At 42.2% G+C, this 571,389-nt stretch overlaps 6 protein-coding genes, 1 non-coding gene and 3 pseudogenes across 26 annotated transcripts; 5 read left to right on the top strand and 5 right to left on the bottom strand.

Moving 5' to 3' along the window:
- Window positions 1–100,028: 100,028 nt before the first annotated feature.
- On the top strand, window positions 100,029–100,101 carry Trnat-ggu (transfer RNA threonine (anticodon GGU)). The gene has a single exon. It is a non-coding gene; the product is annotated as a tRNA-Thr (tRNA).
- A 26,823-nt stretch (window positions 100,102–126,924) lies between these two features.
- Window positions 126,925–275,944, top strand: Mtss1 (MTSS I-BAR domain containing 1). Of its 16 annotated transcripts, none has more exons than XM_074069176.1 (16): window positions 126,925–127,544; window positions 149,285–149,346; window positions 153,384–153,457; window positions 239,955–240,039; window positions 241,050–241,141; window positions 244,621–244,695; window positions 249,836–249,847; window positions 262,293–262,450; window positions 262,816–262,923; window positions 264,203–264,300; window positions 266,590–266,797; window positions 269,218–269,337; window positions 270,152–270,346; window positions 271,574–271,747; window positions 272,116–272,278; window positions 273,292–275,944. In XM_074069176.1, exons 1-16 carry the CDS (start codon window positions 127,473–127,475, stop codon window positions 273,990–273,992), a joined length of 2,397 nt encoding a protein of 798 aa, XP_073925277.1. In that variant the 5' UTR covers window positions 126,925–127,472; the 3' UTR covers window positions 273,993–275,944. The 16 variants fall into 16 exon arrangements, with proteins under 16 accessions (XP_073925277.1, XP_073925284.1, XP_073925286.1 ...); XM_074069175.1 differs by having other exon boundaries at window positions 126,926–127,544; window positions 266,587–266,797; XM_074069181.1 differs by lacking the exon at window positions 126,925–127,544 and adding an exon at window positions 127,981–129,481 and having other exon boundaries at window positions 266,587–266,797.
- Window positions 247,570–248,631, bottom strand: LOC109688129 (interleukin-23 subunit alpha pseudogene; annotated as a pseudogene).
- A 943-nt stretch (window positions 275,945–276,887) lies between the features above and the next one.
- On the bottom strand, window positions 276,888–283,224 carry Ndufb9 (NADH:ubiquinone oxidoreductase subunit B9). The gene is made up of 4 exons (XM_020166389.2): window positions 283,066–283,224; window positions 280,199–280,391; window positions 279,464–279,577; window positions 276,888–277,119 (listed from the first exon to the last, which is right to left on the bottom strand). Exons 1-4 carry the CDS (start codon window positions 283,164–283,166, stop codon window positions 276,988–276,990), a joined length of 540 nt encoding a protein of 179 aa, XP_020021978.1. The 5' UTR covers window positions 283,167–283,224; the 3' UTR covers window positions 276,888–276,987.
- A 36-nt stretch (window positions 283,225–283,260) lies between these two features.
- Tatdn1 (TatD DNase domain containing 1) lies at window positions 283,261–319,090 on the top strand. Of its 5 annotated transcripts, XR_012446414.1 has the most exons (13): window positions 283,262–283,354; window positions 293,909–293,974; window positions 298,314–298,363; window positions 300,951–301,014; window positions 302,730–302,873; window positions 302,967–303,009; window positions 307,839–307,924; window positions 308,636–308,676; window positions 309,262–309,338; window positions 313,225–313,295; window positions 313,989–314,050; window positions 314,628–314,754; window positions 318,898–319,090. XR_012446414.1 is itself a non-coding variant. In XM_020166398.2 (12 exons), exons 1-12 carry the CDS (start codon window positions 283,333–283,335, stop codon window positions 318,992–318,994), a joined length of 888 nt encoding a protein of 295 aa, XP_020021987.1. In that variant the 5' UTR covers window positions 283,262–283,332; the 3' UTR covers window positions 318,995–319,090. The 5 variants fall into 5 exon arrangements, 4 of the variants coding, with proteins under 4 accessions (XP_073925292.1, XP_020021987.1, XP_020021988.1 ...); XM_020166398.2 differs by lacking the exon at window positions 313,989–314,050; XM_074069191.1 differs by lacking the exons at window positions 302,730–302,873; window positions 313,989–314,050 and having other exon boundaries at window positions 283,261–283,354.
- Window positions 319,091–319,631: 541 nt separating this feature from the next.
- Window positions 319,632–332,361, bottom strand: Rnf139 (ring finger protein 139). Its single transcript, XM_020166395.2, has 2 exons — window positions 331,836–332,361; window positions 319,632–321,711 (listed from the first exon to the last, which is right to left on the bottom strand). The coding sequence occupies exons 1-2, from the start codon at window positions 332,014–332,016 to the stop codon at window positions 319,889–319,891; spliced, it is 2,004 nt and encodes a 667-aa protein (XP_020021984.1). The 5' UTR covers window positions 332,017–332,361; the 3' UTR covers window positions 319,632–319,888.
- Window positions 321,571–345,103, bottom strand: Trmt12 (tRNA methyltransferase 12 homolog). Its single transcript, XM_020166388.2, has 2 exons — window positions 343,608–345,103; window positions 321,571–321,711 (listed from the first exon to the last, which is right to left on the bottom strand). The coding sequence occupies exon 1, from the start codon at window positions 344,957–344,959 to the stop codon at window positions 343,640–343,642; it is 1,320 nt and encodes a 439-aa protein (XP_020021977.2). The 5' UTR covers window positions 344,960–345,103; the 3' UTR covers window positions 321,571–321,711; window positions 343,608–343,639.
- Window positions 345,104–383,032: 37,929 nt separating this feature from the next.
- On the top strand, window positions 383,033–383,140 carry LOC141421935 (U1 spliceosomal RNA; annotated as a pseudogene).
- A 45,342-nt stretch (window positions 383,141–428,482) lies between these two features.
- On the top strand, window positions 428,483–480,066 carry Tmem65 (transmembrane protein 65). The gene is made up of 7 exons (XM_074069174.1): window positions 428,483–429,273; window positions 459,060–459,104; window positions 462,655–462,722; window positions 467,199–467,253; window positions 468,089–468,131; window positions 469,916–470,021; window positions 478,194–480,066. The coding sequence occupies exons 1-7, from the start codon at window positions 428,988–428,990 to the stop codon at window positions 478,293–478,295; spliced, it is 705 nt and encodes a 234-aa protein (XP_073925275.1). The 5' UTR covers window positions 428,483–428,987; the 3' UTR covers window positions 478,296–480,066.
- Window positions 480,067–553,769: 73,703 nt separating this feature from the next.
- On the bottom strand, window positions 553,770–554,430 carry LOC109700632 (NADH dehydrogenase [ubiquinone] flavoprotein 2, mitochondrial-like; annotated as a pseudogene).
- Between the last annotated feature and the right edge of the window lie 16,959 nt (window positions 554,431–571,389).

The following is a 571,389-nucleotide window of genomic DNA, read 5'->3' as shown; positions in this document are numbered from 1 at the left end:
ATTCCCCTTGCTTCAAGACAATGCTATCTCACCTCCAGAGATCCCACCACCATCCCGTATCAACTGAGGCCTGCAATGCAGGTCAACTTCTCCCTCTGTTCAATCCCATTTCCTTTCCTTTCCTTTCCTCTCCTTCAGAAGTTAATCCCGGTAACTCTCTCCCCAGTGAATTTTCATCTCCATCAGCTTTCTCAGGAGGCCAGCCTGTGACAGCTGGTTCTAGGAAGAGTTTGAAGAATAGTATCAGCACTAGTGGCAGATGGAATGACAGCCCCTGGCACACATGCATCAAAGCAATCGTTGAAACGATCTCCAGTGGTAAGTTGGGATGGATCAGGCTAAAAAGTGTGTAGGAAAAGTAGTATAAATACAATAGAATTTGGCCAGGCATGGTGGCTCAAGCCTGTTATCCTAGCTATCCAGCAGGCAGAGACTGAAAGTGTCACAGTTTGAGGCCACCCAGGCAAAAATTTCACAACCCCCCACATCAACCAGTAAAGCATGGTGGCCTGTGCCTGTCATCCCAGCTTTGCAGGAAGCATAAATAGGAAGATAGTGGTCCAAACCAGCCTGGGAATAAATTTGAGACCCTATCTCAAAAATAACCAAGCAAAAGAGGTGAGATCAAGTGGTAGAACACTTGCTTAAAAAGTGTGAGGAAAGAAGAAAGGAAGGGAAGGAGGGAGGGAGGGAGGGAGGAAGGGAAAAAGGAAGGAATGAAGGAATGAAGGAAGGAAAGAAGGAAGGAATGAAGGAAGGATGGAAGGAACTCTTTCAGTAGAAGAAAAGACAGAGCTGAGGATAAAGACCAAGACTCAATCCTAAGAGTAGAGCAGCTCCCAAGAAACTTAAACTCCTGAATGGGGAAAGACTATTACAGCAAAGTCAGGCGCTAATGATAAGGAATGAAACCCTGAAACAGAATGAAACATCCCTGTCCAACACTACCCTCTTCCCAACCCACAAGATAACTCAGAGATCTCTGCCATGCAATTTGCCTCCCTCAGGATCTTCCTCTTCCTCCTTCCTGGCACTAGACCCTGAGGCACTAGGGTTAAGTCACAATATAACCTGTCCTGAGTCCATAAGTGAGGAATGGAGTTATGCACCACATGGACTGGCTATAGGATGCAGTCAGTAAGTAGCTGCAGGGGCTGATGGAGTGGTTCAAGTGGCAGAGTGCCCGCCTACCAAGTGTGAGGCCTTGAGTTCAAACCCTGGTACTGCCCCCCCTCAAAAAAAAAAAACTCAAGTAGCTGTAGAAGCAAGAGAGCATGGGACTGGATCCTGAGGGTGCTGGATCAAAGGGATCAGAACACCAAATAGGACAAAGTAGTGATTATCAGTATTGGCTCATTCTGTCAGAAAATAGGACTTAATATCCTTGTAAGGACCACACAAGTTGGTGCTAATCTACTTCTAGAATGGTCATTGGAAACTTAGTGTAAACAATAGCCAATACCAGGTGACAGAATGCTAGGTCGCCATGGTATATCTCAAAGTAGAAATCAAAATCTTGAAGAACTGGGCATGCTAGAATGGATATACCAGAAAATACTAACTATCATAAGATATCTGATGACCACAGCTGATAATGGAAGATGCAGTAGCCAAACTGAGCTCACGGTGGATGGAAGAATTTTAAAATAGTAACAGCCAAGAAGTGCCAATAACCTGTGGAAACCAAGGAGATGCAATCTTGTGATGAGTGCCAAGGTGGCAGTGTATCCTAGAGGGCCTGAGGAGAATGTAGGGAGACCAAGCATCCTGGTGTGCCTGGAGCTTAAGAGATTTTCAAGGCTGTAGGATGTATTTGGTGCTAAAATAAGGACAGTTCCTGGTCAACTGAGATGGTTGATACTCCAGGGGTTGCTCATGTAGAACTGTGGAGATGGTTAATACATAGGGCCAAGAGAGATAGATAGACAAGGGGTACACTGCTCAATCCACAAGCAAAAAAAAGAACAAATAGGGAGGCTAAGGACAGCTGCTCTGGTTAAAAGTCAAGATCAGGTCAGTTTCCAAACTCTAGTCCATTTTCAAACTCAGAACACTGAGAGAAGAAGAGGATGGGTCTTCAGAAGGAAGATCCTGCAGCTACGGTAAACACATATGGCAGTGACTTCCTTTGTTCTTTCCCAGAGAGGCCCGTGGTAGGTAAATACCTAATAGTCAAGGACTGTTGGACACAAGGTCCAAGATGTCATTGATATCTGAGACCTGAAATGTCAGCATGGTCTTCCAGAAGGTTGGGAGTTTATGAAGACAGGTAATAAACTGAGTCTGATTCACTGTAGGTCCAATGAGTCCATAGAAAGTCTAGTGGTCACTTTCCTAGTGCCCAACTGTGTGACTGGAATGAATACATTTGGCTGTTTACTGAGCACCCATGTGGGTCCCATGGTTCATGAGGTAAGGGCTAGTATAGTCGGAAAGAATAAGTGGAAGTCTTTGAAATTGTCTGCTCCCCAACTGTTAATGGAGAACATCATAGCTCTGGTGGGACAGCAGACTAGTGTCACCGTTGAATACCCAAAGGCTGAGAATTGGTGATCCTGGTCCTGTCTCCATTAAAATCTCTTGTCTGACTGTTACTCCAGAGGCACCTGCACATCCATGTTTATTGCGGCACTATTCACAATAGCCAAGTTATGGAAACAGCCAAGATGCCCCAGCACTGACGAATGGATTAAGAAAATGTGGTATCTATACACAATGGAATTTTATGCAGCCATGAAGAAGAACGAAATGTTATCATTCGCTGGTAAATGGATGGAATTGGAGAACATCATTCTGAGTGAGGTTAGCCTGGCTCAAAAAACCAAAAATCGTATGTTCTCCCTCATATGTGGACATTAGATCAAGGGCAAACACAACAAGGGGATTGGACTATGAGCACATGATAAAAGCGAGAGCACACAAGGGAGGGGTGAGGATAGGTAAGACACCTAAAAAACTAGCTAGCATTTGTTGCCCTTAACGCAGAGAAACTAAAGCAGATACCTTAAAGCAACTGAGGCCAATAGGAAAAGGGGAACAGGTACTAGAGAAAAGGTTAGATCAAAAAGAATTAACCTAGAAGGTAACACCCATGCACAGGAAATCAATGTGAGTCAATGCCCTGTATAGCTATCCTTATCTCAACCAGCAAAAACCCTTGTTCCTTCCTATTATTGCTTATACTCTCTCTACAACAAAATTAGAAATAAGGGCAAAATAGTTTCTGCTGGGTATTGGGGGGGGAGAGGGAGGGGGCGGAGTGGGTGGTAAGGAAGGGGGTGGGGGCAGGGGGGAGAAATGAACCAAGCCTTGTATGCACATATGAATAATAAAAGAAAAATGAAAAAAAAAACACACAAGAAAAAAAAAAATCTCTTGTCTGACTTCTCCAAAGGCTGGATGCATCCTAGAGAATGGCAGTGAGCTTCTGCAAAGGAGTGGCCTGCCTGTAGCCCCTGGGTCAGAAGTGGATCTTCAATAGGGCAGACTGATGTGGTTTCAGATGCCCTGTATGCTGGCATTGGCTTACATTTACTTGAAATGGACCCCAACATGCATTTTCAGTCCTGCCCCATAGTGAGGAGTAAAACCATATGGCAAATGAACATCAAGACCCAGCTGATCTAGGCCAGCATGAGCTGGACTGCCTAGCCATTTCAAAGCACATGGTGACATCTGATGTTGTGCTAATCAGATCAGATGACAAGAAGTGACAGATATGTGGGAGGACTTGATTAATACATATGTATTCCATAGGGCAGAAAATAAATCCTGTGAGGGCTCAAGAACTCATTGTTGAAGTTTGTCTGGTTTGTAGGTAGATAGACAAGTGCTGTGACCACAACCTAAGAAGGGCAGGCTGTACGGGACTCAGACTGCTCTGAGGAGGATCTGGTCACACCAGTGGGTAAGCCATCTAGACCAACAGAGGTTTTGATGGACAACAAAGGAAATCTAGGCTGGATAGCCAAAGAAGGAGACAATGAGAATTAGTTGCTGCCTTGGGAAGGCTACAGTGGCGGCGTCTGGGTTCACCCTATTGACTTTTTCTTTAGGAAGAACCTAATGGTACAGGGTGAGTCATAGTGGAGCCCAAGAGACACCATCTGGGTCAACTCCTTCAGGACCAAGCATCAGTTTGCCAACTGCTGCAAGCTTTCATAGCTGACAGATTATCTGGCCCCTAGTGACAAAGATTCTCTGCTTGGCCAGATGTTAGCTAGTCAGGTCCCCAAAGCTTCCTTAAGCTTATGTGTGCACTTCCTTGTAAAATCTAGACTTAGCAAAAAAAAAAACCCCTTGAACTATCACTCCCAACATCTGATCACACTCAACAGCTGATCTGTTTCTCATGGTCTATCATCCTCCAGGTGGTGTCTGATCACTTGGCCTGTCTTGAGCAAGAATGCTGTTAGGTTAGTTTAGCCAAAATCCTCTTTACCCCTGGGGCAAAAAAATTAAGAGTGGGGAGAAAGCAGTGAGCTATGTCATATGAGGGTGTCCCCGTGGGAGAAGTTTCTGTCATCTAGTAAACCAAAGCAGGTGATGCATAATTAATATGTTTCCTTTTTTTGTAGGGGGCACTCGGATTTGAACTCAGGGCTTTGCACTTGCAAAGCAGGCAGTTGATTACTTGAGCCACACTTTCAGCCCTCTTTTTATAATTAATATGATCCTAGAGTCATAATAGTGCTTCGAAAGAAAATTGCAGGGATACACGCTTCATGTGGATAAAGTTAATTACTAAGTGCTTGAGTCTGGACAAGATTCTCATAGGAGGTGAATATGGTGGAAATACTGTGTACTCATGCATGAAAACGGAAAAATGAGACCTGCTGAAACTATTCCAGGAATGGGGGAGGAGGGATAAGGAGAGTGATGGAGGGGATGGATTCAACTATGATATATTGTAAGAACTTTTGTAAATGTCACAATGTACTCCCAGTACAACAATAATAATAATAATGATAAAAAATTCCATTTCAACTTCATGAAAAAGATTCTCATATTGTCTCATTTAATCTCTTTTTTCTTTTAGTTATTTTTTAAACAATTTTGCCTTTAATCCATTTGAATTTGTTTATTTTTTGGTAAGCTGATCACTGTAAGTTTGCAGATGAAGAAACTGAGGCAAGGGTAAGCAATGTGTTCATGATCACACAACCATAAATAGTGGAGCTGGGTTTGAACCATCTGACTTCTGAGTCTGAGAGTTTTTTGTTTTGTTTTGTTTTTCGAGATAGTGTCTCTCGAACTATTTGCCCCAGGCTGGCTTCAAACTGCCAGAGTAGCTAGGATTACAGGGTGAGCCATCAGCGCCAACTGAGTCTGAGAGTTTTAAGAACACTGTCTCCTGCACAGAAACACCAGGATATCTGGAGACTCAACATCCCATTGTCTCATTCCTCCCCAAACAAAAAATCTGCCCAAGTTATTCATACCTTGAGGACACATATCTTATTTTTACCAGAGAAATTTACTTGGAGCTCTCACATTTGTGGGAACATATGAACTCTGTAGAATAAAGGATATTCTAGAATTTGGGCTCAATTCCTAGGACAAGCCCACTTGATAAAAAAGGCAACAGCGGTGTTGGGTTTGAATTACTCCATCATTGATATTTCCATAGGTGATGATCTGGTGCAGGAGCTTACAACTGACATTTAAAAAAATGTCCTGTGTTTTTTAAAAAATTCGGAGCTCTACACACTGTCAGATATGTGCGCTTCTGGGAATTGTTGTTAGTTAAGAGAAGAACATACATGAGTAAGTGTCACGGTGCTCAGGGCTTTATGAGATCTTTCATTGTCCAAGTGCCTTCTTTCTAAGCAAAAGTTTTCACCAAATCATTTATCCTCTAAAAATACACACTTTATTTTTTATAATGGAAGTTTATTCAAAACCAGGATTTGCTTTACAAGAATGTGTTTCATCTAAACATATGGAGCACATCAATTTTGCCTGACAAATATTTCTACAAATATGGCCTAATAAATTTATATGTAATTTACATATAAATATGTAAACAGTATAAAATGTATATCTTAATGTTTATTGAATGCTTACTGTGGGCATTGTTCTATGTGTATTAATTTAATCCTTGAAATAACCTGAGGAGATGAGAATTTATTCCATTTTAGAGACAAGCAGAATATAGTGCTTTGTGCAGATGAGGAAACTGAGGTACAGTAAATTTGATGAACTGAATTGATAGTGTGTAGACAATGACTGGCAGAGGTAGGTTTCAAACCCAGGCACACTGGCTGCAGGAGTGGGATTTCCTGGTGTAGAATTGCATGAACTTAAGCATTCACAACCCCAGAGAACCATTTTACCCAGAGTAATGGGGTACCCTAAGAACTGATGCTCAGCCAAACCTAGGAGTCTGGGGAAACCAGAGATATTTTCAGTGAATCACAAGGAGGGGTCAGGCAGGTGACTTAAATGAATGAGGCATTTTGGTGGGGATGGTAGCAAACTGGGACACTCACAGCCATCCTAAGGTGGTAGCCACTCCTGAACTACAGCCTAGATTTTGCCAGTAAGAAAATGGATCCAGAGCGGACAGACTGTCCTTTTTTTTTTTTTCGGGATGACACAGAAATATAGATGAAATGTCCTAATTTTTAAACATTAGTGACTTAACAAAAGAGAAACACTCTGCAAGCCAAACAATGCATTGACACGCCAGCGGTGGTCCATCGGCCACCATTTTGAAACTCCTGGCCTGAATGACAAGAGAGGTTCCCCAAGTGCTATGAATTGAGGAGCACTGGGAAAGTGACCTCATTCCCTTAAATATCTTCCCTAGTACGGCCTAAATTTCCACTATTTTTAATTTATCCTACAAGTTGAAATTGAGTTCTCTATGTTCATTTAAAAAATAGCAGTGAAAGTTAACCTCATTTTTGTTTGTTTTTTTGGTGGTACTGGGGTTTGAACTCAGCCTCATGCTTGCTAGGCAGGCATCAAAACCATCTCAGTGGGAGGAAATGAGGGGCTGTACTGCACATCACTTCTCCCTTCCCCAGAAGTCACAATACAGGCTCAACCCTTTCTAAAAACAAATCCATGGACTTAGGATCTAATGGGTGACAGGCTTCAACATGTAAACATCAAGGGGCTGTTCCCATGGGAACGGAAATGGATACTGGAGAGGTATAACCACTACCTTAGATTCGATCTCAGGAGACCCAGACTCAGTTTCCTTGTGTCTTAGATAATAAGAAATTGTTAACCCAGTGGCAAATGAAGCAATTTAGAAGCTTTTTCTTCCCCATGAAGCTGACCTCATTAGTTCCATCCCTGCTCTGAGTTCTGGCCTCTGCCAGTGGCATGCTCACTGCTCAAGCATGATGCTGCACCCAATCTTACAGGGACAATGGAATGTCTTCCACTGACGGTGCTGCTTCATTCTCTTCCCCAAACTGCGCCTCCTGAGGTTGTCACTGTCATTGTTCCTGTGCAGCCAGCACCGCGCAAAGCTGGAGAACTCAGGTTGGAAACAGAGTGGCCATCTAATTACCTCTCACGGGGATGGTTACTTACTTTGCGAATAACTTCATGGCTTCATTTGGCCGAAGAATAAGGTACAGACCTCTTACTGTGGCATTTAGAAGACCTTCTGTGGTCTGGGGCGCAACCTCCCTGCTTTTGACTTTCAGTAGAATCTTTCTGCCTTACCCCAGCCTGATGGCACCATGCTGGCTCGTACTCCCTCCACACATTCCCGACCTCCTCTCCCTTTTCACTTCTGCCTGGTCTGTCCTATCCTAGTGGAGCAGACCTTTCCTTTCTTGCTTCCTCCTGTTGAAATGCTACCTACCCACAGGCACCTTTGTCCTTTCTGGCCTATTAGTATGCTGGTCTCCCCAGAGGAATTTGGAGTTTCCTTTGGTCTTGAGGAAAAGCAGTGATATTGGATGAATGCTTGCACCCCATCCTGGATTTCACATGCTGAAACCCTAACCCCCAAAGGGAGGGTAGTAGGAGGCAGGGCCCCTGAAAGTTGATTCCATCACAAAGGCAGAGCCTTCATAAACAAGATTTGTACCCTCATGAAAGACCCTATCCACTTCTGCCATGTGAGGACAGTCAGAAGCAGACACCCACTGGACACCAAATCTACCATCACCTTGATCTTGAATGTCCCCGACTCCAGACCGTGAGCAGTAAGCTTCTGTTTATAAGCATCCCAGTTTCTAGTATTTTGTTATAGTAGCCCCAGTGGGCTAAGAAAAGTATCCAAGTCCAAACTCACAAAAGAAGTCAAACATCCTAGGTCTTTCTGCTTGGCTTCAACAGCTCTGATCATGTGAGTTTGCTCATTCTGCTGTACGCTCTGTCCTGGGACTGTGACTTTTTTGCAGAGTGTTATGAGGACATTCTGGAATCATCAAGGAGTGGTCAGTGGCTTCTTCCTGCTGTCTGTGTTGGGGTTTGTATTTAGCTTCTGAGGATCCTTTGGTCCTGCCCATTTTCCAAATCCGGCCATTCTGTCTCTCAGCAATTCTGTGAGCCCCTGACAGTGTTGTCATATACTCTCTCCCGGCCCCTTTTTTTTGGTTTAAGCTAGCCAGAGAGGCTTGCCGCCAAGAACTCTGACTGACATCACCCCTTAACACCAGCTTAGACCTTTCTGCCCCCACAAAGCTCTCTCTCCTCTGATCCATACCTTTTCTACATTCCCACGAATCACTGCGATCCACTCTGGTTTGAGTTATTTACTTACGCATCTATTCCCACGCCAGACTGTGAGCTCCCTGAAGACAAAGACTGTGTCTTGGGTGGCTTTGTACCTTTAAAGCTACCACAGTGCCTGGCACCTGGCAAGGACTTCATAACTGTTTTGAGTAAATATGGGCTTACTTAAATTTAGGCAATTGTCTCTTTCAGGGCATTGCATTGCTGCAGAATTTTTCTCTCATTTCTATTTATTTAAGAGGGACCTGTGAGTCGGGCACCAGTGTCTCATGCTTGTAATCTTAGCTACTCAGGAGGCAGAGATCAGGAGGATCACGGTTCAAGGCCAGCCCAGGCAAATAGTTTGCGAGACACTATCTCAAAAAGAACAGATCACAAAAAAGGGCTGGTGGAGTGGCTCAAGGTGTAGGCACTGAGCACCACACACACAAAAAAAGGCCCTGCATAGGAAAAGAAAATCCATCGTTATTTTATCTCTCCTTGGCCAATCAGGTCAGCCTTCTACTCTTCCACCTTTTTCCAAGGGTGAAGAAGCAGACATCAAAGATGTCAGTGTCCTTTCCTTCCTCTTTCTTTTGTCATCAGGGCCAAGGATAGGATAACAAGAGTCTCATTTGTGCAGCTTTTGTGCTGGCAGAGCTCTGAGCTGGCTGCTTTACATGTAATACGCGAGTTATCTGCATTTTAAGTTAAGTCTTCTTCAGAAACATCTCACCAAGATTGTCACTGTGTTCATTCATCATTATGGGTCCTTCTAATTAGATGGTCCTTAGATTTCAGCTCATTGTATCTTGCATCATTTCATGCTGCAGTGTTTAAAACACCAGGCAAGGACCTGAGAGTGGAAAGGCTGTGGACGCAGGGCTGGGGTGCAGTTTGGTGGTAGAGCACTCACTTAGCATGCATGAGGCCCTGCACTGGATCCCTAGCACTAAAAAGTAAAAATTTGAAAATGCTGTGGATACAAAGATAAATGCTTCCCAGTCTTCATCGGGCTCCCAGGTGGTAGGGGACTGAAGCTAACAAAAATGCCACCCATAGGCAAAGGAATGTTAGAGGGGGCAGGGAAGTTGCTCTAGGAGCACAGAGTAGAAAGTGGCCAATTCCCAAAATACACACAGGAATGACCTCACCAGGCGGGAGACTGAAAGCACGGGCAAGAGAGGGGCAAAGCAGGGAAGGGAGTGAGGGAGGACGAGAGCCTGGACTTTGGAGCCAGCTGTCTGCACTCAGGTCCTCTTGTAGCACCTGCTCGCTCTGGGCTCTTCAGCACATTTGTGTTCCTCTGTTTCTCCATCTGTGAAATGGGATAATAATAACTGTCTTGTGAGATGAAATGAGCAACTATTTGTAAAGTCCTAGATCAAAACCTGACACCAAGCGAGCACTCTGTGATTGATAGACCATCATGCATAAGTGTTGGATGAACGCGTAGAGGAAGGAGTAGGGAGGTGTTCCAACCTTGAGAATGTGGTTCAGAACTGGGAGGTATGTCTATTACTGGGACCAGTGCACAGCCCAGAGGGCTCACAGGAAGGGGCAGAGGGCAGAAGTAGGATGAGGACGATGTCTAGAATGGAGGTGAGCCAAACCCCTGAGGAGTCAGGGGTGGGAGGAACACACCACCAACCTCCTGAATGCAAACCACCCCACGTCCTCAATATGGTGACTTTTCCAAGCAGTAACCTCAGTTTGGAGCCAGAAACAGTAGCAGACACATCATGCATTTTGTGTCCCCACAGATGAGGACACGGATGGGGTATAGGAGAGAACACAGATTATTTCTAAAAGGAAAAACCCAAAAGAATTTTTGACATGAATTTAAAAATCTGTTCCTAGGAAGAGAGGGAGAGAAGTGTTGCCCTGTTCAGGCAGTCTGCACTGTCTGCAGCAGCCCCAGAGAAAAAGACGCATGGGAGCAGGGCACTGAGTTAAGAACCCCAAATCACAACTCAGCTCTTGCTGTGTACCGCTCGATGAGTCACTGAACAGTTCTAGATTCCCAGCTTCTCCACTTTCACAATGTGGGCAAAGGCACCTCGCTGTGCTAGGAAATCAATGACATAAAAACTGATAGCAGTACAGAGGGTGCTGTGTACAGAAGCAGCTGTGATTAATCCCTCTCAAAAGCTGTGTACACACCACTTGGCTTGCCCTCTCCCAAGAGGGCACATTTGATTCACTCTGAACTTCCCAGCAGCTCTGAGATCATCTACACTCATAAACCGGGATTCTGTGAATGTAGCTGCTGCCAGGATGTAAAACCTGGCACACTCAGAAGCCACAAACCCACCAAGCAGGTGGAGAACAGGCTCACCCACTCCAAGTACTCCACAGGGTCAGGAGAGGGATAGGGACAGGCTGACTTCATGCTCTGATCACAGGTGTGGCAAGAAATAGCTGCCTTTTCTCATTTGGGAAATTTCCTTTCAAATATTACTGTGGGCATGGCACAAATGGCAGAGCCCTTGCCTAGCAAATGCAAGGACTGGGTTTAATTCTTTCTAGGATGAAAATAAACAAACAAAAGAATAAATAAATAGAATGGCAGAAATAATCTACATATACTATAAAAACAAGTGAAAATTTAGCCGAAAATCAGGAAAACTACAAGTTGTCTTTGGTTCCACCATTTATAGCAATCTGTAGATGAGCTGTGTTGCATTTGCATCTGGTCACATGTGTATCTTTTGCTATTGTATTGTCATATTCTCATGGTGCCTTCCAGGTTTCTGACTATGTATTCACATATTCTTTACAACAGTGGAATCTGATTTTTATTTGTTTGGTACTTGAAATTGTCACAATGAGAACATTTATGTCACAGGAAATAACCAGCTGCTATAGTGAGGGATTTTAAAAACTTTTTTGATACTTCTCTTATTGAGCTATTTTTTAAGTTGCTTTTCCAATTAAAAACATAAAATAAGCATCTCTCTGCATCCTGGTGTTGCTATATATCACCATTTTTTTTTTGGTGGTGGATCTGGGATTTGAACTCAGGGCTTTGTGCTTGCAAGGCAGGTGCTCTTAATGGCAGACTAGTGTTTCCTTACATAATGATGGGTCAGTCATAACTCTGAATGAGACAGAAGCCCAACTCAAACTGGCTTAAGCACCACTGAGGAAATTTATTGTCCCACATAACTGACAAGCATGGCTGGACCCAAGGACTCGAGTTGCCCCTCAGCTCTCCCCTCCATGCTCCTCCACACTGGCTGTTCTCAGGTGGGTTCTGTCTCCTGCACTTAGGTCCTACCAGCCTCACATCCAGGAGAGAACCTTGCCGTCTCAACTGACCCAACAAAAACTCCCTGAGTAGACTCCCAAGGCCTGGCTTAATGGAATCAGTCACTACCATCAGGGTTTGAAAAGCTCTGACAGCCAGGCCTCCTATGGAGCCAGCACCAGGGAAGAGGTATTTCTCAAGTAAAGCTGACGTGTACATGGTAAGAAAAGAACAGATGTGAGGCTGACCAAAACATACAGAATTTATTATTGTTGGTATTGGGGTTTGTACTTAGGGCCTCACACTTGCTAGGCAGGCACTCTACCACTTGAGTCACTCTGTTGGTCTTTTTTGTTGTTGTTGGGTATTTTTGAGATAGGGTCTCGAGAACTATTTGTCTGACCTGACCTTGAACCTCCATCCTCCTGATTTCTGCCTCCTGAGTGAATCACCAGCGCCCTTCCACCTTCCTTTATTGAGAGTGCCAAAAAGCTCTGGCACCATGCCAGCTACTTCACAGTAGCTGAAATACTCTAAGAGATTGAAGCTTGGCAAGGTTAAATAGTTTGCCCAAGGTCACAGAGCTGGTCAGTGGCAGGAACAAAGTAAGAGCCCAAGCTTCTGACTCCAGAGTCAGCATGTACATGTGATGTACTGTTCTGGGTACACCATGGTGTATATGACCAGTCTGTGCCATTGGCAACTGGTGAGATGAATGGTCTGAGAATCCAGAGGGAGCTACAGAGTTGATGACATTGGATACCAGAGGGTGCAAACTGGAAAGATAGGAGGTGGTGATCGGGGGAGGATGGGTAAAATTAATTGTAGAAGATGATGCAAATACTGATAGTGGTGAGGTCTAGGATATGATCATGGTGCTGGGTAATTGAGATGTAAAATGGTTAGAGGAAAAAGGTCAAGAAACTGAGAACTGAGAAGTGTAATCCCACTTACTTGGGAGGTGGAGATGAGAGAATCATGGTTGGAAGCCAGTCTGGGCAAAAAAATGTTAGGAATACCCCATCTCAGAAACAAGCCAGGCATGGTGGTTTGTGTCTACAGTCTCAGCTATGTGGAGGTAGAGGTAGGAGGATTGCAGCCCAAGGCTAACCCTGGGCAAAAAGTATGAAAAAGCAAAAAGAGCTGGGGGTGTGGGTCAAGTGGTAGAGTTTTTGTCTAGCACAGAGTTCAAATCCCAGTACTGCCAAAAAAAAAAAAAAAGGAAAGAAAGAAACTGAGAGCCAAGAACTTTGAAAGTTTTATTTATATGGGTGTCAAAACATGATGAATTATTTGCAGAGTAGTGATGGAGTGAATAGCACAGAGCGAGGAACTAGAACCCTCAGGAAATGAGGGTTGGTAAGGACTGTGATCAGGGTGGTGATATCATCTCTCACGTAAACTTCCAAGGTGGGGTCCTCAGGAGAGTGGCATGGTTTAGAAGAACAGAGGGTGAAGGGAGTAGAAATACAAGGTTTGGTCAACATCAGGGGTTTGTGGTGACCAACAATGGGTTCTTGAAGTCACACTGAAGTGGAAGATGGGAGACTGGCAGAATCAAGGAATGTGAGGAGTGTTTTACAGGGCCTGCCAGAAACAAGGATAAAGAACATGGTAAATGAGTCCTGATGATCCCAAGGAAGATAGTGGAGCTGAAGCTGTGAGTGGTGTGGAGCAGCGGGATAAAGGGAGTCCTGGGTTCGCTTTTCACCCCTCCCACAAGAGCTTTAAAATCACTGGTGCCCATTCCAGTTCTCTCCCCAAAAGTAATTTTTCTAGGTCTAACATATCTTCACTCTGGCAAGGCTGCATTAGAGAACTTGACCATAAGTCAAGCCCTAGAATTGTGCTCTGGACAAAATAGGAAACAAGGGTCAGGTATGGTGGTGCACACTTATACTCAGCTAATCAAGATGTGGAAACAGGAGGATCAAGGTCCAAGGCCAGCCTGGGAAAAAGTGGGAGAATCTATCTAAATAAAAAATTAAAAAGCAAAGGACTGGAGTGGCTCAAGTGGCAGAATCTTTGCCTAGCAAGCACAAGGCCCTGAGTTCAATCCCTATCCTGGAGAACTTTGTGTCTAGCTAGGGAAGAAAAATTCTGAAGAACTAAATTCAGGTCTCATAAGAAATGTGAGCTCCTCCTCTCAAAAATCATAACTCCAAAATAATGTCTGCCCGTTATTCTGAAGAATGAAGAGCTTGTCCATTAACAGAAAGAAAAATCTTAACCTTGAGCTGATCACTTGTCCATCAGTGTTCATAAGAAGATGAGGCAATTCTCTCTGCATGGCAATACTGTCCATGCAAAGTCTACCTTGGATGGGCATCTAGTGGTCCACCTGGGAGGTCTTACCACATCTCCTCTCCCCATCTCAACACACAAATCTGCCTCTCAGTTAATCAATAAATATTTAGATGCTGGAGATACTGTAAGTAAAGTAAGACATGGTTCTTGTCCCCAGCAATGTCTCTAAATGCAAGGAAACTAAGATTGGTATATGAGAAACATAAAGCGTTTGGGACTGGGGGAGTTGAGCCCCAGTTATAGAGCACACACTTCACATTCATAAGAACCTGGGTTTGATCCCCAGCACCACCAAATAATCAAACAAAAACCAAAAAGGAGAACAAGAAATGCCTGACATAAAGTCAGTTAAGGCAAATGTAATAAGACTGGAAGGAAAGGATACTCCTATTTGGTTGGCTGATGAGGCCAGGCATTATATAGAAAAGACCATCAAGATGGATTTGAAGGGAAGGCTTCCTATAGAGGTACATTCAGAAAGGGGACATGTCAAACAGAGAAGATAATGGGAGAACAGGCACAGGTGGGAAAACACAAGGCATATTTGAAGCACATGGAATGACTCATGTGACCAGACGCTAAGACGTTTCAAAAGAAAAACCTGAAGGATGTGGGAGTGGGGAGGGTTGGTGGGTTTTTGGTTTTGTTTTTGTGATCTTCCACATCATTAAGCTATTAATTAATAGAAAGGGAGACTTAATGAAAGGAGACCATTGGTGGAAAGAAGTAATTTTCATTTGGAACATGCATTTGAGTTAGCTGTAAGACAACCAGGGAGGAGGGCCACTTGCATTTCTTGCTTTATTATTCATTTATTCACATGTGCGTGCATTGTTTGGGTCATTCCCCCCCCCCGCCCCCACACTTGCATTTCTTCTAAGACGTGGGGACTAAACCTATTATATGGAGGTGTGACATACCCATTAAAACCATTTATTTATACCCTGACTCATTCAGAAAATGATTTGAGTGGCACACACAACTGAATTTTTAAAAGAATAAAAACAGATGACAGAAAAATTAAGTAAAATTAAATTAAATGTAAGCCACAAAGTTAACACACAATCTTCACGCCATAAGGTCAGGACTATGTCCTAGAGGTGAACAGCAAATTCGGCTTTGAACCTCCCAACGCCAAAGCAAAGAGGGGTTCGTGATGAGCTGTAAGACTCTTAATGGATGAGAGATAGGAATTTGGAATCCTTCTGCACCGAGGTGAGAGCGAGGATTCTAATGTGAATAAAATGACTCCAAAGAGACACCCAAAGCCCTTCTTTTTCAAGAGCGTGTGCCATCTTGAAGTTGGATGTGGATCTGTGATTTGTTCTGTCCACTGAAGGATGAGCACGGCAGTGTGTCATGGTTCCAAGCATGAATACTTTATGCAGTTCTCCATCCACTCCTGCCCATGCCAAGGGGACTGAGACAGCCAAAGAGAAGGAAATATAGACAGGGAAGAAAAAGGTGTGTGTGGGGGGGGCGTATGAACTGTTTGGTAGCATCAAGAAAGGAAGACGACAAAAAAGAAGACAGTAAACAATGAAATACTTAGAAGGGAGACAGACTGCAGCGACGATCGTCTCCCAAGAATTCAGGCAGAGACTCATTCCAGACAGCCTCAGCAAGCTCCAATATTTCACCCACAGTAATGCAACCAAAAAGTGGCAGGACTAGAATTTGAATCCATTTCGTAATGACAGAGAAAGCTGTGCTCTTGATAACCAGGTTTTGCTTCCTTCTGGGGGAAGGTAAATGACGTGCTCCACCACTTTCCAGCCGGATGACCTAGGGCAAAGGTAAACTGCAGTTTACACATCTGTGAAATGTGAATAATGGCAGCAAGACTTGCACACCGTGAGGACCATCACACACTGTCCACAGTGCACAAGGGCGTGTGGTTCTGCGCTTACAGACCCGTTTTTACCTTTTGAACTCTAGGGTGTCAGTAACAGGCACATTCCAGAGAAGGGGAACAGAAGCTAAAGCACCCATCCCCAGATGCCGTACCCCTCCAGATTCTGCTATCCACAGAAGGCCCGAGGTCTGACCTCTGGCAGTTCTTTCACTTGACCTGTGTGAGGAAGATGGAATGAGATGGAGTGAACATTGCCAAGTGCCTCCTCTGCAAACGTCCAATGACAATCTCCTGCCAGGAAAGGAAAAGAATCTTATCCCTCCACCCCTTGGATACCAGTTTGAGCAAAAGCTCTTTTTATGAAATAAAAGTAGTGATATGAAACAAAGAATTTCTTAAAGTCAGGTTCCTCACAACATAAACACCACTCCTCAGTGAATGCTGTGTGCCAGGCACTGTGCTAGGTGCTCACAGCATCTCTTTTGTCTTAGGCTGTGGTTTGGAAGTCATCTGCCATCCAAGGAGTGGCTCCATCTTCCTTCATGTTTGTCACCCTGGCTGGCTTCTTTGGGTGGTTGCCATCTTGCTCCACCCACACTCTTTCTGCTAAGTTTTCCACAGAGGAAACTTTTAGTGCTTGTTTGCAAAAACCCTTTGTATTAGGTGGGTCCCATGTTGGAAAATGTCTAAAAGATAATTTAGATCTACCACATTTTGAGAACCAACCAAAACAGTAATTCCACCTATACTCAATTACTTCTAAAGATAGCCAAGTGTGGTGGTACATGTCTGTAATCCCAGTACTCAGGAGGCTGAAGCAGGACGATCAAGAATTCAAGGCCAGCCTGGTCTACACAGTATCGACCTCTGTCTCAGAAAAACCCATCACAAAAAAGGGCTCATGGAGCAGCTCAAAGTGTAGGCCCTGAGTTCAAATTACAGAATTGCAAAAAAAAAAAAAAAAGCCCTGTGACTGCACAAGAAAAGAAAACCCATCATAATTTTATCTCTCATTGGCCAATCAGGTCAGCCTACAAAAGAGGGGTATTGTTCCAAGCAGTGTCCCCACTCAGGCCATGTGTGTCCCTACAAACAGGTTTTGCTACTGAGGTTCCTTCTTCCCCAGGTCCTGCCTCCTCTGGTCTGGCCTCCCCTTTCCTTACACATGGGCCTCCCTTGCCCTGCCCCCTCCGCCTCTGCACGTGCACAGTCCAGACACCCCGTCCCTGCATGTGGGGCCTTCCTTTCCCCTCAGTACAATTTGAGTCAGCTCAGCGCCTATACAAAGCATTTATTGAGTACCTACTACATGCCGGACACTGCTCCAGGCTTTACACAGAAAAATGAAGGTGATGGCTTTGTCTTCCGGGGAAAGAGCCCAGCTGTTGGTGTTGCACTGAGTGGAGGGTGAATCCTGCTTGTAAAATGTGTGATCCTGCATCAGTTACTGACCACTGTGAGTCCCAATTTCCTCATTTGTAAAATAGGCTGAAACAATCATTTCTATTTTGAAAGACTGAAGTGATCTTTGTATGAAACAAGAAACACAATGCTCTTATCAGAGTGCCTGACACAGGGCAGGACCTTGGAAATGACATGTTAGGACATTTGAATGCAATGATGATTTTGCTTAGTTTTTCTAGCTATGGAATCAACACGTACACATTTTAGATCCTGGCTCAGGGAAGTCCTCTGAGCAGGGTGCTCCCTAATTTCATAATCTAACCATGCTGTCTACCTTCCTGACCCCACCACACTTCACCTGCATTCTCATTTTTATCATTGATTGCTCCTATTATTTTGGTGTTGGTCCTGTACATGTTAAGTATATGCTTTACCACTGAACTGCCCACCCAGATACCTGGATTCATGTTATTAACTTATCCCACGCCCTCTCCCATAGCCCTATCCCAATTGAAGCAAGATCTATCTGGTCTGTTTCTCTTAACTGTTCTATCCCCTGAACCATGAGTAGTTCTAGAGCCAAGTAGACACTCAGGAAGTATTTGAATGAATGAAGAAACAAATAAATGATACATAATATTAAACATATTTTAATTTTAATGACCATTTTTAATAGTACCTTCATACTAGTAAATAAAGCCTTTTAGCATCTGAGAAGCCAATCAGGAAGACCTAGAATGGGAACGGGATGGGAAATAACTTTGTTCTGGCAGCTGAGAGGAAGTTGGAAGCAACAAGAGGAGGAGCTTGAAGGAAAAGCAAAAAGGCTGGAGGCATGGCTCAAGTGGTAGAGCACCTGCCTAGCAGATGTGAGGCCCTGAGTTCAATTCCCAGTACTGCCCAAAAAAATTAATTAAGAAAAGGTAATAATGAGCATCATTTGTGCAGTGTTGTTGTTATGCCAGGCACTGTTATAAATACTATCTACACAGTAACTCACTTAACTGTCATACAACACAATGAGGTGGGAACTGTACCCAGGAGCTAAGAAATCTACCCTAGGTTAGTGTGACAGGATCATGGTCACTCTGGGGTCTCAGTGCTAGTTCTCGTGTCTCTCCAGGATCTTCTACATTCTGGAACTAGAAGCTCATCCCAGATCTGTCTCTGGCTCCCAGGTTGCAATATTTCTGACCCTTAGGAACCACAGATGTCACTTCTTACTTTCCATACCTTTGATCTGTTTGATTTCCAATATCCATGAGGACTCAGGCAGGTGATCTGGCATATTTCTACCTTATTTCTATTCACCTCCTCGTGGGAGCACCCAAAACACCCTACTTTCACCAAAGATCCCTTTTTAACTTGAACAGAGCTGTCTCAATCATTCACTTGTCATTCTTTGTACAGACTTACTGAGTTAGCTGGTGTCTTCAAGGTCATTTAAGGTAATCCTCCATGGAATTCTGTAATCTACTGAATCACATCCTAGCAAAGAGGTTTTCCAGTCTCTATTTGTATAGTGCCAGTGATGGATAATTCATCACCCCCAAGATAGCACATTCCATTATTGCCCGTTAGAAAGATCTTTCTTTATCAAGTTGAAACCTAACTCCCTACACTTTCTCCTCGTTGGCAGTGGTGTGTCAAGTGGTGGAGGGGCAGCAGGAGCTGTCCGTCCCAGCCGGAGGGGATATTTTACCACTGAAGTTGTTTACAAGTTCCAGTGTCCAATGGTAAGAAAAGCACATCTGCACTGGGTGAGTTTTTTAAATTCTCCACAGAGAATGCACCTCCTCGTTGCCAGTCCTGGGGAGGGTCTCTTGCCTGTAGGGCCTCACAGGAAGTCTGGTCCTCCTTCCTCATGGCAGCTCACCCCATATGGAAGGGGGTGTAAGTAGGTGTCCCCTCCCCCATCTTTCTTGATACCTGGTTCTTCTTGATGTGCCTTCCTTGTCCTGATTAGCCTTCCCTGAAGAAATCCCTTGGGCGATTAGGGCTGCTGTGCCTACAGAGCACAGGAAGCAAGGGAGAATTTAGGTCCTGAGGTATCCTTTGCCATTGTCTAAGGGGTGGGAGTATGGGAGCCAGCTTGTCCTGTGACACAGACTCTGAACATAAGGCTTACACGCCCAGCTCCTCTGCAGGGACAGGCTGAAGCTGGGACTTGGTGGCAATCACTCCATCGCACTAAAGGATGAAAAGTCCTTTTTGTGGTTCAAGGTCGGCTCTGTCCATTGTTTAGTGTGCTCTGCTTCTCCCATTCCCATGCCAGTCTCTCCTGGAGGCACTGCCTTCATGAGTCACCTACCATCGAATCCTATTTTGGGACCTGCTCTGAAGACCCCAATACAGGATACCCCTTAGCCTCTTAGCCTCCATCTCCTGCATCGTGCTTTTGCTCACTGGCCTCCACTTCTAGGAGCGGCTCCACACTCCCCGGGAAGCAGAGGCAGTTGCCACTTCTGCCCCCTCCCACTGCCTGATGCTCCACAGGCTTCCCCTCTGCAAAGTCCCAGGCCACACTCTGGGCCAGGGCCCCACCTCCATGCTGGGTATGGGCTGAGCAGGCTCCACCAGCTTTGCGGTTCCCAGATCTGAGCAAGCCAGGACAGGCCAGCCTCCAGGGCGTGAGACAGTGAGCTGTAATCAGAGGTGTTTTCTGGCTGGTTCAGACTTGTGGTGGTGCCGGATAGATGTGTAAAGGATCGTGCTGTCTGGGTGAAAGAACCAAGTGGACCACACCCCAAGGAAAGATGCCAAGCCTGTAAATAAATTCTCTGCACAGAAGGATAAGTCTGGGGCTAACATGTTTCCCAAAGAGTGAGTAACATGGAATTAGACACAGTGGAATTTCTCCTACCCTGTGACTACAGCTCACAAGGGACTCATGACCAGCTCAGGGCTCTCTTTGAGATGGGAACTCAGTGATTTCCCTGTCTGGCTCCCTGTAGACTGGAGATTCAGGTTTCGCACGACCACTGTCGGCCATGGCCACATGTAACTTCCTAACTGGTCTACCTTCAACTCAAAAGAGAAGAGGGCAGGGCAACTCAACCTGGGAACTGAATTATGGTCAGGGTCCCTGTCTGTAAACTTTTCCCTCATCTGTAACGTGTCCTTTCTTTCTCTCTACCACTCTCCCTTGAGTTCCCGCTACCCTTGAAAACTTTTCTACTTTTCTGTTGTTTTTCTATCTCTTTTTTCCTCCTTCTCAAACCCCTCCTCTGGGATGTGAGGGAGATCTGGCTGTGACATCTGTCACCCTATTGATCACCATGGTAGATTCGGCTGATCTGGCTGGCTAGGCGGGTGTCCCCTTCCTCCCCCACTGCTCCATGTGCGTCCCTCCTGAAGCTCGGTGGAAGAGGACAACCATCCTCGATAGAGGAGGACCATTCTTTGGTCAAGGGTATACAAATAGCTGCACTCCCCTGCTAGAACCTCCAAACAAGCTCTCAGACCCCTCTGAAATACAGAGTCCTTCTGCCTGTCCAGTCTCCATTCTATGATGTTGCCGGGTCACATCTATTCATCCTTTAAGACTCAACTTCGGCCACGCCTTCCCAGGAAGCTCTTTGGTCTTTCCTGCTATTTGATTGGGATTAACACTGGTGGATTATTCTCTGAATAATCTGTCCAGGGAGCAGAGGAGTGCTGGCCAGGGAATGACTACCACAACCTGGGCCTTTCATGTCCTACAGGCCTGATCATTCCTGGAGAGCTGTGACCCACTGGTTCTTAAACTTTCCATGTATGTTAAGAAATCAGAGGATGGATGGAAAAAAGACACTAGGCCCTTCCTTTGGTTTGTGCTGACAGGCTAAATCAATGTCCTCCCTTCTGGGAGTGGGGAGGTGGCTGAGGGAGGGGAGTGTGGCATACTGCTGGCAGTGTGGGAGCGGCCGCTGAGAATAAGGGCACAGCCCAAGTTCACTGTCACACCCATACCTGAAGACAACCTGCCAGGCAGGGCAGCCACCTCTCCTAGGGTCTGATTCTATCTTATAAATCAGTGTCCCTCATCACATCAACTCTCAAGGTCAATCAGACCGGGAGTTTCTCTCACCCCAGACTCTCAGCTACACAGGCTCTCTGTCCTTCATCCTCATCTGATCTTACTTTGCCCAGGACTACCAGAAATAGATCCCTCCCTTCCTCCTTCCTTCTTTTTCACCTTTCCTTCATTCCCTTGTTCTTTTGTTTCTTCCTTCCTTCCTTTTTCCTCAATATGGTTTTACTTTATTTAATTTTTGAAGGTATACATTCTCAAGGTTACTAAACATAATTTCATATAAAAAAAAAAAAGATAAAGTGAGATCTCCCTCCCTTGATTATCTCTTACAAACTCAGGGCCAGCTGTGTCCTCTGCATATATGGCATATTTACCTGCCAATTTGCTTGTATGTCCCACCCTGCATTCCTCTTTAGACCAAGGTAAACACTGTTAATCCATGGTCTTTTGCTCCTCAGTTTTCTCAGATCTCTTTCTTGGACATCTTCCCACATCAGAACATGATGAGTTAGCCCTAACATTTTTCACAGCTGTGTAGTTTTCCAGTCCACATGACTTATTTAATTAATCTGAAACCGGTGAACATTTGCAACCAATGCTTTGATGGACAACCCTCAAATGACATATGATGGGCATATGTCATTTCTCAGCTATGTACTTGAATTGAATGGCTGGATCAAAGGGTAAACAGATTTATGGACTTCATAGCCACTGCCAAATTGCTTGTTATAAGAATTTCATCAATTAATACCTTCACCAAACACATGTAAGAAGAGACCCACATGTTTAAATAGGAGTCATACTACCACCAATATCCATTCCTTCAGCCTGCCTACCTGCCAAGCACTGTGCTGGGTGTGTTCTACTCAACGCCTTATCCAGTCCCCATCATGGCCTTTCAAAGTCAAGTTTGGTTCCGGTGTCAGAGGGGAAGCCCAAGATTCATCCAAGGTGGTGAAAAACATTTGCTTTCACTCTTTCCCATGACTCTTGGTCCCTCTCTAGACGTCAAGGAGCCAGTGCGCATTCGTTCTGATAATCACAAGAAGACTAACCACCAGTCTTTATTGAGCCCTTAGTAGTGCCGGGCACATTACCTCGCTAACACCTCACAAAGTTCCAGGACATCAGCTCTGTCATTTCCCTCCATTTTCAGTAATGAAAAAAATTCAAAGGCTAAAGCCTGAAGAGTTTTTGGGCCAAGGTCACACAGAGTATAAGAAGCAGTCCCAGGATTTGATCCCAAGCAGGCTGACTGCACAACCAAAGCTTAGATGTTTCCAGAACATGCAGACCTTGGCAATCACCTGTAAAATCCTGGCTTTGCAGGCAAGGAAACTGAGGCCCATAAGACAGGGGAAGGGGCCTATTTGGTGGCTATGCTAGGCGAGGTTCCCATCTCTTGGTCCCCAGATGGTACCCTTTCTTTACATCTGTTGTCACTTAGGTGGCTGTGACATCCTCTGCACTGAGCTGCTACAGGAGTATGGATGACAGGTCCAATCTGCAGAACTGGTCTGTCTAGGCAGTGAGATATCAAAAAGGGGGCAGGCACCACTCACAGCTCAGCTGGCAAGAGCCACTGTCTGCTAGGGGCCCTGCACTCTACCTGGGTAGCTCTAATCAAGGAATCTGAGGGTCTGGGTTCGTGGGTTAGCTCCTCTCACCTGCTGCCACTTACTACAGTGACAATCAAGAGAACCATTCCATTCACAATAGCCTCTTAAAAATAAGATACCTATGAATAAATTTAAATAAGGAGATAAAAGACCTCTATAGTGTAAACTATAAGACATTGATGAAAGAAATCAAAGAAGACACCAGAAGATAGAAAGACCTCCCATATTTGTAAATTGGCACTATCAATATTGTGACAATGGTTATACAAGTGGCAGCAATTTATATCTTCAATGCAAACCCTATCAAAATTCCAAAGACATTCTTCACAGAGGTAAAAAAATCATTTTTAAAGCTCACATGGAAGTACAAAAAACCTTGACTAGCCAAAGAAATTTGGAGCAAAAAGACAAATGCTGGAAGTATTACAATACCTGACTTAAAACTATACTGCAGAGACATAGTAATAAAAACAGCATGGCACTGGCACAAAAACAGATGTATAGACCAATGGAACAGAATAGAATCAGAAATAAGCCCACACAGTTACAGCCAGCTGATTTTTGATATAAGTGCCAAAAACATATGTTGGATAAAAGACAGCCTCTTCAACAAATGGTGCTGGGAAAGCTGAATATCTGTGTGTAGAAGAATGAAACTAGATCCCTATCTCTCACTCTGTACTAAAATCTATTCAAAGTGGATCAAAGATTGCAAAGTAAGACTTGAAACTTTGAAAATACCACAAGAAACCATAGGGAAAACACTGGAAGATACAGCCAGTATCAACTTCCTGAATAGAACTACAACTGCTCAGCAAATAAGAGCAAGGATTGACAAATGGGACTCTGCACAGCAAAGGAAACAGTCACCAGGCTGGTGGAGTGGCTCAAGTGGTAGAGCGCCTGCCTAGCAAATGTGAAGCCCTGAGTGCAAACCTCCACAGAATGGGAGAGAATCTTTGCCAGCTATACATCTGACAGGGATTAGTAATTAGAATTTATAAGACACTCACAAAGCTAAACTCCAAAAGAGCCAACAACCCAATTACTAAATGGGCAAATGAATTGAACAGACAAATCTTGGAAGAAGAACAAATGGCCAACAAATACGTGAAGAAATGTTTGATATCCCCAGCCATCAAGGAAATGCAAGTCAAAACTACACTGAGATTTCATCTCACCCTAATCAGAATGGTTATCATCAAAAATCCAAACAACGACAAATGCTAGGGAGGATGCAGGGGGAAAAGAAACTCTTATACACTGTTGGTGGGAATGTTAAATTAGTGTAACTGCTATGGAAAGCAGGATGAAGATTCCTCAAAAAACTAAAAATAGAACTAACATATGACCTGGAAATACCACTCCTGGTATTGGGCAAATATCCAAAAACATAAATCAGGATACCATAGAGACAATAGCACACCCATCTTTATTGAGGTACTATTCACAATAGCCAAGCTTTGTAATCAGCCTTGATGCCTCTCACCTGATGAATGGATAAAGAAAATGTGGTATATGTACATAATAGAGTATTATTCACCCATAAAGAAGAATGAAATTACAATATTTCAGGAAAATGATCTGAACTGGAGATCATCATGTTAAACAAAGATTCAGAAGGACAAAAGTCACATGTTCTCCCTCATATGCAGAATTTAGGCCTAAAATATAAAGATATATAAATACAAAAACATGACTATAATAGAGGGACTGACATCAGCTCAGTCTAGGAGACCCGAAGCAACCCTTCAGATAATTTTAGCCAGAAGACCCCCCTTCTGAGGAAGCAAATGCTTCAACCCCACGTCATGAAGTGGGGTCTCTTCCTAGGGTACTTTACTCAGTAAGTGTCTAGTTGTCCATCCCTGTGCAAGCACACACTCTGCAGACAGGTGGGCATTGCCCTCTGGGGAAGGGAAGGGAAGACAATTTGGGGAAAGTAGAGAGAATTCTCCTGAGCCTCCCAGGAAAAGGTGACTTCAGGACACCAGTTCCATTGCTGTTTTCCCTGGTTTGCATTACTTGGTTTGAAAGCCTGTGGAGGAACTGCTTCTCAGGCTTCTTTGGGAATCCAATTCCCAAGTTGGATTCATTGTAGGGGAATGAATGCCCCTAGAAGTGGAGGTGGCTACTTCGCGGGCTGCCGAACCTGTCTGCACATACTGCAAGATGGGGAGGCCCCAAGAGGTGAAGTGGCTTGCCTGAGGTCTGAAAGGGAAAGTGTCCAACTGGAGTCATGGCCATGGGTCCTAGGTGGGAGGAATCCCACCTCAGCCAACTGAAATAATGTGTTGAGGTAACTTGAGGAACAAGGCAGTTTTCATGTTAAAATACAAGTTTATTCATTCACCCATGAGTCTCTACACCTTTCATGAAGGTCAGAGCAGCTAACTTTTGTAACTAAGCTTGCCCTCAAAACCCCAGACCAGAAATACCACTTATTCGTCATTCTTCCTTTTGACTCATGGTAACTCCTCAGCATGTTTGACAAAAGGGAGTGGTGCTAAGCCATAGAGAAAAGGGAAAAGATGATGAGTAGCACACAGCTCTTCCTTACTCACCAACTGTGACGGAAATAACTTGCTCAGACTCAGTGATTAACAAGGGACTTTCTCCTCAAAGGGAAAAGAAAATGGCCGCCATGCTTCTGCCCCATACAGTACACAGTTTGCCATGAGCTATGTGTCTCTGTAACTGCACATTGTTTCTTCTGGCAGGGTTTGGTGGCAGTCGGTCGGGGAGCGGGCCGGGGTTGGTGGCTGGTAATTAATGTTGGATGCATGTACTGAGATAAAGCATGGAGAAGTTAGCTGGTTTGTCTGAGGACAAATGGCAAAACTATGAAGTCAAACTCAAGCATTCCTGGGCTGAACTCAAACTTCTTCTTGCCTCTAGAAGACTTCACAAGACCAGGAAGCTAGCAGCCGTAGGGTCAAGTGAAGAGGAGGCAGCCCTAGGACACACCCAAGAGCAGTTTCTGGTCAGACATTCCTGGTAACATGTGGTACCACGCCATGTCCACGCCTCTTCCATGATCAAAGCTGATAGGCATGGCTGGCTGTCCACTGGGGCCTGGCAGGGCCTCCAGTGTGGTTTATGGGCACTGGGAGGTCTCCCTTCTAAAAATATCTCCCTCCCTTTTTCTGTGTGGAAGCTGAAATAGTCACACAGAAAGCTTACTCGCTTGGTTTGAGGCGTTTATAATCCTAGTAGAGCTGATTTAAAAATTAAACATTTGAATATTTAATGGATTTAAATGATTAAAAATTAAATTTAAAATTTAAATACCATTATGAGTGGAGCAAACTGAAGCTTTATCCCACCATGACACTCCTTACTTGGCATTTATTTATATTCCTCTCTAAATCCAAAGAATGACTTGAGCCTGTCACACATTTATTTCTCAGATAGCCAGCTGAGGGAACCAGACCCTGTTCTGGCAAATCCAGGGGGCAGGTCGAGAGAACTTGAACTGAACCTTGGACATCTTACTTTTCTGCTCAAACACTCCAATAGCTTCCCATTGCAATTTAAATTGAATTCAAACTCAGGGTCTTCCAGGCCCTGCACGTTCAGGCTCTTGTCTGACTTACCAACCACACGCCATGCCGCTGGCCAACTTGTTCTCCACCTCTGGCCTCACTGTGCAGACAAGCTCTTCCTTGCTGTGAGATTTCCCACACCTTTCCTTTCTACTGGTAGACCTGTCCCTCCTCTCTTGGCTCCTCTCTGTCCTTCAGACCTTGGCTTGAAATGCCATAATTTGGTGGCCTTCCTGATTGTGCCACCTAGGGAAAATGTTCTCTCTTGTCTTTCAAAACACTTTTTTTTCTTCCTTATAATTTGAATGTGTATGTGTATAGAGTCACTCCTCATTATTGGCAAGTTCTATACTTAGGAATTTGCCTACTCCCTAAAATGTATTTGTAACTCTGAAAGCAATACTTGGAACACTATCAAGGTATCATGAACATTTGAGGGTATGCACACAGCAGCAAAAAAAAAAAAAAGTCACCCAACATGCATGTTTCCAACTGAGATCCAGCAAGGTGACACTCTGCCTTCTTGTTTCTGCTCTCCTACTGTCGTGCTTACACAAGTGTTCTTCTCACAGTTGATTTAGTGCCAGGGATTTCCCATTTTTGTGCTTTTATTGGTGGTTTCATTGGCTGGTTCAAGTCCCCAGGCATAGCGCTGAAGTGCTACCCGAGTCCAAGAAGACTGAGACGTGCCTCCCAGGGGCAATGTGTGTGTTAGGTAAGACTTACCCAAGCATGAGTTGGACTGCTGTTGGCTGTGAGTTCAACAGTATTTATTAAATAATGTATCTTTAAACAGAAACACACATCAAACAAGGTTATGTGTTGGGTGATCTATGAAACCAGAGGCTCACAGTAACCTAACCCTGAGTTTTCCCCAAGAGCCATTGTTCACTATTCACAAATTCAGTGCTGGTAGTGACCTCATAGTATATTACTGCTTGAATAGTGAGAAAATCTGTATTTTTACTTATTTTTAGGGCTGACATAAAGATGCCACAAACTGGGTGGCTTAAAGCAACAGAAATGTATTCTTTCGTAGTTCTGGAGGCTAGATGCCTGGAATCATGGTGTCATCAGGGACAGGACGCCTCCCTAGGCGCTAGCGAAGAGTTCTGGTGATTTGTGCTGGTTATCCTTGGCATTCCTTGACTTGCAGCTGCATCTCTGCAGTGTTATCACATGGCACCCTCCCTGGGTATGTCTCTGTGTCTCCTCTTCTTGTAAGGATACCAGTCATATGGCCTCATTTTAACAAACCCTATTTCTAAATGTGATCATTCTAAAGTTCTCTGAAGGACATAATTGGGGGGGGGCGCTATTCTACCCAGCATTATACACGCACACATCCAATAATGTTTATTTAATTAGCAGCTTCCTCTCCAACTAGATTGCAAGCTTCACAAGACAAGGAAATGGCTTTCTTATTCCTCTTTTTTGTCCCCAATGCCAAGTCAGGCTGATACATGGTAGGAGCTCAGTCAATATTTATTGCGGAGGAAAGGATGAGTGAATGAATGAATGAAAGCATTTCAAAGCTTAGAATGTTCAAGATCATTGACCCAGTGGGGATCAAACTCCCATGAAGTCCTAGGTTCCTGGACATCCTTCAGCTATCAGGTCAGGCAGGAAAGAGGCCAAGTGTGTGGGCCTGCAACCTCAATTCCCTCCCCACTCCACTTCAACCAATTACCCTGCTTACATCTGTTTTTATAGTCTACTTCTATGCAATATTGTTTTCTATTAAAGTGTTTGCATGGGCTTTAAAGGTGTGGGAACCTCTGAACTTAGTCCCACATTTTATAGGTGAGGAAACAGGTCTAACTACATGCAGGGGTCTGCCCCTGATCGCCAGCCTGTCATGATAGGCGCAGGACTAATACTCTGTCTTTGGAGCCCTATTCCTGCAGCTTTGCTTCTATACTTGCTCTTTTGCCAAGACATACAATGGGAGTATTTTGGAATTTGCCCTCCCTGGGACTCTGTTTTTCTATTCAAAGCAACTTCTGAGAGAAGGATTTGGAGGCTGTGGCATGTGCCCCTTCCCCATTGCTCTAAAAGGCTCTCTGTGCCAAGTTCCGTGGACACCCCACAGGCTTGTTTCAGGCAAATCCATCTGCAGACGGGTCACAATCCTTGCCTTCATCTCTGAGCTGAGATACGTTGACCTTTCTGCTGTTAAATGGACATTTTGCTTTCTTGGAAGCTGAAGCCAAGCAAGGGAGATCTGGCTCAGGAGGCCCTGGGGCAAAGGGGTGGGCTGGGCTGCCAGAGGAAAGGGGTCTGTTTTGCAGACCTTGCTGGGGAAGAAGACAGTGCTGGTTATCTCTCAGGCCAGCTGCAGAAACAAATGCCTTAGCTCAGAAGCAGATTATAAATAGCCCAGAATCCACTCCCAGCCACTTGAAAACATTTCTTTTTTTCTGTGTTAGAAGAACAAGGGTTTATAGTTATCCACAGCCCCCTTCCCAACCCCACCAAAAGGCTGTGATTTATGTCTTAGCACCATTACTGGAACCAAGGATCACACAGCCTCGATAAACAATGATTAATTCATTGCCAAGTTCAAAAAAAGGAGGCATTCCTTTGGAAGTCCTCTCTTTCATTTGGCACAGACAGGCTGACCCATGGCATCAGAGAGCAGTTTCACTGCAAGCTCACTGCCCTTGCTTTCACCCAGCCCTCTTGGCCCACGGGCTTACAGGGGGCTAGGCAAGGACAGAGGGGTGGGGGACTGCTGACTGTGAGGGCAAAAAGGGACAGACACCTGGAGAAGAGCTGGGTGAACTTCACTGTTTGCTGAGATGCCCTGGTATGAAAAGGCCAGTGAGGCTAGGTGGCTTCATTTTAATCTGTAATCTTCTCTCTGCATGGAACTCTATCTTAAGAAAATCAAGAATCAGGTCTTAATTCGAGCATCTAGAGATCCTGGGACCTATTAGCTCAGTCATTGGGACCTCAAATATGAAATCAGGTCCTAATGTGCAAAGCACTTTTCACATCCTGCTCTCATTTGACCTGTACAACAACTGTTTTGTTTTTCTAGAATCGAGGATAATCCCTGCTTGTTGTAGAAAAGCTTAAAGATTTCAGAAAAGCATAAAGAAGAAAAAAATTCCTACCCAAATCCCAACACACTATTAGAGTACGGTTTTCATGAACTTCCTTCCAACATCCCTTACTGGATTTGTACATGGGTATAATTTTACCTGAATGGGATTATATTATTGTATTATTTGGGCTCTTGGAAGAATAGTTGAAGCACTCAACTGGGTAATTGAGGAGAGTTTAATAAAGGTATGGGCAGAGGTTAGAAAAACTAGCAAGGAATAGTGCAGTATAGCCCAGCTAGCCACAGGGGAAAGCTGTTACCATCTCCAGAGCTCAAGGGAAAGGGGATAGAGTGGTCACTGCAAATTAGAGCCTGTTGGGTACTATAGCCTTTAGGGAGACACAGCTAACCCCAGCAAGCCAGCAGAGACAGAAACAGAATAATAAATGCCTCACCTAGGACAGGCAGAAAACTTCCATTGTATTCCCTACAGTGCTGCTTTTACCATTTAATCAGGTAGTTTCTAACTCAATGGTTATAGATTTACATCATGCTTTTTAGTGGACCTTACATGAATGGATCATAATTTTTTTAACCAATTCTCTATTGATTGAAATGCAGTTAACCAATCCTCTATCGATGGATATTGAAGAATGTCAAGTTCAGGTGCTAAAGGAGCAAGGGAGGGTAAGCCAGGTCTTGGAAGTGATCCTGGAACTTGAATTGGAAGGATGAAGAAGACAGTGAAGAAGGTGGTAAGGTTCTCAGGAGCATAGGTCGTCTGGGATGAGCAGGTCTGCACATAAGAACTCTTTGTGCACTTATTTTTCATTTTTCTTTGACACTTTTTGGAAACTGAGGCTCAGAGCTAATGAGATTTGCCCCAGTCGCACAGTAGGGATGTGACTTTTCTGAATCTTCTAATTTTTTTCAACAATGAATATGGGGTGTGTCTTTAATAGAAAAAGGAATGATAAATTTTTAGTTCTGAAAACAAAGCAAAGAATGTTTCTTCCATTGAAAGTCCTGTCATACACATGGTTTTAAAAGGGAGGGGATAGACAGTTCTCAGGAGAGCAGGACCCCAGTGGGTCACAGGGAACAAGGGTGTGCCAAGTCAGGGGACAAGATCTGAGGGAAGTCAGGATCAGAGTTGACAGAACTGTTGTAGTCAAGGAAGATGCCACAGAGGACATCAGGAGGGGGAGAGAGGAAGTAGGAAGTAGGAGGAGGAAAGAGGAAGTGGGAAGGTGAAGAGGAAGTGATATCACAGGACATCCCTTTGCTGGCTTCATAGTTTTGCCTCAAGAGGTAGAAACATCTCCACAGGCCTTTCTATAGCAAAAGGAGAAGTCCAAGAAATGGGCTTGGAAGGAAGTCAGAGCTGTAAGGGAAGTCAATGGAGAGAGTGGAGGACAGACTGCTACCTTGCTTCTCATGCACACTTCCTGTTCGTGCCTCAGCCTTCTCTTCTGAAAAGCAGACGCATGCTTGCTGTGCTTGACACTCAATAGGTGTTCAACCAGTGATCATTTCTTTCTTGCTCCAAAGCTGGGATCAAGGCAGATGAAATCTTTTTCTTTGATGTTTGAAATTCAGCAAATATTTAGTGGGGACAAACACAAAGGTAAACAATTTTTTTTGTTGTTATTGTTTTTCTTATTTTCAAGGAGCTTAGAAATGATCCTGTGTGTGAACCCACGCACAAGGCTATGCCTGGACTTGTGTCCCTCTGCCTGGAACACGCTTCTCTCCTGTACCTGGTGAAGCCCCTTACATCCTTTGATCATAACACAAACATGTCACTCTTCCTCTGTACCCTGTCTACACCGTACACCTCTCCTCCCCCCTTCCATCCCAGTACTGCCCCTGACCAATGGCCCACTAACCCGGTGTGTCTTTTTTTACCTCAGTTTCCTTATTACTTGTAACATCCTCACCTGAAAAACAAAAGCAAAGTATCATCCCCGCCCTTCAACTGCTCTGAGAACAGAATCTGCACATAGGCGCATGGAACAGTCTGGCACACGGGGCTGCTCACGAGCATTCTAAGGGTCATTCATCGCTGCCCACCTGGTTCGGTGGACATTTGGCAAAAGAATTAATGATGTGTATTCATTAGCAAAGTAGCAGGATAAAATTTGATACCAACATACAATGAACAAGGCACACAGTGTAACATGGAGAGCTTTCTATGATAAGCAGCCTGAGGAGGGGTGTGATGGGGACAGGCTGATGACCCAGGAGAGAGTCATGTGCTGGGCACAGAGGGGAGCGGAGGAGAAGGTGTGGCAATCTAGTGCCAGCACTTTCTGACTGTGCGACTTTGCACAAGCCCTGACCTCCCTGGCTTTGACTTCACATTGTAAAGATGAGTATAAGTTGCTGGGAGGCTCTGGGAGAGTGAGCTTGAATGCTCCAGGCCCAGTGAGAGGCAGACCGGCCTCCATGCCTGACGCACTATCCCCATCACCACCCTGGACAGCAATATGATTGTCATTTGCTGTCCCTGGTGGGCTTGCTCTCCACCCAGTGAGGGCAAGGTGCTTTTGGGCTTCACATTCGAGGATTTCCTGGCTCTGGAAGTCCATATGGGGCTGACAGCAGAATGCTGGGGAGTTGTCCTGGGCCAGCAAAGCCTGCTGCACTGATTCCAGGGCCCCACTGAGTGCCCATCTGCTGGGTCTGCCAAGGCCAGAGCAATGAGGTGCAAGCCAGGAAAGGAGCCCCAGGGTCTGAGCTGGATGTCAGCCTGGACACTGACTTTCTGCTTTCCGTGCTGCCCCATAGGTGCCAGCAGCCAGCTGCTTCCCCTGTCTTTCCCCTAAAAGCAGCCAGGAGCTCTGGCCTCAGTTGCCATGGAGATGTATCCCCAGAGGCTCACGACAGGGAGTCCTCCCTACATCCTCAGTTGACTTATTCCTCCAAGAGCAGGGGCTGCCCCAGTCAGTTATTCACCCACACATTCTTCATCCAGATAGTGAGCACGCTTCAGGTGCTCAGATGCAGAAACGAACAGGACAAGGAGTCTATGCCCTCCTCGAGACTCTGTTCCAGTGGGGAAGAGAGATGATACACAAGTTATAAACACACATGCTCCGAGAAAGCAATGCAGAGGTGGTCTCTCAGACAAACGTGACATTTGAGCAGAGGCCATGTGGATAACTGGAGAGTGATATAGGGGTCAGATGCCATGGGGCTTTGGACAATATGACAAAGAGGTTGCATATTTATTTATTTATTTATTTATTTGGTGGTACTGGGGTTTGAACACAGGACCTCATACAGGTGCTCTACCACTTAATCCACTCCACCAACCCCTTTTTGTGATGGGTATTTTAGAGATAGGTTCTTGCAAACTATTTGCCAGGGCTGGCTTCAAACAATGATCCTCCTGATCTCTGCCTCCCAAGTAGCTAGGATTATAGGCATGAGCCACCTAAGAATTCTTTAACATTTTTTAAATCTTTAACGTTTTAAAAAATGATTTTTGGTAGTACTGGGATTTGAACTCAGGGCCTTGCCCTTGCTAGCTCTACCTCTTGAACCATGCCCCCCAGTCCTCACCCTAAGGATTCTTATAATGGCTCCCCAAAATGTCACATCCTAATTTCTCACATCTGTGAATATGTTAGCTTACACAGCACAGAGACATTGCTGTTGTGATTCAGGTTGGGGACCTTGAGGTGTGGAGATTGTCTGAATGATCTGAGTGCGACCTTTTCCTTTCTGAGGTCAGACAGAGATGAGATGATGGAAGAATAGCCAGAGAAATTTGACATTGCTGGCTTTGAAGATGGAGGAGGGGACTACAAACCAAGCAATGTGGGCAGCCTTTAGAAGCTTCTAGAACATGGAAGGACAAAGACATGGATTCACCTCTAGAGCCTCCAAGAGAAACACATCCGTGCATTTTAACCTCCTGAGGCCGCTCTCTGACTTCCAGCCTACAGAACGGTAAAATCATAAATCCTTGCTGTTTTAGGCCACTGACCTTGTCATGATCTGCTATGGCAGAGATAGAAATTAATACAAAGAGGAGGTGGTCAGCTGGCCCAGTCACAGGCCAAACCCTTGTAAAGTGAGAATGAAAACCCTCCAATAGTTTGGACGAGGTGGAAATCAATGGGAATTTTGTCCATATTTGTTCAGTGGGGACAGAAACAGATCGGAGGGCATGGGAGGAGAATGTGAGAGGAAGGTGGTAAAGCCTGGAACTGGACCACTCTGTGGAGGAGATTTGCTAGGACAGGAAGCTGAGAAAAAGGGCAGAGATGGCATTTCTGTTCTTGTTTCCTGAGATGGGAGAGATTACTGCCTGCTTGCATGCTCATAGGAATGAGCCAGGAGAGAAGAAAAAGGTGATGAAGCAAGAGAGTTTACATTCCAGCTGAAAGTCCAGTACCTCACCCACCCTGGAGCCCTCTGCAATCAGGAGCAGAGGTGAGGGACCCACAAAGATCAATACCTCAGAACAGCCTTTCATGGGATACAGGACTTTCCCCTAAACATTGTGGATATAAGAGCCTCACTTGGAGCCACTTGTCCTCCAGGTTTGACTCTGTAGCCCGGGACCATCTTCCCTGAGCAGGGAATTGCACCTGTGTTGTTTCTTGTATTTCCCAGCTGATGATGACACACAGAAAGCACTTGATAACTGCTTCACTAAATGACTAGAACAGCCATCTGTACTGAGGGCTCACTATGTACCTGGGCATTAATGACTATAGGTATGAAGTCACATTGCTGTGACAGATTCCCCATTATTTTCATGTTAAAGGTAAGCAAACTGAGGCCCAGGGAGGTTAAACAACTTGCCCAAGGTCATATGGCTGGGAAATGACAGGATCAGGACTTGAACCCAGGACATCTAGCTCTAGAGGGCCCCCTCATAACCAGTATACCATATCACCTATGGCACATGGCAGTTGAAGGAACAGAGTCAACTTCAGGTGCTAAAGGAGCAGTGGAGCCCAAGACCTTGGTCTTGATCCTTGAGCTTGGATTGGAACCACAAGGAAGACTTCAACAGTGAAGAAGGCATGAAGGGAATGCTAGGTGAAGAGAAAGACGTGTGCACACCCACCCAGGTGGGAGTGGACAATGAGGAGCACCTAGTGTTGACCTGGGGCTGGCTCCATTTCGCCAGGGTCCAGAGTTGCACAGTCTAGCAGACACACCTCAGAGCTTCAGAGCTGAGTTCTTATTTTGTGGGCAATGCAAAGCCTTGCCAGAACCTGGTGACAATGATTCAGGCTGTCAGGGGCCCCACCAACAGGATGGGGATACAGATTTGGTCCCAGTGCTGGGGTAGGAAACCAGAGGCAGCAGCATCCCAAAGCCAAACCTGATCTATCACCCCCACAACGGATTCTGGTCTGTCCAAGTCTACCAGGACTCAAGTTCACTTCAGAACAGCAGTGGCCAGGGACCAAGGCCAGGAGGAGGCTGGGATGGTGTCAGAGGAAGGAGCAGGAGCCAACCTCTGTGTTTCTGCAGACAAAGGGAGAAAGCAGGCTGAGAGATGGCAGCAGTGTGTGACACCTGGGCCACAGGCCTGGGCAGCCACTGCTGTAGTCACAAGGATAATGGCTCCCTTTGTTCTATATGTAAGATCTCGGGGAAAGAAAGGATTCCAGTCCCTGCTTCTCCTGTTTGCACAATGCTGGCCTCCCAGAACCCCACTGAAAGGGCCTGTTGAGGCCCTCCATTGTCTCATTCCTTCCAGGCCTGCAGAAATGGGAAGTTTAAGTGGTGTGCTAGACTTTCTGTGGGTACTTGGAAGGCTGGGCGAAGGCTCTGTGAACGTGGGGAGCTTTGTTTCACATCCTGGAGGAAACCAGGATCTGGAAACTCTGAATTAGAATCTTAGGGGGCCTCGAGATCAGCTCCTCCTGATCTGGCCTGCCCTACTTTCACCCCATTACTCACTGTCCTGTACAAAGCAGTCTAGAATGATTGCAAGCACAGAATTTAGAGTCAGACAAGGCTGGCACTACCTATACCAGGAGGTGAGGATCACTGGAGGCTGGCTACATATGTATTTCTCTTGCTCGCTTTGTCCAGGGGAAACCAGCTGCCATGTCATAGGACTGTTAAGAAGAGTTATGGAGAGGAGCAAAAAGCTCAGGCTTCCTGCCAACCCACAGAACAAAGAACCCTGGCATGTGAAGGAGCCATCTTGGACATGGACTCTGCAGCCCCAGCCGAGCCTTCAGATGATACAGAGTGGCTGCAACCTCATGAGAGCCCCTGTGAGCCAGCTGAGCTGCTCCCAGACACCTCATCCACAGAACTATATGAGATAATAAAATAAAAATAATGCTCAATATTTGTTGCTGAAATTTGGGAGGAATTCATTACAGAACAATAGCTAGCTGAAACAATATACATAACAACTTTAAACCCTGCCTGGCTCATGTCACCATTCTTTGAATTATTTTTATTCTCACTGACCTCTGTGTCAAATGTCAGGAGATGTCCTCTCAGCAACCTGGGGAGTCTGGAAAATGAAAACCAGTGGTGGTTTCACTTAATCCCCTAGCAATCTATGAGTGTCCTCATTTCACACATGATGAGATGCTGAATGGCTTGCCTCGGGGTCCAAAGAGAAAGGCCCAGATTTGAGCGCTGATCTGTGACTCCAGGCCATGACCCAGCACTGGTTGGATTTCACAGAGGGAGGCTCCCAGCTTCATGAATTTTCACTTTCCAGTCTCCAAGAGGGTGGCATGTGGAACCTAGGGGTTGAGTAGAGGCAGAAAGGGAGAGAAGTCAAGAGCTATAATGAGCTCCAGGGGACCCAGGTTTTGACACCAGCACTCACATTTCCTTGCTGCCCCCTCCCCACTCCCCTTTGGGCAGAGATGTCTCAAGAATCTCTGGGAAGAATTCTGAGCTAGTAACTCCTTACCAAAGACTTGTGGATTAAGTGCACCTGTCTGGGAATTTAGCAGTTCTCCCAGGAAGCCCTCCTTACATACAGAGACTCAGCCTGCTTCTTCGCCACATTTAAGCTGACATCTTCTGCTTAAGTCTTGGACACTTGCCTTGTGCCCTCCCTGAGCTAACCCTAGAGTGGAATCCAGCCTCTACTTACCCATTTCTTTACTGTCTCCCAACAGTAAAGAAAGGAATCAAAGGCCCTTTAATTGTAAGGTTTTTCTTGCTATTTTCTATGGGGTGGGGAAGCTAAATAAATAAACAAACAAATAATGGAAAGGGTTTCAGGAGCTTACAGCATGAAGTATGGAGAGAATAGAGGTTAAGGATAGACTCACCAGGGCTCAAATTCTGATAAAATTAGATCATTGATATGTCTGGGGGCAAATAATATGGGTGCTTGAGCCTCAGTTTAGTCATCTGAATAACAAAGACCATCCTTTGGGGAGAGTCATTTGGCAAAAGTGATGAAAATCTAAGATGTACACACCCTTCCTCTACCAGGAAACCGTCCTGCAGAAATACTCCCACGGTGCTCAAAACTCAATGCAGCCAGAGTCCTACAGCAAAATTGCTTATAATGAAAGTTCACAAATATTCGCCCTTCAGGAAATATGGGGTGTTCATGAGCTGCAATTTGTCAAAAAGAATGAAGCTGAACAAAGCAAGCGTCTCATAGGGACACCTCGAAACCAGCATTGTCCCACGGGAGCTGATGAACAGTGGGATGACACAGGGCTGGACTCTACACTGTGGCAGGATGGTTTTCTAACCTTTCTGGAACCAACTCCCTTTGCAGACAAGTGGCAGTGTGAGTAGCAGAACCCAGGCCTCCTGATTGCTAACACGGGGCTCTCCTCTCTTCCGCAGGCCTCATTTATCCCCCTGTGAGTGTCCTGATTCTAGTCTCCTCATCGCTCCCCTTTGCTATTACAACAGTCTTGAGTGGTGTTCCTTGTCCATCCCTTTTCCTGCAATCTGTCCTCCTCACTATTGCCAGAATAATCCCCTAAAACACAGCTCTAGGGCCTGATCATAGCTCCTTTCCTTTACAGAGGAAAGTCACCTGTGTTAACTCAACAGCCCACAACAGTCCAATCCCGATCAACTCCCACTAATCCTCTTTGAGAAGAGCCTTTGCTTATCTTTGCTGTGAAGCCCTCTCTTCCTGTGCCCAGCATCCTTGCTGGAATTCCTTCTCCACTTTTTCATACCCAATCCTACTGATCCTGTCATGGGCAACCTCTAGGAAGCCTTCCAGGGTCACAGTCAGGCCCCTGGCTCTCCCTTTGAACTGGCATAAAATTCCACCTTTCACAGGACTTTGCCATTGGGAGGCAGGGGGGGTGGGGAGTCACCACAGCAGATTTCTCTCCATGTCCCTTAGGGCCTGGCATTTCACAGGCAGCAAATGCTCCATAACTACTTGAGAGCTGATTAACAATTAAAGCACAGCAATGGATTATTACAGAATCATTTCCAAGTGAATGAAAGGGTATGAATGGATCACCCTGAATTCATGAAGGAATGATTAAAACTGACCTCCCAGACTCGTGGTCAATGGTCCCTTGCTGTAGATAATTAAAAGGGCATAGATTCCAGCCCTAGTAAAGACAGTCAGGGTACAAGCAAAGGGTACAATTTCCTTGTGATCCCACAAAGACATCCCAAGAGAGAAACAACCACAGAAAAGCGACAAGAGATGGCTAAAAACAAAACAAGTCAAACTCATTCACAAAAATATATATAATTTAAGATGAGACATAGTTTATTCTTCTGTTAAATGTGCAATGCTTGAATACTTTTGGTAGAATGTCACCATAGTTAACATTCAGGAAAGTGGATCTGAAAATACAATCAAAACTGTTAACTTTCAACTATGTGTGTTCTTTGAACCAGTAATGATGCCACTTTGAAGAATTAATGCCCCCAAAATAATTGTACAAGAAGACAAATTATTTACAAGAATCTTAGCTCAACATTGTTTGGACGAATGAAAACTAGGAAACAATATGAAAGTCTGCAACAGTCTAGTTAAATAAATTATGCTTCATTCACACAATGAACAATTAAGAAAGAGCGAGGGAGGCTCTGTACAGATATGGCACTGCACTCCCTTATCGTGAAGTAGCAAAAACAGATGAAGAAGTCGATCCTTTTCATTTAATATATGTCCACATAATTTTTATTCACAAATGAAAGAATTACAAGAACCTACACATCAAAACACCTAGGATTATGAGAGGATATCACTTTTGATTTTGTACACTTTGGTAGTTTTAAAAATAATCATTGATTACTTTTATAATCAGCAAAATATATTATTTTAAGCAATAGTCATGAAGTGGGGTGGGGACCCAGGAACAACAGTCAACTATGAGAAAGCCCAAAAGGGAGGTGAAGGGTCTGTCATGCCCTGCTTCCACCACTCCCAATTCTCTGCTCAGTCTCTGCCCATGGACCCAGTCCCTAGGAAAGGCTGCCCCAGCCCACTTTCTGGAACAATGCAAACAATGGTGTTTTCTACAGCAATGTCAAGGGCGACCTCCAGAATGCAGCTTGGGGTCACTTCAGTCCCAGTCCAAGGAAGCTGAGTGCATGACGATCCTATGGCTCAGGGATAACTGCACAGAGCAGACCTTGGGGACAGGTATTGTTTCCCTGCGCCCTGCCAAGCTTTGTTCCAAGGTCACACTGCCTGAGGCTACTGCCCTGGCCACTCTCAGAACTCACCAGCATCATCCACAGCCCTAGGGTGTGAACTAATAAGGCTCAGGCAGAGTCCAGAAATCACCCAGAAAGGGGGCGGAGGGGAAGGGCAAAGGAGCCTGAGGGAAGGGAGGCAACAGTAAAACAATCTTTGCTAGCATTTCGTAACTGTCCTGTATCAGACACTGTGTTGGGTAAGTGTGGAGTCAGCGGCTTTGGGCAAGAACCTACTCTTTGAGCCTCAGGTTTTCCCATTTGTGACATGAGGTGGTAGCAACCTGTGTCTTGGGGCTGCTGTGAGGAATAAGTAGATTATTATGTAAAATTCTTAATGTGGTGCCTGACAGACACTAAATTATCAATAAATGGTCATTGTGATGTCATCCTCATTGCAGTTACACTCAGACTTTGAGGTGACAGGACTTCTTTACTTGCTCTCAAATTGTGCCACCTGGTCCATTAAATAGGAAGGGTGGTTGGCACCACAGGGACCTTCCTCAACAAGCAAAGGACCCCTGACAAATTGCTGGCAACAACTAATCAGAATGTCTAGGAGGAGACCAAACCCTGTGCTAGCCAAGGCTGGCTCAGGGAGGAAGTAGAAGAACTGTAAGTCAACGGTGCCAAAGCCTCAGAGGCAGGGGCAATGGGTTTAGTTGTGTCCACCCCTCAAAAAATGTTGAAGTCCTAACTCCCAGTACCTTATCTGGAAAGTGTCTTTGGAAAGATCAAGTTTAGATGAGCTCATTAGAGTGACTGTTTCCTTCTCTACAGGGGAAGTTTGGACACAGAGACAGGCATCCAGGGAGAAGGCCACATGAGGAGATGAAGGCAGAGATTGGAGTGATTCGTCTTTAAGCCAAGGCACACCAAAGCTCCAGAAGCCAGGAGAGAGGCCCTCAGAAGGAACCAGCTGTATGGACACTTTGATCTTGAACTTGCAGCCCACAGAACTGTGAAACCATAGATTCCTGTCGTCTCAGTCACCCAGGTTGTGGTACTTTGTTATGGCAGCCTGAGCTGACTGATACAGTGGGGCACAGTGAGGCTACGTGACTCCTGTCAGGACATGCAGCCACTCTGAGATGAATTTGGCAGGGTTAACACTAGTGACTACCTCAGGAGGTTAAGCAAAATGCTGCATAAAACACTCTTGGCTTGAAAATGTTTAGCGTGTCACAGATGTGCAAATTAGTCACCAAGGGGGATCAGAGAGGAGGCCTGAAATTCACTTTCAAAGTGGAGGTCTTCCCCCACCTTGAAATTCTAAATCACTCACACAGGAGATTAGTCATCATGGTGAATGCCCAAGGACAGCAGGCCACTTCTCTGAACTCTATAAATGCTGAATAAATGCTTCTCACTCAACAAGGTATGTTCAAAGTTAGGATTGTATTGGAATACATTCTATGGTGTTGGTACTGGGGACTGAACTCAGAGTCCCGTGCTTGCTAGGTGGGTGATCCTGGAACCATACCTCCAGCCCTTTTTTGCCTAATTATTTTTCAGATAGAATTTGGCTTTTGCTGGGGCTGGCCTGAACAGTGATCCAGCTACCTCTACCTCCTGAGTAGCTGGGACCACCATGCCTGGCCTTCTAGAGTGAGATCTTGATGTGTTTGCATCTTCAGTCCTGGCAGAGTACCTGCCACACCTAAGGCATTTAGTAAATATTGATTGATTAATATTGAATAAATAAACGAATGCTATGTGATTTGACCTGTAAGATAATTGAATCTAGGCTAAGAGGCAGTGTTTTATCAAGAAATAAGTTTAGTCAGTGCCTACTATGTTTTTAGTCTGGGTAACACAAAATAATAAACAAAGGATTATCTTTCACAGTCCTCACAACAAAAATATAAGCAGCTCTCTATCCTACAAGAAGGCAGCGAGAGGCAGGAAGCCTGGAACCACTGGCTGCCAATGTTCCTCTTCTGTCCACAGAGAAGAAGGGCCAGGAGCAGCCCTGCTTATCCATCTTTCCTTCCTTCTGAGTGTATCTTGCCAATCTGGGCCAGATGCAAATGGAATCTCAGGAGCACAGGCTTTTTCTGGGTGATGTGCTGCTCTTTCTAACTCAGGGCATGGCTCTAATAACGCAGGAGAATTGTGGGGCAGCTAGCCCTGCTCTAAAGGAGGCGAAATGATCCTTATCGCACCACTTACAGCCAAGGAGGCTGGAGCCAATGCTACAGAAGTCCAGGTGGCGACTTTTGACACTGGAGAGCCTTCCTCATATTTCACAACATGGTGTGCATGACACCTAGCTCTCCGCTTGGTCCCGCTGCTTCCCCAGTGCCCTTGCATCCTGCTGCAGCCCTCCAAGCTGTGGGTCGTGGGCTAGAGCTGTGGTACAGCAACCCAGGACCCAATTCTCCTGAAAGTCAAAGACCCTGGGTCCTCACAGAACTCACTAGAAACACCATGGTCTCCTTGGGGCCCAAACAGTCCCTGAGCTATCAATCAGCTGTCAACATCTGTGCTTAATGCTCAGGGAAGCGCTTTGCCAGAGCAGCTGTCACACAGATGAGCATTTGTGGGTCACTTAAAATCACCTAGTTATTTTCCACTCAGCTGAGACGCTGTGCTGCTCTGACTAGTGGCTCTGCGCTCACCGTCTGCATTCAAGTCAGAACACGTTAGTGCTGAAATGGATCCAGGGCACAAACGGTGGGGTTGTTGACACATTTTCTTCCCTTTCATATACAAAGAAATGCATTTGCAAAAAGAGGTCAGATGCTTGAATGTTCATAATAAAAGTGTTTATCAATAGAGAACCAAGATTGAAAATGGACTCAACCTACTTACTGGTGACTAGAACTGAATTTTATCAATAGGAATTGTTATTTATTTTTTTCACACTATTTGATAGTCTTACTCAGGTATACAAGTAGTCAACAAGCATGGTATCATTATAAAAAAAATTTTAAAACACCAGATATAAAGTTTTCATCTTTTTCTGTGGTACTGGGATTTGAACTTAGGACCTCAGGCTTGCTAAGCAGGAGCTCTACCACTTGAGCCACTCTGTCATCCTCATAAAGTTTTAAAAGTTCTCTTTTTTATCTCCTGGCATTCAACCCAATCCTGGTCCCTTCCCCAGGGTTGTCTAATGTTAACAAATGGGTATCAACTCCTTCCAGACCTTTTATCATGCTCTTAGGAATACATTTGCAATATGTGATTAAGTTGTTAAATATATACTTACATGTCATAATAAATTGTAAATATAGGTTTATATTTATAAATTCTATTTATGTATTACCCTGTTTATAAATACAAGACCAATTTTGAAAGACAGTTTTGAATTCTCTGTTCATTTAACCTCATATCTTGGCATTCTCACCATGCTAATCCATCTAGAACTTCGGTGTTTTATAAATGGACCCTAGCATTCCATTGTGTCAGTGTACCATAGTATATATTTAGCAACTTGTCTTTATTTGGAAATTCAGGTTGTTTTCTATAGTTTCTGTTGCAGTCACAGCTGTGGTAAAGTTCCTTGTACATAAACACCTGGGGCATGAGCCAATGTTTCTACAGAACAGATATCTAGAAGTGAAAATGTGAGATCATTTGTCTAGGGAAGTCTCCACTTTTAAGTTGTAATGATTCACCTTAATGCTATCCAAAGGTTCCTCTTCTGAATCTTCTTTGAAAGCCTAGAGTAACCACAAAGTTTTATTTATGTTTCACCTAGAATCATCACAGCAACCTCGTGAAAACAAAGCATGGACCTTATCTAACAAAAACCACCAAACTAGGAATAGAAGGAAACTATCTCATCTTGATAAAAAGCATTTACAAAAAAACCCAAAAAACACATCTAATGTCACACTTAATAGTGACAGACTGATCACAATCTCCCTAAAACTGGGAATAAGACAAAGATGTCTGCTTTCAAGATCTTGTTCTACTTAGCACTGGAAGTTCTAGCTAATGCAATAAGGTAAGAAAAAGAAATACAAGACCTACATATTGGAAGCAAGACATAGAGCTGCTCCTAGTTGTAGATGACATAATTATTTATGTAGATGATCTTATTATAAAGAAATAAACAAACAAAAAACCTCCTAGAAATAGGAAGTGAGGTTGCAGAATACATAATCAACACAGACACAAACAAATGCATTCTATAGTATATCAATGAACATGGAGAAATTAAAAAGCACAACATGACTTACAATCACTCCAAAGAAAATGAAATGCTTTAATATGCATATGAAAAATATATAGTTTCTCTATGCTGAAAATAACAAAACATAAAAATTTTTGTCACTGGTTTGCCTTCTGTGCCTGTGAGTATAAACCACAGACCTAATATTGCTAAAACCATAAAATCTTGTACAAAATGCCACACACAACTCTTATACAATGTTATACAGTAAACCAGGATAGCATTGTATACTGGCTCACAGGGCATCTGTAAACCAGGAAACATGGAAAAGTGAAGGACTGCCTCAGATTCCCGGGAGGGATATTCATTTCAAAGTTTGTTACTGTCACATTTTTTGTTAGCTTATCATACTTGTCTTTGTTTTATTAGTATATACATTTGTTTAAAGGACATGGGGCAAGCAAGCTAAATAATAGCCAGAGGTTCTCAGAAATGTGAAACTTGGTCCTGAAGAGAGCTTCTGTGGGGTTATGCCCAAGTTCTAAGCATAGTTATCAACAAACAATTTGGCCATTGGTGCTCAACAGCCTGCATCCCCCAACTCACTCCAGTCAGCTTTCATGTTCACGTCCCTGAGATGGCTCTGGTCAAGGCCATTAGTGACCTCCACACTGCCAATGTCACGGCCAGTTGTGGCCCTCTTCTAGGTAGACCTGTTGATGGTGTTTGACCTGTGTGAGCTCTCACTCCTCTTGGGCACACCTTCATGTGAACGTTGGCACACACCTTCTAGCTTTACCTCCCTGTCATCTCTTCCCATTGGCTCTCTTCTGAATGTATACAGAAGGTGACACCTCTGACCCACTCTGGGTTACTGAAATAGCCTGCTTCTGCCCTCATCACCCACTTCCATTCTCTACATAGCAGCCAGCAGGATCCCCTTAAAATGTGCCTGATCATGTCAAAACGTCCAGTGGTCCCTGCGCCTTTCAGAGTGATGTCTAAATCTACACAAGACCCTGAGTCCCTAAACTCCTTCCCTATTGCTTTTCTGGTGCTCTTGGGTGCAGCCCCACTGGCCTGGGATGCAGTGGGGATCCTTCACACTCTTCCCCTTGCAGCTACACAGCTAACTCCTTCACCTTGAAATGTCATTACAGTGTCAATTTCGGGACACCTTTTCTAAGCACCTGATTTTAAATTGCAACCCATTCCCACACTAATCATCTTTACCCAGCTCTGCTCTACTTTTCCTTTTTTTTCCCCAAGGGCCTTATCTTGTACATGTATACAGCATCATGCAAGTGTATACAGTTGGCCCTCCATAGCTGCAGATTACATCTCAGATTCAGTCACTACAGATTGAAATTTTTTTTTTCAGAAATTTGTGCCAGGAGTGGTGTACATGCCTATCACTAGGATAAAGAGTTCAAGGCCAGCTTGGGTGATGGAGTGAGTTCTGGACCAGGCTGCATTACAGACAAGACCCTGTCTCCAAAAAAAGAAGAAAAAAAAAAAAGCATCTGTGCTGAACATATAAAGACTTTTTTTTCTTATTCCCTAAAAAAAATAGGGATTTAGGGGTTGGACCTCAGTGATAGAGTGAATGCTTAGCAATGTGCGAGGCCCTAGGTTCAAACCCCAGCACCAAAAATAAAAAATATAGTTTAACAACTATTTACATACTATCCATGTGGAATCTATTTTCTTAACTGGCAAGAGCTAATGCTTGAGAGATAATCTAGAGATGATTTAAAGCCTTCAGGAAGATGAGCTTAGGTTGCGTGTAAATAATAATGCACAAAAACCCAAGCACCTGTGGATTTGGGGATCTTTGAGGAGGTCATGGAACCACTGCCCCACAGATACTCAAGGACAACAACCATATGTCACTCTAAGAAACGTTGGCATCTTTACCTGCTTATTAAGTCTCCTGTTCATTTCCCATCCTGACTGAATGCAAGAGGGAGCTCATTTCCTTGGATCACGGTTATAACCTCAGCATCTAGAACAATCCTCACCCCATAGAAGGTACTCAGTTGGTTAAATTAATCGCTGACTGAATTTATCTACCACAAGTCATTCATTATCTCATTTGATATTCACAGAATATTTTGTGAAATTTGCCTGAAGAGATTATTGTATCCATTCTACAGATGAAGACATGGGGTCTTCAAGAGGCTCTCTTTCATTGTGTATTTAACGTGCTGTCATTTAGGCTGAGTTTGGTGGTGTGATCCTAGCTACTTGGGAGGCTAAGGTAGGAGGATTGCTTGAGCCCAAGAGATCAAGGCCAGCCTGGGCAACAGAAAAGACTCCTTCTCAAAACACAAAAAATAATAATAACAATAAAATAAATTGCTATCATTCATTTACTTAGCAGAGTTTTATCGAGAAGCATCATGGTAGAGCTATAGGTAGAATGGAGATTTGTACATGTCTATCCTTGGATATTTCTACTTTGAAACACCTTTGATTCCTTTTGAGAAACATCTAAATCCATGCAGCCCCAGTTACAAAGCTGTATGCAGTACTGCATGCACTGGCTAAGGGCAAGGGCTCTGGGGTCTGACTGCATTTCAATGTTCCCTCCCCACCTCCCTGCATTCCCTGGTTCTGTGACCCCAGCTGGGCATGCCCCTCACCAGTCTCCCTCCTCTTTGTAAGATGGGAATAACAATAACAAGGACTTCATGGCATTGTCATAGGTTCCATGAAAGGGAGCACATGAAGCGCCATTGTCAGACGATGTGTTTTCTGCTTGTCCCTCTTAGCCAAAAGGATTTTATCCAATTTGCTTCCTGCAATTTGCATGACAAAACCAACAGGCTTGTTCTTTTCATTTCCAAATATAAAGATATATTGGCTAGGATTTTTCAAACCCAAGAGTTTGACATGCCCACTCTTCATAACCCAGGTGCCTCTCAGCACGCAGATTGCCACATGTGACCCCAAGTCAAGAGGGGGGCTCTGCTCCATGCCTTCCTCCTTTTGCATCTGTTCCCAGCAGAGGAAAAGCTACTGGTTTCCAGCTGCAAAGCTGATATGGAAACCAGCAAGAGTGCAAGAAAGGGCTGGATTTCCCAATAGCTGCAGCTGTCTAGCGCCCTGAGCTATTTTTAAACTCCTTTCAGAAACTCCAATACTTGCAACGGATCTATTTTCTTAACTGCCAAGAGATAATGCTTAAAAGGGATAGCTTGAAAATATTCCACGGTGCTCATAAAAATGACTGAAATAGATAGTGTGTATAAGACAGCCTTTGTCTGGAGGAAAACCCAATGAAGTTTTTCAGACCCCAGGGCAGCAGTGCTGCTGGATCAGTGCTGACAGCATGACTTTGTGTCTTGAAAGCACACTATGACCAGAAAAGGCAAGAAAACCAAATAATATTTGTAGAGAACATGAGAGACCTGGCATTTAAATCGGTCATCAATCTGAAGAAACTAGAGACCCCAAAATAACTCCCAAAGAATGGCCCTTGACTGGAGACTGCCCTATCTGGTAAGCCTGTCTAAACTGTCTAACTTGAACTTGTCTTCCGCCTCTTCCCTGAATTCCCGAGTTTTTCTCTGCCTCATTTGGTAGAACCACCAGCCACACAGTCATGCGCTTCACATTGAGGCAAAGTGCTCGGCTCTGCTTTTCTTCACCTCCCACACCCAAGAAAGTCTTACTAATATTGTCTCCTAAATGTCTCAAGTCATATTCTCTTTATGTCCCCACAACCACTGCCCTGATCAGTATTTCATCATTTCTCATGTGGGATTTTGCAAGAGCATGTTGCTAGTCTTCCTAGCTAGTTCTATGCTACCTAGTTCCTTCCATCAACTAGCTCAAAGATTTTTTAAAAAATAAATCTTATTATGTTATCTCTTGCTTAGAATTTTTTTTTGTTTCCTAGGCATCCTCAGAAGACAGTTTAAGCCCTTTAGTGTGACACATAAGGCCTCCTGTCACCTGGCCACTGCCCCCTCTTCAACTACAGTCTTTCTATAATCTGCTTTATGCTTTTTGCTCTAGAAACAAACTACCTATAATTTTCCACATGCCATATTACTTCTTCTTCTAAGCTTTGTTTATGCTATTTTTCCTCTATACCATTCACCTCTATTTTTTTTTTTTTTTTTTTTGGTGGTACTGGGGTTTTAACTCAGGGCCTCACACTTGCCAGGCAGGCACTCTACTACTTGGGTCACTCCACCAGCCCATTTTTGTGATTTTTTTTTTCATGATAGGGTCTCAAGAACTATTTGCCTGGGCTAGCTTTGAACCATGATCCTCCTGATCTCTACCTCCTGAGTTGCTAGGATTATAGTCATGAGCACCAACATCTGGTATTCACCTCTATTTTTTAAAGAAAACATATGCAGTGAATATGGCAAAGTGCATAGTCCTACACGTACAGCTTGGTGCATTTTCTTAGAACTGATGGATCCAGTTCACTACTACACAAATAAGGACTACAATATTATCAGCATGCCAGAAATCTTCTCCCTGCCCTATTCCAGATCCCATACTCTAAAACATAGCCAATGTTAGGATTTCATTTCATACCAACTGTTAGGTGTGCCCAGTTTGAACTTTAAATGGAATCATATAGCATTTGCCTGATTATCTGGCTTCTGTCATTCTGAGACTCATTCATGTTGTTGCATACGACAGCACTTTATTTTTGTTGGCTTGTAATTGACCATTGTATAAATATACTATTATTTATTTATCCAAACTAGTGTTACTGGGAATATGGATGGTATATTAGTACATTTTTCACAATTATCATGAAATACCTGAGAATGTGTACTTTATACAGATTTATTTCAGCTCGTGGTTCTGGAGGTCCAAGATTGAGGAGACACATCTGGCAATAGCCTTCTTGATAGTATAGTCCAGGGAGCACACGTGCATTCTCTGTCTCTGTGTCTGTTTCTCTTCTCCTTGTAAAGCCACCAATATTCAGTCCTGGAGTCTCTACCCTGATGGATGACCTTATCTAACCCCAATCACTGTGGGATTAAAGGTAACACATGTATCCTTAGGGAACACGTTCAAGCCAGACCCAAACCATAACAGACAGTTTCCAGGTTTACCTATTGCAAAAGTGCTGCTAAGATAACTCTTATGCTTGATTTTGGTGAATATATGGGTGTATTTCTTTTCTTTCTTTTCTTCTTCTTTTTTTTTTTTTTTTGGTACTGGAGTTTGAACTCAGGGCCTTACCCTTGCTCTACCATTTGAACCATGTGCCCAGCCTTTGTGATTTGTTATTTTCTGGACAAGTTCTTGCACTTATGTCCAGGCTGGTCTGGACCATGATCCTCTTATTTACACTTTTCATGTAGCTAGGATGACAGCATGTGCCACCACAGAGTTTGGTCTTGCAAACTTTTTTGCTGAGGCTGCCCTCAAACTGTGATCCTCCCAATCATCTCCCAAGTAGCTAGGATAACAAATGTGAGCCACCACCCCCAGCTTATGCATGCATTTCTGTGGAGTAGATTGGCTCCATATGGTCATATGATGTACATGTGTTTTGCTGTAGTAGACATTGCCAAATGCTTTTCCAGAGTAGTCATACCACTTTATACTTCCACTAGCAGTACACAAGAATTTTAGTTGGCTGTATTTTTGCACACTCTGAACTAACAGTTCATAAAATTGGAGTCATTTTGCTGGGTTTTTAAAACTATGTTTGACTACATTGCCTTTTAATTGGAGTATTTAGATCACTTATATTTAATGTAATTATTGATATAGTAGGGTTTAAGACAACTATCTTATTCTTAGTCCATATGTTCTGTCTTCCTTTTTTCCTCTTTTCTTGCCTTCATTTGGATTAATGAGTATATTTTAGTGGCTGCTGTGGGATTTATATGATGCTCCTTTGACTGAACACATCCTATCTTTAAGTGGCGTTCTAAAACATAACATATAATATCAGGAACTTCTTAAAGGATACTTTCATTCCTCGCCCTCTTCCTGCCTTTCATACTTTTGTTGTTGTCACACTTGATGCTTCCATATATTTTACAGAATCTATAAACATTTTTTTGCTTGAAATAGACAATTCTATTTTTTAAAAATAACAAAAATAATCATTTGTATTTATTGACTTATTTACCATCTCTAAAGTTCCTTCTTGCTTTGTATAGCAGGTTTCTTGTTATCATTTCCTTTCAGCCTGAAGAATTCTATTTATTTTTTGCAGGTCTGGTGATGAATTCTCTTGGTTTTTGTTTGTCCAAAGATTATTTATTTCATTTCACTTTGACAGATATTTTAGCTAGACATAGGATTTCTAGGTTGATTGTTTTCTTCAAAATAATAGCTCATTGTAAACATGTCGCTTTAAATATACAGTTCTATTATTCTTTGACTTGCATTGTTTCTGTTTGAAGGTTTACAGTTTTGTTAAATTTAGGACCTTTTATGTTATTAACAACCCCATATGGAGAAGAATTTTGCAATATCCAACTAAGTATAGGTGCATTAATGCTGCAACTCCCTACACTGACTTCCAGGAATTTACCATGATGACACACCGCTGCTCTCAATGTTCCTTACTTCTTTTCTGCACTATCCTTTGTGTCTACGTTGGGAGAAATTCTACTGTCCTCCTTTAAGCTTACCAGTCTTCTTTTCCATCATATCACAGCTGCTATTAAACCTATATATTATGTTCCTAATTTCAATTACTAGCTTTTCAGTTCTAGATTTTCCACTTCATTTTTTTCCTATATGGCCAACCTCTATTAAAATTATTCATCTTTCCATCATTCTCTGAAAAATTACTCCTAGTTATTTGAAAGAGTAAGCATGATAGTTAACCTCACTGGTGGATCTCTTTCTGTTGTCTGACTTCTAAAAAAAAAATCTTTTGCTTCTCTTGGAATATCTGCTAAATTTTTATTGATGGCTAGGCATTTTCTGAAAAAGTTATAGAGAATCTTGTAATGTTATTTCTCCAGAGGGGGTTTACTTTTCTTCTTCAATGTCATTAGTGAGGAACAATTCACCTTACTCTAATCAGACATTGAGATTATTTGAGGGCTTGTTTTTGTAAGGCTTACTCTATTTCTGGCTGCCTTGGACCTCCAGTGGTCTCACCAAAAGTCAGGTCTCTTTATCAGGGCCTTACTTTTTGGGAAGACCTTGAATTCCCCCAGTATTTTGGAATTGCCAAAAATTTTACTTAGTTTCTTAGACTTTTATTTGTTACCTTCTGATGGACTTTCCAGCCTCTTTCTTAAAAAACTGCAAATGCCTTCAGGGGAAAAGTGATGTAAAATACCAGACTCATTTCTCTCCATTCCCCTTTTGCCTACATGTTGACCTCTTGGTTACTCTCCAATTCCTAAAGGTATCTCTTTTGGGGTTTTGTTTGGTTGTTTCTCTTGTTGATCATTTAGCTTACAATCTAGCCTTTCTAGATATTCATGGTAGTTGGTGTAAGTAACTATCTGATAGACAGAAGTCAGTGTCCTTCTAACTGGCAAACTGCTATTCACCTTTTAGAAATAGATGTCACTCCTCCAGAAAACCTTCCTTTAGTATTGTTCCTTTCTTGGTTCCTCATATTCCTCCTCTACAATCCCCTTGTATGGTACCATACTGCATGAAAACCATTTTACAATAATTGCTCTCTCTTCCTCCCTCTTCTCCTTCCCTCCTCCCTCCCTTCCTGCTCTCTCTTCCCCACAAAATTATGAGAATTTGAAACCAGGAGCTGTGATTTGCTCATCTCAGTATCTTCCATGCCTACCACAAAGCTTTGGCTAAATACATACGTGCACTAGCGTGAACCCAATTGCTCTCAATAGATACTCAGACAAGTACAAATCAGCAGGAAAGGGGTTTGTCCTGACACCAGAAGTTACCACCAGGATTTCCAGACCCTCTTTCATGATCTTTATCAATCTTTTAGGTGTTCTTCAATTGGCTTTAAGGACATGACCACTAAACCTCAAGTTTATACATCCTGAGTCACCACCTAATGAAGGGAGCAGTGACTTACTCAGACAAGTCACTTCCTCTTTCATTTTCAGATCCCTCACATGAAAAATGGGGATATTAAAATCTACCTTCCTGACTTAATGTCAGTTATAGCTCATATTTAAACATACATACTTTGAGGCTGGATATTTGGGTGCAGAGATTGGTTTAGCTTCTCATAGCTGTATGACCGTGTATGAGTTACTTAACCTCTTGGTGTTGATAAGGAATAACTTTCAGAAAAATCTTAAAGCAGTGCCTAATAGCAGTGTAACTGAGCCATTAGTATTCTAAGAGGATCAAATGAAATACCCTTTAAGTGATCTAGAAGATCCCTTGTTAGTACCAGGACTTAGTATCATGGTGATTAAACCATTTCCCCTAGAGAAGAGCAACTGCACACTGAGGCTTCTATAGAAGCTACCAAATGGCACACCGAATACCACCAGATGAGCATTCAACATCTTACTGTCAGTGTTTTAAACTTGACTTTTAAAAGAGGCACTTTCAGCTGGAACATTCACTCAGAATGACTCACATATGAAAACTGAGGCTTTCTTTATAGTTCCTAAAATCTGTAAGCTAGAAACCAGAGCATCCTACATAGACTATGGCAGGCCTGGGTCAGACACAGGGGAGGAGGATTCCTGGGAAGGGGTAGAGATGTCCCCAAGCAGTGCTGGCTGGAGAGGGGGCAGGAGGTGGTACTGCACGTGAACATAGGCTCCAAGCCCCAAGCAGCCAGCATTGTCCTATCAAACCTATTATTAAAACACAAATTCAAAGACAGAATTATTAAGACTTTCAAGACAATCACTGCAGTGATTGTCCAGAACCAGGAACTCAGAAAGCTCAGAAGGGAATCCAGCATTGCCAACAATCAAGAGTGTCATTTACTCTTAATTGGTGCTCAAAATTATTTTAACATTGGGATTTTGAAAGTTCAAAACTATTGAAAATAGACCTAGATACAGAAAGTCAATGCAAAATTCACACCAAACTCAGAAGTCTAGACCCAAGTTTCTTACCTTCAGTACTGTTGACATTTGGAGCTTGGTAATTCGTTGTTATGGGGCTGAACTGCCCATTGTAGTGTGTTCAGAAGCACCCTTGGCCTCCACCCATAAGATGACAGTAGTACATTCCTTCCCTACCCTGTGACAACCCAAAATGTTGCTAGAACCCAAATGTCCCCTGAAAGTAGGGGAGCAGACAAAATGTCTCCCACTTGAGAATGATTGTTATAAAATTTGGCACTTTGTGTGTGGGGGGGAGTGGTATTTTGTTTGTGTTTGCTGAGCAAAACCATTACAGATTCTACTCCCACACTTAAAAGTCAAATTCTGGTGAACTACCCGTGTGGTATTTTTTTAATGTAAGAGTTCTCCAAAGATTGGGAGCATAGCTTAGAGGTAGATGAGTCAAGAATGTGTATGAGTGACCTGCTGAGTGTGGGTGGCCTTTGACCCTCTAAGGTTGACAATAACTACTAGGAAGTCAAAGAAGGCAAAACAAACCCTTCTTATATACCCTGACAGCTGCTTTTCTGTGAATTCAAAAAGGGTGCCCCCAGTGGGCAGATAAATTATAAAAGCACCCATTTCTAGCACTTTTCTAGCATGTGTAAGACACTAGTTTCGATCCTCAGCATCACAACAACAACAAAAAAAAGAAAGAAAGAAAGAAAGAAAGGGAGGGAGGGAAAGAGGAAGGAAGGGGAAAAGAAAAGAAAAAAGATTTTGAAAGTTCTCCATGTTTAGTTTAAACAACTGTGCCTTCTTTTTTTTTTTTCTTTTTTCTTTTATTATTCATATGTGCATACAAGGCTTGGTTCATTTCTCCCCCCTGCCCCCACCCCCTCCCTTACCACCCACTCCACCCCCTCCCGCTCCCCCCCTCAATACCCAGCAGAAACTATTTTGCCCTTATCTCTAATTTTGTTGTAGAGCGAGTATACGCCATAATAGGAAGGAACAAGGGGTTTTGCTGGTTGAGATAAGGATAGCTATACAGGGCATTGACTCACATTGATTTCCTGTGCGTGGGTGTTACCTTCTAGGTTAATTCTTTTTGATCTCACCTTTTCTCTAGTTCCTGGTCCCCTTTTCCTATTGGCCTCAGTTGCTTTAAGGTATCTGCTTTAGTTTCTCTGCGTTAAGGGCAACAAATGCTAGCTAATTTTTTAGGTGTCTTACCTATCCTCAGCCCTCCCTTGTGTGCTCTCGCTTTTATCATGTGCTCATAGTCCAATCCCCTTGTTGTGTTTACCCTTGATCTAATGTCCACATATGAGGGAGAACATACGATTTTTGGTCTTTTGGGCCAGGCTAACCTCACTCAGAATGATGTTCTCCAATTCCATCCATTTACCAGCGAATGATAACATTTCGTTCTTCTTCATGGCTGCATAAAATTCCATTGTGTATAGATACCACATTTTCTTAATCCATTCGTCAGTGCTGGGGCATCTTGGCTGTTTCCATAACTTGGCTATTGTGAATAGTGCCGCAATAAACATGGGTGTGCAGGTGCCTCTGGAGTAACAGTCTTTTGGGTATATCCCCAAGAGTGGTATTGCTGGATCAAATGGTAGATCGATGTCCAGCTTTTTAAGTAGCCTCCAAATTTTTTTCCAGAGTGGTTGTACTAGTCTACATTCCCACCAACAGTGTAAGAGGGTTCCTTTTTCACCGCATCCTCGCCAACACCTGTTGTTGGTGGTGTTGCTGATGATGGCTATTCTAACAGGGGTGAGGTGGAATCTTAGCATGGTTTTAATTTGCATTTCCTTTATTGCTAGAGATGGTGAGCATTTTTTCATGTGTTTTCTGGCCATTTGAATTTCTTCTTTTGAGAAAGTTCTGTTTAGTTCACATGCCCATTTCTTTATTGGTTCATTAGTTTTGGGAGAATTTAGTTTTTTAAGTTCCCTGTATATTCTGGTTATCAGTCCTTTGTCTGATGTATAATTGGCAAATATTTTCTCCCACTCTGTGGGTGTTCTCTTCAGTTTAGAGACCATTTCTTTTGATGAACAGAAGCTTTTTAGTTTTATGAGGTCCCATTTATCTATGCTATCTCTTAGTTGCTGTGCTGCTGGGGTTTCATTGAGAAAGTTCTTACCTATACCTACTAACTCCAGAGTATTTCCTACTCTTTCTTGTATCAACTTAAGAGTTTGGGGTCTGATATTAAGATCCTTGATCCATTTTGAGTTAATCTTGGTATAGGGTGATATACATGGATCTAGTTTCAGTTTTTTGCAGACTGCTAACCAGTTTTCCCAGCAATTTTTGTTGAAGAGGCTGCTATTTCTCCATCGTATATTTTTAGCTCCTTTGTCAAAGATAAGTTGCTCATAGTTGTGTGGCTTCATATCTGGATCCTCTATTCTGTTCCACTGGTCTTCATGTCTGTTTTTGTGCCAGTACCATGCTGTTTTTATTGTTATTGCTTTGTAATATAGTTTGAAGTCAGGTATTGTGATACCTCCTGCATTGTTCTTTTCACTGAGTAGTGCCTTGGCTATTCGTGGCCTCTTGTGTTTCCATATAAATTTCACAGTAGATTTTTCAATCTCTTTAATGAATGTCATTGGAATTTTGATGGGAATTGCATTAAACATGTAGGTTACTTGGGGAGTATCGACATTTTTACTATGTTGATTCTACCAATCCATGAGCATGGGAGATCTCTCCACTTTCTATAGTCTTCCTCAATCTCTTTCTTCAGAAGTGTATAGTTTTCCTTGTAGAGGTCTTTCACATCTTTTGTTAGGTTTACACCTAGGTATTTGATTTTTTTTGAGGCTATTGTAAATGGAATTGTTTTCATACATTCTTTTTCTGTTTGCTCATTGTTAGTGTATAGAAATGCTAATGATTTTTCTATGTTGATTTTATATCCTGCTACCTTGCTATAGCTATTGATGGTGTCTAGGAGCTTCTGAGTAGAGTTTTTTGGGTCTTTAAGGTATAGGATCATGTCGTCTGCAAATAGGGATATTTTGACAGTTTCTTTACCTATTTGTATTCCTTTTATTCCTTCTTCTTGCCTAATTGCTCTGGCTAGGAATTCCAGTACTATGTTGAATAGGAGTGGAGATAGTGGGCATCCTTGTCTGGTTCCTGATTTTAGAGGGAATGGTTTTAATTTCTCTCCGTTAAGTATAATGCTGGCTGTAGGTTTGTCATATATAGCTTTTATAATGTTGAGGAACTTTCCTTCTATTCCTAGTTTTCTTAGAGCTTTTATCATGAAATGATGTTGGATCTTATCAAAGGCTTTTTCTGCATCTATTGAGATGATCAAGTGGTTTTTGTCTTTGCTTCTGTTAATGTGGTTTATTACATTTATTGATTTTCATATGTTGAACCACCCCTGCATCCCTGGGATGAAGCCTACCTGGTCGTGGTGAATAATCTTTTTGATGTGTTGCTGAATTCAATTTGCCATTATTTTACAACTGTGCCTTCTTTATCATCCACGCAGGTAGCAACTTCCATCAACTGCTGACAGCGAGTAGAGAGAAGCTGTCTTCCTGAGGAGGAAGTGAGGCCATCTTTCAGAACATGAAACAAAGGCTCATTTATGGCACTGTCATGTAATCATCACTTAGGATGATTACCAATGTTGGGAAGAAGCAGATGTGCCGATAGCCAGAAAAAAAAAACAGTTTATGCAAAAATCAGTCCTATTTGGTTGAGTTTTTATGTTGATTTGTTTTTGCTACAGATCAATCTGAGTGGATTATGTTTGAGCTGATATTGAAATGGAACTGGGAGCAATCTGGGCCCAGAAGAATCTAGAATTCAGAAAGAAAACGGGGTCATCAATTTGGATTCGACCAAAGAAACATTTGTGAGCTAAGTTCTCCCTTCTCCAACTTTTCTCAGCCTTTTTGGTGATCACCTCTTGGGCTAAGGACAGGTTAATAGAGCTGAAATTGTGGTGGCTACTGTTGAAGCCCCAAACCCTTTCTCAGCTAGCTCTCTGTGCCTTCCCCTACTATGAACACTGGTGCTAACTCATCACACCTCCTTCACAGCATTGCCTTCTAGTAACAGGCAAGTGTGGAGGCCAAGGGCACCTTTCCTTTGACCCCAGCTGGGGCATCTCTGAGGTGTGACCTCAGACACTCTTTGATTTACGATGGGGCCAGATTCCCCCATCATAAGTTGAAAATCTCCTATGTCAAAAGCGCATTTCAGACTTTAATACCGTGTTATTTTCGCTGCTGTGACAAATACCTAAGAGAAACAGTTTAAAGGAGAATTTATGGTGGCTCATGGTTTCAGTCCATTTTTGGTGGGGAGGACATGGTAGAGCAGAGAAGCTCTTATCACGGTGGCCAGGAAGCAAAGAGAGGGATGGGGTATGGGAAGCAGACCCCCAGTAACTTACTTCTGCCACCACACCCCCCCCTTATTTTCAACACCTCCCACTAACTTCCCCATATTATGAATTCCTGAAGGGATTAAACCCATTGATCAGGTCAGAGCCCTCAGGATCCCATCATTTTCCAAAACCCCATCAGCTGTCACCAAGCCTTCAACACATGAGCCTGTGGGGGATATTTCATAGTCAAACCATAAGGATGCTGAACGTCATAAATTGCCTCACCTACCTTAAGCATGCTCAGAACACTTAAATTAGCCTACAGTTGAACCATATCATCTCAGGCAAAGCCTATTTAATAAGAAAGTATTGAATAGCTTGTGTAATTTATTGACTAGTGTACTGAAAGTGAAAAACAGAATGGTTGTAAGAATATGCTTTCACACTAATTTAAAATTGATCATTAAGTCAAACTAAGTCAGGGGTCATCTGGACTCACAGATCCTGTGGGATTTTGACAAGCTGGAGCTTTGGCTGAAATCACACTCTTGCCTCCCATCCTCCCCTCCTCGTCTTGCTTCCTTCACTTCTTTACACATCTCTCCCAGGAGCAGCTCCTCAATGAATCACTTCCACTTAAAATCTTGGCTCAGAGGCAACTTCTGAGAAAAATGAACCTAAGACATTCCTTCTTATGCACAAGGCCACAAAGGTAATGTGATCGAGCTCACTCAGGTGGGCCTAGACCACACCACCAAACCTAGAAGACATGGTTTAACAATGTGACCTTAGGGTTTTAAAATACCCCTGTTTTTCAGGTGCTCGCTATGTAGGGCCAGAGCCAGAGAAGGAGCAAGAGAAATCGCCTCTGCCGAGGCCTCCATTGCAGGATGGAACATCTGTCACTGTGTCGCTAGGCTGTGTGAGTGGCATCCTTGAGTCTGCAACTGCAGCCTTATATCCATCCACACTACAGAAATATGGAGTCAGGAAAAGCATTGCTTAGTCAGTCATCCATCCTCCAAAATGTGCATCTTGAGAGCCTGAGTTGGGTACTGAAGGGACCGTCTTGTCTCTGCTCTGAATCTTGAATGTCATTTATTAGAGGAAATCAGGTGAAAGAGCTTTAATACAACAATACAGGGCTACACAGGGGAGCAAGCGGGTGATGCAATGAGAAATGGAGTTAGAAGACCCATAAGGGCTGCCCAGAGGAGGATGGTGGGGTCAAACTGAAGAACATAATTACTTGGAGTTCAGTCTGAAAGGTATGCTGTGGGAGGCAAACCAGGCTTGCAGCAGGGAGCCTGAGGGCACAAGGAGCAGAAGCCAAGAAAACCCTCAGATCTAAACCCAAACTGAGGAGACTGGTTAGTGGCAGAGCAGACCTGAAGGCCCAGTCTTCGAACTCTGAGGTCAATGCTTTTTCTCATTGGCCCACTTGCCTGCTCTGCTGGGCAGCCTGTGTTATTGGGTTAAAGCTCTTTAGCCTATTTCCCCTAATAAATGACATTCTAGACTCTGAAAGCAGAGACAAGAAGGTCCCTCCAATGCTGGACTCAGGCTCTCAAGATGCACATTTTGGAGAATGGATGGCTGACTAACCAATGCTTTTTTTCTGCCTCCATGTTTCTGTAGTGTGGCTGGATACAGGATTGCAGTAATAGCCCTGTGATACCTCTCACACAGCCTACCAAGTGATAGTGCATGCCAGAATGCCACAGTGACAGATGCTCCATCCTGCATGGAAGCCTTGGGCAGAGGTGATTTCTCTTGCAATGAATCTGGTACTTTCCCTTGCTAAACAGATCTGCCTGGTCCCCCGGGAGTTCTGAAACATGAAATCGCAGCTCGGGATCTATACTGCCTTAAGGCAAAGGAGATGGACTTTTGTCCTCCCACGCAATGCCTGGTATATGTCGCTATTTTAGAAAGCTTGGTTGATTGGATGAGTACATCCTCAGGCTGAATGGCGTGACATGGTGCAGTAAATTAAAAAACACAAACTTTGAGCTCCCTGCGATGAGCCCCACCCTGGTTTGAGGCTCCTTGTAGCTGTGTGACTTCAGGCAAGTTCCTAACCACACTCTTATGCACACCTCATTCTTAATCCTCCTCATCCCCAAACTCACACACCAGTTGCTGGTGAGAAAGAAGATACAAACAGTTGGGAGCCATTGTCCAACATATCATCTTTTTTAGATAATCAGGGCTGTATGGAATTGTGATTAAAACTCTGGTTTGGGAGTGGCACCCACAGCTCTGAACAGGGACACTGCTTAGGTAAGATGCTTAAGTAATCTGTTCCAATCATTGTGTGCAAGTAGAGTGTCCGCCTCACAGTTGTTCAGAGGGCACAAAACGACTACATGCATGTGCTCAGCACAGGACTGGCACAAAACAGGTAAGTGTTGAATGAGTGAATGAATGACTAAATAAGAGGATAGTCTGGATGGGTAGAAACAGGGAGGTAAAAGAATACCCCTGTCCAACGAATGACTGACAACCAACTCCCACTGCTCATCCCAGCTGAGGGCTGGTGAATATTGTTTACTGTCCCGTCCATTTTCTCTACACATGTTGTGGGAGTCCAGAGGAGGTGGAGAAGGAAGCAGCCCTTATGCATAATCACTTGAGGACAGATAATGACACAACAGGGACATTTGCTTCCTGTGTCCCTCTTAGAAACCTGTGCTGGTTCCAGCCTGACAAGCACATCCAGCTTCCATCTGAGCAGTTTCCATGTCAGGAAAACCATAAAGGGGACAAGACAATAAATAGCAACTCTTGAGGCCGGTGGAGTCAACACAACAATCGCAGAGAGCCAGGTTTGATTGTTGTTGAATCCAGAAGGGCTTAGGCTTGTGCTTTGGGGTTCATGATGGGGATGACAGGTCAGGATTTGACCCAGGCAGTCCACAAGAGCATCTAAATAAAACCACCCCAAAGAAAAGACATGAGAGTGAACATAAAATGGGAGAAATCTTTTTATGTAGAAGAGAGATTACACTAATTTTTAAGTAGTTCTACTGAAGTAGACAATTTGGACCCCAAATAACAAGATTTGCTAACTAGTGAAATAATAGTCATGTTTGGGACCCATTGGTCATCAGGCACTGATGACCTTTCTAAGAGCCTTAGAAGACATACATCATTGTTTCTGATGTTCAGATGGGGTAGCAGGAACTCAGAGAAGCCAGACTGTGTGCTCAAGATAGGAAGTAGAGACAACAATGGAATTTAGGTCCATCTGACTCCAAAGGCTGACCAGGTGGTCCCTAGGGCCACCATCCATGGTTGTGCACTTCATACACTACACAAAGCCACCTTGGATGGTTTTGACAGAGGAAGCATGATTTATACTTCATACAAAGATGCCTTCCTTTAGCTTTGCAGTGGGGTTGTGTGAAGAGGAGGGTTTCTCCTCTCCCTGCACCTCTCCATCTCTCTTTACACAAAAGCTCCATGTAAACTAACTGTGGCCCTAGCTACACTGCTTCTGTTAGAAAGAATTCCAGCAGTGGAGTGGAAGGCTCCCAAAGATGAGAGCATCTCAGTATTAGAAATGAAAGACCCACCTCTCATCCTTATCGAAGCAGGTTACCCATGTCACTCTCCAGCTTAGCATGCATCAATGGTGCCCTGTCTTTTCAAGGTCCTGCTTGATGTGATCTTACTCACCTTCTTCCATTTTTCTAGAGCACTTACATTTACTACATAGGCCTTCTCTGCTTCAGAAACTATATTTACAGTTTCCTCCATGTTCTGTTTCTTCCAGACACCTCCCCTGGTGAGCCCTTACTGATCCTCTAATTCTGAGATGTAAATGCATTTCTTCAGAGATGTCTTTGCTGATCCACTGTTTTAGGTAGAATGTTTCACGTATGGGCCAGGTCCAAGCGGGACAAGAGAAACACACCAGGTATTTCAATCTGAGGGAATTTAATACAGGGGGATGATTATACAGGTGGTGTCAGATTACACAAAAAGAGACATCTAGGGAACTCAGGGATGATATCAAGACAGAGTTGCTAATCCTAGGACTAGGAAACAAAGGGAAGAGGTAAAGTTTTCAGAACCTAGGAGTTTAGCACTACCAACTGGTTCATCTGAAGAGGCAGTACAGGGCTGGTGCTGAGGATGGCAGCCATTTGCTGCTGCTAGGGAGAGGGAGCTCAGTCATCTGAGAAGGGGGCACCACCCAGCTTTGGTGACATTGGCAAGAAGATAAAACAGAAAGTGAATGCCTTCTCCCCACCTTCTGCCTTCCATCCTCTTCTCTAGCCTCCTCTGAGCCAGGAACTAACAAAAAGACAGATAGTATCTGGAGATAGCATTTGCAGGGTCCCTGTCCAAGCATCAGAGAGTAGAGTATAGAAGGACAGGTCTGGAGCTCTTCTTGATACTCCGTACTTCTCATAGCTGGATTTTTATGATTGCTTAATACTTGTCTCCTCCCACTGGACTATAAACTCACTGAGGAAAAAGCCACATTGACTTGCTTCACTGCATACCTGTGCACATGCACCACATCAAGAATGTGGGCAATACTCAACAATTGCTCACTGAAATGAGTTAATGAAAGAAGGGTGTCCAAGGTCCAGTTTTCAAGAAGTAGAACTAAAACTGGGATTCTTATGCAAGGGGTTTATCGAGAGAAGACTTTCAGAAAGATGGAAGCAAGGAAAGCAGGATTGGCAAGGACTAAGGACAGAGGTGGCATCCATCAGAGGACAGCCTCAGCCTGGTCCCACAGGGTCCTAGAGTGTGGACTGCTCTCTGGGCTGGTTACCTTGGGACCTTTCTGTCATCCACTGGCTCCAAAGGAGGCTCCTCCAGGATGGAGGGGTGCTTGTGACCTCCCTACAAAGATGGCACCTGAAGCCCAAGGAAATGCCTCTGGAGAAAAGAGCAGTTCTGAGAGTTGGCAGTCAACAACCACAGCGTGTGTCATAGTGTACTCACCTACACAGGGGTACAGGGTAGGCCACCAAAGGTGTCCCCAGGAAATGGGGACAGGCACGTAATGTGGGGAGTTGTAGCAGAGACTTCCTAGGTCTGTTCCTGTTGGCGAGGCTTGGGATTTTAGGATTCTTCTACGACACCAGTCCAAGAAGGATTGGACTCCTTTCAATTTGTGGGGATTTTTATTAGGTATAACAGAGGCTGAAGAGTTAATCGTCCACATCTCTGGGCATCCTGGGCTTTGGTGTCTCTTCTCAAGCCTGAAGCATCCACCAGCATGGCCTCAGCCCCCCCAAGAGCCCCTAAGCAGCAGATTCCACCCCCCAGGCCTTCTCTTCTCTAGAAGAAAGACAACCCCTCATTCTTTCCCTGCCTGTCCTGCAGGTGCCGCACTCAGCAGTGGCCTGGCAGCCTCTACCAAAGAATGTCACTCTGGCCTGAGGCCCGGCCTCAGACAAAAGACCTTTTGGAGCTAAGCCTACATCCTCTGGCTGACAGGACCCTGCCTGACTCCCCCACTACCAACGAGGGAGGGCAGCTAAATTCATCCCCCTTGAATTGATGGTTTCCACAGAGCATGTTCACCTCGGTTCTCTGGAACTGAGTCTGAGCCCTTCTTGCTGTCTTTGGCTCCCAGACAAATAGCTGACTGTCCTCACTGAGAGGCGGGAAGGAAGATAAGACACACAATTGCCCCAAGACCAGGGGCAGGGAGCCCTGCTGACACACATGCGCACAGGGGGCTGAAAGGGGCCCCATGCCAAGAACAAAGGACAAAGCCCTGAGCCCCAAACAAACCTTCACACCCAACCCTGTCCCTGACCAGGGCTTGGAATCACACTGACTTGAGTTTGAATCCGTGGCTTGCAACAGTGCCACCATAAGAAGGTCATTCTCTGAACCTCAATTTTACCTTAAGCAATACTTCATAATTATCTGCAGTCTTCTTTTTTTTTTTTTTTTTGGTGGTACTGGGGTTTGTCAGCACCTCAAGCTTGGGTAGGGAGGCACTCTACCACTTGAGCCACTCCACCAGCCTTTTTTTGTGTTGGGTATTTTCAAGATAGAATCTTGTGAACTAATTGCATAGGCTGACCTCAAACCATGACCCTCCTGATTTTGGCCTCCCAAGTAGTTGGAATTATAGGTGTGAACCACTGGTGCAGAGCAGTCTTCTAATTCACCACACACCTGAGTCCCTCCACCTTTTAAGTCCATAACAATCCTGGTTCTAATGGCTTCGATAAACCCCTTTAGTTTTGTTTCTCTGGGGAATGTTATTAGGATTCTGCCTTATAGAACTTCCAACACAAAGACCTCCTCCAAGAAAGTTGATTCTGAAACCAGCATCTCCCATACACATGGCCTTGTTGTTTGAGATGCTAACAATTACTACAGCTCTTTGTTCTGTGTCTCTTGGCTGACTTTCAGTTCATGAGGAAGTGTCTGTATTGAAGCCAATTTGAATTGATTTTGCAAGTAAAATTTCAGGGGACAATGTGCCAGGTGTCTCAGAGAGCTGGAGTCTGGTGGATTCTCTGTCATCTGCTCACAAGAGCCCTAACTCTTATTTGTATTGTATGTGACTGATTTTCACATTTGGTATCTTATTCTATCTTCACAATCACCCTGAGGTTGCAAAGGAGGTTGATTGTTTTCTACATTCTGCAATTTCCCCAATTTAATTCACAAGAGAAACAACAAGAGCTTAAATGATGTCCCTAAGGCTGTATATGTAAACACCTGCTGGTCTGGCAGTTGGACCCAGGATTTTATTTAAGAAGCAGTGCTTCAATAATTTAATGAGTATCTATTATGTGTTGGGTATACCAAACTATGGGTACAAAGACGAATGAGCGGCCTGATAGTGGGAAGGTAGGCATAGAAACCACACATGGTAATATGCTCTATAATATATACACAAGACCAGGTACAGTGGCTCAGCTACTTGGGAGGTGGAGATGGTGAGGATTACAGCTAGAGACCATCTTGGGCAAAAAGTTAAGAAGACTCCCATCTTAACCAATAGCTGGACATGCACTTGCCATCCTCGTTATGTGGGAAGTCTACAGAGGAAAATTGTGGTCCAGGTAGGCCAGGGCAAAAACAGAAGACCCTATCCCCAAAAATAAGTTAAGAAGGGAGGGAGGTATGGCTCAAGTGGTACAGCACCTACCTAGTAAGGAGAAGGCCCTGAATACAAACCCCAGTGCCACACAAAATACACACACACACACACACACACATATAAGAGGCTAACCACTCCCTCCTTGTTTCAAGTCTTTCTTCAACACGCTCTGCACAGGCTTCATTCTTGACACCCTTCCCCCCTCCCGCAACCAAAACCCAACAAGCAAAAAACCCCAAAACTGTCCTTATGAATGTTCCAATGAGCTCAGTTTGCCAAAGTCAAGGGTCGATTCTTCATTCTCAGTAAACCTGATTGGTTATGCTCTTCCTGGAAAACACTGAATTGAATATCTTGTTTTAGAAGGCAGCCACCTCCACAGAACAGTGAAGATGAAAAAGACATTGCAAGTGGTCTTGGTGATGACATGAAACCACTGAAACCCTGTGCACTGCTGCTGGCAGAGCAAACTGATACAATTACTTTGAAAATAAAATTCAGCAGAATCTCCTACAGCCATCTTACACTTACCCTGTGGTTCACTCGTTCCACTCCTAGGTACACACTCAACAGAGGTATGGACATACCCCATCAAGAGACTTGCCCAAAAATGTCAATAGAAGCACTGTCTGTAGTAGTAAAAACAAATCAGAAATAACCCAAATATCCACCAACAGTAAAGTCATGAAATAGTCATAGAATAGAATAGAATCTATACAGCAATTGGAGTCAAAGGAAGTGTGGTCACATATGCCGTGGGGAGGTCTCATAAGTATAACGTTGAGTGAAAGAAACCAAACACAAAAAAAGAAGACTTGGTATTATCGCAGATTATAAAGTTCAAAGTAGACAAACTGTGATGTTAGAGGTAAAAGTAGGAGGGGCGCAAGGAGACCTCTTCATGTTCTGATTCTTGGTCTAGGTGCTGAACGCATAGCTGCACCATTTTGTGACAGTTCATGGAACTGAAGATGTGACTTTTTGTCCTTCCCTGTATTATGTTCTACCTCAAAAAGAAGTTCTAAAGTATTCATGATTTTCATCATGAAAATTCCTTAGTATGATTTTCCTCCATTAAAGTAAAGAGAAGGGCTGGAGGTGTGGCTCAAGTGTAGAGCACCTTCCTAGCAAACACAAAGCCTTGAGTTCAAACCCCATACCTTCAAAATAAATAAGTAAATAAGTCAAAGGCAAATACTAGTTGTGAACTGAATGACATCTTCCAACAAAAAGGTGTTGAAGTCCAGACCTTCCCACCGATCATGACCTTGTTTGGAAATATGGTCTTTGTAGAGGTGATCAAGTCAAATCAGGTCACAGTGACTTAGGTCAAGCCCTGAATCCAGTGACTGGTGCCTTTATAAGGAGAAGGAGGCCTGCAGCCACAGGCACAGGACACAAGAATGCCAAGGGTTGCCCATGGCCACCTTCTGGTAGCTGGGGAAAAAGCATGGAATAGATTCTTCCTCTGGGCTTCCAGAAGGAAGGAGCCCAGCCACACCTGATTTCCTGAACCAGGAAACAATAAAGTTTTGTTTTAAGCCACTCAGTTTGTGATCATTTGCCCCAAGAAACTAGCATAAGTACTAAATTCCAGGAAGGATTACTTTTGATCCCCGTTCAGCCTCTTGGTGGAAGGGAGAGAATGTTCCCAAGCCATGGTTGTACTTTCATCATTTTGCTTAGTCTTTTTCTCAGTGTAGCCCAGGTCATCTTCCTGACTTTCCACTGCAAATGATTCAATCAATCAGTGTCCCCTGAGCAGACAAGTTATGACCAGAACAAAGAGGCAGAGGACAGAGAGAAGATGGGGGAGGCAGAGATGGCAAACTCGGGGAGAAACATGGCACAAATTTCAAATGCCATCAGTCCCATTCTTCTCAGCCATTCATGTTTTGCTAAAACGTTGCTACCCTTTTTGCTTAAATTCATCCTCATTCCATTAATAACTCAGGTTTAGTCTATTAAAATTAGAAAACATAGGAAGGCAAATAAAATAAATAAAAACAACTCATGTTCCACATCCGGACAGCATTTTGGTATACTGTCAGACAATCTTCTCAGTATATATATATATATATATATATACTTTCTTTTTTACAAGCAAACTATCATTCCTTCTTAATTGCCTACATATTTTCTCTTCCAATTTCTTGATAAAAACATTTTTAAAACACTCCTGAGACTCATTCTCTGCCCACACACACATTTCTGTTTTGTTTTCCTTTGAACAGTCCTCACCCTGGGCTCCTTCCTGTGACCAACCAAGACTTCACACAAGGGTCAATTCTCTCCCCAGCCCCAAGTGCAGATGCAAGGCCTGGAGTACAACACAGACAGTATAGGGGGACCAGGCATGGTGGTGTGTATCTGTAATCCCAGCACTCTGGAGGCAGAGGCAAGAGGATTGCGAGTTCAGCCTGGGTTACAATAAAGAAAAATACAAGAGGAAAAAGGTGTTTTCCAAAGACTGATTTAGTATGGGTGTAGCCTTCCCAGCAAATGTCAAGATTTGCTGACGCTCAGACTTCAGGTGCTGAGAGGCAAGTTAATTAACACTCCTCCATCGGAGATTTTGTGATCCTGACATTTGTGCAAAGAACTTCTTGAGTTGGTATGTTCCTTTACATCCCATGCCTACATCCGGCTCTGCTCCCCCATCCATACTTATGGTGAGAGGCTTGCCTGTAGGGTATGCATCAATGGACTGGCTGATCCTCTGCCTCCTGACTGTGGCCAATAGGGCACTGCCAGGAGATCCAGAAGGTGGCAGGAGAGGGAAGCCAGGGTGCTTCTCACCCTTACTCCCACACTGCCAGGGAGTGAGTTCCCTGAAGGGCAGGTGACACTTGCATGCCCACATTCTCCAGTGATCCTTTTCAGTGACTATCTCCACTGTGTCATTCAAGGGCACAGTTAGGCCACATGGAGCCAGCTGACCATGGACTGATACCTCTGAACGCATGAGCCAAAATCAGTCCTTCCTTCCTTGTATCCTCAGTTATTTTGTCACAGCAATGAAAAAGTCTGACTCACACATTTATGTTCCTAAATTCTTAAATGGTGGGGTTTTTTTTTTTAGCAATACCAGGGCTTGAACTCAGGACATCACACTTGTTAAGCAGGTACTCTACCACTTGAGCTATTCCACTAGCCCTGTTTTGTGCAGGGTTTTTTTGAGATAGGGTCTCTCAAACTCTTTGTCCAGGTTGGCCTCAAACTGCAATCCTCCTGATCTCTGTCTCCGAGGTAGCTAGGATCACAAGTGTGAGCTACCAGCCCCCGGCTTACATTGTGCTTTTAAAATGTGTTTTTCCTGGCTTTTCTGCTCTAATCACAGATTATGTAATATAACAAATAACAAGAATCACGTGGGTTACCATTTATTGATCGCTGCATATGTGCTGAGTTCTCTCCTAGGCCTGGTCTGAACTTTAGCTCATTCAACAGTGTGAGGAGCCAGACTGTTTTCAAGAATTTGCTAATAAACACAGCAGCTATAAAATTAAATTATGTAAACTAACAATTAAGTAAATTACATTAAAAACAAATGTAATAAATGCTCTCACTGGTTCCTTATTGCTAACTTAACCATTGTCCAAGCTCAGGTAATCTCTGTTGTACCCGTACAGCAGAAACGCTAGGTAGAACTGGGGGTGTTTGTAGATGGAAATAAACAAACATGGAAATCAGAGACTACCCTCCCCAAAGCAGGTTGTTAAACACTGGATCACTTAATCCTTAGCAGCCCTTGGAGAGTTTGGTATTCTTTTGTTTTACAGATGAAAAAGGCAAGGCTTAGAGGAGATAAACAACTATCCCAAATCCCAAAGCAAGTGAAAGTTGAGATTGCAGCTATAATTCATGTTTAACTCCCTAAACCATACAGGCCCAACCACTGCTATGGCTGAGCCCCAAGGATTCACAAGGATTAAGGGTTGGTCCACAGGTTGGCACTGCTGGGAGGTGGTGGGACCTCCGGGAGGTGGTGGAAACTCCAGGAGGTGGAGCCTCTTGAGAGAGCTTTAGGTCATTGGGGGTGTGAGATGGTTCTCATGTGACCCCCCCTCAGTAGAAGGCTGTTATGAAAGGAGCAAGCCTGGCCTAGCCCATACTCTCTGTCTGCTCTGGGTCAAGATGTGACCATTTTCTCCTATACATGTCCCTGCCATAATGTCCTGCAATCTGCCACCCTTGCCAGAGGCCAAACCCATGGGGCTGCCCAGTCTTGGGCTTTGAACCTCTCAGACAAAACTAAATAAACCCATTCTCTTTATAAAGTTAGCTGTGCCTTGGGTATTTCATTACAGCAATGAAGAGCTGACTAATACACCCATGCAAAGGTATCACAAAACAACTGAAGCACAGACACAACAGCTAAGTTGTAGGACTTTGTTATTTAGCACCCTTGTGCAGACAAGGAAACTAGGTTTAGAGGAGTTAAAGTTATTTGTCCAAGATTACATAGTTAATAAGGAAAAAGAGAGTAGATTTAAGACAACACACTTACCACCTTCAGGAACTTTTAGGAGCCAGAAATGGGCAGGGCCAAGGAAGCCAATGTCCTGCTCTCTGTGCCTCCCTTCCCACATGTCCTTCTCTCTTGCCACACAATATCTTGGTTTGCTTTGTCCCTCTTTGCTTTGGGGTGCCCATTCCCACCTCATAACTCCCAAGTTTCCATGTCCTCAACTTAAGAATCTGCCCAAGGCTGACCAGAATGACTGTGTTCAAGAAAATTCGAACTTCCCAGAGGTAGAAGCTGACTGGAATAGCGTGGGTTACCCAGGTGCTTCTGGTTACTTCAACAAGTCCAAAAAAAAAAAAAAAAACAAGTCCAACAGTGCTGCTGGGTGTGCCCCCCATCTCCTGGGAAAGGGAAGGTGTGCCCCAAGTATGCCTGAGCTCATCAGACGCCCAGCCGGGGGGCCCTGCGATACTCACTCAGGTGAACAGAATACAGCAATGATACTGATCACTCTGCTGGTTCTCCTTAAGCACAGTAATGCTGTGATGTTTGTTCCATCATTGTGGTCATCATAGCAATTGTCATCACAATCACCGTCATTGTCACCATAGCCATCACTGTAGTTATCGTCATAGCCATCGCCATTAACATCATCATTATCATCACAGTCACAGTCACGGTCATCGTCCATTGTCATCATCATAGTAATCGTCATCGCAACCATCCTCATTGTCATCATCATCTACGTCATCGTCATCATCGTCATCGTCATCATCGCTATCATCATAGTCGTTATTGTGACCATCAACGTTGTCATCATCATTGTCACCACCATTGTCATTACAATATTCATCATCATTGCAATCATCACCGTTGTCGTCGCCATCATCATATTCATCATGATCACCATTGTCATTGTCATCATCATTGTCACAGTTATCATTATCCTCACAATCATCGTCACTGTTGTCATCCCCCCTTCTTTTACAGACAACAGAAGAGACAGGTTAAGAAATTTGCCCAAGAGCAGCACAGTTGCCTCACAGTATCAGTGGGGGATTGGTTCCTGGGCCTCCTGCAAGTACCAAAATCCCTGGGTGCTTAGGTCCCTTATATAAATGTCGTAGTGCTAGCATATAACATAGGCATAAGCACTTTAAATTGTTTCTAGATTACTTATGCCTCATAGAATGGCAGTGCCATGTAAACAGATGCTAGAGCATATTGTTCAGGGAATCATGACATGGAAAAATTCTGTATAAATTCAATAGAGACAAATTTTTTCGAGTACTTTCTATCTGCAGTTGGTTGAATCGGGGGGATGCAGAGCCCACTGATAACAGACCGCACACTGCAGTTAGTAAGGTCTGCGGCCAGGAGCCCAGCCCCGGCTGTCCACGTCAGTCAGTGCCACACTCTTGTCTGCTTCACGCTCTGCCTGGGCCTGACTGCTCAGACAGGCCAGGCTGACCTGACGAACTGACCTCAGGACCAAATTGGATAATGCCTTAGAGACCTTTATCTCCTGTGCCTTTATGTCTTCCTTTGTGCTGGGATCGAGGCAGTGGCTTGACACAAAAGCAGATGAGGGATGCATTATGACTCAGCTACCCTCTCCAGCAGTTCTCCAACATTCCCCCAGGAAAGTCACCCATGACCTCACACCATGTCTCCAGGAGCCCTGCAGTGAACCCCAACCATAACTTAGAAGAAACAACAGCTTTTATTAGCCAATACTCCTGCCTTGTTTTTTCTAGTGAGGGCTTGGAGGATGTGGAAGAGAGAGAGCGGCAAATGTCTCCTTGTGGATTAAGGACAGGTGGGGGAAGCAGGACCCAGAGAGAAGCCTGGGTAGGAGGCAGTAGAACCTACAGTGCAAGGGGCACTGAAGCAGAAGAGACTTCCAGTGCCAGCTGTGCCTTTTCAGATCCCGATCAATCATAAATCACCATGAGCTGGAAGGCTCTCCCATTGCACAGATGAGGAAACTGAGGCCAGACCTGCCAAAGGCCAGGCCACTTCAGTCTCTTTCCTGGCTCACAGGTTACCTCTGTCAATTTTCAATAATCCTGCAAAGTGTTCTTCCAGGGAGATATCCCTGCTGGGGTTAGCACCAGATTCGCCACCAGGGATGCAGAGACACAAGAAAAGTTCAGGGACAGAGAGAGAGAGAGAGAGAGAACCTGGATTCTCAGTGTGGTTTCCCTTGAGCACCAGTACTTCCATCAATGTCCTTGTGGGGTTGGAATCCTGTCACTGTAGCAAGAACCTTTGTTCCTCTACATCAATTTACAAAATAAACTCCAAGCCCCTCCCCTTGGTAGTCCTGGCCTCACACACCTCCACTGGGCCAACAAGAGTGACGCCGCCTTCCCTGGTACCTGCAGCATCATTTGCTATGGTTGATGCGGGTGTTTCATATGCTGCCTTCACAACCAGCTGGGAAGCCCAAAAACGGCTCGATGGTCAGTCTTTCCAGAGCCACTCGGGAGCTGTTGTTCACCCACTGTCCTGTCCTTCACCCTCCTCTCGATGTCTGTTCCCAACCTTCACTGTTCCTCTCACCCCAAGGATAACTGCAGAGAGGGCTGCCCCATGTAGAGCTTCTAGCATGTGTCAGACACTGGGTACAGTGCAGGCGAGGAACCTGAGGCTCAGGCCCATTCAGTCGAGCATCCCACCGGGAGTGCTTGATCCAAGGGTGGGTTTCATGTGCATCTGCTTCCAGAGCCACGCTGTTTCCCCTCCAGCTCCACCTCCGCCTGCTCCTCTTCCATGGATCTTATCTCCTGCTTCAACAAGCACTTGGAGGCCTCCAAGGTGGAAACCATCTCTGCCTCCTGCCCCCACCTCTCCAGGCTCCTATATCCACATTCCTCCTCACTGCCGGTCTGTCCCAGCCTGCCCACAGCTGTCTGGGAGCATGAAACCCATTTCCAGGTGAGGAACAGAGACATCACAGGCAGCACGACAGCCCCCTGCAGAGCCCGGGCCATAACCACTACACCACGCAGCTGTGGGTGGGCACTGTGAGTTGTCCTTGACTCTCTCTCTTAATCCTTTTAGTACAGAGGTTTTCGAAGTAGCTTTCCCACCACCAGCAGCACTTGAGAACTTGCTGGAAATGCAAATGCAGATGCTTCTGGTGCTGGCTAAAGTTTGAGGATCTCTGCTCTTGTCCAGGGAATGATTTTGTAAAGGAAGTTTTATGGTAACACAACCACACCCATTTGTTTATGAATTGCCAACAGCTATAACACCAGAGTTCAGTAGATATGACAGACACACTCTGGCTTGCAAAGCCAAAATACTTACTTTTTGGCATTTACAGCAAATGGTTGGAGAGTCCTGCTCCAGTCTATCACCAAATCCTTCAGATGTAGCCTCCAGGCATGGCGGCACAGACCTATAATCCCAGCTACTTAGGGATTAGAGGCAGGAGAGGATCTCAAAGCCATCTGGGGCAAAAGGAGCAGCAAGACCTTGTCTCAAAAATGAAAGAAAAACAAAAGGGCAAGGGGCATAGCTCAGGTGGTAGAGCACTTGCTTAGCATGTGCAAGATCCTAGGTTCAGTCCCCAGTACTGGCTGGGTGCTGGTGGCTCATGCCTGTAATCCTAGCTACTCAGGAGGCAGAGATCAAGAGGATGATGGTTAGAAGCCAGCCTGGGAAAATAGTTCTCAAGACCCTATCTCAAAAAAACCCCATTACATAAAAGGGCTGGCAGAGTGGTTCAAGGTGTAGGCCTTGAGTTCAAGCCCCAGTACAGCGAAAAAAAAAAAAAAAAAAAACCCCAGGACTGAAAAATAGAAAGAAAAATAATTCTTCAGCTGCCATCTTTTAAGTAATCCTCCAACCTGAATCTTTCTCTCCATGTCTCTGTTATCCTAGCTGATGTCTTCACCATTGCCTCTAGCTTAGACTAGAGAAATAGGCTTCTCCTAAGTGGTCTCCCTGCCTCCAGCCCTGGCCCCCAACTCCAACCCCAGCACAGGTACTGAAATGTGACCAGGACACAGCTCTTCTTAAAATATCCTTTGTCTTCAAAACCAAGCCTAAGCATTTGGAAAGTGCATACTAAGTTCTTCCTGACTTGGAGCTTACCTCTCTTATATAGACACACACCAATCTGGTGTGTGTGTGGTGGGGGGTGCTGGGGTTTGAACTCAGGGCCTCACACTTGCTAGGCAAATGCTCTATCCCTTGTGTTGGCTATTTTTGAGTTAGGGTCTTGCATTATACCTGGACAGGCTTGGGTCACAATCCTCCTATTTATGCTTACTGCTGCAGCTGGGATGACAGGTGCACACCACTGCACCCAGCTGGTGGTTGTATCAGGGTCTCATGAGTTTTTTGCCCAGGCTGGCCTGGAACTGATCCTCCTGATCTCAGCCTCCCAAGTAGCTAGAATTACAGGTGAGCCACAGTGCCTAGCTCTCATAACCATTCTTTAGGCTTGGGAATACCAAATCACTGTGGTCAGTTCTCCGTTCACCCTATGGCCTCTCACCTCCAGGCCTTTGCATGAAGCACCCTCCTCACCCATTCTCCCTGCCCAAGGGCCAACTGCTCATCCTGCAGGATTCAGTCCAGCTGCCATCCAGAGAGCCTTTTCAAAACTCACCACCCTCCTACCTTCCTTGATCCTCACCCTGTGTGCATTTGATGTAAATTCCTGCCTCCCTCTTTTGCTTGGTACTGCCAGTACCCAGGACAGGGCTGGCACATAGTTCTTCAGTAAAATTCCCTAAACTGATCAGAGACTATTCACTGGGCACCTCTGTGTCCTTACAGTTTACCCTGGCTCAACTTGTACAACTTACAAATGCAGCAGGTGCTTGTTGATGCTGACGGGTCCACAGGTCACGTTTTACAGACTTATCCTCATCCACAGCAAATGGCATGGAGACCTGAACGTAGTAGGTATCCAACAAGTATTATCAAAGGATCTAGGAATCATTTTGCCTCTCAAAAGCATATATTTTTTTTCAGGTGAGTTTTATTTTGAATCACCTTTTTTGATTAAAATTAAAACATTGGAAATATTATTTAAAGATCACTGAAAAGTCTTAAGAATAAGAATAAAAATCATTTGTAATTTCTCAATGTATGTAAATGTTACAGTGGATTTTTTTCCCTGGCCTTTTTTTTATGAACAAGTTCTTGGGAATGTAGGAGGTGGTACAGATGTGTGTGTGTGTGTGTGTGTGTGTGTGTGTGTGTGTGTCTGTGTGTGTGTGTTTCTACTGTTCCACAGTTCTGCTGGCTAACTGACCTTTAGGATAACTGCTTTGGCTGGATCTCACTTCTTACAAATGGAGATCAGCGTAAAGCCACTTTGACTTCTGAAAATGAACCCTTCTGTTCTGCCCCCCCATGTTCTCACATTAGCAAAAAAGCAAGCAGAGAGCCTCCTATGTGCACCAGAGACCTTCCATTTAAGAAGAGAAAATTGCTAAGAAACTACTGGAAGAAGCCTCCAGCAAGGAGGGCGTGTATCTTACTTCTTGGAAAAGAAGTTTACTTTTCTGGGGCAGGGTTTAAGGAAATGTCCTCATAGGCCACTTGCTGGTGGCTAAGCTTGGGTCAACTTTGCTAGGAATGGCCCTAGAGGGTCAGTGGGAAGAAACACCAGCCTGGGGTGGGACCTAAGTGAGGACATGAGAGGGGCGAGTTAGCTCAAGTTCAAGGAATTTGGTGTGGGTGCAAATCGGCAGCTCCCATTTATTGAAAACTTGATACTGAATGTGTTAAGATTACAGCAGGTCTCTAAATGATACCACCTTTGTGTAGTCCCCACCCAGTTCTGAGTCACTGAAAGTAAGAGGGGCATGACCTTACATGGTTTGGTGGCCCAAACCTGTAATCCCAGCTGCTGGAAGGGCAGATATATACAGATTGTGTCCCAGACCAGCCAGGGCAGTTAGCACAAAACCCTATCTGAAAAACAAATTTAAAAAAAACAAAAAGCAAACAGGACTGGAGGTACAGCATTTTCTAGCAACCCCAGTACTGCCAAAAATACACAGATAATGAAGGGAGTGTGACAAGTAGAGATCAGAACAAGAGGGCCAGTATTAGAACCCAATTTGGACTTATGACTTCCTTCTATCGCTGACCAGAAACACCCTGCTTCAACCCCTGGTCCTGGATAGTGGTGGCCTCCCCAGGAAGTGAGCCTCCTCAGAAAAATTGAAAGTATGGAGGAACAGGGCTGAATGTGTACTTCTGGTGGCAGCCGGATACCAAAAGAAAAGTGGATGGGGGACAGAAGCAAATATGCCCACTTCCTACGCCAAAATTTGCCAACCAGGAAGTTCATTCCTCCTCCCCAAAGAAGCTTAAGCATAAGACCAGAAGGAAGCCAGGAGTGTTACACACATTGATGTCCTTCCCACACAGAAACATCAGCAAGGGGAAAGGAGGTTCCACATACAAGGCGTTGTGCTAGGAATTTAAGTGCTGTATCCCTAATTCTGACCAATCCTGCAAGGAGAATATAATATACCAATTTTAAGATGAGGAAACTGACAGGAGTAAAGTAATAGCCCAATATCATCCAGCTAGCAGATGGTGGAGCAAGATTTGAACATGGGTTATGTTCAATTCACATCCCTTGCTATCTCTACCTTGGTACACTGTTTCCTAGTTGTTCTGAGCAATGCCTTTCCTGTCTGAGCACCCCTCCTAACAAGGCATGCAGTTAGCTCAGGAGGAAGGGATCAGAAGGGTGGTGAAAAGAACATTTAAAAGAAACAAGGTTAAAGGAACAGGCTGCAGCTAGCTCTGGATGGAGCAGATGCAAGCTCTATTTAAGCTGGACTTTGAAGGATAAATAGGTTTACATTCTTATTTGTTGGGTCATAAGAACCTGCTCTGTTTTCCTGTTAACTTCTGAGCAGTGGTTTGAATTTTGTTCTATCATGTATTATCTGGGGGTTAGGAGTCTTCACCTGTGAAAGGCCTCAGTGAAAGTGTTTGCTCACAGGCCAGCTCCACTCTGCTTCTGTTCCCTGATTTGGGATGGTTTCTCATTGCAGCTTCTAGAAAACCCACAAGGCCCTCATTCTGGAGGCTTCTCTGGCTTTACCACTGCCTGCCATAGACACTGGCAGCTGCTCGCCACCCATCCCAACTGATTGCTGAAATTTATCACTAGTCCTTGCAGGAACATCATCTCAACCCTCACAGGAGCAGTGACAAGATGTGGCCTGATTGGACTCTTCCATGGTCATCTGCTGCTCTTTGTAATGAAGCACTTTTTTGTTTGGAAAAAGAGAGCTGGTGACAGTGTGGAGTCAGGTCCCCAGAAGGTACGTCTTGGTCAGGGGACCTGGCATCTGCCTTCAGAACCAGGGGTGGTGGGTGAGGAGGTTGTGTTCTTGTGGGAAGGGGTTTGTGGTGATCCCAGGAGATATTGCACTGGCTTGGATCTACGCAGATTTGTAAATGGCTCCTTGATCTCCCAAAACATCGTCCAGAATTAATTCCACCTACAAAGGTGGTTGCCTCTTACACAAAAGAATCACCTCTCCCTTCCTCCCCTCGCTCCTCTAACCCCTGGGCCATGCTCACTTTGATAACAGACTGCTTTTTGCTTTATTTTTGTACCTTTGGTTTGTTACCTGCTCTTTCTGTCTTTCTCTGTCTCTCTGGCTCTGTCTGTCTCTCTCTCACACATACATACACACACATAGAATAAGTAGTATTTTTCTTAGCACAAAAAAGATATTTCACTATGTGATGGCTGAGTGTAAGCTGAGATGGCCTGATAGCACGTTGAGCTCAAGAAGTTGATGGCTGCCGAAGGCAGACTGAAGTCAGATCTCGTACCCTAGCCCAGATCTGTCAGTATATCAAATAACAGTAAATAAATAATAGTGACAAAATCATAAAGCTGACATTTATTCATTATATTCTACATTCCAGGACCACATAGAGGTCCTTCCGGCCACTTGTTACCTTACTCAATCCTTACAGCCACCATTAAGATAATTACCATTACTTCGTTTTACAGGTGTGGAATCTGATGCTTAGAGAAACTGGTCCACACGTCCACACTCCCACCAGCTAGTGCTGTGGTAGTTGCTTTTGCTGAGATTGGACCTATTTGGCTCTGCTGGTACCTAACTTTTTTTTTTTTTGCTTTACTGAGGTTTGAACTCAGGGCCAAGCACTTGCTAGGCAGGCACTCTATCACTTCAGCCATGCCTTTTATGATTTAGTTATTTTTTTGAGTAGGGTCTCAGGCTGCATTCCTCCTACCTCTGCCTCCCATGCAGCTGAGGTGACAGGGTGCATGCCAACATCTCTGGTTTGTTTGTTGAGATGAAGGTCTTGATAGCTTTATACCTGGGCTGGCCTTGAATCCAGATCCTCGTGATCTCTGCTTCTAGAGTAGCTGGAATTATAGGTGTGAACTACCACACTTGACCCCTACCCAAACTTTTTGCCAGTGTGCTCCTTGCCCATTGAGTGGCTTTGGCCAAAAGCTTCCCTTCTTTGGGCTTTACCATCCTCATCTGTGAAATGGAGGCTGAGGGCAGATAATGTGCTCGCTAAGGTCACCAGGAGAACTTGTCTGAGGAGATCAGTAGCAGCACCAAATGGCAGTCCTCCCTGTTCAAGCAGCATTTTACAGCCCATAAAGTTTTTACTCATTCTTCTCAGCAAGCAGATTGCCTTGGAAACAAGATCCACCTAAATGGCCAGCCCAGCTCCCCTGAGTCACTGCTGCAGGGAAATCTGCAGAAACGGGTGGCTCTGGGGACAGACCTGCCTGCCTCACCCTCAGTTCCAGCTCGGGTTGCCTTCTCAGGGGCCCACAGGGGTTCCTATGCGGAGTGGCTAGAGCATGGAGCCACCTCTGTCCACACTCCAGGCAAGGTGGAATGAGCGCTACAGGCCTCTAGGAAACACCTGGACACAGGTGATGTAAACAATTCCAGAGCCCAGGCTTGCCCAGCCTGTGGGCTGCAGAAAGAGACTAGCTGTCTATCACTTCTGTGTATTCACTCACTTGTCTGCTTATTCATTCATTCAACAAACATGCTTGGCAACATCCACGGTGGGATTCATTGTGCTAAGCATGAAAGAGCTAAGACTGTGACTCTTTCTCCTAATGAGCTCATCATCAGGGAGGGAGTGGAAAGCTAGGGGCACAGATAAACCCAACAAAAGCGACATGCAGTAGCAGTGGGACCCTCGAACACTGTGCTCCCTCTCTGAGACTCAGTTTCCTCACCCGCCAAATGGGATGGTAATATTCTTTAGCCTCATCTTCAGTTTCCCACATCCCGGGAACCACTGTGTTTCCTGAACACACCACTAAAGACCCTATCACTTTGACTTACTACTTTCACTGTCTTTCCTAGGAAGCCCTGCCCCATGTATATCCCCAAATAGCCACACAAACCCAGCATCTAGCAGTTTCAGCACATAGAAGAAGATGAAGAGATGTCTGCTGAGTGGGTAAATCCTAAGATCAAGTTGTCTCTCTTCCTCTCTCTCTTCCCCCACCTCTCATTTTCCCTTAGCCCGATCCAGGCAGGACCATTATTTCTCTCCCCTGCTAAATTGCAAATTCCTCATGTACAGACACCAAGGATGATGCACACATGAGTATTTAAAACATTAGTAAAAGTGAAAAAACAAGTTAGCCAGGAAAAGTATTACTATCTTTGTGTTAATAATGACTCTTAGGTTCTGAAAATTCCCAGAGGCCTTTATGAATCACCCTAGAAAATTAAGCAACTTGCCCAGCCTGAGGGCCTCAGGCAGCTTCCATCCTGAACTGCAACCTGGGCTGTTACCAGAGCTCTCCTAAACATTTTTTAAAAAGTATTTATTTCAAAATTCTATGTGCACACTTTTCAACAGGTCAGAAGTTGGAATGCATTTTTCTCTCTCTAATGGTGCATAAAATAATAAGAGTATAAACAACCTTAGATTTGATGAAGTACATTAGTCATAACTGGCCAAAGAAGAAACTCAAGTGGTCAAGTTCACCCTCACTAGTAATTGAAGCCATAAAGGAGCAACTACTTCCTCCCGAGGCATCAGCAAAGATTAGAAGATTGAGATTGGAGACAAAGGGAAGGAGAACAGATGCTCTCATGTAAAATTAGTGAAGCCATACTTCCACAGAAACTTTTGGGGGGGAATTTGAATTTTGACACGTGTCAAAAGGGTTAAAGATTGGCTTGCCCTTTGACCCAAGTATTCCGCTTCTGGGAACTTATCCTAGGGCAGATTCATGGTTGTACTCGGAGACTTTGTCTATAAGCATATTCTCAGAAGCCTTGTTGACTGTAAGAAACCTAGAAGCAAACTACATTTAGCAGTCATTGATTAAATAAAGGAAGGTTATTTTATGCAACTGAATGATACAAAGTTATAAAAATATCATTAATGATGAATTATAAATTCTTGTATTTATGCATCTGTACAGAGAAAAGCCATTTGCAGTGCTATGCTTTGCTAACAAAATTACTTCATTCTGATTCCATTTTTCTTTGAAAAATAATTTCAGATTAATAACCACGATGGTGTGAACAAGGAAGACCTGAAGTCATAAATTTGCAGGTATTCTTTTTTCACATCTGGGTTAAATTTTAAAAATAAGTAGTTTCAATGTTAATTACTTTTTGTTCTTCTTTAAATGGATCATTTTAATACAATCTCTAACTAATTGTTTTAAACTAATTCTAAGTTCCAAGACTAATACAAACAACTTTGTATACACGTCACCCACGTCTACCCATTTTTGACACAGCTTTGTTTGCTATTTCTGTCCTGCAAACATACACTCTGGCTTTCTCTCTTTATGTGTATTTGTGCTTGTGTAAATATTTTATGAAACAATTGAGATTAAATTATATGTATCGTGTCCCTTTACCCTTTAATATTTCAAAATGCATTCTTAAGAATGAGGTCATTCTCTTACATAACTACAGAGCCATTAGCAAGTTCCAGAAACTTAATACTTCTATGTAAGCAACAGCCCATATTCCAATTGAGTCAATTGTCCCTAGGGGGCATAGCATTTAGTTGTCACGTCTTTTTGTCCTCTTAATCTGAAGTAGCTCATATGTATTTCTTTGTCTTTCATGACATCAGTGGTTTTTAGGAACCCAGACCTGGTATTTCACGGACTGTCCATCCGCTTAAGTGTCTCATATGTTCTCATAATTTAGCTCTGTTCATACATTTTGGGTTGGAGTGTCACCTAAGTGGCGTTGTACCCTTCTCAAGGTATCACAGCTAGAGACAGGTGGTGCCCCCTTATCCCTCCGTGGTGCTCATTGTGAAGCTCTGTCGTCTCTCGTTATCACTTGTGCTTAGCCACAGGGTGGTCTCTAGTGCTCCTTCACAAAAACTTCATGGGAAAATAATTTGAAACAAGATAACTTTTCTGTTCCTTATCGGACTGCTTCCCATCCATTAGAATTCAATGATAAATTTTACTATAGAGTCACAAAGGATGATTTTTTTCTAATGTAATCACTTGTTCTGTTTATTAATTGTAAGGAAACCCTTCACCTTTTGATTTATTGTCAAAATAGAACTGTCGAGTCTAATTTTATATAATGGATTACAATTCATTTCTATCCATATTTATCTTGATGCTAAAAATTGTCCTGGCTTTGCCCGTAAGAACCCATTTGAACTGGCTTCTGCACCTTTTTACACGCTTCGTAAATATTGCTTACCACTTTTTGTCTTTCTTTTGGCATAATGAGACATTCTGAACTCATCTTGTACTTTCTGTGCTTCAGTCCTGGAATCAACTACTTCTCCAAGGGCACTGGCTGCTTTTGGTGGGTGATGGTATTTAGAAATCTGGGTGCATATAGGGTTTCATTTTTCTTCTCTTTAAAAACAATCCAACACATATGCCATTATAATAAAAAGGTAAAGTTATTTTCACCCTGTTCTTTAAAAGAAGTAAAACAACCAAAAGAGAGTGGGCTGTCACAAATCCCCTGAAGCCAAAATTCCCTGGACCCATGAGAACAGTTTTCACCTGCTGACTTTTCAAATGCCAGAGGAAGTAGCTGCAAACCAGAGGCTGGACCCAGGAAGTCTCTGTGGGGGTGTCCTTCATCTTCAGAAGGTAGGGAGGCAAACACAGTTTGCTGGACCAATGTGGCGCCGAGAGGTGTCCCCATAGTGATGAGAATAAGGATCTCACAGAGCGTAATGTTCACCCAAACCCTTGCCAACAAGAGAAGATGATGCCATGCTTCTCTGCCACCAATCTCTAAGTTCCTTCTGAAACCAGGCAGGGGCACCCACTGCCCCATCTCCCTACCCACCTCACTCACATCCATCCATCCCTGCCCTGGGAACCAGACTGAGCTGCTGGGAATGTTTATGCCTGTTTATCTTAATTAATTTTTGATATGCTGCCAATATGACCCACCGCTTCCTTTTGCCAAAACCAACTAGCTGGGACCCAGGCCTGCCCTCCCAAAGGGACCCTGCTGGACCAGTAGCAGACCCCTTGGCCTAACGCCTAGCTGAGGTCCTGAGTGGCTGTTCTCCTTTCAGAACAGCCAGTGACTGGGATCATGGAAAAATTTAGGGCCACTGTAGCAGCAGCTCCCAGGAGCAGCCATCTGCAGTCTCCCCAAGGGAGAAGTCAGGTTGGCTTCCCCAACTCTGGCTGCTGCACCCATTCCAGTTCCTTCAAGGAGTGGTGTGAATCTTGTACATCCTCATGTTTCCTTATATAAAGCTGTGAATTCTCTAATGCCAAGCCCACACCTCCGCCATGAAAACCATCCCTGCAGGCGTTCTTTACCCTCCACTCCATAATCAATCTCACTGCTTTGTCATCAGAGGTCACCTTGCCTCACTGAACTCCATAGGGCAGGGGCTGTGGCAGTTCAATCTTGTAGTCTCAATGACAAGTGAAGTGTCTTACAATTGAGTTCAATATGGGAAGGAAGGAAGAAAGGAAGGAAGGAAGGAAGGGAGGAAGGAAGGAAGGAAGGAAGAAGGAAGGAAAGAAGGAAGAGAGTGAGGGAGGGAGGGAAGGGGAGAAAGAGGGAAGGAGGGAGGGAGGAAGGGAGGGAGGAGATAAATTAAGATAGGTGTGGTTGAGGCCAACCAAGGCCAACTGAGGCAGATGGGACACAAGGATTTGTTCTGAGGCCAAGCTTAGTGACTGCCACCCAGTCTAAACCACTCCTCCAGCGGGCTCCTGCCCCAGACACTATCATATCATCCTGTTTTGTTTTGTTCCACAGGCTTTATCACTATCTGAAATGGTATTTATTTGTGTACTAGCTTACTTCCTGTCTCCCCAACCTTGTCCCCTTCCCTAAACTGCTCCACTATAGCACAGAGGAACCCACCTCCCTGCTTGCTCACAGTGCTACCTCAGCCCTGGCACAGCATGGGGCATGTAGTAGACACTCATAGCTATTTGCTGAGTGATGAGTGAGTGAATGGATGGATGCACGGATGGATGGATGCATGGGTGGATGGATAGATGGATGCACAGATGTGTAAATAGATGGATGGATGCACAGATGGATGGATGGATGGATGCACAGATGGATAGATGAATGGATGGATGGATGCACTGATGCACAGATGGATGGATGGATGAATGGATGGATTCATGCATGGAAGAATGGATGCCTGGATGGACTCTTGATCCTTTTGGAGGCCCACATTTTGCCCTCAAGGAAAGCCTTGCTTTTGCCCATCTTATAACTGGACTGGCATATTAAATTTAAGATACCACCTTACTAGAAGCCTCTTGGGAAGTTAACTTCTAGAGCCTTCTCTTTCTCTTTTCCCAGCTTCCTTTGTTGCCCTCTTTCTACATCTCACATAGCAACATTCATTGAGTGCCTGCTGGTTGCTGCACATCGTCCTGGACACTGGGAGCACAAGTAGGGCTCTGACAGAGGGCCCTGATGAGATTCCCCAGTGGGGGAAATTCAGAAAGAAAGGTAGAGCTAGGTCAGTGTGTGCATCCTTGCTCTTGATCTAAGTGCCTTGACCTGGCAGCAGGTCAAGGTTGTGTCAGTGCTCAGCACTGTTTACCTAATAGCATTAGGAGATGATTTGGAGTTCAGAATGCTCTATTTGGCATAGGAGGACATGATGACTTGAAATTACTGTGGTAAAGACACTAAAGCTGCTCTGGACAAAAGATGACAAATCTCTGTCACTGCCTGTGGGACACATGGAGAAGAAGGGGAAAGGAGGGGCTCTGCTCCTCTTGAAAATAAAGTGGAAAAATGCTTCTCTGGGGGCGGAAGAGGGGAAGGCTGCTGTTCTACAGGTAAACAACATTTGGATACATAACATGTATTTTTCATAATTTTATTCTGAATATAAAATTAATGTTTGCCAAATCTAGAGAAAAACAAAAATATAAACAGGAAAAGAGCAATCGCTCCTTTCTCTCCGTCTCCCTCTCCCTGTCTCTCAGTGCTGGGGATGGAACCAGGGGCCTTGCACATGGTAGGCAAGAACCCTACCACAGAGCTACATCCCTGCAATCTCTCTTTTTGCTTATTTATAAGACAGGATCTCACTATGTAGACCCGGGCTACACAGCTCAGGCTAGCCTCAAAGTCACAATCTTCCTGCATCAGCCTCCCAAGTGCTGAGATTATAGGCATACATCTCCATGCCAGCAGAAAAGTGCAATCTCTTTAAATTCTCCCCACGCAAAATAATTGGCTACTGATTGTTTTAGGTGTTTTTAGCCTTCTTTCTAAGTATGAGTTTGCACAATTGAGAGCAGGCTGCTTATACAATACCACCTCTTGCTTTCTCACTTGGTAAACGACAAGTATTTTACCACATAACCAAAAAAAATGCATCATAATTGAGCCAGGCACAGTGGTTCATTCCTGTACCCCAGCTATTTAGGAAGCAGAGATCAGAAAGATTGCAGTTTGAGGCCAGCCTGAGCAAAAAGTTAGTGAGACCCCATCTCAACCAACAATCCAGTTGTGGTGGTATGTATCTGTAATCCCTTACACAGGATTACAGTAGGTAGGAGGATTGCAGTCTGAGGCTGGTCCTAGGCAAAAACCCAATACCCTATCCAAAACTTAACTAGAGCAAAAAGAGTCTGGAGCCACAGTTCAAGTGGTAGAGTGCCTGCCTACCAAGTGAGAGGCCCTGAGTTCAAACCCCAGAACCACCAAGTAAAGCATCCTAAGTCAGGAATTAAGGTTGCAGAATAATACATATAGTTTAGTTCAAGGAAAAAAATACAACCCAAGACAATGCCCACGCAGAAAGTATTTTGGTAAAGCTCTGAACAGACACATTACAAACTCAGAATAATAGGGTATTGTGCTGTAGTGTAACTACGTGCTCAGGTGCTTGTCTAGTATGCTCAAAGCCCTGGGTTTGATCTGCAGCACCAAAAGCAGCACCAAGAAAAAAGAAGAAGGGGGAGGGGAAGGTTGGGAGAGGGAGGAAGAGGAGGAGGAGGAGAAGAAGAAAGAAAGAAGAAAGAGTATCTCTGGAAAGATGGGGAAGAACAAGACTGATGCAAGAGAACAATAAGAATATTAACTTTACCTCAAGTTTTCAAATATTATGACAGGGTCTAGCTATGTCACCCTGGCTGGCCTTGAACTCATGACCCTCCTGTTACCACCTCCCGTGTGCAGGATCTCAGGTGTGCGCCAACCACAGCCATCTCTCAAGTATTATGTACAAAATTGGAATTATTTTTAAGATCTAAGCTCCATCAAATCATAATTACATTGCTTACCACTACACCATAGGACTGCCTCCTACTTTGCTTAACCTCTCTTCTAAGGTCAGACTTGAGAATTATTTCAAATTTTTAGCTGCTCTAAATAATTTGCAGTGAACTTCTCTGGGTACAAATCTGTCTTTGAGTGGATTCCTCCTAGCAGGATTCTTGGGCAGTGACCATGAACTTACACTCTTCTGAGGACTATCTGGTAGACTGGATCATCACACTGTCACAAGCATCAAATGCCATCAATTTTTAAAATAATTATTAATGTGGTTTTGACTCATTTAACTTAATGATTACTTGTCTGTTACTAGTGTTTAAATTTTAATACATTCACTAACCATTTTCCTTAAGGAAGGATGTCTTCTCGTGGACTGTAAAGGAAGAAACTCTTACAAGAAAGAAGAAATAGGAATACACACTGAGCAGCAATGCTTTCTTTTGTTTTTTCATTCCGTTCACTTCTTGGGAGAAAGAGAAGCTAAGAAAAGGTAGATTGAGGGCCAGAACAGCCAAGAGACATCGGCTGTGAGTCAGCCTGAAGCTCATAAAGCCGATCTTTCTTGACTTTATGCAGCCCTTATTACATCATGGACTTCCCACACCTTCAACATCTCCTCTCCCCTGCCAAGAGAGAGTTCTCAGGGGAGCCCGAACCCACCTTTCCAAGTGATGCCCCTCATCTTCTACACACATCCTAGCTTTCACTCATTAGCATCTTTGCCCCTCTTCAAACACATGGTCCAACCCTGCTTCTTTCCTTTGCTCACCTGTTCATCTCTCTGCTGTAATACCCTCTCTTCTCCATTCCCACACCAACCCTCTTTCAAAGATTCCAGATGCCACCTCTCCTTCAATCAGGCCCGTGCTCATCCTCTAAAATTCAAGTGATTTTTTTTTCATTCTTTTAAACTTCTATTTGTTCCTAAGATGAACATGAAGGGCCAAGGTTCAGACCCTGGTTTGTTGGGGTGGTGGTGAATTTATGTGTCAACTTGAATGGGCTAAGGGATTCCCAGATAGCTGGTGAAACATTGTTTCCAGATGTGTCTGTGAGAGTGTGCCTGAAAGAGTTAGCATGTGAGTCCGTAGACTGAGAAAGATCCATCTTCGACAAAGTGGGTAGGCATCGTCCAATCTGTCAAGGGCCTTAGGAGAGCAAAAAGATGGAGAGAGAGAAATTTGCTTTCTGTTTGAGCCAGGAAATCCATCTTCCCCTACATCCTTTCCTCACACATCACTGTTCCTGGATCTCTGTCCCTTAGACTCAGACTTGAACTTATTGCACCTGGTTCTCAGCCTTCAGGCATGGACTGGAGTGGCACCATCAGCTATTGTACACCTCCAGCTCAAAGAAGGCAGCTCCTGGGGCTTCTCAGACTCCATAATCACGTGCTTAGCCCTCACACGGAATCTCTTTCTCTAAATCTAAACTATTGGTTCTGTTTCTCTGAAGAACCCTGACTGGTACAGCTGAGTTCTTCCACTTTTACAAGTGTACCTTGGGCAAATTATTAAGGAACTTAAATCTCTGTGCCATCTCCAAAAAATTGCAAAATTAAATGAAATCACATAAATAAGGTATTCCTAACACATAAAATTTCAAAGACTGTTATTTCTGCTTCAGTCTACTTTGTCTTGCCTTGAGTGGTATGCCTCATGTCTACACCAGTTCTAGAGCAGAAAGTCCTGGCAGGAAGGAGTCCAGTTCCTGTACGCTTAAATGACCAACATTTAATGAGTGAAAGAAATGTACACAGTTTCTGTGAGAAAGTAACCAAGGAAGAGAAGTGATGGTGCAGGAGCTCTGGTTCCGAGGCTGGATTTTCTGTTCTCTGGCTGTGAGACTCTGGGAAAGCCACTGACTTCATGTCACAGCCTCAGTTCCTGTGTCTTTGCAGGGAGCTATAAATAGAACTCACCTCAGAGTTCCTGGGGAAGAGTAAATGAGGTCATACAGAGCGTGGACAGTGCCTGGCTCAGAGCAAGCCTGCCAGCAAAAACAACTATCATTTCTATGGGCATAAGAAAAGGTAATGGGGCTGGACGCTGGTGGCTAGCTTGTGATCCTAGTTACTCAGGAGGCAGAGATCAGGAGGATCACAGTTCAAAGCCAGCCTGGGCAAATAGTTCTACAAGACCCTATATTGAAAAAAAAAATCATAAAACAGGGCTGGTGGAGTAGCTCAAGGTATAGACCCTGAGTTCCAAGCCCCAGAACTGCCAAAAAAAAAAAAAAAAAGAGCAATGGTTGTGAGAATTGAGCTTATTGAAGAAAGACTGAAATGTGGATCCCACTAGATCAGATTTTGAAAGTCCTTATGAATACTCTTTAACTATACCATTTGCTTAAAATGCGATTTTTAAAATTTTTTTAAGAAAAATATTTTACCTGCTCAGTACCTCACACCTGTAGTCATAGCTACTCAGGAAGCAAAGATTGGGAAGATGACAGTTCAAGATCAGCCCAGCCAAAAAGTTCATGAGACCCCATTGCAACCAGTTAAAGTTAGGCATGGTGATGCCCACCTGTCATCCCAGCTATGCGGGAAGGGTACACAGGAGGATCACGGTGTAGGCCACCTGGACATAAATGTGAGGCCCTATCTCAAAAACAACCAAATCAGAACAGGCTGGGGCCATGGCTCAACATTAGTATGAGTAGTCTGGACTTGCTGCGAGTGTCACATGTATCATCGTAAATTTACAGAAAGTGCGCATCTTGCAGCCAGCATGGCAAGATCATGGCACAATTTCATGTCATCATTTGTTTGTGGAGTGACTGGTGATACTTTGGAAGTATGCTCAGGGTACAAGGGCCGTCCTGGTGTCTGAGGGTTAGGACTTGGTGCTCTCAAATTACAAGGACAATAAACAAAAAGCTTTTAAATTAACTACTGCTTTTTGTAGAAAAACTGCACAGCCAAGGAAATAGAACTGCCACACACATAGATCCTTCTGTAGGTCTAACAGTAGGAAACAGCATTTACTTGTGATGGTTTCTTGTATTCTTGCTGTATTCAAAAAGATAATCTGATGGGCGCCAGTGGCTCATGCCTGTAATCCTAGCTACTCACGAGGCAGAGATCAGGAGGATTGTGGTTCAAAGCCAGCCCAAGCAAATAGTTTGCAAGACTCTATCTTGAAAAAACCTATCATAAAAAAGGGCTGGTGGCATGGCTCAAGATGAAGGCCCTGAGTTCAAGCACCAGAACCACACACACACACACACACACACACACACACACCAAAAAAAAGATAATCTGGACAGAAATACTTTAAAAGCTTAAGAGAAATGCAAGGCAATAATTTCACTTAATCCACTCAAACCACCTAGCAGAGAGTAGAGCTCTGTGTAAGTAAGGTCCCAGGACAGCTGGGTTTTGATGGGCCTGGACTCAGGGAGTCAAAGGCAGGCAGAGATGTCCTGGAGCATTGAGCTTGACTTGCTCGTGACTTGGACAAAAAGCCAAGACGGAGAAGGCCGTGTGGGAAACAAGAGACCACCGTAGACCTGTGCCCAGTTCTCTCTTTCACATGGGCCTAGGCTTGCTGGCAGCACCCACTGGCTTGGAGAAAGGAAGACTCTGGATCAGCCGATCATTGCAGAATATCTTGTTTGAGATGCTCTGGGCCCAGTCATATCCACAGCTGATATTGCTGACCATGCTGGGTGGAGTGGCCCATGGCAATGAACTTGGGACAGAGGAGGGAGTCATCGAAATGAGTGAAAAGACAGGAAATCACAGAAGAAAAATAAATCAACTAATAGAAATTCTATAGCTGAAAAAAATAAATGATCTGAAATTTAAAACTCACTGGATCAGCTTATGAGAAGAATGGAAGTGACAGGAGAAAAAGCCAGTGAACGTGAAGTAGATCAGTACAATTATCCAATTTGCCCATAGATTTTGTTTGAGGGGCGGGTGCTTAGATTGAAGCCAGGACCTCACACACTACCACTGAGCTATAGCCTCCAACCCCAAATTATCCAATCTGAAGACAAAAAAGATTGAAGAAGAAAAAGTGAAACCTGTGGGGAAATATCAATCTAGATGTATACAATTGAGTTCAATTGTATACGTATTTTTTTCTGTCACAATTGCTGTGACAGAAAAAAATCTTAAACAATGGTCAAATATTCTCAAACTTGTTGAAAGACATAAATTTACAAATTAAAGAAACTCCATAAACACCACTGAAGAAAACTGCAGGTAGTGAAATCAATGAAATTGCTGAAAACCAAAAACAAAGAGAAAAATCTTGAAAGCAGCCAGAGTAAACTGATAACTGAGCAACACCAATTTGAATAATTCCTAACTTTTATTAGAAACCGTGAGGTACAAAAGACGGTAAAATAACATGTTTTTATTGCTGAACAACAAAAAATACCTGTCAGCCCAGAATTCTATATCCAGTGGAAACACATTTTAGAACAAGTAAGTGAACTTGTTGCCAGCAGACCTGCACCATTAAAAAAAAAAGTAAAGAAGTGATTCAAACCAAAGAGAAATTATGCCAAATGGAAGCTTATATCTTAAGGAAAAAGAAAAGCATTAGAAATGGTGAATTTATGGGTAGATACAAATGTTTATTTTTTTCTCTTAATTTTGTTAAAATACGTATGCCTGATTAAACAAAAAGTATGAGGCTGTCTTGTAGGTTTGTAACTCAAGTAGAGGTATGTACTACCTACGACAACCATGACACTGAGACTGGAAGCAGATGCAGATGCACTCATATGCTTATAACATTCTGACATTTTAATGAAATGGGACATTAACTCTACACTGAGAAAAGTTAAGGACATATTTTAATCCTTAGAGCAACCACTAAAAAATAGAGATACAGTTAAAATGCTAGTACGTAAATTTAAATCAAGTTCTGAAAATTATTGAGTTAAACCACACATTCTTTTTTTTTTTTTTTTTTGCTGTACTGAGGCTTGAACTCAGGGCCTTCACCTTGAGCCACTCCACCAGCCCTATTTTTGTAAAGGGTGTTTGGAGATAGGGTTTTGTGAACTCTTTGCCCAGGCTGGCTTTGAACTGTGATCCTCCTGATCTCTGCCTCCTGAGTAGCTAGGATTACAAGCATGAGCCACAGGCACCCGGTAAACCACGCATTCTTCATGAGGGAACTGATGCACCACAGAGTTTGGAATGTGGCTCCTGGCAGTAAAATAATCTTAACTCTTTTGGTGTATGAAGCACAGGCTATCTACTGAGTACATCAACAAACATACAGTATATTCATGATATTAAAACTTCAGGGAGATACGATTAAGGTAAAAGTATCTAAACAGCCTCATTTAGGAGGATGATAATGAAAAAATAGACTGAGAAATACTGAATTAAAACAAAAAGCAGGAAGGCAGAAGACTACCAGAACAAGAAAAAACAGAAAACAAGTCGTGTTGCCAGACAACAGGATACTTTCTGAGAAATGTGTGGTTAAAATACTTCTGATAAAAGCGTCATCAGGTGATGTCATTGATGTTTGGGCATCACAGAGATACGTACAGAAATAACACAGCATGGACATAACTATGGGACCAACGTAGTACCTGTGGCCTCTCATTGACTGAACTGTGCTTCTGCAGTACACAACTGTATTAAAATAGCAGGCCTACCTCCAAACATATCCACAATTATATTAAAGATTAATGGACTTCACATACTGCTGAAAGTGTCAGCCTACCTACAAGGTAACAGGAAGTGACAGAATCTGAGCTTTAGAATAAGACAGGCCTATATTTAGCCTAATCATATATGTTTTTAACAAATGTACAGTAGAGATGTTACTAGTATTTCCTTTATAAGATTAAATGATATTATATGTGGAATATGCTTAGTATTTTTTTTAGATATACCAACCTTTTGTTATTGGTAATTACAATTGCATTGATTTAGCATCAGATAAATTAACTTATAACAAAAGATGCTGGGAATTACTTAGATATTCATTTGATGAAAATTATGATTTATACTTGCTATTTGATCCCATCTCCAAGCTCTCTGCCTTTCTTTGTTGCCTTTTTTTGTGATATCTCTAAAAATTACACTGGAAGAACAAAGGGTCTCTAAAATCTTCTGTCTTGCTCCACTGTTAAAAATCACAATCACTTTTATATGTACTAGCTTTAAAACTGTTACAGGCATGTCTTTATTTATTATTCTTCCCATTTTGCACACAAGAAAACTGAGGTTGAAAGAAATTTGGCCACCTGTTAGCCGTGGTCAGTGAAGAGTTCTGACACCTCATCTGGTGCTCCAAACATCGTATCACTTCATGCATAATCTATTTTCTGATCTTTCTAGTTTGTTGAGGCTATATACCAATCAGGATATGTTCCAAGTGTAGGGCAGTCCAAACTCTGCCTTTAATAAATAAAGTGTGTGAAAGCTCTTAGATATAAAAGCCCTAAAGCATTTTAAAAGAAGGAATTGAGGTCTTTAGTTAAGTAATTAAAACTATTAACTCTGACTTGCATGCTGTAAAAATTTACAAAAGCAGGAAGCATGCAATGCAAACCTATTAAGTTAGCACAATAAACAGCACTCGAACAAACCTCCTTTGTCCGGAGAAAATCCCCTGTGTGTTACTAGCACTCAGCAAATTCAGGCAGTAATTCTGCAGACTCACAAAGTGCCTGGCTCCACGCTAACATAGGCGAGAATGGCCAAAATCTGAATGTGGTGGTGAGGATGTGTCCTAAGGGGGCTGCAGTCTAGTAAGGAGGTAGATGGGCGTGCACACACACAAACGTGCAGCTGAAAGCGACACAGAGGACTTTGGGAGTGAATAGAGGTTCAAGGAACATTGTTACTGTTTAGACATGAACCTTCTCCCAAAAGGCTCATGTGTTACAGGCTTCGTTCTCCAGCTGGTGGTGCTATTAAGAGGTGATTGGAGCCTGGCACTGGTGACTCAATCCTATAATCCTAGTTACTTGGGAGACTGAGATTGGAAGGATCAGAGTTCAAGACCCTATCCCCAAAATAACCAGAGCAAAATGGGCTGGAGGTGAGACTAAAGTGGTAGAGCACTTACTTTGCAAGTGTGAAGCTCTGAGTTCAAACCCCCAGCCAACCAAAAAAGAAAAGAAAAGGAGGTGATTGGATCTTGAGAGCACTAATGTCATCAATGCATTAATCATGAGTTGATGAGTTCACACTGAATGGGCTAGTGGGAGGGGGACCTGGTTGAAGGAAGTAGGCTGCTGGGGTCATGCCTTTAAAGGGTATATCTTGCCCCCAGACTTTTCCTGTCTCTCTCTTCCTCCAGTCTCCCACAAAATGAGCCACTTTGCTCCATCACACACTCACTCCCATGAGATTCTGCCTCTCCACCAATCATGGGCCCACAAGCAAAGGATCCAAGCAACCATAGCCTAAAACCATGAACCAAGATAAATCCTTCCTCTTTTTTTATTGGTAGGGCTAGATTTGAACTCATATCTTCACATTTGCAAAGCAGGCACTTTACCTCCTGAGCCACACCTCCAGTCCATTTTGCTCTGGCTATTTTTGGAGATGAGGCCTTGTAAACTATTTGCCCAGGCTGGCCACAAACTATGATCCTCATGATCCCAGCCTCCCACGTAGCTAGGATTACAGCGTGAGCCACTAGTGCCCAGCTAAATCCTTCTTCTTTTTTCAGTTTTTCTCAGGTATTTTGTCACTGTGCAAAAAGTGACTAAGAAAATTGATGCCATGAAGTGGAATCTGCTGTGCTTCTATCTGCCCACGTGATTCAGAGGCCTGGGAACTGGTTTGTGGGAGAAGCAGGCTAGAAAACTTGAGAGAAACTGGCCAGAAAAGCTTTGAAAGTTATCACTGGAGCTTAACGGGTGATTCTGGTGGGAGTTCAGAAGACCAGAATGCAGATAGGAACTCAGACAGTAAAGACTGGCTTGCAAGGTTTCAGATGGAAATGAGGACTCTGCAGGGATTTGGCCATTTGTGTTGCATTCTGGCAAAGAACTTGTCCATGCCCTGAGACTTTGTGGGAGTCTGAGTTTAAAAATGATGAACTAATTAATCCATTAGATTATGTCAAGGTAGCCCAGCATTCAGGCTGTGGCATGGGTATTGCTCACTACCTTTAGCCAGATTTACAGAAAGATTTGAGAGACTTGCACTTTGGCTGGAAAAGGAGTGAGTTTAAACTTAGGGTTTAGCCCTTGTTCCTTCCTATTACTGCTTATACTCTCTCTTCAACAAAATTAGAGATAAGGGCAAAGTAATTTCTACCTGGTATCGAGGGGGTTGGGGGGAGAGGGAGGAGGTGGGGGGAAAGGGGGAGAAATGACCCAAGCATTGTATGCACATATGAATAATAAAAAATAAATTAAAAATTAATAAAAAATAAAATCAGGGTTTAGGGAGATGTGGTTGCTGACGATATTAGTGTCAATTAAAAGAAGTCAAGTACTTTGCATGGAGACAATAGGAAAGATATCTTGAGGGCATGTCAGGATTTGACTGGACCCCTCCCGTTGTAGTCTCAAGGTTGTAAAGTTGTAAGTTCATTTGAAAGACTTTGCTTTGAGAAGAGAGCTTTGGGGTGCCATGTTCACACAAGACTGCATAAGGAAGTGTTTCCCCATGGTTAGCCACCCAGGTACTCAGAGGTCACTGCAGCTGTGGTCTGAGAGGACCCAGACACTGATGGAGCTGGCAGCAGACCTTGGCAACGTCCACATGATATTGGTTTTGCAGACATGAAGAAAGCAAGAGTTCTGGGGTCATGGAGACTTCCACCCAGATTTCAAAGGGAGGCTTGGGAGGCAAGGCAATTCAGAGCATCTGCAGGCAGCCCCTGAGAAGACAATGCGTGAAGCTATGAGAGTGAAGCCAAAGTTGAAATGGAGACCCCAGAAAGTTAGAGATGCCAGGAATGTGGACCATCTATCAAGGAAAGCCATAGGCAACAAGTGGAAACAGCCTAAGAGGGAGGCAGTGTGGGCTGAGCCATCAAGACCGTAGGGTGGAGTTGTACGAAATCTTTGGAGCTCATGTCATGCCAGTGTGTGTCCCCCATGCTGAAACATGGAGCTACAGGATTTAATGCTTTCCTGCTGGGTTTCCATCTTGCTTTGATCTGATCCTTCCACACTATTCACTGATGTCTCCCTTTTGGATTGAGAATGTCTATGTTGCTGTATTTTGGAAGTACGTAATTTGTCTTTTGCTTTTTATAGGGACTCACAGCTAAGTGTTTGCCTTGAGTCTCAGAGTGGACTTTGGATTTGAACTTTTGAAAAACCTTGGATCTGTTGAGACTCTGGGACCTTTGGAGATGGATTAAGTGCATCATACATCATGAGATGACATGAGGACTTGGAGGCATGGGCAGAATATTGTGGTTTGGATATGAAGTTCCCCCAAAGGTGCTCTCGTTAAGACACATTGTAGGAATGCCAGGTCAAGAAGTTGAGTTGCTCCTGCAGGTTCCAGGCTGCCTAATAAGTTTTCATTCCACCAATGCATTGCTCGACTTTTAAAAGAAGATAACTCTTTCCATAAAGGAGAGACTGAGGCTGGGAGATCAGCGAGAAGGCTCAGGCTAACCTGTGGTGCCCACAGTGAAGAGTACTTGAGGAATGCTTCTGAGAAAGATCTGGTAAGTCATGTTTCTAAACTCCTTCTAAATAAAACCAAGTTTTGGTGGTGGGGGAGATGTCTTTACCGTGTGTACTCCTTTCTCAGAGAGCATTGAATCCATCATCCAACATAAGTAACTACTGCTTGTTCCACTCGGCAGCAGAGACCAGGGCAGCTCCCTTGGGCAACAGTCTGGGCTTATCTTCAGCCCTGAGAGTAATGCAACATCAGGCTTTTTTTTTTTTTTTTTTTTGGTGGGACTGGGGTTTGAACTCAGAACTTTGCACTTGCAAGACAGGTGCTCTGCTGCTTGAGCCACACCTCCAGCCCCAACATCAGGCTTAAAGAGATCATTCTCTGCTCATTCCTGATAGAATCTTCAAGATGCTCTCATGTGACAAATGAGAAATACTAAGTGAGGCCCACAAGGGTTAAGTCACTTCTCAAGGTCACAAAGCTCAAAGTGACAGAGCTGGGATAGAGCCCATGCCAACTGCCATCAGCTGCCAACGCTTTCATACAGGGACATGCTGCTTTACGCACACAGCATGGCTGAATCGATCTTCACAACTGCTTACACAGTAAGACCCTTGCTGAGCTAAAACTTATAGATAGGGTTTGCAAAGAAAACAACTGCTACAGAAGAACCATTTTTCCATAAAATCTTGTTATATTGCTTCAAAGTTGACTTAATGGTTACAAACTTGAATATACAGACATACAAATGTAGGAACACACACACACATATATAAATATATGTGTATATATATATATATATATATATATCTACATAGATAGATAGATAGATAGATAGATAGATAGATAGATAGATAGATAGATAGCTATTTGACAGGTCAAAAGGAGTAATTTAAAATTCTTCCTAGTGGTAGTTTCCTTCTACTTCTAGAACTCTTGTCAACCTAGAACAGAATTCAGAGGAACTCTGAACAATTGTGCGTAACAATTCCATGTAACTCTAGAATCCTTCAAATTCACTCCTTTTCACTAGCTTTTCTTCTTCTAAGATTGTGGTAGTTAGCTTTCCATTACTATAACAAATGCCTAAGATAAGAAATTTATAAAGAGAAAAGGTTTAATTTGTCTCCCAGTTATAGAATTTTCACTCCATGGTCAATTGGATGCATTGATTTTGGGCCTGTTTCAAGGCAGCACCTCATGGCGGGGAGCATGTGGCAGAGCAAAGTCACTTACCTCATGGTCAAAAAGTAAAAGAGAGGATGGGAAAGAGTTTGGGATCCCACTATGCCCTTTTAGGGCATGCCCCCAATGACTTTCCAATAGGCCTTACCCCTTAAAAATTCTACTACCTCCCAATAGCCCCATATTGGAGACTAAGCCTTTTGGGGAACACTCAAGACCCAAACTATAGCAAGGATAATTCCCTAGAGTAGGGGTGTGACTCAAGAGATAGAACACCTGCCTAGAAAACACAAGGCTCTGAGTTTAATCTAGATTTCTGGCTACTCAGGAAAAATGGAAGATCTGGCAAGGCAGGCCTGCACTCCTTATGGCAGTGACTGGCTGGGACTGTGTTGTTTAGTACACCACAGTCTCACCCTGCCTGCTTCATTCACTTGTGTAATTTGCCTACCTTGAGGCACTTGGCTTTGGGATCCCTGAATTCCACACCCGGATCTAGGTGAACTAAAGCACCCATAGCCTCCAGTATAGCTGAGGGACCCAGACCCATCAAGGTGTGTAGTTTTTGTGATTTAACTGATACACAAATGAATTTGACTTAGCTATGGACACAGTAATCAAAGAACATGAGAACTTAGAGGTAGTGTCATGTTTTTCTGCTTTATTGAGGCATAATTGGCAATAAAAATTATATATATTCAAGCGTGTGACATGGATGTTTCCATTGTGAAATGATTATCACAATTGAGTTAACGAACGTGTCATCACCTCCCATGGTCACTTGCTTTGTCATGTGGTGAGAATACTAAGCACCCCATCCCACACACTGCTGTCTGATTTATTCCCTTTGACTATCCACATAGTTTATCTTTAAACAACTCTTTCATTTCTTTTTGTTTTTTTTTTTGGAGGTAATAGGGTTTGAGGTACTGGGCCTCATGCTTGTTAGGCAGGTGCCCTGCCATTTAAGTCACTCCATCAGCCCTTAAATACTTTAATTGCAATTTTGTGTTCTAGATCATTCTGTGAGGTGCTATGTTTCTCCTGTACTTTTTTTTTTTTTTACTTTGGATTTTTTTTTATTTTGAAATATTTGAATATATATAATGAGATATCTTGAGAATAGGACATAACATTGTTTCTTTCTGCTTTATTTTTTTTCTTTTATTTATTTATGCATACAATGTTTGGGTCATTTCTCCCCCCTTCCCTCCACCCCCTCCCTTACCCCCTACCCCCTCACTACCCGGAAGAAACTATTTTGCCCTTATCTCTAATTTTGTTGAAGAGAGAGTATAAGCAATAACAGGGAGGAACAAGGGTTTTTGCTGGTTGAGATAAGGATAGCTATACAGGGAGTTGACTCACATTGCTTTCCTGTGCATGTGTGTTACCTTCTAAATTAATTCTTCTTGAACTAACCTCTGCTTTATTTTTTAAATAAATTTTTATTAGGCTATATTCATGATACGGGAGGGTTTCATGGTGACAATTCCAATTAGACTTATATTGTACATTACTTAAATTACCCTCATTGTCTCTTTCCCTCTACCCCTCCCCACCCCACCCAAAGCAATTGCAAGAGATTTTCTAATTTTGTTTCATATAGGCATTTGAAGTCCATCTACCTTAATCTCCTTACTCTCCTTCCTTCACCCTCCCCCCTCCCATTAGTCCCCCACATACCCTGTACCTATTTTACAGTCCTGGTTTTCATAATTAATATTTGAGTTGACGTTCAAAGTGGTGTCTCTATGTATGCCCTCTGTGGATGTGCTTTACTTTGGTCTGTTCAATCCCTTCGAATACTCTCCCTTACCCCTTTACCTCCCTCCCCCCGTTTTTCAACAGCTTTCAATACTCTATGGAACTCTGGGAAAGAGAGAAAGGAAAAGAGATTGATAAAGCAACAGTAATATCACATACCACAGGATGTGCAGGTAGCGGATGTGAGGATGTCTCCTGTACTTTTAACAATCATTTGTTATTGGAGTAATTTTTGTTGTACAAGCATGATACCTAAAAGTACAAGTAAGGCAAAAAAATAGAAAGTAAAAATCAATCCGAATGCCTTTACACAGAGAGAAGGTCTGTTACCAATTTTGTTTGCATCCTTCTTACCTTTGTTCTATGCTTTAGATACATAGAAAAGTGGGATTGAATTACACCTGTATTTATAAGCTGTTTTAAAAATTATCTATGCAATATCAGTGCTTGTCACACTATGAATCATTCCTCGGCTGTGGTTTGAGTACAAAATGCCCCCCAAAGGCTGGTGTATGACCACTTGGCTCCCAGCGGATCATTAACTTGATTGTGATAATCATTTCACAATGTAAACGCATGTCAACACATGGTGTCATACACACTCGAACACTTAGTGCTATTTCGGGAGCTTCTGGAAACTTTAGGGGATGGGGCCTAGCTAAAGAAAGCAGGTCACTGGGGACAGGCCTTTGAAAGTTAGACCTGGTCCTTGGCCCCTTCCTTGTGCTGCATCCTGTTGGCCATGAGGTGAGGAAACTCCTGTTGCCATGATGTCCTGCCTAAGTGCATGGAGCCAAGTGACCATGGGCTGAATCCTCTGAAACTGTGGGCTAAAATAAACAATTCCTCCTTCAAGTTGTTCTCTCAAGCATTTGGGTCACAGGTGTGCAAAGTAACGAATACATCCTTTACAGCATGATCTATAACTACCACAAGATATTGCATCATATGTCTGTACCTTAATTTATTTACTCAAGTCCTTATTTGTGGATTATTCAGCTCTTTGCAGTTCAGGGCTACATTGGATTATGTTCCAAAGAACATTCTAGAAGCAGAATTAGTAAGCTGCAGAGTAGATAAAACCTGAGTCTATCTGTGCCCAGGTTGATGGTGGGCCTGTATTTCAGCAAGCAGAAGTTCTGCTTACACAAAATGAGATTGTGCTCTCAGGATAGATGCTCTTGGAGCCAGGAGACTTATGGGAAATTCATAAAGCCTAAAATGTTAGCATGCATCTGCATACTAGAGAAAATTTAATAGGGGCATGTATCCGTTACAGTACTCAACTCAAAAAACAAATTATAGAGATCAAGAATCAAAGAGCCGTGATTTGGATACAGCTTGACTGTATGTGTGGACAGGAAGGTCAATGGTGTCATGGGCGGCTAACAAGTCACTCAGGGAATCTCCTTATTCATCAGGAGAGCAAAAGGCCCTGGGAAAGCAGCAAGCAGGCCCTGCTCTGCTCTGTCAGGTCCTGATGGAATGTTGGGTTTGGTTCTGGGTGCCAGCTCTGGAAGAGACATCCAGCTAGAGCTGGATGTTCAGAGGACAGGGCTGGAGTGATGACTTCTTCACTGTGCTCTGTGCATGACTGCAGCAGGGACTGACAGCGGTGGGTCCCAGGACAGGGGGCTGGGGGCACGTGGTGTGATGACCATCAGCTCCCTGAAAGGCTGTCAGTGACATCAGTTCTGTGAGTCCCCAAACTCAGAACCTGCACAGTGAAAGGAAACCACAAGCTGACAGGTTTCAACCAAGACTAAGGAAGAGCTGTCTAATGGAGCTATCCTAAATGAAACAGAAGTTTCTGCAAGGAACACAGGAAATGAGTAGCAGTGGTTTCTCCAAGGAGTGGAACCAGGCAGAAGCATGGTGGGAAATTACCCTGTGGATCACTCGAAAATGTTTTTAAGCCACATGTATGAATTACATCTATGATTAAGAAACAAAACGAAAACACAAGTGGTGTTTATCAGGTAAGGTAGATAGCAACGCTAGCTAATAAACAGAACAAGCCAAAAAGGAATCTAAAAGAAGATATGGTTGCTCACAGAATTGAAGGGCAGGCTGGCAAGGTCAGGGGTCCCTGAGCTGCCTGGGACCATCATGGGTATTCTCTCTTCTCTGTGATTTGGCTCTGTCAGTTTCTCTCCTTGTGTCATTTGACTCTGGACTTACATTCCCATGAAAGACAGACTAGTTGGCCTGTCTTGGAGTCACATCCCACTCCCCCACTAACAGCCCCCAGCAGAAACTCCTGAAATGGGAGCAGGTAGCTCCCCAAAGGAAACTTGGAGAGCTGTTACCTGAAGGGAGAACAAAGCCCAGATGTCTACAACATCAATTTATAACAAATGTATTGCACTATCTCAGAAGGTAGTGAGGTCCCCAACCCCACAGTATCCCAGACACCCTGGACGAGCACAGGGTGCTATGGTGGTAAAGGGATTCTGTATCCAGTGGGGTTTGGATTATAACACATCAATATCCCTGTCAACCCCGAGAGTTTATGGCTGTATGATTGAGGGAAAATGCTTTCTTTCATTTTATGCAGTGCTGGGGATTGAACCCAGGGGGCAAGTGCTCTACCACTTGAGCCACAGCCCCAGCTTTAAAATGCTGTCTTTTAGACAAGACAGTGGACACCACACTTCTAAAGCCAGCATACTCCCACATTCCCTTATGTCCAAGGCCAACCAGGGCAAAATTCCCCCCAGGCTCTTGTTTTTCATCTTTCTTCCTCTGCTGCACTCCATTTTCCTGTGCTTCTGACACTTCTCATTGCATGGTTTTGATGACTCAAAAAGAACAGTAACTAAAGGGGCCTGCCTCTGAGGTCAGACTCCAAATCAGCATTAGGATTCAGCTTCTATGAGCTATGTGACCTTGAGAAAATAACTCAGTTTCTCAGGACCTTTACTTCTCATGTAAGTTGCCTGATTTGGAGGCATTTAGGTTGGGGATCTCTGAAGCAGACACCCAGATCTGTGTGAACTGAAGCAGCCATAGCCTCTTGCATTTCTGAGGGACCCAGAAAGCTCATGACATATGAATTTTTGTGATTCAATGGCTATACAGTCAAATAAACTTGACTTATCTATGGACATAAGAATCAAAAAACATGAACCTACCTCCTGATGCTATTGAGAGAATTGAGTAACACATCCAAAATGATTGTTAGAGGGCCTACAAAGGAGAAAGGGGTCAAAAATTCCATCTCTGCCAGGTGCTGGTGGCTTATGCCTATAATCCTAGCTACTCAAGAGGCAGAGATCAGGAGGATTGAGGTTCAAAGCCAGCCTGGGCAAATAGATCGTGAGATCCTGTCTCAAAAAATACCCGACACAAATAAGGGCTGGTGGAGTGGCTCAAGTGGTAGAGCACCTGCCTGGTAAGCATGAGGCCCTGAGTTCAAATCTCAGTACTACCCAAAAAACCCATCTCATCAACAGAATTTTTATCAACAGCAACATTGATTATTAAAAAACTAGCTCCAAAAATATTTGCCAAAAGTGACTTGGAAAGATACTTTGTGCTCCATGAGGAAAGGGTCCTATTCATTTTTTAAATTTTGCATCTAGCAGAGTTTGTAGTACATATGGGTGCTTCATAAACACCTTTAAAGCAGTAAGTAAGCAAGTAATAGAATGGATGATTCAATGAATAGAGGTTGAAGAAGGGGCAGTTTTGTTGTGGGGCCCCACTGAGGTTCCAAAAGAGGAGTCCCCAAGTGTGGAGGGGAAGGGCAGCTCACAGGATTAGCTTGTGGGCAGAACACACTCAGCAGAAAGCCAGATACCCGGCCACACTTTGGTGAAGAGCTGGGACGGTGGCCCCCAGGGACAGTTTCGTACTGATCTGGGTTTCAGGGTTGAAGAACGTGATGGAAGTTTTCAGAGGGAGGCACTAGGGTGATCTATTTTGGAAGAATTCTCAGGGGCGAAGAAAATGAGAACTGCTGGGCACTTTTGCGTGCTCATGGTATTTGAGGACGAGGTGATTCAGGGACACCCTCATAGCCTGATTCTGCAGGCCCCAGGCACAGTGGGGCCCCTCTAGTTCATGCTGGAAAGTTAGCAGGGTGCAATGTGCAACATAGCACAGGCCAGCAAAGGCGGCCATGTGCTCATAACACTGTGGACACTAGCTGGGCCTATCCGGGACAGGAGTGCTTAAGGAACTTCTAATTAACATATCATAAAAGTAACAGAAAAGTGCACAAATCAGAAACGTGTGTCTGAATTTTCAATAGATGAACCTGGTTACCTTCTCTACACCTGGATAGGGAAGTGGGTTTACATGTGTACCCATAAGAGCCTTTAGGGTACCTGACAGAAAGCAGATTCCCAGCTCCCTGGCAGAGAGTCTACCCCAGTGGGCCTAGCCCTTGATCCTGGAATCTGCATTCTACTTGCATCACCAGGTCACAACGATGGGCCCTGTGACACATCTCTGAGAAACGATGGGCTTTAGGATGAGAAGAAGCACCAGAGTTCTGTGGACCTGGACTTGCAAGTCCCTTTCTCCTGATGTGAGGACTTGACCTTGTCTTGGGAAAGTGGGATGATGGTCTGACTTCCTCATAGGTTCACTTTGAGGATTCAATGAGAAAATGCATGCAAAGCCAGGAAAACTGCTAAGTGAGGTGTCTAAAAATTAATGCTGGACCATTTGGTATACAGTAGGCACTTGATAAATGTAGCAAAGCAAACATGCCCATGAAAAAGACAGAGCTCTCTTTGCAGGTCTTTGTGGCCAGCTCCAAGTTCTGAGTTCTGTCAAACCCAGCACAAAGGAGAGCTGCGTGACAGGTGCAACACAGATGCTCTGTGGTGTCAGTTTGAGACCTGGCCTTGCCTCTTAGCTAGTTGTGTGATCATGAGCGAGTAACTTAACTGCTCTGTCAGTGCCTTCATCTGTAAAATGGGGAGGTAGCACTGACTTTGCAGAGTGACTATGGAGTAAAATGAGAGATTAAGGAAGGCCCAAGTCCTCCATCTTCCCTCTGGACAGAGCTTGAGGGAAGTTGGCAATCACTCTCTCTGTTAGGTGTGGCTGAAGCTGAGGCAGTTCCACCACCAGGCCATGGAAGGACCTCAGAGGCACCCTCCCTCTGACAACCTCAGCTGAGTGCTTCTCAGTCAGCACCTGGATGGGACAATGGAAGGAACACTGCAGCAAGAAGGCCAAACAATGGAGTCTGTTACCAAGCCAGGGTCACTGGCATGGCCATGGACAGGCTGGATGGCCTGGGAACCTCCCTCAGGTGCTAGCCTTGCACTGGGACACAGCAGGGTGGGATTGGGGATGGGGACTTTCTTTGCACCTCCAAACTCTCATTTAACTTCTTCCAAACACATAGGCCAGGATTTGAATTGTGGCTGTTTCAGCTACACTTCTGGTGCTTGTGTCTGGATTGGGGTCACTATAGCTCCAGCCCTGACTTCGAGATTAATTTTAGGGTTCTCCTGAGAGATGGAGGTAGACAGTATTCCCAGTTGTAGTTAGCTGCATCGGGTAGCCTAAAGCCATGCCTAGACTCAAAGACTGCAGCCCAACTACCAATAAATCAGGTGGCTTTGAGATATTCATTCCAAGTGTTTCCAGCTCAAGTGTAGGCCCTGGGGAATATGAACCAGAGTATAGGTTCCTTACCCTTGAGAACAGGGCTGTCAAGCACAGTTGTGCAGGTTGGAAACTGCCCAACGCCACCTGACCAAGTGTGAATATAGGAGATGAAGTGCAGTCTGCGTGGTGGTCACATGTGATAGGCGTACAACAGGCCTCCTGCCCTGAATGAAAAAGGGTCTCCTACTAAGTGCACAGAGATCCTTTATAGGTTCATGGTAACCTTCAGAAGGTTACCGTGTCCAACTGCTGATGCAGTCATAGAAATAAAAACTGCATTTCCTCATAACGTGAACACAAATCTATTTCCTCACGTGGACAGTGTTTGAGAAAATGTGAGATCAGGGAGGAAAATACTTTGGGACAATTCTAAAACAGAACACAGCTTTAATGATACCACGGTGTAACCATACATTGCAAAGTATCTGTGTGGTCTTAGGTAAGTCACTTTACATCTCTGTGGATAAAATGAGGTCCAAAGCAGTCCTGGCAGGCTCTACATGCTCACCAGTTACCCATTTTAGCATGTGGGATGTGATCACTCTGCCTGGGCTGACCCCACCCATTCTCCTAACTGGAAATCAGGGTCAGCTGGGCCTAGCAGGTTCCCCTTTGGTCCTTCCGAAAGTAGAAGTGATTAATGAGGATAGGAGCCACTGATGCTGGGGGTGAAGCTCAGTGTGGAGCACTGACCTAGTGCTAGCAAAACCAAAGCCCTGCACAACCTGGAATTCTCAGTCATCCACAGACTGAAGATCATTGGTCAGAGCTCACTGTTTGAGACTTGCCCTTATTAATGAACAAGCAACTTCTTCCTCTCCTCTCTCACATCTACTACGCCCCCGTGCTTTGTCAGGCCCTGTGCTAGGGGCATAGGACATAGAAAGGAAAATTGGGACAGTATAGCTGCCCCCTCCTCCTCAGACACACTCATGAACGCAGGAACCAAGACACTCACATCTGGGAACCAAGAGGTTTTTCAGTCTAGAAGCTGCCAATATACCAACTGATATCTTCAACAATGATCTGTGACCTATGAAACAGAAGCCCACTGAGGAAGCTGGAAACAACCAAAGGAGAAAAAGTCGGTTGCATTACCTATAAGTTTTGTTTCATTTTTGTGGCTGAAGTTGTTTTTGGTGATGCTGGGGTTTTTGAACTCAGGGCCTCATGCTTGGTAGGCAGGTGCCCTACCCCTTGACTCATATCTCCAGCTCTTTTTGCTTTTAGTCATTTTTCAGATAGGGTCTCACACTTTTGCCCCAAGACAGTGATCTTCCCACCTCCACCTCCTAAATAGCTGGGACCACAGGCATGTGCCATAATGCCTGGTTTGTTTTTGAGATAGGATCTCACAATTTGCTCAGGCTGACCTTGAGCCTTGATCTTGCTAGCTCTACCTCCTGAGAAGGTGAGATTAGAACTGTGAGTCACCACACTTGGTCTCCAATCATCTATAAAAACTTTGTCAAGCTCCTCTGTCACCAGCAGGAAGGGCAAAAATGGAGGACACACTTCCATGTTGGGAAGGGCATGGCTGAGGAAAAAGCAAGGAGTACACTGGAAGCAGTAGGCATAGGCAAGGACTTCCTCAGTAGAGCTCAAGTGGCCCAGCAACTAAGAGAAAGGATGGACAAATGGGACTGCATGAAATTAAAAAGTTTCTGCACAACAAAAGGAATGGTTTCTAAATTGAAGAGGCCACCTACAGAATGGGAGAAAGTCTTTTCTAGCTATACATCAGACAAGGGACTGATAAGCAGAATATACAGGGAGCTCAAAAAACTAAACTCCCCCCAAATCAATGACCCAATAAAGAAATGGGCAACTGACCTGAACAGAACTTTTGCAAAGGAAGAAATCCAAATGGCTAAAAAACACATGAAACAATGTTCAACATCCCTGGCCATAAAGTAAATGCAAATCAAAACAACATTAAAATTCCACCTTACCCCTGTTAGAATTGCTAACATCAAAAACACCACCAACAACAAATGTTGGTGAGGATGTGGAGAAAAAGGAACCCTCATACACTGCTGGTGGGAATGCAAGCTAGTGCAACCACTATGGAAAACAGTATGGAGGCTGCTAAAAAACTAAACATAGATCTGCCATATGATCCATCAATCCCACTCCTAGGGCCATACCTGTGAGTCTGATTATAACAAAAGCACCTGCACACCCATGTTTACCGCAGCACTATTCACAATAGCTAAGCTGTGGAAACAGCCAAGATGCCCCACTACCAACTAATGGATTAATAAAATGTGGTATTTATGCACAATGGAATTTTACTCAGCAACAAAGAAGAATGAAATTTTGTCATTCGCAGGTTAATGGATGAAACTGAAGAAGTTAGTCTCAGAAGGCCAAAAGCTGCATGTTCTCCCTCATACACGGATTATAGACCTAAAACAAATGCAGTAATATTATGGGACATGGGTCACACTAAGGAGAGGCTGTGCAAGGGAGGGATAGGGCAAGGGAAATAAGCCAAATACTTGAATGTGGTTGATGTGCTTTCTGTACAGGAATGAATACAGAAATCTTAAATTGCCTGGGGCCACCTTGGGAAGTGGACTAGGGAGGAGTGAAGGAGTAGAGGGGATGAACCAATAGGGGCTGTAATGCATATATGCCTGGAAACAACACAAGGAAACTCCCTATGCAGCTATCTGTATCTCAAACTAGCAAAATGTCATGTTTCTCATTTTATCTCTATCTTTTATGTTTTTTCTTCTATAAAACCACAGAGCGGGAGGGTGCAACAGGTTCTGCAAGGGGGGATGGGGAGAGCTGGCACCAGTGGGAGAGAGGAGGTGGCAGGGAAAGGGGTAGGAGGATGAATCTGGTGCAAACAGTGTACACACATGTATGTAATTGCAAAAATGAAACCTGTTGAAACTGTTCCAGGAAACAGGGGAGGAGGAATGGGGGGAAATCAAGTATGATATATTTGATACATTGTAAGAACCTTGTAAATGCTACAATGTACCCACACCCAGAACAACAATTAAAACAAAAAAAAAAAGGGCAAGGCAAAGGCAATGAGGACAGTGTGGCCCAAAGCTATAAAGAAACATGGCTCCAACATGATAAAAGAGAGAGCACACAAGGGAGGGGTGAGGATAGGTAAGACACCTAAAAAACTAGCTAGCATTTGTTGCCCTTAACGCAGAGAAACTAAAGCAGATACCTTAAAAGCAACTGAGGCCAATAGGAGAAGGGGACCAGGAACTAGAGAAAAGGTTAGATCAAAAAGAATTAACCTAGAAGGTAACACCCACGCACAGGAAATCAATGTGAGTCAACGCCCTGTATAGCTATCCTTATCTCAACCAGCAAAAACCCTTGTTCCTTCCTATTGTTGCTTGTGCTCTCTCTACAACAAAATAAGAAATAAGGGCAAAATAGTTTCTGCTGGGTATTGAGGGGTGGGGGGAGAGGGAGGGGGCGGAGTGGGTGGTAAGGGAGGGGGTGGGGGCAGGGGGGAGAAATGAACCAAGCCTTGTATGCACATATGAATAATAAAAGAAAGAAAAAAAAAAGAAGAAACATGGCTCCAGCGCGGGTCTGAGTCCAAACAAATCAATGTGTTTCCTTTATCACTTTATTCACCTAGAGATGAGTTTTCTATTATTTGTTATCCAAAGCATCTCAAGTGATCCAAAGTCTATTTTTTAAAATATCTGAAGATCCTCATGAAGTGTTTTATTCTTTATATAATGAGGACCAAGTAGCAGTCAAGGGTCTTCCAGTTTCAAGAGTCAGTCTAGGCCACACTAATGTGAGCACAAATGACTTGGTCAGCTGCAGAACATGAGTGGTTAGAGAATAAACTGAACTTCAAGACACAGCTGTGTATAAGAATTCAGACAAGCCACCAGGACTCCGTTTCTTTCCGTGTCTCTTTTGTTCTGTCGTCTGTCACATGTGGCCTTGTTCTTAGGCCTGACCTCTTGATTGCAGGCCAGATCTTATAACCTCTCACATTCAAGTCCAGTTAGCCAAGAAAAACCCGGGGAGCTTTCTGAGTGGCTCCAGTCCTGTCCTACTATGAGCCACTATGGCCAGGAGCATGGAGGTCCCCAGGTGACTTGGGCCTCATTCCTGTGACTCACCACTGGAACCAACACAGAGGTCAGGGTCACACAAAGTACACGGCCCAAAGTAGAGGTTGTGCTTCCCCCAAAACTAAATCTATCCCCATAGAAATAGGCAGCAGAACAACAGAGGTCCCCACAGCTCACTTGAGGTGCCACCCAGTCACCATTCCTATCACACTGTGGCTTTGCAACAGGTGGGTTTAACGGAAAAGTTTGTTCATCATGACTAAGAATTCCTTTGCTGGGGTTGTTAGCCGAAACTCATCTCTGTGAGGTTGTCATTCTTCTTCCATGACTGTATTCATTCATTCGGTATTTTCTGAGCACAAATGAAAATAGTGATAATAGTTATCATGCTTACTAATCGCTCATGTAGTACCTACATTATTTCACTTAATCCTTATCCATTCTCAAATGGGTGATTTTGTTCCCTAGAGGACATGTGGCGATGTCTGTAGACAGCTTGGACTGTCACAACTCAGTGGGTACTGGTGGCCTCTGGAGAGGTAGAGACCTCAAATGCTGCTGAACACTGTATTGTGCACAGGACACCCTGTCACCCCCCAGCAAAAATAATTCAGCTCAAAATGTCCATGGCACCGAGGTTGAGAAACCCTGTACGAGTTCTTATGGATGAAGAAGGATGAGGCTTAGAAAAGATAAGCAAGTTGTCCGGGATTCTATAAGACAGGAAGTGAGGTCAGAATTTTAATGCAAAGCCCTTGCTGGTATCTGCATTAGTAAGCTCGGAGTTGGAACTCAGCGTCCCTCCAACACACCCCTGAACTCTAAGTCCTGGTTCCCTGGGCTGGAGGCCCCCAGGAATGTCATAGCAGGACTGCAGGTGTTGCTAGTGTAAACAGATAACTCACAGATGTTTGAAGAGCACCTGGGAGTCCCAGACCCCACTGGCACAGGGCATGAATGGGGCAAAGGTGAACGCTGTCTAGAGGAGACTCGTGGGTGACCATGGCATGTGAACACATGACGACTGGCATTGCGCCACTCCAATCGCTGCATGGGCTTTCTCCTCTCTTTTGACTTGGCTCTCTGTCTTTTCTAACTTCGGATCCTTTAAACTCATCTCAAAAGTCGTCTCTTCACAGTCTGTTTTAGATGGTCTGCCTGTGTGGTGCAATAACACCCTGAAAACAATGCCCTGATTCTATTTACGTCACAATTACAATAAGCAATCGGCTTGTCTATCTGGTCCTCTGGACTATAAGCTGCCTGCCTGAGGATGGAACCCACATTCAGGCACCTTTGTGACAAGCCCAGTGCCCAGAAGTGGATTATTTGTTCACAAATTACTATTTGCTACTTGTCTATTTCAAGAGTTAACAAATCTTTGCTGTAAAGTGTCAAATTGTAAATAGTTTAGACTTTACAAACCAAATTTCATCACAAATACTTACCTCTGCTGTTGTACCACAGAAAATATGCAAATAAACAAGTTTTGCTGTGTACAATAAAACTTTATTGACGAACCATCTGCCAAATTGTTTGACAAACCAAGGCCAGATTTAGCCTTTAGGTCATAGTTTGCTGACTTTTGCCTGTTAGAATAGCCATTCTTCCTTCAGCATATCCCCAGTTTTAGATGTGCAGATCGCTACTTAACAATCCCCAAATTCAGCTAAATTTCCCAGTTACCCTGAAGCCAAATATGGGTGCATGAACATATCCTAGCCAAGGCTGGATAAAAGAAGCTAATTCATTTTGGGAAAGCCCCTTTCTTCCTTCTGTTTTTCCTCCTCCTTCCCAGGCTTCCAGCAACTATCCTGGACCATGAGGGGACTTTGAAGAAAGAAGCCACAAGCTAGAAGGAAGAACAGACAGGCAGGAGCCAAGGAGGCTGCCATACTTCTCCTCCATGGCCACCTATGGACTTTTATGTGAGAGAAAAATAAACTTCTGTCTTGGGCCACAGATTGTGTTGATGTCATGATGTGCGGCAGAGCCTAATCTTAACTGTCTATCTGCACATGGAAACACTCAGCAAATATTTGAAAGGGATGCCCAGAGCACAGAGCAACCACAGAGGAAATGAACGCTGCAGGGTGGGGGTTGCCATGGGAACAGAAAAACACCAGGGTTTCCTTGGGCCCTTGGTGGTTAAGTGCCCAGGATGACTCATATCTTGGCAAGTTCCTCCTGCCCCCTTTCTTGCTCCTCATGGGGGACTTCTTTTTATAGAGTTCACTGTCATCCCCTGTATCTTCAGGGGCATCCTTCCTCACCAAGATCATCTGTCATGGATGCTTCCGTTTCCTGCAAGTTAGCATTCAGTTATTTGTCATTTGAAAGGATCTTTACTTACTGGACACCGAGCGGAAGTCACCAGGAGAAGGTTCCAAGTAAAAAAAAATGCAGCATTATCTAAATGAACTGAAGGAATGTAAGAGGCCCTCATCGTCTTGGTCACTCATCTGTGTGCCTTTCATTGTCAGCACAGAGGTGTCCTGCCTCTGACTTCCGACAGCACTAGATTTGTCACACTTAGCAGTGTGACATTGGCCAAGTCATGTGGTTTCCTTGAGTACCATTTTCACAAACTACAGAATAAACCGAAAATAATTTTTCATAGCAATGGTATGAGAAATAGTGAAAGGGTGCCTAGCACAAAGTAGAGGCTCAAATTATTGTTCTGGAAAGTTCTCTCTGCCTGCTATGCTACCAATCGGGACTGAGGTGTGGCAGGATGATGGCTTGGGATTTGGGTGGGTCCCCTGCCATTGCTATGGAAAGGCAAAATCTTCCACCCTTCAACCTGACCACTTCCTTCCTTTCCTCTTTTCTTAGTCCATTCCTACATGAGTATACTTCCTTTTTGGTCTCCCATGCTACTTTAAAACACTAGCAGAACAATCCTTAGAAACAGTAAAAATCCTCTCTGCCCCCTACGCACATCATTTCATACAATGAACCTAACTGAAGTTCTGCACAAACATCCAGAGCCACGAGGATATTCTCAATGTCACACTCTTGGGCATTTGTTTTCAGTTTCTGGTGAATGAGGACTTTGACACAGTCTTCTCCAACAGAACAAATGGTCACAGGGCACTTGAACCTAGGGGCCCTTTCCATAAAGGTGGCTTCCAAATGAAAAATAGTCCATGTCCCAGAAGAGGCCTAAAAAAGCTATTAGTGCTATGCAGGGGAAATGAACAACCCAAAAAAAGCTACCAGCAGTGAGCAGGATCTCACAGCATTTAGCGTGAGAATTGGTTTCCATTGAGTGGCTGTTATGAGGCTGTAAACTTAGCACTGCTTCCTGTAAATGGTGTCAAGGAGAAGTGGGTGACCTCCAGAGAAGGAGAGTGAAGGGGACCTACAGGTGACAGCTCTTTGGAAGTATTCATGGCAGGGCCCTTTAATAGGACAATCAATAAAAACAACCCAACAGAAGGGAAAGAACAGTCAATTATGGGTGGACAAAAAGCACGTGACCTCTCTTTTTTCTAGCACCTGGTGAAACAAAGCTTCCAGCAGGGTGTCCAAATCTAATAAAAGATCCCATTGGACATTAGGCAAAGATGAAGAAAAGTCTGATGGAGCCAAGAAAACATGTGACTGGGTGTTGAGTTTCTCTGTGGTTGTTAGCACTAACCATAGCTAGGAAGAAAATAGAATAGACTCGATCTGCGGGTCTGAACACTATTAACTTCCAAGGTGCATGGATGGGTTAGGTAGAAGCCATTTATTTGTTCAGCCAGCCAGTCATCCATAATATCTGTCAGGTTGTATTAGGAACTAGTCATCCAGACAGGCACTAGGAACTCAGTGTGATGAGGTATTCGTGCCTCTGTCCATATACAATGGACTTGGCTGGGCTAGACTTGCAGCAGACTAGGATCAGGATTGGAATTGCTTAGAGTCCTGGCCCCATCACACCACAGTGATCTTGGACGACACACTCAGACTCGGTTTCCCCATCTACACAAAGCAGGTACTAATAACATCTCTCTCATGGGGTAAGGATGAGGCTTATTTGAGGTGGTACATTAGGAAGCAGTGAAATTTACTGTGGGAGTGGCTGTTTTATTCCTTTTGTAGGCCAGAGAGTGCTGTGAAGGCTGGCCTTGACCTAATAATGACCAAACCCTGGCAACCAGGAAGGGGCTGGACAGAGCTGTGCATTACAGAATGGCTGATGACAGTAACGAGGGCCAGAGGTCTGCACTTGGACCCAGCTCTTGGGTTCTGATCTAGTCTCTTTCCTCAGACCAACGGGGACCTTCTCAAAACATGACCATATGGACTATGGTACACAAACCAAAATACAAAGCAAATCCCATTGTAACACATACTAACATCTCCTGTCTCGTGGCCAAGTGGAGCAAGGATTTGCAGAGGCAAATGGCAACCAGAGCCGAGTCAAGCTCTCAAGTGGAATGGGTCAGTGCCATACCCTAAATCCATCTTACTGGCTTCGTCCCTTTGAGCAAATTACTTGGCTCCCCTAGCCTCATAAAAGAGAGTAATGGCAGACCCCGTCTCACAGGGTTAATGTGAAGAAAGAATGTTCAAAAATCGTGGCTGCTGTAGCTATTATTTTTCATTTCATGCCCACTTTACTGTGAGAGTTTACTAATTGCTGTTTTGGATCTGAAATGGCCACTCAAATGTTTCATGTAATAAAGGCTTGGTCCCCAGTGTAGCATGTCCAGAGGTGGGACTTTCAGAAAGTGATTGGATCATGAGGGCTCCAATTTCACCAATGGAATAATCCATTCATGGATTCCTAATTTGATGACGTTAGGGAGAGGTGGTAAAAAGTAGGAGGTGGGACCTAGTTAGAAGAAGTCATTGGGGGTGTGTCCTTGGACTACATTTTTTTTTTTTTTTTTTTTGGCAGTACTGGGGCTTGTACTCAGGGCCTCACACTTGCTAGGCTTAGCTAGGCAGGCACTCTACCATTTGAGCCACTCTACTAGTTGGACTACATCTTTTCCCTGGCCCCTTCCTCTCTCTCTCTGCTTCCTGGCTACTATGAGGTAAACAGCTTTTCTCTGCTATGCCTTTCTGTCAGATTTTTCTGCCTTGCCACAGGCCTAAAAGCAATGGAACCAATGGACTGAGACTTCTGAAACCATGAGCCAAAATAAAATCTTCTTTTTTTTTCTTAAATTGTTGATCTCAGGTACTTTGTCACTGTGAAGAAAAGAACTTCACTAATCATTCAGTCCTAAACGTACTTTCTCTGTGAGGCCGTCCAGGGATGACTGAAGTAATAAAAGGTTCTTTGTGGTCCTGAAATCTATCTTGGGAGAGAGAGGCAGAAGGGTTCCTTTTCTCCTGCTTGTGTCTCTTCTCTGCACTAGGCAACACCAGGACAGTCTTCACAGAAATTGGCTGAAGTAAATTGAGGGCATGTCACTGTCATTAAGGAGCCAGACATAAGCTCCTTAAAAAACAGGCAGGCTGTTTTTCACAAAAACATTAATCACACATTTTATTTATAAAAGCAACATAACAACACCATTAGGTAATCTTTAATGACAACTTTATTGTCATACAATTTACTACCATAAAAGTCACCCTTTTACATTGTACATTTCAGTGGGTTTTAGTCACTGAGTTGTGGAGCCATCACCATCGATTCCAGAGTATTCTCATCGCCCCTAAGGAGAAACCCCATGCTCGTCAACAGTCACCCCCTTGTCCCCCAGCAAGTTGATGGACATTTTTGGCTATTACAAATAATGCTGCTTTAGATATTCATGTATGAGTTTGTGCGTTATTATGGCTGGAAAATGAAATGCCTCCCACAGAAGTGTATTTTCAATGACTGGTCCCCAGCTAATGGCACTATTTTGGGAGGATTTGGACTCACCAGTTAAGTGCTCTACAAACTGGTCCTTATTTTATTTTTAGATGTCCCTGCCTTGTGCCTGCTCTGTGTTTGAAGTTCCAATTGTGTCTTACAGACACCTGAGGTAGAACTACACGGGTGTAGTGGCATGTGCCCGGTGAAGTGAGAGTTAAAAAAACAAAAAACTTTCAGCATGCCACTTAAGAATTCTTGGCTGCTTCTCTGAACAAACTCTAGAAACATCTTTTCTTTCTCTGGGGAGAAACACTTGAGTAGCACTTCTTAGATAAATGCAGGGCAGTATGTACGGGTGGGGAAGGGAGCAGGTTGGAAGGTGAGGATGACAGCCTCTCCTTATCTCCCTCTTATGGATCTGTCCCATTCCTTCCATTCCTCCTATCTCCTCAGGAGATAGAGCTGGCTACAGGGCTGAGGGGACTGGAGGAGTTAATGGGAGAGGGCCTGGTGAGATAAAAGAAGGAAAGTTCTGGTTAAAGTAGTGACCAGTTCCCTTGCATAGTCACCCTGGCCAGCTTTTCCCTAACCTCTCTAGCCTGCTTCCCAACTCAGCTCCTTTCTCTTCTTTTCGAGAAAGTTCTTATGGTGCTTGACACAATTCCCATCACACATAGCCTTTGGCTGTGTCTGCACTGCACAACTGAACACTTGATTACAGTTCCCAATGTGCCTTTTAAATATGAGGACCCCTTTTACCATTTAAAATTGTATTTAGCTGATATAAAATCAACACGTACTTACAAAATAAGTCAAACAATACAGAAATGCATCATATTGAAGGTGAAAAATCCCTCATTATGCTGTCTGTTGAGATCACCATTGGTGACTATTGCTTTTGTAAATTCTTGGACTATCTTTTACCTAAGTGACAATAGTCTGTTACTAGCTAACATTGCAAAGAGCAAACCCCTCACTAAGCACTTTACTGTTTGCTGTGCTGTGTAACTTAATCATGACAACAGACCTGATGGATGATATTGGCTCCTTTTGACAGAAGAGAAAACAGGCTTCAGAGCAGTAAAAACAAAACAAAATCATAAAACATTGCCCAGAGTCTGATTCAACGAGTGGTGCTCAAATCCCTGTGATTGGGCCCCAGAATTTGCTTTCTTTGTCACCCTGGTATTCGTTACTATGTCTGCAATTTAGGGTAATAGTGGACATACAGTAGACCTGGGAACCCCAGGCATTGGGTGAGAGCCGCTACTGAGGAAACCCGTACCCGCTCAGAATGCCTAGTGTTCAGGGCTGACCCGTGGATGCTTGATTCACTTTTCACATAACTTATGTCACCCACCTTCCTTTCACCTTATCACTTTAATTAAGCGCCTACGTTCACTTCTACCTTGCCTTTTGGGGCACCATTCGCATTTTGGGTGGCAGATTTTCCCAAAACTAAGGGCAGGAAAACACTCAGCAGATCACACAATGATTAAGCCACACGTGACAACAAGGTGGGACTGACTGAGAGTTTCTCCCCGTCCTCCGAGCTGCAGAACACACGTGTGGGAATTAGAAGTTTTTGGTTCTGAAATTTCTTCTGATTTTTGTGTATTTATTTATTTGGCTCATGCTTGGTCAAAACCACGTACAGCGGACTTACTGTACTGCTTAACAACTTGTTTTTATGCAGTGTCTGATGGACTTTATTTTTTGTGCAAAGGGTTAGTACACTGTAGCGCAAATTAACCAAGTTTTGCACTTTACATAGTAGGCGTTGCTGTTCTGAGCAAATGTGTGTTTGGGGCATCACAACGATAGCTACAAATATTTGAAGAGAAGTATGTATATAAGTCAGTCATACTATTTCGCTGATTTATACCGTGGAAATCGAGACCAACAAATGAGAAACTCAAAGACTATTTTCCCCTCTTCGCTCTAGCAAGGGAGTCACCCACTGACACTGTGTTCTGACAGAGCCTGAGAGGCAGGCAGAGGAGTGGGACAGCTCCACAGTGGGGAAAGGGAAGGCCCAGGTGTGCCCTGATTGAAGGCTGATGGCCCAGGGACACTGTAGGTGGCTTCCTAGAAGCTGGGCATCCTGTGGGAGTGGTGAGGGTGCACATCTGGCTTTCTCTGTTTAGTCTTAAGGTGGAAGTGGGGAGCCACATTAGGAAAGCTGTCAGTTATTAATCAAGCCCTGGCTATTTGGGGCCGATTGTTACAGAAGTTATTGTTTGATGTCTTGGATTGTCATTAGAGATAGTAATCTGGCTCTCAGAAAGTCTAAATGAGAGCAGGTTGGACCCTGGGTTGGGCACTGTAGATGAGGGGATGGGATCCTAGACTGATTGTTGTGGGTCATGGGTGAAAAGTGTGTTTTTATATTGCCTGACCATTGTCATTTGTATATTCAGTTCTCAATATATAAGGCTGCCATAACCGAATACCACAGAGTGGGTATTTATTCTTTCATGGTTCTGGAGGTCCAAGGTCAAGGGGCTGCATCAAATGAGTCCTTGCAGCATCTGAGGCAGCTCAGGACACCACATTGGTGAAATGGCGAGACAGAACAACTAGCTCAGGTCTTCTCTCTCATTTCCTTTCTCGCTTCCTTTCTTTCTCTTTTCCTTCCTTCCTTTCTTTCTTCCTTCCTTCTTTTCTTTCTTTCTTCCTTCCTTCCTTCCTTCCTCTCTCTCTCTCTCTCTCTGTTTCTTTCATTTTGTTTGTTTTTGTGGTGCTGGAGATGGAACCCAGTGCCTTTCATATGCTAGGTCAACATTCTACCACTGAGCTATACTCCCAGTCCTTTTTAATTTTGAGAGAGGGTCTCACTAAGTTGCCCAACCTGGCCTTGACCTTTCCATCCTTCTGCCTTAGCCTCCCAAGTAGCTGGGATTACAGCAGTGCTCCACCAGTTCCGTCTCCTCCTTTTCTTATAAAACCATAGTCCCACCACCCCTGCCTCATTTAACCTTGATTACCTCCCAAAGGTCCCACCTACAAATGCCAAAGTTGAATTAAGTTCCATCTTCTTATTAATAGTGCACAGTGAGGACTAAATTTCAACATGAGCTTTGGTAGGCCACCTGAAACATAGCGCATGGTTCAGTGGTTCATAAGGAGTGCAGACTCCTTGCAGGGAAATCCACTTCTCTGTAAACAGAAGCTGTAAAGCCATGGAAAGGAATTCATAGCTTTTAAATATCAAAAAATTAGGCTGGCACATATCCTGGGGCTTAGATGTTTTTTGCCGGTAGTAATCTTATCTGGACCCCCAAGGCCAGACATTTTCCAGGTGAGTGCAGGGTCTTCTGTCCTCTTCAGGGTAAAATGAAGGAGTCTTATGTGATGACTTTAGCTATGATGCTTTGGATGGGGTGTGGGGGGGTGGGTGAAGGATGAGGGAAGGGGGAGAGAAGGAAGGGGGTAAGGAAGTGGGGGAGAGGAGGGAGAGGCAGAGGTAAGAGAAGGAGAGGGGGAGGAGGAGGAGGAGGAGAAGGACGAGAGGAGGGAGAGGGAGAGAAGGGAGAGGGAGAATTTGAAAGTAGCCTTGGGTCTGGGGCCATTTTCACCACTTCCTACCTGCGTGCCTTGGGGAAGGCTCCAAGCCTGCATCCCTTTCTGGGCTGCCAGCATAGGGTAACCCTTTTCCCAGCCAACGTGGTGGGCCAGTGTGAGATGTGAGAGAGTCTGTGCAAATGCTTCAGAAACTGTCGAGTTATGCAAATGTGAGCATTGTCAGGATTACAGGAATGTTATTGCTTGGAATGCAGCATTTAAGGGATCCATTAAGGGGATACTCTTCATAACACCTGCCCCCCGCCCCCCCACCATTGTTCTTAGCCAGACTGCCACAAGGAGTCCTTCCTTGATCAGCGATTAGGTCTTTAAAGCGGTGCATGAGTTTCAAGTGAGTTATTCAATTAATCATTTCTGTCACAAGGACAATGTCCCTTTGGATCATGTGGTTATCGAAAGCCATTGCATCTGTAGGGGCTGCCCTGAGTCCCCGCTCCTCCTGCAGACAGATCAGATGGCCTCCAGGGGAAAGCCTGATTAATGGCAAAATGAATTAGTAGCAAGTTGGGAGAGAAGAGAGAGGCAAATGGTTATCCAACACACAGTTCCCTTCCTTTCCACCACGAGGTGGGCCAGTAATGCGTCTAAATGGGCCTTCCACAAATTGAATCAAAACGGGGAGATTGCTATTTAAAAGACCCTGGAGGGAATTACTTGATAAAAGATCTTTCCATTTTCATGAATGAGTCCCCTGATAGTAGGGGTTTTTCCTAAATTTGAATTTTTATTATCTAGTGTTCAAATTCTTATTAGTTCGTTTCTATAACGGTAATAGTTACAGAGACCCAATGACTAAAAAGTGCAGTCTTTCCCATGTATTTGTGGGAATTGGTTCCAGGACTCTCACAAATACCCAAATCCTAGGATGCTCAAGTCTGTTATGTGAACTGTGCAGCATTTGCATATAACTCCGCACAGCCTCTTGTACACTTTAAGTCATCTCTAGATCACTCTTAGAACAGCTAACACAGTGTAAATGCTATGGAAATAGTTGTTACATGGAATTAATTAGGGGATAATAACAAGAATAAAAGTCTATTCATGCTCAGTACAGGTGCAATTTTTTTCAAAAAAAAAAAAAAGTGTGGTATGAAGGTTTGAATTCAGGATTTTGCTTGCAAGGCAGGCACTCTACTGCTTGAGCCATGCCTTCAACCCTTTTTGCTCTGGTTATTTTGGAGATAAGATCTCACTTTTTGCTCATGCCAGCTTGGACGATCATCCTTCTATTTTAGGCTTCCTGCTGTAGCTGGGATTACAAGTGTATGCCACCACATCAGTTTTATACCATTTAGATGGGGTTGCACAAACTTTTTCCCCCAAGGCTGGCCTGGAACCTCAATCCTTCCAATCTCAGCCTCCCAACTAACCAGGATTATAGGCGTGAGCTACCCTGAGTACATTGTGCGGCCACTGACATTCCTTGTTTGAGAGATGAGGTATAAATCAAGTTAGTATCTAAAGTATAGGTCTGGCTAAAATTCACTTCAACAAGGGAAAGAGATTTCCACTTGGGATAAAGGAAATATTCAAATAAACAGTTATGACCAATCAGGGGGTGAGGTGTCATTTGAAATGTTGATCCTTTCAGAAAAATTTAGATGATGTGGAGCAACTTGGTGAAAATCTGTTTTCATTTTAAAATTGGACTTAAGGGTTGGGCGCTGGTGGCTCACACCTGTAATCCTAGCTATTCAGGAGGCAGAAGTCAGGAGGATTGTGGTTCGAAGCCAGCCTGGGCAAACAGTTCATAACACCCTATCTTGAAAAAAAACCATCACAAAAAAAGGGGCTGGTGGAGTGGCTCGAGGTGTAGGCCTTGAATTCAAACCCTAGTACCACAAAAAAAAAGGACTTGAATTTGTTCGACAAAATACTTGTCTGGGTAAGGGAAAGTGTGAAATGGGAGGTCTTTCCAACAGGGCTGGGTTAAAAGAGCTTTAGGATAAAATGAACAAAGACACTTTTTCAGGGGGAGGAGGTATGTTGGGAAGATTCATGGGTCAAGGTTAGCCTGCTTTATCTTGTGCTGGGGGAATTCCAGGCTGTTTGTGTATTTGCACATCAAGGTGGGGCTATAACACGCTTTAGGCTGCTCTGAGAGGACTTTCTTCTTTCTGCATGGATGCCTGGATGCCTCCTGGACTCGCTGCCTGGAGCTCACCTGTCTCACCCCTCCCCTCCCCTCCATTTCCAGCTGTCTCTGAAATACATCAAACACTTAGACCCAGAGATGGACATGTCTGTGTCTCTAAAGCAGACGGAGAATGCAGAGAACCTGAAATCCAGCCTGGAAGTCAGACACCTTTGACATCACCTGGAAGGGGCCAACCCTGTCATCTTACAAATGAGGAAAGCAAGGCCCAGGGAGTATCTGCCTCACCTGCCAATCAGGTGGGTCTCCTGATGGGCAGCAGCTGGGAGATGACTACTTAGCATTGGTCCTGCCCTGGGGACAGGGAGCCAGGGGCTGGCATGCTCATGAGTTGGACACTGACCGCCACCATCGTCACCCCTTGCAGATGAAATGGCTCCCTACACATACACATTGTTGCCGGTGGCCGTGTGCGGCTGCAGAGATTATCACCAAGCCCAGCTCACAAGAGCTAATTTTCTCACCATCACCAGAATACAGGAGGGCTGGGTCTTGTTCTCCTTATTAAAAGTCAACAAACAGATTATTAAAAGTAAACAAGACAGACTGCTTTGAAATAATTGATTAACTATCTCCTGCCTTGGAAGCCTAGATTCACACCCCCTTCCCGAGTGCCTGTGGCGAGCTAGGCTCAGTAGCCATATGACTTTTAAGCCTTGACACTTACAAGTGACATTACATTTTTCATCCTTCCACTGATGGCATGGGCTGCTGCAGTAATTTGCTCATGGAAACGCCAAAATTGGAACTCAGATCTCTGATTTCTAAGGCTATACCCATTCTACCTGACATTCTGTTCTCATTAAAGACAGGGTCCTGTGCCCGTTCCTACTGTCGATTTCAAGGAAAAGCCTAAGACCTAGGAGAAAGAAGCCTGCTGTCTGCCCAGGTAAAACCTCTTGAAATTGCAATCTTTTTGGTAGGGCTGCAGGGAAAGAAAGCCTCAAGTCACTTGATTGACTTACACATGTGAAATGGGCAAGCTGTTTAAGCCAAACTTATAAGAGACTGATGTAGAGTCAGAATATCAACTGACTGCAGTAGAATTCTATTATTCTACTTACCTGGGCTTAAGGCTAGAAGCATCTAAACCACCCATGTTCTCAAATGAATTTTTAAAAATTTAAATCTTGTTGGAAGAATCAATAAGCAATTTGCTGCAGGGGCAAAGGTAGATAATGGAGAGGTTTGTCGTGTCCCTGGTGACCAGCTGGGGACAACAGAACATAAAGTTCTTGTGACGTGGATGGATGGTGTCAACTGTTATAAATAGATCCACAATTTATAACTCCATTAGAGTTATTTCATGTGGTCAAAAACCTTATGTTTTAAATGGAGTGAAAAAAACTTCCTGGAAAACAGTCTGGAAGTTCCTCCGGTCACATACAGATTACCAATCAGCTATAGATTTGTATCCAAGACAGCTGAAAACATACATCCACATAAAACTCATAGAGGGATGTCCACAGCATTTTTATTCCCCAGTGGTAGCTGGAACGTGGGAACATAACTGTCCATGAACTGATGAATGAATAGACAAAATGTGGTATATCCATACAATGGACTATTATTCAGCCATAAAAAGGAATAAAGTGCCGATCCATGCTACAATATGGAATCAACTTTGAGAACATTATGCTAAGTGAAAGAAGCCAGTCACAGAAAGCCACATACTGTATGATTCATTTTAGGGCATTCAGAATAGGAAGTCTATAGAGACAGAAAGTAGATTAGGTCTAGGGACAGGGACATTGGGATGAATGGGAAGTGACTGCTGATGGGTAAGAGGTTGGGAGGAGGGGCGATGAAAATGTTCTAAAACTGATTGTGGGTAATTTGTGAATATACTAAAATCACTTTACAGGGCTGCACTCTATGCTGTGTGAACTATAGCTCAATTGAGCTTTTAAAAAAACCTTAAACAAAAGACCACTTACCTCTGAATAGGAAATGTGTGAACTGAATCTCTCCTCCTGACCCCCCAATCTCCATTCTCCTTTGCTTTGCATAGTTTCTCAGAAAGCTGTTTCATGTGGACCATATCAATAGGTGCCCTTGCCTGAGTGATCAAACCACTTGTTGTCTAAACCAGGACACTTCTGAGAGGCAACAGTGGACAGGAACCACACCTCTGGGCAAGCAAACACCTGCTGTACAGGTTGGTTGTATAGCCTGACAAAGTACTGCAGGCGGCTCCTGCCACATGGCCCTCTCCAGTGAGCTGCCTCTGGGATCCAGGGTCCCCTCCTCCTTGACCTTCAGGCCCAGGGCGACAGTGACATCTTGCCATCTATGGTCCCTGGAGCTGTGTGGCATGAGTGCTGCTCATGTTCTTGCAAATACTCTTTCTTAAACTCTTAAACTTCTTCCATTACTCAGTCTGAGTGGGCCATCTGTTTCCTGCCAGTACCCTTCTGACACCAAGCTTCAAATAAACAGCCCAAGAGATAACTTTGGAAGAAAGGCGTGGCCGGCTCGGTGACACTGCTAGATAGCTTCCAAGGAGCCGTTGTCCGGACCCTCCTCCAATTCCTGCAGATGTCAGTTACACCAAATCCTGATATCAAATGATTTTTTTCTGAGGCTCCCTGGATACTCTTTGTCCTCACCTGGAGCCCAGAGCAAGACTGTCAAGCCTTAGCAACAAGGATGCCACAAGAAATACACTTTCCAATTTTTTATTATCGTGAGATGGGTTCTTTTCCCACTTTGAAGGAAATGAGTGTATTGTGCAGTTTACAATTTTTAAAGTTGAGAATTCAGTATGAGAAAACTTCTTCATTTGGTTTATCTTGTTCAGGATTTGCTGTGCTCCCTAAAACTGAGCATTTATGAATTTCATCAACTCTGGAAAATTCTCAGTCAATATCTTTTGGAATATCTTCTCTCCCTCCCTGTTTTCTCCCCGGAAGTAGGTGTTATCATGTCCTCCTTATCTGCTAACTTCTCTCTTTCCTATTTTCTATTTCTTTATTTCTAAGTGCTTTCTTTCGAACAAAAATTATCTTTTCAACTCCATTCAACCTGTCCATGCAGAGTGCAAGTATGTGCGATAATTTCAGTGATAGACTTTATTTGATTCCTTTTTTCACTCTTTTCATAGTATCTTCTTTGATATCTGAATCACGTTAAATTTGCTTCTATCAGATCACTCAGTTATCTCCAGGTCCTGTGGGTGAATGCTGCTCTCAGTTGTGTCTGCTGATGCAGACACAGGATAGACTATTTCCTTGTATAATTTTTATTTTGAATTGTGAACTCATTTCAGGGGGCTCTGTCAATGGGAATCATAGCAGGGGACTTGAGTGAGGTGAATCCCTTCAGGGTTGTTTGTCATTTGCTTCTTCTGGGTTACTCGGGCTTATTTTAGGCAAGTAACAGTTTTTCACATTAATTTTCATGTTGGGTATTTTCATTCAAGATAAGGCAAATTTAACCCCTACCCTCACCCCGACACAACTGCAGTGAGACCTCTGACTGGGGATTCTCACTGGATGTCTTTTGCCCCCACATCACCCAAGATGATTAGGTGTCTGCATCAGCTACCTGTCCTGGGGGCAGATTGGTCTGGTCCACCTGTCTTTGAAACTGTGTAGTTGTGGAGCCCTGGCTGGGTAGATGGCTCTCAGTGGCCTCACATGGGACCAGGGCCTCTTGTGGGTGAATATCCAGGCCTCAGGGTTCCTGAAAGCAAAGTCTTTTCCCAGGGCAGTTGCAGCATCAGCTTTTGTGTTTCTCTAGTGGTTTTCAGATTTCCTTGCTCCTGAAGCCGTCTCCTTCTTTCCTGCTGTCTCTGACATGGATTTAGAAGATTCTGTTTACACTTTACCTAGTCTATGTGGCTGTAGCAGGAGGGAACTTCAGGCTATAAAATCTGTTTTCATTGCATGTACATCACACAATGTTGGGCTTTGCATAATGAGCAATATTTTCCACTGTTAGGTAAACTCAGATGCCTCTGATGGATGTAAAATAATGAGCTATGCTTCTCACTTGCCTTATAAGCTATGTAAATGTACAGTTTCCAAAATAATATGTGTTTCAGGTCCTTTGATTACTATGCTAACCAGAAGCCACACCTGACTTACAACATATCTCTTCTCAACATGTGCATATAGAACAGAAAGAGCCAAGCTCCAGAAATACCATCATCGAGGGAGGGTTCAGGTTCCGGAGTCTTGTTCTGTTATTTGTAACTGGGATTTCGGCTCCCCAGAGAGCCCCATTTAGCAGAGGCTAAATCAGTAGTCCACAGGCAATGTGGGAACTTAAGCCAAAGCAAGGAAGTCAGATGCTGCCTGGTGCAGAGTAGGTGCTCAAAATATATCAGAGGCCAGGTGCTGGTAGTTCAAATCTGTAATTCCAGCTACTCTGGAGGCAGAGATCAGGAGGATCATGGTTCAAGGCCAGCCTGGGCAAATAGATCACAAGACTCTATCTTGAAAATATCCAACACAAAACACTGTGTTGGTGGAGTAGTTCAGGAGGTAGACTGCCTGCCTACCAGTGAGGGCCTGAGTTCAAGCCCCAATACCATCAAAAAAATTCCCCCCCAAACCAAAAAGCCATCAGAGGAATTGAATGAAGCTGTCCTTCGTCAACGACAGAGCAGACACTCATCCTTGCAACCTAGAGCCATCAGGTTCAGCCTCTCTGCCTTGAACAGCTCCAGAGAAACAAATTCTCCTAAGTTCTTTGCCCACTCCTTATCTTTCCTGTAAGCCAACCCCTACAACTCAACTCCCGTGATCAGAAGCTGCAAACTAGCTTGCAAAGGAAGTATTTTTTAAAGTTGGGAAATCTAAAACTATTTAAAAATTGGAAAACATCACATCAAAGCACAAGGTTTCCGCCTCTACCGAAAGACAGGGACACACTCAACAAGGACCCACATTCCCACCTGGCCCTGGCCTGGGGAGCAGCTGGTCCGAGGGGCAGGTGCATGGCCTGCTGCCACAGGCCTGGGTTTCTGAGCCTGCTGTCCACTGTTACTCTGGCTTGCTGCTAATCAGTTCATTGCCTGGTAACGATTTCCTGCCCTGGTGACACATTGTGGACACTGAGGTTAGACGTGGGCATTTCCCAGTCAAAACACATACAAAACATCTCTTAGGATGAGTCATTGGGGCAGATATTTTTAATTGGTTCTTGCTAATTTCATTTTGAAAAGAGGGCCTATTTCTGAGTGGTGTGGGGATCATGAAGAATTCTGCTTGTAAGTTGGTTGTCCTGGCAGGCTTAAACCAACTTTATTTCATAGGTGATCCACGAGAGTGATCAATATAGAAAGAACTAACCTTTAGTGTGGACTCACTGTGTGCCAGGTACTGCTCTAAATAATCCCCCTCAGTGGTCACCCAGCACATCTATTTTCCCTGTTTCAGAGGTGAAGAATGTGAGGCACAGAAAACTGGGAGGTGATGGAGCTAGAATCAAACCCAGCAGCCTGACTCTGTGGCTGCCATGTCCAGCACCTTACAGAGCTGCCTCCAATGCAAACTCACAAAGATCAGAAGTGTCACAGACACTGCCTACAGTCTCACAGCAATCTGTGAGACCTCTAACAGAAGCCTGACACGAATCAGAAACACTTGAGGGCTTTAAACACCTGCCCAGGCACAAAGCCTTGCTCATAACGGGTCCACACTCTGGGAGTCTAATGAAAGGAAAATGGGATTTCTTTACACTTTTCTTGAAACATTTCTGTAAATCTCAAAGTATGTCAAAGTAAAAAATGAAAAGAAAAGAATGTAGCACGATGATAGAACACTTACTTGCCTAACACGCGCAGGATCCTGTGTTCAATCCCCAGCACCACAAAAAAGAAATAAAAGCAAAATGAGTTAATTAGATTAATATCAGTTGACCTGGAGGGATTTCTCCAGGAAACGAATGTGAATAGCAAGATCCAGAAAAGTGTGTGCAATGCAATCCCATTTTTGTGACATAAATAATGACAAAATCTGTACAGGTACACCCCTGTGTATCCTTATGTAAGGATAGAATAAAGTATGTAGAATATGTTAAAAATATTTCTGAGGCTGGGTGAGGAGGTGCATGCTTGTTGTCCCAGCTAATTGGGAGGCAGAGGTAGGAAGATCAGGGTACTAGGCCAGTCAGGGCAAGGTTAGCATGAGACCCTATCTGAAAAACAAACTAAAACTCAAAGGACTGGGAATGTGGCACAAGTGGTAGAGCTTCAGGCCCTGAGTTCAATCTCCACAGGGGGTGGGAGTTTTCTGGAGTCTAGCCTCCTCCTGCTGGAATTGTTTAGGGTAGGATCTAGGCATGGGTACCTTCTTTTAAAGTTCTCTAGATCTGGGTTCTTAACTTTGCACACATTAGAATCAGGTGGAAAACTTTAAAGAGTCCTGATGCCCAGGTCACAGCCCCTACTAATTAAACCAGATTGCTGGGAGTAGATCCCAGGCATGGATAGTTTAAAATTCCTCCCACAGATTCCAAAATGCAGCCAAGTTTGAGGAGCAACAGGGCAGAGCCCTTGGGAGAGCCAGGGTTGGGCATCACTGCTGGGAAGGAAGGGGACCCACTGGTGTAGCAGTAACCAAGCAATAGGTACAGACATCCATGTCAATTCTCAGAACAGTCAGTGAATTGGGAACCCTGGTGAAACAGAGGTTGGCTCCCTCTGTCCAAGTACTCAGGCTAAGGTCACAAAGCAGGGAGCTGGAGGTGCATGCTCTAAGCTTTGTGTACCCCAGAGGAAACAAGGGTCAAAATTCTTCTAACAGATTCATTTTTCTGGATTCCTCCTTGTAGGAGCTATTAAAAATCACAACACTGTGCAAGGAACTGGCTTCAAGCCTCAGCACTCTGAAAAACAAAAAAACAGAAGAAGCAAATACTCCCCAAAGGAACTGCCCATCAATTGGATTTTACTGGCTGCCCAGAGAGTGCTTGATGTTTTAAAGTTAGATGCTCAAACATGGGGACAGAATATCATGTTAAGGTGTAAACCTCATCTGTCATTCTTCCTCCGCAAAACCCCTCCACACACCAGCCTCACCCTAGCCATTCATCCCAGCTCTGGACCTTTCCTACCTTACGGAACTTGCCTGGAGACCCTTCCAGGAAGATTTTGGATATTTCATTATATTTGGGCCAGTAGAGGTCTGGGGAAAAAGAGGCCACAAGAGAGCTGTGCTTTGGTAAATGCTAAAGTTGGAGTGTTTGGGGCATGTGTCCTGAAAGTCAAACTTCGTGTCCTTTGGGCTAAGGCAGGGGTTCCTAATCCCAGGTGTCTTGGAGACCTTGGTATAGAAGTCAGAAAGCCCGAGTCTTCTCAATGTTGAAATGAGTACTGGAAACTTAGTCCTTGTAAAATGACTGGCTATGGTAGACACTCTGATCATCAGTGGGAAAGCATGTCAACATGGCAGTCTTGCTATGGGTACTCTGGGCCAAAGCTGGACATGAGCCTGGTCTCTGCTTCTGGTGATGATTTCCTAAGTGTTTACCTCCCATATGCCAGATACCACTTTATCGGTTTTCATCTGTTCACTTACGTAGTGCTTAGAACAGATAATCAGATAGATGCCATCAAGAGCCCCTTGTACAGATGAGGAAACTGAGGCCCAAAGGGTTAGGTAATTTATCCAAGGCCATATGGTTAGAAGGTTGTAAACTGGAGTCTGAACCAGACAATCTGGCTCTCCAAGCAGTCAGCTGATCATCACAATTCCTACAGCGCTAAAATCACCATGATGATTGAGAACAAACCATGAGTCAAGCAGTTACTGGCAAGGTGAGGGCGGGGCCTAGACAATGAATAGCCTTGAGGTCAGGATCCAGCAGGGTTGCCTAAGAGATCAGTTATTCCTACAAGGTATCCTCCCTCCTAGTGATTTGGAGAAGAGGGGTGGAGGGGGGAGGTCGCAGTTGACTTGGGCAGTGACCCAGAGGCAAAAATGTCTTCTGTGGCTGAGATATGCAGTGCTCAAAGCCAGGCTTTTCCTATTAAGAGTCAACCCAACGGAAATCTACAGCATTTTACACTTGGTTTATTTTGTTAACTTTCCCACCCAGCTTCATTTTCCTTTTGTTGTGTATTGCGCTTCAAAAGCTTGGCTTAAGGGTCAAAGTTCACTTAGGTGCTTTTGTTTTAAGATCTTCACAAAGTTGCTCATTTGATTCTTCAGCCCGACAGTCAGCTGACCTAAAGGAATGAGTGCTCCTGGCTATGGAGTTAGCTGTGGAGCTGCGAACCCGAGGCACCAGTCCCAAATCAACCTAAGTACTTTCTGCTCTTTTCACGCTAAACGTCCCCAGAGGGCTCTCTGCGGTTATAGCAGCACCCCATGACCTCAACCGGCCTGAAAAACAACCGTCCAAGACACAGGCAGTCAGCAGTCTCTGTAGACTAATGAACTGATAGGAGCTCTAATGTCCTTTCCATTCCTTTTACAAGCGGATCAATCCACTTCCCCAGCAACCTGCAACTTTATCGAACTCCGCATCTGCAGGATACTCCCCCAAACTCCCCTTAATTATGTATCTGGCTATTTACAAGCGTGACTCGGCGTTGCAGTCCTGACATCACCGAATGGGCTTCTCAGAGGCTGCAGTAGAAGCAGCAGCTTTCCCGCCCCAGTGAGCACTCACCAGGTGCTGGGCGCTGGGCTAATCGTGACCGCGTGCAAGTCCCGAGGGTGGGGGGGCGGGGAGCAGTGCACAGTGCAACCTCGGGCGCGCGCTGGCAGCCATGGTGGGCGCTCTCCCGATAAGGTGCTGACCTGCCCTCTCCACGCTGCTACCGGCGGCCAGGGCAGGAGAGAGTGTTCCGCGCGTCCCGGAAGAGTAGACTTCGGCTAGCCAGCGGGCGGACTCCTCGCTGCAGACAGCGCCCCACGCGCCTCCCCGGCGCGCGCTCGCTCGCAGCCCCGCCCGCGTGCGGCGCACGCTCGGACGCGAGCGCGCACCCTGTCCGCGTCCCCGCGGCGAACGCACGGCCGCGAGCGCGCGTGCGCCCCTCGGAACGTCCCCGGGAGTTCAGCCAGAGCGAGCTCGGGGCCGGGCGCGCAGGAGTGAAAAGGAGGCGGCGGCCGCGGCTGCGAGCAACAGATCCCAGCGCCGCCAGCAGACCCTCTTTGCTGCTGGGCTATTTCTTTCTTTCTTTCTTTTTTTTTTTTTTTTAAATTTCAGAAAAATTGATTAAATTTGAAAAACCTTTATTTTTAAATGGCGCTGGCCCCAGGTCAGCAGGCGGTTTTTTCTGCATCAAGATGGGCTTTGCCATTTCTGTCGTGGGCACCCGTGGTGGCCTGATTGTCAGTTTTCTCCGGGCATTTTTGAGGCCAAGTGCCTTGCGCTGCATGTAGGCGAACCACCCTACGGAGCGGTTTGGCTTTTTAAATTATTGTTATCATTTGGGGGCAGAGAACCGTCGATCTCGTGCACCCGTCCTCTCCGCAGAAGAGGCTTTGCGCCGGCGGTGGGTCGCTCCGAGGGTGAGGTTCCTCCCGGGGTGAGCGAGCCCCGGCCCCGCGCGCAGTCCAGCGGCCCCGCGAGCCTGTCCTCTCTCTGCCCGCGCCGGGAAAATGGAGGCTGTGATTGAGAAGGAATGCAGCGCGCTCGGAGGCCTCTTCCAGACCATCATCAGCGACATGAAGGTAGGACGCCGGGGGCGCGGCTGCGGCGGCCACCGCGCATTGACCTAGCTGCGGGGCTTCGCCTCCACCCCTGGCCAACTGGTCGGCCCTTGCCTGCGCCGTGGCCGCCCGCCACCTGCGGGAGATCCTGGCCCGGGTGTCACCTGCTCACCCGCGGCGTTGCTCCAGGCTCTGCTAGGTCACTGAGCGGGCGATTTCCCGGGCAGGGGAGAGGGGTGTCTCATGTCCCCGGCCATCTCCCGGTTCATTATCCCAAGGGGCGGCACCATCTCTTTCCTCTTGGAGGGGGGGACCGGCTCAGGGCCCCGGCTCCAAGTTTTCCATTGTCTGTCCCTGGACTGAGCGTCTGTGATCCGTGGGGGCTGGATACCCAGGTGGACACCTGATTCCCCGGGTTCGGGGTGGGGGTGCTTGGCGCGGTAGTGGGGAGGGAATGGGGCTCTGTCCGACCTCAAGAAGGAGTCCCCAGCCTGGGAAACTGGGAGAGGCTTCTTGCCTTCTTGGATTTCAGAGCTACCTGGAATGTGTGGGGGATCTGAACAAATTAGTTATTAATTAGGTTGTTCCAAAGCTGGTGAGCGTGTGCTTGCCTTCCCTCAGCCCTCCCTGGGGGGGCGGGGGCAGAAGTTCCTAGGGCAGCCTTGCAAAGGGAGGCCCCTAAACTGAGGCTCCCACCTGAAGGCAAAATTGGGGCTCCCTAAGGAACTATACCCTGCCCCCCAACACACACACACACCCTACTTCTGTTTTTCTGAGCAGGATTGTAGGGATTGTGTGTGCGTGCGTGAGCGCGCGTGTTGGTTGGGGGCGGGGAACAACACCCTGCCTTTTTCCTGCAAAGGGTGGGACTGGAGATACCTGATCCTTGAATGTGGATTTTTTGGTGCACAGAGATAGACCAGGGTCTCTGTTACTCATCCAAAGGAAATATAAGCAGCCATGAGAGCTGGCTGAAGGTGGGATTTGGGGGCGGTGGGGGTGGGATTTTTTTTCAAGTGTATTTTAGGGAGCTTCTCTTTGGCCCCAGCCCAGCCCCAGTTTGCCTCAACAGATCCGAGGAGGTGGTGTTTAATTAAAAGCTCGGCTTCCAAAAGAGTGGGCAGGTTTGGAAAGCAGTGCTGGCGAGTGGGTGTGGACAGCCCCTCTCCAGCCTCTGCCTGGCGCCTGGAGAAGCTTTTGTCTGATGAAGTGTAAGGTTTGGGAAGGCATGGTGCCTCCGAGATGGACTTTGGGGAGGAATGCTCAGCTGTCACGCCTCCCTCCCCCTTTCAGACCCAATTGCCACCTCTCAGTGTGAACTTTGCCAAGGTGCCTGGTCCCTGGGCTTGTCCATTTTGAAATCCTCCAAATCTTGTGCTTTTGTCAGAAATTGACATTCTTGTCGTCTGAGCTGCAGCCAGAGCCTGCTTGCCCAGGAATGTCTTTAATCCAGTCACTGGGATTTAGATGGATTGGTCGCTGTTCAAGGACAACCCCTTTCATTCCTTTGCCCCCAGTCCACTCTGAATTCTTGAAGTGCTCTTTTGAACAGTGATTGGTGTCTCTCCTTGGACTCTGGTATTTATTGTTAACTTAAATTCTACATGCCTGATAGTCAAACAAGATTTGGTTTAAGGCACACAAAATCTATTCTGTTCTCCAGAGGAGGAATTTGAGATGGGTTGGTAAAGCCACTTGGGCTTTGTGGAGGAGATAAAAGATGTTTCCAGTCTGTGAGTAACAAGGAACCCGGAAATCTAACCCACCCGCTCTCTGCAGTCCCACAGTGTTCACACCTGGACTTTCCTCTCTCTTTGTTCCTTAACCCAGAATCTGGGCTCAGTTCTTCCCATTCAGTGGTTGGAATCTAAAGCCCTTCAGAAGGTAATTCTCCCCACGGTGGGCTCTCCTACCTTCCACCTGCTGTCCTCTGGTTGCCTGGCAGTGTGGATGCAAAGGTAGGCTTTTTCCCCCACTCTGGAGGGTTCTAGTTAAAAATCAAGGTCTCTTATGTAATGCTTAGTGATGAACATATTTTTTTCTTTCTCTTTGAGTTTGGTAGGGTGTTCAATATCCTGTAGGAAGGCATTTATTTTTTCTGTTTTGTTTTGGCAGTAAACGATTTTTTTTTTTTTTTTTTTTTAGTAAACAAGTTTTAAAGGAAGGTGGAGTACAGGGCTAAAGTAAGCTTTGGTTTCTACAGACTTTTAGACTTTGGGGGAGTTGAGGGGAAGGAACAAGAGGCGTGGTGCCTGAAATCCCAGATGGTTTATACATAGAACAGTAGCTGAATATTCTCATGTACTTTTATTCTGCAGTACTTCTTCCTGGGTTAGGTGGCAGTGTGATTTTTAAAGGGGAAATAAGCAAATGGAAAATTTGGCCGTAGAGTTAGATAAGCAGTTTATGATATGCACATTCATGAAGCCTCCAGCAATAAGTCAGTTTTTAATATCTGAAACCAGCTGACTTTCTAATGACCCCTCTTCTTTAAGCTCATGGTGAGTTTATCATGCCTGTGGTCCCTTTCTGTTTGCTTTGAGGGAGAAGCATAAATGTTGGAAACCCACTTGGAATTCCATCTTGATACCATTTTCAGATTATGTTCTTAGAATTGATGTTCTCACCATGGCTAGAAAAGGGTAAGGAAAATGGTTTTTTGAAGTACCATTTAATTCTTCAAAACGTACAGCAGCACAGGAAGGGAGTCAATTTCCTCTTTGGAGAAAAAAAAGGAAACAGAAAATGGAGCCATTCCCAGACCTGGTACCATCCATCTTCCAAAACTAAAAGATCTCAAGACACAGAAAGCTAGAGAAGATTCTTTATTCTAAAGATCCTTCACGACCCAGCCCTTGGCCATCAGGGCGTGTGTTTTACCCTTCTCAGGGGTAGTGGGGAAGAAATCCTACTTTTCTTCTTTTGGGATTTGGTGCCAGGGAAAGCAAGCAGCAGCTGTTAAATAACTTATCAATTCCTGGAGTGAACCTGGTGCTTTTGCCTCCTCCTCCCTGCGTAGTGGTGGTCACCAATGAACAGTGTGTGCAAAATCACTTACTGGCCATCTTCTCTCAGAGCCACATAAATTTCCCATCAAGTCCTCTGGTGTGAGCTGGTCCCAAAGGAAAGGGGTGACAGCTATCCACGTGGCTTCAGGGAAGAGCCATAGTTGGTTTGTCTGGGGAACAGTGGTCTAGAGGTGACAGAGTTAAGGAGGACCTGGAAAGTTTTTGGGGGGGCGGGTTCTATCCTTGTCCTGGACTGAAATGGCGTAAATCCTGCAAGTAGATTAGTGTTGTTGCTTTTAAGTAATTAAACCAGAATGAGGTGAGTTTAAGGGAGTTTGGAGACCAGGAGACTTTTCTGGCCAAACTTGAGTACAGCTTATCTTGAAGATGTCTGTCTTCTTTTAATAATTAACTTGCTTTAAAAAAGGGGAAAAAACAAAATCCAAGCTGGATGCTAAAATCAAATATTTTCCTTTCCCGTTGCTTAAGCGTCAGCATGTGAGGAGCTGAGTTGGGCTTGCTGTGGGGAAGAACTTTGCCCTGGCTTAGGAGAGTGATTTAGACTTAAAAAACACCCACCCACACCTGAGTGCACCACACTACACGCTTTAGACAGAGGTTTCCTGTTACCAGCACCTGTGCAGAGCAGAATAGGGGCGTTGTTTAGACGCCCCCCCCCCACCGCCCCGTTTGCCACCAGTATCCTGTCCTAGGTTCTGCCTAAAATTAGAACTGCTAAAGGAACTGCTTGAATTCCGTGGAAATCTTTCTGTGGTTCGAAGGCAGGTCAAGATATTTTCCCTCACTTATCATGAGACTGAGAAATGTGGGCAGCTGGTTCAGTGTTAGATACCAATTTCAGGGTTTGGGTTTTTCCTTGGGCTGATTGGGGATTCCTATCAGAAGAGAGGTTCACTTTCTTGGTATTTACTGAGAGCCTACTATGTGGAAGGCCTTTTGCTAGGCCCTGTCTTTGGAAAGCTTCTTGTCTTGTAGATTGTAGGCAGAAAATGTCACTGCAATTGGTGGCCAGCCATGAAGGCAGGACTGCAGACCAGTTGGGGAAGGGCACTGATTCCTGCTGGACCTTTTTGATGCTTCAAAAACACAGGTTTTTTAAAGGCTGGGGATGTGACTTGGAGCTAGAGTATTTGCCTACCATGTGCAAGGCCCTGGTTTTGATCCCTAGCACTACAGGAAAATGAACTGCCCCTCCCCAAATTTTCTCTAGGAAGATAATGAAAACCCAGACAAGGCCTCAGCCCACTGCCAGGTACTCTGAGGGAGCTGGGCCACTCTTTGTAAATGGTGACAGCCACACAAAGGCAGGACAAGCAGGATCCTGTAAAGGATAGATGGGCCCCATGTTGGCTTTTCTCTTAGCAAATGGTTGCGTTTAGCCAGGGTTTTACAGCTTCCTCATTTTGGGCCTGTGGGAGAAAAAGGCAAAGCAAAGATGTCATAAAATTGGCAACAGGGAACCACCCAGAGTGAGTACTTGTTCAGAGGTTTAAGGCCTCTTCTAGGTAGACCTTCTTTTTGAGTTTTTAGGTATGATTCTTAACCTGGTTTGGAAAGAAGTCACTTTTGGATTTGACTTAAGTCTTTCTGTCAGCCTGCTTAATTACCTTGTTTAGAACCTGCTGCTTGATGTCCTGAACCTGTGTGTTCTGAAAGTCCATAGTTCACAAGGCCCCAGATGGAGGGAGGAGGTTGTTCCTGGGTAATGGTTTGCATGGAAGGTAGGCTGGGTTTGGCTTTGGCCTCATTCTGCATCCACTCGTTCTTTTTAGTGTGACATGTACTCCTTCTGCAGTATTTACCCAGGATCGTCTGTACCGTAAGCACTAAACTCTGTAGCCATTTCCAGTTGCATTTGCATGTCGTTTAAACAGTGAATATTTTTAGTAGAAGTATGTCCCATGCAGGCTTCGTCCTCTCAGCTGCTGACCACTTGCCCTTTGATCTCTTCTTTTGCATCTTGGCTGTAGGTAAAAGGTAAAAGCTAAAATGGTATCTGCCAATTTGGCTAGCTCATTCCAGGTGGTTTCAGTGATCAGAGGGTGAAAAGGTTGAATCTATTGATCCACCAGATGCATGGTCTGTCTTTCGTATCTAGGGATTTTTCCATCTTCTCAGGGACAGGCAGGAGCTGGCAAGACTCCTGCTGTTGTGAGAACACTTAGAAGTTCAAGTCGGGTATGGAAAAATGAGATGGCTTTGAGTTCCCCATTACTTCTCGGAATTGTCTTCAGGACACTTTCCTCCCAAGCCCACATCTCTGCAAAAGCACAGCCATACCTCTCCCCAAACCAAAGGCAAGCCAAAGGACAGAGTTAGACTTAGCTGCCTAGGACATCAGACAAGTCATAGCTGAGGGCCCTAAACAGAAGTGGCTGGTGCCTCACGCACTTGAACTCAGGTTTGCAGACTGCTTTGCTGATACAGCCTTAGTAAGTGGCAAATGGCAGAGACAAAGTGTATTTATTGGCTGACCATTAAGAACACCTGTTGTATTTGATTGCCAAGGTTCTCCCCTTAAATGAGATGCAGGCTGTAGGGTTCATCTGACTGTGTGCCACAAAAACACTGCACAAAAAGTCCACCAAAACACCAAAAAGCCATCTCCAGTGCAGAATCCACCTTAGAGCACCTCAGAGCTTCCCACCTCGAAGCCCCCGGAAGGCCTCAGTGTGGGTCACTGATATCTGCCATCACCTGATTTGGTTGGAAGTGGCTGAGTTTCTACCCACTGCATAATTGTGAGGGTTTTGTTGTGTGAGATGCTCTGGCCTGCTTCTTGGCACATCGTAGGTGCTCGCTGTTCAGTGCGTGTGGTAAATAGCTGGCTAGAGGGACTGGGTAAGGACCTACTGTGTGCTGGACATGGTACGGAGTCGTGTCATCCTCTCATCTGCCCCCCTCGACAGGTGAGAGCACTGAGGCGTGGGCGATGCAGGGACTTGTCCAAGGCCGTGCTGAGGTGGCACTGGTATTTAGACTTTGGCCTCTTTGGCCTCAGAGCTGGAGCTCTGTAGCTCAGGTTGGGGAGGGGACTGTTTCTAGAAGACAAGTCCCCTGTAGGCTCAAGGGCAGAATCAAAGTCTGTCTGTCCCTTCACCCACAGCTGGCACAGGGTGTGGGTTGAAGTGACACTGTGAGGACTTTCTGGGGCGGGCAGCTCTGATCTGCTGTCATCTTTGTGGGAAATATTTATTTTATGATATAGCACCGTATGGTGGCTTCCTTTCTTCTCCCTCTTACCAGTCTTCTCCAAGGGGCGACTTGGCAGGCCCCCTTCCTCTTGTTTCCCACTCCACAGGCGTGTGCATTAAAGTTCACCCACAGTTCACACGACTCCTCAGAGACACCTCCTTACCTTGAACCCACTGTGCGCCTCCCTGGTCCTCCCTTTCCTGTGAAAGAGCGTTCTGTGTGTCATTAGGTCCCCATAACCCTCTAGGTGGGGCTGAGTCTGTAGAGTCTTCGTGAGTCTGTGTTTGGAGAAGTTGACAGGTTCGCCAAAAAACCCTAGATGGCCTTCGTCCTGACTTTTAAGTGGTTTTTCTTTTCCTGTCTAGTTTAAGTGGGTGAAAAAAAATCAGTCGAGTGCCTTTTGAGCTGTGTCTTTTTATTTGCTTTCTTTGCCTCAAAGAATTGGACAGCAGTAAAAGTATTGGCTTGTTCAGTGCTGGCAGCTCCTAAGTGTGGAGGTGGGTGGCAGATATTGTCTAGGACTCTCTTCCTGCCACCTGCCACAGTGCTCTCCAGGGGCTGGAGGGGTGGGTCTGGCCAAGGAATGAGGTCCCAGCCCTTTGGATGGAGGGTGTGGATTACAGGGAAGGCCCCAGTGAGTGCCCTGGCAGCCTGAAGATATGAGGCCTGGGCCCCGCTTTCCCCAGGCTCTGAGTTAGTGCTCTGAGGAACATGCTAGGCATTAGAATTTTGGAAGCTCCCAGTGAGGCTAGTGTGTAACAGGGTTGAATGCCACTATACCATCAAGCTTATTTCAGCCTCTTATAGTGTGCTTTTAATTTCATCCAAGACTGAATTAAAGCACCTTTAAAAACTAGGCATGGTGGCATATGCCTGTAATCCCAGCTGCTCGGGAGGTAGAGGTAGGAAGATCACAGTCCAGTATACTTGACACTACTGAACTATATGCTCACAGAAGGTCAAGCTTATGAATTTTGCTGTGTATTTTGCCATGATTAGAAATAAAAAATTTTTTTAAAAGTATAGTGAAAAGTAAGTACTTGCAATAAAAAGCATTTATTCACTTTTAATTTATTTAAATTTAAACAGTCATGTCTGGCTAATGGCCACTGAACTACACAGCAAAACTCTCTACCATACTAAGTAAAAATAGTCTGCCCATTTTGCAATACAGTGTCCGGCTCACCTCTACATCTTGCTGGACCCTCCTGTAGAAATTCTGGAAATTCAGCTGCTGCTGACCTGGATCTGATGTAAATCCTGTGGCCAAGTCATTCATGCTCTCTGAGCCTCAGTTCCCTGTTCTATTAAATGGGTGTAATGAAGCACCTGCCTTTAGGGTGGTTGTGAGGATTCTGAAATGAGAGATTATTTGTGAACACAGGCTCGGATGTGGCTGTGTGTGTGACCACCGTGTGTGTAAATTTGGTAACAGAGTATTGTGAACTCTGAAGAACCACACAGCAATGATCTCTTCTACTTCTTAGGGCAAACACTGCCCCACCCTTCTTCCAGCTATACTTAAAGCCTGCGGTGAAGCTTCTAGAAACAAAGAAATTGGGTTCTTGTCAAGCACCTCCCCCTTGAGTTCATTGCAACCCTTATCCAGCCCAGCAGGGTCTGCTTGCCCTCCATTCCTCTGTGTGTCCATAAGGGAAAGGTGTGCTGGGTTGTGACAAATGTCTGAAGGCATTCACTTTAATTCACTCTGGGGAAAGAAAAGTCTTGTAGAGGTATCGAGGCCAGGCTGAGGGAGGTGTCGCTTTGTTCGGGCCATCTTATGTGTCTCCCTTGGTTTTCTGGGTGACCACCAGGAGACACAGCGTTCATTTGCTTCTGGTGTGTACTGTCGCAGCAGCTTCTGTTCCTTTCCAAGATGTTGGGCTTTTCCCACTTGCCCGGCTGCCAAATGCTGCTCCCTGCCTTAGCCTGGCAGTCAAGGGCCCCTGTGACATGACCCCAGCCAGTGCCTCCCGTCTTGGACTCCCACTTCGGTGGACACATCACGGCTCCTCCGTCCCCTGCCTGTCTGTGCCCTGGCTGTCTACTGCAAACCTTTCCCAACCTTCCAGGTTTCTGGGGAAGGTTTCTCTCTGGCCCCTCCTCTTTCTTAAGGGATAGCCTCACCCCATTCTTCACATTTTTTGCTGATTCTACCTAGAATCACTTAAAAAGTGGTTGTCCTTAGCCTCGAAGCCCGACTCTGCCACCTCCTAGCTCCATCACTCTGGGCAACTCACTCTACTTTCCTGTACCTCGATTTTCTTGCCTGTAAAATGGGACAAGAAGACAATACTTTTTTCTTAAACCTGTTGAGAGCTAAATGGGAAATGTATGTAAAGTGCTTAGCGTGACATAAGTGCCAAGTAGAAGCTCTTGCCTGCCTAAGTACCCCAGTGTGGGCTCAGCAGCCCTAATCTGAAAATCTAAAACCCCAAATCTGAAACTCTTAGAGCACTGACATAACATGTTTCAGATGTTGGGTGCATTTTGGATTTCAGATTGGGGATGCTCAACCAGTAAAATCTATGTAACTATTCCAAAACCCCTCCAAACTCTGAGATCTGAAACACCTCTGGTTCCAAGCATTTCAGATAAAGGAGGTGCTGTCATTAATTCCTAGCAGAGCTCCCTGCCTATTGCAGCATTCAGATGTTTCAGAAAATACAAAAATGCTGTCTCCTGGTTGAGGCTACATAGCCAGACCCTGTCTCAAAAAAAAAAACAAAGAAAAAAGAAGAAACATCATCTGATACAAGTCATTAAGGCCTTTCATCAAAAGATGCCTCTTCCCACAGCCTCCACTGTCTTTCACTCTCCTCATTCTTTGCTCTGTAACACTTGGCACTTCCTGACACCATCTGTTTGTCTCTTGTCTGCTGCTGCTTTCCCCAAATGTCAGCCTCTGAAGGTGGGAATTTGTATCTGTTTTGTTCTGTGGTCCTAAGTGTCCAGTACAGAGCCTGACACACAGAAGGTGCTCAATAAACGCTTCTTAAGTAAATGGATGACTGATTCATCTGAAAAAAAGAATGCTATCTTCATTTTGATGATACAATACAGTTAATGCTTTCCAACTTTTAATTAGAACACAGGACACATTACACATGTTCAACACGCGTGACAGTGGCTTGCTGGATGCTGGGCGCTGCTGGTGGTGGAGGTACACCTGTGAACACGCCAGTCACAGACTGTGCCCCAGTGTTCAGTGCAGTCCCTGTCACAACATTTTGTGGGGGTCCTGAGAGCTCCTCTGGTTCCCACATGAATGGAGAGGATAGTCACGGAAGGCTTTTGGTCTAGGTGACACCCAAAGTGAGAACTGAGTTTTATTTTACTTATTCAATATTCTTGGTACTATTCTAAGTGCTTGACGAATACTCATGTACTCTCTCAACAACTGTATTTCCCATTTTTTATGGCACCTGCTTTACAGATTGGTAAACTAGGGCAGAATTAGGAGTTGAGTTCAGGTAGTGTGATGTTCCAGGGTCTGTGCTCTTATCTGGGCTGCCTCTCACAGCTTGGTGTCCTGTGATTTCCTTTTCAGATTCTGGAATGGATGTATTTCACCCATCTCTGACATTTGTCCCAGCAATACTTCCAGAACTCAGGAAGAACCAGATACAACATGTACAAATCTAGGCTCTTCTGAGCTCCTTCACAAAGGCCCCCTTGGGGTCTCCCTCTGTTTAAGGAGGGACCTAACCCAGAGATTGACCTAAAGTTGTTGACCCACCCGTGTGGGGGGAAGTGGTGGGTTCTCTGTGGCAATCACAGGACACACATTAGTTTTGCTGAGGGTCGTCCCATTGCCAGCTTTGCGCCCCACGTGAGGGAGTGCAACACAGGAAGGGAGGGGATACTTGCAGCAGGAGGCTGGCGGGGCTGGGATTAGTTCCCAAGGAGACTTCTGTTTCACTTCTGAGCCAGACTAGGCAGCTGAGCAGGCAGCCATTAAGGAAGTCTTTGAGTTGGGTTTAATGGTCCTCTTTGTTTTGAAGTGACTGTTTACTGAACCTTCAAAGCCAACGCCACAGCAGGATGTGATCTCCGGCCTGAATAATTGCATCAGACACCCCAATAGGAAGCAGGTAGTGGGGAGCCCAGCCAGGAGCAGCTCATGGCCAAGCAGCAGGCCAGAGCCACTGTTGGAAGGACCGAGGTCATCTTGCCACCAGGAGGAGACTGGAGTCTCCTGGAACCTGGGTCCCTGGGAACCTGGCCTCTTTGATGTTGTGCTGGCCTTAATTAGGTACTTTCTAATTAAGTCTCTGTGGAGGCAGCTTTTTCCTAAAAAAAAAAAAAAAAAAAATTAGCAAGTGTTTTGAGGCTATTTCATGAGAGATTACTTCTCAAAGATTATGCAAGTACTATAAAGTTAATGGAAGGAAAACTAGAAACTTCAATTAAGTGAGAAATTTACACAGTGGGTCATGTGCGTTGGCTCACAGCGCTTACACTGAAACAGAGGGTCCCGCAGCCTGGGCTGGTGAGAAATTCCTAGTCTCACCCAGGGACCTGAAGTCCTTGCCTCTCCCGGTGTGGAGTGAGAAGCCATGCTGCTTTTAGTGGCTGTGTGGCACATTGGTGTGCATGCACAGTTCTATTCATTTGGCTGACATAGTTGAAGACCTACTGTGTGTCAGGTTCTATTGTAAGTGCTGGAAATACAGCACTGAATAAAATGAACACAGATTCCTGTCCTGGAACCCCCTTTCCAGTGGAGAAGTAATGACAGGGTACATGGAATAGGAGGTTAATACTTTCTCTTTCCTTTCTCTCTCTCCGTTTTTCTCTCTCTCTCCCTCTCTTTTTCTACCTCTCTCTCTGTCTCTGTCTCTCTTTGGTGTTATGGGGTTTGAACTTGGCCTCATGCTTGCTAAGCAGGCTCTCCACTTGAGCCACACCCCCAGCCCTTTTGCTTTAGTTATTTTTGAGATAAGTTCTCCACATTTATGCCTGGGTAGACCTGGACTGTGATCCATCCTATTTACGCTTCCTATGTAGCCTGACCAAGTGAATTTTCTTGTATCCTAAAAAGAATTAGGTGTGGTGGGGGCAAGTGAGGCAGTGTGGATGTTTTTCGGTAGAGTGATGAGGGAGAGCTTCACAGAAGGTGACATTTGAGTAACAGTTTATGATAGCAGGGGAAGATAGGATTCAGGCAAGGAGGAGCATGTGCAAAGGCCCTGGGGGGTGTGTGTGTGGCGGGGGCAGTTCTTGACTCATCTGTGTTTTGGCTGCATCCAGTTTTTCACTAATTATAAGCCACACTGCAGTGAGTATATCCTGACAGACACTGGTTTACATGGATGATCTTCTGAAGGATTTATCCCTGGTCTACAGGGATGCACCTTTCAAAGCTTTTGAAACCCATTGCCAAATGCCTTGCAAAGAGTGTGTCTCAGCTCACATTTCTACGTGCGAGGGCTCATCCCAGGATTACTGTGCAAGGACCTGGAGGTGAACATCAGCACTGAGAAATTGCTGAGGCCTGGCTTCCCAGGGCTCGGGGCACATGTGACCCTATCTCTTGCTGGGGGTGGGTTTAGCTAGCAAGTCAAAGTCTTCCCTAGGGAGTGTGCTGAAGCACGGAGTCCTAGGCCCTTTCCCTAGAGATTTTATGAAACTGGGGTGGGACTCAGAAATCTGCTTTTATTTTTTTACAAATACCCTGGTGGTTCTGAGGCCCTGCTGGGATTACAAAGAAGGTGATCTCTGGCCTCCTGAGCTGTCAGAACTTCAAAGTTCATGGAGGGAGGAGGAGCTTCTGCCCGGCAGTGTACCAGTTCTACCTAGTTCCAGGTGAACAAATGCATCTGCATCCCAGCCCTGCACCACCTACTCCACTCCCTTCCTTTGCTAACTCTGTCTTTTGCAGGGCATGCATCCTCCCTCCCTTTGTTGGGATGGGGTCTACTTCACTTTTTGCCTGAGCTGGTCTGGAACCGTGATCCTCCCGTTCATCCTTTGCCAGCCAGGTGAGGTGTCACCTCCCTGGTGGTTCTGGTACTTAGAGTTTATACTTGGAGTGCATTGCCCTCTGGGGCTGAGGATCGAGACTGTGCACGCCAGCATTCCTGCTAGACTGAGTTTCTCAGCATGTCGGCCTCGTAGCTGTGCATGGCCTAGCCCTTGCTCGGTGTCTGTGGGTAGTAAGTGTCCTGGTCAGGAAGACTGGCACTGGGTGTTGACTCAGTAGAGCAGTGTCGAGGTCTGTGTGCCCGTCACCCTTATGTCTGTTATTTCATGTAGTCTCATCACCATCCTTTGAGGCAGTAACTAACCATTAGCGTCCTGTATGGAGGAAGACAGGGTGGCACCTGGTGATTAAGTAACTTGCCCAAGGTCACCTAGTGAGCTTGGCCGAGTGACTGCAGAGTCATGCTCTTAACCACCAGACCACACTGGTCCTTCCAGACCCATCAGGGCCCTCTGTCTGGTCTCTGTGTTCAGGCTCTGTGAGAGCCAGGGGAAGTGTATGCGCACACACACACACACACACACACACACACACACACGGACTGGCCATAGAAGTAAACACAGTTTCAATTTTTTTGGTGACATCAGTGGCCTCTGACTCTTCGCTGGCCACCAGTTTATTCCTGGCAGTCTGGAGTGGGAGTTGGGTTGTGGATGAGGTACCATCTTTTCCCAAAGAAGAAACCCGTTTCATGGACCATGCCAGAGCTCAGCGTCCACAGTGCAGTAAGGCCAAGGCCAGCCCTGGGGCGGTGTGACAAGTTCATGATGCTGTACCTGCCTGGGCAGAGTTTACAGGTGAACAGAGGGTATTGAGCAGGCACAGGTGCTCTGTTGTGGGTGCAGAATCTCCAGGCCACAGCTAAGTTGTGGGTGTTTGTCTGTTTGTTCAGGGTGCTGGAGAGTTGGCCCCATGAAGAGCTGATCCCTGAAAAGACTGAAGTAGTTTTGGAGCTGGATGGGGGTGAGATGAGGGAGGAGAAATTAGTGAGCATGAGTGTGCAAGTGTGAAGTAACAGGAACAAGACAGCATGACAGAGACAACAGGGTCCGAGTCCTGTGTACCTTGCCTGGTTCATTATCTCACGTGGGTATTTGCAGGCAAGAGTAAACAAGTGGAACACAGTGCTGGACCCTGTTTAGTGGGATGAGAGTCAGAGGGATGCTTATTTGCCATCGGGCTTCAGTGTACACCGCCGTGTCCCATGAGCCTGTAGGGAAAAGCAGCCAGCCCCTTTCAGGTGGCTAAATACTGAATTCCCATGTTTCCACACAGCCACACTACCAGTTTCCTGCGAACCGAGGGACCAGTTTTGCTTTTAAGAACTGGCAGCCTTAGCAGCAGTTAATGCAGGGGAGTGGGTGTGAGGCGTCTGCTCCTTGGTTGGGGCGGATCACTTGCCCTTTCTGAACCTGTTTTCCCATGGTAAGAAGGGAAGTGCTATAGCCGGCTCTGCCAGCTGCCCTCCAGGTTGCTGTGACAGCCCTTAGTACTTCTCCAGTGCCATGTCCATGTGAGGGAACGTTCTAGCGATGATCCTGGTCAGTTTCGACTCCTGGTGGCTCTTCAGATTTCTCTTGGAAAACGTGGCTATGCAAATGCAAGGAGCACAGGATGAGTTTAAGGAATGGAAAAGGAAAGGGGCAGTGATCCCATTTTCAAAGAAACGTGGAGCATGAAACAGACACACACATTTTGCAAAGGTTAGAAAATAGGAGAGTCTTGTGTGATGGTTCACTGCTGTAATCCCAGCACTCAGGAGACCGAGGCAGGAAGATCTCAGGTGCCAGAACAGCCTGGGCTACATAGCAAGGTCCTGTGTCAAAAAACCAAGAAACAAAAAATAGGTCCAGAAACTTTCTTGCAGGTGTGGGATACCCCATGGGTGCCTGGTGTGACCTTGTCCTGGCATGGCCAAGGCTGTCCAATAGAACTTTCTGCTATGAAAGACATTCTAGGTCTGCCGTCCAGTATGGTGGACACTGGCCACATATGGTTACTGAACACTTGAAGTATGGCTGGTGGGACCGAGGACCTGGAGATTACATTTTATTTCATTGTAATTTACATTTGAATAACCCCATGTGGATAGTGCTTGCCTTGTCAGATAACTCATGATAGACAAAAGACTGCTGACTGGTAGAGAACTGAAAAAAATCTAGCTTTTAAAATTTTAAGTAGAGACATACCCATATGCCAGAAAACAGTATGGACATCCGACCCAGCAATGTAGGTGGAAGAGAACTGAATGCCCGGATTTAATTAGAGTGCTAGGGTTACAAATGGAGCAGCTTGGAGGGCGGGTGGGCAGGGAGCACCTTTTGTGGTTAAGCATAAGCATATTTATTGCTGGTGCAATTGGGCAAGTGGGTGAGGGCGGGTGGGCAAGGAAGCAACCATTGATTATCCCCAAGGCTGTCATCCCCTTGATGGACAGGGATAATTAGTGGATTAGGCAAGCTCCAATCAGAGAATAAAAGCCCAGGACTGGTAGTTATGATGGATGGGCTTGCCCTGGGCCTTTCAGCAGAGGAGCTTGGGAGCTCTTCATCTTTCAGGCCAGGATGGAGAAGTGTAGTTTGGGGGACAAAGCTGTGACAGGCATTTGTGGGCTCTGTCCTTCCTTCTGCATTTCCACTTCTGGAAGCTGAGCTAATTCCTGTGAAGAATCCAGAGGTGCTCTGCTTAGGTTGGAAGGGGCCTGGCTCCTCTCAAAGCTTCTTTGCTTTTCATTCCCCTGGAGTCTGAGCTTGACAAGGGGTGCACCTAGAAGAAGGGGAGGGTGCTGTTGGCCCCCTCCCTGTATTCACTCTGCTGAGGATCTGGGAGGCGACACGGTAGTGAGGGTGGTGGCCAGCCCAGAGATGCCCCAGAGATCAGCTCTAGTGTCACTGAAAACCTGAAGATGAGATAAAATTACTCATTATTGTATCACGAGTGACGGCAGCCCTGCATCCCAGTGTTTCTTTCAGACCCCTTCTCTGCATAGAGTTTTTCTTTGTTTTGTGCTTCTTTTCTCCATGGTGGAGGATCCTGGCTGTTTCTAGGCTGGCATCCATCTCTCTGGGCCCTGCATCGTGAGCAGGTGTCATGGATTCCTGGAACCTTGTCGCCTACTCTACTTGAGCAGGACCCACATCTAAAGCAGGATCCAGTGGCTGGCTGGCTGGGTCATCTCTGCAGCCCTAGGCTGGGACCCGGGTTGGGCTGTCCATCTGTCTGCTGAGACTCCCCAGAATCAGGAACCCTTGGGCTCCAGAGTCAGAAGCATCTGACATCACGTGGCGTCTTCACTACAGTCTCTCTGGGACTCAGTGTCCTCATGTGTAAAATAAAACCAGCACCTGGCCAGCAGGGTCACTGTGAGCACTTGATGAGAATGCTGCCCAGGGTGTGGTCTGTGGCCAGATGGTGCATGCACCTCGCACTAGGCACAACAAATCCTGCATTGCCGCTCAGCTCCCGGGGATGGACCTGTAAGTTTGAAGCTCCGGCAGTACAGGTACCAATACCTGATGCCTGGCAACTGTTCACAAAAGCGCTGATGGCAGCACTGCTTGTCAAGGTGAACAGAAGACCTGTCTTGTCCTGTGTGGCTTGGCTTTTCCTCAGCCACAACCATGAGTCAGGCAGCATCTGGTGGGACCCCAGTACTTGTAGCCTGTCTCCTGCTAGTCCTCATTTTATTCTCAGCTGAACCAATTGCCACCTCCTCATGAGAGTCCTCCCTGACTGGCCCTCTGGCTCCTCTTTTATTGCCCCTCTTCTCCAGCCACAGTCCCCCACCCCTCTCTGTTCCCCCGTGTGGCAATGTGGTGTCGAATTCCCCTTCATCTGTCCCTGGAGGTTCTGTCACAGTGGGCCCAGGCTGGGAGAGACAGTTGCTGCATAATTTATGAGCTCCGTTAACCAGCCGTGCATGAGTCACTCGTGGTGTGTTCTCCGGTGCCGTGTGTGGGATGCCATCCTAGGCCTCTGTTTCACACAAACCAAACCAAGCCAAACAACCCTAAGCCAGAAAGGCTCTTGGCTGGCTTCTGCGCCCTGTGTGGGGCGGGAGCCTACCTGGTTCCTCTGGCTTCTGGGGCCAAGTGCAGTGCTTCTGTCCCGGGGCTAGGGAAGGCAGCTTGAGGGCTGGTTCAACTCCTGGTGGAAGGAGATTCAGGAGATCCTTTTCCTAAAGAGTCAGTACACAATTGCACATTCTCATCTTTCTCAAGGGGACCAAGCTGCTGCCAGGTACATGGCTCGTGAGTCAGGTCTCCTGTCACGTGGCCCACTGGCCATCTGAATGAAGGCTACCCTGGCTCCCTCTGCTGTCCCTCTGTGGCTCATCTCTGGACCTTGCCCTTGAAGGCTGGCCTTGTTCACCTGTCCACCCTGCCTATTTCCTGCTTCTCTCCAGTGAAAGTATGCCACCCTGGGGTCCTTTGAGAAGAACTGGCTGTGTCCTCTGCTTCCTTGTCATTGTACCAGCTAAACCTCTTAACCGGAAGTGCCTTTCCTTCCTTCCTCCATTTCTCTGTCCTTGTCCCTTGGACTAGAAGGGAAGGCCTGAGGCTTCCAGACAGTGGGTTGCGTGATGTGACAAGTTGAGGTTGTGGATGCAGCCAGCCCTGGAGGGTGGATGGGAAAGATGGTGGCTGAGGATGTCCCAGAAGATGTGATATTTGAGCTGGGCAGGGAGTGTTGAGTTTTTATGGTCGCTGAATCTCTAGAGGTTTGTGGAGAAGACAGCATGGCTGGTGTATAGGGGAGCCCTTGGCTGCTGCTGATCCAGGAATGAAGTCATGTATTCAGGAACACCATCTCACATAGGAGGTGGGGCTTTCCTGCTCTTGATGAAGAGGGTCCTGTTATATTCTTGTAAGCAACCAGCCTTTCTCTTCTTTCTCTAGTAGGATCTTTCTCTCCAAATCTGGTGTGATCTAGGTTCTGGGTTCTACACTCTGCTGAGGGATCAAAAAACTCACCACCTCTCAAAGTCTTAGGTGGCTCCAGAGAGGAGAGCCTCCTTCCCGTTGCCTGGGTGCTGGGTGTGAGTCCTATTTTCTTGGATTGTGAAAGTAGGAAAGCTTCAGGTGTGGTCTAGTGAGTGCCGTGGTGGTTGGGTCTGCGATGGACCTGGTCCACAGCTCTGGGAACTTTGACCATTTTGCCTAGGCTGCCCCCTGAAACCTGGACAGGAACCTTGGCAGCAGCTTCCTAGGGCTTCCTGTTAAGGGGTGCAGCCTAGAAAACAAAGGACCGTGTTGAAGCTGCTTTCTGAAGGAGTTCCAAGTGCATCCAGGGTCTTGGTTTGCAAATCACTTTTGAAACTTGAATGTGGTTCCTTTACCAAGTCCGTAGTAAAAACCCTAGAGATCATTCTCTGCTGCCTTTTCACCTTTCTACAGTTCCCTTCTTCCTCCTTCCTCCCATTTTCCAAGCTTTTGAAAATTTGTAGTAAAACTACTTTCAAGTGGTAGAAACTTTTTTTCCTTGAAAGAAACTTATAAAATCTGGAACAATCCAACATCACCTTGCCTTTCAGTTTTAATAACATTCACACACCTTATTTTTTTCATTTCTCAACAAGGAGGTTTTTGTCTTCTGTTCTTAGAAGTTGATTTTTTAAAGGAATCCATTAAATTATAGATTGTCTAAAACAGGTGGGCCTGACACACTGATAGATTGTCAAATAGCATTAAGTCAGGAGAGAGCCGCTTTTGGCAGGCTTCTTTTGGCTGAGTGGGTGTTCGTAGGTGGGGAGCCATGTGTACCCCTTGATGAGAGAGGTGACCCTTCTTTTGTTGCTAATTTGAGAAAGACTGAAATGAGGCTCCAGGGAGGGGAGTAAGGAGCTCTGAAAGTGGCTTAGCTGTCTCCTCGTTCAGGTAGCTCAGCTTGGGGTTGCGTATCCATCCTGCCGTTTGGTTAGGAGTGGCAGACAGACTGTCTGACACTGTGCACCCAGCTGCTCGGTCTGTTCTCATCTTAACTGTGGTTAACTAATCACAAGGGGCAGAGGAAGAATGAGGGAGCCCCGCCCGGATGCATGGGTTCACTTGGAGTTTTCAACCTCTCTCCCAATAAACCTCCTGAATGAGATGACTGGGAGCCTAGCATGCTTGAATCGGTCACATCGGGCGTGTGCCTTCTGTGTCTCAGGCACTGCAGTGGAACAGACATTACTCTCAGTTTCAGAGCATTTGCACGTCCAAGGTAGAAACTATATAACCATTAGCTGTCATTCCCAATTCCCTTCTCCGCTGGGCAGTCACTTACCTATTTTCTGTCTCTCTGTATTTGCCTATTCTGGACTTTTCCTCTCCCATCCAGCTATAATTGTATAACCCCCCCCCACCCCCACCTCTGGTAATCACCATTCTACTCTGTCTTTTTGTGAGATCAGCTCTTTCAGGTTCCAAAAGAGTGAGTGCGTGGTGCTCGTTCTTCTGCTTTGGGCTGACTTTACTTAGTGTAGTTTTCTCCAGGTTCATCTGCGTTATGGCAGTGTCAGGATTTTGCTCTTTCTGGGACTGAGTGGTATTCCATTGTGTAGATATACCACATTTTCTTTGTCTGTTCACTGGAGGATGGATTGAGTCACGTCTCCGCCATTGTGGATAGCGCTTAGTAAACATGGAGTGCAGATGACTCTGACACGTATGGCCTCATTATTCCTCACAGCAACCCTGCGAAGTAAGGATGTTCCATGCAGAGGTCAAATGACTTGGCCAGTCACAGAGCAAGCAGGAGGGCTAAGATCCAATTCAGGAGATTAGACTCCCAGATTCTTCTTCCTTATTTCTTTCCCACATTCTTTCAATGTTTAATAAGTGGTGGTGTTGGTAAGAGTGATGGGGTAGATTATTTTAATTATTGTCATCGTAAGGAAACGAACCCAGAAAGGTCAAATGATATCCCCCAGTAAATTCCTGGCAGGGCAGTGAGTAGAACTCAGGGCTCAGTTCTCCTGGTCTAGGCCTCTTGCCTTTTTCTTGATAAATAAGCACCAACCCTGTGGCCTCTCCAGGGCTCTCTGGGTGGGGGTGATAGGTGCTTGGCTGAGGAGGCCATGTCTAACGTCCTTCTCCCTCGAACAGAAGATCACGCCTTCAGCCATGAGCAGGAGAGTAACAATTCTGAACATTCTCAGGCTTTCCAAAGAGCCTCCCCTCATGTCTTGTGGGTCGGAGATCAAGGGCATGGCTGGATGAGGCCACAGAGAACGTTGGTGCTTTTCTGGGTGCCAGCTGCCAACCCTCTAGAAGAACATCTACAGTGGCCAGCCAGGGGACTCCAATCTCACCCTTAATTCTTTAGTTAGCTGGTTACTGATGTGGAAAGGGTACTCATCTCTAAGCTTGGTGAGGAAATGCTGAGATCTTAGTATCAAAGTTGGGGTCACCATGCTGTCTTGATGGGCCTGGAATGGTGGCCTGAGCCCGCTCAGGATTCTTGTTTGTTACCATGCAGTTTTGCTCTTGGGTCGAAGAAACCCCAGGGCACAAACCCAGGGTAGAGGTGACGTGAGATGGCCATCCCTGTGCCTGGGAGTTGGTTGACAAGGCTTAAGTGGAGCTGACACAGAGCCGGTCAGACAGGATCCCTGCCCATGCAGCCTAGTGTCTCGTGGGAGAAAATGGCTGCAGAGGGAGTAAATGCCAGGACCTGCCCTTGGCCCAGCCATGGGGTCTCAGGTGCACAAGTGCAGAAGTAATGAGTGAGTACAGGTAAAACAGACCCTGGGGCTGGTGGGCTGTGAATTCAAGGTGCAGTTGCCAGAACCTCTACTTTGATCTTAAAGTTTTTTAATGCAATGGATTTATTGTTTTCATTAAAATGAAACATGACCCTTAAAACCAAACCAAACCAAAACAGTAGTCATACGGGAAAGTGCAAAGAAAACGAACCCAGAAGTAACCCACTTAACAGTTGGTAAGACGGCTCTCTAGATATCTCTGTGTACACTTTCAGACAGAACTGACAGCTAGAGAAATCAATGAATAGGTAATTTATAAAAGGAGTCCCCCACCCATGTGTATTGTTTTCAAAATAAAGACATTTCATTTTGCTGTCATTTAACAGAAGAAAGGGAAACTGAAATGGGGTAATAGTGAACAAATTTAACAAAAGAAATGAGTGTTCTGAGATGTTCCTGTAAGACAGTGGTTCTTAACTGGAGGTGATTTTGCCCCCATAGAGGACATCTGACAATGTCTGGAGACATTTTTGGTTGTCTGCAACTAGTGGTTGAAGGCTTCTGGTGTCTTCTCTGGTGGGTAGAATCCCCGGATGCTGTTAGTCATCTTATAATGTACAAGATACAACAGTGAAATTTCCAGGCCAAAATGTCAGTGGTGCCAAGGTTGAGAACCTGTGCTATAAGGGCGAGAAAAAGCTTGCTGAAAACCATTAGGAAGGTGAAATTATTTTGTTGCAATTTTAGATGGTTTTGATGGGCTTTCTGTAATGAAAGATGCAAAGATCAATGTCATTCCACTGTCTCCCTCTTCCCCCTAACAACAAAATCAAGAGGTGACATACATTATTTTTTTTACCTCATCAGGACTTACAACATTTGCAGTCTGTTCTGCAACCTTAATTCAGGTGTTTGGTCTTAGTTCTCTACTGAAAGGATTCAGTGCCAAGCACCACATCTCTAACCAGGTTTCCCCTTTTCTGGGTTTATTTTGAGTTCCCTCTTGGTGGATTGCTTTTCTATCTCATTATACATTAAATGTGTGCAGAACGAGGTACCAGGCTGCCCTCTGGTTTGCCCTGGTCAGAATTGTACCTGCACATTTGACTTCGTGTCTCAGTACCATGCTCAGAAGAGGAGAGTCACAATAGGTTGTCTCCAGGATGCTGTGGGTGTGTGCAACCCACAACCCCCACGGGTCCCCTGGAGAAATGTGAATGGACTTTGAACAGACTTCAGGGGACGCAGATTATTGGCTTTGACTCTGAGGGCTCTGAGCAGGTTGGAATAGAGCGGCATGAACACTGAGGACAGGACTGACAGGCTGCCCAGGGCAAGCGATGAGTGCTGTTGGGTGAAGAGTTGCTAAGGAGCCACCTGTTGTCATACTGTCCATTGACGTGAGGGGTAAGCCATCAGCTGAGTGGCTCTGTTTAGGCAACTTTCCAATCTCGAGACTCTGATACTCTGATAATGCTTCCTGCTAGTCACTCTGGTTCTCTCCTCCCTGCTGTTGGGACAAAGGTGAGAATATCCAGGGCCATGTTGAGTGAGCAGGTGGTTCAGGATAGAGCCTTCAGTGTGTGTACACATTAAATTTGGGCCACGGTCTACTGACTCGAAGGTGTACGTGTTAGATTCTACCAAACGAATTCCATCGGGTGTCTGCAGTATTCGAAGATTACAGGGAGCCATTCCTGAGCCAGTGCCCCTGTATGTAGTGTGGGGTGGCATATCACATTCACTGTAAAGGAAGACTGCCCCCCACAGATGGCTCCCTGAAAAATTGGCACTGGGGGTTGTGTTTGCGTCAGGAGAGATGTCCATCGCAGTGTGACTTACTGATGGCTTTGTTTTGTTGTAGGGGAGTTATCCAGTTTGGGAAGATTTCATAAACAAAGCCGGAAAGCTGCAGTCCCAGCTGCGGTAAGTAGAAGCCTGTGTTCTGCAGGAGAACGGCAGCATCGTACACAGGATGGAGCAGGACGAACCAGCGTGCAGAGGGGTTACCTCGCCAAGTGTTAACGCTGGAGAAGCACGTAGTAGATTCTGATGGAAGTATTGCCATTTATTTATTAGCCATATTCCTGCCCGGTGATTCCCATATGGGAAGTTGGACTCGTGTCTGCTCTGCCCCCGTGCACTCAATGTGTAGAGTCCTGTATGTTAGGTAACAACCGGCAACACTTAGGTGACCCCCACTCTGAGCCAGGCATCAAGTGTTGTCTTGTCTACATCTCACAACCCCATGGGTGAGGGCAGTGATCAGCCCTGCTTTACTGATGATTAAACCGAGGCACAGTTAGCTAAATAACTTATCCAGAGCCATAAAGATATTAAATGACAAGGCAGAGATTTGAACTTGGGCAGTCTGACTCCAGAGTCCAAGTTCTCATCCATCTTTATTGCCTTTCTATATAAAGAATTTAAAACCCAGTGTTGACTATATAATTCATTTCCATGATGTGACTGGAAAAAGATGACGTGTAGAGACAAGTGAGGATTAGGGGGTGGAAAAGGAGACAGATTGCAAATGAGTTAGAGGGATGTTTCTGGGGTGGAGATGGTTGTGCAATTCTACATTTACTAAAAATCACCGCATTGTATACTTCTAAAGGGCGATTTTATGGTTTGCAAAGTATGCCTCAATAAAACTGCTAAAAATCCAGACCTGCTCTAAGAAGCTGTTATTACTGCCCAGTGTGCTTATTCGTTACGGTATGCCAGTGTCTTCTGTTGAAGCTCCACCCTTTTAAGCCAGTGGGGAAAGGGGACAGAGGGGAAAGGGAACATTCATGTTCCATGAATGATGGAACATTTACAAAAGTGTCTTAAGGTGGGCACGGTGGCTTATGCCTGTAATCCCAGCACCCAGGAGGCTGAGGCTAACCAAGAGAGTTCAAGGACAACCTGAGCTACACAGGGAGAATCTGTCTCAAAAAACCAAAGGCTGTGGTTGTGTCTTAGTGGTAGAGAAGTTGATTAGCACACACAGGCTCTGGGTTCAAAAGAGAAGAAAGAAGTATTTTCATGGCCCCCACTCGTGAACTGTGGGGGGTAATATTGGCTGTTTTGGATGGATGAGATGGTTGAGAGGGCAGAGCAGGTAGGTAGGATAAAGAGCCACGTGGATGACTGACAGATGAGGGAAGGGTGATGTCTCTGCCTGTGCACACCAGAGGTTACACCTGGAACCGTAGCCATGGCACTGAGGGTCCCTGCTCCCCTGTGGGTTAGGAGAGAAGAACCGGGGAGGCGCCAAGCTATTCCTTCCATTCCTTCATCTGTGTGTTGTGTGTGTGTGTGTGTGTGTGTGGCCACCAGGTGGACAGTGGACTCCAGAACATGGCGTCTTTTCCATTTGCCCAATCCTGTCCCATTTCTTGCTTAAGACCTCCTAATTCATTCTGCTGGATCAGATCCACCTCCTTGTGCACAATTCAAGGGTCTACACCCGAGGCCTTCACCAGCCTCACCCCCCGGGGCTCCCTCTACTCCTACCCCACCTTTTTTTTTTTTTTTTTTGCATGCTCCCAGTAAATTGCTGTCATTGATTTCAAATAGGTTAGTCCCCACTCTGTGGGAGCTCTCCTCTGAGCTAAGACATTTATGTACATTTGTCCTCACTTGTCTTGGTTGACCGCTTTTCGTTGTCTGGCTTTCAGGCTGGCCAGGAAAGAAATGGTTTTCTTTCCCTTTGGCCAGGGAGGAGGCTAGAGCCTACAGTAAGTTGCACATAGAAAGTAAGACATGGAGTAATTCTGTCCTTGTTGTAATAAGGTACATTGCGTACCTTTTAACCACATTCTGGCCTCCTGAGGCCAGGAACCATTTCTGTATTATTTCATGGCTGAGAGCTTAGGTTTGTGTATTAGAGAAAGGGTAAAGTTACCTGCAGGAGAAGCAGGTAAGCCTTGGTGTATTTAAGCTGAATCACTCCTTCTACTTTGGATGCATATTTGCTTTGTCTCCGCAGAGAGGAGACAAGATGTCTTGTGACAGTGTCAGAAAGTGCAGTATGACTGTCACTTAAAGTTCCTAATTCCTCAAAATTGACCATCATTCTAATTTGCAGGGGAACTCTGGTGACTGTAATATGTAAGGCAGCTCTATAGCTGGCTTGCAAAATTCAGATGACTGACTTTGAGCTGAATGAGATTAAATCCAGCCACTGTGTCAGATATTAATTGTAAATCAGGGTGAGCTATTTATAAATCCCAGGATGTCTAATAAAGTTGACTGTCTTAGAATCTGCATTTGATGTCACCTCTTTAAAAAGTATGTTTAAGATGTGTGTGATTTTTTTTGGAATTTGAACAGAATGTCTTCTTGCTGTCCTGGAAACTCATTTTCAAGTTTGGCCCCATGGGACCTCTTATTTCATAACCACGGTTGCTGTGTTTAAAGACTATCTGTCCTATCCCTCCATTTTGAACTCTCTTCTTTCCAGTCCTTATTCTTCTTTTAGTGACTTGGCTTCCTCAGGACCGTTGGCTAGAGACTAGATTCATGTAAGAAATTCTTGAAAATCAGCAACTGCTCCAAGGTCCATTATAGTCCTTGCATGCTAGTTGGGGGCTTGTTGATTTGGCATGGAGTGGAGGCTGTCCTCATTATATGACTCCATAGGTCACAGCCTGAGGAAACCAGCAGGCCACAAGCCCAAGTCCTCTGATAGCACTCAAGGCAATGTTAAGAATCCAAAAAAGGCTGGGTGCAGTGGCTCATGCCTGTAATCCCAGCTACTTGGGAGGTAGAGATCAGGAGGATCACAGTTTAAGGCCAGCCCAGGGAAAAAATTAGTGACACCCTATTTCAACCAGTAAGCCAGGCGTGGTTGGGCACGCCTGAAGACATAGCTCTGTGGGAGGCATAGATAGGAGGATTGTGGTCTGAGGCCAGCCTGGACAAAAAATGAACCCTATGTGAAAAATAAAAAAGCTAAAAAAGAGTGGGGGGTGTGGCTGAAGAGGTAGAGCGCCTGCCTAGCAAGGTCTTGAAGTCCAACCACAGTACTGCCTCCACCCAAAAAAAGAATCCAGAAAGTTTCCTAGGACATTTCTGTCATTCTCAGCTCTTAGGAATTCACAGGGTACACTTGGATGAGCATCCTAGGGTTGAAAAAATGTCTTGGTTTCATCAGAGCTGGAATTCATGGGGAGAAGTCACCCTGCCGTCCAGGGTCTTGTCTTGCAGTGAGTTGAGCTCTGATGGGAACGAGCAATCTTCAAAGGCTGTCTGGCTCTGCAACCTCAGTTTCCCTTTCCCTACATGAGTATCCCTTCAGGATTGAGTCTCTCCCCCAACTCATGTGTGTAGATGTTATTTTCCTACTCTAGAGTTGATTTCATCTGTCTTATATATATATATATATATATATATAAAACAGATGGCGGGACTGGGATTTGTACCCAGGGCATTGCACTTGTTAGGCAGTGGCTCTACCACTTGAGCCACACCCCCAACCCCTTCTGCTTTAGTTATTTTTCAGATAGGAGCTTGTTCTTTTTTCCTGGGACCGGGTACAGATCATGATCTACCCACCTATACTTCCCACGTGGCTGGGATTACAGATGTGCCTCACCATGCCCAGCTTGTTGTTTCAGATGGTGGGGGAGTCTTGCTGACTTTTTGCTTGGGATGGCCTCCAAAAATAATCCTCACCATCTCCGCTTCCCAAGTGGCTGGGATTCTATTTATATTACTTAATGATGTTTTTTTCTTTTCAGTAGAAGCACCTGTCTTTTCCTCATTTGCAGAATGTTGCCTGGCAGTGATTTTTATGCAGTCAGAACATTAGTGGGGTGGAGCATGGGGAAGGAGTGAGGGTTTGTCCTAGTGCAGCCGAATGGTTTCTCCTGGAAGGCTTCGTTCACTCTGCAGTGGAGGTTTGGCCCTTGAGCTGTAGTGACTTTGCTAGCGTGAGACATTCCTCATGCCTTTGTTATCTGTTTGCATTTTAGGACGACAGTAGTAGCAGCAGCTGCCTTCTTGGACGCCTTTCAGAAAGTGGCCGACATGGCCACCAACACACGTGGTAAGCAGATGGAGGGCTGCCTTCCAGAGCTGGCTGAATCTGGCGTGTGGGCCCTTCCCCTGGGTGGCTTCACGAGGAGGTGGCGCTGAAGCTGTCAGCGTAGCTGGCTCAGTGTTCGCTTTCTTAACCGATGTGGGGTGTCACGTATTAGGAGTTGTAACCAGTGCCCTGGATAATAAAGCACACGTGAGGGAGCATGAGAAAGAAAGAGAAGGAAGCACTGTTTCTGCACAAGTGGCCAGGTGCCATCTGAGCGTGGCAGTGGCTGCTGGCTGCAGAGCCTTGAACTTGGCCTGGTGCACTTTGCTTTTTCCTGTCCTGTCCTGGTTGTCCCATGTCTTCCTTGCTCCCTTGTGGAAGGGAAGCCCTGGAGATGACTCCATAGCCACTTTTCGGGGCTCGCGTCAAACAAGGGACCGTGTTGTAATGAGTACAGGACCTGGGTGCCGTACGTGTGCGTGTGTCTCCCATGCTGGACTGAAGGCCCCTTGAGCCAGAGACCATGACGTAGTCACATCTGAGCCCTCACAAGAGTGCCCGGAACACAGCTGATGTTTAAAGTATGTTTGTTCAATCAAAAATACAGAGGGAAATCTGAAAAGGGCTAATGGTTTCAGTGAGTGCAAAGAACATTCCTAACACATGAAAGGAACAGGAGAAAATGCCAGGACTGTGACCGCCTCTGTCTTTGTCATTACTGCATCACCAGTGATGTAGCCGTTCCCGGGCAGGGGGTGCTTTCCGCTTTCCCCTCCATCTAGTGCAGCCCCTCTCCCCTGTCTCTGGCTTCCTGTACCTTTGTGGATCTCCTTGCTGCAGTCATGGCTGCATTCCTGTTTTCTTTCTCTCTCTCTCTCTCTCTCTCTCTCTCTCTCTCTCTCTCTCTCTCTCTCTCTCTCTCTCTCGTAGTACTGGGGCTTGCTAGGTAGACACTCTAACACTTGAGCCACTCCACCAGCTCTTTTTAGTGATGGGTTTTTTGAGGTAGGGTCTTGTGAACTATTTACCTGGGCTGGCTCCGATCCAAAGATCCTCCTGATCTCTGCCTCCTGAGTAGCTAGGATTACAGGCGTGAGCCACTAGCACCCGGCTTTCCTGTTCTCTTCATTGTCATGGTGACATTGGAGAGTTTGGGTATTGTGGGCAGTCATTGGGGACTGTCCTTCAGTTCTCTGAAGCACGCCGTAGGCACCCCCAGCAGACCACAGGTACTTAACTAAACACCCAGATGGATTTATAGCTAGGGTACTTCTTGTGCATTTAAGAAACTCCAACTCTGATTACAGTACTCTCGTGGGACCACAAACATCCATCCTCATCCTGGACAAGCTTGCCACTAGTGGCATGCCAGTGTGGAAATAGTGTGTGTGGCACGGTGACAGCGGAGGGACAGAGTGCTAGGGGAATACAGAAAGTGAGCAGTTAACCTGGCCTGGGGACTCAGGGACATTTTCTCAGGGGAAGCACTATTTTTCCTCCTTTCCACGATGAGACCGTTGCAGAAGGCTCCCTAGGAGAATGCCATCAGAGCCCTGGACTCCACGTCTGGTTTTAAACATAGCTTGCGTGTGTCTGTTCCAGAAAGTTCAGAAACTACAAGCCTGGAGAAGAGCCTAGCGTGCAGACTGATGGTTACCACTGTTAATGACTGGCTTGCTTCTTGTTTTTTCTCTCTCAGCAGTGTCTGGAATTGGGTTTGTCAGCCATATTGGTGTTTTTCTAGAATTCTTCTTTTTTTTTTTTTTTTTAATGTTGTGCTACTATTTGAAAGAACTTAGATACGTCCGTCACTTCCTGTGGTATGAAGCTGAGCGTTTGAAAGCATTGCTCCCAGGGTGGTTCTTGGTGGGGAACTGGACAGCCTGGGAATCCTATGGCTCAAAGGAAGGGAAACAGAGCAATGGCTTGTGGGAAAAGATGGAAGAGGTCCTCTGTGGTGTGGGTGATTGTGTGGAGCCAGACTTTGGAGGTGAGGCATGTGGTCAAAGACAGATAATGTCACAGTGAATAGATGCTGTGGGAACATCTTTAAACTGTTTGATTTCAGGTCATTTTAATCATGTCAGAATACTGTTTGGAATCCATACTGGTATGAAAGTGTGGGAACTCTTACATGACCTAAAACGTATATAGTGGATAGCAAGAAGGTGTGTTTGAGGAAGATAAGAGAAACTTTAAGTCAGGCTTGGTGGTATACGCCTATAATCCCAGAACTCTGGAGGCTGAGGCAGGAGTTTGGCAAGTTCGAGGCCAGCCTGGGCTACATAATGAAACCCTGTCTGAAAAAACAAAAAAGACAGAGAGAAACATTTGTCTCTAAAGTTAACAAATATCAGATGTGATTTGAAGCTAATTTTTAGTTAAAAATGGAAAAATACCCCGCATACTTTTTAAAAAATTCCCTAAGTGAAGATCTGCGAAGTAAAATCTGCTCTCACACCTCTCAGAAGTTGGGTTTAGTGGCCACCGTAGGTGTTTTTGTGTATGTCAACAAACACATGTAGCTGCAGAAAGCATGTGTGAAGTCATTCCTGGAACAGGATCATCTGTGTGATGTTTCTTAGAAGGCAGCCCCTCGGAACCCCACGCGCCTGTGCCTGTACCCCGTGTGCAGTAACTGTCTTCCCACGTCTGAGCCTAGGCATCTGCTGTTCACCGTCTGGATACAGTGCTGTCATTGTTCTACTGATGCATACTTAGATCTGTTTCTCATACTGGACGCATCACCAAGGAAATGACGAATCTGCAGAAGTGCTCAAGCCGTGGGTCAGTAGCACGTGCATTTAGCCTTCAGGATGGCCTGGACCAGAACTCAGGGCAGATTGCAGTGGGATAGTTACCTCTGCAGTGGGATAGTTACCTCTGCCCAGAGCCCATTTTTACTCAGGCCAGTCTTTTGCTCGCAGGATGTAGGTGTATTTGTGTGTGTGTGTGGGGGGGGGCGGAGAGGGAGAGAGACAGGGTCTTGCTTATATCCATGGCCAGCCTCAAACTCATTTTGCAGCCCAGGCCTGCTGTGAATTCATGATCCTTGTGCTTCAGCCTCCAGAGTGCTGGGATTATAGCTGTGTGCCACCATGTACAACTCATGGGTATTTTTTTTTTAAGTTCCTCTTTTCTGAAGTGGAAGAAGGGAATTGTAGTTACTTTTCACTTTTTATGGTCACTTTTTTGTGCAATAGCACACCAGGACTTCTAACCATAACTTATCCATTGATTAAACGTTTCTTGTATCTACCTCTCCTCTGCTCCCCTTGGCCTCGGGTAGCCACCATCCACTCTCAACTTTTGTGAGATTAACTTTTCAAGATTCCACATTTGATGAGATCCTGTTCTGTGCCTGGCTTATTTCATTTCACATAATGGTATCCAGTTCCCATGCATACCATCACAAATGCCAGAATCCCATTCTTTTTTATGGCCAAATAGTATTCCATCGTGAATACAGATCACCTTTTCTTTATCCGTTCTATCACCGAACACTTAGGTGGCTTCCATTTTTTGGCTACTGTGAATAGTGCTGCAGTAACCATGGGCTTTCCATGTCTCTTCAATATACTGATTTCATTTCCTTTTGGCTGTATTCCTTGTAGAGGGATAGCTGGATTGTGTGGAGTTCTATTTGTAGTTTGTTGAGGAACCTTCACACTGTTCTCCAGTAAAGGCTACGCAAATTCACATTCCCACCAACAATGCACAAGGGTTCCCTTTTCCTCCTGTCCTCACCAGCCTGGTTATCTTTGTCTTTCCAGTGACAGCTGTTCTTAATGGGGTGGGCGCTGTCATGGCATGGCTTTGATTTGCATTTCCTCAAAGATTAGCACTGGTGAACATTTTCAGTATACCTGTTGGCCATTCAGATGTCATCTTTTGCCGTTATTCTTAAACACATCTCTTTTGGGAAATGTCTAGAATTTCAGGCTCACAGGTCTCTGGTTTCCAGAATATTAGCAGTTGATACTGTTTCCCAAAGGAAATAGCTCTGAAGGGTCTTTGTCCTTTTCAACAAATCTTTTTCTACCAGTTATCAAGAAAATTTACTTGGGAAAAACTTTTAAAATTAGTCACTCTGAGTGAAAAATCAATCTAGTCATTATATACTTAAATTAAATAGAATATCAAATATGTTAGAACTCTATTTTATTCATTTTTTAAGTGAGTGTAAGTTGACTACTATATGCATGTTTTGATTAATAATTATGTATGGAATTTGAGTTTATTAGCACTGGGCACACAGTCTCCCTAATTTATTGATTTTTAGATTTTGGAATGAATATGTAATTTGGATTAAATATGGAAGCACACCCATTTTCTGGGTTATTGGCCATACAAAATTAGTTTGTAGCCATTCACTGTATATAAAATTGTAGAACCGAGGGTCTCTATTTTCTTTGGGTCCATAATAGACCAGCATATGCCTAGTCTAGGAGCTGAGAAACCTTTGAACTTGCCATGAGTTTGTCTGGGTTACTTAAAAAATAAGGAGAGGAAAATGAAGGAAATAAGAATGAGGGCTCTTCACACCCTACAGTAGAGGTGGCCTGTGTTGGGGAGTCATGTGTTCACACCTAAGAGCCACCCTGAATCATTGGTGACTGGCTTGGGGCAGGTGTAGTGTGAGCCACCTCTGAGTCAGCAGTGGCCCTCAGTGGCCTCAGCATCCTTTGCTGTGTCAGCTCTGTGGGTCTTTGTAGTTACTTTTATAGCTTTGAAAAACTGTCTTGGGAATGTTTAGATGGTGACACACCAAACCCAGAGGAAAGAGTTTAAGGTTTAAGGTTTTTAAAAGGGAAAGATCCCAAGTAGACTAGATCCTCTTCCCTCTTCTGTGTCCCCAAACTTTAAAAGTGGGCATGGCTTTCTTCTTGAAAATCATTGTTGCTAACCTTTCTTGAATATGTACCGTGGCCTTGGCTCTGTTCTGAGTGGCCTGTATAGAGAGCTGTTGTCCCTTAGCTGCTGGGGATACATTGCAGGACCCCCAGTGGATGCCTGAAACCTCACATAGTATCTAACCCTAGTGAATATCACATTTTCCCCACACATGCATGCTTGTGATAAAGTTTAGTTTATAAATCGTGCATAGTCAGGTTAATAATAACTAGTAAAATAGAACAGTTACAACAATGTACCGTAATAAAATTATTTCAAACTTTCTTATTTTTGGAATTTTCCAAAACCACCAATAAGGAAGGAGACTGCTATGTGAAGTCTTTCTGTTCTCACAGCAGCCCATGGAGAAGGTATCTACAGGGACCTCCACTTAGGTGATGAAACAGGGACCTAGGAAGTGCACCAAAACTGACCAAGGCCACGCAGCTGGTGAAACTGGAGTCCCACTCAGACTTCAGCCATTAAATGAGGATTTTTATGTAAGGAGCTCCTGACTTAGGATAAGCTTAAGTTGCTTTTAAAGTTACTCCATCTCAAACGTGTTCAAAAAGCAATCCAGGCAAAATCTTGGAAGGAGGTCTGGATCTGGCTAGGAGATGCCTGGGCTAAAGTCCTGAGTGCCAGCTGTGTGACCCAAGCTAAGTCACACCACTTCTCTGGGCTTTGACTTTCCTACCTATAAAGGAAGTAGGGTCTTAGGGCCTTTTATGGCTCTAATATTCTCTGATTTTAAATGTTGCTTTGGTCCTATTAAATTCATGAATATAGATGAGGTTGGGCAGTGTATTTTTCCTTTTTCTATATTATCTTTGGAACTGCCAAATTTAGGAAGCAACACTAATCAGAGGGAAATGAAGGGACAAGGGTTAATGTATGATTTATGTATTTATTTATTTTGGTGGGGCTGTGGTTTGAACTCAGGGCTTCATGCATGCAAAGCAGGCAGTCTGCTGCTTGAACCACATCTCCAAGGGAGAGGCTTAGAAAAGTAAGAAACAGAGACAGATGGGTATTTGCTTTCATTCAAGTTATGAGAAAGGCGCGTGAAGAGGGTGAGGGTCGGGCTCTATTTTAACCTGTGAGCGTGGATCACCATGGCTGTCAAAGATCTCTGTGACTTGTTGGTGAAGTAAGCTTGGTTCTTTAAAAGTGTCACGTGTTTTTAGCATGTGGTACATGTTTTCAGCATGGATTTTTGTTAAATCTCTGACATGAGCATCATTACTCCAGCCTTGCCTCATACCTGTGTGGTCAGAATGGTTGGATGGCACCCAGGAATCTCTGATGTTTGAAAGCTTCCCAGGAGAGTTTGCTCCCTTGAAGCTCATGTTGCACTTGAGGCCTCTTGCCATGTCACCGTGACCTACCTGTCCAATGGCATCTCCTCCTGGCTCACTGTTCCTATGCCCTTAGGACCACTGATTCTTCTGTTGGCACCTGTGCATCCCAAGCCTGGATTTCCCTTTCCAGGCCACCTCTGTGCCCCCTCTTATGACAAGGACCTGCTGCTTGTCTTCCAAGAGCAGTTTGAGGTTCTCATAGCCTGAGAAACCTTGTCTCCTTGCAAGAAGCGTGTGGAGTCTTTCTTCAGGGTCTTTGCCCCACTGTCCTGTCACCATCTTCCTCACCTCTTTGAAAGCTCCAGGACTGGCATGTCTGTCCTCCTTTTCTGAGGAGCCTGGACTCCCCAGTGCTCAGCGTTTGGCATCTAGCAGATGCAGACATTGCTGGACGAGTGACCAAATGTACACAGTGGCTTCCCCATGCAAGGGCCGCAGTGGATGCTGGTGGAAGGGTCAGTCCCTTCTCCGTGTATGTCGCAGGAGCCTGCTGGGACACCATCTCGGCCAAATAACACTTGGAAGTGCAGAATGTGAATGTCGGTGACCTGTCCCTGCTGGCCTCCGTGGGACATGTCATATTTCATTGGGGCTGGAGGGGCCCCACATATCCGTGAGGAGACCATGGGACAGGCAGGTGGGTGGAAGGTGACCGACCACCTGTGCCTGGCTGGGTGGGGGAAGGGAGGGGAGCTTCCTTTGAAAGGTGGGTGGTGCTGGGAAGCTGTGCCCAAGCTCCACCCGGACTGTGCCGTTACCCTGAGTTTCACTTTAACCAGATTCTTTAACTGAGACCTTAGTAGCCCTGACTTCCGACTTTGCTGTTGGAGTCTAGAACTCTTTTTCATGTAATGAGAGCCTTGCGATTTCTACCTACAAAGCTCTTTAGCCTTAGGGTGAAAACAAGAAACCAAAAAACCAAAAAAAACCCTTTTCATTGAAAAAAAAAAAAAAGACATTAAAAAAGCCCTTCTGTCAGGCCTGGCTGGAACCAAATATTTTTGAAATATTACCTTAAAGGAATGTAGTCAAATGTGTTCACTTGATTAAAGTGTGCTCGACCAACGTGCGGCCACCAGTCGTAAGCTGCCTGTGCTCTTGACTCAGAAAACTCTGTTGAGTTTCATTTTTGGAGTTTTGAACTTGACCTCTTGGTTTTGGTTCTCATGAACGATGCTCAGGAAGCCTGAAGCATGTTTTGCCCTGCAGGTAGTGGGTAGACTCTGAAATGTCTCATTGCTGTATTGTAGCCGGATGGGGGCTAAGAACAAAGCCATAAAAGCTAAAAACTTTGATGCAGTAGTTGGCCAAAGTAGGAACAGGCTGAGCAGAGACAAAGCATTTGTTTTTCTCCCCTTCTTTCTTTTCTGTTCACTTTGATTTGCTTTTAACTGTGGTCCTTATGCCAGGACTTGATGGTCCTGTGTGACTGTGGTGACTGAAACCAGGCAGTCTGGCCAGGCTCATTCTGTGCCGTGGAATTTGCTTTAAAGATAGATGTGTTGTATGTGTGTGCTGTCTACTATGATAGCCACTAACCACAGGTGACTCTTTTGCACTTGATGTGTGGCCAGTGTTCTTGAGGAACTGAATTTTTAATTTTTTAAAATTTCAATGAACTTTGAACAACCACAAGTAGCCAGTGGCTCCCGAATTGCATGGTGGAGGTCTAGGGACATTCATTAGTCCGACAAGAGAGGCTGGTTCTGCTGTCACAGAAAATGTAACGTGTTATGAGTCATCTGACCGCTGTTTCACATCAGAAAGGTTTGTTGAGGACATACTAAGCCCTTAGGGCCCTGGGGTAGCGAAGGTTGCTAGGCAGGGGTCTGGGTTCTGAGGCATCGAGTTAGAGGGTGGTAGAAGCTTTGTGCAGGCATGTGGGGATGGGGGGGCATGCAAACAGTAATTATAGTTATAGACAATAAATGCACCCCTTCTTTTTAAAGTATGTCCATTTCATGCATTTTCAGTAGATACCTTGTTCCTAAGTAAGGGTTGGCTTCTGAGGAGGGAATCTTATTCTTTTAAAATACAGGGTGAGTATCCCTAACGTGGCATTCTGAAATCTAAAATCTTCCAAAATCGGAACTCTTTTGAGTATCAACATGACACCACAAGTGGGAAATTCCACACTATAAAACTTTGTCTTACGTACAAAATTACCCAAGATGCTATATAAAATCATCTTCAGGCCATGTGTATCTAAGGAACATACATGAACTTGGTGTTTAGGCTTGGGTCCGATCCCCACATCATCTCATTACCTCATTCCAAAATCTGGAAAAAAAAATCAGCAGTGCAAAATACTGGTGGCCTCAGGCATATCAGAAAGGCTATATATAAGGTGCAAATAAGCACGCAATGCATGGGTAGGCACACGTGTATCTGTGGAGTTAAATTTCATGGGAGGGAGGTGGTTGGGGGGAACATAGGCTCCAAAAGGCTGCTTACAGGAGCAATGTGTGTGTGTGGGGGCGTTTGAAATGTGAGTGCTTTGTGATGAAGGCCTGTCGTTTAAGCCAGGTCAGCCTCTCACTGGCTGCCCACGTTTACGTACAATGAATTTTTATGAGCTGAGAAGTGTGATTGCTGTGAGATACTTTATCTGAAATAAGGAATTTGGCAAATGAAGGCTTGCCCAAAAAGTCTATACCTGTGGAACAATAACCAGGATGAGAGGCAGTGATGACAGACCTACCTCTACTTGGATTTGTATTTTCCACACATAAATAGTCTTTAGCCACAAATGCAAAGACAAATGCGAAGAGCAGTGTTAGTGCTGGGTCCTGTCAAACCAGCAGCCCCTTGTTGGGTGGATTGTATAGCTTTCATCTTTTTAATGTGGTTTTTTTGTTGTTAGTTGAAGGAACTACAACTTTAGACTTAGATATAGCAAATTCTTGCCTAAAATGCTAAGCCCTCCCCCACAAAAAATCCCCAAATCTGTTCTTCCAGGATGACTAGGTTGCATGCACAGCAGGCCTCTGGCATGCTTACTGCTTTGCAGCGGGTTGTGGTGGCCCCTGAACTTGGGATAGATCCATGGTCGCCCCGTTCACTTTTACCATCCTAACTTTGTGTGTGTATATATATATATATGTGTGTGTAGACATATGTTCTTATCATGAATATTCATATGGTCTCAATCTTAAAGTATGAATAAAGTACTGTATAAATTATTGGTAGCTTGCATAAATAATTAGTACAATCATAATGGCTATAGGTTTTAGCTATAGCTGTAGCTATGTAAACACAGCTTCAAGTAAAATCCCTCAGCTCCTAATCCTCCTATGCAGACATTTTCTAGCTTTCATCAGCCTAGTCATGGGTGACATGAAAAGTACAATGCCACATTAGCTGGGTTCATAAATGGCAGATTCTGCTCTTGGGTTCCTCTGTTTAGTGCTTTTCTACTCTGATATATACCTGGAGCCATTTTAACTCATTAGCCCAATATATTAAGTCTTGGACATTTTGCTTAGCATAAAACAACTTTTTAAAAATAGCCCATTAGGGCTGAAGGCAACTAGCACCTGCCTAGCAAGCTTGAAGCCCTGGGTTCAGATCCCAGGACCACCACAAAAAACAAAACAACAACAACAAAACCCAAAACGAAAAACAGCTCACCAATATAAAGTGTTTTAGAGCTAACTTTTTTGGTGGGGGGAGATGTGCTTTCTATGAAACTCAGAGTTGACATTGAGTCTGGTGTGTGTATTTTAACATTTTTACAAATCGTAAAGGAATTCACAGATCTAGTGATGTTTTCATTTTGTGTATTTTTAAAAGTAAGTCTTAATTTTCTCCTTTTGGGGCTGGTGGTTGATGTGTTTATTTGCATGAGTAAATAGGCATATTCTGAGAGGTTTGGAATTGTGAACTGAGCATTTCTGGTGATCAAGTGAAATCCGTCTTTCCTAACCCACTGATCTTTTCTTGATATTAAAACCAATGCCTGATCACAGCACCATTTGGAGTCTCTTTCTCCAAGTGGCCTTTTTACTGATCGTTGGTTGGGTAGCAGCAGCTACCAGAGAAGGGCTGTTCTTTGAAGTTGACCTGTGTTCCTGTCTGGGTAGTGTTTCGCTTTGAACTGTGTCTTCCTGGAATGACACTTGAGAGAGAGGTCATCTGCGTTCGTTAGTTAGCCTGAAAGGAATTTGCCCAAATCCCATTTTCCTAAAGCATATTCTGCATTAGTAAGCAGGGTGACATCAGAATTCTACACTCTGCAGCAAGGATGGGGAGGGTTGCCAGAATCCTACACCCGGGCACATCCCGAACATCCCATAGCACATTTTTTTTCTTGTTCCGCTCAACGGTGTTTCTCATTTTGCCTTAGTGTATTTGTGTAGGTGATGCCTGAGTTAGGTTGTGTGCTGCTGTCTGTCTAACCCCAGCAGCCCTAATCAGTACTGGTGAATTGGTGTAGCAAAGGCAGTGGGGAGAAAGGAGAATGGGCCCAGCTTGGAGAGGAAGTGTGTTTTGATGGGCGACTGAGTTGATCTGTGCAGATTGCGGTCATTTGTGTTGTGAGTCAGTTTACATCATGAAGTGGTTCGCTTAGCAGTCCCGTCCGGAGTTCATAGAGCTGCCACGTGTTCTGTTAACATGCAGGGTCCATTGCCTCCCCATCTGTTCCCCCAACCCGCCCTTTCTATCCATAGTAGCCCCCGGCCCCACTGCCGCACACACAATCCATTGTAGACACTTGGGGAAAACGCTGGTTAACATTCATGGAAGAATGTAATTATTTTAGTTCATATGGATCAAGTAAGACTTATTTTTTTTTTTAAGTAAAGCTTTCGATCATTTTCCACAGAGGCATGAACTTGGTTTAGTTTGCCCTGCCCTTCTCAGATAAAAATAGTCATTTGAAATGTAAATGTGAACTTCAATTCACTTGAAGTTGTCACACTAGCATTTTTCTAGGATGGGTCTGTCCTGACAGAATGCATAGATGCCTGCTCTTTGCTCCTCCTATAAAGTCCCAGCCCAAAGACAGGCACAGACTGTGGATGGAAACCACTTAGAACCGTATTATACCTTACATGTGCGTGTGCCCACTGCTGTAGGAAAAATGTGTTATTTGGTAAATAACTCGGAGAATAAAGAGTATTCAAAGGTCCTCTGTCACCAAGAATCTGGCAGTGAATTCTCCTGATGCATTTTAAAGAAGTTAGATTTTATGTGCTCTTTTCAATAAGCATATAAAGTGAGAATTGCCTGGAAGGTTTTCTTTTTTAAATGTAACTCTCTGGTCTTTCATTTTAAAGAAGGTACAGGGTGTTTTGTTTATTTTTTTCTTCTTATAGCTCATCTATTATCTAGTGCATTCTTTTCATTAGTATAGGAGAAATTGAGTCTCAACAGTTAAGTCACTTGCTCAAGGCTCCTGAACTAGTAATGAGGAAGTGGGGATCAGCCCTGGGCTTTCCTTAACGTGATTTCCACTCACAGCTGCCTCGCGAACCTCACAGTTGTCCTCTTGGTGTTATGGTCAGGGTGTTCAGTTGCGGAATCACCAGGGCTCTGGAAAAAAAAGTCTCTGCCTTGTGTTCTCAAGTTGATGATCACTTATGAACATTTTTGTTTGCTTCTTTAATTAGTAATCTTTGGTCATCTGATTTTCCGAAGCAGTTTTCTGCTTCCATTCTAATCCTTTTTTATGAAAGCTATTTTTGTTTTCTTTTAACTTTTTTTTTTTGTGTGCGTGCTTACATTTTAAATCATTTGTTATAGTTGACATAAGCTTGTTAACTGTAAGAATAACGAGGCTTCTATTTGTCTGCATTACCTGGTAGCAACACACACATGCACGCACACGCATACGTGGATTTTGATTCCCAAATGTTTACCCTCGCCATGGAATTCTTCTTTCTAGTAAAAGACACCGCAGTGGAAATCTGCAGCATTTCCTGCTGTGTGTGCCAGTGCCCAGGGACCGCGGTTACCATGGAAACTAATATCCAGCCTCTGAATGGTACTTCCCTTTAGAGCCACATCTGAGCGCATTTCACAGTTCAATACTATGCTCTTCTTCCAGCCTTTAAAATATAAAAAGGGGTGGGGGAAGCTGATTGATTACAAAGAAAATGAAAAGATACGGATTCGGCTAAGGCAGTCTTCTCTCTGAAGACCCCTAACATGCCCCCTTTTAATGTGATCGTCAGGAATGGGCGGTGCAGTTTCCCAAAGATGGCAGAGGCATCTGATCAGATACAAAGGAATTGTGAAGGAGCTGGTGAAAATCCCTCTCTCTGTCCTGCTAACCTAGAGCTTCTCTAGGACAAAGAGAGGATGACCTGCACTGACCTGCTGACTCTCGCTGGGTCCCATTGGCTTGGCAGAAGGGCTTGGTGGCAGACAAAAGACCTTCAGTGCTCCGCATGTGCAACCAGCCTGCACTTCCTGCCCCCATCCTCCCAGAACTGCCCAGAGAACCAAATTGAGAGCCTGGGATTTCGTGCCGGATCTCGGCTCTTGAGTTGCCCTTTCAGCACGTGACTGCCATCCGTGCTGTGTACAGGTGGATGCTGACCACCCACGAGAGCACCCCTTCATTTGGATAATACGATTGAAACCCAAGTGCAAGATGCGTTGCTTGTCCCCAAACTGCAGGGGATAATGTAAACGCACCCCTGACCTCCCAGTAGCCACCAGCTACAGGTGGGTTTACAGAATGTGCAGTAGGAGATGAGTCTGCTCTCTGCGCAGACACAGACTCCTGTTAGTGACCTTGAAGGAGTACAGTTGCCACCACCCTTGTTTAGAAGGACGTCTGTTGCCCTGGTGTTTGTTTTCCCAATTGTGTTTGTAGAAAGCAAATGCTGGGAGTGTGTGCTTTCTGGAAACAGGGAGGTGCCCCAGAGCCTTTGCCTGTCACAGGTGGTGAGGTCTCAGCCCAGTCTTGGCTTTGCTATGGGTCTCCTTCTGGGAGGCAGGAGACAGCCGGTTGAGGAAGGCAGTAGAATCCCAACTTGCAAACCAGGAAACTGGCTTGGTGACTTGAAGTGCCCTGGTTAAAACATGGTCACACAATTGTGAGGCCTCAGAGTGGGGTGTGTGGGCCTGTGTGATGCTTCAACCCGTGTTTTTTCTACCTCAGGGATCAATCATGTAGAACCACAGAGCACTTAGACCTTGACCTTCAGGCCAGGTCATTCCTTGTGTGGTGAGGTGCCCTGTGCCTCGCAGGGGGTTTAGCAGTATCCCTGGCCTCAGCCCTCTGCAGTTACATAAATCAGAAATGTCACTAGGCGATGCTGAGTGCCTCCTGGGGAGCAAAATTGCCCATGACTGAGAACATCAAGCTAGACCTTTGGGGTATTTTAGTGGGCAATTTGTGCCTTTTTTGAGGCACTTGTGAATAGCTGGGTTCATGTAAGAAGGTTTTTAGTTATTCAGAGCTAAGTTATGACTTCAGAAATCTGACAGTTGGGTCATTGTTTCATTGAGGAGCCACTGCCATGCCACAATTTCTATGTAAAACTCCCTAAAGAGTTCACCTCATACTAAAAAGCTTCCCTTCTTTTTTAGCAGACGGTCCCAGTGTATAATAAGCAGGGTTTTCCCCTAAAAGATGGAGTGTAATGAGAACAGTGGCAGAGTGTGAAGAGTGTATGGGGTCCTCCTGGCTGTGGAGCTGCCTCCCGGATGGAAGGTATTTTGTGGGCCCAGTGGGGGTAGGGAGGCTGCTCTAGGCCTGCTCTACCCTTGTCACTGGTGGCCTTGGGTGGCTGAGTACAGTCTAGCACGCCGAGGTTGTTGTCTACAAGATGACAGTCAAGTCTCGTGCCTGCTCTGCAGGGTGAGCATGGGCTCAAATGAGGGGGTGCACACACCACTCCCCTGTGCCTTGGTCATCTCCATTTTTGCTTGAGGCTCAGGGGTATCCCACCAGCTCCCCTGCCCAGGACCTGGGCTTCTCCTTCTTGTCATTGGGCTGTGCAGCACCTGCTCTTTCACCAAGCTGGGAGCCTCTGCAAGGTGACAACTTGTTTATCTATTAACAAACTGTGTGCCTAGTTCCCCCCCACTTCTTTTGTGCCCCCTTTTCTCCCCCCTCCTCCCTCCTTCCCTTCTCTCCCTCTTCTCTTCCCCTCTTTCTCTTCCTTGCCCTTCTCTTCCTCTTTCCTTCCTTTCCTTTCTTTTTTTTTTCTTTTATTCATATATGCATACAATGTTTGGGTCATTTCTCCCTCTTTTCTTAATTAAGATGAAATTTGTATTGCACAAAATGACCCATTTTAAAGTGAGCAGTTCAGTGGCATTTCGTAGATCCACAGTGTTGTGTTAACACTGCTCCTATCTAGTTATGAAATGTCAGCATCACTGTGAATGAAACATGGTACCCAAGATGACAAGAACGTTCTGGGGATGGTTACCAACATTGTGAATGTTGTGAATGTTGATTTCATATATGTATATTTTACCACAACCAAAAATCCCATACCCACCAAGCAGTTATTTCCCGTCCTTCCCTTTCTTGGCTTTTAATGCTGTTTTATGTTTTATTCACTATTTTTTCCCTAGTCCCTGACATAGTAATTGTTACATAAAATATGCTGAGTGAATGAAGTGCACTGTGGCTTTACACTGACTTGTTCTTTATTCTATCTGATGCCCGTGTAACAGGCAGAGTTATCTTTAAAGAAATTTCTTTGACATGTTTCACTAGAGCTTATCTAAGAGATTTTTTACTTCTCTCCCAAAAGCTCCATAGAAATGTCTGTTCAACTGAAGCTGATTCTGTAACTTATTTGTTGACCCTTCATTATCTTTACTTGCCATTTGGGGCTGATAATGGTGGTACTGGGGTACTGGTTCCGTACCTGGTGTTGTCTGCCTCGCACACTTGAGAACAAAGACTTACTGAGTCTTTCAAATACATGTAGTGCTGGTCAAATATCCCTTTACTAGGACATTAGAGTTTTTGGTTACTGTTTCTTTCATAGGGAGAAAGATCTAGCCTTCTTTCAGAAATTAATGTTTCTAGCCCGATTTCTTTCTTGAAACATGGCTGCCTTGTTGTTAATCTTTTTCTTTATTCTTACAGCTCACGAGATCTTGTTCTTCTTCTGCTCTATAATTTATATTGCAGTTGGCTGGGTAGAATTTACTTAAGCATAGTTGAGCCTTTAGATTTTCCTTCTGGCATGGACAAAAGCCTCATTAATTATGAATATGAATTCTTTTTGCAAAATGACAAGATTGAACATTTCCTCACGCCAGTAACCCAGCTGTCTCATTCTGATGCTCAACAAAGACTCTTTTAGAGATTGTTGTTTTTAATGGCCATGGTACCAGATACTAAAAAATAAGACACTAAAGAGAATGCAAAATAATTTGCACTTTGTTTGTCTAGAGAAAAAAAAAATAATGAAAGGTTTCTGCTTTACTGTGGCTGTTTCTACTCTTGTGTTTTGGCCGGGCTGCAAAGCAAATGATTGAACTCTGCTGTGTGGGGGATACATGTCCCATTTGTTCTGATGATCAGTGTTTGAGAAGTCCACGTCCGATATCAGCTTTCTGCTCTCCAAGGAAACTGGAGCTCACCCTCGGTTTGGTGATGGGGATGGCAGTAATGTTAGCAGCCCTGTGTGTGGAATGTCCCATGTATTGATTGTCACAGCTCAGCATGGCCTCACGTCAGTGCATGTGGCAGATTCTGTTGTTGCCCCCAGAGGCTGATGCGCTGGGCTCAAGTTCCAAAGCCTTGCGTTTTTCCCCACGATGGTGTATGGCCTCAACTCTGAGTGTGCCCTCTCAGCCATTCACTGACCGTCTCAGAAGTGAGATAGTTTCTGACATTACCATTCCCTAGTACCCTGTGGGCTTTGCTGCCAGAGAAGATGACCCAGATGTGGCAGTTGACTGCATCATGCTGGAAGGGCTGTGTTGTTCATCTTTGTCAGGCTGGGTTCATCCTAGGGCTTTGTCCCACCTCTGGCCTCCAGCTGGGTTTTTCGAGGTTGGAGATAAACTTGAGTCGTTGCATTCCTTTCCAGGGTGCCAGAAGCCAGCACTACTGAGTTAGGTCCAAGGTCTTGTGTATGTGTGTGTGTGTCTGTCTGTCTGTGTGTGTGTGTGTGTAGGTTGAATATCCTATATCTGAAATGCTTGGGACCAGAAGTGTTTCAGATTTGGACTTCTTCTGGAATTTGGAGTATTTAAATATATATATGCAGTGAAACATTTTAGGGATGGAACCCAAGTCTAAACATGAAATTCGCTATTTGTATACACCCTATGCATGTAGCCTGGAGAATTTTATACAGTATTTTAAGCAATTTTGATTGTGAGACAAAAATTTTATGACATAGACTTTTCTACTTGTGTCAGGTCAGCCCTTCAGATTTTGTAGGTTTTTGTACTAGGGATGCTCAGCTTTGATGTGTACGTGTACTTAAAGCTAATATTTGATAACGAGCTACTCAAATGTCTGTCAAAATGCTTTGCTCCTGCTTTTGTGTGTGTGTGTGTGGAGGGGTGCTGGAGATTGAGTCACTTTTCTGCCCCCTTTGTTCCCCTTTCTTTAAAATAGGAGCTGCTGTGTCAGTCCACTGTCCTGAGCTGGCAGTTATTCACTGGCTCAGGCAGCTGACCTTTGCCCTTTGTCCTGCATCCAGCGGCCTGGCCACCCCTTCCTGAAGTCTTCCTGTGCCCTAAGGAAGCCAGCCTTCACTCTGGCCAGGAGGTCTCTGCGGCCTTGCTTAGCCTGCCTCTGCTGGGGATGGAGACTGGGGTAATAATTGGAGTAACAATGCCCTTGTTGAAGCAGCATGGAGGTTAGGGCTCCTCGAAGTCTCACCTGTGTTCCCGAAGAAAGTGTCCTTGATTCACACCTGCAGAAATACTACCTGGCACCTGCAAATGTTCTCTGATACGTTTCTCTGCCAAGAGTCCACTGGTGCTCAGAGCCTCAGTGTTCTTTCAAAGACTTGATATAATACAAGTATGATAATAATACACTGTTAGTGTAATGGGTATATTCATATCACTAGTAAAACAGAATTGGTACATTGGATTCTGGGAGCTGAGTGCCCTACTTGTGCCATACAAATGCCTTTTCCCCTGTAACCCTTCCCACTCCCCCCTAGAGCCGTGTCCCCATCCCACAGACTCTCCCTTACCACTCAGCTGCTGGGCTTCCTTCTCGCCATTTTTATCTGAGGGTGGAGGTAGCGTTGGAGCGAGGCCAGTGCAACCACATTTTAGAGGTGACATTGTTGAATCTGTCTTTATCAGGTCTCTGGGAAGTTGTGTTTACCACCCATAACGGCTAGACAGTGTTTAGATATGGCGTCCAAGGGGTTGAGCAGGCCATGCAAGTGAATGAATAGACTCAGACTACCAACAGGGAAGCTGGTGTCCTATGAGCAGCAGGCAGATGACCCTCTGGCCTATGGGAATGTGGAAGTGGATCCTTGGATTCTCAGGGATGGTGCTGTTTAATAGAACTCTTTGTGATGACGGACAAATTCCATATCTTTGTCATCCAGTAACATAGCCACATGTGGCAGTCAAGTACTTGAAGTGTAGGCTGGTGTGACCAGGAGAATGAATTCCCAATTTTATTTCATTTGAATTAGTTTAAGTAGCCACATGTGGTCCACAGCTACCATACTGAATAGCACAGTTGTAGAAGGAGCCAGAATCTGGGTAGGAGGTGAGATTTTTCAGGGTTTTTGTTGTTGTTATTTTAGGGTTTTCAGGTTACATTTGGCTCCTAGACTATCACTTTGCAAACTTTACTTATACAAAGGTGCTGAGGAGCCTTTAAACAGTCCTAATGCTTAGACCTCACTCTCATAATCCATTTAATTAACATGAGGTGGGAGTTAGGCACTAGTATTTTCTGACACTCCCAAGTTAAGTCTTAAGTATAGGTAGGGTCAGGATCCACTGCTTAGGCCCCCAAAATTGAAGCATGACAGTGAAAGATCCTTGTGAATTTTCAGTGCTGAGAAGCTGCTCCAGTGTGCAGTTGCTTAGTGAGGATGGTCATACTACTCAGTAGAGGAGCTGTGAAGATCAAATAAAAACCCTTTGTTAAATGGAAAGAACAAACTGGAGCCGAGACTCAGGTTCTGATCTTGACTTGCTGGCTAAAGGACTTGCTTCTCAAACCAGCTTTGCTTCACGTGAGAGTCAGACATTGCTCTGGGAAAACCAAGAATTAGCACTCACCATGGACTCCAGAATTTCTTATGAGTAGGTCACCAGGAGAGTTGAAACCTTTGAATGCCCAAGGGTCTCTTGAAGTTACGCTCCAGAGCAGAAGTCAAATACATGACAGACATTGCGAGTCGAGCTGGCTCTGTAAGTTTCCAAAGCCAGTGCTGTCCTCAGCTTTGCAGGCCAAAGTAAAATTAGGAGTAGAGAAAGTAGAGGAGGATGTGTGTGTGTTCTTAATGAAAAAAGCCAGTGAGTTGGTCTGTAGGTTTCATGATGGTGGTGTCCAGGTCTACCTTGTTCATCTGTGTTTCTGGAACCCGGCCTAGTGTAGAGACTTAGGAAAACTTGATTGATTGAGAGGATGAATTAGTACCTACCAGGCCCTGCACTAAGGGACTGGGATTATTGGACAAAGATGATTTTATGTCGGCTCTTACAGAAGAGAGGGCTTGGAGAAGTTAGTTTTTCCCAGGTCACACAGCTTCCTGGCAAAACCAGGATTTTAAAGTCTGGGATTGTTCTTGCAAGACCATACCAACTTCCTTGTCATAATATGTATATAAACTGCTAACTAAAATCATCTCCAACATGCATTCAGTGAGTCCAAGGAGGTCAGTCCCATGCTCTCCTTTGCAGGGAAGTGGGTACCAACTCTGAAAGCTCTTGGAAATGAAAACTTGAGGGAAGGATGTGGTTTGCTGTCCTTTGTATCTGGCAGCTTGACCATATGAACACACAGAGGCATCGAGTGATACCTACTGCTGGGATCCAGAAGGCGCAGATAACCAGTCTTTTACATCTCCTTTGGAGAGAGGGGAGTGAGGCGTTTAACTTTTAGCAGTAAGCCAGTATGTTTTAAAACTTGTGTCCTCTGCCACAGAGTGATTAAAGGAGTCTTTAAACTCTCTTGGGATTCATGTGACAGAGATTAGGTGCTTTCTTTCTGAAATATGCGGTTGTGATGCTGCCCTTGCCTGGTTCTGTGCTGGTTTATGCAAACTTCTAAACCTCCCTCCTCCATAAATAAAGAAAAAACCTGATGCACCATATCTCAAGAACTTAGCACCAATGATTTAAAGTAGGGATAGGTGAACTACAGCTTTTGGGCCAAATACAGCTTGCCATTAGTCTATGAGCTGAGAAAGGCTTTCAAATAGTTGGGAGAACATGAAAACAGTAATGATTTGTGACATGTACAAGTTCAGAGTGCACCCGAAAGCTTTATGGGAAAGTGGTCAGCCCATTCATTAGGGTTTTCTCTACTGCTGCTTTTGTGCCACACTGGCAGAGATGAGTCATTGAAATGGAGACTAAATGACCTTTTCTGAAAAATTCTCCTGATTTCATTTAAATTGAAATACTTTAGGAGGAGCAAGAGGGGTGGAAGTATGGGTGGAAGATATGTTTTTCTCTTGCTTTGCCCTGCCTTTGGTAAAAAATTTAAATTTTCAAAATCAATCTGTCTTTTAAAAAGCATTTTCTTGCCAGGCACCAGTGGCTCATGCCTGTAATCCTAACTACTCAGGAGGCAGAGATCAGGAGTATCAAGGTTCGAAGCCAGCCAGGGCAAACAGTTCCGCGAGACCCTATCTTGAAAAACCCTTCACAAAAATAGGACTGGTGGAGTGGCTCAAGGTGAAAGCCCTGAGTTCAAGCCCCAGTACTGCAAAATAAATAAATAAATAAATAAATAAAAGCATTTTCTTCTGTTTTGATTTGTATATTCCTGAATTGAGAGTCTTGACTGAAGAAGACAAAAAAGAAAAAAAAATGACCACCAGTGATCACGGCAACCATGAAAAGGAAGGCGTTGGTGTCATTCAGCAGAATCCTCACACTCCTGTCTGCGTTCCCCTCTGTTCCACGCTGAGTACCTTGAACTGTGAATAGTCTGGTTGTGCGTCTGCATCCCATGGGGAGCCCCGTGTAAGAATGTTCATCTGACTGACTTTACTATGTGTGCTGTGAAGAGTGCTTGACGTGACACATTGCGCGTGCCAGGTTCTTTTAATCAGTGTGTGTTTGGTGGCTGTGGCTGGCTGATGCAGGGGCCAGGGCTGCAGGCCTGTTTCCTGGCGTGAGGTTGCATTTTGCCCCTTCCATCTACCAGTTGTGATAGGATTCACTTTATACCTAAATTAAAGCCCAAACCTTAGGCGGAAAAAGAATTCGAGAAAACTGAGACTTTTCCATAACAGTTTAAGACTCTTACAGCCTAGAGGGAATTGATATTCTTTGTTTTGATGAGTGGTCTTGGAAGCCAACCGTGATGGTGTCATTGTGGACCATGCTAGCCTTTCATCAATGAAGTTTGAATTTGGGTATGTTGTTCTTCCATTTGACCAGACATTTAGAATCACAGCGGAAGACCTGCCAGCTGGCTTTGTGTTCATGTGGCAGACATGAGGTTTGAGCAGAATGTCGCTGGATGGCAGTGAAATGTCAGCTTGGTGAAAGTGTTTGGCTATAAAGAGCAGTGTGCATGTCCTGAGGTCACTGCAGCAGACGACAGTGAAGGAAAGAGCCAGAGATGAGGAGGAGCTTTGGTCTCGTTCCCTGCTGTGTCTCTTTGCTCTCCACCTGTGTGCAGTGTCTTTGCACCTTTCATACCTTTCCATCCTCCATGCATGTTGGAAATAATGTCCAGTTTGGTGAAAGTTCTGTTTCTCAGTCTCAGTTATAAGTAGTTTTAAAAAGTTGAATGACTGGTGGTCGTCCTATCATTACTTTCTTCACAAGCTCTTTATGTGTCTGACTCCGCCTTGGCAATTCTTTGCCATTTTTCTTACGAAAAATGGGCTGGAGGGATCCTAGTATGATAAATTAATAAGGATGGCAGATACTGCAAGTATCACTCATGGGACCAGGGTCTGCCTGCTTGTTAGAATCAACTGTAAAAGTGTTTTAAAAGATCTAACCTGCTAAGGAACGGTGATAGCATTTGTACTAGGCAAAGGGCAGAAATGACCCAGCCTCTTGTGACTGGATGAATAGATGAACAAATGGTGTGTAGAGATAATGGAGTATTATCCAGTCATGAAGAGTGTGACGTGCTGGTGCATATTGTAACTTCGATGAGCCTCAAAAATGTTGTGCACCTTAAACTCCTACACAGAGGTCTCATTGTGGGATTTCTTTTATGTGAAATGGTCCCAATAGGTAAACATAGAGCTAGAGAGCAGATTCATGGTTGCATGGTTGCTATGGGACTTTATTTTGGGGCAGTGAAAATGTTGGACTATTTAGAGGTAATAATTGCCCAGCATTATGAATGTCCTAACTAAAATATTAGACACACACCCACACAGCCTGCACCAATGCCCTGGTACGTGGGGCACCTGTACAGCCTTTTCCAGCCTTGGAACACGGGGAGAACCCAACACACCTTTACACACGGGCTCAGGGTGATGGAGCTTGCTCCAGGTCAAGTCAATAGGCAGTGTTACGTTTAGGATTGTCTCCTGGGCTTTCTGTGCATCTTTTTTCCTTTTTTCCATGATGCTTTCTGGCAGGCGACAGGGAAGGTGGCATGTTGGATGGGCCAGTGAAGGATCAGTGTCCTCTAGAAACTTCAGGTATGCCCCGTAAGGAGGACAGCAAAGCTCTCTACAGGACCTGCCATTCATTGGAGGGCTGGTTCACCCTGAATCTTACCAGAGGTGTCATCTCATCCTGGTCATTGCCTCATCTTTCTGGCTGTTTTTCTCTCTTTTTCAAAAGAAATAATAAGGATGATAAGAAGACTTCCTTCACAGGACAGGTTGGGAGTTTTTACTAGGCCAAGCACTGCCTCTGAGAGTCTTAATAAATAAAATCTATCAGATGTTACCCCTTCCACCATTTTGCTGAGTTCTTAGAAAGGTTGGGGGCAGGGGGAAAGCTCTGTGCCCTAGAGGTGATTTGCCCAATGAGATGTAGTATGGGAGCCTCAGTTTACCTTAACCAGTTCCACTCCTGGGCCTTTTCCCCTTTTCCTCTCTGCTGAGGAGGAACCTTCTGTGTCTGGAGGATGTCACAATTGGGTGGCACTGACCAGACCAAAAAAGCTTATTGACTCTATCAGCAGCTCCCCTACCTTCCAGGTAGGTCTGCCAGTTGATTCCATGAAATGTGGCCATTTTTGTGAAATACTGTTAGATTTAAAAAAAAAAAAGAAAAGAGGCTGGGATATAGCTCAGGAATAGAGTGCTTGCTTAGCATGTGCAAAGCCCTGAATTCAATTCCCAGCACTATAAAAGAAGAAGAAGAAGGGGAGATGGAGAGGGGGAAAAGAGGAAAGGGCCAGGGGGGAGGAGGGGAAAGGGCAGGAAGAGGAGGAGGAGGAAGAAGAAGAAGGGCATGGAGAGAAACCATGCTTCCCTCTGCTCCGTGTGCTATGGTCCTGGCTTCAGGATGCCCTAACATGAGGCAGGAGCAATGTGCAGCTTCCAGGCTGGGGCTCCTTCCCTGTAGTGGCCTGAGTTGATGCAGCCCATCTGTGCTGCCACAGAGCATAGCGGATGAAGTCATAGTGCTTAAAATAGTGTGGGGGACTGGCAGAGAGCAGCCCCTGGGGACTTTCACACGGGATTTTGGAATCACTGCCTTGTGTCCTATTCCCTCAGTGAGCCCACATCTGGGTCACGCGTGTGCTGCACTTCTCAGAGAGGAATGTGTGTGGTCTTCCCCTGGGCCTGTCATTTCATTTTATGTGGCTGTCCCTCCTTTGTCTCTACTGTGCTGTCATTATGTCGTAAGTGCCACTTAAAACACAGCTCACCTCCTCAACGCCAGACCAGTGCAAAGAATGCTCAAAACCTTCATTGCCAAGCTCCAGGTGACCCTGGAGGAAATCCTCCCTTGCTAGGCCCAGAGCCAAGTGCTCAGATTAGGCTCTTGGAGTTTGAAGAAGAGAGGAAGAAAAAGTCCGCTTAGTTCTCTTTCCTGACAGTAAATAGAAGGTCATGGTTCTCCATAGCACCCTTCTTCCTACTTCACATTTTCAAGTGGAGAAAACATTAATGTGTTAATACTCTCTTAGTGCTCCTTGTAGACTTCACTTCACACTTGCTGAGAGAAGGACATCTCTCATTAATTAGTGTCCATGGAGATAATTATTATTTTTGTGGCTGTACTGGAGTTTGAACCCAGGGCCCCACACTTGTCAGGCAGGCACTCTGGCAGCCCTATTTTGTGTTAGGTATTTTCAAGATAGGGTCTCGAACTATTTGCCCGGGCTGGCTTCTAACTGCAATCCTCCTGATCTCTGCCTCATGAGTAGCTGGGATTACAGGCATGAGTCACTGACCAAACTCCCTAGAGATAACTATAATGCATGTATTCCAGTTGATATCCCCAAAGGTGAAGTATGGTTGTGTTTGCCTGACATCCCTTAAAACATCTACAGAGCAGTCCCTACTATGCATGGAGACATGTGGCCCTAGAATACACTGCATTGTTTAGGACTTTCCTTGTACCAGCACAGAATAGAGCAATAATCAAACTTTTCATCATATTGTTGTCTTATGTGAATAATATTGATCAAGATGTGTTTTTGAAGGAATAATCTCGGTCTCCTCTTCCTGGTTTTTTTTTTTTTTTGCAAGGGAAATGAATATTGGTCAGGATAGTCATTACACAAGTGATGTCTGGCATTCATCCTGCAGGAGCTATTCTCAGATTTGGGTTTGGGGCACTCAGACTGATTTGCTACTGTCGTGCGACTTTGTCCTCTCCAGTGGAAGTGCAAATGTGTCAGAACCTTGTCTCCACTTTGCTTATCTTGTGGAAAGTGATCTTTCCTTTATAGAAACATAGGGGTCCCTGCTATATGTACTGTGGGTTCTGGGAGAGAAGGCAGCCAGTGAGGGAAGCTTCAGGAAAGAATCAAGACCCTTCTGGCCCCCAAGGACCAGGTGAGTTCGGGTAAAAAGAGGCAGGACACCCCAGCAAAAGGAGCACCACTTGGAGGTCTAACTTGGTGCAGATGAGGGCCTCTGGAGTGAGAATGGGTGGGTCAGAGCAGAGAGAGAAGTAGGGTTGTTGCAGGTCATGGGAGGATTTGGTTCTGGATCGGGGCTCAGTGCAGAGCTTTGAGATCTGGAGTGTTGTAGAGAGTGAAGTCACCAAGCTGGCCTCCCCTGGCATAGTGGACAAGAAGGAAGACTAGTTTGGAAAGATAGCAGTGGAGTCTCCAGGCCTGATGGGTTTCTGCAACAGGGATGTAGATGTGCTTCCAGAAAACCCAGAAAAGGCAGATGTTCCAGACGGCCTCCGCCACGAGCTGCGTGGCTTCATTTGAACTGATCACAATGGAAAGTTAAAGGAGCTCACGTGTTTGATTTTTACATGGCAGCTGTGTGTTTGGTGACAAGGCCTTTGGGGCACTCATGGGGGCACTCACAGGTTTGAATCTGAAGCCATTTTACCACTTTTCCTCTACTTTCTGGACTTTTCCTCTTTAATCATTTTAAAGATGAGACACATTGGTTTCTTAGTAATTAGGAGCCAGCAGTTCTTTCTGTGGCTTGTCCTAACTTCCACCTTCACAGTCTGCAAGCTTAATATCCAAATAAGAGGACGTGGTGAAAGCTCTTGGTAAGCCCTGAGTGCTGTGCAAATGGTGCTGACTACAAGCCCGCTTCTGCTCAAACGACCAGTTCAACGTGCTTTGGTGTGCTGAGCGCATGCATCCATTTATATTGAACTTTGTGCTGGCTTCTGGGATGCCTTTGCAGGTGGAACAAAGTCAAAAGTCCCTCACCTCTGCCACCACTTGTCTCCTTGTTGGTTGTGCTGGCTAAGTACTTTCCTGTCCTAGGATCACTGTACGTGCTGTTCCCTCTGTCTGGAATGCTCTTTCCCAGGCCTTTGTGTGGTTTCAGTTCAAATGCACCTTGGAAGGGACTTCTGTGACCACTCTAGTCAAAGAACCCATCCTCCTCCCTCTGCGTCCTGTTCCCTTTCTCTTCCTCTGCCCTGTTTAATGACGCTTTGTTTGCACAACTTCTTTTATCTGGTTCTTCTGCTACCCCTAGCATGGAAGCTGCAGGAAGGTAGACCTTTGCCTTTGTCTGTACCCATCTCCATGTAACTGGTGCTGAGTAAATGATCACTGAGTGAATGAGTGAACGTGGATTTTAAATCAATGAATTTAAAAATAGCCTTTGCCTGCAGACACAACTTTCTGCAGAGATATCTGGACAGTATTAGCAGAACAGGAGCAAGATGCTGCTGCCATCTGCCTTTATATAGTGTAGGGAGACTAGTGTTACTGCTGTGTTTTCTTTCACCAGTCTAAACCTCAAACTTTGACTAACTTTGTTTCATCAAATGAAACCAAGAGAGTCTAGCGTGTGACCTATGAAGGTCATCACTTTGTTTTGTGTGTCTGAGTATATGTAGACAGAGACACTGAACATCAAGCAAACACATGTTGTCTTTGCCTCATTTCTGGCTGGAACCTTTTGCAGTGCTATAGCAACCTGTAAAACAAAATACAAAAATAAAAATAAACAAAACTACCTTGACTGTATTCCCTAGCCACTTCTTTTTTCTTTCTTTCCAAGAAATCTGGCCTGTATCTAAAAGGACTGCTCTTCCCTTTGGAGAATGTGCATTTCAGGTTTGAAGGGAGCTGTCCTGTACATGCTAAGCTGTGTGGTCACCTAGTTTGTGCAAACATTAGGAGCCAAACACATTTTATACATCCTTTGGTTAGCATCATTTGTCACAGTCCCTCAGTGTAGTCAGAGGGTGACACCTACGCAGTTTCTCAAGCTGTGCTTTCTACTAACTGCTTGTTTAATTAGAAAATGAGTAAGTATTTATAGAGAAAGTACAACCCAAAGCTGTGGGGATGAAACCTCTCTAATTGTACCGTGCAATCATGCCCTCTGGAGGCCTGCTTTTTTGGTGTGTGGGTGGTGGGGGGTCTTATTTTGCTGCTGCTGTTACTGAGAGGTTTATTTTTTTGCCCAACATTTCCAATAGAACAAAAGGAAATCCAGTGGCTGTAAACCCACTTGGCAACAATGGTTTCAAAGCCAGATGCAATCAAAATGTCTGTCTAAACCTAGAGGTTTGTTCTCATTCATCACTAAAAGCACAAATGTGTGGGAAAGGGCCCATGTGCTCCAAAGGCTGTTTCTGTCACTTTGCAGGAATAAAGTGAGTCCACCCTTGATAGATAAGTTTTGTGGGATTTGCTTGTGTTGGATGAGACCCTGCAGAAATAGCAGACTGAAGGTTCTGGCTGCAGGGTTATTTTCAGAATGACAGGCAGTTTTGACTGGTTCCCACATGCTCCGTGGTCCTCTTTTCGATACGACTACTTCTGTCTCCTCATTTTCCTTTTCTGGTCACATTCAGAGGTTGGTTTTCCACCCTCCTATTACCCAGTTTGGGATGCTGTTAGAGTATCAGAATGTATGTGTGTGAGATTGACCTTGTAGGTCTGTTTGTTGTCTTGAAGCAAAATAGCTGCTTGGAAGTTTTTAGTTGGCTGTGGTCTCGTGGAGTGAGGAATCCATTTGCAGATCCATTGGGGGCATGAAGCAGAAAGGACAGAGATGAATCCTGTTGTGGTTATAAGCTGAGGGATGGAAGCCCAGTTGTCTGTCTTTGGGATTGAGTGTCATTCTCCACAATGACGTTTTTTAGGCTCAGGTCCAGAATAAAACATGCCTGATGAGATGGGGCATGGAAAACTCACTGTGCCTGTAAGCAAACAGAAAAAGAGGGATCACTGTCTCCTTCCAGCTTACTCAGTGGTTTGGTGGGAAGATGTGGCCAGTTGCCCTCTGGCACCTCAGTCACTGTGCAGTCACATCACCATCTTGGTTATAGAGCCTGCCAGTGGAGGTGAAAGCCATGTAGGTCTTGAATCTTTAGAGCTCAGCAGCTGTGTGACCTTGCTAACTATGGAAGCTTTGAAACCTTGGCCTCATCATTTGTTTGAAGCAATAATAATGCATCCTGCAGAGGGTTATTTTTACTTTTGTATTGTGTAAAATGCATATGACATAAAATGTACTGCTTTAACCATTTCTAAGTGAACTTTAAATGGCAGTAAGTTCATCCCATTGTTGTGGTACAGTCTCCACCATCCTTCTCCAGAACCTTTTCATTTCCCCACACTGGAACTCTATATCCAGTAAATAGCTTCTCCACTACCAAAAAGAGCTGAGATCAGAACCCAGGATCACTGGGCTCTATGTGCCCAGCACCCCTTTTACAACATCACAGCTCAAAGTGCTTGCTGTCTTAAATGTTCACAATACCTTCTTTGAGTCTGTAGTGTTAATTGGTATGATCTACAAAAATGTATTTTCTCAAAAAATGAAGGCCTTATTCACTGAGGTTGAATTAAGAGCCTCAACTAATGATTTGTGCTGAAATCCTCACTGATGACACTGCTGAGGCCAAGTCCAGTCACCTCGATACTCATCTTGCTGTGTTCTGTCTTAGGGTCTGATGCTACCCCTCCTGAGGGCTTCTCCTCTTTCAGCTTCAGGTGCCTCACTGGATCCTGGTTTGCCTCCTGTCTCCTTTCCTTCTTGTCCCCTTTGTGGATTTTTAATTTTCTTCCTTTTACTGGTATTCTTTCAGAAAAATATAACATTGTTTTTTTTTTGGGGGGGGGGGCGGTTCTGGGGTTTGAACTCGGCCTACCCCTTGAGCCACTCTACCAGCCCTTTTATTTTTGATGGGTTTTCTCAAGATAGGGTCTCAGGAACTATTTGCCTGGGCTGGCTTCAAACTTCGAACCTCCTGATCTCTGCCTCCTGAATAAGTAGGATTATAGACATGAGCAACCAGTGTCCACAGAAAAATGTAACATTTCAACTGTTGCCTGATAGGACACCAGAATCCATGCACAACCTGGCTGTCCTTCCCTGTAAGTTCCTCCCACAGAAAGAGTCCCCAGCTCCCATGAGGCTTGGCCTCACCCCAACTTACAGTCGAAAGCCAGATTCTAGGAGAGGAGGAAACCAAGGCATTGCTTCTTCTCACTCTTCTCCCTGACTCTTTTCTTTTCACAGAGCTAACAAGACTAGACTTCTGTTTTGGGTTCATTTGAACTTTTCCTTGCTTCTTAAATGGGAACCTTGATTTCTGGTCCTGTTCTTACAGCCTTCTTCATCTCCTCCTGGGCTCCATAGTGGCCTCCTAACTGGTTCTCCTCCTCTCCTGGTGGTCTCCCTACCACCCATGGATTTCGTTCCTGCAGTCCAAATCTGGTCACCCCACTTCTCTGTTAGAAAACCCTACATGACCCCCTGATACCACATGAAAAAGCTCACACTCAACCAATGGGCAGTCTAGCTCTCTGCTGACTGAACTTGTTCTGCTTCGGTGACCCTCTTCCTCCTTCTCCCTCTGCTGTCTTCACCCCTTGGCCAGACAACCTGTCACAGGGGCCCTTAATCTTTTTGGTCTTGTTAACTCTTTGAGGAACTAATGAAAGCTATGGACCTCTTACCTGGAAAGGTAGCAATTCATCCACTTTCCCATTCCTTTTCAAGAGGTCTGTGGAATCTGGTTATGAGCTCTCCCTAATGCCCATGTTGGACAATCCCTGCCCATGCTAGACCATTCCTCTCTATGGTAACCATTTTTTTTTCTCCCATGTTAGACCATTCCTGCCATGCTAGGTCATTTCCAGGAAGGCCATGTGCTTTAAGCCTCTTTGCTTTTGCTTATGCCATTTCCTTAGATCTTTGTTTTTCGATCCTTTCACTTCCATTAGTATTTTTCTTCAGTGTATGTTGCTGCTACAATTACCTTTTCCTTCTATCATAGTTGTACAGCACATTACCAGAATGTCTGTTTAGCACTTTTTAGAGTTGATGTTTTGCATGGCTGCCTTGCTCCTGTGTTCCAGAGAATAACGACTCACGGTCATGCATTCCTTTATTTGTTCATTCCATATCATTTTTCTTTTAGCTCTTGTGAGCCAGTGACAGTGCTTGTCCACAAGGATATACTAGGGAACATGAGCCAGTGTCCAAGTTTAATGGAGGATGTTTACAGATGAATAAGTTGCTATAATAAATGGGACTGTAATAACTGTTTATTGAGCATTTACTGTGTGCTAGGTACTAATGAGCACATTATAGTCTGAGTTCTAACAATAGCTCTATGAAATAGGTTCTAATGTTTTATAGATGAAGTAACTGAGGCATAAAGTAATATGTTCCAAATATCAAGGCTCCTTGGTGGTAGAGGGGACTTCACCTCTTTAATTGCTCCTCAGAGCTTACGGCTTTCATTGCTAGGCTTTCTAAGATCAGCCTGGCAAAGACAGGATCCTGCAGGGTGCTGAGGGAGAGGAGAGCAAGGGAGGGGAGGGGAGGGAAGGGGAGCAAAGATTCATCACAAGCTTCCCAGAGGAGGGTTGAGAGTTGGGATGGAGACGAAGTAAGCAAAAGCCAAGAGGTGAGATTGAGTGAATGAAATTTGTGTGGAAATTTATGAACTAATGTCTATAAGAGATGGAAAGGGGAAAGCAATGTTTATTGAATAAATTGAGGGGAAAAATAGAATTAGCCATTGAACAGATTATTGAGTTGAGCAAAAAAAATCTTTAAAGCATCCCAGAGACAGAGATGTGTTAGACACCATAGGTCTGATTTTGTTTACGATGCTGGAAGACAGCTCTGCTTCTTAGTTGCATACATGTTCAAATAATTTAAGTGCTGATTACTCAACAGATTACCTGGTAATGCTATTTGCATTAGGGTGACTTATTTGCCTCCTCTGTTCAGCGTCTATGTCAGCGAGATGGAGATAAAGTATTCCCCCAAATCCAAAAACTGTCATTGAAGCTGCACCTTTTTTTTTCTGTAACACTAAGAAAAACACCCTTCCAAGTAAAGGTTGACCTGCCCTCAGAGATGGTAAAATGTGGGGAGGAAAAGGGTTCACTGTAGAATTGATCCAAGGATTGGAAAGAGGGTTCATAGAGTGATTGTGAACAGTATGGGACACATGGACACAGAGCACGTGAGAGTCACTCAGCACGTGGATGGTGTGGGGATAGTGGAGGGGGTGTTTACATAGGGACGGAAACAGGCCCAGGGGCCGTAGTGACTAATGGCTTTAAAGTGCTCTCACTACAGATTTCAGACTAGCCAGGTCTCCTGACAAGTGAGAGGGCCCCTGTTGCATGGAATTCTGTGGAAACAGGGATTGTGAGTGTGGATGGTTTTAGTCATAATACAGCTCAGTGGTCATACGCCTTTTCAAAGCCTAAGGGGAAATGAAGGGCTGAATTTTAGAGTGCGGCCTCTAATCTTCTGTGCCCCTAAACTCTGCTCTATACATTCCCAGCGATTAGAGAGAGGATTTGTAACCTTAAATGGTTGGGTTCAGACTAGAATGCCTGGGTGTTACCAAATTAAAGGCCAGTGGGAAGCTGTTTGGAGAACCCCACCTCTGGCATTTGTGGCAGAGAAGCCTTTATCTAGAGACAGGCCTTGCTGGAAGGAGGAGGCCACGCCTGTGTCTCAGGCGACTTTAATTAGGGCCACTAACTCAGTTGCCCATGATGACAGGTTCAGCTTAGGCCTGTGGTTCTGAGTTATGGAACCGTTCCTGGGAAGAGCCCAGCAGAGCCATGGGTGGCACCCCAAGGGACTCAAGGGGTGGCTTTGCAGACACTGGTCTCTTCCCACCAGTCCAGACACCCTCTCTTGGTGTCCTCATCTGCCCTCCACCTGCTCGTCCCAATGAGGTGTGTGCGGTCTCTTCCCACCATCTGGCACAGGGTGACTTCTGGGCTTTTATTATCCTTTGTTTCCAGACGTCCTTGGCTGCCCTTTTCTGTGCCAGAGGCCAACACCGACTCTTCTTGGCTTTAGATTCAATCAGCCTGGTGCCAGTTCTTTCTCACGAGGGTTTCCAGGATCCTCATCTACACACCCTGTCCCCTCCCCTGTGTTACTGTGGTACCCTGGGTTTCTCTCTCTTTGTGTTTTCTGAACTAATTCTCTTGCTGTGTGTGTATGTCTTTGAGCTCCTTGAGGAATGGCGGTGTGTCTTATTTGGCTCAGTATTTACAAAAAGGCACTGGCATGCATGAGGCACAAACTATCCAGAGGCAGGACTCTTGGGTCCCTTTGTGGAAGAAGAAGCTGACAGCCTTTATATGCAGGTTGTTGGAAATGTAGGCCCCAAAGTGACCATGTGGAGAGGAGTGATCTGGCCAAGACATTCTTTATTGCCGGGTGGGAGAGGGAGAGAGCAGAGAGAGAGAGAGAGAGAGGGGCAGGGGCTTAAATACCCCTCGGTGAGACTCAGCATGATCTGATTGGTTAGGATCTTATGGTTTGTGCTGATTGGAGGTTGGGGCAGAAGGAGGATTCAAGCTAGACTTGAGGCAGGACCGTGACCCTGGAAAACAGAAGCTTAAGGGTGCAGTAAGAACCAAAACCTATCGGCGCCATTATTGCCAACACAGGTGGGTAAGAGGCCACACGTTCAGGGGAGCCAAAAAAAGGGAAAAGAGTTCACAGATTCTGCTGGGTAAGAAGTGTGAGGAGAAAGGGAGTTCACCTACCTTGGGAGTGGGGTGGGCAAGGTGGCCCATTCTGGGCTGATGGTGTGTAGGTGAAGCGGGTTTCTTAATTGGCCTTCTTATCGCACCCAGCCCATCTATCCGAGGCTTTTGGGCCCTGATTGAGGGCAGAGGGGAGAGGCTCGCAAGCACAGGATTGGGGATTTTTCCTCCTTTGCAGGTGACAGGGTCTCCTTGGCTTCATTTGTAGATCCTTGCCAAGCCCCCTCCATGAGAAGGAGCTCCTCTTGGAGCTTGGAGCACCGAGGCACTGGATTTTCTTAACAAATGAGGCTTAGTTGGTGGCCTGTGAAGAAATTTGCCTCACCAGGTGTAATCCTTAAGAGGGCCACTCTGAGGGATCCCTTCTTTCCTGCAGATGTTGCTGTGGGCTGCCTGTTTGTGCCAAAGGTCCACACTTCTGATATCCAGATTTTGATACCCAATGTCATTGTCTGGCTAAAGGAGAGCAGCTAGCTGCCCCTTGGCTACTTGGAGGAATCAATGGGTCAGAAATGACTAGTGGCCATGTCTCAGTCACTTGGACCGCTAGGTAGTTGCCCTAGAATCTCCCTGCTTTATCTCACTGTAGAGTGCTGTCAACTCTAGGAAGGCTGAGGAGGAAAGGGATCGATGCTTACCAATAAAAAACATGGACTACTTCATTCTCCCCTCCCTGTCATTGCAACTATAATAATAGCTTCAGTATTCCATCTGCAGCTGTGTTTCAGTTATTTTTGTGTCACTGTGGCCAAACACCTGACAGAAACAACAGAAAGGAGGAGAGATTTGCTGTTGGCTCCTGATTTCAGAGGGTTCAGCCATCAGCTGGCTTCATTACTTTGGGCCTGAGGCAAGGCGGAACGTCATGGCGCTGGGAGCGGGTGAAGGAGGAGCTGTTCACCTCAGGGCACACAGGAAGCAGAGAGCGAGGAGGGGACTGGAAGCCAGGTGTAACCTTCAAAGCCACACTGACAGGAACCTGCTTCCTCCAATTAGGTCCCATTTCCCAAAGTTTCCAGAACCTCCCAAGACAGCACTACCAGCTGGGACCAAGTGTTCAAAACACGGACCTGTGGGGGACATTTCACATTTAAACCGGAACGGGAGCCGAGGTTCTCCAGTGTGGGGGTGTGCATTCGAGTCTCTTGGGCAGTTTAAAAAATTTGTGTGCTTGTAACTCTGACTTTGGGGTGACTCAGGAGGCCTGGACACAGCCCAGCTCTGGCTCTGCAGATTTTGGAAAGGCTCTCCGGGTGACCATGATGGGTGCCTAGCTGGAAAGCTTCCTGGCAACAGACACGGAGCCTGTCAACATGGTGTCCTCTGCTGCGTCTGGCATACTTTACTTATCTTAGTCATTCAGAACTGTTTGTCTAACACCTAGTCTGTGCCAGGCCCTGGAATACAGTAGGAGCAGGTATTCCAGGGCCTGGCACAGACTAGGTGTGTCTTGGTATTCCTGGAGCCCACGTGGAGGGGCCTGGTTGTTAGATACCAAGAAACTGTGAGAGCAGGCTCTGCTCATTCTCAGTTGTCAGCAGGTTCTGACCTTCCCAGAGTGCTCTTGGGTGGATACCCCGTATTACAGCGTGTAATACTGATCATGGCTGACCAGGCGAAGGCCCCTGGAATACAGTAGGTCTGAACAAGTGGGATTCCTAGACTTGCCTTTGATTTCCAGGCTCAAGAGCTTGCAGGTAAGATTTCTGTTTGATATGAAAAGAAAGTGAGTGTGTCCTTTTATTCTAATGGTGGGGCTAGCCCGTCCATTCAGCAAACATTTCCAGATCACCTACTGTGTGCTGTGCACAGAGGATGTGTCAGCGATTGAGGCACGGCCCCAAACCTTACAGAACGCGTGGGCTAAGGGTGGAGTCAGAGATGCCCACGGTCGTGCAGCAGGACGTGGCAGGCTCAGAATGTGCAGAGCAAACTGAATGGCTCACTGCTTTATAAGGTGTTCCTTTTGCTTAGGTGGGGAGATATGGGGAAAAGCCCCTTAGTATAGAGGAGAATCAACTGATCACAGAAGTGAGGGCACCCAAGGAACTCCACCAAGGGACGGAGGGTTGAGGGGGTTCCCTACCGACTTAACACAAAGCTGTACCACATTCACAATCTTAGACCATTCATATCATACACATTTAACACATGCTTCTCAGAAATACTGTGGCTTGACTGGGCACAGTGGTTCACACTACAATGCCAACTACTCAGGAAGTAGAGGTAGAAGGATCACAGTTTAAAGCCCTCCTGGGGGAAAATGCTAGCAAGACCCTGTTTCAGCAAACAAGCTGAGTGTAGTGGTTCACAGCTGTGACCTTAGCTATGTGGAAGGCATAGGTAGGATGGTCACTGAGGCCAGTCCGGGGAAAAAGTGCAAGAGTGTATCTGAAAAATAACTGAAGAAAAAAAGAGATAGAGAAGTAGCTCACGTGGTAGTAGAATGCCTGCTTAGGAAGTGCAAAGGCCCTGGGTTCTCTGTCCCAGTACCGAGATAGAGAGAGAGAGAGAGAGAGAGGAGAGACAGAGAGAGATTGGGAGAAATATTGGGGCTCTATTGATTGTTTCACCAAGCCTGAGCCTCATTTTAGGCGTAGAATTGGAGGCATCTCATCCCAGGCGAGTGGGAGTGGGGTTGAGCTACAACTCAGGAACTTCCTTTTTGTTGTAGGTGTGGGTGAGTGGGTGAGGAATCTTGCTGATTTACTGCCCTGATCTTGCTTTCACCCCAGTATGAGGGCGTATGTCTGTGTGCTCCCTGGAGCACCTTTCTCAATACTAAAATAAACCTTGTAATTATACCCTCCTCAGTGGTTCCTGGCCCCCTCTCTCCTTGTTTACTCTGTCTGGGTTCTAGGCAGTCCAGCCTCTGCCAAGTGGTTCAGATGATTGATTGACAGTGCTGTTTGGAAACCTGACCCCAGGCCTTAGCCAGCTCTTTCATCCCACAGCATTGAGTCGGGGCCAGAGAAGGGCTTGTGAAAGTTCTTTTCTGCAATGCGCACGTGTCTGTTACAAGGACAGCTGTGTGACTTTGAGATCCACCTGGTTAGAACAGCCAGGCCACCTGCCGTGTTTTGGGGAGCATGTGCAAATAGAGACTGCCTTTAATATGCTGGCTTTTATTGTTCAGATTCCCTGGGAAATGAATGCATCCCAAGGTCTGGTTTTATCAGTGAAACAGTCAGGAAGAAGGTTCATTCCTTACAGTGGTTTGTACATGCACTGATTTCTATTTAGCTGTTTTATTTGGACTCGTTTAATTCTGTGTAGCTCTCACTGCTGGAAATTGATTTCCTTGTTCTTCATAGAACTGTCTGTTCCTTTCCGTAGCGTCTCCACATAACACAGGTGGGAGTGCCCCAGCCCACCTGCCCAGTGTGAGGAAGAGAATGCAGACTGAAGGCCAGGTACTTTACATGGTCCCCTGTGATGCTACTACAGTCTTACCTAGACTTGCTCCTCCCCAAAATTTCTGTGGGCCCAGTGGTTTGAAATACATTAGCTATCTGCCAATAGAGGCCAAATTACAATTCTTAGCCTTCAGTCTCTTGAGAAATGAGCCAAGCAGCTTCATGTGACTTTTAGATAGCTTTTCTGGAATACGCCTGGTATGGCCATCCACGTGTTGCAATCCATGTATTTCACTTTATATAAAGGGCAACTTTCTTAAAATTGTACAGTGTGTGCACAAACGCACATGCATATACATGATTCATGAGGTACACGTCACTGACATTGATTAAAAGTCATGGGGTCAAACTTAATAAACTGTAGCTCTCCTACACAGAATCAGAGCTCTTAAATTACTGTGGTAATTGATATCATTTAGCTATTACTTAAACTACCCTTAATGTCAGAAATAACCATTCTAAACAGGGCAGCAAGGTAATTCTCATTGTGAATCATCCATTTCATTTCTGATCACCCATGATTCTGGTTATCTCTTGGAGTCTTCAGTAGAGTTATATTCTTGGAAAGGAATTGCTATCTGAGTTCACTGGTAGGTGACACAATTCAAAATGTCTGGAGTTTGTTCACATTCATTTGAAATAATGCAAAAATGGCATGTTAGTTCAGACTGCTATAACAAAACCCGCCCCCCCCCATAAACTAAGTTGCTTAAACAACAGATTTTTCTAGTTCTGGAAGCTGGAAGCCCAAAGTACCGGCTACTTTGGTTCCTGGTGAGGGCCCTCTTCCCAACTTGCAGAATTTGCTTCCTCACTGCTTCTTCACTTGGTGGAGAGAGATCGTCTTGCCTGTGTCTTTTCTTCTAAGGACACCAGTCTCATTTATGAGGGCTCAACACCTGCCAAAGGCCCTACCTCTGAATTCCATCACATGGGGAGGTAGAATTTCATCACAGGAATTTGAAGGAGACACAAACATTCAGACCATGCAGATGGGAAGGAACTCCATCCCGTAGGCTGCTGTCATGGGTAATTTGAAATGGACCAATAGTGGCATCACCAGGTGGCTACCTTCTGCTGAATATGTGAGCTGAGTCTCAGCTACCTGGGGTCCTGTGTGTCTCCTGTTTCAGTTGGACTCAGGAAAGGACCATTCATACCTGTCCTTGTCTATAGAAATGTGTGGTGGCCCAGAGCTGACCCTAGGTCCTCCTTTACTCAGAGTTGCAGCTATGCTAAGCCTCCATGTCTGGCCCTGTGTTGTTGCCCAGCACAGAGGAAAGTAACTTCTGTCACGCCCAGTCCATCTGCAACTGAGTAATGAGTCTTTTATTTGTTTTTTTGCTGACTCTGCCTTTCACAACACATGTGTTGAGAAGAGGGAAAAGTGTCTTTCTGTTCTCATTTTTGTGGCTTTGTTTTTACAACTGTATTATGGAAAGTTTTAAACACACACAAAAGGAGATAGGCTACCAGAGTGAATCCCCGTCTACCCATTACCCAGTCTCAACAACCACTGACTTTCTGCTATTCTTACTTTCAGACATGCGTTCCCCACCCTTTTGTGTGCTGCAGAATTTTAAAGCAAAGTGCGGCCTTCAGTTGTTTCTCCAGTATATGTAAACCCAGCCAAGGGGAAGTCTAAAGTCCAGAAGTGACAGTCTCTTTGTCTGGTTGGCTGTTGTAGCAGAATTGGTATATCAGTCTGTTTTCATTACTACAACTAAATACTCTAAGCTGGGTAACTTTACTTTAAAAAGAGGTTTATTTAGCTTATAGCTCTGAAGGGTCAAGCTCAGCTCAGCTCTGGTAGGATTTCGTGATGTGTAGCATACAAAGGCGGGAGCATGTGTGAGAGCAAGAGACCTCATGCTAGACAGGAAGGCAGAAGGCCATCAGGGTGAGTTACAGGGTGACCCTTTAACCCACTTGCTCTCACAAGAACTAACTCAGGGTCCCATGAGAGCTACCTTAATTCCTTCTAATGGCAGCACCCTCAGTGACCTAAGGACCTCCCACTAGGCCCCACCTCTTTTTTTTTTTTTTTTTTTTTTCATTTTTCTTTTATTATTCATATGTGCATACAAGGCTTGGTTTATTTCTCCTTCCTGACCCCACCCCCTCCCTTACCACCCACTCCACCCCCTCCCGCTCCCCCCCTCAATACCCAGCAGAAACTATTTTGCCCTTATCTCTAATTTTGTTGTAGAGAGAGTATAAGCAATAATAGGAAGGGACAAGGGGTTTTGCTGGTTGAGATAAGGATAGCTATACAGGGCATTGACTCACATTGATTTCCTGTGCGTGGGTGTTACCTTCTAGGTTAATTCTTTTTAATCTAACCTTTTCTCTAGTTCCTGGTCTCCTTTTCCTATTGGCCTCAGTTGCTTTAAGGTATCTGCTTTAGTTTCTCTGCATTAAGGGCAACAAATGCTAGCTAGTTTTTTAGGTGTCTTACCTATCCTCACCCCTTCCTTGTGTGCTCTCGCTTTTATCATGTGCTCATAGTCCAATCCCCTTGTTGTGTTTGCCCTTGATCTAATGTCCACATATGAGGGAGAACATACGATTTTTGGTTTTTTGAGCCAGGCTAACCTCACTCAGAATGATGTTCTCCAATTCCATCCATTTACCAGCGAATGATAACATTTCGTTCTTCTTCATGGCTGCATAAAATTCCATTGTGTATAGATACCACATTTTCTTAATCCATTCGTCAGTGCTGGGGCATCTTGGCTGTTTCCATAACTTGGCTATTGTGAATAGTGCCGCAATAAACATGGATGTGCAGGTGCCTCTGGAGTAACAGTCTTTTGGGTATATCCCCAAGAGTGGTATTGCTGGATCAAATGGTAGATCGATGTCCAGCTTTTTAAGTAGCCTCCAAATTGTTTTCCAGAGTGGTTATACTAGTCTACATTCCCACCAACAGTGTAAGAGGGTTCCTTTTTCCCCGCATCCTCGCCAACACCTGTTGTTGGTGGTGTTGCTGATGATGGCTATTCTAACAGGGGTGAGGTGGAATCTTAGTGTGGTTTTAATTTGCATTTCCTTTATTGCTAGAGATGGTGAGCATTTTTTCATGTGTTTTCTGGCCATTTGAATTTCTTCTTTTGAGAAAGTTCTGTTTAGTTCACCTGCCCATTTCTTTATTGGTTCATTAGTTTTGGGAGAATTTAGTTTTTTAAGTTCCCTGTATATTCTGGTTATCAGTCCTTTGTCTGATGTATAGTTGGCAAATATTTTCTCCCACTCTGTGGGTGTTCTCTTCAGTTTAGAGACCATTTCTTTTGATGAACAGAAGCTTTTTAGTTTTATGAGGTCCCATTTATCTATGCTATCTCTTAGTTGCTGTGCTGCTGGGGTTTCATTGAGAAAGTTCTTACCTATACCTACTAACTCCAGAGTATTTCCTACTCTTTCTTGTATCAACTTAAGAGTTTGGGGTCTGATATTAAGATCCTTGATCCATTTTGAGTTAATCTTGGTATAGGGTGATATACATGGATCTAGTTTCAGTTTTTTGCAGACTGCTAACCAGTTTTCCCAGCAGTTTTTGTTGAAGAGGCTGCTATTTCTCCATCGTATATTTTTAGCTCCTTTGTCAAAGATAAGTTGCTTATAGTTGTGTGGCTTCATATCTGGATCCTCTATTCTGTTCCACTGGTCTTCATGTCTGTTTTTGTGCCAGTACCATGCTGTTTTTATTATTATTGCTTTGTAATATAGTTTGAAGTCAGGTATTGTGATACCTCCTGCATTGTTCTTTTGACTGAGTATTGCCTTGGCTAGGCCCCACCTCTTAAAGGTCTCACCAACTCTCACAAAGAGGACCAAGCCTCCAATGCATGAACCCTCAGGGGACAAAAGACATCCATGACGTAACAGCATTTAACGTGCTGCCTTTCAACCTACTTGCAGTGACTCTGAGAACCACAGCTTCCCCTGGAGGCTCTGCAGATTTGGCTTGTGTACCTGGCAGGGCCTCGTGGGCCTGTCCAGCAAACGCCCCCTCCCCGCCGGCCTGTCAGCAGTTACAGCCGCAGGGTGCCTGCAGCTGTCATAACTCACGTGCCCAGCATTTTCCATCCCCACTCCTGTGCTGTCTGTGGGCTGGAGAGCAGCAAAGGAGCGGGCTGTACCTGACAGTAGCTCTCAGTGAAGAACAGATGGCCTCTCTGAGCTTTAAGTGTTATTATTAAATGTTAGCTAGAGCCCAGAGCTCTGTTTTATTACTTTCTAACTTGTGGCCTTATCTAACTTGTGGCCTTATGCAAGTTGTTGAAGTTAGCAGAACCTCAGGTTCTTTTCCAAGATAGGCATAAAATGCTTCCTCGGGTTGATGGGAAGGGTTGAGCACACTGGAAAGGGCTGTTCACCTTGGCTAGCATGTTTTTTTCATAGGTGTCTTGTGATGTTTTTCAAGTATTGTTGTGTGGATTTTGCCCTCCCTTTCAGAGTACAGCAGCTGAGAGCCTCCCAGCTGCCTCTGGGTACCAGAAAGGGACCCAGCTAGTGTCACCTCCTCCTAGTGACCGATCTGGGTTAGGTCAATGTTCTTGACTTCTGCTGTTCCTGACTTAAGACTACATTTTACGTGGTTCAGTGTGAACCTTTGATGTTTATATTATACTTTATGAAAATCGAAATTCTCCAGAATTTTGATTTTTGAGGTAGGAAGAACTTTTTTTGCTATAGAATTCATGAAATGTGCCTTACATTTACAGAAGGTTTTTTTGTAGCAGAGACCATAAGAGAGTAGATGGGAACGTTTGCTTTTGTTATGTTTCTTATAACAGCAAATTCTTTTTTCTTTGCACTGGGGTTTGAACTCAGAGCCTTGCACTTGCTAGTCCCCCAGCCCTTTGTGCTTTAGTTATTTTGGTGTGGGGTCTCATTTTTTCCCAAGCTGACCTGAACTGTGAATTTCCTAGTAGTTAATGCTTCCTGTATAGCTGGGATGACACCACTGTGCCCAGCTATTCGTTGAGATGGACTCTTGCAAACTTTTGCCAAGCTGGCCTTGAATCTCAATCCTCCAGATCTCTGCCTCCTAAGTAACTAGGATTATAGGCATATGCCATCACACTTGGCGATGATTTGTTTCTTTGAAGTGAACCAGAGAGAGAAGAGGGGGAGACATTTAAAAATAGGTTAATAATTCATTTGGCAAAGCTTTCATCCTCCAAATTTTTTCTCTAGACACTGCAGGCTTGTCCTCTGTGGAGTTGAGGCTTTGGGAACTTTCTCCCCTAGCAGCTGGTAGGGTGGTGATGAGACAGCTCTTTACCCTCACGTGGGTTTGCAGAAAGATGTTTTCAGAGGCATCTTCCCACAGGGACCTCTGGGCTGGGCTCTGTGACAGGACAGAGGCCCTTTCCTGCAGCCAGGACATGTAACTGCTTCCTCTGGGCATCGAGGGCTCAGGAGTAGTTTTCTGAGTTTCAGCCCCCTTTGAGTGTAAGCAATGGCCGGTGGGTGTGTTGACTGCAGGCCGCCAACATCCTCACAGAAAGCCACATATGTTGTATGTCCTAGGAGGAAGCAGGGAGGCATTCATATGCAAGTTCTTAGGCCCATTTTTGTTTTTTTAAAAAAGATAGTGCACATGACCTTTTCTCTGGTTATGTACCAACACATTTGTAATGGACAAAAACTTACAGGATAACATGAAAAGTTATTAGCCAGCTATTTTGTTTCAAAATGGTGGACTAAACTGCCCATTCCATTTGGGCTGATGATTGTGTGTACTGTCCCCATCTAACTGTCATCCCACAGAGGGCTGCTGGACCACCCTTTCATTGGCACCCTTTCATTGGCACAGATGCTCTGGGCTTTTCCATCTGATACCCTTCTCTAATTCCCTCCCATTTGCCTAGTACCTGTGTCCCATGTGTGTCTTCCAGATGTAGCTAGCCCATGTGCGTGGGTCAGAACTGAGTATACTTGAAGTGTAAATCAGTTCCTTTTGAAAGTTATTCTGAAATTGTCAGATAACTCAGAACACAAGTGTTCCACAGGTGTCCAAGTGAGGGAGAGTATTAGCTGCCATTAAGGCATGTGTACATAAGGTCGTAGAGGTGATAGTTGACCTGTCACGGGAGGGGAGGACTTCAGGTGTTTCAGGTGGGTGTGCATTGAAGCCAACTCAATGGGACCACTTTTTAGAGGTACCCTTTGTGGTTGTGATTACAGGCTGCTGTCCATTTTTGAAAGCTACGAAGGTTCCCTATCTTAAAGTATGTCCACTGAGGGTGGAGGGTCTTCACTTCCTCTAGAGTGAGAAATTATGCTACTTTTGTACTTTGCTCCTACTTAGGGTGTGGTGAGTAGCTGAGTAGCTTTCTTAATTTTCTTTTCTTGTGCCCCTTGGGAAGGACAATAGACTGAGTTGACAAGACTCAGCTACAACATGATAAAAGCGAGAGCACACAAGGGAGGGGTGAGGATAGGTAAGACACCTAAAAAACTAGCTAGCATTTGTTGCCCTTAATGCAGAGAAACTAAAGCAGATACCTTAAAGCAACTGAGGCCAATAGGAAAAGGAGACCAGGAACTAGAGAAAAGGTTAGATTAAAAAGAATTAACCTAGAAGGTAACACCCACGCACAGGAAATCAATGTGAGTCAATGCCCTGTATAGCTATCCTTATCTCAACCAGCAAAACCCCTTGTTCCTTCCTATTATTGCTTATACTCTCTCTACAACAAAATTAGAGATAAGGGCAAAATAGTTTCTGCTGGGTATTGAGGGGGGGAGCGGGAGGGGGTGGAGTGGGTGGTAAGGGAGGGGGTGGGGGCAGGGGGGAGAAATAAACCAAGCCTTGTATGCACATATGAATAATAAAAGAAAAATGAAAAAAAAAAAAAAAGACTCAGCTACATTCCCCAGACCTCTGAAATTTGGGACTTATTTGGAAGAAGCAGAGATGTGCTGCTTTCTACAATAGGCTCAAGTTAGGTATCATTGACAGGCAGTGGCAACCTAGTAGAAATCTGATATAGAGAGAGGGAATATGAATGAATGGGAATGAGGGTGGAGGCAGAGAGCGAGAAATTTCGTATTTGGAGAACCCTCTGCCAACTAGATATCAGGCTTCCTCCTGCTACTACTGTGTGACCCTTTCTGGGTCGCAGTGTCCTTCTCCTTGAACGCTGAAGTCCTTTCCTGTTCCAGCGAGTTTGTGGGGAAATGCCGGAGCTCCTGTGTACCCTCTGTGGTTGTGAGCAGTGGTGGCCTTGCTAACTGATAGACCAGTGTGCTGGCACTCAGGAAGGAACTGTGCTTTTCCTGTATATTGTTTGAAGGCACTGGGAGAATTCCACCAGTCGTGGTATAGAGAAACCTGCCTGCCCCATGGCTGTTGAATGCTCAAAACATGACAGGTCCAATCGGAGACATGTTTTCCAGTGGGAAAGACACACTGGATTTCTTTTCCTCATTCCTCTTCCTTTCCTCCCCCCACCCCCATTTTCTTCTTCCTGCTCTTCCTCCTTCTTCATCTTCCTTTTCTTGCCCCCCAAGACAAGGTCTCATTAGATATCACAGGCTGGCCTGGAACTTGCAGTTCTCCTGCTTCAGGCTCCCAAGTTCTGGGATTACAGGCTTGCATTATCACACTGGATTGCAAAGATAAATCTGAATAAAAGAATTGAAATGTCTCATTAATATTTATGTTGGTTTCATATTGGTGTGACAATATTGTGCCTAAATCAGGTTGAATGGATTAAATTATTAAAGCTACTTTCACTGTTTATTTTTACATGCATGTGGCTGCTAGAAATTCTGAAATGACTCGTGGCTTACAATATAGTTCGTGTTTTGTTTCTATGGGACGTTGCTATGTACAGAAGAAACTCCTATACTGGCTATGAACTTGGGATAGGTGTTTGCTGGGACCCATCTAATTATTAAAGCATTTGTGATTCTGTGTGACAGGGAGGGAAGGTTAAAGAATGGGGAGCCCCGGAATGGTTAAAATGGGTGAAACTAGAAGCTAGAAAAGGGGGTCTTGGAGGAGGTAGCCTGTGAACTGAACATTGAAGTGAGGGAGTGAAAACCCTTTAAGGAGTATAAAATGAATCAGGGTCTCGGAAAGGCAATTTATGCCCACCTCTGTCTCTGAGGGAAGCTTAGAAGTCTGTTGGAGGAACACAAAAGGTCTTCCTCTAGCAGGGAGCTTGTGGCAGCTCTGATATAAGCAAAAGCTACTGGGTTCCCTCATCTGGGACTTAGGGTCCTAGACTCAATGCATTTTCCTTCTTAAGGTTTTTTTGCAGGAGGGAGGGATTGTGACAGGCAAAAACGGCGTTCCAGAAGAGCAAACTGTTCTCTTGCAAAGCCTTTCCTGTTGTTCTCTATCTGCTCTGTGGTTTCCAGGAAGGGGCTTTCTGCAGCCCGGAACTATGCACAATTTTGTTTAGAGGGCAAAACTCTAGCATTCCTGACTGTAGTAATTTATGGCAAAAAGTGGCCACATGGACTGAATTTGGTTAGTGGAGGCAGGTCAAGCAGGTAAGTCATGGGTTAAAAAACCACGTTCCCAGTGGGCACCCTATCCACTCAGGTCCTTGCTTTTGACTCCTTGATGTCATGTTATCAACTGATACCAGATGTCTTTTGCAAAGACTTTAATTCTGACATCCCAGGTCCTAGGATGACCTTTCCTAGGTCATACTTTTAAAAATGGCTATAATTTGTGTTTGTGAGAATGAAAAGGCAAAAAGTGGTCCAAAGACTTGGGTGCAAGTCAGGTAGATTTGATTCAGCAAGCAGCAGAAGCCAATATCTAATGAGCAGTTGCTTGTGGCAGTACTGTTCTAAGCGCTTGAAATACACTAACTCATTTAGGCCTCGTGACAACCCTTTGAGTTAGGTTATTATTATATCCACTTCTTCAGTGAATGAATTTGGGCACAGAAAGGGATGTCCTAGGTCCTAGCAGCTCCTAGGGAAGGGAGGTAGAATTTGAGTCTAGACTTAGTCAGTTAATTAACCGAGTACCTGGGGGATGGATATGGAGGTATAGATAAGTCAGATAGCTCTGACTATGGCTGTCAGGCCACTGCTCCTTTCTGTTCCTTTCTTTTTTTTGTGTGGCTGTACTGAGTTTTGAACTTGGGCCTTCACACTTGCTAGACAGGCACTTTACTGCTGAGCTGTGCCTCTAGCCCTTTTGCTCTGGTTATTTTGGAGTTAGAGTCTTGCTTTTTGCCCAGACTAGCCTGGACCACAGTCCTCCTGTTTTATACTTCCTGATGTAGCTGGGATGGCAGATGTGGGTCACCACACCCAGCTTTTTTCCCATTGAGGTGGGGTCTCACAAACTTTTATTGCTTGGACTGGCTTGCACTATGATTCTTTTGATCTCAGCTTCCCAAACATCTAGTCATCCTTCCTTTCTGAGCCTCAGTTTACCCAACTATGAAACTGACACCCAAGCCCTGGTCTGTCCACTTCATGAGATTTGGTTTTTGGATCAGTTGCCTTGACACAGGGAAATGCAGTGTTATTGCATGAGGGAAGGGTGGGGCCTGGCAAGGCTGTGCTTGGCTTTGGATAGCAAATGTCAGAAAAGAAGTGGTGGAATGAAGACAGGAGAAAGTGCGGGGAAGGGGTGTGTGTGGAGTGTGGCTGCTCCCGGCCTAGCAGTCCACTGTCCCCACCCTGCACCATATTCTGATGATCTGGCTCTTGCCATGGCCTGTGTTGGGACTGGAGCCACTCCTAGTGTGCATCGATGTTCAGCATGAAGTGACATGAGTGTGATTTCATAGTCCTTTACAGCATAAGCTCCTGGGATGTTGGCTGACCTGTGTGTAGTTTGCCACTGTCTGGGAATACCCTGTTCCAGCTGCTGTCTGTTAACAGGATAAAACACGGGGTGGGGATGTGGCTCAGGTGGCAGAGCGCCTGTCTTGCAAGCATAAGGCCCTGACTTCAAACCCCATTACTGCCAAAAAAACAAAAAAGAAAAAGAAAAGATAAAAGAACACTCTTTTGTTTAGAGATGGAATCTGGGTGGCCAAGCTCTGGGTCTTCCCACATCGAGGAGGCAACCTTACATCTGACCCCGAGTCCAACCTGAAATAGTTCAGTGTTTGCCCCCAGCACAGGGGCCTAAAATCTGTACCCTGCACCTTGTGACCCAACTGGGAAAGGACACAGCAGGCTTGCTGTGCTGTGACTGTGAACCTTTCAGGGCCGTGGTGCCAGGAGCCTTGATGACTGGGGATGAGTATCACAGTGACTCATCCTGCTACATTCTTGTTCCAGTAACCGTGCCGGGAGGGCACAGCACTGAGGGAGCTTGCTGAGAAATACTAGGCCTGGAGCTAGGGACTCTTCACAATGCCGACCTGCCTGATCTCAGCACAGCCTTGTGAAGGAGGTAGGGATGCTCGAATTGTCTGGGCCAAGGTGCCTGGGCTGGCCAGAGTCACGTGATGGCCTTGAAAGCTGGTGGGAAGCACAACTTTGGTCTAAGGGCTCCGATTCCCTTTGTGTGCTGTTCCACACAGGCTGTTGCATCTGAAGGGCAGAGGCTACTTCCTATGGGTACAATAGTAGGTACATCTTCTTAGAGACTTAAATGCTTTGTACTACCTCTTCTATAAAAGGCCACAGAGTAAATATTTTAGACTTCAAGGGCTGTTAAAACTCTTGCAACTACCTGACTCTGTTATAGATAGAGAAAGAAAGAGAGAGAGATTGAGAGAGAAAGGAAGGAAAGAAAAAAGGAAGGAGCCATAGATAATAGGTAACGGTGGTTGGCTGTGTTTAAATAAAACTTTATTTACAAAAACAGGCAAGTGGGCCAGATTCGGCCTACTATCTGTAGTTTGCCCACTGGTGTAGTCTAAATGTAAGTGGCTCATGAGCTCAACCAGGATAGTGGCCTGTTAGGATGAAGGGAAGAAAATACAAAAAACATTGATGATGTTCCTGAAGGAGGCTAGACATGGATTCCACAGGGCCCAGCACTGCCTTTAAAAAATGAGTTCAACACAAGTTTTCAAAAATTCTCAATGTCCATTAAGTGTATTTTATTTTACTTTTCTCTAAGTAGACATACTTACAGTGGAGAAAAAGGGAGGAATATAGCAGGAACAAATGAAATTCATCTGCACCAGCAGCTCCTAAAGACAATACCTCTTTGGAATAGGGTGAAAGTCAATAACCTTTCTACCTTGAAAGAGCCAAGGTCATTGCTGCATGTCACCCCTTGGGTTGAGAGTTTTGTCTGGGAATATGGACAGTCATTTTTATTGAGAGATTCGAATGTCTAAAATGCTGAATAGTAAGGTGTTTATGGTCATTTTTGCTTTCTGGGAACTCATGATAAAGAGTTCAAGTTAAACATTGTGGGCTTAAAATTGAAAATGCTCCTGAGAAAATGAGATTTGGGGAGCGTAGTTAAACAAACAAACTAGCCCTTGATACACTGGTATGCTTTAAACTTGAGCTCCCACAGTGGAAGTACCTGTTGTAGGTGTTCTTAGATCCGTATTACTTTGCTATGAGGAAGCATAATTTCAAGTTCATCTTAAGATTCATACTATTTGAAGAAGACAGGTCTGGCCCCCCTGCCTGTGGGAGCATCCCTGTTTAGTTCTACACACTGAAAAATTAGGTTTTGACCCACTGCCCTGGAAGGTCTGGGTCGGGTGTCACTTTTCCACCATTGAGCCCTGAGGGGCATCAATGCCAAGTTTGCAGTAGGCCCCAGTAGATGTTTACAGTTGAATGTTACGGTGCCCAGCATGCCTAACTTTGTCCTCTTCATCTAGCCAAGCATTTTCTTAGAAAAATGACTTAAGGGGTAGACATGAACTCTATAAAATGTTTGAAGTCCTATTTTTACTTACTGACTCAGAAATGAAGGACTTAGGTGTCCACATCCCTTTTGAAATTATCTACTGCTTTCTTTAAAATCTTTGATTTGTGGTGTCAAAGTGTTGCTCTCAGACCCTGCAGGGTCATTTTCCAACCTGACATTTGTCTGTTAGAAGTAGGTCTAGATCTTAGATCCAAGGAATCCAAGATGGAAAGAGCAGGCAATATTTAGACATTGGTACTGGTTAGGAAAACTGGAATGTAGAATAGAGTTTGCTTTTTTCCTTTCACTTGGTGAAAAAGGTTAATTGTGTTTATATGATGCGAAAATCCAATTTTGGTAATAGGCAAATCACATGGTTTGGAACTTCAGTAGCAAATGTACCAGGACTGTGTTTTTTTCCAGCCACTGTAGAATGAGGTTGGTGTGAGCAAATTAGAATGTCTTTTTTTTTAAGCAAATGAGCATTCTACCAGGGGCTGCCACTTTGTAGCTGCCAGTTGATCTCAAGGACTTTGGAGCATCTGGACTTTTTCTTCTGTAGTGGAGATGGAAGAAGGCAGAGATAAGGTTGCCAAGGAAACCACAATGCTACAGGAGCCTGTGCTGCTCATGCATTTAAATGTAGTTTGAGATTTAGGTGTATTTTTTTTTTTAATAAAGACACCAATGTTAGTATACAATAAGTAATGTTGTGTGTGCCTCCCCACCCCTTATAAATAGTCCTCCATTTAGATTCATGTCTTTTTGTTAGTCTGTTTCTGTTTATGGGTCTAGATTCCACATGTGAGAGAAAACACGTGGTATTTGTCTTTCTGAGTCTGGCTTATTTCACTCAACTAAGTGATCTTCAGTTTCATCCATTTTCCTCCAAATTCCAAAATTTCATTCTTAATGGCTGAAGAATGCTCCACTGGTATATATGCCACATTTCCTTACCTGTTCATCTATGGATGGGCAGCTAGGCTGGTACTGTAACCTGGCTATTGTGAACTGTGCAGTAAAAGTATGGTTGTGCAGGTATCTCTATGTCTCTATTGTGCACTGACTTACATTCCTGTGGGTTATTTAGTTATTTATTTGTTGTTTATGCACGGGATTTAACCCTGGGCCTTGTGCATGCCAGGCAAGTGCTCTACCACTGAGCTACACCCCAGCCCAGACTTTAGCTTGTAAATGATCTTATTTTTTATAGTCATTTTTCAAGGTGCAACCACATTAACTCACATGAATGGCAGCTATGTTTCAGTCACTTTCCCAGTCTTGCTTATTATCCCTTGTTTCCAGAGTCCTAGCAAGCACAGTGCCACAACAAGCATTCCTGTGCATCTTTTTGCATCTCTTTTTTCCCCTGGGATGTGGTCCTCAGATGGCATTACTAAGTGCAGACTTGTTAGGGCTGTTGCTGTGTGTGGCGCAGTGCTCTCTGGAAGGACCTACCCAGCTATCCTCCCACCAAAGGGGAGGGCCTGTCGTTAACACTAGCTGTTACTGAGTTTTTTTTTTTTTTTTCATTCTGCTGATTTTTATGGATCAAAGACACTTTTCTTCTTTTCTATAAAGAGAAATCATAAAAGCAGCTGTTGTGGATTGAGGAGTTACTGTATGGAGAATGTGCTAAATCTGTTGTATATCTTTAATCCTTACTACAGCAGTCTGAAATATATTCCACTGTGCCCATTTCACAGATGAGGAAACTAAGACTTGGAGAAGCAGAGGTCATTAGAACACTGAAGAAAAATTAGGCTATCCTAGGAGATTTGTGTTTCCAGTTGAGGTGGGGGCAGTGAGTATGTCCCTTGCAAGGAGCAGCCTAGAGACCTGGTAGTTTTAAAGCTCGGTTGGACAGGTTGTTGGAAGGAGGATGGCAATTAATTGAGACTGAGAAGGGTGGGTTGTCTTTGGGCTCTCGTTTAAAATGGGTTTGTTTTTCTCCAGAGCGCACTGACCCCACCCTAGATTTTGGGTGTGTCTCCTTAGCACTTTTAGAGCCTCTGTAATAAGGAAATCTTTAGAGTGAGTGTGAGCTGCAGTACAGACTGATTCATCTGGGGAAAGCCACATTACAGATCTGCTGAGCTCAGGGCCTTCCATGCCACGTGACACCCACCGTGGACCTGTCTTGTGCACCTGCCTCGCTGCCAGGTTGAAATGTCTCTTCAGTTAACGTGCGCTGCATGAAATGCTAAGACTTGAAACTAAGCCCATGAGGCTGCTTTTCTGGAACACTTTTCCTTTTACCTCTTTGATACTTGTTGTTCAATGAAAACTGAAGGTAAATAATTCATTTTTATACAGGATTTAGCGTTCAATAATTTTCTCTTTGCCTTGAAAAAATTCATACTCATTTGAATGTCCCCTCATTCTCAATGATCATGATTGGCGGGAAGAGGAGAAAAAAGAACTTTCTGTTTATCACCCGGGGCCAAGCTTTCTTAATCTTTCACTATCTCCCTTCCTCTTGTTTCTGCTATTCTCTCCCCAGGCTCATTGGTAAAAGTAGCATCTACTCATCTTCAGGAGAGGAAATCTCAGGATAGAGTTTCTTGATTCACTTCTGGGGGTTGTTTGAGCCAAACAGCTCACTGAATGAAGGATTGTTTTATGGTTCTGCCATCAGCCATTTGTCTGTCATTCTCTCCATCCACATCCATCCACAACATCCATCCATGAAAGCATGTTGCCGGGCTTTCATGGTGGAGAGGTACAAACAATACATGGGGCCCAAGCTCACGTTTGTTGGATTCACCCCTACATTACGGACAAAACAACTGGCATTCAGAGATGCTGAGACTTAAAAGGGTCAGTGATTTGAACATATTTGAGGTGTCATGGTTCTTTTATCCTGTTCTTCCCCAAGGTGCTTCTGGGCGGAGGGGGGGTTGGAGGGGGGAGAGAGAGAGAGAGAGAATGAGTCAGAGTGTGCGTGTGTCTGGAGAAAGAAAGAGAGAGAGAGAGACTGACACTTGTCTGGCCTTGCTGACTAGTGTGACTGTCACTTTCTGTTTCTGTGGTCCAATCTGTGGACCATGGCTGCTCTCTCCCTGTTCCCTGCCATGTTTTCTCCTCCCCCCAAAAAAGGTCAGTTGTGCCTTCCCCCCAATTTGTTTTTGCCACTTGTATTTTCTTTGATAATTATGTGACCAGATAAAATATTACATAAACTGATGACATTTTGAGTGTGGAAAGAGAAGTTGTTTTATTGAAAACTCAAGTGTGTGTTTTGGAAAGACTTGAAAATGACTTACAAAAAAGATTCCCATTGTTTTAGGTGTGGCTGAGACATGTCGTAAGTATAAAGAGGGGATGGTGGAGGTAAACATCTAGAAGGATTCTTCACTTTGTGAAGGAGTCTGAAGTTGGTTTGCAGGGTGGGCAACTGGGATGTGATTTTTGGCTAGAGTGACCATAGAACTCCAATCAGGAGATCTAGATTCCAAAGAAAAGGCCTTGACCTTCCATGACATGATCGTGTAATGAATGCTTTCAGTTAAAATAAGTTGTTTAAGGTGTGAATATATCATCTTTTAATCCTTTGGGGCTCTGATTTCTTAAAATAATCATAAACATCTCATCCAACAGAGTCATTTTCCCTTGAACTGGAGTGGCTGCATTTCGCAGCCTCAACTCAGCTGTTTGATGGGAAGGAGGCAGGGGGAGGGTACAGTGAGAATGGAGTCAAGCAAGCTGGGGTTCTGCCTTGCTTCTCAGCTGTGAGACCCCAGGGCCTATGTACCCCTCATTTGTGTAAGGGAAGGGGCAGTTCCTGCCAGCACTGTGACTGGGGAGGCTCCGGTGAGTGCAGGCTATGTGAGAGTACCTTTTACATAGGTGGTGCTCATTAAATGTCACCCGCATGGCATCAGCTCCTGTATCGTTCTGTCTTGTTTATCTTACTCACTGTTAAGCTTTTTAGTTATCGGGGCAAAGAATGCAGCAAAACTCTTAGGCCACCTGGTTTCCAAATTTATGACCATTTAGACAACAGCTAGAAGACTGTATAGAAAAGAAATCAAGCAAATCAGTACCACCAGGCAGTATGTTTAACAGAATACTTACCTCTAGCAACCCCTACCATGTTGTTGGGGATCAGACTTGGGCCTCTCACAAAAATCCCTAGCCCCCCCGCCTTTTTAAATTTTATTTTGAGATGGTGTTACTATTGCCCCAGCTGGTCTTGAACTCACAATCCTCCGGCCTCAGCCTCCTGAGTAGGTAGGATTACATGAGTGCACTGCCACCTTTGTTATGAGAATTTTACATCTTCATTAAAGCGGGTGTTCTAAGACTTTGACTTGCCAACACCTTTTTAACCTAGCTTAGTACTATTTATGCATTTTTTAAAAATGGAAGGGCTTTTTTGTTTGAAATATATCATAAATACTTGGTAGTTTAACCTTTTGATGAATTCAAATTGGCCTTCCTAGTTAAATTTCATCACCACCTGGAACCGTTTCTGTATTTCCAAAATGACATTTGTTTGCTTTGTAACGTTTCAGAGATAATTACTAGTGAGGAAGAAAAGCTGCCTCCTCTCATCTCCATTGTTTTGGGGCCTCAGGGTCCTTGTCACCTCCCATGTCCTGGCAGATGTGGTTAGGAACTTTGTGATGGGTGATCTCAGCAGACTGCTAGGTTATTAAACACGAAGTGCCGTGGAGGCAGTTGAACTTCACGCTTGGCTGGTGGTAATGAGCTCTTTTCTACCCCCATTGGTGCTCTGGGGACAGAAGGCCCTGAGATATGGGGAGAGCAGGTGTCTGCTTATCCTGTCACAGGCGCTCTGGTGTCCTGGCTGGGAACCACAGTGCCTGGCTCTCCACTGGGAAGGGAGGTCTGGAAGTGGAATGTTTGAATGTGATTCCTTCCTGTGTCCAATGCGACTCTTCTTATTCCAAGCTTATTTTTGGATGATTTGGGCTTCCTTTGAAGCCCCAGTTGCAGCATTTCTAAATTCTAAGCACTTGTGTGTATCTGAACTTCTTGGTCACCCCTGACAACCAAAGAACAAGAAACCCAGCTTGGAACCTTTTGTCATCATGAAATTTAAAGTTTGCTTGGATCTCTGTGCTAAGGTAAAAATTATGGCAAACATCTTTATTAGATTTATGTCAGAGGCTACTTTCTCTGAGGTAAAGGACAGTGAGTGCCATCAGTGAAATCAGTATTTTCTGCCCTGAAATGATCCAGGAGTTATAGGATCTTAGAAGTAGGGGGGTTGTTTCACAGGTGGTGCTTAGTGCCCAGCCGGAATTACTCTATCTGCCTACACTACTCAACCTGTCCAGCCTCCTTCACTCATCTAGGAGTGTACAAGTCTTGTAGGAGAAGACCTCTTTGGGGTCAAGGTCAGTCTCATTTATTCCCATCTTACACCTGAGTTTGTGGTTGGCATAGAATGAAAGAATGAGCAAATGCGTATACCCCAAATGTAACTGAAATCCAGTCCTGTGCACACACACGTACAGACTCATCAGAAGCAGGCCACCGTGGGTGAAGAATCTGAGAACAAATGTGACACATAAATTCCATCCCTTCCAGGGTATGAACGGAGGCCACCACCTGTTTCCTGCCAGCCCCAGCATGCAACAGCAGCTGGGCCAAGGTCAGGGGTTTGCAAGTGATCCAGCTCTCCACCTCCTGAATTTCTTCCTAATGTCAGATACCAAGCCCACTACCAACCACCCACCTTGAAGTCCCACATTGTGCTTGTTCCTTCCTGTGGGAGAAGGGTCTTCTTGGGGTTCATCCCTACCCCGTCCTACTCAGGTTTCTCACCCCACATATTCCAAATCAGTTGTGAGTGTGTTTACTCTTTAAGGCCATCCTCTGAAGCTTCCCTTGATTCTGTCTCCCTCTAGTCGCCCCCCTGCTCCCTTTCACAGAATGGAATTGATTTAATAAGCATATTGTAAAATCCAGCCATCTTACTCTGAACTCTGGAAAAGCATGAGCAGCGTGATTGCACAGCATAGGACTGGCCTGAGCCTGTGCTTGCTTGGCGTAGGCAGGACCAGGTTTCCTGATGTTGTGGGGTAATGTCTAACTTCCTGGGTGGTCTTGACGTGAAACGAGGTAAGTGTAAGGTACAGACAAAAAGCAGAAGATTGAAAATGAATTCCCTCAGCCTTTCCCACCAATGCCAGAGGCAAGTCCCCCTCAGTTCAGTATTACACTTCTGCTTTTTAAGTGATAAGACCCAAAAGAGGATGCCATTTGGAGAGTCAATTGCTATTGGCTCCTGCTCATGGCCAGTGCTGACCTTTGGTTCCTCTAGAGAGGATCTAAGGTCATTGTACAAAGTCATGTTTGGAAAAAGAATTCTTTGTGCCAAAATGTGAAGTAGGCACCACCAAGGACAATCTAGCCAGTGGTGATCGGCCCTCGGGTGCTTGCTGCTGTTTGTAAAGGAACTTTAAGATTCTCTATCTGCTCAGGCTCTGAATAGACAGCTGGATGCATTTTCTTAGTGGGATTCTGAGGCCTCAGTGATCCCAGATAAGGGACAGCCAGGCTCATAGGCAACAGAGCTGCTTTTGTCACAGCTGTCAAAACTATCATGCCATGCTCTCTGCTTTGGAAACCTTTTTGGAGGTAAGTCCCCCAGTTAACCACCTTCATTACATCTTCCTAATACTCATTCGGAAAACATGTTGTTGATTTGTTTTGTTTGCAATACTGGGGTTTGAACTCAGGGCCTCTCGAAGCATATTATGAAACAAAGAAAAGTCTCTGGGAGCAGCTGGAGTGACCCACAGGAACTTGGCCACAGGCTGGGCCCTTTGGATTTTCACTTCAGCCTGAGCCGTGTGTTGAACAGAGCCTCAAGAGCTGGTTCTTCTTGCCTGTCTTTGCATCCTATAATGTCAGACAGCTGAGTATTAGAGATCTTCCCCAGGAACTCCTTCCGAGGCTTGCACATGTTACAGGCCATTAGGTGAGAATACTGAGAGAGCTAACCCTTCTCTTTTTGTTAAGCAACCAGATAGGAAGCATGCTAGCAATCTAATAAAATTAGACAATCGCGGGCCATAAAATAAGGTGATTCCATCGAGAAATAAGGCGGTTGCATCGGAGACACACAGCTCAGGGGCTCCTTGCAAAAGCAATGGACTGAGTCTACAGATCTCACCGCCTCATGGAGAGAGTAAGATAATCGAGCCACTCTCCTTAGCCTCAGTGACTGAACCTGGAAGATGGGAGATAGCTCGAAACCCACTAATTAGAATAGACTGGCTGTGACAAGGAACTCATGACTCTGAATGAGGGGGCAGAGGAGTTATGGGAACTGAGGCATTGGGCATGTGGCTGGGGTTCCTCAAGCATTTTGGAGTTCTCTGTTTACACATAAATTTGTAGTCAAGTTTGTGGCAAAGAAGTCCCAAGTCTTGTAAAGCTAGATGACCACATATACTCCTATGGCTAATATTGAGCCTCCGTTTGAAAGGTGGTGGGTCACACCAGCACACCCTGTGTCTACACTGCCCACCATAAAAGGTTATTTTCCAAGGTGAACTTGAGTTACTTCTGTCCTTTGACTCTTGCCCTCTGTATTTGCCTTTACTCCTTTTCCCTCACATGCTATTCCCTAGTTTTCTTTTATCTTTTTAACCACAAAGCAAGGTTTACTTGTGGGAAGAAAGAGGAAGGAAGGAAGTGATGTTTGGAGGGTAAATAAATGGGAAGTTTGCACATATCTGATGTCCCGGGCTCTGAGCTGGGCATTCAGCACTAACTCCCACACAAACCTAGGGCGAATATACTTTGACCCTTTTTTGTAGGAGAAGAAGTAGAGTCAGAGGACAGTTCATTGCTTTGTAGGAATCAAAAATTCATTAGGATTCATTTCCTTTCTTTTTATGTTAAGCGCTCAACAGTGCGTCACAAACTCTTATGTACATAGGAATTGCTTGGGATTTTGTCAGGTTCAGACTCTTGAGTCAGCAAGTCTGTGTGAGGCCCGGGTGCTGTGTTTCTGCAAGAAGTTTCTTGGGTTTTGATGTTGGTTTTTTTTTAGGTGGCACAGGGGTTTGAACTCAGGGCCTCACACTTGCTAGGGCAGGCGCTCTTACCACTTGAGCTATTCTGCCAGCGCTTTTGTTGATTTCTTATGGTGCTGGAGATCAAAACCAGGGCCTTGTGCTGCAGGTGAGGGGACCATGTTTTGAGTGCTGAGGACAGGGCTGTGTATTTGCTAGTTTTTGTTTGTTTTTTAAAGCAACAGGAGGGGAAAGAAATTTAGATGAAGGCAACTGAAGGTTTGCTGTTCTAATTATCTGATCACATAAAAATCAGACCAGTGGCTTTCCTTTTCCAGTTATCACAACCTGTGGTTATGGAAGATTGACTGTATGTGTTCCCAAAAGTGTTTGACCAACAACAGGATTTTTGAGACATTGATGCCTAAGTTGAGAATGGCCATTTGGTTGAGGAAATCTCCAGTTTATAAAAAAGTCCATCTTACACTTTATCGGCTTTAGGTCATGGTTCTGCATGTGTAATAAAAGGCAGGGTCGAGAGACTTGTTCCTTACTTCTCCGCTGTTCTGTGTGCTTTACATTAACACCAGACCAGAGGACCACCAGCAACCCTCAGGGGTCAGCAGTGTTGTCCCACTGGTTGCCACAGGAGATCTGGCCATGTGGACAGACCATGCAGGAAGCCGTAGCTTTGCTGCCTCCACTTTTGGAGGGCCGTGGCTTTTATTCTGGGAGCAGTAGGAGGTCACACAATGAGAGCAGATCTCTGGTGGAGGCTGGCTAAGAAAAAGTTCTGAAGACGGCTTGAGCTGTGGAGAGACAGGAGGTGGCAGGCCAAGGGCTTTCAGAACCAGAACACGAATAGCTTTGGGGTAAAGTGGGCAGTGTGTGTGGTGGGTGGGGGGTGTCAAGACATCCTAGTGACAGAAATGCTCAGCTTTAGGATGAGATGGAGGACAGGGGCAAGTTGGTCACAACTGGAGGCCAGGTACTCACAGAAGCCACCAGCCAAGCCCAGGAGCACAGGGGAACAGAAGTGTTAAGAGAAGGTCAGGTCATGCCAGCCAGGGCAGTGTTGGGGTGTCCACCCCCTGTGTACGTGCTCTTCAGGGTCTGGTCACCTGTTATGAAATCAGGTTGCTGTGTTTGCTGGCTTTGGAAATAAAGGACATTTTGTCTCACTGGGGAGACTCTTGGGTCAAGGTACTTTGGTCTGAAATGTCCCCAGGAGCACTCAGCTGTGGCATCCTCCCTGGAATTCAAGTCCAGCAGACCTAGCCTGTCCCTGGTCTCTGGCTTTCCATAGCAGCTTGTTCCTTGCCTCTGACCTCAGTGCTGTGTGCATGTGTGTTCAAGCATGTGTTCATGTTTGTATGTGTGTGTGTTGGAGGGGAGGGTGTTTTAGGAGCAAGGGTGAGACCTAGGGACACTGGATGATGAAATGTTTAAGAACCACCATTAGTCATTATTTTTGTTTTCTTACACAGTGTACCTTTGGCTCTGCCTTTGGTCAGTAGCTTTATTTCAGTGAGGTTGTGTTAAAATGTGTATTTAGGAACACAGTGGTTGGTGACAGAGCACTACGACATACCAAGCAGATTCTGGAAGACCATGGCCAGAGTTTTCCAGGATGAGCGGCGCTGGGCAGCTTGAGCTCTAGCTTTGAGAGTTGAGAGCAGAGCCAACCGCTTTTCTTTTAAAATCAGATTTTGTGCTGGTGCCTTATGTGCATTGTTTTGTTTACTTCCTACAACGAATGACCTGTAAGCAGGAGTAGCTTTGCAGATGAGACAGTTAAGGCAGGTTGGCTGCCCAAGTCATATAGCAAGGAAGTTGTGTGGCTGGGGCTGGAACCCAGTGTTTTCTGACTCCAAAGCCTGTGCTCTAGGCCAGTGCCCCTCAAACTTCACAGTGCCTGTGAGTGGCCTCAGTCTTGTTACAATGCAGGTCTAGAAGGGGCTCCATGTCTGGACCCTGGGCCCCACTGAGTCACAGGTGTCTCTACCCTCTGGTATGTGGCTTACTTTCTCTGAATCTCACTTCCCATATTCCCAAACCAAGGGGATCAATTGCACATCTTCCCCTTCAAGTTGCTGTGAAAACTGAGATGATGTGTACAAAGTCTTTGTCAATCAAAATAATGAAAAAAATACTGGCAGTCTTTTCTTCCTGTCCCTTCCTTCTTCTGTGTTGCAGATCTTTCTCTTTGTTCCTGCTTCAAACTCATCACTTTTGTCCTTACATGGTTGACAGTCACCTGTGTAGCACAGACCCACAGGTTTTGTTAACAGATGGCTTGCTAAGAGGAGGGGTGGTCCTCATTTAACCAAATCATCTCAGGTGGGTTTAGAGAAGGGGCCTGCAGGGTCCACAGTCTCTTTGGGCCCAGGGATTAAACAGTTCGCTTCTGAAGGTGGCCTCTTCTGGGAGAGGCAGGGGAAGGCTTTCTTTCCCTGGTCATCATTCCTGTAGATTGAGAAGTTTGGAGCAATTGTAAAAGAGGAATGACAGATGAGGGAGCTCAAGGAGCTTCAGACAGGACTGAGCAAGCTGGGGCTGGTGCAATTAGCTGGGCTGTGTGCTCAGTGCTTGACTCCCTTCTAAGGGTGAATCAACAGCCCCTGGCAGTAGACTCTTTAAGAAGGCGTAATGCACATAATGTGTTTTTAAAAGATTGTAATTAAAATGATGAGTACTCGTTATTTGGGTGATTCACTTTGTGGAGACCCCTTGCTCTTCCAGGATTCTGGGGGGCCTTGTTGTATGGTGTCTGGGAGAAAGAACCCACTGTTCAGGCAGGTGAGGTCAGGGCTGTGGCCCCCAGTGTGTTGTGGGTATAAACAATCTATCTAACCTCCCATGGACAGGAGGCTACTTAAGACGTGGAGGCTGTCAGCAAGTAGGGATGGGGGGACTTGGGCTTGGGGTCTGGCATAGGGAGGAGGCTTATAAATTTCAGTTCATTTGTCAGATCTTGGGCAGCAGAGTCAGGTACACACAGCGCTCAGTACTCAGCGGTAGTGGCGTAATCTCCTTGAGTCTTGGTTTCCTTATCTATAACACGGACAGGGTAATGTACCTACTCACCTGGTTGTTGGAGAATAAAAATGAAGTAACACGCTCAGAGCTTCAGCTATGGGTACTTGGTATAGGCTTCATGATGGGGGTGTGCTCAGGGAAGTGTGTGTTAAGTTGGTGTCGTCATTGTGCCAACATCATGAAGTGTACTTACACAAGCCAAGACCACCATTTACACACAGTCTGTTGTTGACTGAAATGTCGTCATGTGGTACAGCACTGTGAATGTGAGTTCATGTTATTCACTCATTCCCCTCCTGTCTACGAGGGATACATGCCAAGAACCCTCGAGACCACAGATAGTACCAAACCCTGTATGTACTATGGTCTTTCTGTACATACATACCTATGATAAAGCTTAATTTATAAATTAGTCACAATAAGAGATTAACAGCAACCAATAACAAAATAGAACACTTCTAACAGTACACTATAATAAAAATTATGTGAATGTACCTCCCCAAATACCTTGATTCCTCATTTCACTATAGTAACATTTTGGGGTCACAGTTGAGCTCAGGTAATTGAGAGCATAGGAAGACTGCTGTGGTCTGCAGATAGGTCAGGATTATGCAAAAATGTGTGCTGTGGTAATAGCAAGTATGGATAGCATCTGGGTTTGAATCCTAGCCTATCCATCTCTGGGAAATTTCTCTTAGCCTCTGTTTCCCCATCTTTAAAACAAGGATTAGGCAACAAAAGACTGGCCTTAGAGGGTTGTTGTGGGGAGTAAAGGAATCATGCACAGTGCTTCTTGCAGTTGCTGGCTCGTTGAAGGCACTGAGTTGTAGGCACTTTATCACTTAGCTGATAAAATGCCTGCACCACGGATATCAGATAACCTCCCCATGGGCTTGGTACTGTTGACTTTGGCATCGCAAAAGCCTTGTCATACAGGACAGTGCACTTGAGGGTAAGCAAGCCCTGGCATCTCCAGGCCCCGCCATCATTACCATCCTGCCCTTTCCCAGAGCGCCTGCCGTGGGGCTCTGTTCCACAGTGAGCTGTGGAGGGCAGGAGACAAACCTTCCTGCTAACAAGAGTCATAAATGCCAGCCCTGGGCTGGGGAAGCCTCCCGCTGTTGGTTTGTATCACTGGAGTTAGCATCCTGTGGCGGAGTCTTAATTGGAAGAGGTAATTAGTGCTGCGTCCTGGGGAATATGATCTGGGAGTGAGAAGACCAGGGATGACTGACATCTGGGAGCTCAGTCTCACAGCCTGGGGTGGGAAGCACTGTCGCCCTGCTGGCTCATAGCTTCTGTTTTCGTTGGTAACCTGTTCTTTGCTTTTCCATCTATAGGAAATTCTACAGGAAGCAGAGATGTCATGGTTTTCTTTCTAAAGTACAGCTCATGTGGCTCCCCTGTACTTTCCTAGATTCCCCATGGCCTACGGAAGTTCCGACACCTCAGGCTGGCACCTGGGTCTCTTACCCTCCTTCCCCTTTGTCACCTCACTTGACAGTCCTCAGGACCGCCTCTCTCCAGCTCCCATGGAGCAGCTGAGTCCCTCATCCCACCTTGCTGTCCTCATGACTTCCTGGTATCCTCTTCTACCTCTCTGGGTCCATGTCATCTTTTCCTCCTTGGCTCTGGCTCTGTGTTTTGGAGGAAGCATTGAGAAGAAAGGACTTTCAATCTGAGGGTCCTGCTTTGAGTCCCGGCCCTGACACATTCTCTTCCTGTGACCTTGCATTGGTGACCTTCTATCCTTAAGCCTCAATCTCCTGCTTCATACAGTGGAGGCAGGCCTGGCAGGGTTGTGGGAAAGGTGAACCACTGGGTGCATAAGTGCTCACTAATGTAATGATTATACCCTGGTTTCTCTCTGATAGCACCAACTAAATCATGTAATTGAGCCTTGTAATAGCAGAAAATGGCTCCAGGTTTTCAGACAGCCATGGGCCAGAGCCAGCCGTGCTGGGTGACAGAGGAGAATAACAACCTTGCTTTCTCTTTTGGGCTCTGGAGGTCTTGCAAGGATCTTTCTGCACAGACTTTGGTGTGGGCCCCACACTACTTCCTAGTAGATGGCAGTATGTGAAGGACTTGAGGTTAGCAGCTTTAATGAGTGACACACTCACCTCCACCCTGCATGTGCAGGCCTGGCAGGCCCTGGGAGCAAACAGCTGACTCATGAGCCACAGTGACCCTGAGGCACAGCCATGGGAGACATTGCTGTGTGCTGGGTCAGCATGCATCTGACTCTGACTGTCACCATGGAGATGTGATCATTCTGCCTCACCCTCCTGCCTGCTGCAGCAGAAGCTAGAGTGACACCCAGAGGAAGAAATCTGCAGCCAGGAGGCCCACACACAACTTGCAGGGGCCTCTGATCTGTTCTCACGGTGTCCTGTTATTTTAACTACCCCATCCCTGTGACCAGGGGAATCTCTTTACCTCCTTCCAAGGACAGGTCAGGTATCTGCAAACAAACTGCCTTATTGAGTGGCGCCCAGGTAGATCTCTACCCTGTCTCTACCCGCCCAGCTCTGTGGCTGAGATTTTTTATTTCTGAATTTCAGACTTCTCAAGGTGCTTTTGACTGGGGCTGCCTTGACTATGGGATTGTTCTTTAGTTCAAATGTGGCTGAAGCTCCCAGTGTTCTACAGTGCTGTGTCTCTAGGATGTTCCCAAGAGAAATGGAGAGACATTGGAATGGTCCGGTGTAGTGCGGAATAACTCTCCTCCTGGAAGACTCACATGCCTGTAACTTCCTGATCTGCAGCCTTCATCCTGGCTGCGGTCTTGCTTTTGTCTTGTCCCTTCATTGGTTATCCTTTTCAACATGGTGCTGGAGTTAAAAGATCTGGTCCTGGTATCCTCCCTTGTTGAATTGCAGCCTCTCCATCACGGTCTTCATCAGATTTTGCAGTTTCCTGTCGCATACTTGAACTAAAGTCATAGATTCTGGGAAATTGACCCTAGAGTCATTGAGGAGATGAGGCAGGAGGCAAGGGTGACATAGCACGGATATAGTCCTGAGGTCTGGATTTCCTTGGTGGAAATATGGCTGTGCTCATGAAAATGGACTTAAAGCCTTCCCATTTGCAACTGTGCCTGGAAGTCTGCTCATCAAAAAATGAAAGGAATTTGAATGTATTTCAAGATGACACCCTTGCAGCTGGAGCATTGAAGCCCCTTTCACAGTTGTTTTCAAAGCTTCAGGTTTTATGCATAGTGCCTTACCTGGCCTGCTCTCAGATCCTGGACTGGGCTGCTTCTGGGGTACAGCTGCTTGTGTTGGAGAACTGAAAGCCTGTGTCTGTAAGTGCTGGTCTGTCTAAAGTTTTGTGATCCTTGAGTTCTCCACTGAGCACTCACTTCCCTGGACTGTGATTCTGCCTCTGAGAGTGAGCCAGAATTCTTTTGATTGGCTAAATTCATAGATTCTACTTGCCAAGAAACACTTGCTCTGTGTAGGGCTTTGCATTTTATCATGTATTCTCCTGTGATCTGAGATGCTCCTTACTCAAAAGTGTATAGAGTGAGTTGAGAATTCTACTCTACAGAGGAGCCCACCGAGGCGCAGAAGGGTCTGAGGTCATGGGAGTCATGTACCTAGTGAGGTCACCCCAGGGCAAGAGTGTGGTGCAGACAGACAAGGATGGCAGCTGTTTGCACAATGGCATCTCATTCACTCTCTTTTCTAGCTCCCAAGCCCAGAGCCCTGCCCAGAAAACTGCTTCCCTGAAAAAGGGAAAATTTGCATTTTTGGATCATGCACCCAGGCCCTGACAGACTTTGGCTGCCAAAGTCTCTGTAGCTGGGGAAATGGGGACATGCCATCTGAGAGTTTATCTATGAAAGAAGCACAATGAGTGTCAGAAATTTCCATGCATTTGACAGACTTCTGCCATTTTAATGTGGAGGTAGCAAACAGCTTTGTGTGGCAGCCTCATTCATTACAGATCCACACCTCCTCATCCCAGGCAAATCCACCTCTTCCAGTCAGATTCGGGCTTCTATTTCCAACCCTCTGCTGGTTAGTCTCCATTCACCCACCAGACATTTATGTCAGTGTCATCAGTGGGGCTAGCACAGTTCAGGGATATTTGGATGTCCCCATGGCACCTGGGACACAGCCAAGGCAAGCTGGCTGCTCCTGACTTCCATGTCTGTGAGTGGAACTCCCATGAAGAGGTTGCAGGCTTCACATGGAAACTTACCTTGGATCACTAACTGTCCCTTGCATCACTAGCTGTCCCTTGCATCACTCCAGCTATCGGGCTGAATAGCCAGTGCTCCCTGGGGCTCCAACGCCATCCTTTTCATTTCTTTTTCTTCACATCTTCACCTGAGTCCAGACTCCTTCAAGTCACCTGCTCTCTGAACGACTATGCTGTGCTCCATTTCTCCTTTCACAACCCAGGGTGTGAATCTTCTGCAGATGTCCCTGCCCTGCTCAAAAGCCCAGTGTTCCCCCCCCTCTGTGAACACCGGGTGTTTGGTTTTCATAGCACAAAATGTAGTATGGCATGCTCCCTTCTCACCCACTCTGTGGTCCAGTTGATGGGAGCAGGGGCTGTCTTCTTCTTTTGTCCTATATAGGTCACTGCATGGTGACCAATCTTCATGGATATGTGCTTGAGTAAGGCAGGACTTTCCAGTAAAGCTTTGTTTTCAGCTGCTGTAATGTAAGCAGCAGGTAGCAGTCCGCCTGGTGATGGGAAGCAATGGTTGACACCTTTGATGAGCTGACCAGAGAAGGGGCAGTTTCTCAGTCTTCCCAGAGAAGTGCAAGGTGGGTGCTGTGTGTTTTAAGGGATACTTTGAGGTTTTAGGTGCTGTTTGTTTTCTTAAAGCCAGATGCCTAAATTGGATGGTTAATTTTTCAAGTCTCCTTTGCATTTGTGAACTCAGCAAGTGTCCATTGTGCAGATGAGGTGTACTGGGGAAGGGTCAGAGTACTAAACTATTCTGGGCCCTGGATTTTTTTGTTGGCTGAAAAGAAAATGTGGCATTTGCCATATTGAGCCTGGTCACATTTTCCAATCCCTTTGGCCTCTGGTTTGCCCCTTACAAGGTGATGGATCAGCAGTTAATGAAGGTGGTGGGGAACTAGGGAGGCTTACTATGTGCATTTTGAATGTGAACACGTGCTGTTTCTTTGCATGTGGTCTTTGTAGGAAGGATAAACATTTGTGGGCGCTCCCATGACAACAGATGAAGTTCAAGTCAAGTGTTTTCAGCAGGGAACCATCCTTTGAAACAGAGAGGAGGGTGGGAGTCTTTTGATTACAACAGTCCTTCAGAGGATTCCAAATAATCCAGTTCTCTGCATTAGCTAACACTTGGTGGTTTCATTTAATTCTCCTGGAAGGACTGGTAAAAGCAAGTAGGTTGAATTGTTCTTGCTCTGATACAGAGGTGGGTCATCTTTCCTCTGCCCTTGCCATAGGCCCCTCCCTTTATTTTCTCCTTTCCCCTCCCTTCCCCTCCCCTCCCTCTCTCTCTCTCTCTCTGTTTGTATGTTTGTATCTAAGGTGTATCACAGGACGGTTTGCCATACCCGTCTTCTTGAATAGTTCCTCCCCACTTTGGTGACAAGAGTACCTACAATCTCTTCTCAGCAAATATCCTGAGTACTGTACAATATTATTAAATCTAAGATCCCAGGGGCACTCACTAGTGCCCCTGGGATTTTAGATTTACTCATCCCATGCACCTGCAACTTTGTGTCCTGTGACATACATTTCTCCATCTTCTCCTGGCCCCAGCCCCCAGTGACCACTGCTGTATCTGTTTCTACCTGTTCCACTTTTTTTAGAACCCACATGTAGGTGAGATCATGCAGTATTTGTCTTTCTGTGCCTGGCTTATTTAGCTTAACACAATAGCTCCATGTTTCTTTCGGTTGTGGCAAATGGCAAGGTTCCCTCCCTGCCCCTTTCTTTTAAGGCTAAATAGTATTTACATATGTGTGTGTGAAAGAGTGTATATGTGTGTGACAATTTCTTCATCTGCTTATCAGGGAGGGTTGTGTTAACTGAGCAAGGGGAGCCAGTCCGAGAGAAACAAAGCCAAGCCCAAACCTAAAACATGCTGTTCAAATGCTCAGAACCACTGGAGCACTGCCAACTGCCCCAGGGTTGATGATTTCTCTGGGAAAAGTGATCAGAATAGTCCACGAGTGGTTAGGCCTCTGCTCACTGGTGACAGTGCTGTTCCTGCCCAGCCTGGCTTTCTGATTTTGGAAGGCCTCTTCTAAGCTGCTCTCCTTCTGGGGGCCACCTCTCCTATCCCTGTGAGACCATGGCCAGGACTAACAAGGCTGTCATCCACAGAGCCTCAAACTAAACCCAAGCCACTAAATATTTAATTGAATTACTTCACAGTGGGATATTGTGACTCACGGTGAAAACTAACCACCTGCCTTTTCATCTGGCCCTTAAGAAGGAGATCTCTGGTTAAACATTTAAAGGTCAGAGTCACAGCAATGGCAGTGGCCTCATTTTTGCCTTTATTTTGTGGGTTTGGGTGGGGAGTGGGAAGAAGGGTATGCGTGGGAGGGGATTGTTAGGTGTACCTTCACTGGGTGGGGATTCCAGGAGATGGGACAGTGAACCTTGTTTTCCCCTGGCCTTCTTCCCTGGTCTTGATTCTGCAGAGGGTACTGGGAAGGGCTGGAATGGGGTCAAAGATGGCCTCTGACCACAGTGCTGTGCGCTGGAAGAAACTGTACTCCCTGCTCAGTCGTTCCAGATACAGTTTCATTTGCTCTACCAGAGCTTGGGTAGGCATTGAAATTCTAGTGCTCCACTTTTTAATTTAATTTTTTTTGCAGGAAGAACTAAAAGTGTTTTAACATTCTGGTCCTACCCTCCCTGTGTGTTATTGCTGTGTCAACAGGGCAGCCATTCCCACCACTGTAACATCTGTCCTCAGATGAAATGGGGCTTCTCTCTTATCCTCTAAGAAGCAGAGGGTTGAGTCCATTGGCTTTGCAGGTGACTTTGTCTTTGCTCCTCCCTGTACCATCTGACAGGCACGTCAGGAGGGAGGGATGGGAAGGCCTGTGGCAAAAATGTCTGTAGGGTTTGTTGCTCAAGTGTCCATTGAATGCCTTGACCTTGCTCGGCACCCCTGGGAGTTGAGTCAGTCTAGTGCCCTCTGCAAGTGCCTTGAATTTTCTAGAGAGCAGCCCCACCTTCTCCTCTTAGAAGACTGTTACCCTCCAACCTCCTCAGGACAAAAGGGCAGGTCTTCAGTAGGATGTTCTAATCCTTAACTGTCTTTATGTCTGTTGGAGATGACAGGTTGAAGGAGTGGAAAGAAAAAAATTCTGTAATCTGTGTGTTGCTGTTCCCCAGCTGCAAAATGATCTGTGTCTTCTGGTCCTTCAAGGAGAGGCATGTGCCAGGGTGACAGAGCATCAGCAGCCTGTGTGACTCTGCCTGGGGCTGATACATGTTTCCTGCATGATTCAGATACAGGGCCACATGACCTAGGGGCCCTCTTCCAGGAGTTGAATCCATAACTCTTACATCTAGCCAGCAAGCAATTCCAAAAGCTTTATTTTGTTTTAAAACAAGTCTGAAAAGAAGTGCCTGCCTAGCAAGCGTGAGGCCTTGAGTTCAAACCCAGTACGGCAAACACACACACACACACACACACAAGTCTGAAAAGATAAACTATCTTTGTTTATGTTGTACAAATGTGTGGCATTCCCACTGGCCACTGTCTCTCCCTAGTTATTTGCCCTTTCCTCTCCCATCACCCAGCACACATTTTCTGAGTGCAGTTCCATGCCAGCCACTGTGCATGGAATGGGAGCCTCACCTTCAAGAAGCTTAGTGTTGTGCAGAGGAAACAAAAAGTAGAGACAGCAGTAGGACAGTGTCGCAGTGATGATGGAGCACAGGGATCTGGCTCAGAGGGCCTCTCACAGGTATGCTGCTCCATGAGGGTGACACCCTACAGTGTGGGTGACACCCTGCAAGGTCTCGAAGGGGCTTGGATGCCAGCAAGGAAGGCAACACCAGTGTAGTGAAGGGAGCAAGGCACGCAGAAGCCAAGAGGCAAGTGAGAGGGAGAACAAGCACTAGGGAGCTGCCAGGACACTGTCACCTAGAGCACGTGTGCTGGCACTATGTGACAACCTTGTTTCTCGTAAAGACTCTCAAGTGCTCATTTAAAAGAACATTTGCAGCCCTGCCTCATTGTCTGTTAACTTTCATCGATGTCAACTCCATGAAATTCAGGTGAAATCTTTCCCACTTGAAAGTTAATTACCTGCTTTCAACCACGTGCAAGGAAATTTGAGAAAAGAAAATTTAGTAAGTATCCGTCCAAATCATTTGGAGCAAAGCACTTTGTCCGCAGCCATCACCCCCTAAGATGCTGCCATTCTCTTACTGAATGGTGACATGGGACGGACTTGTGGCATCTGTTTTCTTGGAACCACATTTCAGCGTTCTGGCTAATGGATGTGCTTCCTATGCTTTCTCCTTTCTCTTCCCTGTGTCTGGAAAGGCTTGTCTTGCCCATGTTTGTTGCCATGCATGACAGTGGGCAGCTGTTATGAGAGCTGCCTTGTGTGGAAGGCACATGTGGGAAACCCTATACTTGGTGGCACTTTGGACTGAAAGGAGAGGCCCTGGACTGCTGGTCCTCTTTGCTGTCCTTCAGCCTGGTCACAGTGTGTGGAAGGCAAGAGGGCTTCAGCAGCAGCCTTCCTGTCTGTTCCACTAGCTGCCCAAGCTTTAGCCTTGTCAACTGAAGACTGTGAAAAAACTTGGTACAGAGACCCAGCTCTGTTGTCGTCATCATTGAAAACCTGTCCTGTGATAATGTGGACAGATGTGGCATTCTTGATATGAACAAAGGCCAGAAGTGTTGTGAAATGGGAGTGTGTGTTCAGGGTACTTTTCTGTTTGCTTGTGAAAAATTGGTACCTGGAGGGTGGTGACTAGTTCCCAGTCTTGATGCTGCCAGGCACAGTCCCAGGGTCATAGGTTAGAGAAGCAGTGGGGTCTGGCACAGGCACATGGACTTTGGAGACACATGACCTTGTCTAAAGCACAACTCCTTCACATCTTAGCTGTGTGACCTAGGGTAGGGTACTTACCTTCTCTGTGCAAAGGCAATTTAAGACTATTGAGAATGTTGTTTTGGGAAGAGTTCAGGTAGCAGTCCGTCTAGAGGGGGTACTTTCACACGATACATTATACAGGACTGAGAAAATAGGCATAGCCCACCTAAAGAATCCCTTTCCCCAACACAGAATCAGGCGAGATGAGGCAAGGGCCAGATTACCTGTGGAAGCCTTGTTCTCTGTGCCTCGTTCTTGTCATCTGAGATGGGACTCTTCATGCCCACCATATCAAGTTGTCACAGGTATCAGAACCGAAGTACATAGCTTGTGGGCACAAGGTTGTGTGTAAGACGTGCTGGTAAGTTTCACCACATGGCTTTCTTAGATATCAGAAGTCTTTAAACTGGGGCAGCTCTGATTTTGAGAGGTCAGGGGGAGGGATGAGGGGAGTCCTTGCAGGGAGTTTGGGGTCTGCACAGAGCCCCTCCCCTCCTGTCTCTGTGAAATGTCTTAAAGGAGACTTTTGCTGCTTAAAGTAGCTCTGGTGGGTGACATCCCTTTTGAAGTACTGAGGACTTTTTAAGAACTTTTCTAGCTGCTACCCCCCATCCCCATAAGAAGTAGAAGAACTGAATTTTAGGTCTTTTGTAATGGATAGCCAGTTAGTGATCATTGGGCTCTGTGGTGGGGGTTTGATCCGTTAGTAATGGAAGCAGACAGTAGGGACCCCGCCCTTGACCAAAGCTCCTGGCTTCCTCCACTGGACGGCAAGGAAAGAAACACCAGCCTGCTCAACTATCAGTCATTTTCTTGCCACCCATACTCTGGGAATGACTCTGGAAAGAACATTAGGCAGCAGAGAAAGACACGCTGGCCCTGTGCTCACCGTCTGACTACGTGGCATTTCCAGATGCTCGCTTGCTGCTTACATAATCCTAATTGAGAAAACATTAGGATTTGTGGCAGGCCAGAGGTCAGCTGAAATGCTAGTCCTTAGGTATGGCTTTCTGATAGTTAAGAAGATTGTTTACTCATCAATCCTTAGAAGGGATTTCAACATTTGAAATGACAAAGCAATCAAGATTTCCCTTTCAACAGCGAAGTGCAGATTTGCTCAACAAGCAGATTGACAAGTGCTCAGTTCTGTTCCCGGTGCTGTGAGTGCAGGTTCAGAGTTACAGCAGCAGAAATCACTTCAGACTCAGAAAAGAAAGTTGTAAAAGGATATTAGGAAGCACAGAGGATTCTGTGGGCTCTTTGTCTGTGTTCCCATTTTATCATGACACCTGTGATACTTTAGGGCGCCCATTCACTTACGCACCTGACTCTCCCTGGAGAGTGTGGACTCTGAGAGCAGGGATGGTCGCATGGACTTTTATAGCTCCCATGTCCGGCACTGACACATGGGGATCGGATCACATTTTGCAGCCAAAGGCAGGATATCAGAACTTTGGCATATTGCTTGGCTAGCTCAAGTAATCAAGTGGAGCCAGTGGGGTGGTTTTATTGCCTAAAACAGGCCCCCTGGCAATAACAGGAGATGCTCAGGAGAAGCAGAATAACAGGAGATGCTCGAGGAGAGGCTGCTCAAGCCAGCGGTCCTAACTTCAGCAGCTCCCAGTACAGTGATGCAGAGGAGCCCAGGCTCTGTTGCAGCTGGATGTGGTGGACTGTTGGCGGTCAGGTGATATACCAAGGCCTGGCATCTCACACCCCTTCGAAATCTTGCTGGTCACTTGTATATTGGGGGTGGATGTGACTTAGGTGAGGACCTGTGGTGCCACTGTCACCTCTGCTTATGGCAAAGTGGGGAGAGAGGCCTAGATTCCTAGGCCCAGGCTGCCTAAGCATCTAGATCCTGACCAGGAAAAGGACCAACGTCAGCAGGTCCCCCTGGGACTCTGGAAGTCAGTTCCAGGACCTCAGGGTAACTGCACAGGAAAAGAAGAGATCTTCATGTTCTGGTTTCACTTTCTCTTCTACAGCAGCCATCCCCAAAGTAGATACCAAAGCAGCAATGATATTATTGAGAGTTTTCGAGGTTTTTTTTTTTTTTTTTACATTTTAATTTTTAATTGTGGTAAAATGCATACAATACAAAATTTACCATATCTGTTTTTCAGTGGATGGGCAGCAGTGATCTGCGTATTCACATGGGTGAGCTACACTCTTTGGGGCTTGGCTTTTCATCTGGTAAAATCGAAACGTTATTCCCTACTTCCCCTTCTCTCCAAGGCCCTGGTCATCCCATTCTCCTTTCTTTGTCTGTGAATGTGACTGCTGTGCACTTCCCATGTAAGTGGGGTCACACAGAATGGTGTTTGTCCACTAATGGGACATCCTGAGGGCTAGTGTTGCAGCTCCTACCAGAACCTCCTGCCTAAGGCTCAAGAGCCCGTGGCACACAGATGTCTTCTCCATTGACATTTGGGTCGTCTCTGCCTCTTGGCTACACCCCTACTTTTAAACCTTTCCAGGGGCTCCCCATCCACCTGGGGTGAAGTCTCCCCGCCTCCAGCTTGACCTTCTTAACAAGGTCCTCTCCAGACCCGGCCTCTTCCTGCCTCTCTAGCCTAATCCTCTGACTGCGACCCTTGTGTCCCATGTTCTAGGCATGTGGGACTCCTTCCTCCCGTGACTGGCCTTTGCTATTTGGGATGCTGTATCTGTCCTACTTCCAGACTCCCAGGACACTGTCTTAGCCAGGCTGGGTCCTTCCCCACCTCCCCAAACCACATGGTGGCATTCTCCTTTTTACTGCCATTTTATCCTACAGGGCTGGAACCTTTTTTAGGGCAATGATTGTGTGTCTGCACATGGTGGCATGGAATATTTACCAACCACATAAAGATACTGTCCTCTCCAATACAGGGGACTCCTCTTTGCCCTCTCTCCTTCCTTTTCTCCTGGCCATCAAAGTCCATATCCCAGGTTGAAACTGGATACTTTTTTTCCTGGTAGAAGAACTGTTATGGGACATGACCAGGACAATTAGTACCTGATTCTGGTATATAATGGGTTAAATAATAACCCAGAATTTAACTACCTTTCAGGACATCGTTTCTTTGAGAAAAAACATGTCCATTTCCTAACACTGTAAAAAGTCTTGTGGAATGTACACCTCTTTGGTCATTTGGAGACTGATGGCAGGTCTGCCATTGGTTTGGAAATCAGAGATGAGTTTTCCATGGCCATAGGAGGACAAAGGGGAGGAAAGGAAATGTACCCATCCACCCAGAATGGAGAGGAACGTGGTGTGCCCCTTCGTCCTGAGCTGGGTGATACCTACAGGGCAGGTTGTGTTTATAACATGACAGGCCATGGGCATTAGCACTGACCTCCATTTGAGCAGTGTTTCAGCCTCATTCTTTCCTGCAGCTGTCTCGGGTGAGTCTGGCCTCCCGCTGAGAGTGAGTTAGTGTATTTCAGAGTTTGCCAACATCTCAGCTGGATGGGGGCAACACAGCCGGCAGTGCCATGATTCAGTTCTTCCCACGTTTCTTTCTGGATTCGGTTGGGGTAGAAGAAACCCATGGCTCGCTGTCTATGGGAATTGCATACCCTTGGAATCGTGCAGTGTACAAGCTTGTGGAGCTGTGTACAGTAGCCCAAGAGGCTTGAAGGACCTTTCCATAGCTGTTTTTGGAGGCAGTGACCACCCTTCTCTGAATTGTTATACACACTTCTGCTGCAGTTGAGGTATTAACCAGAAAACTCAAATGTGTCATGCACTGAGGTGGGATATAAATCCTGACCCAGATTTGGTTGAGACTTTTGTTGTGGGAAGCTGTATACACAAAGACAGTGAAGACGCCTGGAGTCAGACAGCCATGAGTTTGAATGTTAATAGCATGACAGTCTCGTGCCATGTGGACATGGCCTGGTGCTCAGCATCCTACTTGAATTTTCCCATCCAGTCCCAGATGACTGTGGAGGACACACTGTCAGGCAAGGAAACTGTCTGAGGGAAGCTGGGGCAGTAACTAGGGATATCCAGCTTCATCACCCAAACCTTTGCCTCTATAGGATGCTGTTGCTCAGCGTGTCACCCTAGGCAAGTCTTTCTGTGCTCTGAGCTTAGCACCTCATCTGTAGGGTGGTCCTTTTCCTTGGAAAAGAAAGGGTCTTCAGATAAGAACCTGCTCCCAGCTGGGCACTGGTGGCTCATGCCTGTCATCCTAGCTACACAAGAGGCAGAGATCAGGAGTAGCGTGGTTTGAAGGCAGCCCAGGCAGATAGTTTGCAAAACCCTATCTTGAAAAACCCCATCACAAAAAAGGGCTGGTGGAGTGGCTCAAGGTGTAGGCCCTGCATTCAAACCCCAGGACAGCAAAAAAAACCAAAAAACACAACAAAACTAGAACAACAACAAAAAAGAATCGCTCCCTTCCAGGCCTCTACACTTCCTCCAGCACTCCCGAGGGGAACTGCTGTCCTCTGCTTCAGAGCCAGGTGAGCAAGCTCTCGGGCTGGAGTGTTTTGGCTGATCCAGGAGGCTGGCTCACATGGCAGGGATGACAAAGAGGAAACTCAGATGTCATGCTTTATAAACTAAGGTCACACCCCCCCACGTCCTGCCTGGTCTCACCCAGCTTAGATTCTCCAACTCTGAGAGGCTGAAGGTTCTTTGGAAAGAGGCTTTACGAAATCTCAGCGATTACTGTTGAGAATCTTATTTGGTAGGTCCCTTGTCCTTCTTTATCCTCAGCCAAGTGATTGTTGTCATGGCAACAGATCTGCTCCCTTGAAGGCTGTTCTAATAGAGTAGAAGAGGACCCAATGCTTCCTGAGATTGTTAGCAATTATCTTCTTTAAAAAAATTGTTCTGAATATTGGGAACACTTTAACGGGCCCTGTTCCATCCATTTGGGGCTTTTGAGGTTTGTGTCAGCTGCATGTCTTTAAATAAGAACACTTCTTTTTTTTGCCTTTTTTTTTTTTGTGCATGTTCTCACACGGAGAACCATTTTCCTTTTGTACTAATACTTTGTACCTAGTAGGTGCTCAGGTGTTTAATGTTACTTGAAAGACAGGCAGAGTATCAACTATTATTCCAAGTGTCCTTCATTAGATTAGCAGATAGATTTGTTCTTTCCCTTGATGACCTTGAATTTCAAACCAGGCAGGTCTCCCCAAGCTCATAGTCTTGGGGGTCTTAAATTCTTGTCCCTTTTGTTTTCATACCACCAAAGGGATCCACAGGTGAGTGTACCATGAACAAAGTACCTCTCATTGCCTTTGCCAGAGAGTTCAAATTTAACCCAGCTGCCAAAATAGAGTGTCTGCTTGTCTACATGGGATATTGTCCAATTTCTTTTTACCTCTATTTACCCCTTATTTGGCAATACCTATTGAGCCTTTATTCTGGGTCACTCATCTTGCAAGATACTGGGAATTCAAGGATGGCTTGGATATAGTTGCTGTCCACAAGGAGGTCCCTGTCTGATGAAGGACACCAGACCAGGGAGCAGTAAGCCCAGGACAACACAAAAAGTGTGACAGTGCATTCCAGTGCAGGGGGAAGAGTAGGTGAGCCAGCAACCATGCTGGTTCCTTTGGTCTTGCTTTCCCTCCCTTCCTCCATTCTCCCACCTTATTCTCGAGTACTGGAGAACTCTGAGCTGCCTCTAATCTTCTGCCAGACAGGCAGAAGAGAAAAGCTTAGTCTCTGAGTCACTCTGAAGTTTTCTGAAATGTCCCAGGCATAGGGAGGCCAGAGGCTGGGGGTAACCAAAGGACATTTTCTATCTGTTGATCATCTTATGTGGACCCAGTGGGCCCTCAGACCATACCTGGTACTCCCACACTTTCTCTCTCCTCTGGGTCAGGGATGCAGTTTCACTCATTGGCAGAGGATGGCAGTTACAGGAAGTCTGGTTTGGGATGGGAGACTTCGGTGGGGGTCAGGGAGCTTTTGCAGTAGGCCCTGATGTCCTTGGAGGTACAACATGGACGTCACATTTTCTGTGTCTCTCCTCCAAGTCCAGCAGCCTGACAGTATGGCACATAATGAAGGTAGAAGGTGGCCTGGTGGGCACAGGATCAACCAGGGCAAGTAGCATTTTAGGGACCAGAGTAAGCACACCACACCTTCTCCACTAGAGCCACCTATCTTTCACCTGGAGGGTCTCTGTGTGATGGTATTCCCAAAGACTTGGGAAAGTATATTGACCAGTGAAATCCTTCCTCTCCAGAGTGGGTGATGGTCTAGCAGCAAGCAGGTTGCCATCATCCATGAGCTTGATAGAAATACTGTGCATTTTAGCACCATCCCCTGGAGATTATTAAAGTGTGAGGAGATGTGCCTTCAGAACTCTTCTGAGACCTCAGGACCAGCGCAGCAGGCATAGGGGCTGCAGCCCTGTAGTACTCCTGTGTTTCTGGCAGGCATTGCTAGCTGTCCTGGCCCTCTGTTTTCCACTTGGAATTCCAGTCACACAACCCCAGCACAGGTCTCCGGGCCTCCGTTACCACCTGATCATAATTAGCAGGAGCTAACCCCCATGGGCCATGTCTGCTTTTGTCTGTAACTCATCCGAAAAAAAAGCAAATAGCTCTTTGCCTAGACTAACGGTTAAGAATTATGACCACAGTCGTTCCCCAGGGTAGAGAGAGGAGACACTGGGACCCACTAAATGAACAGCTGTTGGCAACCATGACATACACCACGCAGTGGCAGTAAATAAGACCCAGCTGGTCCTCTCTGGGGTTGGGCCATGACCTTGATGGAGCAGGGAAGGCCATTACGTTTTCCTGTCTCCTATGCTCCCTGTCATGACACAAGGTCAGCCCCTCCATCCCCCAGTCCCCATGGCCCTGACAGCTTCCTGTTGGGAGTAATTGATGACTGAGCGACTGTGAGGTTCATTGAGAGTTGTTTTCTTATTTGCATCCCGTTAGGAGAACACAGTGCAAGGGTGGGAATGAGGAGAAGAAGGATGTGCGAGGAGGGAACAGGAAGAGGAGGAATAGTAGGGATTACCTAGCAAAAAAGTTTTCATCACAGCTATGTGGCCAGCTCTCAGGGAATCTAATTTAGTTTAACTTCAAGTTCTCCAGGATGCTCTAATTGTGTCCCGTTTTCATGGAAATCGGTCTGACCTGGGAGGATGTTTTAGGGGTACACATTTTTATCTTCCTGTCACAGCAGTGGCTTCTGACCACTGAGGACTCTGTATTCTTTTAACTTCTATGGACCTTGTCAAGCTTTGTAAGATCTTATGTACTGAGCAAATTACATGTTTAAGTCCAACCCCCTTTTCTCCAGAGGCATACAATAATTGTTAAGCTGGGGTCATTTCTTACTGTATTTGAACAATTCCATCCCGAGGCAGAGGACCAAGAACACCTTAGTGAGTCTGTGCGTTAAAGAGGCTTTTAGAGGTTCTGAGAGTAGTTTGTGATCATTTACTTGACCCTGAGTTTACACCTTGCATTAAATAGAGGGAAGAAAGGAGGGTGGGGCCTGCCTGGCCTATGAGGACAAGGGATCACTTTGGTTGTAGCATGGTGCTATTTTCTCACCTGACTGAACCTCACAGCTGCAGCCTTTCTCTGCTGTCTCAGGGTTGGAGGTTTAGTCGCCTTTCCCCATCTGCTTAGATCAGAAACCTCCAGACATTCATTCAGGAATGATGGGGTAACAGAAAAGGCAGAGAGAGATGCTCATAGGATGACGGGACATGATTTGGTTTAAATTATCTTGGGTGGGTTTGGTGAGGAGGTCAGCTGGAGCCTTTTCCCTCTGACTGCCTCCCTAAGGGCCTCTGATGGATTCTATGCTTCATTGCCCCCACTTTTCCTGTGGAACTTCCAGCCTCGGGGTGAGCAGCAGGAATGGCTGAGGGGGACAGGGAGAGGGGAGGCACTAAGAGAATTGAGGGAGATCAAACTCACAGGACTGCCACTTCCCACCCAGACATGTCTGCTGAGTGTCTCTTAGAAGCAGAGCAGGAAGAGATCCTGGATTCAGCTCAGCAGGGCAGCACCCCCAGGAACTTGGCTGCAGAGGGGAGTCAGTTGAAGGCTGATTGGGGAAAGCTTCTCCTAGCACATAGGAAAAGGTCCTCTGCATGAATAAACAGCACCTTCCTTTCCTGTTAAAGAAAGCTAGCAGAGCCTGAGGGCACATGTCCACCCCAGCCCCAAGCCGAGCCTTCAGCGCAGACCAGCTAGCTTGTACCTAGTCCAGCAAGGAAGTAGTGGTATGGTTTGGATCTGACTGATGAAAATAGATGTTCAGGTAGAAGAATTCTTATTGTCTCTCGGTTACAGGACCTCGCCATCTGCCAAGTGTTTCTATCAGTGGTACCCATTGGCAATGGTTAAAAGTTCCCCATGGTTAAAGGTTCTAACTGTGAACACAGCCCTCAATGCCAGTCCTGATTCTGTGTGACCTCAGGAAAATCCCTTAACCTCTCTGTGCCCCTTTTGTCCTCATTTGTAAAGGGAGGATGATACCTACTTGTAGTAATTTCTATTGGAGATTTTTAAACGAATGAGCCTAACTTTCCTGCATGGTCCTGCCACATTGCCACACTCAGGAAATGGTGGCCATTCCCAGTGATGTAGAAAGCTGCAGGATTTATCTCTGAGAGATGACAAAAATCCACATGGTCTGGTGTAGTTCAAGGATGGACAGATGTTCCTTAAAGGAACAAAGTGGTTCTTAGACCAGGAGCATATAAGTGTGACCTGATTGCAGGTATGGTAGGGTCAAAGATACCTGTCTGTCACAGGGAGGTCTAGTCAGCAGCAGAAACAGAGAGGAGCCCAGTTAGGGGGAGTTAGGGGGGCAACAGGAGGCTTTCGTGGGCTCTTACTTTGGCCTCTAAAACACTACTTGCCCTGTTTGATTCTGCACCCACCAGGCTACCTTCTATCTACATTAGCTGCCATCCCGTCTGCTGAGGAGATAACGTCAGAGCCTGCTACCGCAAGCAGCTTATCTCCCCAACAGTTAGCTTTTGTGAGCAGAGAAAACGACATGTGGTTTATGCACCAGGACACATCTGCTTTGCTGGCATGAGTTGGCACTCTGCAGTTGTTCTAGCCTGGCTCCAGCAGAAGCCTCTTTCTGTGCCCGCATGGCAGGTAGGCTGTGGCCATGGGTTCACAGTGGCAGATGTCAGGGTGCCAGCCGGCATTTCCTAGTGACCCCCCGCCCCTTTCCCTCCACGGCCTGTAGCCAGGCCCATTCCATCAGAAGCGAAGACAGGGAGGCATCCCTGTCAGAATGTGTTTACTCTGATTCTGGTTTTCATGGTGTGAGCATGTCCGTGTTTTTGTGTTTCCCTATTACCATTCTCGCTTTGCTTTTCAACAGCAACAAGCAAAGGGGAATATTGGTCTTTGTGGCTGCCAGAACCTTGTGAGCCAAAATCTCGTGCTTGCTGGTCTGAAGCCGCCAGATGGTGGTAGGATTGTGTGTGGTTTTGTTTCCTCTGCTTTTCGAAAAGTCGTGAAGTGGGAGAGACTGAGAAGTAGGAGATTGGCTGAAGGATTGTCATCTGATAACAGCTTGCAGGATCTTCCAGCCCGTGTGTGGGCACAATGGTGTCTTCCCAAAATGGGACACTGACCCTCCCAGCACTTGCTGAGCGCACGGTATTAGCTGTCCTGTAAACACCAGCTGGGCCGTCCATTACATACTCAGCTATATACAGTAGCTGAGTAAAACAATTTTTTGAACAGGAAATTCCATGTGTTTTTCTCTTCCTTGAAGATTGAAACAGTTGTTAGGATTGCCATTGTGGTCCAAGGGAAGTGGCGCTTCCTTTGTAGGGGGGCTTCAATAGTTTGTTTTTGAAGATTTTTTTTAAAGGCTCTTTTCACTTTTGTCCTAAGGAACCTCTTTCTGTGGGTTAAAGTACTGCTCCAGATTCTCATCTGTCAGTTTCCTTGACATCAGAGTGTGTGTTTCTTGCCAAACCATGAAGGTGATCTAAATGGCACATGCAAAAGAATTGGAATGGTTTTGAAGCCATTGCCAGGGCCACCGTAAGCGTCAGATGCTGTTCAGTGACGTCTGGGTAACCACTGTCTGGTGGGAGGAAGAGGAGCCTGGTCTCAGGTTGATGGTACACAGTTTATATGATGACTTGAAATAGAAGAAACTGGCTTTCTTCTTCTCTCCTTCTCCCTGGAGTTAAGCAAACCCAAGGCCTCAGTGGTGTATGGTTATCCACTTGTGCATCTCTCTGTGCTCAAGGATAAAAATAAAAATGCTGATGAAACCAGAAGAAACATAGCTTGTTAATTTGATGTTATTAATATCCTGAGTGTACACTTTGACCTTTAATGAAAATGATGATCCCCCTGGCAGGAAAGGAGGCTGGAGAACATGGAGGAATTTCCCTCAGTTGAAGAAAAGGCAGTGAGCAAGAAGTCCTGTGAGCACACCAGGGCACACCTGCTAACCACAGGCAACAGTGTGATGCTTCACAGTAAGGAGTTGCTGGTTTGTCCCTCCATTGCACCTTCCAGCTTCAAGGGCACCAGGAAAATCCATCGTTTTCAATTTTAGCAGATGAGGTGTTTGCTCTGAGGGCAGGTGCTGTGTCTCACTTTGTGGCACAGTCGTTAGAACAAGGCAGTGTGTCCTAAACGTTGGTTGCATACAGGAATGCTATCCTGTCTCTACTTTAACATCTTGGTTTCCAGGAAGAGGGAGCCTGTGATCCAGCTTGGAGGTCACCTGGGGGATCCCCCTTAAAGTGCCTCCACCAGGTGTGCCCACCTCCAGCTGAGGTATGGCTGACTCCCTTGCCTGGAGCCCCTAAGTGCTCCTTACAGATCTGTTGTTTTGTTGGTCTGCTCTAGGCACCTAATGGCCTTTTGGATTTTGCCCTTGACTTTGTGTTTTGGGTAAAGTGTGTTCTTTGTTTGCTAGAGGGTCACAGTTGAACATCCCCAGGCATGAGACCTGCAATCCTCTTTTTCATTCTTAGGGACCAAGCTGTCACTCAGATGCCAGTGTTTGGCACTTGTACTCTCTCTTTCAAAGACTGTGCACCGTTACTTAATGTAAAGTGAAAGAATCCTGAAACGGAGCAGGGAAATTGTGGAAGGAAAGCACCCAGCTTCATGGTCAAGTCTGACGCTCCCCCTGCATGTGCATGCATGTGTGTATGTGCAGAACCGTTTCAGCCGGGGTGAGTGCTGGCCTCCAGACATCCCCCCCGAAGGCAGATGGTGTACCCAGTCGTGTCCTGCTCGCCCAACCAGGGTGGCAGCTGATGCATGCTGAGGTAACTTCTGTGATGCAGTGCCTGGGCAGGCCTCCAGCCGCTGTCAAGGTGAAAAGACACCTGGCATTTCTAGACTCTGAGAATAGGCTTTCGGGGAAGGATAGTAAAAATGAGAGGGAAGCTGTGGGGGGGTGGGGTGGTGGGGGGGAGAGACTGAGACTGACTCTGACTTTCCTTATGTATTGAGACCATGCATCTTGCTAGGCCATTGCTGGAATGGCCCAGAGTACCTCATGACAGTCCCAAGCACTGGGTTCAGTGGTGGCTTTCTTTTGCATTCTTGGCTTGGAAGGAAGCTGATGGTGCTCTGCAATATAAAAATTACCAGCCAAGGGAGACCCAGGGCCAGGGCCGCCTTGAAACACTGTGGGGCTGAGGCAGCTGCCTGTCTGTCTGGAGTGTGAGGCAGAGAGATTGATGCTGTCGGGAGCAGGTTGATTGTGGGGCCACAGCTTTGAGTTCTGTCAAACAACCACTTTGAGACCGTACAACTGTCCACGGGGAGCCTTTCCAGGCTGGCCCTCTGGATGCTCCTGAGATGTGGAGGACCAATGCCGGCTTTCATGGAAACCACCTTTTGCACTATTCATTTGCCTTCCATGTCCTGATTTACTAGCTCCTTGAAGAAGGGTGATAACAGATGGGGGAGGAGAAGGGCAATATTAGATGTGGGAGGGAAGAGGGTGATTACATGGTTCATAGTGCATTGTAATGGACATGTGATAGCCTCACCAGAGCTGATTACTCTGGCCTCCACTGTCCTGGAGGATGTGGTGAGTTATTGCTGCATCAGACTGTTTAATTGGCCCACTGAGGTAGCTGGTGCTCCTTATTTTCTCTATAAAATATACCTATCCTACCTTCGGTGTCCACACACGTCTCCTCCCTAGTTACAGGCTTAACCAGTTGTATGATTGCCTGTAAATAATTTAGTTATAAAGTACAGAAGCCCTTGGAATGTGTGAAAATCAAGACTTGTTTCTATAAAAGAAATGGAATGTTCAGGAAGATATGATAAAAGCAAGTTGCTTTTATACAAAAACCCTGTCATCAAATTAAGTATGCATGAGACAGTGGTAAAAGACTGAGGATAATGGGGACCCTGAGGCCCTCTCTCAGTGATAGAGCACTTGCTCGCATACATGAGACCCTGTGTTCAATCCCCAGCACCACAAAAATAGACAAAAAGATTATGGACAAAAACTGTAAAAATCTAGGATACTCAGATTGCTTCACAAGCAGCCCAAACTGGAAGTCATACATGATGTGTTTTGCAGCAAAACTGCAGTTAGCATTCTCTCTCTCTCTCTCTGAGTACAGTCATCAGCATTTGAGTCTAAGCAAGTCAGACCCTTGCCAAGGCCACATGAACAGCTAATGGGACAGGGACCTTAAAACCATGTCTAGGCTGATTTCAGGTTCAGTGCCTTAGCCCAAGGACTCAGGATTAGGTACGAGAATACTCTACCAAAACTCTGTGCCTCAAGAGGCCTGCCTGTTCTCAGGCATGTCACAAGGTGGGGAGCGAGGTGGGGATAGCTGCTGTGGAGCCCCATGCTCTTTGGGAGGTCAGTAGAGAAGGACATTACTTACTTCACCAGACATGCTTAGAAAAAGGTTCCTGGTCACAATGTCACAGGGGGACCTACATTCAGATTTGGTGTATTTGGGCGGGTGGTTATGTGCCCCCGGCCATATATTCACACCTCGCTTTGATCTTTTAAACTTGTAACAAAGAAGCAGTTCTGCTGTGAGCTACATGGAGCGTACACACACTCTCTTGTGTCTGCACACAGAGAGGGAGAGGGCCCCCTGGGGTTAGGTTTGTGTGGTTCCTGTTCTTTGTCTCAGATCTTCAGGGACACTTTGGAGGCTGGCTGGTCATGGTTGGTTGGTGTCAGCTGGAAGTCCCACACCATGGGATGGGTGGAGGACGCCTTCTTGTTCCACACCCCCCCCCCACTTCCTCCACCAACTTCTGAGATCCTGTGGACAGATCTTCTAGCTCCACAGCAGGGATCTTCTGCAGCCTTCCATCCTGCCTGGCGTGGACTCCCAGGATCCCTTTCCTAGTTACTTGTATATTTCCAATAATTTGGACTTGAACATAAGCTGTCTGTAGTTGAATTAATGTGTCCCTAAGGCTGTGGGAGGGAGACAGGGCCTGTTGACTGTGCAAGGAATGTCAGTTGTGTGTTTTTAAATTAATGTTTCTTTAATGGCAAATGGAATATTTTCTCATTACGAGAATACCAGTTTCCTGTTGCCTCTGTGCTGATGAGGCTGGAGGAGGCAGCAGGCTTAATAGCTTTCCCAGCTTCCATAAGGAGTGTTTTGGGAAGGCTTCTGGCTCCCCAAGCCCAGCCCCAGACTCAGCTGCCCCTCCTTATAGGAAAAGGACACATGTTCCCCAGACCTCAGCTTCCCAACAGGGGCAAGCTGGCACCCAGGGGACATCTGGCAAGTCTGGAGACATTTCTGATTGTCATGAAAGGGGGTAAGGGGGTGTGACTTACATCTAGTATGTAGAGGCCAAGGGTACTGTGAAACACCCTATGGATGACCAGGACATAAAAATGGTCATTCTATACAACAAAGAATGATCCACAGTGTCAAAAGAGCCAAGATGGAGAGACCCTGCTCTAGGGATTCTCCTGTAGAGGTTCCAGGGAACATTCTTCTGTCCAGTGCTTCTCCAACTCCTAATTAGCCTCCTGACAAAATTAGCCCTCTGAGGGACAGCTGAGGCACACAGTGACTTACTGTACCGTGTTTCCACCAAAGCAGTTCTTAAATCTTGCTTCTTCCCGCTCTGCCTCTCCCTGCAGCAGAAGCCTGCCTGATAGAAAGGCTTTCAGTCCTTCCTGCTCACCACCTGCCACCTGCCCATGCTGTGAGCCCAGGACTGTGGCCCATTAGGCCCCTGCTGTGTGGAGACATGGAAGTGCCTGCAAATGAGGCACGGGACAATGCCACTTGGTGGACGCTGCCATCCTGCCTTTCTCTGAAAAGCCACCCGGGCAAGTGGCAGGCGGAAGAGTTCAGCCACACCGACTGTAAATAGGAAGGAACAGTGGCTTGGTGGTGGCCTTTGCCCCCCTAATTTCTTCCCTGCCTTCCAAAAAACATGCAGGAGACAATTTGTATTCTGTGTGTGATGTTAATGTGTCTCTCTGTCCTCAGTTGGGAATGTCTCCAGCTTGTCATAGCAGGGAAGTCTTTGCCTAGCTGTCAAAGCAGAGTTTGGATCTTGGCCTCACAGCTTCCAAGCTCCGTGGCCTTCGCAGGCATGGAGTTCTGGCTTTGGTGGTTTTCAGTGATAAGGTGGAATGGTAGCTCCGTGGCCTTCGCAGGCATGGAGTTCTGGCTTTGGTGGTTTTCAGTGATAAGGTGGAATGGTAGCTCCGTGGCCTTCGCAGGCATGGAGTTCTGGCTTTGGTGGTTTTCAGTGATAAGGTGGAATGGTAGGTGCCTACCTTCTAGGGCTGCTGTCCAGAGCCTGTGCCTGGTGCCTTTTGTCCCCATCCCCTCAACTAGCGGTGTGCTCCTCAAGAGCTAAGCCCTTGCCTGCATTAGCTTTGGCTGCATGGTAGATCCTTGTTGGGGGTTGGGTTGTGTCCCCTAAAAGGTATGTCAAAGTCCTAATCCCCCATACCTTTGAATGTGACTATTTGGACATAAGGTCTTTGCAAATGAAATCAAGTTAGGATGAGGTCGTTAAGGTGGGTCCTACCTCAATAACACTGGTATCTTTGAAAGAGGAGAGGAATTCAGACCTAAGCCCTCACACAGAGAATGCCTTGGTGTGGACATGAGGAGGGGACCATGTGATCACAGAGGTAGAGATTAGAGTAGTGCCTTAGTCATAAAGATGGTGCATTGCAGTGGCCAGGCAGCCAGTGTCCTTGCTTTGAGGTGTTTCTCTTAAGATCAGGGGAACTCTCCCCATCAGCCTTCTCTCCATGTCTTTTTCCCATCCCTGAACAAGCCACTGCCAAAGGGGGAGGATTTCGCATCATCTAAGCATGAAGGGATGCTGAAGAATCAGCCATAGGCCCCTCCACATGTTCGAAGTTCACGGCTTTTAACCCAGTTTTAGAAGACAGAAAACTTTACCTCAATGATGTCCATGTCTTAATCCCCAGGACTTGTGAATGTTACCTTACAAAACATACTTGCCAAATGCTTTCTGTAGATATGATTCTGTTGACGCTTTTGAGACAGGGACACTATCCTGGATGATCCCATGGGTGAGGTATAATGACAAAGCTGCTTTAGAGAGCAAAGATGTCAGAACAGAGAAGAGGTCAAAAAAGAGAGAAGCTGCCACACCTCTGGCTTGGAAGATGGAGGAAGGGTCTATGAGCCAAGGAATTCAGACAGCTTCTAGAAACTACAAAGGGTAAAGAAACAGAGGGAGGCCTAGAGCCTCCAGAAGGAACACAGCTCTGGTGATACTTTGGTTTTAGCTCAGTGAGACTCATTTTGGATTTCTGACATTCAGAACTGTAGGTTAATAAATTTGTATACTTTAAGCAGCTAAGTTGGTGAGTAATTTTTTATAGCAGCAGTAGAACTAACACACCATCATTTCTCCAGGCTGAGCTTGAATCCATATAACCTCTTCTAAGATTAAGCATCTCATTTATTCTGAACCTTTTGTAATTTGTGTATCTATAGAAGATATACAAATACTTAGGGAATAAACAAAAGACAAATCAAGTTCTGATCCAGCCTCCAGGTAACCAGCTTGGTGATTTGCTCTCAAAATGCTGAATGTTGGTTCCTTTGGTCAACACCAGTGCTGGGTGCCAGGAATGTAGAAATCAGTCAGATCTTGTCCTCCCTCACAAGTGGCCAAGTGCCCAACCAGCCATTTATTCCATAAATACTCTTCTGTCAAACTGAATCTCTTCCAGATGTCTTCTCTGTCTTTGTAGTGCTAGCCAGTTTCCTCCCATTCAAACCTGCTGATTTTTTTTTTAAGTCCTACCAAAGGTCAAGAGAGCACACAATGATAAGCACTTACACAGACAAACCTATTTTTAGGGTGCCCCATGATGCCAAGATCAGCAGATTCCAACTTTGAGTCCTGGGGTCCACAGAGGATGTCATCTGCCTCCTGTTCTCATGCCAGTTGGATAGAGATGCTGCTGTTTGGAAGTTTTCTTTGCTGTTCTTTATTTCCTCTGCTCTATTGTGCTTCCTGTTCTTCTGTGGCACGATAGCGGGGCATGTGTGTTATGTTCGGAAATGGCTTACTATCTATCGTTCCACAGTTCAGCTGTTTCTGGGAAGCCCCAGGCTTTCCTCTGGGTAAAATAAATCTATGGAAAGAATCTAGGAAGGTAACTGAAATAATAGGGCAGAGAAATGGTGAGGGGAGACTGGCCTTTGCTATGACCTTCCCAACCTCCCATCTCTGTCTCAAGGAAATAGAGACACAGGTTATCTGCACACTAGCTCCTTTCCCTGAGCTCTCTGTGGTACCTTAGCCTGAATGGAGCTCGGTCTCTGCGGTACCACTTACATGGTTCTAGGCGCAAGAACCAAATTATGAAAGTTGGCTGCAAAGAAGCCCTGATGCTCAGACTGGTGTGGAGATGGGTAAGTTTGGCAGGTGTGTCTTCTCGGCCCTGTTTCTTTCCATCTCTTTTGTCTGCGTGAAGCACGGTGTAGCTGAAAGGTTAAATGCATAACTCTGAAGATTCAGCCTGGTGGATTTCACTTACTTGCCATGTAACCTTGGACGTGTTACTTGAAGCACTTTTTCTGTCTCTAAAATGGGTGTGGTAACGGTACCAGTGCAACTGGGAATGTTGTGAGGATTAAATGAGTGAATATGTGCAAGTACTTAGATCAGCACCCAGACATCCTGAGCACCACACAGTGGCACATCCTTCCCCGACTCTGAACACGGTTCAGTTCCCCAGCATTTTAAGTGGCTGCATTGCTACTCTTTTATGTGGCTGTGGGCCCGATTCCTGTAATGGGATTTTGTTTCTAGGTTTTTGATGTTGTAAATAGCATTTCGATGGCTACCCTCAGAGGGAGGGATTTGCTCTCATCCTTGACTATTACCTCAGGTTAAATTTCTAAGATTAGAATTGCTGGATCAAGTGGGGCGAGCATGTGTGAGGCATTTCTTGATAGATGCTACTGAATTTCCCTCCAGGAAAGTCTTAGTCTTCAGTCCTACCAGCAATGAATGAGTGTGCCAATTTCCTTGTGTAGCCAGGTTATTAACTTTTAATCAAATGAAGGCCCAGGAAGAAGAAGAAGAGATATTTCCCTGGGGATAAAGTGCTCCTCATCCTTGCTTACAAGCAGTAAATGCTCCAAGAACCCAGAGAGGGCCCCAAGGCACGTACAACACGTGGTCATCGCGCCCTCTACTGGCTGTCCCTGGTGAAGCGGCATGAACCACAGTAGGTGGCCTGCTGACAAGGCTGCAGTAACCCTTGCCCTTGGGTGCAGCATTTTAAAAAGATTTCCAGCTGCTTAAAATGTCAGCCTTGGGTGACATTTACTTCTTGCGCAGGTTCCTTTATAGCTGTGATTCTCAGCAGAGGGTAATTTTTGCCCCCCAGGGAATACCCGGTACCATCTGGGGACATTTTTATACGTCACACAAATCTGAGGGATCCCGCAGGGTGAGCCTGCTGTGGACTTCTAGTGGTCAAGGCCAAGAATGCTACTATACATCTAAGAAGTCTCAGGACAGCCCACAACCAATGTCGGTAGTGTTAAGGTTGAAACCCTGATTTAGAGAAACGGAAGAATTGTCCCGAGAAAACTGCTCTTTTCAGACTGAAGTAAAATATAGAAATAGGGATACTGAATGTGTTACTGTTATTATTTGGTTGCATCAGTTTTTTTGGTTGGTACTGGGGTTTGAACTCAGAGCCTCATGCTTACCAGGCAGGCACTGTACCACTGGAACCACTCACCAACCCAGTTATGGTGGTAGAAACCTGTTAGTTTTACAGAATAAAATAGACAGCAGATGGAACTGAAACAGCAAGTTGGCATTTCTAGAAGAAAGGACAGAGCAAAATGCAACTCACAAAAATGTCATGTGTGTTAATAGGGAATTTTTTTCCTTCTTGACTTGACTCGGCTTCCTCTTGAAGGCCTTCCCGTTAGAAATTCTGCTTTACTTGACATTTGCCCCAGTTTCACAAGTGCCAGTGTTGTCCTGATATTTCTAGTTGTGCCTTCCAGTTACCATCTGAGGTTACAATCTGCAGCTTCCACACCCCAGTAAATACTGACTCAAGCATTGTTTCTAGGGGGGTGATGTGTGACTAGAAGACCTTCAGGGTGCCCCTGAAGGGAAAGTATGCTAAGAATTTCAGGAAAATCAAACTGCAGCAACTTCCTTTCACAATTGCTGGACTTGACCTCTGTCACTGGTGTCATCAAAACCGATTTAAAAATGCTCTGTTCTTTCAGTTTGCTTTAGCCTTGCAACTCTCTGAGTCATTTGCATTTTAGAATACGTATCTTGAAATAATGGACTGGAGTGGCCCCTTAGTTCTGTGCCAAATAATACTGGGATTACTTGGCCAGAAATAGGGGAGGGATTTTCCTAACACAGATACTGTTTTGATCATCTTTCATGAAAACTATTTTTTCAGACCCCAGGTCCCATTAATGTATGATAAGATTGATTTCTGACTCAATCAGTATTATAAAAAACATCAGATGGATTAGAAAATATCAGAGAGTATCATATGCAGGAAGAGAAACCTTAGTTTGGGGGACGCTAACATATACGCACAGGTCTCCACAGGCATGTTCATGTGTGTACACACAGGCATGATAAGTGTGGGAGATTGCGGCTTAGGGTTTATGACATGGTGAGATCTGGCTTGTGTGTGAAATCGTCCAAAGACATCAGTAGGTTCCCTGTCCCTCAACTGCACCTTTGTTTCTCTTCCAGGTGGCACCAGGGAGATTGGCTCGGCTCTTACCAGGATGTGTATGAGGCACCGAAGCATAGAAGCCAAACTGAGGCAGTTTTCAAGGTGAGGAGCAGGTTTACCCCTGATCCCAAATGCCCCTGCCGGTTTCAGGGTAAGGAGGCTGTGGTGTGTGTGCTCCTTGCCTTAAGTAGCACAAGTCCCCCTTGGCATTGAATCCCCACAGTGTCCTTTCCCTGACTCTGCTCATAGGAAGAGCATTTATTGGCACCTGCCACATGCCAGGCACTGGTGTAGCTGGGCCTGTGGCCTTGGGAACCTGCTCTTCCTGTCCAATCATCTCTGCTCCGGCATGGGTCTCCACTTGCCTCTAACCAACTGAGGAGCCAGGATATTCTGCAGAGGCCCACTGGACCCCACTGCTTCCTGGGAACCTCTTAGAAGGAGGGGCTGTGGTGTGCGAGAGGGAGATGCATCACGCTGCTCTGTCCCCCACGCCTGTGTGCCGGGTCCCCCGAGAGAGGGTGGTAGCTCCTAGAAGCCTCTACACTGCTGGCTTCCCATTGCTGGAGCTGGGGTTTGGGAGGGGGTCACCAATGTTAAAATGAAAATTAGATCAGTGTAAGGGGGTACACCTGGAGACACCCACACTCCTCCATGATCTGGGATCTGGAGATGCAGCTCAAGACTTTCCTGGCTCTCTTTGCCCTTTCCTCCCTCCAGGCTGTGCACAATTCATGACGTATAGGCCTGAATGCACAGCAGAACCAGTGGGTCTTTTAAAAAATAGGATTGCTGGGCCCCATCCTCAAAGGGACAGTGTATAGCCTAGGTGTCTTTGCTTCTTTGTGGCTCCTGCTGTGAGACTGAGGGGCTGGCCCATGAGGAGAGGGCTGTTTCCAACCAGGCATGTGTATAGTGTCTTAATAGTCATGGAAAAACATCCTGATAGCAGCACTGTCCCAAGTTGGGCTTCAGTGGGAACATTGGCTTATTGTACTGCAGTTGCCTGCTTCAGGGAATTGTCATGGAGGTGTGTTTTGACTACCAAATGTAAATCTTGACAACAGAATGTATCTGCTTAATTTTTCCTTTTCTTTCTTTTTTGGCAAAAGTGCTTTAATTGACTGTCTGATAAACCCTCTTCAAGAGCAGATGGAAGAATGGAAGAAGGTGGCCAACCAGTTGGATAAGGACCATGCAAAAGGTATGGGCAAGAGGTCTGGCACCTCATGGCACTCAGAAGAGCTGGGGATGTCGCCTGTCCCTGCTTTTCCTGTAGGCATTTCACTGTCAGGGAATCAGGAGTCCAAAGTCATCCCATTGTAAGACTTAGTGTTGGGTTTTTTTTCTGGCATGAAACATCACTTATGGCTGATTGCTGAGTGACTTTGCAATTACCTGAATTAAGCGTGAGTTGTATTGGCAGGCTTCAGTGAGTGCCACACATTCAACCTTCAGGCATTTCAGAACACTGAAAGCCAGGATTCTAATACTGTAAGCTTACCTTGGGTCACCTGCTCTGGGTTCTGGCTGTTCTCTTTGTGTACTGTCTCGGGTAGGACAAGTCTTTGTGAACTGGTTTCGTTGGTTTTAGAGACTTTGACAGTACAGGAAGGAAGTGGTGTCATCTGCAGGGAAAATAGCACTGATACTCTTGCAAGGGCCAGGATTTGGTGTTCCCTCCCCTCAGGCCAACAAGACTGTTTCATTGTAGGTCTAGTCCCTTTCTTAGGTCATTCTGAGTTTTAAAAAATTTTTTTGAGATGAGGTCTCAAAAAAAGTTGCTTGGGTTGGTCCTGAACTGAACTCAAATGATCCACCTGCCCCAGCCTTCTGAGTGCTGGGATTACAGGCATATCCACTGTGCCCAGCTAATTCTGCCATTCTCTACATGCTGAGTATTGTGAGCTCTACAGAAGGATGAGTAATAGAGGAGCAAATGAACCCCACGATGAGGCCAAGTACAGTAACGGCTATGTGAAGACCCACCACTGCTCTGGTTTTGTGGCTGGGTCACTTTCAGTGGCTTTTGAACTAGGTCACTTTATAGCCATGCAAATGGTCCATTTTGTGTGCTTTAGGTTGTGTAATGAAAGTTATGCTCCTGGGAACAGAGCTGTCAGCACCTGCTCAGACCCTTCATCCTTTCCTTCCTTCATGCACACCTCTTTGGACATACTGAGTTTAGCCATGTTCCATGTTGGTGCACTCACAGGGGCCATAGACATAAAAAAATTAATCCTGATTTCTGGTGTGCATCCTTGTAGAATTTGTTAATCACGGATTAACAGAATCACAAGCTCCTGTGGTCATGTCTTCCTTGAAATTGGAAGAATTTCAGTGAACTATTTTAATACAGAATAGTGATGGGTTGTGCGTGTTGAGATTTCAGAAGTAGGGGTACAATAGCCAAATATTTAGCCATTCTATTGAAAAGGTTAAATAAGATCTCTCATTCTACCTAAAACCAATTTTTAAAAAAGTTATGATACGTCTGTTTTCTTCATTTTAAAAGGCCCAAAACTTTAGGGCCATACAAGATGCTTGGAAACATAAACAAAATACAAAACAAAACAATCCAGGTCTTCCATAGCATCTGGATTCTTGTGTTTCTTTTAAAAGTTATTTTAAAAAGAATTTTTTGCTGGGCACTGGTGGTTCATGCCTGTAATCTTAGCTACTTGGGAGACTGAAATCAGTAGGTTCGCGGTTCAAAGCCAGCCTGGGAAAATAGTTCGTGAGACCTCATTTCAAAAATAACCAGAGCAGAATGAACTGGAGGCATAGCTTAAACAGTAGCGTACCTTTTTTGCAAGTGCAAAGTCTTGAGTTCAAAACCTAGTACAGCAAAACAACAAATGAAAGAAAGAAAAAGAATTTCCTTCTTTAAGATACCCCTGGAGCTGAGCACAGTGGTTTATACCTATAAACCCAGCTACTTAGGAGGCAGAGATAGGGAGGACTATGGTTTAAGGCCAGCCTGGGCAAAATGTTAGCAAGACCTCATCTCAATGAAAAGAAAACCAGGCATGGCGATTCACTCCTGTCATCCAGCTATGCAGGAAGTATAGGACTGTAGTCTGAGGCCAGGCTAAGCAAAACCAAAACACTCTATCTGAAAAATAACCTAAAGCAAAAAGGACTGGGGGCATCTCAAATGATAGAGTACTTCCCAAACAAGAATTAGGCTCTGAGTTCAAACCCCAATACCACCAAAAGAAAGGAAGGAAGGAGAGAGGGAGGCAGGGAAGGAGGGAGAGAGAGAGAGAGAGAGATAAGGGGGAGAGAGAGAGATAAGGGGGGGAGAGAGAGAAGGGAGGGAAGGAAGAAGGAAGGAAAGAAATACATTATCCCTGGTGGCATTTCCCTTCTGAGATATAGCTTCTGTGTCTGATACAACATCTTTCTCTTTTTTCTTGAAGTTGGGAACACAAGACTTTTCCCCTGTGTGCTGATCAGGTTAGGTTGTCTTGTCTTAGGTTCATCAGATGTGTGCACCTGTACTTCATCAGGTAAAAGAAAAGAGAAATGTGAGCATCCTTTCGGATTGGGGAAGAGTTGAGAATTCACATTTGGCCCACCTTTGTGCTTGTTACGTCTTTATTAAATGTACCCATTTGATCATACGGAAAAGCTAATTTTATTGCCAAGACTTCAACATTGGATGTGTAAAGCCTTTCTAAGCAACCTTGCAGGAGGTTGCTTCTCCTGATGGGGAGAAGGCAGCAGGCCTGGCAAAGAACTCTGCTTGGTCTCTGCTCCTCCCTGTCCCACCGTGAGTGCACACAGAGACACACTTTTCAGTTCTGCCCTCGGGTACACATCCAGAGACAGCCCTGAATGTGAATGTATGTCCACTTGCTGGAAGTGGCCTCTGTCTAGACAGAGGAGGCCTGGGGTCCTAGACCCTAGGCTGTGTGAGAAGGCACTGTTCATCTTTTCAGTTTAGCCTTATCTTGGGGAGCAGCACCGATCTGCAGCCATATATGTGTGCTGTGTCTGCCCATACCTCACTGTGCATGGAGGGGACCCAGATGCTGCTGGTTCCCTTGGGAAGGTGGAGAGAGCTTTAGGGCAGGACACAGGAGACAGTGCCATGGAAGCTAGCTGAGCACAACTTGGCTGAGGAACTGGATGGGTGGACATGGTTTCTTCACACTGAATTTGGGGCAGTGGAGAGGTGAGCCAGCCAGAGAGAAAGCCAAGCAGGGAGGCAGGGGAGATGGAGGGACCTTGCAGAAAGATGCCAGTACTAGAACTCTGGCCACCCTGCACAGCCTTCCCATACCCCCGCCAATGAGTCAGCAGGTGTTTCTGAACTTGGAAGTGACATAAACAGAGCTGGGCTTTAGGAAAACCATTTCTGGCTGTGGTTTGTTTATGCCTCCTACAAATGGGGCTCAGTACCCAGCATGCCTTGGGAAAGTAGATAATATCAAAGATCTCCCCTGATGCTGTAGTTGAAAAATTGTGATTTTGTTTTGTTTTGTTTTCATTGCAGTATTCCCAAACGACATCTTTCCCCAAAGCTGCATGATAGGTAGAGATGTGAGATTTTTATGCTAATGTATTTGGGTGTAGCTATGTACTGTATGTCTGAGTTTATGCTTTCTGGGATGAAGATGATGACTACTCCTACAAAAGCAAAGTGGTAAAATTATTCAATGTTCTGCTTTCTCTTAGAATATAAGAAAGCTCGCCAAGAGATAAAAAAGAAGTCCTCAGATACATTGAAACTGCAGAAGAAAGCAAAAAAAGGTAACTTCAGAAATCCTACCAGTGGCAGAATAACTCTAAGAGAAAGTAAACATGTGCTGGGTGTATCTGTAAAGCAGAAGGTGTTCACTTCCCAGACTTCCTCACATAGGACAGCCCTGGGGAACGGACAGCCCAGTAGACTCTACCTAAATTAAAGCTCTTGCAGTGCAGGCGAGTTAATTCGAATTCCTTGCCAAGTAACACTTGACTGTTCTTTCCCACCTTTGTCTTCACAATCTGCCACTTTCTATGCTGACTGTGCTTTGTAATGTAGCCTATGCATTTCTTGGAAGCTGTGGGATAATGCAAAGAAGCCTTTATGCAAATGTTCTATCGTAATTATCACAGAAATTATGTCATTTTCCCCTCCATCTTTCACAGCCTATAATCTCCGAAACCCTCTATTAAGTCTTGGGAGAGTGTTAGACGTGGCTGCAGGGGGAGCCAGGATCTTTGCTGTCTGGGGGGGATAGGGTGGGGGTTCATGTGTTCATTAGGGCAGAATTCCTAACTCACTGCTAAGGGAAACCAGGCTGGTGCAAGATGCCCCTCCTCCTGTCCCTCCGCTTTTCATTACCAACCAGTGAATTGTCTTGTCTGTAACACATCCTGGCTCCTCCAAAATGGATGGGCGTTTAAAGAGGAAAACCTGGCTACATCCATGTAGCAAGCATTCATAGCATTTCACCAAGACCTAAAGTGTAGGAGCTTGCTTGTGAGCTGGAGGAGCGAACATTCCTTCCAGACTCTTTTTGATACCAAGTTTTTTGAATTGCTGCATCCTTACTGATCAAATAGAGTTCTTCTGTCAGGCCCTGGAGTGACGTTTAGCATTAATTTGGGACAGCAATCTTTTTAGGGAGAGAGCCTCCTCCCCTCTCCACTCCCAAACCCTAGTTTCCTCTTTCTTTTACAAGCATTTCTCATTTGGGATGAAAAGAAAATACACCTGGAGAGTTGGGATGGTAGCGAGCATTGAACAGTGATGACACGACAAAGTTTGTAAGCGTTGACATTAAAAACAGTGCCCTTCCCCTCTATGCTCACAAGTGCCATCAGTCCATGTCAAGATAAAGGCAGCAGGATATTTTCTGTCCCCTTAGCTCTAGCAGTTTCTTTGGGGTGTGTTTTTCTGGTCTGGTGCATCTCAGATTTGCCTTCTACTATCTAACCTGGGAGCTGGAATCTGAACAGTGAGAGGGTTTTTGGCCAGTAATATATGAGTGAGTCTAACAATAAATGTTTGCAAATGAAATTGCTACCGTAGCCGATCAAATCTGGCTGGGCCACATGGCTGATGGCTTGGCAGTGTTAAGTCAGGAGGGATTAATGGGCGTGGAGAGATGGCTCAGGGAGGATTCTTAGGATTAGGAAAGGGTCTGGATTTTGATGAAAAAGATGAGGTTAAAAAACAAACAAACTATTTTTTAGCTCATCCAGACTTCCTTTTTTTAGAGGCCTTAAGTTCTTGGCTGCAGAGAAAATCCTTTTATCTGAGTTTTACATGGAGGCTGAAAGGGTCCCCACCTGCTAGTCAAAGTCACTGACATTGTCCACTTAGCAAAATGTGAACCTCTGGGTGAAGCCTGATAGGTTGATTGCAGTGTAACGTGAAAGGAAATTTCTACCAATTGTGCCTGCCCAGCACCGGCTCAGGCTACCTGGATGATAACCAACCGCCCATGGAACCTGGACGGGAAGATTCAAGACTCGGGATGCTTCTGAGCACATGAAGCGCATCCAGCTCTGGGGCTTGGTAATAATTGGCCTGAGTCGTGAGGCTGTGATAGGGGTTTCTGAAGAAACTGTCCTTTCAGCCCTGCCAGTCTCAGGCACCAGGATCACCAGAGCATAGCTTGCGACATTTTGGGTAGTTTTCTAGCTACTTCAAGGACAACCTGAAAACATTTTGTTTATTTTTTTTCCTAAAATACATAAGTGCATTTTTTTTGGCCAGGTGCTCATATTTGTATGTTTTAGGGTGAATGTAGCCCTTCAGAAGGTTCTGGAGTCATTATTCTGACCAGAATCTTGTAGGGTGCTCTACTAACAGACATATGACTGAGAATAGGATGAAAATGCCATCATTTAAGGCTGGCAAAAAATCTGAAAGCTTTTTGAAATCTGAAGGGTTGTTGGAGGCTCTGGTTGAGCTGAAGTTTCCTTCCTGCCAGCACACCTCTTGAGGTATTTGTTCAAGCACCTTCAAGTAGCAGCTTCCTGGACTCTTGGCTTATAAAATGTTAGTGTGTTAGCTTGAACAAAGGCTTTGGAAGCAGTATATGTCCTCACAGAGCTGAATCTGATCTACACAGCAAAACAATCACACTCTCAAGCAGTTTTCTGCCATACCTTTTCAAAAACTGTGATCTTTGATTTAGAAATTTTTCTGATGCCCCTTTTGAAAAAATTGTGAATGCCATTGTGCACACAAGTAGGGCTTAGCCTTGTCCTTCATGTAGGCAGATGTCTCATATGGAATGTGTCTTGTGAGCACTCAGTTACCCTGCTTTCCTACTCTGCAAACCTCACCTTTCATCACATTCTTTGGTTGACTCTCTCTACTTTAGAGAGTGATAATTTATAATCTAAAGCTGTCAAAAACACTTTAAGTGGTTTGTGTTTTGTTAGGTTCTCCCCCCAAAATTGTTTTTTTTTTCACATAAATAAGTCTATTGAAAAAATACATAATTCCTTATAAATATAATAATCCTCTCTAGACTGCTATCATGAGGATAAATAATACCAAAATTTCTCTACCCACGTAATAAATAAGCAACCTTATCACAGATCAACATCATAAGTCAGTCAGTACTGGTAATTTTCAACATGCAAGTCTTTTAGAATTAATGGACTGATTAACTTGTTTCTTAGCTGTCTGGGCTAATAGATGCATCTTGTCATTGCTGAACCTTGGAGATCTGGGTGTCATCCTAAAGCTGTTGGCTTTAGGGGCTCAGGATTGCTGCTCCATGGGCAAAGACCCGGGCAGCTACAGCTACAAAGGACTGGAGGCTGCGAAGGATCTTGAAGTAGAGGAGGAGGCGCTGCCATGGCTGGCTTGGAGTAGGGCTGGGAGTCTCTTGAGTCTCCCAGGACTGACCCTCAGGCTGCAGGAGTTGGCTGAGGCCCACTGGGGGGGGCATGAAGCTGGCCCACGGGCCATCAGGGAGTAGAGGAGGTTCTCCTATGAAAACGTCTGAGCCCAGCAGCTTCTCATAGAAAATCAGACCCTGGTGGATCCTTTGCAAGCAGAACTGACTGTTGTCCCTGAGTCCTTGGGGATCACAGCCGTCCTCACACTGGATATGGGGAACATCATTTGTAGTTTCCTCATCTCCCTCTTCTCTTAGTAGATCCATATGTGCCACTGGTGGATGTGCATTCCCGGCCAGCAAGCAGAGCTTCTATGAAAGCTGCTTGCACTGATCCCAGGCAGGGTTGCTGCTTCCAGGCACAGCCCAGCCTTGAGCAGTCCAGGGAAGCAGCAATAGCAGCACCACAGCTCTGCTCCCCAGCGTTTTGTTGTCTGCTTCTCAAATCTGGCTGCTTCTGCGACCTGCACCAGTTCTTGTGGCATCTCTGCCCACTTCCCTTTGCTCTAAGCCTGATTCTCTATGGTTGTCTCTGGTTCTCGTTCTCTCTGTTGTTCGCTGAGTGTCTGTACTGCTTCTTGTTTCTTTCCCCAGTTGTTTTAAAGCAACTTGGGGTATGCTCCAGCCTGGTGGGTGTCCGTGCTGGTCTTTCTTAAGGTAGACTTGTTGACTGCCAACTAGGGGTATACACCAGGAAAGAGAGAGACTTCCCCTATTCTCAGGGAAGTTCTCCTCAAGGGCAAAGGGTCAAGGACACAGGGTGGAGCCAGCTTTGTCCATTGAAGCTGTGGAAATGGCCCCAGCTTTGAGTGGTGTCACCTGAACACTCTTCTTGCTGCATGATGTCAGCTCTCTGCCTTTGGGGTCCTGGGTTCTCCCAAGTAAGAGAGGATCAGAAATAAGAGATGTTTTAGGTTGCCACCTTTGCCCCTTACTATATGAGACGTGTGTCCTTCCTTTTAATTTAACTCCATATTGTAACTATCATTGGTTATTTATCTTATTTTGTGTTGCTGGGGATCAAACCCAGGGACTCATGCATGTTAGCCAAGTGCTCCAGCACCAACCCAAACCCCATATTATTAACTTAAATTTAAAAATTGGTTTTGGGATGAAACTCAGTAGATCAGTTGCCTAGTATATGTAAGGCCCCATGTCTGATCCCTAGCACCACAAAATAATAAAAATTAAAACTAAAAAATGAGGACCAGGAGTGGTGACTCACACCTGTAATCTAGCTACTTAAAAGGCAGAGATCTGGAGGATCATAGTTCAAGGTCATCCCAGTCATAAATGTGTGACCTTATTCGAAAAATACCTAAAGCAAAAAGGACTGGGGCATAGCCCAAGTGTTAGAGTGCCTGCCTAGCAAACTCAAGGCCATGAGTTCAAGTCCTAGTACCACCAAAAAATTAATTATGGTAAAACCTTCTATTTCAGTCCATAACCATTAAAAGTTTATCAAGGACTTGCTTTGAGAAGGACAGCTGGAATAATTATATGTTAGCCCTTTAAATAGTTGAATCTACCATTTTCACTAGGGTCTGCAAAGCCAAGGTTATAAATGTCATAAATATACTCACAGAGTTCCAAAACAGCATAGCATTTGCCATTGTATTAAAATTTTAGGTTCTTAATATTTTTCCCATTTTTTTTAATCCCACCTTGAACTTTGTTTCCAAGTTCTAAATCACACTTGAAAGTTTTCTTGCTGAGGCATCTGAATTGACCTCTTCTGGGTATGTGTTCTTCATCACTGTTATCTAAGTGCTCACCCGCTAGGGGTGATTATTTCAGCTAGGACGATTTCTGCTCAGGTGAGAAGGGAATACCAGCCAGGCAGGAAGGGAGAACTTGGCTGGCCTCTCTTGCTGAATGTGGGTTGGATTGCCTGACCATACTGTGTGGCAGCAAGTCGTGGGCTGTCCAGCTCATGAGCAAAAGGTAAGGCAGTGCTGCTGGAATACTAGTTTGACTTTATTGTTTTCCTTTTTGTGTCAATTGTGTATCCTGCACTTGCTCACCGTGCGCCCCCTGCCTGCCAGTGGACGCTCTGGGTAAGTCTACACCCTGAAACTCTGGTGGCTGGTCACGGTGTGGTCCTCGCTGTGGGCTTTCCATGGTTGTTCAGGCCTACGCTAGTTGCCCAAGTTTTCTTGCCAGCTCAGAACAATCAATTGTGCCTAATTAATTTCCCATAATGTTAAGAAAATTGTGTGTGTGTGTGTGTGTGTGTGTGTGTGTGTGTTTTAATCATTTTCTTTCTTGTATGTTTGGTCATTGAGAGTGTTAGCGGCACATTCTGTGAGCCGTCACATCTTCATAATTCAGTATTAGACTCATGGAAAAAAGAAATACCAAGTGATTTATCCGTTCCAGAATAAATCAATGTATTTATACATACATACATACATACTCACATAGATATGAATGTATGTATCTTTTCCACAAACAAAACATAAAGAACTACACTAAATAACTCCTCAAACTAATTTCTAAGTCAAATTTGGCTATATTAAGCTTGCAAAATAGCTACCTTTGTCCATCTAGGACCAGTTAGTTCTTTCCCAACCAACCAATCATTCATTTAGAAAAAAAAAGTATTTCTTATTTCAGCAGAGTCTGTGAAATGTTTCATTTCAAAAGTCTCAGATCTTCAAGTTCAGAATGGTTCTCCTGGCTGACTGTGAGCCTCACTGTGGGTGATCACGCTACTAAACCGCAAGTGGCTTTGGCATCTTGTGCTGTCCCTCTGTCTTGGGAAAGGCCTGTCTGTGAGGTGTCCACGTGACTCTTGCCTGAGTGTACCCAACTGTTCTGAGCCTTGCACTGACAGCTTCCAAGAGGTATTCGAATTGGATTCTATCACCCACGATCCAATCCACAGGAGTCTCCTTTGAAAAGTGGGACCACGATGGCCTGCTGTCACCAGGGGCACAGTTCTGCTTCTGTGTCCCCACGTGGTGATGTTGGGCTAGTCATTCCCCACCTTTTAAAAGGACAATTCCTTCTATTGTCAATACTGTGATTATAAAGCCACCTGAACAGTTTTCAGTAAGCCTTTGGAAGGAAGGTAAGACATGGCCCATTTTTGCCACATTCACATTACATAAAATTTATCATTTTAACCATTTGAAATTATATGTTTTGGTGGATTTTATACATTCACAATGTTATGCAACCATTACCACTATCTAATTTTAATTGCCCCCAAGAGATAACACATGCCTATATTCAGTTGTCACTCCCTGTTCCCTCCCTCCAGCCGCCCAGCCCTGGCAGCTCCTCACCTGCTTTTTGTCTTGGGTTCGCCCTTCTGGATGTTTCATATGAATGGAATCAGACAGTCTGGGGCCTTTTGAGGATAGTCTCTTGACTCTCAAGTATTATGAGACCCTTTACTGAGAGCCCGACATGAGCCAGTCCTTGGGGTAAATAGCATTTTGTTTGTTTGAATTGATGGGAGGTAGTTTTGGAAAGGATGAAGAAGCCATACAGCCTTTTGGCTTTGTAACTTCTGAAGAGTGTCTGCTCATCATAGTCAAAGATACATCTCTGCAGTCCGTCTTAGTTCTCGGTCTGGCTGGGGCAGGTTTATAGGGCAGAGTTTCAGTATTACACGTGTCAGTAGCTGAGACTGAGGACGGAAAGCTAGAAGAGCTGACATCCTTAAAGAGCTCATAAGTTTTAAACCATTTTTGAGCATAGAAATTTTTATTTTAATAAAGTTTCATGATAGTCACAGTGTTCTTGGGGCTGGGGTGTAGCTCAGTGGTAGTGCACTTGCCTGGCCCTTGGTTCAATCCCCAGCACCACCAAAAAGAAAAAAGTCTGGTTTAGAAAGTGAAAATGAATATGTATGTATACATATACACATATATGCATTTATATACACGTGTATGTGTATAATGGATGGCTGGGTGGAACAGTCCTTTGGCTAGTTAGAATTATTAACTTTAAACTCCAGCTCCCTGGGTAAGCAATGCTAGGAATTTATAAATATTAAACACACGTTTGGCCTGGGAGGAGATAACTGTTCCTCTAGGGACTTGGGATGCCTCAAACCCAGGTTGTTTAATCTGGAGTGCTCAGTGCTGTGATGAATATAAGCAAAAGATATGGCACAGGGCTCAGAGGAGGGAACACAGGAGAGAGGTGTTCAAGGCAGAGGGGACGGGATGAAAGAAATGACTGTCACATGTAGTCAGGAGAACAGAAATGGTGAAGGGTAAACGTGTTGCAGAGAGGTTTCTTAGGCACAGTGTATGTAATACCTAGGGATAGCCTTGAGGCAGGTCATGGTCCCACCCAGGGTACATTGCCCTCATAGAAAAACCACAGTGACCCTCAAGCCACCCAGCCACTGGCTTCCTGGGTTGTGCCTTCCAATCTGCCTCCAGGATGGTTCAGTTCCATCACTGGGCCTCATTTGTAATCAGATTGCAAACTGCACCACATGACTCATCCCATTATCCTTGCTACCCTGAAGAAAGCCCATGCTGAGTTGACATCTGTCCTGCCAGTGGTGGTTTATATACCTCACCATGTCCAGCACACACACACATTGCCACAGCCTTTGTCCTGTGCTACACAGCCTGCAGATGCCTCTCTGAATGACCCTGAAGCCTGCAATCACTCACTGTCTGCCTTGCCTTGGGGTAATAATTGAATGGGTCCCCTCTAGACACTCCTCCAGTGCTTGGAGGCCCCTTCCCCAGATAGAGGTCAGTGAGGTGAGGAAGATGGCGACTAGTGGTTCCAGCTGTTCCTTTGGGGCCATGCCCAGTGTCAGAAGGCAGATGGGGAAATGGCAAGGGTAGGTGCAGCCAGGCTCCCCACCCTGGTGTGGAAACTGACTGGGGGATTTTCCCTTCCAGATCTAGCGTCCAGATCAGGACCTCCAACAGTTCTCAGTGGAGACGTTTGAGTTTAACCCAGCAAGCTTTTGCACAGGCTGTAGCATTTCGGATGAAAGCACATAGTCTTCAGAGGCCAGGTAGCTCCTTAGAGGGACTTCTCAGCAGATGGTTTTGGTGTAAACAGGCCATGCAGACCCCATGTAAGCCTAGAGCTGCCAAGTCTCTTTTTTGCACAACTGGAAGAACCTGGTGAAGCCTCATGCTGACCTGGTCCTTGGGGGCCTCATGTGTGACTCTGGGACTGGAATGTCCCTGTGCACCTTGAGACTGTTGTCAAGGTACCTTGCACCTAGCTTTCACAAAGCTGCCTACAGAGTCCAGGGGAAAGAATTTACAGTGTGAAATCAAGACAGGAGCTGAGCACTTTTCTTAGCATTGATTTTGACCAAATACAAAATAGGAGAGAGTTATAAGGACAACTTGCTTGAAAGTATGGGTTTTACCCCCAAGGAGAACACTATACAGGATGTTACAGAGCAGGACTAGAGTTGCATATCACAAGCCATTCAGTGTTCCCAGGGCTAATTGATTCCCCTCTGATGCCTTTCTTTCATTCATGAACATCCTCCTTAACTACTTCTATTGAGTCTTGTGAAGCAAATCCTCCTTCCCTTCCTCCCTCCGTCCTTTCCTTCCTTCCTCCGTCCTGTCCTTCCTTTCTTTCCTTTCCTTTCCCTCCTGAAAATAGGTATGAGGGCATAATAGGTGTGTTGGATCTATTAGCTGCTTCAGAGGCACTCGTAGTCTCTGCCCACATATTGTCCCCAGGATGATGAAGGCATTTATGTTCTTTCTTAAATGTCAGTTTCCATGGTAACATCAAGTCTCTCTAGCACCCGCTGAGTGTGTACAATTCAATTAATTTCTGATACCAACTGTGCAGGTTAGCCCAGATGCCACAAGGTAAGGCTCAGTTCCACAAGACCTACCCTAATTTTAGTCAACAGCCTCTCCCCACACTTCTGCTTAGCCAGGCACAAATTCAAAGCTTCCTATAGCCCAGTTTGGTAGTTCCCTAGACTCATAGATCATAGGAAAATACTATACGTTAAAACAATCAATTTTTACAAAGAGAAAAAAAATGAACAGCCTGGGTCAGCACAGAGCTTCCATGCCCTCTCCAGACACCCCAATATATCCAACTTGGAAGCTCCCTGAATTTGTTGATTAGAAGTTTTTATGGGGGTTTCAGGAGAGCCCATTACATAAGTGTGATGGAGGAATTCATTGATCATTCGTAATTGAACTCAGTCTCCACACCTTTTGCCTTAGCTGGAGGTTAAGGGTTGAGACTGAAGGCTCCAATCTTCTATGAAGTGTTTAGTTTGCTCTCCCACTCCCAAGTCATCCAAAGCAGGTCACCCACTCCCCTGAGAGTCCCCTCATTAGCATAACAAAGATACCCCTGTCATTCAGAGAAATTCCAAGGGTTTTGAAGCTCTTGGCTAGGAGCTGGTCTAGAGACCAAATATGTATTTTCTTTTTATTGCTGCTCCTTAGTATTCTAACACTTCAGACAACGTAACATTGATGGCCTGGTTTGTTATGGAGGAAGTGCTGTGGTTGTATAGAGAAGGAAGGAAAGAAGGAAGGTTCCATGGGAGAGGTGAAGGTTCCCAGGTGGAGGCAGTGCCTAGCAGACTCTGGAAAGCTGAATTAAGAAGAGGACTAAGGGATGAGTGGGATGAGCAGTGAACATGCAGTCCAGGAGGAGGAAGTGTGTGTGAAAGCACACACAGAATCTATCTTGGGAAGCTGGACTTGACTTTCATTGTCATTTCATTCATTCAGTATTGATTGCTGTCTGCTAGGTGTTATGTGCAAGATGCTGGGGAAGCACAATAATCAATGCATAGCCATATCCTTCTGGAGTTCACAGAGGAGGACGGTGATTCCTTTCTTCCCCATCCTAAGTGTCACAGCTGCAAGACAGGTTAACAAGAGGAAGGAGCAAAGTTAACATGTTTACATGATACAGGAGCCGTCAAAGACACTGAGGAAAATGTCTGTTGTTTACTTCCATTTGTTGACACAGGGACAGCTATGCAGAAGTGTGATTGGACAGAAGGGACTGTGTAGGAGCAGGGAACCCCACAAGCCTCTCTGCTCAGAATCTTCTTGGCCTCTCTATGTAGCATTCCTTCCTTCCAGGTGCAGGCAGGACCCCTCTGAATTAGGGCTTGTGAGCTACTGTCAGACAAGGTGGGCCAGACAATTTCTTTGTGGCCAGCTGTGAGACAGAAAGGTGTACGTGTGTGGGGGGGTGTGGGGTGAAAGGCATGTTAGAATGATATTTTTAGGCCTTAGGGAAAAAGGAGTTTTACTTTCTTTGATCCATCTTGGGAGAGAGGAATTCTAGTTTCTATGACTAACCTCAGAGAATAAGGGGCAAGAGGTAGGACAGAAGGTCAGAGGTTCTGAGGCTGCTTCCGAGGCCGTCCAGTGTCTGTTAATGCAAAGTATGCAGCTCCTGCCAAAACACCATACTTTTCTAAGCCCCCAGTAATAGCTGTAAACAATTAGGCAATTGCCCTTGGAGTTTGGCAGTTTACTGAATGACAAGTGGAGATGGGTGCTGATAGGAGGGGGGCCAACCCAGACTGGAAGCTGGGGACCTTAGGAAATTGTTTTTCCCATGCTCAGCAAAGACAGAGAGCACACAGGAGTTTGAGGCCTTACACAAGTGTTGTGGCTCTCTTCAGGATGAGGTGGAGGGAAATCTGGAGAGGTGAGCAGGGACCAGGTCATGGCCTTATATAAGGACTGTGAGGGAGCCCTTGAGGACTTCTTGGCTTCTATAAAATTCCACCATGACAACATATTTAGATTAGACTGTGGCCCAGCCAGAAACCCATGTAGCAAGTGACTCTTGTTGTCTGGACAGGTGGTGACTAGGACTCAGGGAAGAGGCCACAGGGATGGAGAGAGATGGATGGATTTGAGTTATTTAGGAGAAATGTAAGTACAAGGGAGAGCAGAAGGTGATGGCAGGTTTTCTAGTAAGGCAACCAAATGACAATGGTAGAGTGTTTCTTTAACCATAAAATGGGGAAACTCAAATTTCTCTGCTTGAGTCCTTGTGGGCGGTGAGCTACAGGTGGTTGTTCTCTGAGATGTCGTTTCTTATTCTTTGCTTTAATTTTAAACAGCTGATTGCCTAGTGGCGCAGTCTATTTTCTGTTGCTATAATTGAATACCGGAGACCAGGTAATGTATAAAGAGGTTGATTGGCTCATGTTTCTGGAGGCTTGGAAGTCCAACAGCATGACATGACACCTGGTGAGGACCTTCCTGCTGCATCACAACATGGCAGAGGGTGTCACATGGCAAGGCATCAAGTGTGCTCCCTGCAGTCTTTCTTCCTCTTCTATAAAGCAAGTGATACCATCATGGAAGCCCCACCCTCATGACTTCATCCAGTGCTAATTATGTCCCAAAGCTTCCCACCTCTAAATACTATTGACATGGGAATTAAGGGATTAAGTTTCCAAAAGTGAATTTTGGGGATACATTAAAATCAGAGCACACAGGGACTAGCAAAGACTGCTAATGGTGAAACTCTCACCTTTATTGAAAGACTTGTGGGAGCTTTTGCACTGAATATGTCAAACTTAAACTAAAGAAAGCTGAGTTTTTAAAATCCCACCCTACCCTGCCTACTGTCCCCTGAATAATTGCCCAGTGTCAAGACAATTCCAGGGATGCGATAGCTGGCAGCACCTGGCCCTTCTTGAGTGCTTATGGTCACCTGTGCAGGAGTTGTTTGGAATGCTCCATGTGAATGAATTCCTTTGCTCTCACATCAACAGGTGAGCTAGGTACCACTCATATTCACATCTCATGGGCAAAGGGAAACTGAGGCTCCATAGGTAGAAAGAATAGTAGGAAGTGAGTTTGTCTGCAAATTTTTAAAGTTTTAAGCATCCAGTCTTATTTGATCAAATCTTTCTTTCTTTTGGTTTATGGTCATTTTTTCCTTTGGGGAGTCAATTTTCCTTTGGGGTGTAAAGGTAGAAGTTGTACAGGAATGATCAAAACAGCCTCCTTTTGATGGGACAGGGAATTCTCACTTGAAATTCTAATCTCCAATGTCACCTTGCATGTCTACTTCGATATTTGTATTCCATATTGCAGTGTTTATATCCCACATCAGTATTCATATTCAGATTTCATTGACTCTAGGAAACCATCAACTGTTAGGTGTACCGTTACTTTCCAGACCACTAAAAAAGAGGGAAAAAAAAACCTGCCAACTAAACTATGATATATACCATTGGTAGTAAGACACTGTCTGATTTGTGAGGGGTAAAAATGTGAAGGAATGGGTAATATTGCATCTGTATGTGTGCGGGAAGATGGAAGTCATTTTGCAGGGTTCTGATGGCTTCCCCCAGTATTTGTGGCACAAGAAAGAAATGCGTTGGGATATTTTGCAGCAGCAGTCTTGGCGCAGTGCTGAGAGTGGCCTCTGGTGCAACGATGAAGTTCACCGTGTGGGCTGCATATAGGAGGCTGGGCAGTTGTAGATAAAGCCAATCACACTAGGCTCTTCGATTGGGCTGTTATAAAAGGACAGGAATGTTGAGCTGCTGGTATGTTGTCCCCAGCTTGTCTTTGCTGTGATCAGGAAGCAAAAGAATGTGGGCTTCTGACAGAGAAGGATGGGTTGGATTCTAGCTGCATCCATTAGAAGCTCAACACCAGGAATGGTGGCCCTGTGCAAGTCACTGTGCCTCAGTCTCAGTTTTCCATTCTACAAAGGTTAATTCCTGCCTTGAGTGTTTATGCAAAGATAAAGGGTAAATGTTGGGAAGTGGATCCTCACTTCATTGCAAAGCTTTGTAAATTCTCTCTTCTTAATTAAAATACACATTCCGCCCTCCTTCAGGGGTGCTGACTTACCTTGCAGCAGCTGCCTATCCTTAGTGCTTTGCCCCAGCTGTGCTTTCTGCAAAGAGAATAGTCATGTGACCCCCCATATTGGTGGAAAGGGGCTCCTGGTGGCCATTGATCAGAATTCCCCAGCATGACTACAATCAAGGTGTGGAAACTGGGGGTGAGGGGAAAAATCTCCAGACTGAGGATGACTTAGATCTTACAGAAAAGGCCTAAAGTAAGTCGTGGCTCAGGAATTTTGCCTGGAAAGCCCATCTAAGTCATGTAAGCCCTCCCTTCTTCTGGCTACTTAGCAGTCCTGGAATTTGCTGGTCTGAGACATTAGGCCATTTAAGGGCATGATGGTTGAGCAAACGCTGGTCAAGTTATTACATCAGTGCCTCATTCATTTGCAGATATTTGAGTACCTACTGTCTTCCAGGTCAGCATGCTGAATGAGAAGATACAGTGCAGGCAAAACTGTGCCTGCTTTCTGCCCTCCTGGGGCTTTCCATCAGCAGAGGGAACTGACTTTGAGCAAACAACTAGGGAAATATGACTTGCTGTGAAGGATAAGGAACTTCTGGCCAGGGGAGAGGGTTCCAGGAGGGTTGGGCTTCTCTCAGGACTGGAGACCTCAGGGTGAGCAGGTGGCAGGCAGGAGGGACAAGGGAGTATGTATGTGAACATGGAACAGCACCAGACCCTAGAGGTGTAGAAAGGGGTGGGGAGGAAGAGGCTCACAGGGGACAGGCTGGGGCATCACCAATGCTATGAAAATTGTGGATTTTCTCTGCATGTATTATAAAATGCCAGCTATGCAATTAAATCCACCTACACTGAATGTATGCACGATACAGCCCACTAGTAGTGAAGCACTCAGATGCTGTAAACACTTTCTTTGTAACCTGTAAAACAGTGTGGCCAATTAAAGGCCTTGTGGGTGAGACCCCATGGCTTAGGCTGGTAGGGTCCTTTAAATCTCAGCCTCTTCTATGCTGCTGTAATATCAAAACATGAAGGCCTGCAAACCAAGCCAGATGGGTTTTATTGTTTGTTTGCTTGTATGTTTTGTTTGTTTTTGGTGATGCTGGGGTTTGAACTCAGGTCTTTGCAGGTCTGCCTGAGTGGCAGATACTCCACCACTTGAGCCACACTCCTAGTTCTTGTTTGTTTTTGAGACAGGATCTCTCTGTGTAGCTCAGGCTGGCTTTGAACTCAAAATTCTCCTGCCTCAGTCTCCTGAGTGCTGGGATTATGAGCTAGTGTTACCATGCCTGGCTTCAGAATGTGTTTAACATTGGTGGAGGGGTGCACAGGGAAGCTGGGGAAGATGGCAGATTTGCAAAATCTGCCTGAATATGCTTTGATTATGGGAGCATTTTTTAAAAAAACATAGAGTATAATTATAAGAAACTGGAAAATGCATATCTGCATATCTTTACTTCCTTTCACAAGTTATAAGACATGTCTGCTTTAATTAATGACAGGTTTTTGTGCCAGGTGAGGTGGCACACCCCTATAGTCTCAGCACTCAGGAGACTAATGTTGAGAAGGATCTTGAGTTAGAGGCCGGCCTGGGTTACATAGTAAAATCTTGTCTCAGAAAAATAGTAAAAATTAGTAACAGGCTTTGAAAAATGTATCTGCTTAGGAAAGTAAAGTGAATATGCTATCTAATTTGGTAAGTATAAATTTATATAACTCTATGATTATAGCAAAGTTATTTTAAATATGTGTTATGTTATAATTAGAGGACTTTCAAATTGTAGTATTCTAAAAAAGTGTAATCTGTAAAGATTGCTCTAATTACGGTTACAGTGAGAACATCTCCACTTTGGGTATATCAAGCACAATGATTATTGCTTAAATTCACTAACATATTATTATATTTATAAAATAACTGCAGAAGAAATTATTTCATGTCCTAGTTGGATATTTAAGATGTAGTCATCTTTGAGGTCCACAAATCCCAAACTGTGTTGGTGTTGATTTAATAAAGCTGTCTCTCCATGTTCCCAGGGGATTGGTTCCAGGACCCCCACAAAAACCAAAAATCGTTGGATGCTCATGTCCTTATATTAAATGTCAGACCTGAATATAACTTACACCCTTCCCTATACTTTAATTCATCTTTAGATTGCTTTTAATAACTACTAGCTACTCAGGAAGCAGTGGTAGGAGGACTGCAGACTGAGGCCAGACCCAGGCACAAAGTGTGACCCTATCTGAAAAGTAAATGAAAGCAAAAAGGGCTGAGGGCATGACTCAACTGGCAGATGCATGAGGCCCTGAGTTCAAACTCAAGTCCAACCAAAAGGAGGAAAAATTTTTAAAAAATTGTACCTGTTCTGAACATTTATAGGCCTTTGTCTTGTCATTATTCCCTAAGAAATGAAATACAGAATGGCATCTATTTTCATAGCACTGGTGATGCCCCAGCCTTCCCCTGCCATGAGCACAGGCCATGGGTTAGGTAGATGTCACTGTGAGGGAGTGTTGCTCCCAGAAGATCTCTGGAGAGAATGCCAGGATGTTCTTACGGGGTTTCTATCCACTGAAAACATGAAACCAAATGGTTTTGGTGGCCAGGTTAATAATGGGAAAATTATATGTAGTGAAAGACCACTCTTGAAAATGCCTTAGATGGCCAGTTAATATAGTATAAACACCTTTGTGAGGGGGTGGGGGCAGGGGGGAGAAATGACCCAAACATTGTATGCACATATGAATAAAAGAAAAAAAAATTAAATAAAATAAAATAAACACCTTTGTGTATGTGTATATAAAGAAATGGCAGAAGATTGTCTGGGGTTGGGGGTTAGATGTAACTAAATGGAAGATTGGGTTGCCCTGAAAATAAGTGGAAACTTCCTGTGTAGCAGGTTACTTATGTACTGTAACTGTTGGACAAAATCTGTCACCTTAGATATTATTATATCCATCATACATTTGTGCTCATTTGAACTATGAACGTTTTATATATATATAAATATATACACATACACAAAGGTGTTTATACTATATTAACTGGCCATCTAAGGCATTTTCAAGAGTGGTCTTTCACTACATATAATTTTCCCATTGTGTGCCAATTTAGAACTTATTCCCCGTATAAGAAATGACTTTCAATTACTAAAATCTGGCTACTTTTTTTCTGTCGGAATATTCTTTAAGTCCAACCACCTCTTGCTCCAAATTAAGCTTTCTCATTTGCTTCTGCAAAAGAATATGGAATATATTCTTAGCGCTGAAGCAGTTTTCTCTGACCCTTTCTTCAACCTAAGTGGTGCATTCCATTAGCCGTTTTTTGTCATCCTTAGTGCATACATGGTGCTGATCCAGCCACTTATAAGGTGGTGGAACCCATCATCCCGCCAGAGGCACTGGACAGAGAAGGGGCTGAGTGCTTGGGGACTTGGGCTGTGAGGACTCCTTTGTACATTTCTCTCTGTGATCTTGGACTTCTCTAGGGCTTAACTTGAAATGTGACCAGATGGGCATGGATACTCCCAAGGCCCCTTCCAGCTCTAATACTGTATATTTAAAAATTATTAAACAGGCATTTACTGAGCACTTTCTGTATACACATATTGTCTTGGAGAATATTCAGGGAAAAGCCAAAACTCTGCCCTGAACGAATTTAGAAATTCTTTCTCTCCCTTGGGTGGCAGGTGAAGCCCCTTCATGGAGACCCCAGTGAGGAACCTCAAAAGGTGACCACCCTGTTGTCCCCACCTACAGATCAGATTTGCAGGAACTGCTCCTTGGACACAGTACCTCTTTACCCACGTTTCTCTTTTAGTGCAGCAAGCCTCTTCAGCAAAGAGCCAAATATGCTTGGTCCCAAGCCATACAGTTTATGTCAAACCCTCCACTTTGCAACCAGATCAGGTATAGACAGTATATAAATGTGGCCGTGTTCTAATAAAACTTTATTTATACAGACAGCTTGATATTTATGTCCTGTAGTTGCTTAAAAGATAACATCCTGTCTGAAACTCTAAAAATGAGGTGGATGAGATGTCTCTGTGGATGAGACATCTAACTGGGGTCTGTAAATGTGTCCAGATGAGAAGACAACATGTTTTCTGTACAGTCAGCCTTGTCTGTCACCAGCAGAAACCTGACTGTAGATCTTTTGTTCCTGGGCTTGTTCTACAGGAAGAGCACTGGGAACCCTCCACTAGGTAGTTAAGGATTCCTGTGGTTCCCAGAGCCAGGTTGCTGATGCTTCCACCTTTGTCTTCAGGGACAGAAACTTGTACCCAGACAAAGGCTCTTTGGTTGAGGTTGACCCAATAAAGCAAGCTTGTTCCTGCTTTTGGAACTGTCCACAGGCCCTCACCTTGTTCATCTATCCCTGGCCTCTTCAGGATGTTCTAAAGGAGAGAACACTGCTGGCTGTGTATCCCAGGGTTTTGTTGGCAGAGGGCTCTGTGTGTTGCACAAGGCAATGAGATAAGACAGGAAGTGACCGCAGGAGATTCTCCATGTCATGATCAAATCAGATAATTGTGCCCCTCAGGTATTGGAAATTGGAAATGGCTCATCCTAGAAACCCAGCCACTTTAAATCGTTTGGGTGCATAAATAAATAATTTTTATAAGTCTTGGAAAATGGTGGTTAGGACTCCAGGGAGGAGGGGCATTTGTTCTATAAGCTGGTGTTTCAGCAAGCCACCTCTGTGGCTTTGTTTTGTTTGCAGGGAGAGGGGACATTCAGCCTCAGTTGGACAGTGCTCTCCAAGATGTCAATGACAAATATCTCTTGTTGGAAGAAACAGAAAAGCAGGCTGTCCGCAAGGCTTTGATTGAAGAGCGCGGCCGGTTCTGCACCTTCATCTCCATGCTGCGACCAGTAATAGTAAGTTGGTGGAAAGCTCCAGAAGGCTTGAGCTCCAGTGTGGAGGGGGCTTTCCTTCTCCATTTGTGCATTTGCTGTGAGTCTTTAGGAATCTGTTATTGTAAGGAATCATGATGGTAGAATCTATAGACGTGCTCTGTCCCCATTGACTCCAGCCCACAGGTCACTCCATAATGATGGCAGATTTCGTCTTTCTATTTCCCAAAAGAACAGGCTTGTAATGCCTTTAGCAGAGATTCCCCAGTCCCTTGGTGCCTGTCATGGAAGGTCAAAAGGATTATGCATCGACCCTGATAAAAGCAGTTGACAGGATGATGAAGTGAATCACTCATGATAATAATGTATTGTGAATTACTTTCTTTAAGGAAGAAGAGATCTCAATGCTAGGGGAAATTACACACCTTCAGACCATATCTGAAGATCTGAAGAGCCTGACCATGGACCCTCACAAACTGCCCTCCTCCAGTGAACAGGTAGGAGTTGGGGGCGAGACTTAGGGGAACAAACCAGAGAGAGAAAAGTTCACATCTTGGGTGTTCTCTGTGACATCATGACATTGTCAATCGTGTATGTATTTCATTGTGCCCTTTACATTGTAATTTATGGTAATCACCATAGCCAGCCACTATGCAGCACTCGTGTTGGCGTCAGGCCCTGTTCCAGGCTCTCTACATGGACTGGCTTGGTTCATCTTCACTATTATGCCCATTTTGTGGAGAGGACACTGAGGCAGAGAGAGATGAAATCTTTTAAACTAGGTTCCCCTAGTTTGTAAGTGGTGGAACTGTGGCTCGAAGAAAGTGATCCAGTACCAGAGCCTGTGCTTTCAACTACTGATGTCATCTGCCCTCTAGACATGAACTCTTAGGAATGTGACAGTGGTGTCATTTGGTTTTTGCTTCACCATCTTCCATTTTTCCAATGCTAATTCAGTAATGCATGGGGATCTCTCCCATCTTAGTAAAATATGACATTTTTATGCTTTATTCATTTGGTGGACGTGATGTTAGCACTATATCAAGTAGAAGAGATGTGTTTGGGGGAACAACTGATGAGTCACAGGCTGGCTTTAGCCATTGGTATACAACTCAGTCAGCTCAGAAGATAAATTTGGAAGCTGTGTTTTCTATTCTATGAAATTGCTTCCAGTGGACCAGAGGATGCATTCACTCAGTAAGTAGACATTTGTGGAGCTACCTCTTAGGTGAAGGAGAGGTGGACCTGACACTCAAGTGACTCTTTGTCAAGCAGGGGAGACAGATGCAGAAATAACTGTGAGAAGAATTGTCTCGCTCTTGATTCTGTCAGGTTTGCAGGTTTCTAACCCTGGCCAAATAGGGGACGAGTGACTACTGAATTCAAGTGCAGGTTTAACAAGTCCAGAAACCATTATTACCTTTATGGTGCTACGAGGTGAGAATCCTGCAAACTCTAGCCTTGGGCATAAATAGCTCTTGTAAGTTGTTAACTGGTTACTGTAATTCTCTCTCTCTGTTTTTTGACTGATAGTTCATAGTTGTCCTCTTCTCTCCCTACCTCCTATTAATAGCAGTTTTGCTTGTCTCTGAAAAAGGATTGTGACATTGATGGATTGGTAGTGTGGGTCTTCAAGTAAAAACAAAATGTAACTTTTTTTTCTTTAATTCCTACCCCCTGGAAGGCAGTGTTTTGATGTCATGGTGGTTGTTGAATGTGATGGGTGAGGTTTCCTTTCTCAGAATTTTGCTGACCCCGCTGCCTCTGTCCCTTCAGGTAATTTTGGACTTGAAAGGTTCTGATTACAGTTGGTCATATCAGACACCACCCTCTTCTCCCAGCACCACCATGTCCAGAAAGTCAAGTGTCTGCAGGTAAGTGAAGCCGGGGTCCACTCTTGTTTTCTGGGACAAGTTGTTTTTTCTTTGTGCTAATGTGAGCAATGGAGCCAGTCATTATCTCTGAGAATGGCTCATTTTAAACGAGTGGTGAAGTGATCAACTGAAGGAATGGTCACAATTTTGGTCTCACTCTTCAGTCTCTGGATTAATTTTGGATCAGAAAGAAAACCCCATTGGCCCTTAGACTAGAACTGGAGCCCCCTCGATTGCGTGTTTTATGATACTGGGTTTGATTTCCTGTTTAGCAGAGGGAGAACCATAAAGACTATAGAAGGCAAACCAAGGTTGTTTGTTTTTACTGTGTGTGTTTAGGGGGGGGGTATGGCGCTGGGGGTCAAACCGAGGGCCTTGTGCATGCTAGACAAGTGCTCTACCACTGAGCTAACCCCAGCCCAAGCTTGGTTCGTACACAGGCTGATCTCACTGTTGCCAGAACAAGTGGAGGAAGTAACAATGGCTTGTGCCCTCCTTTCTCACAACATTGTTGTTTCAAGTTTTCATAAAGTAAATGGAGTTCTTTGTCAAACTCCACCCTCACCGCTCTGCTGACTAGAGCTGTTACCTATGGAAACAGAATCATTTGGAACAGTTCTGCCACCTGTAGGGCTATTCTTATCAAGCAGTTTTGTTAGGCAGCCATTCTTGGCTTACTGACTGGGAAAGTCATTCTCTGTTTGACAGATGGAAACATCGTCACACATCACTTACCTTTATTGGTTTACTACACCTGCTATTAATCGTTTTATTTGGCTTTTCAAAGCCAAATGAATGTCTACTTCCTGTGAATTAGCCTTGAGAGGAAGGAGCAGGATGGATGTGCTCACTCTGTGTATGGAAATGTGTTGGACATCCCGGTGTGTGTTTTGTTTCACCCTGGAGCTTGTACAGTGTACACTTGGCAGGCTACATCCTGACACCTGTTCTGACAGTGTGGGTTGGATTCTTCTCATCTTTCATGGGCTCTGTGTATAACAGACATAGAGATAGACAGACAGATAGATAGATAGAAAGATAGATAGAAAAATAGATAGATAGATAGATAGATAGATAGATTTAGTAGCCAATTTCTCTCATTAAATTGTAAAACAAGTTGCATGGTATCTTTTCTTCCTTATAGTCTTAGTGGGAAAACCCAGTTGCCCTGGCTTTTATGAGCTGGCAGGAGTGCAGTTGCTCTGAGCTGTCTGCGCTCAAATACCCTCTTCAGGCTGATTGTGAAGAATGACAAAAATCATGGCATTCATCCCCCACAGCAACACGTGCCCCTTTCTCTATCTGAACATCCTACTAAAGCAGGTCAGCTACACAGTACCCCACTGCCTCATTCGCTGCGAAACAGAATCTCTTGCAGGGTTGGGAGCAGAAACCACAGACTTCCAAATCCCAGGCTGGTTTGTTGATTTCATTCCCTCCCGAGTTCCTGTGTTTGGACCATAGGACTCTGCACATACCTGGGTTACTACACAGAGCACAGCACCCTCCTGCAGCTGCAGATGGAATGCAGGCAGGACACCCAGAGGGTGTGTGTCATTGTGTCACTTCCTGTTTACTGTTCCATCTCAGAAGCAAACTGATTAGCATTGATTGCCTTTTCTCACTGAAAGCTGCCTGCCTGCCTCTCGCCAGGTGTGCTGTTATGCTAGGTCCACAGATATTTAATGGAGCAACAGCTTGGATCAGGGCGAAGGCATTAATTAAGCATTGGCTTTGCTAATAAAAGGGAAAGCACTTTCAGGCAAACCTGCTGAGTTGATCTGCTATTGTTCTTTACTGTGGTCTGTGCAGGCTCACCTAGAGTGATACCACTTTGGGTCCATCAACACTGGTTGGCTGTGTTGACCCACCTGAGGGCAATGGACCAGGTCAAATGCTGAAGCCTTAGGGAGTTTGCTCCAGGATCATGAATTCTGCAGGTGGATAAACAAATTAACCTGCCTCTTTCCATGCAAAGAACATCCGACTATCATGAATGACATGCCGAGTTGGGTGCCATTGGCTTTTTGAATCACTGGCTTCCCTCCTAAGAAGGTCACATTGTACATTCAGACAACTGGCTCCCCAGTGCTCACCCAAAAAAGCCTTTTGTTTACCAGCTTAATGATTTGATGTTTTGGAAACAGGTTCTATGGTTTGTGCCCTTTCTCTGAGTCAGAGCTGATTGTGTGATATGCTCTTCCCCACTCTGCCCCATGCTGTCTGTTCCTCCTTCCTCTCACTGCCTTCCCCTCCATGCCTGCCACCCTCTGCTTGCCCCCACAGCAGCCTAAACAGTGTCAACAGCAGTGACTCCCGGTCCAGCGGTTCCCACTCGCATTCTCCCAGCTCACATTACCGCTACCGCAGCTCCAACCTGGCCCAGCAGGCGCCCGTGCGGCTGTCCAGTGTGTCCTCCCATGACTCAGGATTCATATCCCAGGACGCCTTCCAATCCAAGTCGCCCTCCCCCATGCCACCTGAGACTGCCAACCAGGTAAGGGTGCCCTTGGCCCAAGGAGCAGCCAGCATACTCCGTGACCTGATGGCCATCAAAGGCTGGAACCAGAGGAAGACAGATCCCAGTCTGCTGACTTGGGACACCTCTGGTTTAATCCTCATCTTTTAAGATGGCGTTCCCGAAGGGAGGGGTATTAAAGGGAGAGTAAGACGCCCATCTCCGTGGTGGTAGTGGTTGAGTTACCACACTGATCTGGGGAGTCCTCACATGAAAGTAGACAGCCCGAAAGAGGCTGAGTCATTCCCTAGCATCCCTGTAAGTGCCCAGCCTAGTGTGATGCTATCATTAATGGGCACTGGCACCGTGGAGACACCTCCTACTCCCCAGGTTCTCCCCAAATGGCTGAGACCCTATAGTTGAATAGTACCTCAGGCGCCCTTCCTGGGCACTCTCAGGTCCCCTCTGTCCATTTGCGCTGTGCATGTGAATAACTTATCAGAGCTGTTGGTACTTGGAACCTGGGAGGAGGGGAAGTGCGGATCTCTGTGGCCACACTTGGGTTAGATGGTGCCCAGCCCAGCCCAACACTCAGCTGCCACAGGAGGTAGAAGCGGGGCAGGACCCCGGATGACCTTCACGCGCAGTGTCAGCCATGTGCCCCTGCAGCCGCCTCTCTCTCTTAGTGCCAGCACACCCTCCCTGGCTTAACACTTCTAAACAGCACAGGATGCCGAAACATGTGTGTGCCACCACTAGCATGCCGCATGGCGCCACCTGTTGGGGAACTTGGGCCAGAGCGCCTCATTGTCAGCCAACGCTGGTGAGCTCAGAGCCTCAGCTCTTCAGCACTGTACGGCCATCATGGGGGACTGTGGCCGTTCTCTGTGTTCCTTGTTTCGAGACTCAACTTCCCACTAAAGTGTTCAGAGCCAGGTGTATGGCTCTAGTTTTAGTGTGCTTGTCCCACTTGGGGTGCTTTGGCTTAAGGTGTCACCTGTCCCCTGCCATGTCCTTCTCTAAGCCGTGCCTGCTCCAACTGCAAGCGGAGTGTGAACAGTACTTGAAGCTGCTCAAAGGCTGTTCTAGTGTGCGGTGTAATTGTGCATTTGTTTTTAACGGGCTGGAAATTAACACGGTAGAGCGCGCTGACTCCCTTTTCTGAAAAAGAAAAGCACTTGAGCCTTCCTGCCCACGACTTGTGGGGATGGACTGAAGCAGGGTTTCCACCTCCAGTAATGTTGGGGGAGCCGAAGGTGGAAAGTTGGGGCTTTCTGAAATCTGAAAGCCCAAACCAAGATCTCTACCTGGCTAGTACCACTAGAGCAGTTCGGGTTTGGTTTTAGTTTTGTTGGTGCCGGGGATGGAATCCAGGGCCTCTCACATGCTAGGTAAGCACTCTATCACTGAGCTATACTCCTAGCCCAGTTCAGGGATGCTACAGAATTTAATAGAGAATTCTATTTTTTTTATAGAAGACATTATAAATATTGTATAAATCACAGCAGCCAGAAGGTGCCACCTCCTGAGTGCAGTAACATCATGTTTAGTTTAGATAGAGTCTGTTGATCACCATTCTGAAGATGAAAACATCCAAGCTTAGAGACTTGAAGGCCACAGTTCTTCACTGGGAAGTGGCAGAGATGAAACTTAAATCCAAACATTCGAACTTCAGCTCTGGGCTGCTCCTGACACCAGGCTGAGGGGCAGCAAGGATGTCTGTTACCTGTAGCCTCTTCTTGCATTGAGTGTCTGCCTGGTTCCTTGCCTGTACGACAGGAAGCTGAACATCATCCCTTTGCAGGAACCTTTCTTTCTGGTGTGAGGGTTTAGTCCAAAGCAGGATGAGATATTTCCCTACTCAGACCTCTCCAGACGCTTCAGCTTGGCCTACAGCAGCCACAGGGCTCACTCCTCCAAACCCCGAATCACTGCAAAAGAGACACCTCAAATATGTTTTCAGAGGCTTTGTTGGATGAAGGAGGAGTCCAAAAATTCAGTCACTTTAGGAAGACAGACAGCAGATGACCGAGCTGGGGGTGGCTTCATGCAAAATATAAAATGCACAGGAGAGGCAGGGAGGCCAGCCTCCTTGGGGACTTGGCTTGAGGCACAGAAACAGTTAGATGTCCTAGAGAACACAGCATTGCTAGGAAAGCCAGGGCCTTGAGTCTTTGCTCATGTGCCAGGCACACATATGAATCCATGTCCTGGGCTCCTTGGTCTAGTGGGTCTAGAGCTGGCTGGGCTTGAAAGCTCTGTGTGCATACCATTTTGGGGACAAATAATCTTAACCCTTTGCTTCTCTCATTCTTCCCTCTCCTGTGTATATGTCTGTCTCTTTCTCCGTGCGTGGCCTCCCTGCCCTGCCCTGGATCCTTTATTTTAATTTATTATGATTTTTGGTGGCGTGTGGTTCGTTTTGTTGGTCCCCTCGTGTGCTCCCTTCCCCGCTGCAGAACTCGTCCAGCTCAGCCTCCTCCGAAGCCTCGGAAACCTGCCAGTCAGTGAGCGAGTGCAGCTCCCCCACCTCAGTCAGCTCAGGCTCCACCATGGGCGCCTGGGTGTCCACAGAGAAGGTGACTGGCAGGGGTCGCAGCCATGTGGGCCACTCTTCCACTCCTCCCTTGCTGCTCACACAGTCATCAAAGCCAGGGGAGCCTGGAAACTCAGAATCAAAGGCACCAAGAGTGGGCCCTTGTGGGGGACAGAGGGTGGGAGCAGGCTGAGGGCTTTTTTTTTTTTAAATGAGTGTCTGACTGCTGACAGTGACCCTGTGGCTGTGGAGGGAGAGGAAGGAATATGGGGAATTTGGAGGTGTGAAGGCTTCTTTCTAGAACAGGTGTTGTGTGCTCATCCATTCTCCCTTCCCTTTCCAAGCACCCACAAGACTGTTGGCTGTGACATTTCACTGTGTCAGAGGCTGTGTACTTTTTTGCCTTTTAGTTTGCAAACCCCCCCACCCTTGATTTGGAATCTGCTCCTGAACAGTGTGATGATTTTGAAAGCCTAGAATGAACCGATTGATTTGAAGATGCTTCCTAATTTTTCATTTGCATAACAAGATGAGCAAATCCTTATCACCATGTAATTATGCTTCATTAAATAATGAAAAACCACTGAGAACACTGCAAATTAAGGACAATGATCAATTTCCAAACTATTCTAAAACATATGTCAAATATTTCCTTGATGGAATACTTATTTGGTATCAAATCAATGTGCATTCTTTCCACCAAGCTCATCTGCGAGCATCAGAACCCCAATGTCTGTTTTATTTGTAAAGATTCAGGTACCCTCTTGCCCCAAATGTCAATACCCTCTTGTATCTCCACACTCATCCTGTTATATTAATTTTTTTTCCTTTTCTTCCCCTTTTTTGTTTATTTCCAGTTGTCTAATGGGTTTTCTCACTATAGTTTATCAAGTGAGTCCCATGCGGGGCCCGTGGGTGCAGGCCCTTTCCCTCATTGCCTGCCTGCCTCCCGCCTGCTCCCTCGGGTCACCTCTGTCCACCTTCCAGACTACGCTCATTATTACACCATTGGGCCCGGCATGTTCCCGTCATCTCAGATCCCTAGCTGGAAGGTTTGTGTCTCTCCTCCCTCCCTCCCCTCCACTCGCCCCTCTCTCCCTCCATCGCCTCTGTGCTCACCCTTCTTTTCCACCATCTTCCCCTTGACTCCCCTTTACTCCTTTCACACTCTGCCTTCTTCTCTGTAACGCCTCTCCCTCAGTAAATTCCCACTGGGGTAACCAAAAAGCGGCTGGCAGCTCCGCATGGAACAGAGACTGGGGAGTCTTCCTCTAACAATCTTTAGTTAGCCCTGACAGACAGGAGGTCCACTGTGCATTGCAGGGAGTCTCCGTTCCCTGGTGAGGGCCCAGCTCTGCACGAGGGTCATGCCTGCTGGGGTCACTCCTCCTGGGCCACCTGGTGTGTCAGTTTTATCACGGAGCCTGTACTGTCCTTGGTCATGTACCCCAAACTTCTCCCCTAGTAAGTCTTCTGCTGGGCAGTGGTAACAACTACAGCCCAATAAATGTTTTGGATTGTCATGTTTTATCTTAAAGTTTGTGAAGACTTCTTTAGTTTTCTTTTATATTAAAACATGTTTGCTTTAATATAAAAACAGCTTTAAAATTATCTCCTAGCAAGTTCTGTTGGTAGTCCAGGGAGATTGTCTGCTTTATCTGAGAGTAGGACCCTCATTTGCAAAGGGAGTCCCTAGACTGCCAGCATTTGGAGCAGGTTTTGACTTCATGTGCAGCAGTAGGGATCGCTCAGATTCCTCAACATATTCCTGCTGACCCTGGGAGACTTCCCTTCCTATGGGAGGCCTCCAGCCTCGGGCCCTTGGAAGACCCATTTCCCAGAGGTACAGGATCCTAGGGAGAGTGGCTGGCATTGCTCTAGTGCCCTCTGGTGGCTACTTCACCAGTGCAGGTCATTCTGGTTGCTCAAGGAGATGTAGTTCCTTCAGACAGAAAAGGCCTGGCCCCTGGGAACTGCTCTACCCCAGCTGCTGCCTTGCCATATATGCCCCGTTAGGTGGCTGTTTACCAAGTGTCTCCTGCTGCCTGCCTGGTTGTTGAGAGTTTTCAATCTTTAGGCAGAGATGAGGAAAAGGGAGGTGCCCAGGGGCTCCCCAGAGGGCATTCCACTCCTGCCTCTCAGAGCTAGATGGGGGGCAGGCTTGTCCCAACCAGAGCTCCTTGAGGACCAGCTGCCTTCTGTGGGCAGCTGTTTGTGGGTGGCTGCAGCCCTCCACGTGGGGCCAGGACTCTGGCTCCTAATCACACTGTTCTACTTAGGACTGGGCTAAGCCAGGACCCTACGACCAGCCGCTGGTGAACACCCTCCAGCGCCGCAAAGAAAAGCGCGAGGCGGACCCCAATGGGGGAGGACCCAGTACGACAGGAGGCCCACCCACAGCTGCCGAGGAGGCGCCAAGACCCCGGAGCATGACCGTGTCGGCGGCCGCCAGGGTGACACTCCTGTTCTCTACAGCTGGTTGGATCCACATAGCCTGGTTGGGGGCCGTAGGCTGGCCGGCCGCTGGGGGGCCCAGGCAGCCTTGCTGCTGGAGTTGCTGGGTTCCATCCCACACTTGCCCTGCAGCATGTAGAAGTCTCCTGGGAAAAGCCTTGTGTGGGAATCAAACATGCAGAACTTTCTAGAGCCTGGGTAGCATCTAAGCAAGTCAGTAGCCATCCAGGCATAAGGAAACATGTGGTACTCACAGCAGCAGAACAGGAATGATGTTGGGCCACCCGGTGTAGTGTGTGGATGGCTATGGGGCCTCACACTGAGGCTTCACAGCCCTGATGGCTTGTCTTTCTCCTCTACCCTGCAGCCTGGTGAGGAAATGGAGGCTTGTGAGGAGCTGGCACTTGCCTTGTCACGGGGTCTTCAGCTGGACACACAGAGGAGCAGTCGGGACTCACTGCAGTGTTCCAGTGGTTACAGCACCCAGACGACCACACCGTGCTGCTCCGAGGACACCATCCCCTCGCAAGGTACTAGGAGCCCAGGCTTTGTGGGTAGCCCCAGGTTGAGGCGGCAGAAAGCCAGCGGCCCTTCTAACCATAGCGTAACCCCTAGCCAACAGATGGGCTTCAGAATTGTTTTGTCATCTGGGAATGCTTCCTGGACTGCAGCACCTTTTCTCATTTTTCATCACTGGGTACGTGGTGGTGCCCAACCCAACCTGAGACATATGCCATTAATGACAGCTTCATTTTTGCCTTGGCATTTTGCACTAAGCACTGTGTACTTACTTCCCATTTAACCTTCACAACCACATATAGGATAAATTCTTATTTCCATTTTACAGATGTGGAAAACTGAGGCCCAGAAACTTGCCCATATTCAGACAACTCATAAGCAGCAGAGATGGAGTTCACCTAAGGCATATTAGAGTCTAGCAGCCAAGCTCTTAATGTGTTCCAGCCAAATCCTGTATCTAACTTGTCTCCCGCATGCACATCCCGCCACACTCACAGGCTAGGCAGGGTGAAGTTCTAACAGCCAGAACACATCTGTGACAGCTGGCCCAAAGCTACCTACAAGCCATCATTAAAGTGTCTAAGACACCGGGTCTTAGCCCCCACCTATCGAGGTGGCTATTAGGGAGGTTTTAAGGTCTCTGCTCATCTTTTTGAGGTTCCTTCCTTACATCAAGTTGGGACTGGAAGATTTGACAAATTTATCTTCTTTCATCCTCCTCATTCCTCCTAGAGCCACTGGGAGGTAGTGAGCTACAGCTCGGCTGTTTTATATCCTTCCCTAAGGACTGCATGCATGGCTACAGTGTGGGTCCTGATCTAGGTGCCCAGGGTACATAAGTGAGCAGAGGCCCGGGCCAGGGACTTCTTACTGAGGCTGATGACACTTCAGAAACTGGTGGGGAGTGGGGGGGAGGTCTGGGATGAGATTGTGTGTATACCCTACCTTGAGAGTCCTCCCGACAGCAGAAGGTAGAAAAGCAAAGCTGCTGCCTTAGATGTATCTAATCAAATCCTATAATCAGTTTCAGATTATGATTATTTCTCCGTAAGCGGTGACCAGGAGGCAGATCAACAGGAGTTTGATAAATCCTCCACCATTCCGAGAAACAGTGACATCAGCCAGTCCTATCGGCGAATGTTCCAAGCCAAGCGTCCAGCCTCCACAGCTGGTCTTCCTACCACTCTTGGACCTGCTATGGTCACCCCAGGGGTTGCAACCATCCGACGGACCCCTTCCACCAAGCCTTCTGTCCGCCGGGGGACCATTGGGGCTGGTCCCATCCCTATCAAGACACCAGTGATCCCTGTCAAGACCCCAACTGTCCCAGACCTCCCTGGGGTGCTACCAACCCCCTCAGATGGGCCAGAGGAGCGGGGTGAGCACAGCCCTGAGTCTCCATCTGTGGGTGAGGGCCCCCAGGGTGTCACCAATATGCCCTCTTCCATGTGGAGTGGCCAAGCCTCTGTCAACCCTCCACTTCCAGGCCCAAAGCCCAGTATCCCTGAGGAGCACAGACAGGCAATTCCAGAAAGTGAGGCTGAAGAGCAGGAAAGGGATTCCCCAAGTGCCACTGTCTCCCCAGGCCAGATTCCAGAGAGTGACCCTGCAGACCTGAGTCCGAGAGATGCCCCTCAAGGAGAAGACATGCTGAACGCCATCCGAAGGGGTGTGAAACTGAAAAAGACCACGACAAATGATCGTTCAGCCCCTCGGTTCTCTTAGGCTCTTGTAGGCTCCCGGAAAATGCTGCCAGTGGGGAATGAACTCTTTAATTAATAAAACCTAATTTGTCTTGATCCATTCCAATCTATAATCAAACAAAAAATTTTGTAGGCAACTCAGAATTCAGCTCTTTTCAAAGTACTCACCATCTTTAGATAAGAATTAAAAGCAACATATAAAACTGACATAATCTTGATCTTTTAATTTGTAAATATTGACAATTTTGTTTCTGCACATTTTAATCTTAGTTTTCCCTTTTGATTTTTCTGAAGGTGCCAAATTCCATTTAACTTTTTTACAAGTCTTTGTAAAATTTTAAATGCGTAAGGGTGGGATAGGGTGGGATGGGCCACAAAGTAGTTAATTTCAGAAAAGGATTACTATGCTTTCTTTTTTTCTCCCCGCAAGCTTTTGTAGATGCAGTGTAGTCTAGTTTAGAAGCAAATTCAAGTTATTTTAATGTACAAACAAAATGGTAAGAGGTAAAATCCTCACTTAAATATACTAGTTCTGGATGAGAAATGCAGGAGTAACAATTGAACAATATTCAGAGAGAAGTAAATCTGGAAATGGTAGACGGTGTTGGGATTGGGGGGAGGGCTGTGGGAGGGGCACAACTGTCAACATAGCCAATCCTGTTACATTTAAGAGTAGCCTTGTAGGTTCAATTTCTAGTAGCTTCATGGTAAATGCATCTGAATAAGCCATACTGGATTGCAGTGTTTGTTTCTGTAGGTGTTTAAGGACTCCTTTCTCCCACGATTTCTCTTGACTGCACACAGCATCCACCTCCAATCCACGCATGCTGCTGCCACTGGGTGGACGTAGACCCACCCACCCACTTTAGTTTCTCGTCTATTATACTCACCTCCACCAATCCAGACACATCCAAAAGGGGAAGGCAATTTAGAAAATGTGAAAACATTTAAAAATGATAGCAGGGAATTCTTAAATACAGCAAATGCCTTTTACTTAACTGTGCCCAGCAGGCTGGGTGCATAGAAAAGCCCAGATATTTTGAAGAACTTGGAGCATATTCAACAAGGGTAACCAGCTTGGAATCTAGCAATTTGCCAATGTGTTTACCAATTTTGGGAGCTTGTTCTTCTCACCTTCCTTAAGTAAATGGCAGTTAATTGGCTTCATACTAAACACTAAAGAGGAGGATTAATTTATTTGTCACTGGGAATCTGCCCACTATACTACCTGTTTTCTATTTTGTGCGTGTTCTAGGCTACGCTTTTTTGGAATGTTTTTGTCTTCTAAGTTGAAGTTATTATAATACCCATCCCCTAAAGTCAACAGAGATTTGTACATTTGTAACTGTGCCTCTCTGGGGAGAGAAGCTTGATGGGTCCCACAACGCCCTGCAGATTTCTGTTGGCACTAACCCTCCGTGACATACTCTTGTTTTAATACATAGCCACATTGGATGTGAGAATAACGTTCCTGTACAGTCGCTGTTCTATATATTAACATTTAACACTGCTGTGATTGCTCAAGGACATTTTAGGTTACGGCTTTAAAGCAAAGGCATGATTATTAGAAACAGCTTTTTTTCCTTTGAAAAACAAGCTCCTTTTACAGACTATAAGCAACAGTAGTGCCTGTGGTTTAGCCCACCAATCTTGATGACTAAAAGTAGCTGATGCATTGTGCATATGATGCTTGAGATGGTTTTTGCAAATGCAGAAATCACTGCAAGGTAATTACATTAGAAAAAAGTGGTATTTTAAACCTTCAAAATAAATGGATGTAACTGTACCTTGGTACAGCTTTTCACTTGTTTAGTTTTTAAACGTTAGTATAATCTGAATAAATTTAATATAAAATGTTGCCAAATTCAATGTAGAAAGAATGTGACAAAACACCTTGGGTAGCCTGTTTGTGTTTTTGCATATTGTAAAAGCAGTGTCACAGCTGAAAATAAAGAAATCCTTTCTAAAGGTAAATTATTGTGGTTTAGTTGCTAGTTTGTACAGAGTTGACTTCTCCCATGCAGCTTTTGTTCTAAACTTGTACAAATAACACTTGTGTAATGTGTCTCCCTTCTACATTGTAACAGTTGCTTCTGCCTACATTATAAATAAAGAACCACTAGGAAAAAAAAAATGCCCTGTATTTCAAGTCTTATTAAAATCAGTTTGAGGTCTTAGTCAAATGTTATAAAATAGACTGAGAGTCAAATTGAACTTACTTAGGTAGAAAACTGACAAAATATTGTTTCTGTCATGGTTATGAAGCCTAAGATCAAGAACTGCCTAAACTAATCCAATGAGTTATCAAGAACTAAAAGCAGCCAGTTTTGGTTGGCAGTTTTAAAAATTGGATTACCTTTAGAAAACAAAACAAAACTTCTTGAACAGTTTAAAGAGTTCTGTTATACCCTTACCTTTGACTTTGCAAATAATCCAAATTATGGAGGAGGAAGCACAGCTGGAAAACTGCATTCAGAGTCAATGTCAAAGCTTCATCCCCTTAGCCCCAACCATCAACCCCTACACCACCACTTCCACAACATAAACTCCATCCCTCTTTGTGGAACTCTGCTTACCAGGAGTGCAGTTCTTTTCATAAAAACTAAAATTCCACTAGTAGAATCCTTAGAAAACCATGAAGATACTTTAAGTCCTAGTATTTCTCTTTTCAGCTTTTTGTATTCCTTCCAGTCACTGCAGCTAATTAAGCCATCAACCTAGTTTGTTCAACTCAGTCTTCACAGTAAATCTTGTATCTGCTTTTTACTAGTTTTCTCTTGGCAATCACGTGTTACCACTATTTTTACATGTGACCAATTTTCTTTACACAGCCTAAATGGTACGAAAATAATGACATGGGTACAATACTTTGCATCATGGTAATCCTTACACAGAAGAACACTTCAGTCATGGCAGACCATGTTTACTTATTTTTATTAGGGCAAGTGTGTGTGTATGCTTGGTAACATTGCAGTATCACCTGCAAGCCTGAAGAGTGAGGTGTCTAAAGTTTCTCTCTACACTGGCCGTTCCCGAGGTCTGGTCACAATATGCCACCACAGTGGGGGCAAATCACCTTCCTTTCTGGCCGGAGGCAAAGCTTCAGTTTTAGGACCATCAGGTGGGGTTTCCTCCTGCAGCTGCTTAACCTAGAAGGGGGCAGTACAGGAACAATTACCAAAGGAATCTCACTGCAAAACCCATCTGTTGTGGTGAGAGCCTTCTTTTTGTGATGTGTCCCATCACACACTATAACCTCACCATGCAGAGGTGTTTTTACAGACCTGCACTTTTCTCAGACAGAAAAGCTCTCTTAAAGAGTTTTCCCATTCTTAAAGGAACAAAGCTGAGACCTCACCTACCCTCTTATTCTTTAAGCAAAATTATGACAACTATCCTTCTAATACCTCTTGTGTGGCCCCTTACTATTCCCGACCCCTAAGAAAAGCATTTATTCTTGTATCTTGGCTAAATGCCCTCTAAAAGCACCTTTAAGAAACCGCAGTTCATATGCATTAGGGATGTTAACTGTAAAGCTCCTCAGCAGGCAGGACAAAAAGTATCATGAGATCACATGTAAAAATGGCTCCGTTCTGCCTGATACTGCCCAGCTACCCCTAGTTCTAGTAACCTGAGATGCCTGCGAATAGAGGTGACATAAAAGCCAAAGTTCCTCCACAAAGGTGTGCTGGTTAACAATGGTGAAAGGTGGAACAAGTAAAGCAGGAATCTTTGAAGAAGAGATTATCAGGGATCAACTGCATAATGAGTCTGCTGCTCACTATGAAGAAAAAAAAAACAAAAACAAACCCCCCCCACATTTCTAGTTTCTAAATGTTGCAACACTTCTTATAAAACATGGTGCCATTTGGCCACAGTTACCTTCCTTCCATTTCTCCTTGGTGAAGGAGTTAGAATGATTAACATCCTGGACCTTATTCCCCAAACCAGCACATGATTCCCCAAACCAAATCATGATTTCAGATACCCCATTATCCAACTACTGCCTGCCTTCTAGCTCATTTGCTTAAATAAGCCCTCAAAACTCCAAGAGAGCACTGATTGACAGATTCTCTCTTCCTACTTGACCTCTCTCTCTGCATCAACCCATCTTTACTTCATTCCTTTCCTAATTTTTTTTTTTTTTTGAGACAGGACAGGGTATTGCAATACAAACCAGGTTGGCCTCAAAGTTGCCATCCTCCTATCTCAGCCTCTCGAGCACTGGTTTTACAAGTGTTTAACACCATACTGGGCTTTACTTTATTTATTCAGTTTAGATTCTGGCATGACAACACTTTCTTTGGAGTGTTTAATTCCCCAGTAACTCTCTGGAAAAAGGTCAAACTGAACCATCCACCTTTAACCCTGCATCCAGACAACTCAGTATTGCTAAAGAGAAAAAAATACTGGAAGAAATTAATGTCAATCACATATGAATTACTACCAACCTCAAACAGGCCTGCACCACCACCTGGCAATCCTATTTTTCTCCAGCAAGCTAAATCCTCTCCAAGACAAACACACTTTCCATGTTTTCCACATATACTGTGCCCACTTATTCCAGCTTTTCCTCTTGTTCACTAGAAAAACAAGCCATCACACAGAAGTCTCACCTTCAAAACTTCTAGCCCAAATGTATTTACATGCATCTTAAGCCCAACTATAATGGAAGAAGAGTACCTTCTTTTCTTCTTTCCCTATATGCTCCTGAAGACCTCATTCATTTCTGTGGTTTTAAAAATGATTAAAAAGTCATAATTTCTATTTCTAGACCACATTCCTACATCCAAAGTTGCCTACTGACACACACACTTGATGAACAGGATTCTCAAACTGCACACTTCTGAAACTGAAAACCTGATTGTCCCTCTGACACTTGTTCCCCTACCCAGTCTTTCCTATCTCAACCGTCACCATCAAAACTCTAGACATTAAAGCCGAAAACCTAGAAACCATTGTTGATTCCTTGCTATCCCTCACCCATCCCCCACATCCAATCAACCTTTACATTCCTCTGGAGAATATCCTGAATGTCTATTTCCTTCCACATCTACTGTATCCTCCCTACTGCTGATCACAGCTCTTCACTAAACTACTGTGATAACTCCAAACTGGACTCTTCACTTCTCCTCCTGTCATCTCTAACTTATTATTCACACTATCACAAGCCTGAGCTTTTAAAAATATAACTCCAACCATCATAGGATGACTGAAAAATGCTTAAGGGTAGAGGAAGGCTAAGAAATGGTAGCATATAGCAAGACGATCAGGCAAAGAACTAAGGAGGAGAGAAGCAAAGAGAACAGAAAATCAAAAAGACTAGAGAACACGTTTTCTGTTTTTTGTAAGATGGCCAGCGTTAAACTGAACACACTGAGTGGCAAGGCGCCAGAGTAATTGGCATGACCTCTGCAGATGGATAGAGTCAGCAAAACCTGAGTCTATCCATGTGATGACCCAGCTCAATGGTTAACTGCAAGTATGATGTACCTCTCGCTCCCAGCTTTCCATCTGCAGTTTCTTCCACTGCTCCCTCTTGGCAAAGTAATCAGGATACATTGCCTTTTCAGAAGGATGCCAGTGATCTAGGCACCATTCTGGAACCTGCCAGGAGAGGAAATCACAGTGTCATTCCACATTATACATTTACATACCACTGCTGGAGAGACAGGAGACAAAAATCAAGGTGTATTCTTATAGCCATTGCAACTACCAGACTATTTCTGATTCTAAGCAATGAGCACTAGAGGATAAGGAGGGACCAAAGGCAAAGGAGAATACCTTAAAATGAAAGAGCCTACAGCTGGAAAATAGCAATGTCAGAACAAAGAGAAATGGCATCATTCCTCCCCACTTGTGTTTTCTAAATACCCAGAGTGATTTTATATTATTTGGAAGTTATCAATTAAGAGTATCTCAGGAATATTAAGTACCAGTCCAAACTGGCTAACTTTAAGGTCTCTATATGAATTACTTACTAAGTAATTTAGAACTTTCCTTTGCCAAAAAGTATATTGCAAGACTCTGGAACTGAGCTTAGAAAGAAAAGTCTTAATGGCATCAGCCAAGAGAGAAAACTGACACCTGAGAAAAAGCATCTGTCAAGTATCAGGAGTGAAATCTCCGAATCAGCCCTGAAAGGACAAGGGATGTGTAAGACTGAGGTCGGTACTATTAGACAAAGTCAGCCCCTCAGAAACAATGGCCACTGTAATCCTGACTTACCTTGTAGCATTCATACCTCTCATAGGAGGTACCCCCAGGAGAGTCAGGGAAGATATATGGCTGTGGGTGCTGACTGTGCCAGAATTCCTCTTCTGCCTCCCTCAGCAGCTGGGTGGCCTTCATCATATCCTTTTCATTCCGATGTTCTTCAAAACGGGCTCTCAACAAGCAAGCAAAGTACCGGTATTTGTCCCTTAAGCCAAAACGATTTGGGAGATTAGAAATGCGATCTATCACAGTGGGCAGTACAGTCTGGTCTGCACTCACACTAACACTGCCTGGAGAAGCAGAGTAACTTCCTGTACCCCCCCTCCACCCTGCCAATGGAACAGTCATTATGGTGCTTCCTCTGTGGCCCTCCAAACATTAGCAGCGAAAGATGCTGTATTAAATTCAGCCCAACCATTTCTCCTTCTCCTCCCAACAAAGGAATAGTGATTTAAACAACAACAAAAGAGCATTCACGAAAGAGAAAAGCAATAGCTTCGCATGTTTACTCAATATTCATTTGAGGAAAACTATTGCACTTCCTCCTACCTTGTAGTAGGGGTAAGCTAAATTCTGGAGACACAAAGATGAGTAAGAAGGGAGGTATGACTGATGGAAAGAGTTTTGCTCAAGTCAAATAGACTGGGTTTGAATTCTGACTCTGATGCTAAGCACAATCTTAGGCAAGTGACAATCTGGTCCTGCAGAAACTGGGCAGATGTGAGCTAAGAGGATTTGACAATAGTTCAGATTAGAGATGACAAGGGCCTAAAGCGGGCAGTTGCAGTGACAAACAGGATACAGGAGAAAAATATTTAGATCACCAAGTTATGAGACTGGGCCTGAATCTTAGCACTGTTACTACTAGCTGGTGATGTGGGGTACATTACTTAATGTCTCTAGGCCTTGGGTTTCTCCTTCATGTGTTAATAACTGTGTCTCTATTCTAAGATTGCCTTACTGATTTGATGTTCTGAAACACCTAAACACATTTCACAAAATACCTGGTGTGTTCCAAGTGTTAAATAATGAAACAGGCATTCTTACATGGGAGAATTTACAAAATCCAATTATACACAGTGCATGAGTATGTGTTTCAATGATAGAGAGGGAAGCCTTGAGAACAATTCTGAGGCTTACAGCTTAGTGTCTGAAGTGCTAACAATACCATTAGCTGAGGCAGGGAATTTGGGAAGAGAATTGGAATGGGGGAGTGAAAAGAAAGTAAGTTTGGTTTTAAAGAACTTAGATAAGTTATGTTTTAGAGAATGGCAGAACTAAAAATACAGATCTAAAGGCAAATAAGCATAGATGGTAACTTAAGTCCCAGCATTAAATTAGGGCACCCAAAGTACATACAGCACTACAGAGTGCCTAGAATGGAAACACAGAGAATAAACAGCAAAATACCATGAAGGCAAATGAAGGAAGAAATTCAGGTAAAGGCCAAAAGAAGATATTAATAAGATTTTAAAATCTTTGAGGCCTGGTGCCAGTGGCTCATGCCTACAATCATAGCTACTACTCAGGAGGAAGAGATCAGGAGGATTGCCAGTTTGAAGCCAGCCATGGGCAAACAGTTCTCAAGACCCTATTTTGAAAATACCCAATACAAAACAGGGCTGTTGGACTGGCTCAGGTGGTAGAGCGCCTGCCTAGCAAGTGTGAGGCCCTGAGTTCAAACCCCAGTACCACCAAAAAACCAAACCGAAACAAAAACAACTTTGAGCCAATATTGTCACAGTAGCTCACTTCATTATTTCCTCCATGATTCCGAGCTTTAATATTCCCATGTATAGTTCAGCATTACCTGAAATCTTGATGGCTTAACTTCCTTCATAAGATTGACAATTCTCTATGTTACCTATTATTTTACATGTTCATTTTCCCCACACATTCATGAGCTGCTGCAGCTCAAAAAAGAATTCACTTTTATTTATTTGGCATCCAACATGGAAACCAAATTGCAAGTTCTGTCAAATAAATGAATGAGAAAAACTCAGGAAAGAAACCAACAATCCTTCAGCATTGTACCTGGCTCCCTTCCTGACTAGCAAAAGTTAGTATAATTACAAATTTCCATTCTGGGCTGTAAGGATACCCTCTGCAACTCTTCCAGGTCTACTTAGTTTTCCATGGTTTCTCCCAGAAGTCCTTTGCTGGAACTAGGTTTTAAGATTCTGAGTAGAAGAGTCCTGGCATTCACACATCTTGGGTTGTCACCCCACCTTGCATTGTATTTAGGTCAAGAAACCCTATACATTTTAACATTACATTCCAACACCAGTACCAGATGGGTAGAGAAGGAAAGAAGAGAATTATGTGGGAGGTGAAAAATATATAAAGGTAATGAGAAGGCCTGGATGAAGCTAAAAATGGAAAAACTGATGGGAAGTGTGGGACACGATGATTCTTTGGAGTCAGACACCTGAGTTTTAGTCCTGGCCCTGAGCAAGTCACTCCCCGTGCTTATCTGCTCATCTCTAAAATAATTCCTAACTCCTGAGTTGCTCTGTTGACTATACAATGTGCACGTTATTACTGATAATATTAGGAAAGACAAGGTCACAAAGAAAGCGTATTTATTGAGTGCTGGGCCCTTGACAATCAGCTTTAGGCACTTTCCTAATGTACCTTCATCCACCCTCTGCGCTGCGTCCTGCCTCCGTTTTACAGAACTGATGCCTGTATCTCTGCAAGGTCTGGCAGCTATGGGCCGGGAAGTTTGCATTAGAATCCAGGTCCAAGGGCGCGCTCCGCGGAGCAAGAGATCGCCGTTCCATTACGTCCCTAATGTCCTTGAACTGCCTGGTCCCCCGGGGCCTGTCAGCTTCCGTCCCCAAGATCACCTCCCCGAGCCCTGGGTCCCCCTCTCCCACCTGTGGATACACCACGACTCCAGATGGCGGAGCGCCCGCTTATAAAGCCGCAACACCTTCTGTTGGTGTGTCAGATAGGCCGGCGGGGCGCACAACGCCATGACGGCTCGCTCCACTCCAGCTGCCCCGAGGACTGACGGGAAGTCGGAGTTTTGCGGCTGAGGGGCGGGTCTAATGGCCGGAAAGGCGGATAGAATAGCCGGAAGGGCGGGGCGGGCCGCCCGCGGCCACTTCCGCTTCCGCCGGGGAGGAGCCAAGTGGACTGTCATGAGTCGCTTCAAGTTTATCGGTAAGGACAGGCTCTTCTGGCCGTTTGTCCAGTCTGGCTCGTACCGGTTATCGCTCACCCTGGTCAGAGGACCCAGGTCTTGCGCCCTCAGGGTTTTTAAGGCGTGAAAGGTCCACTTAATGGAAGAGAGTGCAGGGAGGCTTCTGGGGGATCGTAGTGAATGTTCAAAGTGCTGGTTTCACCAGTGTGTGTTTATTGTGAAGATTCACGAGCCTGCTAGGATTTGTGCACGTTTCAGTGTGTGTTTGTTGTGTCATTAAAAAGAGAGGAAAGCGATTTGGGGGTGTAGCTCAATGGTAGAGCACTTGTCTAGCATGAGAGAGGCCCAGTGTTTGATCACTGTCCCCCTTGCGCCTTCTCCTTTCCTCTTCGTGGCCAAGAAGATAATGGCTTTATTCAGTCATTGAGTCATACATATCACAGTTACTGGGTGCCTTTGGGGGCACTGGCAATGGCCTAGGAACACAGGGCACCAAGACCTGGTCGCAGCTCAGCCATCATCACCATCTGATAGATAAACCAGAGGACACAAATAATGGGGTGAAAAACAAATTCTTTTACTTGGCAGGTCCAGTGATCCATTCAGCGCTGGTAGAAGAAAGAGAGAATGCAGTGGGAATCCAAATGGGTACACATCTTTATCCCCAGGCACTTAGGAAAACCTGAGGGACATTGCAAGGCCTAGGACTGGAAGGATAACTTGGAACCTGAGTATTGCTTAGTTTCACTCTGTATAAAGTGAGGTCACTGAAGGCTTTTCACAAGGAGTATTTATTCAGTATTTCACTGAATCTTCCACTCTGGGATACAGTACAGCAGTAAGTAAAACTGGGACATGATCTTCTGGAGTTTTCAGCCACTTAAGGTGGGAAATGACAGTGAGCACATCTCTGCCTTAGTAAAGTAATCCTGATGCTATTACAGAGATTTAGCAGGGGATAGGCAGACACAGGGAGCACTTCACATATTGAACCAGGAAGAAGAGAAATGGAAGAGATTTTGCAGCTAACTGTGCATGGCAGGTTATGGAAAGTGAACAGTCAAGAACACCTCCAGGTTTGGAGAAAAACCCAATATGAAATGGAAGCCTGACTGGTTTGCAGTAGGTGGGCGAGTCACCCAGGTGCATTTGGATTAGGTCCATTTGAAAGTCTTAAAGGACATCCAGGTGGACACAGCAAACAGGCACTTGGAACGTAGTCTAGCACTCTGGAGAGCGGTTAAGGCGATGAACATAGATTGGACAGTTACTTTAAGTACTATGTTTTTCCAAAGACGCTGTAGTAAGTACTGTGGAACTATAAAAAAATCTAGTAGCAGCACAGTTAGTTTTCATACTGGACCTATGTACAGTCAAAGCAAATGTGAGGGAGGATGTTAGTGGCATAAAAGTTTTAAAAATGCTATTGGGGGGAGGGGGTGCTCCGCAAATGTTGTAAGACATTTTCTACAATGTGGTGTCTCTCTCCACCCTAATCCGTGATATAATTGATGGGGAAGATGGAATAAGGAGCCATGGAACATTCCATAAAGGAAGTACTTTTTAAAAGGTGTGTGTGATGTAGAGCAATTCCCTATCTCAAGTCATGCCTCTTTAATTCACAGTAGTCTATCTAAAAATTCAACTAAATTTTTCTTTTGCTTCAGATCTTTCATTTACTCTCCTCAGGATACCTGAATTGTCTTAGCAACATACAAAGCCTTTCTGCAGTCTGGTCCTGCCCACTTTTCCAGCTTCATCCTTTGTGTGCCCTATAAGCATGTGTCTGTTTCCTACCTCTCAGAAGATTTTAAAATGGAAATTTGGGGCCAGAGTTCCTTTTGCTTCTGATGTCCTTCTGACTTCCCTGTTGCCTTTTTTTTTTTTAATTCTTAAGACTTCATAACTCTGCCCTTTACCACATTACTTATAATTAAATATTTATGTCTTGCCTTTCCCATGAGAGCAGACTCTTAAAGCAAGCACTGGCATTTTTCTTTGCTTGCCTTGACTTACTTAGTACAGTGATTATTCAATGGAAGTATGAATGAGTGGGTAAAAGAATATATGTGGCTTTAGTGCTAAGGTGATAAAAAATTGATAACGGAATCAAACCCAATAAGATAGAAAAGGTAACTTTCTTGGAATAAATAATTAGGATTTATTTTCCTTTAAGATCTCCTCAGTTATACTCTCCTAATTAACTATTTTAAAAGTTTAAAGTATATTCTTCCCTATTTTTCCCCTGTTGGGTGGTATTGGGATTTGAACTCAGCCTTATGCTTTCTGAGAAGGTGCTTTACCACTTGAACCACACTCCCTACCTTATACTTCCCTAACTTTTAAAATAAATTTATACAGATTAATAAAAAACATACACAAACATGAGGGTTTTCTTTTCTTTAAAAGAAAATGGGGTCATACTGTACAACTTGGTCTGATATTTAATCTTGTATTCTATGTCACTTTAAAAACACTTCCTCTGAACCATTACACAGGTTTCTTAGCCAACTAAATAATTTGTGAAGAATACTTTGAAAAATACTGTATTAGATCCATGGACAGTTGGTCCATGAACAAGCTTCACGTGGAAAAGTTCCTTAAGAGTTAAGGAACTTAACTTATGAAAGCAGCCATAGATTTTAGTCTAGAACAGTTGACTATCTTCAGGTTGTAATACTTTTACACTTCCTTCTTTAATTACTAAGAAGTGATTTCTCCTTCTAACTACACTCAGTGTTTCTAATGTGGGGGAGAAGGATGGGAAGCAGGACTGTTTATCTAAAAGTTTCTGTTGCCTCCTAGTGGTGCAGCTCTGGGGAACAAACCTTTAACAGCTGGCCTTTGGAGGACACTGAAGCTCCAAACAATAGCACGAGGCCTAATTTTCAATTTTCTGCCCTGAGTGTGATAGTCTACCCTCCTGTCAAGGGTGGTACCCACATATGTTCTCTTCCCTGCAGCAAATCTGTGATTCCAACTACAGATTACAGGCTTTCCTATGTTCTGCACGCCAGCTACAGAAGCCTTGATCTTAGGTCTCAGTAGGAGGAGGAAGCATCTCCAAAATAGTCAAGGGGGAAATTAGGCCCTGTTCCACTGTTAGTGTCATTAAACACATTTGGATGCAAGGGCATAGTTCTCTGACCTAACTAATAATCTGAAAGCTCTTCATCTACTCCCAGGAATTCAGAACCAGGCAAAGAAAGATGTGAAGAAACCCAAGATTAAGGTTACACGAGTCTGAGAGGGTTGCTCAGCGATAGAGTGCTTGCCTGGCATGTACGGGGGCCCTGCGTTCTATCCCCAGCACCATAAGGTGTTGGACAGAGGTTTTTGATATTTTCAAGTAATTACTGTCAGAAGACAAAATTATAACACATTTAATTATAGATTTAGTTGACTTTTATTCACATTCATGAGTTAGGGCTGCCACCATTCCACAAAACAGAGGGAGAGAACCTACTGGGCAGTGGCAGAACAGTGGGTTTTGTGAGGTGGGAACAAAGAAAACTGGATAGAAAAAAAAAAAACTGGGTAATTTCAGGTTACTTCTTCCTAAGGATTAAAGCAGAGATTATTTCCTTATTACCTGACTTGGGGGACTGGAATTTCCTGTTTTTAAAAAATCTAGTCTATTTTGGGATCTTTCTGCTTCCTTAAAGTTTCAGTTTGATTATGTGGCACTTTGCATGAGTGACTCCATTTTTGTTAGAGCTGATTTTGGAGGCCTAGTACAGTAGTTCTGTCTAGCTACTAGCTAGACATCATCTATCTAGTAGGTGTCCATCATTTTGTTATAAAATGACCTAATTTACTGAAAACGTCAACATTATGGAAAGGTAAAAGAAAAAAGCAACATATCACCAAAAATCCCACCTCCCAGAAATAAACTGATAAAAATAAAATTTCAGAATCTCTGTATATGGAGTAAGATAGATAGAAAATATTTTTTAAAACAGCATCTTGCCACACTTGCCATCTTAAGGGAAAAGTATTTAATTGTATTTGAACATATCAGAAGAGAAAAAACTGAAAGGATATTGAACTTGTGATAAGTACCTATATTTCTTCACCAGAGGAGTCTCCTTTAAGGCTAAGGAAAAAATGTAATTAATATCACTGAGACCTTTGGAGCCATTTTGATTTAACTTTTATTTAGCTAGTTATTTACATGTAATTATCAGTTAATTTCCTGAAATAAAGCATGAGGGAATCAGCACAGCACTCTTAGACTTTTTATATACATTCCTTCTGTTTTTCACAGGTTTTTTTTTTTTTTTTTTTGGCAGTACTGGGGATTGAATTTAGGGCATACACCTTGAGCCACTCCACCAGCTCTTTTTTGTGCTGTTTTTTTTGTTTTGAGATAGTACCCAATCCCTTAGCTTTTTAATCTAACACAGAGGCTTATAAACTTTTTCTTTAAAGGACTATGTAGAGTATATTTTAGACTTCATGGGCTACATTACCTCTATTACAGCTGTAGATGGTCCCTGACTTATAATGGTTCAACTGATTTTTTTTTTTTTTTGATTAGGGATTTTTTTCCTAGGGGACAAAAATGTAGCCACACAGCCATTGCTTTTCACTTTCAGTACAGTATTCAGCAAATTACATGTGATAGCAACACTTTATTATAAAATAGGCTTTTCGTTAGATGATTTTGCCCAACTGTAGGCTAATGTAACTGTTTTGAGTGTGTTTAAGATTGGTAGGCAAAGCTATGGTATTCAGTAGGTTAGGAATATTAGATGTACTTTTGACTTAAGGATGTTTTCAACTTAGATGGGATGTGAGTTGTGGACATCTATATTCAACTGTAAATTTGTGTAATATTGTGACATAATAAATATTCTTTCTTTGCCCCATCATATCTCTTAAAACCTTGGAATTGCCTGAGTAACTTTTTTATGCTAATGAAATGGGTGATGACTGGGGCTTCTGGATAACTCAGGAGAAGGCTGATTGCCAGGGAAATTGACCATGTGATTGGAGGGTTGAACTGGCCGAAACTTTCTGTCCTACCCATCACTACCCCTGGAGAGGGGACAGAAGCTGAAGGTAGAGTTGTTCACCTGTGGCCAGTGGCTTAGCAATCACATTACATAATGATGTCTTCATAAACTTCAAAAAGACAGGGTTCATAGAGCTTCTGGGTCACTTAACACAAGGAGGTGATGGTAGGGTAGTGTGCCCTGGAGAGCCAGGGCATGGAAGCTTTGCACTCCTTCCCCCATACTTGGTTTCTCTTCCATCTGGCTGTTCTAAGTCCTGTCTTCTTATAATGAACAGGTAAGAGTAAAGTACTTAGTTAGGGGAGGGGCAGCCTTGTGGGACTGAATCCCTAACCTGTGGGGTCTGATCCTTTCTCCAGGTTGGTAGTGTCAGAATTGAGTTAATTGTAGGACACCCAAATGGTGTTGGAGAACTGGCAGTTGGGGGGAAAATAATCCACACAGCTGGTATCAAAGTGACTATGGAAAGTGTTGTGGACCTGAGAGTGTAGTAGGAGACAGCAGTTTGTGTTTTTCTTTGTCATTCAAAAAGTAGCCATAGACGATATGTAAACAAATGAATGTGGCCATGCTCCAATAAAAACGTTAAGAACACTGGAACTTGAACTTTTGTAATTTTCACATGTCACAAAATATTCTTTGAATTTCGTTTTCAAATACTTAAGATGTAAAACTATTCTTAGGCTATGGCCAAACAAACATAGGTAATGGGAGCCAGATGAGATGGCACATACCTGAAATTCTGGCACTCACGAGGTGGAGGCAGTTGAATCATGAGTAAAAAGCTAGCCTGAGCTACATGGCAAGATCCTGTCTCAAGTAAAACAGGACTGGAGTGTGGCTCAAGCGGTATAAGCACCTGCTTTGCAAGCAGGAAGACAAACTCCTGGGCTGCAGGCAGGAGTTTGCTGGTTCTTTGCTCTGGCACATTTCTTTTTTTTCATGGTGCTGACTTGCTGAAGGGAGTGGGCTTGTTATCCCGTGGAATGTCCCATCTTTTGGATATATCTGTTTGCCAAACAGTAGTGTCATCTAGTTTGTTCGCTAGTCCCTGGGTGCCCCATTCGCTGTCCCTTTGTGTCCCTAAATCTTAGGTGACAGTTGGCAACATGATTCACTGAGCCCAATGAAGCTTCACTTTGGAGGTTTGGTTTTTCTTTTGGTTGCCACAGTGCAAACAGCTTCCACTTTATTTTGTTTAGAAAAATACTCAAGTAATTTTTAGCAAAGCCAGCTATTTAAAGAAATTAATGAAAAAGAAACCTTACTCGTGTATGTTGTATAACACGCCACTAAACGTATAAACCCCTCAATCTCCTCTCCTAATCAGAAAATGGTAGTTTTCCACTTTGCTTTGTTTTCCTCCCTGTCATTTCCTCTTACCTCATCTCCTACTTCTTAGTTTTTCAAGCTATTTACTATCTTTGGCTGTAAATTGTTTTTTGTACAAGTATTTGTTTACTTTTGAGTTTACTTACCAATAAACATACTTCTGATAGGAACTGTTTTAATTTAAAAGATACTATCCCTTATCATAGGTCAGCAAATTGTGAACAAGTTATATAACTAGGTTTGACTGACTTTATTTTGAAGGTCCCCTCAAAGCATTCAGAACAGGTTGACTCACATTTGGCTACTGGGTAATGCAGTCTTGGATTGGGAGCATTAACCTATAAGATGGTATGACAGTATAGGTAATGCTGACTTAGATTACATATGGTGTTGGTGTGTTATAGTCTTTGTACTGTGCTCAGTAATAGTAATAATTGCATGTTGTAGGGCTTTTGATCTGCAAAATGCTTTCACCTTCATTCTTGGGTTTGAGCCACATTTCATGGCCAAAAGGAAAAATCCTATGCCTATCCTACTAGGAAGAAAATTGAGGCTCAGCAAGCACTACTTACTTGCCCAAGATCATTCAGCTAATTGCCAGTTGGAAATGCCAGGAATTCTGACTCCAAAGCCCATTTTCTTTCCATAACTGCATAATTGCAGTTCTTCTATTTTATTGTATTTCTGGGAACTTGTTCACAGAGTGAATACTTTTGTAGTCAATCAATTTGAACTGTCCTTTGGCCCCTCTACATTGACTTGTTACTGTTCTTAGTTGTCCTGCAGTTGTTTGCTGGTAGAGGGTGGTGAGGAAGTGGTTTATATCTGAAGCTATTTTGTATGGGTGATGGAACAGTGTCTTAGAGGAAACTGACATGAATTACATAGAGTCTAGGAACAGAAGATATTTGCCATCATGCCTCCTAGCTTAAGTGAGCAGGTTAAGAGGTTGTCCTTAGCCTGTTCATCAAAGGATAGAGCAGCTCTAAGGAATACACTTTAGACAAATGATATGCCAGAAAGGACAGGGCTAACGGCTATAGGTCACAGGAGATTCTTAAAGAAAAGGGAAGAATTTGGTGGTTGAGCCAATGCTGGATATCCTAACACTGAAGGTACACTGAAGTCCAAAGCTGAATGTCGAAGCTAAAGTGCACAATGACTCTGGGCCTGAGACTAGCCCTTTAGAGGACAACTCTAAGAGGAAGGAGAATCGCCTAGAGTTGGCTTCAAGCACTACCCACCTCAGGATAGGCATTGCAGAATACTTAGCATCTGTCCTGTCGGGTTGGGGCACGGAAAGGAATGTAAAGCCTCCAGGCTAATCTTCAGTTTGATTTTTAAATTAGAGTTAACATGTTTATGTGTTAAATTTTGCTTGCTTTTTGGTTCCGTGTGTTTCTCTTTGGAAAAGTTCTAACCTTTTTGCTGCTGACAAGACTCTCTTTGATGAAACCTGAGTCAGACCTTGCTGGGTTGACCTTTTGACTAGGCAGGCACTGGGCTCTATCCTTGGCGCACTTGATCCACTTTCCACAAGAATAATACTGGGTCAGTTTAGTGAAAGTCCCCACCTTGGTATCTGACCAATTCTTCATCCCATACTCTCCATGTCCCATCACTCTGACCTGCCCTCAACATGGATCTGTCAAGGTGGGTTCAGTCAGAAGCTTCTTATCCCTGCTGTTCCTCTTAGCAATTTTCTATCTCCTGATCCCACTGCTCTTGGCTCCAGATCCCCACAGTCCTTGTTTTTGGAGTTGAGCCCGATCTCCCTGCCCAGCTGCAAAACCCTCAGCACAGTACTGGAATAAAGGCCTCCTTGCTGTCTTTAACAAGTGTTTTAAGTAAGTACTTTTAGTGAATTCGTTTTAACCCTGCACAAAAGAGAAGTGGGCTAGAAGAGATACAAACCATTTCTACTTTCCTAATCAACAGTGGTGAGTGACCAGTGACCACAGACCAAACCCCTGTGAAGGATTATTTTAGGCATAAAGGCCGCTCTCTCCACCCTTGCTGCTTTCCTTTCTCAGCCTGGCCCCTTCCTTATCTATTTTACTTTCTGTTGTTGAAAATAAACTGGATCACAGTTTCCTTTGATCCAGGCCATTCTACTGAACCCTTGTATTGTATTTATTATACTAGATGGTGTTCGGATGTCACTAGTCCTTTTTAAAGGTATAGGTTGTGACTTTATCACCCCATCCATCTCTGTTGACATGCTGTTGCCCCAATATCTGTGGAGTTTTCTGCATTGTGCTGGTTCGCATGCCTGAACTACTCTCTCCACCATCCCTTGAGTTATCCAAACCCCCATTTGTCCTTCTAGGTCTATATTAATGTTGGAGAAGCACATCTTGGGTGGATTTTGGCAGAAATCAGAGAATATAGCAAGAAGAACCTGAAATTCAGTGGACATAGTGTAGTAGTCACAAGAAATTAGGAGAATCTCCTTCTAGTGCTAAAAGCTGAAGGATGTTTTACTGTTGTTGTTACCATTTTATTTTTATTGTTTGGCAGTAGTGAGGTTTGAATTCAGGGCCTAACCACACTTCTAGCCCTTTCTGCTTTAGTTATTTTTCAGATATGGTCTCATGCTTTTTGCCTGGGCCAGCCTTGGACTATAATCCTCTTACCTAAGCCTTCTGTGTAGCTGGGATTACAAGCATTTACCACCACATCTGGTTTGTTTGTTGAAATGGAGTCTCACTAACTTTTGCCCAGGCTGGCCTCAAACCACAGTTCTCCCAAGTAGCTGGAATTACAAGTGTGAGCTACCATGCCCAGTCTGAAGGTGTTTACTTTAAATAAGGGAGACAATTTTTTTCTTGTCCATGACGATTACAATGTGACTTTGCATCTTTTTATTCTCCTTGCTTTCTTATGTTGTACAGCAGGATTTACCAGGAGCAGCACTTAATTTGTGGGTTGGATAATTCTTTGTTGTGGAGGCTGTTCTGTGCATTATAGTGTATTTAGTGGCATCTAGTCTCAACCCTAGCTGCCAGTAGCAGTCCTCTAGAATGAGACAGACTAAAATGTGTCCAGATGCTGCCAAGTGTTAGGGATGAGGTCGAAGGGCTGGTAGAGGTGCACCCTGCAGGTGCCATTAAGCTCTTATGTTTTCTAGGTATTGTATGTTCCCGCACACATCCGTATGTAGAATGCTCTTTGCCTTCTTCAGCTGGTAGGTCTAAGCCCTGTCTTCAAGACCTAGCTCTTCTGTGAAGCTCATTGCCCTCCCATGTGTTCCCCCACACATAGTAATTATTTACAGACTAAATAAATGTGGCTAGAGCTCTGTCTATACATTAACGGTTATGTTAGGTTCTAGGAATGCAGCAGTGACGGAGGTAAACATGATTCTTGTCTCATGCTGCTTCAGTGCAGCTTATAGTATTTGTAGATCCTGTATGTAATACATACAGGAGGACAGGGACCAAGTATCTCCTAACTCCTTACTTAGTATTTGGCACAGTGCTGGTCGTCATAAGTATTTGGTGAATAAAGGAAATCTCCACTTCCACTACTCCATTTCATCCTCTCTCTATATTGCATGAATGAACTTGCGTCAGTTTCCAAATGAGACATCCTAACTCCTTTTCAGGTCCCACCTTCCAAAAAGACACTAGAATGAAATGTCCACAATGTAAATCTTGCTTCTCTGCTTAAAAACTGTCAGTACTTCCTGTTGCATACAATATTTTAAAGATAAGTGTCTGTAATATAACTGGGTCTGGCCTCTTCTGGCCACTGCCTTATGCTTCTCTCCAGCAGCTGGAAAAGCTTACGTAGCTCCTAAAGTACTTCTTTATTTCATACCCTAAGGCTTTGCTGGCTGTCTGTCGTGTACTCTTTTCCACTGAGTAATGCATCCTTTTAGATTTAGTTCAGAGATTCCTTACTTCTGGAAGCCTCTTCTGAGCCAGCCACCAAATTAGGTTGGATGGATGCTCCTCTTCTGTGTCCCATAATACCAGTGTTTAATTTTGATATCTCATAATTGCCTCCTGATGGATTTGCAGTGAGTTTCCTGAGAGTAGAACTACATCTTACTCATTTGTGTCCCATGGGTCTAGCACAGTAGCTACTAGCAAATGGCCAACGCTGAGACATTGTTGCAGTGAGTTTGTGAATGAATTTAGTAACAGGAGCTTTTATTTAGAGAAGGTTCAAATAAAGGCTTTAATGATTAATTGGTTATTTTATTTTTGCTTTCTGCAGATATTGGTATCAACTTAACAGATCCTATGTTCAGAGGAATTTATAGGGGAGTTCAGAAGCATCCAGGTAAATGTTTCTTTTTTTAAGGTAAATAATTTGTGAAGACAAATTTTTCCTTCAAGGAGATCTTGAAAAGCATAACCGACTCTTAAATTGAAATGCTAAAGAACTCATTATGCATCTTGAATAAAACTATAAACAAAGTGAAACACATATAAGCTATATTGGTAAACATGATCGTGAGCATTTATAAGGTTCCTGTTATGACAAGGTGGGGGGTGGTGTTTTGTTTATTTCAGTACTGGGGATTAAACCCAGGCCTTCACACCACTAGGTAAACACTCCACTACTTGAGCCATCCAGTCCTTCTACTTATGGGAATAAATAGAAAGAAATAGAAAACTTATAATTTTGAGTGTAGAACTTTAAATAACCATAGGTACAAAAGCCAAATAATGGTGTTATTCTTTTAAGCAACTGAACAATAAGCCATATAATCCAAAAGCTATTTACTGTAGAACATCAGTGTATGAGGTTTTTCAGGAACATTTTTGGTGTGGTGATGAAATGGAAGTTTGATTAAGGAGGAGGGACATTGCTGTCTAATTCCCTGTCTTGCTTTTCTCCCTTTCCATCTGTGTCTCTTCTTAGAGACGTACTGTATAGGTGGAACTGGACAGTGTACCTTAAATGTACCTTAAAGACTGAGGGAGGGAGGGGGGCTGGCAGAGTGGCTTAAGTGGTAGAGCACCTGCAGAGCAAGTGTGAAGCCCTGAGTTCAAACCCCAGTGCCACCAAGGAAAAAAAAAAAGATTATAAAGATTGAGAGAGGCTTAGCCAAAAGCAAAATGGCTTATATTTATCATAAGAGGTCATTTATACGGCCAAGTTTATTAGCTGAGAGGTGACTAAGCAGGAAATGATGGTGAAAACAGAATTTCTGTGATATACTAGTCTGTGACTATTGTCTCAGAAAATTGATTATACTTGTTACATAAATGCAAACAGGAAAATTTGGGTTTGTGATTAAGGATGAAGTAACATTACATTTCAAGACACTAGGTCACAAACTAATCTTACTTTGCTTCTAGGTGGTAGGAGGTGAGAACTTTCTAAATATAGGGAATGTTTGGTGTCACTTGAAAGAAGAAAGGTAAATTTTACCTTTCTCAAGCCTTACCTCAAAATTTGCCTTTTCTAATCATTGGCATTTCTATACACTAACAATGAGCAAACTGAAAAAGAATGTATGAAAACAATTCCATTTATACAGCCTCAAAAAAAAAAAATCAAATACCTAGGTGTAAACCTAACAAAAGATGTGAAATGACCTCTACAAGGAAAACTATAAACTTCTGAAGAAAGAGATTGAGGAAGACTGTAGAAAGTGGAGAGATCTCCCATGCTCATGGATTGGTAGAATCAGCATAGTAAAAATGTCGATACTCCCAAAAGTAATCTACATGTTTAATGCAATTCCCATCAAAATTCCAATGACATTCATTAAAGAGATTGAAAAATCTACCGTGAAATTTATATGGAAACACAAGAGGCCACGAATAGCCAAGGCAATACTCAGCCAAAAGAACAATGCAGGAGGTATCACGATACCTGACTTCAAACTATATTACAAAGCAATAACAATAAAAACAGCATGGTACTGGCACAAAAACAGATATGAAGACCAGTGGAACAGAATAGAGGACCCAGATATGAAGCCACACAACTATAACCAACTTGTCTTTGACAAAGGAGCTAAAAATATACGATGGAGAAATAGCAGCCTCTTCAACAAACACTGCTGGGAAAACTGGTTAGCAGTCTGCAAAAAACTGAAACTAGATCCATGTATATCACCCTATACTAATATTAACTCAAAATGGATCAAGGATCTTAATATCAGACCCCAAACTCTAAAGTTGATACAGGAAAGAGTAGGAAATACTCTGGAGTTAGTAGGTATAGGTAAGAACTTTCTCAACGAAACCCCAGCAGCAGAGCAACTAAGAGATAGCATAGATAAATGGGACTTCATAAAACTAAAAAGCTTCTGTTCTTCAAAAGAAATGGTCTCTAAACTGAAGAGAACACCCACAGAGTGGGAGATAATACTTGCCAGCTACACATCAGACAAAGGACTGATAACCAGAATATATAGGGAACTTAAAAAACTAAATTCTCCCAAAATTAATGAACCAATAAAGAAATGGGCAAGTGAACTAAACAGAACTTTCTCAAAAGAGGAAATTCAAATGGCCAAAAAACACATGAAAAAATGCTCACCATCTCTAGCAATAAAGGAAATGCAAATTAAAACCACACTAAGATTCCACCTCACCCCTGTTAGAATAGCCATCATCAGCAACACCACCAACAACAGGTGTTGGTGAGGATGCAGGGAAAAAGGAACCCTCTTACACTGTTGGTGGGAATGTAAACTAGTAAAACCACTCTGGAAAAAAATTTGGAGGCTACTTAAAAAGCTAAACATAGATCTACCATATGATCCAGCAATACCACTCTTGGGGATATACCCAAAAGACTGTGACACAGGTTACTCCAGAGGCACCTGCACACCCATGTTTATTGCAGCACTATTCACAATAGCCAAGTTATGGAAACAGCCAAGATGCCCCACTACTGATGAATGGATTTAGAAAATGTGGTATTTATACACAATGGAATTTTATGAAGCCATGAAGAAGAACGAAATGTTACCATTCGCTGGTAAATGGATGGAATTGGAGAGCATCATTCTAAGCGAGGTTAGCCTGGCCCAAAAGACCAAAAATCGTATGTTCTCCCTCATATGCAGACATTAGATCAAGGGCAAACAACAAGGGGATTGGACTTTGAGCACATGATAAAAGCGAGAGCACACAAGGGAGGTATGAGGATAGGTAAGACACCTAAAAAATTAGCTAGCATTTGTTGCCCTTAACGCAGAGAAACTAAAGCAGATACCTTAAAAGCAACTGAGGCCAATAAGAAAAGGGGACCAGGAACTAGAGAAAAGGTTAGATCAAAAAGAATTAACCTAGAAGGTAACACACACACACTGGAAATTAATGTGAGTCAACTCCCTGTATAGCTATCCTTATCTCAACCAGCAAAAACCCTTTGTTCCTTCCTATTATTGCTTATACTCTCTGTTCAACAAAATTAGAGTTGAGGGCAAAATAGTTTCTGCCAGGTATTGAGGGGGTGGGGGGAGAGGGAGGGGGCGGAGTGGGTGGTAAGGGCGGGGGTGGGGGCAGGGGGGAGAAATGACCCAAGCCTTGTATGCACATATGAATAATAAAACAATAAAAAAAAAACCTTGCCTTTTCTACTTCATTTAGGATTTTGGGTGATAGTTCTGTGTGTCACTTACATAGTACAGCTGGACTGTTGAGTAAATTACATTCTACTTTTCTTGCCTGTGTAGCACTTAATAGATTTTATTCTTTATGATTGTATGTACATGTATGTTTGTATATATATATGTTTATGAAATAAGTTTTATTGTGGTCAATGTCAGCATTACTGAAGCTTATAATATCTAGCAAAACCAGTTGCCATATTTAGTATAAGTTAACTAAAGTTGGTATTTTACAAGTAATAGTAATTGAATTCTAACCGTCTATACTCTGATAGCTAAATATGAAATTAGTAACTAGATGTATATGATATAATTATTTTATTTTTCTATCTATCTGTGGCCTCTCAGAGCTTAGTAATTAAATTGAAGGGCTGGGAATATGGCTCAGTGGTAGAACACTTGCCTAATATATGCAGGGCCCTGGGTTCAATCTCCAGCACTGACAAAATAACAATTATAAATATTAATCTATCCAGAAAAGTTTATTATCAGTTAACAGAAAATAATGGGAAAAAGCAAAGTATAACTGCCAGGGAAAATAGAAGTTTTCCTTCCTTCATGGGAATGGTAGCTATAGAAATACAGTGTTGACTGAAATTTATAACAAAAAGCTTTTTCATGTTTTGGAAGGCATTGCAAATCTACTCAGAAAAGCCCTAGTAAAAATAAACAATTTTAATGATCATTTACTTTTAAAAATATATAGTACCAACAAGTTTCAAAAGGATCACTTGCCCTGTCAGCATGTTAATCATTAGTTTGAACTTCCTGATTTTTGTCACTGTCTCCCTTTTTAGTCAACAAAACAAAAGTGCAATTAAATTAATTGTTAATTATCATTTAGTTTGCCTTATATTGGTTTCTTGGTACTAAGATTTTTGCTAACTCTGGTTGACAAGTATTTTCAAGTAGTATTGATTTGACTTTGATTTAGTATGTGTGATTATCTCCATGTGTTTTTATTTCAAGAGAAATTAACTGAATTATAGATAAGTGAATTTTTATATACCAGGTTTTCTTTAACATAAGATTTATTTTATACAGATGATTTACAGGATGTAATAGAGAGAGCTGTCCAGATTGGTGTTAAAAAGGTACAATCTATATTGTTCTTGTTATTCTTAAGGATTTTTTTGTTTTGTTTTGTTTTTTTAAAATAAATTTTAGTAAAAATTCTGTAGCATGAAAGGAAGAGAGCAAATGCTACATATTTGGGTTATATATTGTCCATGTGTAATATTAATAAGCTAATAGAAATAAAATATCAAACCACTCTGTTCACAGCTATTTAAGCTATACAAACTTCAGCTTTAGTACTTCCATATGATCAGAAATGTGCTAAGTAGCAAAATCTCTTTGAAAAAAAAATTTAAGACCCATATTAAGGACCAGGCTTCTTAAGAGGCAACTGTTAATAAATTTAAACTGTAATTTAGCATATGTTGGAATTAAACATAATCAAAAAGACATACATGTGTCACCAAGTTTAGCTTATAAATATTCCATTTCAAATAACACTTTTAACTTTTGCAATAATAAAATTTCTACTTTTTTGTAGAGTTCTCAAAAGCAAATGAATATTAACTAGTTCAGTGTCAAATTCTTCAGTTAGATATTTTTGTAAGTTAGTTTTAAAAATTACAGAATAGCCCACCCATGCACACAAGAAATAAGGTTTAAATTCCATAACATGGTATTAGGACAGGTGGTACCTGTTACTTCTAAACTGAATACCCTCAGTCCTAGAAAGCAGTGCTACTGACTAAACAAGCTTTGTGTTCTCTTTCTCTAAAATAGTGCTAGTTATCACTCACAGGTAACAAAAATGGGTAAAAGTTTCAAGCATCTCTCATTTCATGGTCACTCCCTGCTTGATAAATCACTTTATACAAGACTGTGCCACAAACTCTGAGGTACCAAGTTCCTAAATTTTCCTTTCAGCCATGAAAAATTTAATCTGAACATTTCTCATCATGGGCTCACACACATATATAACCACTGACATAGGAATGACAGAACTGAGGTGAAGTTTACTTGGACCTGGCTCCACACTGGAACTTAGTTCAGTACCTACGGTTATATTGGCGTGGTGAAAAGAACCGTTCTGGCATACAAACTTGGCTTCCAGCCCCAGCTTCCTCCTTCAGAGCTTTGTAACTTGGGGTATTTTATCTCTCTAGATTTCAGTTTTCTCATCTGTAGGAAGGAAGTGATACTAATAATTCTTAACAGAATTATTGTGAGAGTTAAAGAAGATATTGAATGCAAAGCATTGAATATTGTACTGGCATAAAGTCAACAGCTTTCACTGTGCCACCATTCCCATATCATCATCGTATTTGTACTGGAAGAGGCAGTATGCCCGCTAGTCTTGCCCTTACTTTTTCTGTTATTTGGGAAAGTTATAGATAAAGTGTAAAGCAGACTTGATTAGAAACTATTTTACATAACTGAAGTACTAGATGTGGGCAAACCAGTCTGGTTTTAAAGAATTAGGTAATGTTAATAGAAAGTTTTCCCAATGTTTCCACAAGTATTTGATGTCATCTGTTCAACAGGCACTTGAGCATTTAATTATGACTATTCTTTCCCTGAGCAAATGCCCAGTGTCTTATCATACTAGAGGTTTTAGTTCCTGAATGAAATTATGTTTAGCATTTGCAGTTCCACTCTAGTTTTGTGTGTATTCTCCTTAGGGGTGTACCTAGAATGAATTCTTCAGTTTAGCTTCATGAGACTCTTGAAGTAAACTTTTAAAAACATACATCAGTGTCTTTAAATCACTTCTTTAGAAAAATCTTCACCTTAAACAGCACTTTAGTAGTCACCACCAACACATGGCTCTTTAGTGACGTTTTAATTTTAACAGATTAGCAGAGATGGCATTCTTTAACCATAAGGAAGGTTCTAATGGTTATTTCTTTAGAAATATGCTTATTTCCCAAGAGCCATAAATTTCTCTACAGAGAATTTGTCACTGTGATTTTGCATCTCAGAACACCCCCATAGTCTTTAATATTTTTGGAACTCTAAAGAGCTTTTGTTATTTGGATTATATCTATTGATATATACTGCATTAGAAATAAAACAGAAAAATAATTAAATATTTATTAATTCATTTAAAAATAATAATGAACTATTATTTAATATAAATATCATTTTTATGAAAAATTAGTATTTTTCCAAACCCAACCTTAGCAATGAGAAGAGTTACTTTACGTTCTTTCAAATCCTGTTACTGACTGGCCTAATAGAAAACTGCTGGATTTTCACCTCTGTCTCTGTGGCCAGTCTCTTGTGGTATCACACATTGAGCAGCCTCTGCAAGACTCCACTGTGATAGCAAGAGAGTGAAAAAGATGAATAGTGCCTTAGTGTTGTTATGAAAATAGTTTTGACCTCCTGGGAGTTCCAGACCATGCTTGGAGAACTTGAATTAATCACCACTATTGAATCACTGATTTAGAGGAACAGGATTCTACATTCACTGGTCTTTAGTTATTCAGTCTTCCATAACATGATCTCTGTCAGCTGGGATGATCTTCCCTGGTGAATTTTGAAGGAAGGGTAGGTATGTGACAGAGAAACAGGCAGTCTGTAATAAAGAGGTAGTGGGAAGACATGTTTGGAAAACAGGTGTTGATACACTGGTAAAGTCAGCTTACTTTATTTCTATTTCAGTTTATGATTACAGGTGGAAATCTACAAGACAGTAAAGATGCACTTCAGTTGGCACAAACAAATGGTATCTTCATATTACTTTTACAAAAAAATATGAATTAAGTAATTTTGAAGAAGTCTGAGAACTGCCTCAGGTACAATGCAATGGATTGTGACTATAGAAGCAACAGGAAAATGGACATGATGAAGATGGGAAACTTCAAAGTCCTCAGTGATGTATCAGGTGTTTGATAAAACCTTCTCATAGTACTTAACAAAGAATATTGTAATATCTCAGTTAATGAGAATGAAGTAATCCAGGTACATAATTTAACCCCAAATTCTTCTGATACGGAATTTTTATGTATCTGTTGTAATGTGTTTAAGATATGAGTTGCTTTTTATGTACTCCTTTTTAAATTTAATCTGTGAAGAGTCAATTTATTAAATGTTTTATTTACTCATAAATTAACTTGTTTTGCGGCGGGGTCTGGCTGAGTTGCTCAAGGCTGACCTTGAGCTCTCAATCCTCCTGCTCAGTTTTCTGAGCAGCTGGGATGAGGGGCATGTGTCCCCATGCCAAGCTTTATTAAATATTTATTTTGTGTCCAGTCACTGAATGAGACCCTGGAAGTAAATAATGATACTATGTACAGTCCCTCATATTATATTTCATACACTTTGCATCCATTTAAAGTCTTAAATGTTTGATTCAATTCTTGAAGAAATCCTAGTTATATAAAGCAGTTCATCTATCTAGCACTCATTTAACTTTTCGACGTGCTAGACACTGAGGAATTAGGCATCCCATGTAATTTTTGAAAATACAGATGTATTTCTTTTGTGTATGAAATCTTGTTAAAAGCAATTTTCTATAGAAATCTTTCTAAAAATGCATGCTTTTCCTCAGGATACACTGACATATTTTCTTAGTGATTAAGTACATAAAAGTAATCAGTTTCCTAGGGTTTTTTTTTGAGACATATAAGAATATTTTCTTCCATACTTTAAATTCCCAAACTGCTTTTGGTTTGAAAAGCCCTCATATTTCCATTACCAGCATTCTTCCACTCCTCTCCCTGTGTACTTTGTGTCCTCACAGCTTTAAAGGCAGACTCCTTTTGTCTGTAGACATCTGTGGGTGAGCCTGAGGAAGGTTCTGTACTCCCTCCATAGGTTCATGTGTAGCTGCTTCCCTATGAGAATTTTTTTTTTTTTTTTTTGTGGTGCTAGTGATCAAACTCAGGCAGGGCCTAGAATGCTAAGCCACATCCCCATGCCTTAAAAAACATTTTTGATTCTCATTTGTTCCATACAATTAAAGCTGTTAAAAGTCTGACCTTGAAATAAGTGAGCTATAAACAACTGAGAAAAACAAATTCCTCTTTCCACATCTTTAAAGCACCCTGTTATTAACTTTTTAAGGGGAAAACATTTTAACTATTAAATACATGAATCATGTCACCTACATGAACAGTGGATATAAAAGATACACTTACATGATGACATTTCAAGAAGTTGTTTCACTTCCCATTCTGTCATGCTCAGTAAATACCAAGCTTTGGTATGAGTTGAGCTAATTATTTTATTAACACATTAAGGCAGTTTTCATATTCATAACCCACTTTGTTAAGGTATGCCAAAAATTCTTACATGATTAACAGTGCACTTCTGGTAGTTTAAGTAATTTATGGCTATTAAAATCAGTTGAAGTTATTTGATACTTTCTCATTTTTGCATGTTCAATGTAAACATGAAGAAATATATTGAAAATAACCCTAAGACATAATTTTGTGTTAGATATGTTTTTCAGTACAGTTGGATGTCATCCTACACAATGTGGTGAATTTGAGAAGAATAACCCTGATCTTTACTTAATGGAGTTGCTAAATCTTGCTGAAAACAATAAGGGGAAAGTTGTAGCAATAGGAGAATGTGGACTTGGTAAGTGCCACTAGAGCCATTATGACTTTGTTTTAAAATAACTGATTTGTTCTAGAGAAGTCCTGAATAATGATTCTTTTTTATCTTTTAAAGATTTTGACCGACTTCAGTTTTGTCCCAAAGATACTCAGCTCAAGTAAGGAAATTTTTTGACTTTAAAAATTATTGTAAAAATCATTGATTTTCTAAAAAATAACTTAATGGATTGAGTGTATCTTTAGATTAAACACCAGGATGTTTTTGTTTTTTTCCCTGTGTATAACAAAGGTTAAATGAAACAAAGTCCATGTGTAATTGCATATAATTCATAAGGGATGGAAACAGTAGTTCCTTGATTGATTAACCATCTAATTTGATTTTAATGGTAAAATAAGGATGTGTTTTACATCATGCAGACTTTGTTGTTTTTCATTTGTTTGACAACTGTATTTGTACATGAATCATTCCAATGGAGCAATTTAATTCAGTTGTGGAGGATATGACTTAAGAGCAAGGGGTACTAAAGGGCACTTACAGGATCAGTCACCAAAGCAAGAAACATATTTGAATTTTGCTGGGCAGTAGATATTGTTAGCTTGGAACTGTAAGGATCCTTTAATATGAGCCATGTTAAGATAATGACTTCTGACAAAACTCCAAATCTCACTGCACTGAGGGCTTCCTACAACTCATAGCTTATTATTTGGAACTCCTGAAAAGAAAGATGGGGTCAGAAAAGTGAGGTCAGAGTTTTAACTGAAAACATGAACAAATGTTTATTGAAGTACTCTGTACCAGCAACTACTGGGAACTCAGACTATACAAAATATGAATAAGGTATTTTATCTTATCTCTAAAGAGCTTTTAAAAATAAACAACTCCTTGTGTACTGTAGTTTCTTATATATGAAGGAGGAATTTGAATCACATTACCTTTTAAGATAATATCCAAATAATTAATCATTTTTGTCATCTCACTCTTTTTTCCTGGTGCTGGGGATTGAACCCATGGCCTCACACATGCTAGGCAAACTCTCTACAACTGAGCTGCTACCCTCCTCCTCCCAGCCCAAGTCACCTGATCTTGACAGTGACTTTGATGGCCTTAGGGATTTTTCAAATTATATATGCCAGAAGTATACTTAATCCCACATCCACTGCTTTGCATTAAAGGAGGTCATGCTTTGTCCACCATCATGAGGAGCAGGCTTACTGAAAGACTTGGTGATAGCCTAGACTTGAAGATCCAGAATTTCTGGAGTGTGAGGTCTATAACCAAGTGGAGGAGGATGGATTAGAGTAAGGTTCTGTGGTCATATGCTTTATTCAGGCCTGTTACTTCTGTAACCCTTTCGGAGCTATTTAGTTTGTGGTGTATTGTTTACTGTTTTTCAGGGACATTCTTGTGACATTGGCAGAGTTACTGGAGGTCTGTACCTCTCTTAAACATCATGTAGTTAGCTCACTTCACCTTGAAAGTTCACAGATTGATGCTGAAATAGAAAGCAGACAATTATCTTTGACAGTTTCTCAGGTTGTTCCTCTCACTGTTTTCAGTGAGGATAAGGTCATGAGTCAGTCTATGTATTATGACAAGCAGTGGCACTTACAGAGACCCCCAAGACTTCTTGCTCATACAACTTTTCCTCTAGAATGAATCAAAACTGGTTCTAAAAGGCAACCTAAATACCTGAATCTCCTGACCAGGTCTCCAGAGACCACTCATCTGATAACACCTCCATGTTCCCTTTCCCCACTCCAGAAGAGACTTGAGTGCTTCAAGGCACGCGTTAGGTTTGTGAATGTTGTAGTTCCCTTAGTGCTTAGCACAGCACTCTTGGCACATGGCAGGTACTTAATAAATAGTAAGTGAAGGTTTAACAAAGGGGAGGTCTCTCTCTGACTCATACAGCAGCATGGATAAGATACCTGCAATTCAGTTTTTGCTGTTGGGTTTATTCTTAGGGAAATTTAGATTTTGGTCTATACATGTATATCATCTAAAACAATTAACAAGCACACAATTTGTTGTTTTTTTAAATTTTTTTTTGTTTTTTAAAGTAAAAATGTAGTCAGGATAAGGGAGAGGTATAAGCAGGGAAAAACAGAAAATAAGTAATGTGTTGAATTAGGAGGCAGGGCAAAAAGTTAATGTATAATAGATGTAGTGTCTGAAAACTAATGGTAAGTAAAGGCATCTGTAACAGTGTTGAAAGTAGTGGTCTTTGGAATCTGCAGGGCTTTGGTTCTGATTTATAATTGCCCTTTGATGACTATATATCCCTTTGTACATCTCAGTTTCCTCAACCTTAAATTGATGATATTACTTCCTATCTTTTTAAACATATGGTCTGGAAAGCCCATAGTGGCATGCCTGGACAAAGTAAGTACTCAGTAAATGATGGCTATTTTTATATTATTCTTATTAGAAATATGCCATTCTAAAGGAAAATACTAGCTGGAGTTTTTGAGAAGTATTTTTTTAAAAAAACAAGAATGAGAAGCAAGTAATAAAAACAAGGAGAAGGCCTGATTTGGTTATGGAAAGTTTATCCTTTGAGTCATACACATATTTGCAAATTCCCAACCCTGTGTTATACTCTTGCCTTACTGCAAGTTAGAGTTCTGTTCTCTTTGTTAGAAGGAATTTGCTATGTGCATTTTTCTTGGGGATTTAAAATGTTCATACTGTATAGGTCTTTTAAAAAAATCAGACATCAGACAGGATTTCAAAGTGTTCCTTTGGGGATTTAGAGGGAGAGATTGAGGCCATCCTTGCCATTAGCCAGCTTAGGAGAGGGTTTACAGCCCTGAGTTAAGGTGTCCAGGTATAACTCACTGGGCTTTTGATTTGCCTCAATCCTAATTAGTAACAACTGCTACTCTTAATAGACCTTTCAGGCCCTCACCCTACATAATGTTGACCCTAACACATGTACACAAGCAGTAATTCAACCTGAAGCAAATCACAGCTGCTCTAAGATTTGCAAATCTAATTCAAGTAAAGAATGATTCTCATTAATGGACTTTAAAAATTATAAATAAGTAATGCAAGCAGAGAAGTCTCTTGATAGATGTCAATTCTTGCCCTATGTTGTTATTTCTAGATACCATGGTGAGGATTTTTTCTTTAAAGTAATCAAGTCATTTGATGTTATGTAACAATTGTCCTTAGTTTGTATCATTAGGAGTTGTTTTTATTATTATTATTATTATTATTATTATTATTATTATTATTTGCCACATAGCTTCCTAAAAGTACATTGCTACCTTGAACTCTGAGAACTTTGTTTTCTCAAATTATGTAAAATTCTCAAAAGTACAATAATTGTACGTTTCCCTATTCTGTGATAGGAAGGTAATTTCCAAATTGACCATTAGGTTCTATAAAGTTGTGACTTAATCATTCGGCTTGGCCTATGGAATTGTGTGTGTGGGAAAAATGTTAGTATAGAGTAGTGAATGCAAGGTGGAGAGCATTGTGCACTGTCTGTAGCTGGGAGCCACATATAGATTGAATTTATGTGATGAGGAAAACACATGGGGTTGCTGACATTTGGATTACTTTAGTAGTAATGGGACAAGTAGCTAGTAGTGATTCTTACAATCTTTTCTTCCAAGTTTCTACTAATATTTCCTACACAGTAAAATGTCAGCATTTTATTAACTAAAATATTTTTGCTTATTATAGCCCAGTAGAATCTGAAAAGGTGATTTAAAAACCCAAATATTGGGCAATAAAAATGTAGACCTCCAATTTTAGGAAGACTGTTTCTTAAGAAATACATTTCTCTTTCTAATTTAAAATTTTAGTATCCTTAAGAGTATAGAGGGGTACTCCAGGAAAATTGTCCTATACATCAGGAGTTAAGATATAGTAAAATATAGCAAAAGGAGTTTAATACACAAAAATTGCTTCCCCATATTATAGGATCTTGAAGAAGTGAGGTCATTTTAAAAACAGGAAGTTATCTGTTTTCCTGGTTTCACCATGACCACTAATGAGAATGAGGGTGACACTGTGTAAAAATGAAAAACCAAATATAACACTTCAGCCATTATGTCCTCTGGATATTGTCACTGTACTCTGAGACCAAGAAGAAGCTTCTTCAAAATGTAACAATTTTTGTCATTTGGGTGGAACTAGAGACCAAAGTACTGGCTCCAAATTTGCATGTCATGTGTGATCTTGGACAAAGTACCCCACCTCTCTGAAACCAGTCCTATCCTAGGGTCATTTTGAGGATCAAATGAGATATGCATGTGGCACTTGCAAAATCTTATAATGTACTCTAGTTCAAGGTGGCTGTTTTATAGTGTTATTTTCATCTTTTGACAAATAGCATAATTCAGTTTTTGTGCTATTTAGCAAATATGTGGATTTTGTTTTTCAGGGGGTCCTTGCTGTTTTTTGCTCAGTGCATTAACTTCTTTTGTAGTTTAAAAAAAAAAAAAACACGTTGCAAAATGGCACAGGTTAACAGTCTGTGAAGCCTTGCCAGCTTCTACCTGTGTGTCAGCTCCCACCATGGTGCTCAGCAAACTTCCTGAACAAGGAGTATATTTTCTACCAACACATGCCGTGGGCCTGGATCCCACAGGTTATGGGATGGATTCCTGCTTAACATTTGCTGGATTTGTTTGGGAAACTAGGTAAAAGTAATTATTTGGGAGAGCATCTATGATTGCTCTAAATGCAAACCTTAAAGTTCCAATCAGTGTAAAATGCTGCCTATTTGCTCAGAAGTTGTAATGGAAAAACTGGCAAACATTTTCAGATATAATTTTGTCATCCCAGAAGATGAACTATCCTTTCCATAAGTTGTGTGTCAGAAAAGCCCTCTGCTAAGCCTAAATAGTTTTAATGTCTGAAATCTGTATTTTCTTACTGACATTACTATAGAATAGAATTACTTGAATTAAAAATGATTTGATGCAATTATGCTAAAATAAAAATTTGACTGGAAATTTTGTTTGTTTTATGCAGATATTTTGAAAAACAATTTGAACTGTCAGAACAAACTAAATTACCGATGTTTCTTCATTGTCGAAATTCACACACTGAATTTTTGGGTGAGTTTGTTACTGGATGGAAGTGTTCCCTCACACAGAAAAAGGAGAGTCTCATAAGATGGAAATTTTAACAAGGATTTATTTTAGTATAACAAGATGAAAGTAGGGAGAAATTTAAAAAGAGAGAAAAAAAGCATCTCTTGCTAGAAGTGCAGGGGTGGGAGACAAGCTTAAAAATGGTGGCCTTTTTGTGGATTCTCCATGGTCTGACCTGAGGAAATATACCTCATCAAGCCCATCAACCCCTAATCATTAGGCAGTGTCTTGGGTGACCAGGATGGGTAGTTTATTATTCCAAAACATGGAGCTGTGACTTAGGCCTACGCAAAACACAAGAACACTAGGTGTTTTAGGACTTCTTTTTGCTAGACATGCCTTTTTTATTTTTCTGTCTCTCTACCCATTCAAGGAGGCTTGCAGGTTCTTAACATCTCAGAGGGGAAGGCAGATACAGATTGCCTCTCTAGGTCTCCTTATTTTTGTAACTTAACATCTAAAAGTTGGAGATAGGAGATTGTTGCTCTGGTTTTTCAGTTTTTACTTCCTGGTTGCAGTGTCTGAATCTGGCCCTTTTAGTACTTGTTAAAATATTGTAATTTTCTTGTATCCTCTTCTGTTCTGCCTTAAGTTGAAAGTAGTATCTCATTTAGAATTTAAGAATTTTGTACAAATCAAGCTACTTGCTAAAAGTTCTATGTTTTTAATTCACAGACATAATGAAAAGAAATAGAGATCGATGTGTGGGTGGAGTAGTAAGTATAAAATAGTTGTCTTGGTTATTAAAACCTGTTAATGGTTTCGATAACATAAAAATACCCAAAGTATGAAAAACTGCCTGAAGCCCTGCACTTCTGAAGGTGCAGAATAGCATTTCAATCATTTTCTGCCTGCAAAGCCGATGCTATTCATTATAACAACTGACATTTTTAAAGCAGCATTCATCTCTTTACAGAGCTTAAAACTTGCTTCCTGATGTCACTTCTCTTATAGAGAAAAGTATCCTCTGATAGATTTTGAATATATTTTAAATGGAGCTGTAGCATTTCTGATACCTTCTCACTCCACTGCCTGTCCTGGAGGCTCTGCAGTGGTGCTGGTGCAGACATCCACACAGCCACTGCAGACAGGAATCCTAGAGCTCACTGCTTGCCTGGGTCGTTGCAGATGATGGCCAGTTGTAATTATGATGTCTGATTTAAAAATAAAAATTGTAAGATCTACTACATTGAAACCCTGTGATACAAAAACCCTATATGCATCTGTTTATATTTATTTATTTAAAATTTTAAGGAAAGAGTAATTATTATTATAATAAGATTATATCTGTATTTCCCTAGGTGCATTCGTTTGATGGTACCAAGGAAGCTGCAGCTGCCCTAATTGACATGGACCTTTATATTGGGTTCAATGGTTGGTACGTTCTTTAGGCTGTTTTTTGCTTTTGTTTAACCTTTATATTAAGCATATTTCTTCAATTGTTTTACAGTGATTTGCTGAAAAAGATTTATTTTTATTAAAGTTTGTGTGTTGTATTGATCCTCACCTGAGAATTTTAGTAACTACTAGTGTAAGAAATTAAACAGTACATTGAAGTTAAAGCTTGAAAAGTTATAGACTTCTACCCTGGGTCCTAATAATGGAAACATTTGTGTTGAAATCAGTAGTTAGTTTTCTCTAGCAATCCAATTTATTCTCAGGTCAGTTTATTCATTGAAAACGTATGTGTTCACAGCATTGCATATACTTACACAGGTTATATTTGACCATAGAGAAAGGTTATCCTAGCAAATCATTCATATATCTCTGTAGGTGAAGAAATTGAGGTTCACAGAAATTAAGAACAGGTGTAAAATTACTCCCAGTGTGAGAGCCTGTCTTCTGGCGCCTTACTCAGTGACCTTTCTGTTGTAACACCACACTAAACCTCAAACAACCAGTGAAGTCGACCAGCACAGCAGGGCCCCTGGGCTTGTTTTCTATCAGATATGTAAGAGCTTCCCCCAGGATCTCTTTATAGGATGGCATTGTAGCTCAGTAAGTAGACCAAAATATATAGGACTTGCTTTCCCTCTCCAGTGTTTTTTTCCTCTTAAAATGATCAATTTTCTGAACCATTACTTATAAAATCTTAGGGAAATAGAATCATAGAATTACTTATTTGTTTTAGAGTCCAGAGTTTAAATGTCCAAGACACGTCTTTTATATGTAAATTAATGCTTAATGTATAAATTAATATTCAAAGGAATAGATGTATACTGATTTGAAAGTCAAGTAGAATCTAAAGACTGATAAGCAGTTACCACAGTCCTACAACAAGCCTCTGCCCCAAGTCAGCTTTTCCATGGGCAGCCACTTTGCTAGATAATATGCGTATGACATTAGCTTGTGATTCATCCCCTTTGTCCGCTCTCACTAAGATATATACCTTATTGACCCTCACCTCCACTAGTCCCTCCATATTCTTTCCAATGTAGTTATTTCAAAATTTTCATTTTATGTGCATTCATTATGAAGTTTATATAAATATTGTTGACTACCAACCCTTGTGGCATACCAAGTTTACATTTCTTTTCTTAGACCATTTTTGTTGTACTGGAGTAACTTTCCTTGTATTTTTATTTCCTTGACTTTCTTCAAAAATTGAAGCCCTTGCTGGGTATGGTGATACATGCCTGTAATCCCAGCACTCAGGAAGTGGACCAGGAAGAGTTTGAGGCCAGCCTGGGCTACATAGTGAAACCCTGTCTCAGGAAAAAAAAAAAAAATGAAGCTGTAGAAGCTGTAGAAGAGTTGCATTTTTTACAGCTCTATAAATGCCTTCATCTGGTTTTCCCTATGAGGAAACCACTCTAGGTAGTCTGATAGTTCTATTAGTTCTAGATCCTTTTGTCTTTCTCTTTCAGGTCAAACTATTATCTCTTCTGTGATAGAATCCTTTTTTTTTTTTTTTTTTAATCTTGTGTTTCCCATTTTTGCTTGTTTTGGTGGAACATTCTCTGCTTCCTGAGAAAGTTTTCATGGGAAGTAAATTTTTTGAGATTTTTGCATTGTGGAAACAAACTTTTTTATCCTTCCTCTTAGAAATCACTTTCCCTGCGCATGTATACTGTCCGCTCAGGAGCCTCAGGGTTGATTGCTACTCAGAGTCCCAGTCCTTTCCTGTGGAAGGTTTGCTTCTTTATGTCCAGTATTGTGAAATTTCACAAACATGCTTTTTGTTTTTATTTTTTTGTTACTTGTTGTGCTGCTCTCTTATTGGTTTCTTCTACCTAGAGGCTCATCTGTGTCAGTCCTGGGGAATTTTCTTGGTTTTTTTTGACATCCCAGATTAACAACTCTGATGTTCTATTCTGTAATTTCCATTCCTATTTTTCTCCTTCTAAACATTCTTTTTCATACTTTTAAAGTGAACTATACCTCAGCTTGTTTTAATCTCTAAAGCTGTCCTGTTTTTATAGCCTTATTTGGCAGGCACATTATCTTCTCATCTTTAAAGATACAAATTGTAGTGGAAATTATTTTCTGATTGCTTCATTACTTTTATCTTGGATCCTTTTTTCCTCTTTTGGACTCTGTCATGATGGGGGCCTTCTTCTGATGTCACATAGTCCTTCACTGTCTATTTGGGGAGGGGGTGGAAACTCTGGGAGACAGTTAATCAACTGGCCAGCTCAGATGGTCTCTTTGTAGAGCACTTTTTCTGAGTTGGTTCAGTTTCTCCAGAAATGGGTCCTCTGGTCCCTGCTGGAAAAATGGAGTAGAGATTTATAGATGCACCTGCAGTGTTCTGGAGCAGGGTGGGATTAGTGAGAGGACGTCTGTCAGTCAGCATTGAGTCTCCATTTTCAGTCCCATGTCTCACTGATACACTCCTCTGTTGGTTGTTCTCTAGCCCACTCTCTGATTTAGGTTTTCTCTCTCTCCATCTCTCTTCTCCCCTCACACCTTCTCTCTTTCTCTCTCTCCTCCTTTCCTCTCTGTCTCATCACAAATGCTCTGGTGACTTTATCATTCCCTTGCCCAGACTTTTGAAATGGTTCCTGTTTCCATCCTCTGTTCTTAGACATTTCTTGGGTGAATTGGTTTGCTTGTCTCTGCAGGCATACAGTATTTAAATCACTTACCACTTTAACACAGATCATTTATCATTTCTTCATCTCTTTTCTGCTTTTTATGTTGTGATTTGGAATAACAGATGTCTGCTGGTTTCACCAGAAAGTATTGTTTTCTTTTTCTCCTTGTCATTTTGGGTAAGGTGATTTTCAAGAGAAAGAGAGATCAGCAGGCAGAGGAAAGAGGACTTTTAGACAGTGAAACTATACTGTATGATACCTCAATGGTAGATATATGTTATTTGTCCAAAGCTGTAGAATGAACAATGCTAAAAAAAGAACCCTAACTGTAAAGTGTGGCCGTTGGGTCACAATGATGTGTCAGTGTGGATTTATCAGTTCAAACAAATGTACTACTGTGGTTTGGAATTTTGAGTGAGGTAGGCTGTTTATGTGGGAGCATGAAGTTCCTATGGAATCGCTAGCTTCTGCTCAGTTTGGCTGTGAACCTAAAACTGCTCTAAAAATTACTTAAAGTTGTTTGTGATTACAATTTTTAAAAAATATAAGCACAACATTGTCATCACATAATACAGTAAGGCATTCCAAACTTCACTGGCACAATTTCGTGAGGCATGTAAGTTCATACTCACGGGTTCGGCTGACAGGGGGTGAGCACTCTGCCAAAGTCACGTTTCCTTCTGGATGCCAGGCTGAAGAGAACAGCTACTCACACACACCACAAAAAGCTACGTTGCCGGTGGCCCTGTCATCCCACTGGCCCAAAGCACGTATTGAGGCCAAGGCTAGATTCAAGGAGTGGTGCTTGTCCTTCTACTAAGACACTGGCACGGGTACAGATACTGGCTCTGAAAGCAGTGGGGTTGTTGGCGCAGCGATCCAGTCTGTCTCAAGGGCTGAAAGTGAAAGTTAAGGAAATGAAGGTTAACAGCCATCTGAGCACCTTTAGCTTATGCAAATAAATTGGTTTTTTTTTAAAGTTAAATTTTACTTAGACTGATACAGAAAGTTATTGAACCAGCTGATAAGCATGAAGAATTGTATCCTTGAAAGGCATGTCTGGTTGAACTTGATCTCAGTCTGGAATCTGAAGGATAAAAATGTGCAAATACTTTCTGAAGTGTGCTGAAAAAATTTGTTATGGGGTTTTGAAACTTATTTTAAACACATTTATATTTTAAAACTTACTAAATGCTATTTTAAAAAATAAATACACTCTTTTTAAAGCTCACTGAAAACTGAGGCTAATGTGGAAGTTTTGAAGTCAATACCTAGTGAAAAATTAATGATTGAGACTGGTAAGTTGATGTTTTCAGACTTCAAGTTTCATATTAAAGCACAGCTCCCCTCTTCCAGAAAAATGCTAGAGAAGGAAATCTGACTTCATTTACTGTTAAATATCTTGAAGGGGCATGTTCAGCCTCAATAATCACATTTTTCAGAAGACTTTTGGGGGTTATTAATAGTGAAGTATTGCAGGTGATTTTTATTTTCAATTTTAGCTAAGCCTAAAAACTTTAAAAATTAGATGTCAGAGTCTGATAACCAAGGAAGTTGTAGTTACGAATGTTTAAGCCAGGAGTTCTCTAAGATTTCAAAGTCTATCTACTCAGCATGTCTCTTTCACAATGTTTTCTTCATAATGGCTTAATTCTATAAAACTACTGCAAAAATTTAAATCTAATTGTCTAGTGTAAGAATTTTAGAATGTTACCTCCTTACAAAGAGATTAGAAGCTAAAATTTTTATCTAAGCCCTGTATCTCAAGGCCCTCATATCACGGCATTTAGTAAACTCTAGACTGAGTCACTTTGGAGAAATTAATTTTATTTCCTTGGGCAGTCATGAAAATGAAATGATTTTATTTAAAAGTGCAATGCTTGTAAAATGTGAGAGCCATTGTGATTATTAAGAGCATGTTCTCACATTCTGTAGAGGCAATAGAGAAATTCCTCTTAAACCTATTTGTGTTCCAACTGCATTTCTCTTAGGTTTAGGTCTCTTCTGTTGGTGGTGGTACCGGAGATTGATCTCAGGGCCTCAGGCTTGCCAGGCAAGTGCTGTAGCATTCATATTCCATATACATCGTTAGGAAAAAAAAAAGAGTCTTGTAAGATGCAATTCAGGATTTTATCTTGTACTTTTTTAAAAACTGTTTTCTGTTGTGTTAATTTTGTCACTTTGGAAGCTACATTGTGTCTTATAATTTAGAAATTATATATTAGTTGATAATGTTAAGAAAAAATTAAAAAAATAAACCCCTAACCAGGTACAATGGCTCATGCTGCAATCCTAGTTATTGGGAAGCAGAGATTGGATGGAGTCTCGAGACCAGTGCAGGCAAAAAGTTAAAGAGACCGCATCTCAACAAATTAGAGTGTGTTGGTACACAGGTGTAATCCCAACTATGAGGGAGGGGTAAGTAGGAGGATCACAGTTCAAAGCTGGCTCCTTGGCAAAAACACAAAGCCCCATCTGAAAAAATAACTAACGTTAAAAAGGGTTGGGGGTATGACTCAAGTGGTAGAGCACTTGCCTAGCAAGTACAAGGCCCTGAGTTCAAATACCAGTACTGCCAAAACCAAATAACCCCTTAAAAAGCTTTTTTTTTTTTTTTTTCCTAATTCTAGATGCACCTTGGTGTGGAGTCAAAAGTACACATGCTGGATCAAAATACATAAAAACTTCATTTCCTACGAAAAAGAAATGGGAAAACGGGCATTGCTTAAAGGATAGAAATGAACCCTGCCATATAATGTAAGTGTTTTGCTTTTATGATCTTCAGAATTATTAAAGACAGCCACCAAATGCCACTTACAGAATGAACTAACTCAAAGGACAGAATTAGTTTTGTTGTTAAATCCAAATCAAGTTCAAGTCAGCTCTAACAAATGAATATATGAACCTACATAGACACATCATCATGACTTCAGAGTTCAAGTTCAGGTCAAAGACCATTTTAACAGTGATTTGAAGGAATCACACATGAATTGCTCCATCTCAGATCCTAGGTTCTCATCTCCCAACCCAATGGTTTAACTGCCACCATGAGAAATCTGTATGACATTTTATAGGAGAGGGACCGATCTTAAGGCTGTGCACTTCCTCAGTCCCCTGCCCTCTCTCCACATCTTTCCCGCTGCTGCTGCTTGTGTAGCTCTTGGCGGAGCTTGTGCTAACAGTGGCTGCATTTAAATGACTTGGCAACCCAAACAGATCTAGAAAGAACACATTTCCTTAAGCTTCAGGACAAAATGACAAGTGATAGGATTCCTTTTCCCAATCAAAATAAAAAAGAAGGGCAGAATTTTCTGTTTCCTAAAAAACAGTACTTCGGAATCATTCTGACATGATGTGTAGCACGTGTGAAGAGAGGCTGTCACTCACCTAAGAAGGAGCTGCAAGGACAAACAGCAAAAGGTGGTTCTGTATTAGTGAGCAAAGTAGGTCATTTAAGTCTAGATTGTTATCAGTCTAGTGTGCTTTTATAGTTCAGACAACTAGGCACAAATAGAACACATTCATAAAAATTAATGCTGGACTGTTATGTCTAGACTAAGTTCTTTAAAAAGCACCATCAAAAGATTTTTGTTAAAAAAGTAATTTTTAACAAATAATGAGTATTAGTTAAGACAGATGAAATTCAGCAGGCAGAAAAGTGAAAGATTGCCCTATCAAAATACACCTGAGAGCCAGGCAGTGGCCCATGCCTGCAATCCCAGCTACTCAGGAGGCAGAGATCAGAAGGATCACTTCAAGGTCAGCCCCAGCAAAACATTAGCAAGCCCCATATCTCAACAAAACGGCTGGCAGGTGGGGGGCAGTGCACACCTGCAGTCCCAGCTATGCAGGAGGCATGGGTGGGAGGATTACAGTCCAGGCTAGCCAGGGGAAAAACGAGACCTTATCTGAAAAGAAATGAAGCAAAAAACTGGGGGGGGGGCATAACTTAAGAGTTCTTGCCCAGCAAGCATGAGGCTGAGTTCAAACCCCAGCACCACCAAAAAACCCCAAAAACACCATCTGAGAGGTTTTTCCTTTAATAACATGCTAGCTCTGGCAAAAAACTTTTAACACTGAGTGCTTTAAAAGCCCATAGGGTGAGGAATGTATTTGAATTCTGGTAAACAAAAATCACCCGTAATTTTTATGAAATGGAGATACTGGCAAAGTCAGTAGAAGAGAATATTAATGATTCCTTGGAGATGTAAGAGGACACTAGAGACAAGAAATGTTTTCTGCCAGCAGCCAGCTTAGAAGGAGCACTTGCAATAGTATAGCCCAAGTTTTCTGCACTGCCTTAATGTCATGTAAAATTGCAGTTGTTGACTAGCTGTACCTTTCCAAGACAAAATTTCAGGGTGTTTTAAGTGCAGACAGTTAAAACTATGAAGACTTGGTATCATTTGAAGTCATTGTTACCTGCTCTGCAGCTAGCTAAGTGAGTAGTAGAGCTTGGTAAAATCAACATTACAGAATGAAAAATTTTATCATTTCACACACACACGTACCTCTGTGCTCTAGTGCTAATTACTAATTGGCAAGTTAATTCCCACTTAGTCATTTTTATCAACCTCCATTCTGTTGTCAGTTTTACATGGTATTTGCGCAGAGGTCTTCCTTCCCTTTTAGATATAAATTCCTGGAGCTCCTGCTGTGTCAGGAAAGGTACAAGTTACTAAGGCTACCTAGAAGAATCTAGACATTCCCAGTGCTCATCAGTTTAATCGGTTCATTGTGCCACTTTGGGTAAGGCACTCAGGTAGACAGGGACCCATGCTCTCCTGGAGCAAAGAGCAGACCATAGTCCAAGATGGTAGAGCTATTACAGAGGTATGAACCCATGACTGGGACCTTAGACATAGCAACTGTGCCCTGAGGGAACTGAGAGTGCTTTACTAAGGTGACATTTCAGCTGTTTACTAAAAGCATGACTGGGAGTCAGGCCAAACACCTTGAGCAAAGGCAGACTGCAGAAGGGCTTGGCTGCTCTAGAGCCAACAATGAGCTTAGTGTGGCAGAAGGTAGGATGGATGCACAGGGCAAGTGGAAGAAGGTAAGTCTGGGAAGGCAGAGTGAGGCTAGATCCTTATGGCTCTTGTGTGCCAACCTAAGTTTAGATTTTATCTGGACATAAAAGATCCTAAGCAAGAAAATGCATTTTTTTTTTAAGTATAACTGGTTATCAAGTTTGGGCTAGGTCTGGAAAGGAGATAAAGGAGATAGGTGGCAGCAATCAGTCAGATTTTGCAAGACTCTAAAAACCTTTGCCAGCATGAGTGCCACATTAATTAAAAGCCATTAATTTCTCAAGAACACTAAACTTCCATTTTTATTATCTCTTAGAATAACTGCATCTTTAGGTCTCTGGAGGTAAAAGAGATGTTCAAAGATTGCCATAAACTTACTCAACTTAATAGTACACCAATAGACTTAAGAAATTTCTAGGGCTAAAGTGTGGCTCAAGTGGTAGAGGGCTCTAGCAAGTGCAAGGCTGAGTTGAAATCTCAGTACCACACACACACACACACAAGTATGAATGAAGTAGTTTTGTCCTTCAGTATAATCTTAGCAAAGCAGCGTCATCAAAATGTGTCATCATCAGCAATACATAAGAATCCAATTCTTAATACAAAGGAAAGTTCTGAAGTTTACTTAAGAAAATTTTACTGCTATTGAAATGTTGACAGATTTGCTTTAACATATTTTGATTGTCAGATAACAGAAATCTAGGATGTTTGGCGTTTATGCTAAAAAGCAAGACTATGCCCTTCTGTGTCACTGTTACAGAACAGCTTTTTAAATTCCAGTTCATTTCCATTCCTAGTTTCTTTGGGTGTTCATATTTACAATAGCCATGAAAGGAGCAAAAAGAGTATTTTATGTTTAATCTGGACAGGACTCTCTGACTTGTTTAAAAAATCCTACCTCTATATAATATTACTAGGAAATACTCGTAACTGTCATCACTTTAGGCAGACACTGACAGACCCCTAGGTGATTTTTTTTGGTGTGAGTGGGGTTTGAACTGAAGTGTTTTACACTTGCAAGGCAAGCATTCTACCAGCTAAGCCACACCTCCAGGCTATTTTGCTGTTATTTTGGAGATGGGGGTTCTCATAAGCTGTTTGCCTGTGCTGGCCTCAAACTAAGTTCCTCTCTATCTCAGACTCCCAAGTAGCTGGGATTACAGCTATGAGCCACTGGTGCCTGGCCACATCCTGTCATCTAGTTATAGCTCAAGAAGTCTTTTTTTTTTTTCTTTTGGTGCTACAGGGGCTTGAACTAAGGGCCTACACCTTGAGCCAGTCCACCAGCCTTTATTGTGAAGGACTTTTTTTTGAGATAAGGTCTCACGAAACTATTTGCCCAGGCTGGCTTTGAACCACGATTCTCCTGATTTCTGCCTCCTGAGTAGCTAGGGTTATAGGCTTGAGCCAAAGGACTAGTTTAGGAGAAGTGACTTTCAAATTTTGGCTGTTATCTTCCCACTAATATGACAGAGAAATGTAAATAAAACCAAACCCAAAGTGAAAAGATACTTACCCTTAAGTGCAATGTACATTTTCTCTTAATTTCTAAGATGTTCATCCTAACCCACTGAAGAATGTGTTATGATTCCATGTCTGTGGTGGAATCATATTGTACAAGGTTGCTTCTATAATTTACTTTAACCTGGTTCTTGGCTCTATTTATATGCAGGTCAGCTCCAGAACTTTCTAATTGCTCGTAGTAAGTGAAACTTACCTAATGACACTGTCGCTAACTTCAGTAACTCTCAACCCGCTGTGTTAAAGGTGCTAAGCACAAGGTCTTCCTTTACATGAAAAAAAGATGGCCGTGTGCCTTTGAAACAGTGCACACATGGAAGGTTAACCATCCTTTTTGTTTTGTTTTTAGTCAAATACTGGAGATAATGTCAGCAATAAGAGATGAGGATCCACTGGAATTAGCCAATACGCTATATAACAACACCATTAAGATGTTTTTTTCCTGATACTTAATTTGTATGCTTCTTCCATTTTCCATCATGTATGTGAAATTTCATGGTAAAACTTACTGTGAGTTTCAATAAAGAAAATTCTGGAAGTTTTCTAAAGAGGTATCACTGCATACTACCCTCCCCCCTCATTTTTATCCATAAAATCAGATCAGCATTTTAAAAATATAATTTAATGCCTTAAGATTAAAACAATGAACTGTGTAATTTCATCAAAAGTCTGAAAGGACAATTTCATGACACTATTGCAAACACACAATGGCTAATTTTACCTAAAAATTAAACAGCACATTCTGGGTCACCAAAGTTTAATTGATACAAACCTATTTCTCAATCTCTCAGTCTCTGACTCATGACTTTTGAACCCAGCCCAACTACATTGCTACTCAAATTTCAAAAAAGTTTCTGAGTTATTTCTGGCAGGCTGATTTTCCCCCCTTAGTTTAAAAATATTCTAATAGCTCTCTCTTCTTATTCTTTGGATTTAATGTGATTTCCTTTTTGCACTTCCATTCCCCACTCATTTTAAAGAAAAACTGGGCTCCAGGGTTGGATACATAATATAATTTCATCGAGGAATTTTTGGCACAGTTGGCGCAACGTATGATATCTATTAAAAAGCTATTTGTTCAAATTTTGTCATAAAAACGTGAAAACATTTTATTCTATGTACAATAATGTACACAAATTTAAATAGGTCACCAAAGAGACCAGAAGTAATTAAAGAGGTATATTTACAGTAGCACATCACAGTAAACGGAAAACCATTCACAGATTCAACATTGGTACTGTTTTTGTGCTTGGTTACACACTGAAGTGAAGCATATTACTTCATTTTGGATGAACTGAATTTTAAACAAATACCTCAATGATTAGTAAATGCTATTTTAATCAGTCAGTGTCATCGTTAACAAGTTCTTCAGCTGCTGCACCAGTGTGCTGAATCCCTCCATTTCTTTCTGTTTGCACATCCTCATCACAATCTGTACTGTCATCATCATTCAATTCTCTGTCAGATTCAGCAGCATCTTCTCTTACAGCTTCTTCTAGATTTGGGTTTTCATTAGGTGCAATAAAGCCATTGTTGTTAGATACATTTGTGTTATCCTTGATGTCGTCTTCGATGTATACTTTCTGGTGGCACATTGGACAAGTATCTTGAATGTACAGCCATTTCCGAAGGCAAAGTGCATGGAAATAATGATGACACGGTGTAATGCGAGCAGATGTTGTAAACTCATGATAGCAGATTGCACATACATCATCTATTTCTTGCAAGCGGCTCCCTTTTATTTCAGGAAGTGAGTTGATTTTCTTAACAGCAGTTCTACGATTCATGAATGTCTTCCAGCCATTTTTTGCTTGTAAGTAGATGTTAAAATATGCATGTAGGCACATCATACAAGCCCGAATTTTACTTCCTGACTCAAACATCATAGTATAAGCCCCATTTCCAAACATTACTACTCCGAATATAAATTCAATAATATTGCCTGTTGAACGAACATAGTAGACATAATCATCAAGCTTTTCCCAGAGGACATTATAGTAGCCATCAATCATGAATAGTGTATAAACAGTGAGAGAAACAATTACTTTTAAGCAGAGTTCCACACAAAAGGCTGTAACTGCAAACAACCATGTATTTAGTGCATAGTGATGCCACAGAACATAACTGAGTAAAATAGGAAGAATGAACAGACAAGCAGAGACAAACAGCACAGGAAAATGTCTACGAAAAGATGACACATGGGAGGCACTGAGAGACATTAATACAGGGTCTGTCATCCCATGGATGAAATGCAGGACTGCAGTTAATAAAAGGCACATGTTTCTACTTAAGCGAATAAGCCTCTCTTCTGGTCTTAACCCACTTAAACCAGTCTGAAGGGCCAAAATAAAAAACAGAACAGGTGCTACAAAGCCAAGCCGCCTGTCATCTTCTTCGGTTGATCCAATGAAGGCTAATATTCCAAGGCCCAAATAATGGGCTATTGAGGAAATTACGGCACTCATGCCCAGTACAGTTAGTGTAGAATCACATCCACTAATTATTAGATTGCAAATGAGGTCCCAGAAATCATCCCAAGAAACAAAGAAGGACTCAGTTTCATTTGCCATCCTTAAAATGTACATTAACACTGTAGCCTGAGCTGTAATTCTTGTTAGCCAGAAGACTCGAAGTATATCTGGGAAACGAATCCTCTTCCATGTGTCCTCCATTAATAACTGTAATCCATAAATTCGATACATGTGCCTCACTAAAAGATAAACATATCGTGTGGAATAATAAAACCACTTAAGTTTCACTGCTAAGACAAGCACTGTATTTAATATCAGAATCAAGGAAGAGGTAAAAACTAAAGTCTTTCTGATATGTAATGGTAGCTCTGTGATTAAGCCTATTACAGGAACCAAGAGATCCAAAATAATTAATTGTGAATAGATGGAATGAATCTGGAGTAGTGTGATATATCCAATTCCAAATGTTAGCTGTAGAACAATGAGTGCCATCCACAGTGAAGGCCCTTTCCGAGGAAGCAGCTCAATTCCAAAAGCTGATGTGTTGTAGGCACCATAGAAGTCAATGTGCAAAGACACATAATAATTCACCAACACTGACGTTGCAGCTAATAGACAGGCTGAGCTGTACATGTAAAACTTGAAAAGTGACCGCTGTGACAAGATCAGAACAATACTGGATGCAAATATACCTAAAGGAAAACAAAAGTGAGAAAGGTCATTTGAATGAAGTATTTTTAAGCATGTTTTCACACTAATAGTTATGATTTTCTTCCTTTAATTGTGAATATTTTCGGTTATGAACATTAAAGCCTAAGACAACTTAGACTTAAAGGCCATTAAGGTTTTGTGAAGTCAGACTATATACAAGGCCAGACCAAATATGATTTTAAAAAATCTTACTCCTGATTTTCTGATTTTCAAAGTAATTCTGTTACACTGGACATTTAGGTACAAAATTACTAAATTATCTTCAGGACAAATTTGTAGTGATATGCACCTTTAAATAAGTTTAAAACTCAAAAGAAAAATGCCTTTATAATTTCATTAATAAAGAACTTAAAAAGTAATTCCATGAATAAAACAAACATTAAGAATGAAAAATAACCAAACAGAAAACATTTGTTCCTATTAAGTTTTAGAATATTATTTGAAACGTTCTTCAGAAAACCAAGTTAAGTTTTATACTTCCACCTAATTCCTCCAACTGTGAACTCAGGTCAGTTCTTATTTTCCTGCTCCTTAAATTACGGGGGTTCTCCAAGGGTCCAACTTCAGCTTTTTTCCTCTACATACTTTCCTTCAGATTTCAGAAATGTCCTCCAAGTTCCCAATTTTCCAACACATTACTGAATCCATTTCTTTGAACAGCTGATCCTTTTTATTCTTCAGATTTACAAAAGTAACATTCAGAAAACTAAGCCATGTTGAAAAGGTGGTAATACATTTCTGCCACTCCACACGTAACCGCTGCAAGTGTGGTGAGGATACGTATCCAGCCCCAGCTTGCTTTGTGCCTCTGCCCAAAACACTTACTTTTAAAATGAGATTACAACATTGCACATTACAACTGCAAAACCCAAAATTTATAAAGCCTATCTTGCCTTAAACCTGAACCAGCTTTTCCTGTGATTTCCAACTGCAGTTGAAGGTATCATTACTATTCTCTTAATGATGCACCACCCCCTCAAACTTTGCCAATCAGTTGCCAAATTCTACTAACACCTATTTCCCTTTTCTCAATGACACCAGCCAGTTGGTCTGTACCTAAAACCTCATCTTGTCTAAATCCTCTAAAAGTTGTCACCTTTCTTCATGCCTCTGGTCAAAATGTATTCTTCAGTGGCTCAAAATTCTATCAACTTAAACTACTGAAGGACCTGATTTGCTTTAGAGTGATATTCTTCCCAACACACACACACTAATATGCCAAGCTTTTTTCCCAAAACACATCACTTTCCTCTATCATAATTATATTTGTGCTTACAGTGCATTCCTTGTTAGTGATGGCCCCACAAACTTACCCCAATCCCTGACTAGTCAAATCTTACCCATTCTAGGGACTCATTTTCTTTGACAAGTTATTGTGCCTTCAGCACACACACAAAACTGAGTGAAATCACTACCTGATATTGCAATCTGTAGTTGTCACCTACGCTATTATAACAATGTGTTTCTGATAACCTGCAAGGATCCTACCCTGAACATCCATGGATCCCACCATATTGTATGCAAAGTGAATTCACTTAGTATTTATTGGAGAAATGTTTCTGTCACATCTGGATTATGTCTTTAAAGGCAATCAAAAAATACAGCCTGTTTGAAATGGTTAAACAACAATGAGAAACCATAGCTTGTGATACAGAATAAGGAACAAACTCCAAATTAAACATCTCCCTAGCCAACATACTTCAGCAAGTCATGGAAAAGGAGCTGTGCAGTGGAAGCATTTCACAGCCTGTTGCATGTAAAAGCAAGGGTTGGTTCCTTTAAGTGATAACTTTGACTGCAAGACTTTATATTTATCCTGTGCCAAAGTACCAGGTCAATTGTGAAAAGAGCAAAAAGGACACAATCAACTGGAAGATACATAAATCTTTGCACAAAAATTGCCTGCTTCCCCAAGCAAGTAAGCCATTAGAAGTCTCCCAAAGAGTGAGCATCAGGCCCTCTTTGACAGAAACAGATGTTTTGAGAATTAGAAGTTTTTTCCATGCAAAGTGACAAGGAATTAATTTAGCCTACTATAAGCCATATGGAATCTTACTTTCTCAGTATGGAAAAAGTTTTTTCTGACACAAAGCTTAACTGATCTTCCAGAGTGAGTCAAAAATCAAACCAAAGTAACTTTAGTTCCACTTTATGCTACTTAAAAGGGAAAAAGTTCAGCAGGCACTGTGAATGACATATATATATATATATATATATATATATATTTTTTTTTTTTTTGTCAATTTGGTGTTCACAAAGTGGCAAATTAATTTTCTCGGTAACGCTTCATAACCTTAGTTATAATTTTATAACTGGCCCTTTTTATTCTAGTAACGTTATTCCTCGAAACCTATTTTTACATACAAATAAAGGAATGACTTGGGTACTAGAAATACTTGTGAATAAAAAGTACCATTTTGCTTCTTGCAAATTTATCAAAGAGAGAAAGATAAAACAGAATAGGATAAATACTGAAATGAGACTATAACCTCCCAGTATGAATGTGTCCTAGCAGGTAACAACCTGATACTTTTTCCTGATTAAACTTGTATTCCCCACATATAATTGTGCTTCAAGAATAGCATAAACTTGTTTTCATTCCTACAAAAGTTTGTAGACAGATGGGACTCTTCAACTGTTCTTTTATACTCATGTCCCCATGGAATATGGGGAGAATCAGCTCTCGTTTTACAGAAAAAAAAAAAAAAAAAGCCAACTTCCCAAGTAATAAGTCATTCCTCTGACTTTACAAAGCATTAGTAATATCAAAGTATCCTTACATTTTTGCAACTTTAGACACGAAACTCTTTCTTGGTATTTACCCTATAGGTTTTAAGGAAATTAAACCAGGTATAATTTTTCTTATTCAGATTATAAATCACCTGCTTTATTAAAAAAAATACTGTGGAACACTGGGAAATAAAATTGAATGAAACTACAACTCAGGGAGTTCAGTCTAATTCTCCAGTGATTATAGAGTTTGACTAAAGTTCTCAAGAGGCAAGTATTGAAATCAGTTCACAAGGTTGGAAAGTTATATATGAACTCAATTCATTAGGATAGCTTCCAACTCAAGACCCTCCTGCTGCCTCAGCCTTGAGTGAGGAGATGACAAGTGTGTACCACCGATTAACTCTTTTATACATAAAGTCCCTGCAAGTCTTAATCTCTTCTGAAAACTTATGACTAAATATGAGAAGGAAGTAAGACATAACACAACTCTCCAGATCTCTTAGTACCTTTAAAACAATCTAAAGTGAGCTGTAGAAAAGCATTTCAAGACTTCATAGAACAAAGATGGAGGACACTGTAATAAATGTTATTACTACCATACTCCCAAGGGAGCACTAAGCAATGAAATTTAGGACATAGTAAATAAAGTATCTTGAAATGTTGGTAAATTGCTGGCATACTTAATAAAAAACTATATCATAAAGAAAAATTTTCTAAGCTGGGTGTGGTAGCACATGCCTATACAACACTGCAGAGACTAAGGCAGGAAAATCATGAGTCTGAAGCCAGCCTGGGCTACATAAGTGAGACACGGTCTGGAAGAAAAAAAAACAAAAAAAATCAACCCTGGCATTCTAGATATTTTACTCAATAAACTAAACTTTTTCTTTTAAGATTCTAACAATGTATTTTTATTAAAAGGATGTAAAAGATGGATTTTACAAAAGCCAAACCCTAAAGAGTTATTAAATGAAGAGTTAGTTTTTCTAGCCTGTCTTCATTATCTATAATGTGAAATATATGTTTGGTCCTCGTCCAGATTTGTTAACTTACAGCTCATAAAATCCTTTAAGTCCAGAACGACAAGACTCATGCATGCCAATGAGATGACTGACGGCTTGGGGGTGGGGGAAGGATGAGGAGGGGAAAGGGTGATTTCGTTGATTTTGTTAAGGAGTCGCCAATGATTTAATCAATTATGCAGCATAATGAAACATCCACAAACCCTCAAAAGGACTGAGTTCTGAGTGCCTCCAGAAAACTGAACACTGAGGATTCCTGGCCCCACACTCCTTCCCCTAACCCTGCCCTGCGAATGAATCTATTTTCTCACCTGTGTTCGTTCATCTGTGTCCTTGTAAAAGACCCTTTATAGCAAACGGGTAAGCCAATTTGCTTGTACTCCCCACATACAATTGTGCTTCAAGAACAGCATAAACTTGTTTGCATTCCTACCAAAGTTTATAGACAGATGGGACTCTTCAACTGTTCCTTTATACTCATGTCCCCATGGAATATGGGGAGAATCAGCTCTTGTTTTACAGAAAAAAATGCCAACTTCCCTGGAGTCTGTGAACCGTTCTAGCAAAGTAAGAGAATACAAAGAGGGGATTTTGGGAATCCCAGTTTAGAGCCTATGACTTAGAAGCTGTGAATGGCATCCGAAACGAGGGGCAGTCTTGTGGCACTGAGACCTCAGCCTCTAGGTAGATAGTGTCAGCACTGAACTGAATTAAAGGTTGTTGATGAAAGGAAATACACACATACATTTTGGTGACCAGAGGCTGACTACGTGAGAATAAGAAAAACTTTTTTTCTTTATTATTACATATCTTACTGGCACCAAAGAAATGAATTACTTTAAGTTTCTTGTACATTCTGATAAATTATTAAACATTCATGAATATAGGTACTTTTTTCCCTTTCTTGGAATGCTGCCTTTAAGAGGTTTTAAAGTTTAGTATCGTTTTATTTCCATTTTATACATTTAATTTTACATATTTCTAAAGAACATGCCCCTACTCTAAGGCTGAAAAAAGATATTCCGCATCTTTTTCTAAAAATTTAAAGTTCTGCATTTTACATTTAGGTATTCGTTTACTTACAGCTGACTTTACAGACCTGAGGTAGGGTTTCGCCATAATTTTTTCCAGTTAAGTGTTTCTCTCACTGTAATAGTGTTTTTGTTAAATTTCATTTTAACTGACATATAATATTTGTACTTATGGGGTACAATCACATGCAAGGATTAAATCAGAGTAGTTAGCATGTCCTTTTATTTTAATAATAATTACACCGTTTATCTTAAACTTGTATTTCTGATTACTTATTAAAAAGTGCATTTTATCAACCATTCAGGTTTCTTCTGTGAATTGCCACTTTACCTCCTGACACTTGCTATGGTTTGAATATGAAGTATCTCCCCTCAAAAGGTTCCTGGGTTGAAGGCTTGCTTGGTCCCCGCAAGTGGTGATAGCTAATGGGGATTGGACCATGAGGCTCTAACTTCATCAAGGGGTTAATTCATTGATGGATTCACAGCTGAATGAACCAGAAGGAGATGGGGCCTAGGTAGTGGAAGTAGGTCACTGGGGGCCTACCTTTGAAGGGTACAGCTTATCCCTGGACCCTTTCTGCTTCTTAGCTGCCATGAGGGGAGCAACTTTCTTTTGTGATGCCTCACCACGAGCCCACAAACTTCTGAAACAATGAGCCAAAGTAAAGCTTTCGTCCGTCCTGTAAACTGATTTTCTCAGGCATTTTGTCACAGTGACAAAAAGTGACTAACACTATCTATGGAATTGGTTTTCTTTTCCTTATTTAATTGCACACATTAAAAAAAATATTCTGAACACAAATTCTTTGGTCATAAGTAATGTGAATATCTTCTCCAGGTTTACAGCCAGTATTTCCACTTTTTTGATGATCTGGTTTTTAATCTTAATACCATTCAATTTATCAAGCTCTATTTGCTACATCTGCTTTTATGTATTTCTAAAGAATTTCTCCCCCGTTCTAAGGTTAAACAAAAAAAGATATTCCATATCTTCTTCTAAAAATTGAAAGTTCTGCCATTTCACATTTAGATATTAGTTCAATTAAAATTGGCTGTTCATACAGAAATGAGGCAGGTACCCAGTATAATTTTCCATATGAATAAGTAAAAGATCGCTAATAGTGTTTATTGACCCCAATGTATTTCAGTCCTATCTCCAAAACACCAAGTTTCTATTACATCACTGGCTTGTTTCTATGCTGTGTACTCTGTACTACTAGTTTGATTTGTCTATCCCAGTGGTTCTCAACCAGGATTGAATCCCTCTCCTACAGGGGACATTCAACAAAATCTTAAGACAATTCTTGTGTCACAACTGAGGTATGCATATATGTGCTGGGTAGAGGATGGGGATGCCGAGGGGGGGGGATCACACAATCCACAGGACAGTATCCCCCACCAACACAGAATTATCCTGTCCAAAATGTCAATAGAGCCACTGTTGAGAAACCCTGGTCTATCCCTTTGCCATTCATGATTACTTCTTCACTTTGTTTTCTTACTTCACAGGTTTTCTCAGATCTTTCCACAGCACCAAAAATAACCCTCATTCTTCTTGACAACTTTATTTACAGCTAGACTTAACACAATGAACAGAGTTTCATCTAATACACATTTAGATTAGGTATAACGTTCACTGTTTTGTTCTTTCCAAAAATGCTGTAATGAATATCCTTGCTTACAGTCTTATACAACTATAATCTTTAGGCCAAATCCCTAGAGCTGGAATTGTTTTTATTTTTGTTTTTCGCAGCAGTGGGGTTTGAACTCAGGGTCTCATGCTTACAAAGCAGGCGCTCTAACCACTTAAGCCACTCTGCCAGCCCTCCTAGAGCTGGAATTGTGAGTCAAAAGGAATATCGTAAATGTCAGTTGTTGGTGCCAAATGGTTTCATGAAGTTACAGTCCACAAAAATTTATACATTTGTCTATTCCAAATAGGCAAATACCTTTGCCAAAATACTTTTTGATCACACTCTCAACTCTTCACCAATCTAATAAGTAAAATTGTTTTGACTGCATTTCTTTAATTATAAATGAGACTAAGAACTTTTTCTTTTGCTTATTGACCATCTGCATTTTGGTTACTATGAACTGCTAGGTCCATTTTTCAACCAGAATATAAACTTTTTTATTGGTAAGAGTAAAAATCACACGGGGATTGTAATCATATATGATGCAAATATTTTCCTCTAAGTTTCTTTTTCTTTTTTTGGGTGGGACTGGGATTTGAACTCAGGGCTTTGCACTTGCAAAGCATGTGCCCTACCGCTTAAGCCATGCCTTCAGCCCTTCTTGCTCTGGTTATTTTAGAGACCAGGTCTGAACTATTTGCCCAAGCTGGTCTTGAACCATGATCCTCCTGATCTCAGGCTCCCAAGCAGCTAGGATTACAGGCATGTACCACTTTTGCTCAGCTCAGTTTGTCATTTCTAAGACTATTTAAAAGTTTTGCATAAAGTTTTTCACTTTTATGACTCAAATTTATCCGATTTCCCTTACAATTTCTGAGTTCTCTTTTATGTTTAGAAAACCCTTAGCCACCTCAATAAATCACCACCATATGAGTAATACTATTAAAACAAACCCTTCTGCTTGCATTTTCTGCCTTGGATTTCAATTTGCTAATTCAGCAACATGCTGTTCTGCATTGAGTTTCATGCAGTATTTAACACTTCCTTACAAACAGCTTTAGGTTCTTACACATTCTATATATTGTCATGTGATTTTTATTTTTTTGGAGGTACTGGGGTTTGAACTCAGGGCTTCATGCTTGCTAGGCAGGCAGTGTTATTGCTTGAGCCACTCTGCCAGTCCCTATTGTCATGTGATAATTTATTTGGATCTCCAAGATGAGATGCTTTACTTTCTGACCTGTGCAAATCTCAAATTAGTTTGCCACAAAATGAAAGTACAGTTGTACCATTTTTGTAGGCAGAGGCGAGTAAATACACCAAACACTACATATAAAATTGGTATGGCATGAAAAAGTCCACAACTATTTTAAAACAGCATAAAGGAGACACAGACCAATTAATTTCAACTACTCACTGGTATCTTTGACAACCCCCTCCCTATCCACCGCACTTTTCATTTAAGGTGAGTTTTAGCATGCAAATCAGGTTTTTCAGTCTTAGTCTTATAAAACAGGAAAAACTAACAATGGCACAATACTGTGAACTGTCAGATGACAGATTTGGAAAATACTTTTTAAAATTTCTCTCTGTAATGTCTGGACTAGGGAATATTCTGGGATAAAAATCTCCAAGTAAACATTTTGTTTATGATTTCAAAAGACTGAAATGTCTGCAACAAGTATGTTCTTAACTGAACCATTATTTTTTCAAAAAATTTGTTTGGTTGTACTGGGGTTTAGCATAGGGCCTTGCACTTGTTAGACAGGAGCTCTTCTTCTTAAGCCATGCCCCAGCCTTAAAACTTTTGAAAAACACTTTTCAAAATCACTAATAACTAACACATAAATCACCTGTCTGTTTTAACAGACTACATCCTGATATACTGTCCTCAGCCCTATAAGAGATGCCACCATTGTCCATCTTTATAAAAATACAGGAAGTCAAGACAGAGCAATTGTCAAATACAAAACTTCCGTAATTTATTGCAAAAATAATCACTATGAAGAACATGAGGAAGATCACAAATTACTTTGTTCAAGGTTCTTAAACTACAAATGACTTAATTAAGGAAAATACTCCTTTTCCTTAAAGTGCTCAACAGGTCCCCAAAGCGTTCTCAGAATCAGCAGTTATTATGCCATAAGGACATTTAAAGCAATGGTTACCTATTTCTGGAATGAACACGCAGACTCCTCTCAAACACAGCCTCATTTTGCCACAAATAATGGTGGAGTATACTTTTAAAGAGGAAAATAAGAATGGCAGAGATTAACTAGCTGGTGGATTTCTGAAAAGTCTTGTGCTAAAAAAGAAAACCATCATGTCTACACTTTTCAGTTTTAAGATCAGCATTTGATCGTTACTACACCATTCTGTATCTGTATTTCAACATACTGACCAGGAAAGTAAACCATACTTGATGTCAAAAGATTTTTAAGCTGGAGCTCTAGCAACCACTTACTAAGCTGTGTGCCAAGAGCAAAACATTTAACCTCTGCAACCCTCGGTTTCCTCATTGGTAAAATGAGAACATCACCACCCACCTGAGGGATGTCTGAAGGTTAGACAGTACTAGTGGAAATGCTCTTCAAAAGTAAATTAACAGCTGGTGGAGTGGCTCAAGTGGTGGAGTGCCTGCCTACCAAGCGTGAGGCCCTGAGTGCAAACCCCAGTACGGCCAAAATATATAAGTAAAGTAACAGACAGATGTAAAATACTACCATTTGTTTCTAAGAACAAGATTCTGTTTTTATCCTTTTTGTAGGACTAGAACAGCAGATGGCTTGTAATTCAGAAAGGCCTGGTAAGGATCTATCAGCTTGCCCTCAGCTATAACTTTAGTGGGCAAAAGCCCACTAAAGGCTAATCACAAGAACTACCTCATCAACAAAATTTGCCAAGCTGCAATTACTGAAAAAAAATTATTTTAACACCCATGCTTCTCACTCTGGTGATGTAAGTGAAGACTGAAACGTGGAGTGAAATACAAAATGCTTTTAACACTCCATCCATATGCAACAAAGACTAGCATTTCACAAGTCTCTTCTGCAAATGTCTCATCGCTTTCTAGGGAAGTTTTCATCATCATTTTCAATACCTTCTCCCTTACTCATGGAAAATTTTAGGACTCGTTATAAGTATAGCCTGCTTCTTGAGGGCTTGTGATAATGGTTTCAAGGTCTGACATTCAAAATCCTGTCTCCTTTGCATGGACGTCATTTTCCGCAAACACTTCACGAACTGTGGATTCGCAGATGCGGTGGGAGTGACAACATACAAGAGCTCCGCATTTTGAGCAGGGGGAAACTGAGGCGCATGCCTTGGCACAAGTCCAAGGCCACAAACGGCAAGACCGAGACAGGCAAGGTGTGTTTTTCCAAGGCTTGGCTGTCGCAGTCATTCCCCCAAGAGTCTAGCAGGCAGAGCCGCAAGCTCGAAGATGCTTTATCCTCCCCCCGCGCAGGTGCCACTCCGAACTGGGGGCTGACTCGCTGGAGAACTGCCGTCAATCCTGACACAAGGTTCATTTCCTCCCTCCCCCCGCCCAAAACGCCCCTTTGGGGACTCAAACTGCGGCTGCCAAACACACGCGTGACCCACGGTGCGCGCGCCTTCCGCGGGGAGGGGTGGGGAGGGAGGGTTGGCACGTCTCGGTCCGCAGGCTACCCCGTCGCCTTACCGAGGAGCCGGAGGAAGATCTGAAGCACGATGCAGAACCGGCTTTGGCTGGAATCGTAGTAGGAGTTGAAGATGGCGTCGATGATGTAGAGGCAGGGCACCCGGAGCGCCACCTCGAGCGCCGTCCAGACCTGCTGATGGGCCATCCGCACCTGCTGCTGCGGGGGCCCCACTGCCGCCATGAGCCGCTGCCACACCGGGGCTGGGCGGGCCGGGCAGGGCCGCGCGGGGCAGGGCCCGGGACCGCGGCCGGGGCGGGGGCTAAGGCGGGCGACTCCGCCCCGCCCTCCCTCCTCTCTCTCTCACGACCCGCCCCGCCGCCCGCTCGCGTCTCTCGACCTGGAGCAGGCGGCGGAGGCGGCGGCTGAGGCAGCGGCGGCGGCGGCGGCTCCCCCCCGGGGAGGTCTCTGGGTGTCGGTGTTTCCGGCTGGCTATGGTTTGGCTCCTCCTTCCTCCACCGCCTCCCCCGCCCGCGGAGCCACCATCTTGACCCCGCCTGCCTCTGCCCTTGCTGCTGTTGCGAAGCCCGGAGGCTGTTCCCGCGGTCACGCGAGAACGCGGAGCCCGCGCCGCGCCGCCGCTTGCGTCATAATCCGGCGCTCCCACGCCGTCATCGCGCACGGCGCATGAGGCGTTGCCATGGTTTCCGCAGCTTTCGCGGCCCTTGCCGCCTTGGCGCCACCCCGTGGCGCACGCGTTCTTGGGCAGCCGTGTACTCTGGGCTCAGGTGTTTCCCCACGGGCGTTGGCGTCGACCTAGTGAGGGACGTCGTGCTTACGCGAGGGGAAATTATTAGTTTTATTAGAGCCCAGCGAGGGTGCCCTATAAACATGCTTCGTGCTGCTTGAGAGGAAACAGGCCAAAGGACGTTGCCCCAGGTTTACCCCACCCCACCCGGAGGACGGCGGACAGGTGGCAGAAAATCCAGGGAAGGTACCCGCCAGGCCACCTCCGGGTGTCCCGGTGAGGACATCGTTGCTGGCAAATATGGGGCGGCTGCTGGACGTGGCATGCTGAGAAAAACTTCCCTCTGATCTCTGCACTTCTCCCTTCCTGCCTCCTACCCCCACCCAGATGCAGAGTGGAGCGCTTTCATCTCCACCTTCTAGTAAAGGCTAGGGCGACTGACCCAAGGGCAGGAGCCCAGGCCCGTCTTTGATTTCTCCAAGTCTTTGAGGTAAGCACACCTGGACAATCCCCCTTCAGGGCAGATGAGGTCATTCTTTGCTGGTACTTTCTTGCCTATCCGTGTAATTGATATGGTCTAGCTGCCTATATTCTGGCCCTTCACAGTACCTGAGAGTGTAAGTTAGGTCAGAGGCTGCACTATAGACCCAGGTATTTTAGATTAAGGTGGATAAACTAGGGAGCAAAAACACTAGGCTGCCTCGAGCTCCTAGCTCAAAGTACATTTTGCAATCTAGTTTATATCAAGGCTCCATGTAGGTGATTAGGAGACTTGTTAGTCAAATTATCAAACTCCTACACAGCCCTATGTCTAGGTGGGGCATGTGTAGTATTGGGTGTAGTACATCATGTGTAGTAGAAAGATTGAACCCCCACCCACAGTCCTTACTGCAGTCTCATGTTCTTAACTTTCTGGCATTTCCGCCCTTCCACTGCTCACTGTATGCTAGGTGCTGTGCCCAGGGTATACCTTTTATTGAAGTCTTTGCATGGGCCTGTTATGCTAAGTATTGCTATCTCTGTTTTACACAGGAGGAAATGGGGGTTTAGACAAATTGCATGATCACAAAGGTAAAGTAGAAGTGGCTAGTACGTCCAAAACAGTAAGAGTAAAAACCAGGATTTCAATCCAAGGCTACCTAAAACTCCAAACTCTGGCATGTTTGATCTTTTCATCTACAGCCAGTTCTGCAACCATATCGTATCTATTCTGTCCTCATAGTCTCTTGTACCAGCTCCTTTCTGTTGTCATTGACACCATGCTAGCTCAAGATCCTACAGTCGTTTGCCTGGTTTATTCCAGTATTTTCATTGTGATTGCCACCGTTTCAAATCCAGTCTGTTTAATACTGCCAGGTAAATTTTCCTAAGCTGCATAACTGGGGAATAACCTTGTGGTTATGACAAAATTCCCAAAGGAAAGCAGATTTAGTGAGAGAATTAGGAAGTCTTGTATAGAGAACCTCAGAGAGGTAAATTAGCTACTTGACCTGTCTCTTATTTGGCCCTGAATGCAATTTAAAGCCAAAAGAATGAAGCCATTATGGAGAAAAGGTTCCAGAAGGACGAATCTAGAACAAGAGTGTGGTAAATGAGACAGGAGGTGAGTACAATTATTATCATGCAAAATGAAGAATAAAATAGTTCATGGGCTTTCCTCTAAATTTTAGTCTTAAAAAGTTAAATGTACTACATACTAAATAAAACTTTTCAAAATGAGCAAATGCTTCAGTTCTTACTTACCAGTGTTTTAACTGTTTCTAATCTTAATTTGTTCACAAATATTATCAGTTTCCCTGCACTTGCTTTGGTAATAAATAATGATACAGAGAAGATTAGCATGGCCCAGGGCAATGATGACATGCAAATTTATGAAGCCTTCCATCGGAAAAAAACAACAAAACACAGTCTCTAACTCAGACTAAATTCCATATTGGCCAAGAACTTTCAGGTGGTTATGATCATTCTTCTGTTACTCACATAGAACTTCAAAGCAAGTGTCTTCAAACTGTTGGTCTTGTTTTCCTAATCTATAAAATGAAGGTTTCACTGAGAACTAAGCTATGATAAGTACTTAAAAAGAGTACCTTAAAACCAAATTTATATTAATGAGGTAATTTATAAAATGCTTAGGAGGTTTTAAGATAAAAGACAGATTTTCGAAGAAATAGCCGCAGTTCACTGAATCTAATCTTTGCTTTTCTTTTTTTACATCAACTGAATGTTATACAGCTCCACTGTACAGTTTATCTAAAGTCTATTAAGAACAGTGTGTGTGTATTCACACCAACATACAAATCCTATGCATAGAATACCTGTGTTCAAAGGTAATCATCCGGAGCCAGGCATGGTGGTGGAGGCTGCGATTCCACCTGTGATTCCAGCTGCAAGGGAGGCAGGGCTTAGAAGGTTGAGGTGCAAGGCCAGCTGGAGAAAAGTCTGAGAGACCCTGTCTCAGAAGCAAGCTGGGTGTAACATGCATGTCTATAATCCCAACTACACAGAGACAGAGGTAGGAGGATCAAAGTCCGAGGCTGGAGCCAAGCAAAAGTACAAGACCCTACCTGAAAAATAATCTAAATCTAAAATGGTTGGAGGGCATGGCTCAAGAGGCAGAGCACTTACCTGGCAAGCATGAGGCCCTGAGTTCAAACCCCAGTACCACCAAAAAAATCTTGTTCATTTGGCTTTAATGATTAAAAAAGCCTTTTAATAGCTTTCCAAACTTTTAGAATATAGGATGTGTAAAACCTATATTGAATTTTCTGTGGGCATTCATCAGCCAAGTCATTGTTTTCAAGGAGCAAAAATTGATTTGGAACTATCTTAAGTAAAACAAATTTACTGGAAGGTTACTTCTATTTTTCCTCAAGATTTTGGTTCCCAGGCAAAACCATCCAGTTGTTAACCTTATTGAAGTATCTATCAACAGTTAGCTTCCTTACTGGTAGAGAGCAATGGGGAATGAGCACTTGGAGCCATCCCCGACCCCTCTACACACACACACACACACACACACACACACACACACACACACACACATCCAACTGTGCGTCATATATTTCCTTCAAAAGGACAGTGCAGATGCTGGTAAGAAGAGTAGGGACTGAAAACCAAAATATAATTCCCACCTTGGGAATTACTTTCAAAATAGTCTCTGACAGTAAATTATTTTATGGTTTATCTTTTAAAGTAAAACAGATGCTATGCCCATCCAAATTCAACTATTTGAATTTTCTGGTTTTGTAAATGCCAAACAGGAAGTCTTGTTAACAAAGACAACAACAGGGATTATAATGGTACTTGGAGTAAATGCTGAGTACCTATCGACTGACTTTGGCTATTCATTCAACAAACATTTACTGAGTACTTTCTATGTACTTTGCAATGTGCCAGCCCACCTCTGTCTCTTGCAAGTATTCTAAGCGAAACACTTCCCTGTATAATTATCAGTATGTTCATTTGAGAAAAAAATCTCAAATTGTCAGAAAAGATACAAAATGCGCTATATCCATCATCTAATCTGTCAGACTTGCCCCAGGATACAGAACCAGTGAATAGTAGTGGCAGAGCTGTTTGTAGCTCCTATTTTCTCATTGCAAAGTACAAAAGCTGATCTTCCACAACTAATTTTTTTTAGAAAGAATTCTCATTGTAGCCTCTATATTATTATACACAACACTTTCGATGGCTCATCTATGGCGCAGAAGTAGTGTAAAGTTATTATTAGCTAGGATTGTTATGTGAGGTAATAATTAAGTGGGGCTTAGTGCATATTAGAATGTAAATGAATAATAAATTCGAATTTTAGCCTAGGTCTGTGGTCAAGCATAATCTGAGGACTGAGATACTGCTGAGAGGAAGAATAGCGGTAACACTTACTTAAAAACATCTGTCCGGGCAGGCAGCCCAGAGAAGATGATATATAGTCATGCATCACTTAATGACAGGATTTATTCTGAGAAGTGTGTTGTAGGTGATTTCATGGTTGCACAAACATCACAGAGTTTACCTACACAAACCGATGGATGCGATGTCAGGAGGTGTAAGATCTTACGGTCTGTGGCCATACATTTGGTCCACTGCTGACTAAAATGTTGTCTTGCAGCACAGCACGTGATTAGTATCTCACTGACGGATGGGAAACAGGACCCTTCACCCTAGATGATGTCCTGTACTCATGCTTCTGATAATCACTTTTCATTTCACACCTACACCCAACTGAGTAGGATAAAAGCTTTAAGGTAGATAATTCAATATTGTTAAGACTTAAACCTACAGAGGCAATGTAATCCCAATTTAAAAATCTCAGGTTCATTTTTCCTAAGCTGGGCAAGCTGACTTTAAAATTCATAAGAAAATGAAAAGGTCAATAATAGCTAAAACATTCTTAAAGTACAAAGTTGAAGGATTTTTTTTTTACTCAGGTATCAAAATGTATGCTAAAACTACAGTAATAAAGATATGATGATATTGGTGCATGGTTAGAAAAAAAAACTGGCCAATGGAACAGAATAGAAAAATCTAGAAAAAAATATAGATAAGGTCACCTGATTCATGATATGTGACTGACGCTGTGGTACAGTGGGAAAAGGATTTTTTATATTTGACAATACAATGGGACTCTGAGTAGTGCTTAAGGAAGGACAGTATATCACTTAACGGAGGAACACTTGCCATTCTCCCCAAGTTTAGGAGCACAGCAGGGTTGCTCGGTATCACTACTGCTATTAACACTGTGTTACAGGTGGGTGAGGGAGGAAGACAAGTTTACATGCTTCCCTTTCTACCAAGACTTGTCTGTTTTTCTTGAATCAATGTCCCTTAGATTATTGCAAGTCTTCAGTTACTTTCTAGAATTCTTAAAACGCTTTTGACACTTTCTGACGGTGTTCCCATTGCTTTTATAGAGATCTTACTACCATTTTCAAAGTCATGCCACTTTACTCTTGATGTTGGGTTAGGAAAGTATCAAGAGAACTCTAGTGGATGCCTCTGGGGTAAAACACTCTCTGCATTCGTAGTCTAACAGTACTCCTACTTTCTCCCATGGTCACATTCAATTATGGGCTCTTTTTGCCTGCTGGTCTCTTGGCACTAGGAACCTGGTGACAGGGACACCTCAGCAGGTTACAATTTAAAAGGTCTATTGTTGTGCCTCTTGATAAAAGAGTCCCACTGATGGGAAGCAGGAGCTGTAGACTCACAAAATTGTGGAGAGAAGCAGAAATTCCCTACATGTATTACCATGAGTAGGAGTAAGTGAATGTGTTAATTTCCTGTTGCTCCTATGACAAATTACTACAAACTTAGTGGTTTCAAATAACACAAATTTATTCTTACAGTTCTGGAAGTCAGAAGTCTTAACAGCTCCATTTCTTCTGGAGGATTCAGGGAAAAGTCTACTTCCTTGCCTTTTTCCGTTTCTAGAGGTCACGTGTGTTCCTAAGCTCTTTACATGACACCAACCTCCTGCCTAAGTGAACCTGCCTCTCATATAAGAAACTGTGTGATCATCAGGCCCATCTGCCTGTCTGGAGCCCATTAACTTAATCTTATCTGCAAAGTCTCATTTACCATGTAAGACAACATATTCATAGGCTCCAGCTGTTAGAATGTGGATATACTTGAGAGCCGTAACTCAGTCTATGGACGTAGAAACTCAGTTTCTACCTTTTCATTCCCAAATGCATATTCTGTCTGTCTGGCACAATACAGAGGGTATTGATTTAGAGTGCGCACTGCATCCTGATGGGCAGCATTCTGTTTTCTCAGGTTGTCCCCTTCCTTTGGCTTCAACTTCATCTTCAAAAGGTTTTTTTACATTAGTCTATCATGCCAGCACACAGAATGAGGGGAAGAGATGAAGTGCTGGGGTATTATGTTACCTTTGAGTTTTTAAATTACATGAAGCTTAAAAATAACTACTAAAAAAATAGAAAGTAGGGAAGTCGATCTACCCATCTGTATCTATTTACCTACCTAATCTGCTACTGCTGTATGTGCGTGTATGCATGTGTGTGTGAGAAAGACCTCAAAATTGTTTAGCCTCATTCACTCAACATTTAGCTGTTTACCTTTGATTCAGCCTTGACCTTTAAAAAGCCAGAGATTATAATACCTATTTCTCTGTGAAATTGTATATTATCAATGCTGAAATAACATTGCAGATTATCATGTCTAACCAGAATAAATGTCACTGCATTGTTAATATCTGTAAGTAAGCATTCTAAACATCTGTAACAAGAATTTCTTACATGCTTTATGTTGACATTTGGTATCAACCAAAGTACACGTGTACATCACTGGAGTGAATTTCTTCAGTGATTGTGAAAGCTAGCAAATTTATACACAAAGCAATTATAAACTTCTAAATAGTATAAAAACTGGACGAAATATATGAAAAAATGACTATCAAGGAACTGGTTGTAACACTGATCCATGAAAGATGGAAAGCAAACAAATGAGTCATGTAATTTCCAACCAACTACTACCTGGCTATGGCTTGGGGGAGGAGAATCCAAGTTGCACTAACTGGGATCCCAAGAAGCAAGAGTTCATGGGGTAGAATATTAGGAGAGAGAAGTGAGGTGAAAGACAGAGCCAATAAATTGAATTTATAAATTTTGTCACACTTTATTTAAGACCCTTCAATGATAACCCATTGCTGTTTGGATAATTTTTTTTTTTTTTGGCAGTACTGAGGTTTGAACTTAGGGCTTTACACTTGCAAGGTAGATTCTCTACCACTTAAGCCATGCCCCCATCCCTTTCTGTTCGGGTTGTTTTAGACATAGGCTTTCACTTTTTGCCCAGGCCAGCCTGAACCTCCATCCTTTTTTAAGCTTCCCGCTGTCACTGGGATGACAGGCTTGTACCACCACATATGATTTTTTTCTGTTGAGATGGGGGGTCTCACGAACTTTTTTTTGCACAGGCTGCCCTGGAACCACAATCCTCCTGATCTCAGTCTCCCAAGTAGCTAGGATTACAAGTGTGAGCTGCCAGCACCCAGCTTTGGATAATATTAACATAGCCTGCACTGTCCCCTGCATGGTCTGAACACCACTCAGCCCTGCCACCTAACATTCCTTCCCCCTTACTTTCCTCTCCATCCACTCAAGCTTTCATTTTAGCCCCTCAAACTCTTCCACAGGGCACTTGTACACATTGTCCTTGCTCCCTGAAATGCTGTGCCATTTTGGCCACTCATTAATTCCTACTCACTCTTCAGCTCATAGCTCAGTCATCGTGTTTTGGGGGAACCTTTTCTGATCTTTGTCACCAGGTCAGCTTTCGTCATATGTTCCTGTTTTACCCAGAACCTCTCCTCCAAGCATTTACTAGACTGTGAGCTGTTAACATGAAGTGTTATATGGAGTGGGTGTGTGATTGACTATATGTTTAATGTCTACTCCCTTCACTGGAGTATAAAGGCTATAGAGGCTGGAATTGAACATGGTTTTGTTCATGACTTTATTCCCAGTGATGTCCAGCATATTCTTGGGGCTCAGAAACACTTGTGGAAGGGTGAGAAGAGAGGGAAGGGAAAATAGAATAGATAGAACTTGGAGTCACAAAGAAAGTAGTTCAAGGCTCAGTAAGTTTTTATTTCCACAGCATCTCCACCGCATTAACAGCAGAAATAACTGAAAAGGAATTTTGATTTCAAAATACCCTGTTTTGGGTGTAAGCATTCCCACACTGCTGTTATTACCTCTATCATATATATCTTACTGATTTGGTTAGCCCACTATTCAGAATATCAGGTAGAAATGTTTCTTACCTATAAGAAAAAAAATAGTGACTTAATCAGATTTGGTGGGAAAGAGGGTGCAGATTTTGTTTTCCATAGGTGAAGAAGTTCAGAGATAGACTTTTCAGAGCTGCTGGTACAGGATATCCTCTAGAAATCAGAGTCCTATAATCCTGTTCTACCAGTCTTAGCATGCTTGGAGAGATGGCAAGTGAAAAGGGACAACTTGGTTGGTGTGGAGAAGGGGTGAGAGGAGGGACACAAGACCCAAGGAGTGTTGCAATGAAGGAGAAATAGTTTAGTGTGTAGAAGAGGCTAAGGAGTCCTCACTTCCTGTGTCTTTGCCTGGTTTACTTCTATTCAAAGTTAAAATTTAGTCCTCCTTGCTTTCCTGCAGATAGCTTTTCCAAATTTTCTTGTTTTTATTTTCAAAATTAAATTTACTTCTAATACACAAAAAAACATAAATATTGAACTATGTGATGTTTTGATAAATGTATGAATTGCATAATGTTTAAATCAGGTTAAACATACCCATCTCCTCAAATATTTACCATTTCCTAATGGTGAAAACATTCAAAATCCTTTCTTCTAGGTTTTTGGGGTATCTATCATTACCCTACTGTGCAATAACACACCTGAACTTATTTCTCAAATCTATTATTTCGTACCCATTAACTCACCTTTTCCCAACCCTCCCCTCCTACTCTCCTCATCCCCGGGTAAATACCAGTTCTCTGTCTTCTATGAGGTCAACGCTTTTAGGTTCCACATAGAAGTGAGAGCATGTTGTACTTGTCTTTTGTGTCCAGCTAACCTCATTTACCATAATCTCCAATTCCGTCCTTACTGTTACAAAGGACAAGATTTCATTTTTTGGTGGCGGAATACTATTCTGTTGTACCTCATGTCTTTAATTATCAGTTGACGTAGACTACTTCCACTGCTTGAGTATTGTGAGCAGTGCTGCATGAATATGGGCATGTGTCTCTTTAACACACTGACATTCTATTTCACGTAAACAGTATATGTAGAGATCCTGACAGCCAAACTGTAAATGGTGGTGCATTGTATATAAAGACTGACATTGAATAAAGTATTCACTATATGCCAGTTATCATGATAACAGCTTAACATGTTATTTTAACCTAATAACTACCCTACAGGATATGTGCAGTGTACAACTAAATCTGGAGAGACTCATGACTTGTCTTGGGTCACACAGAAGATAGAGGAGCCAGACGTAGAAGATAGAGGAGCCAGGAGTTGAAGAGAACTTAAATTCTATGTAGGCAGAGCTCCCATCAGTCTTTCACCACTGCACTCTTGGAGGGATATATGTATATTCTTAACATTGATATATTAATATCTATCCACCAGCCATTCCTTAACACTGTCCACAGCTTAAGGCAAAAAAGCAACTCCTCAGTGCCCAAATGTTGCTCTCTGATCCATCTACCCATGCTGTCATCTTTATTTAGCATTTTAGTTTCAGTAGAGCAAGCTGTGGGCAGACAAATGAAATGAAACCCAGCATGTAGAAGAGGGAATGACTAAGATAAATACAGGAAGGCCATTTTGAGATTGAACTAGAAACAGGTCGCTTTCTGTAGTGGGATCACGACAGCTAACATTTCCCAGGGAGCTTTTTGCACATCATTCACTCGCTCTAGAGACTTGTGCTTTTTAATCCTCATAACAATCCCCATCTTCAGCACATACGTCACCTCCCCCTCTGTTCCAAACTAATGACGACGGCTTATTTTCTGAGTGCTGAAACTTTGGGCCACCCACCCATCAAAATTTTACCAGTTTTCAAGAGCCAACTCAAATACTGCTTCTGTGAAGACTTCACATTCAATTCTCAGAACTCTTCTTTCCGATTTTGCACTGCTACAGCAGGCTATCATTTGTATGGCACTGAAGGTATTCCAGGTCACTGAGTACTTGTTATTTCTCCTGCTGAGCTCCTTGGGGACAGGAACCTTATGTAATGGATCCTTGTATTTCCTATGGCTGTTATATATAGAGGGCATTTAATATTTGCTGCCTAACATGAATAGCACCAACCCTGTCCTTATTGCTACTGTTGCAAGAGCAACACTACTAGCAGCCCTACACAACTCCTGCCAGCCAAATGTCAGATACAATTAGAACCTTTTCTACATTTCCTTCAACAAGAAAATAAGCCCAGATGGCTTCAAGATGAACCAAAACAAAGCTTAAGTGTTTCTCAACTAGTAGTCATCCTAATGGCAAACTCTAGTGAATAGCAGACTGCCATAAAATAAGGTGAGGCTTGAAAACTCTCCAAAATAGCTCATAACTTCCCATAGTTTCTTTTTGGAGGGGGCTGAGAGTGCTGGGCATTGAGCCTAGGCAAGCACTCTACCATTGAGCTGTACCACAAGCTCTACTATAGCTTACGTTGTCCCTGACATTGTTGTCCAGGCAAGGAAGATGAAGTTTGAGGCTTATAAAATTCTAAGAGTTTAACCAGAACTTTCAAAACAGTAATTGACAGCTGTCACGCGAACGTAAGGATAGGAATTTAAATTCCCCATGATTCAGAGCAGTGAATTTCAACCCTGCTACCATGATAAACCTAATATATAAGGCACCTCCCCCAAACGTTTAGGAATGCTAGAGGAATAGAGTTAATTATACTACTTGATCACGCCCCTCCATAATTTAGTCAGTCATAATAACGCAGCATCATGTTAATGTTCAATTTGGATTCCAATGCTTGGTCCAACTGATTTTATTCTCCCAACTCCACCAACCTCCCTCTGCCATCACCCTAGTCCAAACAACCATCATTTCATGTTTGAACATCGCAGAAGCTTCTCACTGATCTCCCTGTTCTTGCTCATATCAATTTCCAAATTACAGCTGGACTGAAATGGGGAACAAAACTATCTTTCTAAAATAACCAATGCCTGTGTACACTTTTACTAGGTAACAGCTGTGTGAGATGCTTAAAGTAAAACCCTACTTTGGAAACAAAGACGTCGAAGACCAAATGAATATTGAAACCATGTACCCAAAGTCAAAACTGAGGTCAAAATTCAGAATTCATTGCAACTAATACACACTAATAAAAAAGAAAATTCAGAATTCATGATTGTGCAGATGAGCCTCAGTTTAATAAGCCATGCTCTTTCCCCTAGAAAGGCAACACTTTCTCAGGAGAATCAATGGAAGACAAATGAAATTATATTTGTATTGGTCTAAAGCCTGCTTTCAGACCACAAAATATCAAAAACTTATCATCAGGAGACAAAAAGGGTTAAGAACCCATCCTGAGCTGAAGCATTAAGGGCCACTCACATGGATCCCTTGTGTCACTGGATCCACCTCCTCTAGCCAACTAGAGGACAAGGACGGCATTCCAGATCCAGGACTATGTGATCCACATGGGGAGCATAAGATTTCACCGGTTGGATGTGCAGGATTTGTGTCTTCCAGAGTTTCCCATGCATCTGCTGAAGAAGATCAGTAATTCGAGTTTCTGCAGATTCAGCCCACCTTTGCCACTCTAGCTTGGTGGATGGTGACAGCATTTTTCTCTTAGAGTCCCTGGTCGTTCCATTTTCCAATTTGTTGGTGATAACTTGCTGAGGATGTGGACAATGTTCTTCCTCCGTTTTGGTGCTTCCAGAAGGCCAAAGGCTCTTCCCAGGGAAAGATTCCACATTTTGGTGGATATGCAAAATGCCCCCAGTATCTTGTCGAAGCACTTGGCAGGCAATGGGCCAGCCTTCTTCAGAGCTGGGAATCAGTCCCAGGTTCACCCTATCTGCAATGTTTGAGAGCTTCAGTTTCCTGGTATCCCCGAAGTGTATTTGGCACCGATCTGCTACTCCATTGATCTCCAGGTTATTTCTCAGAGCAACTGCAGCATGCGGGTTCCACTCACAGGCATGGACAAAGGCGGCACCAGCATGAACTAGGAAGGGCAATGTAAAATAACCAATCCCTGCATAGAGATCCACCAGCACTTCTCCAGCACAGGACAGCGATGCCACTCGCAGCTTCTCTGTGATGTTTCCAAAGGAGAACATGCACTGGGTCACATCAAACTTATATCGGATGCCATTATCCACATGCTCTACCCAGCCATGGTCGCCCAGCAGCACAGTCACTGCTGGAGTTCGAATGCCATCAGGTAACACCCGTCCTCGTTTTGCCAAACGCTGGACGCCAAGGACCGATGCAACGGTCTCCCACAGTTCTGGTTCCAGACTTTTCCATTGCTTGGCTTGGAAACAGTCTTCACTGAGCAGCAGGAGGTCTCCATGCCGTTGCCAAGATCGGGGCAAATCGGCCTCCAATTCAGCCGACCACGTCACTCCCCGACCCTCTATCCAGCTCCTCACCTCAAAGCAGAGTCTTTGAGCAGGTGAACAAACCAGGGCCTTCTTTGAAGAAACGGGATGCAGGAGCCGCGTCAGCACGCAGGTACTGCCCGGGGCCACGTGGTTCCTCAGCTCCTGTAGGTGCCGCTCCGGGAGCGTCTGTCCCAGCACCGGCAGCGCCACGGTGCCATCCGGCATCTTTCCCACGCGGTGCCGGCTATCCAAGAGTTTCTGCTTCTCGAGATATTCCCTGTATCGCTGGGTAAACCGAGGGTCAGTCACCACGGCGTAAACAGCCACAGACTCCCCACCTTCTCTCTCCATGATGCTAGCACCCCCATTCTTTCAGATTCCGCCGGGGAGGCTCTCTTCCGGTTGGGTTTCCCTCACTCTGTAAGCCCACCGCCACACTTGGAAGAAAGAAGCGCAGGGCGCCATGCCGAGAACGGAAGTGACGTTAAATGAGCAGGCCGGAACTAGATATGTTGATGCGAGTGACGCCAAATGGACTCTTCCAGTGCGGTGTGAAACCGCTGCCGCCATCTTTGTTATGGTCCATCATTCATTTGCGTCAGCCTAGAATGAAGTTAATAAAATCAAGGAATTATATGGGCCAAAAGAGATCAAATTAGTCGATTTCCTCCAGAACGCTCATGCACTATCTTTAGTGCTGCTCACGAATCCAAACAAACAAGTGAACTTGAAATGTTGCTCTCGGGTCAGCACCAATATCCACTTTATTTCCTGAAAGTGAAGTCAGGTACAGCTTCCTCATTCCTTTCTTGAAAAGATTGTCATCACCTCGTTGCCCTGCAGTCCATGAAACCAATGTTTGGAAGTCAGAAGGATCTGAGTTTGGGTAAATCATTATCACCTCTCAAAAGCAGAATTTCCACTTATAATGGGAATTATCTTACCCAGCTTCAGAGGATTGCTATTGTGATTAGAGATGTTATAAATAAAATATTTAAAACAATGATTAGTAAAAGGTAGATAACTAAAAAATATGTTATAAAGTAGCAAGTTGAATTGGCTAGATGGAAACTTCTAACCACCTGTTGAAAAACTTTGATATTCCTTAAGAAGACAAAGAGGAAGTTCCGTACAGATAAATTCAAATAATTAAAAATGAGAACTTTAAAGACTTATCCTTTCTACTTACTTCCCACCATTCTGCATATTAAGATTTTGAGATCACAAAAGACTAATATTAATTGAATTCCCAACTGTTTTCTTTAGGTCCCTCTGTATGAACATGTTCATACCCATTCATGCAATAATACATTTCCATGAGTAGAAACATATTCAGAAATTTAGACAAAGGTTGGTAAACACATATAATCCTAGTTGTTTTACTTAAGCCTATACATGGAAGGTTAAATGAGTTATGGCACATCCATTAGGTGGGTATATTATATAAGCATCAATATGATAATTATAGATGTTCTAATGACATGACAGTTGTTCCTTAGGCAATTACATAAAATTAAAATTTTAATTTTTAATTTAAATTACATAAAATTAAATTACAATAATGTTAAGTGGTGGTATATTATTTTTCTGTGTATTAATACAAGTTTAATAGGGCATACTCTAAAATGTGTACAGTGATTCAAATGATCTGTATATGATGCAGTTATAGGTGATGAAAGTTTTTTGCATATTTTTTTGTAGTTACAAGTTGAATATAATGGCTGAATGTTATCTTTTTATGGGACTAAGGTTTGAACTCATGGCTTCACATTTGCAACTGAATATTACTTTTGTACCTCAGAAAATCTATGATGAAGTTGGAAAATTGCTTTCTGGATCCCATACAAACAGAAATTCCCTTTAGTTTGTTATTTGTAGCTGAAATGAGAGAAATTATATCTCTAGATTTTCTTTTATTCCAAAGTCAGTCTGACACCTTGCACAATTATTAGTGTACCATACACTTTGACCCAGATTACACCTTGCTTTTAATCTGAGATAAAATTTGGGCATATATAATCTGAAAGCTGCCTTAATATTGAAGAGTTGGAAACAGTCCTTTCAAAAACTACATATTTACAGGGCTGAAGATGTAGCTTCATGGTACAGTGCTTGCCTGGCCTCCACCACTCAAACACATGATCTCATTTTCCCTATTGGTTCACTTGAACTCATTAAAATCAGAACAAAGGAAAAGCAACCAGCAAAAATAATAATAAACAAGCTTGTATATAACCCATTGGTTCAAATGTAGAGGGAAGACTGGCTTTGTAAGGGAGAAGTGGAGGGTGGGCAAACTTTGTCACAGATTACCTCTTCCAAAGAGGACAGAATGATTTCATTCCACATTAATTTCAGTCAGAGAGGCTCCAGCTAGAGATATGTTTATATTGCCAATATCCTTTTGATGAGATGCCAATGTGCCGAAGACCCCAGGTCCCTTCACCATCCCTCTTACACAAGAGGTTGCATTCCTTCCTTAAGGGCTTTTCTTCCCTATAAGCTGTCTGCTTTCACATGGGAAGGAGACAGCTTATAGGGAAGCTCTGAATATGAATTCCCTCTGAATATAGGGAAGCTCTGACAGCTTATATATTCAGCTCTGAATATCATTGAGCTGAATATGCACCAAGAACTTCCTTCCCACCCCTGTTCCCCCCTCCTCCCACCCCTGATTTGAGAGATCCTAGAACCTGAAAACAGAGAAGAATAATTGTTTTCCCTTTTTTCTTTCTTCAAGTTGTTCACTGCACCTGAATATCTTTCCCTTCCATTAGGTGCTTCTTCACTTATTCATTAATTTTACAATTCCTTCTGCCTTTTTGAACACCATTTGCCAACCTGTTCCATCCTGCCAAGTGCTAAGCTCATTATAGCTGAGAAGATTAAAGAAAGTGCAACTCTTGCCTTCACAGATTTCAATTTTGATTGTAGATACACTCACAAGTCACTTAAATGCTTAAGAGCTTATGGTGGTTGCAATTCCAGGTGTTTTTGTGAGGGTGGAAAAGAGATCAAGTCATCCCTCTCTTGTATTTCAAAAGCTCTATTATTTTTCCTCCTCTCACTGAAGGTTTCTTCCTGCAGGTACACCATTCATCTTATCTGAACTATTTTCCACCTTATTTGATGTTTCCCAGACTCAACACTTCCAAAAAATTGAACTCAGCTGGTGTTTTTCTCACTCCACTTTAGCTCATGAAAGAAACCTAGTCTCTTATGTCAGAAACCCAGGGATTTTCTTATACTTACACCTCTCCCTTGTTCTTAGCACTCATATTCAGTCATCTCCAGCTTTAATGGACTTTACTTTTTACCTAATTCTTTAGGGAACCCACTTCTGTTCCTAGTGATACTGCCATAGACCCAGTCTCCAGATTTTCTCACAGCTTCCTGAGTGGACTTCCTGCTTTTGTTTATTTCACTGGTAATGAACCATTATTTAAACATCTTTATATCATCGTGCCTGAAGTAAAAACCAAGATAGGAAGAATTTTCCATAAGCTTTGTCTTATTATATAAAGCATTTCACTGTCACATTGTGAATCATATTATATTATACAAAGATGCAATATTCATAATTGTATATTGGTTTTGAATAATTCATAATACCTGTAGCTTGTGGCTTAAATTTATTTTAAAAAACTGGTATACATGAAAAGTTGTCACCTAACTCATTGCTAGATCATATTACCAAATTCTTTTATTTTTATATGGGTGTGAGGGTTTTTTCTTACACCTTGGTTTATAGTATTTGCAGTTTAAAAAGTGAAATGAATATTCAATAAGACTCCTGGTTTGTAACTATAGCATTTGTATTTTGCCCTTTGCTCACTGGGAGCAGTCTCTCCCCATTCATGAATGAACACTCAAGCTGTCTGTATCTTTTCTTCCTTGACTCATTGGTTATTTAGGAATGCATTGCTTAATTTCCATATGCTTGTAATTTCCCAAATTCCCTTATATTATTGATTTCTTTCATTTTTCTTAGCATACCTTCATTGTGACATTACTGAAGAGCCTCACGTTGAACATTGATTAAGTTTGCCCCACCATCTCTCTTCCCCTCATCTCCCTCTGTAACCCACCTAGAACAATTGCTAAAGGTTCTGTTGTCCCACCTAGAACAACTGCTAAAGGTTCTGTTGCTCTATTTTATATATGTATACATAGCACACCAGCCATATTCATTTCTCCTTCATCTTCTCCACTTACCCTCCCTGCTCCCACAAGTACCCCCAACAAGACCTGTTTCACAGTCCTGTCCTTTATTTTAATTCCAAATTTAGTGTTCAAAGTGGTTTCTTAGCATATCTCAGCTATGAATATACTGTACTTTTGTCAGTTCAACCCCTCTATTACTCTCCCTCACCCTTTCCTTCCTACCCCCTGTTATTCAACAGCTTCCAATATGTATCTTTATGTCATCTACCTGCACAGATGCAATATATTTAGCTACTGTTGACTATCATTCTCTTTTCCTATCCCTCCTTCCCCAAGTTCCATAGAGTAGTTCCACCATTACAAACATGTTCTATATATAAATGTGTCTATGATCATGTTTGTTTTGTATACATGTTTATCTTTTGTTTCTATATTCCACATATGAGAGAAAATATGTGACCTTTTCCTTTCTGAGCCTGGCTTACATCACTTAACATAATGTCTTCCAATTCCATTCATTTACCTGCAAGCAACATAATTTCATTCCTCTTTATGGTTCAGAAGCACTCCATCATATATATATATATATATATATATATATATATATACACACACACATATATATGTACATATATATATACACATACATATATGTATACATACATATTTATGTATATACATATATGTATATATATATATGTATATCACATTTTCCTAATTGCATTAATCAGTTGTAGGGCATCTGGTTTGTTTCCATAGCTTGGCTATTGTGAACAGTAGTACAATAAACATCAGTATTCAAGTGTCCCTATTGTATCCTGATTTACATTGCTTTGGGCATATGCACAGGAGTGGTATCAGTGGATTGTACAGCAGTTCTTTTTAGTTTTTTAAGGAATCTCCATACTACTTTCCATAATGGTTATACTAATTTACATTCCCACCAACAGTACATAAGTTTTCCTGTTTTACTGCATCCTCACAAACATTTGTTGTTGTTTGTGTTCTTGAAGGTAGCCATTCTAATCGGGGTGAGATGAAATCTTAGTGTAATTTTTATTTGCATTTTTTATGGCCAGGAAGTCACTTCTTCATGAATTTATTAGCTATTTGTATCTCATCCTTTGAAAATTCCCTATTCATGTGCCCAATTTCTTCATTGGTGTTGGTTCTTTGGGAGAGTTTAGTTTTTTGAGCTTGATGCAGATTCTGGCTATTAGTATTTAAAATAATGTAGACTTTTTGTGAGGGGTATTTTTGTTTTTGTTTTATAAACTGTCCTAAAAAGCAACCCAGATGAGAGAGAAAGGAAGCCAGAAGCCTGGAAGGCCTCCTAAACAAGGCAAATTTTCAAAAAATGAAGATGAGGCAGTAAGAGTCAGCTCAGCCTCTTTCTAGTTCTGTGGACAGTCTCTTAAGTCTAGTGACTTTCTTTTGCTGTGCAGAAGCTTTTTAAGTTTGATGTAGTACCATTTGTTCTTTCTTTCTCAGTTCTATTTAAGAAGTTATTGCCTGTATGTATACGTTTCAGTGTATTCCCTACTCTTTTCTGCAGTAGTTACAAAGTTTTAGGCCTTATATTAAAGTCTTTAATCCACTTTGAATGTCTTTTGGTATAGGGTGAAAGACAGGGATCTAGTTTCAGTAATCTACATGTGGATATCCAATTTTCCCAGGACCATTCATTGAAAAGGCTGTCTTTTCTCCACCATATATTTTGGGCTTCTTTGTCAAAGATCAGTTGGCTGTACCTGCATGAATTTATGTCTGGGTCTTCTGTTCCATTGGTCTTTGTGTCTGTTTTTCTGCAATACCATGCTGTTTTTATTGCTATAACTCTGTAGTATAGTTTGAAGGCAGGTATTGCGATACCTCCAGTGTTACTCTTTTTTACTATTGATTTCTAATGTCATTTCACTCTGGTCAGAGAACACATTTTGTATGATTTCAAACCTTTAAAATATATCAAGCTTTGTTTTATGGCCTGGAATATGATCTGTCCTGGAGAGCATCCCATGTGTACCTGAGAAGAAAGTGTATTCTGCCACTGTTGTGTGAGGGTTCTATAGGAATACCCTGGGAGATACATTTTCAGCTCACATGCAGGTAAAACAATTCTAAGGACTAGAATGTAGCTCAATAGCTCAGTAGAAGGCTTGGCTAACATGCAAGCAACCCTGAGTTCAATCTCTGGAACCCTCTCCAAAAAAAACACCCAAAGCCTCCCAGATTATACTCACTATAATCCTCAGCCACAGGCTCAATTCAGAAACAGAAGGCCTAGTGCCCAGCACCAATTCAGACATGGGGCCTTCTTTATTCCTCATGCTCAACACAGGCCCTCACTTCCTTCCTTGCACCACACTTCTGTGATTGATCTCACTGCCCAGAAAACTGCCTTCCCACCATTGTTCCCCCATAACCCTCAGACCTCAGGCAATCCGCACCTTCTCAGGAAGGCTTTCTTCATCTCTGTCCTTTTCCCAACAAGTCAAAGCCTTATTGTTAGTGATTTTCAGTGCTACAAGTTAATGAAATAATTTACCAAGACAAGCAAGTGGGAGAGGCAAGAAGTTTGTTAGGACACAGAGAAGCAGCAGGCAGTTGAGCACAGAGAATGCTGCTGCTGTGCTGATATGAGGGTTGGAACAAGCTTATTTATGTAAAGCAAAGCGCAAACAAAGAAAATGTGAATCCTCAACAGGAGGATGGGCAGACTCAAGGAGAAGTGCTGTGCTGGGGGTCCCAAGACCTTAACCTTTTATTAGGGTCTGCAGAGGTGGGGGTGGTCAATCCTGGAAAACTGAGTTATGTGTCATTAGCTCTCAGAGACTGGGCTAAGTGTCATCAACTCCCCCACATGTCAGACAGAGGTTGGCTTTGGATGGTCAGATTGGGACTGTTGTTTTCTGTGGGCTCCAGAGGCTTGCAGGTTATCAGACCCTGCTGCATGTCACAAGCCATTTTGTTACCATCAGCAGTCTAGAATGTGATTCCTTTGGTTTTCATCCATCAGGTTTTCTAACTCCCTGTTTAGTTCTCATCACTATCTGTTTGACTATTTTCTTCTCTTGTAGAACTTTCCAGTCATATTTTTCCATTTTTTTAATGGATTCATGGCTATCTTCTCCCAAGTGTATAAATTTTAAGAGACCAGGAGCTGGGTTTCCCCTCTTGTTATTGCTTGTCCTTATTGTATTCATGAGAACATACCACACATAGTAGGTCTTCATAAGAATTTTTAGAAGGAATGCATGAATGAACAGATGAATGAGTGAATGATGGAAGGAAAGAAGAAAGGTGAGAAGAAAAATGTTCATGGCCTGAGTGTTTTAGTTCTAAACTGTTGCCACTGGATGGCAGCAATAACCAGCACCATGGCAGCTGAAGCCTCAGAAAAATGTAAACTTTGCAGATGGTTTGGATGTCCTGGCTCCTCAAGGGCCCTACCCTGCTCCACAGGCCTTTCTGCATTCCTCCCCGTAGCACAGCCTTTACTGACATGGGCAGTCCAGGTGTGTGACTGTGTTTGGCAGAAGTAACAGAAACCTCAACAAACACCAGTTAAACATGTGTACAAAGGTCTATTTTTCTAATAAAAACAAGGTCCAGGGCTGATGTGGCTGCACAGATAAATCCTCAGTGAACCAGGCTCTTACCCTTTCACCCTTGTAGTTTTAAGGCAGCCACTGCACCTCTGGGTGTCCTGAGCAATCAAAGGGAGCAGAAAGGAACAAGAAGCATCTACCCTCTGGACTTCCGCCCACCTATCTGGAGCACTCCTGAGTACTGTGGAAGCTCAGAAGTGGGTTGGTTTTACTTTTTGGTCCCTGGAATCCAGAAAGTATAAGAGCAAGTGGATGTTGGCCATTTATCTTTCCTTCTTCCAGGCTGCAGATGAAAATGTTCCTGGAAACAAGGAGGAGCCTGTGGAGAGAGACTCACGGAAAGACAGAAGGGCAACAGAAGAGCAAAGAGCAGCATTTATGAAGACGTTTTAGTAAAATAGTTGAACTAGAAAGAGGCTGAGCTGACTCTTAACTGCCTCATCTTCATTTTCTGAAAATTTGCCTTGTTTAGGAGGTCTTCCAGGCTTCTGGCTTCCTTTCCCTCTTATCTGGGTTGCTTTTTAGGACAGTTTATAAAACAAAAACACAAATACCCCTCACAAAAAGTCTACATTATTTTAAATACTGGCCCTGAGGAAAATAATAACCATGTGCCAGACACAAATTTCAGTGCTTTGTAGATTTCTGTGAGATGTGTACTGTTAATCTTCTTTTAAAATGCATTGTGTGTGTGTGTGTTTGTGTGTGTGTATGGTACTGGGGTTTAAACTCAAGGCCTCACACTTGCTAAGCAGGTGCTCTACCACTTGAGCCACTCTGCCAGCCCTTTTTTTTGTGTCGGATATTTTTGAAATAGGATCTCTTGAACTATTTTTGCCCAGGCTGGCTTTGAACCATGATCCTCCTGACCTCTGCCTCTCAAGTAGAGATTAAAAGCAATAAAATGCACCAGGTTAAAATGCATTCTTAATTGTGATGAAAACACAAAGCATAATATCAAACCATCTTAACTATTTTTAAATGTGCAGTTCAGTAGTGTTCAGTATATCCACAATGTTGTGCTGCAAAACTTAAGAATGTTTCCTTCTTAAAACTGAAAGTCTAAACTCACTAATCAACAACTTTCTTCCACTTACTCCTTCCCTCCTCCCTCCCAGCCCCTGGTTAATAGCCATTCCACTTTCTGTTTCTTTGAGTTTTGACTATTTCAGTACCTTATATAAGTGGAATTACATAGTACTTGTCTTTTTGTGACTGTCTTATTTCACTTTACATAATGTCCTCTAGCTTATGTCATGGTATGTGGCAGGATTTACTTCACTTTTAAAAGCTGAATTTATTCCATGGTATGGCATAAACCATATTTCCCCACCCCCATTCCTGCAGCGGATGGGTATTTGGATTGCTTCTATCTCTTGGTATTATGAAGAGAGCTGCAATGGGCATGGCTGTCCACTGGTCCAGATTTAAAGAAAAGAATACTGACCTCACTGACAGTTTGTCAGCCAGCAAGGAAGTGATGGAGCCGGGAGTCACATCCAGACTAGGTGACTTCTGAAGTGACATTTTAAATGACTACCACATACTGCTTACAAGTACCATTTGAAAGCACTGGTTTTTAGATGTCTCCAAAACTACGCAAACACTCCCCATGCGTTCTGAAGATGGTCCCCATGGGTGAGGAGAAGAAATGCTAAACATTTTTCTCTCTTTATTTTTGATATCTTTAACACCAATATCTATATATATATGTAGTAGAGTACTATATTATTACTATGCCTCTTTCCCAAAATTCACCAATAAGATGTATAGACACATAGTTTAGAGCTTGCTGTGTGATAAATGTTGCTGATTAGAAGCCTTTGGTGGGTGAATACAGTGGGCTCAAAATCCATATGCATTTGTATTGCCAGGTATCTCCACCAGGGAGAGCATTCGTGGGCCACCAGGCTGGTGACACTTCCAAAGGAAACGTCTAGGAATTTTATCACCTCCTTTGGCTGTGCTGATGGCTCTGTGAGCAATTACCCCCACCTTCATTCTGCGCAGTAGATGCTTCTTACCCATCTGATCGATGCTTTCACCTGTAGGCTTCAGAAAAATAACTAAAGAAGATGACTTGACTATCTCGTGCAGAGAAAAAACTGAAGGGCACTCCAGCACCTAAAGTCCCTTCACCTCTCAACTCAGCTCAGATGTCTCCTCCTCCTACCTCCCCACTCATTTTCTCTGCCTCCTCCTTACCACAGCTCAAGTCTAAAGGAACTCATGCCTCTTTTTGGGGTGCCATTAAAATCTCCATTCAGGCTAGGCATGAGAGCACATACCTGTAATCCTAGCACATGGAAAGCAGAAGCAAGAGAATCTCAAGTTGGAGGACAGCATGGACTACCCAGTAAGGACTTGTCTCAAGAAAAAAAAAGAAAGAAAAAATAAACCAAATCTACCCAAAGCCTATTAATTTCTCACACAGGCACAGAGTTCAGAGGTCATTGCCAGACTGACCTATTTAGGAACAGGAATCTGGTCCATATTTTCTTTTCTCTCCTTGACCCTCTGTGCAGTGCCTGGCTGAGGAGGTATACAGTAAATAAATATCCATCAATCAGTGACCTTTCACAGTAGGTTGTTCTGTTTTCAGGAGACCAGATATATGACAATCTCATCCAGCTAAATTAGGAGTGGTGATCCTTTTTACACAAAGATTGATCTTGGAGGCAAGCTGGTGAGTTTCTTCCTGTTTTCAGAGCTTCAGCTTCAGAGGTGTTGACTACATAGGCTCCTTCCCCAAACCTCAAGTATGGCCATCAAAATTGTTTGAAATATCTTTAAGATATTGAGATGTCATGAGAGAGATGACACTACTTAGAAGTCAATAGGCAAGGCAAAATTTACTTCTGCAGAAGGGTGCTCAACAGGAAGTCTGGGAGGCATGAACACCACACAGGAAGTCCACATGGGTTTTTTCTGACACCGTGCTGCACCTTCCCACCCCTGGATTGGGCAGGTTTGGGGTTCATAATCAACATGGTTGGCTAATTAGAAAGGGTTTAGGTTAGGAGGGGGCTTTGGGAACAAAGAAGTTTAAAAGTTTAGGGAAGCAGTAACTGTTTTTGGTTATCAGCTCTGGAACCAGGGAATCTAGTGGAATTCTTGCCCTGGCCCAGATGAGGATAACAACCCTTTGTTCTTAATAGAAACTTTTTATCATATTAAGCTGAGTCCATGAAGTGAGTGTATGGGAAGTGAGTTAGTAAGGTGGTTATTGCTGATTTAATTCTTTGACAGAAAAGACCTGACCTAAACTGATTCTTACAGTTACCTCCTTTTCTTTTATGTACAGTTCTTTTCTTCAAACTTAGCTAGCATTAATTGACTTTCTGTGTGTACTAAGATGAGATTGTTTGGGTAAGAGATGGGAGTCTGTTTGGTGAGTGTGGTCTCAATCTTTGGATGAGCTCGCTCATACATGGAATGATATAGCATCCTACTGTGGTCATTATTCCTAACACAATTATCAGGGAAGTGAAAATGTATACCATCATGCCTTTCCATTTTTTAAACTGTTGTTCCATCAAGCTATTAAATGGGTATCTACTCTGGAATGCTCTGCAAGTGCATTGGCAAGAGTAGTTAATCCTTGTAAAGCCTTTGTAATTGTGCCATAGGGGTGGTATTATTGGGGATGAAAATAACACTTTGACCTCCTGTCATTACACAGACTGCTCCCTTTCTTGCTAACATCATGTCTAGGGCTAATCTGTTCTCCTGTGCCATTCTGGCTTAAGGCATCTAATTGCTTTGCTATTCCCTTGATGGCATCTCTAGTGTAGCTAACAAATTTCTGTTGTTTATAATAGGTATAGTTGATCCAATATACACTTTTATTGACTGTGAACCACCAAAATAGTACTGACTCGAAGCCCACTGTTGTTTGATTTCTAGCCTTGAATTCATCAGGGACCCCTTGGGGACTCCAATGGCATCTCTATAAACATGTGGGTCAAATGACCCCTCTGGAGTCATCCCTTCTGTACTTCTTTTATTTTGGAAATTGAGCCCCCTTTTTGACTGACTGGGTTGTTGAGATGCCAGGGTGAATGGGATAGTCAATTGAACCAAAGTACAGGAGGTTCCATTCCAATTTTCCGAGAGAATCTTAAGGAAAGGCCTTCCACCAGACATCTGCTTGGGCTTTGGCCAATGCATTTTGGTTTTTTATCTCATTGAAAGATCAGCCTCCATTACAGCCAGTCAGGTTACCTATGAACATCAACAACTTACAATACCTAGAGAGGCACGAGGTATATTTGGTGTCAGGGTACAGGGGTCTGATAGTTCAAGGGGACTTCTGTCTTGTACCTTTTACCACTGGAAACAGTAATGACAAGGTCTTTCAAGACTCATTTCCCCAGGCCGAATCCAATGTCACACATGCCATACCATTAGGGTCTGAGGTCCATCCTAGCAGGAATGAGACCACCTGAGTCTCCCTTCTACCTGCAGTGCAAGCGCAACAATCTTATTTAAGGCAAGTACAGAATATTTTATCCATTCCATCCAGGCATTTGTCTCTCCATATCCAGTCTCTATCCTTCTCTACGGTTTGTCTTATGTCAGTTATGACTGTTACATGAACCTTTTCAGGACTTAATGGCTTTTCCCCATTATCCTCCTCTGGAGTAGGGGTGGTAAAGTAGATTGAGGATACAAGGAAGATTGGGAAGGTTTTCCTGCTTGGATTTTGAGCCTGCCTATGAGGTCAAACCCAGAAATTGAGACCTCTATTCCATAAGTGTGGGTTCTCCCAAGCAGCCTTTGGGTTAAGGATGGTCAGTAGGAGAGGATTACATTGGAGATGTGGGTAATTTTGGGATGGGATAGCTTTAGTTAGACTTATTTTTTATTTTATTTAGCCCTCAAAGGGCTAGATGCATTTGGGTCAGCAGTCCATTTCTGAGGTTGGGTCGTCCACCAAACATCATCACAGTCCAGACAAGGGCCTCACCCATTAGTAGGTGAAATATTTATGTCCTTTATGTCCTTTCTGGACATAAATATTTATGTTCTTGGGATTATTGCTTTTGATAACTTAAATTCCTATGTGGTAGGGCTAGACAGGCAGCAAAGCGGGTAACCTGAGGGTTAGGAGCTTTAGTAAAATTTATAACCAAATTTATAGGGTACATCCTATCTTGGATAGCAAGAAGCCATTTATAATCTTCATAGGGCATAGGTAATGCAGTCTGAGCACAGGAGATAACACCTAAAATTACCAGTCAGGCTCTCATAGCCTTTTTATAATCAGTGTCATAGGATCTCCTTGGTGAGGATCAGGAGACTTCTTGGCTCTGGTATAATGGATCTAACCTCATTCTGCTGTTTGGAGAGCTGTCACAGTTGTAAGACAGACCTGATAGGGTCCTTCCCAGGTGGGCTCGAGTTTGCTCTCCTTCCATGTTTTTTATCAGGATGTAGTCTCCAGATCTGTAAGAGTTATCTGGGAATTTAAGGGGAGGAGTCTGGGCCAAAAGGCCTTGTAGCCTAAGAGAAAGTAAAGTTGAGGAGAGACCCAGTATGTAGTTTTTAAGAAATTGGTCCTTTGTCTCCATAGTGCGGAGATCTGAGGACCTTCTTAAATAGGGTAACCCATATAACTCTCATACGGAGACAGGCCAGTGTCCTTCCTAGGGGCTCTTCTAATTCAGAGGAGTGCTAGAGGAAGGCATGTAGTACATGGAAGTTTTGTCTTCAATATTAATTTGGTTATTTGTCTCTTTAGGGTTTGGTTCATTCTTTCTACCCTTCCAGAGGATGGAGAGTGCCAGGGAGTGTGATATTCCCAAGACATATCCAGGGCTTGAGTAAGATCTTTGATGATGTGGCCATGAAATGGCTCCCACTGTCTGAGTCTGTATTTTCTATTAATCCAAATCTTAGAATTATGGATTCCAATAATACCTTGGCCACATTATGGGCAGTGGCACTGGACAATAGAATTGGAGTTACCTCCACCCAGTTAGCCAAATGATCTACTATGTTCAAGAGATACCTCAGTTGCCCTATCTTGGGCATTTTGGCATAATGGACCTGAACACTTTGAAATGGTCTTAATCCTGGGCTCCTTCCTCCTAGGAGCTGTTTTCTTGACACTTGCTTATTGACCTTTCTACAGGTCAGGCAACTCTCAGTTATTTGTTTAGCTATGGTATATATTCCTATATAGCCATATTTTCTTAAGATTACATCATACATAGCCTGAGGTCCCCACTGACTTTCTTTATGTAGAGGAGACATTATTTCTCTCATTGTTGGTTTGGTGAGCATTTCTCCACCATCAGGTAAAATCCATTTTCCCTTGGAAGTTTTGGAAGTGGAGGTATGACAGGGATCAAATGGAAAATGGGTGCCTCGGATTGCAAGGCAGCCTCTTTAGCAGCCTCACCTGCCATCCTTAGGCCTCCATATTAGGCCCTTTTTGATGCCCCGCTATATGAACTACTGCTATTTCTTCAGGTTTCATTAAGTTTTCTGGGACTTGAGTGGTAAGTTCCTTGTGAACAATATCTTTTCCTTTACCGTGAATCAAACCTCATTCTGTCCAAATTTTTCTGAATATGTGTACTACTACAAATGCATATTTGGAGTCTGTATAGATAGTTCCTTTCCTTTTCTCTAAAACTTTTAGGGCCTGATTAAGTAAAAATAATTCACAAGTTTGAGCTGACCAATTATTAGGTAGTTGGCCTGATTCAATTACAGTTAAGCGAGTTCCATCTATCACTGAGTATACATTATGTCTCTTTCCTTAAATTACGGGGGAAGAACCATCCACAAAGAATTTATCACAGTCTCAAAGGGAGTCTCTTGTAAGTCTGGTCTCACCTTGGTCTGGTTGTCTATCAGGTCTAGACAGCAATGTTCAATAGGACTTGAGGATTGTCCTCCCACTAGGAATCCAAGGTGAGTGCCTTCTCCAACAGAATGGATCATATTTTAAAATCCTTGAGTCAGTTAACCATCTCACTAAGGATCATTCTCACTTGATGAGGCATGCTTATAATCAGGGTTCCCCCAAAGGTCAAACTTTCTGTTCTCCTCTGTTAGAAGAGCAGTGGCTGCAGCTGATTGAATACATTCTGGCCATCCCTGAGACTGGATCTAAGATCTTAGAAAGGTAGGCAACTGGCTGTCTTTGTCCTCCATGGTCCTGCATTAGGACTGCTAAGGCTGTTCCCTTATCAACAGTTACAAATAGGTGAAATGGCTTTTCTAAAGAGGACAGAGCTAGCACTTGAGTGGTGATAAGGGCCTGCTTTAGGGTATCTGGGGACTGTAATTTCTCAGATTTCCAAAGAAGAGGGTCAGCTTCTTCATCTAAAAGTTTAAGATAAAACCCCTTTGTCTTAAGGGCGTATGAATCTATCCCTAATTTACAGTGTCTAGTAAGGCCCAAGAATTTCCTTAGCTCCCTTTGGTAGTTGGTAGGGCTTAATAATTATTCTAGAAATTGCTCCGGGCTTAGTCTCCATTTCCCTTCACCAATAAGATGTCCCAAGCATTGAACTTCCTTCTCCACAAACTGTAGTTTGAACTTTGACACTCTCAGTCCCTTAGAAAACTAAGCAGGGCAATAGTTGCCTCTGTTACCCCTTTCTTTTTGTCCCATGAGATTAACCAATCGTCTACATATCGGAGTAACGTAATCTGTGGAGGGGTTTTAAAAGGCTCCAATACTTGTTCAAAGATTTGTCCAAACAGGTTAGAGGATTCTGTGAATCCCTGAGGCAGAACTGTCCGTTGGTATTATCGTTTTCTTTCTGTTTGGGGTTCTTCCCATTCAAAGGCAAAGAAATCTCTACTTTCCTCAGCTAAGGAACAGACCCAAAAAGCATCCTTTAAGTCTCCTACACTAAATCATTTATGATCATGTGTTGTCTTGTTGAGGAGGGTCTAAGGGTTTGGGAACCACTGGGTGTCTACTGTGCACAATTTGGTTGATGGCTCTTAGATCCTGGACTAATCTATAAAAGCCTTCAGGTTTCTTAACTAGAAGAATTGGGGTGTTGTAAGGGGACATACAGGGTTCAAGAAGACTATCCCTGTGTAGTCCCTAAATGATAGGTTGCAATCCCAGCCTTCTCTCCAGGGGAACTGGATACCATTTCCTCCTGACAGTTTCTCCCTTACTTTTTAGTTTACTATGAATTGGAGGAACTTTTAATCCTCCTTGGTTTCTGTCCCTAGTCCAGACCTCTGGAAGAATTTGTTGTTCTTTCTCCAGAGATAACAGGTTGAGAGATATCTGAACCTGTTTTTTATATATGTTTACTCCTATCCCCAGTTCTGACGTTAAGTCTCAGAGATTGGTTCCTGCTTCAGGGACAAAGAGAAAGACTCCTTTTTTTGTCTATCTTCACATCTTATAGGGGCTTCTCTGAATAAAGGCACATGGAATCCATCTGCTTTCACTCCAGAAACTAATAAGCTATCAGATGACAACTGCACACAAGGGGCATGGAATGCTAAAGATGAGCAAGCTTCTCTAGAATCAATTAAAAAGGTCATTTCATTGAGTTCAAATACTACCTCTAGATTTATTGAGGGCTCTTGTTAGGGTCCCTTAAAATAAAAGGGCCCCCTGATACTCCTAGTCTTCATCAAATGACATGAGGGGGATCACCTGCTCCTCCTTTTTGCAGTTTTGGCATTCTCTCTTGAAATGCCCCTCATTACCACATTTGGAACATTTATCTCTCCCTTTCTCCTTTGGTTGTCCTCTAGGGTATTGCCCTTTCTGGCGTCCTCCTTGGGGAGCTTGCTGTCCGTGGGCCCATAGACCCACTTTATTTGGGTCATTTGCTCTATGGTGGACAGCATTATTTTTGCTTTTTGCCTTTGTTTTTCTTCATCTCTCTTTATATAAGCCTTTTGGACCATTATAATTCTTTCATACTTTTAAAATATGAAAGAAATATGAAAAGAAATATGAAAGTTTTCTAACTTTTGTAACTTTTTTGCCATGTCAGGCCAGCAAAATATTTTACAAAATGAAGTTTTGACATGCCTGACCTAGGGGGTCCTCCACATTTAGTCCTGAGTATTTTCTCATCTGCTCTTTTAACTTATTTGCCTTTGCCTTGTTGGACATCAAAAGCCCTGGCTATATTTTGAGATTGGGGAACTGCTTCCTGGATTCCCATTATAATTAAATCTCTGAGATTGCTCATATAACCCAATGAACAGCATCATTATTATACTATTGGGGCTCCTGATTGGGAAACTTTACATCTGCAGGGAGGACATTAGGACCCGGAGGATGCTCGCATCCCCAAGCCCATCATGGCTGCCTTCCTCTTTCCTCAGAATGGACATTAGCTCAGCCCATGTATAAACCTGTGGGAGAAGGAATTGGTCAGGTTGATCTGCTAACCCTTGTGGATCTTCTATCAGAGACCTCAATTCTCTTTTTAAGTTTCTCACCTCGGAGCTAGTGAGAAGGGCATTAACAAACCCAATTCCCCTACCCCCTAAGGGAAACTCTCAGAGAGGGTATAGGGTCTGAGATTGATTTTCACTGGGGGGAAAGGGAAGGTTTTGTATATCCTGTTTACATTGCTCCAATTCCCTTCTCAGTCTGGAGAAGGAAGTGCCTGGTAAGGGGGTGCTGAGGCTACTGCTGCTCCACAAGAACCCTAATTTTCTACCTCTTTTCCCTCCCTGGTTGAATTTGCCTGTAGTCTCTCTGGCTTCCTGAATGGAGAAGGTTCAGGAGCAGGGCCCTGGGTCCATAAGGGTGAGGAAGGCAATCAAGGGAGTCCCATTTGTTTTCTTTCTCTTCTGATTTAGGGTTTTCAATTTTAGGCATTTGAAGCAGGAACAAAGTCATAGGTCCCCTCCACCAGCAGAGGGCATAATGTATTTCTTCAGTTACATGTTCTATGAGTACTTGGTAAACCTAGTCTTCATTGGAGCCAAATTTTGGCCAGAAAACAGTGTCTTAAGATTGGCTCCTGTGTCCAAATAAAATAATAATATTTAATCATTTTTTGTTTCTTTTTATTCTTTGTCCTAGGATTTTCTGCCCAATATAGTAACATGAGACCAAGAAGTCTCTTCTATTCCTCTAAAGGAATAGAAGAAGATGAATCTAGTTTCTTGGGGGCCTTTCCTGAAATTGAATTTTTATTTCCCATCCTGAAATCCCACCTGTGTTATCCCTGGGAGAATATTCAACCTCTGTGGTGGGGATTTCTTGACTCTACCTGTATCTCTGGGAGAATATTCAACCCCCTGTGATGGAGATTTCTTATAATCTACCTAAAGTGTTTCCTCCTTCCTTCATTGGCTCCCTCATGGGCTACCAGGATTAGGAATCTGGAGCTGGCCCTTGTTTTGTATCTGGGACAAGTCCCAATCACACCCACACAGCCTCTCTCTGGGATATGAGGCAGTACTTGACTTTCCTACCTTGGTCCCACACATGGAGTTAATCTGGCCCACCATCATGCTTGCTTGGGTCAGCCCCTTTTCCCAGTGTTGCCAATTGACTTTTGATCTCAAGTTCAGTTCACTGTTGGCCACAGAGGTAGTGGATTCCCCCAGCCCTGAGGCCACTGCAATTAGGCAGCAGGACACATCTTCCCTGAGAAGGAGGTATCTACAGCCCCCTGGCCACACAGCACTATCTTTAAGATATTGGGGTGTCACAGGAGAGACAACACTACTCAGAAGTCAATAGGCAAGGCAAAATTTACTTCTGCAGAAGGGTGTACACCAGGAAGTCTGGGAGGCATGCACACCACACAGGAAGTCCACACAGGTTTTATCTGACACCATGCTGTCCCTCTCCTGCTCCTAGATTGGGCAGGTTTTGGGCTCATAGTCTACATGGTTGACTGACTAGAAAGGGTCCAGGTTAGGAGGGGGCTTTGGGAACAAAGAAGTTTGGAAAGCAGTAACTTTTTGGTTATCAGCTCTGGAACAAGAGCATGTAGCAGAATTCTTGTCCTGGCCCAGCTGAGGATAATAATGCTTTGTTCTTAATAGAAATTAAGAACAAAGAATATGATTAAGAATCATATTAAACTGAGTCCATGAAGTGAGCATATGAGAAGTGAGTTAGTAAGGTGGTTATTACTGATTAAATTCTTTGACAGGGAAGACCTGACTTAAGCTGATTCTTACAACAATGTCCTCATGAGGTCCTATGCTTTTGTAAAATTTGCAAAATTAAGATGTCTCATCCAAAAGTTGTTAAGACCACTGTGCACCTTCCCCTCTGGTCCACTTCCTCTGATAGAGGGTGGCTCTGGGGTGGATTTGGGCGTTTGAGGGACCCAGTAGGTGAAGTTATGATGAGAATAAATTTAATTTTAGTTTGTAAGACTGCAACCACTCCCAGGTGTAGCTAAGTTCTTCCTGGTCCTTCAAGGTTTAGGAACAGCTTCCAGTAATACTCCTAGCCTAGTCGCAGACTCATCTGGCATCTTGGCAGGAAGGTGCAGGGCATCTGGCCCTGTAATGACATGAACATGTCCTTGTGTGCTGGGCACTGGAGGGATGCAGATCGTGGAGCAGAAGCCAGGTTTCAGAAGTAAGGGAGTCAGTTGCTAGTGTGTAGAAAATTCTTCGACTCTTCGGACGTGTGTACTTATTTATTGTAGTTCTGAGGATGGAACCCAGGGCCTTGTGAAGGTTAGGCAAGCACTCTATCACTGAACTACATCCTCAGCCCTTGGTCTTTGTAGACAGAATTTCACTATGCAGCTCAGGCTGACCTTGAACTCACTAGGCAAATTATCCATCACTTGAACTATGTCACCAGTCCTTTGGTTTACATTTTGTTTTTGTCTTGTTAAGTTAACTTAGCCCAGGTTGGCCTTGAATTTGCCATCCTCCTGTGTCTGTCTCTTGAGTGCTGGGATTATAAGCATGTACCACCACATCCTGCTTCAGACATGTACACATTTGAATGAAGGATTCAGTTCTCAATGCTTGGGTAACATGGAAGTTCTTCTCATGAAGAATACACTTATTAACATGGATCATATAATTATAAATGTACTACATATTAACAAAATTTTAAGAGAATATTTATTGAAAATTCATATTCAGTGCAAGTTTAACTCATGACAGTCTTCTAATTCAAAAACATATGGCACTCATTGAATGCTGAATGCAATATGAAAACACTAGATTAAATAGAAGAGGAAAAAATACTGCTTTTCACAGTAGCAAGTGTGTATCGTGAAGCCATAGCTTCTACATCCCAGTCAACATAGCACACATCATCCCTCCTCACGAGTGTCCAACATTGCAGATACAGATCTCATAGTAGCAACGAGCAAAATCATAGATAAATACCCCACAGGAAGAAACATGCTCTGTCAAGAGCACACACCAAGTAGTGAGAAGGTCAGTAGCAAAGGCAAGGTCACCTGCTCTCAGATGCTGGCACTGTGGTCAGTACTTGCAGGAAATGGGCAGCAACTCACACACTTGATATTCAGGTTTCATCATAGGACTCTTTAGAGTTTCCAGAAGAATTACCTGTCACTCAACCATTTAGCTAAGACAGCTAAACAGATAGTTAAACTCCAACAATATGATTAGATCTTAAAAATAAAAAGAACTTTCAACACCCAGTGCTTACTAGCTAAAGATTTTCCAAAACATTATATTTTTTTATGTTAAACCAAAGTAAGAGAAGAAAAATCCAGGGTTGGTGAAGTGGCTCAAGTGTTAGAGATCTTGCCTACCAAACTTGAGGCCCTGAATTCAAACACCAGTCCCACTAAAATTTTGAAAAACTTTTTTAAAAAGAAAAGAAAAATCCAGTATTATATTTCTTTAAGCCAACTACATTCATGCAGCTCAGGTAAGAAAATTAAATATGCCAAGGACAAGACATACTTTTCACATAAAAACATTTAAAACATCTTCTGTATAAAATTAAGGGAGACAGTAATTTGCCATTTGCTCTAAAGATGAAAAATTAAAAATCCGTTTTCTCCATGGTAAACAAAATTCTTATAGTTTACAGAAGAACTTGACACCGTCATAAAATGTGAAGCTAAAAAATGCACAAAATTGAATTTACCAGGATTCTCATGTTTGCAGGCCAGGAACCAGTTATAATTCTAGAAAGAGCTAGCATGTTGTGAAGCTGCACTTTTGGTGCACCCCAGCCATTGACAAGAAATAGAGGGAAGATTGAATACTATTTCCATTCTCTCATAGAAAATGATATGGCAAAATTGTTGTCATATGTAGAAGGGATCAATGACTATGCAGTTAAAAATGAGGGGGAAAGTAGGATCCATTCAACAGATAATAATATTATGCTATTTTTCTGAATTTTGTAATGTTTGTGATATTTGTCAGTGTTGTTAACTGGCCACGTTAAAAAGTGACCAGTGTGTTGGAATTTCCTTTCTCATTCATAAGTAAACATGCACTTTTATTCCTAAAATTGTATTATAGTTTGCATTCTTTTCTTAAACGGAGCCTAAGTTGTCAAGTCCCTGACCTCACAGAGCCTATATTTCTGCAGGCTGTACTGGGCAAGCTCTGGGGATGCTGGGAGAGGGTCTGAGCTACACAGCCCTCTTCTCCACCAGCTCAGGTGTCCCCACCAGTAATGCATTCAGGTTTGTGGGAGTCACATGCCAGTAGGGTGCCCTCTTAGCCATAAGTGGTCTTGGACGCTTACCTACTCCATTCTCAATGAGCATGACTGCTTTATTTTCTGTAATGTGACTTAATTTCTGACCTCAAGGTCAGAAATTGACCTGACATCCCAGCTGAGAGAAAATTAACTTCATTCATGGGATCCCCTCGTAATACCTGGGATTTTGCCATAATCTCAAGAGTATCATGAGGCCAAAGAATTGGAGGAGGGGGTCCAGGTGAGCTGCAACCACTACTGTCTGGGTAGCCTTTTGGGGGTCTCCACCACATTTGGGTCATGGGACATTTTGGGGTGTCTCCCTGCATTTACATCTTCCAAACAAGCCCAGGTGCGAGAATGTGGGCCCTTGCTTCCCTCTTCACTCAGGACCCTCCAACCTTCTCTGCTCCTTTTCCCTGTCCCAAAGCTCAAATCTCCATCGCCAGCAGAATTTCTCCTTCTTGATTTTTGTTCCCAGACTCCCTGCCAAGACCTTTAGTTTATACCTGGGATTCTTCTCTCATCCTGAAGAGTAAGCGTCAGGGGAAAAAAATTCAGAAAGATAACTTCATTGTATTCCTCCTGGAGTAATGAAGAGTGAGCAGATTATAAATATTACCAGAGACAGCGGGAAAGGGAAAAATTAGTACCTACAGTACTTCAAAATATAGTCCAAAGTGTACATTTATTATAAGTACTTTTGTCAAGCCCCCTCCTATGAAAACCTTGTACACTGTCACTTAGCCTGCAAGACCACAATGTGACTTGAGTTTTATTCTTAGTGTGATGATGAGTCTGAGGCCTAGAGAGACTCAGTGTCTTGTGCAAGGTCACACAACTCATGTGTGGGTCTGAACCCAGCCTAGGCAATCCTGTGGTTCTCTGTGGTTGTGTATTGTGTTTTCAAGGCAGGGTGGAGGGCCTGTCATTGTGGGATCTAAGGTGTATCTGGTGTCAGAGAAGAACTGGGATTCTGGATGTACCAGCTCTGCCAGTTAATAACTGTTTGACCCTAGGCACATCACTTTAATTATCAGGGCCACAATTTCTGCATCAGTTAATTAAGAATGTCAGTTAGGGCCCTAGCTTCTTCACAAGAAAATTAATAATACAGAACATAATGACTTCAAATGCTTTTTCTAGTCTACAGGGCTTATAACTTCAAACTGTCTTTCAATTCCAATCACCAAAGCAGTTTCTGTCAAAATGATCCACCCTCTCCCCCACACCGCCCAATCCTCCGCCATCAGAATGGTGTGGGAGAACAGGTTTAAAAAGTAAATTCTGAAAATCGCCAAGATTAAGCAAATCTGTAACCACTTCTCTGAGGTTAGGTATTTAACAAGCTACATGTTAGGCAACCTAGCATGTATCTTCTGCTACTAAAGGGATTGAGGGAGGGTAAGATTTTGATAAGAGGAGAGGAAAAACAAGAGCATGCTCAGACAACAACTGGTTAAAAGAAAAGCCCAGAGATTGGTATCCCGGTGACAGGCAGTAGATGAGTTTGACTATAGAGAAAAGCACTATGGTTTGATTGTGGTTTGTTTCATGTCCTTAGGGTGGAGATGGGAACTTTACGATTTGGGGCCCAGTGGAAGATCTTTAGGACACTGAAGGCATGCCCTTGGAAAGGTTTGTGGGATCCTGTCTTCTCTCTGACTTCCTGTCTGGCAATGGGCTTGCTCCCCCACACCTTCCACCATTGCTATCCACCATGAGATGACACAGCTAAAGGGGGTCTTCACCAGAGACAGTTCCATGTTGTTTGGACTTTCAGGCTTCAAAAATGTGAGCTAAATAAGCCTCTTTTTCTTTTTTAAAATAAAGTTAGCCTGTCTCAGGTATTTATTTCACTGTAGTAGATAAAATGGATTGACGCAAAGGCCATCTCAGTTGTGGAGGACTAATTTTGGAAAATAATTAAGCCAAATCCTGAGCCAGAACCCACTTTTCTAGTGATGGGAGTATTTGTGTTCCTTAGATAAAATGCACTGTGTCTTGGCAGTGACAAAGAAGCAATAGCACATTCTAAGACATAAACGATTAGATGGTTAAATAAACAGTGCTTATCCCTGCTAAGCTTCCATTGTCTTAGATCTGGCCTTGGGCAGAAATCTATTGCTCTGTTTTGCTAACTGGTGTATGTTGGGGTACTATGGCTTCCTGCGAGGGGGTACTGAGAAGGAACCCATGGACTCCACCTGAAAGCATCAGTGATTTGTTTGTAATACTTCCTTGCAGTTCTGCAGAGGACAGACAGAAGGAGTGCATTCCAGACAACAAAGTGTGTAGGCAACACAAGCCTTTCACAGTCTTTCAGGAGAATGGGTCTTGAGAGGGAGTCCATATGCTCCCTATAAATAAAGCCACTACAAGTTACATGGTTGGGGGTTGAGGGTGGCAGCGACTGTTACCTGCACCTGGAGCAGAGCACAGGGATTTTGATGGACTGTTTTCTTGGGCAGCCTGAGGAAATCAGTGGAAAGGGGTGGCTGTCCCACTATAGGATAACTGCCCACAGAGGAACTCCATTTGATGACTCAAAAGTCCTATTGCAAAGCCTTCCATCTCTGCTTCTCATGTTAAAGGACAACTAGGAGAACTAGGGTTCATCCAGGGGAAGTTGGGCAGACCCCTTGCTTTATTATCAAATGAGTGTTAAGCACGGTTCTCATATTACCTACCCAAGACTCCTTGCTCTTTTATTATAGGGAAATACATTAACAAAACCTGAAGCTCTCTGTTTCTGTGATAGCTTAAACACTTAATGAGACAATGAACATTCAGCTAAGAACTATAAAAGTAAACAGTTTATTTTAATTAAAACCCCTTTGGGGCCTTGCTAGGTTCCTAGCTATTCACCATATACAAAGTAATACTCAGTTCCTCACCCTTAATAAGTAACTTATGCAAATGAATGACCCCAAAAGGCATCCTAAGCACCTAGACTTACCCCAGCTTTCCCTGGGAGGAGGGAGCCTTGGGTGCTGTTACTGGAAATTCTAACCAATTAGGTCACACAGCCTTTCACACAGAGCAAGTAGACAACCTAGCAGTTCCTGGATTTCACCTCATTTTCCTAATGGAAAATTGAACATTTTCCCTTTCTTTTTTTTTCTTTTCACATTTCTAGGATGCATCAGCCATAATTTATATTGCTTATGTAACCATATCCCCCAAATTTTCACTACCTAGGTTATTCTTCATTTATTATACATACTCTCTACAACTTGTATGGATTTATGTATCTTTCAAGGTTTCCTTGGCAAATAAAATTATGTAACAATTCATATGAATTGTGTTAGGGTACAAATGTTAGGGTACCTTTGAGGCTTGCAGCCCACTCAGCCTGAAACCCGCCATGGCTAACATGACCCAAGCCACCACTTACTGGAACAAAGGGAGGTGGGGCGGTTTCTGGGAACACGGACTGTTTCTGGTTAATCTTGCTAAAACGGCATGTGAGTCAATGAGTTGAGACACCTGATGTTTACCAAATTCCTGATAAATAATCTTCAAGTAATCTGGCCCCACCACCAGGATGTGGGAGATATCAGAAATATGTGACCCCAGGGATCATAAAAATTGCTGTGTAACCGTGACTAATGTCTAAAAAATATAAAAGCAGCCTGAGTTTTGTATTTGGGGTCCATGTTGAAACCCACTGCATTGGGCAGATACCCAGACCCCAGCTGGCTGGAAATAAACCTCGCTTTGTGACTTACATTATTGTGAGTGTCTTTTTGTTCCTCTGAGGGGTGGTCAACTCTGGACCCCAACAATTGTTAAACATATATCAGCAAAAACTACTCTTGAGGCATTCTGAAGGAGGTCTTGTAAACAGATAAAGGTCTGAATAGTGTCCCTTTTTTCATATCCACCTGGAACTTCAGAATATAATCTTATTTGGAAAGAGAGTCTTTGCAGAAGTAATTAATTAAGATGAGTGAGATCAAACTAGACTAAGAAGGGCATTCAACGTAATGACTGGTGCTCTTATGAGAAGAGGACACACAAAAATGCACACAGAGGAAGGTCACATGATAGTGGAGTCAGAGATGGGAGTGATACAGCTTCAAGCCAAGGAACCTAAGGACTGCCCAAGCCACCAGAAGCTGGAAGAGGCCAGGAGGGTCTCCCCTAGAGCCTTTGGATGGAACATGGACCTGTTGATTCTTGATTTTGGATGTCCAGAATTTCAGAACTAGAAGAAAATTAATTTCTGTTGTTTAAGGCACTCATTTTGTGGCAAATTGTTGTGATAGCCTTAGGAAAGTATAAATAATCTTCTGTAGAGTATCTTGAACTTTGTGTGTTCTTTCGTTTGATGTGCACTCAACTGCCATTTTTGTATGCCTTTTGGTGGGGGTCACTGATCTAGGCCTGGAGAACACCTGTATCCCAGGTGTAATTTCAGTGTCCTTAGCTGACAACCCACTGGGGCTAGGGATGGCTTCACATTGGCCTGGTCCAGTTGCACATGGACCAGGGCTTGGTTTCATAATCTGCTGTTGCTGTCTTGAGAGTCTTCATAATTTTTGGGCAAGAGACTCTCATTGTATTTTTCACTGGGCTCCATTAATTATCCTCACTAGAATAATTATACAATTACTGATGGCATAAAGCAAGTAGAAAGGAAAACGCACAATCCAAAGGCTGTTTCACTAAGGCAGTAAGAAAGGACGGATTCATTGAAGGAGGAGTTTTTGGTAGACAAGGTTAATTTGCCAGATGACTATTTGGGCCTAGGGAAGGAGGTACATTATAAGCCTGGGGTTGGGGTCCTGTGAGAGAGTACAGGTGATTGCAAAGTGCTACAACCTAATATACCACTAGGAGGCATTCAGGGAGAGTTGACAGACACACGGGTCAGAATTGGAAAGACTTCAGGGCAATGTAAGAGGTCTTAGTCTGGAATGTAATGGGGAACCATAAAAGGCACTGACCAATAGGTAACCAGTTCAGATCCCCCAACTCTGTTTCCCTTGGGTTCTGGTTTAGCCACCATGTACTCAAAGATCCAGGCCCCACAGACCTGCATACCAGGACAGGATTACAGCAATAAGAATAAACCAATCTTCCCTTCTAGTGTCCACTGCTTTTTCTTTCTTTTAAAAAATGGATTAAAATACATGTTAAGGCTTTGTGGTAGCTGAGTAATGGTTGCCCAAAGATGTCCATGTCTTAATTCCCAGAATCTGGGTATATGTTGCCTTACTCAGTAAAAAGGGACTTTGCTGATGTGATTAAGGAAAGTTTTGAGATGAGGTGATTATCCTGATTATCTGGTGGGCCCAATATAATCAACAGGGCTTTTCAAGAGGAGGGCAGGAGAATCAAAGTGAGAAAGAGGAGAGGTGACTGCAGAAGCAAGAGGGTGGGATGATGTGAGGAAGAGCCATCAGCCAAGGAATGCAGGTGCTTCTAGAAGCTGGGAAGGCAAGCCGAAGGAGCCTCCTTTGAAGCCTCCAAAAGGAACCCAGCCCTATAATTACCTTGATTTCAGACTTTTGACTTCCAGTAACGTGGCAGGGAGGAGGATCAGAAGCAAACAAACTAAGCCTGAGTTCTGACAAGGTAGCAGGGGGAAAGGGATGGCATAGCAGAGAGACAAAACCTAAAGAATTCAAAGGTGAAAAAAGGTCACATAGCATTGGGGTAGGGGGGCACTAAATAACTATGGTAAAATAGCCTGTAGAATTGCATGTAACCATATATAGGTTAAACCTTGTTTTTTATTTTTTTTATTTTTATTTTTTTTTTCATTTTTCTTTTATTATTCATATGTGCATACAAGGCTTGGTTCATTTCTCCCCCCTGCCCCCACCCCCTCCCTTACCACCCACTCCGCCCCCTTCCTCTCCCCCGCCTCAATACCCAGCAGAAACTATTTTGCCCTTATTTCTAATTTTGTTGTAGAGAGAGTATAAGCAATAATAGGAAGGAACAAGGGGTTTTGCTGGTTGAGATAAGGATAGCTATACAAGGAGTTGACTTACATTAATTTCCTGTGTGTGTGTGTTACCTTCTAGGTTAATTCTTTTTGATCTAACCTTTTCTCTAGTTCCTGGTCCCCTTTTCCTATTGGCCTCAGTTGCTTTAAGGTATCTGCTTTAGTTTCTCTGCGTTAAGGGCAACAAATGCTAGCTAATTTTTTAGGTGTCTTACCTATCCTCACCCCTCCCTTGTGTGCTCTCGCTTTTATCATGTGCTCATAGTCCAATCCCCTTGTTGTGTTTGCCCTTGATCTAATGTCCACATATGAGGGAGAACATACGATTTTTGGTTTTTTGAGCCAGGCTAACCTCACTCAGAATGATGTTCTCCAATTCCATCCATTTACCAGTGAATGATAACATTTCGTTCTTCTTCATGGCTGCATAAAATTCCATTGTGTATAGATACCACATTTTCTTAATCCATTCGTCAGTGGTGGGGCATCTTGGCTGTTTCCATAACTTGGCTATTGTGAATAGTGCCGCAATAAACATGGGTGTGCAGGTGCCTCTGGAGTAACAGTCTTTTGGGTATATCCCCAAGAGTGGTATTGCTGGATCAAATGGTAGATCGATGTTTAGCTTTTTAAGTAGCTTCCAAATTTTTTTCCAGAGTGGTTGTACTAGTCTACATTCCCACCAACAGTGTAAGAGGGTTCCTTTTTCCCCGCATCCTCGCCAACACCTGTTGTTGGTGGTGTTGCTGATGATGGCTATTCTAACAGGGGTGAGGTGGAATCTTAGTGTGGTTTTAATTTGCATTTCCTTTATTGCTAGAGATGGTGAGCATTTTTTCATGTGTTTTCTGGCCATTTGAATTTCTTCTTTTGAGAAAGTTCTGTTTAGTTCACTTGCCCATTTCTTTATTGGTTCATTAGTTTTGGGAGAATTTAGTTTTTTAAGTTCCCTGTATATTCTGGTTATCAGTCCTTTGTCTGATGTATAATTGGCAAATATTTTCTCCCACTCTGTGGGTGTTCTCTTCAGTTTAGAGACCATTTCTTTTGATGAACAGAAGCTTTTTAGTTTTATGAGGTCCCATTTATCTATGCTATCTCTTAGTTGCTGTGCTGCTGGGGTTTCGTTGAGAAAGTTCTTACCTATACCTACTAACTCCAGAGTATTTCCTACTCTTTCTTATATCAACTTAAGAGTTTGGGGTCTGATATTAAGATCCTTGATCCATTTTGAGTTAATCTTGGTATAGGGTGATATACATGGATCTAGTTTCAGTTTTTTGCAGACTGCTAACCAGTTTTCCCAGCAGTGTTTGTTGAAGAGGCTGCTATTTCTCCATTGTATATTTTTAGTTCCTTTGTCAAAGATAAGTTGCTCATAGTTCTGTGGCTTCATATCTGGATCCTCTATTCTGTTCCACTGGTCTTCATGTCTGTTTTTGTGCCAGTACCGTGCTGTTTTTATTGTTATTGCTTTGTAATATAGTTTGAAGTCAGGTATTGTGATACCTCCTGCATTGTTCTTTTGACTGAGTATTGCCTTGGCTATTCGTGGCCTCTTGTGTTTCCATATAAATTTTACAGTAGATTTTTCAATCTCTTTAATGAATGTCATTGGAATTTTGATGGGAATTGCATTAAACATGTAGATTACTTTGGGGAGTATCGACATTTTTACTATGTTGATTCTACCAATCCATGAGCATGGGAGATCTCTCCACTTTCTATAGTCTTCCTCAATCTCTTTCTTCAGAAGTGTATAGTTTTCCTTGTAGAGGTCTTTCACATCTTTTGTTAGGTTTACACCTAGGTATTTGATTTTGTTTGAGGCTATTGTAAATGGAATCGTTTTCATACATTCTTTTTCCGTTTGCTCATTATTAGTGTATAGAAATGCTAATGATTTTTCTATGTTGATTTTATATCCTGCTACCTTGCTATAGCTATTGATGATGTCTAGAAGCTTCTGAGTAGAGGTTTTTGGGTCTTTAAGGTATAGGATCATGTCGTCTGCAAATAGGGATATTTTGACAGTTTCTTTACCTATTTGTATTCCTTTTATTCCTTCTTCTTGCCTAATTGCTCTGGCTAGGAATTCCAGTACTATGTTGAATAGGAGTGGAGATAGTGGGCATCCTTGTCTGGTTCCTGATTTTAGAGGGAATGGTTTTAATTTTTCTCCGTTAAGTATAATGCTGGCTGTAGGTTTGTCATATATAGCTTTTATAATGTTGAGGAACTTTCCTTCTATTCCTAGTTTTCTTAGAGCTTTTATCATGAAATGATGTTGGATCTTATCAAAGGCTTTTTCTGCATCTATTGAGATGATCAAGTGGTTTTTGTCTTTGCTTCTGTTAATGTGGTTTATTACGTTTATTGATTTTCGTATGTTGAACCACCCCTGCATCCCTGGGATGAAGCCTACCTGGTCATGGTGAATAATCTTTTTGATGTGTTGCTGAATTCAGTTTGCCATTATTTTGTTGAGGATTTTTGCATCAATGTTCATTAAGGAGATTGGCCTATAGTTCTCCTTTTTGGAGGTGTCTTTGCCTGGTTTTGGGATAAGTGTAATACTGGCTTCATAAAATGTGTTTGGCAGTTTTCCTTCCTTTTCTATTTCATGGAACAGTTTAAGGAGGGTTGGTATCAGTTCTTCTTTAAAGGTCTGATAGAATTCAGCAGAGATTCCATCAGGACCTGGACTTTTCTTTTTGGGGAGACTCTTGATTGCTGCTTCAATTTCATTTTGTGTTATAGGTCTATTCAGGTGATTAATTTCCTCTTGGTTCAGTTTTGGATGATCATATGTATCTAGAAATCTGTCCATTTCTTTTAGATTTTCAAATTTATTTGAATATAGGTTCTCAAAGTAGTCTCTGATGATTTCCTGGACTTCCATGGTGTTTGTTGTTATCTCCCCTTTTGCATTCCTAATTCTACTAATTTGGGTTTTTTCTCTCCTCATTTTAGTCAGGTTTGCCAGGGGTCTATCGATCTTGTTTATTTTTTCAAAGAACCAACTTTTTGTTTCATTAATTCTTTGTATGGTTTTTTTGGTTTCTATTTTGTTGATTTCAGCTCTTATTTTTATTATTTCTCTCCTATTTGTTTTGGGATTTGCTTGTTCTTGTTTTTCTAGGAGTTTGAGATGTATCATTAGGTCATTGATTTGGGATCTTTCAATCTTTTTAATACATGCACTCATGGCTATAAACTTTCCTCTCAAGACTGCCTTAGCTGTGTCCCATAGGTTCTGGTAGGTTGTGTTTTCATTTTCATTGACTTCCAGGAACTTTTTAATTTCCTCTTTTATTGCATCGATGATCCATTCTTCATTAAGTAATGAGTAATTTAGTTTCCAGCTGTTTGCATGTTTTTTGTCTTTACTTTTGTTGTTGAGTTCTACTTTTACTGCATTGTGGTGAGATAGTATGCACGGTATTATTTCTATTTTCTTATATTTGCTGAGGCTTGCTTTGTGCCCTAGGATATGATCTATTTTGGAGAAGGTTCCATGGGCTGCTGAGAAGAATGTATATTGTGTAGAGGTTGGATGAAATGTTCTGTAGACATCTACTAGGTCCACTTGATCTATTGCATATTTTAGATCTTGGATTTCTTTATTGAGTTTTTGTTTGGATGACCTATCTATTGATGATAATGGAGTGTTAAAGTCTCCCACAACCACTGTGTTGTTTATATATGCTTTTAGGTCTTTCAGGGTATGTTTGATGAAATTGGGTGCGTTGACATTGGGTGTGTACAGATTGATGATTATTATTTCCTTTTGGTCTATTTCCCCTTTTATTAGTATGGAATGTCCTTCTTTATCTCGTTTGATCAATGTAGGTTTGAAGTCTACTTTGTCAGAGATAAGTATTGCTACTCCTGCTTGTTTTCGGGGGCCATTGGCTTGGTAAATCTTCCTCCAGCCTTTCATTCTAATCATATGCTTATTTCTGTCGGTGAGATGAGTCTCCTGTAAGCAACAAATTGTTGGATCTTCTTTTTTAATCCATTTTGTCAAACGGTGTCTTTTGATGGGTGAATTAAGTCCATTAACATTAAGCGTTAGTACTGATAGGTATGTGGTGATTCCTGCCATTTATTTATCTTAGTTGTTTGAAGGTTTGATTGTGTGTACCTAACTTGATGTTACTCTCTACTGTCTTGCTTTTTCTTATCCTGTGGTTTGGTGCTGCCTGCCTTTTCATGGTTAAGTTGGGTGTCACTTTCTGTGTGCAGGATCCCTTGCAGAATCTTTTGTAATGGTGGCTTTGTGGTCACATATTGTTTTAGTTTCTGCTTATCATGGAAGACTTTTATTGCTCCATCTATTTTGAATGATAGCTTTGCTGGGTAGAGTATCCTGGGGTTGAAGTTATTTTCATTCAGTGCCCGGAAGATTTCACCCCACGCTCTTCTTGCTTTTAATGTTTCTGTTGAGAAGTCTGCTGTGATTTTGATGGGTTTACCTTTGTATGTTACTTGTTTTTTCTCTCTTACAGCCTTCAATATTCTTTCTTTAGTTTCTGAACTTGTTGTTTTAATGATAATATGTCGTGGAGTAGTTCTATTTTGATCTGGTCTGTTTGGTGTCCTGGAGGCCTCTTGCATTTGTATGGGAATATCTTTCTCTAGATTTGGGAAATTTTCTGTTATTATTTTGTTGAATATATTACGCATTCCCTTCGCTTGCTCCTCTTCTCCTTCTTCGATGCCCATGATTCTCAAGTTTGGTCTTTTGATGGAGTCAGTGAGTTCTTGCATTTTCTTTTCACAGGTCTTTAGTTGTTTAATTAATAGTTCTTTGGTTTTTCCTTTAATTACCATTTCATCTTCAACTTCTGAGATTCTGTCTTCTGTTTGTTCTATTCTGCTGGATTGGCCTTCTGTTTTGTTTTGCAGTTCTGTTTCGTTCTTTTTTCTGAGGCTTTCCATATCCTGGCAGTTTTCTTCTTTATTGTTGTCTATTTTTGTCCTGAGTTCATTTATCCATTTATTCATTGTGTTCTCTCTTTCACTTTGGTGTTTATACAGTGCTTCTATGGTTTTCTTTATTTCTTCTTTTGCTTTTTCAAATTCTCTATTTTTATTGTCTTGGAATTTCTTGAGTGTCTCCTGTACATTTTGGTTGACCCTATCCAGTATCATCTCTATAAAATTCTCATTGAGTACTTGTAGTATGTCTTCTTTTAAATTATTCTTGTGGGCTTCATTGGGTCCTTTGGCATAGTTTATCTTCATTTTGTTGGAGTCTGGATCTGAGTTTCTGTTCTCTTCATTCCCCTCTGGTTCCTGTACTAATTTTTTGCTGTGGGGAAACTGGTTTCCCTGTTTTTTCTGTCTTCCCGTCATTGTCCTTGGTGTTGTTACTGTCCCTGTACTGTGTGTAACTAAGTATTTTCTAGCTTGTAATAATAACAATGGTAATATTGAGAATGGAAGAGTGAGCTGAGATGGAAAGCAAGAAGTTAAAGAAAAGGGGAAAACAAATATACAGACAAGAGGGAGAAAGCAGAACAAGGTATCAGACAAGAAAGTTTCAAAGGTATAAACAGGGAGTGTTAGTGTACTAATCGACAGTAAGCTGGTCCGCGTCTTCCCAAGCCGTATGGGCGCCAGCCACTGGCGGCCCCGGGGGCCCTCCTTGGTTCTCCGTTTAACGTGAAGTGGAGATTCTCTGCGCCGGCTGGAGATGTGAAGGAGTCAAGGTTATGCCTTTTCTCGGTGATTATGCCTGCAAAGTGTGTCTCCAGCGTCTCTCCAATATTTCACTATAGGAGGGTCGCTTTCTGCTTCCTACCTCTAGCCGCCATCTTGGAATTTCCTAAACCTTGTTTTTTAAAAATTTTATTGCCTCTGCAACCTGATTGCAAAGGTACATAAGGTGAGACTCCTTTGTTCTCAGGCATCAGCTTTTGGACATGAGTCTGCTGGGTCTGTGCTGGCACAATAAACTGTTACTTCCTGCTAAGTTGCCTCAGTGTCTCATATCTCAACTAGCAGCCTCCCACATTTCTTGGGGGATTGTCTGGGATTGTGGCAACATGGTAAGCTGTCACCTTCTTTGTCACTGGGGTGTGTCCTCCAGGTGGCCGGGAGGAGATCCCACCAGGTGCCAATGGACAGCTTGATCCGGAGAAGGGAATCGTCTGCCTGGTGAGTGGGGAGGAGGGCCTTGGATGCACAAAGGAACCAGTGAGGTGCAGGAACCAGCAAGGGGAGGGGAGCCCCACTCATCAGACTGGTAAGAACCTGGGTTCAAATTCACACCTGCCTCAGGAAGCAGAAGGGGAGACTGATCACCTCCCAGAGACTGCTAGTAACCGCAATTTGGGGTGAAGCCATGTCTCTCAGGCTCAGGGAGCAGGGTGGAGCTACTGAGTTGTGTAAGAGTGTGTGACAGTGCGAGCCCAGCTGTGATGTGAGTGAGGAGGCTTGATCTTTGGGTCTGTGGCAAACTCATGAGGTCAAGGGTGAGTCTTAACAGGGCCTCAGTCCGGGGTTTATACTGGCTCACTAGGGCCAAAGAGATGCCTAAATCTCCACGAGGGGAGTGGCAGAAGACATTTGAAATGGCTGCTTTTCCAGATCTCCTCCCCCTTTGTGTCTGTCTGGCAGTCTGGTAATGGGAGGAGATGGGCAGAAATCAGAGTAAGAACACTCCCTTGGAGTATATGGTCAAAAACTTTAAAAAAAGGATTTAATGGAGACTATGAAGTTAAGTTAACTCCTAACGAGCTTAAGGTCCTTTGTGAAGTAGATTGGCCTGCTTTTGGTGTAGGACAGCCCCTGGAAGGGTCACTACATAAAACCGTAGTTAGTGAAGTTTATAGAGTCAATGTAAAAATTATTACTCTGTTCTACTGCTACTTTTAAGAAAACAGGTTTTCAAACTTATTTCAGTCAGGTCTCACTAGGATGCAGGCATTCAGAGGTTAATACACTGGCTCAGACCAGAAGAGAAAAAAACAGAAAGAAAGAAAAGGGGGGGCCACAGCTTGCAGCAGGAATCTTAAAATTGGGGTAGTTCAAAATGACCTTAGCCTGTTTCATTCTGTTGTAAATAAAATCTGAGATTCAATTCTCTCTTATTAATACATGGGTCTATTAATATGGGGCTTTCTTTAAATTGTTTTTATACAAAAATGATTTCAAGGTTGCTTTCTTTTTGCTTTTTTTCATACAAACATAAGATTCTAAGTTAAAAGAGTTTATGAGTTATTTTCAACAAGTAACAAATCTATTTATCTATATGGTATTAAGAATATGGTTTTAAAAAATTAAAAGGTTGAAAAATACTTTTAAATAATAATAATAATAAAAGAAGGATAAATACAAGCTCCCCCAGAAGATACAAAATAAGTAGACACAAAGATACAGAGTAAGTTGTCATAGAAAGAGGGCCCTTACACATGCTTATGTAAGTGTTTAAGTTAACTAAAATCCAATTACAGTAAAAGTTTTGTAAAGTCAAAATTTAATGTTCTGATGCTAAACTAAAACTTAATTCTCTAAGCTCATAACAACAAGGCCCTCTTAAAAATATTGTATTGTTCTTGATAACATTTAAAAGAATTGTTTTAAAAATGTTTTTATTTTGTCAAGATAACTGTCAAGAATTTTTGGCACTACAGGTTCATCCACAAATTTTTCAAGACAAGAGTTTATTAAAACACAGAGAGGACAAGAGACAGCTGAGCACAGGGAGTACTGCTGCACTGATATGAAGGTTGAGAAGATTTACTTATGTAAAGCAAAGTTAAAACAAAAAACAAAAAAACAAAGCCAAAGTGTGCCAGGATCACAGAGGTCCTTGACCTGAAAGGGCTCGGAAGGAATGAACAGACAAGACACACAAAAGGACTCACTCACTCAGGAAGGGAATGACAAAACACATATCGAGAGGGCCAGAAAGCTGATGACCAACCGGCAACCTTTTATTTCTCTCAGCAAGCTTTATATAAAAGAGAAAGAGACTTAAACATCAAAACACTCTGACCTAGTTACAACCTTTCTGTTTTTGCCACTCTGCATTCTTACTGCCAGTGTCCTTGACTAAGTATAAACTTCTTTTCAGTTAAGGGAAACCACTTAGCGTTCCTCCCCACCGTGATAGAGACATGGTGCACCTGCAGATTCTGACCTTGTCAGAATGCTAAGCCACAGTGACCTTGTCAGACTGTGGCTTTTGGTTCCCAACAAAAGTGTACCCTCCAGATAGGATAAAGAAAAAAATAAAAACTCAAAAAGGAGCACTATACCGGAAGTCGATACCTCCAGTTTTTATTGGACTCAACAGACAGGAGATGTTAGTTCTACTCCTTCCACATGGCAGGCAGAGGGAATTCTTGCCCTGGGATGGCCAGATTGGGCCTATTATGTTAGGGGGGTTCCATTGAACCCTGCTGTATGTCATGAGCCATGTGTTAATGTCAACACCCCTTATCAACATATGAGCCATGATTCTTGGCCACTATGTTTCCTAACTCCACGCTTAGTCCCCATAAATATTTACCTGTGTTCTCTGGTGATTTTTGTCGGGGTTTAGGTCTAGATCAAAATCTAAGTCAAGGTCTTGGACTAGTCCTAAGTCCAGTGATCACTGATAATATAAAGTATGATACTTTCTAGGCATGTTTCATTCATTTACTCATTGTTTGGTATACTTAAATTATCAGGAATACAATGTTGCAATGATGTGTAAAAACACTTGTTAGTTTTCCCTGTACCAGGCAATGGTTATATTAAAATGATATGCTGTTGAGAAGCCACTCTTAAGGGTCCAGTTTGTTTAATGTTATGGGCAGCTACCAATTTGTGGTGTGTCTGTATATTTTTGTGAAGATTTTCATTTTTTGTGCTTGAATTACCTGGTGAAAAGATGTTGGCTGACCATAATTTGCAACATTGTCTTATTAAACATAAATTTCCATACTTGGTAGAACTGTTAATCTAGAAATGTAGCTGCTAATAAGATAGAATGATACAAAAGTGAGGTTGTAGCCCATTTACCACTCTTACTATGCAGACACATATAGGTTCAGAGTGGAGCTCCGTGTCTTGTTAAGATATCTGGGCCCATGATAACAGTTTATTTATGATTCAGTGTGGACTAGTTCTTTTCTTAACCCAACTGTCTTGGGGAATGATGCCAACTGGGTTAGGTAGCATTTTGAGGAAGAGCGAGTATTTTACTGAAACATGGAGCCTTCGCTACTTTTTTTCTGTTCTAAGATTTGGAATATAAAAACATCAGAGAAACTCCCCTTAAAACTTAAACATGTCAATGATGACAGAAATATTTGTAAGGGGGAAAAGAATGTTCTTATATAAAGTTATTCTAAAATTTAAGGAGCATTTTTTACCATTGTTACTTAGTCTTCTTGCTGTTAGAAGCATTAGTGAATTGTTTCAAAATAGATTTTGTTTGTGTTTGTGCATAGTGTAAAAAGTGAATTTTGATGCTTACAGCACTTGGCATGTGCATTTGTATCAAAATTTGCCTACCTCTTCATGAGGGGGCTTGCTCTTCACACCTCAGTTTATTCAATGTGAGGCAAATTGAAAGACAACACTCCCATCCTTGATGATTCTGTGGTGCCGTGAAATTTAAAGTAATTTTAGATAAAGGATTAGTTTTAAACAAGAGCCACAACTCTTAGTTTTTGATTATCAACATAGTACCATAGTACTTGACTAAAAACAAGGAAGTAATACCCTTAACTATAACTTCTAGTATTTCTCAGAGTGTTCAGGAGGTAATAAAAAGTGACTTGAAATGACCAGTCTCATTTCAGAATAAAAAGACAACATCTTTAAAAAAAAATCTCAGACTGCTTGGAGATATGAGTAAGAAATACTATGGGAAAATGATTCCTTTTAGAGGATTACTTTTTAAAATTTTGGTCTTAGAAGGCCTTGCCTGTAAAGAACAAAGATGGTTTTTAATACTGTTTGTGGGATGTGTTTAAAGGATCTATTCTAGGACCTTTGCATATTTGATAGTGTTTCTAACTTTTACTTCTTTACTGTTTGCAGTTAAGTTCACGTTCTGCCATGCAGTCATTTATATGCATGTATTTTAATTTTTTTCAGATTTTCCTGGATGTATAGTTTAAACAACAAAGTCTATTTAAAACTATAGCAGTAGTTTGCAGTTCTATCAAAGAGGAAAGTTGTGAGGTTAAACTTCGTATTTTATTTCTTATAAAAGCACCTAAAAAGGTAATTTTATATGTTCTTTGTAACAAATATTGTGTATGACCTTTAAGACATCAATGTTTGGATCAAAACAAGACCCAGCTTATTTTGTACTTGCTATAAATTAAGCAAACATGCTTTAATAAAAACAAAATGAAGAAAATAATGATTAACTGGAAAAAAAAGAGTTGGTTTATGTAAAATTTTCTAGATGACCTCAGGATTAAAGTACTGTTCTCTTGGGTGATTCTAATGCAGTTGGTATCCTATATGTGTCTGTGACTGGGCTACTTTGGGTCACTGACACTGTTCTCCTCCCCCAACTGATGAAAAAAATCTAAGGTTTTACTTCAAGAGCAACAACTAAACTAATATGTATATATAACTTCTATAGAGCTGTGATGCTGTTGCTGGTTCCTGTATATTAAATATATTTATGTTTTTCAAGTATATCAAGCCTTCTAAAATACAAAATTTAGATAAACACAGTAACAAAAAGTTAGTGCTACTGATATACTGTTCTGTTAGTTGCTAAATTGTCCATCAGAATTTTAACCATGACTCTTAAGTTTTTGTCATTACAGTTCTGATCCTTTTAGGGCACTTACAATCAAGTCCATAAAAAACTGACTCTAATAACTACTATGTGTCAACCAGGATCACCTTTTAGACATCTGCTTTTGTTGGATTTTGTTTTGTATTGTCCTTGTCTAGAAGCCACTGCCTAAGAGCCATTTCTTATATGCTTCTTTGTTGCTTAAATTTGGCCAAAAGAGTCTAGTTGGCACTGACTCCCACCTGATCTGCTCATTATTCCCCCCGACATGGGATCAAAACCAACCAACCAACCAACCATACTTACCTGGCGGGGGAGATTACCATGATCACGAAGGTGGTTTTCCCAGGGTGAGGCTTATCCATTGCACTCCAGATGTGCTGATCCCTGCAATTTCCCCCAAAACAAAAACAAACAAACAAAAAAACAAACCAACCAAACAAAACCCAGGAAAGAGCAAATCCTCACTATGAGGGGAAAAAATGACCAATCAAGAAAGCTCTTCAGTCTTTGGCCATATCACCCTGAACATGCCCAATCTTGTCTGGTCTCAAAAGCTAAGCAGGGTCAGGCCTGGTTAGTACTTGGATGAGAGACAGACCTTCAGAAGAGACTGCTCAGAGATAAGCAGTTTGGAGACAAAGGGGGGAATGCATCAAAATTCAAATGGAGTCACTGGTGCCAGACCTCTCAAAAATAACCAAGGTGGAGAGGATTAAAGAAATAGTTCTTATGCATGTGTGGCTATCTGGCATTAAAGCCCTTCCAGACACAAACTCATATTTTTACTCAGGGTCTTCTACTTAAATAGAGACAAAATAACTATTTTTAGTAGCTCTAAATATGTCCTTTGATACTTAAAGATGGTGGTTTCAACTTTTTTTTTTAAAACAACGTGTTTTCTTGGACATATATACTGATAACATATTGTTGCCATGGTAATTCTACTCAGTTAAAAAAACAAAAGACATTTTCTGGGTAAAAGAATAAAATTTCCAACCATTAAAATGCCATTGGAGGAGCCCTTTTGTTGTTATCTTCTCTACTACTCCCACTTCAGTTAAGGTAGCAGAGCTTGCTCCTTGGATCCACCACAGTTGAGTCAAGCCAGCTTCTCTCCAGTGGGAGTGCATCCCTGATCCAGCTTCACTGTGCAGGATCACCCTCCAGAACCTGAGCGCCCTCCCTCAACAGGACTCCACTGCCCAGGAAACAGCAGGACGACAGTCCTGCTCTAGTTATCCCTGGAAGCTGAGCAGTCTTCCCACGGCAGAAGCTTGAGGGGTCGACTCTCCAATGGGACAAATGGACTGTTTTTCACACCAGTTAAAAAGCTTGTCCATGTCCCATCCAGATTTAGAAAGGATGGGATCCCAATGATCTGTTTGGAGGGTGGTTTTCTGCCTTAGGTGGATTCAAAACTTTGATAGGGGCAATAGGCCTAATCCTAGGTGTGTACTTAATACTACCCTGCCTAGTTCCCCTGGTACCGGTGTCTATAAGGACTCTTATGGAGGCTACTGTAGAAAGGAAAACAGCCTCACTGTAATGATGCTACGGAAATACAAACCCCTAGATCAAGATGATGCTCTTTGACCCTAGGAGGGTCCGAGCATCAAAGGGGGGGAATAATGTAGCAGGGAGGAGGATGAGAAGAAAACAAACTAGGCCTGAGTTCTGACAAGGTAGCAGGTGGGAAGGGATGACATAGCAGAGAGATAAAGCCTAGAGAATTCAAAGGTGAAAAAGGTCACATAGCATTGGGGTAGAAGGGCACTAAATAGCTAGGATAAAGTAGTCTATAGAATTGCATGTAACCATGTATGGGTTAAACCTTGTTTTTCAAATTTTATTGCCTCTGTAACCTGCTTGCAAGGATACATAAGGTGAGACCCCCTTTGTTCTCGGGGCTCAGCCTTTGGACACAAGTCTGCTGGGTCTGTGCTGCCACAATAAAATGTTGCTTCCTGCTAAGTTGTCTCAGTGTCTCATATCTCAGCTAGCAGCATCCTGCAACACCAGAACTGTAAGGGAACAAATTGGCATCGCTTTTTGTTCACAAATTTGTGGGAATTTGTTACAGCAGTAGTAAGAAACTAAAACAAATATTTAAAGTCATTCTTTTTAAAATTCTATTTGTGTATGTTTGTTATGTGCATGATATAGCAGAACAATAATTGTGTGCATATGGCTTAAAAATAAGTGACTGTATATAGGTGACTTTTTTTTCCATTGGTGTATATTAATTGTACAAAGTAAGGAGTTTTATGATGACATTTCTATACATATATATAATATAATTTTGCTATATAAATACTCCCTCTATTACCCTTTCTCATCCACCTCCCCACTTTTCCTCTTTCATATTCCTAACTTCATGTCCTTCCCCTCCTTCCCCAGTTTCCACCTATGAGAGAAACACGTGATACTTGTCTTGGTGGGATTGGCTTATTTCACTAACATCATGATCTCTAATTCCATCCATTTTTCTGCAAAGGACAAAATTTCATTGTTCTTTATGATTAAATAAAACTCCATTGTGCATATATATCACATTTCTTTATCCATTTATCCGTTCATAGGCATCTAAGCTGATTCCATAACTTGGCTATTAGGAATAGTGTAGTGATAAACATGAATGTGCAAGTATCTCTGTAGAAAACTGACCCAGAAGTAGTATAGCTGGTTCATATCAAAGTTCTATTTTTAATTTTTTGAGGAATTTCTATATTGACTCCATAGTGACTGCGCTTATTTACATTCCCACCAACAGTGTATAAGGGTTTCTTCCCCCACACCCCCACATCCTTGCCAACATTTGTTGCTCTTTGTTTTCTAATTGATAGCCATTCTGACTGGGGTGATATTGACTCTCAATGTAGCTTTGATTTACATTTCCCTGATGGCTAAAGATATTGGAGTTTTTTCTATCTTAATGATATATGTGTGCATGATCAAAAAATTCTAGACCTTGTTTGTAAAAATAGAAGTAACACAAGTCAGAAGTTGAGATATTTAACTTTAATGATTTCATATAATTTTTATCAGTGTAATTATATAACTTAATTATATTCAATAGAAATTCTAGATGTGACTACACATATACTCAATAGTCACAAAAATATTATTGTTTGATAAGCAGTTGGCAATATTTTCCATATGTTTGGAAGTATTCTTTCTTTCTTCCTTTTTTTTTTTTTTTTAATGGTCCTGGGGTTTGAAGTCTACCACTTGAGCCATGCCTCCAGTTCCATTTTCTGGTTTTCTTCTTTCACATTTTGTGTTAATTTTAATGGAGTAAATACCTGATGTTTCACTTATATTGCATAATAAGTTAACTGAAAAAGAAAGATAAATTGTAAAAATCATTTTTTTCAAAGTCAAGAGTGACCAAATTTATGTAATCTCTGGTATATTGCTTTAAAAAAACCATTTCACTTATTGTTTCCATGACTTTCTTCAGTCAGATTTTTGTCTTTCAAACAAGGCTGAGGTAAGTATCTAGCAAAAATACTAAAATGCAAACAAGGACAGTGTCAAAGTAACAGCCAAAAGGGAAACCACGTTGGAAAACATCATGTAGTAACCATTTATCAGACAGAGCAGCAGGGAAAAGTTACTTCTGAATTATAACCATTGTATTGGTATTTGTCAGCTTCACCATGGTAACTTAGCCACACCATTCTCATTTGTCAAAAAGGAAAGGGGGTTGGGAGAAGTCAGTTTTTTCCAACAAATTATCTCTCTAGTTCTTATAAACATGCTTAATAGTACAAGATTGGGAAATAATGTCTATGGCGAGAAGAGACTCCGTTTAAATCATGAAGCAAATTAAAATGGAAAAATACAAGAAAATAGAACATTTGGTGGTTTTCTTAAAGTAGCTCAGAGAAGTAAATATTCAAGAAAAGAAAATTCTCTATTTTAGTCTCCATTCATTTGGCTAATTGGGTGTAGGACTGCATCTGCATCTACAATCCTACTATACTTTCGTTGCACACCAGGGTCCGTCCACGGAAGACTATACAAATCTGTTTTAATTTATACCTAAGGATGTTGTACTTATTTTGAAATATTGTTGATACTAAATTTATTTCACCAGGCTTCACTAAATAGAGCCAAGAATTAATTTTTTCTAGGATACACCCTGGCAAAATTCATTGTAAGTTGTGAAAATAGTTGTATGCACAGAAATTATCCTATAATTTTATAATAGTTTTAGATTTTCATAAAAGCAGCATTAAGACAGACATGGAGGTACACACTTATAATCCTAGCTATGCCTGTAAACCCAGCTCTTTGGGAAGTGGTGGCAGGAAGATCAAGAGTTTGAGGCCAGTCTGGGCAAAGGAAGCAGTGGGACTCTGTCTCAAAAACAAAATAAAACCAGAAGGGATGGGGATGTAGCTCAAGAGCACTTGCCTATAGCATGTGCAAGGCCCTGGATTCAATCCTCAACACCAGAAAAACAGAACTGCAATGTTAGTTGTCCAGATCAGGAATGAAAGACAATATTAATACTAGAGTAAAAGCATTTATCAGGCTTAGTACAAGAAAGGCATTTTTATAAATATTCTGCACCCATTAACTCATATAATACATATAAGAGCCCTGTACAGGAGGCGAGTTCACAACTGAGGAAATGAGGGTTCAGGAAAGTTAGTGATCATACAGCGGGGAATTTGAACCCTAATAGCCTGGCCCCACAGCTTATGCATTTTGCTGCATAGCAAATGAACAGGGGAATGAATGATGGTGTAAACTAATATTGGGGTCCCCGTTCCCTGTGGTCTCACCTGTGATTTCAGGGACAGTGATCAACCACAATCCAAAAATATTAACATTTGTCTTGACTCTTTCAAGAGAAAGAGGCCAGAGTCACATAACTTATGTTGTTCTATTTTATTATTAGCTATTGTTTTTAATCTCTTTTATAAATTCAACTTTATTATAGGTACAAGTGTATGGGGAAATATAATATATTTAGGGCATGGTACTATCCAGTTTCAGGCATCCACTGGGGGCCTTGGAATGTATCCCCCAAATATAAGGGAGCACTACTGTACTTAGATTTCAGGTCATATTTCAAAGTATATCCAGGTTAGAGAGTATCTCTATTTGAAGGCTTAAATTCAGTAAAACACACACACACCACACATATACACACTCATCCACTCAGCCATTTAGACACATTTATATAATAAATATATAAAAACACCCTGTTTATCTGTATGGCCTTTGGGCAGATGGGATAATTATGTAGGATTCCTATCCTTTGAACTGGTTTTTTATAGCTTGTTTTGATTCTAAATCTCTTCTGCATAGCCAATAACATCAGTGTCATATAATACTCATCACTGCTTAATGGCTGGAGATTATTATTTTCTTTGTCAGTTGTTATTGTCATTGCCTGTCATCTTTATTGAAAGTACACAGTGGATCTTTATGGTAATATTTTCTGTGTATAACACCACTTATAACTGGCCTTGGGAAATAAAAGAAATGAATAATTTCTATAACATTATTTTTTTAACATGGATTCCTGGATCTAGAAAGAAGCCTCCAAAGGTCATAATGACCCAGGGGAAGGAGAGTCAGAAAAATACACAGAGCCAGCTACCTGGGAAGCTGTCTTTATGTTTGCATGCCAATTTCAGGGAAACTATAAAGACTTTAGAGTGGTTGTATAAGCAGGTGAATTTTTGAGCTGAGGCCCTTATACTGACTGTTTTACAGAAATGGCCATAAGCACCAAATGTAACCAGAATAAACTTTCCAACTCGTATGTCAGGTCATGGTGGTCAATTCGTCTTCCTGTTGAATATGCTTCAGCAACTGCCCATTGTTCAAGGAACAAAGTTAAAGTTCCTTGGCATTATGGTTGAGGTTTTTCTTGCTCTGGGTCTTATCTGTCTCTCTTACCCAACATCTGGGCTTCTCTCCAAAGCACCTGTGCTTCAGTGATCTCTGCATAGTGCCATGCCCTTTCTGGCCTCCACATCATGCACCTGCTGCTTCCTCTGTCCAGGCAGCACACACAGCTTTGTTTTGGCTATCCTGTAAACTCCGACTCCAATGCCAGCCTCTCCTTTCAGATGTCACCCCGGCTGCCTCCTCCTCGCCAGCTCAAGGGAGATGGACCATGATGCAGCTATTTCCCCACTATTATTATTGTTTAAGGGTCTGTTCTCCCACCAGACCGAATAGCTGCAAGACTGTGACTTTATTCTTTTCCTCTGAGACCCTGCCAGCAGATAGGGACAACTCAAACTTGCTGTTTTGTCTGTTCTTAGTGTTTTTTTTTTTTTAGCTCTGGAACTATGGAAGTTGAATTCTGTATTTAAACATTCATGTTATTGGAGACCAGGGACAACTGATATTGTTTGAATGATTTAAGAAATTTCCAAAGTGAATTTCTGCCTACATCTGAGAATTATGAGCACACTTAAGTGCTTGATTCTTGCATAAGATAGAACTCCATTGTAATTATTTTATACTTTCTTCCTTAAGCCTTTTCCTTTCTTCCTTTCTGGATTATAGATCAACACTCAGGGATGGAGCAGCCACTCTGAGAGTATGAGAGTGAAGATATATGAGAAAACCAGAGGACCTCTGATCTCTGATGGCATCATGCAGCTGCCCTGCCACGCTAGTTCATCTGCTTCCAGACCTCTTGCTGTGAAGAGAAAGGATAAAAGCCTACTTAGCTAAAAACACGGGAGAGAAGGGCCTTCACCACCAAGTTTCTGATTCATTGGTTTGGAGCAGGGCCTGAAGCCTGCATCTTTAACATAAGTCCAAGTGATCTCCTTGCGAGTAACCCAAGGATCATTCTAGAGGGCTCCAGTGGCAGAGCACCTGCTAGTAAGCCAAAGGCCCTGAGTTCAAACTCTAGTACTAAACTTTATCCTGGATTTTCAGACCAAACTGAAATTTTTTCAAGTGTTCCCATTCTGCTTTTTTTGCTCCCAATTCTCATCATAAACCTGGCTATCACAATAACTATGCCACAGCCTGAATGCCTTGAAATTTCCTCCACCAGATGTTAGTTCATTACCTTTAAACTCAGCCTCCCACAGTCTCAGGATAAGAGAAAATGTAGCCAAGTTCTTTGCCAAAATGAATCATGAATGGCCTCCAATCAAATTCCAAACAGAGTCCGTGTTCCCATCTGAAACCTCACGAGCACAGTCTTTATTGAGCACATTCCTGTTGGCGTGCTGGTCCTTTGAACTCCCAGCAGAATCATCATAAGCTCAGCTTACAGCATCCTAGGGCTTCCGTAGCCAACATCTTCACAATTCTTCCCACAAACCAGTTCTAAAGGCTTAAGAATCACATAGTTAGGTTTAGTCACAATAGTGACCCCACTCTCCAGTATCAATCTTCAGTGTTAGTTAACTTTCTGTAGCTGGGACCAAAATCCCTGAGAGAACAACTTAAAGTGAGGAATTATTTATTTTGGCTCACAGTTTCAGAGATCTCAGTCTATTCTGGAGAGGAGAATGTGATGGAGCAAAGCCATTTACATTGAGAGAAAGAGAGAGAGAGAGAGAGAGAAAGAGAACATAAAACTGTATTAATTAGATTCTACTTTTCCCCTTTTATTCTATCTGGGCCCCCAGCCTATGGGATGGTGAACACACACACATTCCACATTCAGGACAGAGCTTCCTCCCTTAGTTGATTTTCTCTGAAAAATGCTCTCCTAAATACACCCAAAGGTGTGCTTTACTAATCTCCTATACAGTTCTCATCGAATAAGTTGTCAATCAAGATTAACCATCACAATCATCAACCTAAACATAAAAGCTAAAACTATAAAGTTTCTAGAAAAAACAGGTGATCTTTGTAAATTGGTATAGACAAAGATTTCTTGGAAAGAGCATACAAAGCACTAACTATAAAATAAAAGACCTTGATAAGCTGAACTTCATGAAAATTAAAAATTTCTGTTCAGGAAAAGATGAATAGATGAAGCATAGATTGGAAGAGAATATTTGCATTGCATTTATAAAGTTTTTCAGAAAATACTCAGAAAGATGCAAAAAAATTTTACCTAGAGACTTAAAAGTCATATCATAAAAGATATATAAATGGACAATAAATGTATTAAAAGTGAACAGTATAATTTTTGTTCTTCAAATGCAAATTGGGATCATTATGAGACACCAATGCACATCCACTGGAATGGCTAAAATTAAAAAAATACTGACAACGCCAAATGTTAGCAAGGATACAGAGCAACAGAAACTCTCATACATTATTAATGCAAATTTAAAATGGTACAACTCCTCTCAAAACTGTTTAGCAGTTTCTTATGCTAGACAGATATTTATCATGTGACTCCACAAATTCACTTCTGTGTTTACTCAAGAGAAATGAAAACATGTGCCCACAAAAACCTAGCACAAGAATGTATACTGCTGCTTTATTGTAATTGATGAACTATGGAAGCAAACCAAATGACTTATCAACAGAAGAATGGATAAGCCAACTGGTATATTCATTCAAAAAAAGAATGAACTAGTGATACATGCAACAACATGGGCAAATGTCAAGGAACGCTACAATGAGTGAAAAAAACTAGAGAAGAAAATTCTACATAAATAATACATATTTTATTTGTGTTATATTCAAAATTACAGTTACGTGAAGTTCTAGAACAGGCCAACCAAATTTGTGATGATAGAAATCAGAACACTGATTGCCTAGGGTGGGTTTGAGATTGGCTTGGAAGAGACACTAGGGAACTTCCTGCAGTGACAGAAATAGTCTGACTTTGACAGGGGTGTGGCTGACTCAGACAACACGCCTTCATGAAATCTCATTGAACTTATACTGACGTACAGTGATTTCACCATATGTAAGTCACATTCCCCCCATACCTGAACTCTGGCAATTCTTCCTTTAAAGCAGTAGACAACAGCGGTGGCTAGTGACTCTGCTTCCTCTGCCAATAGAGGTGTGTTGAAAAAGTTTATGGTTCACTCACTGCGACCATTGCCAAGGAAAAGCATGCAGCCATTCCAAGCATACAGGAAAGGTTGAAAATGGCAAAAGTGACAGATTTTCCATCAAAACAGTGTGGTAGGAAGCGTGTTGAAGGTTCTATCAAGAAGCCAGTATCTAAGGCAAAAGGCACCCTGTGGGGTTTGGTGAAAAATCCAATCGCATAGTTAAAAAAAGATGGCAATTGACAAGACTTGCTTTAATGAGTTATCATTTTTCTGCTCATGCACCTAGCATGTGAAATTGTTCTGTGTACCCAAGGGCACACAACCTATCAGTGCTTTATGTCTGCAGCGGATGTGTCTTTGATACTCACAAGTGTTTGGCGGTCATCTGCCATCCATTAGGCACAGGTGGCTGCTACCAAAGTTCTGGACCACGTTGCCATTTGCCTCAATTACCGCCAGTGTGTACTTCAAATTCCCATGGGCCAATTTTCCATTTCGATGCTGAGTACTCGTCAAACTATCTGATGTTCACTGATTATAGAATGGAATTAGTTATTTCCTCAGGGTATAAACCCATGATTAGCTTTCCTCCATTGACTAGTGCCTCTTCCATCACGGCCTGCAATTCACGAGCTGTGCCTTGGATTTTCAATGCCAGTCCTCCTCATTCCAGACACCTTATCTGTCTGGCCTTACTTCTCATCACACTCCAGTATAGCAGCAACCAAGCAGAGGAAGAATCCTAAGTCTAGGAGTCAAGAGAGCTGAGACATTCTGTTGCCCAGAAAGTTCCAAGGATTGGGAATTCTGTGTCAGTAACTGGGATGAAAGACAAATAGTAGAACAAAAGATATTCCCCCTACCCCTACTGCTCAGCAAATTAGAAAATTTTAGGCGCTCTACACCAAGAACAGGGGGCAGAGACCAAATATATATTTATCATATCACAATGTCACAACTTACAGTTCTACTGGCTCTCTCTGTCTTCCTTCTGCTCCATTTCATAATGACTTGTCCTCTCTTCCCAGACTAATCTGCTGCACTCTAATCCTATGCACTTTGACTCCTGCTAACTGGGGCCACTGGCTGGTGGACTTTTTGGGGTCACTACTTGTCACCATCTGCCCCTTGTTGAGGAAGAGTCCTGAGGCAATAATCCTTCTGCTATCACTCTTACCAAGTGTTACAGAGTGGGATAGGAAAGGGTGAGGGGGGGTGGGGAGATGAAACCATATCTCTTGGTGTTTTGTTTGGGTAACAGAGCCATTTAAGAATGACCCTATCTGAAAAATATACATATAATGTAGTCTTTGCCTATAACTGTAGGATCCATTCCATGGGTCCATTAGAAATCCCATAGATCTCAGGTTATAAACATATGGTGTACATGAAAACACATTAAAAATCATAAATACTAACCTTGGCAAAGCTTATTACCAATAATATTTCCTGAGAGCCAGATGAGTGCCATCTAGTCTCTTATACCCTGCTTGGGGATTTAGACATTAGTTGTGAATCAAAGTTCGCTGAGCAGGGTAATCTTGCCTAGTGATAATTGTTAGGAGTCTTTTCATATATTAAAATGTGTGTAAAGATATTCAAAAGAAAGCAAGAGTCTGGTTGCTTTATTTATCATGGGCTCAACTGGAGTTTATAGGTTAGCTTAGAAACATATATTTTATACACATACTCATAAGTATGTATTTTTCTATATTATGTAGTACCAATATCTTTGTACTACCATTTCTATTTATGTAGTTATTTCTAAGTAAATATACACATATTTATATAGCAAACTATGTTAGGAAATGGGAAACCATTTTTAAAAACCTGTTTGTAATTTGGAGTTTTCTCATCACTTTTTAAAATTGAATACTATCATTTGAATCTTAAATGTCCCCCAAAGGCCCATGTGTTAAAAGCCTGGTCCTCAGGGCAGTGCTGTTGGGAGGTGGTGAAACCTTTAAGAGGTGGGACCCTGTGTGAGGGCTTTAGGTTATGGTGGGGGGCATATCCTTTAAGGGGATTGAGGGACCTGAGTCCCTTCCTCTTTCTCACTTTTCTTTCTGGCCATGAGTTAAGTGCTTTTGTTCTGCCTCTGCTCCCATCATGATGTGCTGCCTTGCCAAAAGCGAATAGGCCAAGCACTCATGGAAGAGGACCTCTCAAACTGAGCCAAAATATGACTTTTCTCTTTGTAAGTTGATTATCTCTGGGGTTTGTTAAAGAAACAGAAAGCTAACTCAAAATCCTTGAAGGCAATTCACTAATTTAGTATGTTTCAGGTAATTGTGATCCATAGATGGGAGGAATAAAAAAATGCATGGTCCCTGCTCTCAAGGAATTTGTTGAGCAGTAGGAATTTGATAAGGACTTGATTTGCAATACACAGATCTTTGGGAAATAACCTGGCCCCTTAATATGTCACACCTTTCTGGTATCAAATAGATATTCAAAGGGTAAGGGTAATTTCAAAGGTTGTTCTACTTACTAAGGGACTACTTTAGGCTCTGAAAGAATATGGTTCATTAAGTACTTACGTTCCTTGTATTGAGCTGGATGCCAGTGGCTCATGCCTATAATCCTAGCTACTTGGGAGGCTGAGATTGGGAGGATCACAGTTTGAGGCCAGTCTGGGCAAACAGTTTGAGAGACCCCATGTTTAAAATAATCAAAGCAAAATGGATGGGATGTTCAAGTAGCAGAGCTCCTGGTTTGAAGCACAAAGCCCTGAATTCAAACCCTAGTCCCACCAAAAACAAGACAAAATAAAAAGCAAACCCAGTATTTCTCATGCATAATTTCTTTGTAAAGAAATAATTTATCTCTTTATTCATGCTAATCTTCTCAATTATAAATTATATTTGAATATATGTACTGAAGGCTACTCAATGGAAAGGGAACAATTTTATAAATAGCAACAATAAATTATTTACCTAAAGCTATTCTCAGTAAGTACTAGTCAAAACTGGAAGAAGGCTTCCAAGTACACTGTCAGTATTTAAATATGCCAAGGTCAATGTCAGATTAAGCAACTGCTCTTAGATATTTTTAGAAGTAGCTGCAATTAAGATTCAACAACACAGCTTAGGTCTGGAAAATGTCATGATGTCATACACTGATTATTTTGAAATTAAGAAATCTGTAATCATAAGGGTTTTGGAAAGAAACAATGAAAAGCACATTTTGTTGAATGCCAGCTATAAGGCTGGTGTTTGATGGATCTTTTTGTAAATGGTCTCAATGAATTTTTACAATACCTCTGAGATGTGGATTTTGGGTTTGTTTTTTGATATGACTGAGGTTTGAACTCAAGCCTTCATGCTCACAAAGCAGGAGTTCTACTAGTTGAGACATACCTCCAGTCCATTTTGCTCTGGTTATTTTGAATATGGGGGGTCTTGAGAGCTATTTGCCTGGGCTGGCCTCAAGCCATGATCCTCCCAATCTCAGCCTCCAAGTAGCTGGGTTTACAGGAGTCAGCCACTGGCACCTGGCAAGAGATTTTTGATTCTTTATTTTGTGAATGAGGAAACAGGGGAAATAATTTGCCTTAGGTTATGCAGCTGAGAAGTGGAGGAGATGAAATATTTAAATCCATAAAATAAATGTAGAGAATTACAGAGGAATCCAGTTGTATTGAATGACAGTAAAATGTACTCGATTGTAAATACATAAGGTAGTAACTATCTAGGTTTTTTCCTGATGATTGGTGAGGGCTGACATTTTGAATACCTAGTGAATATCTTTATCACTTTTAAGTGATGTAATTTCAAGCCCCAATCTATTCATTTTGGTGATTGGTCTTAAAGAAAAAGTAACTTCTTTTATTTCTTCATCTTTCCAAAAACATTTTCATATTTTGGAACCTACTATTTTGATTGTGCAAAAAAGATGCACAGAGAAATACTGATCTTGCTCTTAAGTCAGAAGTCAGTAAATATTTATTGAGAAGCTGGTCTAAGCACCAAAGTTTCCCAGAGACAAACAAGGTTCCCACTTTCAGGGGACATCACATTGTAGTAGGATGAGTCTCTCAAATAACAAGCTATCACATAACTACACAAGGTAATTTCAGATCATGATAACTACCATAGGAAAAACAGGCAAGGATGAATAGTGTGGGGGTTGGGACTACTGAGGATGGAGTGTTCAGGAAAGGCCTCCCTCACGAGGGGACATCTGCATTGAGTGACAAAAAAAGAGTCAGTGATGTGAGGATCTGGACAGGCAGTAGGACCACACATGCCCCATCCTGACGCAGCAGCACACAAGACACTGTGAAAATAGACTGGTAAGGGTGAAGTAAGGAGGGAAATAAACTGGGGCTAGATCATACAAGAGATTAAGACCAGTGTGGAAAATCTGGTTTTGTTTTAAGCATGAATGGAAGCATCAGGAATTTAAAAATATGAATAATGTACTCATATATACCAATATTTACAGTAGCTTAGTTCAGGTCTTCTGAACTTGAAAGGATTTTGAAGACCACTTGGTAAAATTCTACTTAAATATGAAGAAAAACTAAATCTCACAAAGGTGAGAGTATGTCATAAGGGGACAATGGTGAAGGCAGAGCTAGGACTTGTCTCATTTCTGGCTCCAGAGCCAGTATCCTTTCTATTTTAGTGTGTGGCTTTGCCATTTAAAGCTGGTATTTTTGAGGAAGAATTGAGAGGCGTGTGCTGAGTTTCCTTGAAAAACTACTTGTAAGGTACATCTACTAACACAAATGCTCTAGTCATCAACTTTAAAAACAATTAGAGCAAAGTCCTTGCTAACACCCAGGGAAAAGACACAGCTAAGTTGGGGAGTCAATTACACCAATGTCCCAGGTCCCCAATTATTTCTCAGTCACTTTGTACACCTGATATTCCAAAGGCCTCACATCCAATCTTGGAGTTAAAGTTTTATAATAAAAGGGAACTTTGAGTTCATTTAGTCTAATCTTTGTACTGAAGAGAAAATTGATCTACCTTTGTACCTCTCCAAGGACTCTTGCTGAGGTTTTTCTTCTTATTAAAATATCATCTACTCATTTGCCTATTATTTATATTGCAAATCTGGGTTTGGGAGCTCTAAGTATTGGTCTGTGGTAGGAGTGTTTCATTTTAGCTGTAGTATTAAACTTGGGATGATTTGCTCATTAAAAAAAGTATTTAAGAAAATATTTAGGAGGATCCAAGATGGTGACTAGAGGGAGGAAGTAGCTAGTGTGTGTTTATCAAAGTAAAAATCTTGCTGAGATGCTAGAGACACACCTGGCAGGAAAAAACCACCAAGAAGAGGCAAAACTCCAACACCTCCACACCCCCCAGCCCCCACATAGCTTCCCCATGCCATGATATACAGAAAAAACGGGAGGGCTCCCACACCACCAGGAACAGGCTCCTAACCCCTGGGAGATGCAGACCAACAGGTGAGTAAATAAGCAGCACACAGTACTCCCACAGCTACCCCTGAGATAAATCAGCATAGCCCCCTGGACAGACTGACCCCACCCCACAACAACAACAACAAACTGAATAATAAGCAACTGAAAAAAGACATGTAGCAAAGAGGGTGGAATGCCCTGAACACTGGAGAAAGGGGGAGGAGCACATCCCCATGCAAACTGTAAATAAACAAGCCTGCTGGAGAAGGAGGGTTTAGCGGCCCCACCCAGAGAGCTTGGAGAGGGCAAGGCTTCCAACAGTGGCTGAAGAGCAGCACGCTTTGCTGGAGAGTGGGGGATGGGCACTTCCCCACTTGAACTCTAAATAAACAAGGACTGCAACTGTAAATAGGCTGGCAGGACTTTACACTGGAGAAAAGAGAAGGGGAGAACTCTTAACAAACAAAGCCAGCTGGATTAGGTGAGTGTGACAGCTCAGCCTTAAGAACATCAATAAATAAAGCCTGCAGCTGCAGCCGGCTGACAGTAGGTGGCAGGTGAGCCGCAGCCTCAAGCAGACCAGTTAGAGGCTCACAAAGCTGTCTTCAGACCCAACCACCAGGTGAGACAACCACACTGCTGTGTCTCTGGACAGACTGACCAGTGGTATTAATCACACTGAGTAAATACCAACACCAGGACTGGATGCTGAAGGAGCAACACCACAACTACTAAGACTGAAATGGCATGGTCTCTGGACCTGAAACTTTTATTCATTTATGGTTTTATATATCTTTTCTATTTTATTTTTTTAATTATTATTTTTTCCCTTCTTTTCTTTTTATTATTATTACTATTTGTTTTGTTTTTGTTCCTTTGATGAGACAATGACAGAACTACTACTCAAACACCAACAACAGGACTGAAGGCTGAAGGAGTAACACCAGAAATATTAAGACTGAAATTTTTTGCATTTGAACCTGGGATTTTTTTCTCTCTTTCTTTTTCTCTTGTCTTTTTATCTTTATCTGTCTCTCTAATGTCTGTTTAGCTCACTGTTGATTAGTACACTATTTCTCCGTTTATTTCTTTGGCTCTGTATTTTTTTTTCTTTTCTCTTTACTTTCTTTGCTTTCTTTCTCCTCTTACCCTTCCATTCCAGATATCATTATTTTTACTATTACAAGCTAGATAATAATAAATTACACATAGGACACGGACAGTAACAACAGCAAGGGAATGATGGGAAGATGGAAAAAAGATGAAAACCATTCCCCCCCAATAATAAATTAGTACAAGAACCAGAGGGAAATCAAGAAAACAGATGCCCAGATCCAAACTCCAGCAAAACAAAGAGAAACTATGCCAAAGAACCCAACGAAGCCCATAAGAATACTCTGAAAGAAGAAATCCTGCAAGTAATCAATGAGAACTTTATAGAGATGATACTGTATATTGTCAACCAAAATGTACAGGAGACACTCAAGAAATTCCAACACAACAAAAATAGAGAAGCACAAGAACAAATAATAAAAACTACAGAAGAACTGTAAAAACAACAAAGTGAAACAAAGAACACCATAAAGAGAGAGATAAATGAACTCAGGATGAAAATAGACAATATTAAAGAGGAAGTGACTCATGATATGGAAAACTTCAGAAAAAAGAATGAAACAGAAATACAAAACAAAATGGAAGGCCACTCCAGCAGACTAGAACAAGCAGAAGACAGAATCTCAGAACTTGAAGATGAAATGGTAATTAAAGGAAAAACTGAAGAACTACTAGTTAGACAACTCAAGACCTGTGAAAGGAACATGCAAGAATTCAACGACTGCATCAAAAGACCAAACTTGAGAATCATGGGCATTGAAGAAGGCGAAGAGGTACAAACAAAAGGAAGTTGTAATGTATTCAACAAAATAAAAACAGAAAATTTCCCAAATCTAGAGAAAACTATGCCCATTCAGGTACAGGAAGCCTCCAGGACACCAAACAGACTTGACCAAGATAGAACTACCCCACGACATGTTATCATTAAAACAACAAGTACAGAGTATAAAGAAGGACTATTGAAGGCTGTAAGAGAGAAAAAACAAATAACTTACAAAGGTAAACCCATCAAAATCACAGCAGATTTCTCACCGGAAATATTAAAAGCAAGAAGAGCATGGGGGAGGTCTTCTGGGAGCTGAATGAAAATAACTTCAACCCTAAGATACTCTACCCAGCAAAACTATCATTCAAAATAGATGAAGCAATAAAAGTCTCCCATGATAAGCAGGAACTAAATAATATATGACCACAAGCCACCACTACAAAAGATTCTTCAAGGGATTCTGCACACAGAAAGTGAAAACCAACATAACCATGAAAAAACAGGCAGTACCAAACCACAGGAGAAGAAAAGGCAAGAAAGTAGAGAGTAACACTGATTTAGCTATACGCTATCAAACCTTCAAACAACTAAGACAACTAAATGACAGGAATCACCACATACCCATCAATACTAACACTCAATGTTTTTTTTTCATTTTTCTTTTATTATTCATATGTGCATACAAGGCTTGGTTCATTTCTCCCCCCTGCCCCCACCCCCTCCCTTACCACCCACTCCACCCCCTCCCACTCCCCCCCTCAATACCCAGCAGAAACTATTTTGCCCTTATCTCTAATTTTGTTGTAGAGAGAGTATAAGCAATAATAGGAAGGAACAAGGGGTTTTGCTGGTTGAGATAAGGATAGCTATACAGGGCATTGACTCACATTGATTTCCTGTGCATGGGTGTTACCTTCTAGGTTAATTCTTTTTGATCTAACCTTTTCTCTAGTTCCTGGTCCCCTTTTGCTATTGGCCTCAGTTGCTTTAAGGTATCTGCTTTAGTTTCTCTGCATTAAGGGCAACAAATGCTAGCTAGTTTTTTAGGTGTCTTACCTATCCTCACCCCTCCCTTGTGTACTCTCGCTTTTATCGTGTGCTCATAGTCCAATCCCCTTGTTGTGTTTGCCCTTGATCTAATGTCCACATATGAGGGAGAACATACGATTTTTGGTTTTTTGAGCCAGGCTAACCTCACTCAGAATGATGTTCTCCAATTCCATCCATTTACCAGCGAATGATAACATTTCGTTCTTCTTCATGGCTGCATAAAATTCCATTGTGTATAGATACCACATTTTCTTAATCCATTCGTCAGTGCTGGGGCATCTTGGCTGTTTCCATAACTTGGCTATTGTGAATAGTGCCACAATAAATATGGATGTGCAGGTGCCTCTGGAGTAACAGTCTTTTGGGTATATCCCCAAGAGTGGTATTGCTGGATCAAATGGTAGATCGATGTCCAGCTTTTTAAGTAGCCTCCAAATTTTTTTCCAGAGTGACTAACACTCAATGTTAATGGACTTAATTCCCCACACCGTTTGACAAACTGGATTAAAAAGGAAGATCCAACAATTTGTTGCTTATGGGAGACTCATCTCATTGATAGAAATAAGCATAGGCTTAGGGTGAAAGGCTGGAAACAGATTTACCAAGCCAATGGTCCCCAAAAACAGGCAGGAGTAGCAATACTTATCTTGGACAAAGTAGACTTCAAACCTACATTGATCAAATGAGACAAAAAGGACATTCCATACTAATAAAAGGGGAAATAGACCAAAAGGAAATATCAATTATCAACCTATATGCAGCCAATGTCAACATACCCAATTTCATCAAACATACCCTGAAGGACCTAAAAACATATATAAACTCCAACCAGTGGTAGTAGGAGACTTTAATACCCCCCTATCACCATAGATAGGTCATCCAAATATAAAATCAATAAAGAAATCCTAGGTCTAAAACATACCATAGAGCAAATGGACCTAGTTGATGTCTACAGAACATTTCATCCAACTTCCACACAATATATATTTTTCTCAGCAGCCCATGGAACCTTCTCAAAAATTGATTATATTCTAAGGCACAAAGCAAGCTTCAGCAAATACAAGAAAATAGAAATAATACCATGCATTCTATCTGATCATAATGCATTAAAACTAGAACCTAACAACAAAAATAACAAAAAGCATGCAAGCAGCTGAAATAAAAGAGGAAATTAAAAGATTCCTGGAAGTTAATGGAAATGAAAACACAACTTACTGGAATCTATGGGACACAGCAAAGGCAGTCCTGAGAGGAAAATTTATAGCCATGAGTGCATATATTAAAAAGACAGAAAGATCTCAAATCAGTGACCTAATGGTACATCTCAAACTCCTAGAGAAACAAGAACAAGCAAGCCCCAAAAGAAACAGAAGGAGAGAAATAATAAAAATAAGAGCTGAAATCAATGAAAAGGAAATAAAAAAACCATACAAAGAATTAATGAAACAAAAAGTTGATTCTTTGAAAAAATAAACAAGATCAACTGACCCTTGGCAAACCTGACTAAAACAAGGAGAGAAAAAATCCAAATCGGTAAAATCAGGAATGCAAAAGGGGAGATAACTACAAACACCATGGAAGTCCAGGAAATCATCAGAGACTACTTAGAGAACCTATATTCTAATAAATTTGAAAATCTTGAAGAAATGGACAGATTTCTAGATACCTATGATCATCCAAAACTGAACCAAGAGGACATTAATCACCTGAATAGATCTATAACACAAAATGAAATTGAAGAAGCAATAAAGAGTCTCCCTCCCAAAAAAGTCCAGGATGTGATGTATTCTTTGCTGGATTCTATCAGACATTTAAAGAAGAACTGATACCAACCCTCCTTAAACTGTTCCATGAAATAGAAAGGGAATGAAATTGCCTAACACATTTTATGAAGCCAGTATTACACTCATCTCAAAACCAGGCAAAGACACCTCTAAAAAGGAGAACTATAGGCCACTCTCCTTAATGAACACTGATGCTAAAATACTCAATAAAATAATGACAAACCGACTTCAACAACACATCAAAAAGATCATTTACCATGACCAAGTCGGCTTCATCCCAGGAGTGCAGGGGTGGTTCAACATGTGCAAATCAATAAATGTAATATTAGCACATTAACAGAAGCAAAGACAAAAACCACTTGATCACCTCAATAGATGCAGAAAAAGCCTTTGATAAGATCCAACACCATTTCGTGATAAAAGCTCTAAGAAAACTAGGAATAGAAGAGAAAGTACCTCAACATTATAAAAGCTATATATGACAAACCTACAGCCAGCAGTATACTTAATGGTGAAAAACTGAAACCATTCCCTCTAAAATCAGGAACGAGACAAGGATGCCCACTATCTCCACTCCTATTCAACATAGTACTGGAATTCCTAGTCAGAGCAATTAGGCAAGAAGAAGGAATAAAAGGAATACAAATAGGTAAAGAAACTGTCAAAATATTCCTATTTGCAGATGATATGATCCTATACCTTAAAGACCAAAAGAACTCTACCCAAAAACTCCTAGACACATCAACAGCTATAGCAAGGTAGCAGGATATAAAATCAACATAGAAAAATCATTAGCTTTTAAATACACTATAAAAGTATATATATACTATTATATATAATGAACAAACTGAGAAAGAATACATGAAAACAATTCCATTTACAATAGGCTCAAAAAAAATCAAATACCTAGGAGTAAACTTAACAAAGGATGTGAATGACCTGTACAAGGAAAACTATAAACTTCTGAAGAAAGAGATTGAGGAAGACCTTAGAAAGTGGAGAGATCTCCCGTGCTCATGGATTGGTAGAATCAACATAGTAAAAATGGCCAAACTACTGAAAGCAATCTACATGTTTAATGCAATTCCCATCAAAATCCCAATGTCATTCATCAAAGAAATTGAAAATTTTACCCTAAAATTCATTTGGAAACACAAGAGACCACGAATAGCCAAGGCAATACTCAGCAAAGCGAACAATGCTGAAGGTATCACAATACCTGATTTCAAACTATACAAAGCAATAGCAATAAAAACAGCATGGTACTGGCACAAAAACAGAAGACCAGTGGAACAGAACAGAGGACCCGGATATGAATCCACAAAACTATACCTAACTTACTTTTGACAAAGGTGCTAAAAATATAAGATGGAGAAAAGACAGCCTCTTTAACAAAAACTGTTGGGAAAACTGGTTAGCAGTCTGCAAAAAACTGAAACTAGATCCATGTTTATCACCCTGTACTAGTATAAACTCAAAATGGATCAAGGACCTTAATATCAGGCCCCAAACGCTAAAGTTGGTACAGGACAGGGTAGGAAATACTTTGGAAGTAATAAGGATAGACAAGGACTTCCTTAGTGGAACCCCAGCAGCTCAGCAACTAAGAGAAAGGATGGACAAATGGGACTTTATAAAATTAAAAAGCTGCTGCACAACAAAAGAAATGGTCTCTAAACTGAAGAGATCACCCACAGAGTGGGAGAAAATATTTGCCAGCTACACATCAGACAAAGGACTGATAACCAGAATATACAGGGAACTCCAAAAACTAAACTCTCCCAAAACTAATGAACCAATAAAGAAATGGACAACTGAATGAAACAGAACTTTCTCAAAAGAAGAAATTCAAATGGCAACAAAACACATGAAAAAATGCTCACCATCTCTAGCCATAAAGGAAATGCAAATCAAAACCACGCTAAGATTCCACCTCACCCCTGTTAGAATAGTCATCATTAGAAACACCACCAACAACAGGTGTTGGTGAGGATGTGGGGAAAAAGGAACCCTTTTACACTGCTGGTGGGAATGTAAACTAGTACAACCACTCTGGAAAAAATTTGGAGGCTTCTTAAAAATCTAAACATAGATCTGCCGTATGATCCTGCAATACCACTCTTAGGGATATACCCAAAAGACTGTGACACAAGTTACTCCAGAGGCACCTGCACACCCATGTTTATTGCAGCACTATTCACAATAGCCAAGTTATGGAAACAGCCACGATGCCCCACTACTGACGAATGGATTAAGAAAATGTGGTATTTATACACAGTGGAATTTTACCCAGCCATGAAAAAGAATGAAATGTTATCATTCACATTTAAATGGATGGAATTGGAGAACATCATCCTGAGCGAGGTTAGTCAGGCCCAGAAGACCAAAAATTGTATATTCTCCCTCATATGTGGACATTAGATCAAGGGCAAATACAACAAAGGGTCTGGATTTTGATCACATGATGAGGTGAGAGCACACAAGGGAGGTACGAGGATAGGTAAGAAACCCAAAAACAAGAAAGCATTTGTTGTCCTCAACACAGAGAAACTAAAGCAGATACTTTAAAGCAACTGAGGCCAATGGGAGAAGGGGACCAGGAACTAGAGAAAAGGTTAGATCAAGAAGAATTAACCTAGAAGGTAACACACTCACACAGGAAATTAATGTGAGTCAACTCCCTGTATAGCTGTCCTTATCTCAACCAGCAAAAACCCTTGTTCCTTCCTATTATTGCTTATTCTCTCTCTTCAACAAAATTAGAAATAAGAGCAAAACAGTTTCTGCTTGGAAGTGAGGGGGTGGAGAGAGATGGAGGGGGCAGGGCAAAGGGGAGGAGGTGGGGGAAGGGGGGAGAAATGACCCAAACATTGTATGCACAAATGAATAAAAGAAATTAAAAAAAAGAAAATATTTAGTGAGCATGGAGTATGTACCTACAGTCTTAGCCTGGGCGATACAACACTTTGTGATGCTCCTGTGCACTAAACAAAAGCTCTTGTCCATTGAAAAAAAGCCTACAGGATAAAGATAAGGAACATATAAATTTCAGAAGTTTTCACAGCCATTTTGATATGCATCCAATAGCCAGGAACTCCAAAATGCCGTAGCTGTAACCACCGCCATGTGGTTGTCAGAGGCTCTATCAGTCCAACAACATGGCTGCAGTAAGGTCAAACACACTATTTGTAGTCCTTTTACAGTTTCCAATATGCTTAGTTTTTATTACTTTGGTAAATATTCATTGTGCACCTATAATGTACTGCTAGGCACCAAAAACCCTAAGCTGAGCAAAAGAGACACAGTTCCTGTCTTCATAAAGCATAAGAAATAACGTGCTCCTGGAGGAATTGGAAGAGTGGTGAGAGCCCTGTGTGCACATGCTTGTGTGTACATGTGTGTATACACATGTGTGTGACCAGATTGGGGATTTATAGTTCTCTGAGAGAGAAGGGTGTCAGGGAAACCTTTTCACCAAGTGATAATGTCCCAGTTGGGGATATGTAGGAATATCCAGAAATATGGAGAGAGAGAAGAGGGTCCAAGCTCGGTGAAGAGTATGTGACAGTGTCTAATAAGGGATGAAGCTTGGGTGGTTCCAGGAGGTTCTGAGACCCCTATTGTTATGGGGTAGTCTGTGATCAGAAGATACTGGCTTTTGTGCTCCAAATGAAAAGCTCCAAACAGAGCACCTGGATAGGGTGAGGCAAGATAGCTTTATTGAGAAAAGGGAGACTCACCTGTTCTGCCAGGTGAGGAAAGGGAAGAAGAAGAAAAAGAGCACGGTGGGCACAGGTGGAGTCCTCTGGCAGAGAGAGAGCGCTTTTTTTTTTTCAGGTGACTTAAAAACCTACATCACCCCATGGGAGGGCCAGTAGAGAGGAGCATGGGGAGTTCTCAGCTAGGTGATGGTGATCTGGTCCATCCCCAGGCAACCTACATGAGACCCAAACTTTTCCTACTTCTAGCCTGCCTCACTATGTCTGGAGCTGAGCACAAGAGAGGAGAGGTGAAGCTGGAGAAGGAGCACAGCCAGGCAATGGAGAGGCATGCGGCACTGCAAACATTGAGCATCCTATCTGCTAGCCAGGGAAAGCCACTGGGTGTATAAAACTGTACATTTTCTACATAATTGTGGTTGCTGAGCAGAATATGCCCAAGGTCTGGTAGACTAATTAGGAAATTATTGTTTTGCAGGCTGGAGGTCATTACTCACACTAGACAAGTGGCAGTGAAGTGAAAAAGAAGTGGACCTGAATAAGAATTGCTTTGGCTTTGGGGGAGCAAATGGACACTTTGCAGGCATAATCACTGAGAAGAGGCATAACTTTGACCCCTCCACACCTCCAGCCAGCGCAGAGGATCTCCACTTCATGTTAAATGGAGAAACCAGGAGGGCCCCCGGGCCACCAGTCACCAGTGCCCAGATGGCTTGGAAAGACGTGGACCAGGTAAGCTTCATGGTACGTGGTACTCCCACAGACAAGCCTGGGCCAGAGCAGCATAGCCCCCTGGACAGACCGACCTCCACCCAGGGAAAAAAAGAGGAACTGGGTAATAAGCAATAAGAGCAATAAAGACACGTGGGAAAGAGGGTTGGGTGCACTGAGCACCGAAGATTGGGAGAAGGGAACCCTTCCCGGGACTGTAAATAAGCAAGCCGGCCTGGCTGGAGAGCCTCTGGCAGGAGCGGGGGAGCGCGCCCAGCAACCAGGAGTGGGAAAGCTTGTGAGAGTGGTGGAGGGAGGAAAACTCCACAGGAGAGGAGGGAAGACCCACTTCCCACGTGAGCTGTAAACAAACATGGCGGCTGGCAGGAGCAGCAGCACCGGCCAGTAAGCAGGAGCGGGAAAGCTTGTGAAAGTGGCGGTGGGAGGAAAACTGCACAGGAGATGGGGGAAGACCCACCTCCCACATGAACTGTAAATAAACATGCAGGCCTGACAATGCGGTGCAGTGTCACCTTTCCCAGTGCTTGGAAAGGGGAAAGCCTGTAGCAGAGGCTCCCCCACAGGAGAAATCTGAGCAAACAAAGCCTGCAGGGCCAGGTGATTGCTAATCTCACCCCAGAGATCTGCATAAATAACGCCTCCAGCAACAGCAGGCTGCCAGCAGTGGGCAGGCAAGCCACAGCTGCAGGTACCATTCTCAGAACTGTCTCCAGACTCTTTTTTTTCTTTGTCTCCCTACCTTTGATGAGAGAAAACTGAATTACACCTGCAAGCTGAAAAACTTACCGAAACTGTATTGCATTTGAACTTGGGACACTCAGTGGGGTTTTTTTTTGTGCGTGTGTGTGTAGTTTTGTTCTACTTTATGCGTCCCCTTTGATGAGATAACTACAGAACAACATCTGAGGCACCATCTCCAGGATTGGAGACTGAGATGGACACACAAATTATTAAGACTGAAACTTCATTGCATGGTACTGGCACAAAAACAGACATGAAGACCAGTGGAACAGAATAGAGGACCCAGATATGAAGCCACACAACTATAACCAACTTGTCTTTGACAAGTTGTTAAAAATATACGATGGAGAAATAGCAGCCTTTTCAACAAAAAGTGCTGGGAAAACTGGTTAGCAGTCTGTAAAAAACTGAAACTAGATCCATGTATATCACCCTATACCAAGATTAACTCAAAATGGATCAAGGATCTTAATATCAGACCACAAACTCTAAAGTTGATTCAGGAAAGAGTAGGAAATACTCTGGAATTAGTAGGTATAGGTAAGAACTTTCTCAACGAAACCCCAGCAGCACAGCAACTAAGAGATAGCATAGATAAATGGGACCTCATAAAACTAAAAAGCTTCTGTTCATCAAAAGAAATGGTCTCTAAACTGAAGAGAACACCCACAGAGTGGGAGAAAATATTTGCCAACTATACATCAGACAAAGGACTGATAACCAGAATATACAGGGAACTTAAAAAACTAAATTCTCCCAAAACTAATGAACCAATAAAGAAATGGGCAAGTGAACTAAACAGAACTTTCTCAAAAGAAGAAATTCAAATGGTCAAAAAACACATGAAAAAATGCTCACCATCTCTAGCAATAAAGGAAATGCAAATTAAAACCACACTAAGATTCCACCTCACCCCTGTTAGAATAGCCATCATCAGCAACACCACCAACAACAGGTGTTGGTGAGGATTCAGGGAAAAACAAACCCTCTTACACTGTTGGTGGGAATGTAAACTAGTACAACCACTCTGGAAAAAAATTTGGAGGCTACTTAAAAAGCTAGACATTGATCTACCATTTGATCCAGCAATACCACTCTTGGGGATATACCCAAAAGACTGTGACACAGGTTACTCCAGAGGCACCTGCACACCCATGTTTATTGCGGCACTATTCACAATAGCCAAGTTATGGAAACAGCCAAGATGCCCCACCACTGACGAATGGAATAAGAAAATGTGGTATCTATACACAATGGAATTTTATGCAGCCATGAAGAAGAACGAAATGTTATCATTCGCTGGTAAATGGATGGAATTGGAGAACATCATTCTGAGTGAGGTTAGCCTGGCCCAAAAGACCAAAAATCGTATGTTCTCCCTCATATGTGGACATTAGATCAAGGGCAAACACAACAATGGGATTGGACTTTGAGCACAAGATAAAAGCGAGAGCACACAAGGGAGGTATGAGGATAGGTAAGACACCTAAAAAATTAGCTAGCATTTGTTGCCCTTAACGCAGAGAAACTAAAGCAGATACCTTAAAAGCAACTGAGGCCAATAAGAAAAGGGGACCAGGAACTAGAGAAAAGGTTAGATCAAGAAGAATTAACCTTGAAGGTAACACACATGCACAGGAAATCAATGTGTGTCAATGCCCTGTATAGCTATCCTTATCTCAACCAGCAAAACCCCTTGTTCCTTCCTATTATTGCTTATACTCTCTCTACAACAAAATTAGAAATAAGGGCAAAATAGTTTCTGCTGGGTATTGGGGGGTAGGGGGGAGAGGGAGGGGGCAGAGTGGGTGGTAAGGGAGGGGGTGGGGGCAGGGGGGAGAAATGACCCAAGCTTTGTATGCACACATGAATAATAAAATTAAAAAAAAAACTTCATTGCATTTGAACTTGGAGGTTTTTTGGTTTATTGGTTTTTTGGGTTTTTTAAATTTTCTATTTTTTCATTTTATTTTAATACATTTTTATATATAGATTTTTCTTTCATTTACTTATTTTTTATTTTTATTCTTATCTTTTTTTTTAATTTTTTAGTTTCAATCCTCTCTCTGTCTCTCTAATGTCTGTTCAGCTTACTGTCGATTAGTACACTAAAGCTCCCTGTTTATACCTTTGAAAACTTCTTGTCTGATACCTTGTTCTGTTTTCTCCTTCCAGTCTGTGTATTTGTTTTTCCCATTTCTTTAACTTCTTGCTTTCCATCTCAGCTCACCCTTCCATTCTAAATATTACCATTGTTATTATTACAAGCTAGAAAATACTTATTTACACACAGTACAGGGACAGTAACAACACCAAAGACAATGATGGGAAGACAGAAAAAACAGGGAAATCAGTTTCCCCGCAGGAAAAAATTAGTACAGGAACCAGAGGGGAATGAAGAAAACAGGTACTCAGATCCAGACTCCCAACAAAATGAAGATTAAACTATGCCAAAGGACCCAATGAAGCCCACAAGAATAATTTAAAAGAAGACATACTACAGGTACTCAATGAGAATTTTATAGAGATGATACCTGATAGGGTCAACCAAAATGTACAGGAGACACTCAAGAAATTCCAAGACAACAAAAATAGAGAATTTGAAAAAGCAAAAGAAGAAATAAAGGAAACCATAGAAGCACTGTATAAACACCAAAGTGAAAGAGAGAACACGGTGGAGCAAATGTTTCCAAATTTCAAGAGGAATGTTGCAGACAATCCTCAGCTTCCTGGCTTGGCCAGCTGGGAGAATAGTATGGTAAAAATGCAGTTTAATAAGGTAGAAAACACCGAAAGAGGAAGTGAGGGACAGCATTGCCTAGAAAGGTGTCCTTTCTTTACTTATCATCCAGCTGTGGGAACCTGCTTGATTCCCAACGTGGACAGAAAGATTATTTTAGCTAAAAACATTTGAGAGTCAACTAGATGCAGAAAGAAGCCTTCTCTGAGCTTCCTATATCTTGACAAAAGCAGAAGTTCTGGGAATGAGGGGACTGGAAATCCTCTTTCCAGGAGAGTTTTATGAGTTTGAAGAAACACAAACAGCAACATGGAGGAAAAAACCAGAGAAGACCACTTAGGCCTGCGTAATTAACATTGGTGCAAACTTCCCTATCTCCCCTTTGTTCACCTAACCCCATCTTTACCCATTTCTTTAGAGGTCATTCCTTTTGTGTTCCTCATATGCATATCAATAAAGTTTTTTTTTTTTTAAGTTTTATCATTTTTACATTTACTTACATGAGTATACATTGCTTGGATCACTCCCCTCTCCCCCATCAATAAAGTTTTCTTTTTTGTTTTCCCGTTAGCCTGTCTTTACACAACTAATCTGTGTGGTACACATTAGTCTTTGAGGATTTTTTTTTGGGGGGTGGGTGAGGCTTACAAAAATTGACTCAGAAGCAGTTGGTGACTTGTTTAAGGTTGCAGAGGCAGTGGTGTAGTGAGATTTGAACTTTTCTTGTGACAGCAAGTCTCGTGCTTTTTTCTATGATGGCACATTGTGGTTAATCTTGATGTCAATTGTTTAAACTCCCCTGTGGTGGACAGTGGGGATTTCAGGGGCAAAGATATGGGGGTGGGGTGGAGTCCAGGGGGAGATCAGAGCTGAGGGGGGATGTTTCATGCTCCAGGATTCAGAGGACAGGACAGTCAGGTTCATGCAGATGACTGGGTGAAGGTAGAGGGGACATTTCAACATGCCTCTAAGGTCAAATCTGCTGGGTCAGAGTGTGTGATGATCTTGCAGTGTAGTGACTAGAATCTCAAAGCCAAAAAGAACCAGAACAAGGAACATGTGCTGTGAAGATATGGAAATTTGTCTGGAGATACTTACTACCCAGAGAAGGCACAACTCTCTGAATTTGCTTTCACATCCCTTAGACATCATCAGAGGTGATGAGCACCTCCTACAACTCATGGGCTTCACTATCCCCTCCAGTTACTCCAGATAGCAAGTGAGTGTGACTTAGGAGAAAATGTATTTCCCCAGAAACTTCTCGCCATGTATTTGCTCTGAGTGAAGACTGTTCTATTTACACATTGGTGGCTTTTATTATCTCTGACCTTTGCATGAAGTGCAAGTATGTTTTTGTACTTCAGTGGACTGTAAGCTTCTTAAGGGCAAGAAGGCTGTGTTTTATGATGGCTATCCTTCGTTTATTCATTTGTGCAATGTTTGTTGAACATGTTCTTTGTCAGGTACGACAGTAGGAGTAGGGATTTAGTAGTGAGCAAAGTAGACAAGATTCTTACTTTCATGATGCTTATGTCTTGGTAGGAAGAAATTTATGAATAAATGAGAGAATTTCAGATTAGTGAAAGTTGCTGTTAAACAATAAAGCAACACAACATGGTTGACAATAAGTCTGGAATGGGCAGTTCTACAGAAGTCAGAAAGGGTTTGAGAAAAGTAGACAACAATGGGGAATACTGAGTGCAGGAGAATAATGAGGCAAAGGTCTTGAGAAAGGAACAAATTTGGTGTATTCTAGGAACATCAGGGTGGTCTGTGTGGTTGAAACACAGAGTGAAGAGCAGCATGAAAGGGGGTTCTCAGGGGTGGACAGGGGCCAGATAGGTCATGTAAACCCTAGTAGGACTTGGTGAGGAATTTAGATTTTAAGTGCAAAGGAAAAAGGGATGGGGTGGGAAATAGAGTGACATGGTCTGACTTATGTTTTAAGATAACTATTTTGCCTTCTTTAAGGAATATGGGTTTGAGTGGAAGCAGGGAGCCCAGTTGGGCTACTGTGTTGGTGTAGATGAGAGAGGACAGTGTGGACTAAGATGAGACATGGAGGTGAAGAGCAGTGGCTGGCTTGGGATATGTTTTGGAGGAGAGCTCAAAGGCCACCTGGTGACTTCAGATGTAAGAATAAAGAAAAGAAAGGGCCATAAGGTAATCTTAGGGTTTTATTTTTAGTAGCTTCATTAACATAACTTATAAACCTTAAAATCCACACTTTTAGTGCTCAATTCAATGGTTTTTAGTATATTTACAGAGTTGAACAACCATCGGCATTATCTAATTTTAGAATATTTCATCACCCTAAAGAGAAACCACTTACGTATTATAGGTGACTCTCCATTCCCCCTCCCTAACCTAGCCTATTACATTCCTAAGGGCCGCTATAACAAATGACAACAAAACTGGTGTATTAAACCAACAAAAGTTTATTCTAGCTGGGCACCAGTAGCTCATGCCTGTAATCCTAGCTACTTAGGAGGCAGAGATCAGAAGGATCTCTGTTCAAAGCCAGCCTGGGAAATAGTTCTGGGGACCTTATCTTGAAAATACCTAACACAAAAAGGGCTGGTGGAGTAGCTCAAGATGTAGGCCCTGAGTTCAAGCCCTGGTACTGCAAAAAAAAAAAAAAAATTCTATCACACTTTGGGAGGCCAGAGTCTGACATCAAGGAATCAGTAGGGCCTCACTCTCAGAAGACTCCAGGAAAGATTCCTTCCTCACCTCCTGCAGCTTTTGGGGTCTCCAGTCATTCCCTGGTTTGTGGCTGTATAGCTGTAATCTCTACCTAATCTCACATGGCTTTCTCCTTTTCTTTTGTGTCTGTCCTCTGACTATGCTATAAGGACACTTGTTGTTGGATTTAGGATGCACCTGAGCAATCCTGAATGATTTTATGTGGAGGTCCTTAACTTAATTATATCTTCAAGGACATTTTTTTCTAATAAAATCACATTCATAGGTTCCTGGGTTTAGGAGATGCCATATCTTTTTTCTTTTTGGAGGAGGGCACAGCATACCTAGGCAATCACTGATCTATTTTTTGTCTATACATTTACCTGTTCTAGTCACTTCACTTCTAGGATTTTGATCCAAGAACTTGAGTGGATCCTAGTTGCTTATATGGGCTAGACTGAGGATAAATGACGTAGAGCCACAACTCCTTGGTCAATGTTGTATTTGAAATGCATGTTGGACATTCAAGTGGAGGTATCAAGAGAGCAGCCAGGGACATGAATCTGGGCATGCCAGCTGGGAGATGGCAATTTGGGAGCCACTGACACATAGATAGCATTTATTGCTATGGAACTGAATGACCTCACTTAGAGTGAAAGAAGTAAGTTGAAGATTAAGGTCAGGAAAATGCAAAGCGATATAAAGACATATATATCAAGAGGACTGGGGAGAAGGAACGAATGGGGGAAATGCTTTTTTCTAGAATGAGAGAGTAGTTCACTATTTTATATGACTTGGAGATTTCGAGGGAAATCATAAAAGGTAACTAAACACTGTGTTCAGCAACTTTGTTAGTCAGGATTCTCTAGAGAAACAGAATCAATGGGGACATATATAGATGTGTAAAGAGAGGTTTATTATGGGAACTGGCAATATGGTTGGGGAGGCCAAGAAATGCCACAGCTTGCTCTCTGCAAGGTGATGAATCAGGAAAGCCAGTGGTGTAATTCGGCCTAGTCATGTTGACACATGAAATTAACCATCACAGCAATATAGATTTCACTAATGGTCTGATAAAAGCCACTTGGTGGAGTGGTTGGAGTGAAAGTATAATTCAGTGGACTACAGAGTTAAATGTGAAATGAGGAAGTGGAAATGCTGGCCAATAACACCGTTCCCCAGAGAGTTTGTCCTGAAGTGAAACAGAAAAAGAAAGCTTTAACTATATGCATGTTTTGAGATTTGTTTTGGTTTGAAGGTGGAGAATAATGCAAGGTGCTGTCATGCTAGTGGAAGTATCCAGTAAGGAGAACTTAAAGAAGCAAGAGGGTTAATTCTAGGAGTGATCTTCCTGAGCAGACAAGATTGAAAGTACAAGCTTTTGATAACAGGGCTATTATAAAAGGAGACAGGCACAGAAAATTGTGATAAAGAGATGGAGATGTTTTCTACTCAGAAGCAGGTGTGGAGGTTTGTCAATATTTGAGTTTAGCCAGTTGACATTTTTTTCCAGACAAAGGGGATAAAGAGAGAAGGGGGCAAGGGAGTTAATAGTGTCTGAAAGAGGGAAATTATAAGGCCATAAATTGAAGCTGAGTTCAACAGGAAGGGAGAACCTGAGAGGAGCCATGGATAGTGAAAATGTGATAGAGTCAATGGATTAGAGGTCATAACAGGTTCAAACAATTGCAAGAAATGAGGACTAAGAAGAAGTGATCCAGCAGGTTAGGAAGTGACTTCAGAATAGAGGGCTACAGTTGAAATAGAAGGTTTTGAATTTGTGATGACCCAGCCGGGTATGTCCATAAAGGTCAGTAGTTGGAGTGAGGGAGAGTGAAGTATCATGGGAGGGGGAGGAAGTCATGGAGCTGGGAGGTCAGTATACCAGCACCATAGGCAGAAGGGAGGTTGTCAATAGTCACAAGATTGAAATTCATTAATCCTTTCTAACATTTATTGTGTTTTGGTTGGTGTTAATGAGCCCTGTATTTAGTGTATTATCTTATTGAATTCTCTTCCCCCCAGCATACAGATATATCTTCTAATATTTTAGGGACATTATATGACAAAATCATTTGGGATAGTTAAAAAGGGTAATGAAAAGAGGGAAATTCAAACTGAAGATTAATAAAGTCATTAAATATGAAGTTAGGCTGGCCACAAGTAATGTATTGAGGGATGTCGCCACTGGTCAATCAAGAGAAAAAATAGACTTGAATTTGAGAGACCTTGAAACTCACATGAAGATGAAATTGTAGTAACTCAGTGTCTGTCAGCAGTCAGTCAACATGTCTGTGCCTGAACTTGGCTGGGCTTTTGAAGGGAAAAAGCTTGAACTCTGGAGCCACAGAGATTAGAAGTTTGAATTCTATCTATCATTTATTAGCTGAGTGACCTCGAACAACTTGTCTGTACTTGTTTCTGTAGTTTTTACCTGATGGGGTTATAAAAGAAGATAAAGAGAGGTAATACAGGGTTTTCACTGTAACTGATTGTGATAAGCTTGTAAAATGGTGAGCTATAAAAATCATCATTAGTATTATCTATAAACTGGAGATAACAAAGGCTACTTTGCAAGTTTTAAGGGGATTCAATTTGCTGAGGTATGCAAAGTACCTAGCATCTATCTTTCATGCATTGAATACGAAGTAATGATTAACTATTACTGTGAAATGGATCAGCACAGTTAATCATTAGCTCTTTTTAGGTATTAAAAATTGACAGAGGTGGAGGCTATGAATTTGATCAAAGTACTTACATCCATGTATGGAAATATCACAACAAAACTCCTTTGTACAATTAATATATGCTAATAACATGTTTTTTTTAAAGAATTAATGGAAGGAGAAAGTACAGCTTTCTCTTTCCTGAATCCCATACTTGCTAACGTTAGCCATTGGAGGCCTTTACAAATGGTGGAGCAGAGTTTCATGGCAGTAAATTCTGAAAGTAGGGGTCCTGATTGGGTCTGGAAAGAGGAGGAAGACTAACAGCAAATTCACTCCCCTTCAGCCACATTGCATTTGGAAGCCTAGAACTGCTCTGAATCCTACCAGTCTTGACCCACAGGTCAAGAGTATGAGTCTTTCACCAAATAGTCCTCGTTTTTCATTTTTCAATAATAATTTCCTACCTCTGTCTGATTCTTAAGCTAGTGCTCTTCATAATTGCCTAATAGTCACTCTCACCTCTGATAATAAAAAGAAGCTATCATTTATTGAATATATATGATATACTCCAGCCATTATGCAAAACTTCACGATATTATCAAAGTGTGTGAATAGGTATCACTATTCTCTGAAGTTTGCAAGGAGGAAACTGATGCTCAAAGAAGTTCACTGGTCTAAAGATATGCAATTTGTGTGGGGAGAGGTAAGATTTTAGCCCAGGTTGTTCTAATGCCTTTGCCCTTGGCCATTAATTACACCGTGGACGTGATATGGGTTCTCAATTTTAATAGGAATTTTCATTCTGTTCTCCTCCTACTTTTCCCATTATAATCATATAGTATTTTTCCTTATTTTGCTGGTACCTGGGCCAAAGTTGATTGGTCTTATTATGATGACATTTCCTTAAAGTTATAGTTCTCCTGTTATAAAATCAAACATTGTTTGACCACATACTTTAAAAATTCAATAAATATATTGAGGGTGTCTATATGAAGAAAACAATGGTACTTAATAGAATGAATAGCCCTTTCAAGGATGTTAGAGATGAAAGGGGAGGTTGAAGAGGGTCCAAAGTTTGAGTTTAAATTTGGAAGCTATACAAAGGAAATGCAGTAAGAGGGAAAGGTGTCAGAGACGAGACAACATCTGGGACAGGTTGAGAAATAATAGAAACCATTTTAATAATTAAAAGCAAAAATAGATACTCTGAATCCTAAAGCTGTGTGTATATATACTAATCACAGATTATGCTTGTGGGCCCAAAGTAGCATTACCTATGCAGAGCTCATTAAAACACGGATCACTAATAGACTAGCTGTCTAATTTAACATTTAACATTTGATTAATTAATTTAACATTTGATTAACAAAATTTGGCCATCTTGAAGCATTCACCTACCCCTCATCTCTTCTAACCTGCTATAATCTGACCTCAGCTCCTATCACTTAGCTGAAATTACATGGCAAAAGGTCATCAATGATGTTCTCATTGCAAATTCAAAGAGAGCTTCACAATATTTTTTAATCAAAATTGAATCTAGTTATAAAAGTCAAATAGTTTTATGGGGCTTATCGTATTAAAAAAATGCAGATCCCAACCTACTATCCTTTTCTAATTTTCACCTCACAAGGGCAACTACTTTCAATTCTTGTACGAGTTCCTTTTGGATAAATGATCTGATTGTGCTTATTATTTCTTCATTAATTTTTTTATTATTGTAGTGGATGTCTTCCATCCTAAGGTCTACTCTGCCTTCTCCTTTTCTGTTGAGACTCACATGTATGTTCATATTGAAGGGTTCATGAATCAGACCTTTGGTTTTTAGTTGGGTTTATTCTCCAGTTGGGAGATGAGAGAGAGAGAGAGAGAGAGAGAGAGAGAGAGAGAGAGAGAGATCAGGATATATATTTCTCTGCTCCCTCCTTAATAGTCTACTCTATCTGGTTGTATCCTCAACTGAGGGCCATTGCTTCTCTCAAGGGTCTACTTTATTTGACTTTCATTCTCAATCACTGTCATCTTGCATTCCCTAATCCCTTTGAGCTTAGAATTTGTACCAGTGCAATTCCTATGAAGACCTGGGTCACAGCACTGTTTCTTGTGGCTCTCTTGTACTTACACCTTTGTAAGCAGTCTCTTTGGAAACATATCTTCTTCCAAGTATCCTGTTTAAATGTGCCACCATCTATGCCCTGTTGTGACTCTGGTAAGTTTACTATGGAAAATCAGGATTTTGTTTTCTTATTCTTATTTCTTTGCTCTTCAACACACATCAACACACACAAATCACAAGCACACACATTTCCTATTATGAACTGAATATTTGTGTACTCCAAAATTCATATCCTCAGTGTGATGGCATTTCGATATTAGGCTTTAGGGAGGCAAGTTTTGTTTAGATGAGGTCATAGGGGTGGGGCCCTGGCATGATGGTATTAATTCCCTTATAAGATGAAGCACCAGAAAGCTTGCTTGCTCCTCCCACACAGGCACACACACACTCACAAAATGTCATGTGAACACACACTGCAATAGTGGTTACCTACAAGCTAAAAGCCCAACTTGATCTTTGACTGCCAGCCTCTCCTCTAGAAGTCAGAGAAGTAAATTTCTGTTGTTTAAGCTGTTAAGTGAAAATTTTGTTATGACAGCCTGAGATGACTGAGAAACCCCCACTACCATCAGCTCAATTTAGATATATGTTAACGTTAGGTTAAATCAATATTCTGTTACATGTCCTTATAATACTACTTACCTGTGACCTTCATATGTCTTTATAAATATATATTTCCTCTCTACTTAAATTTTTATTTACTAGAGTTAATAATTGCTTCAGGGTTTTTTTGCTTAGTTTTCTAGTTAGCTGTCACTAATCCATCCTCAAATTCTCTCTGAGAAGTATAGCTTCCTGTTAATTATTTTCAAACACATCAGAAAGATCCAAGAGGCCATTTCTTCTCAGGATATTGTGAATAAAACAAAAACAAAATGAACTCAGCTGGCCACCAGTGGTTCATGCCAGTAATCCTAGCTACCCAGGAGGTAGAGGTCAGGAGGATCGCAGTTCAAAGCCAGCCTGGGCTGATGGTTCTGAGAGACCCTGTCTCAAAAATACCCATCACACACACACACACAAAAAAAAGGGCTGTGGAGTGGCTCAAGGTGTAGGACCTGAGTTCAAGTCCCAGCACTGCAAAAAAAACAAACCAAACCAAAACAAAACAACTCAGACTCAGTTTTTCTTATTAGACTTCACAACATGATTTTTGACAGCAGTTGTGCAGGCTTCTCCCCCACACACCAGGCAAGCAGTGCTGCAGCAGTACGTACCCAAGACTACTCCCCACCGCCACCCTGCCTGCAGATGCCAATTGCAAGCTCAGGTTGTTTCATCTGTGTTTCTGACCAATGGGCTATCAGGATTCCCATGGTTTCATTAATTTGCTTGAGCTGCTCACAAAGTCAAGGAAACATGTTTACCAGTTTATTGTAGAGATTACAAAAGATCCAGAAGAAGAGGTGCATATGGGGGAAAGGGCACAGAGCCGTCCCTTTCCAGCCACGTCATCCTCTGGGAACAACCAAGTTTTCAGCTATCCTGGAGTTCTCCAAACCCAATCCTTTTGGGTTTTTATGGAGACTTCATTGCATAAGCATGATCAAAACATGAGGCAATCATGTGGAAATTTGATTGGACGAAATGGGTGTAATTCAAAGCTAATAGACTGAGTGGGAAAAACCAAGAAAGGGCTGTCTCTTCAGATGCTTCTTGGCCTCTCTGTGTAGGGCAGGATCCCTTCTGAAATAGGGACCTTATGACCCACTATCAGATGGTTAGCTCTAAGACAGAAAGGCAGAGGAATATTAGAGCTTCCATGACTTGTCTTGGAGAAGAGTAGTTCTAGTTTCTACGGTCTGCCTTGAGGAGGTGTTAATGAGCCAGGAACGATGGCTGGAAACCAATATGTTCCCAGGTAGACTACTTGCTTTTTAGATCTGCAATCCTGTTGACTGGTTTCTTACTCCTATGTTGGATTCTTAGCTTACTCTTTCAGTTTGATTAAAGGTATCTTCTACTTTCTTTCTGATATGAATCATAAGACGTAAGTGTTCAAGACTTCAATGTCTAAAAAGTATATAATCTGCCCTCACACTGCTTTACTGAAGGTAGAACTCTAGCTTGGAAATCATTTCCCTCAGTATTTTGAAACTTTGGTCTATTGTCTTCTGGATTCCAATATCGCGGTGGTGATGTCTGAAATAGGATCCTTTTTACTTGAACTTTCCTTGACATCCTGCTAGTTTCCACTATTGTCTTACCTTTCTGCTGGAAATTTGGGATATTTTCTTTGCCCCTAGGGATTTGAGTTGTCATGATGACATGCTTTAGAGGATGTCTGTTTCCATTCAGTGTCCTGAGCCCTTCAATCTGGGAAAAATGACTTTCATTTCTGAGAATTTTTCTCAAACGTTTCTTTGACAATTTTCTCCCTTGGATTTTTAAATCTGTTGAGTCTTTAAAAATTCTCTTATACCTCCTGGTCTGATTCTCTAATTTTGTCATTTATTTTCTATTTCTTGCATTATTCAACTTTTAAAGGAATTTTTCTTAATGTTATCTTTCAATCCTTTCACTACATTTCCCATAGGACATTCCTACTTTTATAGATTCCTGATTTTTCACAGATTTAATCTCTCTGCTTATTTTGCAAAGAATGCTAATGTTATGCATTATTAGAAGTTTTAATTGCTCCCTGTTCCTTAGGGTTACTTAACAAACAAACAAACAAAACCCAGTAGCTATCTTGGCTCTTCCTTTCCACCTCGAAGACTGTCTTCAATTAATTAGTGATTTTAGGCTCTTGGCCTAAATTTTGTATTCAAGAGTAGACAACACTAAGTTGTTTAGAAACTGTGACTGGTAGGACTGGTTAATTAGTGAGTTTCACTGTAGGGTGGTCTGACTGGACTCTTTCATTGGGTGCACAGAAAGGACTCCTTCAATACCGTGACTACCAGTGATCTTGAAGCAGAGCAGAATAGAGTCAAGGGGTTGACAGGCCAGTGTGTAACCTTCATTTGCCTACTTGATTTTGGGATGTATCCTCTGCCTTCAGGTTCTCCTGGTGTCTCTTTGTTAGTAAACTAGACTTCTACTGGGTTGAGGAAGGGCAATTCTCCTAGCTGCATGGGTTTATCTCTTTTTCAATATTTTTGACTTTTTTTTTTGTGTGTGTGTGGCTCATTTGTATCTCCACTTGGTGCCTCTAAATTTTGCACTTTTTTTTGAGGCTTTGTTTGAACTAACTCTCTTCTAAATTGTTCCAATCCAGCTTAGCTTTCATCTCTGTCTCTGGTCCACCAGGTTAATGATCACTCCTCTTTCTGCTTCTTTCTTATATTGCTGTTGTCATCTGTTCCCCCATTAACTCTGTGCATGTGAGGCTATGTCTGTCTTTAACCCACTTTCTTTCCTCTCAGTGTGCTTTTATTTCAAAGTGGCCATACTTATATGTGTTCAATCCACCACAAAATGAATAGTTTCTTATTCTTAATTTACTTGATTTTGTTACTGCATTTGAAACTTTAGGTTACTCATTCTAGAAACTTCATCCTCCATTGGTTCTTTCTTTCTTTGCTGGTTATTTGATAAATGTCATTGCTTCCCATATTTCTGTCCTAAGTCTTCTTATGTTGTCATTTTTGCATTTCTCATAGACAATGTCACCCACCTGCATAGATTTAACCCTTCCTTAGTGGTGTTAATTCTCAAGTCCATGTCTGTGGCTCCACCCTCACAGAAAACACTCACTGAGCAGAGGAAAAACAGGACCTTGTATTCCTATACCCAAGTTAGGCAAAATGAGCATTCTGGAGTCAAAAAGGTCCTCCTTTTAGGTAAAGAAAATGACACGAGTGGAGGAAGACATTCAACTTCATAAAGGTAATAGATCCTAATAGCAGCTGAGCTGTATCAATCACTATGTGTGAGGTTTAGTTGCAGTAACAAGCAACCCCAAAACCACACCAATGTCACAGAAAAGCTTAGTTCTCCATCATGAAAAATGTGCTACGTTTGGGCCAACTGTCTAGGCAGCTGTTCTTGAAGTATATTGGACCACTGTTCTAGATCTTTTCAATGTCAACACGCTGTGAATCTCACCATGGTGGCAGAAGAGACAACTGCATTGTTGAGCACAGACACCCAGCGGGGAACTATGTCAGGTCTCTGTCCTTTGCTCAAAGCAAGCCACATGCACCTCTGACTTCAAGGGGCAGAGAAGAGTGATTCTTTTGGGCTCTGAGAATTGAATACTGTTGGACAGCAATAATTTGTAGCATCAAAAATATTAGGGCTTACTTAGAAATTTAGCTTTAAACAGTATCTTTTAATTTTTATGCTCCCAGTACTTAGCTTGAAGCTTGAAGATTGGTACAGGGTGGATGTCAATATGTGGAATTCAAATATGTTTTAGGGGATGATTTTATAAGTCTTTTGCAAAGGTGTTTAGAAAACTCTGAATCAATATCTCATTTTTCTTCCCTAACAAACAAGAACATTCAAAATTCTTCTACTGACCTTTCTGCTGAGCTCAAAGATGGAATCATTTTTCAATCATTTCATAACCTTGTTGTTTATTTTCATCTTGATCACAATCCCTCCCAAACCTTAAATACAAAGAAAAGACTGGAAGGGAAAAATTACAAAGTTCACCCTGAAAGAATTAGGGAGTTGTGTGTGTGTGTGTGTGTAAGTGTATGTGTGTGTGAGTGTGTGTGAGTGTGTGTGTGTAAGTGTATGTGTGAGTGTGTGTGAGTGTGAGTGTGTGTGTGTGTGTATGTGTGCTTTTTACATTGGCCATAGACTGTCACAGTCTTGTTATTTCTAGGTATGTTTATGGGCAAATAAATATGAACCTTATGGAGTATGCAGTTGAGCACAGCACTTTTGGGATCCAGCTGATAGCCCCTTTCTTACGTTTTCCATCTTGCTTTCATGAGATACTTTTTCTTTTCATGAGATACTTTTTTTTTTTCAGAAAGTGATTGGCACTTTCCAACAAGCAGATTAAATCTTAAGGAAAAAAATGTCATAGAGGCGATGACAAGAGGCAGTATTGAGTGGCTGGTATAGAGAAGTGCAAAGGAAGAAATTGTCTGTTTTGCATTTATTGAGGGTTTTCCCAGATGTTTTCATACCAAATGCACTTCAGAGTTCCTTTTTTTAGAGTAAAAACTTTGTTTTTGTTCAAATTGTATATACTTATCACAGGCAATTCAGGCAAGGAGAAAAGTCCAAAGAAAAATGTACAAAATAAATCACCCAATATCCCAACAAGACAATCAGCTAGCATCGCATGAGGCTGACCTCATTCCAGCATCTCTAACGTTGTGAACTGAGAGGACAGTAAAGCACCACCATCCTCTGGTTTCCCCTACCTTGCTGCCTCCTCTACAAGTCCTCAGTGGTGAAGGGTCTCAGTCAGGCCCTTCCATCATCTCCATCTTTACTTCAATGGGAACTTGGTCAGTTCTGTAGCTTTAAATGATACCTGATACCCTTGTTTCTCGATAAACTGGTCAACTAGATTTTAGGGAGCTGAAGCCTAGTTAGATTTTCTTTCTTTTAGCTTTAATGTTATATGAGTCTCTGACTCTTCTCAGTGTTCTGTTTACTGTTAACACTAATTTTTTAATCTTCATGACTTTTGATACTACCTATCACTTGTTAAGCATCTACCACATGTTAGACACAGTGTCATATGTTTTGCATGAATTACCTCATTTTATCCTTATGTGAGGTATATTTTAAGAAAATCAAAAACAACCCACTCTAACCAAGGCTAAAAGTGTAAGCACCTTGCCCAAATTGATACAGCAATATATTAGTTAGCTTTTGTGTTGCTGTGATCAAATACCTGACATAAACAACTTAAGGAAAGGAAGGTTTACTTAGGCTCATGGTTTCAGAGGGTTTAGTCTATGGTGGTTTGGCCCCATGAGGTTGGGCAGAACATCATGGGTGCAGGAATGTCTGTGGAGGAAATTCTTCACCTTATGTTAGAAACAAAGCAGAAGGTGAGAGGATTAAATTGGTGTGTACCCTCAGTGAACAACTTTCTCCAGCTGAGTCCCCTCTCCTAAGGTCACAACGATCTCCAAAAATAGTGTCATTGGCTGGGGACCAATCATTCAAAGCACGAGTCTGTGAGGACGTTTCATATTCAAACCATAACAAGCAAGTGGTGTTAGAGTTAGGATTTGAACGGGGGGTGATGTCTTTCTAATATGCTCTTTTCTAATATGCTCTTTCCAGTTATATTTCAATATGAATTTTAGTGTCAGTTTTATAAGTTCCATATACATGATAATCAAACACAAACCCAGCTGGAATTTTGATTGGGATTGTTCTGATTTTATAGATTAATTTGGTATTTATTTATTTAGGCAGGGTCTTGCAAGGTCGCCCAGGCTGAACTTGAATGTGAGATCCTCAAGGGAGGCCTCAGGCTCCTGAGTGCTGGGGTGACAGGAGTGTACCACCACATCTGGCTATGATGGCCTAGGGGATGCCCAGATAACTGGTAAAATATTATTAGTATTGTCTGTGAGGGTGTTTCTGAAGGAGATTAGTATTTGAATCAGTAGACTGAGAAAAGTGATAGCAATAATAGGAAGGAACAAGTGTTTTTGCTGGTTGAGATAAGGATAGCTACACAGGGAGTTGACTCACATTAATTTCCTGTGCATGTGTGTTACCTTCTAGGTTAATTCTTTTTGATCTAACCTTTTCTCTAGTTCCTGGTCCCCTTTTCCTTGTTCCTTCGTGTTATTGCTTATACTCTCTCTACAACAAAATTAGAAATAAGGGCAAAATAGTTTCTGCTGGGTACTGAGGGGGTGGGGGGAAGAGGGAGGGGGCGGAGTGGGTGGTAAAGGAGGGGGTGGGGGCAGGGGGGAGAAATGACCCAAGCCTTGTATGCACATATGAATAATAAGACAATAAAAAAGTGTCCATTTTAGATGGAATGGAATAACAATAAATACTTGCATAGAAAAAAAAAGAAAAAAAAAAGAAAAGTGATAGCCCTTGCTAATGTTAGTGGGCATCATCCAATTCACCGAGGGCCTGAATAAAACAAAAGGAAGATGAAGGATGAATTTTTCTCTCTGCTTGAGCTAGACATCTCTCTTCTCTTGCTCTCAGACACTGGCAAGTGTCCTGGTTCTTGGGCCTTTGACTTGAACTGGGCTTTACATCATTGGTTCCTTGGTTCTTAAGAACTTGGGCCTGGAACCATCATTGGCTTTTGAGGGCTTCCAACTTGCAAGGTCAAGGGAATTCTCAGCTTGATGATTGCATGAGTCAATTCCTCTTAATAACTGTCTTTCTACACATCTGTATATATCCTGTTGCTTCTGTGTCTTTGGAGAACTCTGACTAATATATTTGCAGAGAATTGATGTCTTATATCACTGAGTTTTCCAAAATGTTCCCTCCATTTATTTAAGCCTTTTAAAAATATCTCTAGTAAAAATTTCTCATTTCATTGTGAAGCAGAAATAATTTATCACAACTCTAATGGGTCAGGGCCTTTCTGGGTTAGAATACTAAGGCAAGAACCTGATGAATGAGAAATACAATAAGGTAACTGAAAATTCCTTAGCAAAAGAAATGGCTAAAGGTCCACTAAGCGAAGTAACAATTTCAAGGATTTTACAGTGGACAGCAGCAGGGTGTATAACTTCCTGAGTGGTAGACAGCAAACAGCCTAGTGTCCTGCTAGTAGCAGGGAAGCTAGGAACTCTGGTGAGCATTAAATGATGCAGCTACCTCAGGTGATGACTCAGTAGTAATTTTTCATGAGGAGAAGGCTGTGATTGTTAACTGAGGCATGATGTTTGCCACCTTTAAAGCTGAAGCGCAGGCTGAGCTGAACCCAGGTCAAGTTTGCTTTCTGGACTCTCCTTCCGTCCCTCTTCCATTTGAGCCTTAACATCCTTTGGCATGGTTCCCACTGAGAGGTGGGGTATAGATCCTTGCCTTGAACCTGGGCTGGTCTTAGCAGTTTGCTTTGTAGCTGGTAGAACATAATACAAGTAATACTGCATGACTTCCCAGGATAGGTTAGAAAAGGCTTGGATCTGATTCTTTACAGACTCTCACTCTGGGGAAAGTCAGCTGCCAGGAAAGTAGTTTGCCATGAGGAAGAGACTGTGTGAAGGTGCTCTGAGCTGCCATCCAGTCAACAACCAACATCAACTATCTGCCATGTGAGTGAGACATTTTACATGTCTAACCCAGTTGAATCTTCAAATGACTGTAGCTCTAGTTGACATCTGATTGCCACAAAAGAAGGGACTTCAAGAAAGCTGCTGAAGTAAGCCTGTCCTAAGTTTCTGAACCACAAAATCATGAGCAAATTAAACTGGCTATTGCTGGATACAGTAGCTCAAGCCTATAATCCTAGGCTTGGGAGGATTGGAGCTCTAGGCCAGTTGGTACAATCAATAAAAATCTGAGCACGGTGATGTGCACCTGCCACCCCAGCTATGCACTGAAGCATAAATAAGAGAATCATGGTCCAGGCTGGCCTGATCCTATCTCAAAAGTAACCAAGCAAAAAAGTGCTGGCAGTGTGGCTCAAGTGGTAGAGCATCTAACTAGCAAGTGTGAGGCCCTGAGTTCAAACCCTAACACCAACAAAAATAAAAAGTAAATTTACAAACCCTGGCTATTTAGGCCACTAAGTTTTGTTGTAATGTGTTCACTCAATGAGCAGTAATAGTAATCAGAATGGTTTACCAAACAATATAAAAGGGTAAGAAGCAAGGGTAAGAGATAGTGTGTATTAACAAGCTTAGGATGGGCAGAGAGGACCACGGTGCCTAGATTCTGTATTATGCAATGTTCAGATACCTTGCACTGCTCTGCTGTAATAGTATGCTCTGCGGATAGTGTAGTTATAAGGACCAAAAGGGAGAGATGAGGGGCAAGTTTGTCTGGTCATAACTGTAGGTGGCCATTAGCTGGCTGAGTTCCTGGGGGAATTTATGTGCTTTGCTTGGGTAGCGATTATACCAGTAGATGTCCAATGTAGGGAAGACATATATGGCTTAAACTGTAGAGTGCCTATCTGGCAAGCACAAGGTCCTGAGTTCAAACCCCGTACCTCCAAAAATAAAAAAAACTGAGTTCAATTTGAATCATAATCTAGCGATAGTATAATCTGTCCTCTTTTTTTTTTTTTTCTTCAATGCTGGAGATTGAACCCAGGGCTTTGCACATGCTAGGCAAGTGCCTTACCACAGAGCTACATCCCTAGCCCAAAGCTGTGGAAAGAAATAGGCACTTCTTTTGTGCTTTTTAATATTTAAAGTTTATTCATCTTTCTACCACTGTGTATGTGAGGTATCCTTTTTATCTATGTTCAACACATATCCATTTATTCAAGGTGTAACATGTCTTTCATAAGTGTCTTGTTTACACATTTTAGTTTTTCTTATTATCTTATAAAAGAATTGAATGTTCTTAATCCAGCAAAGGCATTACAGTAAGCCCCAATGAACAAATGGTGATCAGATCAGGTTTGCCATGTCCCTTTTATTGGGCAAAGCAAGTTGCATGGGTAAGCCACTGTTAGTGTAAGTGGACCACACAAGGGATTAGATAACAAAAGGTCTAATTCATTGGGGATCACAACTGTGCCAACACATAGCTAGGCAATGGTTGACTCAGAGATTGCATTTTTAGCAATCTGTCTCTGAGAGCCACACACTCAACTGCTATTTAGGAAACAGCTTCCAGAGAAGCTTTTTCAAATCTCACTTCCCAGGCCCCAACCCAAACACAAATAATCAGCATCTCTTAGGCATAGGGAGTATTGTGGAAAGGATGGGGCAAAAATCTCAGGTTTACAACAATAATATAACTCTGCAGAGGATTTCACAACACCTGGGGTAGGGAGGCCGTTTCAAAGACAAGAAAGATACAGTTTCTCCATTCACAAAGCTTGTATTTTCCATACAGAAAACCTCTTGTTTTTTGAAAGAGGGTCTCCCTATGTTGCCCAGGTTGGCCTTGAACTTCTGGACTCAAGTGGTCCTTCCTTCAGTTTCCCAAGTAGCTGGGACTACAGGTGTGTGCCTCCATGCCCAGCAGAAAGCATTCTTGCCATTATTACCCCGCAGAGATGAAATTAAAAAATAATCTTTTTACATGCTAAAGCAGAGGTTCTCAAAGTTTTGTGTATTTCAGCTTTAGCTGGAGGGCTGATTGAAACAGAAGCCTAGGCCTTCTGGCATACTTTAGATCATTTTTGGGTTACTTATAATACCTATACAATGTAAGTGCTGTGTAAATAGTTGCTACATTGTATTGTGAAGGGATTGTGACAGGAAAAAATGCATTTTTTTTTCAAATATTTTTGATCTGAGATTGAATTGTCTGAATTTTCATATTTCACCCTTGGAGGGGGTGGGCTGTTTTGCACTTACATATTTATAGTACATTTATTACATACGAAGGCTGTGGGCTAGGTCAGCAGTACCTATGATAAGCATGGGATTTAGATCTTGATCACACTTGAGCGGACTTACTGTCTAAGTAGATTTATTATAAGACAGCGTGCCTAAGTGTCATTAGACGGATTCCGATAAAGCAGTGATCTCCCTTAGTAAAAGAGAAGGGGAAGGTTCAAGGAATGGGGACCCTTGGATCTGGGCCTGAACACGTGGAAATCGTGGAGAATCTCAGAATTCTTTCTGCCACTGCAATGAGAATGGGAAAAAAATCACAAGCAACATCCAGAAAAGGTCTAGGACAATCCTGCCTCTGGCTCCAGCATTAGCAAATCTGCAAGCAAGTCGCCGTCTTCAGGACGGGGAAGGGTGTTCTCCGCTTCCTCCAGGTCTCGGTCTGAAACCCTCCTGCTTGGGAACTGGTAGAACCGGCTTCTCTCGGGAGCATGCAGAAAGAGGGCTCGAGCGCCGAGTGTCAGGCCGCGGTGGGCGCTGATTTGGCAAAGGGCGTGGCTCGGGCGCTTCATTCCCCAAAGGCCAGAGCAGGGCGCTGTGACCCTACCAGGCTGTGAACGAACGGCTCAGCCCTGCCAGTGCCTGGCACGATGGGGGGCCCCCTGGGACACCGCTCAGAACCAGCCCCAGATTTAGGATGTTGCTGGGATGGACCGAATGGCAGCCGCACAACCTGGCCGGACGTAGGGTACAAAACTCTTTTGCTCTACTCTCTGCAATGGACTTAACCGCGGCGGATGCCAGCATAGAGAGTGCACGCCCCTTCCCGAGGGGGCGGGGCCTACACTGCGCCTGCGTGGCCACGCCCACTCCACGCCCCTTTCCCAGCGCCCTGCGCTGTTACCCCTTATTCTGCCGCTAGGGGTAGCAGCGGCGGCTGCGGCCTGAGAGCGTGGTTGCTTTGAGGGCACCGGAGCTCTACGGAGCGGGGACAAGGGGAGGCAAGAGGGTGGGAAGGCGGGCCGGAGAGGAGGGCGTTGCGTGGCTGACTCATCCGTCTGGAAGATCAGACTGACAGACACAAAACACTCGCCGAGCCCGCCCGCCCGCGCCGCTCCTCCTTAGCCGAGAGGCGCCCGCCCTCACCATCCGCCCGCCGCCGGCCCGCTCCAGGCCCGGCCGCCTCAGAGAAAGTTTTTCTCTTCGGAGGGGCCGGAACCTTCGCGGGCCTTTTGGAAGCGACGGGTGGAGCGGGCGGGGGGAACGGAAAGGGAGGCGGCCGCCGCGCGGGCCCGCGGGGTGCATGGTGCGGGGCGCCTCTGCTGCCTGTCAGGACCCCCTCGGGGCGGGGTCGGGCTGAGCTCAGCTCCCTCTGCCGGGTTCAGCCTCTCCAGAAGTCGCCGTCCCGGACTGCGCCGCGGGGGTCCCGCTCCTCCGCCCGCCATGTCCCGGCTGCTGCCGCTGCTGGGGAGCCGGACCGCGCGCAGCCTGAGGCCGGGCCCGGCCGCCGCGCCCCGCCCGCCGTCCTGGTGCTGCTGCGGGCGGGGACCGCTGGCGCTCGCCACCCCCGGCGGCCCCCGGCGGCTGGGCACCCACCCCAAGAAGGAGCCCATGGAGGCGCTGAACACGGCGCAAGGCGCGCGCGACTTCATCTACAGCCTGCACTCCACCGAGCGGAGCTGCCTGCTTAAGGAGCTCCACCGCTTCGAGTCCATTGCCATCGCCCAAGGTAAGGAGGGTAGGGGCTCCCCGGGATCCCCCTCCCCGCACCCCTCCGCTCACAGCTGCTCCACCCGCGCCTGGGACGGCCGAGATGTGGCGGTGGGGGAGGGCTTTCCACTCCCGAGTGTCCCCAAAGCAGGTAGGGCAGGCACGGATCGTCCCAGGCAGCTGGGGCCAAGCCTGGCTGTTTCCTCCCCAGCTTCAGAGTGCGGAGTTTCTGCCTGAAATGCCAGCTGACACTGTTGGGATTTGTCCTGTGCCTCTCCCCGGAGCCCCAGTCCTCTTGCCCTGAAGTCACTGCAGCTACTTCTTGGGAACGTGCACCCCTGCAGGTGGCCTGCCCTGTCTGTTCCCCAAAAGTGCGCAACCAACCCGCCAGGCAGGAAGAAACTTTCTTGAACGGTTATCAAGTGAAGATGGATGGGTGTCTCTCTCCCCGCCCCACCCCCAGCAGAAGGGGTGTCGCTTCCTAAGGCAGTGATGGGCTTGCTACTCAGTTGCTTCTTTGCACACACATCTGGTTGTATTAATGCAAACAGCCCGAGGAGACTTTTTTCTGGGAAATGGAAAGAATGGATGTAGCCAGCAACTGCTAGATCTGTACTTGGAAGCCCTGAGAGGTTCAAGTTCCACGCCAGGTTTTGCTTCCCCAGAGTTTGGAAGAATGAAATAAATAAGGTATTTGGTGGCAGAGGAGTCAGTGGCTGTACAATAAAAAGCAGACTTAAAAGTAGTTTGGAAGGATGAAAGCAAAGCTATTTTAAGCAAACATGTTAAAAGAGGATATTTTTAAAACAAGTGCAGAATGTGGTAGGTCGGAATTTGAGTCTAGGTGAAAAGGATGAAAGTTCAGGGGGAAAAAGCCTGAAAGTAGCAAAGGATCAAAATGAATTCAGTCTTAAAACATTTTTGTCACTTAAATACTGTTTCGCGTATCACACACATTGCTATTTTATATTACATTCTGAAGGGTTTGAAAGTGTTTTAAAAGTTTACTTTTTTTCTTTTTGAAGTTGGTAGGTATGTAAACATCCCAGGGATGCAAATTTAGATCACGTTGATTTGGAGCATGGCACCTGATTTGCCAGTGTTACTTGAAAGTGTGCCTTGGACATATGTGCAGGAATGGAGGAGCTATTTTCCTCACATAAGCATGACTTATCTTGACTACTTCAGAAACTTTTTGTTAGTTGCTTAACCACACCTTTCTTTTTTTTTCTCTCACTTCAAGGAGCTGTGGAACATTTTAAAATATTGAACAATTCTAGACATTGTTTACCCACAGTGCTTTTCAAGGAAAATGTAATATCCCAAATCAATTCACTTATCAAATAGTTAATCATGATGTTATTTACCAAATTTTAATCTACATAATCTCAGTATGTGATTTAAAAATACTCAGTTATGAAAATGTGCTCTTTGGAAAACAATATAAATTGTCATATACTAGAATGTTAATTTTTGTGGTCTTTCTCCATAGGCTAGACTATTTGAACACATATTTTGCTTTTTCTAGAGTAGTTTCTGCATTGTTGACATGTTACAAGGTTGGAGGGCACTGTGAGTGTGATTTTATGGCAGTCATTGAAAAGCATGTTCCGCAATATGACTGGATAAATTTTATCTCAGGCATTATTGTTTTCACACAGGACAGCAGTGAATCAGTAGGAATAATACATTTTTTGGTGAAGATAATATTTTTAAATTTAACATGCTTTAAATATTCTGGAAAGGAACTAAAAGCTTCAGTCTCCCAATGGCAATAATTAGATCAATTAAACTTAATTATGTAAGCTATATGAGAGAGAGCGTCTAGTAATTGTCTTTGTTCAGGAGAAATAGGCAAATACGTATGAAACAATGTGTGGGTCTAATATATATCTCCTGTTAACTCTGAGTTTCAGAGTTTAATCCAGCTATTTTGGCTGATGTTACTGACTAAATTATTGCCCTTTGAATTAAATGACACTTAGAGATGCTGTTGCTTTAATTTTTGGTGTAGTCTTGGTGTTCACTTACTGTTTACGATATCAATACACTTAGTTATTATCACTTAGTAAATTAAGTGATAATTAACTAAGTTAAGAAGAATTTTATTGTGTTGGGAATGCATACTGCTCTTTTTAAAATTGTTGAAATCAACATTTTTTTCCCTGTCAGACAAATGAAAACCTCCCATGTTTTTCTTTTGTTGTTGTTTTTCAATAATATTTTAAGTACTCAACTAACATACTGAATGTATGTGTATTAACTTCACTTTCTAATGAAATAAGCTCAGTGTTAAAAGACTTTATTATTGTAGGAAATCTGTGGTCCTTGGAAAGGGTGCTTATATGAGCTAATGAAGTGTTTTGCCTTTGTTGTGGAAATATTACAGAAAAAAGTCATCTGTGTTTTGACATGGTTAGTGAAATCTACAGTTAGAATTTGGTATATTTGCTCTTATCTCTCTTTATGTGTTTATCAGTAGGCATGTGGTAGAATTAGCTACAGATAAAGTTTTGGAATCAATTTGTAATAGATAAGGCAGACTTTGTGGGATGCCTTGTCATAGTTAAGTAGGATATAGTGATTTTGAAATTGCAAACTGATTTCCTTCCTAATTTTAAAAAAGCTTACGTTGTACTCTTATCTGTTCAACTTGATTTCAGCTTGATTTTGTTTCTTCAGGAAGCAGGCTATATTCTGCTGGTAGTATATTGTTGGCTTATTGTTGTAAGTAGGACTGGCATGCTGACATTATGACAGCTGCTTTTTAATATTAGCCAAGATGTTTAACAAACTTTCTTCCTAATTTTGTAATTAATATTGCTATTTATAAGTTTTTAAACTTTTAAAATAGCATTTTGATTTTGAAAGATGGCATTGCTTATTGCTTTAGTGGTTATCCATTGCTATATAACAACTTACCCTAAAACACAGAGGCTTAAAACAAGAATCTCACAGTATTTTGATGCTTAGGAATTCTGGAACAGCTTAGTTGGATATTTTTGGTTCCATCGTCTGATGAAGTTGAAATCAAGCTTTCAGCTAGGACTACATCATCTGAAGTCTTGACTGGGGCTGAAATATCCATTTCCATGAATACTCGTTCTCATGGTTGGCTAGAACTGTCACTTTGCTCTGTGTGACCTCTCTGCAGGAATTCCTGAGTAGTTTCAAGACATGGCTGGTGGTTTCCTCTAGAAAGAGGCAGAGAGGAAGGAGAGAGAGAAAAAGAAAGGGAGAGAGGAAGGAGAGGGAGAAAAAGAGAAAGGGAGAGAGGAAGGAGAGAGAGAGAGCGTGACAGTGTGCATGAGAGCCAGTTTTAGAAGTAACAGTGCATCTCTTTTGTTGTGGTACATTGTGGGAGGGTACCACATAGGGTGTGAATTAACAGACAGTGGGAGTCAGGTTAGGAATGGCTTCCACACTTACTTAAGGCATCATAATTATTGCTAATTATAGAGTTATACAGAGGGACAACAGCTGGCTATTGGGGAGGCATAATGAGATACATGATTCGAAAAAAAAAGATTCTTAGGGAATATTTTTGTTAAATGTGCACTTAAGATATTTTTAAGGGAATTTTTTTGGTGGGACTGGAGTTTGAACTCAGGGCTTCACACTTGCAAAGCAGGTGCTCTACTGCTTGAGCTACTAGTTCATTGAACTTCATGAACTTGAGCCTCTAGTTCATTTTGTTCCAGTTATTTTGGAGATGGGATCTCTTGAGCTATTTGCCTGGGCTAGCTTTGAACCCTGATCCTTCTAATCTTAGCTTCCCAAGTAGCTAGGATTACAGGCATGAATCACTGGCACCTGGCAAGGAATATTTTTACATATAGCAAATAAGTGATGAATAGAGGTGATTAGGCAGTTTTTCCATCAATAATAAGCCATAATTAGCTTACATTTTTCTTTTCTGTACAAATGGAATTTATGTACTTTTAAAATTTATTTTTACGATTTATCTACATCCAAGTATATGAACCATATAATTTTATCTTGTATCTCTTCACTTTCTCTGATTGTTTATTTAAAGTAGGATGAAGAGCTTTGTTTTGGGAACTTGCCATGTAGCCTAAAGGGTCTTTGACAATGAAAAGATAGAAGATAAAAAGCTAATATTAAGTTGGATAACTAAGGTTTGTTGTGGAGTCTTGGTCGGCTAGGGATCTTGGACCTTCAGTGACAGAACCCCTAGTTTTCTCAGCCTGTTGCTCTGGATCATGTGGGAAAGGGAGCAGTCTGTCACTCTGTTAGCCTGTGGGATGGATTGGGGATGATCCTGGCTCCTGCCCAAAGAGAAAAACATTTCTTACTTCAAGTTAAGGTACATGAAGAAAGATATTTCAGTGCCTTAGTTGAGATAATAAAAGAGGAAAAAGGTGAAGCCCCATCTAGGCCCAGAAAGAGGGTAAAGAACCAGGGTGGACTGGTCAGAAGGCCCAATATGGGCTAACTCGCATGGTCCCAACTGGAACTGTTGAGCCAAGCAGATGTAAGTGTCCTCACTAGCATGACAGTCTCAGAATGGTTATAATGCTTGGTTGATAGGGCTCCTAGAGGGATTCCAAGAGGAGTAGCTAGAAGCTATAAGACTTCGTATTAGTTTCTTACTGTTGCTGTAATAAATTATCACCAGTTCTGTGTCTTAAAACAATGCAAACTTACTCTCAGAGTTCTTGTGACTCAAAGTCCAAAATGAGTTTTAAGGAGCTAAAATCAAAGTGTCAGCAAGACTTTGTCCTCCTGAGGCGCTAGGGAGAATTGTTCCTTGCTTCTTTGAGCTTTCAGAATTCCTTGGTTCCTGGCCATGTCATTTGAATCTCTGATGCAGCTGTTGGATTAACTTCTTTCTCATTGGCCTTTTTGCCTCCCTCTTCTAAGGACTCTTGTGATTGCATTTAGGTCCCAATTGAATAATCCAGGATCATCTTTCTCAAAATCTTTAGTTTAATCACACCTGTGAAATCCCTTTTGCCATGTAAAGGTAACATGTTCCCAGGTTGAGGAATTAGAATGTAAATGTCTTTGAGTTCCGTTACCCAGCTTTTTTCTTTTTTGGTATAGAGCCCCTATTTTGAATATTTGTTCTTGTACTAGGCACTAGTGCAATGATTCCTGTTAAGATATTGAGATGTATAGCATCCTTTGTATCAAGATTTCTTACTTTCAGCAATGTTAACATTTTGGACTAGGTTATTGTTGTGGAGGCTGTCATGACCTCATATGGTACTTAATAATATACCTGTCCCTGCCCACTAAATGCTGTTAATGTCCTTAGTTGTTAACAACTAGTTGTGCTAGTTGTGCTGAGTAAAAATGTCTCCATACATAACTAAAAGTCCCTTGGAGGAGATGGGGATGGGGAGCATTATGGAAGGGTGTTAGCAAAGTCACCTGAGTTGAGAGTTATTGCTTTATGTGAAATGCTAGAATCTTGCTTCTTTAGTTGCTCTGCCTTATCTGTGCTTCTCTCCTGTTATCAGTTGATACTGCTATTGTCAGTATGTTGTCTTTGCTTCTAGCTCCTTGCTTTATTTTACATAAATTTGTCTCTGGATGAGGACAGAAGGACAATTCCTTACCTATCAGGCAGATTCCTTACCTCCCTAATAAATGAACTTTATAGGTAATTGTTTTCCTTGATTGTGTTGTCTCTTCACCTTTTGACTAAATGCAAACATTAGAAATTTAAGACTAGATGGCTTCCAGATTAGTTAAACACAACTATAGTTTAATTGATTTGTTATTTTCTATCTCAATAGTCACTTGCTGCTTATTTTTATAGCAGTTGTGACAAGCAAGTTTTTATAAACAAACTTACAGATAGGAAAATTGAAATGTAACAAAGCCAGTAATTTATAGGTCATGAAGAGGGTTGCATGGGACTAAAAGATATGGATGATCTTGAATGTTGGGTATGTCCTGATCTCGAACCATTTTTAATGGAAATTGTTTCAGCTTTTGCTAAAAATAGTGATGGTTGCATAGATACCCTTTTGTCTGCTTTCATTTGGTGCATCTTTATGTAAAATAATTGAAACAGTTAGGGACTAAATACCTGAGTACAGATTTTATTAAAATCTTGTGCAACTCAGCTCAATTAATTCAATATGTGTAGCTTTATAGGACTCTAGCTTTGTCTTTGACTCATAGGTTTTTGTCTGCTTTAATTTAATGCAAACGGTCAGGTAGCAACAAGTAGTTACATGTTAAAATTACCTCAAATGATCTGATTAATTAGAGACTGTAACACATAAAAGATTTTACAGGGAAACTAAGCACTTATTCTGATGGCTTTTGATGGTAACATATTTGAACATACTTCATTTTCTCTGTCTTAGTAAAAGTATAATGAGAGTGAGTACAATTTGATGTCTACCAGAAGTCAGAGTCTTTACATACTGCATTTTAATAGTGATTTTCTTTGAGCTACTTCTGTTTGTAGACAGACATACTAGGCATTACATCAAATGCTCCCAGAACACTTTTGTTTCAATTGGAATCTTCTTTAGACTCTATCATAGTGGTAGTGAATTGTTGAACTTACCTGCTCCCCCTCTTCCCTGAGTGCTCTCAGACTGTTGTACTTCCATTCTCATTCATTCCTTGTGGTTGTGGTAAACTCTTTTCTGCTGTGTAAGGAAGTCTGCTACTGGTATTTGTCACTCTTCTGTAGTGTTTTAAGTTTCTTTCATGTTTTATTTTTTTAGTTTTCTCATTTTAAATAAATGTCCCCTCCTCTCCCCTCTCCCCCCCATAGGGGTTGGTCTTATAGACACTTCAAGGACTAATACTCATTTGTCTTCCTATCTATCGAGTGAGACCTAACACATTGTTATAGATCTTCAGCTTTCACAGCAAAGATCTTTCCTGTGAGTCCTTTTTGCTAATATCAGAATTATGGCTGTTCAGGGGATCATTGTTGTAAGCATCTAAAGAGTAGTTGAGTGAGGCATTTCTGTTTATGAATCTTAAAGTTTCAGGGAGATTTAAATTAGAATTATGTTCTTTCTTGGTTTTAGATTTTATGTCTCCTTTCCGAATTTTAGGTTAGATTATTTAGTATATGCTGTTGCTAAAACATTTGTAATTTTAAAGTCAGTCTGGTGTTTTGTAACGTAACTTCTGAGTTTTTATTGTATAATAGTTTTTACATCTTACAGAAGATATTCTATAACTATCAGTATTGCAGATGTGAAGACCATCTTCACTAGCATTTCTTACTTATTGGCTGGGTGCCAATAAGTAACTATTGGACAGAGAAGGAACTATCTCTGTTTTATAGATTAAGAAACTGAGGCCAGCAGTAGTTTGTCCAAAACCCTTTAGCCTGAGTTATTAAGAGTTAATAACTTAGCTTTGTCTGGCTCTCAGACCTCAATTCTTACTACTCCTTTTTGTATATTCACAGTTGGGATTTTTCACAGATGCCGGGGCAGGAGGGGATCCTCAAATATTCAGTGACAGTCAAATGTGCTGGTTATATATTACTCTGTCTTCATATATTTGCACAATATACAACGTTTAGTACAAAAGTAAACATGGCACTGTTACTTTGGACATAAGGGAAATCAGTGTGCAAAAAGTTAGCATATTGTGTGAAAAGTTTGAAAAATCCGGGAAATAAGTATTTGGAATTTGTGACTATCATAAATCTCTAACTTTGATTGTTCCTTAGATTTTTTTGAATGACTTTTTTGTATCATATAATCCATAGGAGAAAACTTTCTAAGTTTTGAGTTCATTTGTAGTTTCCTAGGCATTGGGTTCTTGTGAGATAACTATATAATGATATTCAGTGTATAGACTCGGGAGTTCCAGTGTAAGATTCATGTTTGGGAATCCTACCCATATAGTAGTGACTAAAGTCAGACAGAGTAAGTAGAGTTAAAGGTGGAAAATCCCTGGAGATAATTCTGAAAAACACGAATGTTTATTAGAAGGGAAGGGAAAAAGAACCAGAATTAGGAAAGGAGGAATGTCCAAAAAAAAAAGGTAAGAAAAAAATCACAAGAATAATGTATTTAGAAGCTAAGCAGAGAACATTCCAAGAAAGAGGGAATGATCTGGTACTTTAGGTCAACAAAGAGGAATAATTGTGGGAGGGCTCATGAATTTAATAACATGAAAGAGGTTGATGTTTTTATCAGAAACAGTTTTAATGTAACTGTGGGAAAAAGCCAGATTTTAGGTGGCTGAGAAGAAAATATGGATAAGGAAGGATTCAACTCTGTAAAAGGAAATATGGATACAGAAGGGAGCTGTGGGGCAATAGAAAGATTTTATTCAGGATTCTCTTTTGACTCATTGGTCAGAAGTCTGAACTTACTTTAAGTTTGTGTTACTAGTATAGTCATTTTTTGCAAAAAGTTCCTGGGTAGAATTTTGGTTCATCAGAGGTATTGTTCTTATGCTACATGAATTCAGATTTCCCATCTTTTTCTTTCTTTCCCCTATTGTGATCCTCAATGTATTTATAAATTAGAGAAAGACATGCTTCTTGTTCCATATTTGGAAATATATTTCACAGCAGGCTGACATTTTCAAATTTTTTTTTTGTAGCTAGCATCAATAACCACCGTGAAGGCTCATGTCTATAGAGGGTAATCTTCTATTTCTATAATGTCAGAAATCTCACTGTGCTTCTGCATGTTTTGAGGAAACTTAAAAGTGACCAAAATTTTTCATTATAAAGTTTCATTCTCACAGGTAAGCAAATCACACCCCTTTTCAGCAACTTTCTATAGAAAATGTGCAGGCCATTTAGCAGGTAAGCTTCGTGGTAAGAAGTTTCTTTGGAAAGAAGCTTACAGATGAAATGGAATTTGCCAGAATTTATATTTGCATTAAATATGCAGATAAATGAGCCCAGTGTAGTTTGTATTTGGAGAAATTATTAACTGTTGATCAATTAAAACTCAAAAATTGGAAAAATGAAGGACTTTTTGGGAGGTCTTTGGAATTGCAGTTGGGAGATGTAGGTTCAGATAGCTCTGAGTTAGTGTTTTAGGGAAGGTGGGAAAGTTGGGAACTTATACATTGCAAAGGAACAGGGACTAGTGGCCAGTAGAGATAAAGCAAAGAATGTATTAACACGTGGAAGTGTTCATAAGCAATCCCACTCTTGGGGATATACCCAATACACTGTGACACAGGTTACTCCAGAGGCACTTGCACACCGATGTTTATTGTGGCACTATTCACAATAGCCAAGTTATGGAAACAGCCAGGGTACCCCACTATTGACAAATGGATTAAGAAAATGTATTTATACACAATGGAATTTTATGTAGCCGTGAAGAAGAACGAAATGTTATCATTCGCAAGTAAATGGATGGAACTGGAGAACATCATTCTGAGTGAGGTTAGTCTGGCCCAAAAGATCAAAAATCATATGTTCTCCCTCATATGTGGACATTAGATCAAGGGCAAACACAACAAGGGGATTGGACTTTGATCACATGATAAAGCAAGAGCACACAAGGGAGGTATGAGGATAGGTAAGACACCCAGAAAACTAGATAGCATTTGTTGCCCTCAATGCAGAGAAACTAATGCAGATACTTTAAAGTAACAGGCCAATAGGAGCAGGAGACCAGGAACTAGAGAAAAGGTTAGTTTGAGAAGAATTAATTTAGAAGGTTACACACATGTACAGGAAATCAATGCTAGTCAAATCCCTGTATAGCTATCCTTATCTCAACTAGCAAAAACCCTTGATCCTTCCTATTATTGCTTATACTCTCTCTTCAACAAAATTAGAGATAAGGACAAAATAGTTTCTGCCTGGTAGCGAGGGGGTGGGGGAGAGAGGGAGGGAGCAGAGGGTAAGGAAGGGGGTGGGGGGAAGGGGGGAGAAATGACCCAAACATTGTATGCACATATGAATAAAAGAAAAAAAAAGAGTACATTAACCTCTTGATATGTATCTTCAGTCATTTTGCACACTACAATTGTCCTATTGCTTATGTAGTTCCAGAAGCCTGTGGTCAAAGTGCAGCACCTGGAATTGTGCATATATTCTATTTCCATAACAACTTCCCACATCCATTTTAGAAGCTCTTTCAGTGTAGTCTTCATTGTAATTTTCCTCTTATTTTGACATAGCTTTCTTTTATTTTTCTAGAATCACTAAACATTCCATAGAAATTAAGGAGATCATTTGAAACTTCATTTTTAAAATTAAAGTACCTAAGAGCTCGATGAATATTTCCCTTCTCTTCTGTGCCCTTCCCTTCCAGTGATATTCTATGCATCACTTTGTTACAGTACCCGTGATCATTGGTAAGATCTGACAGAATTATTTCTATACTATAATGGACCAACACATTTGTTACAAAAATTTTCCCTTTTGTTTGCACTAGACATTTGAGTTGGAGCCTCTGAATCAGGAAATGTAACTTTATTTAGTTTAATAGAGCAATCAAAGAAACAACACAATAATGCCTTTTTTTTGAGACAAGGTCTTGCTATGTAGCCTAGGCTGACCTTGAACTCACGAACCTCCTGCCTCATCCTCCTGAATAGCTGAGATTAGAGTTGTGAGCCACCATGCCCAGCCTCTATTACCCTATCTTATCTTCCTCCTTTTCCCCTTCCATGTCACTAACAGTCCTTTTACTTTTATGTCCCTTCGCCTACCCTAAATTCTACATATGAGAGAAAACATGCAATACTTGTCTTTGTGAGACTGGCTTATTTCAGTTAATATGATGATCTCCATTCCTGCAAATAACATAATTTTATTCTTTTTTATGGCTAAATAAAATTCATTATATATATGGCACACATTCTTTATCCATTCATCTGTTGAAGGGCATGTAGGCTGATTCCATAATTTGACTATTATGAATAGTGCAGTAATAAATGTGTATGTAGGGATCTCCTATAGTAAGCTTCTTTGAATTTTTTAGGATTGGTACATCGGGATCATATGGCAGTTCTGTTTTTAGTTTTTTGAGAAATTGCCATACTGATTTCCATAGTGACTAGAATTTACATTCTAAATAAGAATTTACATTCTTATCAGCAGTGTATAAGGGTTCCATTTTCCCTCTGTCCTCTCCAGCATGTGTTGTTATTTATTTTCTTGATAGCCATTTTAACTGGGGTGAGGTGAAGTCTCAATGTAGTTTTCATTTGCATTTCCCTGATGGCTAAAGATACTCACAATTTTTCATTAGAAAATGTGTCTTTCAAATGTGTCTATTCAGTTCCATTGCCCATTTACTGATTGGATTATTTATTCTTTTGGTGTTTAATTTTTTGAGTTCTTTTTATATTCTGCTTATTGGTTCTCCTTAGTTGAATAGCTTGTAAAGATTTTTTTTTCCATTCTCTAGGCTGTCTCTTCACTCTGTTGATTCTTTTGCTGTACAGAAGCTTTTTAATGGAATGGAATCCCATTTGTCAATTCTTGTTCTTATTTCCTGAACTATTGGAGTCCTATTCAGAAAGTCATTACCCATGCCTGGATCATGAAGTGTTTCCCGTTTTCCTCTAGTAGTTTGAAAGTTTCAGGTCCTAAATTAAGGTCTTTAATTCATTTGGTGCTCATTCCTGTACAGGGTGACAGAAAGTGATGTAGTTTTATTCCTCTACATGTGGATATCCAATTTTCCCAGCACCATTTGTTAAAGAGGCTGTCATTTTTCCAGTGTAGTTTCTTTGGCACTTTTATCAAGAATCAGATGTAGCTGCATGGCTTTATTTTGGCATCTTCTGTTTGATTTCACTGACTTACATGGCTGTTTTTGTTACTATGGCTTTGTAGTGTAGTTTTTGAAGTTAGGTATTGCGATACCTCCAGCAATATTCTTTTTTGCTCAGGATTGCTTTGGCAATTCAGGGTCTTTTGTGTTTCCATATAAATTTTAGGATTTTTTTCCTGTTTCTGTGAAGCATGTCATTAGAATTTCGATGGGGATTGCATTGGATTATTAGATTGCTTTTGTTAATGTGGCCATTTTAACAATAGTAATTTTGCTGTTCCATGAACATAGGAGGTTTTTCCATCTTCTAGTGTCTTATGCAATTTCTTTCTTCAGTATTTTATAGTTTTTATTGTAGAGGTCTTTCTCCTCCTTGGTTAGGTTTGTTCCTTTTTTTTTTTTTTTGAGTCTTATATAATGGGGATTGTTTTCCTAATTTCCTTTTCAGTTCATTGTTGGTATATAGAAAAACTGTTGGTTTTGTATCCTGCTACCTTGTTGAAAGTGTTTATCAGGTTCAAGATTCTATGAAGGTAGTAGTATTCTTATACCAAAATCAGATAAGGACACACACAAACACACACGCACATGCACATGCACACACACACACACGTACACACATGCACACACACACACACAAAGAAAACTATAGGCCAATTTCCTCCATGAACATAGATGCAAAAATTCTCAATGTAATACTTGCAAACCAAATTCAACAATACATTTAAAGATCATATATCATGGTCAAGTTGGATTTATTCCAGAATGTAAGGATGGTTCAACATACAGATCAATAAATGTAATGCAGTATATAAACAGAATCAAGGACAACAATCACACAGTCATCTTAATAAATGCAGAAAGAGCATTTGACAAAAACCCAACATCCCTTCATGTTAAAAACTATGAAGAAACTAGGAATAGGAGGATTATACTTTAATACAATAAGGGCTAAATATGATAGTATTACACTGAATGAGGAAAAACTGAACATATTTTCTCTAAAGACAGGAAGGAGAAAAGAGTGTCAACTGTCAACACTCTTATTCAGAATAGTGCTTGAAATCTTAGCCAAAGAAATAAGGCAAGAGAAAGAAATAAAAGGGATATATAAAAAAAAGGAAAAGTCAAGTTATCCCTGTTTGTAGATGATACGATCCTGTACTCAAAAGACAGATATATGTGGTTTAAAAATTATCCTAGAAAGTTTTTTCTGTTCAAAGGGTTTTTTTCTGTTCAAAGGTGAATTGTTACTACTGATTTTACAGCTGTACAATACTGTTGGGAAATAAATGCTGTGTAAAAAATGTATAGTTATAATAACGTTTTAGTAAATGAGTACATTGTCAGCTTTGCATTACTACAATGTATACCTGAAGCTGCTAACCTTATAAAGAGAAAAGTTTATTTAGCTCACACTTTTGGAGGCTAAAAGTCCAAGTGGCATAGCTCACTCTTGGTGGCTGTCTCTTTGCTGCTGCATCACCTTATGGTGCATATAGAAAATGGTAGAAGTGGTAGGAGTGCATGTTAGAGTGAATAGGCACATCATGGTGAAGGTACATATCTGTGGAAGAGCTTCCTCTCCAAACCAGTTGGGGAGGGCAGAAAGAAAGGGAGAGGAGAGGATCACTCCAGCCCAGGAGTTTGAGGTCAGCCTGGGCAACACAGTGAGATACCTCCCATCTCAAAAAAAAAAAAAACCAAAAAACAAAAAAAGAGGAGTTTCAGCAAAGACATGAAAAGTGATTGCATTCGTCTACATTATTATACAAAATATCTGAGGTTGAAATAACTGTAAAAAAAAAGAAGTTTGTTTAGCTCACAAGGACCCACATCTGGTGACAGCCTTCTTGCTGACAGGGTACTGAGGTAGGGCAGGCAATCACTTGGGAAGAATTAGGGAGCTCCTGACTATATCTGTGGCCTCTCCTTATAAAGTGCTAATTAATGGTCAGTCATGGGGGCTTCTAATGACCTTATCAAATCCTACTCATTCCCCATAGTCTCTACTTCCCTACCTCTAAACATAGTCAATTGGGTTTTTACTTTTTTGATACCTAACAATGGAGATTACATTTCAACACATGAACTGTTGGGGATCCTGTCAAGCCATATCTAAGCCATAGCATAGGGAATACTGCAGTGAAATTCCACTCAAATGTAAATGGAGTACAGAAGGAGTAGCTGACCATGGGAATGTCAGCTGACATCGAGCTGCTACCATTTGAACTCAGATACGCAGCCAGAGGAGCTCAGGGAAGGCAGACTCAGGGATGTCAATGAGGAAGCTGTGATAAAAAGACAGTATCTCAGGGGAAGTGACCCTGGCAGAAAGTTCACTTTATGAAGGAACTCTGAGAGATATTTCATGACACTGAAAATGCAAAGACTAAATTGTTTTATTCTAATCTAGACTTGGAAAGGACTGTGACAGTTCATCAAAGTACAGGAAGGATGCTTGCTCCATATTGCAGATTATATGATGAGAAGTTATATCAGCAGACTACTAGTGTTGTTCAAGCTGTTTTGTTAAGTACAAAGACCAAAAAAAGCTGAATGTTTTTTATTTAATTACAGTATACTAAATTTACATTAGTTTTATTATTTTCAAAATTTCCCATCACATTTATACCTGTCAGTAAGAGTCACACTTTTAGTATTTTTATTTTATTTTTTTTTGTGGTACTGGGGTTTGAACTCAGGGCCTCATGCTTGTTAGGCAGGCATTCTACCAGCCCACACTTTTAGTATTTTGACAAAAAATTCTTTAGAGAAATTTTTAAAGGTTACAGAGTAATTGTTATTTCCCTACTGGTTATTCATTCATTTATTTTGCAGTGTTAAGGATCAAACTCAGGGTCTCATGCATGCTAGGCAAGCACTCTTCCACTGAGCTACCCCCATTTATTTTTAACTTTAATTTTTGGTTTCTCACTCTGTAGCCCAGACTAACCTTGAACTCAGTATCCTCTTGCCTCCACCTCCTGAGTGCTAGGATTACAGAGTGAATTATAACTCCCAGCCCCCTTTGGTTATTAAGACTGCTTTCTTTAAGCTTGTATTGTCAGTTTTATAGCCCTATAGTACTATACAAAGGAAGAACTGTCTATGTATGAGTATGTGGGATTTTAAAACTTCATAAACATTTTGTAAATTTATACACATTGTAATGACTTTATGCTTGAATACATTTTAATTTTAGAATATTTTTAGCATGCAGATATCCCAAGCCTGAGAAGGTCATTGTGAAGCGAGCGAAGGAACTGTCATCAGCAGAGACCCCTGATAGTTTTGGTATAGTACAGTATTATGGTGCTGATTGTTGGAAGTAGCAGAGCATCTGTTTGACAGAACTTCTTGCTTGTTTGCAATAGAATGCTTAAAGTTCTTTTCTTGCATTATTATTTCATACTGTCAACAGAATATTTCTTTCTGTTATCTAATTGTTAGATATGATTGAACGTGGATGTGATTGAATAATAATTGCATGCTTAAGTTTATGACCTTAAGAAAATACAAAATCATTTTAATTTAATTATATTTAACATTGTATTTAAAAATGATTGAAATAAACATAGCAAATGAAACAAAAGAAGCAACAAAGGGTATGTGTTTCTTTTGGATGAGTAGGAAGAAAGGACTACATACAGAAACCTCAGAATATTACAAAGAAAAACTACTTAAGTAACTGAACTTCAGAGAATGTGTGTGTGTGTTTATTTTCTGGTGTTAGTGTCAATCCAGGGCTTCACCTATGCTAGGTGGGTGTTCTCCCACTCAGCTACATACCTAACCTACATTCAGATTTTAAAATACATTCTTGAATAGTTGAAATTCTTATGTAAGTTCATTTTAAGGCCATTAATGAAAGAGTCTTTTTTTTTTTTTAAAGATTCGGCTGCTATACAATTCCAAATCTAAGTTAATTGCATGCTGCAGTGGTGTGGAATTGTGTGTATGAAAGACACACAGAAAGATTATGAAAGATTAAATGTCTCTGTCCTCACTTTATTTCTGTTACTATTTAATTTAGGCATATTACCTAAGAAGTATAATACAGTGTATAAAAAGGAATCTGAAATATTTTATTTGCTTATGGACAAATTAAAATTTTGTAAGGATAAGGGTTAAATACTACTCAAATTGTATAGATGATGTCAAGGAGAAAAACCAAGTTGTAAGAACTTCAGAGAAATGTAGAGGCATAGTGTGTACATGTGCACACACACACACACACACACACACACACACAAGCATATTAGTACCTTGTCTATAGAAACCTTATAGTGCTCTTTGCCAGTTCTAATGTAGTTCTTTTTTTTTCATTTTTAAAAATTATTGTTTTGTCGGGGGTACATTGTGACATTTACAAAAGTTCTTGAAATATATCATAGTTGAAGTCACTCCCTCCATCATTCTCCTGTATCCCCCCTCTTCCTGGATCTAACATAATTCTGATGTTTAAAAAAAAACCAGAAGGCATAAACATTTAATGCTAGTATTTTGAAGAATAGTTTTAGTTTTTCATTATCCTGAAATTTATTTACCCCTTATTTTTGGAATGATGTAGGGAAAAAGAAATACTTATCGTATAGACTGTAAAAAGAATATCACTAGGAGGTTCTGTGCTGCTGAATGATAACTAAACCCTACTTGTCAGGGTCTGAGGCTCAACCTTCAGTTATAATCCCTAGTTATTACAGCATGTTGTGTCATGAATGTTCAGGAGATATACCTCAAAAAATCTACTTGTATGCAATAAAGAAATATAGAATCAGAACCTTGGAACTTGAAAGGATTGCAAAGATCTAAACACCCCATTTTGTGTAGCATAAAAATGTGTTGAGGATTTGTTATCTCGTCATGTATCAGAGTAGGGATTTGTTCAGTGCTCTCATAATAAATTTTTTCAGGGTTAGCAGAAGAGGTTAGTCACCATTTCTTAGGAGAGGGAAAAACCAATTTGAAGAGGATAGTAGTATTTTGGCTAATTGCAGTTTTACTTCCATTTCAATAGACTGGATCAAACAGAAGACAGAATATCAGGGCTTGAAGACAAGGCAGATGAATTAGAGCATTCAGACAATAATAAAGAAAAAATAGGAAAGTATGAACAGAACATACAAGACCACTGGTCCATCATTAAGAGACCAAAACTATGAACCATAGGCACAGAAGAAGGAGAAGATGTACAAGCTAAGGGCATAGAAAACATATTCAATAAAATAATAGCAGAAAACTTCCCAGATCCAAGGAAAGAGATGGTCATCCAAGTATAGGAGGCTTTTAGAACACCAAGCAGACAAGATCAGAAAAGAACCTTCCTGTATCACATTATTGTTCAAATATCAAGTATATAGAATAAAGAAGGAATATTGAAAGCTGCAAGAGAGAATACTATGTCACATATAAAAGCAAACTTTTAAAATAAGAGAAGACTTTTCAGTAGAAACTCTAAAAGCCTGGAGGGCATGGAATGAAGTTCTTCAAGAAAGTAACTGCCAACCTCAGTTATTGTGTCCATTTCAAATATTATTGTACAGTCAGTGTTTTATCAGGTATGATTGATTCCTGGTTATTTTCTATTGAGAATTTATTAAATGAAAGAGAATTAGAAGCCAAAATATAAGTTCTGGACCAGGCTGTGTATCATTGATTAAGTAACTGCATCTCTGACACTGTATCTCCATAGTATAGAATTAAGTCAGTATTTTTAGTGGACATGCTGCTGGCATTAGGCTGGATAATTCTTTATTATGAAGGACTCTATTGCACTGTAGAGAGTTCAGAGTCCCTATTGGTAATAGCTCTTTCCACTTACTATGTGCAAACAACCACGTATTTCCAAGCTCCTAGGGAAGGCACCACCCATGTTGAGAACCACTGGCAGATGGTTTCTAAGAATCCTTTCAGTGGAAAAATCCTGTAAAAGAATTCTTACTTGGAAAATGATTGAAGAGGAAAAGGGTAATGAATGCATCAACTGAGAAATCTACACTACTTCCTAGATATTAAGCAATTTCATTTTAAAATAAATATCTTTCGGAGATCTATGTAGCCATGCTCACTGATCTATTTATTATGTTCTTGGATAGGTTATTTGTTTCTTGCTCAGTTTAACCTTTCTATCTTTAGTATTATACATAGGCATATGATTTTTTTAAAAACTAAAAGTATCTCTATATCTATAATAAATAAAAGTTACTATCTGTTTTTTAAAGTCAGATTGTTATTTTAATATTGTAATCCTTAAAAGGGAATATCATTATCTATAATAATTATTTTCTTTGAATATGTTCCATAGCCATGAAGAAAGGGAAGTCTTACGTCAAGTAGTATGTGCAATATACATATATATGTACTATGCTTTATATATTATATAACATCATATAGACATTATTATATATAAATTGTTCTGCATACAGTACAACTTATACCCATAAAAGCAACCATGAATCAATACTATGTTTATTTATTCTCTTAAAAAAACCCACCATGAAATGAAAGATATAAGAAAAATAAAACGATTGACCCTCTAGTGTTTATTATTTTCTAGGCTAGAGTTAAATATTTTAATGGGTTAGTAGATTAATAGCTAATTGAGCAGTGTGGCTTTCCTGTCATTATCACAGGCCTGCCTGTCTTTTGCTGCAATGCTACCAGCTGCCCCAGCCCAGAAGTCCAGTACTGCTTCTAGATGCTAGCCTAGGTAGCAGTCAAGCCCCGGCTCACACTGCAAGTTCCCCAGAAGAATGAGTGACCATATTAGTTCTTATAGGATCAAAGTAGAAATTTCTTTTTATATAGTATGTATCTTACAATAATCACTTTTAAAATGATAAGTAAAATTGTATAATCATGCTCAAATGCTTTTATGGGTTTAACATAAAGCACATGTTTAAGAATAATTAAAAAGTCCTTTTATAATTACACTATTTAAAAAGACTTTGTTAATTAAAATCTATTAAATCAATTAAGTTCTTTGCTGTTTCTAAAGTGTTCATTTTTCAATTTTGAATGTCAGTTTTTGCAAGTATATTGCTTAGCCACATTTATTTGCTTATGTAGCTAAAGCTAACTCCCTTTTGGTGCATGACTTTTTAAAAATACGATTTGCTGAATTATTGTGCGTACAGCATGGTTTACATTATATGTTTGAAATCTCTAATATTTGCAGTATACCTATTGTCAATATTACCTTACGCACTTGACATTTATTTCTGTTAAAAGACTAAACAGCTATCTATGGTGGTGTAAGCCTGTAACCCCATTACTCTGGAGGCTGAAGCTGGAGGATTGCATGTTCAAGGCAAGAAAACAAAAATGGGGGACGTGGGATAAGTAGTTATTTGTTATGTTCAGCAATATGGGTAATTGAGACCCCTGGTCCCGAAGTTATTGCTTAAACATACTGGTTTAGTTTCTGTTCTTTTAATAAACGTCTTATTACATTAGATTGTGCAAAGCCTATTTCTGAGGGAAGATGCTGGAGCAGATATTAGGTGTGAAAAGGTCAGAAACTGGACAATTGAACTCTTAAAGATTACTGAGTTCTTTACTATAGAGGAAGACTAGGTATATCAGACTGTTCCTTTTTCTCATCTCAGAGTGAAGTTGTTTTGGTACTTAAGTATATTATAAATGATTTTTTACATCCATTGTAATAACCCGAAATAAGTTACCACATTTAGAATTATCATTGTAGTGAAAGCATAATAGAAAACAGGCTAGGAAATAGACTCTTGTTGTGTTTTGAAATTTCCTTGGAGTTATGCCCTGTAAAGCATGATTTGGAGTTATGCCCTGTAAAGCATGGTTATATTTAATAGAATGTTCAGCAGTGAAAATGACATATTGTTTTTCTATTAAATAATACAGTAGAATTTACTCTGTGTGCCATGGAGCATAATTCTGTTTTCCAGGGTCACCTTTATTGTAAACACATTTTGCAATTTTATAATGGAGACAAAAATGTGGAAATTATGGTTATTACACTTATATTTCTTCTGTCAGAGACTTTGATTTTCAGTTTAAGATGTATTTCTTTTTTTTTTTTGGCAGTACTGATGCTTGAACTTGGCCTCGTGCTTGCTAGGTAGGCGCCCAACCACTTACGCCACTCTGCCAGCCCTAAGATCTGTCTCCTTGTGGAGTAACTTAGTTAAAAAAGACATCCACCAGGCAAGCATAACTTATCCTAAAAAATGTTCTAGAAATTTGCTAATATTGGACTGAAAGCTGCTTTTTTTAAATTGATGATACTAGGGATTGAATTTAGGGCCTCACTCTTCCTATGCATGCTCTCTACCTCTTGAGCCATGCCCCCAAACCCTTTTAGTTTTAGTTTTTCCAATAGGGTCTAGACTTTTTGCCCAGGCTGGCCTGGACTGTGATCCTCCTACTTATACCTCCCACAAAGCTGGGATGCAGTACGTACTACCATCTCAGGTTTGTTTTGTTGAGATTGGGTCTTGCCAACTTTTTGCTTGGTCTGACCTTCAACTATGATCCTGCCTCTTGAGCAGCTGTGCTTATAGGCGTGAGCCACCATACCCGGCCTCTGGACTAAAGGTTTTTTTTTTTTTTTAAATAAAAAAATACCTTTTAAAGGATATATGGTAAGAGATGCATAGGTTAAATCTTAAAATACACCTCTCTGACTCAGTCTACCTATTTTTTGTGTTGTGTATTTTTTACATTGGAATCTTATTAACTAAAATAAGTTGACAGCTGGGGCATATTACTTTTATTTTAATTATATTTTATCTATATGCTGAAAACATGAAAATATTTTCATGAAGTTTAACATTAAAAAAGTGAAAATGCAATAAGGACCAAGATCAACAAAAGAAGCACAGATGAGAAAACACTGGTTTCTTGATTCTGGTATCTCTTGTGTCTCTCACTAGATCACATTTTTCCCTAGTGGGACAGATTAATTGTATCTATGAAATTATCAAATCTTTACTTATGTTGAGTAAACAACTTTCTGACAGCAGAGTCCCAAAATAATTTATTCAAAAGGAGAAAGACCATGTGCCTTGCTGCTTCAAAGACTAATAAAATTCAAAGATGCACTCAAAGTTATTAGTAAAATAAACTATAATAAAGTAAACGTGGTAATATTAAACTATAAGATACAGCTACCTCTGATAATGTTAATAGGAGAACAAAGAAAGCAATATTTGTCTGTTTATTTTCCTTTGCCAAATTTATTATAATGAAATTCACTTATTTTGAATTTGAGCAAACCCTGGGGAGTTCATAGATGAGAGAATTCACCCAATTATTCATGAATTTGAATAAAATATCTACTCTTAAAAAGTCAACAAAACCTACGAGTACTTTCAACCCTGCTCTTCAGACAACACTGACTGCTTTGGGAATTTACCAAACATCTTACATTAAGCAAGCCATACTTATATATAAATGCACATTCATAATTTATATATAAATATTATGTATTTATAAAAATATTGGGTACATTGCTTTTAACTTTAAGAGAATTTTAAAGTAAAATAGAAAATAGCATTAAAATACTAAATTCCTTTGATTTATCTAAAGGAATGTTATAGTTTATACTCAAAGATTATACATATTTGCTGTAGAAAAGTTAATGAGGTTCAGAAAAATAAGAAAATTGAAATTACCCGTTAGTTATCAGAAATAAACATTTTGCTATATTATCCTTTGAGCTTTTTTCTGTAAAAATGTACAGACAAAATTAAATTCTACTTTTTCAGAAAGCATTATATGACTAATATTTGCTCATACCTTATTAAGGAAATAATTTCATTAGTTAAGTTTTATTTCATCATATTATGTACAGAAGTTTAATTAATCCATTATTTGATACTTAAATTACTTGTTCTTTTTTCATACTTACAGATAACACTAATTTGCACCTAAATCTTTTGTGTCCCTCAGAAAGCTCCTTATAACTGGTAATACGGAACCAACAAACAAAAAAAGGACATTTATTTATTTACTTACTTACTTCTTAGTCCCCAGGCTAGACTGGAACTCAGGATCCTCCAGCCTCAGCCTCCCAAATAGCTGAAACTACAAGGCATGTACCACTGCACCCACAGACTCAGTAACTTACACTGATCTCAAGGGCAGAAGTAGTGTTTGGAAATGTGGTATGTCAGATGTTGTAATTAACAGTAGAAGTCACATGTAGTATATGTTGTTAATTTTGTAAAACTGAGATAGTTAGGGAAAAAATTCCACAGAAACAATGAGCATATGTCAAAGTCATTTGTAACAGAACCCGTGTCTCTGAATGTCTGGATGAAATGATTGTTTTTGTGTGGGTATGTATGTGTGTGTTTGAGAATTAAAAGGATAGTTTCTGGTTTTGGGGGTGTATGTGACTTGGGTTTCTTTTGAGAGATAAAATGGTGCCCCACTCTTTTGCAAGTTCTGTACATTCCACCTCCTCTGCCAGAAAGCCATGTGCCAAGCTCAGGGGTGTAGCATGGCGTTTGCTGTTGATGAGTAGAGTATCGTTATAGGTACAGCTGTTTTTACCTTAATTTTTTGTAGGTACATCTGCCACTAGTAAATTAGTTAAAATCTGAAGAATTTCTTTAATTTTCAATTCTGTTGTTTGCTGTTCTCAAAGAAACTGTTGGTACTATTTTTTCCCCCTCACAAAATTGTGTAGTAATGATTGGCCCTAAAATTTAAGTATTTCATCAGACTGCTCTTTAAGTGTCCACCACAGGAGATAATCCCAGACCTTTTATCTGCACTAGTGCAGTGGCATTGCACATCTGTAAGCCTGTCTTCTCAGATCCCAAATCTTATGCAATCTCTTTTGCCCCTGACAGGCACTGAGTCAATTATAGTATTTCCTGATAAAAAAGTTGAATGACCTCATGATATTTCAAAGTGGCCACAATTACAGATAAGAACCAGCATAAGAATTGTATGGCTAGATTATAGGCAGTTTTTATTTCCACAGGGGCAATTCTAAAACTTGGTATTCTATGTTCCCGAAAAGTATAATTTAAAATAAGCCAGGTGTGGTGGTGGTACACATCTGTAATTCTAGCTACTTAAGAAGGGGAGGCAGGAGGATCCCTAGTTCAAGGCAAATCATGGCAAAGTTAGTAAGACTTTGTCTCAAGAACAAAATATAATGGAAAGGGCTGGAGGTGTGCTTAATAGAGCTTGCATGTGTAAGGCCCTGGGTTCAATTCCCTGCCCCCCCAACAAAAGAACAATTTAAAATGAGTTTTTACATTATTTTGAGCTTTATTATAAATAAAATTTAGTAGCACTGATTAAACTATTTTGATGTTAGTCACATTTCACCTATGAAGTTTTCTAAAACATATTTTTGTAAAACCTAGTAGGAATTTTTTAAGATAAAAGCAAATGTGAGATCTAAAATGAAAAAATTTCTTCGTATGTGGTTAGCATATGATCACTGCAGTAGTATAGGCTCTGTTCTAGGTTACTGTCCCAAGTACGCGTCTTTGGAAAAGCTTCTCCTTAATCTTAACCAATCAAAACACTGTATTTGGATACCTTCCAGTAAGGAAAATGAAAAAACCCGATTAACTGGAGTTCAGCTTATTAGAACCTACAGCTAGCCAATATCCTTTCCTACCTGTGAAAAAATGGTCAAGAACTTCTTTTTAAGTAAATTTTTCTAACATGACCAGGGATACCAAAACCTTTAGCCCTACAGCACAACCTGGGAATATCTGGCAAAGCTGGAGATGATTTCTCTTCATCTGTTTTTCTCGGGGTGCTCAGCCTGGTGCTGTGTATCTGCAAATGGTCTGATCCAGTGGTAGTAAGTCTGCATCACTGGATGGCTAAACAACAGAGCAAACACCATGAGGGACCGAAAAACCCAGACTCCTGCTACTAATTCACCCACATCTGAGTTTCTTTCTGTGTGGCTGGAAGGCTTTTTTTAAAATAAAAAAAATTTAAAACTCTACTTAAAAACAGATTAAATAATCAAAGAAATATCTTTTTTAAAATTCAGTATGATTAAGTAGTAACAGCATTTTACAAGCTATGATAGTTTTTTAGTTGCTTTATTTAGAAAACTAACTGGAATATCTTATTCTTTGTAAATTTTAAGGAATTAGTTTCATTTAGCAAAAATATATTTGCTTAAAATATTTTAAATTGTTTCTTTACTGTTCCTGCATTGCTGAAGCAAAACAAGATGTTGAAAAGTTGAAAATTCTTATTTTTAAACATGCAAAGCATTTTTCTTATGTTTTCAGGATTTGTAGTGAATATCTAGAGTATTTTGTATCAGGAAAGGATCACCTATGTAATAACTGCATATATTTAAGTTCTAGAGGACAGATAGGAAGAAGAAATAGTCTGATTTCAAATAATTTTCACTGATTTGATACAATATAAATTAGCAGTTTGCAGCAACTGTCTTTTATGTATTTTCCTATAGATTTTTAAAGTATGAAAACAAGAGAAAGGAATTCTGGGTGTGAATATTATCATAGAATCTTGCAGATTATTTTCTTGTGCTATGTATTTCTAACCATGCAATCCCATTAAGAGCAACTTCTTCAAACATGAGCTTCTAAGAAAGGGAAAATGTGAGGATGTTTGAATGTGTAGTTGTTTTGCCACGGTTATGAATAAACATACTGTATGAAAGCAGAGCATTTATCATTCAATTAAGAATTTTTGTGCTGTGTTCATGAAAGATACTGGTCTGCAGGCTTCTCTTTTGGTAATTTCCTGGAGGCTTTATTTTTGGTATTACTCTGTCCTCTTAAGATGTGTTGGAAGGTATTTCCTCATTGTGTTGGGCAGCTGTTTGTGCTGGGACCAAGTACCTGAGAGAAACAGCTAGGCCCACCTGCTTTCCGTTACATCCCTAGTGCTATCACATTATGAACCCGTCAAAGAACTAATCCATTGATAAAGTCAGAGCACGCATGGTTCAGTCACCTCCCCAAAGCTCTGCCTCTGAACGCTGATGCATTGGGAATCAAGTCTTCAACATAGGAGCCTTTTTGGGGTGACATTTCTTATCCAGACCATGACACTCCTCTGCTGTTTTTTTTAGGTGAGCTCAGAGTTTGTGTAAGATTGGTATTTTTTCTTCTTTAAATATTTTGATAGAATTCACCAGTGAAACCATCTGGGGCTGGAGGGCGTGTATGTTGTGTGCATACATGCGTGCATGTGTAAAGGTGTTTGTTAGCATTCAGTTTTGTTAGGTAGAGCTCTTCAGTTTTGTTTTTTAAAAAGTCTTATCTCAGTTTTGCTAAGTTGTATTTTGAAGGAATTTGTCCATTTCAATTAAATTGTCCTATTTGTGAACTTGAAATTACACATAGTATTTTCTTATTTTTTTAATATCTGCAGAATCTATAGTGATGTCCTTTCTTTCATTCCTTATACTTGTAATTGGTTTCCTTCCTTCCTTCCTTCTTTCCTCCTTCCCTCCCTCCCTCTCTCCCTCCCCCTCTCCCTCCCCCTCTCCTTCCCTACCTTCCTTCATTCCTTCCTTGTTATGTAGTCCAGGCTGGCCTCAAACTCTTGATCCTTCTTTCTTAGCCTCACAAATGCTTGGATTTCAGGTGTGCACCACCACTCTCAGCTCTCTTTCTTGATTAACATAACTAGGGGTTTATTAATATTGTTAGTTTTTTTTAAAGAACTTTGCATGTATCCTTTATTGTTTTCTGTTTTATTGTAATTATTAGTGTGGTTGGATATAAGTTTATTGTTTTATTATTTGGTTTCTCTTTGTCCCTTTTTTATTCCTGTGTTCTTATATTCTTTTAACTTAATTGAATATTTTTTAGAATTCCCCTTCAGGTTATTTTTTAGCTTTTCACCTGTGTCATCTTTGTATTGTGTCTGTATGTGTGGTTACTGTAAGGATTATTATATGCATTCTTAAGTTTTTGCAGACTTTTTGTAGCTAATACTGTGTTACTTCATGTATATCATAGCTATATTGCAACTAAAGTACCAATTTGGTTCATTTGTCACCCCCACTTCATTTTGTTTTTTTTTTGACACAGGGTCTTATTGTGTATCCCAGGTTGGCCTACAAATCTCTTTGTAAGCTATTTCTCTCTCTCTCTTTTTTTTTTTTGCCATGCTGGGATTTGAACTCAGGGGCTTGTACTTGCTAAGCAGGTGCTTACCACTTGAGCCAAATCCTCAGCTAAATCTCTTTGTAATCTAGACTGGTTTTGACTCACCATCCTCCTGCTTCTGCCTCCCAAGTGCTGGATTATAGGTGTATACCACCATGCCCAGTCCCTTCCTTCTTTGTGTATTCCATTCACATAGTATATAAACTCTAGAAAGTTACAATTATATAATTTTTGCTTTCGATTATCATATCTATCTAAACTACATTACTAGGAAAAAAGTAATCTTTTATATTTATCTAGAAATTCTCATTTCTGATACTCTTCATTTCTTTCTCTAGATCTTATTTCCTAACTAGTTATTTCCCTTCAATCTAAATAATTTATTTTGCATTTCCTAAATCTTACGTTGGCTGGTAACACATTCTTATAGTTTTAGTTATCTGGGATACATTTTGCCTTCACTTTTTTTTTTTCAATGCTTTTTGTGGTATTTGAGTTTGAACTCACTTGCTAGGTAGGTGCTCACCACTTGAGCCATGCCCTGGGAGCCTATGGGTTCTGTTTTGCTTTAGTTATGTTTTGGATAGGGTCTTGCATTTTTGCCTCAGATCAGCCTTGGACGGTAATCCTTTTACCTATTGCTTCCATGTAGTTGAGATTACAGGTATGTATGTGCTACTATGTCAGCTTATTGGCTGAGATGGGAGGTCTTGCTAACTTTTTGCTTGAGCTGCACGGCCGCTCCCTTCATTCCTCCCAAGTAGGTGGAATTACTGGAATGGTCTACAACACCCGTAATTCTTGCCTTGCCTTCATTCTTGAGGATAGTTTTTTGGATATAGAAATTTGGATTGACACTTTTTTTTACTTTCTACATATTCAAATAATTGTTCTCCTGTAATTAATGTCCTCTTTTTATCACTGATTTTCTTCATATTTCTTCTACTGAGAGTTCATTGACCTTCTTGAATCTTTTGAAATTTTTGTCGTGTACCAAATTTGGGAAACTTTTATCTAGTATTTATTCAATTTTTTTCTGCTTTTAAGCCTATCTACTTACATTTTACAATTACAGATTTTTTTTAAGTTTTAGAACTTATTATGGTTCTTTTTATAGTTTCTGTATCTCTGCTGAGACTTCCTATGCTGTCATGTATTTATATTTTTGAATATGATGTTAATTGCTGCTTTAAGTCTTTGCTAATTCTCATGTTTGAATCATGTCAGAATTAGTGTCTGTCTATTATAATTTCTTCTAAAAGTGTGTCACATTTTTCTATTTTGTTATGATGTAATTTTGGACTGTATCTTTCCTCATCATTGCTGTTACTATGTTGAGATTCTGGATTCAGTTTTATTCTTCTGATTTTTGTTTGTTTTAATAGACAATTAATGATTGGGCTCAACCATCGTCTTTCCAGTTGCAAGTCAAATCTCCATTCATTTTACCCTTAACTGGAATTTTTGGAGTTCCCTCTGACATGTGCATTTCATAAGTCAGGAGTGGCTCTGAACTGAGTCTAAACATGGAATTCAGACTTCCTTTTCTGACCTTTCTTTTCCCAGTGTCCCTGTTTCTTTCCTGTGGCTTTGGTTACCTGGCACCCTGTCCTCTGTTCTTCAGGCAGAACGACAGGGATTCTTTTTAGTTTTATTTGGTCTGCGTGTTGTGATTGGGCCCTTATCTAAACTTACAGCAGACAGGTAACTAACTCACTTGGTGCCATTTCTTTGAGGTGTTGATTCCCTTCAGAATCTACCTGTTTGTTCAGTTTCCAGTGTTTTGAGGAAATTGTTTATTGTTTATTATCTATAGTTTATAGTTATGTGCAGGAGAGCTGATTTGATAAAAAGTACTTAGCCCATCTCCGAAGAACCAGAATTTTTTGAGCTAAAAAGTGTTAGCAAATGTGGTGCAATGAAGTACAATCTTAATAGTTTTCTCATTACTTAAAAATACCCTGAAAGAGAAAGGGAGTGGGGGGAGAAGGAGGGGATGGGAGGTACGGAGGGGGAGAAATTGCACATATGAATAAATAAAATCCTGAAAAGGGAGAAAGTATGGTGTACATATTTAACATATATGGAGTAATTGAAATATGTAGTGTACTTGATAAAATATTACAGTAGAATACATTTCTAATGTAGTTATAGATAATGTACCAATTTCAAGAGAAAATTTTAGTGTCAAAATAAATGTGCATGGGGTAGAGTTCCTGGGTGTGTGGCTCAAGTGGTAGAGCACATGCATAGCAAGCAAGCATAAAGTCCTGGGTTCAAGCCCCAGTACTGAACTAGAACTAAGACATACATATACACATGGGGAAAGAAAACTTCTGGAGTTTATTGTGATGGTTTTCACAGAGGTTATAATAGTAGCCATACAGGTGGCTTGGATTTATGTTCAAATTCTGTGCACCATACAGCTAATGTTTTTCTTTGACTCCTGATAGGCTTTGTTTTGATTCAACAGATAAACTAAAGAAGATAATGGCAGAGGCTTCAATGTGACCAATTTATGAATTAAAATTTTGGATAGGTACTTTCTGTTAAAACTTCACGACTTTCTGTTGCCTTCACGACTTTTCTCTTAAAGTTCTCATTACCTTTAGTCATTAACCCTTGTTTGTAGTAGAAAGACTAGAAACACTGATTATGCTATTTCCCCACACACTACAGATTACCCATTTGCCTAGTTTTTATCCTTTCTTCTCAGGAGTTGTGATATTTTGAGTATTTCGCTCAATGTGTGGGGAATTTGAAGAAGTAAAAGCAAGGACCCTGTATTCTCTCACACTATTGCAAAGGTCCTCCTTGTTGAATTTTTAGGTATTTCAAGTTATTCCCATCAACTGACAAGAACTTCTCCCCACCATGTCAGAACTGTAGTGAGGATGAGAATAGCTTCACCATCTTTGGAGTACACTGGTGCCCTACACTGCTGGTTAAAAGTTTAGAAAACCATTTGCATGCTTTCAAAGCAAATTTTGAGGTAATAGTGCTAATCTGAAAATGAAATGTGAAATTCTGCAGGCTAGCATTTCTTTTTAAAATTCTTATCCAGTTTGTAATAAGTTGTCTTGGACAACATGGTTGTGTCAGATCTTTAGAGGAGTGTGGTCCACTGTATATGCTCTACTCTATGTATTATTAATTAATTCTATTAGATTGGATGAGGAAGAGAAGTTACATTTATCAATCATTTAAATTTATACAAATGGTTAGATGGTTCTTACTGTAAGACTAGGCAGGTTGCTTTTTTGTAATAATTGTTAATTTTTATACATAATGGTGATACTTACAGATACTTTGGTTAATACTTGGGAAAGTATATGTTCGTACTGTATGTTACAAATACTGCGTTATTTATCATTTTTGAATACCACTGTACTTTTGGGGGATTGTTGTATTGTGTAGAATGCTCTTTTTCCCAATAGTATAGATTTAAAAAATCAAAATATTAAGTATATTATCAAGTAGAATTAGTTAAAAAACTCAAACCAGTAAAATCATCAATGTGATTACAATGCTTTAAAAAAATTGTCCTATTCTCAAAAGATACCTATGTGTATTTGAATACTTTTTTCCTACTATCAATATTTATTTATATTTCTTAAATCATCTAGACTTTCAATTTAAAGACTAGTAGCTATGTTTTTGAACTGTTTTTTTGTTCTGTTATAGTTAACACAAATGGATTCACAAGGGTTCACAAGGACTTAAAAAAAGAAAAACCCAGTGCTATAGAGTGTGGGTTGGCTTATAACTAAAGCTCAGTTTTAGTTGCTTACTTGTAATTTAATCCATACCAATTGATATTCTTTTAAATTGATAGCTTTGGTTAACTAACCTAAATATAATTTATAAGTAATCTCTAATCTCTCATTTTGTAAGTCTGGTATTTTCTTCATTGTAATAAAAAAAAAAGTCATGCTATGATAACTGATTCTTGCTCCACACCCTTTTTTCTCCTTTAGAAAAATTGGAAGCTCTTCCACCCACCCCAGGACAGCTGAGATATGGTAATGATTCTATACTTGTTAAATATATATGCATGTGTTTTTGAACTTGAAGTACCTGTGTGTCTTATCGATAGAAGAGTCAGTAAATTCAATCTGCCCAGATGGAGTGGATCGTCCTACTTATTATGTAAAGTACTTTGTAAATTTGGTTTAAGACATATTCTGATTCTATGGGATATTTATTTATTTACACATTAATGGGGTTTAGACTCAGGTCCTCACACGTGAGCCACACCTCCAGCCCAGTAGTGTTAAAGAATATCCAGTATTGTTAAAATATTCTTACCATCTAGAAATAGTTATATTTGTGACAGAAGTTTTCCTAATTCCTAGGAAAAAGTATGTATTTACTTCCCAGAAAAAAAAGGATGTGTTTGAATTTAAATAAGGTAACTGTAGAACTAGAATTTTGAGACTCAAGGCTAGGTAGAACTGTTCTCTGACGCAGAAAATAGTACCAGTTAGCTGTTTATAATAATGAAAAAAGTAAAGTTCACTTAAAACCACCAGGAGGAAAAACCTTGTTACAGTACTGCTGGTGTTCTTTCTTTTCTCTGTTACAATAGGAATGAATCTCAGGACTAACATAGAGCTTAATGTAAGACAGTTTCAAGACAATAGGACAAGAGAATTATTTAACAGTGAGCAGCGAGAATTTGAGTAAGTTGTGAATTAAGTATGTGAATAAATATTAAATAAATGTGATTTACTAACAACTGCTTAGTTACAGAATAGTGTTTTCCAGAGAAAATTGAAGAAATCACAAATTAGTAGGAGATGATTATGTACTGAGAACAAATTAAAATAATTAGGAAAAACTAATAGGCAGTTCTTTTTTTCCTCATAGATAGAATATAATTTATATTAGAAATTAGTAAGTTTCCTCAAATACCAAAACAATTTAAGAATTCTTCAAGATTTGTCTTCTCAGGTAATCTTTCCTGATTCTCTCTGCCTTGAGTCATACAGTCTGTGGCGTGATGATAGCATCATATCATGCTGTTACCATTTTTGTAGGTGTTACTGAAATTAACTGTGTATGTAGATAAGTTATACCTAAATCTTGAGTCATACGGTCTGTGGCGTGATGATAGCATCATATCATGCTGTTACCATTTTTGTAGGTGTTACTGAAATTAACTGTGTATGTAGATAAGTTATACCTAAATCCTTTGAGGGGTAAGAACCTCATCTTACTTATCTTTTCATCTCAGTTCCCAGTGGAGTGCCTAGTATGTATTTAATTTTTTTTAAAAAACTTTTTTGCTTTGGATTAAAGATAAATTTTTATTTAGAGGGCACATTTAAGTATAAACATAAAGGCATAATATATTGTGTGGTTCAAAGTGATTGTTTTAGCAGTGTGCCTGGTTCTACTAACTAAGCTTTTGCCAGGAAGACAATTAATATAATTTTAATATCCTTAACACCTCATTTTAAGATATTTATAACTGGCCAATTTTAGAGGCTCCATCACGTTAACCCCAAATGCTGAGTAATCCCAATCAGTTTCTGTTACTTTGCCATATTTAAGTTTAAAAAATACTGAGGAGGACTGGTGGAGTGGCTCAAGTGGTAGAGCGCCTGTCTAGCAAGCATAAGGCCCTGAGTTCAAGCCCCAGTGCCAGGAAAAAAAGAATGCTAAAAATCACAAGGAAAATGATTTGCAGATGTACTTAAGTCACTTTCTTTTCACTCTCATGTTCCATTACACTCTTTTGGCCTATTACATTTCTGTTATATTTTTGGAAACTAAGATTGTGCATATATTTTAGAGGCTGCTTATTAAAAAACTTTTGAATGTTCAAAAGGTAAGCAACTGGACTTACATAAAAAGTCAAAGAACTAAAGTTAGAGTCTTTGAAAAATCCCATTTCACTAATGTGCTATTTAATTTTTATCATCTTAATAACTTTTAAAATAATAGTCTAAACTGGGGGTGGTGGTGTATGCCTGTATTCTCAGCACTCTGGAGGCTCAGACAAGAGGATTACAAGTTTGAAGCCAGCCTGGCCTTAATAGTGAGTTTGAGGCCTACCTGAGCTAAATAGTATGACCCATCTAAAGAAAAAGTTCTTCATAATTAAATATTTTGGTCTTGATCTTGAACATTTTTGCTTAATAGCAAGAAGAAATGTGAAATGACCTATTGTATACCTATTATGTACTATCATATGTAATATTATGGCTAATAATTTATATAATAGTTTATATTGCTATACATATATGCAGTTTCTTTGATAGTTGTCTGATTCTCTCTGCCTTGAGTCATACGGTCTATGGTGTGACGATAGCATCATATCATGCTATTACTGTAGTAATAGTAATATAGTAATATAGTAATAGTATAGTATTACTACAGTAATAGCATGACCATAGTTGTGAGTGGAAGTGTTTTTAAACTTACTAACTTCTACTAACGGTATAGAATTTGCTATAGTGATATTGAACTTTCGTGACTTCTGGATTATATTTTAAATATAATTATATATTTTAATTATGATTTTCTGTGAACTTAGCTGCACTGAAAGAAAAGAGAATCTAAAATCAAGTTATTACATGTACCCAATTGGCTTAAGGAACTATTTTTGGATAGAGCATAAAATTCAGATTCTTGATCTCTATTAAAGGAAGTCCTCAGTTGAATTGATACTGTCTGTACCTTAGCAGTTGTATAGATTAATTAGAATAAAGTCTTTTCCTATTCCCAGCTTTTAATCTCTTTCTCAGTCTGCCTTTAATTTTCTAAATATGGAATTTCCTTCTTTCCAGGTCAGTGGTTGAACATCTACTATGTACTCAGCTTTGCACAATGTGCTAAAGATACAAAATTGAAAAAGGAGGCTAAAATATAAGTTTTACTAGCATTTTAATATTTCTGGCCTTTCAGATATGTACTAGATAGATGGGTATTTGTGCCTTTGGTAGAAAGGGGCCAAGTTACATTTTGGTGTAAAGCAAATGCTAATTCTTCATGATTTGCGGTAGTATTTAAAGATCTTGAACTGTGAGATGAGAAAGACTGTACATAGATGTGTAATGAAGATGTGGTAATCACCTTTTTCTAACATTTCTTTTAAAAATTGGCTAATGAAAAAAACCAATCAGCTTCCCTGAAATGTGATTTGGGGCATTTTTCATTTCTAGTATAGACATCAGCTTTATGGTAATAATATTTAGGCATAAGAGAGAAACAGATTGATATCAATAACAATAATTCAAGTAAAGCGTGGTACTCATACATGCTCATTTAATTGTTCTCCCATTAACTGTCTATATCTATGTGTGTGTGTTGCCTATAAGAAAACACAAAAGCCTAACAGTTATTTTTACATGTTGTATATATATATTTTTTGTTTTGTTTCCCAGTATAACTTCTATCAAGTAGCTTAACTTATAACAATAGTAGGATCTATTCGCCATAAGGAATAAAAAGCAAATTCTAAAGATTATCAAGTCTGTTTAGGAGACTTTAACCATGTGGTCTGTTTTTATCATTCTGAAGTTATTGAAATCTTAAAGTGTATTTTCTGTTTTTGATGTTTTTCAGTATTCATCCACAATGCGATACCTTTCGTAGGGTTTGGCTTTTTGGATAATGCAATTATGATTGTTGCAGTAAGTTCTTTAACCAGTTCTATTTTAAGTTAATAAGGAAATTAATGTGGTCTACATTTTCCTAATAATTTTTATACTGTAGCTATAATTTTAATTAATATAATAAACAAGGCCTTTAAAAACTATTTCATATTAATTTGACTAAGGTATCATGTATATTTATTAAGACTTTTGGCAAAGTATTTAGACAAACATTTATGTTTTATATTATTCTGGTCTAGTTTCAACATTTTTATTAAAGAAAAAAGTATGTAAAATTTTCCGATGTTCTTTAATTGTGTTTGTAGTTGTCATCATATATGTAGGTTATTTAATTAGTTCCTTATTGAATTGTTTCATTCGAAAATGTTTTAATGGGTGTTTTGATACACAGTCTGGCCTGTTGTCTGACCACTTAACTCAGAAGTATCTTAATTTTCAATTCAGAACATTGACTATGTCGCTTTTCTGCTTTGTTACATTGTAGTATTAAAATAAAAGTTCCCCTTTGGTATAGTTATTTTGACATAAGGTGCTCCTTAAGTCAAAAGTGCTGCTTAATCTCAATAATGGCTCATTTACCTTTCTTATTATTAATAATACCTGTGTTGGAAAAATTGGTCCATTTTTCTAACAAATAAATCAATGCTTAAAACATAAATCTTCTAAAATTGTTGAGTTCTCTATCTACTTTTCTCTTATTTTTTCCAAATATAATCAGTTGATCATAGTTTAGTAAGAAGGCAATTACCAACTTTCAGTACATGGTTTTAGAATACTTTATGAATAGCCATCCTTCTCAGATATTAGCAGTAAGTAGATTGAAGGTCTATTACCTACATCCTGGGAAGAAGGAAGAAAACTACCAACTACTTATTTCCCATTTAAGGTTTAGAAGTTTTCAGGTGAAGTTTTTACTTAAACTAGTTTAAGAAAATCTAAGTGCTTCTCTGACTTAGACCCCCTTGACAGTCAGCTTCATTGACTCTAACTTTAGAAAAGTTTGAACTGGGGTGTGGCTTATGTAGTAGACTGCCTGCCTAGCAACTGCGAAGCTTAGAGTTCAAACCTTTGTACCACCAAAAAAAATTCTATTAGTTATTATTTATATGATAATCACACTATATTGTAGGATACTGCTAAAATGGAAAGTTGAGGTTGTTGAATGTGTGGAAAGTACATGAAAACTGCAAGGGCTTCTTTTTGGTTTTGTGTTCACCTGCACCACAAAGTGGACATAAATAGAAGATTCAGTTTTAAAGTAGAGACTTAAAAAGAATTTTATAGATGATAAAAACTGCTTAAAGAATATCTAAAGTTGTTTGACTAGAGAATGATTTTGTTTGCTATGTAGTCTACCTATATGTCCAGGTCGATTGGGATCAGCTACTCAGAAAGTGCAGCTGTTCACGTGGTGGAGGGGCTCACAGGGTCGTAGCAGGAGTGTTTCCTGCTCATAAGCTGTCACAGAGGATGCTCTGCACGTGCACTACTCGAGGTGATAAAACCACGAGGATTCAGTAGTGAGTGGTCTGGCAAGATCAGATTTCTAAGAGGTGGCCCACATGAACTGAGTGCCCCAGACTGTACACCAGCATGCTAGTGTTTGAGGAGTGTGACTTTTTCCTAACATGCATGGAAGAATAAAATTGGTCTCTTTGTGCATCTGTGACATGAGAAACTTTTTTAGAACTACATTGCCCTTTTCAGACTACTAAAATCTAGATTATTTAAATAGTTAATATAAACCAAATATAATTGTAATGAAAATTACAATTTGGTTAATATAAACCAAATATAATTGTAATGAAAATTTCACTATGATGTATTTATAAGCTGAGATGACGATTTCATGTGTTCATGAATAGATTGTCTAAGCATCTCTGTGGCACATACTTATTTCAGTTTCCCATGATTTTGCCCAGCATTTTAGATTCTCTTTATTGATAGCCTGTGCTCAATTACTACCATCTTTTAAAAAAATTTATTAGCATAAATTAATGTACAAAGGGGTTTCATTATGGTATTTACAACATGCATATGATATTCTTTGATCAAATTTACCCCCATTACTACCATCTTAACCATTGTAGTTTTAACCATTGTAGTTTTCACCTCAACTCCTGAAACGCTGTCTTTGCTACAGGGCATTGTGGAGATGATGCAAATTGAGTGAAGTGGGGTGTAGGAATATTTTGAAGAGGGATCAGAATAGGGAAACTAGTAGCTTCCTAGATCCTGAAGAAGACCCTCACTTAATTTATTTTGAAATAAATAGCTAAAGTATTAGATATCTGTGTTTTAATACACGGTCAAAAAAAAAAAAAACCAAAGCCCTAAATCAAACTAGACAAAGTGAAACAACTCAAGAGTCAAATTATTTTAGTATTGTTTGTTATTGTGTGCTACTCAGACTCAATATTTATATAGCTGAAAGTACCCTCTTTTTCCGTGCCTGAGATAGTTAACTCCAAATTTGTAATAACTTGTTACTATGCTAACATTGAAATCCAGTTTTAGGGACTTATTACTAGTTTTTACTTTTTTTTTTTTTTGGTGGTACTGGGGCTTGAACTCAGGGCCTTGTACTTGCCAAGTAGGCATTCTACCTCTTGAGCCACACCCCAGCCCTGAGGTAAATATTTTAAACTGCTAACTTCAATACCTGATGAGAATATAAGGTCTGGCAAAAAGTACTGTCCTGTGATAATTGCAAACTAGTTCAGAGACAGTGAGGATTTTCAGTGAGGTGCTGTAATAGACTGCTGAGATTAAAATACACAAATAATTACAGTCTTTGAGAAGGGAGATTAAGTGATCATTGCTATCTTAAACATTTGTTTTACCTTTTTATTGTTTCTTGAGCACTGATGACCTTTCACACTGTGGAACAGATGTAGCTGTTTTAAGGTATTAAGGAGCTACTTGATTCTTCTGTCCTACCATGCCACAGACACAGACTGTTAGGTGTACCTTCGTGGCTGCTGTCCTCGTTGTAGTCATGAGAAAGAATTCCTGTATAACTAATTGTAATACATTAGACCTTTATTGTGGCTGCTGTTAATGTTAAGTGTAAATCTTGAGTTACATAGTTATTATGTTTTAATATTATTAGGTTGTTTTTTATAATTCATATTTTAGTGCATTTTTTGTATTACTTTTAAAAAAATTTAATTAGAGTTTTTTAGAATTCTGGATTAGATTAATTGTATTAAGGTGATGAACCAGGTTTAACTTTCAACTGCTATTAGTTTTCTTTATGGGTTTTATCTTACCTATCAGCAAAATTTGATGTAAATGTGGGGACAAAGTGAAGAATTGAAGAGTTGATTGCCCTCAAACCATCTTTGAATTTTTTTGAAGTTTTCATGCCCTGAGAAGGACTATCGATGCATCTTAAATTCAGCCAAATGATCAAGCACTTTTTTTTTTTCCGGTGCTGGAGGTAAAACCCAGGGTCTCATACATGCTAGGCAAGCACTCTGCTCACTGAGCTACATCCTCAGCCCACATAAATAAAATTTAAATGCATGTATTGTAAGAAGGTTCTTCTTGAGTGACTCATTGTGATTAAAGATGCTGTATATATTTATTATTCATGGTAGCCTGGAGTTACCTCTCTTCCATCATAGTACTCCAGTATGTCTGCACTGACATATAAAAATAGACATCCTGTTCTTTTTCTCTGTGTCTGTTTTCTTTTTATTTTCTTTTCCTTTTTCAGAACTCTGTTTCTTTGGGTGCCTTTAGAACATGCAATTTTAAGTGCCTGGAAAACTTTAGTGCATCAAGCTGTTTGGTCCATATTCAACAAGAATTATCTTTTAAAGGGGTGGAAACAAAAGTTCTAGTGTAAGAAAATTGAGGATTCAGCTTTTTTCAGTTTTGTAAATATATGATAGGTAATGTAATATTTCTAAATAACAAACAGTATGTTCATTTTTTTCAACATTCAACATCATTGAGATTTGAAAAATTTTTTAGAAATTTTCAAATGTCAATATTCAAGAGAGTTTGTGAAAATTAATCATTTCTCTGATAGCCTTGCTCAAAAATCAGAACTGAATTGTTTACAAACACCAGTTTCTCCAGGAACTGGTCCAGTCTGTCTTTTAAATCTTTCAATAGAGTGAGTAACAACTTACTCACAATTTAAGGATATGTGAGTTGGTCTTCTTTTTGTTCAAAGATCTTTACAACATGTTTCTCTGTGATAGAAAAACAAATTCTATATTCTTAATGATGAATTAATTTTCATATGTGTTGCTAATTTTAATTTTTATAAAGGCCCAATTTTAATGAATAAATTGTTATTTATGAATTACACATTGAATAAAGTGAATTATCTCATATATATTTCTGCATATTTTATATTTATAATTTTAGGGCACTAACATGTTGATTTAACTATTTTATCTGTCTTTATTAATGTTTCACTATTCTTTTATAGTCACTTTAGTTTTAATTTTTAAGATTTTTTTCCTAATCATTTTTCAGGGAACCCATATCGAGTTGTCTATTGGAATTATTTTGGGAATTTCAACAATGGCAGGTATTTAATAGTAGCAAATGTTATTCCATTGTCTACATATTTAAAGCATTTTGATAAGTTTGGTTTAGAAGAGGGTAATTTACTCATTGAGATGTCTGTCAGTTTATCTCCTTAATCCTAATCTTCTGATTCTTAGTTTTGTATATGTAGTGTTTTTTTCTGAGAAATTTTCAGTACTTCATGTTAGTTAATGGGTAACAATTCTGTATCACATTGTCTTAGGACAAGTTCTTCTGCTAATTCAATATTATCCCACAATCTTTAAATTTGTCTCTTATTCGGTTATTTATTTTCTAGTTGCATAGAAAAATAAAAAAACAAAACACAAAATTGAAATTCTGTCTCCTTTTCTCCCCTTTTTACTAGCTTATTCTTCATGATGGTAAAATTTGGAAATGGTTCTATGTTTATTGTATAGAAAGCATGAGGTCAATGAGTTAGTGAAAGAAACCTTTCTTTTCCTTGACTGTCTTGAATTCAGAGTTGTGTATGGCTTTATTCTTTAACTTCCAAGTGTCTGAATACCCTGAAAATACCATATGAAAAGATACTATATGAAAGATACAACTACAAAACACTGTGCAAATGTTTTAGTATTAAAATGAAAATGGAAACTGGCTGGTATAACAGAAAAAAACTTAATGGAGGTGTAGTATTACATTTTCAGAATTGTGCTCTGTTTTGAACTCTTGAGATCCAGAGCTCGCCAATGAGTTGCTTTGGAGGTAGTTGTTGTAGTTCCAGATCAGGGCTGTATGGATTTCATAGTGATGTACGGTCTTGATTTTTCTGACTTTTGTGTAATAATTCGCTTGTCCGTTTTTCAAATTTTTAGCTGCTGCTTTGGGAAATCTTGTGTCAGATTTAGCTGGACTTGGGTAGGTCCATTCACTTATTCACTTGTGCATTTGTTTACTTACGTATTCTTTTTTCTCCATTTTCCTTTACTTGAGAAGCATAAAAAAGATATTTATCTTTGTATTTGAGAACAAAATCTTTAAATTTAATATCCCCAAATCAGTAGTACTAAATATTTGGTGTGCATCAAATAGATTCTTGTTTTATACCCCCGTCATAAAGACTTAGTGTTTCTGGGATTGTGCCCTGGCATTCTCATATCCTAAAACTACCATAATGGAATTTTCCTTTACTAAAGATGCAATAACCCCCATCAGTATTCCACTCCACCCCATTCCTACAAAGCCCAAAAATGAGAAATATGGCCCAAATTAGAGGATTCTGACTGAACATGTTTGCTAGTGAGTGGAACTTTCAAAGGAAATACAACCCAAACACACACACACACACACACACACACACACACACACACACACTGATGTTGGGGATTGAACCCACTGCCTTGCACATGCCACTGAGCCAAACCTTCAGATGTCAGACCATGAATTTGTTGGCCATTTTCTCTCTATTTCATGTGGCAGAAGTGATGAAACAAACCAAGGATGGCTATTCAGAAAAGACTAGTTTTCTCTCTTTCTGTCTTCCAAGTGGCAGATGGCCTGGTCTGCTTCCTGAGCTTGGGGAAAACTGAAGAATTGACATTAATTAATTTGATGAGCATCTTTTTCTTGCTCTGTCTTTGACTTTATCTTCCTTCCTTGATTAATTCAAGTATGGTACATGTGAGGTTTGGATTTGTGCTAGTATAGTAGATGTCTAATCCTGCAATCAAGGCAAAGGCAATTTTATGAGTGCTTTAAACCTCTATATTAAGATTCTGTGCTTGAGTTTGGGCCCAAAGCTACTGTTGAAGTTTCTGTGCTGTAAGGCCATGATTGAAATTTTATATTCCTGGAATTGGTGACATAAATGTAGCATGATATCACCATTTCTGAATTTCCAGCTTTAGGGTTAATAATGATAATATTATAGCTACTATATAGCTTTCTGATATACTTAATAGAACCAAATGATCTGGTAGATTTTAAGGCCATTTAGTTTTAGATTTTAATATACAATAATTAATTTTGATTAATGAAGGTATTGCTAGAAGTCTTTATATTTGAGACCTATTTCTTTGTCCCATTTTTGCTATCACCAAATAACAAATACCACCTTTTATGGATTCTTAGATACAGTTTCAAAAAACTTAAATCTGATATCAGGATCTATCTAATTATTGATAGTATGCAGAATTTAATTAGCTAGCTTTGTTCTTTCTCATAGCTCATAAAGTAAGATTGTATTCTATAAGTGATGGTAGTATAAGATTGATATATGCTTAAAGTTAGCCTGAAAATTCTAGGCTGTCATTCTTAGTACCATCAATTGGTACCAATTTGATGAATAGTAAAACTTTTGTTTTCTGATAATAGTTATTAACTTACTTTTCAGTTTGGGATAAGGGCAGAAATTATAAATATTTGTAAACAATTTTTATCTACCTTGAGGTAGTGATGGAGAATAATTGTTCTAGGGAAATTTACCTGTATATTAAGTTTTTTAATATTAAAATATTTCTAAATTGGATATATTTATACCCAATAAAAAAAAGTTGAAAGAAGTGTTATGCCCATTCTAGACTGCCAACTATAGATGTAAAATTACCTTGTTTCTCTTTGTAGTAATTAGTATTTTATGATACTTGCATGTCTCTTTAAAAACCTGTTTCCTGTACTCTTGTATTTTTTTTTTTTTTTTAAAGACTTGCAGGTTATGTTGAAGCTTTGGCTTCCAGGTTAGGCCTCTCAATTCCTGATCTTACACCGAAGCAAGTTGACATGTGGCAAACACGTGTTAGTACACATTTGGTAAGTGACTTTTATATGGCTGTGACCATGAATTTGAGTAGTCAGAGCATGATATGGCTCAGGACCTTGAAAACTTTGAAACTAAAACTGATTTGAGTGATGTTCTTAGATAAATTATCCAGGCATTGGCAATTTTTGGAAAACAATAATGTTTTCCAAAAACATTGGCTCCTTATAAATATACTTAATTTTTAAAAATATTTATGCAATTCAGTTAATATTATGAATATCTGTTATGTGCTAGAGGATAAAGGACAGAAAATGAATAATAAACTATAGCTATCCTTGAGGAACTTGCTTAGATAGAGAACCAGACATGTAGTATGACACTTAGTATGACACGTGCACTCATAGAATTATGCACAAGATACAGCAATAGCACAAGTAAGGTAATTAACACTGTGGGGAGAAATTTCTTTTGGTGGAGAGATTTGGTAATATTGGATCTAAAGTGATTTTTGAATTATTGATAAGGCATTTACTAGAGGAAGAAGAGAGTTTAAAGGATATTGACTCACAAGTAGAAGGGAATAATTTCAAAAGGAATATTCATAGAAATATAAGAAGTATTTCACCAATATACTCTGCAGTAGTTGTGAGTAGAAATAGTGGGAAAAGCACTGGAGAGAGAACCATGGACCAGATGGGAAAGGCATTATGTATGCTCTGCTAAGGAGCTTGAACCTTGTGTGTAGGTGATGGTGAGCCAGCAGAGACGTGAATAGGAAGGTAACTGGATGGGTCATGAGGCTACCATAAGTCAAGAAAAGAAAGAAGAACAAGTTTGCAAGAGAAAATAAATAATGAGCTCTGTTTTGGACATGTCGAATTAGAGATGCTAGCACAGGACATTCATGTGGTTAATGCCTAGTAGACATTTGGATAAAAAGTCAAGAGTTAGAGAAGTCTGAATTAGAAATGATGGATATCATTATTTATTGATTCAACACATATTTTTTGCTTACTTACTATGTGCCATGTACTGATCTAGGAGTTTTAAATGCATTGGTTAACAAGACAGGAGCTTTCTTTCTGGTGGATCTTGTGTTCCATCAAGGAAAGAGACAATGAAAAGATCTGATGAATAAAATATTTACTATATTAGAAGTTCATTAATATGCAAATTAAAAAAGCAGTGTAAGGGAATAAAAAAAGGTTGGGAGTACAAGACAGGCAGACTGCAATGTTAATAGGATCATCACTATAAGCCTCCCTGAAAGGACAGGTAAGAGTTACAACCATGGGAGATAGTGAGATTTTATAAGGCAGTGGTTCTCTAAGTGTGGACCAGTGGGAACAACTTTACATGGGAACTTGTTAGCTGTTCAGACTTTCAGGTCCATTTTAGGCCTATCTATTGCTGTGTAAGAAAATTATGATAAATTTAGCAATTTATAACAGCATGTATTTATTCTCTGATTTCTGAGGGTCAGGAAACAAGACAGAGTGAGTGGCTCCTTTAGAAGGCTGCAGTCAGTGTGCAGCAGAATGTGATTCTTGTGTGGAGACTCAGCTGAGTGGAACTGATGGATCCACTTTGAAGCTCACACAGGACTTTAGCAAAATTAATTTCCTTGTGCCTGTAAAGATCCCAGCTTGTGGTGATCTGTTGGCTAGAGGCCACCTCCTCTCCTAGAGACCTCCTTCACTGCCTAGAGTTCACTGCAGCACCTTGCCACGTGGCCTTTACATTGGCCTCTCAGCATAGCAGCTTGCTTTTTCAAATCCAGCAAGGGAAAGGAGTCTTGGAGCCCAATGGAATGTAACCACAAGAGTAAAACCCCATCACCTTTCTTTTTGTTAAAAGCAAATAGAATATCCTGCCTGTGTTTTGTTTTGTTTTTTTTTTTGCGGGGGAGGGGGGTTGTTGAACTCAGGGCCTCAACTTGCTGCATCTTACTAGGCAAATACTCTACTACTTGAAACATGCTGCCAGCACATTTTTGCTTTAGTTATCTTTTGGATAGGATCTTGCATTTTTGCCTAGGGCTGGCTGGGGCTGGCTCAGGCAGCAATCCTCCTATCTGCACTTCCTACATAACTAGGATTATAGGCACACACCACTTTGCCTGGATTGTTGACTGAGATGGGCCTTGCTAACTTTTTGACTGTTCTGGTCTAAAACTGATCCTCTCAATGTCTGCCTCCTGAGTAGCTGGGATTACAGGGCACCAACATGCCCAGCCCCATGCCCATATTCTATGGGAGGAGATTATGTAAAGACGTGATTACCAAGAGAAAGGGATCCTGGAAACTACCTTAAAGTCTGTCTGCTACAGATTTATAACAAGAAATTCTGGAGGTAACACCCAGCAATTTGTGTTTGTCCAGGCCTTTAGGCTGCACTCTGAAATTTGAATACTGTTGTTTCAGAGGGAATGTTCAGAATAAGCAATCCTAAGAGCCAAGGTTTTAGGGATGTTTCCAAGAAAAAAGTTTTTCAGAAGCAACCTATGATGATAGGTTTCTCTTGCTTTAAAGAGATCAAGTGACTTGGGAGGCTCCAGATCAGGAGGATCAGAGTACAAAGTCAACCCAGGCAAATAGTTTAGGAGACTCTATCTTTTGAAAATACCTAACACACAAACAGGGCTGAAGGTGTGGCTCAAGTGGCAGAGCACCTGCTGAGCAAGCTTGAGGCCCTGACTTCAAACCCCAGTATATACAGTTGGCCATTGTATCTGCAGGTTCTGCATCCATGGATTCAATCATGTGTGGGTCAAAAATATTGACAAATTTTGCATCCGTACTGAACATGTGCAGATTTTTCTTGTCTCATTCCCTTGACAGTACAGTATAACAACAGTTTGCATAGCACTTACATTGTATTAGGAAGTGTAGGTGACTTAAAGATGATTTCAACTATCCAGAAGGGTATGTGTAGGTCATATGTAATTATTACATCATTTTACGGATGGAGTGGTGCGCTCACAGATTTTGGTATCCTTGGGGGGTCCTGGAACTAATCCCCCGCTGATGTCAAGGAAGCACTCTAGTTGTTCATTGCTGGGCATCTCTGAGCAATTCCCATGGAGTGATGAGAGAAAAATCAAATGCCAGTGGGTCGAAATGTTAATGGAGGGCAAGGAAGAAGATAAGATATAGACTGAATTTGTTTTAGTGAAGGTGTTAAAATTAATTTGTTGGAGTAAATAGAATTCATGCATGAAAAATTCTATAGAGAATATAAAATATATATTTAAGTAATATCGAATTAAATTTCTCTTTTATCGCCTTAAATGTCTAAACTAAAGATAAGTACTTCTGGCCAGAGTAGGGGTTGAATTCAGGGTATATTCTTGCTAGGCCAACTGTCTACCACTTGAGCCATACCTATTGCCCTTTACTGTAATACTTTGTACTTTATTTTAATGATTTATGTTAAACAATGTTGAAGTTCTTTGTTTTAAAAATTATTTATAAACTTTACTTTCTTTGTCCTGGGGTTTGAACCCAGGGCCTCATGTATGCTAGGCAAGCACTCAACTTCTCTTTTTTTTTTTCCTTTTTCTTTTATTATTCATATGTGCATACAAGGCTTGGTTCATTTCTCCCCCATGCCACCACCCCCTCCCTTACCACCCGCTCCGCCCCCTTCCTCACCCCCCCCCCATACCCAGCAGAAACTATTTTGCCCTTATTTCTAATTTTGTTGTAGAGAGAGCACAAGCAATAATAGGAAGGAACAAGGGTTTTTGCTGGTTGAGATAAGGATAGCTATACAGGGCATTGACTCACATTGATTTCCTGTGCGTGGGTGTTACCTTCTAGGTTAATTCTTCTTGAACTAACCTTTTCTCGAGTACCTGTTCCCCTTTTCCTATTGGCCTCAGTTGCTTTTAAGGTATCTTCTTTAGTTTCTCTGCGTTAAGGGCAACAAATGCTAGCTAGTTTTTTAGGTGTCTTACCTATCCTCACCCCTCCCTTGTGTGCTCTCGCTTTTATCATGTGCTCATAGTCCAATCCCCTTGTTGTGTTTGCCCTTGATCTAATGTCCACATATGAGGGAGAACATACGATTTTTGGTTTTTTGAGCCAGGCTAACCTCACTCAGAATGATGTTCTCCAATTCCATCCATTTACCAGCGAATGATAACATTTCGTTCTTCTTCATGGCTGCATAAAATTCCATTGTGTATAGATACCACATTTTCTTAATCCATTCATCAGTGGTGGGGCATCTTGGCTGTTTCCATAACTTGGCTATTGTGAATAGTGCCGCAATAAACATGGATGTGCAGGTGCCTCTGGAGTAACAGTCTTTGGGGTATATCCCCAAGAGTGGTATTGCTGGATCAAATGGTAGATCGATGTCCAGCTTTTTAAGTAGCCTCCAAATTTTTTTCCAGAGTGGTTGTACTAGTCTACATTCCCACCAACAGTGTAAGAGGGTTCCTTTTTCCCCGCATCCTCGCCAACACCTGTTGTTGGTGGTGTTGCTGATGATGGCTATTCTAACGGGTGAGGTGGAATCTTAGCGTGGTTTTAATTTGCATTTCCTTTATTGCTAGAGATGGTGAGCATTTTTTCATGTGTTTTCTGGCCATTTGAATTTCTTCTTTTGAGAAAGTTCTATTTAGTTCACGTGCCCATTTCTTTATTGGTTCATTAGTTTTGGGAGAATTTAGTTTTTTAAGTTCCCTGTATATTCTGGTTATCAGTCCTTTGTCTGATGTATAGTTGGCAAATATTTTCTCCCACTCTGTGGGTGTTCTCTTCAGTTTAGAGACCATTTCTTTTGATGAACAGAAGCTTTTTAGTTTTATGAGGTCCCATTTATCTATGCTATCTCTTAGTTGCTGTGCTGCTGGGGTTTCGTTGAGAAAGTTCTTACCTATACCTACTAACTCCAGAGTATTTCCTACTCTTTCCTGTATCAACTTAAGAGTTTGGGGTCTGATATTAAGATCCTTGATCCATTTTGAGTTAATCTTGGTATAGGGTGATATACATGGATCTAGTTTCAGTTTTTTGCAGACTGCTAACCAGTTTTCCCAGCAGTTTTTGTTGAAGAGGCTGCTATTTCTCCATCGTATATTTTTAGCTCCTTTGTCAAAGACAAGTTGGTTATAGTTGTGTGGCTTCATATCTGGATCCTCTATTCTGTTCTACTGGTTTTCATGTCTGTTTTTGTGCCAGTACCATGCTGTTTTTATTGTTATTGTTTTGTAATATAGTTTGAAGTCAGGTATTGTGATACCTCCTGCATTGTTCTTTTGACTGAGTATTGCCTTGGCTATTCGTGGCCTCTTGTGTTTCCATATAAATTTAACAGTAGATTTTTCAATCTCTTTAATGAATGTCATTGGAATGTTGATGGGAATTGCACTAAACATGTAGATTACTTTTGGGAGTATCAACATTTTTACTATGTTGATTCTACCAATCCATGAGCATGATCTCTCCACTTTCGATAGTCTTCCTCAGTCTCTTTCTTCAGAAGTGTATAGTTTTCCTTGTAGAGGTCTTTCACATCTTTTGTTAGGTTTACACAGCACTCAACTTCTTAGCCATGCCTTCAGCCCTTTTGTTTTTGAGATAGGGTGTTAACTTTGCCTGGACTGATCTTGAACTCACTATCTTCTTGCTTCCTTTGGAATAGCTGGTATTATAGGCCTGTACTACCATGCCTGGTTTATTTATCAACTTTAAGACTTTTGTAGATTTTTAGGTTGCTAATGGTAGTAGTTAATAGTTATTTTTCTTAAAGGAGGACATCTGAAATTTCCATAATTTCTACTTTAAAAATATGAGTAGTAAAAGAATCAGTACTATAGTAGGAATGTGTTTACCTTTCAACTGAAATGTAGGAAGAGTGTATAGAAATGAAATGAGGACCTATTTGCTTATTAAGATTTTTATTTTATAAAGGATAGCAAGTCTTTTAAGAAAGTAGGATTTAATTTTGGACTCATTATTTGGTGTGTCCCTATCCTGCAATTTAAGAAAATTGAAGTGAGACTAGGTAGCAGATTCCAGCCAGAGTTGTTGAGAAAAAGGATGTTCTAACTTTGTACCAGTTTGGGTTAAAATTTTAGCTTTAGAGTTGGGATCAGAAGTTGATTTTCCTGGGCTCTCCTCACGTGATTGATAATTGTTCTCTCTATATCATAAGCAGACTCATTTCCCTTATTCTATGACAAAAGTACCTCAGTTGCTCAACTAGTTTTTTTAATTTATCCTATGCTCTGATAAAATAAAAGTCCCCACCAACATATGGAAGCAGCAATTCCATTCCTTAGTTGTAGACTCTGCTTGTTTTTCCCTTAGGATTAACTCTTCCATGTAACAGCATTTTGATTCCATACAGCCTGAAGTATTTGAAGGTAGTGATCAGCCATCTATCCATTCATAGCAGAAACTAACTCTGAAGTTTCCTCATTAAGATAGAATGTACACAAATTCATATGCAAGTTACAAATTACATTTTAAAACTTCATTTATAATTTGGTTATTTGAAACTCAGAAAATATTTTCTGACAGAACAGTTTTACAGATGACTCAATTTCTCAGATTGGCCCCAGTGTAGAGCCTGGTGTATTGTAAGACCCAATAACATATAAATAACTGATTTTTACAACAGAAAAGCATGTTTCAGGCCCTGGATCAGTGAATCAGAAGGGGATAATCACTTCTTTCCTTACTTCCTGTCCTGTTGACTTTATCTCATCAGGTAATTAGGTCAGCACTCACTAAGTGGCATTGCTAAAGTGAGCAGGAATGAGGAATGCCTTGGCCACTGTGGATGATGGAAAAAGCATCTGACAGGATGGTGGGAAGTGGAAATGGAGCCAGTTAGCATGGTCAATCACTTCATGTATATGGGGAGGTCAGGGTTCTCTTTATTAATATATAAATGAATACAAACATGAGGACAAAATAAGAATCTAGATTAACTTTACCACTATGTCCTTTTAAAACTCTGGGGGAATAATACCTTTGAAAATTTTGACATAATGAGAATGACAGATTTAATTATTGATATTAAGCATTGACATCCTACTACCACTGCCACCACCACCACCAACAAAACCCCCAAAATGATAGAGTCAGAAGAGTGTTGTGCAAGCTATTGTCAAATCATTAATGTCTACTTTGAAATTTATCTGATAGCTAAATGGAAATACATAGAAGAACACATTTTATTCAACACACGAGCTATATAGCTATCATAGTGTCTGGTAGGATTATTTTGTCTTTCTCTGTCTACCTGAATGGAAGCCATGTTGGAGAGAGACCAACTGCCCTTGCACACCCAGCACAAAGTTTGGCACGTTAGTCGATTCTCAATAAATGTTTGTATGAAGAAATTCAACTTAATTGAAAAGTCTTTAAACTTGGTAGTCATTATAAATGCAAATTTTAAAACATCATTTAGAGAAAAATTTAAACATTTTCGTAATATAGGGGAGGTTGCAGAAAAATTGGTTGTATGTATATACATGTATATGTATTGAAATTGGTATATGTGTATTTGGCATTGTCAAAGGTAGAGATGCAAAAAATTTAATATTCTTGAAGATGCACAAATTAACATTTGATTTCAAATAAATCACTGGGGAGAACTTTGTGTAAGAATGTTCATTGTTGTGTCATTCACAATTGTGAAAAAGTACTGTGTTTTTTCCTATGGTAAGGGGAGCTTTAAGTAGACCCAACATATCAGTGAGATATACAAGTCCTTATAGTAAATTTATGCAGCAGTTTGGAAAATAATTTGTTATCATGTATTGCAGTAGGAGGTATAGTGAGGCAGAAAACAAAGCTGTGTTATATAATTGTATTTATTATGTCTACATATAATTAAGTATACATGGGAATAAACATTGAAAGGGAATACGTAAGGGGTTGCAAATCCAAATATATTGAGAGTAGTTGGTGAGGTTTTTTTCTCCTGCCTTCCTATTTTCTGACAATAAATGTGTTCAAATTGTTCTTTGATGTTATTTTTATGACAATTAAAATATTTCCCTGGTTAGTTTGAACTTGAAATCGACCTGCTCTAAAATATTTTCCATAGCCTATTTTTTGTATTATGTTGCTGTGCTCAACAGAAGTGCAGCCACAGTTGAGTTTCATAGCATGTGATGATGTCTGTCGTCATAGGTACTTAAGCAAAGGTTCCTCTTTCACAGAGTAACTTTTAAAAAACTTTCTCTTCTCTTTCCTCAGGGCAAAGCTGTTGGGGTGACGATCGGCTGCATTCTAGGAATGTTTCCTTTGCTTTTCTTTGGAGGAGGTGAAGAAGATGAAAAACTGGAAAAGAAAAATTAATTCTCTTAGAAAACCTATAAAAAGATGTAAACTAATGTACCTCAGTTATTAAATATGCTGTCTCAACATTAGGAATTAAGACAGTAACAGCGTATAGATGTGGGATCAAATAATGGAGCACATATTCTGGGAAACACTAACTTATTGTGGCTTGGTCTTCTGATGACATCTTTTTAAAAAACTGGTATCATTTTGTGTAAACTGTTGAGATGCTTTTTTGTCAATGGCAGTCGACATTTTATCTTTCCTTCTCTTTCTTTATGTATCAGAGTATTATTTAAGTTTCGCTTACTGATGTACTGTACTGACTTGGGGTTTGCTTATGTAACTTAACCATGTGCACATGCATGAGAACATTTGTGTTGTCGTCGTCGTCATTGTTCTCTGATGCTTACAATCCAACCGTGGGGTTTTCCAACTTATTTAAGATGTTCAATATCAGTTAAAGATTTTTTTACTCCCTTTTTGGCAACATCAATTTTGTACTGTTTCACAGTAAACATTTAAAATCATGTAATTTCAGTTATTTTCTTAACGCTTACAGCTCTTCAAAATTGGTACATATTTGAAATATTTTATGTGTATGTTACTCATTTTAATTTGCTGACCATGCTGTCTTAAGAACCAGAGATTAATCAGAAAGAGCAATTATGTGGTCTTCCCCTTACATAAAACCATATATGCTAACAAGTGTACTTATTTCTAGTTGATTTTTTTGCCTTTAATTTCCCATTTTTGAATAATTACATTATTGGTTTTGACTCCTGAAGGGAAGAAAATGATTTTTTACAGTCTTTAAAAAATAGGGATTGTGGAATTAGTGTAAACTAAGGAATTTGATGTGAAAGTTGTATATTAGGCTAAAAAGGTTAGGTACGGTGGTTCACACCTGTAATCCTAGGTGCTTAGGAGATGTAGATTTGGAGATTGTGAGGATAGGTTTGAGGCTGGCCCAGGCCAAAAAAAAAAAAAAAAAGCAAGACCCCATCTCAAGCAATAGCTGGGCATGGTGGAACACATTTATAATACCAACTTTGTCGGAGGCACAGGTAGGAGGATCATGGCCCAAGGCCAGCCTAGGAAAAAAGCATGAGACCCTATCTGAAAAATGACCTAAAGTAAAAAGGACTGGGGAATGGCTCAAGTGTAGAGCACTTGATTAGCAATCATGAGGCCCCAAGTTCAAGCCCCTGAACTGCCAAAAAGAAAAAAAAAAACAGATTAAAAATTTTTTTTAGAGAAGTAGAAAATAGAGACTATCAAAAGGGTCTGGTATAAGTGGAATAAGCTGAAATGATATATGGAAGGTTAGTGAGATATAAATTATGTTGTTTGGGAAGGATTTCTACCCCCTCCAAAGTGTTACCTGAATGGAATAGGATGCTCATGATCCTAATCCCATTACACCTTGTTTAGTGAATTTTATTACTGTATAATTTCTTTTGAAATAAAAAATATTTTCTATCTTGCTTTTTGGCTGCATAGTCAAAAGTCAGGTGAGGAGAAATCCTTTTTCCCATTTTTGGTCTTTTTACTTCTGTTTTCTTCTTTTGTGGTGTTTAAAGCATATGCTTAGTTAAAGTTGATTGTTTCCATTCTTGTGTATCTAACCTGAGTGTAATCATGTATGAATCATAAATGTCAACTTTTGAACCTTTTAAGGTTTTCAGCATGTGGTCTGTTATACATGCTACAAAATTACTTGCACCTGTAATGGGGTAAATGCATCATGAGAGAGAGAAACTGAAATTAAAATTTATTCTTCTGGTTATTGAAATTATTTATGTTGCTGAACAGAAGCAAAGAAGACAGTCTTGTAGGAGGGCCCCAGGCTTGTCAGCCGAGTCCATGACATGGCCACTGCGGGCAGTGCTGTAATAAACACGGGTGTGCAGAGGTCTCTGGTACACTAGCTTCGGTTCCTTCAGGTATGTGCCCAGAACAGTATGGCAGGATCATACAGCATGTCTACTTTTAGTTTTTGGAGGAACAGCCATACTGATTTCCATAGTGACTGGACTAATTTACACTCCCACCAGCAGTGTGGCTGGAATCCCTGCACCTTCTCAAGAGGAGACCTTTTTTTCCCATGAGGCGTCTCCTGAGCACTTCAGAGCACTTCAGAGTGGCCTAGTGCTATCCATTAGTCACAGGTTTTGAAGTCAAGAAGAAACTGTACAGTATACATATGCACAAATAATACGGCATTCTCATTGATCAAATTAGGATTACACAACTTGAGATCTTAATTCTGTTTGTGTCTTCAACATAATATTACATATAGACACAAAAAAGAAAATTTCAGATTAATAGGATTACAGCACTTACTTAAATTTTTGTATGTGTAAGTATGTATATAAGTGGTTTTGTTCCTAATTTGCATATTCATGCAAGTTCTGTTTTTTGAAAAAAGTATTTTATTGTGGTGCTTAACTTTTCTTCTATTAATTAAATCCCAGATCCAGAAACTTGGTCTGTAATTTTAGAAAGAACTTTTGATTACTGATTTCCTCTCTTTTGCTCTTGAAAATAATCTAGTCCAAGCTATACACAGCTCACACTTGTAATGCAAGCTACTTGGGAGGCAGAGGCAGGAGAATCACAAGTTCAAGGCCAGCCTCGGCAACATTAGCAAGACACTATCTCAAAAACAAAATACATACAAAAGGAGTATGAGCGTGGTTTATGAGCACTTGCCTAGCATGTGTGAGACCCTGGGTTCAATCCCTTGGTACCTCAAAAAGTAAAAAGAGAATCCAGTCCTATTAATAGTAGAATTTAAATTATTAACAGAATCTGCCAGTTTAATTGAAAAAATCTGCCTGATTATTTGGGTTGCCCAGACATGAAATATACAACCTTCACATTCAAAGATAATTTATAGCCACAATAACATTTGAATCATTTAGATATTTAATTTTTGTCCTTAACTGCAACATCTTTTTCTGTTCCAGTATGGTGCTTTGCACACAGTGACTTTTGGAAACTGGTTCCCTTTAAGATAGTGACTCCATGTGGTCATTGTTTTGTGTTCCTTGCCACGTAGAATCATATTTCAGATTGAAACTGGATCTCCATGTTCATCATATCTGCTGTTTCTCTATTACTGTGGTTAAATGCATCCTTTGAAATTTGCATTGTCTGCGTGTTACGATTTGCTGACTTGTTGATGCATGTAAACTGGATGCCTTTTGTTGCCACTGTATGTTAAATGGTGACCAATGTTTTTACAAAGGAATTGAAAAAAATATCTTTTAAGAAATTTGGAATGTGGTTTTGATTTTAAAATTCAACTTTCTTACTAATCTCAGAGGACCTGGGTTATTCTGTCACTAAAGGAAATAGGATTAATAAATGCAGATTTGTTACAAGGTGGTAGTAATGGAACTGTCTCCCACCTCCCTGAAATCCACACCTGACGTGGAACCTTACAGAATATGAGAGGAGTGATCCCAAAAAACATTTGTGGAGACCGGATAGATCACAGTGCTGGGTATTTACAGCAGAGCTATCCAAGCCAATCATGTAATAATGCCTCATTTATTTTATTCCTATTCTCTAGAAGGTAGATTTTGAAGACAATAGAAGTTTGTCTTTTACACCAAAAGTTTGTATAAGCCATTTTACAGTAAATTTGTGTAATTTTAGAATTATATTTTCTTCTTACAACAGTGTGTTTGATATAATTTTACTTTTTTCTTAGTGGCTAGGCATCTTCCTCATGGTCGTTATTATTGAATCTAGCTTTTTAGTTTTTCCTTTTCTTCTGTGCTTGTCCTGGCAATTATTTTATCTAACCCGCTTCTTTCTCAGTTTAGAGACTTAGAAAGTAGATAGCCAGTCTCACCATAAATTATTTGGGAAATATTAGAAAATAGGATCTGGAGCCTGAGTGAGATGAGAATGATGACGTACATATGTAATAGTAACAGTGTTATCTCCTTTTCATTACTTTTTTTTTGGTGGTGATACTGGGGTTTGGACCTGGGGCCTCACACTTGCTACGCATGTACTCTACCACTTGAGGCACTGTGCCCGCCCTTATCTCCCTTTTATTAAACTTATTGGTCACTATATATTGTAGTATTTCCTGCACATTATTACCACATTTAGTCACCTTAATGACAGCATTGTTGATACTATTATTATTCCTATTTTACTGGGTAAGTTGAAGCATGGAACAGCTACAGCTTACTACTAATAAGTGGACTGGAATCTGCTTTGTCCTTATGTAAACCTGTGTCCTTAGCCCCTGTGCAGTCGGGACATCAGCTATGTGGACTTCGTAATTTCTGTTCTCAGTTTAGATCCCTTTTTACCTCCAGATTCAAAGAGTCATTTTCTCATCTGTTACCTAGGGGAATTGTACTTACATTCTCAAGATCCATTTAGTAAGTTCTGTGATTTTGAGTACATACTTTGTGCTAGGAACTGTCCAAGGAAATAATATCCCTATAGTTATGAAACTTACTCTGCTGGGACCATTGTCTATAGAATAGAACACAGAAAAGCAAACATACACTTAAATATTTTTTGTCTGAAGGTGGTAAGTTCTATGGTGATAATGTGGCAGGATAAGGAGGATATAAAGTGGTGGTCATCAGGGAGCATCTGAGAGAAGTGAGGTTATAAACAATACAGATATCTTTGAAAAGAAGGTATCATGCTAGGTTCTAGAAAATTGACATTAAGAAAATCTCAGATTTCTGAAAGAATATCAGTTTGAAATGCCATTGTAAAACTGTTTTCCTGTTTGATCTCAGTAATGTTACCTAGATAAAGTCTATGAATCAGTATGTGTTACGATTAACACTCCTTAAATACTTAACTCAGTAGTGGAAGGAAATGGTTCAGAGCATGGAGAATTCAAAGTCTGTGGATACTCTGTCAGCAAATAACTTAGGTTTTGTTGTGTACTAATAATGAAATCTTTTTGCCAAACCAATAAATGCTGTTGGCATATTGGTAATAACTAACACCGAAATTAATTTTTCCTTCTCTGAGTTTTAAAAATGGAGTAGAAATTATAGCAGGGACATGTAACATTTCAGTTTGAGGTTTCAGGACTTTTGGGGACGACTGATCTTATGATCTTGCTGATGATTATATGAAACACCTGGTGTTTTGTAATGCGTTCAGATGAAATCTTATGACATCAAACATGTAAATGCCATCAATATATTTATGTAAGTTTATGAATGAAAGATGTTTGCACAAACTTGATTGGCATGAAGATTGAAAAGTTAGAAACATCTGAGAGATGATATCACTTCCTCATGATTGCAATGCAGACTTTGTTTACGTGACTGAACCTTGAGCATGGTAACTGAAAGGAGCTGCTCTTGTGAGAAGGTGGGATCACTCTTAAAGGTAGGACAAAGTGATTGTGAGAGTTGTGAAATTCAGTGAAGACTTGTTCGCTGATAACAGGAAAGCTATATGCTTGCCAAGTGCTTTATCATTTAGAAAGAACTTATGTAGAGCTTAAACATCCGTGGGGTTAAAAGGGTAAAAACAAAACAACCTGAGATACTTTCATCCTTCTTGTCTTCCAGCCCCACTGGCACCACCATTCTTTGCAGCATCTTTTCCCTTAAGTCTCTTATGTGCCTTTCTTCTCTGTTATTTTCTCTTCTTTTACTCAAACTCAGATTGATGGAAGTAGTTTTTAGAGTGTATTTTATGTCCCATGCTCTTATTGTAAAAACATGTGAATCAAGCATGTTCTCTTTTTCTTTCCCAGCCCTATTTGGGAGGAGAACATTCTTTTATTGTTAACAGCTTTGTTCATTCTTCCACACTGACTCAGGTTTTCAGAAGAAGAAAAAGATCTAATTGTGCTGTAAATATCAGCTCCCCAGGATGAGATCCCACCTGTCTTGCTCACTTCTCGTTCAGTCCTCTTAATGGTGCGTGGTGCATGGTACTGCTCAGTGGTTATTCATTTGATGAGTGATCATTGCCACCTACATTACTACAATTTTCTCTCTAGGTTCTTGAATTCTGACTTGATTCCCAGCCCATTCTGTATCAGTCCTAAAAAACTGTTTTTACTGCCTGTGTCACATTCTGTATCACTTCTGAACTTTATCACATTTTGCTTCAGACAAATTGGTTGCTGGGCAGTTCTCTGCACCATAATTTTTTTGGTAGGACTGGGGTTTGAACTCAGGGCTTCATGCTTGCAATGCATGAAGTCTACCACTTGAGCCGCACCTCCAGTCCTCTGGGCCATAATTTTATAACAACTAATCAGTTGGTTAATGGGAGGTAGAATATGGACATTCATTCCTTTTTTTAAAATCAATTCACTTCCCTTTTTTGGCATTTCTTTTTTTTAACCACTTTACTTTCATTTAATCTGTTCTAACTTCTTCAGTAAGGCTAAATGTCAAGTATACAAGCCTACAGTTTTTAGACTCTTATCTGCCTCCTATTTCTTTCTTAACATGTTCTTAATTTACCCAACTCTGAGCTTGGTGCTTTTACTGCACTCCTCATGTTCTCACAGAACAGCTTTGTGATTATGTCTCCAGTATCATAAAACAAAGATTTTAAAACTCTTTGGCTTAAAGACTCTTTTACTTTGAAAAAATATCGAAGTCCCCAAAAAGCTTTTGTGTATGAGGGTTATATAAATAGTTACTGTGTTAAAAATGAAAACTGAAAAAATTCAAAAACATCATTTACTCATTTAAAATAACCACAAACCAAATTCATGTTGATATAATACATATTTTGTGAAAATTAGTTTTCAAAAATGATGAGAGTTGCATTGTTTTCCTTTTTGCAAATGTCTTTAATGTCTGGCTTAATAGAAAGCAGCTGGATTCTCACGTGGTTAGGTTTGATATGTTGTACTGTTTGAAGTAAATGAAGGGAATTCAGCTGCCCACAGATATGGAGATAGAAGTGAAGGGAATATTTTATGAGTCTTTTTGTATGCCTGTGGATTTCTGAGCCAAAACAGAGTGATTTCCAAAAGGTCATTTGCCATGTAGAATCTGAAACCCTATGAATGAAATGCTGAGTTACTTTAGTGTTCATTATTGTGTTTACATCTTGACTAACTTTTCCCCTTGCATTCAACGTTTGAAAACTACTGATTCACTGAGTAGTGAATTCTTCCAAATATTGATACACTTATAAAATTAAAATAATGTTTGGTGTGACCAGCAATCTTATACACAAAAGCCTTTTAAAAAGGGAGACATCATCAAGTTCAGATGGCTGATACACTTGCGAAAACTCTGATTTTCACTTGAAAACTTCAATATTATCATTGGCAATAAATGCCATTTGTTTTCCTTTCAGTGCCAGCTCACTTTCTTCATGTTTGAGAAAATGTCTGTCCAAATACCCACATCTGAATGGCCTAGTTTATCTCACAATTTAGAACAATCTCATGAATGCTTTTCTTCAAGATGACCATCATGTTTTGCTATCTCCAGAAGTTCATCATGCACCCTTCCCATTTCTTCATATAGAATATTCGAGAATACAGAATAGTTATGTAGTCATATGTAAATAATTTTACTGCTTAATGAAGAACATTGAGTGAAACATTTTCCTCCGGTTGTAAACACATGGCAATGAAGAACACAATGACTACAAACTAGAACCTTGGTTGGTTCCAAGGTGTTGCCGCTTTGATCAACCATTGCTTTTCTCTCTCTCTCTCTCTCTCTCTCTCTCTCTCTCTCTCTCTCTCTCTCTCTCTCTCTGTCTCCCCTCCCTCCTTTGCTATCTCTCTCCCTCCTTTCTTTTTGAATGGGCTTCTTGCAATGTTGCCTAGGCAACCTTGAACTCCTGGGCTTAAGGGATCCCACCTCAGCCTTTGCACCTGGAATTCCACCATTGCTTTTGCACCATAAGTGACTGTGTCACTAGTGAAAAAGGTAATGCTGCCTTAGTATGAAAATGTTTTGACCACACTGAGAATTGTTGTTCTTTACTTTCCTGATTAAAGTTTGGTTTTAGTGACTAGCACTGCCCCCCTTCCCTGCCCCATAACAGTAGCTGAAACAAAATAGAAATTTATTTCTCATGTAAAATTGTCGCACGTTGTCCAGAGCTTGTATAGGGGCTATCCTCCAGCAAGTGGTCAGAGGCCTAGATTCCTATCTGCTTCCATCACATATAGCTTTCATTCTCAGAGTCACTTCATTATCTAAATGGCTATTTTAGCTCCAACCATTGCATCCACAACCTACCCAGAAGAAAGGAACTACAAAGGTGAACAGCTTAAAATAACTTTGAATTTGCCACATAACATATCTGTCAGACTTTTATCATGTGACCATACTAAGATAAAAGTTTAGCTTGTAAATGTCTCCATTCTGTATGGCCAAGTGTATGGCCAAAAATTGGAAGAAGAGAAGGGTATCTTAGTGGGCTATCACAATCTGTCACTTTAGATACCAAGTATACATGCCTTACTTTTCCCCCAATATGAAAAACACCCATCCACAAAGAGTAAACTCATCTTTCCATGCAGTGACTGCATTTACCTCTGGAAACACACCATTCTGTCTGTAAGGTCTCACAGATAACATACATGAAAAAATTACCTGTCCCAACACATCCAGTAAGCAGCAACAATTTCCATTCAGACAAGGAAAGAATGGGTAGTACAACTGTCAATAGTTCCTAGCAATGACCACATCTAACACCACTATCTAGCAGAAAAAGCAGAACTTACCTAGTTGAAGAAATAGAAATTTGCTGAGGTAAGATTCTAAGGAGAAGTGAACATTTTGGAGGCAAGCTGACTTCTATGGCTGCTTTTAGCCTGGAGACTATCAATTCTGTTTGCAAGCAGGAGGTTGATAATTCTGATTCTGTACTTTTGAAAGGTTGTGCTAGGAGACAGAAACCAAGAGAACCTTTTGGTATACTTATGGGGGAGCCTCAATCATTTGTGATTTACTCTCAGAAAATTTTCATAATTGGGGAGCTGTTTAGGAGAGAAAATAAAGCAGAAAACTTCATAAAACAAAGATTAAGTTTCAAGACCTATTGGAAGGAGGGATTCTGGAGAACAGATGAAATCATCAGAAAATCCTGAGGACTAGGGGCAAACCAACTGTACAATAAGCCTCATGCAAAGATTTGCAATTCTTCTTTGACCTGTCATGATTCCTGGGTGGATTATGGTGGCCAGCCACTCTTTATTATTCTAGCAGAAGGAAGGATGAAACTCTGTAGAGGAGTATATCACCAGAAGCTTGTAATATTTTAATATAGAACACCTGGAAAGTAATTGAAGGTTACAAGACATGCCAAAAGACAGGACCACATGACTAAAAACTAAGAGAAAGAAAAAAGAGATATGAGAAGCAGATACTGGATTAACTGACAAGTACTCCAAAATAGCTATGACTTATATTTGAGACAGTTGTGGATTTAAAAAAAGTCATCAGAAAATTAATTTATAAAAATTAAATGGACATTCTAGAGTTGAATACCATGTGTGGAATGAAGAGCACATTAGATGGATATAATAGTGGTTTTACATGGCAAAAGGTAGGATTAGTAAATTGTAAGGTCAGTAGAAAAAACATACTGCAGCATGAGAAGAAAATGGAAGAGGCAAGCACTCTGGAGGCATGTGAACACAAAAGACTAAGAGATGAGCCTGAGATTGGAATTTCAGAAGAGTGAAATGGTAAAAGCAATGCTTGATCGAGCTCAGAAAACAAGTAGAACAAAGTAAAATAGAGCCACACTTAGAGACAGCAGAGGAAACCAATTGAAAAGAAAATACGGAACATTTTAAAGAATCCAAAAAGAGAGAAAAAAAGACATTGTCAAAGAAGCAATGATAGAACTAAGAGCTGACTTCTCCCACAGAAACAATGGAAGCCAATGACAAAATAATAATACCTTTAAAGTGCTTTCAGAAAATAACTGCCAATCTAGGAATCTATACCCAAAAAAAAATATCTTTCAAAAGTGAACGTGAACTAAAGCTGTTCCGTACAAAAATCAAGGAACTTATTGCCAGCAAGCTTGTACTGGCCAAAAGAAAACAGATGATTTCATTTCAATATCAGACAAAGCAGACTTTGGCTTTCATGGCTCACTATCTCCTTCCCGCCCTCCTTTTCCCTCCCTCCCTGTTTCCATCCTTCCTCCCTTCCTCTGTCCCTTCTCTCTCCCTCCCTCCCTTTCTTCTTTCCTTTGCAGTACTGGAGTTTGAACTCAGGGCCTCATGCTTGCTAAGTAGGCATGCTACTACTTGAGTCATTTTCTTCATATCTTTTGATGAAAACAAATCCTTAATCTTAACAAAGTCCTACTTATCTTTCTAAGATTAGTGTTGTTTGTATCCTATGTATAATAATTTCCCACATACAGATTCATATTGATTTAGTACAATTAATTGAGACAGGCGTCCTTTTACAACAGATGTACAGTGTGTCAATTTTATAATAAATCAAGTGTCTGTATATGTCGTAGGTAGAATAGTGTCCCCTCACCAAAGATGTCCATGCCCTCATCCCTGGAACTTCTGAATGTGATATATAACATGGTTTTGCAGTTGGAGTTAGGTTATGGACTTAATGATCGATCATCCAGAATTAGCAAAGCAAAAGAGGAACGTGGAAAGCTAGTTATAGGGCTACTGTAGAAAAAGAGGTGGGCGTAATCTGAAGCCTGAGAGGAAGACAGTTTGCTGTTGTTGGTTTTGAAGATGGAGGAAAGAGGTAGTTTATCCAAGGAATGCTGGAACCGCTAGCAATTGGAAATAGCCCTCAGCTGACAGCCAGCAAGGAAACAGGGACCTTAGTCCTACAACCACTGCCAACTACCTGACTGAGCAAGGAAGTGAGGCATTACATTTTTTCTATTTATTGATTCTATATTAAAAACTACAGTTTTTATGTCAACATTTTATGCAATCATCTTGCTAAATTTACTTTATAATAGTTTATCTCTAGATTCTTTTCTATTTTCACATAAACAAGCATGTAACCTAATTATGATAGTCCGAGTTTGTCTTTCCCAGTGCTTAGCCCTTTTATTTTTCTTGACTTAATACTTTAGCTAAGCTAATGTCACCAATACAGTCTAATAATGGATATTCTATTTTTGGGTAGAGGACCTCAGAGTGGAAATTTTCAGTATTTCACAGTATTTTCTGTAGGTATTTTATTTTACAGATACCTCCTTTTCCTATATTAAGGAAATTCCCTTTCTATTTTGGTGTGTATTTTAAATCATAAATGGGTGTTAAATTTTATAAAATTCTTTTTCTTTTCTGAGATAATCAAATGACATTTCTCTTTTAAAGTGTTAATGTGGTAAATTATATTAATTTATTTTTAAATGGAAAAATACATTTGCATTCCTGGTATGAAAAATGTTATTCTTTTTATATATTACTGGATTCAGCTTGCATTTGTGTTTATGAGAGAAATTGGCCTGTGATTTTCCTTTTCTTGATAAACTTTGGATTCAAGGAATGCTGAACCTCATAGATTTTTTTTTATCCAATTGATGTTACTTCTTCCTTAGATATTTGTAAGAATTCGCCATGGAGGCCTTCTGAGTCTGGAAATTTCTTTATGGGAAGATTTTTAAATTAAATACTTACTTTTGTTAGCATATATAAGATTATTCATGTTTTTCCACTTAGACTGTTTGAGTTTGGTAATTTGTGTTTTTCTAGGACTGTGTCCATTTCTTCAAACTTTTCAGTGAGTTGGCATATAGTTGTTTATAATGTTCTATTATTTTTAATGTCTCCTTTTCATTTTTATTGATAACTTATTCTCTGTTTTGAGTGGCTCCATTTCCTTTGGTTCACATTACTTCAGGTGGTTCAACTCCCTTTGCCAGTTGACTCTGAGAATTAACCCTTGCCTCTTTTATACTACAAGATGATCAAAACTCTGCTCTGCTTTTCATGGTTGAGTTCTCAGCCTCCTGTTCTAAACAGCTTCAGAGTTTGGCAAATTTCTTGAGGGGAAAACTGGCCAAGCGTGTTGGGGTTGATTTTCTGCTCTTTTTTCTTACCAGATTCTTTTTCCCCAAGTCCATGAAATTTCCTGAAACTTTCCTGGCTTTTGTACCCCTTGGTAGCCCTCCTATGGACCAGCCATTTGTTTCAGTCCTCAGTCACTTTTCCCTTACCCAGAATTGGCAAATGCTTTAAGGAAAAAAGTGGCTGTGAAAAGTACTTTCATATCTATCTCTGAAGTTCCCAGTTTTCTAGTTTTTGTTCCCTCAAATCTGATTTGTTTAGAGGCTTTACAATGCCTTCAAACAGATTTTTAAAAATTGGCTCTTTCAGTTGATCCCTGTGGGAGCAGTGATCTAGATAGAAAGCAATAACTTTATCAGTAATTTTTAACCTGAAGATGATTTTGCCTCCTCCCAGGGGACATTTGACAATGTCTGGAGACGATTTTGACTGTGGTAACTTGGATGGGGAGGATACTACTGGTTCTAGTGGGTTGAGGCCAGCCCTCCATTACAAAGCATTATGTGGCCCCAAACAATGGGTTTCAGATCTTATTCACCTTTGTATTTCCCTTCTGACTATCACATCCTTGTGCACTGTGTGTGCATTGTGTGTGGCGAGTTTTTCTGGGTGGTAAGAGAGATAAAAGGCAAAGGGAAAGAACTTTAAACTGAAGATGCCTTAGTGTAGTGGTAGGGTAGAAAAGATTCCTTTCAAAGCACTTAAAATGCCAATATCCAGAGTAAGCAAAAGAAAAGAGCAATTCTTGATGAGCCATCAGAATATCCTAGCAATAGCATTTTTACAGCCTAATAGGTAAGGGCAATACAATCCCCCAATCTTACACATGAGGAAAGTGGAACAGCTGTTTAAGTCCTTTGTTTAAACGTGTCTCTTCTGACTCTAAATTCTAGGCTCTTCCTCCTCCTCCTTTTCTCCTCCTCCTTGTCTTCTTTCTTGGCCTCTTTTTTCCTTTTCCTCTTCTCCTTTTAGGACTGTAGGATGGTATTATGTGAGGCAATTGAAGAAAGGGGTGGGTAATTTAGGTTTTAATTTACCGAGTAAACATTTTGGTGGTCGGTACATGATTTTATTTCTGTTTCTCTGTGCAGAAAATGAAAGACTTTAGAACAATGCTGAAGGTGCTTAAAACAAGCTTTCCTCCTTTATTTCAAATCCTTTCTGTTTCTGAGCAATTAAATTTTGAAAGAAACAGTATGTTGGAAAGCGGCTCTGCTGAAAGCTTGCTCCAAGTTCCTCAGTCTTTCCTTTAGAAATTGAAGTCAGTGTTTTGCCTATCTGCTATTAGCACATTACCTTTGTCTGCCGTCTGATATTTGGCATGTTGTACAAACAGGCAGGAAGTCCCAGGCTGGATGCTGGCTACATTCGGGTTTTATAATTACTGCTTCCTGTGATAGTCTTCCCATCAGAAGCTAATAAATAGAGATTCAGCCTTTCTCTTTGTCGCTGCAAAACTTAGGAATTCCAAATGCAATTCAGAGCAAATATTTTCAGTCCTGATCCTTCCATCATTAAGATGCCAGATTAAGAGGGAAGTGGATCAACAGAAACAAGAGATCCAGTCATCTCCCATGAGGATCATGTTTTCAGAGAGACTGCCAATCTCTGAGTTCCCTGCAGGCTCTAGAATTCTGGGATTCTAAGGAAGTGACCCACATAGCTCATGCTACTTGGAATTCATTATACTTTTTTGTTTTTACTTACTTTCACATATTCTGAAATGAAATCAATTTGATTCTATTCATCTGATTTAATGTTTACTTTTCAGTAAGGCTTAATGTGAAATAGCCTCTTAATTGAATTTCTTCCAATTCAGGATGAGTGTAGGTAAAGGACAGAGGGCAGTCTCCGAGCACAAGACATCAGTTCAGTTGTATCCAGTGTTAAATTCTGTAAGATGCCATGGCTCTCTGTGGCTGCCATTAACACATTGTTTTATTTACATCATACCTCAATACTGTGTTCCTAAAATGCAAAGATAGTCCTAACTCATTTGTTGTGCCTTTGGTGTTTATTGTGGTATGATATTATAGATTATCCATGTGAGGATAACTTGGCACTTACTGTGTCCCCACTGGAATCTGCCCATCTACAGAGAAATCGGTCATTTAATAATTTTAGTGGAAAATGTTTTGCCCCTGCAGGGAGAGACCCATCATTTCAAAAATTAATATCCATATAAATTTTGAACTTTTGAAGGCTTGATTAGAGAATTATAAAAATAGATGAATTCAAACGATTCTCCCCTCTTCAGTAGCCTTTGTAAGTCTCCACTTCTGAGAGGGATAGTTGCTGCTAATAAGCCTGGCGACAGTTACATAGGAAGCTGAAGCCTTTTGCTTTTCTGGAGTGATGTGCATAGTATTTTTCATGAGGAATCAAACAGTTCCTGGCATTGTGAACTTATACCTGAGAATTAACCTTTCTGAGCTCTTATAAAGGGGGAACAACACTACCTCTCTTGCAGGGTTGTAAAGATTGAGATTATACCACATGGAGTGCCTGGGGAAATGACTGGCGTATAGAAGGAACTCAGTGACCTGTCGTAGTGAAGATAATAGCTTTCAGGGCACTTTCGCTTCCCTTCAATTTGATGGTAAAATGTTTGGAAAAAATTGGAACCTGGTGAACACTTTTAAGCTGAGAAATAATGGAAAAGTGGAAGCACTCTACATTCTCTCTCTGGGTATTTATAGTATGTTTGATTATTTTCTTTCAACTATTGAATTCTCAGTCCATCCAACAGATTTGATGAAAGTTTAGTGTCAACCAAAAGATATCCCAGATGAAACACATGGTTTTGAAGTGATTAGTGCTATTGGTGCCCCTAAAATAACCACATAGGAGGGCAATGATTTGGGTCCTCCCAGTATTCTCTTGTGGTATGAAAGCTGATAAAGTCCTATGAAAGTTTTTGGAATTAAGTTGGAATAATATCTAAATCTATGCCATATGTCTTCTGTTTGCTAGTTGTTTGATCTTGGGCAAGTCATTTCACTCATCTGCAAATAATTTTCGTCTCACAGATTCAATGGAAATGAACAAAACATTGTGCAGAAGTGGCTTTTTCATTAGGGTAGCTGTTATTTAAAGTTACAGTAACACTAAAACATCCATAGGGATGAATATGGGTTTCAGTTTATGAAAAACTTCAGACACATCTTTTTCCTGTGAAACTAGACTGACTACAGTCCACTGGATTCCTCAGAAATCATTAGGAGGAAATATGAAATCTCGTGGAGCTTATGTCTTTGTGGGCCATCTATGACAATGGTTTTAGCCTCTCTCAATCCAAACCTGACTCCTTTCCTCCCTTGGCAGCCACATGCAGGGTTGGCCACTGGCAAGACCAGCAGAACTGCTCAATTGGTTCCTAACTCAGATTTTAGAATTGTGAGAAAAATACATGACTTGTCCTGTTAAGCTGCTAAATTTGGGGGTGGTTTGTTATGCAGCAATAGCTAACCAAGGGGGGGGAAAAAAGGAGTGGGACTTGGATGTGGGGTTCTATCATGACAAAAGCATAAAATGTGTGGCCTTGGCTTGTGGACTGAGTAGTAGTAGCTGCTGGAGGAGGCTCAAGGAGACTTAGTGAATTTGGGAAGGGCAGTGGGGAATTGGTACTAGGCTCTGGAGAAAAGACAACTTGTGGTGTGCAATGGTTGAAAGTTTGGCAACATGGTGATTGTGGAAGACAGAAAATGTATCTAAAGAACTTTTGATCTGACTAAGAGACTATTTCCAGACAGAATGTTGAAAGCGCCAACTGGCTTCTTTTAGTTGTGCATGAGAAGACACAAATAGAGAAAAGGATGAAAAATGGAAGTATCAGTGCAGAAAAACTTTCAGGTCTGAGTTGGAAAATAAAACTCTTTCTCATCTCCAACTTTTCAAGTCTGAGAAAGTTCCCAAATTGGGCTTTGGGGAAAAGGTCAAATCCAGAGTGCTAGCATTAAAATGGGCTATTTGGGGCAAGATCATCTCAAGGGTATGGCTATAATAAGACTCTTTATTAAAGATCCCAGAAAGATTCAAGATAGAATCTTGTAGGCAAAAGTACTTCTAAGATGTAAGGAGCATGTTCCCGTAGCCCACCAATAGCCCAAAGTAGGGAGGGGATTATCACAAAGATATTTGTAAAGCTCTTGTTGAACAGAATGGAACTTAGTAAGATTTATAAGAATCCCACATAGTTTTGAAGAGTAGAAACCAAGAGTTGTACTAAAGGCATAGACAACTCAATATGAAAAGAGGCTTCTAGGCTCTTTCTAAAGGCAGAAAGCAGGATGAGAAAGCTATTCAGCTACAGAAATAGGCCATTTTTTGTTGAAAAAAGGGATACTCAGAAGGTGGAGCCAAGAACTGTGGAAGACCACTCTCAGAGCATGTAAGTGGAGCAGAGGGGACTAGTGTTAGACACCTCACCAAAGTTCAGAATGGCTGTGGCCCAGCCACAGCTACATACCATGTGTTTTCTCCTTGTTGATGGGAGGGTCTATTGTAATTATCTTATGCTTGGCTCTGTAGTGTGGGGAGACAGAAACGTGTTTCTTTAGTTCATGGGTCTTCAGCTGCAGAGGCAATGAACCAGAGTTGCTTCATCCATACATGGTTCTAATTTAGATGGCAGGTTCCTGGACCTTGACCCTGAGACTGCTGATGCACTAGGATGACATTCTCAGGAGAGGATGAGAGGATTTTGCATGTGGAGTACTGTGAGCCAGTAAGGGGCACAGAGTAAACTATTAAGGTTTGTTTTATTGGTGGCTCCAATAAACAAACCTCCTGGTATTCTTGTCTTTGTATACCTCCTTCCCATGAATTGGGTCCAGCTCTCCCTGAGGAAATGCAGAAAAAGTGGCACTGTGCCAGATCTGTGCCATAAGTATTGGTACCTCCTGTATTGGTGTCCTTGAGTGCCCCAAGCTGCCATGTAAAAAGGTTAACTACCCTACTAGAAGGATTGTGTGAAGGAGTCCTAGAAAGCCTCCAAAACCCCAGCATCTCAGCCAGCCTAGCCTCCAGTCAACCCTCAGCTGAATCAACAAACAACATAATCAGCAGAAGCCTTTTCTGGTACATACAAATCCCACAAAAGTGAGCAAATATGAATGAGGTGGTTTGGGGTCATAAGTTTTGGATGTGTTGTACACAGCAGTAAATAAGAAAAATATACCCAACCAAATAGTTAGCCTATGAGCACATAACAAAAGTAGTTCTAACAATACTTCGTAAGAATAAAGATGGAAAATTTTGTGGAAAAGAAACCTCTGTTTTGGCTGAACTGGCTAAATCAGCTCAACCACATTTTGAACATACATCACAATCTCAAAGACTGCCATGGCAGAGGAAATAGAGTTGACTATATTTAGCAACTGGTTGGGATTTGATGTGGGACGTGAGTGAGTTTTAAAATGAGGGAAAGGAAAAACAGTCAAGTCAGAGTAGAGCTTGGAGATATGTTTATGCATTTAATGTTGGAAACTTGCAATTGCTTGCCTTCTTTCAGAAGAAAAGTATAATTTGTAATTTTGCACAGCTGAGGGAAATGTTTCTGCTGTCCCTCCAAATCCATTCCCTTCCACCCACATAAAGAATCATCTCAGCTCCTGAAATGAGCCAGGGTCTCTCACTTCTCTATTTTGTTCATGTTATTCTCTCTGCTTGTGTCTCCTTTCCCCATCCATCCTCAGCCTCTAAACACGCACTTTGCTCACATGGAAAATGTGCAGGTGAAGCTTCCTTTTCAGGATGCCTTTCTCATAACCGCTCTGTGTGCCCAGAAAGGCTGATCACCCCTGCCTTGGGACACCTTTCTACTTTGTGTTCACCTCTTATTTGGCTACACAGTTATGAGGGATGATTGCTTGCACTTCTTTGGCTTTTCCTGCACCAGAAATTTGTATCACAGACAGGGAGAAATGCTACTGAGATAACATTAACAATATGTAGCATTTCTTGCATCTTTATAACATAGCCCGACATTAGTGCTTTTCAGATTTGGTTGCATCAAAGGCGTTCCCTCAGATAGTCTCATTTGGATTGGTACAGTTGATGAGGCACTGTTTCACAAAATACTAGGGTGGATTCCGTGTGTCTCCTCTTGTCTCTTGCTATATAACCCTAGGGTCTTTCCCTCCATAAAAGGTCAGGTTGGGGGTGGTGATGAGGTGAAACTCAGATTAGAACACACTGAGGTTAAAAAAGAAAGGTGGACCCTGGAAATTAGAAGTGTAAATTAAAATGATTATTCACTGATGTTTTATATTCTTATGTCCTCTGACTTCCTTTTCCATCAACAGTCAAGAATTGGCCACATTTAAAATTATGCTCATTGATTCTTTCTCAAGGCACCCTGTGAATAGTTCTTCGAAGCCAGGAAAATTGTGAAGAGCTTACCTGTCCACTGCATGGTGTTGCCTCAGTCATTTCGTTCTGAGCGTTAAATCCATTATCATCGAAGGCAAGAGCTGTTCATTATATATGTTCATATAGCCTGGGCTAATGGCCCAGATGGTCTGAGTTGGCAGAAACAGCAGCAGCTACCACGTATTTACCTCTTATATTTTACTGAGCCTGTGCTCAGAGTTTCGCATCTATTTGTCCCTTAATTCTCATCAACACCCTTGAGAAAAGCTTTCCATATGGGGAAAGGAGAGCTCAGAGAAGCTTAATAGCTTGTCCAAAAGGCAGAGCTAAGTATAAAACATAGGTCTAAACAGACCTCAGTGCCCAGGTTTCTGCAGAACAGAGGATGCCTGGAGCACACCGCTACATAGTGTCTATATTAGTCAGATTTCTGTCATTGTAACAAATACTGGAGATAGCTTACAAACTGAAAAGGTTAATTTTGCCTCACAGTATTAGAGATTCCAGTCCATAATCAGGCAGGCTTACTGTTTTTAGGCCTGTGGTAGGGGTGATGAATGGCAATGGCACATGGAGAACAAACTGTTTACCTCTGTTTGCTCTTGGCTAGGAATTCAAACTGATTTTTGCTGGCTGGGGATTGAAAGAGAAAGGAAGAGAGGAAAGTCCTATCACCCTCTTCAAGACACAATCCAAATACCAGAAGGCCTAGCACTAAAGTTCCCACCACCTTCAATAGCACCAAGCTGGGGGCTGTGCTGTTACCATGTGGGTCTTTGGGACCATTTAAGAGCCCTCGCTATAGCAGTACCAGAGAAGAACTCAGGGCCCAGGTCTTCTCACTCCCAGCATAATATTCTTTTCGTGGTCTTACACAAGGGTGAAAGAAAGAAAAACTGGGAACAAAAATGACCAATTCTGATAAAAATAGAAAAAACAGAAGAGACCTTTGTGTTTCCTTTATTTGTTCAGATAATTTGGGAATTCTTAATTCCTCTAGCAATCATGGCTTTAAAAAATTTACCAGAAGACTGAATTATGCTGTTACATACAGACTTGGAACACGCTATGTGGGCCATGCCCTGTTTGCCCCAGCTGCTATCCCCTAACTTTGGGGAACTACCATGACAAACATGACAGTTTGAAGTTCTCGTCAATCCATTTTTCTTTCTTTCTCTCTTTCCTTCTTTCTTTCCCTCTCTCTTTCCTTCCTTCCTTCCTTCCCTCCCTCCCTCCCTCTCTCCTTTCTTTCTGCCTCTCTTTCTTTCTTTTCTTGGACTGTGTTTTGAATTCAGGGCTTTGTGCTTGCAAAGCATGTACTCTACTGATTGAGCAACACCTCTAGTCCATTTTGCTCTGGTTGTTTGGAAACGGGGTCTCATGAACTATTTACCTGGGTTGGCCTCAAATCTTGATCCTCCTGATCTCAACCTCCCAAATAGCCAAGATTAAAGTTGTGAGTCATTGGTGTCTGGCTGGTGCCATTTTTTTAACATTTGAAAAACCTCTGAAAGCTTTCTTAATCCTGTTTGATCATTGTGGAACCTTTTAACAGAGAACCGCAAAGGATCGGAGCTGATAATGGCTGGGATTATAGGGTCAAACTTTAGTCTGAGAGTAGTTTATGATTGTGAAAATCCAGGTTCCCAGCAGACTTTATGAATGTGAATGTTGAAGTCAGAGGTGGGCAGTGGTATAAGCTGGGGCCAGTCTTAACTAAGACTGTGGCTTGACATGGCAGACCCCAGGTTACAGCAGGGACTTGAGTTTACTGTCACTCTGCTTATGACTTGCCAGACAGTAGGGCAAGCTCTCCACCCATGTGGGCTTTGATTTTCACTTAAAATTATATTGGCAATACTTATCCTGTTGGTAAAGGTGGGAATTAGATAAGAATGGCTGTGAATAACTTCTGGATGAGCCATTCCCAAGCTGGCATTCACCTGCCTACTCTGCAGGTAATCCTGTGGATTTTGAACAGAATTTCACAGCTAATGAGATTGACATGGGGTCCTCCTGTTCATAGCACCTGACATGTGGTGGAATTGTGTGCTCCTAAATGTTTATGGTCACTGAGAACTTCAGAGTTGAGCCTAGGCCTCACAGGGGCTACCCTGAGTCCCCAAGTTCAGGAGATTTCAGAGTCAAACTTTGTGCTCACTAGAGATGACTGCTGCTGGGGGTGTGGAGTGCATTGTGCAGTGTGATTTGAGGTGTCGCATAGATACCTTTTCATGTATAATTTGGTGTTTATTTTATTGTGCATTTGGATAAAACTACTTGAAAAAAGGAAGCTAAAATTAACTCAATTAAAAATGTACGGAGCACATAATAGCTGTGGCATAATGAGGTGACCAGTTTTGCAAGTGGTGCTAAATGCCTCCAGATGAGGACATACTCCTAGAAGACAGGCCCATAACATCAGAAATAAAACTTGTGGGGCCAGATGGTGTTTCAGAATTCGGAATATCCCATGCACCACTTGACACCCCCGGAAGTAACCGGGACAGCCACTCAAATCAAGCACTTTATTATTTTTGCAGTCAAATGTATGAGTAGTCACCATAAGTGGGAGAAAGTCTGTAAATAGACTCACATTAATTCAGGTCAAGATTTGCAGCCAAATGAGCTACAAAAAGTTTTACTTTTCAGATGTTTTTGCATTTTGGAATTGTAGAGAAGAGAGTTCTAACCTGTAAAATAGGCCAAGAGGAAAAAGAAGCAAATTCTAGGACCTGAGTCAAACTTTATAGTTTACAGAACACTTTCTCTCTTGTTAACTTATTTGTGAAGTAGGTGTGCCCATACTACATAGGAGGAATCTGAGGATCAGAAAGGTTAAGTGACTTAGCCAGCATCATACAGCGCATGACGTATGAGGCCAGGATTACAGTCCAGGTCCTCTTGCTTCTAGATTATGGAGTCTATCCATATCACGATCCACATATCATACAAAAACTCCTGAAGAGACAAGGCTGTATTTTTCAGTACTAGGGTTTGAACTCAGGGCCTCATGCTGGCTAGGCAGGCATTTTACCACTTGAACCACTCTTCTATTCCTTTTATGTTTTGGGTATTTTCGAGATAGGGTCTTGTGAACTATTTGCTGACTTCAAACTCCGATCCTTCTGATCTCTGCCTGCAGAGTAGCTAGGATGAGAGGTGTGAGCCACCCAATCCCCAGCCAAGGCTGAAATCTTGAATGTGTTTCCTGAGAGCAGAAATGCTTCCCCCAAAGGAAGTACCTGAGCAGACTGTAATTTCCATTAAGAAGGCTCAAAAGGGGAGGATGAGAGTGGAAGATATAACCTTGACCATGGAATGCTGAACTAGGGCTGGATTAGCCTGCTTTGGATTAGCCTCTCCATATAGTGCATAAAACCCAGCCCCAGTGCTTGTTATAGACTAGTAGTGTTTCAGAGGAGACACTGCCTGCTTCTTACAGAATTCTAATAATAGCTGGCATTTATTGAGCACTTGCTATATGCCAGACACTTCTCCCCCTAACACTTTGAGATGTTGTACCACCCCCCTCCCCCAGACGAAGAAATAGGGGTTCAGAAACATGACCAAGGTCATATTGCTGGGTAGGTGACAAGTCAGGCTTGGGCCAGGTCTGATTCTGTCTGAGAGCCACACTCTTAGATGCTACCCTGTACAAAGCAATGGCAGAGCCCTTGATTTCCACTCTATCTACAGGACAGACATCTTTCCTGCTGACACCAGTCTACTGATGAGTAGGTACATGTATTTCTCAACGTTTGCATGCTTTATATCACAGAAACCTAAGTGCAAGTTGGGGTGGTGCAGCTCCGGGCAATAGGGAAGTATGAGGGAGCTGGCTGTATTCAGGGAACCACAGGAAAGGCTTAGAGGCCAAGGTTAAATCATGAAGAGCCTTGTTACTAGGGACAAGTTTCGATCAAGAAGAATTAACCTAGAAGGTAACACACACGCACAGGAAATCAATGTGAGTCAACTCCCTGTATAGCTATCCTTATCTCAACCAGCAAAAACCCTTGTTCCTTCCTATTATGGCTTATACTCTCTCTTCAACAAAATTAGAGATAAGGGCAAAATAGTTTCTGCCAGGTAGTGAGGGGGTGGGGGGGGGAAGGGCAGGGGGTAAGGGAGTGTGGAGGGGGAAGGGGGGAGAAATGACCCAAACATTGTGTGCACATATGAATAAAAAAAAATGAAAAGCCTTGTTCTCTTTCGGGAGATTGGACTTAATGCTCTAGGCAATGAAGAATCACCAGGTGCTTTGAACATGGATCTATTTCCATACTTAACATTTCATGTGGCTTGGAAATGAGGTGCTGCTTCTTCAGGAAGCATCCGTCACCCTAGGACAGAAAGGATGGATAGAATGTCATCAGCAGAAATAGCTGTTCTCCTAGGGCAAAAAACCTGTGACAGCTAGGCACAAGCACAGGCATATTCGGTATTCACAATTATATGAACCAAAACAAACCACTTTGCTTTAGTGAGCACCTATTGTATGCATTGCACTTGTACATATATTATTTCTTTTCATCACGGCAGAGGCCCTGAAGGAAAGTCACAGCTCCTAAAATGTGGAGGTGGGATTAAGAGTCACCCCCATCAGACTCCAAAGCCTGTTCTCTTCCATCCCCCAAGCCACTTCTCCCTGTCAGTTCAGAGCATAGAAGGAGGGGAGAGGACAATGGAGGCTTGGACAGAAATGAGAGTTGGAATCAGTTTTTAAAGAGTTTTGACAGCTCAGCAGCTATTCCAAACTTGCTCCCTTGAGACACCATTCCTGATGAAGAAAGTGTGATCAAGAAGATCACACTTTGGGTGGAGGAGAGGCACGCTCCCTGGGACCAACACTAATCCAGGATCCATCTGTTCCCCTGGCTAGGCTACTGCTCTTTTGTCTTTGTACTTCTCTTGCTGAGTCCACGTGCACTAGGAGAAATGAGAAACCATGAGAAAGAATTCAGTGTGCAGGTCTCACTGCAACAGAAGCTGTTTTCAAGGGCCAAGGAAATTCCAGAGAGTCAGTCAAGATTTGGATGATGCGGCTGGATGCTGCTCAGCCAGCCTGTATCTCCCACCACCCCCTGCATCTTGACTTCAGATTCTCACTGTTCTAGATTAATAGGCCCAGTAGGGAGATTGGGAGAGCCCATTAAGCAATACTGGAGGCCCATTGTCAGGGATCCTCGACACACCTTGCCCACCAGAGATTAACCTAGAAGTTAATCCATCCCACAGGATGGATATGTTATTGGGATCCAAACCTGCCTCTCCAACTCTCTGGAGTCATATAAATCGGGAGTCTGAGTGAGGAGGGATGAGCGCCAACCTAGGGATCACCCAAGTGTACTCTCTCTTAGCAGAGCCTCAGTTAGGTGTACCCAGGATTAAAACAGCCACAAGGGCTTTTGAGAAATGATGTTGTCAAAAATCTAACAAATATCACTGTTTGAAAAAGAACAATGGCACTTTGCATACATCATGCTGATTACTAGGAATCACCCAGGACCCTCAATTATCAGTCTGTCTTTGACCCTGATCGCTCCACATAAAGCTTTCTTTCTTTTCATCTTTGGGCACATGGTGGGAGGCCCAGCATCTGGACAGCAGATCTCTGTCCAGATTCAGGGCTTTCTGTCTTCTCAAAGGCTCTAGAATCTCACCTCGGAGATGTTCTCTTCCCTGTGGGTCAGGAGCTTTCTCTTGCTGCCTTTGAAGACAAGCAGATGGACTGCTCTTGTTAGAAGGTTTTTTTTATTCAGGACTAGTTACAGTGGAGACACAGACAGCAGAGACCAAAATAACCAGGGAGATTATAAAATTTGGGAAATCTCACAAAATCCATGCTGAACAGGCCTTATCCTGTGGCTGCTGACCGTGCGGCCCAGGATCCATGTCCTGTTCAGCCACTACAAGCTGTGTGTCCTTGAGTCAACCAACTACTTCACCCTGCTAGCCCAGGTCTTCCCTCTGAAAAATGTGGCCAATAACAGATACCTCCTTGTGTTGCTCTAGAGATCGAAGAACCTACAGAGACCCAGTGGCTAGGCTAGTGCTCAGAATATCACAAGGGCTCCACAAGTGACTTTGTTGTTGCTGAGATAGGTTTGGAAAGGCCCTGGGGCTCCGCTTCCCATCCCTAGTCTTACAGCGAAGGGTCATCCTTTTTCCACAATGACAGATTCAGGCTGTGGGCTGTAGACGTGGTGTCACTGCCATCTTTCCAGTTGCTCCAACTGTCTACTAGGAGTGACTTGCAGTTCTGAGAAGGCAGGAATGCCTGGCACCTCCCCATTGAGCCCTGGATGCATATGGGCAAAATGTCCCGAGGGACTGCTTGTAGTTCCCTTTTACATTCTCTCTGCCATCTCTAGGGAGTTAATGTAAGGCTTTACCACTGCTGTCAAGGTCAGGAGGCAAAGGTCTCCAGCCATATTCACCATCTTGGAACATGATTCATTGCAAAGCTGAAGTTCTCTGGGATGTCCACCATCTCTACCACTCCGTGTTAGAGGTTTATAGAGCTCAATCTGCCCAGAGCTTTGCTGTTATCTGAAGGAGTAAATCCCTGTCCCCATTAGAGTGGCACCAGTAAGTCCAGCAGGTGCCAGCGCTGCTGTCTCTGAGGCTCCAGCTCCTTGGAAATTTTCCTGCTCATGGCCACCATCCTTTAAGTCTTACTTAAGAGATGGTTAGGGTGTAAATCCTGGGGATCACTCAGCACAGGTTCTCATGGGGACATTGGCATCTGTCTGCCTTTTTTCCCTATGATGGTGTGACTGGATTTTCAGAGCTGTGGAGAGGGAACAGCACAGGCATTGTTTAATGCTCTCTCTCAAAAGTTCTTTAAAAGCATGACAGAGCCCAAAAAAGGGCAGAAAGCTTTGTATTTCCCTGGGACCCAGAAGAAAAATTTCCCTTTGGGAATTTAATCAGGAGACCCCACAATGGAGATTGGGAATAAATGGGTCATAAATGGGTCTGGGACCCCAGGAAACTATATTCCAGGTGGCATAGGTGTAATCTGGAAGGGATAAGCAGGAAGCTTTCGAATCTTAGCTGAAACCTATTCACTTGTAGTTTAAGGTTTGGTGAAAGACAATGTGAACTAGAGGTGAGAGTCAGGCTAGAGAAGAGAAAAAAAGATAGCCAAGGAAGAAATGGGAGCCTTTCAAACACCAGCCCAAGGAGAGTGTCTGCTGCCTTATGGGCACCACCATTCCTGTTGACTTGGCGTGACCTCATCTGTTATGTATCATCCTGATATAGGAGTTGGGAAGTTAGGAAACCTGATGGCTGAGAACTGTGGCTTGGATGTTGATAAGGAATCACACCCTGGACAGCTGCTCCTGTTGGAATGACTCACGTCATGCAGCAGGGTCCTGCTGACTTGAAGCATCCGCAGCCCTTAAAAGTGGCAGCTTTGGTCTGACCATCCAAGCCCATGAGCATTGCTGCCTGATACATGGGAGGAGCTAATGACACATAACCGCAGCCTCAGGAAGTTAGTGACACATTAACCTAGTTTTCCAGGACTGAGCATTCCCTGTGTACTGACTCCAGTGAAAGCTTGAGGTCTTGGGACTTCTAGCACAGTGTTCCTTCTTGAGCCTGCCCACCCTCCCATCTGGAGAGCGTACTTTTTTTTCAGTACTGGGGTTTGAACTCAGAGCTTTACACTTGCTACGCAGCGATGGTTCTGGCCCTTTTTGCTCCGGTTATTTTGTGCAGGCTGATCTATTTTAAACTTCCCACCATTGCTAGTATGATAGGTGTGTGCCACCATACCCGGGTTTTTTTTTTCATTGAGATGGGGCCTGCAAATGTTTTTGTCTGGGTTATCCTGGAACCTGATCTCTCCAATCTAGCCTCCCGCATAGCTTGGGATTATAGGGGCTTGCCACCCTGCCCAGCTATTAGTTGAGATGGGGTCTTGTGAACTTTTTGCCTAGTCTGGCCTCAAACCATGATTCTTTCAGTCTCAGTCTCCCAAGTAGCCAGGATTACAGGTGTGAACCACCACACTAGGCTCTGAAGAGTGTGCTTTTTCTTTGCACTCTTTTAATAAACCTGCTCCTCTTAAGTCTTCTCTGTGTCTATCCTTGAATTCTTTCTCCAATAAGACCAAGAACTTCCTGGTCCCCTGTGGCCTGAATCTGGTAATAATTCTACAGACACTTTGGGTTGTAATTTTTTGCCCAGATATTTGGTATGCAGGGAAAGATCACTCAGAGGTGCTGTCTGGGTAACTGGGCCTAGTTGGTTGTTGCACTTGTCATCTTAAACCAGTGAATGGGCCCACTGACTTCCAGACCAGTCCCAAGAAGTGATACATATGCTATAGTCCCCAACGTGAGCCTTCCTGAGACCCCACCTTTCCCAATCCTCTGCAGTACCTTCCTGCACTGCTTCTGTACTCGCTTAGCACAGAAACCTTAAGTAACAAGAAAATCATGCTCCTAAGTCAGAAAATGAATGTGGATAGGCTTAGTGGCTTAGTGAGAATGGAAATCCTAGGAGAACAAAGTCATTATTAAGTATAAAAGAAGAAAGGATTGGAGCCAGGTATGGTGGTGCATGTCTGTAATCCCAGCACACAGAGGCTGAGGTAGGAGGTGCTCAAGTTTGGGGCCAGCCTAAGCTATATGAGTGAGACCCTGTCTCCAAGGAAAAAAGAAAGAAAGAAAGGGTTAAGGTAATGTTCAAACTTACAGACTGAATGAGGGACAGCAAAATCTCAAGTAACCTGTCTTTTCCCATCTCAGAGACAGCTGTGTGAATTGGGTCATTTTTACTGTAATTTGGAATTACCGGTGTTCAGACTGTTCAGGACATGATCTAAGGAACTGCAGTATTTATGTAACTCACTAACATCGTTTCTTTGCTTGTTGAATTTTACTTTTCCTCTCTTTGGAGGAAAAGACTTAGAAATGTCAGTGAATCAATAATACATACAGAAGGCACTTTAGTTGCTCAGCAGGAGGCTGGAAGGGAGAGGAATGGTGCAAGGCACGGGATCTGCCAGAGTCACTTTGTACAGCTGTGTGGTGTGTGCACTGCGTAACTCGTACTGTGCCACTCATAGTGCACGCAATTGCCTCTCTTGCCCGGGTTGTTCTGGGAAATGTGGGTACATGGCGGGGGGCTCTGGCACATCCAGAGAGCCTATAAGATCGTCAGGACGAGAAGCCTCCTTGTGATGCTCCCCATGGTGTCTCAAATGAGGAACGTATTGTACAGTGGAGGAAGTAGGACCGAAAGTCAAATTCCTTTTGTGGGTGGTCCAGTGCGTGTTTGTGAGGAGAGGTCCAGTGAGTGACTAGCAGTGAGCGTGTGGAATGGGCAGAAGGTAGCATGTGACTAAGCAGACACTGTCCTGCCTCACCTCTGGGAGCCCAGCCCCTGGCAGTGTGCTTTCATGTGCTGTGACTTTCCATTCCCTGCCACTGGGGACTGTCACCTTACACGTGAGTGGCTGGAAACAGAACTTCCCAAAGGTCCCATGATGTGAATCAGCATCTCAGCTCGAGAGCTGATGTCACAGATGAGTCTGGAGGGCCTTTGTCAGCTCGGGCTGCTGGATGGAAGCAGGACAGACCGAGTAGTGCAAACTACAGGATGTCATTGACTCCCAGTCCTAGCGATCAGACAGGGCTGGTTTCTCCTGAGGCCTCCCCCTCAGCTTCCTCTCCTGTCCTCATTGTCTTCCCTGTGGACTGTGTGACCCTGGTATCTCTATGTGTCCAAATCTCTTCTTGTAAGGACACAGGCAGATTGGACTGGGGCCCATCATGAGGACCTCATTTTAATCCAATCACCTCTTTAAATGCTCTATCTCCAAACACAGTCCATTCTGAGGTACTTGGGGTGAGGGCTTCAGGTGATGAATTTGGGGGGAGGCACAATTCAGCCTCAGTTGAGTCACATAGACTCCCAACTCTGCAGGTTTGCAATCTAAAGAAGGAGCGAATGGCTTCTGGGAGGTAAACTGCCACATACCAGACAGAACTCACCAGAAATACAGTATCCAGCCCACAGTCTGGGCCCTGGGTCTAAGTCTGACCTATCTGGAGGAATGTGGCAGGATAGGAATCTGAGGAACTTGCAAATAGCATAGCAAGGCAGAAGTCTCCCCCTTGGGACCAAGGTGATCAAATGAAGTAGATAGAGTGAGGGGCATGGGGAAGTCACTGGTCCCAGAGAGCTGCTCTGCTAAGACAGCACCAGCCACCAATAATGTCTGAACTGAAGTAGCTCCATCCCCCCATGGGGTGGAGAGAGACACTGAGCCAGTGTATGCTTAGCCAGTGAAACATGGCTGCACTGAGTTTGTTGTACTCATCCTCCTTCCTTCCGTGTGGCCCTTCTTGTCTGTATGAAAGCAATGAATAATGACTGCATTGGTGTACTGAGCACTAGAGCACTAGGTGTTGACACAACACACATTAACTTCTTCAGTCTTACAGCCCTTTGGTGGGGGAGAGGGAGCTGAGTTCCAGGACCTAAAGGAAAACAGAAAGTAGGCATCAACTCCAGGATTTGGATCCAGCTCTGCCCACTCCATGGCCTGTGCACAGAACCACCATACTGTTGTCTAGTGCAGAAAGGCCTGGGGACTGGATCTCAGCAGCTGGGCCGGCTGACCTCATCTCTAGATGCCCCCTTCTGTTGGAGAAGAGATCCTGGCAGAGATGGGTCCCAAGGAAGTCGACAGGGCTTCCTGGGCTTCCTAGGCCAGGATTGCATTGGAAGCAGTTTAAGTGAGTCTCTGCCTACAGATAGTGTCCAGAGCGTGGGTGGGTGTGGGAGGAAGGGTTAATTGATGCCTTTCTTTTGTTCTGCGTTCAATTTCTTTGGTTAAAGAAATTGGATTTCTCAAGAGGTTGAGCAAGGGAACACTGGTGATAAAGTTCACGGAGATGAACTTTCAGTGGTAAGCAATTGATTAGATTCGGCCTCTTTGACAGTGATAGATGGCTGAGGAGCTGAGGAGTTCAGCTCATTTCCAAAGGATGGTTTTACTATCGTTCTAAACAAACCCAAGAATAATCACTAATTAGCCTTTTCTCTGGAGTCTCTGCCAAGAGGTCAACTTTTGATGGATTTCTAGAGCCTGAGTCAAGTATGGGATCTGAGGACGGCTTGATCCTCAGTCTACACTGTTGTTTTCCAGTACAGAGAAACTCAGAAATATCAATGGAGACTAAACTCTGACCTCTAGTTGAAGATGCTATTTATGCACTTTAAAAAATGAAGATCAAATAAATATATCTCATAATTATATCTCATGAATATATTGACAACTCTTTGGAGGGTCAGGGAGCTGAGTAGCCTTGGTGACTTGTAACTTACACATTTAACAACAGAAATCAGTTTATGTGTTTTGAGAACTCTCCTCGAGTATCTTGGAAAGAGTATAAGACCTGCTCCCCACTCCACTCTTGAGATCTGCTTATCCAGAGCACCACATGGACCTGGCAGACATGTGTGTCATGAGTGTATAAACCAGTGATGTGTGAGACCACAGCTAAGTCACTGTTTTATCTGCCTTGGTTTCCTCATGTCAGAACTGGAAAGAGCTTGGCCTCTGGGCCCCTCAGAAATATGGTGAGGATCAGCTGGGAAGAGATCATTATCACACTGACCCCCAGGGTTCAGCACTTACAAGGTGACTGACTCTGTGCTAAGTGTTTGCACATCTCAGCTCATTTACTCCAAACGATGATTTTCTACAACTATGGCAAAACTACAAGGAGTGTTGAGCCATCTTCAATTCTCTTTCCAGTGTCACTGAACCCTTTCAGTTAAGCTTTTATTCCCACCCCTCACCACAGCCCTCAACCACTGTCAAGGTTGCCAATTGTCATTCCCTCCCCGCCCCCCCACCCCCCTGACACACACACACACCATGTCACTGTATCTATTGCCCATATGTGCTCATCTGTTTGGCCTCTCTCTAGCCCAGAACCAATTGTGGTCACTACAAACCCATACCCTCTCCACGTCCCAACACACAGCTAGTGCCTATTCTCAGCTTTCCAGGATTCTTAGTGGGAAAGTGCTTTCAGCAGGCAGTGGGGGCTTTCCCAGGCTGTGCAGGGGACTTACCTTCATCCCTCCTTGCCTACCCATGAATTGCATTATTGGAGTTGTACACCTCCCATCCCCCAAAACTCCAGAGTTATGTGAAAATAGAAAGCCACACACTTAACCATGTAGCTCAAATCCTTGCTTAACAGGTGAGAAACTGAGGAACCAGGGCCCTGAGATCACAAAACTAGCTAAAGGTGCGGTCAGGACAAGCCCCTAGGCCTCTTGCTATTTGGGTCTGTATTCCAGAAAGCAATTCGCCCTACAAGAAAAATCACAAAGACCAAAATGGTCCTTAAGTCAAGCCTACAAAACTCTGCTTCCAGATTTCCACTCTAACTTTCAACTTATTTGGAATTCAAAATAAGGTTTGAAAAGTGTCTGGACTTTCCCATTTCCTATAGCTGATGAAAAATTTAACTTTCTTGATGTATCTTACTGTCATAACTCTTCAGTTCTGGGCTACTTGTTCTTTCTGGCAAGGAGAAGGTGACCCAGAGGCCAACAGAGCTGTTAGAACAATCCACATCAAGTACAGGGCAGCGCCTGCTACTTTTGTGTTTTTGTCATAGATGTGAGACCTGCTTTCGAATGTATTGCACCATATAAAGCATCTGGTGTATTCCCCGCATTAAATGGTGGTGTTTACACATTACGATATTCAGTGCTCACAAACCCCCATGAGGTAGAACTACCTTGTAGATGTCAGATGCCCAGAGTGTTGTTTATAAAATAAACAGATGGAGAAGAGAAAAACGAAGGCAGCCCTGGGCCAATAAACAGTAATAGCTACTGTTTATTGATCACCTGCTATGTGCCATGAACTCAACTTCAGCAAATCCTCTCCTTCCTCAAAGTGCTCAGTGCCCAAACCCACATCAGAGTCCCCTCTCCACCTCCCATCCTCATGGTAAACATCATTGCTGATCCAACTTTACACAAGGTCAAACTGAGGCATGGAGAGAGTTGGCCTCTTGCCCAAGAACACCCAGGAATGGGAAGTGATCCTAGATCTGCATAGCCTGTTCACCTCCATCCCCACTAACTGCCATGATCTTGGTAAATTCCTCCACTCAGGGCAAACTGGGAGCAATGGGTGTCCAAGTTTTTGTAGCAGATCCCAATCAGATGGTGTGAGATGGTGCTCAGCACTTCTGAAGAGGAACCATCTGCCTTTGACATGCTGACCTAGGCCAGATCAAGTTTGGGAAGCTGGAAACCTGGGAGGCTTCACCATCCCCAGGAAGCCCTCCTCTGAATAGTGGGAAAAGCATTGCTCTAAGTGCAGGAAACTTTTGAAGGCCCCACAACAGACTGTAAGATGCTCTGAGTATTGCTTATAAACAAACAGATGGGGAAGAGAAAAATGAAGGTGGCCCTGTACCAGAGGAGAAAGGAATAATTAGCAAGAGCAACAAACAAAGGGAGCCGGAAGCAAAGCCGATTTTTAATTTTTGTGTGCTTTGTCTGTTTTGGTAAAGGCTCCTTTTGTGTATGTGCATTGCTGTAGATACAGGCTAATCTCCAGTTCCTGCCTCCATCCCAGATTTGACCCACATCTTCTGGTGTCAGAAAGGAAGAATTTGCACCATGTATTGACTATGGTTGAAATCTCAAAGAATCCTATGGGGTCAGTGTCATTACCCCCCTCCCCTTCTTACCTTCTGGTTTTCTGCTGAGGAACCCATTGTCTGAAGCAAATTAGAAGCCAGAGGAGCACAGATGACACCACATTTAAAGGGCAGACTCCCTGGTGGACTTTGAGGGGGTGAAGGGAAGATAGGATCTGTTGGAGCAGATGGAGGTGATTGTAGTCCCCAGGCTGCACTTTGAGGACATGAGTGGGGATCTGATGAGGAACTTAACCTGGGTTTGAGCTTGGATCATTGAACCCATAGGTGAAGATGGGATTGTTAGCAAGCCCAGGTCCTCTCACTGAATGTCCTCTGGGTCTTTCCAAGGCTGGGCCTAGTGCAGTGTCTGTCATGTTGGGTCTGTGACTGTGGGCAGGCCCCCTTTCTGGGCCTGATTCCTAATCCATGACATTAGTGAGTTTTACTTGATCCAGGGGCTTCAGTCCTCTGTGTGCATCAGAACTCCCCAAGAAACTTTAAGCACCATTCACCTGCCAGAGCCTTACCTTCCTTTCCACTTGGCCTGGAGTGGTCCTGAGTGATGGTCCTCAGGACTAACACATCCCAGGTAGTTCTCGGGGTCTGCTGGAATTGAGAAACACTGGACTAGACTGCCACCTTCAGCTCTCAAATTCCACCTTCAGAGGCGACAGTCTCTGCATTCTAAAACTTTCTTTGTCCATGGAAATAACCCAGAAGAAAAGCAGTACTTTACTGAGGATCTGATAGCCCATTTGTGATCATGTTTTAATTCTCACAACAATCTTCAGGTTGTCATAGTTTCCATATACATTTTCATAATAAAGTAATTGAGTCATAAATCGTTGACCTTCAGCAACATTTACGAAGACCTACTATGTGTCAGGTACTGCTATTGATGCTGGGGAAATGGGATGAACAAAACAGACCAAATCCCTGCTGTCATGGTGCTGAGGTCCTGGACTAGGAGTTGGATGATTAGAGATGCCGTAAGTTTCTGGGTCATTCATACCTACATTTATTTCATCTTCCAGCTTAAATGATAAATTATATTTTATCCCAGATTTAAAAAAGGGACAAAATAGATGTAATACATCAATAAAGTACCACAACATTGTCTTCTTGAAACAGGGCCATGACTTGCAGACACAGATTTCTAAGTCTTAAGCATTAGAATACTGTAGTTGACTTATTTGGAAGTGGCTGCTTGCATTGGGTGGACAAGTAGTGTCTTTCTACGCAGGTGACACCTGAGCTGAGATGTGAATTGCAAAACTTGCTGTTGGCTGTTCAAAGACCTGGGAGTGGTGTTGCTGGCAGTGGTGGGACCGTGTCTGTTGTGTCTGAAGGACGAGAGTCACGGTGGCCTGTGCACAGTGAAGGCCCAAAGGGGGAAGGAGATGAGGTCTAAGAAATAGGGTGGTTTTTGAGGAGTTTTTGGCCACAGATGGCTTGGGCTTTAATCTCAGCACAATGAGAAGGCATCAGAGGAGTTTGGACTGGGAACGGCCGTGATCTAATTTAACCAGGGGGTGATTTTGCTGCCTGCTCCCTACTCCAGGAAACATTTAGCAATGGCTGGAGACATTTTTTGGCTGTCACAGTTGGGGAGGTGCTATTGGACTCTAGGGATAGAGGCCAGGGGTGCTGCTAAACATTCTGCATTGATTGGGTCCCCCAGCAAACATTCAGCCTTAAATGTCCCTAAAGGATCACCCTGCTTCGTGAGGCTTGTACAAAGGTGCAGCTGCTGTGGAAAACAGAATGGCAGTCCCTAAAAAAGGTAATGAAGGTATCTCATATGATCCAGCAATAACTTGTGGGTATATAACCAAAGTAACTGAAAAGCTCTCAGATATTTCCACGCCCATGTTCATAGCACCATTAGTCACAGTAGCCAAAGTAACCTGAGTATTTGTCAACCAGTGAATGAGTAAACCAGAAGTGATTACACATATCATGGAATATTATTCAGCCTTAAAAAGGAAGGGAAGATATGTGCTGTAACATGGATGAACTTGTGTGTATTACGATGAATGAAATAAACCAGTCACAAAAAAGACAAATGCAGTGTGAGTTCACATATTTAAGGTATAGGAGTAGAGCAGTCAACGTCACAGAAACAACAGACAATTGAATGGGGGTTGCCAGGTGCTGGAGGAAGGAGGAAATGAAGAGCTGTTTTATGGGTATGGAGTTTCAGTTTTGCAAGAAGAAAAAGGATCTGGAGATGGGTTGCACATTAATGTGAATACACCTAACGCTACAGAGCTATACACTTAAAGAGGTTAGATGGTAAATTTTATGCAGCATGTTTTGTTTTTTCCCCACAATTAGAGAAAACAGACCACTCTGGTGCTGAGTGGCAGCTATGGGAGCAGGGACATTGGTTATTAGGTCAGTGCAGTCAGTGAGACTAGAGATGATGGTGGCTTGGATGTGATGGGTAGCAAGAGAAGTGATAAGAGAAGTGGACAGGTTCAGGGTACCTTTTGGTGGGGAACTAAAAAGACTTGCTGATAGCTTGGATGTAGGAAGTAGGTGATATGCCCATCATGGCTCAACTGATAAATGGCAGAGCTGGGACTTGAACACATGGCTGACTCCAAAGCTGACACTCTCACTTCCTCTTCAAGCATCTACACCATCCAATATCATCTTTATGGACTGGCATAACATTTGTTGCCATTGTGGTCCATTTCACGCTACTGGGCAAGTGACACTTCACAACATTGACCTCTAAAAATGACACTTATATCTCAAAGTCTTAAACTTCAAAATATTGGTTTTATTTCAGATTATGGTACCCAGAGCTGGAATTTCTGCCAGCAGCTCACTGTTAAGCTGTATCATTTGCAACTGCATCTTTGTGTGGCTTCCATTGTGTAATTTGCCTGTGGTTTTGTACAGCTGTGGCTTGGGATCACAGAGCTTATTTGTACAGCTGTTGACAATCTTTAAGACTGCAGAAAACCCTTGCAACACCTGGTGGGGGCAGCCTGCAGGGGATGACCTCCTGGAACCTTTTGTTTTCACCTTGATTCCTTAATGTTTGGGTTGCTAGGAAACCAAACAAACAGCATTAAAAGGGCTTTTGGAGGCCACCTGAGGCCCCGCTTGTGTTGATGGCTAGAAACTGCCATTGTACTTCAGTGGTCACCAGGGTCTTCTGAAGAGGTCAGGAGCACTTGGAAGAGGTCAAGGGCACCCCACTTGCATCCTGGCATGGTGTGGCCAGTTTGCTTCCTTTTTCCTGGACTTTTCCTTACCTGGTCCAAGGAAAGGTTCTTAGGGAATTGACCAGGTCACCAGCTCTGGCATGCTGCTGAATCCTTACTTAGTCTTCAGTCCCCTTACAGGTGGGACTCTCAACAGAGCAGAACTTACATCATCATCTGCTCAGCGCCAAGAGCTCACAGCAAGCTTGCTGTGTGTGTGTTTCTGTATCTGTTCTGTCTGTCTGTGTAGGAAGTGGTGGTGAGAGGGGAAACTTAATGACCTCTTTCCATTTTGTTCTGAAGGACTTTCCCCTTCCCCTTTCCTTTGGGGCTGAGTTTTATGAATGTGATACTGTTACTGTAGAGCAGGTGTTTTTGGATTGTGCTCCTTGGACTGTTAGGATCACCTGGGAATTTGTTGGGACTGCAAACCCCCTGACACAGTGACTCAGAAACTCTGGAGGAGGGCCCAGCCCCCAGGGGGATTCTGCTGTGTATTCAACTTTGAGGTCAGGAGAACCCCTGGTCTCAGGAATCCAGCTTTTGCCCTCAGTGACTTCTGGCAGCTGAGTTCTCTTCCTGACCCTCAGCCTTACATGATGGGATAACACAAGTCAAAGCCAGCATACATCAGGGGTGCTAAATGACCCTAATCCAATAAAATCTGCTTTCTTGTGGCCTATGACTTGTTAACAAGTAGTTGAAGCTAAAATATGTGTTCAAAAAGAATTGTTCTTGTTAAAACTTAAGATGTGTGTTTTAGTGTGACCTTTCTTATCTCAACACAAAATCTGAATCACAGTGCTTTTATTGTGATTCAGAATTTTACTTCTCAGAAAAAAGGAAACTGGGGTCACAGACATCTATCCTTCCTGTTGGTTGAGGTGCCCAACAGAATTCTGCTCTGGGTGATTTTGCACATATAAGGACAGGAGGACAGAAGTCCCCAAGGCACAGAAAGCCCTGGTCTGATGCCCTTCCCTTACCCAGCAGAGTCTGAGAAATGCTCTTAACACAGAGGCAGCTGCTCCTTCTCTACCACCCAGAGACACTGCCTTTTACTCCCGGGCTTTTAAATGCCAGTACCAGCTAGGACAGGTTTATAGGCTTTTTCCGTGGCCTACTCCAAACCTTAGGGTGAAAGTGATTGGTGGCAAGGGAGGGAGAGGCAGAGAAATTATGGCTAACCCTTCCCTGACTATCAGGTATTGTTTGTTCTTCATGTATTAACTCAGGGTGGAAGAACTCAGGAACTACTGACTACTGGGATGGTGGTCGTGGGTGGGCTGGGCTGGGCAGGTAGCATGTTTGCATTGAGGGATAAGCAGTGACAAGATGGAAGGAGGCTGGTCTTCAGAGTGAAGCTGCAGGTAAAGTTCCAGCCCCATCAACTCATAATCCATGGTTGTCACTTAACGTCCTGTGTTTCAGTTTCATTATCTGTGAGATGGGCATGAGGGCACCTATCTTTCATGATTTCTTCCTCAATTAATGTCTGTAAACCTCATGGTACACAATAGATACTCTAAAAATGTTGCCTGTTATGGTTTAGTTAAAACATGGCCTGATTGACTCTTTCCTGAATATCTGTTAAAACAGAACAAATCAAAACCAAGTAAAATCTTGGATCCTGATGTTTTGCACCAGCATTCATTCATTCATAGGGCCAAGAAATGTTTACTGAACTCCTGCTCAACTTGGGATCTTCTTGTTAGCAGCGCTGGTGCAGTCTGTGATCAGAAGACTTCCAAATTCTTTGTATCCCACTGGGAAGAATCCACAGCAGGACATGTGGGGTGTAAAGGGAGTTTATTAAAAGTTAGGAAAGGAAAATACCAATGGGAGCATGGCGGGGCCCAGGTGGAGTCTGCCGGGCAAGAGAGATGTTTATGCTCCAGGTCCCTTTAAAACCTATGAAAACCTATGGGAAGGGGAGAACCAAGTGGTCCCAGCCAATAATCAAGGAGTGGGGCAGGGCGTGGGTGGTTTCTGGCTAGGTGAGGGCAGTTCCTGAGCGAAAGCATGGTTAATCTAAGATGTAATGTTTTTCTGTGAGTCACTATCTTTCCCTAATTTAGCCTGCCTCACCCTTCTAGACCCAAGTGCCGGGAGGATTCAGAGCAGGAGAGTCTCCATTATAGACACACACCCCATTGCATCTGGAGTTGACAAAGGCAAGAGATGGGGTGGCTACTGTAGGTATAGACCTGGAAAGGGGGCGAGGTCCTTTAGGCAAACCCAGTGAGGTGTAGACCTCAGCCAGGCCACCTTCACCACTTAGACCCCCAAGCCAGGGGAAGAGGTTGGAGCTGCAACAGGCTTATCTGTTGCAGGTAGGTAAACCTGATGAGTGTACGTGGGTATGTTCTCAGTTGTTATTTGGTGTATATTAAATTGTGTGACTTCATCAGAGGCCTACAAGAACTGGAGACAGAAGCATGAGTTCCATGCTGGATTCTCCTTTAACCATTATTAGGTCCTCTCTTTTCTCCTGGGGTTCTGACACAGATTTGAATCATGTGCAAGAACAATGGATCAAGTAGGAAGACAAATACACAAATCAGCAAGAGGAAAGAAACAACTTACACTTTACCTGATTCGAAGATGTCTCACTTGAGTTTCCTTGGGTACCTCCTCCTTGATCTTCACAAGGAACCCACGAGCTTGATACGGTTTACAATCTCACTTCACAGGGCAGAAACTGAGTGCTGATTGTCGGGCATTGATGACAGAACAAGTTCCCAGAGAGCCAGGGTACTGGGAGGTGGCCCTGGCCTTGGGTGAATCTGCATCTCTCTCAGTACCAGAAACTTCTTGGAAAGTGTGGCACTGTGATGTTGTTTGTGGTTTTGGTCTCAGTTCCCTGGCTCCTATTTAGACCTGAGCTGTGCTGAAATATTGGGCTGTCTCTGCTTTCGGGAAAGGAGGAAAGGAGCTAACCTAGCTTGGGCTAGGGTTTTAAGGGGAAGGAGGATAACAGGGGCGTAACATTGGGGTGACTGCAGAAGTTGAGTAGGAGGAAGGTGAGACCCAGGGAGACATGGAAAGACAATGCTTGTCCACTAGAGAAAGCCCTCTGTGTCTCTTCTCAGAGGTGAATGTGTGAGTGTGTATGAGAGTGAGTGTATGTGAGGGTGTGTGAAGGTGTGTGTGAGTGGGAACAAGCGTGAGTGTGTGTACACATGTGTGCTGGGCTTCAGCTATTGTGGCTAGAGAATTCTATTCCCTCACACATAAACCCCCAGCCCAGTTAGAAGAGGACTGTAAGCTCTTTGGAGTTCTGGATCCAAGGGTAACTGAAAAGTAGGGTTGGCTCGTTCTATGCTCCCCTCTGATTCACTGCTACAGGAGCAGGCTTTCCCTGAGCTGGTGGAAGGAGGAGGACAGGACCTGGGTCCCAGTCATGTTCCATCTCCCCTCAACCCCCCCGGGGTAGGAGGTAGAAGTCACAGAAGTCACTCCAGTCACGCCAGTCTTCTGGCTTTGCAAAGCCTCATGTCTCAGTGAACCAAGGAGGCAGAAAGCCTAGGTTTCAATCCCTCCTCTGTCCCCAACTGCCCACCTAAATGTGGGAAAGACCCCCGCTGTCTGCACTTCAGTGTCCTTGGTCTTAAATGAGTACTGTAAACCCTGCCCAATCCCTGTTGTGAAAATCCAGGAAAGCAACGTAAGACCAAAGATTTCAAATCAAGGCCACCTTGTTCGGCATCCTGGGGTTCATTCCATGAGTGAACAGAACAGAAGTTTGACCTTTTCTCCCCTCAGGGACAGTACCAGAGTTGAAAATCTGCTCTGGGATTGAGACTGGAGTATCTGAGCGTTCAAGGCTGGACAGGACTTTCCTCTATGACTTGGAACATACTTGGACAGTGCCAATCCTGAATTCCCCACGTCTCCCCCATGCCTATGCCCACCCAGAGTGCTTGCCTTTGGCTTGAATGCTCTAGAATAGTCACCTGGCACTTTAATGTGACACACACTGATAGCTTGCCTGCTGAGTGTTTCTGGGATGGACACTCAGTAACTCTTCCTCTCTGTCCATCCTGCAGTGGAGGAGTCTTAAGCTGGGTGCTGTGATTTAGTCTGATGTGCAACTCATATGTATGACTAACCCCAGAAGTGACAAGTAGTTTCTTTTCCCCTTTTCTTAAAATGACTCATCTGGACAAAGAAATAAAAAAAATCCAAGTCTGTAAGAGTTGAAAGAGCATTTTCTCAGTCTTTTCCAGAGGAGCAAAGAAGGGAAGGGAGGCATTGCCACCCACTGTGGGGTTTGCTAAGATCCTTGGCAGGCTGGCATGCCCCAAATGTCCCCTTGAGCCCTGGTGATGGAGGCGTATCATAGCAATGGTAGGAGACAGGGACTTGTAGCTCATAACTTAACTGGAGGTTGAAGTTGAAACTATACAATCTCTGTAAAATGGGGTTACTAATCTGGGTGATTTGATTTCTTTGGTGAAATCAAATGAGGTATTTTCATTTGATTAAAGTCCTTGAGAGGAGATCAGAAGTGTTTCTGATCTACTTGGTCTTATATCCATCACAGAAATATACGAACATTGAAGACCATTGTGTTAGTCACACTTTTTGTCACAAATACCTGAGAGAAAAAGTTTAATGGAGGAAGGATTTATTTTGACTCATGCTTTCAGAGATTTCTGTCTATTGTGGTAGGGAGGGCATGGCAGAGTAGAGAAGCTCACATGGGGGTGCGGGGAGAGAGAGAGAAAGAGAGATCGAATAAATGCCTTTGCTATCAGGCTTCCTAGCCTATGGGACAGTGCCACCCACACTCAGAGTAGGTCTTCTCCCCTAGTTAACCCCCTCTGGAAACGCCCTGATAGATGCTGTCAGGGGTGTGTTTTACTGATCTCCAAGCACTTCTCAATCTAATCTCATCAAGTTGAAAACCAAGTGTAACCATCACAAACTTCAAAAAAGCTTAGCTTTCTGTATTATCTACTTAATCCTGATGACCTGATACAAGCCACTTTTTGATAAACCAAACCATAAATATATAAATACTCACTGAGAAACTATGTGGCTGGCCCTGTGTGATGGAGTCCTGACCTTTTCTTGTTTGTGGTAAAGTTGGGAGGGGGAAGAAATTCATATACATCAGATAAGCAACACATGGAAAATTTATTAAATGCCAAAAAGAAGTAATCAAATGTCACAGGACCCTAGAGGAATGAATGGAAGCATTTGACTTGTAAGAATGGGGAAGCTGACTCAGACAATGGCTGCTGGAATGGAAAGTACTTCCATTTTATTAAGAGAGAATACAGGAAATGATTCCAGATGGCAGGGTCACATGAGCAAAGGTGGGAGGCCTGAAGACACATAGCTTCTCTAGGAAGCTCTCTGAGCTTACCCCAGGGAGGCCTAAGCAGAATGAAGGCAGAGGGTGATCAGAATACTGGCAAGAAGGTAAATAAATTTGAGTCAGGTTAGGGAGGACCTTGAAGATCAAGCAGATATGGACACCTACAACCGAAGAGTTATTGATTCAATCTATATTTAATGTTAGTCAATTAATTATTATCAGGAATTAATTTGAGCTGGGCGCCGCTGGCTTGCGCCTGTAACCCTAGCTACTTAGGAGGCAGAGTTTAGGATGATCACTGTTTAAGGCCAGCCTGGGCAAATGGTTTGTGAGACCCTATCTTGAAAAAACCCCATGACAAAAAAGGGCTGGTGGGGTGGCTCAAGGTGTAGGCCCTGAGTTCAAACCCCAGTGCTATAAAAAAAAGAAAAGTCGTTTCAATGATGGACACAGAAAAAACATGCACTAACTTTTATTGAATAAATGAAGAAATAAAGAAATGACAAAAGTTTAGGTGATGGATATACTGATCACCCTTGGTTGATCAGTGACCCATGTATACATGAATCAAAACATAACACTGGACCTCATAAATATGTAAAATATCATGTCAATCAAAAAATTAAAAATTAATTTTTGAAAGATGGAAGTCAAAATCGGATTTTCCAGGCTCCCCAAGACAGGATTTCCCATCTCTCAGGCTCAGCCATTCTTCAGTCATAGCATCTATCTGAGTAGAACTTCCAAGACAGCTTAGACTCTTATTGGACCTTTTTTGTTGCGTGAACATTTGTTATATGCCCTGATTAAGGGTTCAAAAAATAATATTCTAAAATCACAGATGACCTTATTTCTACTCTTATGTAGATAAGAACTGATTGAAGACTTTCCTAGGTAATTCTAGCCTTTAACAGTTGCCACCTGGAAACAGGTACCCCTGTGTATGATGATAGGAATTTGGGGGTGGTGGTAGTTCTTTTAGCACTCTTCTATTCTATAATGTTGCTTGCTACAGATTTTGTAAATAGGTTACCTTTCCCTGTGTGGACAAGGCAATTTTACCCCCAGCTAGCCCTACTTTTCATGATGTTTTCGGGCTCTTTTTATTTTCTCTCTGTGTTCTAATTATATGTATATTTGTCTTTTGGTCTCCCCCACTGGATGTAAATATTTTGAGTTCTTGTTAAGAATGTCATTAGTCTTACATGTGGTCCTCAATACTTTTATATACAGTTGATTTTTTAATGGAATCACAGAATCTTAGACCGTAAAGGATAATGAAGAGAATGCATTTCAATTGTGCTATTAAACATAACCCATGGCTGAATAATTTACATGGATGAATGAATAGGTGGGTAGATAGAAAGATGGAAAGATATGTATATAAATGGGTGGGTGGGTAAATGGATGGATGGATCAGTGAATGGGTATATTAATGGACTGGAAGATAAATGAATGGGTAGGTGAGTATAGGATGGATGACTGGATGGATTGATGGATGAATCAATACTTTGGAAAATGGATGGATGACTGCATGTGAGGATGTATGTACATCTGTATGGGTGGATATATGGATGAGTGAGTAGGTGGATTGATGGATTGGAAGATGAATGGATGGGTAGATGGATATAAGAGAGGAGAGCCAGTTTAGCCAGGCTCTAGTCTGGGCCTAATGTCAGGCATTTCTCAGGATGTATGGGTAGCCTGAAATCAGCCTGAAGCCTAAGCCTCCAATGTGTTCCAGTGACAATGGGTTGGCATTAGAAATAAGGAACGGTGTTGAATTCCTTGTGGTATCATTACAGTGAATCAACCGAGACATCTACTGAATGTGCTGCTGAATGCTCAGTACTTAGCATGATGGTCAGTTCTAATTTGCAGAACAACCCTCTGAGTTGAGCACTATTTCCATCCTTATTTTACAGGTAAGATGTGGCTGGCTGTATGCCTGGCCCACAGACAAGCCATTGCTGTGCATTAATGCTGGGTCTCAAATGAGCACCTCCCAAGTTCATGCTCTTGGTGATTCCACCATGCAGTTCTTTGTGATGAGCACACTCTTGGCAGAAGGCTTGTGTAGTTAAAGTAATCCTCTGTGACTTCATTCACCAACTAGTGGTCACTAATGGGAGAAAGTTGTTCCTTGTCTCTTTTCCCCATACCTTTCCGAAATGAAGAAAGAAATGTCATAAAGAGTGAGAAGTCCTTTCTTATTCTGGACTTAATTATTCTGGTAACCAACTGTGAATCAATCTGTGTGATAAGAATCTTCCAATTAACTGTTTTCAATTCTAAGCTAGGCTGGTTGAGGATTCAAAGAGGGCTGTATAGACCAGAAGTTCGCATGCCATCCTGACTACCATATTCACCTGGACCACCTATTTCTAAGACTCAGACCCTAGATTTCTCTGAGATACACCTATGCATGTTTGTTTAAAATGTCCTGTTGATTATTTTAGCCATCAGATTTTGGATCTCTAGTCTGGATTACAATAGCATAATATGAATAGCATTGTAGTATTTGAGTCCACTAATCGATGAATGCCTCCCACAAACATTATTAATCTCTGTCAGTCAGGGTTCTGGAAGTTATTACTGAGTATTTTGAGGAGTATTTGATAAACTAATTGTTTTTGAAATTTAGGGGGGTGGGGTTTAAGAATTCCAACCAGGAAATACTGCTGTGGCTCAGACCAGAGTACCAGCAGGGAGCTGTCACTCTTCCTTGGCCTGCCATGTGAAGGGAAGGAGCCATTCCTAGAAACCAGACAAGACCAGAGACAAGGCCTCCATGGAGACACCATCAAAACCCATAGCTACTCCACAAGGAGCAACCTGGATAACCCTAACCTTACAATTGGTTGAACCTGATCAGAAGCCAGAGGGCAAGGGGCAGCTTTGATGCAGTGCAGAAAGGCCAGGCTGGCAGGACACAGGGCAAGATGGAGAGGCTGAAGTATGAAGAGGAAGAGTAAGTGAATGATCATTTAGCAGCATGCAACCTAAAGAGTTCCTAGAGAACTCTGAGCGCTGCTGTGTACTTCCCCAGAAGCTCATCTTCTCATCCTTCTTCCTCATGGTTCCTGGGATGCTGGTGATTGGAGCATGAGGCTTTGGGAAAACACCTTATTTCCCCCGGGATGAGGCTTTTTCACTGGAAAATGTTTATGACAACTGTGGGCAGCTCCTTGCCTTTTCAGATGTAGACTCAAAAGTCGGTGGCTTTGTTTTAAGGTCAATGCCCTGAAATAGTCAGGGTTAGCCTTTTCTGACTGTTTATGACATTAACCCTGTCCCAACTATAAGGTCCAACACCTAAGTTGATCCATTTCTTTCTACATTAGGAAGCAAAAGCCACAGAAAACACACATTTGGCCATCATTTCCCATACACAAACATCTTTAGGGCTATTTGGACCATTGAGTTAAATGAAAAAGTGAACTAGTGGGAAAGTATTTTCCACTGTGGTTCTCAAAAGCACTGTTGGCTTTGCCATGACACTGACACTCTAGGAATGGTTTTGTTAGTGTAGGCAGAGAAGTAAGCTTGAGCAGGAATGAGGAAATACCCTGAGTTACAAGATTCCGTGCCCTAAAATCCCCGGATGGCCCACACTAATAAAACTCCAGATGGTCCACACATTGGACTAATGATTAAGATAATGGCCCTAGATCCTTTTCCAGGAGCCCACTACTCATATCAAGGTAATGCATGTAGCTTGAGGGAGTAATGATCAATATATGACTTTCTACCCCAAAGAGCAAAGGGGATCAAGCGTAGGCACCTGCTCTCTTTCTTAAAAGCAGAGGCATATGACTTCTCACACTCAGACAGCCACTGAGCAGTCATCAACACATTTGGGGAAAGACCACAAGGGAAGGGTCTCAGTTTTGTGCCTCCTAGTAACCCCACACTATTGGATAATAAAACCCCATCCCTGATAGCCTCAAGGCAATTGGTCCTTATCCAACTGCCTGCCTCATCTCTCAAGGTGTACTGTCACCAGTCAGCCTTTACCCAAACTGCCCAACTCACATTTCAAGGTATAATTTTGCTTTGTTAATAAGTTGTTCCTTCATATGTTCCTTCTCTTTGTGGTTCTTTTGCTGTACCTGGAGCAGTATCCTAATCTTAGACATTGTACTCAAAGCACTGAGGAACAATAGCCCATCTACCTGTAAGAGTCTCTTTGTCCTCCAGTGGAGGACATGGTGTTTAGTAATAATGGTAACTGAGATCCTATTCTTCTCATCCACAATATACCTTTGAGCATGACTTTGAAAGAGCCCACTTCTCTTGATTATCTCTATTAGCATAAATTCTGAGCATTTTGTGTAAGTCCTTTATTGTACTAAATGCTTTGCGTGCATTTCACCACTTTGCATGAATATTTGTTACCTTTCTCTACCCCATAGGAGGATGGGAATTTTTAAGTCTATTTTTGTTCCAGCAGCTGGAACAGGGTGAGCACATCATTAGCATCCAGTGAGCATTTATTGAATAACTACATGAGTTATCACATCTATTTCTCATGAGGACCTGGGAGGCGGATATTCTCCTTTCTCTCACAAATAGGGGAACTAAGATTCAGATTTTAGATACTTTTGAAGCTATTTTAAAAGTGGGGCCGCCACTTGAGGCTCAAAGGAAGGGGAATGATACAGAAATGAATCATTTCACCAGGAGCATTTCTTTAGCTCAGTTTTGCCTGCAAAATTTATGAGTTCTCCACAAAGGACTTGTTTCCTGGAAATGATTATTTAATCCTTCATTTACCTTTAGCATTTGTGTGAGGGAGGAATTACACCTTATATCCAGAGGCAGAAGGAAGTGAACAATGAAGAAGCACTGGCAGGTGAGGTATTTGTGTACATGTTATCTTACTTCCTCCCCAGAAACCTGGTTGTCATCCCACCTCCCAGGTGATGACAGGCCAAAGGCAATGACATCTCAGGCCACATGACCAAGACAAATCTGCCTATCTTGTCTCCTTCCATCTCTTTTTGAGCCCACTCTCTAAAAACAATCCTTTGCTACCATTGCACCTTCAGGGCCTAGCAGAACATTAGAAATGTAGCAGGTGTCTCAGAAATGTCAGTTGGACTGGCGGGCTTTCCCCAGAGTAAATTCAGGGGCACATCCTGTGTCTGGAACATGTTGAGACCCAGTTGTGCAATGCAAGCAGGCAGGAAGTGGGATGCGGAGTGCTGTGGGCTTTGTTTGTTGACAACAAGGCATAGTTGGTGACTAATTTGGCAATTATTTGTTTTGGTCTTAGGCAGCATTTTCGTTTTTCTCCAGCCCTTTGATTGATTAGATGGCTCCTACCAGCATGTAAGTACATTTCATGCTTCCTTGGTGAGCCCCTCAAAGGCTCAATAAATTAATTAAGTTGGGGATGTGTGGAAGAGAAAGCAGGAGGGAAATCTGGCTGAGTTTGTGTGTCGGAAAAAGCCACCTGGGCCATGGGGCTACAAAGGGAGAGGGGTCCACCCCATAGTTTCCTGTTCTGTGCGCCGAGGAATGGCCTGCCTGGATCTTATGCAGATGCTGCCTCCAAGGTGTGTGGTATCCAGACGGTGGTCAGATGCCTGCTGGTACAGGGAGTGCGGTGGTAATGGCACAGCGTCAGGGAAGCTTTGCTGTCACGTGATATTTGTCCTGGGTCTTGAAGGTTGATGGGATCAAAAGGGCAGAGAAGTTGGGAAAAGCAGTCCAGGAAGCAAGCTTTTGGTGATCAGAGGCAGAGTTTGGAAAGTGCAAGAAGCTCCCCCTGGCTGAAGCCAAAGGTGCCCAGAAAGAAAATTGAGATGGGAGATGAGGTCTTTGGAGCAGATCTTGGGAACCCTAAATTCCAGCCTTCAAGAGACTTGGGTGCAGGGGCAAAGAGTACTGCTTTGGAGTCTACCTTATGGATTTGAACTTTGGTTTGCTAATTGTGTGACTTTGGGCAGCTGCCCCATTGAGCATCAAAGAACATCCAACCCATCCTCTCTGACCCTGGCATGAAACTACACCAAGTTCCAAATAACCTACATGAAGCACTTTGCACAGCCAAGTGGGAAGCATTCAATACATCCTAACAGTTCTGTTCTATTTCCATTATTATTAGACAGTGACATTCCTCAAAAGGTTACCTTAAAGCATGCAGGAAAGGAGATGGATGGAAGGAGAACCTACTTCAGAAATACGTGGAATCTTTGACTTTCTTGTGAGCAGCTTTTATTAACGATGAGCTGTTGATGGGGACACTTTAGTTTTGGTGCTTATAGGGCATAACACCACTTATGCAGAGTCACACTAACACTTTGAGGGTAGAGACAAGTATTGAATTTGACTTATTGAAAAAATTAAAGAGTTTGGGTAAGAAGACCAGCTCAGTTCCAACCACACTTTAGACAGGTTTATTGGAGCTGGGGGTGTAGCTCAGTGGTAGAGCACATGCCTCGCACGCACAAGGTCCTGAGTTTGATCCCCAGCCTAAAGAAATTAATTGAGCAATGTCTATTTGCCAAATATTCAATTAAGAGCTACAGTACAGGACTGGCAGAGTGGCTCAAGTGGTAGAGCACCTGCCTAGCAAGCACGAGGCCCTGAGTTCAACCCTCAGTAACTGCCAAAAAAAAATATCAGGCACAGGTCACCCTGCCACCCAGTATCTCAACTGACATGGAATAAACAGAAAACCGGTACTTCAGTAAAAAATGTTTACAGAAGGTTCTACATTTAGGAACTCATTTAAATAGCTCTAGGTAATGTACCTACTGTTCCCTGATCATAGTACATGTAGGTTCCTATTTCTTAAACTGATGAATAACCATTTCAAGAGTAATAAAGAGGATGAATATGATCAAAGCATATTATATGTATTATGGAAATATAATATATAACCTTCCACATTCAATTAGTACATTCAAAGCTGTGCAATTACAGCACTGAAAGCAGCAGAACATTATAGATCAAGCCATCTCAGAGTTTTGTGATTTTCTGGGCAACTATGGTTCAATTCTAGGGGTTCCAGAGACAGCTGGGATACCATGGGGTGGACAGGTTGATGAGCTATTGGAAGCTTAGACATAATGACTAGCTTAAGAAGCAAAGGGGCAGACTTCTGGTCATTGTGTTGTTTATTTCCTCTGAGCCTGCCGCTGTATTTGCACAGCATTTTACCTGCACTGTTCCATTTGACACTCAACAGTACCCCTGTGGAATGAAATCATTATCCCCACTTAGAGATGAGGTCACAGAACCAGATAAGCCAAGCAACTTTCCCAAGGTCATAGAGGTGACGAGTGGCAGAGCCAGGGTTGTGGACACATCAGCCTCCAAAGCCCTTTCTGCTTTTGCATTCCAGGCCTTCTAACATCACACTTGTTACAAGGAACAATTTTTAATCAGCCTAACAGATGCATTTCACCCTCATAAAGAAATATTCCCTTTGGCATGAGTCATTGATCACCCCCTGTACACAGGGAAGGAAGGAGAAGGTAGCAATTGCTTTTCTCCTGCTGTGTGGGGTGTGATGACTTTCTTGGGAAGCCTGCCTCCTTCCACCCTGTCTGCCTTCCTAGCACTCCAGCCCAGCCTGCTCTAATCCTGATGTGTCTGGGCCAGCCTTCCTCTTAGCAGCCCTGAGCCCTGAAGGCTTTGGCTCCTTCCCTCACAGTCAGCAACTTCTGCACTGCTGGATAGATAGCTGACCAGCACTGTGCCAACACTGACTTGTCCAGTGCTGAACAGCCCAGTTCTCTGTCTCCTGAGATCCATGTAAGTGGGGACTGATGAAAACCTGGATGTGCTAGTAAGAGTAAAAGGTGACCACACTGCACATTTCCACTGTGTTTTATGATGAGCTTTCCTATGCCTTCCTAAGGGTACCCAGGTGCTGTACATATCCTCATGACAGGTCTACAAGGTGAATGCTGTTAGCCTGATGGAATGAAGCACAGCAAGATCACGTGGCTTATCTGGTTTATTCCAGGTCACAAAGATAACAAGTGTCAAAGCTAGGATTTGACTGTTGGCAGTCTGATTCCAATGATTAACACACTTAATCATCAAACTACTCCACTGTTTGTTGTGTTGGGTGGAACCATGGGGACCCATCCAGCTATGCCTGCCTGTGACTGTTGGGTGAAATGCTCCACTGGGTTGGTGCATCTATACAAGCTGGAAAGTGACTGGATGCTTCCAGGAAGGGAGAGTGCTTTCTTCTATGGGTTGTGGTGGTAAGGTGAGATGGGGCAGGGTGGAGAAAGGGAAGCTCCTTCCCCTCTTGTGGAGAAACCAGGATGCTGTAAGCTAGCAAAAGGATTTCTAGTTGTCAAACTGGTTGAGTTGATACACTGACAGCTTTTCATCAAATGCCAAGGAAAATGTTGGGACAGTTCAGGCAGGGGAAATCTGATTCCCTATGACCCAAAGCCTGGTCATGTGGGCTCTGTTGACTTTAGGACCATTACTTGCATGAATATCTAGAAGGTGAGAGAAAGTACAAGCCCAACCTCTTTTCTCCATGTGTGAATTGGGATCCTTGAAATTAAATTCGTTTGTCTTCCTGAGTCATGATCTGAATGCTGTGTACTGGCTGGTGGGTATAAATAGTCTAGCAGGGATGGGGGGGGATCAGCTAAATTAGCATCTCCCAACCCTTTGGCCAAGGATGCACCACAGCAGATCTGTCTATCAGCTATACTCCATCCTCTGTCAAACACATATCTTTCTAAAGTTTTCTGATCATATAACTTATGAACAACTATATGCTGAATGTTTAAAACTTTTCTGTGAAGATATACACAATTGTAAGACATGTTGCCCACTCCCCAAAAGCTTACCATTTGGCAAAGATAAACCACAGGATACTCCATAAATATTATCCCTGTGACCTTCTTCTCCTCATCAAGAACAATGTCCTTAGCTTAGCCTTCCATTCATGACTAATTTTCTTTCCCATAATGCTGACCTCAGAGCATTTTTGTCTTTTGGCCTTGACAAGATTGCTATGTTCTGAGTTTCCTCTTGGTTCTCTTTCTTTCTCTCACTTTTCCTTTTCTGGTACCCTAAACTAGGTTTCCAAGTAATTTTTATTTTCTTGATTCTAGCTTTGGTGAATAACTTGTTTATATTAATCTGTCCCCCTAAACATAATAGTGAAGCCAAATATTTTTTTAAATGCATTTGACAGTGTTGGGGAGCATCCAACATGGGCAGGAAGTTGAAGCGTAGCATCAGATGAGCTCCACATTTACCTAAGGATGTTTCTTATTCACAAGAAAGGGGACAGAGTCAAGCAGAAGGTCACACCTTGCTGTGCTGAGTAGACAAGGGTCTCCTCAGTAGTTGGTACTGCCAAGGAAGGGGAAATTCACAGGGAAGTGGGCTCTGATGCCAGTATATGGTTCCTAAGTTGCCCATGAACAGAGGAAGCTTGCAAGACACAAGAAGAATATAACAGTAGGGAGGTTGAAAGCTAAGTCCAGCAATGAACAGTGCTGGGGAGATAGAGAATGGAGTTCAGGTCTTGCCAAAGCAGGCCTGAGACATAGAAGTAAGGTCAGAATACTACAGTGGTCCCTTCAGAATAATGACCATGCTCCAGGAGTATGGAAAAAATGAACTGTACCAGTAGCCACAAAGCCTAAAACCAAATCCAGACAAGCTGAAAGGGACCTACTGGTCCTTTATTTGGCCAAAAAGAAGAAAACCTAAACATTCCTTAGAAAGACATCATTATCCAAAGCTTCTACAAGTTTTGGTCCACAATGTCAAGCATCCAATCACAAATTACAAGGTATGCTAAAAATAAAACCAAATGTCAAAAACCCAAGAGGAAAAAGAGACATAGAGGAGATTCAGATAATGGAGTGATGGTCAGGTAGAGCTGTAAAATAACTATATTTTCAATGATTATGCTTTCCAAAAATCCTACCAACAATTATTTTCTCCCCAAGAATATGCAGAATATAATTGTGGTAATTAGCTCTACCAAAAGACCATATGCTTCTAATACAGAATATTAGATACAGAAACCAATATTTGCAATTTATTTAGAAGCAAACTATCCAATATTTTATACAGAATATAAAGTTCCTTGGTTAATAAATTGATAATGAAAAGAAATTCTTTTAAAAATGGGATGGGACAGACTCCAGTTCCAACCACATATAACTATGCATAAAGAATTCATAAATTGATAAGGATTAGAACCCACAAACCCTGAGAAGGCTGGAAATACTGGAGGTAAGTATTCTGTGCTGACTCTTTTTCTTTTTTCTGTTTTTTTCAGATCTTGAGAGAGCTTATCCAATCTCTAGTCTTTATCCATGGCTTCTATATACAGTTTCCAAGTCCTCACCATTCCTAGAAATCAAGCCCTATTTCCCAGTTTCCTTCCTTCCTTCCTTCGTTCCTTCCTTCCTTCGTTCCTTCCTTCCTTCCTTCCTTCCTTCCTTCCTTCCTTCCTTCCTTCCTTCCTTCTCCATCTCTTTCTCTCTCTCTCTCTCTCTCTCTCTCTCTCTTTTCCACTGAAGATTGAACCCATGGCCTCATGCTTGTTAGGTGGGCACTCTTGCACGTAAATCACACACCTCAGCCCTTGGGTCTTCATTTTGAGATAGGCCTTGAAATCGAGGTCCTCCTATTTCTACCTCCCATGTAGCTGGATTACAGGCTTCTTCCACCACCTCCACCCCTAGTTTTCCAGATTTTTGATATATATGTGCATCTGTAGTCCCCTGAAATTACATGCTCAACATTTCTACACAGTTCCCTACCCCCAGACTTATGTTAAAGGTATTTCATTTCCAGTCTTAAAACCATAATCATATTTGGCTTCATCTTAGATTTTGATTTTCTCAAAATCTAAACTTTTAATTTGTCTCCTCCCTCTCCCTACAGCCATAAGCTCAATTAATCTTTGTACCTCCCTTACTAGGACTAGCAGTCACTGTTTTTTTAAGAGAAAGACATAATTCACACACCACATTATAATTCAGTGGCTTCCCCACATTTACAAAGTTGTGCAAGGTCATCACTACCCAATTCTAGATCTGGGCTCTGAAGGGAGGGTCACATTTGGGAAAAACCTAAGAGCCATGTTAATATGGAAATGGGGTGGGTGTGGGGAGTTGGCCCTTCATGATCAGCTCTCCAAGCAGTGGAGGAGAAAAGGATCCAGACATCCTTGGTAATGTTAAGCTTACATCTCTGTGGCCCTTTCATGTTTTTATTCTAGGGCCTCATGGCACACTGTGAGGCAAGTCAAGTATTATTACATCCACTTAAGAGAAGGAGAAACAGGTTCCTGATGAGATGTGCCAAGACTTGTCTAAAGCCACATAGCTGATTCCTGTGGCTCTTGTCTGGCCTCCAGCCCAAGCTCTTCCTGCTGGCCACACCTTTTCCAGAGCAAAGAGACAATGTTGGACTCTATCGTAGGTGATGTAGATACATAAATTAGAAAAGGCTCTGGATATGAAGTGAGCTCTTTTCTCAAGCAAGTGTTCCTCAAGCGTAAACCAAACACTGAACTTGGACTTGGCCACTTAGGTTCTAGTTCTGCTACTTCTTGGTTATATTTTGAGGATATTGAACATTTTGGAGGCTCAGATTTCTTACCTGTAAAAATGAAATGATAACTCTTCTCACAGATCTGCTGTGAGGATGAGATCAGGTAATGCATGCTTCGTGCTATGACAACTGGGGAGTATTTAGACTAATAAAGGTTGTTATGTTTTTTTCCTTTGGCAGTCCTGGATTCAGCAGATGGGGGTCACAGGGCTGTTTTTATTCACAGGCTATCTTGAGCTACTGAAAAATATTTATTCTCTCACTCATCTATTTATTCAGCAAATATTTGCTAAGTGCAAATTATATGCTGTTCTAGAGGGATGGGTAAGATGAAAAAGGAATAAGATGAAGTCCCTGCTCTCATGGATAGCACATTCATATGGGGAAGGTGAATCTAAACTAGTAAACCAATCGTTTCAAATTCTGAGATGTGCTATGAGGGAATTAAACTTGGGGGTGTGACAGTGACACAGGGGGTGCCTTTTTTAGATCGACTCCAAGTATTTCTCCATCTCCTTGCCGTTTCTTATGTACTTAGTCCTGCAAAATTCTGCAGGATGAGTTCTTACAGACGTGGTGGCTCACAGAAGAATACTTAGAAGGATGATGAAGATTGCTTTTTGTTCTCTACCTCCTGCTTCCCCAGCCAGGGACGGCACAGGATTCTTTGTTTTTATGTCTGTAGAATTCGAGTGCAGTGGGGTAGTAGAGTTGGGATAGAGTGAATCGATCCAGTCTATGCTAAATTGATCTCTCCCCATATTCACTTGCATCATTGCCTTTTGCATTCCAGTGCACACTGGGATTTGACAAGCCAGGGCCAATTCCTGAATCATCACTTTTGCCTTGTGGGTTCTGTGTTTCTTCACCACACTTCTGAATTGGATTTCATGCCAGTCCTTCTGAGTATGACAAGCTGGGAGGATAGGAGATGGGACTTTGAGTCTTTTTTAATTTTGAAGTTATTTGTATGTTAAAAAACTGTGGTGGGCAGGGGATGTAACTCAGTGTAGAGAACTTGCTTAGCACACATGAGATCCTGAGTTTGATTCTAGGCACTGCAAAAATAAAAATAAGAAAAAGTTGTGCTGAAATGGAAGTGTGAGCCTATCACACATTCATTGCTTTCCTGTACAAATATAGACATCTCTCTTGCAGCCCTCAGGTCCAGAGAAGGACACCCTGGGCTCTGGGTACTCAGGACCACCTGCTTAGCTCCCCAGGACAAGAGCTGAGCTCAGCCAGCACCACCTGACACTGTGTGCTACAGGCAGATGGCACGGATTCGCTTAGCACATCTACTCTCAGTGGTGCCATGGGACCTCACACCAGGCTCAGTTCAGATCCAAAGGGCTCATCGGTTGTTCTTTTAATCAGTTAATTTATTTTTCAACAAGCACCAAATATTGGGATGGCCCTAAGCACTAAGGAGGGTGATGAAAGCTAAAGCTGTGTTCCTGCCTCTTACCTGGATGAAGACTCTATCATCTCTCTCCTAAAGTATTGCAACAACCTCCTAAATGTAACTTTATTAAAAATAATAGTACCTACTATGTGCAGGTAGCTGTTTAAGCACTTTAGAAGATTAATTCATTTATTCTTCATAACAACACTGAGATGGGTGCCACTCATTATTAGCACTATTTTACAGAGGAACAAACTGAGGCGCAGAGAGGATAAGTAATTTGCCCAAGATCACACAACCAATAAATGGCAGAACCAGAATTTAAACCCGGGAAGTCTGGCCCCAATGCCCACACTCTTCGTTTTATGTTATACTGTTTCTTGGCATTCTGTTGAGGAGGAAGTGAGTAGGGAAGGGAAAAAGGGAGGTTACTATGGATTGATTCCCGACTGGGTTCCAAATACTTCACTAGATCATCTCAACTAGGCTTCAAGTGGGATATTCTCCCAATTTTTTAGATTGCAAAATTGGGACTCAAAGAAATTATACAGATGGTCAGTGGCAGAGTTGTGACTCAAATCTAGGTCTGTTGGGATGTAAAGTCTGTATATTTTCTTTTCTCTCTGCCAAAAGGCAGCTAACAAAAGAGTCTCAAAATGAGAACCTTAATTTCCCTTCTAGGGTGTTACACAAGAGGCATGGGGCACATATGTGCAATCTCAGGGTTTGAGAGGTAGAGGCAACAGAAACATGAGTTTGAGGACAGCCTGGGCTACTTAGTAAGACCGTGTCTCAAAAAATAAATAACAGGTCGGATGTGGTGGTTCAGGCCACTGGTCCTAGATACTTGAGAGGCAGAGATCTGGAGGATCACAGTTCAAGGCCAGAGTAGGCAAAAAGTTCACAAGACGCCATTTCAATCAAAAGACTGGGCATGGTGGCAAGCACTTGTCATCCCAGCCACATGGGAAGTGTAAATAGGAGGAACGAAGTCCAGGTTGGCCAGGACATAAAAAAGTGGGATTCTATTTGAAAAATAACTAAAGCAAAAGAGGTTTGGGGGTATGGCTCAAGTGGTAGAGCACCTGCCTAGCAAGTGTTAGGCCCTAAATTAAAACTCCAGTACTGAGAAAAAAAAAGGTAGAAAGGAAGGAAGGAAGGTAGAAAGAAGACAGAAAGATAGAAAATAAAACCACAAAGACCAGGTTGCAGTTTCCATAATTTTGCTGTAATGGAAAAGTCCCTTTTCTCATGGTCAATATGTCTCTCTTTGTATTGCTGCTTAGAGACACTGGTCAGGCCAGCCCACATGACAGAACAGCTCTTGGTTAGACATCAGAACAGAGTGCTGAGCCTTCCTAAATCTCACTATCCTTGCTTGGTAAGTGGGGTCACTGGTACCCATGATTCCTACCTTAGTGAGCCATTGCAAAAACCTCACAATGTGATCCTGGGAAGGATGTGAGGACTGAAAACATGAAAGTACAGAGTATGAAGATCAAGCCCTGGGAGACCAAGGACAAAAACCTGGCTGAGCCTAATGTTGCAGCAGTAATGAGTGATTTCTCTGCAGGTTTGCCCTTGACCTAACTTCTGCTTCAAAGTCATGGTTTCAAGTCCATTTCTTTCCCATTGGCCCTTCTATTTCTGGAGATGCTTAGCAAAGCAAAACTCAGCATCACTCATCCATCCATCCATTCACCAATCATCTGTCCACTTTTTCATCGACACAGTACCCCAAATATCAGAGCCTTGGATGCCACCCCTGCCAATAACACAAGCACACAACAATGTGCGTGAGGTGTTCTGGAGTGTGGTGCTGACTCTGACCTTCAGAGCATAACGGCCACTTCCAAGTACTGCACATTTTGCTTGTGACTGATTCTAACAAGGAACCAGGGAAGGGAATTCTGGGAAACCAGGTTGGCATAATACAAAACCTCTCATATGTCCTCACCTCTTATAAACCCCATAGAAAGTCCACACACCTCGGCACTAAGCCAAACCCTGATTACAGGAATAAGCACATCTTCTGACTGGTTGACAGCTTCATCAGTGCAGGACTCTGTTTTAATGTGCTGATTCCCCAGTGATGCCCAGTTCAGTGCCAGGTACAAGGCAGTGTCCAGTGAACAGCTGATTGAAATGGACTCCCTTCCAGTCTCCCTCTATTTAGGAACCTAGATTTTCATATTGGTCATTCCTTCAGACACCACTCTATAATAACTTCAGCAATTGGTCACTGGTCTCCTGTCCCCTCTTCTCCCCTCTCCTCCCTCTCCTCTCTCCTCCCCTCTCCCATCTCCTCCCCTCCCCTCCTCTCTCTCCCTTCTCCACCCCTTTCCCTTCTCCTCCCCTCCCCTCTCTTGCTCCCCTTCTCTTCTCCTTCTCCTCTCCCTACTACCCTCTCTTTCTCATGCTCCTGGAGCTTGAATTCAGGGCCTTGCACTTGTTAGACAAGTGCTCTACTACTTGAGTCACATCCCCAGCAATGGGTCTCTTTTCTAACCCTAAGTGGTAGGTATTATAAGTCCTGGAATTCATCCTGAAAAGCTTTGGTTCTTAGCTTTGCAGGGAAATGAAATGCTTGAGGAATCTTGGATTTTATTGATCCCTGGGCACCCATCAGGTCATTGGACTCATCCAAGACCAATTTCAAGCCTGTCTCAGAACAATAAATTCACACATATTTTACGTTTCTTCATTATTATAACTTCTATCGTGTCCTCTGAATTTTGCACTTTCTGTCTCCTTGATAGCCTTATTACAGAGGATTGGAAGACAGGTTTACAATCCTTTCTTGTCCAGGAGTCTTATTTTGCTTTGATAATCTTAAAATTTCACAGCAAAAATAACATGCATTATACTTTGGAGATCCCTAGCTACCTAATGTACCACAATGTAGTTCCAGCAGAGTGGGATTTTCAATAAGCTGGGTGTACAAAAAGGAAGGAGAACCTGAGAGAGCCATTCTGTAAATATCTGGCCATTCATGGCCTTGCCGCTGTGAGATCATAGCAAATGAAGGAGGTCTCCCTGAGTTCATCTAGCTCTGTTAACTTATCTTTGTAAAACTTAGAAGTATTGCAATAGTTTGAATCTTAAGCATCCCCTTAAGTCCCATGTGTTAAAGACTTGGTCCCCAGCATGGCACTATTGGGAGATGGTGGAACCTTTCAGAGGTTCCTAGTGGGAGGCCTTCAGGTTATTGGAGGACCTGCCCTTTGGGGGGACACCAGCCCTTTCATCTTTTGAGCACAAGGTTCCACCACACTTCCACCATGATGTTCTGCCTCGCCACAGACCCAAAAGCAATGAATCCAATCAATCATGGACTGAAACCTTCAAAACTGTGAGAAAAATAAACCTTTTGTCTTTGGTTGATGTTAGAAATAAAGTCAGTGGTAGTCCATTTTCAAGGAAAGGCATTTAATCCTGGCTGCTTGCTTGTGTTAACAGCTTGTGGATATTGGGGGAGGGCCAACTGATAAGAAAACTTAAACTGGGAGGGGTAAATCATGATAGAATGGGTAAAAACTGTGTAGGTGCCAGAAAGCACATATCACAGGGAAACCTTCCTGACACAAAGGGAGGCAGATACCATTTAAAATCCACTTCTAAAATTTGGCCAACCCTAACAGAGGCATATTTTAAAATAATCAAATAGAAAAAGTAGGTGATGTAGGGGAAAGAATGTACACTGTAAGAAAAACAATCTTTTCTATCAAAGTATATGTCACCCTCTTAGATTATTTAAAATTTCTCAGGTTGCCATCTTAGGTGACTTGTGTTTTTTAAAGGGTTCCTTCTGGATTCTTAAAGGGTTTCTTCTGGATTCTTGTATAGTCCCATTGCCCATGAAAATTGCCCACCAAATTATGTGATCTAACCCACAAGCTTTTTAGCCAATTGGGAAAGACTGTGAACCTTTGACCTGGACAAATCCCAGGTGAGGGGCAGGTACAACAGCATCAGGGATATAAGGAGGAGCCACTGTCAGCCATTTTGTGCTCATTTGTCTGCTCAGCTGGAGTGAGCACATTCTTGCACCTTCTTGATCAAAAGAAATTGCCTTGTCAAGATTATCTGTATCACATGTGTCTGTTTTGGGCACCAGAGCATCTTTAATTCCAACAATTTGGGGGATTGTCTGGGATTTTACATTCTATCCAGGAAGGGGGTCTTGGCCCTTCCCCAAGGAGATGTGTCCTGCTGTCTAGTTGCAGTGGTGGCCCTGAGGTTCTGCCGAGGGTGACAACTTTCTGGATCTGTGAATGAAATTGGACTCTAGAATTTCTTGACAACATGGGTAAAAGAGCTCTGAAGACAGGGACCATGGCAACCACATAAGTTTTGTGCACAAACCAAGACAAGAAACGTCATGGGGGTGACCAAGTAATGTGTTGGTGGTCAGGATACTGGAGGCTGTGTGATGTGTGAATGAGACGTGTCAGGTGATGATAGAACAAAAATGTTCCCATTTATAAATCAGCAGCCATTTTATCCTCAGACCTTACTTGAGAAACTTCCAAGGACGGCCCCACCCTTAAACAGAAAATCCCATGCTCCAAGACAGCCCCACCCCTACCAGAGACTACTGCACATGCACTAACTTCCTTAACCTCACCCTTCTATAAAAGCTATGCCTGGCCCAGGTTCGCTGCTGGGCCATCTTTTCCTGGGCCAGCCTGGCAGTTTGGGCCTGCCATTAAACTTTACTCTATGGACGTGAGACTTTTCTTGTGAGCTTTCTTTGTGAGCGGTGTTTTTTCTAACATGTGACACAAAGGGAAAGTGGAGTCCTGGTCCTCAGTTCTGAGGCGACCTCATACTGTTTAAGGCAGAATTAGATTCTTGAATCTAATCCAGGTCAGCAGCTTATACTGACCTGCTGGCTACCAAGAAGTGCCTCAAGCTCCCACGAGGGACACGGCTGGAGATGAACAAAGCAAAAAAGAATTGGAGTGCAAGAAACCTCCAAGGCAAAGGGGGGTTGAGCTCCTGATAGAGCACATTTGATCAGAAGGGAGAAATGGAAAATAAAGGCAGAGAGAGTACCATAGTCCTGTTTCCACTTGAAGAAAAGAGAGGGAAACAAAACCAAAACCAAAAACTCCCTCTAACTGGGATTTACTCTCCTCCCTCCCCCCCACCAACCCCGCTGCTCCTTCAGCTCAGCGCCAGTGCCAGCTCCTGCTTCCCCACCTCCCCCTTCCAGCCCTTCCACCTCTGCCTCCCTTCAACTTCCTGCCCCTTCCCTCCTACCTGAAACCCCTCCCTACCATGACTTCAAAGGTAGTGAGAACAATGTCATCGAGACATTGAGAATCTATTTTTTCCTGAAGAAGAAAAACCCCACTCCCTCTTGCCTCTCAGGAGGTTCCCCTTGGAGGAGGTGAAATTGGGTTTGTAAATGTCCCTCTTACCAGATCTGAGGTCCAAACTTTTGAAAAGGAGTTGTGACCCCTTCTTGAGGATCCCTTCAGAGTCTTAGAACAGGTTGATCAATTTCTGGGACCACAGATAAATACTTGGGCTGAGTTAATGTCTATTCTGGGAATTCTCTTCTCAGGGGAGGAATGATCTGTAGAGCGGCAATGGCTATCTGGGATCCTGAACACCCCCCGGGACAAAGTGTCCTGGTGGCTGAGGCTAAGTCTCTTAATCAAGATCCCTGATGAGATAAACACCCCAGGGCACTGAGAAAATATAAGAGACTTGAGGAATTTAACAATGAGGGGATAATCAGGGGGAGGTGATTAACACAACCATTAGCTGTATAAATTTCCTGGGAAGCCAGGGACTTCGTATTTCAAAGAATAAGTTACACTTTGCTGAGGCTGAAGTAAAATATCTGGGACATTTGATCAGTAAGGGCCAATGCAGGATTGGTTCAGAAAGAATAGAAGGAATCACTGGTCTCCCGCTCCCAGGAACAGAATAAGAATTAAGAAAGTTCCTTGGTTTAGTGGGATACTGCCAGTTGTGGATAAACTCATATGCCTTTAAAACTAAATCTTTATATCTCAAATTGACCCAAGAGGGACCAAACCGTCCTGACTTCTTTGGATCCCTGAGGAGATAAAACAAGTAGATGAGCTAAAACAAGCCCTTATCACAGCCCCAATGCTAGCCTTGCCCTCTCTTGAACAGCCTTTTCACCTCTTTGTAAATGTAAACAAGGGAGTTGCCTTTGGGGTGCTAACCTAAAAATATGGGGGTCAATGTCAGCCTGTGGCCTTCTTTTCTAAATTCCTAGATCCTGTCATCCAGAGGTTGGCCTGAGTGCCTTCAGGCAGTAGTGATGATAGTCCTTCTAACCAAAGAAAGTAGAAAAGTCACCTTTGGTGGATGTCTAGTTATTAGCACTCCCCATCAAGTTAGAATGATCTTAAACCTGAAGGTGGGTAGATGGCTGACAGATTCTAGGATCCTAAAGTCTTAGGCTGTCTTACTAGAAAAAGACCTAACTACTGATAAGCCCCTAAATCTAGCCACTTTCTTGGAAGGGGAAGCAGGAAGGAGGAGCCCCACACATAAATGTTTAGATATTATTGAATACCAAATGAAAGTAAGGCCAGTCCTCAGGGAAACTCCTTTCCAGACTGGGTTCCATTTCTTTGTGTGTGGATCCTCTTGGGTAATTGAGGGGGAAAGACATAATGGGTAGACCTTGATTATAATAGAATCAGGCTGACTCCCTAACAATTTGTCAGCACACACTTGCAAATTGTTTGCTCTAAATCAGACTCTTAAGAATCAGCCCACTAATTAAGTCTTAGAGACCAGATTACCTTAGATTAAATGCCTTCCCTTAGCAGTACTCAGGATAAGGACGGCCCCTTGGAAAGACATTGGCCTCTTCTCTTATGAAATGCCTTATGGGCTTCCTTACCTTAGCTCTGTTACTGATGTACCTTCCTTTGAAACCAAAGACTATTTCCTCAAAAATTATATTCTTGGATTATTCTCTACTGTACTTTGTCTTAGGAAAAAGGGGTTGTTAGCACAGGCTCCTCCACTTGACTTTCCTGTTCACTCACACCAGCTTGGCGATCATGTGCTGATCAAGACTTGGAAAGAAAATAAGCTTGAGCCAGCTTGAGCTCAAGCTTCCTGGTCCTGCTGACCACAGAGACAGCCTTCCAGACCATGGAGAGGGGGTGAACTCATCACACAAGGGTGCCCCCACCAGACCAGAAGGAACAATGGACCATGCTCTCACACCCAGGGGACACCAGAGTAACCTTAAAAAGACCATAGTGAAATTATTCATTCATCTGTGAGTGGTGTGTTTATTATTAATGTAACTCAGAGTACTTTTCCCTTAACTGTTGAATTCAATGCATGGCAGATTCTTCCTTGTGGAGACCTTACATCCCAACTCCAGTTCTAAGGCTACTCCTTTTGTATGTGTCCCATCTGGGGACCCACAGGAAAGCCTGGTGTCTGTCCAGAGTCGACAGATGTGGGGTAAAACACTGGGTAGAAAGGATACACTTTTCCCTTTTATGACAATCCTCAGGGCTGGACCAGACCCGGAGACACTGGTAAGACTCCAATTTCCACCATCCAAAATAATTGGCAGTCTTTTAACAGACTACAGTCAAAATTACAGCTGTTTTGGACACACCCCTCTTCTTCTTGCAATGATAAATAGTGTGACCCATTTAGATTTGTCATAGAAAGTTCTTGGAGTATGATAAAAGAACCACTCATATTTTGTAAATATGGGTTGGGGACAGATGTCTCAGGAACAGACCCCTTAAGCTGCTTTGAGCTCTATCTTGCTCCCAAGCCCTGTAAGGTGACACCCAGTTCTACCTCCACTCCAACGTTACCTCCATGTTTGTACAACAATTGAACTCAGGTAACTGTAGTAGAAGTCAAGGACCTAAGATAAACTGTGGCTATTGAAATTGGGTACAGGGATACAAATGCCTGGATGGAATGGATAAAATATTCTGTCCACACATTAAATAAGAACAATTGCTGTGTTTGTGCTACTGGGAGACCAGGGTCTCAGGTGGTCCCGTTTCCATTAGGATGGTCCTCAGACCCAGATGGAACGTATTGCATTTGGCTCTGTTTCAGGATGCCAAGGCTTGGGGTAATGAATCCTGCCAGATGCTATCACTACTGTTCCCAGAGCTCAGACGTCCTGCTGGTCAGCCTCTGAGGACTATTAGGCCACCCGCCCTAGACATCAATTATACCTCATGTCTCATCAGAGAGGAGGGGGATGATTGACAGATGTGGGAAACCTGACGGGATGCAGTGAAAGCTGGTCCTTCAACAGCCTCACAAACCAGTCCACACTCTCAGTGGGCAGAGCTGATGTCTGGTGGTACTGCAGAGGACCTTTCCTTGAGACTCTTCCAGGTAACTGGGCAGGCACCTGGGCTTTGGTGCAGTTGACAATCCCTTTCATCCTAGCATTTAAAGCCCCAGCCCATGCCACAACACCTAGGAAAAGGAGGGACATAGGCATAGATGTTGGAGCCAGCCACAGAGGCTCCTTTTATCCCCGTGTTTATACTGATGCCATTGGGGTTCCTAGAGGGTGCAAACAGTTTAAAGCCAGAAATAAAATTGCAACAGGGTTTGAATCAGTACTCTTTTAGTGGTCCACCATAAATAAAAATGTTGATTGGATTAATTATATTTATTATGACCAACAAAGGTTTGTTAACTATACCAGGGATGCCATTAAAGGAATAGCAGAGCAATTGGGACCAACTAGCCAGATGGCTTGGGAGAACAGGCTAGCATTAGACATGATGGTCGAAAAGGGAGGGGTTGCGTATGATTGGAGTTTCATGTTGCACATATATACCAAATAATACAGCCCCCAAAGGAACTAGTACTAAGGCCTTACAGGGATTAACTACCCTATTTAACAAGCTAGCTGAAAACTCAGGTATAAATGATCCCTTCACTGACTTAATGAAAAATTGGTTTGGAAGATGGAAGGGCTGGATGACCTCAATCTTAACCTCCTTGATTATAGTGGCCGGAGTTTTAATTTTAATAGGATGCTACATAATTCCTTGTGTCTGAGGACTAATACAACAGCTAATTGAGACAGTCCTCACCAAACAATCACCCTGCCCTACCCAAATAATTTGTTCTTATTAGAAACACAGAAACATGAGAGCCAATGGCTTCTAAATGAGTTTGAAGAAAAGAATTTTAAAAGAGGGGGGAAATTGTAAGAAAAATGATCTTTTCTATCAAAGTATATGTCACCCTCTTAGATTATTTAAAATTCCCCAGGTTGCCATCTTAGGTGACTTGCATTGTTTAAAAAGTTCCTGTTTCTTCTTCCAGATTCTTGAACAGCCCCAGTGCTGTGAAAATTGCCTGCCAAATTATGTGATCTAACCCATCCCCAAGCCTTTTAGCCAATCAGGGAAGACTGTAAACCTTTGACCTGGACAAATCCAGGTGACAGACAGGTATGACTGCGTCAGGGATATAAAGAGGAGCCACTGTCAGCCATTTTGTGCTCCTGTGTCTGCTCAGCTGGAGTGAGCACATGCTTGCACACTTTTGATCAAAAGAAATTGCCCTGTCAAGATTTTCTGTCTCTGGTGTGTCTGTTTTCAGCACTGGAGCATCTTTAATTTCAACACACCAATGCATTCCTCAGCCAGTGAAGAACCAGGGGAGGGGCTTGCACACTTGAGAATAGAATGCTTGTTGTCACCGCTTTGGTGTGCCTGATGAGCAGGCACCTGATCTTGCAAGACCACCATTAAAGTGTCACTTTCACTGTACTCCACGTCTCTGAGTCCATTCTTTGAGCTTGGTCAGTTAGTGTATTTCTCACAGTTGATTTGTATCAGGGAATTATTTCAGGGTTAGAGTTGTCTAATGCAAGTATGTCAGGGCAACTCTTTTTCAGAGCCTCTCTGGAGAGGATGCAATTTTGGAGTGAGACCCTTCCTAACAGTGTGGGCTGGGGCAGGAACTTAATCACAGTGGCTCATACTATGCCAGGTAGCTTACTGCATGCCAAGCACATGGTCTAATATTTTATGTGCACAATCTCACTTATTCATAGCAGGTTAAGTCACCTCTCTATCTTATATAAGAGGTGACTGAGACCCAGAGAAGAATTGCCCAAGGTCACAGATGAGTAAAAGGAGAGCTTGGAATCACACCAGGCAACGTGACTCCAGAGCCACCTAGAGCTGTGTCACAAACACCACTCTTTACGTGGCCTTGGCTTTCCCATCTGAAAAATGGGACAGTAACACCTAGCTTTTAGTTTTGTGTAAGTTGAAGATAAAGAATGCTAAAAAATATCAAAAGCACCTGTCATTTAGTAGATATTTAATAAGTAGTGTTATGTAAACAAACATGCAAAAAAACCCCATCTCTTACTTCTTTCAGGGATTTGTGCTCAGTGTTTCGGTCAATTAGAGATTTATTAAGATAGTGTATTGTCCCTGCATCATGTGACTTGTCAAGTTATTTGACATCAGTGATCATCTTACTGGTGAAGTGGTTCTCAGTTGTTTTGCCTGGCTCTTTCTCGCCATGGTGTAGTGTGGTATGGTGTGTGTGTGTGTGTGTGTGTGTACCTTGAAGAAGGGACACCACAGGGTGTGCACATTTCACCCATGGACAGGAAGGCCAGGAGGTATTCAGGACCTTTATGGCCTGTGTCCTTGAGTGCCCTGGCCTCCCTATCCTAGTTGCCTTTTTGTTTCAACCAGGTGTGGCTCTCTCAAGAATTCAGTCATAGTCATCATTGCTATCCCCACAGCAGGCAGCTGTTAGCCAAAACAAGACAGAGGTGATGGAGGCCCAGAGGTGAAAGTAACAAGGTCACAGAGCTGTGATCAGCGTCTGTCCTCTGCTTCTCAGTCCACAGCCTTTCAAAAAATTACAAAATCATCTGAATATGCAAAAGTCATTCAGAGAACTATATAATGAAAAGCCATGGGCCTGCCAAGAGGAAACTGTTATCTTGACCTTGGTGTTTGATTATTTCCATTTATTTAGCTTAGCTACGTCTGTAAACCTTAGTGATACATACTTGAAACTGTCCATAACTTACACCATGCAGTACATATGTGTACATCCTCCCCAGCAAGGGTTTTCCCAGCTCAGTTACGCTTGCGAGTTCATCCAGGCTGATGAGTGTGGCTCCCTTCATTCACTGCTGCTCCTGCTGAGTGTCTCTGATGGCTCCATTGAATACTGTAGCCTCCTTTTCCTGTTAATGGGCCTTCAGTGGCTTTTGCAATATAATCAATGCTGTCATGAGTGTTCTCCCACATGTCCTTGTTCATGTGCACAAAAATGTCCTTCAGACACGGTGTTAGGAGTAAATTGTTGGGTTGAAGGGTCAAAGGAATTTTGTGAGGCTGATCTTGGGGGATGGTCATTTCAGCCTCCTACTCCCACCCATGGCGGGTGAGAGCCTGGAACAGCACGCTTACCAACCTTAGCAGGCAATCGCCGGCTCTTTCCTCTCCCCAGTCTGGTGGGTTTGAAGGAATGTTTTATTGTGTCCTACATTTGCACTTCCTTGATTACAGGTGAGCTTGAGTATCTTTTCATATACTGATCCCTCGTATTAACCCTTCTGTGAAATTCATGTTCATGTGTTTCATCCATTTCGCTATTGGTAGTTTGCTTTTAAAAACAAAAATCGTCAGAATTCTTCACATATTCTACATTTTAGTTCACCGAAAAAAATAAGCATTCTAAGCTTCTTTTTCCCTGCCCATTGTTTTTTCACTTAATTTTCTGTGTTTTTTTGTTGTTGTTGTTTCTATTTTTCTTAATAGTGTCATTTGAACTCAGGGCCTCCCACTTATTATCACTTATGCCACACTCACCACCCTTTTTGCATTAGTTGTTTTCCAGGCAGGGTCCTTCATCTTTGCCTGGGGCTGGCCTCAGACCACAATCCTCCTACCTATGGCCTTGTGGGTGGCTGTGATGACAGTGGGAGCCACCACACCTGGGTTGTTGGTTGAGATGGGGTCTTACTAACTTTTTGCCTGGGTTGGCCTTTCAAGTAGCTGGGATTACAGATGTGAACCACAGCACCTGGCTAATTTGTATTTTTTAGTGGACATGGGTTTATTTAGTTCCATCAAATTTATGTATTGTTGCCTATGACTTATGCCTTATTTAGAAAATCCTTCCCTTCCCTGAGGTCAAACAAATCTAAAGATTTAAAATTTTCTTTACTCCTTTGTTCCCTAATTATATCTGGAATATGTATTTTATGTGCTATACTTGTAGAGATCCAGTTTCTGACATGGACAGTGAGTGACCAGCCCCAGTTAATCATTAAAAACCTCTCCTTGCTCCCCTCTGCAATGTTGTCTGTCTGGTGTGAAGTTTTTTTAATGGCTGCCTTTCTGTACTCTGTCCTGCTCCATTGGCCTGTCTGCTGTCCTGGTGCCAACACCTAACTGTCTTAATCACTCTACCTTTATGACATGTCCTTTTACCTAACAGAGAATGTCCTCATTCTGTGATCTACTTCAGAGGTCATGGCTATTCTCAGACCTAGTTGTTCCATTTAGATAGCAAAATAAGACCCAGGGCTGTAGCTCAGTGGTAGAACAGTGCTCTAGTGTGCCTGAGGTCCCGGGTTCAATCACCAGCACCTCAGGGGGAGAAGAAAAAGCTTTTTCAGATCCTTGAGCAGCTCTGTCAGGAATCATATTGGATTTGTAGACCAACAAGGGGAAGTTAAACATCTTTTTTTTTTCTTTGTATTTTTAATTTTTTTTTATTTTATTGTTTTATTATTCATATGTGCATACAAAGCTTGGGTCATTTCTCCCCCCTGCCCCACCCCCTCCCTTACCACCCACTCCGCCCCCTCCCTCTCCCCCACCCCCTCAATATCCAGCAGAAACTATTTTGCCCTTATTTCTAATTTTGTTGTAGAGAGAGTATAAGCAATAATAGGAAGGAACAAGGGGTTTTGCTGGTTGAGATAAGGATAGCTATACAGGGAGTTGACTCGCATTAATTTCCTGTACGTGTGTGTGGAAGTTAAACATCTTAAGGACATTACATTTTCCAAATCACAAACATAGTACCTCTCCGTTATTTAAGCCATTTTAAATATCTTTCATTAAAGTTTTATAGTTTCTCCCATAAAAGTTTTATACATCTTTTGTAGAAAGCCATTAGTATTGTAATTGTGGCCACTGTGACCAGAACAAAAATATATCAAATACATCATGCTAGGCACAGTCCTAAGAACGTCACTCAATTTGCTTACATAATCTCTCAGCAGTCCTCGTGGAGTAGATATTACTATTATTTTGTTGTTGTTCTACCCCTTTAACAGATGAGCAGACTAGGCATAGAGAAGTTCAGAGTCACACAGTACGTCAGAGTGAGTTGGAATTTTAATTAACTCACACAACCCAGCTGCTATTTGGGTTTTAGAAATCACATCTGTATACTTTTCTAAGATGATGTATAGGTGTAAATTTGACTGTTGGGTGGCACCAGAAACCTTGCTGAATTCTTCTCCTTGTTACAATTAATGCCTGTGGGTTTTCTTTAGTTTTCTGTTGATTTTACCCACGGTGAACAGTGATAGGTTTTCCCTAGTTCCAATTCATGTACTCATTCCTCTTTTCTTTATTTTATTGTATGTTAGCTGTGGAAAGACTTACTTACAAGTGGTATGGTGAGAAACTTTGACTTGCTCTTAAAATTTATAGGAATACTTCTGATTTCACTAGTAGACACTTTTCATCAGATACAGGAAATTCTCTTATATTCCAGATTTTCTAAGAATCTTTTATTCTAACATGAAAAATATGAAATTTTGTTGAGTGCTTTTCAGTATGAAGAAAAGATTTTTAATTTGCTTATTTTTTTTCTTGTTGATATGATGAATTGCAGTATCATATTTTCCCATGTTTCATCAGGTTTGCAGCACTGGGATCAACTTGGCCATGGTGTTGTAATCCTTTTTATACATCAAAAGGCTCAGTTTGCATATTTTGTTTAGGGTTTTTATGTGTCTGTGAGCTTGGTCTGTATTTCTTTGTTGAATTTTGGCACTCTTTCGTATTCTCTAGAACTTTCATGTGCAATTTGAATTTTACAGCCCTTGTATTTTGGTAGACTTACCTGTAAAATCATCTGTGTCTCACATGCTGGGTCCATTTCTTTCATGATTACAGATCTGGTCACGCTTATTTGTTAAATTTCTGTTCGACTCAGTTTTGAGTAACTTCTCTTTCCCCTGGATCTTTGGATAGTTTGTATGATTTTAAAATTTTGTTTAAATAAATTTATATGACATTTTCTCACTTAAAACTTGTGTGGTAAACTGAGCAGAATGGTGCACACCTGTAATCCCAGCACTTGGGAGGCAGAGGCAGGAAGACAGCAAGTTTGAGGCCAGCCTGGGATACACAGAAAGAAATACCCTGTCTCAAAACACCAAATAAATAAGAAAATAAATACATAAAAAGTTGTATGGTAAATAGGCTCTCTTTACATTTTTTATGTAGTTAATACTTTCATTTATATTATCTTGGCTAGTATTATCAGAAATTCCCCGATTACATTAGTATACACCAAAACAAAATTCATCTGCTTTGGCCTTTTCTTTTTGCATCTGTTTATTAATTGATGCTCGTATTTATTCTCTTCCTTTCCTTCTACTTTCTTTGGCTATGTCCCATTTTTCTTTGCTAACATCTTAAGTCAGATGCCTAGGTCTTTAAATTTCACCCTTTCTTCTTTTCCAACATAATTGCTTTAGGCCATAATTTTCCCTCCATTAACACTGGTTGTATCCTGTAGTTTTTCATGTGAAATATTTTTATGTGATGAAATTCTAAGTGTTTTCTAATCTCTGTTATGGTTTCTTCTTTGATTCATGGCTTATTTATAAGAATGCTTATTTATCAAGTGCACATTTGAGTGTGGGTGTTTTCTTACTGATTTTTATCTTAATTGCATTGTGGTCAGAGAATGCGATCCGTGTAAAAAGACTCACTGGTATTTGTTGAGATTAACTTTATGGTCTAATATTTCACAAACAGTTTTTGTATGTGCAAAAAGAATATATATTCTCCAATATTCAAGGTTCCTTATATCTTATTATTCTATAAGTGAATTTAATGTATTTTATATTCCTTGTAACTGCTTTTGTTTTCTGTCTATAAAATTCTGAGAGTCCTATTACAATCTCTTTCCATAATAATATAACTAGCAACTTCTGTTCATAGTCCTATTAATTTTTGTTCATGTATTTTAAAGCTCTGTTATTAAATGCATGCAGATTTAGAGCTTACATATTCTTCTGGTAAACTGAGTCTTTTATTATTATATCATTGTCTTTTTAACCTTCTTAATACACTTTACCTTGAAGTCTATTTTGACACTTTCATGAAACTTTATGGCTGTCTTAGGTAATTTTTTTGATGTATAACTTTGAACTTAGAAAGCCTTTACTAATAGCTAAAATTATATTGACTGTGTATATGTGTAGGTATATTGAATATGTGTGTGTATATGGAGAGAGAGGGTGAGTATACTATGCTAGAATCTCATTTAGACTGTGTGCGAGTGGGATTCTCCTTAACAGGTGGTTCAGGGAGACAAGAAAATATCTGAATGAAACACATGGAACATTCGTTATACATTCATGTAGTTACATGTGTACATCCAAAGTAGTTTTACCTTTGGCAGGGTAAAGGGCTTTGTACATGGCCAGGTTTGCATGTTAGAAAGCTTTGCTCTGATGATAACAGATGGGCTTCTCAATCTGTCTATGAAGAAGGAGCAGATAGTTAAATTTCAGCCTACTGTGATCAGTTGTTATAATTATTTCTCTGTGCTTTTCTCAACTTTTCTTTTTTTTATTATGGTTGTGCTGGGTGGGGGTACATTGGAGTATTAGCAAAAGTTCTTACAATGTATCAAATACATCATACTTGAATTCACCCCTTCTGATTCTCTTTCATCCCCCATTCCCCAATTTCTGGAACAGTTATGACAGGTATCATTTTTGCATTTATACATGTGTACATATTATTTGTGCCACCCCCCACCGAGTGCCACCCCCCCCTTGCTTCTGGGCAGAAAATGTTCTGCCTTCCTGTTCTCCAATTTTATAGAAGAAAAAACATAAAAGATAATGAGAAAAACAGTGTTTTTTCTAGTTTGAGATAAAGATAGCTATACAGGGAGACTCCTTGTGTTGCTTCCATGCACTTGTGTATTACAACTCACATTGGTTCATCTCTGCCAGACCTCTTCACTACTTCCTAGTCCCCTTCCCATAGTGGCCTCAGCCACTTTAAGATTACTTTATTCACTTCTATACAGTGAGCACATCAACCACATTCAACTTTCATGTTTCCTTCCCTTGTCCTATCCTTTCTGTGTGTGGTTTCCCCTTAGTGTGACCCATGTCCAATAATATTACTGCATTTGTTTTAGGTCTATAATCCACATATGAGGGAGAACATGCGATTTTTGGCCTTCTGAGCTTGGCTAATTTCGCTTAAGGTGATGTTCTCCAATTCCATCCATTTACTTGCGAATGACAAAATTTCATTCTTCTTTGTGGCTGAGTAAAATTCCATTGTATATAAATACCACATTTCTTAATCCATTCGTCAATAGTGGGGCATCTTGGCTGTTTCCATAACTTGGCTATTGTGAATAGTGCTGCAATAAACATGGGTGTGCAGGTGCCTCTGTAATAACCTGAGTCCCATTCCTTCAGGTATATCCCCAGGAGTGGGATTGCTGGATCATATGGAAGATCTATGTTTAATTTTTTAAGAAGCCTCCATACTGCTTTCCATAGTGTTTCTACTAGCTTACATTCCCACCAGCAGTGTATAAGGGTTCCTTTTCCCCAACATCCTCGCCAACATTTGTTGTTGTTGGTATTCTTGATGGTAGCAATTCTAACAGGAGTAAGGTGGACTTTTAGTGTGGTTTTGATTGCATTTCCTTTGTGGCTAGGGATGGTGAGCATTTTTTTATGTGTTTTTAGCCATTTGAACTTCTTTTCGAAAAGTTCTGTTTAGTTTAGTTGCTCACTTCTTTATTGGGTCATTGATTTTTGAGAAGTTTAGTTTTTTGAACTCCCTGTATATTCTGGTTATCAGTCCCTTGTCTGATGTATAGCTGGCAAAGATTTTCTCCCATTTTGAGGGTGGTCTCTTCAATTTAGAGACCATTTCTTTTGTTGTGCAGAAACTTTTTAATTTCATGGAGTCCCATTTGTCCATCATTTCTCTTGTTGCTGGGCCACTTAAGTTCTACTCAGGAAGTCCTTGCCTATGCCTACTGCTTCCAGAGTATTCCCTGCTCTTTCCTGCACTAGCATCAAGGTTTCCAGTCTGCTAATAAGGTATTTAATCCACTTTGAGTTGATACTAGCACAGGGTGACAAACATAGATCTAGTTTCAGTTTTCTGCAGGCAGATAAACAATTTTCCCAGCAACACTTGTTGAAGAGGCTGTCTTTTCTGCATCATATGTTTTTGGCAACTTTGTTGAAAACTAGTTGGGCATAGCTGCGTGGATTAATATCTGTGTCCCCTATTCTGTTTCACTGGTCTCCATGTCTCTTTTTTGTGCCAGTACCATGCTGTTTTTATTGCTATTGCTTTGTAATATAGTTTGAAATTGGGTATTGTGATACCTCCAGCATTGCTCTTTTTGCTGAGTATTGCCTTGATTATTCACAGTCTCTTGTGTTTCCAAATGAACTTTAGGGTAGATTTTTCAATCTCTGTGATGAATGTCATTGGGATTTTGATGGGAATTGCGTTGAACATGTAGATTGCTTTTGGTAGTATAGCCATTTTTTATTGTGTTGATTCTGCCAATCCATGAGCATGGGAGATCTTTCCACCTTCTGTAGTCTTCCTCAATTTCTTTCTTCAATGGATTGTAGTTCTTCTTGTAGAGGTCATTTACATCCTTTGTTAACTTTATTCCTAGGTATTTGAATTTTTTGAGGATATTGTAAATGGAGTTGTTTTCCTATATTCTTTCTCAATCTGCTCGTTGTTGGTGTATAGAAAGGCTACTGATTTTTGTAAGTTGATTTGTATCCTGCTACATTGCTGTAACTGTTTGTGGTGTCTAGGAGTTTTAGGGTGGAGTTTTTCAGGTCTTTAAGGCACAAAATTGTGTCATCTGCAAATAGGGATAGTTTGACTACTCCTTTACCTATTCGTATTCCTTTTATTTCTTCTTCTTGCCTTATTGCTCCAGCTAGGAATTCTATACTATGTTGAATAGGAGTGGGGAGAGTGGGCATCCTTGTCTTGTTCCTGACTTTAGGGGAAATGGTTTCAGTGTTTCACCATTAAGTTGGCTGTAGGTTTGTCATATGTAGACTTTATAATGTTGAGGTTCATTCTTTCTATTCCTAGTTTTTTCAGAGCTTTTATCATGAAATGATGTTGAATCTTACCAACATCATCTATTGAGATGATCAAGTGGTTTTTGTCTTTGCTTCTATTAGTGTGCTGTATTACATTTAATAATTTGAACCATCCCTGCATCCCTGGGATGGAACTGACTTGATCATGTTGTACTATCTTTTGTATATATTGTTGGATTTGGTTTGCCATTATTTTATTGAGGATTTTTGCATTAATGTTCATTAAGGAGATTGGCCTATAGTTCTCCTTTTTGGATATCCAGTTTTGGGATGAGTATAATACTGGCTTCATAAGATGAGTTAGGCAGTGTTCCTTCCCTTTCTTCTTCATGGAAGAATTTAAGGAGTATTGGTATCAGTTCTTCTTTAAAGGTCTCGTGGTCCTAAAAGGGAAGTTTATAGCCATGAGTGCATATTTTAAAAACAAAGATCTTAAATAAGCAACCTTATACTACATCTCAAATTCCTAGAAAAACAAGAACAAGCTAAAGTCAAAACAAGCAGAAGGAGAGAAATAATAAAAATAAGGGCTGAAATTAATGAAATACATACCAAAAAAAAAAAAAAAAACCCCATACAAAGAATCAACGAAACAAAAAGCTGGTTCTCTGAAAAAAACAGATAAGATTGACAAGTCTCTAGCAAATCTTACTAAAATGAGGAGGGAAAAGACCAAAATTAGTAAAATCAGAAATGAAAAAAGGGAGATAAAAACAAACACCAAGGAAATCCAGGGAATCATCAGGGACTACTCTGTGAACCTGTATTCAAATAAATTGGAAAACCTAGAAGAAATGGACAAATTTCTAGACACATATGACCATCCAAAATGGAACCTAGAGGATATTAACAATCTAAACAGATCTATAACACACAATGAAATTGAAGCAGCAATAAAAAGTCTCCCAAAAAAGAAAAGTCCAGGACCTGATGGATTCTCTGCTGAATTCTACCAGACGTTTAAAGAACTAATAGTTACTCTCTCGGTAGACTGGCCAGATTCCTGACCCTTCACTCCATCAGTGGCTGGAAGTCTGAAGGTCTGTGGGACAGCCATGCAGACAGGCTTGTGAGAAGTTGTGAGAAGTCAGAGCTAGGATGGCAAATACACCTTTCTTAGGAGGAATCCCATTCCTGTGGAAGGAATTTCATGAGTCTGGTACAGATTTTCTGTTTTTTTTTTTTTTTTAATAAAAATTACCATTTGCTGCTGAATTGTGAACTTATAAGAAAAAGTGTACCTTTAATGGGGGCCTGTGGTGGGAGGGTTTCCAACCACTTCTCAGGTGGCAGTACAAGGCTAGTGGTAGGTAGAGGGCAGAAGGGCTTTCTTCCTTCCCCAACATGGCGGAGGAAGCTGCTCTGTCACTGAAGCCCTGTCTCAGATGAAGAAGCTCATGTGTCACATTTCTTCTTGGAGGGTTTTGCCATCCTTTGGAAGTCAGGTAACCTAACTAACTCTCCAATGGGCTCTGGAAGAGTTATGATTTTTTTTACATTATTCAGTTTTTTGTTGTCATTAGGTAGAAAGATCCCTTTGCATCTTTCTACATCTTGAGTATAATGGGCCCCTTTGCGGTTCTCATTTGGGCTTCTCAGAGTATGTGGAGCTGTGCCCTCTTGAGGCTTGTCTTAGATAGACTTCCAAGACAGTGCATATACATGGTTATCAGTTGGTGCTCTTTTTTTGTTGAGAGTTACCAACTCCCAAGCCGTATGCTTGGGCCTCTCACAACATGGAAGTTGAGCTCCAAGATGGATCAGCTAAAGAGCAAGCATCTCGAGAGACCTGATAGAAGCTGCTAGGCTTCTTTACCTATCCCTGACACTATGCAGAGTGTCAGAGATTTTTACACAGCTAACAACCATTCTGTGTGTGAGGGACCAAGAAAGGCACAAGTACTATGACTCAATGGAGAGCCATCTTGGAGACTGGATGCCATGACTTTTAATGGGTTCGATGCCTCTTCAGTGTCTGCTCCCTTCCTTGCCCATTTGCAGTGATCCTTACTTGAGGGGCAGCATGGTATAGTGAGTCATTTTACTGTTCTCAGATTCCTGCTTTATAAATTGTGACTAATGTTCCCTGGTTACGGTGAGGATGGAAAGTCATAGTTTAGGTACTCACAAAAAAGGTGGTTATTATAATTGACTCAGACGTTCTGAATGCTTAGTTCACACTCTGCACAGGTTCATTTCACTGAATGTCCAAAACAGCCCTCTGAGGGATGTAGTAGGGGTACCCTACATTACAGAAAAGAAAAGTAAAGTTCAGAAAGTTTAGATAACTGGTCTAATGTCACATAGGAGGTGAAGGATCTAAGCTTTTAGTCACTACATTTATAGTCTCAAGTTGTTTGTACATGATTCTTATCTTTCCTCAAAAATGGAAAATTCTTGACATACAGTGTTTTATATTAATTCCTCCCAGTGCTCAGATCTGAGTCACGCATAGCATAAATGCTAAAACAACATTGGCTAACTAGAAAAGATTAATTGGCAGAGAGGATGAAAATATGAACTCAGCTATGTAGTGACTTGCTATCACCCTTCATACCCATTTGACTAAGTTCTCAAGGTCACGGAGAATGCCCTACTAGTGGTCCTGAAGGCAACAGGCTGGGATTGATTGTACTTACCTGTTTTTTTTCCTGTGGTGGAACTGTATTACTTTCAACCTGACTATAGTCTCTTCCCTGACATTTATTTCAGAAACTCTAGACCTCTTCAAAATGTCATCTGATGCTCTGCAGCTGTGCTACCTGTCCTGTAGGACACAGTTAGATTTATTAGTACCCAAAGAACCTAGAGTTTTGATACAAATATCTCCCTCCTTCCCAACTCTGACTCTCAATGATTCTTAAGAGCTGCTAATCAGAGAACACCACATGTGTTAAGGGCTTTGTGTGGTTACAAAGCTCAGTGAGAAAGAAAATAATTATTTACCAGGCCACTCTGTCCCCAAACCACCCTGTGAAATTTTGTTTCTATGAACTGTCATCATTAGGGTTTTTTTTAATCTATCATCTTGAAATGAACAGAGTAATGATTTTTTGAAGGGTTAAAAATAGTTACACAGTGGCTGCCCTAGACCAGAAACTACTGCTTATGAGGCTAATGGTAGGTGTCAGGAGGAATTAATTGGAGAAAGAAATAAACAGCCCTGCAGAGAGAAAGATGTTTTCTGAAAACTGCCTAGAAAAGAGTCTGAAAAGCTTGAGACACCCCGTGGGTGTCTTGATAAAGGCCTTGTCCTCTTGATTCTAACACCGGCATTAACAAGTGATAACAGAGGGTGGTCTCACATTCCCACAACCCCCATCTTCACCCCCAGCCATACTCCCATCCTTCATTTACGATCTCAGTGGAAGGAGGAGGCAACAGGAATATTGGGTCTACTCTTATTTTCTTAGATAGAAGATTCATATTTTATTTCTCCAGTGTCATATCTACAGTTGAACAGAGATTAAAAATCTGTATACAGACCAAAACCATAACCATGTCCTTTGAGTGGTTCAGACACAGAGGTAAGACCGCCAGCAGGCTCACACAGAAACACCCATTCCATAGTCCAGGTTTTGGATTTTTACTCCACTGTAAAAATTACTCGTCTGTAATTTCAAGATCCTTAGGTCTCTGATCCTCATAGTTGTCATTTATTTGAACCATTGGTGCTTTGCCAGAGGCCCCTAAACATCCTACCTCTGTAGAGTGAGAAGTTTGTTGGCCATAGTCTCCCCAGCCTTTATTCTAAGCCTTTCCCAAGTGGCCTCCAGGATGCCATCAGAGTTTGGAGCATGTGAGTTGTAGGAGTGCAAAACTGAACGTGCGACTTCCCAACTGGCTTTCCATTATGCATTGTATAAAAAGTTTTACTTCATGTACTCTCATGGAAGTACTTGTAAAACTTCTGTGCTCTTGTTTCTAGCAGAGATGAGCAGTCGCCCATCTTGCTTCGGTGCTAAACCCAGGACTGGAAGCACAGCTGCTGCTTTACAGCCTTCTGGTAATTTTTCACAATTGCTTCTATCCTTACAGTTTTCTGGTGTGAACTCAAATGGACTATCTAAATTGTTCTCAGAAATATCTCTGCACACAAATGAAGGCTCTCTGGTACCATTTTGCATAGCTAGCATTACAAGTTCCTTAGATAGTGTTCCTTAATGTTCCACTTCAGGAGACTAGTACCTCCACAAGAACAGGGAATGAAATCCACTTCGAATCCACTGGGTGACAAGGCTGGCATCCTGGAACTGGAGCACCAAAGAAAATATCTTTTCTCTTTTATGGTCCCAGGTCTTCAGTCACTTAGACAATTTGATGCTAGGGAGGGGAAACAGCTAAGATCAGATGTTCTCAAAGGATGGTGAATAGACTCCTGGGAGACTGAAACCCTCCAGGGGTTATGTTATAGAAAACCTGCTTTCATAATAACATAGGATATTATTTGTCCTCCCACCTCATTTTTCTGTTCTACTGTATTGACATTGGTGCTGATAAGGCAGAATTTGAATGTGGGTAAAATTGCTGTTTCCTTGGTTTAAATCAAGGCAGAGAAACACCCTGCATGGTAGCCAGTACGCTCTTTCCCGCCATCTGCTTGACACCACAATAATACCTGTTTCCCTCAGGAATGACCTTGAAAAGCCTTAAAAAGCATTAATTTGTTAAATCTTGGCCTTTGAGTTCAGCTCTTTTTTAATATTTGGTGTGCTGAAGTAGACAGAATAGCACCCATAAAACTGCTGCAAACACCAAATGCAGTGTCTAGAAGACAAGCAGTGTAGTATGGTTTGAGTGTTGCACAGAAGTAGCTAGGTTTTTTCAGGTGATACCATTTTTTTCTTTAAAAACCAATGGCTGACACTCGGTGGTTACTCAGACTAGGGCATTCATTGGGCAGATGCCTCTCAAAATGAACAAAGAGAATCTGTTACACCAAGCAACCTTTCTGACATTATCTATTGTAATGATACAACTTACCATTTCAAGGGAAAATTGGAACACTGAACCTCTTATCTGTCACTCTGAGCTCGGATAGCTTCCCGATATTGACACTTGGATGAGATTCTGGCCATCTGAACAAATGTGATTATTTTTATTACTGTGCACTGACCTGTGTTCACACAGGCAAGATCTGCAGAACTCAGGGAACCATATTTTCCAAATGACCAATGCATGGTGGTACAAAATCCATAGGTAGGTAAAGGATTCACCTGAAGTGTAGGATGAATCAATGGACCATAATGTCACTGTTATTTCTGATTCCATATTGTCATTAATCTTTGAGAAAGTACCATTTGTCAAGTTGGAAGCAGAATCCAAGAAAAATAGCCACAATTTTTGGAGAAAGCTATTAAAAATCCACCTCCTTCCAAATTACTGATCTGAATGGGGCAGGATTTTTTCGCATGCGTCGTCCAGTTCAGCACTTCACACCAGAGTGACTGCAGGGCATATGCATATGACAACCTAGTTATCTTCTGTAAAACCTGACAGTGAAGAAATTTGCAAAAAAATAAAGCAATGCAACTCTTGTCACTAAATTATTTTGTGTTAGTAAATTTTTTTTCATAAAATGTTATTTATGTTAATGTTTATCATTGTTACCTTAGGTGAGTTAATAATACCTAGAAATTTTTGGGTTTGATTTCTTATCTGACTAAATACCAATAAATATAACACACAGTAACCAGAGGACAGTAAGGACCTTGCAATTTTCAATAGTATAAAGGGCTCCTGAGACCAAAAAATTTGAGAAACATCGACCAAGAAAATTAAATCATCCTTGAGTGGGCCTGTTAAACAACACTCTAGTGAGTTCTTGAAAGGGAACACTGGATTGTCCTTTGCTATATTTTCAAGTTTGGGGTAAATTTTCTTAATACTTTTACTTTAATCTTTTTTGGAGGGGGTTTGAACTCAGGGCCTCGAGCTTACTAGGTAGACACTCTATGACTTAAGCCACACTCCCAGTCCCTCCCCTCCTTTTCACTTTATATATTTTTTTGATAGCTCTCATATTTTTACTTCCAGAGCTCGCCTGGGACTGTGATCTTTCTATGTTAAGTCTCCTGCATAACTACCATGCTCAACTTGTTTATATTATTTTTTATTGTTTCTCGTTTATTCGTATGTGCATACGTTGTTTGGGCCATTTTTCCCCCAACTCCTGCCTCCTCCTTCTCCCTCCCGCCCCACCTTGTTTTCAGGCAGAATCTGTTCTGCCCTTATCTCTGATTTTGCTGAAGAGAGAGTATAAGCAATAATAAGAAAGACAAAACATTTTTGCTAGTTGAAATAAGGATAGCTATACAGGGAGATTCTAAGCATTTCTTCCATGTATAAATGTGTTACATTCTAAGTTGATTCATCTCTACCTGACCTTTTCTCCAGTTCCTGATCCCCTTCTCATATTGACCTCTGTCGCTTTAAAGTTTCTGTATTAGTTCCTCTGCAGTGAGGACATCAAATACTATCATGTTTTTTGGGTTTCTTACCTATCTCCATACCTCCTGTGTGTGCTCTCCCCTTATCATGTGACCCAAGTCCAACCACATTGCTGTATTTGCCCTACATCTAAAGTCTGCATATGAGGGAGAACATAACGATTTTTGGTCTTCTGAGCCTGGCTAATCTCGCTCAGAATGATGATCTCCAGTTCCATCCATTTACTTGCAAATGATAAGATTTCATTCTTCTTCATGGCTGAATAGAATTCCATTGTGTATAAATGCCACTTTTTTAAATCCATTCATCAGTAGTGGGGCATCTTCGTTGTTTCCATAACTTGGCTATTGTGAATAGCACTGCAATAAATGTTGGTGTGCTGATGCCTCTGGAGTAACCTGTGTCACATTCCTTTGGGTATATCCCCAGGAGTGGGATTACTGGATCATATGGCAGATCTATGTTTAGATTTTTAAGAAGCCTCCAAATTTTTTTCCAGAGTGGTTGCACTAGGTTGTATTCCCACCAACAGCATATGAGGGTTCCTTTTTCCCCACATCCTCACCAACACATGTTGTTGTTGGTGTTTCTGATGATGGCTATTCTAACAGGGGTGAGATGGAATCAAAGTGTGGTTTTGATTTGCATTTCTTTTATGGCTAGAAATAGTGAGCATTTTTTCATGTGTTTTTTGGCCATTTGAATTTCTTTTGAGGAAGTTCTGTTTAGTTCAGTTACCCATTTCTTTATTGGTTCATTAATTTTGGGGGAGTTTATTTTTTTGAGTTCCCTATATATTCTGGTTATCAGTCCTTTGTCTGATATATAGCTGGCAAAATATTTTCTCCCACTCTGTGGGTGATCTCTTCAGTTTAGAGACCATTTCTTTTGTTGTGCAGAAGGTTTTTAATTTTATGACATGCCATTTGTCCATCCTTTCTCTTAGTTGCTGAGCTGCTGGGGTTCCATTGAGGAAGTCCTTGCCTATCCTTATTACTTCCAGAGTGTTCCCTGATCTTTCCTGTACCAACTTTTTGGGGTCTGATATTAAGGTCCTTGATCCATTTAGAGTTGATACTAGTACAGGGTGATAAACATGGATCTAGTTTCAGTTTTTTACAGACAGCTAACCACTTTGCCCAGCAACATTTGTTGAAGAGGCTGTCTTTTCTCCATCATATATTTTAAGCACCTTTGACAAAAATAAGGTGAGCATAGTTGTGTGGATTCATATCTGGGTCCTCTATTCTGTTTCACTGGTCTTCATGTCTGTTTTTGTGCCAGTACCATGCTGTTTTTATTGCTATTGCTTTGTAATATAGTTTGAAGTCAGGTATTGTGATACCTCCAGCATTGCTTTTTTTTGCTGAGTATTGCCTTGGCTATTCGTGGTCTCTTGTGTTTCCAAATGAACTTTAGGGTAGATTTTTCAATCTCTGTGATGAATGTCATTGGGATTTTGATGGGAATTGCATTAAGTATGTAGCTTGCTTTTGGTGATATAGCCATTTTTCAACTTGTTTATTGAGGTAGGGTCTTGCTAGCTTTTGCCTGGGCTGACCTTGAATCTGGCCCCTCCTGATCTCTCCCTCCCAAGTAGCAGGGATTAAAGGTCTGAGCCACTGTGCTTGGCCTCTATTTTTATCTAATATGATAGATATATAGTAGTTATCTGTTGAGTGAGTTCTTGTGTGTTAATAAAATTGGGTCTTCATAACTAAAAGCAATTTTTAACTTAGAATCTACTAAGAAATTAAGGTGTTAGACGGTTACAGCAGGGCTTGCCTATGGTTCCAGCTAGTTAGGCAGCCAGGCAGAACGATCACTGGAGCTCAGAAATTCAAGTCCAGCCTGGCAATATAGTGAGACTCCATCTCAAAAAAACAAAAAACCCAAAGAAATGGAAGGCTCATATCCTGAGGCAAAGATCCCGATGGACAGGTAATGCATATACGCTGATATTTGGAGTTCAATTGCAAAGTAGAAATTAATGGGTTAGGTAAATCATGGAACCTTTATACTCTTAAAAGGACAAAATGAAAAATGTCAAAAAAACAAAACAAAACTGCTCATACAGGAACAGGCAGGTTCTTGGATCCTATAAGTAAGCACCTGGGCCTGGGATGAAATCTCAGCTCTCCACTTATCGTTCGTTTAATCACAAGAAAGTTATTAGCTCTCTAATTCTCGTTGTCTGAGACTATAACTCGTACATCTCAGGGGTGCGGTCAGGTGTAAAGGGGGAGCAGCTGCCAAGCATGTTGTAGAAACGTGTTGGCTCCTGGCAGCTCCAGGGGAGAGCCTGCTTCTTGCCTCTTCCTTTAACCACACTTTTGGATGCTGGCTTTCCTTGGCTTGTGCTGCACAGCTCCAATCTCTGCTTCAGCCATCACACAGATTCCTCTCCTGTGCTCAATCTCTCCCTTTTTTTTTTTGTGGTACCGGAGATTGAACTCAGGGCCTTGCATGCTAGTCCATGCCAGGATCGCAGAGGCCCTTGACCCAAAAGGGCTCAGAGCAAGAATGAACAAGACAGGACACACAAAAGGACTCACTCACTCAGGAAGGGAATGACAAAACACATATCGAGAGGGCCAGAAGGCTGATGACCAACTGGCAACATTTTATTTCTCTCAGCAAGCTTTATATAAAAGAGGAAGAGACTTAAACATCAAAACACTCTGACCTAGTTACAACCTTTCTGTTTTTGCCACCCTGCATTCTTACTGCCAGTGTCCTTGACTAAGTGTAAACTTCTTTTCAGTTAAGGGAAACCACTTAGCGTTCCTCCCCACCGTGATAGAGACATGGTGCACCTGCAGATTCCGACCTTGTCAGAATGCTAAGTCACAGTGACCTTGTCAGACTGTGGCTTTTGGTTCCCAACATCTCCTCTCTTTTACATTTTTTAATTGAACATGGTGAAGGTCTGCTTCTAATTTGAAGAGCTGGTACATGCCAATACGGCAGATGACTGGAAATAAACACAGAATAAGCAAAATCAGAAAAGCCATTCTAAGCATAATCCAAAATGAGTGTGTTAATATGTTAAAGGGCTTAAAACCCTTTAAAGTGTTTAACACCCAGGTGGTCACATCTGAGGGTTGAATGATAAGCAAATTACTGTTTTGTATGTCTAATATTTCTTGATGCAAAGCAACTAAGTCCAAACTCAGGTTAGTATGAAACCAGACTCCTTTTAAATGCTGTTTAATATGTTCCCAGCTCCACTGATATTCATTATAAGGTTTAGCTGTGACACAAATCCATTGGTAGGAAGAGTGACAGTGCAGGGACACACGGGTTTCCATGGTTTGTACCTCATCCCCAAGCAACACAACTACTGATTCTAAGCCTTCAAGTTGTATCTCAATCTTTTTGTCAATAGCTTCCTGAGATATTAATGTTAAAGACACATTTTTAGTCAAATGATTGACATAATGAGCTGTTTGGATACTTTGTGACAAGGCTACAGTGGATGCCATAGCAGAAGCAATAAGTGACACCAGAGCCAATATTCTAGCAATAACAAGGTCAACGACTTTTTTGTGCCTGGTTGAAGCTTTTTCAATTTCCAGTAAAGTCTGTACTCTTGGATTGTCATACCAAGTACCATTCATCTATACAGGCAGCATAACAAAGGCAGGCTGCTTCACTATCAGTATCCTCTTTTGATCTAAAGGTCTTGAGTTATTAATACAATTAGTTAAAATGCAATGCTCACAGGTAATGTCGCAGTAAGGGTAGGGGGTTCTATTACCACATTTAGCTATCATGACATGACCTGTTAGTAAAAGATAAGGTGGACAGATACAAGCAGTTATATTATGATATACAATCTGATAGTGTTGTGTTGATGACACTGTCACAGGACCCATAGCTGCTACCAACCACCAAATATCCTTTTGTATCACTCCAGAAGACATAACCAATATGGGTGAGATCCATCCTGCAGTTGTGACCCAATCCCCCTCATGGGTAGACATAGGTCGTCTTTGAGACTAGACCCAGAGATGTTCATTTGTCCCATACCTATCCAAGGGTCGCTTAACAGGTATTAGGTATGGACAATCCAACCAAGGAGGAGTTCCATAAAACTTCTAATCCAGATCAGGACAAGGAGGAAGGCCCCCAGGTGGCCCTCGTTGATCAAGAGAATAATGACTGGGAAATCCCATCTTAATAATAGTATGTCAATGTAATTCAATAAAATCATCTTGCAAGCCCAAGGCACTGGAAATTTGAGTAGTCAGTTGAACATCCAAATATGCAATGCCATCATTCCAGAATAAACACAGAGGAGGAGAAAATGACCCTGCAGAATAATTGAAGGAGGCCATTGATGAGGAATATGGGAAGACTCAGAGCCCCCCAATAAAGCAGTATCATTGGTAGAAATCTTGATGTCGGTGTCATTCCATGATGCAGGATGAAGAATAGGAGGATCAGGGAAGTATGCCCAGAAGTCCCACACACCTGACAGGGGAGTATGGTGACCATGGCCAAAAATAAGGCCTCTGATGTCTGAGGTTGTGATACATGTCGCAGCAACTCCTTGCCCTCTGTGGCCAACTTTTTGATTTGACCCCAGGTAGGCAGAGGAGAGGTATGGGTATTATGTGCCTGCTTTACTGGACAAGGGGGCAATGTCCGAGTTTTTTTCATCCTTTTTCACTCCTGGGTTGATCTTGTCTACCACTTTGGGCATCACTGGAGAACCCATGATGTCTCACCAATCTTTTTGGAATCCAACGAGGAGAATCAGCATCCCTGGGGAAAATACAAAGAAAGCCTCTATCCCACATTAACACAGGGTCGGGGCCCAGCCATTGATTTGTCAGTGGATCTTTCCACATGGCCAGAGGATGAGTCTGTTTAAAAAGGCCCCAAAATCTTTCTGCTGTTGATCGTCCCTGTTTATGTACATTTAAAAAATTTAAAACAAAAAGAGTGTGATTAAGTCTATTAGCAGGAGTGGCATACTCTATTCCCCCTTTTTGTTTTAATAATTGAGCTTTAAGCGTTTGGTGTGTATATTTAACAATACCTTGACCTACTTGACATATCTATATATGTCTATATATATATGTCTGTATCCATATCTATATCTATATATAGAACAATGAATACAACAAAGATAGAATATGTATTTTTTAAAGTAAACAGTTAAAATAACAATTTTTTGAGTTATTAAGGCTCAACAAATATCAAAGAACATATCAGAGAGTATATTTTTTGATAATATTGATATTAGGCTAGAAATCATTGGTTAAAAAAAATGAAAGTCTTTAGTTACTTGAAATGATGTAAAATAGTTTATTTGTTTGTCAAAAAATAAACACAATAGAAATTTAAAATCTTTTGAAATAAAATATAGTACAATATGACACAACACTTGATAGGGGAATTGATATTCTTCTCATAACATGAGAAAAGAAGAAAGGCTGAAAAATAGCTGTCTAAATATTAAAATTTAAAAATGAATACCTGGTTAAAGAAAGTGTAATTAATAAATTAATAATATGAATTAAAAAGCAAAGAGTGAAAATCAAGTCAAAAGTTGGTTTACAAAAAATGTAATAAAATTAGTAAAATTTAGCAAGTATGGTTAAGAATAAAAGAGAAAAGATACAGAATACTAATACCAGGAACAAAATAAAGTGACCCCATAATACATTTTACAAAAAAATAAAGACATCATAACTTGATGTCTATAAATTTAAAGATGACCATGAAATAGCAAACTCCTTGAAAACAACAATTTACCAAAGCTGGTGCATTTAGAAAAGGAAATTTTGAATTGGTCTATATCTTTTAGAAACATTTTTAGGCAATAGTAAGAGAGACAGCATTTTAAACATAAAGTAATTTTATGACGCCTACAAAATCTTAAAACTAAAACTTGACAAAGTCTTGTAATTGGCAGAATGTAGGAAACAGTTGTTCTCACAAAGCTTTTAAAACATAGATGCCAACCTCTGGATTTTTGTCTGGTGAAACTGTATTGACTTTTTTTTCCCTAGGTTTATTGAGGTAGAATTTACAAGAAAAATTGTATATACTTAACGTATACAAGGTGATCATTTATTGTATTACCATAATTTTTACCAGGGTCAAGTTAATTAAATAATTAACACAACCATCACCTCACATAGTTGTGTGTGTATGTGTGTGTGTTTAAAACACTTATAGTTACTCTCTTTAGTAACTTTAATTACATAATACAGTATTAACTATAGTCACCATGTTGTACATCTAGTTACCAGAGTTTACCCATTTTATAATTGAAAATGTTTACCCATTAACCAGCATCTCTTTATTTTTTTTTTTATTTTAACTCAAGCCCTGGCAAGTACTTACCATTTTGTTTTAAAAATTTTTTATGTAAGTTATATGACACAGTAGTTGAGTATGTGTGGCTAATTTTACCTAGCATGATAAATTATATGTTTATTTATGTGATTAAAAATGGGAAGATTTTTTTGAATAATATATTATACATATTTATTTGTTTGTTTGTTTATTTATGTACTGGGGACCAAACCCAGGTTTTTAACCTATCAGGTAAACACTATCATTGAGTTGTACCCCAGACCTTAAAATTTTAAATTTTAAATAAGAACCCTATATTACTGATTTTTGAAAAGCAATAAACTGTATGTCAACCATCAATCTTTACTTTTATGCATTTGTAAGTGATATTGTAGTTAAATGTAATATTAATGTTTAATATTTTTTTTGAGGTTTTATAAATGTATTTTATGAATTAGTACATTAAATTTTTAAAATTGTCTTATAAATATCATTATTATTTTTATTTTACAGATGAGAAAACTCTAGTTTATAGTGATTTGTTTATGATTATAGTATCTAGTGGATACTATCTAATGGATAAAATTGTTAACATACTTTTTTGTTTTATCTCGTGGTTGTAATAGACTTGTTAACAATGAGATCCACTGGCCTGGGGTAAATAGAAGAGTGGAGCATTATAGAATTTATGATCTTAAAAATGAAATGGAGAGATAGGAGGTGTGTTATGGTTTTGTTTCACTTGCATTTAGAGTCCAGGCCTAAAAATGACTGTCCATTTTTAGTTTTCAAATATAAGGAAAATAGACAGGAGAATCAATCAGGGTTTTTTATTTATCTGCATCTGGGGTTTTTTTTAAGAGTTGTGAAGGGAAATGTATTTCCTCTGATTAACTGAATCACATCTAAGATACATGCCAGTTTTAACATTTTGAGGTTTACTTTTTAGAAATGGCCTAAGTGTGAAAGTTGTTTTAACTTTTTTAAAGCAAGAGAGCAAACAGGCACTCTTATGAGAATGTTGAATTTAATATTTTTAGAAGTTTTTTTTTGTTGTGAAAAAATGACACGCTCTAAATGGTAAATCAGTCTTAGGGCTGAGTATTTTATGCTGTCTCAACCTCAAGATGTGAGAGGATACACATGTTGATGTATAGATGTATTTGTTAGGGAATTTGTAGCTGTAATATGGACTTGGAACACATCCATAAGGCAATGGTATGAAATAAGACTGCTGAAAGATGGATTGTCATTTCTTTTTTAATAGAGTAAGTCCTTAATATCATAGGGTGCCGGGATCCAGATTTTGTAAAATCCTTTAACTCCCAAGAAAGTTCTAAGCTGCTTTATGGTATGGGGGAGTAGGAAATGGAGGATTGGGTAGATTTGTTTATGACTTAGAGAGTAAGCCTGTCTTTTTAAGACCACATCTAGGTAGGTGACTCCAGGGAGTGAGCCTGTCTCTTAAACCCTTGTGGTAAAATTGTCCAAGTGAGTTGTGAAGGGTTTGTAGGATCTTTAAAGGCAAACAGGGGCTGACTGTCAGGATGAAGGTTAAATGTAACACTTTTGGATAAAAGACAGCTTTAACTCATCATTTTACATAAATTGACACTTTTAACTTTGTAAATGTTTGTACCATATTTAGATACAGTATAGACATAGAACATAGTTATAAGGTGGTCATTTAAGAGACCTTTGCATGAGCAAATACGTAAATGAACTCTGATTTAGTAATACTAAAGCTTGACAAGATCAACAGAAAACACAAGTAATTTCTTTGATAAAATCTTTTTTTATAACAGTTTTTTGTAGATGTTACTCAGAGCAGAACACTATTAAGATAGCCTTGTTATTTTAAGGACATAGAGAACTAGATTTTAGCTCGATAAGACTCAAAAAATCTTTTAGGCAACTTTTAGATTATAGTCAACTTTACCACTTTGTAACTTGTATTTTAAAATAACTTTTATAAGAATTTTAAGTTTAAATTTACATAAAAAATTTTTAAATTAGCCTTGTTTTTATAATATAGAGCCATACAGAAAGGCAGTTTTAAATTGTTTTTATACAATAAGTAACCTACAAAGACACCATTTGTCAATAGACATAATAAATATAATATAATATATATTATATATTAATAATTAAATATATATAGATATAATAAAGGAATTGAATGTAAATTACTTATGATGAAATGAAACAGACTAAGGTTACTGTCCATAAAATATTGCCTATAATTTAGTTAGACCTGATTGATATAACCTTTAAAAAATTGGTTTTTCTTAAAAGTGGCAGCAGAAGAGGTGGGGAGAGAAGAGAACAGAAGCCTTGTATTTCTTTACATCAATTTTATAATAAGAACCATCCTAAAGATGTTTAAATATATGCATATGTAAAAAGTTTTAAATTAGGCATGCCTTAAATGTCAATTTAAGCACACATAGATTCAAGAGCTCAAGAACATGTAAGAATTAACTAAGTGGACACAAGTACACTGATAAGTTATTTTTTTTAAACTTTTAGGAGTTGATTGAGAAGTGCCCCATTCTGTTTTTTTAGGACTCATTTTGGGTGGATTGATAGCTGAAGTCAGAGTCAATTTTAGGAATAGTGTTTTGAGTCAGTCCCAGTTTTTAATAAGACTGTTATCATAGCTATTAGATTTTTTGTCTCTAATAAATTAATCATACCATAGACATACACAAAACTCACACAATGAAATACAAAACAATTATAACAACTTCAAGTGCACTCTTGCACATAAGACAAAAAACATTTAAGCTGACTTTAAGACACTTTATAACCTCTGTTACACAACATTGAACATAAAATTTCTGTAAAGCGAGCCTGCTCCTTATGTATGTGTTGGCCCATTTCTCTATCGATGTTGCTCCGTATCACGTTTGTGCACACCTCCGGTGCTTTCCTTACCTTAGGCCTCTGATCGGGTCCCTGTTTGGGGGCGTCACCTGCCAAGATCGCAGAGGTCCTCGACCCGAAAGGTTTCAGGGCAGGAATGAACAAGACAGGACACACAAAGAGTCTCACTCACTCAGGAAGGGAGTGACAAAACACATATTGAGAGGGCAAGAGGCTGATGCTTTATACAAAAGAGGAAGAGACTTAAACATCACAACACTCTGACCTAGTTACAACCTTTCTGTTTTTGCCACCCTGCATTCTTACTGCCAGTGTCCTTGACTAAGTATAAACTTCTTTGCAGTCAAGCGAAACCACTTAGCGTTCCTTCCCACCGTGATAGAGACATGGTGCACCTGCAGATTCCGACCTTGTCAGAATGCTAAGCCACAGCGACCTTGTCAGACTGTGGCTTTTGGTTCCCAACAGTCAGGAGCTCTATCGCTTGAGCCACTCTGCCAGTCCTTTTGCTTTGAGTTTATTTTTCAGATAGGGTCTCCTGCTTTTGCCCAGGCCAGCCTCAGACTGTGATTCTCCTCCCTCTGCCTCTCAAGTAGCTGGGATTATAGATGTGACCCAACACGCCCTATCCCTTGCCTCCCTCATATAAGGACATTATGATTACATTTAGGGCCCACCTGGATAATCCAGAACCATCTCCCATCTCAAGACCCCAGACTTAATCACATCTGCCAAGTCTCTTCTGCTATAAAAGGTCACATTCCAGGTTCTATGGCTCGTGGGTATCTTTGGAGGTCCTCTCATTTTATCTTCCTGTGAGGGTGACAATCTCAGCAGAGACTGTCTCAGGGCTGACCTCGGATGAGAAAAGATTCTACCTCCACTTCCACCAACTCATGCTTTAGAAACTCTGCTGGAGGCCTGTGGCCTGGACAGGGTTTCTTCTCCTAACTCCCCTGTGCTCCTCGCACAGAGCTGCTACTGCACGGATCAGGGCACAGGTTGACATCATGTTCCTCACATCCACAGAGCACAATATGCACGATTTCTCCTTCAATTGTGTGACATGATGTGTCCCCTCCTGGTGACGGGAGGTTGATAATATTCCTATTTCAATAGTTTTAAAGTTAGCAAAGTCACTTAATGTCATCCAGACTGACAATGAATAGTGATTTAGTTCATATCTCGGAACACAACTTAAGACCAAGTGACCCAAAACTTGGCTTCCCTACAACATCCTCAAACTAGGTAAAATGTTCAGATTAGCCAAGAGTTGATGGTCTTTCTTTCTTAAGAGTTCACTTGGTCCAGCCACATATCTCTAGTCATTATAGCCCATGTCTTCATCCCACAGCCCTCAGGCTCACCCCCAGGCTGTGGATGTCCCATGGTTCCATAGACACAATGACCATAGGAGCCCTGCCTTTTAGGAATGGCAGGATGGATCATGATGGGTCCTGGAAGAGACAGCAAAGAGGGTTTCGCAGCTGCTGCTCGGTTTGGAGACTCTTCAATAAGAACAAGCAAACACGTTGAGACTATTCCAGGAACAGGGGAAGGGCAGGATAAAGGAGAATGATGGAGGGGGTGAATTCAATTATGATATAAGAACTTTTGTAAATGTCTCAATGTACCCCCAGTGCAACAATAATATAACCAAAAAAAGAAAAAGAACAAGCAAAAGCCCTCCTTCCAGAGCTCACTTTCTCAGGGAAGAATGTCCTATTTAGTAAGTTTAACGGCAGCTTCTGAAAAGACATGCCCATCCCGAGCCCCAGAACCTAAGAATATTGCCTTGTATGGCAAAAGAGTGAATATTACCTTATTTGGTAACAGATGTGATTAAATTAAAAATCTTGAGTTGAGATTGTCTGGAGTTATCCAGGTGGGTCCTAAATGCCTTCACAAGTGTTCTTAGAGGAAAGAGACAGAAGGAAATAAGATAATAGAGGAAAGGACAGACAGATGGACAGACACACAAGACCCTGATATAAAGAGAGCAGCAGAGATTGGAGTAATGTGGCTACAAATCAAAGAGCACTAATGAAAGTCAATAGCCAGCAAAAGCTGGAAGAGACCAGGAAGAGACCCCTCCATGTGCCTTTGAGGGAGTAAGGCCTCTGGAACTGTGAGAGAAGGGATTTCCTAGCATGAACCTTCCAGTTGGTGGTAATTTGTGACAGCAGTTTTAGGAAATGAAAGCGCATTTGATGGCCTGACACAGGCACACCAGCTGCTGGTTAATGACAGCATAACAGTAGCGATAACAGCAGCTAGTATTTATTGAGCATGTGCTCTTTGCCAAGCACCACCACACTAAACACTTTAATGAATTACCTCAATCAATTGCACAGCACATTCATGCGACAGGCATCGTTGTCATGCACAATGTGTAGACGAGGAGCTGAGACTGGTCTATACAGCCTCTGAGAAGAGGAGATGAGATTAGACCCAGTGTCTCTCTGACTCTTCCTGTTGCATATTATCAGCAACCTCCAAAATCATTCCAACAACAGCCTTTTTGATGGAAAGGAAGAATCAGAGAAAAAGAAAGCAGAGCAGAGGGCCACCAGCAGCTGGCAGAGAGCCTGGCATGCTTGGTTTGCACTTTAGTAACTGCCCATAGGAATAGGTAAGCTACCCTCAAACCCAGCCAGGGGAAGCATGGGGCTTAGCAGGTGTGTGTATGTGTGGCCACTCTTCAGCACAGTTCTCACTTCCCACACCTTCTGCTTCAAATGCTAAGGCCACCAGGAAGCACACATATCACAGAGTTGGTGTCATCGGTTGGTGTTGTTCTGGTGGGTCTTGGTTCCTCTTAGACAGTCTAAAGAGAGCCTGCCCAGATCTGGGGAAGCCTTCTGGGAGAGTCCTGCTTGTCAGGTTGTTGCCATAAGCATTACCTCAGATGCTCTGAGGCAATTTTCCTTTCTTCCCTGGGAGCTCAGTTTCCCTTCTATCTAATACACCTGCTGAGGTCTATAAACTCAGCTCAATGAACTAACATAACTCAAAGGTAGGGGAAAAGCCAAGCAGAGTTCTCTCTACACCAAGCTCAATTTAATGTACTTGAGGACCACCTGGGCAGGACCAGCTTTGGGAGAGTCCCTAACTTTCTTTCATGTCATCAACTGTATTGGGAACCAGCAGATGTGGGCTCCACTGGAGACCGAGTGTTTGCATGGAACAATTTGACATGAAGACTGTTGCATTGGGTATAGCAGACATGGGCTGAGGATGGGCTTCTGCAACGACCTGTTTTTGTTCTGCTGGGATGTTGAGAGACCAGTTAAAGACACTCAATCTTTTCCCATAGTTGATGGCTAAGGGTACTTATAAGGAACAAAACAAAAAAGGTAAAGGAACAACATTTACCAAGTAACATCTGTATGCCAGGGGTTTCACACATGTTACTTAATTTGGACTTCAACACAGTTCTGGAATGAAAACATTTCTGTCACCTTTTCAGATGATGAAACTGGAACTCATAGAAGTTAGGTCACTTTACTTGCCAAATAGGGCTTGCAGAATGGCAGAACATGGTATTCCCTGACTATCCCATATAAGCAAGCATTATGTTTGAACAATGTGACCCTCACATGCATAAAAAGGATACATTGAAAATATATGAGGGAAACTGTAAATTCAAGACATATTTTCTTTGTTATTTTTGGTAGGGCAAAGGGCACTTGCTGAATTTTGAGCCAAAATGTCCCCAAAATAACATTCCTTGCCCTATTGAGGAATCACCTGGCAGTGGCCGTGGAAAAATAACAGACTCTTCTGCAGTGTCACATTTTCCTTGGGTAGTTGCCCATTCTTTGGTCAAACAAATTCTCAGTGAGTTTGTTGATAACCCTGTACTCTCGTGTGAGAGATGTCATGGATAAGTAGAGGCACATAGAGACATGAAGGTATTAACAGAGGATAAAGGTGACTAGATGATGTGGCTTACCAAAGACAGAGATCTGGACCAAATGATGCCAGAGACCATCTTTTGTGTAGCTCCCTGCCTTTTAGCTTCTAGTTCAAGGTGAGACTGAACTGTGAGTCCATAGTTTGCAGCAGGTCCACCAAAATTTCTTTTCTTTTTTTCTCCCTATGTGTATTTCCTTTTTCTTTTTTTATTGTCATATTATTGTTGTCTTGGAGGTACATTGTGACATTTACAAAAGTGCTTAAAATATATCTTAGTTAAATTCACCCCTTCCATCATTCTCCTTTCTTTATCCCCTCCCCCCCATTCTTAGACTAGTTCCAACAGGTCTCATTTTTCCATTTTCAAACATGACTACATAATATTTCCATCATTTCCAAATGTTTCTTTTAAGACTGGGAGGAAATAAGTACCAAAACCAATACTAAGTGCTTGAAAACATTTGCAGCAATTTGAAATTGCCATGACATTTCTGTTGTATTTTACAAGAATGTCAATTACAGTAGATTGGAAATTTAAATGTTCCTTCACCACAGATAAGGGAGCCCATGTGTTGTCATCAGAATGAGCTTTTTCTTTCCTAATTTTAAAATTTGATTTTTGAACTCTCATACATTAATAATATGAGGAGATTTTATTGTAGTAATTTCATATGTATGGAGAGTGTTCTTTGAACAAGTTCATCCCTGCATTATATTTCCATTCCCCTCTTTTAGAATGGGCTTTCTACCATGAAAAATCTGAAATTTTTCATGAAAAAAATAAAGCCTTTTTGCCTATCAGCACACACACACACACACACACACACACACACACACACACACAGTAGTAAGGGGATTTCTACTCAGAGCTCTGTGCTTGCTCTGTGTCTACTCTGTAGGGTAGGTGCTCTATTGTTTGAGCCACACCTCCAGCCCTTTTTGCTCTGGTTATTTTGGAGATAGTCTCACTTTTTGTCCAGACCAGCCTGGATGGTGATCCTTCTATTTTATGTTTCCTGCCATCTCTGGGGTGACAGGTGCCACTGTGTCCAGGGATTGGTTGAGATGGGGTCTCACAAACCTTTTGGCCTGTGCTAGCTGTGAACACAATAGTAGGATTACAGGTGGGTGTGAGCCACTGCTGCTGGCTCCAAGTAATTTTTTAACTGTTTAGGATGCGAATATATAATTACGTGAATGTGTATGTTTCCTCAGACCTTTTCAGGTTTCCCTGATTCATCTTTTATTGCGGATATAGGTTGTTTAGTCACAGTACTTATATGTCTATTTTCCACAGAATGATAAAAATTTCTTTCAACATTGTGTATTTTTCTTAGAGAAAAATAGTCTTTAGCAGGCAAGGTAGGCCCTTGGTGATCCAGCCCAACGCTGGCCTCCCCTTGGCCTAAGCTTGTCTAGAATGTTTACAATGCTGAAATGCCTCTTCCTTTTCTTTGCCTGGTGCACTTTGTATTCAGTTTTTCAGGCTCAGCTCAAGTGCCATTTCCTATTGAAGCCTC

The sequence above is a fragment of the Castor canadensis genome, chromosome 3, assembly GCF_047511655.1.
Source record: "Castor canadensis chromosome 3, mCasCan1.hap1v2, whole genome shotgun sequence".
Classification (NCBI taxonomy): domain Eukaryota; kingdom Metazoa; phylum Chordata; class Mammalia; order Rodentia; family Castoridae; genus Castor; species Castor canadensis.
This window is presented reverse-complemented; position numbering and strand designations above follow the sequence as displayed.

Excerpts from the sequence above, each read along its gene's own strand:
- Ndufb9 (XM_020166389.2), bottom strand. The coding sequence starts at position 283,166 with ATGGCGTTGTGCGCCCCGCCGGCCTATCTGACACACCAACAGAAGGTG. Across the intron at positions 280,392-283,065 it reads GAGTCGTGGTGTATCCACAG|GGACAAATACCGGTACTTTG; the intron begins GTGGGAGAGGGG and ends TTTTGGCTTAAG. Across the intron at positions 279,578-280,198 it reads AGAGGTATGAATGCTACAAG|GTTCCAGAATGGTGCCTAGA; the intron begins GTAAGTCAGGAT and ends CTCTCCTGGCAG.
- Mtss1 (XM_074069175.1), top strand. The coding sequence starts at position 127,473 with ATGGAGGCTGTGATTGAGAAGGAATGCAGCGCGCTCGGAGGCCTCTTC. Across the intron at positions 241,142-244,620 it reads GGATAAGGACCATGCAAAAG|AATATAAGAAAGCTCGCCAA; the intron begins GTATGGGCAAGA and ends GCTTTCTCTTAG. Across the intron at positions 269,338-270,151 it reads CCTGGGTGTCCACAGAGAAG|TTGTCTAATGGGTTTTCTCA; the intron begins GTGACTGGCAGG and ends GTTTATTTCCAG.
- Trmt12 (XM_020166388.2), bottom strand. The coding sequence starts at position 344,959 with ATGGAGAGAGAAGGTGGGGAGTCTGTGGCTGTTTACGCCGTGGTGACT.
- Tatdn1 (XM_020166398.2), top strand. The coding sequence starts at position 283,333 with ATGAGTCGCTTCAAGTTTATCG. Across the intron at positions 298,364-300,950 it reads TCCAGATTGGTGTTAAAAAG|TTTATGATTACAGGTGGAAA; the intron begins GTACAATCTATA and ends TTTCTATTTCAG. Across the intron at positions 302,874-302,966 it reads AATAGGAGAATGTGGACTTG|ATTTTGACCGACTTCAGTTT; the intron begins GTAAGTGCCACT and ends TATCTTTTAAAG.
- Tmem65 (XM_074069174.1), top strand. The coding sequence starts at position 428,988 with ATGTCCCGGCTGCTGCCGCTGCTGGGGAGCCGGACCGCGCGCAGCCTG. Across the intron at positions 467,254-468,088 it reads GGGAATTTCAACAATGGCAG|CTGCTGCTTTGGGAAATCTT; the intron begins GTATTTAATAGT and ends TCAAATTTTTAG. Across the intron at positions 470,022-478,193 it reads CACGTGTTAGTACACATTTG|GGCAAAGCTGTTGGGGTGAC; the intron begins GTAAGTGACTTT and ends CTCTTTCCTCAG.
- Rnf139 (XM_020166395.2), bottom strand. The coding sequence starts at position 332,016 with ATGGCGGCAGTGGGGCCCCCGCAGCAGCAGGTGCGGATGGCCCATCAG. Across the intron at positions 321,712-331,835 it reads GATCTTCCTCCGGCTCCTCG|GTATATTTGCATCCAGTATT; the intron begins GTAAGGCGACGG and ends GTTTTCCTTTAG.